This window comes from Drosophila sechellia, chromosome 2R, assembly GCF_004382195.2.
Source record: "Drosophila sechellia strain sech25 chromosome 2R, ASM438219v1, whole genome shotgun sequence".
In the NCBI taxonomy this organism is placed as follows: Eukaryota; Metazoa; Arthropoda; class Insecta; order Diptera; family Drosophilidae; genus Drosophila; species Drosophila sechellia.
Genome location: NC_045950.1, coordinates 10,617,254 through 11,168,836, shown reverse-complemented (window position 1 = coordinate 11,168,836; position 551,583 = coordinate 10,617,254). Strand labels below are relative to the sequence as shown.

Below are 551,583 nucleotides of genomic sequence, written 5' to 3'. Positions count from 1 at the left end.
GGTCTCCGTTGGTCTGGCCAGATCTTGGAAAAACAATGTATCTGATTGGGGCAGCTGGCTAATCATCTTTTGTTGTTGTGCCCCAATAAACCTAAATCAGATGCCAATAAAGCATAGCACTATGCTTAGATGGCATTCGAAATGGCAGCGGACAGCACTTAATGCTAGTTTATTTCGCCACTTAAAATGAAATTTAAATTCATTTGATATACCTCATTAAGTGTGTGTCGTCCAGAAACGAGTGCATTTCTATATATGTATGTTCTATACATTTAACAAACGTGCGGCATGACCCACAGCTTTATCTGCTTCTAATATGCATTTAAAACTATTGTGTCGTCGAAACTTTTCGGTACACTAAATATTAGAATATATTAGAGAGTTGCAGGCGACAAACATTTTTGTGCAGTTATGCAAAAATGTTTGTAGTTAATTGCGCATAATTTATATGCTGCACACCGCATAATTTATTACTGCAGCTTATTAGCTTTGGCCGAGCACGGACGAGTCACTTAAATGTGAAATAAAATAAATGACAATAAATATTATTTGCCAGAGTTGTTGCTCAGCATTTGTGGAATGTGGCCGTAGACAAAAATCTGCTGACGCCTGCACTTTTCTTGTTGTCTGCTCAAAATTTAATGGATTTATGGGCAACGACACAGGGACTAAATCCACCCATACCAGCCCACGACCCAACTCCGTATGCTCCTATGGCAACTTGATTAAAATCCAAATCAGCAGACAACAAAATCCAGAGCTGGCTTTTGTCCTTTTTGGTAAAGTGCGCTCCAGCTTTTGGGCCATTTGTTGGCCCACATAGTTGTTCTGGTGTCAACGAGAGGCTTTCGAAGTGATTGAGAAGTGCATGGATCTAGCACATTGAGTCTTAAATTTAACATCTTTAAATATATGCCATAGTAAATCATGGCCCACAGAACTATCTAGCTATTAAATTTCTAATATAACTCTTATATAGGCATAGATAATAATTACATGTTAAATGAATAAATTTCATTATGGAAATGGTATCACTAATTACTGTGTTCGATGGAAAGTTTAAATTCTGAAAAGTATAGATTTTTGTATAAAAGCATCAAATTTTTGGTGTAAACTGTATTTGCTTGTACGCCAGAGTCCCCAATTGGCCCATTCCAACTCTCGTTGCGGTAATGAGCCTGAAAGTGAACCAACCTCGTTCTGCACTTATTTTTGCGATGCCACACTGCTGTTGTTGCTGCTGATTCTGGTGTAGTTCCGCTGGCCCAGTCGTTGAGTTGTGGTTTATGCCCACGGAGATATGGCACAACCATATGGGGCATAAATATGTGGGGAGCGTGTGTCTATGGTCCTGATTCCGAGTTCCACTCTGCTGCTGCTGGGGCTACTGCTCATGATCCTGCTCCTGCTACTGCTACTGCTCCTCTTGTTGCTGCAAAACTCAGATGCCATGGGGTCAGTTGCTTCCGGTGCTGTTTTGTGGCCAGCACTGTATATGTGGGAGCGAGTGTAGCAATAAAACACATGAATGAGTCGGAATGTTGGGATATTGGGTCTATGCCACTGACACTGCCATCGACTGCAGCCACCGACAGCTACCAATATTAGCAATGGGCAGCAATGACAACAATAGACCAAATGCTCGCAGTGCATGGCCAATGGCCACCACATATGTGCACTGCGAAAAAATCCAACCAAATTAATGATCGTGCTATAAATGAACAAGAAAAAGTAAAACATCCTAATGTCTTCAATATTTCAAGATATGTATATTCAAAAATTGCAATGAGTTTTCATAGACCTCCACCTACACAAATTATTTTTGCATTAATTTCTTCGAGTGCACAATGACGTCCACATATTCTAGTGAATATGGTGCCGCAATCGAATCCTTTGCGCTGCACATTGGCTGGTGTTCTGAAAAAGAAATCAGTTCCAAGTATAATGAGCACTGCCACTTCCATCCAGCCCGCCCGCCATGTCACCCTCGATATTTGACCACCAGTTGGCCAGTTTGCCGTCCAACTGAACTGCAGTGGTGCAGTTGTTGGTAATGAGCAGATGCTCTGACAGTTTGCTGCGGGGCATAAACTTTTGGCAGCCACTATGCGTGATTTATGGCTGGGCACACAGCATTGAGCTTTATAGATGGACTTTTTTGCCCAGTTAACAAACAGTTTGAACTGCAGATTGGGCCAACGCATAAGTCAAACTCAATATCGGCGTTCTGATTTATAATAATGGTTGGAAGCCAGGGCAATAAAATAATTAGCTGGGCTCCAATCGAAACGTAAATTTCCTTTATCTGACGCCTATAAAGAGCTTGCGGTTTAAGTTTCGCAGAATGGGCAAACTTTAATTGAAATGCTAAAGTAAAGTGGCTGCTTCTCTTTTTAATATCTGTTGCCTGGCAACTTCACCCCTTCACAGCGGCGTATCTAGGCTTATTAATAGACAAACCGCATTTTCCGTCCTTGAACTTACCCGGTTGCCATGAATCCGGGAATCCTTCGAAAACCAGACATTTCGTTGCGGAAAGTTCGCACAATGGCCACGGAGACGCACTGTAGCGCATAATTAGCTCGATGAATAAAAACCAAAGAAAAACCAAAAAGAAAAAAAAACAGCAAAATGGGGAAAACAAATGATAGAGCAAAGGAAAGGAAAGCTGAAAACCTAAAGCAAAACAAAAATTCAACTTTAGCTTGAAATGGGGGAGGTATTGAATTTTTCCCGCACATTTTCTTGTTTTCCGGAATAAAAGATTTGCCTTAGAAATTAATTTCCCTAGCAAACTAAACAAAGTTGGACGCACAAAATTAATGCCGAAGCAAATTTTCATCAGCCAGGGACAAATTGATTTGCATAATGCGAAGTTGCTTAAAATCCTAGCTGGCGCATAAAATTACTTTGTTCTCTCGCTCGAAACTCGTTGTCTTCGCTGTAATTTTCAGGCAGGTCACACAACATTTTTAATGATGCGATTTTTTTCGCTGTAATTGAATTAGAAACTGACGCAAGGATCGTTCTTCTTTTGGTACCCATTCACGGTTGTGGGGGCAAATGACAGTTGAAATGGGGACTTGACTCGTACACCCATGATGTCTATTTTGCATTTTATCTGCTCACGCTTATCCTGACACACACACACACACACACAGCCGGACACGCACACTCGCTCATTTCAACGACGCAAGAACATGACTGTGGCACAAAATGGCGTCGTCTGTAATAAATTACGTATACGCAACGCTGCAGGAGAGCCAGGAAAACGCGAATGCCAAGCCCAAAACCGAAAAACCCACTAGCAAATGCCCGGGCGCGCAAATGCATCAACCAATTGGGAATGGAAATGGCAGTGGAAATGGTCATGTGAATGACAATGGTCATGTCAATTGGTTTGGGCCTTCTGGTCGAAATCCGTCGAGGTGGTATACCCGCCGAATTTCGCCCGGCGTCAGGCCTTTCATTGTTATTCTAATTCCTTTGCCGACTGCACATCTCGCCTCATGGCATGGATAGCATTTAATTGCAAAGGGCCTGGTAACTGGTCGTTTTACCACCGAAAAATTTCCACTAAACGAAGCACATTGAGTGCGGAAATGGACCTGATTGATGGTTAGTCGAATGAAAGGCACACATTAGCAGGAACTTGTTTACGACATTTCAGATCGTTTGTCGTGGGCCTGCTTAAATATTTAGTGGTAGTGTTCGCTTATGCCATATATGCCAATATATTCCAAATGTATATATTATATATAAATCAGACAGAAAATCGTCTTAGCTTAAAGTCTTAGCCATAAGACTCTAGTGCATATTTAGTAGTAGTATCTATGACTTGTTTATATCCCATATGGTTCAAGGGATTCCGCCAACAAGATAATTCACTTTTGTTCCGCCCACCGGGAGCTCGTAAAAAACATCCTGCAGGTCCTGGAGCTACAGCCAGGCTCAATTAGCAGCCGTTTGGCTTCCTGAAACGAGGGTTGATTCCGTTGAAAGCTTCCATCTGTAGATCATAAAAACTTTTTCTATATTTATACAATTAACACCGTGCCACAGTAGGGGGAAAAAGGCAGGAAATGTTTATCTTAAAGTCTGAATCGCTCCACGGCCTGTGATTAGAAAATTACCAACATACACATTAAAGGCAATTTTTAGCTTTTCCTTTTTCGCCGCTTTCCACAATCTTCCTTTTGGGTACGCCTTGTTTTTTTCGGGTTCTAAACGGAAGTACTTTTCCCTTCACCATCCTCCAATTGTTTTGTCTGCAGTTGTTGTTTTTTTGTTTTCGGGAAGGCTTTTCCTGCGAGTTTAATTCTGATAGATGATGCTGATTGCAGAGACTGATGCGACGAGGAACCAATAATCAACCGAGGACCATTTTCACAAGCCCTTCCCGGAGGTTAATGGTGCGTCGGTCGTGGAAGTTTTTGGGAGCATTTCTTGCCAAAAATAAAACGCGTCCTTTTAGCCCCACGTCTAACATCTCTGCACAAACACGAACTTAAGGGCTGCCGCAAAGAATTGAAGGAAAATGGTAGTAGAAGCTTTTTCTTGACGGCATCAGCGGGTAGGGGGCATGTGGGGCTAAGGGACAAGCCACAAGCCGCAGAGTCCTGGCCCTGAGCGGTGGTCCTTGCCATGTTTTGTCTCGTTTCACTTATTTGTGCTCTTCTTGTTGATATCTTACCCTTTTAGTAAAGAGTACTTTCGCTATGAAACAACAGAAGCTGATCAAAATATTTAATAATAATTAGTATTACTATTAGTATTACTATTAGTATTACTATCTTTGCATTACTATTACTATTTGAAACCACAATTTCTTAGTGAAATATAAACAGCATGAACAACCTAGAGCATCCGTTATTCATCTTTGGTCCACAGAGATCTCTATTTTTTGTGCGTTTTACCACCCTCTGTCATTTTGTTTTCTTTTGGGCCTGTTATTCATAGCTTATAAAACAATTCCCCTGGCTATTGCGCTCTAATGTTGGCCAAGCTTTTGGCCCATCCTTCTGACTCCTCACACACATAGAGCCCAGCAAAAAAAGCAGAGAATTGGGCTGAATGAAAGCAGTGGTCGTATGACTACTTAAGGTAAATAGATGACACTACCCGGGCCTCCCACATGACCATCCCCCATTCGAATTCCATCCACCCAGTCAGCCAGCCAGCCATCGGCTCAGGGGCTCACCTTACCGATGCTGATGATGATGTTGCTTATGTTGTAAACATTTTAAGCAAATTGTTTAGGTAAATAGATAAGACGTGACCTTTCCGACACGGGGTCGCTCACAAATGCATTGTCAGTGTGTCGGCGGCGGTGGGTGGAGTTGACAACCTCCCTATTTTTAAGGTGGGTTGGCTTACGTCTGGCTAATGTATTACTTAGCGTTATTATGCTTTCTACTTTTTCCCGAACATATCCTCCAAGTATTATTGTCAATTATAAAAAAGAAGACGGCACAATGCGCATACAGGGACTTGACTACTATTGTTGTGGTCCCGAGCCCAACGGCCCTTTGTGTCGCCGACAATGGCGTATTCTTTGTCGTCTTTAAGTTGCAAAATATGCAAATAAATAACGATAAAGTAGGTAAAATTGTCTGGCCAACAACCCGAGCGGGGATTCAATGGGGTTTGCTCCTGTCGTACAACTAGACCCGAGAGGTTTGAGTCCTCCGACCCCCAGAAATCCTTAATGACGGAGGAGGCTCAGCTGGGTCTTATATGACCCCAGGGTCGAATGCCAAAAGGCGTGAGACGAAAGGTTCTCGCTCGGTATAAGCCCGACTTCGATATGGCCACTTAGCCATTCGAGTTGGCAGCGTTGGTTGGTTTGGTTTATGCCGCCTGCAAATCTAGTGGCCAAATCGCATTTCGAACACATTTCGAAATCGAATCGTAATACATTTCAAATTCTGTTTTATCTTGGGCTCTGTGGCGAACTTTTAAAGCCCTCGCCGTCCTTGAAAACCACTTAGCCACTTTCGCTATATACGTAAGTCTTTGGGGCTAAGCTCGATATCGTCGGGCCAGCAAATTGTTTTCTTCCTTTTTTTCGCCTATTTTTGCTATTTATGCCTCTTTGATGCCCCCTCCATGGGAGCGAGGGTATTTTTTTTGCTTTTTTTGGCTTAACTTTCTTATTATTTCCATTCAATTTGCCCGTTTTGCGTTTTTGGGCTTTCAACAAGTTGTAGCCTTGACAATATTTCCGAGCAAAAGGAAGGGAAATATGAACACAAAACAAACAATTACCGCGGCAACAGGGCAACTGGCAAATCCATGGACTCCCCCGCCCTCAAGTGAGGATAAAATTGAACTTCCCTTCCATTTTTTTTTCTCCTTTTTTTTTGCGCTTATTTTTTCCGATTTTTGCAGCTGCCAAAACAGTCAAGTGTTTCGGCCTTTGTTGGTGGTGTTATTGCTGTTTACCCTCCCTCGGCTAATCGAATTCGATTGCTTCACACTGATAAGAGCAGCTGCCATACCTCACAGGCCCCCGGAGATCCCGGACTCCAGATCCCAGATTCCCGATCCCCGATCACCGTGTCCTGATCCCTGATCCCAGCGGCACTTGAAGTTCCTGAAAACCCCGGTTGGGATTTTATTGCGTTTCATGTTATTGTATTAGCCAAAGCATTGGCATCCGTGGCATATGCTTTAAATATACATAAAACTCCCCGTTTTGACGCTTACCTGGAAAGTTAGGAAGGATGGGAATATTATAGACTCGGTTAAAAGGATAAAACGACAATATGGTCTGAAAATAATAATATAGCACCATAAAGTTTATAGGAGTTTTTAACAATCTCCTTTTATATAGCTCATTATTAATCATAAAGAATGTGCAAACCTATAAAAGTATTTCGAAGGACTTTTCGAAATCATAACAAACAAGTTTATAGAGCTAGTTTTGCTGGCATTCGTCCCTGATTAGCTGAAATGCGCTTCACTGTTTTTTAATTACATTGCCAAAGGTTAGATCCGCATTAATTGGTATCTTGTAGTCGAATCCCTTTAGTAACTGACCCAAGCACTCGAGTCCTTTGTTAGATTTCGCGTTTTGTTTGCCCTGCTGATTTCATCGCCGATTTTTATGTGCTTCGCGTTTATTATTCTTAACGCTTTTCGCGCCTCCTGTTAACCCCTTCATTTGATATCCTTTCGCTTAGCTAGTCCTTCCGTTTATTGGGCTTTTATTCGCGTGTCGAACGGAAATGGCTGATTTTTGTTCCAAAAGTGTTTTGCATTTTTGTGACTCTTGCTCGCTTGTTGCTTTTTTGTAAGATTTTTGCCTTTTGGTTATATTTTTTGTGCGATATGCAAATGCGCTGGTTGTCATTTGTGCTGGGGATTTGTTTTAAGCGCCCCTCGCGCGTGCTTTATGCGTTACTCATATGTATTCATATGTATTTGTGTTTTAGTTTAGTTTTGCCATCCTGACATGGGATATACAATTCGCTCAGCCCGCATTTCGGTTTTCTTCTGTACAAATTGTTTTGGGTTGGCTTTTGTCGCTGATTTATGCAATAGAAATGCAAAAAACACGAGTCCTTCTGTTATTTGATGTAATAACTTGTAAAATCAACTAAATCTATTGACATTGTTGTAGCGAGTTTTACATATGTCAGATGTGGCGTACTAAATTACAAAATTAGCACACATTGGTGTAAGCAAATAAAAAGTTTTAGCTGGATTTAAATTTAAGAGTTACGAGCTGAGTGGCACAGTTGACTGTTTAATGAATAGCTATTTTCAATAATTAAATGATATTTTACATTAAATATGTAAATGCAGAACTGTAGCTTACTTAACTCTACTGCTATGTGACCAATATTCTGTTTTATTAAATATCCCATCCAAATTTATGGTCTCTGCATTCAATTGCCCATCAGTCACGTAACCAAAACGGAATCAAATCCGAGCTATCAAAATTTCTTGGAGTTCATTAGACTGTATGGCAGAGTTGAAACCTCAGTGAAGGCTTAATGCAGCCAGCCAAAGGGAAGCTGATGGCGAAGCCCCACTGAACCGAGCATCATAAATAAAAGAAATGAAATCATTTCGAGCAATTTGTCTACAATTTTGTGTCACACTTTCTGCGCCATTTCTCACATGCCATAAAAATGCTGCACACACACTAACCGACGCACACAGACATCCAGACACACCACAAGATGGTAGGGGGTCAGGATTGGGAGGTGGGATCCCAGGGATCCCTTGGCTCAAAGTATTCCAAGTTGGCCACCCGGCAAGGTGTCACGCTGATAAATGGCTCTGCCTTACTTACGCCAACTTCTTCACTTTCCCCCACCAACCCATTTGGCCATCAGGTGCCCCTGGAAAAAACCCAACACCTACCCCAACCCCAGATAAAAACCACCCATTCCCATGGCCATTTTGCGTTTATTTTCCTCGAAAAACTTTTCAGTTTTCGCCCTTTTGCCGTGTGCCAATTTCAAGAAAGATTTCCTTTAAGTATAATAAAATGCAGTGCCGCTGTCATAAATCTATTCCGCTCGATTGTCACCACGACGGCGACGCGCCACAAAATTGAAATGCATTGACATTGAAAAATTCATAATAAAAGAGAAAATTCGCTTTGGGGGCCAAAATTTGGCACAAAGCGTTTCAAACTTTTTGGCATTTTGCGCAGTGTTAATACGGAAATTAAATTTTTTGAATAGCGCGAGCGAAAAAATGAAAAAAGACGGGGAAGCCTCGAAACAATTTAAAAACATTTTAGTTGACAGGGACCCCAGGATACACTCACACAGACACACACACCCAGGAACATGCACAAATACATTCACAAGAGCTGGTCATGTTTGCGCAGCGAAGTATGCTACACACACATACACTCAATTTCCACGGAAAATAAGCAAATTTTAAAACGTTCCAAAGATGTATTTCGCCTTAGATAATTTTATTCAAACGTACACATTTTTCATAGGCCAAATATCTTTAAGATATTTTATAGATATCTTAAATATATGTACTTACATTAGTACTGTAAAACTACAAATAATCTTTTATAGGATATAGCAAGACATAAATTTGCTTTTAACAAAACTACCATTTATATTTTTTATAATTTCTTACCCTAAAATTCGCATCGCAGAACTTCCTCGTTTCGAGGAAAACTTTTGGGTGCATACAGTTTTGTTGCCGGCTAACAAGAGCGTTTTTGCGAGTTGGCTTAAAAATTCTAATAACACAAATATTTGCGGATGAAAGAGGTACTAAAAGGCATTTGGCCGCATGCTCCACTTGTCAACTGTCGAAAGGACAAAAGGAGTGAGGGGGGGGGGGGGGGGGGGGGCGGTACAGCAGCCAGACCCAATGACCCACGACCCAACCCCAACCGGGGGCTGCTTTTGCCTAATCCCAAGCTGGAGTCCCTCAGTTCGTCCATCACTCAGTTCGTTGGTATTCTATCCTGCAACGTTGGCACACTTTTTGACATCGTCAGAAGCTCCAAAAGCAACAACAAGCCGCAGATAAAAGGCCAATTAATAGTAACATACCAAAACAAAACGGGAAAGAACCAAACCTATTCCCCAAAAAAAACGAAAAAGGATCTAGAATACACTTCTTTTTTTTTCGTAATTTTCGTTGCATGTTTGCTACGTTTTGCACTTTTGCTGCGTTTTGCACTTTTGCTGAACATTTTTCATCTGCCGGGCAAAACTTTTTGACATGTTGCAGTGCAAATTGAATAAGTCCGCACAGACATTGCCAAATAATGGCTAACACAGACACACAATTTGTTTGTTTCTTTATCGCAACGTAGCCTGGCCCCAGGTTGAAATAATCAAATTTTCTGCCTGCAAATCCCAACACCCACCCACACATCCTCACCTTATCGCCTGGGTTAGGCAGTAAATGATGGCTTTTGATCCGGCCGTGTTGCACTTTTGCCTTTTGTTGTTTCAACTGCTAACTTATATCGGGGTGCAAGTTAATTTCAAAGGTTATGGTGTGCTGTTTTGTCAATCAAATATATCTGACCAATGGTAAACAGCTTTACGACCAATTCGTAAAAAGGCCATTGAGCTGAAAGCACTTGGACTTGGCAAGTGCCCCCGAATGGGATACTTTAAACCGCTTAAGATATTTCGGTTGCCATGGCAACTAATGCGAATGCTACAAGCCAACAAGCGTTTCTCGAAAATTGTGTGTGGGAAAATATGAGCCATGGGGTATGACAATCATATTCGAAGGTGTTTTCCCCTTTCATCAATTTTTGTTTTTTCCCAAAATTTCCATTTCAGCAAGCTCGGCATTCAATCTTTGGCCAAGTTAGAAGACACCCGCAAATTCAATTCATCGTCACACAAAGTGCATGCGTAGAATGCCATGAACAACGTCCAGCAATAAAAAGAGGTAAGTGCTTTTACCCCGCACACACGCACACACAACCTCCCATTTTGGCCCAAACTGGGCCCCCCGGCTGTTATCCAATTTCTGTTTTGGCCATTGCTAGGTTGCCTCACTTTGTCTTGGCGTTTTCGACACGATTTTTCTTCATTTTCCGAAATCAATCAAATGCAGGCATCCGTTTGGTTGCTGCTTCCCCTGCCAATACACATCCAGGAGGCCTGTCAGCGGCGACACCCGATCCTTGGAGCTCCTGTACGCCTGCCATCGCGCCATCCCGCCTCCTTGTTGGACATTCATCAAGCCATTTCATCTATTGACTGATTGATAATATTTTTGATAAATGATTGGCGGCCATGTCCCACTTTACCCCCGGGTTTCTCCTTCAGCTTCCGACTGGCCAACTGGCCAGCTGGCTGGTTATTTACGGCGTGCAAAGCGGCAGAAACCAAGGATTTATAGGTGAGTGCGAGCAGACGCCGCCTGCAATATGCAAATTGATGGATCTTCGGCCGGGTCGTGTCCATATGCCCCCGAGGGGAGGAGAAGCCAGAGAGGGAGCGGTGGCTCGACTAGCAGATACCTGTTTCTGGATCTCATAGTTCACTAGATCTAAAGATCGACGGAGAAAGGAAAGGAGAGATTGTCTGATATTTCGATGAACAAGGTCTTGATCTTCATAGGATCCTAATCAAGAATGCACAGTATCCAGTGGTTTTGCCTGTTACACACTTTATACCAATTCGAATATACCCTTCCTCCCCCGCGAGTTGTGGGTATGAAAAGCTTGGGCTTAAGCGTGTTCCCTGATTGAACTGAAGCTGTAGCTGGAGTCTTCTGTATTTTGGAGCTCACCTGCATCACAACACATCATGTGCTCCGTTCAACATCATTTTTCATAAAGAGCCTGGCTAATAAAAATTAATTGATACATCAGCAGCAACACCATAGTCCGCAGCCCGATTAGAATCAGTTCCAGGAGGGCGCACACACAAAGGTGCTAATGCCGCTGCTGCCGGTGTTATTATTGCTCTTTTGCTGGCCGAACGGCACGCGCCAATGTTTACACGGCTGATGGCACAGGCACATCCACATCCACTGGCGACACCGAACCCGCTCGACCATATGCGACCTGGCCAAGAGCAGGAATCAAAACAATCAGCCAAAGGCAGCCAGACTGAGGAGCCGTCGCCATACGATACGCCCACACTCGGACACGATGCCACAATAAGCCACACAGGTGAGGCAGGTGAACCAGGCGAGCCGGCTGAGTTAGTTGCGCTGGATGGGGCACGGTGGGTGGGTGGTGGCACGCGGAAGGCACTGCAGCTTGGGCCTCCTCTCGACCGGCGCCCAAAGGTAACTAAATTCTTTCGTGCAGAACTCGGCGGTGTCTCTGCTAACAGGCATGTACATAAACGCAAAGTCGAAAAAGGCACTTGGGTTAAGTCAGGCACATTGATTCTAAAATTGAGTTGGACTGAAAGATACTTTAATAAAATATAAAACAAGTAACATTCCATAATACAAAATAAACCATAGTTAGGTTGAAGTATTTGTCTCTATAATATAAGCAACACTTTCACTAGCTTTTGATTGCTTCGGCCTCAGTTTGGGATGCAATTTCTATTAAAGGGTATTCCGCAATCGGTCATGCCCTAAACTGCCACTTAGTGTTGCAGGGGCAGGCTTTTGCCTTTGTGGTCCTCCCAACTTGGCCGAGTTAAGCGCCGCGTGACTTATTTGATTGTTAAACAACATAATCTGTTGTTGCCTGCCGGTGATGGCCATCTTTTTATCTTTAGCCCCATCCGACTGGCCAATTGATTTTTGGGTCCCGGTGTGGCCAAGAAGTGAGCAAACAGTGGATGGCCACCGTTGTGCCTGGGCAGGTGTAAGTGTAAGTGGCGCCTCGCCCGAAAAGTTGACTCCCTCGAAAGTCGGTAGCAATTCAAACAATTTGCAATAAGGCGCCGCCGCCGCCTTTCAGGGCGCAAAAAAAAGCTGAAAATGGATCGAGTGGGAGACAATGTCAGTTTGCTCGACTGCTCGCACCCATTTGCTTGATGGTAATGAAAATGCAGCGTTGCGGAAAATCGCACCGAAGACACCGGGTAACCAAGTCGCAAGTGGAAAGTGGAAATTGAAAAGTAACGGACTGCTGGGCTTCTAGGGGCCAACCAGCGCAGACACTGCCCGAATATTGCGAAAGGTATAAAAATTGTTCCCTCTCAAAATTCATGCATGAATTCAGAATGGCCCATGGCCAGGAGTTGGGGTTTCGGGTGGAAAATGGATTTTTTGTCGAAGGGCTCAGCAGAAGTGGTTTTCATTTTCCGCCCTGTGTTTTTTCCATCTCTCTTTTGGTCAAGCCAGCGAGCACTTTTCCGGCAGTCAATATTGCGGGGCGGACAATGCCAGTTTAGGTGTTATTGTGTCAATGTCTCGATGGCCTTCCCCCTTTTTTATGCGACCCCCTATCACACCCATCACCCATCGCCAGCCCCTCGAAAGTGGTTTTTGCTGTTGCTGCTGCAAACAGAATTGGTAGTTCATACATTTCACAGCAATTTCCATTTGGCCATATTGTCAGTCTGGTACATTTTTTCAAACCCTCTTCCTTATGGCCCGCCCCCTCGTTTTTTTTTTTTTTTGTTGCCGTTTTGCCCCCATCACAACCAGTGTCCAGCAAATCAAAGCTAATTTCGAGTAATCAGGCACATTTGTCGCATGTCGTCCGTTGTCAACATTTCGTAGCGTTTCCGGCAATGTACACAAAAAAATTGGCTAATAAAATGCAAGAAATCTACAACTTGTAGTCTATAGGGCCTGAGGCGTGTTGGCTCTTGGCCATGGATTAAGCCAAATGTGCATGTGTGCAATCAGCCAACCTTGCATGCAGCATATGCCAACGACTGGAGGAGCTGTTTACTCGATTTTATGGCCAGGATGGCAATCTGGAATATGGCATCTTAATTATTCGGATAGTAAGGCCTTCAACGCAATTGGAATAGGAAATCAGAAATAACTGTTTTATTGATCAAAACCTATCTTATTCTGGATTATGTGTTAGAAAAATAGAGATAAAGATTTAAGTTTAACACGTCGTTTGGGTATTTCAAAGTTATGCTGTTATGGTTATGGTTGTTATAAAAAGTTTAAGTTACATTAATATATATTAAAAATTAAAATATATTTATTAAACAATTATTTTCTAATATATTAACCAGTTTACTAATGGAATTAAAGAAAACGTACTAACCCCAGTCAACGTGTTAGTCATTAATCAATAATGTATTTATATTGAAATAAAATGTTTATTGCATTTGCTGCAAATAAATAAGGAGTGCGCTCAAACGTAGCAATAAACTTTAAAATCCACTGGGGCAAGAAATCGTATGTGCGCCTCGCTTGCCACATTAAAAGCCACAATGTTGATCAGATGCTGTTGTTGGTCAACTAGTTCTCTCTTTTCTTAAAGCAGCCACTAGCAACTTCCTTTAGGCAAATTAAGGCACACCCTTCATCGCCCCTTTTTGGCCAACTCCCGGCAATTGCCCACAATCAACGGACCAGCTTGAGCTAAAAATAAATCTCTGGGAAATAGGTTCGATTGAAAAGCCAAAGTTGCTTTGCCCTCTCAAGAAATATTTGCACGACAATTTAAATTAAATAACAAGTAAATATATGCAATTTATTTTATTTATTTCACAGCTTAGTCATTTTAGTGGATATAGTTCTAATTAGTTAAAAATTACATTTATATATTCCTTTTAAGTTAGTTTTTATATATAAAAGAAAAATGGGATTCCTACCTCAATGTACCTCGTTTATATAGAAATACATTAATGGAAATATTTAAATATTTAAACTGCTAAATGGCCTGTATAGTAACAACACCTTAAGCAAGGGCATATGATGGAGAACTTTTGCCGAGAAGGAGTAAACTAGTTCTATATGAAGTTAATCAATGCTGGAAGCAAAGAGCGGGGAGGGGGGAGTGTGGTTCTGGCCGACCGGATGCTGGTAATAATATTTAGATTTTTAGCCCTTGATGCAAAACTTTATGCTTGTTTAGATAACATTATCGCCTCGACTGCGCCGACTGTTGCAAACTAGTTATGCTGCGAAAGGGTTAAGATCTGGTGGCCTGCTGTACATAAACTTGGCTAATTTACGATTGCATTGTGCGCATTGGACTCGCTCATATAATTAGAGAAATTAATTTGTGTGCTGTGCCACAACGGCAACAACAATGGGTAGCGCGGTGCAGAAGGCGAGCGGGTAACGAGCATAAAGTTTTTAATTTTCATGATGCAGATAATGCCCATTAAAATATGCCGGAAAAAGGGGCAAACGTGATAAGGAGGTGGCCCAACACCTGCCGCCGATCCTGTTCGCAGGACGATACGAGAGGTCCCTTTGGCAGCTATGCCTTCTCAGCCGCAAACTAAGTGCATTAAAAATGGCAAAAGGAAAATAATGCACAGCGCCGTTTGCTGGCAAAAAAAAAAAAAACAAAAAATGAACCAACAACAACAAAAAGCAGCACGCGCGCAAAAAGTAGGAATGATTTTTTTATTATGCAACAAACAGAAAAGTCCTCCTTTGGGGCCAGTTGTCCAGACGTCCAACAAGCAACCAACCAACCAACAAACCAACCAACTACCAACGATGCTTGACGACGACCTTTTGAACCGGGGAACTGGGAGCTGGGAGCTTGGAGCTTGGAGCTCAGGACTCTGGAGTCAACGAACGCAGCAGAAATAAGTGGAAAAAACTTGCCACGCCGCTGGCTGTGGCCATTATGCATTATTATTATCCTGCTCCTGCAACTGCTACTGCTACTGCTGCCTCCGCCTGATTCTGATTCGGATTCGGATTGGGATTGGGATGCGGATTGTGATTGTGATTCAGATTCAGATGCAGCTGAATTTTCCTCTATATATGCATGCACATTTTATGCCCGCCGTCGTTCGTGCTGAAAATGACTGCTCGAAATCAATTTCATGCGATTGAAGCACTTAATTTTTACCAATTCATTAATTGATTTCGTTGGCCGTTCGTTGCTCCCGTGACGCCGGGTGTTTGTATATTTTGTTGCTGATTCCGGGGCGCCTCCGCCGTTGGTCCTTCGCCACCCGGCCAACACCCACTTTGCCACTGGTTCGCCCCTTTGAGTCCTTTTCATTGAGCACTGGCCGGGCAAATTATTGCAAAAAGGGAAGCATGAAATGCAAATAACAGGCTTTGACTTTCGCTGTGGACTTTTGCATGCTCTTTTCCGCATCCTTGTTGTTAATTTGTACAAAAAAGTGCCAGGAGCTCAGTAGACTGTACAATAATCCCTTTTAAGTTAGCTATTTTGAAGTAAGAATATCACAAAAATGGTATAAAATAGTATACACCACAACTACCATTAATGGTGTCGGCCCCGCTAAAGGAAACACAAATTAACAAGGTGTCCTTACCGAGAACGTCCATTAAAAATAATTTTCATATCATCGCTGTTGACGCGTTTAAATGAGCGGCCAACGGCAGGAAAGAGCCAACTTTCCGGTTCAGTGAACAGCGCTTGACCAATTTATGAGCTTTAAGAAAGTTTGTAAAAGTATTAAAATTTTAAACATACATAAATGCGCAGCGAGTGCCGCCGAAATTATAGCAATAGTTGGATATTTATTGAAGTGCGGCCATTAAATTATAAAAACGAACATGCAGCTTTATTTAATTAATCCCGCAATCGGTTGCCGGGCCAAAAGAAAAGTGGGTGGTGGATGTGGGCGTTTGAATTATTTTTATAGCAGGATTTCCACTATTCGATTGCTTGCCAAGCCGCAAACAACATTTGCGCAAATATTTATTTACATATTTGAAAATAACGAACAAAAAAAAAAACAGCAACAAATACGAGTATGTACACCGAATGAGGTAAAAAGAATTTGCAACTCTTGCGTTATTTAATTTCGTTAATTATTCAATCGTTTTTAACGTGACTGCCTTTTCGAGGCTTTAAACTGGGAATTGCCATTGAAATCGAAGCACAAATAATTAATCATTAATGTCCAAATTGATTACATGTGTATTTAAATGTCTGCGTGTTTACCGAAAACTATGTGCTTATAACTACGTTTATATGCTTATTTGTTGATTTCCTCCTTGCAAATGTAATCCCGCATAATTGGCAATAGAGCGCACAATTTATTATTAAAACTTGAACTTTGAATTCGATTTATTGATTTGAATTATATTATTTGAATGATATTTGCGCATTGCGCATTTAAAACCCCGAAAATAATAATTTAATAAAATTGGATTCAACAAATTACTGGAATAAGTAACAAACCAGTTAACATTATGCAAATAAATCTGACATGCATTTCATCTATGACAGCCAGCCGGATATATTTAATGTATCAGCGTTAATTAATTAATCACAATCATAATTAACATTGGAGAGGCTCCTGTTGAATTAGCCTAATTGATGTTGTTAAATTTGTAAATTAAATTAAAATGTATATTAATTAAACCCATCGTAAATTATTTCCAAGCTGTTTAAAGCGAACTCAATTTTAATGCGAATTATTATCATCATTGTTATCATTATTCTTTTTGTTTTGCTCACACCATTTCATGCGTATATTTAAGTTTTAATTAAATTATTTCATATTGATTTAATGTATTTGGATTAATGTAATTTTTTCCAACTGCCTGCCATTTCAGTGCGGGCTTCTCTAAAAAAAAGCCATTGCTTAAATGACAGTATTCGTATCAATTAAATCGTTTTTGTCTCACTACCTTCGCCACTAAAAAATGAAAGCAGAGGAGGTCCAACATCCTGGTGTCTGCAATCGCTGGCTGATTTTTTAATGAAACGCTGAAGTATAATTTATGAATTTTAATGAGTTGCCAAATGATGCCGAAGCGTTGATTTTCCATAATTATTAACGCAAGCGCCGCGGCATCAACATCACCTGCCCCACGGCGGACTGCTCCTGGCTGTAGTCTGTGGTCCTTGTCTGGACCTGGTCATCAACTGGTCAGCGTATGCAAAAATACCCAGTGAAAATGTCTGGATGAAGTTTTACACTCACAGCCGTGGTTCCACTTACTTCTGGCAGCATTTACATTTTATTACACATTACTTTCATTTAAGTACAAGCAACGAACATGGTTCCCCTCTTTAAAAAAGTGTAAAGAGAAAGGAAATTAATTATTTTAAGAAGCATAAAAACCTAATAGCTAAGTCAATGAAAGAAATGTTAATATCTGTTTTTAAACTATTTAAAGAGTATATCTAGGTTGTGCTAGATAAAATATAACCATTCTTAAACTGCAAAAGCTTTTCATAAAATATTCATAGGTGGGGGGTTTGTTTATTACCCATTTATCCAGCGACTTAAATTGTTTCTCTTACCTCTTATGCCTTTATCGATGTTTGTGATTTTGTGTAAACGTATTATCAAGATATCCGTAATTAAGTGCATGCTAGGTGCAACTCTTAAAGTTCTTTAAAATATCAGCAGCAGCTGGAGAAGGAATTCAATTGCATTTGCCACCAATCGTTGACTGAGGGGAAAGATCATTAATATAAATTAACACATAATTCACGCACACGGTCAATAATGCGTGCGCGCAAAGCCATGACTAATATGCGAATGCTGGCGGTAATACCTAATTAAAGCCAATAACAGTAATAATAATAGCAAAATGGTGTGGTCGAGCAGCACAAAGGCTTGCCTTCACCGAATAATGAAATTAACTAAAATATGCCATGGCGTTTGCTTAATTAAAACGGATTCAAACCCAAGGGACGCGAATGTTTAACACTGTCGGCTTAGGCGTGTGAATGACAGCACTATATACACTATACATGAACATATATTTATATATGTATATATCGACCTGTATGGTTTATTCGATTTTAGTGCAATGCGGCTTAGCCGGCTTACAGGTCGCATGATTAATTGTAATGAGCTGCATTACATTTTGCCCTCTACATGTGCCCATCTAGAATGTATTATATTAAATTTGGTCAATACCAGTGTCGAAAACATTCTGGCTAACAGTTGATGTTTCGCACGAAATTCGAGCTAATTGGAAAATCAGGACAAAAATAAACCAAAATCGGAACACACACACTTTTTAGCTGGTCAGGCACAATAAATAGAGGGAGTCACGAAGCCAAAGGCTTCTAAATATCCAATTAAAAGTTGTTGAAGAATGCAAGAAAAATAATTTATAAATCATAGTGAGAATTCATATTTGGTAAATCAGGATATTAACAATTTCCTCCATGTTTGGAATAGAACACGCATAACTACTGTTACCATCGGGATCACAATCATATTTACACAGTCAAACATTTCGGGATTTGCTGGACCAACAGTAATTAGAATGCCCATCGAAGGAAACGTGACTGATTCCCTGGTCAGCGGGAGTTCCGTGCGACCAAGACATTACGGCTTAAGGCTGCTGGTCACTGGTAATGATAATGCCTCACAAAGTCAACACAGGAGGGACACTAAATCTGCAGAGAGGACGGGGGTTCTGGAATGGGTGCAAAATGGAGGATGAGGGGCACGTGAATGAGGACCCTAGGCCGGCAAGTGCGGAGCAAATGAACTCGTAATGCACCGACACGTTTATGCACTTAGGATGGGATAGTTGGGGCAAACGGGGATGAGGGGGCTATTGGCCAGTTGGGTGGATGGGTGGTTGGGTGGTCGCTGCACTTGTGGCACATTTAGTTGGGCCCTAACGGCTGTCTCCGACTAACAGTAAACAGCAATCACTGCTAATGAGTTTTATTGTAAATTAAAATTGCAATCAGTGTCAGGCTTTGGCAGTTCAGCTGAAGTGTGCGGTGCTGTGTGTGGCCGGGTATGTAGTGATGTACTGATGCAGTGACGCAGTGACGTTTTCGGGGTCGATGTGCATCCATGATAAATGCAATAAATGACACGTTGGGCGCCTGTGACTCAAATCCTGGCATAATAAATTTACCAAATTGCAAAACATTAAAATAAGGACAATGTGCAATGACAAGCCAGAATACAGAATACAGTATACGGGGGCACATGACACAGAAGTGATGTTGCCACACAGCCAGTGGAAGTGGTTGTGGGTGGCAAAACCGATCCATAAGCCATGGATAAACCACATGCTGCCACATAGTTGGTAGCAAATCGAGTTTACGAGGAAACTGTTGCTCAGATATGGCAAAATTTTCTTCATTTTAGGATACTTTTCTCCTGATCTGACTGGATAGTAATAGATACGATTTGAGGTGTTTTTTAAAAGTAGGTCTATTGGTCTCATATTAGCTTGCAGAAATCAGCAATTTGCAATCAACAAAAGTGTTGAAAACTGGGTAGTAAATGTTATTAGTTGATGACTTTTTCATCTGTAACCAAAAATATTAACGATCGCTTGCTTTGAGGCACATAAAAATGCGGTTTGGACAGGTATTTCTGCTATTAATCCGTAACATAAAATATTTATAGTTCCCATTGAAGCGATTTGATTATTTAAAGCAATATTGCCAGGTTTTTATTTGAATATGAGGCCACTTGCAAATGGTTGCATTTTTACTGTACATTTTGAAAAAAAGTTTGTGTGTTTCTGTGTCACTTAATCTTAAATTACGCAGTTTTGGGATTATTTATGTGTTTAATCTTGAACTATTCGAAATGGCTATTCTGTTAAAAAATTTTGGCGAAGCTTATGAAATATTAATTCAATAATATTATTATTATTATAAGTAATGAACATAAACTTTTGATTTATGTTGAGAATATTATGAGGAATCTAGCATGATTTTAGATTCAATCGCCAGCATGAGCAGCACTGTTTCTATAAGCTCACACACACCACAAAGAACGTGGCAACACAATTACAACCGCCCCCGCACACAGATGGACACATGTGATGTCATTAAAAAGGCATTCATCATGCAGGCGGGGGGCGGAGGGGGCGAAGAAATGCGAAATGAAGTCATGTTGGATGGCTGACTTATCGATAGACCAAGTTAATAATTAAAATCGCAAAATGCGTTAAAAGTCTATCAGTTTAATTGGCGTTCGTGGCTACAACTATCAGACGGCGAGCAGCTGGCGTTACCCATATAATATAACCACCGCCGGCGATGTCAATGACACCCTGATGAACTGCAGTCGGTATCATCAGTATCTGGATCCTGTTCCTACTCCTGCTCCATCTCCTGCTGCTTCTCCAAGCCAATTCCGATTCAGTTCGCAATGCTGATGCTGCATTGATATGCAATTAACAGCATCAAGGGAGCGGAGGGCAGGGCAATTGACGCATTGGGATTTATTCTATGGGCGCATGCATTTTTTATGATTAAACTATAGTTCGTTGGCTCCTTTTTCCGCTCCCGGCGTTGATACCGATGTCGATGGAGGTCCTGTCTGCCAGGATATGCCACTGATCCACAGAGCCGAGCCACTGTGCAATAATTGAACAATTGCCAGCTGTCAGTGGGGAAATGCTCGTACTGGGGAAAAAAAAAATAAAAAGAGAGAGCAAACGGCCAACGTCGAATGCCAACCGAAAACTTCACAACTGCAGCTGCTTTAACGGATTAAAGTATTACCCGGACATTGGCTATTGAATGGCATTTAATGGGGATTATGCGGACCGAAAAGGAGCAGCGTGGATAGCACTTTAGTTAAGCCCGTGGAATGTGGGTAATATTGGTTTTTATCATTTATTCATTGATTTTTAATGGCGCTGATTAAATTAGCCGAGATGAAACATACACAAGCTTATGTGGGTTTTCAAAAAACAATTTGTTGCCGAGATGATGTGAAGGCCGATTTTTGATAACAACAGTGTAGAGAACGATAGGAAAGTCGAAATGATCAGATATTCTGAAAATCTACATTTTTCCGATGACAAATTGTGTGACGAAAACTTTGACATACAATTACAACATGCTTTAGAAAAAATATCTCTGAGGGTTCAACCAATAATCCATCAATATTACTGTAGTTCAACAAAAAACAAGGCAGCACGCTACAGTCGCTACCATCGACTATCAGATACCCATTACTCAGCTAGTGCTAGCGAGAAATGTAAACACTTTGTTAATAACATCTAAAAAATTGTGAAAGTGATTTTATAACGAATCTTGTACACCCTCTCACTGTAGGAGATATGGGGAAAAATATATTTTTTTACATTATTTGATATTTTTCATGTAAATGGACAAAATGGGACAAGCGAGTAAGAAACTGGCTGAGTTTAAAAATATGATATTACTTTATCGACAAGTGTGTTTCTGATAAATGTGTACATTTTCATTTCGAATATTATTGGTTTACTATGAAAAAGTAATTGGTTTTTAATGTGTTTAGTTAACTTGCTACCATTAACCTCTGGTCTTTCATTAAAATCATATTATATACCGATAATGAATGCTTACAAAACCAAATTCAATAAAATACGATGAGCAGTCAGTTATCAAAATGCCATACACGTGGCTGGTGCTTCTGAGTATCTGCTTCATTGGGCACATGGTGAGATTTCAAACCCAGAATTTATAATAAAACCGTTTAACCATTATAACCATTAATATCCCACCAGACGGACTGCCAGTTGGTATACAAATTGAACAAGGTCGAGTGCCAGGTCAATCAGGCGCGTGTTAAAAATGTTTCCTGCAATGTGAAGCCGATCAATTGGAATACGGCGTTGGTTAACATGGATTGCTATCTAATTTCCCCACTAATAAACCCGACAGTAAGTCTGTTCCGAAACGTATAACAAAACCCGATATAAAACCTTAAACTTTTCAGGTTCGAGTGCAAGTGTTTATGAAGGACTACAGTAACCAGTACAAGCCATTCTTGATTGACGCGGCTTTTAAGTTATGCGAGGTGGTCGAAAGGAAGAATTTTCTGCCCTATGGCGTCATAGTTTGGGAACTTTTCCAGCGTTTCACAAATGCTAAAAGCTGTTATTTATCGGTATTAATGGAATTTTAAGATTATTACTTTTATGTTTATTGTTTAACCAACTGCAGGGTCAGTTAAGGGCAAGGAACGGGTATCTGAACACCAGTTACGTGCCACCATTTCCTCACGGACAATACCAAATCAGCGTAATGTTCACTGATTCCAATTCTACGAATAGGGAATTTGTGGCCATCGTAAAGTTCTTCGTTCAATCGATGGACCAAATAAAAAGTAAAAAGCGTCCTTAAGCTGCCTAAACTATACTATTTTCCAACTCCTCTACTTAAATATATTGTTGTTCGAAGTACAACTTATGTCATGAAGTGTAAACATGTTTTCCTATAATTTCAAAGTCTTTTGAGCAAGAAACTTGACTTGTACCAAGTCTCTCGCACTGGAAGTACATTTAAGTTAATTAGCTTTGCTTACATTGTACATGGGAACTAATGTGCATATGAGCTGATATCCACTTAAGCTCACACAAAAACCTAATCCCAATCGAGAAAGCCATAGACCACAGAGACTAGCAATGCGTATCCCTCGAATCTTCGATACTCAAAAGCCATATATGCTAAATGAACAACTTGTCTTAATCGGCTATTCATATGGAAATGCACGGATTATTATTCAATTAGTTACGTTTTCGAAGAAAACCCGAACTAGAATGTTGTCTCGCAAATACATGAAGTAGCGATGAAACCCAAATGAATCCATGGGATAACTACACACGGCAAAATAAATGGGCGGGTAAGCAGAGTTGCTTCGCTTCAGTGAATTTTATTAATGAACTGTGGCCAACTGTGGCTCTGGAAAGTAACTCGAGAGCCATGGGGCTATGGTTCAAACATTGGCCACGGGAAACGGGCTGGCTGGCGATACACCTGCGACGCGTCGTTCCATGTTCATTATTTGCCCAGGCAGCGACTTTGGATACGAGTACCAGTATCCAACACCAGTATCTATCTACATCCCCGCACCGTATCCGCCCGCTTTGCCGTTGTTTCCAGGCTGCCCTCGTATCTGGTGTGTTGTATCTTGTATCTGTGGCAAAGCATATTGCGAAAGCCACAACAACAGCAGCCGCAACTTCTACGTAGTAAAAGCAAATGGCCATGGGGAAGCAAACTATAGCTGCTGTTGCCACTCTCATTCATTCATAAAAATCCCAAGCGCCAAATCCAGTTTGAGCCATGTACACAAACCAGATTTCACACACATTCGCTCCCCAAATCAAGTTCACAAGATATTGCACAGTGGATCGAATTGGGACAACAGCAGCTTCATGCAGGCGGCCGGCTTTCAAAACCTAAGCTTTTAACAATGGAAAAATGCTTTGATTAAGAGAATATATGTTTTAATTGGAAAATTAAAGAAATACAGAAAATAGCTGCAACAGTTCCCAGTTACTTATAAAAATAGTTAAATAATATTTCAGGCAGGTGACGAGCTAACGTCACATCCCACCCTTTAGGGCCATAATCCAAGAATTTATATTTATGATTGCAGGGGAAATTCAGTGGGGGATTGGAAAGACTTAACTGCCATGGACCGGAACCACTGTAGGATGGCGGCGTTGGAGTCTTCTCAGTGTGGGCAGACAGCGGATGTTCAACAGCCGGCTGAGCAGATACTACCGCTGATGATGGGGCTTTGATCTTCGGCTGGCCGGGCGAACCTGTTCCGTCCGTCACAAAGTATCCATATCTCAGTTTCTACAAGTGTAACTTTCGGATGGCTCAACTCTTTTTTTTTTATTGATTGAAGCTGAAAGCGTGGGCCGCAGTGGAGCGGATCGGCGAGTGGGTTGTCAATTTCGAACAGGCAATTAATTATAACTGTTTGTGTCAGGTCGTAAAACGGGTGGGTGTTAAAGTGTCGCCCCCTTGGCTCGATTTTTCGTTACACACGGAAATTTGCATATCAAAAGCAGAAGCCAGCGGGAAAATGGGCGTGGCTGGGTTATCAGTGCGTTCTTTGTTTTGGGTTCAGACACATGAGCATCGTGAGCACATCATGAGCATCATGGAACCCGCACGCAATGGATTTTCTGCAACATTTTCCCAGTTTTTCCCTTTTGTTCCCTCATTTTTTTTAATGAGTTTAATAAATGCTTGCTTGACTTTTAGCGGTAGTAAGTTTCTCAAGTACTCGGCAATTAGCGGCATGCATTGGTTTCAGGAACGGAAGCCTTCGGCACACGCAACAAGCAAGTTGAACCGTGAGTCCCAGTTAGAGGGAAGTTCCCGTTTCAGTTCAGAGGTAGCCAGCTACCGCTACACGGCGAGAAAATGTACACCACCTTCTGGTAATTGCTAACAAAATGTTTCAAACTTCAGTCGAACAACTTATTAGATGAGTCTGGGGGAAGAATTTAAGGGGTTTTGTGGCAGAAGTTTGGCCAAATACTCTGGGTTCACACAGGCCGCACTAATAACTGCTTGTTAATTCACTTCAGCATATTCAATCCGTATCTTGAGCCGCCAATGAAGCGTTTCTCTGTGTGAAATGTGATTCTGCATTTGTGGGCTTTCCGCAAAAGTCGTCGACTCTTTGATTGCAGGGTATGTGCATCTGGCAGCACAGGGTTACTTAATGCAGATGAAAACGTGTATTCCCTCACCTAGTCTGCAGCAGATAGGATATCTGATTGTCGTTCATTGCCCGGACTATATACATACATATGTACCATGCAGTTCTCCCTGCCGATGCTTTGTTTTGATTTTAATTTGGTTCACACAATTCATTTGAGCTTGGCCCAGGCAACTAGGCAACTGTCTTGGTGTCTCGGTGTCTTGGCAATGACTTGGTAACTTGGCTGACTGGGCTGACTGATGTGATGGGGAGTGACTTGCTCAAGATTCCCACATAAATTATGTGAGAGCCCAAGTGTGACCAATAAACCAACTGTCCAGACGCAGACAAATACGAATACGAATACGAAATGATATCGTATTGCGAGCTGCAATAAAATACGCCTGGTAAAGCCATCGAGTTCCTTTAAGACTTTCAACGGACCGCAAAAGAGCCTGCAACCCTTTTCTTAACTTAATTTAGAGCTAAATATTAGAAATTACCTCACGTTCTCGGGCTAGGACGCAATCCCCACATAACTTTTAAGTCATGCAAACTTTGTTCCGGACTCAAACCGAACCGAACCGAACCGAATCGAGTTCAGTCCGCTTGAGTTGAGTTCAGTTAAGTTGAATTGAGCCGAGTGCTGTGGAAAGTGGAGGAAAATGTGCCTGCAAATGTCTTTTCAATTGGCAATCGAAGGCGGCGCAAGAAGCATTGCGGTAATATCCTTTGCAGGACGTGTGGGTGTGTCCTGGGTGTCGGCTTTGATGCGGTCCTTAAGCAGGCGTAATCCTGTCAAAGTGTTATCGCTAAGCACAAGCCCCACGCACACACACACACGTCGAATGTATCGAAAGGACCCAGTCCGAAAAGTCGTTTCTCTGACTTGCATGCAAATTTTTTGCCAACTCCCCGATTTTCCTGCCTTGTATTTTTGCGATAACTCGGCCTGAAAGTTTATGTTTTCATACCCTTTTGCATGAGGTGCTATAATTGCTACACGGTGTTTGTAAAAAAAAAAAATACGGCCTGTCGGCCGAGTTATTATTGCTTTAATACTCGTATCTTAACTTAGCGACTTAGGTAGCGCATCAATAAGATATCCATCCACGCATAAGCTGCTGTAAGTGTATTTAAGAACCAATTTCCACGTAAAACCTCCTTACTTGTAATCCCCTTTCTTTTCGGCGCTGCTCTTTTGCTGACTTTGCTCACGAGTTTTATGCTTAAATAAAAAAATCTCCATACTTAACACTTTTTGTTGCTCTCACCTGGCGAGGCGTAGAAATCCTTTTCCTTATTCCAAGCCGCACTCGAGGAGTTTTCCACGACTTTTGTATCGAACAAGTCATCAGCTGGCTGCAGAATGCTGAATGGTGAATGGTGAGTGGCGAGGGGCGAATGGCAAATGGCATCGCTTGTCGCCATAAACTTGAACAAATATGCGGCCCAGAACGTGCCACTTATGCTGCCGCACAATCACCGCCCCACTGAGCCGCATTTGCTCAAGGTGCTGTGGCCGATTGCCGTTTGCTTTGACACGTGTGTGTGCCAGGTGGGTCGATTGGGTGGGTGGTTTAGTTGGCACCCAGGAAGGGGAGTGTCAAGGGCAGGGACTGCCTGCGATGGGTCGTCCCTGCGCATCGCTGCGCTTTTTGTTTGCACTGCGGTTTCTCGGCGGTGTAGGGTGGGGGGAGACCCATGCCGGTGGCTTTGGTGTTTGCGCGGTCTGATTGAAAGATTGTCTTGGCCATCTGCATGTTCTTGGCGGATGCGGTTGCACACTCAAACACTCACAGCAGATTATGCCTGTTTAACCAGCAATCTGTGTGGAATGATTTGCAACATCATATGCACGAATATGTACAGAGGACCCAAAAGGCACACAGCACAAATAATATTGTAATTATAATTTCAAAAACCTTGCATCCCAGCATTTGGTTATGGTATCTAAAATAAAATTCAAAGTCGAATAAGCCTATTTGCTCACCTTGGCATTGGGAACTTTCTTTTGCAGTAATCCCATGTATATCACACTGCACGCTACACTAATAAATAATTCTCTTAATAACTGCAATAGGTTCAAAGTTAAATGCAGATACTTACATCTATCAAGCAGTTCAAGTGCACCGAAGCCCACATGCTGCTGTGAAAGTGTGAAATATGTTGTTCAGGAGTTTATATAAAAGAGATTTAGGGAGACAAGGAGCTTTGCTATCCGACACAGGTCGTACATCATGTGCCAGGGGTATTCACTCGATGTCGTAATTAGCTCACTGGGGCTTAGCTGCACCGCCTGCCAGTCTCCGGTGAAATGGGGAGTGAGAAGTGGGGAATGGTGAATGTGGAATGGGGCTGGCAGAAAGCTCATTAGCCGGAGGCACATATATATTACGGGGCTGTCAGTGGAGCCTGGCAGTACTAGGCTACTCGGCTACCATGAGCTTCATTTGGCTCGGATTCGAATTGCGCAGCATCAGCTCCTCGATCCAACAGGCTGTTGCCCATGCAAATGAATGGTGGCCCTCCTCTAACTACCTACTAAATGGGCTCATTTTTCAAATTTTATAGCTACTTAACACAACATCAAACAATTTTATTTTATTAACGCACCGACATCTCCATGCGCGCACACATCCATTTACATATCATGGCCTTAGACTAGCAACTCAATTTTCATTTTTCTTTTTTCCGTTTTTTTTTTATATTTTTTTCGGCTCATCATCAAATCTTGGGGATATATGTTGGTATCTATTCATAATAAGCGGCGTCGCATGTGCTCGAATGACTGCAGACTAAAGGAAGAACAATGTATTGAAATAATTGTGTGTGCTCATACATGAACGAGCCGGGCTCCAAAGGAATATGGTTTGAGTGGTGGAGGGGGAAGGGGGAAGGGGCTGGAGGCCAATCGAAAGAAAAATAATGTGTATTTTTGTACACGCTACTTGCCCCAAAGGGACTGCGAGGCATCTGACACAGCCAATACAAGGCGGCATCAATAAATGATTTCACAAAGGCACACACAATAAAAGACTAAGGAAAAGCGAGTGCCAGGGCAGCGAAATGAAACGAAACGAAGTAAAATGAAATGAAAACCCCCGCAAAGGTCATGAAAACATCATTGTCGGCGACACACAACATACAACTCACACACACACACTGAGCAACTGAGAAGACCCAAAGTCAAAGAGACCATATGAACGGATTCGGAGTTACTGGAGACCCAGCGGGCGTGTTGAGGAATGTGCGGTTTAAAAATAAAATCCAAGACAAGATTGTGCCACATGGGTGCTCGAGATATAGTCATATTGAGATACAGATACATAACTGAGCCGAGGAGGCTTCCTTGGGCCTGCTAATTGCAGCCTGCCGGCGCACAAACAAACTTCCTGGCCTGGTTGGGTTCTTATTTATGAGCGAGACATTAGTTTAAATTCAAATATCAACACATAGTACCCAAGGCATGACCCCTGACCCTGCGCCCCGAGCCTTTTGGTAGGCCCGTAAAAATATCGCATTGCATTTGGTGACATTAATTAGTCAACAGTTTGGGTTATGCGATCAGGTTGCAGAAATCAGTTTTGGTTTTGTTTGTGTCCCGGTGGCTGCTTGACCCACAAGGACGAGCGGAAGTATTGTTTACCAGTTTCACTCGAGAGTTATCCCTTTGTGTACGGATTTGTGTGGATAGACAGAATTCTGATTTGCCGACTTGTCTATGTTATTTGGATATCGTCTTACAGTCGCCCCGCCGCTGGCTTCTGTTCGATGGTTTGTCTCCAAGTAATGATGGATAATCCTTTGAAAGGATGAGCCTTGAGCTGATTTTAGATAGCTACATTAAAGTGATGTATAAAATTACAGGCATTTTTTAAATAGCCGCCAGGGGAGAGCGATACGACAACAAATTAGTGGCCTTTTTTGACGAAATTCGTATCTTAAGCCAGCTCTCATTTTATAAAATACCGGCTTAATTGATGTACATATAGACTGTATAATTAAAATTGTGAATGGCCACCGCCAGAGCGACCTCAAAGAACCAGGCTGGTTGTGTCAGTTTTGTGCGAAAATCCAAATCCGAATCTTTGCCGCAAGTCCTTGCCGCTCATCAACGCCAGCCGCCAAAGTTTTTCACTTTTTAATCCTGGCGAACGGCTCAAGTCCTTCGCCCAAGCGCCTTTGTTGCTGTTGTTGTTGGCTTTTATTTTATTCGGTATATCCGTTTGTATATATATATATGTATGTGTGTGTGTGGGTGCCTGCCTGTGTGTTTGTATAGGAAAAGCATGGAGGAAAACCCGAGCGCGCGCTTTTCATCATCGTCATAATCTCAACAGCAACATCAACAACTTGAAGTGATTTGTGTTTTTCATCCACCTTGCGATGGTTAAGGCTTTCCCACCTGCCGTCTTCTTTTTTCCACATCCACATCCTGTGGCAGTTTTCCTTTGCGCCACTTTCCCAGCCCCCCTCCCCTTCCCGCACCAACTTTCCTGCGAAAGGATCCAATCCGCCAGGCTGTCCTCAAGTCTCGGTCTGCCTTTTTTTTTATTTAATCACCTCACAAGGCGCTCGAGCACACAACACGGCTTTAATCTATTTTAATTAAAAATATAATTATTTAATATAGCTCGAGAAGGGGACTTTTGGCTGAGGGTTTCTCTCTCTTGACTTGGATAAAACTGTGACTTGTTGCGGAGCAAACTTGGCCAGTGACCCGATCACGATGGCTGCGAAAATGGAAAAGTCCTGTTGGAGTGGTAAAAGTGAAAAATGCCATACGTGGCTTATCACAGCTCGGAAAAAGGATCAAAAAATATTTTTTAAGATTTAAGTCAAGTCGGAAAGTAAGTTGATTTAAGTCTGAAAGTATTATGACTTTGCCTAAAATAGAACATTATATGTCCGCCAGCTCTAAGGTGTTTGAGTGGATTAGAATTACTTTCTAAAATACCATTTTCAAGTTGGAAACATTTACATGGTATAAATACCAATCTTGGCTCACTTCCTGTGACTTAGCTTGCTTGCCAATTTATGGATCATTCCCTTTTAGGCTAACGACAAAAAAACCTGAGAGAATCCCAAACACATGCCGGCAAAATTTGGCATAAAATTATAAAGTATCCGTAGCTGAAGGACGAGATCGGTGGAGCTGTGGGGGGTGAGGAGAGGGGGTATAACTGGGCTAAGTACTTGAGGAAACTTTCTTTGCTGTGCAAATTTACGCTGGCAAATCTGTGCAGGCTTTTGTCACAAACTCCCAAGCACATCATGTGTAGAATTCATTAAGGTGACTAAATACACTGTGCGAAAGGGCGGTGGGGGGAGGAGAGCTGGCGATGCTGGCAGAATGGCGGCAGGGATGTTATTTTTTCACGTTTTTCGGAGGGATGATGAGGACTTGGCAGTTTCTCAAGCTGCGTGTAATTTGTAGCAAGTGGCGGCAGGTAAAGCGATGCCAGCAAGTAAGAGAAGCTGCTGCAGCAACAGATATTAATTTCATCTTGCGAGCTAAGCCAAAGTAACTTAAGCTTCAACTTGTAGAAAGAAGATTGAGATACAGGCCCAGTCTGTGTCTGTAGTCTGTGTATCCCCGCTTCCTTGAGATACAACACCTTGTTGTTGCTGCTGCTGCTGCTGCTGTTGCTGCCGTGCACATTAATTCGTGGGAATTAATTATTCTCAGGCCTGTGACGATTCCCAAGACACTCGCTCACTCATTCGTTCGTTGATACCCAGATCTGAGGCCCCCAATCTCCCAATCTCCCAACTTGCCAACTTCCCAGCCATCCAGCTCCTCCAAGTTCGTCACTTTGCCTCTGCGGTAAGGCGAACATTTTCGTATCTGTATCTGCAGCACTTCACGCTCTCTTTCTGTACCCTACCAGGGGGTATTATCAGACGGAAATGGCATCTGTCGCGTAGTTAAGAAGACATTTAAAGATATTATTAACTCGTATGTTAAATCTGCGCATGTCGTTAGTTATACAAATGCCATTAATAAATATAAATCTACCATCATTTGGCTCAGATTATCCTGTAGAACTTTAAAAAAATGAATTGACCTCTTTAAATAAGTGTTTATATGTATAGTACGTCTGATCCAACCCCTTATCTGGCTATTATTATTATTGATTTAATAATTCCCAATAGTTCCTTTATCGGCAGAGGATTGTAGAATTCCAGGTATAATAAAGCGCATAAGGGCATCCTAAGTTCCGGTCATCCAAGCCATTCTTCCGTCCAAGAAACATGTGAATATATACGGACACACATAGGCAAAAGTTTATGTACTTATGGTAGCTTTTCCCCCCTCCCCCCTGCCTCGTCGCCGTCTGCTCATCAACATCCACGGATAAGCTTCGCAATTACAACAGGGCCTGCAAATCGCTTCATCTTTTTTTATGGCGCCCTACAATGGCCGTTTTGGGATAGTCTTATGGATGGCTTGGCTCTGTTGGCTCCGTTGGCCATGTTGCTTATGTTGGCCAAGAGCACAGCCAGACAACGGGACGGGCTCATAACAAATCATTGGACCATGTTAGCGTCGAGTAAGTAAATTTGATGATTTGCACTTTGAACTTTAATTTGTTGTTCCCGCGCTGGTTGTTATAAGCGCCTAAAACTAATGAAAATTTAACCTTTTACTGCCTTGTGTTTGAGCACCGTAATAATCCGAACATTCATAGTTAAAATTTTACGAATGCGACTATTTAATGGCAAAATTGTGAATTTTTTAATAATTTCGATTTTACAACCAGTATTCAGCAACATAATTAAAGTTTAAAGCTACTTACAAATAAATAATGTGGCTCCTTTGTTGTTTTAAATACTTAAAGTTTAATAGCATTATTATACAATCAGAGTATACTACAAAATAATTTTCCAATTATAGCGGAGGGTCTGCAGAAGTTGGTGCAGCCTGATCCCATTTCCAAACCCTCGACTACACAGGTTCGCGATTCACCCTTTTTTTTATTTTTCGCATATGCTGTGACGTCTGTTTCTGTTTTCACTTGTGTTTCCCCATTCTCGTCTTTATGGCGCATTTTGCTTTTCTTTTGCAGCTCAGCACTGCATTATTTATGTGGCAAGCCAGGGGAGGAGTTTTCTACAATTTTTGTTAATAATTCTTAGCAGCAGCTTGTTGAAAAACATGCATACATACTGGTACAAATTCGCCTTTTTTTCACTTAGCTATTAGGCTGATGATTTTAATGAGTGAATAATGTGGTTTGGTTGCCCCCGCCACGAAACGTCGATGGCAGTGGCCCCAGTTTTTCTGCTTTAATTTTTTAATAACCTTCAAACTCTTGACTCCAGACCGACTCTTTTGTTGTCGTAATTCGTTTGTTTGCCCATCGACATGTGTCGACGGTGGTCCCCCGCCTGGAAAAGTTCCCAGTGGAGCTCCCGATTCGAGTGGAGCATTAAATTTGTCATTAGGTTCTGAAAATTACATCAAATAGTGTTCCTCGACGCTCTTGTAGATTTATCTTTTTAAATATTTAAACGTTCTAATTGGCTGACCGTCGGGCACTTGAGGCCTTCTACTGTCGCTCTGTGAACATTTTTTGGTTGACATAGATAATTGTACTGCTTACGATTATGTGGCAGATTATGCGGCATACAACTGACAAATGTCTGGATTTTGCCCGCAGGGACGAATACTCATTGTGCAGCTTTCTTCTTCGTTCTAGTTGGTGGGAGGGTGTGTGAACTATAATGAGCCAGAGTTGACTTTTCATTTTGGTCTTGTCAAGTGCTCGAGGCTCCTACATTTTCAAGATGCCATTCCACTGCCCTGTGACGACACACTACTTGGAACTGGGAGACCCCATCCACCCAGTTATTCGTCTTCTCTTGGGGAGCTGTGACATTTTTTATGGCCTGTACTGATGTTTTGACCTAGTAATTTAATGATGCTAAATGGCGTGGCAGTTGATTGCCGGAACATGCGGGCGGGCTCTATTTTTTTTTTCTTTTTTGGGTGGGAGGTGTGAGAAAGCTGCTTCTTGAGTGCAGCAAATGGCAGCAAATTCAATTTGTAGCTGGAGCTTTTAAGACACTTCTGAGATGATGATAAAAACGCGTTCTTTTCAAGTTTTTCAAAGCAGAGAGCAGCGGTTAAACAAAAAATAATTTAGCCGAAAAAATATTATATGTGCAAATGTTAGATATGAATAAGTAAAGCAAATGTAGTGGGATGAAATAATACTAAACAGTAATGGACTCAAAGGGCAGACTACAAATAGGATTTTTCCAGGGTAACTAACTTCGTTAGTTCTTAACACCCAGGCCCATTAGTCGCATGCATATCAATGCTCATATCACATCATTTCTCTCAAAGTCCGAGCTGCAGCTCCGGCAGGCAATCGCACCGAAAGGGACTTGGAAAAAGGAAGTAATCCATTCTGAGTGCAGTTTTCAATATCACTTTCCAAAGACAACTTCCTGCCGGGGCCGGTCGCATCATCATCAAAAAGAGCAGGGTCGAGGAGAAAAACTGTTGGCACTTTGCATACAAATGTGCTACCAAACCGAAGTTATCGCAACATTTTAATAACTAGCGGCAACAGTAGCCAACTACAGATGGTGCAGAAGATCTGAGCCGGAGCTTGAGAGTTCGAGAGTCCAGTCGGCTTTCATTAATTACCAAGAAAAGCGAGTTTTCGGTGTGTTTTTGCCTTTTCCTGCCAGTCAAGACGTGACTGCTACTGCTGCTCCTACTGCTGCTAGTCGCGACTAGTATTTTCCGTCAACAGGTTGGGGGTTTGGCCCTAACTGGGCTTGGGCTCGCTAAACTGGCTTAGATCCCTGGCTCTTATCTGGCCAGCATATCACGCAACATGCGCGTAATTTTATGAATGAAGTGTTCGCTGCCGGCCAGGATTCTCAATTCAGCTGGGGCCTAGGAAACTGGTCCGGGATCTGGCACTTAATTGCAATCGCACCTCAGCAGCAGCAACAGCAACAACACCAGCAAGAGCAGCAAACAGCGGCAACAGCAACAAGTGCAGCATCAACAGGCCGCAGTTTGTCAGTCAGGTTAACAAATTGCGTTAAGACGGAGCCCAGTTGTTCAACCGGTTTGCAGCACATCTGTGCTCGATTCTGGTGCACTTGTTGCATCAGCTTCATCATCATCAGGAGCAACAGCAGCAGCAACATCGGGAGGAGCACAGCAGCAGCAGCAACATCACAACACACACTTGCAACACTCGCTTATTAAATATGATTATGTGTTCGATTCTGCGCTGGTCTTCAAGATTCATCCAGCGGTTCGAGTAAGAGTGCTGGTAAAAGTACGGATGGCCACAGGAAGTGGAGCCGCGTCAGGCGTCGTCACATTGGCGGCACTCACTTTGCTCCCCAACCCATCTCCATCTCCATCCCCATTCCCATCCCCAACCGAGCAGCCCGCTCCAGCAGGCAGCAGCAAGTGCTGCCCACTTTTAATGAAGTTTTCCGTTTCGTGATGGTTCTGTTGACTTTCCAAGCCTGGTTAGATACCCTCACAGTGGGCTCAGCGGAGCCAGCGAGGGAAAATAAATTTTCCCCAGAGGACAGCATCTGCAAAACAATTGGCTAGGGCATTAGAAAGTCCTCTATTTTATATCCTTTCCATTACCGGCACTGCCTTTGCTAAGCTGCCAGACAAAATAAAAATCCATTGGCCGTTCAAATGTTTTAATTAAAATTTAATGAATTCAGTGTACTTAATTATGCATTGTTGTTTTTTGCCCTCGCCAGAGTTCCTGTTTGCAACTGCCGCGCAGACGGGCTATGTATGTATGTATATATGTTGAAAATTAAATTTAATTGTTCTATTTTTCTACCATTGCTCTGAGTGGCAATCAAGGCGTATATGAGTCAGAAAAAGCTTTGAAATTTGCGGTGACAGCCTGTATAAGCATGGTAATTAAAATTGCATTTATATTGGAATTGATTTGAATATGGAAATATGTCAATAACGCTTATGAAGTTAGCCAAAAACGTAAACTTAAATTGCAGTTTTAATTAACATGCATTGCGCTTAGCCAACGAATAAACAAATATTCAATTTACTGTAATAATAAGCAATCTGCATTTAATAAAACTCTTTATGCCCACAACCTTGCGCTGCTTTTAAATCAATAAAAGAAGTAAACAAATTATTTCACTGCAAACTGAAACATCGAAAGGCCCGAGTTTGATAGCAAAATCGAATTGGACAAAATTGAATATTAATTAAAATCAAATCACTGCCAGTCAGCAAAATGTAGCAAAATAAATGGCAGTTTCACTTCAATTGACCTCAACTCGAGTTCCAAGTAAACATTAAATGGCAAACCATTTCAGGTTGGGAAAACTTCTATACATACTGTAGTTCCATTATGGACCACCTGTCAGGTCCACGGAACTCTTGAGGCTGTGAAAGCCGATTCCGCTAATTCGGTCTTTTAGAAATTAAAAATATGTATTATTAAGTGTTCCATTAATTAAGCCGCGACCCTTAGCTATTAATTAATAAAACTTCCTCACAAAATGCCGCCACTTTGTCTGGGCCCGAAAAATAGAATCAATTAGGCGGCATTTAAGGTGCAAGTGGGCACGCCCACCAGAAGAAAGCCTCGGGGGCGAAAAGAGCGAAGACTGATGACTGAAGTCAGCGCACTGATTGATGACACTGGACATTCTTCTGGCTCGGGTGAATCTTTGAGGAGATTTCTGCGGGGGCACGAGGAATTTTAGTGAAATAGCATTTGGGCTTATGTACTTCAAAGTAAAATGTATCTAAGCTATAATTATGTTAATTATTATTTTCCCCTTCTATTTTTACCAAGAAAATTCCACATTTTAATTTGAAAAATTTGTAATTTTATTCAAATATCTTTTTTGTTTGAAGATACAAAAATTTGTTGTTTTTTTTTCTGTATATTTACCGCTGTTTGCATTAATTGTTTTAGATATTAAATATAAATAGTTACTTTATTTAATGAACTTCTTTTTACACACATACTTAGCTCGCTGCTGCGTCTTTCTCTAATTCAAATGCAAATGCGGCTGGAGTCTAATTTATAATTAACATGTTTATTGAATTTGTATTTATAGAATTCTTTAGCATAATTTTTGGCGCTCACGCGTGCATGCATCAACTTCTTTACCATGTATATAATTATTGTCATGCATGATAAAAAGAATGTCGCTGAATGCTGTAAATATGTATTTTGAATATACTTTACGTCTCGATCCTTAGCTCTAGCTCAAAAGTCACACTTAAAAATATTTATATAATTGAAGTCGTCGCTGTTTCGTTTTGCTGATTTCGAATCGTTACGGTCTTCGTTGAGAGTGTGTGTATATTGTATATTCATTTATGTTTATGCTTTTAGTACGTATGTTGATAAATATTGGTATGTCCTATAGCTTAAACATGAACAACTGCTAATGAGATTGAGTCACGACTCGACAGACTCGCCATAATATTTATGCTAAATGCTAAAATGCGTAATTCCTACTACTTAATATCGAGAGACCTTACTACGAATTAATATTTTGAGAGTGTTCTGTTGTTCGTTCGATTCCCCATCCTTTCATTTTTTTTTGTTTTTTGTTTGTTATTTTGTTTTGTGGTGTCTACTAAAATGCTGCTGCTTCTGCCGATGTTCGGGTTCAGGTGTTGTGGTGGACTAAAAGTGGGTGGAGGGCAGGCATTTCTGTAGAACGGGTTGCGCACCTGCCCCGTGGCCAGACCAATATTCCGAGCCCCTCTTCTACACCCAATTGATGGGTGTATCTTTCTGTTTTTTTTTGTGGGTTGGGGGCACCGAATGAATTGGTCTTGTGGCAAACGTTTGGCCTGCGTGTTTCCATCTGCGAGTTGCGGTGGTGCTGCTGCCAACGTCTCCAGAGCTTTGGGCACAGGTACTTATCACAGCCTTCGAGCGCCGCATGCAAATGTCTTTTCTCAAAACACACTCAACATGGTTTCTCCATTTGCGCTCCGTAATAATCAACGTCATATAGTAATAATTACAAGCATAAAATAAAAATAAAACATTCAATAAAACCAAACAGCAACAGCAATGGCCAACGACAACCAATCCTAACGAAATGACAGTCAAGTTCTTCGTGTTTCGTGATTCCGATGGTGATTATGAATGATGTATGTCAATCAGTCTAGCTGGATTTGGCTGGGTTGGGTAGTTTCTGGCTGTCATTGATGCTCAGCACGGCTTAGTAAGTCTGCGGATGAGAGGAAAGAAGCGGGCAGGTTGAGAGGTTGTTAGAAATGCGATAAATACAGGTTGTTTCTAACAAGCTGTTAATGATTGGGGAGTGGGAAAATCTCAAGATTGATCTGGATCATTATGGGAAACAGCATAAATTTCGAAATATTTCGTTATAATTATCCCAACAAAAAAAATAAGGTTGGTTGGGGTATCTAGAGGAACTTATTTCAGGTTTTCAACTTACCACCGGCGGATAGGACATATATTTGTCGCTCATATTGAAGTACGATCCATCTGCTGGCGGCGCTGGTGATGGTGAGGATATATAGCTACCCTTGATCACCAGGGAGGAGGCGGGCGACGGTGATGGTATGTACAGTCCGTTGGAGATCAGCATGTGATCGTCCTTGGAGCGCATTTGCATGCCCTCGATCATGCCCGTGGCACTGTTCCGCTGACTGTGCCGCTTGGGATTCGGCAGGGTCCGGGTGAAGTCCGGATTGCAGAGCGGATAGGGCGGGGTGCACATGGAGCTCTCCTGGTATTTCGGCGGATACGCCGTCGACTGGATAATGTCCACGTTTTCCACGAGATATGTGGAGGCGGCTGCTTTCTTCTGAACATCCGCCTGCAAAGCAGTGATGGGCAGCTGGTTACAATTTCGAAATTTAGTCGGTTAGATTTGATTAGTGGGTTAATCGAGCGAAACACTTACCTTGTAGACAGACTGACTGTCATCCTTGGAGTACACATCATCGTTGCTCGGCTCCGCTTCGCTCTGGGATTTGTTCTGCCGGCGGATTACGAACCAGGCCACTAGGGCAGCATTCAGGACCAACAGAACCATAGCTGCTGAGGTGATTCCAATGATCATCACATTGGGCAGTTCGTCCTTTTCGGTGTACTCCGCCGAATGGGGCTGCGAGCCCTTGCTGAGGGTCAACTTGATATCGGGCATGAACTTACTGCCACCCGCTTCATTGGCGGCCATCACGGAGAAGTAGTAGGTTGCTCCTGGTTTCAGGCCATCAAGGGATATGTTCTGATATCCAGGCTTGGCGTCCACGTACTTGTACTTATCCTCGCCGTGCTGTTTGAGCCGCAGTCGGAAATAGGTCTGCATGCCACCATCGAAGCCGGGAGTCCAGTTCAGATCCACACCCGTATCACTCACGTTGCCCACCCTCAGCTGCAGTGGAGCATCCGGGCGGGAGGGTTTGCTAAACTCCAGGGTGGTACTCGCCTGTCCCAGAGCATTTCGCACCACACACTCGTACTGACCATAGTCATCCGGCGAAGTGTTCTCGATCAGCAGAGCTGACTCAAAGTTCAGGGCATCCACCTGGCGTTCAACACTCTTGAATTTATTGCGCCGCTGCATCTTGAGATCCTTGCCATGACGACGCCAGATGAAACTGGGCTGCGGCGAGGCCAAGGATCTGCAAGTTAGCTGGGCACGAACTCCCAAACGGGCGGCATAGCGGGTGAAACCGGGTGAGTGGTCAATTTCAGGGGCAGCTAGAAGGTTTAAAAATATATACAAAATTATAATTAGCAAACCATTTGTTTTAAAACTTATGATTAAGCCTTGGTAAAACCACTTACTTTGCACCACCAGAAGTACGTTTTGCGCCGCGGGAGCTCCTCTTTGGTTGTCCACAATGCAGGTGAAGTTGCCAATATCACTGCGCTCTACACTGGCGATCTGCAGCAGGGCGGTGCCATTTTCAAAACTCGATATGGTGCGCGTGGCCAAATCATAGCCGTCGCGGGACCAGCGCACATGAGCGGCCTCTAGCGGGCGAGCCTGAATGTGGCAGGCCAAGACCGCCGGTTCGCCGGGCACAAAACTGCGACCCTCGCTAACCGCCGTAATTGTGGGGGCATCTATGAATTGAGGTGAAACAAATAAAAAATCAGCTCCAGTCTTGGGGGTCAGCTTTGGAGCCAAGTTAGTACTCACATTCCACGGCCACTTGGATCTCCAGCAGCGCGGTGCCCTGGCTATTGAGCGCCTCGCAGATGTAGACACCCGCATCATTGCGACTGAGACGACTGATATTGAGACGAGGTCCGTCGGAGATCAAACGCTGCCCGCTCAGACTATTGCTGCTAATGGGCAGGCCGTCCTTGGTCCAGGTATAGCTAATTACCATGGGGTTTCCGCTGGCCAGCAGCTCCACATGGAACGGCGCTCCCTCAACGCCCACGAAGGTTGTGCTCTGTGGCGTCTCGAATTTGGGGGGATCTGGGGGAATTAGGGGTTTAGGGCTTGGTTAGTTGACCTCCCCAAGATATATGAACTATCCGCATTACTCACAAAGTATATCCAAGCTAATGGTTTCGTGAACACTGCGCTGCAGAACCTCGTTGTGACTCTGGCAGGTGTAGACAATGCCATCCAGATCCTGGGTTATGTTGACGTACATCTCAAGCGTGGACACCGAACCGCCCCAGAGACCGGGCCTGTTGGCCAAGTTAAGACCCTCGACGGGAATGCCATCCTTCCACCAGCTAATCTTCGCCGGCGGATTACTAGAGCTGGAGTCACAGATCAGCTTGGCTCGAATGCCAGGCACTAGATTCTTGGGCACCACACTGATCTTAACCGTTTCGGGAGGAACTAAGATGGGAAGTACCCCTTTAATTTCTTATTCCCATAGAAAAATAACCGCTACTTACAATGAACTCCCAATGTTTTGGTGGCGAATAGTGGTATGTCAATAGCTGCATTTTGAACCTTGCACTTATAGATGGCATTGTTATCAGATGCGTTTACCAAAAGTGACAGCTCGGATGTGATTTTACTGTCCACCAGTTTGGAGGGAGCATTAATGATCTTATCGTTTTTGTACCATTGCAATGTCGGTGGAGGATTGCCGCCAGCAGAACTGCACTGAAGTTTCAAAATCGATCCCGAGATAAGGATATCACCATCATTATAGCCCGTCAACAGGGGCGGCGAAGGGGGGTCTGAAAAGGGGGTGAATGGAAAAAATAATGAAATTATAATTTAATTACATCTGTCAAGTGCTGCTGAAATAGTTTCTCGATAAGATCACATGGTAGTTAACTGGTGTCAGGGCTGGGAAAACTTACAAAGCACATTCACGGTGTGTGATCCCACCACATTCTGAGTGAGTTCCGTGTTGAGGGCGTGGCAAACGGCAATGAAAGTCCTGCTCTGCGAATCGATGGTCAAGCTGATGTTGGAACTACTGACCCAGCCACCGTCGGAGCTACTGGTCGTCTTATAGGTGCTATTGTCTAGCGGTCTGCCATTTATGGACCAGCTAATCCGGGCCTGGGGATTCGAAGGCGCTGTCACGCAGCTCAGTTGCACGGAATCGCCGACCTTGGCCTGATTGGCGCCGCTCAGATACACATCCTTGGGAGCATCTGCACAGTGAAAAAATGTTGATATTTTAATCAATCAAAACATTTATCACAAGTCTATTGTGCCAAGAAATTAGTGAATATAGGCTTTAATGCATATGTTCTGTATTTCTACTTCAATTTGCTTTAAAAATAGCCCCCGAAAAAGTAAATATGGGTTATGGCTTTGCTTTGGCAGGAAAACTTACATAAGACAGTCAAATTGAGTTCGGCGCGCAGGGGAGTTGTCGCCAGCAGATTTTTGGCCTCGCACACCAAATTAGCCCCATTGTCCTCGGCGGCGGCGGTGAACTTGTAAACGTTCTCCGACAGACGGCCCGAGGTGCGTTGTGGTGAACTGATGGCCACGCCATTTCGGTACCAAGTCAATTGGGCGGGGGGATTGCCGCCGCGGCTACGACAGGCGATTTGAACTTCTTGGCCGCGATGCAGGGTCTCACCCTGGCTGTAGCCCTCAAAGAACGGAGCGCCGGGCGGATCTGTGGGGTTGGCAAAGGGATTTTGGATTAGGAACTCTGCCGGCACGCACACACAAAGGACGACAATCCGGCGTACACTTACAGAGTACGGAGAGCTGCACCTGGGCGCGCATCGGTACATCGGGGGGCAGAGCCTTGTGACGCGCCTCGCAGGAGAACTCCTTGTAATCGTCTTCGGCGCGCGGCTGCAGGTGCAAAGTGGAGCTAGTTGTGAATCGCTTCGGGGCAGTTTGATTCACCGTCACGATGGGGGCTACACGGCGAGAAAATAGGCACAAAATTTGTCATAAATTTGATATTGATTCAAAGCTTATATACTTTTTATTATTATAGGTTAGTAGCTATGAATATAAGATGACTTGAACTCACCCGTGGAGACTGGAACTTCGCCCTGGAACCAGAAAATCTCCGCCGCCGGATTGGCGTTCTCGGCGATGCAGTGCAGCGTAAGATTCTGTCGCTCCTCCACCTCCACTCGGGCATTCCGGGCATAGCCCTCGATAACGATGCTACTCGGAGCAGCTACTATGCTCAACTTGGCATTGGCACGAATGGCGGGATTTCCAGCAGCAGGACCCACCTGGCACTGGTATTCGGCATCGTCCTCCAGCGTGGCGTTCTTGATCTGCAGATTGTAGGCATTCTGTTTGGCATCCACCAGCACAGAATAGCGTGGGAATCCGGGAATTACCGCCGAGAATCCCAGCGCAAAGCCATCCTTGGTCCACTGGACTTTTCCCGCCCGGTTGGACACCTCGCAGCGCAGGAGGGTGTCGGTGCCCTCGAGTATCTGCAGATCGTGGGGCGTCAGGTGAAACTTTTGCACAGGTGGGGATGCCACCTGAGCAGCCGGAGTTGGAGCAGTAACTGCGGCCATTACGTGGCAGATGGTCGTAGCTGTACAGAGAGGAAAAGAAGACGTAGGTTAGTAATTTCAACTTAAGGAATCTAGTTCTAAGGTCTAAGCTCTATCAATTGAAATTGAAACCATATACGATAGGCTCTGTTATTTAGTGTACTTGCTATTTTGATGCGTAAATACATGAGTTTTTTCTCCGTGTACAAGCAAACGAGATGGAAAGGAAATTCGCATGGTTAATCGGCACGTTCGACATTTGCGCACGTAGTTTGCCAAGTGCATCGGCAATGGGAACAGTTCAATTGGCATCGAATCGACATGGATGTCGACCTGACAGGGCCCTCAGTTGGACTCGCAATCGGATTCGGAATCGGAATCGAAGTCAGAGTCATAGTCAGAGTCGGAATCGGATACGGAGTCAGATGGCGATGGTTACCCAGTTTTACGGCCCACACATAAAACACACATTACTTAAGCGTAAGCCCCGACGACGTCGCTCAGTCACATCGCACTAATTTGGTACAACTTCTTTTATTTCCCCCCACCGATTTCAGTTCAATACGATTCGATTCGATTCGAGTTGTTTCCTTTCCGCTGCTCGACTCACATGTGCCAGCCGGGCAGGGAACTCAACTCTCAGGCTGTCATTGAGACATGGGATGTATATCTATCTGTCTGTCCGTCCATGTCCATTGGTCTTTTCTGTTCTCCGCCAGGCTGTTTGACGCTGAATCGGCCCACACCTAGGCTAAAGTAGGTCTACAGCTTGCGGCTCATTAGCATTAAAATGTCTTAGGAAAAACGACCGGGCCACGTTCGATACCAAATTGAGCGGCCTACTCACTCGGTATATATATGTACGTATGTACTTATGTATATTTTATGCCCATGAGTGTGTGTCTATATGTCGTCGACCTAATCAGCATTAGGGCAATCTACATAGGTATATAAAAGCATTGACAACTCACGCACACTGACGCTGATGCGATGGGAAATCGGAACGTAAGTGATGTGTGGGTGCCAGAGAAAGTTCCATTTTCGAACTGCTCCGATCAGGCAATTAAATGGAAGATTATACAGATATATAATAACCTGCTGGCGAATAATGCGCTATTAATCATTTGCCGATCGAGAGCTCCTATAAATTACCCAGCTAAAGACAACTGTCGCCTTGACTGCGTTAGATAAATCCCGCCCAGCTTCGACTAATGAATTGGCCATTTATCAAGCGAAAATCTCTAATAACATTCTTAATTCCCCCTCCCAAATCGAAACAAGTTTAATTTATAATTAATTTATTTCGCCGAACATTGCTCAATTAAACTGGTTTCGGTGCCACTGTGCGCTGCGTGAATCGTGGCCACAAATGCTTGGGCAAATAAACAAAACAAACGTTTCTGTCGTGGACTCCGTCGGCGGATTAATTGATTATTTGTCGGAGAAGACAGCGGACAAGATGGTCTTGAACGAGAAGAAGTGCGGCGGATATGAATTGGGTCGGAACGGAAATGTGGCCAGCATAAGGTGGCCCACCCACCCAGTAGCAAAGTTAGTCATTCTTTTTTGAGGGCGCCTCCATTTGCATTCGCTGCCATTTCAGCCGGTTAAAGTTCAAGCAATTAAGCCAAGCGACAGTTGACCAACTCGCCACTGCCAGAACATTTCCTGCGGCAATTAACCAAAACAAAAAAAAAAGAAGGCAACAAAAAACAGCGCAACTTGACAGGTTTTTGCACTGACAATGACGACAAAAACAGAGAAAACTGAGACCCAGCCCGCTGCAACTTGCATACAACTCATTTAGTGTCATTACGGGAGGAAGACGGGTAGATGGGAAGACGGCTTTATGGTAGATGGGTAGATGGTTATAAGGCTACGACACTGTGGGTTTATGGCCAAGAGAGCGGCGAGACGCAGGAGCGACAGGAAAGCCACCCCGCTGGCACGAAGAAACACACAACATACAGAGGGTAATTGTCACACATATGGAGGCCAGGATGGCCAACAAAGAAATCCTTGAAGTGTGACAGTAGGAAGCAAAGAAGCAGCCAGCAAACTAAAAGAAGGAAAGACTACAAAACACACACTCGACTGAGTGAAGTAAGTGCAAAGTAAATGAAAGATGAGCAGCAGGCGGAAAGGCCCAACCGGTTTAGCATTTCATTCATGGGTTTCCAAACCAACCAGTCAGCTATCCAGTCAGCCAGCCATCCAGCCATCCGTCGTTCTGGCCAGTGGTCAGTGGCCAAGTTGCCGGGAAGTTTGGGTACCCAGGGGCAGCTGTAATTGTCAACTGGTCCCACAAATTGTACGCAAACTAAACTAACTGCTTAACCGCAAAGCGTACGTCCATACTCGATGATGGCGATGATGATGATGATGACGATGTCGATATGAGGGTTCGAAGGAGCACTTCCCCTACGGATTTGCCTATGTGCCTGCGGCTGAGCCTATGCCAAAGTCGATTCCTGGCCGAAAGCTAAGTGAGTGTGCTGGCCTGCATTGGCCTCAAAAGCCTGCTAATAGTTTTCGAGCTCTGCAGGTCCTGGCCGGAAGCAGGAAGCAGGACGCAGGACCCAGAGATGCCTGAATTACTAAGCGAATGTTTGGTCTGCATTTGGCTTTCATTAGCCGCACTCCATTTTCACTTTTGCAGTTTTCTGCTGAGTTACTGATCGAAAAGGATCGTTTTTAAAAGAAAAGGATTTTTTCTGTATTTGTTATTATCAGTACCATGATGGTATTGCCAAAGTGTGTTTCGCGCATCTCTAACGTGAGTAGTTACGTGTGGCAAAGCCAAGCGAAGCGCAACGCCGGATGTCGCACTAATGGCCAACGCAACGCAATCGCACTCGAAGGTCCCGGCCCGTTTGGGCTCTCTTTAGCCCACTGCCATTCGTGTTGGCCATCGACTTGAGCATCGGGCCTAGATGGCCTGCTGGCTGCTTTGTAAGTTAAACTATCTACAAGTCATTAACTCATACAAAGCCGGCAACTGTCGCAGAGGGTGAGATGCTGAGTTCGAGAGGCTGTGAGGCCTAGAGACACAATCCAGAATCGAGTGCCCAGCCAGCTAGCCAGGGTACGGAGTAAAGTGAAGTGGCCTGGTGCAACGCACATTTGTCCCTTTTGTTTTTCCTCTTTCGCTCCTTTTTTTTCCTGCGTGTGCTCAGTCGCTTTCCTTATCGAGACCAGTTTCCAGTTTATTCGCTCACGATGCCAGTTGCTGGTAACTCCAGCGCGTTAATGGAAAATATTGTGGCATATCACAGGAAATCCGGTGAGGTTTTTTCTCGTTCGTTTGCTGTTGCTTTTGGCCTTCTCATGGCAGTGGTTGCTGTTGTTGTTGTTGGTGGTGGTGGCGGCATGGTTGTATGTGCACACTCCTTTTAGCCGGCAGGACACTTAGCCGGCATCTACTCGCTTTGACAAAATTAACGGGCACATAAATCTCCTCTCTGGGTTTTGCGGCTTTGCGTTATAAATTTAATTAAATTTTTTGTTTGCGTTTTGTGTACTTTATCTGCGCCTGTTAACCAATTTTTTTGTTTTTTTCGTTTTGCTGGTTCGCTGACTGGCTTGGTAAGTGAACAAATGTCTTTTATTATATTGATTAAAGCGGCTTTTGGTGTGTCAAATTTGTTGTCAGCCATGTTAAGCGCCGGCAAAGTGTTTCAAATTGTTTTAAATGGCAAGGGAAAGGATTTCGGTACGGCCATAACAATTATTTTCCACATGTGCTGTGGGCTGAGCTACGAAGGCAGAGAGCGACTTAGACTTGGCTAAAATGTGAGCCGATCCGATTTTCAGCCGACACATAAGCGGTTTTTAGCCACTCTGACGTCGCTGGGATTTCTGTCTGTCCTCATGGTGATATAAGCCAGATGGTTGGTTGGCGAGGGTTTTAATGAAATTGGTATAAAGAGTGGAATTCTTTTTCAGAATTGGGAGACTTTCCAACAAGGCCAATACCAAAAATTTAAGATGAATTTTGTCGAAAGATCTTAATCTCAAAACGAAAATACTCTTTCCGTTGCCTTCAAGGGTAAGCCAGTTACTATCTCCATCTCCAACTGAAACCCCAAATTTCGGTGGCTTTGGATGCTCCGCTTATGGCCAAGTTTATTGCTGACCCAGAACCGCCTTAATCATCGCCGGCAACCCGCATACCCTCACTTGAGTGTCAACCGACGACCAGTCGGCTTTTAATGTGCGCCCTGGGCACGCTTAATAAATTCACAATAAAACGCATTTGAATCACGCGAATCGAGAGTGTGAGTATGATGGAGGGGAGTGGAGCGGTGGGTCTGGGGATCAAGGAGCCTTAACGACCTCGAAATGTTTGTTTATTGTTGTGCCCCTCCCGCATCAGCCGCAACATCCTGATCCTCCAATTGCCGCATTACCAAGTCTCTGTCTGGGCGGCACAGTGTGTGTTTGAGCACTGATTGAATTATAAAATTTGCAGCTGAACAAATGGGACCCGGTCTGGCCAATATCAAATGCCAAGAGCCGGCAATTCGGACCCATTCGGCCCCATCGACGTTAAACTAATCAACTAATTTGCTATGAACTCTGCGGTCTGCACAAATTAGAGCGTCCAAGAGGCCACACCGATTCCATTTAAGGCATTAACATTAATTATTTTCTGCTTCATGAGCATTTTAGATGAACACAAACTGGGATTGGATGGGGATGTGACCCCGACTCTCGAGTGAAGACCCTCCCGTTTCGGGACTTTCATCTTTCGTTAATTAATACAAAAATGTTGCCCCCCCCTCCCCCCGCGCTCGGTTGTGTCAACTATTTTTTCGGCTATGCCATAGAATATTTTTGAAAATTGTTGCTGCACCGCAAGAGTAAACTTTTTTCCATGCGAAATTGAAAGTATTTTGCGGCTTGGTCAGTTTGTATGCGAATATCTGAATTTATAGCAAGTCGGGAATTTGTCAGGAATGTCAGCTAAAATGTTGAATTAAAGTGTTTGGCAGCGGAAATGCTGCCCGCACAGTATAAGACTTTAGTAAAACCATACATTTATCCACTATTCAGCCATCCAGCCATAAAAAAAACAAGGAAACATAACGAATTAAATACTATAAAAGCATGCGTCGAAATTAAACCAATTCGGTGGGGCGGGAAAAATAAAAATCAATTTTTCTCGATGTCGAATGTAATAAAAACACAGGGAGAACAGTAATAGATTTGATGATTTTATGACTGTAAGCCACTCCGGTTGTCAATCCGCCTCGACCAACCAGTTTTGTCAACTGCCATATGCGTGGGTTAGAAGGTTTTGAACACCCACAAGGCTAAGACAGCAACCAAAAAAAAAAAATTTACAAATTTTATTAGTCATAAATTGAAAATCATAAAAACCCCCTTTGGAGCACCTAGCATCTAAGTATATAAAATAATTTAGTTCGAGGAAATGGGATGAAAGGGAAAGTCAACGCGATCTCTTCCTTAAGATATGCAAGAAAATATTATTTAGTAGAATCGTAAAACTCGGTGCGGTGATTTCCTGCAAATGGTTAAACTTTTGCTACCATGGCAAATTAATTTTTTTTTTTCTCCTCTCCCCCAATATCCTGTAAAAGTTTTCCACACTCTTGGGAGACCCACGAGGGTCTCCACGTCGACGGTTGGCTATTTGAGCAAACAAAATCGGACAAAAGCTGGCCACCAGAGGTAGTAAAAAACGGTCCAGCAATAGACTCATAAAGAAATCAAAGCCGAAACCAGTTCAAGAGGGGCAAAACTAACTAAGAGAGCCGTCGACACAACCTACGTGCTGTGAACAGGTAAAAGAGATATAGCTATAATATACCTGGCATATACATATGAAAAAAACTACGGGCTTATGAATGGTAACCGCCATATGAATGGCTCTACAAAGACCACAAAAGACGTGGGCTTTTGCCTCTCAGTTCGCGGCGCATATTTTTTTTTTTTTTTTTTTTAATTTTTTTATTATTTATTGAATCTTCCCTTTGTGTTAAGAGACTAACAATAAGTGTTCAAATCTTAATCTAACTTAATTAACTTTCACTTAGTGATAGTTTTTTTTTTTTTTTTTTTTTTTTTTTCATTAATGCCCTAATAAGTTTATTGCTGGGCTGGGAGGTCGTTGCGGTGCAGCCGGCTTTGACTGCATACTCGGATTAGTTTTCTTGCGAGGGGATTTGTATGGGTGGTCAGCTTTTCGTTATACTTCGTTTTTTTCTCAGCTATTACTTCGATTACTAATTTGATTTTTAGGTCTCTGTGTATGTTTTCGTTTCGAAGGTACCACGGCGCTCCAGTGATAATTCTCAGAATTCTTGTCTGTGCTCGCTGAATAATGTCTATGTTACTTCTGGATGCGTTGCCCCACAGCTCGGAGCCATAAGTCCAGATAGGTTTTAAGACGGAGTTGTATAGAAGAGCTTTGAACTCCAGACTAAGTGGAGAGCGAGCATTTATGAGCCAGTGGAGGTTCCTTGCTTTAAGTTTAAGATGTTTCGATTTGGCTTCTATATGTTTGCGCCAAGTGAGCCGCCTGTCCAGATGAACTCCCAGATATGTTACCTCGTCGGCTTGTGGAATGCATATGTTATTCAAGACCAGTGGTGGGCATGTTTGTTTGTTTAAGGTAAAGGTAACCTGCTTGCATTTTTGAACATTTATTGAAATTCTCCAGTCGGCAAGCCATCGTTCTACAGATGTTAAGTGTCGGGATAGGAGTGCCGTGGCTTTTATTGGGCATTTCGAGCGACTGAGTATCGCGGTATCATCAGCGAACGTGGAGGTTGTTAGATTGTAGTCTATGGGGAAATCCGCCGTATACAGGGTGTATAAGATTGGACCCAGTACACTGCCTTGCGGCACTCCAGCTTCGATTGCGCAATCGCGTGAAGTGCTTGTATCGCATCTTATTGCAAACACTCTGTTATATAGGTATGACTTCAGTAGCTTATGTGTGTTTTGGGGCAACAGCTTGATTATTTTAAACAAAAGTCCATCGAGCCACACTCTGTCAAATGCCTGCGCGACGTCTAGAAAAATGGCTGTGCAGTATTCTCGATGTTCAAAAGCAGTACGAATTTCTGACGTGATTCGGTTGACCTGTTCGATGGTTCCATGTTTTTCTCTAAAGCCAAATTGATGTGTTGGAAGTGTGTTGTTTATTCTAAGATGAGGGCTAATCCGAAGGAGTAGCATTTTTTCAAACAGCTTTGAAAGACATGTTAATAAGCTTATCGGTCTATATGATGATGGCTGCGTTTTATCTTTTCCTGGCTTTGGAATCATTACTATGGTCGACTTTTTCCATTTTTGAGGGAAGTATCCAAGCTTGGCGATTGCGTTGAACAACAGGCAGATGTGAAGAATAGCACACTTTGGGAGTTCGATGAGCATTCTTGGAGTTATTAGGTCGTAGCCAGGCGATTTTCTTGGGTTCAGTTGCTCTTTGATAACCTTTGCTAGTTCACATGGTCGGAATTCAAAGGGTTCTTGAGGATCTAGATTGGCTGCTATTAAAGGAGGGAGAATAAATGTGTTGGTAGAGGGATTTGGTCGGAATACATTTTGTAAATGGTCAGCGAAAGCACTGGCTCTTTCTTCATCACTTCGAAACCAAGTGCCAGAGGGACTTCGGAGTGGCATAATTGGCGCTATTGGAGTCTTTAGGTTTCTGTGAGCTCTCCAAAGAGGGTACTTAGTGCTGGTGGGAGAGAGTTGCTCGATATATGAACGTTGGCTGTTTTTTTCCTCTTGTTTGAGAGCATTGGTAAGCCTGCGTGTGGCTATCTTAAGCATGTGCTTAGTAATTGGTGATCTATTAGACTGCCAATCCCTTCGTAGGCGTCGTTTATCTAATACCAGCCGCTCGATTTCGCGATTAGTTTTGATGTAGTTTGGTTTTGCATACGTCACTGGCGGGGTTGAAGCCTTTGCAGCCGAGACTAAAATGTTTTCAAGAGTTTCCGTTGACTTGTCTATATCCTCCTTTGAAGATAATGCCGTCATTAGTTCTATGTGTGAACAGACATACTTTTGATACCTTGGCCAGTTTGTTCTAAAATTTGTGAGTCTATACGGTGGGTCGACGATGTGGGGGCGAGTTAGCATATTTAGAAAAACAGGTGAGTGATCTGATGATAAATCTGCTAGTGCTTCGGCGGTGACCATGTTGCGGGGGACATGTTTAGTAATTGCAAAATCGATCAGGTCTGGGATTTTTCTTGGGTCTGCTGGCCAGTATGTAGGCTTACCCGGGGATACATAGTCTAGCTTGTTTTCTGGCTTCGTAAGCGCATTGTACAATTGCTTACCCTTTGGCGACACAAGTCGAGATCCCCAATGGGTGTGCTTGGCGTTATAGTCACCCGCTGCGATGAACCTGTCACCTAGTGTGTTAAAGAATTCCATGAATTGATCCTCAGAGATTGGAAAGCGCGGTGGGCAGTAGACTGCGGCTAGAGTCGTTGAACCATTGTTGAGTTGTAAGGCTATGGACGTAGATTGTAAGTAGTTTTTGTCAAAATTGTTTAAGTGGTGGTGTTTTATGCGATTTCTGATGAGTATTCCAGTGCCTCCATGAGCTTTACCATCTGGATGATTTGTACCATAGAACAAGTATCCTGGTATATGAAAATTGTTTTTATTTGTGAGGTGCGTTTCTGATAGTAGCATTACGTCGATGTTTTTTTCGTAAATGAACTGTGTGAGCTCTTGTGTATGCCGTGAAACGCCATTTGCGTTCCACAGAGATATCCGTAGGGAAGCCATTATGGGGATTTTGAAGATACAAGAAGTTGAATCAGGATATTTTGGTTTTTCATGAGCTCTTGCAAAGTATTTTGCATGAACGTCATGAAGTCTTTCATGCTTTGCTGTAGGGATAGCATCATAGCTTCGATGCCACTTTGTTGTGTTTGTTGGATGTTTGTCGGTGTATGTTCGGAATGAGCAGTTCTTGTCGGTGGGGCGGGCACTTCTAGTCCGGATTTTAGGGCGCTAGCGAAAGAAATTGTTGGAGTAGTGTTTGGGACAGTTAGGGGTGGTTGAAGAATCGGTTGCGGTGAGTAGAAATTGACTTTGTTGTATGTATGTGCTGTGGCAATACGTTTGTTTAGGCGGCTCTTCAATTCTTTGTACACCACACAGCCTCTGTAGTTTGCAGTATGTTTTTCCCCGCAGTTACTGCATTTCTTCACAGACTTATCGTCCTTGTTTTTGGGGCAGTTTGCGGTAGTATGAGGTTCGCTACAGACAACACATACGGACTTAAGGGTGCAGTATGCCTTGGTGTGGCCGTATTCTTGGCAATTAGTACATTGAACTGGATTGATACGTTTGTGCGGCTCCTCCACGGTGATCCTCCGATGTAGCAAGTACTGTAAATTGTATATTGGGTGCACTTCGTTTTTCTTTAGTGCCTGGAGCTCTGGTTCGAGTTCTATTTTGAATAGTGGCTGCGGAACTTTGTCTTTGTTTAAAATATTAATAGCTGTCTTTGCAGAAAAGTTTTTGGCCTTCAGAGCCTCAATTATCTCAGCTGGTGTCACTGTTGCTTCAATGCCCTTAAGTACTACCTGTAGCCCTTTGCAACTTTTTAATTGGTATGTGTAGTAGTTTTTACCAGCATCATTTAGGTATTTAGTCACTATACGGTGGTCTGCTTCTGTTTGGATCTGTAGTTTTATTTCATGAATATTTCCTTTTTTAAGTGGGATAATGTGGAACTTGCTGTCACCAATCAAAGCAACGAGTTTATTTACAAGTGCATTTGTACTTTGTTCTCGTATGAAAATTGGTGGAGGCCTGGTCTTTTTTGGCTCCCCTACCGTTTTTTCGTTGGGTTGTTCGGTCGCAGAATCAGCCAAGATAGCATATCGGTTTGAATTATTTACTGCAGAGTTTTCATTGCCGTTGTTGGTTCGATTGATTTTGGGTTGATTACCTGCCTTATTGTTTTGAGGGCTGAGCTTTCTCTTGATTTGGATGTAGCGATCCATGCCAGTCTGCACAGTCGAAATCGACTTCTGCTTTTGTTTTGATTCTTCTTTACGTGCATTATTGTTGTTGCAAACGGTCAGTGCTGCTGAATTATTTACAGCTGGCACAGCGATAATTAGTTGGGCCGCTGACGAAGTTGATGTTGTGGCAGTTGCCAGTGAGGTCACTGCACTCGTTATTGCAGTGTTACAGTTACCCGGGACGGTCGTTTGGCGCTGCGAGAGGAGCGGGGTAGGAGAGGCGGTCTTTTCGCTCCACGACTTGTGAGCCGAAGCAGGCAGAGAGGGAGAGCAAGAACGCGGTCTGTCGTTCGCTGAGGGCAAAAGTTTCGAGTTAGTTGAAAGTGAGGGTGCTCGATCACCGATTTGCGGTGAGACGAAAGAAAAGTATGCATTGTTGCGTTGTAAAGAGAGCCGGCGCTCGTCTTGTTCACATTGTCGCTGAGAACGTATGTCGTTTTGATTCATTGTTCTAAGTCCACATATAACAATTACCAGAACAATATGGAATAATTATTTATTTTAGTAAATAATTACTATAGTCAATAATTGTTAGTTGTGCAAACTGCACTTTACACTTTGTGTTTAACTTTCACTATACTGTTGTAGTTTTTAGAACTTGCTATTCGTAGCTTGAAAGAAACACGTCTCCACCCGAAGACTGTGGAATGTCGACGGCGCATATTAAACTGAATTTAAATTTAGCTAGAGCAGAGTGAGTATGTAAGTTTGTATGGCTATGGCCGAGTCGGATTCAGAGTCGGATCCGTCTGTGTCTGTGTCTGGGCATTTGCGAACCCAAGGCACGCACCTGGCTTTGACTGCTTTCTTGGCTTGGAAACGGCTTAGTTTAATGCCGCACTGAATTGGCCAACGACGGCGATCGACGACGGCTGCACTTGTCGCTTGGCTCAAATGCCAAGAAGTCGCTTGCACCGCTGTCGATTGCACCTCTTGCCCCACTCCGAGCAACTTGCTCCTCCATTCCATGCCCCCGTGCATGTGGCAGCTGCATAATTATAATGTCTGGGCCCCGAGCGGTACATTGGCTGACTTGAGTTGGCTTGTCGGGCCTGTCTCGCCAAAAGGTCAAACAACATATTTTTGCCGTTTTTATTGAAGCTCTGAACTTTGTTTTTGTGAGGCAAAATTAGTTTAGTCGACTCTATCAACATTATGAAACCCCTAAAAATATGTTCATTAAAAATTCAGTGCGCTATTCGAACGGAAACCCGATTCATATGCTAGCTAAAAATACAAAAATACAGCATTCTAATGAGTGCTTGGAAATGTTACAAAATTAAAAAAATAAAAATAAAACTTAAAAATCCGTAAATTCGAAATTTCAGAACATATATTCGAACGAAACAACAGAAATGAATTCATGGCTATGCAAATTAATACGTAAAATGATGAGCTCCATAAACTCATACATACATCGGAAATGGCGATTTTGGTTGGCATATGCCATAGTTTGATGGCTTTTTTGAAGAAAATTACCATTTCCTCTTTTAAAAATACATATTTTGCTATTTAAATCAATACACACAAGCGATCGTATTTTATGCCATTTGTTTTGGCACCCGCACACTTCAGGCCCGGCTTAAACTTTTCTTCTTGTTTTTGTTAGCATTTGTTTAATTTTATTTATGTATGCAGCTAAAAACTTTGCCATTGACTGAGAGACCGACCGTGTGCTCACCCATTTGTTTTTATAAAACTTAATGGTCGGCTGATTGCCGGGCAAAATGTCGGCATTATCCATATATCTGTGTACAAATATGCTTGTTTTTTCAAGGATGCGTTCATTAACTTTTCGAGATTTATGTAGGCAGCGTGTGAACAGATGCGGGCCAACCTCAAACATGGCTGCAATTGTCAGCGGTTCCCATTTGAAAGACAACACAAATTTTTAATGTCGGGGCATAAAACCCATTTTTATTTTGCACTTTTGCCTCTTGATGAGTCCACCAAAAATATACAAAAAAAAACAAAAAAAATACAGAACTACTAAGCCAGTCGAATCGTCACCCAAGAGCCAGAAATTCAAGTTATCTGGCGGCATTTTGAAAAACTGCTCGAGCATAGCGTTCGGTGCGACTACAACTTCTCTCTTGAAAGTTAGATAATCGAGATACCGCTGCATCGAAACTAGACACTATGGCCAGATTAATGGCTGCGAGCTGATTAGTTTAAGGCCAAGACAAAAGGCATCACAAAAGGCAACATGGTGCTTTGTGTGGAGTCCCAGTTTAGTCAGAACATGTAAATTATAGATAAGCTGGCCCATTGTGCCCCATGCGCCATGCTCTACATGCCCAGCAACCAAAATGTTCATTTGTCAAAATTAACACCGCCGTGGAGCCAAATCAAATCGAATCAAAAACGCCGCCAGCTATAGGCAATAACACTTTGGAGTTCTGAGAGCCTCAGAAATTGGGACAAATTGATTACGCAGCTTCGAAATTCTATATCGAAATATAGGTAGATATATATATATAGGTAAATTCCATCTTTATTATCCTAGTTTGTCATTAAACATTTGTATCTCACGATCCGAACGAGGTATCTTTCAAGCGTTCACTTCAGATACTTTATATTTTTTCATGTTATCTTTACAAAAACATCCTGTCCCTAGCAATTTGGTATTCTCACACCCTCATCACTCATACGGCTTCTCGGTTATTGTCATTCTATTAACTCGAATCTAAACCATCAATCATCCGTTTGGAGGGCACTCCATGAAAAGTTCGTTAGTGCTAAATATTAACTTTACACTCCCCTCCCCTATCGGCATTTGCAACTGAAAATTGATATAATTCTCACATTGACGCGTCCCATTATTAATTCAGTTTTCAGAAGTCTCATTTTTTTTTTCAGTTGGCCAAAAGTTACCGTACACTCTTGTGGGTTTTCGACCACGTCCCTGGCAGTTTAATTGAGGCAACACGAGAAATAATAAGAGGAAAAAACTCTAACAAAACAAAAAGATACAAACAACTGACGCTGTTCGAAAACAGAAGAAAAAAAAAGAGAAAACCGGCTTAGGCGCGCCTATGTGTTTGTGTTGGCCATCCATCATTATGAAATGTTTGCCAGTGTGGGTAAGTGGTGCACCTGCTCGCATTTTCGACTGGTAGCCCCTATTCAAAGGGGGCTAGGGGTATACATATCGAGGGGAAAACAGGTCCGGTTCGGACTTGGGTCCTCCTTCATTGATAGTTTCGAGTGCAACTTTCGCATGCGCAAACTGGCCGGACAACATATGCTGACCAGGATCGGGTCCAAATTCAACAGCCCCATCTTCCCAGTTGCCAGTTGCCAGTTACCAACTCTCAGCTCCCATCTGCTGCTTCTGTTTTTGCCGTGATTCTGGATCCGTCGTCTCTCCTCAGAGTTTTTTGTCCCCCCTCCAGATGGGTATATACTTATTTTTTGTGCGCCCAGCGTAAGTTAATATGACTTGTAGCACGATGATTGCTTCCTGTGCAGTGGAGAGCGGGCAAAGTTGGCTTGAAAAACACGCTGACAGGCAGCGACATCAGCGGAGCTTCATCAGTTCGCCAGCCTTTTTTTATGAATGAAAAATCGCTCTGTCGCTCTCTCTCGCTCTGCCTCGCCAGCCATCTCTGTCTGCTGGCGGAAGTTATAAATTAATTGAGTAAATATCGATTCGCAGACATATATACTCGTATGTACATATCCCACATGGGCAAACACACAAACAGTTAGCTACGATGTGTAGGGCTTGTTAATTGGCAGCACTTGCAAAGCAAGTCACAAAACACGGAGCATTCAACTCCAGCCACTATTTGCATAGTCAAATTGGCAATCGAGTTTAGAGGAGCTGTTTAGCAGTCGGCGTATCCGATGCACGAGATTAATGACCATAGAAATCGCATATTCAATTGCCCATCGAGGAGGGTTCTCACTCGGCTTTGATAATTTATTGAAAGCGCTTCTCGCATGCATTTTTTACCACTCCCGCCACCCCTGCGTAATTTCATGTAATTCGCATCGCATTTTATGGCAGTGCTGTTTTTTATGACACTGGCAATACGCTGGCCGTCAGCTTAGGCTAAACTTAATTAATTACCAGGCGGCGTTATATGCCAATTATTTACTCATCCCCCCCATAAATCACGGGTTGGCAAGCGAGAATTTATGGCTAAATTGATTTGCTTCTTATCCGTAATAAAACAATAATTGCTAAGTAGGCCGCTTTGGTGGTCAATCTATTTCAATTGGCTTACCGATGGGCATTTGAAGAGACTTATAGTTTCTTATGGAGTTGGTATAGGGTTGATCTATAGTTAGTATGTTTGAATAGTTTTAGAGCAGAATTTATGACCAAGCTAATTTCGTTTTTATTGGCAAGTAAATTGCTTCGATGGTTAATCCTATTAAATAGGCTTCCTATGATGCATTAGAGATCTTTAGCTAAACTTAAGCTTGCTAGTAATAAAATCAGTTTCGTGGGGTTTCTAAAGATTTAACATATAAATTGGCAGAAAGGAAGCTACACATAAAAGGTTTAATTTTTAGTTCATTGCCTCATTCGCCTTTGAAATCGCTCGCGAATCGCAGTTGTTTCTGCACAGTTTCAATGGAGAAAATCTTTAACTTCGCACGTTACACATCTTTAACCCAATATCTTTTTATGCCTGCTCCGTGGCGACTGTATCTTTTTCAAGATCTGAAAGAGCGCGTCATGCATAATTGCATATATCAGATACAAACACCTAACTGTACACCCATGTGTGCATGCATATATGTATATTTGTTTGTATATTTGTGTTTGCTCGTTACTGTCGCGTCATAAGGAGCGACAACAATTGCTGTTGCAGTTGCAACTTGTTTGCTACCTGCCGTTGACGCCACCTAACTGTCAACTTTCTTTTTTTGCCACGGGTTCATGTAATTACAGGGAGCTGGCTATGTGTATGTGTGTGTAAGTTTTAGTTGCATGCAATTAGCATAAAAAATATCAACACAGTTTGCATTTATATAACGCTACAAATTATGCATCATTGAAGCTGCCACCGCAGCAGCAAACTGCAATGACGTTGAATAATGACCGAAAATGCAATGGAAACCCGGCTGTATATCCACCAACCACCAGCACCAACCACCCACCCACCCATCCGCCATCCCCTACATCACCGTGAAGTGGCAAGCAAGCTGGCAGTCAACAGTTCGCCAGCGGAAGACAGAAAACAGCCAACAGGCCCAGACACCGCAACCTCGGCTCCATCTGCATCCCCAGCTCCATCATCTGCTGGCCAAGACTGGTTGGCAAGAGGGCGGGGTCCTCGCGCTGATGTAGGAGTATCAGCTGGTACGAGACGTCGACGTGGTAGGTGCCACTGACACCTTACGCACACCCACTTCCACTTCCAGATGGAAAGCCAAGTGCGATGAGCACGAGCTGACTATGGGATATGGTAAATAAGCAGTACATGGTGACACTACATCAGCAAGATTAGCAGGAACTGGTCAACTGTTTTGCAGTTACCACGCCTTTATATTAGCAATTTGCTTCACGTGATATTCATAAATTTTAATGGGTTAATGTGACAATATTATATTATTATAGGGATATATCGTCTTTACATTCAAATGCTTGTACAAAACAATAGAAATACAAAAACTTAGTTTCAAACACGAAAATAGGGTCAAAGATGTAAATTAGAAAAAATTAAAATTGGTCATAATGTTAGCTACTTATGCCATATCTCATCCGGAGAAGGTATAAAAGCGCAGTCGCCTAATCATGATCGTTAGTAGTTCTCAAAATGAAAGTATTCATTGGCCTGGTTCTGTTGATGGCTGTCGCTTCGCTGTCATCTGCTTTATTCGTGAGTATTAGTATTTTGTAGCTTTTAAATTGTAACGAATTTTTATATGAATTTTCTGCAATTCATAGGAATCTGAAGCAAAGGAATGTGCTAAAAAACTGGGCATTACCCCAGATTACTTCGAAAATTTTCCGCACAGCAGTCGAGTGAAGTGCTTCTACCACTGTCAAATGGAAAAACTTGAAATAATTGCCAATGGTGTGGTAACTCCTTTCGATTTGAAAGTACTAAACATAACACCGGAGAGCTATGATAAGTATGGTGTAAAGGTAAAACCCTGCCTCACACTATCGCATCGCGACAAATGTGAGCTTGGTTATTTGGTGTTCCAGTGCTTGAAACGGGAATTCAACTTGTAAAATTGTATCTGAACGTGTTTAAAATACATTGAAACATTAGATATAATATCTTTGATAACACTACATTGTTTGAGTTTCGAAGTGCAACATAAAGTGTGCAACACAATAACACAACTTGGCTTTTAAGAATGCCAACAGGTGTACTAGAAATACTTTCCAAACTTACGCATTTTAGTTACTCTTTTTAAACTTTTCAGCAGAGCGGAAAATCAATTTATTCAGCTTGTTAAAAGAAACATGAGTGGCGCTTAAAAATAATCATAAAATCACACGCATAATACCTAATCAGCATTGGCCCTAAAATCAGAATTAGCTATGATAAGCAACGATTATGATCCTACATAAACGTAAAGAACAACAATATCAATTACATGAGCATGGCTCATCCGTAAAAATCCGCCCTTCCCCATGCGTGTAGATACATGAGTGGCAAGTGAGGTGCCCTGCACCACCGACGCAGCACCACACACCCACCTACAAACCACCACCCACTGTCGATGTGTGGCACGCATGAATAGACAGCAGGCGAGCTTTGAAAGCGCATTCGCATTCACACTCATGCTGGAAATCGCAATCTCCAGCGCTGAGTTTTCACTCACTTGACGTGCAAAGTACTGCGAAAAAAAAAACGCAGCGCCGTAAAAACAGAATATGTTTGTAGAAAACAAAAACATAGGAAAAACATAGGAAAAGCCAGAGGAAGAGCAAAAAAAAATTGGTTCAATTTTGCACAAAGATGGGAGGGAAAGTGGGGTTTGCTTGGGGAACCATGGGCCTATTGAAGACCCGACTCTTCAGTTGAGAAAAGCAAACAACGACAACTCGTTAGCACGAATTTGCAGCGGGTGGGTGGTTGGGTGTTTATTCGAATTGGCGGGGAGTGTCAACGCCTTTTAAATGGGCAGGTTTTTAGATTTTTAGCTTTTTAGCTCTTTTCGGCTACAATGGTTCTCAGGCCATGGTGGTACAGGAAAAGCCACTCCACTCCACTTTGTTCTTGTTCCGTTTTTTTGGTTGCTGATACTCTTTGGCAAATTTTCATAAACTCTTATTTATTTTTACAGCACAAAAGAAAATGTTCAAGCAAAGAAGTTGCGAGCAATTTTCTGCTGCTTTTCGGTTGCTCATTTTCGGCTTGGTGGCGGAAGTGAATTTGCACAAAAAATAATAGGCAACATGTTTTGCGCTTTTGACCAAAAACTGCCAGCCCAAATAGAAATGTTTACACCAACCGACAAATAAATACTGCTTCAAAAAGGAATTCAGCTACTATGGAGTGGGAATTGTGCATGAGCCAAGTTAACAAAACAGCAAGATGGCAGCACATTTTGTATTTACATAAAAACAAATGACCAGCATTTTGTGTTTGGGGTCGCTACTTTGGCATCCAGCAGATGCGGGGAAATCCAGGGACAAAGTCTGCGATGGAAAGAGCGTTTCGCAAATGAGAAGTTACGAATGGGGTTGTAATTATGCGGCACTTTCCGATGCAGATGCAGGCTGATAAATATACCTATATATAGGTATGTACAAATATATCCCGCCAAGGAATGCAATTTTCTTGGGAAAAAGCTGCGAGCATGAGGTGGCAAAAATGCACCCTTTTTTTAAGGTGCTACCAAGGCTGCAGGGTTAATCAGATGGGGAGTTTATCAAAGCCAAGTACTAAGAACTAAAACTAAGACGATTTATTTATTATGTCCAGATATTCCTTTTAATTTAAAGGCATTTAAGCTTATCAACTTGATCTTATTCACAGTTCTGCATAGTTTTGCAGTTCAATTCGCCGCTCCTTTGGAAAGTGGAAAATATTAAAGGGCAAACCCTCGTAATAAGGTGAGCACTTGGGCCTAAGGATACCTTGGAATCGCCTCTCCAGTCCGTTCCGTTCTGTCTGGCCAAATGCGGTCAGTTAGCAAGTTGAAGAGCCGCCTTATGTAGGCTAGTACCAACATCATTTGCTCTTTATGGCTTAGAGTGCTGGTACGCAACCCATAACCCGTTCGTCATATAATTTGCACTCATTTTTTTAACTCCTTTCTGCGTGCTTTTTTGCCGCTTTTAATCAGAGCAAGTGGCTTTAACATACTAACTACATACATATGTGCTGGCCAAGTGGCAGTAGTTGGGCAACCGATTAGCTTGGGCTTAAGCCGCAAGTAAGTTCAATGCACTACGAATCAGTATGCCGTTGAAGGATTTATGCTGAAAAGTTGTGTGCTAACACATTTTAGCTGCGGCATTAAGCCAAATCGGGTTTTAAGTCCACACTGTTTGCCGAGGTTTTGCAGCCCTAATTCAATTTGCCTATGTAAATCGTCTGCGGATTATAAGCTGACAGTACATATGGACGGATATCTCTGCGACTACGAGCTCTCAATGTGGGTAAAAGAGATTTGTGAATTCCGCACTCTCCTCCGGCGGCGCCTCAAACCACATCCTCAATTTTCAGGTTGTGCCACAAAAAAAGACGAGGCAAAATAAAAACAGTGTGGATATGTGCGGGCATGAAACTTATTTCGTAGGTTGGTGAATGAAAATTTTTGGAGTGTGCCCGGGCAGGTGTGTTTCGTCTTTTAGCAGCTTGCCAACTTCGCTTCCCTTTTTTACTTTTTGTATTATTTAATTCTTTTTTGTGTGTTTATTTTGCCTTTTGGCCAGCGGTTTCTTGGCGCTCTTTTGCCTTTTGCAGCTGTATAGTCTGTATTAATTTTCGACGCGTGCAAAACCTTGTATTTGTATCCTGCATTTTCCGTATATGCGAGTTCATCGAGGGGCAGGTGCTTATAATGCCACAAGGAAGTTAGCTCCTTGCAAGGATCTGGCTAACCTGTCAGGTACCTCAAGGTGCCTACTCTTAATTATTTGTGGCGCTTTTGTTTTGGGTTTCATTTTTTATATGGCCAACATGACATCAGTGGTAAGTGTCGCAGTTCTGCGAAGTTTTTTTTTTTTTGCATATATCTCGAAGAATTATGGCTATTTAAGCGGCTTAAATCGTTAGTTAGTGTTGTCACGCACAATTAAGGGAGCACAATTGTGTATAATAAAGACACTTATCGCTTAGTCATGAACACTTTTCACATGATTTATGGTCGATTTTTTAGCATCGCTTACTATTTTCAAGCCCGCCATTTCACAGCTCGATAATCAAACATTTTCAATGCTCACTAATAGATTCGTCCAGCTGCATTGGGAACATCCAAGATAATAATGCTTGAACTTTCGATTTACAGACTACTCTAAATAATGTCATTTACCTAAACTGATTAAAATTTATTGCTTTTCGGAATTCTTTGTAAAGGCAAATTATAAAAAGATCAACGTAAAACAATAATTAAAGAAAGCGTTTAAAAATTCCTGTAAAATATTCATACACCGAACAGAATTATTATCCAAATTTTCATTTTAAAGGAAACGATATATGTAAGTTAACGTGAATATCAATAATTGAGGCAACTTATTCGATGGGACGAGCGAAAATTCCTATAAAAGGTGACTGCTATGCTGTTGACTGCACTCTTTAAAGGATATAAATTTCCAATGTGTTGGATTATGTGCATATGATATTATCAGAAATGTTACTCCGATTGATCTACCTAAAGGCACGGAACCCGAAATATGTCATAGCATGAATGAATATGGCAAATGTATGTACGCCGATGGATTACGAAAGTGTCTTCGACCGAAATTAGATGAAAGATTCTGGAAATATCTTTTCACACGAATATAAACTTTAAAGTATTATAACTTTGGTACGATAATATAATAAATCTCGCGTCATAATACAATCATTTAATCTTTGACTTAGCGCCGCTGTCTTTTCTCCTTCTCGAACTCACAATACGCTAATGAAGAATTTTTAATGCACACTAATAAATTCGTCATGTAGCATTAGAAAAAACAAACAGATAGTTTGGTTTTATACAGATACAGATACAGGCAGTTAATAGATACACGCGTTGAATGCAACATAAACTCTTAACACTCCGCAATTAGCACTCGACTTGTGCACGAATTTGAAATGGTAACTTTTAACTTCATACAAATTTGAAATGCAAATAGTATTCAATTAACAGATGAACAAATACCGACAATAAAACTCAAACTATGCGAGACAAAAGCGCCAACTTTGTCATCCCAGTAGCGAAGGTAAAAATAATTAAAAAGCAAAGGAAACAATGTTTGTCAGTTAAAGTGCCGGTCCGGTTCGGTTTGGTCTCCTCACCTTTCCCATTCTGCAACTCCCTTACCACCACGAAGTGATGGCAAAAATTAAATTATGTGTGCCACAAAGTTCGCCTGAATTATGTCGCATAAATCAAATAAACAGCAGCCGAAGCAGGCGGAAAAAATAAAAGTTGAGGCTGCAGAAATTGTTGAGGAAAATAACTGAAACTGTGAAAAAATTTATACGAAAAACTTTTTGCATGTAAAAGCTTGGTAGCTAGCTGGCTAACTGGCTAACTGGGTGGCTGGCTATATGGCTGGATGGCCAAAAGGAGGGTTTGCGGCGTTTGGTGGGCGACCCGTGTGTTAAAGCAACACTTGGCTGTGGCAAGAAAATTATTCTCTACATCTATTTGTTGTGAGGCAAAAACCGCAGCAGCAGCAGCAGCAGCAACCGCCGCAGTCGCCGTTGACTGGGTAAGCGAAAAAACAAGTGTTTAAATGTCAACGGCAAACAAACTAAAAATCGCTGGCAAAAACCAAGCAGCCAGCAAGCAGACAAAGGAGTATCTAGACATAAAGCCATACTGCCATCCCCCTCTATAAACCCACACCACATTTCATATGGAAAGATACGACTGCCACTGGAGGAGTCCCCGTCTCCAAGAGACTCATCTTCCTTTTGTGTGCTCTTGTGTTTGTTGGCCCGGGCGCCAAATGTCATGAACTTTTGCCGCAGACATTTTGCAAGCGGTCATCTATGAGCTACATTTCGGATTTGGATTCGTATTCGGATGCGGCGGCTCATATGTTTTCAATTTTTACTTTTCGACGATAACTCACCCAAGAGCACGGCAAATGTCAGAGTTATCCAAAACTGCATCTTGTAGGTTGCTTGATTGTTGGAATTTGTTGTAGGCTTGCGACACACTCACTCACTCACTCACTTGCTCACTTTAACTTGTTTACAGATTGTTATGTTTTGTATCTTTCGGGTTAATAACAAGCTCTAGCCAATTCTAGGCTTGGCCGCACTTTGCAAGGCATTTCGCAGAACATATTTTCCAAGCACTTATTTCCCACTAGCAGTATATGCGAGCTGTCTGCGATTTATTAAATATCCATCAAGTATTTATTTATTTATTTAGTTGCTCGTAATATTTTCGTATGTTTCGGCGCAATAACTTTGAACTATAAACTCGCTACTGGAGAGCCACACCAATGTTTGTCAACAGAGACCACGCGCAGACCGACCAAGACTAAACGCAAAGTATCTGTATCTTTTAGCTGGCAGGTCCAAGCGCGGCTCACAAGAGATTGAAGCGAACTCGAACATTGGAACCCACTTCAAAACGTTGGCATCGAACTTATACAGACAATAAACATAGTAACAGGTTCATGTCACCGCTAGGGCAGATATATAAGATACAATATATGCTTTATAAGTAAAACAGGTCTCATATTTTTTTATTATTTTTTATGTTCAATTTACATTTCAGAAATAAAAACTTGTTTATTTAGCTGCAAAATTACAGTTTCCATCTTCAGTGACTCTTTCATATTTATTCTACAATTTTCCTATGTACATGGCTTGTATCTAAAACCATTTGGATTTTTGCAGCCCGCACTCGTATCTTTTAGAACAACTCGACTTCGTTTTTCCCAGTCATGTTCGTGAAAGAATCGTCAATTTCTCTCACAGCATTCACTGCTTCGGCGCCAGAGAGGTTTGTGACTCTGCTAATTCTGCAGAAGCACTCTTATAAGGATACATCTGTAAATGGCTGAATGGGACTTCGAAGAGTGGCGCCACCAAAATTATTTAAGTCGCATACATATAAGAGCTGTATAAGCACCATTTCGTAGCTGAATGCCTTGTAGAAGAGGCAAGGCCTATAAGAGCTGTATAAGAGTTTTGTATACGAGCTGGACTTAACAGAGTCGTATAAGATGGATTTTAAGAGTTGGACTCCTTAAATAATATTTAAGAGTGGGCTTCAAACTTTTTCGAAGTGTTTGTTGTTGTCTCGAGTGTTGGGCTTTTGGTTATGAAAGTAAAAGTATTTCAAGAGCTGCGGGTGTGAGGCGCAAACTTCATTGAACAGCCAGCAAAAACAAAAATATATATCCTAGAAGTTTTCGACTTAAGTGAAAGTGCCAGCAATGAGATGAATTAGAAAAAGTTTATGCCGGCTGAAATATTTGAGTAATAGGAAATGAATTGACCGAGATTCCGGATTACTTAGATTGTGTATCATAAGTTATGGCGCAGTGCGAAAACACATTCAAACAGCTCATAATCCAGTTAAGATTCGGGTGGAGAAATAATATAAATGCGAATGTTTTGGGTAAATTTAATTAAATTCGGTTTAAATTTTGCCACTTGCACAAAATGTTAACAGGTCATCAACAGCAAGTTAAACATTTAAAGTCGAACAGGGCTCTGCACTTTGGAAATTCGAATTTCGATTGGGGTAACAAACAGAAATTGACATGCACTCTTATGGTCGAATATCTCTACCATATGATATTTCCGCCAGCCGGATTTTATTTTCAAATTAATTAAATACCTCGCACATCTCGAACAACACAAATCGCAATGCACTCGAGTTTTGCTTTTGCAGCTGATGAATCGCAATAAAATGCACTTCAATGCGAAAACAAAAATCGTTTCTGAAAAATTGAAGCCAAAGCAACGACCCCTTCTCAATATCGGTGGAAAAAATAGCAAACAAGTTGGAAAAGAATCAACAAATATGTTTGTTTGCCTGTGCATCTGAATAATAAAAATACTACGCCATCGAGGTGCCAGGGAAATATATATACGTATCAAGGGCAAATAACTACCTCATGTTTCGAGCAATCGAAGATGGTTTATGCACTTATTTAATAAAAATTGCCAGCACCCATAAACCATTTATGAAAATGCAGTGCACGCAATTTATGAATGTGACAATATATAGTACAGTTGATCAAAACTATACCCAGTGATACAAAAGATTTCGATAACATATATAAATAAAGCAGAAAACGATTATCATAATATATCCATGAGTACGGATTATGATTATGATTCTCTCGACTCTTGACGTGTGAAATGAGCTGGCCAAGGACAGCTAAAGGGACTGGGGTATATAGCGTATAGATACAGTCTGAATAATGTGGTGGCTCAACTAGTGCACAGGCTGGCTTTATTAATGGCTCATAATGACTTAAGTGAAATTACTGAAGCGTAACTGGCCGTGCTCGTCGCTATCTCACCATCCCTCTCACTCATCCGTTCGTGCCATCTCTTTCCGCCTAGCTGGCCCATTTCAGCTGCAACCATAAACGGCGAGAATTCCCACGCGGCATTTAATATTCTGTTGCCCGAGTAAATTTTACCCCGTCCCCGTGAACCCACAAAACCCACCCTCCGTCGTTTTGACCCGGCTAACATGTTGCTTCTTCCTCTTGACGTTTCTTGTTGTAGTTGTAGTTGCTGTGCTGTTGTTGTTAGTGCTGCTGTGCAAGTTGTTAAGGTCAGTTCATATATTATGCTTTGCCGTGGAAAAGGTGCCATAAGTCTGCCACCATGTGCAGGGTGGTATACAAGTAGTTTTTCCCCCGAAGCCTTTGTCTCTTTTCACTTTTCTCGTCTCGTCTGCTCTGCTCAGTTCTGTACTGTGCTGTCCATGGGGCAACTGTTGCCTACTTTCCCGCTTTTCCATTTTCCCTTCTGCTTTTGTTTGGCTCCCTTTTGCCTGCTAATTAAGCGAAATTTTGCGTAATAAGCTTGTCTGTAATTTGCGCCATCTTTCTGCCTTTGCTTTTCTGCCATTTTGTGCGTACGTGTTTGGGTGTGTGTGTGTGTGCGTGTTACCATTTTCCTTTTGGCCATTCTACGGTTTCTGTTAACTGTCATCAAGGTGTTCATTGACTTTGTTTTTATACCTCAATGAATTTCGTGGAGATAGATGGCAGGCAATTTCGGCACTGACTTCCCCAGAAAAGTTACTCAAGCTCAAGTCCATCGATTAACTGGTATCCCAATTATGTCTATGTACGATAAACTAATTAGAATTGATTAACATAAAAAAGCAGAGCCCGTATAAGGATATTCAAATACTGAATAATCTAGTATTTAAAACCCATTAAAGGTATGAGACTGGAGCTATTGTGGCTAAGTATTAACTGATCAATCTGGTAATTAACAAGGCTCAAACATTTCGTAATAATAGAGGCCAAAATAAATGTACAAATAGTACATGCAAAATGTATGTTTAATTGTAATGGCACCAGGATATATGAGTAATTGTTCAGTAAATGGATAAACCGATTGTTATTAAGCATATTTTGCAAGTAATGCAAGCAAAAAGTGAAGATTTTTTTTTAATATTTCAATAGCTTAAAGCCCCAAAAATCGTGGAAGAATAAATGAAATCCCATTTATGTTGGCGCAAAACGCATTTTCCAGCTCCATTGAACCCAAATCCGAAAGATACTCATATGCACTTCAATTCCGAACCAACAGCTCTCCGCTAATGTGTGTGGCTCCAATACCTGTGCCAATGTTTGCCACTGATAAGTGCGCATTATTTACGCTATGCCTAACTCGGCGGTACACGCATAATTTCATCAAAAATTCACACCGCCAGACAGGAACAACAGGATGAAAAAAATTATGGAAAAATATAAAAAGAATGCAGGGAGCTGGGCACAAAAAAAATTTAGATAATCATATTGTGAAATTTTTAACACCTGCTGCTTGTTGTGGTTTCGTTGCCCTGCCATTTTTATCCGGTGCGAGTGGATATCAAGCGAAATAATAAAGGCATTATTTACACAGGCATGGCAACAAAAAGCCAAAATGTCATTAAGCACACACACGGGCGGGTGAGTTGTGTTGTTGTTTCAACACATGTAAACAAAACCATTGAATTAAACCGAAAATTAGCATCGATTTAAGTCAAGACCGGGGGTATTATCCCCATGGCTTACCTATGCGACCCCCCAAACCCTTCATAACCCTCATAGCCCTCATGCCCGCCAAAAACTCGCCACGACGTAGCCCGCTTATCAGTTACGCCAAAACCCGAGCAAGAAACACAAAACCCCGGGCATCCCCTCTAACGAATAACACCTCGCCCAGTTGGGCTTTAAACAAATTTTGAGCATAATTTAAACATGTGTTGCTAGCCCGCAGCTGCCTGCGCGAACTGACTGCGAAACCGCCTACACGGCGTTTACGTATGTACACGCTGCGTATGCTTAATCCCTTTTAATCCGCATTTCGGCAACGTGTGTGCCTACATAACCCCAAACAGGTAAACAGGAGGAGCCGGAGAAAAACAACAACAACAAGGACATCCCCTCGCCAGGAGCAGCAACAGCAACAACAGCAGCAGCGAAATGCAAATGCAAATCACGCCGGAGTCACTGATAAGGTAACCTCGAATCTCCTAACCAGACTGTCCTCGTTTCTCCCCTTCTATTTTTTCCGGATTTTCAAGTGGTTTTTCGACTTGGCGTTCCCGGATGTGTCAGCCCACAAAGATCCTTGATAGATGCGAGCGCAAAGTGAAGTGTGTGAGCCCAACAACTGAGAGCTGAATGGCAATCCTTAAACAGAAAATCACACAGGTTGCCAGTGGTATCGATGGTAAAAGTTGTTCGGAAAAGTAGGCACTTATTATAGGCAAATATTTGATAAAACATACTCGTTTGCCAGTGATCTTGGAGCAGCAAAGATACAAGGATACTACACCAAATCGATTGGCTACTGTATGATAGAATGCACTTTTACAGGACATCTGCTTGGTTTTTAATAACATTTATAACTAATATTATGCATACTATATAAAAACAATTTATAAGTGTAAAAGTTTTGACTCTTTTTGCTTTACTTTTGCGTTTTTTTTATTACCATTTGCCTTACAGTAAAGCCATAGAAGTATAACATTTAATTAACTGAAAACCTCAAAAGCTTATTTAAACTCCATGTTTGCCAGCAATGATCAGTGGCAAAATAAAGGTATTTATCTGACGAATGCATCTCGCATTTATAGCTTGTCTTTCCATCCGTCTGCCTAAAATCAATGGAAGGGAAAAGTAATATTCCTGTACTTCCCCCCTTTTTGCGAGCAATCAGCTTTTAGTTTGCTTTGACGCACTGACAATTTGGATGGGGACTTGGCAGCAAACATTTTATTCCGTTGCATTTACTTGGCAAATTTAATTTGTGCAATATTAATTTTCGTCATAGGAAAAGACTTTTGTGAAAGATATGGATACATTACATCCCCTGGCCGCACGTCATAAATGTTGCACATGCAGGACACACGAAGATGGAGAATGAAAATTAATTGGAATAGAATAAAATGATATAGAATAAAATAAAATGTAAGCCCGAAAGTAGTAAACCGTTAAGCTCTGGACGGCTAACAAAGGAAGGGCCGAAAGCAGTTACACAATTTATGCATGGCTAAAGCCCCCAAAAAACCCCTCACCTTAGCCGAAAACATTTTGTTGCATTCAGCGCCATCTTAGAGCGGCTCTCGTCTGCCTATTGTAAATGCAACTTAGAATTTGTTGCAAATAAAGTGAAATGGCAACGGCTGCTGGGAAAATCCACATCCACACCCCCTTCCTCACTTACCACCGCCCCCCGCACCCCTCACAATACAGGGCCAAAAAAACGGAAGAAAGCCAAAGAAGAAGGCAAAAAATTGGCAATTTAACATTTGACGTTTTCTACGAGACTTGTTCAAACAATATACTTGGGAATTTGTTTTAATGCTCCAACGGGGATTGAGTAGGGAAGGGGATCGAGGAGGGGTCAGCCGGGGGCAGGGTAGGTGCGAAGGGTTACTTTCCAGCTTTTCTCCGACTTGTACGCTGGCAACTTGCAATAATGTCTTTAAATTTTTATTAGATGACGACGCTTATGCGCCTTAGTTGCCTACAGTTGTAGCCTGCCCCACACCCCTTCAGCCCCTCGAGCAGATCTGCTCCTTGGATTCCTGGAATCCTCGACTCCTCGAGTCCTTGCAACACGAAATGCTGAAATGTTGTTGAGAGTTGCAGTGTGGATATGTGCATGGCAGTTGTTCACGTCGCACTGGCCACGTGTGCAGACACACTTATGTGTATATTAGTAGTCAGGAGGTGTAAAAAGGAGGATGAGGCAATGTGTAAATATGTACACTAATTACCAAAAATAAGGTAAATAAAAAGGTGAGCACACAGGTTGACTTAAAGTCGATGAGGAAATACGCTTGCAATCGAAATGTTTCAGACATTTTGGTTTGGTTTATATCAAGTCTGCTTTCAGTATCTTTTTGAACTTATGCTTCTAAAGTTAAAATAATCAGAGATACATATGTTGACTTAGTTGTTGGTTACAGGTTTGCCTATCAGCAAGATACTGCAAACCGGCATGTTGAAACTGCCTGAAAGTTAAATATATAGTACTAGGTATATCTTAGTTTCCCCCAATTTGAAGCATACTTTTCAGAGCGTGTATTCCCCAAGTTCGCCATTTGGCAACTGCAACTGCAACAAAGCGAATTAAAGTGTTTGTGAGCATGCCAGTTTAGCTAGAGGCCCCTGAGCGTATGCTAGACTTTATTTAATGCGGCTGTTGCCTGTCGCCTAATTCGCATAATTACGCGCTTATTATTTTTGCCAACTGTCGCTGTATCCGTGTCTCTAGTTGTATCTGTATCTGTAAATGTATCTGCAGTTGTATCTGCATCTGGGCCCGCTCCGCCTGTTCATCTATCTCCCTCTGGCGGCCTGTTGCTGTCTGTTGCTCCCACTTTGCGAACGCGTAATTTTATTTAGCTTTGCGTGCAGAGATGTAATTGTGTTATTTGCTTGATTTTATTATTTGCCCCAAGGCCGCAGGCGGCACAGCCGCACCTAGCGGCCATAATTAACCAAATAAATAAAACAGTCGAAAACTGAACCGACTGCTGAGTGGGTGGGTGTTTGGTTATTTTGTTTGTGTGGAATTTATTCGCGTTTATCTATGGGTTCACTATGGGCTGACTGGATAACCAATACGGCTGCATCGGCACTCGCATACAATGTTGTCACATTTTTTAGCCGACTTATTTGCCATTTGGCCCGCTGTGTTTATTTTGGGTTTTTTAATGTCCTGGCCTGCAGGGACCAAAGCAAATTAAATGGCTGTCAAATGTTGTTTTATTTCAGCTGGGTGGCTTTTTGTTTGCGGAACTACTTATTGGCATGTTTGCGAATTCGGTTTCGCAAATTCAGTTTGCTTGTTTTGGCACTGCCATTATGAAGTTGTGAGCATAACTAATTGAAAAGTTTTTTCGAACAGCATTTTGCTGGCGTATTTTTAGCTTGGTCAGTGTGAGATTGTCGGAGATTTATTCTATTCCATTTCTCTTCAAGGTTCTTAGCAAAGTCATATTTTAAACTTGGGAACTCGTAAAAATAAATATATAAGCTATTGAAATGTATATTTGGCCAAAATTACAAGTATTACAAGTATTGAAAGGAATATCTTTAAATTTGAATAATATTTATACCCGTTCTTCGTGAAATAAGAGTTGATAATAGATTCGTTGAAGGTAGCGTTTACCGACCATATAAAGTATATATTTTAGTGACGTCGGTCTGGTCATGTCCGTGTGTCCGTCCATTCATTTAAAGCTTATCACGAAGCTTAGTATTCGTAAAAATCAATAATTGTGGCAACCTATGCGAAAATTCCTATAAAAGATGACTGCTATGCAGTTGACTGCAGTCTTTAAATTCAGTCTCCAAAATGAACGGGCTGCTTGTCGTGACTATCTTGCTGATCATCGGTCCACTATAAGTTTTTCCTCTTCAAGTAAGTAATAGCAATATTTAATGAATCCTGAAAATTATGTATGCTTTTTATTCACTGCCAGGATGACGTTAAAGAAGAGTGCATACAAGAGGTTGGTTTGAACAAAGAAAACTTGCGTAGCAAAGTCAATTGCTATTTTAGGTGTATATTTGAGAGGCAGAACGTGATTGTCAATGGTACGATCAATTTATTTTATATTAAGGCTGCAAAAACTTGCGAAGACATACAGAACGACGACCCATGTAGACTCGCATTTCTACTTCAAAGGTGCCTCAAAGCAAACTTGAGTGATGAAGAATTCTCTCTGTTGGCACCATATTACCACTACCCGCGTTTTGATTGATAAAGAATAAATTCAGGTTGAATATATATTTGGACTTAAAAAGTGTTTTTTTTTTCAATAAGATAAATAAATTTTTCAATTCATAAATAAAATATCAAAAAATTGCTATTTAACATTATTATAACTTATTAATTCGGTTAGAACACCTAGAATATTTCACTTTTTCTCAAAAGCTTAAACAAACAAATATTAAAATATCTCATAAAATTAATTCATATTTTTTATTTGAAGGTACATATATGTAAATTGTATACCTTAGTAATCGTGAATATCAATAATTGAGGAAACTTATTGGTGCTGCTTGTCATGACTCTCTTACTGACCATTGGTATACTATCGGTTTTTCTCATTCTGGCTCCCAAATTGAATTATTATAGATGCTCGAATTAAGTACCAAATTTTCCAATATATGAGTAAGCCCACGGACTTACAAGATAATGTGAAAAACGCACATACTAAGCGGATTATTTGGGAAATATTTATTGAATGCCAGCTAAAGATAATTGGGTACGTATTGTCTTCCTGGCTTGTTCAGGAATAATTACTTGATTCGGCTGCGAAAGCCAGCTTCAATCACAAAGCATTCGGGCTTATGAAAATTAATTTAATCACTTACCAAACATTGTTGAAGTCAAACTTATTGACGGCTTTGGGCGCCGGGTAAAATCTCTCTCGGTCCGAAATCGAATTGCCTTCCGAGAGCAGGAGTTTTACCTGAAGGCCCTGACTGCCGCAACGCCAATAACCGCAGCAAAATACATTTATTTAAGTTCCGTCACATCAAACGTTTACGCCGCCCACCCCGCCCATCAAGCCATAACTCAGGCAGACAACCTTGAGCAACAATTGCCCATCTAATTCACTCAGCTGCTCGCCTGTTCTTCAGCACACCAGCTCACCGGTTAGCTGTTAGCTGTTAGCTGTTGTCTTGGCCCACATTACCGGGCCCTCTTCGCGGCGACGGCATGATTGGCATCATCGGCATCGGCCGACTTCGACTGCCGGCGGCGCAGTTAATGTTGTCTGATTTCATTAGCGCTGCGCAGCTCTCACCTTTTCTCACCTGCCGCACAAGTGCCGTATTGTCACTTGGCGTCTTCGTTTTTTTGGCCTTAACACACACAGGTGCCAGCGGGGTCGAAATGACCCCGGCGAGCATTTCAAGCCGAATGTTATTAACAGGATTAACAGGATTTCTACAAATCTCAATACCATTTAATAAAATAAAACAAATAAGTGCGAAATTGAAACTCATGTTAAATAATCACAACAAATTGCAATTATCCATATTCCATCATAGCTAACCAATATGTTAAATAGTCTTAAAGCACACACAATAATTGTAATCTACCTTTGGTGTTATTTGTATTATTTTGTAAAATAGTATAATTGGTTTTTTGGATCTGCGATGTAAGCGCCACAATTAAATAATTATCATGAATTCATAACAAGCTACCGAAATGGGCCCATTGTGGGGTTAATAAAAACACGTGTAATTTATCTCTTGCTCTTTCGTTTTCATTTTCGCCCATCTGGTTCGCACGCCAATTAACCCCCCAAGTGCCAAGTGTCCCGCCAACACCCCCTGCCCTTCGCGTCGCTTTTACATGAACTTGAACGAGTTTATTGGTATATTATTATTGGTTTTCCTTCTCCTGTTGATATTGTCGTCGATGGCTGTCAGTATTATTGGCCCCAATACTATACAATAATCGCATTTGTATGCCGCTCTTTATGGCCATGTATTTATTTATTTCGGCATTTTCCCACCCCTGCCCATGCTGTTGGTTGCGGCTAATTTGCTTTTATTATTCGCGTTAAATTTTATGCTCACGTTTATGGATTTTTCTAATAAAATGTGGAGAGCAGAAATTGCAACTTGCTTCGATGCTGCGAATTAGCCGAAAGTGTTGTTTTCCTATCATTCCGTGACGTCGTCGTGCATTTTAATGGCCAGTTTAGGACGAGCCAGCTGCTCCTACTTCATTGGATTTCCTCCATTTCCCAGGACCTAGGACAATCAAAAACTTGGTGATTCTAATGAAGCGTGTCGATGTTTTCAGACAATGTTTATCAAGGAATTGCTATTAAATCCAAATTAAGTGAAATTATTTTTAAGATGAAATACAAATTCTAACATAAGCCTAAAAGATTTCGGAAATGGATATGTTATGGAATTAAATATTAAGTTTATTTATAAGAAAATTTAAATCCAAAAAAAAATTCCCAATTCATATGCAAGCCTATAAAATGTATCAAAATACTCTCAGGAATTTCGAAGCTAAGTAAACTTGTGCTCGCCCTGCTCTCCTTAATTAAAATGGGGAGTGGGCGGTTGGTAGATTTTCAATTATATGTGTGACCTATCAGTGACAACAAATAAACAAGAAGGCAGCACGGCGTGAGTGAGCCTGTCGCACAGGTCCTTCCTGCATTTGCATATGCGCCATAAAAGCGGGCAACGCATAACTTCCAACCCAAGAACTGGGGGGATCCCCTTTTCGGTACAGGCGTGCGTCGTATCTTGCCCATTTTTGCCCACTGGCAACGACCCCGCAGCTGGGGCGTTTGTTTTTTATGCCACACCTCGATGCAAATCATTGCCACATCTGACGCACATGTGGCACGTAACAGACAAACAGACAGGCACTGAGACACACACACAGATACATGGATACACAGATACATGGATACACGGATACACAGATACACATACACAGACAGTGGGACACGGGGCCGCGCAGCCAGACGCAGATCGTTGCGACAAGCTCTCGTTGTCGTGGTCGCTGCTGCTGGATTTGTCTGTTTTGTCTGATTGTTGTTGTCGGCGGTATGGGAGTCTCCGCCGGCGCTCCAGAGGCCCCATCATACTCTGCAGCAACCTAGCCCCAAATCCCTGCCACCATTCATTTATCCATACTTTGCTGTGACATTCTGTAGGCGCTATGGCGTGCGAAATTGTAAATTTTTCGTCAGATGCGACTACCCCTCCATTCGAATCCTATGTCTATTGCTACACTCAGCACAAAAAAAAACCGTGTGCACAATAGTATATGCGTTTCATAAATTTAGTATGTATTTCTACAAGTACTACCCATTTTAAACACTTACTGACATAGTTACTGAGTAAGTTTTGCATGTGCACATGAAAATATGAACTAGACATTGCAAAAAATGAATTCTTGTTAAAGATGAAAATATTTTTGGAGATTTCCCAATACATCAATGAATTGGGCATACCTCTCCCCAGTAAAAAGAGAAGCATATGCTTAAAGATCCACATCTTTTTTTTTTTGAGTGCATGTACACACAGCATTTTTTGTTGGCATCGTTGTTTGGTGTGTATATGCATTATTAAGAATACACTCAGCTGTCAGCAAGTGAACGTCTGGTGTCCCAATCTCTGTTTGCAGTTGTGCTCCTCCAGCTTGAGATTCCTCCAGCTTCCATAGCTTCCATGGTTTCCATGGCCGCAACCTCAACTCAACTCAACGCAAGTCAAGTTGGCGACTCGGTGACTTTGGCCTGGAGTCGACCCATTTGAATTTTTAAATTTATTTGCGAGGCTTTTTTGCGCGAGTGCCGCTGTTCTTTGGGGTATAGAGGTATGTACACATATATAGTATGGTATAGGGTCCTTGATCCAAGGGTTGTCTAGTCAAGGTCGCGCCGAAAAGGGCTTTCAAAATGTCAGGGACTTAAAGTCAGCTCTCCAGATGCTGTGAGCTGTCATATTTGGGTTGCTGCTTGAATCTGGTGCGATGCAAATGACCAGCCAAAAAAAAAGAAAAACTATTGAACTCATAACTGACCGATTTTCCCCTACGTGCACAAAGTTTTGCTTTCGATTTTCGTGGACTTTCAGATTGAAAGTTCAGGTTTTGACCCGCTCGTGGCATAGAGGGCTTTTTGCCACCGGCGTGGGCAGGAACAAAAAGAAAAAGGGGGGAAAAAAGAGGAACCGAGGCGCACAAACAACATTTCACATTTCCAGGCGGAAAAGCAGCTGAGTTGCCGCTTTCCTATTTGCTTTTCATTTATTAGAAAAAAGCGCGAGTGCAACTTTCGCACCTGTGGCCATTGCACACGTGTTCACAAATATTTGCGGTACGTGGCCGCACACCTTTTGCCCAATGAAGCTCCGCTTTTTGTGGAATATAATTTGATGGCCAGAATTTCCTTGTGTTTTCATAGTTTGGTTTTAATAATCCAAGGGCTTCTTGCCCAGCGTTTTGTCGAATTTGAAGGATGCACAGGGAATGCAACACTGCGTACATACGTATGTATATAGCATTTTCCTAACCATTTTCCACGGTCGCTTTGGCATCTGATAATTTCCACGATTTTCATGGCTGGCCGTAGCAATTTGATTTTAGTTTTCACCATGATGCCACGTTTTGGCCGTCTATCGATGCGGCTTTTTTGGCCGGTATTGAAAAGGGGAAATTTAATTTCGAGGTGAAACCGTAAAATGTTTGGTCAGGTCAGGGGTGTGGGGGGAGGTCAGAGGTCGATGATAGTTGGGTTCGGGGGTCACTGCTTAACGTTTTGCCGATACTTAAAGCTGAAGCCCCGTCCTGCGGTTATTGCAAACTGTTTGGCTTTGCAGCACCATTTTGCTGTCATTGATCGTTGCCCGCTGTGCCAGTTGGTGGGTTGGGGGTGGTTGGGAAAATGCGGCTGGGAAAATCCCGTGAAAATTCGGCAGGGGGCCACAGTCCGTACGTCTGTGTGTGTGCGAACTGCCATTTATTGTTGTCTACTTTCGTGGCAAATATTTGTACTCGCCTGCTTTTCGACTGTCGTTTATTGGTGATTACTTTTTGCCAGTTGATTTCGCTGTTTACCATGGCGAACTTGCTCTATTGCTGGGGCAAAATGCATTTTCCATTATAGCCGCAGTGCGGTGGCCACATAGATGCCTACCAATTTTTACGTATTTTCCGCTTCAAATGCAACTGACCCCTACAATTTGGTTTTCAAATATTGCCACTACTCTAACCAATTTAATAAATAGATTCTTCAAGTTTGGGTTTCATAATTAAACTCCAGCTTTTCACGTCCACTCCTATTTGAATACAGCAATGCATTTAAATTCGTTCAATAAATAAGTCGGCTACTTGGAAGAATATCTCCTCACTTTTCCCATTAAAGCTGCCTTAACTTTCTTGTTGCCTATAAGCACTTAACGACAATATGTAAATGATGCGATTTTCCGATGCACACGAAGCTCTTAAATTTCGGTGTGCATTTCCTTAAATTTCTGCCCATGCTGTCGAAAGTGGTTAAACCCATCAATTTATTATATAGACTACGTTTAAGCTTGCCAATTTAATAGTTGGCTAGAGGCACTCGTCTGTTTTTGTTGTCCTGTCTCTGTTTTTTTTTCTGTACTATACCTTATTTTTTGTTTTCAGCTTTCTGGCTTTTGGGCGATTCTGTTGCATGAATTTCTAGACGGGCTATTTATTATTGATATCGTTACCCTTTAAGCGCACACTTTATGGTATTTTGCAGTGTTATCTGTGTAGTCCAAGCACCTGGATGCAGAATGCTGCATGCTGGGTGCAGGATGCAGCTTGGCAAATTCAATTGCAAATGGCTGAGGCGCTCAGCGCACAAAAGCCGACAACCCTGAATCGGGTGGATATATGGCTAAATATCAGGAGTGGTGGCATCGGTGGGGTATGGTGTATAGTATAACTTTTCCTCTAGCTGCACTGACATGCAAAGCGGCAGAAAAATAGTCTGGCAAAGTTGCCAGTCAGAGCAAATCGCAGATAGTCAGCTAGTCAGATGCAAAAGCTCCTTATATATATATATATATATATATATTTCTTGACTACTATCGGAGCTATCTTTAAGATTTTTAACTACCCGCACGCTCGCACCTACGACGGCAAACTTGTCGAAAATATATACGAAAATTGTTTAACAAGTTGAAGGCTGACTGGCAAACTTTTTCACCTGCTCAGCTTTCCGGGTGGAAATGGGGTTGGTACAGAAATAAAATATATAAAAAAATAAAAAAACCAAGAGGGTAACGAAAGTTTGCAATGATCCATAAGTTTTTCCGTTGCGCTTACAGCTGAGGAACATTTTCCGGGCAACTTCAGTTTTGGCTTTTAATTAAATAATTTCTGCCAACAATGTTGGACAGCTGGCTGCATTTATTGTGCCACTACTCATCATTCCACCATCTAAAGTAGTTAAATACAGTAGTAGTAGTAGTACTGGACATATACCATCGCTTTTCAGATGTGCAATTATTTCGGCTTGCAAAATATTTAACTGCATTTCCTATTGATTTTTGTGCTTTGTAATCAAGTTGCCTGCGAGGCAAGCAGGAAATTGCCGATCTCCTGCAATTGTTGTGCCCCACCTAGATGGGCTGGTTGGGCTAGATAGCCCCGGTGCCATCGAGGACGACTTGCTCCGGGTATGGCCAGGAAGTTATCTTCCCCCGAATTCCATCCACCTAAGTCCGCCAGTTACCCCACCGAACTCAAACACATGCCCCTGTCAATAGAGGAGGTCCTGTGGCAATGATTGGTGGGGCTGGGGGAAAAGTTCTATGTTCCATCGGTCCATCGTTTATAGCAATTTCATTTGACTTCTCGTTTGTGTTTGCCGTCGGTCAATAAATGAGCGTAATATTTGGACTTTGATTCCTCCGGCTAAACTGACGACGGTGAGACAGTTGCAACTTGCAACTTGCAGCTTCCAGGTTGCTAGTCAACAGTTACAATTACCAGTTGAAAGCTAAACAATGCCCCCTTATATATTACTGGTTAACTTGGTCCGTCGCACTGGAAAAGTTGGCGTGGGAAAAGTTGGCATAGAACACACAACCGTGTTTGTGGTCATTGGATATATTAGGCTTATTATGCAGCAGAATTTGTGGCGTCCTTGATGTTTAACCCCAACTAAAGTCAATGAAAATATTAATATTCTAAAGATGTCTTAATGTTCTATCCAAGATAAAACTAAAACTAACTTGTGTCCTAAAAAGATAATATGCATAGTGTTATCCAATTTTGGCCATGATTTTTTCCGTTTTGTAATTATTATTTATGTGCCAATAAAACAATTCACAGCTTGCTAGTTGAAAAGAGTAGGTTTATTTTAAACAAGCCAATGGAATGAATAATTCCGACCATGAAATTGCATGGCAGTAAAGCCAAGGCGATTTGATAATGCCCACAAATGTGAAACCAAATGTATGGCACTGTGTGTTGCAATCAATGTTTTTGTGCACTACTTTCAGATGAAAAATTACATTTTCTTGATGCTTAGCTTAAGTGACAGTACAAGTGTCGGGCGAAGGTGCTTGGAAAATGCCTGGGAAAGGCACTTGTCCGAACTTACTTAACACATGGCGACACAACTCACACATACACTCTATAGCACACAGTTACATATACTGTGACACACTATGTATATGTAGGTGTGCAGCTGCGGAAAGTATGCAACATTTTTGTACGAAAACGTGGTCGCCAAGATGTTGAAAATAGTGCCAGGAAAAAGTGGTGAAGGGACCAACTGTGATGGGGTGGCCTTAGTTAATTCGCAGTCCACAACAATGCAACAGCAATAACAACAACAACAACGACAGCAGCAGCAACAACAGCAGCAACAGCAACAACAACAGCTGTGGCAATTGTAGCGCCAGCTTCTCTATTGTATTATGACAGCAGCTGCACCTGCAAGTATGCAGTGATTGTGATTCTTTGCTTGCATTTTTTTTTTTTGCTAGTTCACTCGCCTGCGAAACCCCTTGAAAAACAGTAAACAAAGAGCAGGACAATAGTGGACGGGTGATGGGTGGTGGGCGGCTAGGCGGGCAGATGGGTAGGTGGTAATGCCCTGCCATGGCATGTGTTCATTGTCCAAGAGCAGTTCATGCCTGGCTACGCATCCCTATGTGTGTGTGTGTGTGTGTGGGGTGGGGTACAGGACAGGTCGGGGGGCAGTTGGCATATCAACTGGTCGGACATGGTGTAAACACGTTTAATGTTGTTGCCATTGTCGTTGCCGTTGCCGTTGCCATTGCCATCGCATGGCTGCAGTTGCTCCTCCTGGCAAGCTGGCTGGCTGGCGAGCCCTCGGAGTCACGGAGCCATGGACCCATGGAGCCACCTAGCCACCTAGCCACGGAGCTCGTCCTCTTCTGGCGCCGTCTCCTTTGCCACGTTTAATTTAATCTACTGGCCAAAGCTGCAGCCGCTACCTTGACATGGTCTGCACTTCAATCTGCATGCACGGAGTACAGTGGAGCCTGGAGTCTAGTTTGTGTAAAATCATCACAACACAGTAAATCGTTTTTAAATGAAGCTAATATCTTCTATATGGGATCCATACAATAAACTATCACAAAGTTATATATATATAAAAGATATTTGTATCATTTAGGCTAGTCATATTAAAGTATACCAACTTAGTAAGTGGTATCCACTGTAGTTTGCGTCCTGGCTGCTCGAGTGCACCGCAGGTCCATTTAACTTAGCTTTGGCAGTGGCAGTTAGTAGTAGTAGTGGTAGTGGCAGCGGCAGTGGGGTTCCAGCTAGCTGGCCTCCTTCTCCGCTTCCTCGACTTGGTGCATCACTCAAATGCCGGGGAAGCCCCGCAGGCCCCCAAACGAGGCGACAGGAATGCGTGTGTGTAGCAGGGCGTGTGCAAGTATGAGTGTGGGCAACGTAATTTGCATGGTCAGCTTGCAGTTTTGGGACACACAGAGTGGCAAGTTGTGCCTCGCTCTCGTCCCTGGCTTAATTGCATGCAGGAATAGCAACTGCAGGAGCAGCCTCATCAGCATCGGCAACTTCATCCAATTGCCGCTGGAGCTGCGACCCCCAGATCCATACAATTTCCTGGCTGTAAGCGATGCGGCTCTTTAAAGTTCACTTATTAAGTCCCAAGAATAGCAGGAAAATTCGGCCGAAGTGGGCCAGGTTGAAAAATTCAAGAATATGCCAACGATACTCACCTACGCTCTGCCAGGTGATTATGCTGCACGTGGTTCGACATGGTCCGTGCTCGTTATGCGGAACATTACAAAAAAAAATGTAATATATATGTGTAGGTACGCAAAAAGTGCTGGATTTCCTTTTCATTTGTTTTCCACACACACTAGACAGACATTCGAGTTGAAGTCAAAATCAGACAATGTTCCCTCCATATGGCTCCATATCACATTGGTCAAAAAAAATGGCAAGCTTACAAATGGCGCAGCCCCCGGCTGCATAAACGATGTAATTTTTTGGATTGCCCAATTTTTTTTAGGTGGCTTGCGAATCATTTGCAAGCGATTTAATTTCAATTGCATGGGCGTTAATCAAAGGAAACAAAAGCCAACGCGGAAAAAAGAATAAAGAAAACGCTTGTCCACTTATTCGACAATGTAAAAGAAAGCAGAGAGATACTATTAATGCAGCAAAAAATGAGCAGGACGAGTTCAAATGAAATCTTTTCAATAATTTTCAATCCATTGACGGAAAAACGTAGACAAGAAATCGTTTTCTTTTACATAGTGAAAGTATGTATGTATTCATCTATTTTGTATAAATCTAAATAATATTTATATTAAAATATTCCAAGCGATTCCTTCGTACAGACTAATTAGATAAGAACATATCAGCTTACATGTTTTTATATACCGTCATCCTAATCAAATCTTATATCTAAATGATTTTTTTATTAAAACGTATTGTCTTTTTCCTGTTTGATTGTTTCTTGTGCTTTGAATTTACGCGCGCAATTAAAATAATACCAACTGTTCGGTATTTATATGTCAGATATTATACCAACTAAAAATCGTTGGCATCTACTACGTTTCAACGTCTGGCCACTCCGCACGAATGCAAAAACAGACTGAAGTAATTTTTTAATACCATTTTCCTACTTGGCGCGAATTGGCTAAATAAAATGAATGGAACGCGTAACATGAAGTCCATGAAGACGATTCGGCTCGGCGACGTGCTGTACGACGACCAAAAACGCCTTCTAACGCTGTGCCGCAGCTGCGAATGCCACTTTATGACGCTCCAATCGTTCCAGCGCCACCTAGGCGATTGCCCCGGAGTAAAATACATAGTAACGCCAATCGAACCGCTGGCATTTGATGATTCCAATCGGGAAACGAGACTGGTGAATGGCAGACAGGAGGTAGGCAACTAAGGGAGCTCCATAAGCCGGCGTTGCCCCCAAAACTTCCTGAGAATCCTTTTAATTGAACTCACTTCTTGCAGCTTCACATCTACGACCTGGAGGCGGTTAAAAATTCGAGCAGCACCAACAGCTCCATCGACTGGGAGGCAGAGCTGGAGGATCCACGCTGGTACACCGATCCCAAGCCCACTGTACAGCCCATAGTAAAGACAAATTCCAAGGAAAATATAGTAAAGGAGTGCCTAGTAGCGCTCGCCAGGGAGTCTCAGGAACCGGAAGGGGTGCCTGCGAAACGTCCGCGTAGCCCTCCCACCTCCCGTCGTACCATTCTGACTGCACAGCAGCAGCGCAGATCCCGTGCCTGCTTGTCCTCCGCTCAACCGAGCGGAGTAAGGATGAAAAAGGCCACCATCCTGATACCCCATGTGCTGGAGGATCTGAAGCGACTGCAGGAGACGGAGAAAAAGGAAAGGATTCCAGTGGTACCACCAGCTCCTGCACTTCCTGTAGGGTCATTGCAATCTTGTGCTAACAGGACAATGCAGTCAACATCTCAATTGGTACCCATGAAATTTTCTCCTGCATCGAAGCTTATTATACCAGTCTCTTCAAGGATATCTGAAGTGCCAGCACCTCCAAAGACGCCCGAGAAACCAGTTCCTCCCATAACAAGCAAATCAACTCCTCCATTGGATGGTACCCAGAAAATCCTAAACAAACTCAGAGCTTGCGGTGTGGAGGTGAAGCGAGCAAGTACCCATTCGAATGCCACGACTGAGCTAAACCCAACCAAAAATCAAGAGACCCTGGACATCATGAAAAAACTTCAATCCAAGGGCATCAGATGCACCAAAGTCAAAAAATCGTAGTTGTATTCGCCGTAGTGTAAAGATTATGCCATTAAATGTGCCTCTGGAGGCGAGGATTTAGCAATATAACTTTATTTAATTTAAATGGATAGCGTTTATAACTTTAAGAGAAAGCGAGCTTCTTTATTATTAAATTCCTTAATTTTAAATGGTTTCCTGGGTTTTTTGCTCAAGCAGTGTGACCTTTTGATGCGACAGCGCTATCGATTTAATATATCGAGTATACAGTAGTGGTGGCTATTTGACTTATAAATATATTTGAACTATATTAAAAAATTAAAACTATATAATCTGGCTACAAATCAAATCACTGAAACAATGATATTTAAATGCCTTGAAGACGGTAATAACATGTTCCTTACCAAATGTTTACCAATCTTAGCTTATTTTGTTGTCCATTTATGTCGCTGACAAGTTGGCATCACTGTGTAGGAAGAAGAAGCAGCTTGTTGATTTTTGATGCCGCACGCGTTTCGGTCGAAAGTAATTGGAAATATTTGTGCTTGAGCCCGGCGTTATATATTTTGTAGTAATCGAAGCACTGCCGAAATACAAATCCAAAATTCGCCTGTGCACACCCACCTGCCGAGGCGGTACCAATTCAAAGGTAAGTCAGCTGACGACGGCTGCAGCCAATTCGGGCTTACATAATTTGGGGACAGAATATTTATTTTGCCTTAGATTTGGCATTCAATGCAGTGAAAATGACATCACTTCGAAATTTTTAGAACCGCCCGCGTTTTGCTTTGTGAATTTTATAATAATTGCAATATTTCGGCTGCAGTTGCATCATTGACAGTGAACCTTAAGTTTGGGTCTCTGTAAAGGTCACCAACTTAAAAAACTGATGTTTTTTGAACAATCTTAGTACACCCACTTCTAAAGCCCTGATAATTTATAATATACATTTAATCCGCAAGCAATTCACATAGCAAAATCCCATATGCAGCCAATAAAACACTTATAAATTTGAATTAAAATTCAATTTTATTCTCATTTCAAGTTTCAATATTATTTCTATTTCAAATACTTGTAGTTCACCGAACAAAACTGCATTGCATTTTCCTTTTATTAATCCACTACATTTAGCTTTGAGAGTTTCACACTTAATTATCTAATTGAATTCGTTACATTTCGACACTTGTTTTTATTCAGAGTTTCATTTTCGTGGTATTTTTAGGCTAAACTACTTAGTGCATGTGCCCATTTGAATTAAATTAGTGAGTCTACCTGGGTTTATTAGTTTAGGGTTTTAACATTAACTTAAAGCTGCTTATTGTTTGCAGATCATTCAATCCTTTTATTTTTGCTCTCTCGAATCACAAAACATTTACATAGTTAAAGTATTAACAGTGAGAAACATATACGGAGACAATAGATTAGAATGTAATCAACATTTATACGAAAATAGTTGGTGTTTATATCCTGTAGGTGTAGACTTATCGATAGTGGTGCACATTTAAATGCGGCGTTTAACGTTTTACAATTACTTCATTATTCATTTAATATAAACAAATCTGATATGGGGCTGGCTGAAGAAGTCTCCTCTGGCCCCCTAGTTGCTCACTATTCCAGAGAGCGCCTGCGCAGCGTCTTGCGCACTCCGCCGAAGGCAGCACTGCTGCGATCCAGGAGCTCGTTGGACAACCTGGCCAACAGGGGCAACTCCCGCATGGAAACGTTTACGGAGGGCAAGGGCGCCAGTTGCTGTTGCAGCTTCTTAATGGGCGTGGGCGGTGCAAGGTGATTCAGCTGGTGATGGGGTGTAACTGGCAAGCTGGCTGTGGTGGCGCATAAGGTGACCTTCACCTCGACCACATCGCAGTGGCGCTTCAAGGCCTCGGCGCCCAATGAATCGGGTCGCTGTTCGGTGGACTTCAAGCGGTTCCTTTGCTGCCTTTTGGCTGTTTCTTTGAGCATCATCAAATGATCCAGCTTGTCCACTGTGGCCTTCAGTTCATGCTCCCACACATCATTCTGCTGCTGGCCATCTCCGCCCTCGATGGGACGCACCGCCAGGATCTTGACCTTCTGTCGTAGCGCCTCCAAGTCGCGTTCATCCACTACACCTCTGAGCTCCCCGGCTCCCGTTTCATCGTAGTCGCAGGCATCCTCCTCATCTTCAGTTTCGGCAGCTGCTTGTGGAGTTTTTGTGCCCAGAGACATCTGGCTGCCCGCTATGGAGGGATAGTCGCACTTCTCAAGCTCCAGCTGGAAATCGGGCAGTGATGGCAAGGCACTGGAAGTCGGCGAGTTTAACTCTGCTCCCACACCCGGCTCGCGGGGTCCTGGTGGAGTGGGAAAATCTCCCCTCTGCCTATGTATATCCTCACTGATCCTCTCCAGGTTGCGTAAGGCCGTGGAGTAAGTGCTCTTAGCACCGGCCACCTGCTGCTGCAGCTCCTGAATGCGGTTTTTTTGTGTCTGCAGCTGATCCTGACACACCTGCTTCTCTTCGAAGTATGGTCGCGACTTGTTGATGCTACGACGAAAACGATCCTCAAGCTGTTGCAGCTTTTGCTCGGCGGTGTTGAAAAGTTTGGTGAGCCTCTGGTGCTCCGCATGGCAATCGGCTTTCTGCGTCTCGGCATCCATCACCTTCTGGGTGGCATGGTTAAGCATCTCCTGCCAGGCATTGTCGAACTGCCATTCGTGCGAGTTGGACATAAAACGCTGCTCAGCAAGCGCCACCGTCTCCTTGGCTGCGGCATGGATTTCTAAAGCAAAAATTAAGACTTGTTAACTCTTTTTTTCAATATTTGTTTTGTTATACTAACCATTAGCTCGCTGGAACTTAACCGCTGCTTTTTGGCATTCTATTTGTGCCTCGCGTGCCTTGTCCAATGCCTCGTAGTAGGGTCTAGCCTTCTCTATGCAGTTGCCCAACTTCTTGGAAGAAACTTTAAGGCGGCGTGTAGATTCATTTAACAGGATGCGAAAGGTGGAATTAGCCTCCTAAGCAAAACATGAAGGAATTTAATTAGGCTATTATATCATTAATGAAATGACTTTGGCACTTGCCTCTAGCTCGATTTCTAGCTTATTAATCTCATCGGTTGCACTATTGAGATTCTCCAGTTCAATCTGCAAAGAAGGAAGAATGTGTAATTAGTATAAAGATTTAATTGTAATTTTAAACAAACAATATAGTGACATTGACATCATTTCAGTATTTGCTTAACACCTGCCCACCGAAGTTAGCAAGATGCCTAAGTCGGGTCGCGACGGAGGAGCATCCAAAGACTCGAAATACGATCTGAGCAAAATCTCAGCTCGCGTGGATCGCGTGAACGTCAGCGGATTGCTGCGCACCCACAACGACTATGTGATGAGGGCGGCAGATGGTCTGTTTAAGGCCAGTAACTTCCAGGATCTAATGCTGGAGGCCATGTCCGCCAAATCGTATCTGCACGAGCTGGGCATTTTCAAGGATGTGAGCGTGCACATCGATGTGAGCCGTGGAGCGGATGCCTCACCACAGGGATACGAGGTTACCTTCAAGGGCAACGAAATGTCACGCCTGATGGGTTCGGCGGGCACCGAGATTGGGCAGAACGAAGGCTCCCTGCGAACGGAGTTGAGTTTCCCCAACATTCTGGGACGTGGCGAGAACATCTCACTGCAGGGCAGCTATAGCAGCACCAGGGCCAATGATCTACAACTGAAGTTCGGGAAACCCTTCTTCCACACACGCTTCAAGGAAAATCGGCCTGAGTAAGCAGCTGTTCTCTATACTGATGTATATTTAGTATTAACAGTTGCTCTTCTTTTACAGAATGTCTTTCAGCATTTTTAGGCAAACCGATCGGTATGACATAAGTTCATTTCAAACCACCAACATTGGCTATTTGTTAGACTTCTCGGCGCATACGATGGTGGGAGTGGATGTGAGTTTAGAAATCCTTCAAAATAAACATACATTTTTAGCAATTTATTTCAATTTTCAGTTGACGCACTCGCTGCAGTATGAGAACTCCATCAGAGACGTGGGTTTGCTAAACAAATCAGTGCCCTTCGCCATACGCGATCATTGTGGCCCCAAATTGGCGTCTTTGCTGCGCTACTCCGTGGTCTACGACAATCGGGATGGAAACGTATTCCCCACACGCGGTATTTACCTTAAATCAGTAAACGAATACTGCGGATTGGGCGGTAATGTCGCCTACACCAGCAGCACTGCCCACGGAGAGTTGAATGTGCCACTGTTTGCCGGTTTGGTGGCCCAGTTTTGCGCTCGCGTTGGCGTCGTTAAAGAGACTAAAAATACCACCCAGCTGCCTATTAGCTCGCTATTCTACTGCGGTGGTCCATTGACACTGAGAGGATTTAAATTTGGAGGAGCTGGTCCAGTGGTTGAAGGAACGCCAATTGGAGCACAGTCCTTCTGGTGCACGGGCGCTCACCTGTGGGCACCGCTACCCTTCGCCGGAGTCTTCAAAAACCTGGCCAGCCACTTTAGAATGCATTTCTTCTACAACATTGGCAACAACAATAGTTTCAACACAGGTTTGTTTGTGCACCTTACTGGTCTTTAACTATATTTAAACATATATCCTTGCAGAAAACATGCGTAGTGCATTTGGAATGGGTCTGGCGGTTAAGCTGGCCGAAAGAGCCCGAATTGAACTCAACTATTGTGTGCCAGTGCGTCATCAGAATACAGATAAAATCCAGAATGGTTTCCAATTTGGCATTGGCTATGAGTTCCTCTAGATGCCCTCTCCCCCGCAACCATCAAATAGATGTAGCACCAGCAAAAGCCATGAGAGTCACAACAGCCGAGTTAGAAACAAATCCCTATTCACAACATATGGCTGCCCTGTTCGTTGTTTCGAGCGTTTACCGATTCTGTTTCGTATTTTTGTCAATGCATTTTATTTTCCTCTGAAAATGTATTCGTAGTCCAGCGATCATTTAAGTAGTTCCTAAGGCGTGTACATACGTAAAACGAAAGGTTAAACAAAATATAAAAAAAATGTTAAACGAATGTGAGGTTTTTATGAAGTACAAATTGGGCACGGTATATATTCGATTTATTTTGCACTGTTTTTTTTTAAATATTACAAAAACAAAGGCCAATTAAACCGGACAATAAAAACAGTCTGAAAATTTAACATTTACAAGTTGAATAAGATTTTTATTTACCCGTTTTAAAGGCTATAAATAACGATAAAGACGTTAAAGTTAAATCTCAAGTGTTTCTTAACCCTGAAGATGAAATTCGACGATCTTATCTAATGTTGATTTATTAGCTACATATTTGAGCACCAACTTAAAAATGCAATGTCTGTTTAATGAAATTTAAATCCAAGTTTCCTTTGGAAATGTCAGATTGCTCGTTTGCGGATATCCCATTGACTTGGTGGACAGGCGGTGGCATGGAGTTCATGGATGGGTGAGCCGCATGCGGTTACAGTTTTTTGTTTGTGCTTTTGGGTTTCTTTTTTCCTTTTTTTTTTTTGGAATTTAAGTTCGGGACCCACGGCAGATTGTGGTCGAGAAACTGGTTTTAATTATAAATGTTGTTCGTTGTGTTTGCCCCTTTTTTTACGACGGCTTTTATTAACGCTGTCCTAGTTTGATTTTTATCGTGTCCGCCGCTGCTCCAAAACATTTCTCCACATCCCGGACATGAATATTATGTGAGGATGAGGGCGGGGTTTTTTTTTTTGGTAAGGGCACGCTCGAGTTGCCTCTGTAATCGAGATTGATTTAAGACCGAGCCAAGTGCGAGCGAACCTCTGAAACTCCAAAACCGGTTCTTCGTGTAAACAAACAAAACCAGTTTGGGCATCCGGCGCAGATGAACACTTCAACACTTGAACTTTCCAGGAATTTTCAACAGCCCAAGGAACTTGTTTCGTGCATTTCGCTGCATTTGCCTAACGATTGGCTAATGAAAAGTTCGCTTGTTTGCCCTTCACTTGGCACTTTTTTCATGCATCTAAAAAAGTTAAGATAAAAGTTCCGACAGATGGTGCATAAACATCCCTCCCCAGACCTCGTAACTATATTTTTTATCGACTCTAGCTCCTACGTAGGGCACATATCTTCTCCAATGACGCACAATTTAATGGGTAAATACCATAAAAACACTTTATTGCAATGCGATTCAATTGTAAATACTGGCAAAAAAGGCTAACATATTTACCCGCCAAGGCAGCTGGTAGCAAAAATATTTGATTATCATCGAACAAACAAAAAATATTGTGCATAAATTAAATGTTGAAATGACAACGCAAAATGAATAAATATTTTCACAACTTCGCCTTCAAGCACTCAAAATGCAATTGGGGTGACACACGAGTGTGCAAACATTCGAATAATCTAATCGAAATATTCTCGGTAAAATTGAACATCTTTACTTTTTGGGAATCGAGCAAACATAACTTTATGAGTGAGTGGAACTTTCTTCCAGTTATTGATTTTATGCGTTCAATTTAAAGCTTCCAACAGGGTCAAAACCAAATGGAACGAGGCCTGGCTCAAAAAAAACTTAACCAAATCACGCGATGTGCGCTCATTTTGCATTCGTCAGAATCGCGCTGTTAAAGGGCGTCTAGAGTTCAGCCTGAGTCACAGACTATGAATAAAGCCAATCAAATGCGAAAGGTTATAGCCAGGAGCGTCGCTTGGCTAGGCAACTGCCACCAAGAAGATGACGTGAGTGCGGCTCGTTAGGATCCAAAACAATTCGTCAGACATGAGGGCGCCGCCCACGCTTTGGAAATTCGAGGATGGCGATTGTTTGGCTAGTAACACGTAAGTCTTCAGCAAACAGCGCTCATAAATAGACATAACTAAATTAGATTAGGAAATGTATAGATATTTGCGTTGATAAACAAATATTGTTAAATTACTTATGAAAATGAAAAGCAGGCCCCCCCCCCCTAGTATAAAATAATCGTTTGCATCTGCCAGTTTCCCTTCAAAGTCACCACCAACCAAGCTCATTATTGGATATCCCAGGATCAGCTTATTCGCTTGTCCCAGCCACTTTCCACAATATACTCCCTACTTTGGACACCCCTTTGGCAACGACACTCCCTCCCGTTCCGCTCGGAGTTCCGCCAGTTCCGCAATGACGCCAGCTGCCCTTTGTGCCGGTGGCGTGATGCCGAATAGGTCGACCTGACCTACATCTGCTGGTGACAGCTTTCTCCCCAGCTCCTGCCGGAACCACCCCACTTTCCTGGCCAGACTTGGGTAGAATCGCAAAGAAGAAACTGTAATGGAAACCCACATCCACTTGACTTGCGCAACAGAAAAAAAATAAGGAAGCCTCAGGAACTCGTAGGACATTCAACTCAAGCGGAAATAGACGTCATCGGCCGAAAAAAATGCGACAATTGTATGTAAAAAACCGCAAGCCAAGGGGAAAATAACCAAAGCTGGAACTGCTGAGAAAGTCTTGGCTGGTAGGTCAAAAAGATGGTTATATAAAGGAAAACTCAACGTCGATGCGTGAGTGAATGTCTGACGACCCGAAAATTAAGTCAACGTAGCTTGACAATTGCAATTGACCGCATAAAGTTTTTGCTTTTTTAATTGGAGTTATGTCAACTATGTACGTATAAAACGAACGACAGCGAGCCACATAAATCAGGAAAACTTCTGTGTTGAATATTATGGTTTTTTTTTTGTGTGGAACTCTCGTGTGCCTGACCCACTTTGAACAAATTATTTTCAATTGCTATGCTAAGTCAAGTTCTCGACTTTCTCTTTATGACCAGGCAATTCAGATCAAAGGTCAACCAAACTCATTTTGAGTCCATACTAATCTGATAGCTGTTTAAATAAAGTATTACCTTAACTGCAAGAACAAGTTCATGACTGATAAGATTGCCTCTGTAAAATCGTATCTCTGCTGATTTGATAAAGCAGGAAATGACTGCCTAAGTTCAACTACATAAACAAGCGCAATAATTGAATGTCATTAATAATTCCGACGACCAAACAAAGCCGATCCAAACTGAATTCATTAAGCCTGAAAATGCATGGCAATTGAGTGCGGTAACCGCTCTTCGAAAGTAGCAACTGTGTTGTGCACCATCGACTATAATGATAATGATGATGATGATGATGATGATAATGGTGATGATACTGATGGTCGAGGAAACCCGGGGGATTGCACTCGCCCAAAAGGTTACAAAACGTCCAGTTAATTGAGAAAATAAACCTTCTGAAAGAGACAGTTTGTTTATGCAAGTGCAATCCCAACTGCTTTGTAAGTATTTATTATTATTTCCTACAATTGTTTTCGTTATTTTTGCTATAAAAATAGTAACTATAAATATAGCACTTGCGATCAGAAGCGCTTCTGCCGGACCGCGATTATGGGTAGCGTGGCCGAGCGGTCTAAGGCGCTGGTTTAAGGCACCAGTCTCCTCGGAGGCGTGGGTTCGAATCCCACCGCTGCCACTTGGGATTTTTTTTTTATTTTGATCAGAGAAAGTTGTAATTGTTTTGGAACAGCAAACAAAATGAAAAGTAAATTCAATAATAAATGAGAGCAAGCTTATTCATCAAATATGAAGAGTGCTATGTAGTATTAAATGCAGTTTTTATCGGTGTTGCTTATGAACTTTGTATTGCATATCTTGCGATATAAGCAAAAGTTCGTATTCGCAATAAAAGATAAGCATAAAGAATATCATATACACTTTTGGGAGACACCTTTACGATATATTTTTACATATATAGAGTAGACGTTGAGTCACTTTGCGGACACGATTTTCTGATTCATAGACGCCTCGATGGAGTTCTCTAATTCGCGATACCCGTACTCTCACCTTGCTTACGTAACTGAGCCCTGAGATAGCCGACTTCATTAGTCATTTATAATTTTTATCAAATTCACCTGCACACAAAGTTTCCTTTGCTAATATAATTATCTAACTACTAATTTATTTTTAAATTGCTACAAAGCTTCTCATTTCTATGGTAAAAACGGCCCCTTTGTTTTTTTAATAAACCAATTATCATCTAATCGATAAGTGACGCTTTGATATGAGATTAGAAAGTTTGGGGCTCGAAAAAACAAATCCGTACCACGCAAATTACCATCTTTTTGAGTTAACTGACGCGTGTGGAATTGTTTACAAAAAAACATCTGTTAAGACACACGTTTTTGGTTAAATAGACTTTGCAACATCGACGCGGTGCCTATTCTTTGTCTATTGTTTGGCGTCATCAACTTGAAAACATCTCTTTAGATAAGGAATTTTGCACGCGCAAAAAAAAAAAAGAACACCAAATGCTCATTGATAAATCATTGGCAAATCGAAGGCAAAAAAGAAAACAACAAAATCTACTTGTCGAAAGAGGAAGTCGAGCATAAAAAACATTGAGAAAGAAGGCAAAAATAGGCGGCGCAAAATATTTCGCGTTTTTGGTATAATGTAGCATGCGGTTTTTCGTAGAATTCTTAACCGGTTTCGGTACAGTTTTGTACTTTGTTTATAGAGCCGCACTAATGATTGTTTATAGACAGAATGAGTATCTCCTACACATTTTCCCATACCCATACTTATGTACTTTCGGACATTATCGACGAATCCAATCTAGTCACATGCCGTCTTCTGGGTTCGAAATCAAATTGTTGTTAATGACTTTGCGCCGCGTGTGGCGTCTCTCCCAATAAGTTTTGCATTTAAAAATAGAAATTATTGACCCTTATTGTAGGTCTACAGGGGGATTTTCCTTTGTCAATGAGGGGGGATTCACAATGGACGTACCATTCTGTTTATGAACCTGGATAAAGGTGTTTTTAACTTGAATAACCATTTTATACTTTCTCATATATGTATGAATATTTCAATATTCTCCTATTTCTAGAACGCACTGTGTTTTACTATGAATAAGATTCAATAGATCACTATACTCTTACGATCTGAGATTTTATTTTCACAGACTCGTATTATTTCCTGACCATTTAAGGCTATTAGGCGAGTGTGCGACTATTTTGCGTAGTTGAATGAGCAGCACATGAATCTTGATTTATGCAAACTGCGACTTGCGCTTCAAGACACTTTTCAATTGTCTGGCTTACACAATAAAATATAAAATACTCGAAATAAAAAACAAAGGCGTGTTTGTTTTTTGTTGTTGCTGCTTTGGGTTGCGTGTGCGCTTTGGTATTTCCATTTATTAAATTTGTATGCATACCTCCTATCTCTCCCGAAAATGCGAAGAGATGAGCAAAGAAGAAGGGGCGAAAGATAAAGAGCAATAACCAAGTTGCACTTGAATCTCATTTAGGTACCGAGTTCAAATCCGTTGCGGGTAAAAAGAAAAAAAAACCCAGTTTACTTGGAAGTGCGTGGGATTATTTGACACCCTGTGTGATCCCTTTTTTCCTGCATTTTGTATTGTTTTCGGTTTCACAATGCATATTGAACAGTTCGTCGGAAAAGGAAACTTGCAATTTGCTTAAATGGCTCGTAAATTGATTTTCTGTGTTGGTTTTTGCTGTTGTATCGTTTTTGAAAACCAACAAAGCGTAAAAAAGGTTCACGCAATAAATGAGTAACAAAATGCAATGCAAAAACGCCTGTTTCCTATTTCCAAAATGAAATGGTCAATGTTTTTTGCTTGTGAGTTGTAAACATAATTTTTGTATGAAAATCTGGGGGCACAATTATCACTTTGGTACAGTGAACACCCTCGGTCTACACAATTCACCGAATCGAGTAAGCACTGTAACAACAAAAACTGCACTGCAAAGAAGAACAGGTGATAGAAAGAACTAGCTAGCAAACCAAAAACAAAGCAGCCTGAATATTGTTATTGTCATTAAAATACCGTTCCATTCAGTGCCAGGTACGAAAGAGAGAGGCAGACAGTGAGAGAGAGAGAGGGAGAAAATAGGAAGGACAGCAGGCAAATTGCCAAAGGAAAATCACCTGAATTTGAGGATCCAGTTCGCCGTCTTCTGCACTCGACATTTTCACTGGTTTTCACTGAATACGTTCCAAATGCAAATATATCGCTAAACGCGTTAATTTTCACTTTTTTGCAGCCCGCTTTTCAATTGAAAAACGCTTTTGCATTTCACTATTTGATCTCGTTGCTACACACACACATCCCACGACTATCAATTGGCTTGTGTGTTTTGTTTTTCTTTTTTTCTGTGTTCTTCTTTCCAATATTATGTAAATTGGTGTTGGCAATTTTAACTGGCAATTTGCTATGCTGGTACAGCAGCAGTATTAAAACAAATATTTCATTTTACGTCTTATGTTTCACAACAAAGTTAAAGGCGAAAAGGGAGAGGGACACATTACGATTACATTAGGTGTGAACAAGACGAACGGTACAAGTGGACAGCGCACGCGGCTTTTCACCTTCTCCTCCGATCGGCGCATCTAAGATATACAATTAACTCGCTTATAAAGGCTAAACTATCCTAAAAATTAAAGACGCGTCCAGACGCGACGAAATGAGAAGCTGAATTCGGTGTGACCGCACCGCAGTGTTACCAGGTAGTGAAATGCTGCCGAGCAGTTGCTGAAATAAACATTTGGTATTTTTATTCTATCAGTATATTTCACTACTATGCTGGCATTGTTGCCAACTATTTTCGAGAAAAATAAACAATTAAATATAAAGTTTAAATTTCATTATTAGTTTTTTTTTTTAGCAATTTATATTTTAAAAATGCCAAGTGAACAAAAATGTTTTGAAAATTAGCTCTTGGCGGGCTTGGTATTTTTATCTTCTTTTACCATTACGTGATATGCCTCATCTACGTAACCATCACATCACGTTACGTGTACGTGGTGATTCACTTCGTTACGTTATGAATAATATTAATCCCGCAAATGAATTCAAAATATATTGTTGTTTCCAAAAGGATTTTTCTTAACGTTGCAAAACAGGAATTAAAGAAATATAAAATATTCATTAAAACTAGCAACATTTTACTATGAAAGTTTACTTTATTTGTTATTTGTTTTCATCGTTTTTGTTTTGCCCTTTATGTGCTTTACATGTTTGTGATTTTATTCGTATTTAATTCATTTACTTTTCCTTATATGCGTTTATAAATCGAATACTCCAATTTCCTCTAATGATATGCGCACCAAACATATTTTTAACTGAGCGCAATTAACAGAAAACCGAAAATACTCTCAGAAAACAAAATTTTCACTAAAAGATTTTTATTTATGTAAATTATAAAGAAGGCAATTCAGTTGTATACCACGGAATTTTATACGTTATTCATCATAAATGCCCGATTAAACATAATTTATAAAGATGGATTCGTCCTCCTTTTATTTTTGATTTCTTAATTTAACACTAATATAAGATTTATATTTTATATAATGCATCTTTTTACTTTGTATGGAATAACACTTAATTATACATTCATTTCATATAGTTTGATTTCAGTTGTAATCATAACAAAAAAGAAACATTTCTGTGCAGCGTGATTTGAAAAAAATGCATAAAGAACTAAGGTACAAAAATTCTAGAATAATGCAATTTGAAATTGTCTGAATGGGATCTTTAAATAGTAGTTCTTGTCTGACTTTCATTGTGTTTGTTTAAGAGTGTGCCGCGCGGTTTATTTGTTGATTCCTCTGTCGTATAGTATCAAACCACTAAATACTTGTCCATATAAATGATTTCGTTTAAATATTTATTTATATATCGAATTATATATATTTTATGCTATATAATAACTATGCAAGTTCTGCATATATGCATGTTGCGCTTCATTTACCATTCTTTTACTTGGTTATTTTCATTTTGTATTGTTAACACTCATAGTTTCGGGAATGGGAGGAGAGTTTAGGAAAAGTACAAAAGTATACATGGTTTGTCCAAAGCTTTTCATTTGTAGTTACTTTTTACTACACAGTGTGCATATCGAAATGATACAGAATACGACCCAATATGAATGCTTCTCCACACGCAATCGGAATAAGAAATGCAAAAACAAGTTGAACTTAACTAAGTTGAAGTACATAAAACATTACAAGATACACCACAACTTCTAAATTCAGCTACACTACGATTTGTTGTTTGATTGGAGATTTATTCACTGTCTATGTTGAGGCCCACTCGCTTCTCCTCCTCCAGCATGGCGTCCAGCTCGTCCGTGAGATTGGCCAGCATATTGCCAATGTCGTTCAGAACGTTCACCGAAACTTTGGGCGGAACGCCGTTGTTTATGGCCACAGGTGGTACGGCTGCTTCAGGCGAACTTGCAGGCTCCGCCGCTGATCCACCGGCATTTGACATATCCAATGTGGGTGAACGCAGGTGCAAGGCACTTCCACCGCTGGCCGTGCTGCCCATGCTTTCACTCCGCGCCAATGTGGCATCGTGCAGCGAACTGGAAGATTTCAGCGAATGGAACGAGTGCGCTATATTCGCGATGGTGTTCGTGGAGGAGGAGCTGGAGCTCGAGCTGGAGGAGTGCAGGTGTGCGGGATGGCCGCCGCCGGGTACATTGTTGTTGCCCGCTCCGCCGCCCTGCAGCTCCTGGCGGTTGAGCAGCCGCTGCTTTATCGTCCCAGTGTTCTCGTTGGCAAATGGTATCGTGTCAATCGAATCGATGCTGGAAGTCGACTTACTGTCGTGATACTTCTCGCAGTGTATCTCCGCCGTTGTCTGTTGTATGGTGGCATAGTTTGCGTAGATCGGCTGCTGACCAGTACCCGCACCCGCCTGCTGCTGCTGCCAGTGCTGCGCCGTGTGGCCGTAGAACATGTGCTGGCCCTGCTGCTGTTGGGCTGCCTGCTGATGCACCTGCGCAGCCGCTCCCGACGGCACTCCCTCTCCGCTCAGCGTGCGGGAGTTGCGTATGCTGCAGTGGCGTCTAGGTGGCTCAGGAGCTATCTTCTTGCCCGTCAAGGGACTGCCGCCCATGTAATTCTGTAATAGAACATAGCCATTAGTAAAGAGTTCAAAAGCTTAAATTCACAGTTGCCACTTTGGTGGAACTCCAACTCACCGCTCCACCCTCCACACCGCTGGCCGCTCCATACTCCGCCGCAGCCGCTGCATTCATGTAGTGGTGATGCTCCAGAGGCGGCATGGTGTTCAACACCGCCCGCTGCAGGATGCCCCGCTGCTGGCGTGGCAGAGTTCCGCCGCCCTCCTGCTCGTAGAGCAGCTCCCTCGTGGCATCGTTGGTGGGCGTGATGTCGCCGTCGTCGTAGGATCGCCGCCATCCAATGCCAGGCGCATTGTTGCCCAGAAGACGGGCGGCAGCCGCCTGCTGCTGTTGCTGGTGGAGCAGCTGCTGGTGATGATGCTGCTGCTGCAGTGTGGCCGCTGCAGCCATTGCCGCCGCAGCCGCCGCTGTTGTGGGCGGGCCAAAGTGGCCGTAGTCCGTGGTTGTGTAATGGCTGAAGGTCAGATGGCTGCGCGTGCTGTTGTCGTGGATGTCCTCCAAAGATTCCAGGCTCTTGCCGCGCGGCTGGCGAACCTGCAGAAAAGGATAAGAGGCTTGTTATGAGGTGCAACTTCTTGAAATTAATGAGGCCAGTTTTCTTCTAAGTTAATTGCGAATCAACGGAAAAAAGTGCTCTTACAATAACAGAAATAAATAATAATAGAATATAATTATTATTTGCAAAGCAATATTAATGAAAAGTATCTAGCTAAGTTTGAAATTTGTAAATCAACGATGTTCGCGATGTTAAAAGTTAGTTCGTGGCTAAAATGTCAAGGGGCACTTAAAAAGTTCAAGGCCAACGGGCTGCTACGCTTTTTAACTGTGGAGAACCAAGTGCCCACCTTAATGAGCACCACATCGTTGCCCGAGCAGCACTCGTGGTTGCTGCCCGTGCAGTAGTAGGCGTCTCCGTTGGCGAGGCTGCTGTTGAGGCAGCTGCTCCCGGATGGGGCAGTGGAATTCAAGACACTGCTGGTCGCGTAGATTTTCGTGTCGTCCCACGAGACGCGGGTGGTTGGCACATAGGATGGCGTACTGGGTATTGGCACATTGAATTGCCAGGGCTTCCGCTGGTACTCCTGATTGGTCACCATTCCGACAAGGGGAAATCATACAAAACAAATGAACAAAATAGAAACGAAACGAAAGTTAGTGGTAAATCAAAATTAAATTAAATAAAGGTGTTTTTAATTACTTTAAATACAACAAAAACTTAAGAATGCAGTTTAAGTAATGTAAAATAAAAGTTATTTGGACACAGTTTTCCAAACACCCCCTGTATTTTGACCCACTTCTTACCTGCTGTTGGTAGGCATTGGCGCCGCCTGGGTTCCACTTTCCGCTAATGATGTCCTTCACACGCTTGATGGCCAATAGAATCTTCTTTTGGTGGCCCAGCTTGACAATGCCAATGTCCTCGAGATCCTCCCAAGTCACTTGGGTTACGTCGCGCACCGTCTTATAGTTCTGCTCCAGCAGGGGCTGAATGTACTCCTCCAGACGCAGCAGCTGCAGCCATTCCTCTATGGATCCCTGGAAATACGAGCGGAGATTCGAATTGAGACGTCATTATCGTTATGTTTTATTGAAGCCAGCTAATCGCATTTGATTCATGTCAGAGTAGGGAACAACACAGATCGCCACAGACTACAAATTGTCCATGAACTAGTTCAGACCTCGCTGATAAAGGGAGAATCGAATCGAATGGAATGGAATGGGTTGGGTTGGGATGGGTTACATACGAGTATATGTAAGGCTGGGACTGGGCTGGTGTCTCTCATGATGAGCCTACCCACCCGTCGCTCTAATCAGTTGTAATTGATAAGATATGACATAAATCGCGTCAAAGCACGGGCATAAAGAAACGAATAAAAGCCAAAACTCGTTGCTGTCGTCATTAAACGGTAGCAGGCTAGCCCGACTCGTAACCAAAACTCGCTATATACCCCCAGATAAATACACATATGCGATGCAGTCAAAAATCGTTAGGTTTTCAGTGCGTGTAAAGCCACTTTTTCATACACACTTTATGCTCCATGTACGCAGCAATGTGTTAATCAGTTTTCCTCGTTTTTTCTTTTTTTTTTTTGGTAGCTCTATGACTGTCTGCTCTTTTGGCAGCTAAATTGCTGTTGATTTCAATTTAATTAAACGCCTTGTCTTCTGCGAAATGGGATGTGATTGCTGGAAGATTCTCACTGCTAGAAAATCTTATTCAAAGCATTTGATTGCTAGAAAAGTTCGTCTTAGATAGAAGTATCTATTGAACATGACATCAGCGAAGTATAAGTCTGTTGCTTTCCTTACCGTATACCGATAATTTAATTAGGCAATGTGCTATTACATAAGCATATATCATTTTCGAATTTATTTTTGAAGTATAAAATTCATATCTTTATTTTCTAGATAGGTCATATGTAGATAGCACCTATTTCCGTTTGGAAACCCCCCACTAATCCCACCCTTTTGTTAAGTAGGTATGAAAATATTTCTTGATCTTGAGCTTCGTTGTTCAATTGTTTACTTAGAGAACTCTCCACCGAGGAATGCCACTTCAAATAGTATGTAGATATATGCCTCACAACTCCGTCGAAGTGAATGTCGCAGCAAAACAACAATAATAGCAAGCCCGCAACTCCATAAGCCGCATATGCTAATCGAAATCCTCCATCCTCAGCGAAATGGGCGAAGATCTCCAGCAGGCACAACACCATATATTATACTAAAACTTTAACAAAATATTTATCTAAATAACAATTTGGTTTTTGGTGCTTTGGTGGCTTCACTTCGCGTTCGCTTCTCCGAAATCCATTGGCAGGTAGCATATGGTATGACACTAAACAGCAGCGGCAGCCATCATTAGAGCAGGCGAAAACGAAAAAAAAACAAACCAAAAACAGGTTTTCGAAAAGCAAATCGGTGACCAAAAGACAAGAAAGAAACTGTACGTACTATGTACAACAAAAGTAGTAAAAAGTTGAAACGAATGCGTCAGTCGGAAAACCAAAAAACCAAAAAAGATTTTGGACCCCGCTAACGGACCGCGAGAAAAATAGGAATCTATGTACATATGTTTGTACGTATGTATATAAGCCAACATTAGTGCCTTGCGACCCTCAAGGTCGTTTGCTGATTGTGGGGCGCGCAGCGGAGATTGGCGACCGTTTAATAACCTTTTCCTTCCCGCGCTCACTTTTTCAGTTATTTCGCTTTATTTCCTTTTTCGCCACGATAAAGATGTGTGCGAAAAAAGAAAGCCGTAGAGGCTGTAGAATGTTGGCTAATGAGCGAAGTGCTCGAGTCGCTCGTTATGGGTGATGTAAGTAAAGGTACACGGTAAAAAAAAATATAATAGGGAAGCTATTAGATATGGTAAAGAGCAATATCAAGCAAAGAAAATATATACTTTAAAGTATCTTAAAGATACATCCGATAAGTCTCAAAGAACTAGCTATTAAATTTGTTTTGAAAATGGATCACTTCTTAAGTAAGAAAGCACTTTGGCACTTAAAGATTTTAGTTACAATTTGCAGTAGTTTTCTAATATTAAGAATATACTTTACGTTGCAGAAAAATCCACAATTTCTTAGTGATTTGGAGCCCTTCAACCGCACCCCAAAAAAAAAACAAAGAGTGTCTCGCCCAAGATCAACAAATAAGAAATATCGAATGTAGCGATAAAGAACGACAACAATACGAGTAGGTAGGTAACTCGACCACAGAACTTGGCTAACTTGCGAAAACAGTCACGGCGCGTTATATAAACAGAAAACAAGTATAAAAGAAGGAATGCCGAACAACAAAAAGCGCAATATATTCTACACAGCTAGTGAAATATTAGCATTTTTCAGCTGAAATACAAAACCGTCTCTGCGAAACAAACAAAAAAAAACAAAAGCTAAGATCTGAGGTCATAGTGATTTGAAAAATTGCAGCTAAAAAGCATGGCAAATCAGCTTTTCAAAGTTTCGAGGCGGTGCGATAATGAAACACCAAAATGGAGGTTATTAGATGGAGCAAAACTGGCAATTAATCGAAATCGAACGGAATGTGGAACAAGTCGTTGAATGATCGATAAAGGCGATAAATTATATTTTCTGTATTCGCTCCGCCGCCGGCAGGTGGGCTGCACTATAGCCGAGTGGGCGGGGAATGCAGTTATACACCCATATACCTATAACTATATATATGTATATGCATCTGCAGTCGGACGAAATGCATCAGTCGAAGCTGCAGTTGAAGTTGAAGATTATGGTTGTTGGTTGTTAATCGGCTACGGAATGTAGCTCACTGTGAATATGGAACTCGTGCCACGAATGTGGATGGTATGATTCAAACAATTCATGCTAATTTATGGAGGCATTTTTTTGAAACCACATTTTTGGAGCATTTCTTCAAAGCCACAACACATTGACTTGGATTTGAATTCATTTTTAGACGGTGCTTTAAATTCGGAATAATTATGTTGGTCAAGTTTTAAACTTTGAACCGATTCCTCAGTGATATGCATGTTTCGCATCTTATTTGGTATGCATTTCCATATGCGCAGCGTGTTGATTTTATTCGGGGTTAGTCATTCGACTTGAAAGCGTTGTTTAGGGCCAAACGTGAAATGCATATTGATAAGAGCTCAGGTGGTTGCATTTAGTAAGGCACGTACTTTTCGTACGAATTTTGGTGCAGTTAACTGGGGGGAAGGTAAAGTTTGCTGAATAATCTATAAGCTCGAATTTTAAGGCGGAAGTGTGGCATATATGATGCAGGTAGGTATGGAAACAAACCACAACTTAAATATTATAAAAAATAATTTAAATATTAAATAAATTTAATGCCAAGAAACAAAAGACCCTACCCATAAACAATTGAACCGCGGAAGTAATGCCAATTTATTGCGAATCCTATCACATTCTTTATCTTTTGGACTCCACAGTTTGTTCACCTGCGATTACCCGATTCAAATCAATTACTTCTACGGCTAGAACACGACTTTGAATGGCATTTCACTGAATGAGCTTTGTTGGCCCCATCATCTTAGCCATTCAGCTGGAACCTTGATCTGTCAGTTCGATTGGCTAATGATCGGCTTCGATCCGCAGAGCAATTATCTGCGATGGAGCAGGTTGCTGCTGCTATTTCAAGTTCAACTTAATGTCACCGCAGCAATCCGCACGAATGGACTTTTAGTTTTATACATACATATTTATTCACTTCGCTCTTCGTGTTTTTAATGAATTGTTGATGGGAATTAATGTGCGCATATTTAATAAAAAAATAGAATTCCTTTATTAAAAAAAATGAGCTGACGGCGCTGTTTTAAGTTCTCTTTTTCTCCTTCGCATGTGGGAAACAAGTTTATTTTTTCTGCTCCCTCTTTTTTTTTTGCCTTTTTTTGCAAATGCTTATTTAATGAATATAAAAGATAAGCCGGTAACTAAACAAGCAAACAGAGAAAACGGCGAAAAGAGAGAAAAAGGGTGTTGCCGGCCACAATTAATGCCAATATGGCAATTTGCCAAGCTTCTAGCCGTGCATATGTGTGTGTGTGTACTATCTGTGTTAACAATGACTAAATAAGTTGCTCTACGTGATTACAGGCCAACGTTCACAGTAGTTGATCGCTAGTGGAGCCATTAGTTGCCATACCACCGCTTTTTAATCTTTATTGTATTCAAACTTGATCGCTAATGAGCCACTTCCTTTCCAATCGATTTAAGTTTTACTTTTCCTTTCCCTACTTCAGCATTTTAAGCTACTTTAAGAACTTACGAAAAATGTTACTCGTTTTCTATTTACAATTAAAAAAAATGATTTTTTTATTAACTTGTAATTATCTAAACTTGATTACTTATGGCAAAGAACTTCTGAATTTAAAAGTAGCTGCAGGCGTGTCCACCGAAAAGTCTCTACTGTACCATAAGGTGCATCACGAGTTGAACTGGTTCTGTACTGATTAGATAGGCAAATATTTGCCGGGCGTGCTAACAAACAGAGATACTTTTCCGGAACTCTCGACTTTATTGTGCAGAGATAAAGTCCGTTTAGTTTAATATGTTTAAAGAAGGCTTTTACTTACCGGCACGAAATGCGGCAAATTGTCGAGCACCTGCAGCTTGTCGATCCGCTGCTTGATCCGCTCCCGATGATGCGGATTCTTAATGCCAATGGCGGTGAGATCCTCCGGCGTCATGCGCGCAATGGTGGGCAGATCGTAGCCCGCGGCGATGAAAAGCTGGGCGTACTCCTCGTGCTTCATCTCCAGCAGCCAGTCGATGATGAGCTCATCGTTGCGCTGACGATCCACACTGCCAATGGAGCACGAGCTGACGGAGCTGCAGCGCGGCGAGGAGAGCGGAGCACGAATCGAGGCGCCCGACGAGGACACGCCCGTCAGGTAGGAGGAGGCCCGACCCGAGTCCAAGCTGGCGGTGCTGTGACGCGATCCAGAGCCCGCCGAGCCCGACGACGAGCCCGGCGAGTCTCGGCCAGGCGATTGGGTTAGATCGATGCCCTGATCCTCCTGCAGGGCCAGCTGCTGGTGGTAGTAGACGGCCGCTTTGTGGGTCAGCGGTTCGCGCAAAGTGGCACAGAAAACGGGTGGCGGTGGAACCATGGCTACGCCGGGCTTTCCAGCTCCGGGTGGTGGTGCTCCAACCACTGTCGATCCACCGCCTCCTGGGCCGCCAGTGGAAGGGGCTGCCGTTGAAGTGCCACCCACTTCATCCTTAAGACGCAGGGCCACACTCGTCTCCCGGGGCAAATTGAAGCCACCCTCCTCCAGCGAGGGCGACGAAACGATGCTGCTGCCGCTCATGCTGATCCCATCGTCCGCCTGGTGGTTTTGATGATGGCGCAGTGGTCCGCTTAGCCGGTAGAGCGGTATCGATGGCTGGTGGTGCGGATGATGATGGTGGTGGTGGTGGTGAAGCTGCTGCGGCTGCTGATAGAGATGCAAATCCTGCGGCGAGTCGCCTGGTATTGTTGGCGGTTGCACCTTCTTAGCCTGTGCGGTGGATGCATGCGGCTTCAGCGAACGATGCATGATTATGATGCGCCTCTACTGGCCGCCGGGGCCGTAACTTCGCCGACTCCTGGTGGAAAAACACACAGAAAAAAAAAGAAAGAACATGGGAAAATCAGTACTGCAGTTGGGCAAATGTGTCCGCCAGATGTGTGTGCCAGAAAACAAGAAATCTGCATAATTGGTCATAGACGGTTTTGATGTTCTACTCTAAAAATAGGGCTCACAACACTGTTTACATGGCGAGTCAATAAACTGCGCCACGGGTTCTTCAACTCCCCTCCAGCTTCATGTTTTTAGGCCCCCATCGCACCAATTCCTCACCCATTTATCTACTCCACTGCATTACAATTTTCATTCACAAAAAAGTTGTTAGCTAAAAAGGTAGCGACGGGCGAAATACCCATGCTTAATCATTACATAAAATGATGATTATTATAATGATTATAACATAAAAAAATATTTGAATTTGATATTTCAGTGCCAGTTTGGAAATGTTATTATATATTATATCAAAAATTGAATTAATTTCCAATATTAAACGGAAATTTCCCTGAATTTACCAATTAATTTATATATTTTCCACAGATCTCAATATGTCTGCCCGATATGCCCTTGATGCGCCCAAAAACAAACACCCATGCCCCTTTTCTAAGCAGCTGACAGACAGAGACGGCACGAGGTGGTCGGAGGGAGACAGGGCGAGACCCCGCAAAAGGGCGAGGACTATGAGACTTTGGCTGCGGCACGAGCTGTGTCAAAGTTCGTTGACTGCATTCTGTGGTCGGTCGTGGGGGGAGGGGGGTGGAGCGGATTGGGCTGCTGTCTAGTCGGCAGCGTCATAATACACTCGAAAAATGCACGGGCAGACCTCGGATGGGCGAAATCTGGCAGAAAGTCACGAACGCAGCCCTCAACATGTCATTAACAGCAGGGCGCAGAAATAAAGCCGCCCGATTTACGGGGAAACAATAAAAAAGTGAAAAAAAGCCAAGCTGCAGCAGTAATTTCCTGGCAATTCGCCTACAAAGTAAGTGAGTAGTACGTAAGTGTGCGCGGGCACTACAAATGAAAATGAAAAATGGAAAAACAAGTGTTTCGGAATTCAAAAGCATGCAATTGCAATTGCCGCCCCAACCGACTATCGATAACTGGCGGGGCGGCCACCTGTTCGATTGGAGCCTCGCTGCCCGGCCGGCGAGTGAAAATCCAAAGCACCAGGTGTCATAATCCGAGTGGTTTTCCCTACCCAAAAATGTGTGTGTGTGCGTGGGTTGCGCTGCGAAATGTACGTAGGAAAGGCGTAGGAAAAACAGCAAAGCGCATAACGGTGGCAGTAGTAAATCTCATTTACAAGCTGCCTTTTTAATGAATTTTTATGTATGCGACGTGCCGGAAAAATAGGGAAAAAACTGCAACCGTTGCGAAAACTCCTCCCCAACCGCAAAAAGAGAGAACAAATCCTCTCTCGTCGGGAGAGCGAGAGAGTTTTTGGCGTAGTAGGGTAGTATATCAACTGCAGCAGCGAATGTGGGTTGCGGTTTCTTTGTGTTGTGTTGTTTTGCCGCCCACACGAGCTGCACCCATGCAACCCCCTGCACCCCTTCCCCCACAACGTTTCGTATACCGAAAACCACCCACCCACCAGATGTTGTTGAACCGTTTCATGCGGCCGGCATTGCAGTTTTTATTTTCCTTATTTAAATTTTTGTCTTTTTACCCCGGGTTTTTGTTATCCCATTTTTATGAGCTACCATTGTTGTTAGGAGCTGTAAGTTTAATTGCAAACATGGAACAGGCAAGCCCCCACACTGCCTCATAAAAGGGGGGAGGGGGAAGTTGGGGTGGTGCAATAATGTGCAGTGAGAAAAATAATGGCAAATACTTCAAATTAGTCATTCGATTGGTTATAATTTGAATACTTTAATGCAATTCAATTAAATATTTAGATAAAGCAACAAGCAGCATTAATCAAACAAATTAATAGATATATTTGAAATATTCCACTTGTTTTTTTTTTCAGTGCACACCCTGTAATGTGGGTGGTGAGTAATCGTAATGAGCATAACACTTGCCCTGTCTTTCGTGCCCAGCGAACGCCGGCTTTGGCTTTAAAGTGTGGCTATAAAATCGAAATCAATTTTGAATCTATTGACGGGGGTCTCCGTCTCCCCTGGCGAGTGTTCACTGTTGTGCAGCATAAAAACTGATTGGAAATGCAATTGGAGGCTTGGGACCTTTTGGGTGTTGGCAAATACATAAATACAAAAGGGAAATAGTCGGCTGGCGGGGAGTTGGGTGGGTGGTTGGGCGGCCAACAAGCTGAAAGATTTATTGATTGTCACACACACACACATCTGTATACAAACACATACACACTCACATATTGATTGATGTACAATGAAGCGGAGTTGCGGTTTTGAAGTTGGCAGCAAAAACGCTGAGCAACTAAAAATAATTATGGTTACACCAGAGCTCTCAACACATTGAGGCGCACAGATACAAAGAGAGCAGGGGCAAATGATAAATCAGATACAAAATGACCGCAATCTTTATACACTACGGAAAAGTTGTACTGAAAACTACATTGAGTTGGCAAACGCTCCTGCTTACATATACAAAAACTTTAATAATCTTTATAAGATGTTGGTATTTTGATCACTTTGGGGATTATAGAAGTCTGTTTATTATTCATAAACCAATAGCTGTCAGGAAACCCAAGATTTAAGAATCCGTGAAATGTAATCCTTTGAAAGATGGTTATTGACTCTTCACCCTTCCGTCCAAAAGGCGACGGAGAAAAAGCGTATTTAATCTTCGCTAGATTCGTTCCATTTAGTGGCTCGTTTTCTTCTCTTTCATAGCGTTTTTGTCGCTGTCGAGAGCCGTTAAAGTTTACTGGCATGAGTAATCAGCCAAATGGAGCGCAATAAAATGGCAAACGGTAACACGGCCAATCTATCACCAGAACGCCAGCTCAGTGGGCACACCACCCACTGAACACCAGACCCACCCCCGCATTGGACCCACTAGATGGCACATAGTGCGATAGTATGGCGACCCACAGGAGGTTGGCATCAAATGAGGCGCATCTCAATCTCATGTTTATTAACGCCGCCAGTGAGTGAGTGTGTGTGCTGGTGTCATTAAGCCTCATAGATAAAGTAAGGTCCCACAGCAGAAAAACACCCCCATACCATCCGTACACACTCCAGTTGGCCAGCACTTCATTATTGACAACAAAAGGTTGGCCGACTCTGCTTCTTATTTATCAGCTGCGGGTGTTTTGAATATGACAAATTCTTTATTTCACTCTTTCACTCGCTTTTTCCCTTTTTTTTATCCCCTACTGGCCTTTATTTTCTTTTTTTTTTTGCCCCCCAAAATGCAATGGACTAAGTTCGGTCGTACTTTATTCGTGTTTACCACGCCCGGGTCTCAAGTAGAGAAAAGGTTTTGTACTTAGTAGAATATTCTGTCAGGCCAAACAAAAAGAGAGAAAGCTACACACACACAGGGAGAAAAACACCATCACCAAAATTCGTCATCTAAGCTTGGATAAGATTTTCAGGCCAAAAAGGTTAACTTTAAAAAAATAAATGAGAAGCTGTATCCGTAAATTTGCTCAAAAAGTACAAACTGGTGGTGTTTATAATCCTATTTCTTTATGATTTAGAAGATTCAGTGTGACCATGCGAAGAAAAAAGTGGCACAAACTAGGATCATATTCAAAAAGCAAATATTATGAACTAGATCTGTCCAAACAGTGATTATGAAATTTGTAAGTGAATTTCGATGGATTTAATTTGGTTTTTTTTCCGCTGTGCAACAGCCACAAGAAACGTGGAGCGACAACAACCAACGAGCGCACAAAAGATGGTGTCGATGATGCTGCTTGGCTGCTGCCTGCCTCGCGATTCCCTGCCGCCTTTAAAACTTTACCATCTCTTTGCCACAAAGGCTGTCGATAGCTCGACATGTTGATCTTGCAAAGCGCAGAGACAAGCAGCAACCACAAGCTTCGACTGAGACTCCCAACTCCGACTCGAAACTCCAGCAACAATAAATGGCCAGAGGCAGCCAAAACTTGTTTTGCCTGTAAAAGGGAGTTGTCGCTGTTGTTGTTGCTCGTGCATTGTCTCTGCGTTTTGTTTCAGGTTTCAGGCAAACGCCAAGAACAGGCAGAAACAGCGCCATAACAGCTATATGAAGTGAAATGCAATAAGGAGCATCGAGGGAGCTGTACTGCTACCCTATACATAAAAGATAATGAGGACAGTTTGAGCTGGACAAATAGGGTAAAAAGCAATAAAAGACCTAACAAAATGAAAAAGAAAAAAAATTAAAATTATTATTAGTATTCTTCACCTAACAATCAATTTAGACCCTACAGAAAATGAAATATAAGAATATTCACAGCAATTACAGTTTTCAATTATTGCCAATTGAACAAGAAAGACTTTGCATTTCCACTTGCTTGATTGCTCTAATTAAGCGGCATTTCCAATATATCCTTTTGCAATTATCAGCCATTTTCAAAGTTCATCTTTCTTGAGAATGGCCCATGAATAATAAATGGTCTAATGGCATCAGCCCATTCCCAGCCCCATTCCAAAATCAATAACGCACATGTTCAATGGCAATGGCCAAATTAGACGTCCATGTTCCATTAGGAGTAGCCCACCCCAAATCCGTAAATCACGCTCCGAATTCCACGCATAGACCAATCCGATATACCTCGTAGTACCCCCTATTATGGTCGATGTTTTGGAGGAGCGGTATAAAGCTCGTAGGAGGAAAATGCAGCGCTGAAGATGTGTCAAATGTGTGGGCGGGCGGGCGCTCGGTAAACGGACAGACAGACGGATAACTTACGTGCAGTTTAACGGTTAATGCAAACGAAGACGACATTGCGTTGCGCATATGGCATGTAGCACAGTCAGTACAGGAAAAATGAAGACAGCAAACAGAGACGGACCAAATACGGCGGACAGGCACGTAGAGGAATATACTCCAAGTCGTACCAAAAGCGGCCATCAATTCCTTCTTTTTGTACATTTTCTTCTATTTAGTTTTTTTTTTTGGTCAAGAAGAAAGGGGCAAACAAGTTGTAAGGCGAGTAATGAGTGCAGACAAAAGCAGTTACAAGACATGAAGAAGAAAGGCAAGGGAGATAAGTGGGAGGTACACAGGAAAATTGTGGATACTTTTCAAGTTTGATTAGACACTTATAATGTCAGAGATGACAGGACATGACCCCACATGGCAGTACGTTGTCTGCAATAAAATCACGCGAACCTGCAAAGGATCAAATCGCCAAAACCAAGTGTCTTCATGGAAATATCAAAAGAATTCGCTTAATAGAAATGCAAACATCTACATCCTATCAACATATTCGGATATGATACCTTCTAAAAAAAGCATGTATATGATTTTTCACAGTAACTGGCAAATATAAAACTAGAACCTTTTTAACACTTTATATGGCTTAAACTCCTTTTTTTTCGGTGTAGCTCAGTGCTCAGCGTTTTACAGCTACATTGAACGTTTTGAGACGTTTTTTAAGGCACTTGCCTCTTGCCCCGCCCACCGCCTACAATTTTCGGCGAAAAATCGTATGCGGCTTACTACTACGCACACACACACCACAAAACGTAGTCACACGCACACATGCGTACGATTTTGCAGAACAACTGTGCAAAAAATATGCAAATTACCATGTTAAAATGATGAATTTCTTCGAGATTTCTTTGCGAATCCAATGATGACACTTAAAATTCACATTAACTGCGGTTTTCACCAAGATACCAATTGATTTTTCATACGAAAAATGCTGTGCAAAAATTTCTTTTTACGTTAACACCAACACACACATGCACGCACACAAACACACACACACGCGCGCGCGGACATATACCGAGCAGAAAAGTGGCTGTGTGTTGAGAATTGGAGAATCGCAGACCCCGAGCGAGAGGAGCCCGAAAAAAGAGAAGCGCCGACGACCGCAAGCCAAAGCGTATTGAATCGCGGCTCCAGCATTCGAGCATTAAAGCCAGGTCCGTAAAATCCGATTGGAGTCCGGAGTCCTCGAAGTTGCAAGTGAGAGAGACAGAGAGAGCGAGCCAGCTGAGCGAGCGCCAAAGGAGAGCGAATGCGCAACTTGTACTTGTACTTGTCCTCCCCTCCCCTCCTCATGCCGTTCCATCCTTCTCTTGCAAGGAGAGAAAACCATTTTTCTCAGCGGCCAATTTGTTGCAATTGAAACAATAACAATTCCGCTGGGCAATTTGTTTCGGGCCTGGCAAATTAGTTAGTTAATAAATGAATGAAAAGGGGGACTGGGGGAAAGGCGTTGGTGAAAGAGAAATGGGAAAACAAAGCGTAGCTTCAATAAGCAGGCACAGGCATTACTCCCTAAAGTGGTTGCCATTGGCAACGATGGAAATGCACTTGGCACAGTGGAGCCGCTTACTGAAGGCGGCTACAAGAAGTTCACCAAAGTTCTGCTAAAGCCCTAAAGTACCCGAAAGATATAAATCCAAACTGTTAGATACTATCTAAATATTAGATACTATTTAAAGATTAAACATATTAGGTTGGTCTTCAAAAAGATATAGCCCTATTTATACGATCAATGTTTCTATACATAACTTCAAGTTGTAAGATATTAATAGATCGTTCAACTTGGTTTACTTTTCCATTGCAGCGAGAAGATTAATGAGAGGAAGTGGGGACAACAATTGATAATCTCCTTATCTGTCCCACTGTGCGTTGAATGCCACGCAAAAGACAAACAAACCGAGGCACGCACACACACACACACACAAGCGAATGAACCAAGCACAACCACTTTTCATGCCGCACAAGGCAATAAGAGAAATAGAGAGATGGAGCCACTTGGGGAGAGAGAGCGAGTGCGAGCGAGGCTCCATCAGCGGTAACTCTATTTGAGAACCGCGCAGCTGCATGCTCTCTCTCTCTGCCTCTAATCTCTTGGCGGAGCCATTGCCGCCCGACACCCCTCCCCAACCGTTATTCTAACACTTCATTGGAGACAACGACATCAAGTCATTTGATTCCCACACAAATCTCTGCATATTGAGCGCGGGCTCTCTCTACATCTCCATCCATCTCGCTCTCACTCGTTTCATTATGGCAAGTGAGTTATGGTTTTTGCGGGTGTGTGTGTGAGTGTGTACTGCTGCGCTTTCTATTGATTTATATGAGTTTTATGGCGCAATCTGAGCTATAACAGCCAAAGAGCAGAAAAAATTTACCTAGAGCTCTGGTCTCGATTTTAATTATGGCAAAGGGAAATTATGCAAACGGAGAATTAATAAAAAAAAAAAGAAAAACAATAAAGTACAAGACTTTAAGTTTTATTACACCCCCACTACTCACGACCAGAGTTGTCACGTGTCGTTAGCACGTGTTCGTTTATTAATTACATAAGCCTAAACAGCGGCAGCTGCAGTCGTGAGTGCCCCTCCTCCTGATTGTCTTTTGTTTCCTTTCTTTTTTTTGTTGAAAACCCAATTTCCTGCAGATGCTAAAGATGCCGCATTGAATACAAGGCGCAACGAAACAGCTGGCAACCCTCATAAGTGACAGATGGCGACGCCGACGTCGACGCAGGCAGCGCAGGACGAAGGCCGCATCAAAATAAAAACACAAAATAGAGTTGCCGCCTGTCCGAAATGCAACAAAAACACTGAAACCTATTTAAGTGTAAACGTAATTAAGTGTACATATTATAAACTTACGTTAGCAAATAATATTACTAGTTTCCAGGCTTTTGGTTAAGTTTTCTCCGCTCCTCCGCTTACCATTCGACAAATCACATAAATCACAAGCGTAACGAAAGCTGGCACACAAAATGTAAACAATGTAAAACGCTAGTAATTGTTGCTTTTGTAGCTTAATGAATTTCACGTTTTTTATGGCTTTTTCCACACAAACAGGAGACAAACAAACGGCATCAAACGCACACAGGCACATACACTCGCACCAAAACTCACTGTTTGTTGTCTTTATTTAATGTCTACGACGCGCGAGTAAAACATAAAAACCAGATTAATTTCAGGCAGACGAAAATTTGACGCTTTTTTTTCGTTGGTTTCTTTTAAGCTGAATTTCTTGCTCAGTTGTTGTGGTCGCGACTGCTCTTTTTTATTTGCTGAGCCGCCATTTTCTTTTGTGGCAATTTTTTGAGTTTTATTTATTTTTTAATTCTCTGATATATTAAGAACTGCTTTCTTACTTTGTATATATAAACACAATACTTTGTTGTAATATCCGTAATTGTGATATATTTCGTTTTTGAATCTAACGACAAAAGAACGGGTTTCCGCTACAAACGTCCGAACAGCGGAAAAACGAAAACAAAACTTAGTGTGATCGCAGCGTGGCTGTTGGAAAATACCTCATAAATAAAACATCGATTGCACACAAAGTATTGGCGTATCGATGTTTTAGTATTTTTGGGTCATCTGTTCAAATTGTGTTTTGAAGTTGAAGTTAAAATCGTCAAAAAATAATGTCTTTTGTATTTTTGCTTTAAATAGTGCTGTACGTACAACTTTTTTATTTATCACCGGTCATAATTGTTTTCCACCCCTAGAACCGGTGTGAAAGCTCAAAAATATCAAATATTTAAAAATGACCGCAAACAGTGTTGGTAAACATGTTACATTTGAGGCTTTTGCAGCACTCCCTTGTCGGTATTTTCTGTGCTGTCACTTCGCGTTCTCCGCTTTGTGCTCTCCTTCCACAACGAAATAAACGGAGAAATAGCAATGTTAGTTTTAATTCGTTTAAGCCATAACAATTAATTAAACGAGTGCGAGTCACAGTGTCTTAATTAAAATGTATGTGGCGCACTGATTGGCTTAAATTTAAATGTTTCGTGCTGTTTGATTTGTCCCTGTGTTATATTTGTGCGGCGTTTTGTGCATACTTTTTGTGGTTAAATAAACTAAAGGAACTAGTGTGAGTCGATTACTAAGCTTAAGTTTCTAAAAAGTGTTAATGCTAAAAAAGCGGCGTCTTAATTGAAAAATGCTAATGAGTTAAAACAGGTTGGCGACTCTCCTGCTTGCTCTCGATGCCCTGCTCCCACTCTCTCTCTTTCTCGCTCATTTGTTGCACTGTTGTTGCGGCCAACTGGGTACTTTTAACAGTTACCTTGGTCAATGTACGGCATTAATTACGCTCAAATACTTAAGTACTGAGATGCCAAGTAAGTGGCGAAAGAAGGAGAGGCAAGGAGTAAGAATAAACTAATTTGCACACTCGCTTTGGCGTGCTAATTCCACTTACTTTTCTTCTTTTATTGTTTTGTGGGCGTTTAGCATGATTCATTCGCGTTTGTTTTGTCTTATTCGTTTTATCAACGTCTCCGCATTTGGTGCAGCGCAAGCAACAACAACTACCTGTGGCATGCAGTTCAATTGGCGTCTGCGTGTGTGTGTGTGCCTCAAATGTCAAAGTTGACATTTCGTTTTGGGCGGGATTTCAAATTCGTGCGCAAAGAGAAAACGATAAAAGAGAGAGAGCAATAGAAATTCATAAGTTCTTTTATCTATCAGATTCGGAAGTTAAAGCTACGACACTTTACAGTTAAGCTTCTACAAAATAACAAATTCTTAAAAAAGTTCAGTCACTATATAAATATAAATAATAGCTTTTAAATATAAAAAATATATAAATATAAAATAACAAATATAAATTACTTTTAGTTTAATATGTTATTGTAAAATTTCTGTTAAATTTATTTTACTGTAAGCCGCTTCATTTTTAATTCGTATCTTTTTATTCTTATTTTTGCAGTTTTCTGTTATCAATCTGTTTGTCTCTGTGTGTTACGTGTTATCAAAATATTTTACCCAGCTAGCAAATGCAGAAAATGCCCTCGCAAATTCTGAACGACGGCAGCAGCGTCAGCTTGAATAGCGCCAGTATGAACATGGCCAATACGCCCAATAGTATTACGGTGAAGACGGCCTACAATGGCCAGATCATTATCACCACCGTCAACAAGAATATCTCATACGAGGAGCTGTGCTACGAGATTCGCAACATTTGTCGCTTTCCTCTGGATCAGGTAAAATTATATAAGTTATACAATTTAAAGAAGGCGTAATTCATTGAGCGTTTTGTTTAGCCATTTACCATCAAATGGGTAGATGAGGAGAACGATCCCTGCACCATATCAACGAAAATGGAATTGGACGAGGCCATAAGACTTTACGAAATGAACTTCGATTCCCAATTAGTCATTCATGGTAAGTCTGCTAAAATTTGTAATTGCACAGATCCGATAGAGTAATAAATAAAAGAAAGTCGAGTTATTGGCTTGGGAAATGCTTTCCAGTTAAAGAAACTCGATTGTAATTTATGTTCTCTTCTAAAAACGATAAACTTATCTAATAAGGTCAGTAAACTAATGTGAGCGGAAAGAAATATTAAGCCAACGTAGGCCTACTAGTTATCTAACTTAAGATACTGTATCTGCATTCACAGAATTACTCTTCTTTTTATGTTCAATTCTCCAAGTTTTTAAATGATTTACTGCTGCCGCCGCAAGGTAGGCAGCAAGTAATTAATTAGCCAATCGGCAACACAATTCGTCTTCGCTACCATAACTTAAGCAGGCACATTTAAGCCTGATTAAACAATGCGAGCGCGTCTTGTTGGCTCAATAAACTTGAGTTTTCCCCGCGAGTTTTCCGGCTGCCTTTCTGCCTTCCCGGCATCCAAACGGCAGCGTCATCCACTCGAGTTAATAACATAAAATATTAATTAACCCGTACGAAGACTCGGATGCTCGAAAAGCCCGAGTCTTGTGGCAATTGCCTTAGGCAGTCAACGTTCTTCTACTTTTGTTCACTCTTGCCTACCTCCGACTTATTTGCATATAAATTCTGCTTGGATCTTGGCTCGACGGCATCATTTATAATTCATTATAATTAAATTGTTTGCTTCGTGTGGGTATAAGTTTTCGCCAGCTTTTTTGGAATTTTAATTTTCCTGTTGTGCGGTTTTCGGCGATCTCACTCATGCACACGCCGATGCGAGTTTTGTGCTTAATTATGCCTGCCGCAACAACAAAAAGGTTTCACTTACCACACTCGTTCGGCGAATGACAAACACAAAACCCTTTCAGTACAGTAAATTACTAAAAAACGAGGGCCTGAGGTTAAAGCATAATAAACAAGAAATACACTCTACTTTGGCTAAGAATGTCGGACATTTTAGTTTTTTTGGGTAAGATATTTAATACCTTGTATCCAAACTAGTTTTTACCATTTAATTTTATTGATTATTAATATCCCTTGCAAAGTGTAGTGCTTATTCGAATTTTCCAAGTTATCCATATATCCTTAACCATTCCAAACCTGTGGTCATTCGGTTTTTCCGAACACCGGTCTGCAAAACAAGAAAAAAGCCAACTAACGGCCCAGCAGATATGATAACTGCCAGTCGCACTAAACAAAGTTCGTGGGTGGTGTGGGGGTTTGATGGAGAGGGTGTTACAGTTTCCGCTACCCTTTTTATGCGGCTTTGTTTTTGTTCTGTGGAGCAGGCTTCCTGATAATTTGTGGCCATTCCACCTTCACATATGTACATATCTCCGAATGACAAAAAAGAACAGTGTGTAGGGACAACATGTTGGTTGTTGTTGCTGCATACCCGGTACTTTTCAATGGGTATGTTGTATTCGTTCAAAGCAAGCGTACTCTAACTTCTTCATTCCCCTACATATATTTTCAAGACATATACCAACTTAAATATTCAATTGCCTGGTAGTGGGTAGCGTACCTGTCGCAACACTTGACAGTCTCATTCTTTCTTGTTTTTATTCTTGTGTTATGTGGCCACGTGTGAAAAAATGCGGCTTAAAATGTATTAAAAGCATTCTGTGTGCGTGTGTCTTCCTGCGACTGTGTGTGTGTGCGTAAGGGAGAGGGACATTGTCAAGGTATTACGTTACCGTTACACGCATTCCTGCATATGTTAGGATGTCCTGTCTGTGTGTTTGTATGCCGAACATGTTTTCTGTTTGTGTGCTTATTTTTGTTGTGTTGATTAGTAAATGGCTGTTGGTGTGTGTGTGTTTTGAATTTCTACAAGCCCTTGTTTTGACTTCTCTGTTGTTGCTTCTCTTGTTTTTTGGTTTCTTTTTTTTTTTTTTTTTAATTTTGTTAGCAATTTTTTCTTATGTTGGAAAGTGTGTTTCCGTACAGTTTCGCTTCACCTTCCGGCTTCATCTCCGCCCAGCAAAAACCTCTGCAGCTCCCCAAAAACAAAGCAATACAAAAAGTTAGAATCTGTAAGCTAACGGTATAATTTATGCGCCTGCAATATGGCAACGCTGTCCGGCACATACACACACACATATGCATATGTACATGAAAAACTTTTGTCCAGGTCCGAAGAACTTTTTTTGCAGCTCATAAGGTCGATACACAAGATGCCATTACCCAAGAGCGGGACAGCGATGGCCAGCAGAGAATTGAGGGACAGAGAGAGAACGAGAGAGAGAGAGCATTTCCCCAGATGCCACAAAAAACAGCTGAGCCAAAGAGAAAGGTATTGCCATCCATTGAATCTATGATGGCAATGCTAAAGCGCCGGTCTGCGGCTTTTATTTGCGCTCTCTCTCTCTCAAAAAGTAAAGTATATTCACAAGGCCACCGCCGATGTTTGGAGCTAGGAAGAGCGGGGAAGGGTAATTTTTTTTTTCCAATCCTCCGACGAGGGCTGAATTTTAGTAACATCTGCCACATTCAGTTCCGGATCATTTGGATCACCTTCATCCATCTAAACGGATCCGGTGAAATTGTTATGCGAGATTATAGATTTCATGTTTTCGTGCTGGAATGAAAAATTGTTGTTAAAAATAATCTTTTCTCTTTTCATTTTCGAGACAGTTATTACAAAATAGCTTACCTAAAATAAATTGTGGTACAATAAAAATAATAATTTTTTTGAGTCATTCATTAAAAACGTGTACTAAGAAACTACTGAAAGAACAAAACATTTTTTCTCAAAATATCTAGTTTCTTTTTCGCTCTTGCTCTTTCCTTTTCCATTCGCCGAGACTCGCTCTCAATAGCTTTCTCCATGGCTTCCGCTACTTTCTCCCCGAAAAATTTCCCTAGCATACTTCTCTGCATCGGTATTTCATTCGCGCGTTGGCCGCTCGCCTGTGTGGAAGTGCCGTGCGGATTTCGATTCGAATATATAATTCCCCGGGCCTTACAAACAAATACATAATTATAGATATATATACATATATATGTATACAAATATACATGATTTTGCACAGCTTAAACGGCAAATCGAGTTTCTGCGCTGTGAATTAACAAAAGAAAGCGGAAAAATCGAAGTTGTATGTCGGAAAAGGAGTACAAATCAGCGAACAACATAATAATTCCATATAATTATTTTCTTACACATTTCCACTCGCTCTTCGGCAAGTCCCGAAAATCTTGCGGAAAAAATCAATTGGCCCTGTGCAATATTTTTTGACTGTTCTGCCGAAGTTGTCGTACATTTCTGATTAGTTGCCATACAATTTTCCGCTGAGAGAAGAGGGCGGAAAATGGGGAGGTGGAAAGGCAATGGACGTGAATGATTAACATAATTTTGTGAATGTTTCTTTAATGAACGATTTTTGGGGCTGCTAATGAAGTAAGAACTTTATGAAAGAGTTACCGCAGTGATGTGAAGATGTGATGAAATTATGACCGTATCTCGCAAAATCAATATATTTTGCAAGATTATAATTTACCCCTTTGTAAAGTAAAAATAAGGAAACAAATTTTTAAGGATTGCCAAAAATGAACATTTGAGACAAAAGTCATTGTTGTTAAAAGAGACAATTGAATACAAATATGGTTTTTTAGTTTGTATTCTCAAACTCCTTATTTTTATACACTTTCTTAAAATATAAAAGCGTAAAATATAAAAGTATATTTACTATGCATATTTCTATTCTATTTTTAAATACCTCAGAGCAATACAACTAAAGTTCCAGAACACTTTAAAAAACATGCCATTTCGTGTGCCTCTATCATTTTGCACTTGGACAAAGGGAAGCAACCACGATAAAAAAAATCAAAGAATTGATTTCCATTTTTGTGGGTTCCCCTACAGTTTTTTCTGCATCACGCTGTTCACTTTTTTTCCCCAAATTTTTTGGCTGCTGTGCGCCAGACACTGGCAAACAAAACCACACACACTTGCAAACACATATGACGCAAAATGAGGCAGTGTGTGTGTGGGTGTGATGGTGTGCGAGAATCCCCACCCTAAACTTGACCTCAGGCATTTGCACTTCATCAAGCGCTTCTTGCACCTCGGCGACCGGTCTGGTTGCCCAAACTTGGCCCAAACCGACTATACTATATAGACGAGATGGATCCATTTCGTATGCATACATACATATATGTAAGACATATATGCACATATACTATATATATTTATGTACATATGTATATAATATGAGTCAGTGGGCTAGGAAGAAGCTGCAAGGCGAAACAATTTCCTTTTATTCTTTGCGGAAAGCGTTTTGCTGGCCAAGCTGTCGCCCTGCCATTTAAACTTGTTCGTTTCTTTTTGGCCCGAAGGCTTTCACTCGAACCAGGTGTGTGTGTGCGCCTTCTTTTGCCAAAGTTAAATCAGCAAATTTCCACTGTTTTTTCCCCACTGTTTTTTGGGTACCCTGGGGTTCTGTTTTTGGTCTGTGTTCCTTTATTTTTTATTTTAGGTTTGCCTATGCAGCCTTTGGGAGATTCGGTACCCAGTTCGCTTGCTAGCTGGCCCCATTATGATTGTTGGGCAAATTTTAATGATGCCATTGGGCTTAATGAAATTATTGTTTGTTCAGCAAACAAGAAAGCCCATTTCGGAATGGTTTGGGGATCAGTGAGAGGCTAGGGATGTGGGCGGCAGGATGGGTGGAGGGCATATATGAATCATTACGGATGCCTATATCATATGGGTGATGCAGCGAGAAAAAGCTATAATTATATTATATAAATAACTATGTTGTATTATTAGGCCACTTTGATGACCTATGCTTAAACCTTTAGCTTTTCGAGTCAGAATCTATAAATTTATTTAAATTTGCTTAAATTGCACTTACACAAAAGTTGCAGATATTAAAGTCGCCTCTTTCGCCCATTTTTATAATATAATTTTATCCATCAATGAAGTTTTTAATATTTATAGAATAAACCAGCGTCTTTATTCACGTTTTAAGGTACATTTCGCAGATGGGCATTCTTTCTGTGAGTTGAAACTTTATGGCATTTCCATTTTGCCGCTTTTCTCTTTTTTAAGCTGTGTGAAATTTTATATCCACTGGAGGTCGAGGTGGGCGGCAGGTGGCGGCAACTTGCCCCGCTTGACGTCACTCGGAAAAACCAAATTGATGTTTAACTATTGATGCCTCTGGTCCGGGTATCTGGTGGCCCAAAGATGGTGCCGCAGTCCTTCTGGCGAACATCGCCTGCTTATGTTTATCGTTATGATCCGTCTCCACAACGCTTTCTGTGCCAAAGTTCAAGAGTGGGCGGATGATTGGGGCGCTGGAATGGTCAATAATTTGGGGCGTGGCGGGTTAAATATCCAAATTTGATGGGTTTCTGATGTATGCAGCCGTGTGCTTATTTAGGCCATTGAAATTCTTGAATGGCGCAGTAAAGAGTAAACAATCGCTATTGGTAATGTCTAATCAATAGCTTTTTGCTTTAAAAAAGCCGATTTATTGAGATTAAACATATATGACGGCATTTTTATTAGATTATGCAGTAAAAATATATTTAATTATCAAAAACAAATAGCAGTAAACTTAACTTAATCATGTTACAAATTCAAATCAAGAAGTATAAATAGAATAGGACTTAAAGACATCTATTGTGGGCACTTTCCATATCCAGTAATTGACTAATCGGCTTAAAAACTTTAAAACAAAGCTTGTACTTTAAGCTTGTTAAATAATTTTCTTGTTTGTAAATCAGCTTTAATCTAGCTTAGAGCTGTGGGATTTTAGGACTTTGGTTATTCCAACAAAGGGGGTCTCTATTGAGGGAGCCAGTAAGGGCATAGTGTAGGTGGCTGGACCGTTGGGTTGTTTGGGATGCTCTGTTCCCATCCTGGACAAACAAGCAGGCAACCAATATTCATGCTCCAATTGCAGGGAAAACAATGCCGGCGGAGTGTTTATATTTAGCAAACGCTGAAGCATAGTGCCAGTGCAAAAGTAGGGAATGGGCGAGAGGGAACAGGATGAGTTGAAGGGGGCTGGCTAAATTTAATTCAAAAATGCATCGGATCCTCTTTTTGTGCAGCCCCTTCAGTCACCAGAGACTGCATCATCAGCAGATAGCGTGGAAAACAAAGAAAAAGCCGAGAAAATGAGTGCCAAACAAAGGGATCTGCTTGCCTTGTCACGACAAGGCTCTTGTGTCAAGTGGATGCTGTCCACCTAAGGACCTCGCCCCACCCCCTTTTCGACCCACTTCGACCCTCGTTAATCATGCGAATTATGCATGAAAGTGGAGTGCTTAATTTCAATTGTCTAAACAACAAGCGATTGCGATGTGACCTACCAATACACTTGAAGAAAATTTTCTGTTTACACTTGACTGCATCGGTGGGTGGGCTTTTGCCCTGGGTTCGCCTTTCAGTGGCATACAGTGTACGCTCAAGAGAAAGAACGTGTTCAATAACATTATGATAGCTTGGTAGACGAACTCCTATTAGCATTACTTTTCATAATTATGAGCTATCTTTAGTTAAGTATAATTTAAATTGGTTAAATATAAAGTACATTTTTAAAAATTCTTTTTACTTATGTTTCTATAATTACCCACTAAACGAAAAAACAAAATCTTGTGGATGAAAACCTTTGAGTTCACTGCACAGAGTCTTCACTGTACATTGTGGAAATGTAGGAATGGCAACAGAAGATTGCATACTTAAAAGGGCGATTGTGAGCAAATTTCCCTGCGCGCGTCGACCGATTTTCGCTCTATCTCTCTCTGGCTTTTCATTGCTTTCTTCGGCGCTTTCTCTCCCACCTTCTCAATAATTTTCGCTCGCTCTTGGCTGCCTTTCACGCCTTTGTCAATTTGCAGCAACTTGTGCGCTCGTTTGACTTGGGTTAAATTGTTTGTGATTGTCGCAGCCGTGTGTCTCTGTGTGTGTTACCAATTTCTCCAAGCGACTGTTTCTTGTATGTGTGTGGGTGTCCTGACAGAGTTGTCAGCTGTTCGGCCTGCATTTCTCTCGGTTTCCCCGCTCGTTTCTCTCTTGTCTTTCCCATTATTACACAATTTATATATTTTTTTAGGTGTGGTTTCTGCGGCGTCTGCAACCGGCCACGCCCATAGCCAAACGCCCACCTCCCCTCGTCCCTATCCGATATAACCTCTTCCACCGCCCAACGTCCTTCTCATGGCCATATCCTTGTGTGTGTCTGAGTTTTTCTTTTAATCAATCATTACGAACTGCGAGATCAGCGAAGTGGGCGGAGTGGGGGATACGCCGCCTGTCGTTTGGCTTTGAAACTTTGCATTGCATAGTTTGGTGCGCCATGTAACTGTAATTGCAACTGGGACCTTGTTCCGCTTTCCTTCGCGATTTACTTTCTCCGCTCCCCCCGCTGCGAGTTTCTCCCCACTGTATCCAATTTTTTATACGCTCCACTTAAGAGGGGGGTTATGCTAAGTAGAAATATTGGTGGCACTTTGTCAAGCAACGCTGGCAATGGAGTAAATCAAGTTGAAGTGAAAGAAAGATTGAGTTATAACGAATTCTATGCGAAAAACAAATACTTATTAAATATTACAAACCAATGCTACTTATCTTGTAATGACCTTGAAGCAACGCACATAAGAAACTCAATTTGGAGTACAACTTTCAATTTTGCCTTACTAGTTCCACTTGCATTTTACAGTGCGTAAGCTAATTTAATCTTGTGTTAATTAATCGCAGAATCAAGTCCAGTGCAAACGAACTTAGCAAATAAGCAAAATCAAATTCGAGCAAAATCAAAACCAAACGAAGCGATAGCTTAGTGAACTTAAACGCAGTAAGCGCGACGCGAAGTGAAAAATTGTTCAACTAAACCAAAATGGCCTGGGGCTATTGGTCCGCCACGACTGTGGATCGTGGACGATCGCCGCGCCGCCTGACGCAATGTGCACCACTTCCGGTCAACATAGTGCAGCAGGAGGAGGAGGAGGAGCAGCCCTGCCTGCCGCAACAGCACCAGCAGCAGCAGCAAACGCAGCAGCAACAGCAATCGCAGACCTGCCCCAGCACACCGTCGGCCAATCAGCAGGGCAGTGGCAACTTGTGCTACAGCCCCACCTGTCGTTCCCGCTGCTCGAGTCCCTGTCCGGGATCTCCGTGCGGCTCCATTACGCCGCCACCTCCGCCGATGCTCACGTCCTCGCAGCAGCACCTGCACTCCAATAAAAATTGCCCAGCGGCGCAGCAACTAATGACTCACCTGGATTACGCCGCTCGGAGACAATCGCTCGACCAGCTGGACAGTCCACAGGTATTCGGATCATTGGAGCTTACATCTTCATCCAGAACTCAGCTTGAAGAAAACAAATGGAGTTATTGGGGTATTTCAATGAGTATCCAAGTCCAACTTGATACTTTTATAATTCCGATGGCTTAGTCATATTTGTAATTGTATCCCATCAAATGTCATGGCTTGGATACAACACTTCTTAATACCCGATCATTGATTCAACTTCAAGCTGAGTTCAAACCAAAATTCTGGCTTAAACCCCTATCACTGACCTGGTTATCCATTCTGTTCTCATCCCATTCCGATTTCGAACATAATCCAGTCCAAGTACTTTGACATTCAGGCCAACCAGCTGTCGGACATCATGTGCCGCGGAGCGGTGGTCAGTTCCATTCAGTCGGCGAACAACACGCTGACCCGTGGCGTATCGATGCACAGCCGGAGTGGCAGTGCCCACGGGAGTCACCATGGCAGCCACCACAGTCACAGTCATCATGGCAGTGCCCATGGATCGCTGGGCTGTTTGCAGGGCGGCGTGGGAGTGGGCGTGGGCACAGGAAGTACGGGCAGCATTGGCATGATGTCGGCCGGACACATCGACACCGGAGACTACGATGTGCCGCATCCGCACCCGTATACTCATCATTATATGCAGACGACGGCATCGGTGACTCCGCCACATACGTCGCTCAGTCGTCCGGGATCGGCGGGTGCCGTGTGCCAGGGTCACGACTCCGGATCGGATTCCAGTCAGGGCTGCGGCGGATCCATCATGGGCGGCATGCTGGTCATGGGTCATCCGGGCCATATGGGCAGCTTGGGTCACCACAGCGCCGGCAGCGGATCGCTGGGCAGGTGCTCGAGCAGATGTCACAATACAAACACCACCACGACGGATGACTCGGGCGGTGGCAGCAGCGGCGGCGGCGGCGGAGGAGTACCGGGCACCATGAGCAGTGCCTCCATGGCGGTGGGCATGCCGGGCATGCTGATGGACTACCATCGCAGTCACCACAGCGGCAGTGCTGGAAGTGGTCTTAACGGATGCGGTGGCGGTAGCATCGCGGGCGGAAGCATCGGGGGAAGGAGCAGTGTCCTGGGCACGATCCACAATGGACATGGCCATCATCATCAGCAGTATCATCACGAGTGCATCCACTACGAGCGTTTGCCCATTCCCGTGCCCATACCCACTGTGCCGATGGGCGTGGCAGCGTCCTCGCAGCAGATGTCACAGCACCAGCTTCAATCGGAGGAGGAGATCGAGCCGGCCTATGCGACAGGTAAATGGAATCGGCATCTTGTTGGGAGAGTTAAACAATACTCAGAATGCTATTTAAGTTCGTTGTTATTTGTTTTATTATAATTCTTTAAGTACCATTTATATGTAGGTTCTTATGCTAAGGTATTAAGTTAAGATATAACTTCTTGTTTTGATTATTTCTTATTTGATTTTTAAGTTCAACTTAATATAATAGTATTACTTTCCATTTAGTTATGCGTGTTTCTGGCAACTAAAAATGGCACAGAAGCCATTATTGGAATGTCGAATCTTAATTAAAACCAAAACATTTGCAAAGTCACTGCAGAGAAACATTAAACTATTATTTATGGCTTATGTTATTTTGGCAAATTTTGGCTTTAGTTCAAATCCTGTGTACCGGGAAGCTTCTGCCTTTATGGCTTTCAAAACTCCTGGGCTTACAGAAACACTACGAATAAAGTGCCATAAATTGGTGCTTATCCATATTTATTATTTGCAATAAACTATTGATTTTCCACTGCCAGCGTTGTACTTAATTTTATGGAATTACCAGTCCGATCTTATCGGCGAAGCCATTCGTCGCGCTCTCACTTGCTCCCAATCGGTGACAATTCATCGGCCACTTGAGGCACTTGCTTTTATTGTTCTTTTGTTGTGGCTTTTGGTTTTGGTTTCGGTTTGGTTCTGGTTCTCGGTTTTTCTACTCCTCGGTTGATTCTCAGTTGATTCTTTTAGTTTTTTGCCCATGCTTCTTGGTCTGAAAAGTCGCGAACTCAGTTCGTAGCTGAAAGTCGCGGCGTGACGACGCTTCGCGCGTTTTCGAGAGCGTATCTCAAGTGCTTCAACTGGGCTCCAGTGACCCCTGAACTGGCCACTCATCCGAATCGGCACCCTTCCACACCACACCACCCACCCAACAAACGAGCATCACAAAAATGATCATCTGGAGTGGCTTCTGCGAGGCGGCCCAAATATACAGCACACAAACGGCCACTTTTATGAGCGGCGGAGCATCGTGTTAGTGAAGAGTCTCATTTAAATTGCCAATTAATCAATGCGGATTCCATGTAGATCAACTACGGGTGCAACTCATTAATGCTAATTTCAATTTTCTGACTTAGTGTAAAGTGAATACTTAAAAACACCAAACTGAGAAGCTTTTTAAAGCAAGTTTCCTAACCAACTCAACTCATGGCCAAAAATGGACTTTTTGATAATATATTTTGTGCGATCTCTGATACCTGATACCAAACAATAATAGCACCCTTCCGCTGCGACCTTCAGATTGTTTAGCCTCTCCTCCTCCCCCAGCCTTATGACTAATATTGCATATCGCGGCGATTGTTTTTAACTGTGCTTCCCCATGGCCCTACTCACTCTATGAATTGTGGCCGCCTTATCTGACCAGCAAGGCATTTACACGGCATATAAATAAGAACCGGCTAAACAAAAATAGCAAAAACAAGAGCGCAGTTCAAACAAACGTTGTGGGTCCTATCACAATTGATAAGCAAAACACTAGTTGGGAAAGAGAAAACTAAAATTCTAGGTCAATGCAAGGCATGAGGCAATGTGCGGACATGTGTGAGAATCTATCTGAATATTAACCTTGCAGACGGACAGGCGAGAATTTATTGAACCCTAGGCTCCCTGGGACGACATTTTAATTGAATTATGAATGAGCGATGAGCGATTGTTGGCGGAGAATCTATCTGATAGCTGAACAATTGGTCTCAATTGATGGCTGGTGGTCTGCCGGAAAAGCTTAATTAACATTACTCGGAAAAGAGCGAAGTATCTCCCCCGTGCTCCAGTCATAACTGTATATGTATGTGTATCTCTCGGGTTACTTCAGTAGTCAGTCCAGTATCTCCCACTCCCGCTCCATTATACTCTCTATATGGTGCGTGGCACTGAGATAAGGAACTACCAGTGTTTGGAAATCGGATTGGTTCAGTCGAGGAGTGGGTGCTGACATGTTAACAGGCCTCTCGGCGCAGTACAACACGTCCATGTGGCTCGGCAAGAATCCGTTTATAAGTAAAAATCGAAAATCGCATAGCAAAATCCCCATTAAATTGATAAGCGACCAGCGGCAGAAAAGATATTAACCCCATGGGTAAACTAGCCTGCCGTAAGCATGTACTGCCATTACCACAACTGGCTGACGTGACCAATATTGAATGTTTATTTGATGTTTCAAAATATAAATTAATAATATAAGTGGAGTAAAGTGGCTAATGAACGCATTCTTCCTTGTCTTTCAGTATTCCCCAATGTTCCTCAAGCGCCGGGATTGTCTTGCGATGGCGAAGACCGTAAGTATTTGCTAAAGTAACTGATTTTAAATATATTTAATTCAAACGATAACTGCTCGAACAGCGAACTTTGCAATATAAATAAAACGACTAAAGATTACCACTTGCTATTGATTCATCGATCGTTTGACTCATTATGCCACTTTTCACGGCCAGTACTTTGATTTTAAAAACGCGCACTTTCTTAAAAAGCGTTAAATGTTTTGGGTTTTTAAAAGTTAATTTAAATTTCAGTCAGATAACTATGGTATCTGATATCGCTTTCGTTGCACATGTAATCGCTTTCTCTAAGTTGACACTAGCACATATTTGACAAGTGCTGTTGTCAAAAGTGAAAAGAAAGGAAACTTTCGGCCTATTCAATTTATTGAAACAATTTTACTTTTCAGGCAGCATCTATCGACGCGGTGCTCGACGCTGGCGGAAGTTGTACCGCGTCAACGGACACATCTTCCAGGCCAAGCGTTTCAACCGGGTAAGTGCTCCTATACGGTTAAAATTCTTAAAACTTAGCATTTAATACAATCTTTCGTTCCAGCGTGCTTTCTGTGCCTACTGCCAGGATCGAATCTGGGGTTTGGGCCGTCAGGGTTTCAAGTGCATCCAGTGCAAGCTGTTGGTGCACAAGAAGTGCCATAAGCTTGTGCAGAAGCACTGCACCGACCAGCCGGAGCCGCTGGTCAAAGAGCGGGCGGAGGAGTCAAGTGACCCTATACCGGTGCCTTTGCCGCCACTTCCCTACGAAGCGATGAGCGGCGGAGCCGAAGCCTGCGAGACGCACGACCATGCGCACATAGTGGCGCCACCGCCACCGGAGGATCCATTGGAGCCGGGCACTCAGCGCCAGTATTCGCTGAACGACTTCGAGCTGATACGGGTCATCGGACGCGGCAGCTACGCCAAGGTGCTAATGGTGGAGCTACGACGCACACGGCGCATCTATGCCATGAAGGTGATCAAGAAGGCGCTGGTCACCGACGACGAGGACATCGACTGGGTGCAAACGGAGAAGCATGTGTTCGAGACGGCCTCGAACCACCCGTTCCTGGTCGGATTGCACTCGTGCTTCCAGACGCCCTCGCGGCTCTTCTTTGTCATCGAGTTTGTGCGCGGTGGCGATTTGATGTACCACATGCAGCGGCAACGGCGGCTGCCCGAGGAGCACGCCCGTTTCTATGCAGCCGAGATTAGTCTGGCGCTGAATTTCCTTCACGAGAAGGGCATCATTTATCGCGATCTGAAGCTGGACAACGTGCTGCTGGATCACGAGGGCCACATCAAGCTTACGGATTACGGCATGTGTAAGGAGGGCATTCGACCTGGGGACACCACCTCCACGTTCTGCGGTACACCCAACTACATTGCCCCTGAGATCCTGAGGGGCGAGGACTATGGCTTCTCGGTGGACTGGTGGGCACTAGGCGTCTTGCTCTACGAGATGTTGGCAGGCCGTAGTCCGTTCGATCTGGCAGGAGCCTCAGAGAATCCCGATCAGGTAGTTATCATATTTATTTATTCTGAAAAATTCTAATTTATTGGTGTTTTTTGCGCAGAACACTGAGGACTATCTGTTCCAAGTGATCCTGGAGAAGACGATTCGTATACCACGCTCGCTGAGCGTTCGTGCGGCCTCTGTCTTAAAAGGTTTCCTCAACAAGAATCCCGCTGACCGTTTGGGCTGCCATCGGGAGTCCGCGTTCATGGATATCGTCAGCCATCCCTTCTTTAAGAATATGGATTGGGAATTGGTGAGTCGAAGGGCGGTTGTCTTCATATTAGCTCTGTGTGTCCTGGTGAACTTGTTTGTGATTATGATAATGAGTCAGGGTAAGAGGAACAAATAGTAATAGGTATTTGTAGAGAAGGTAATAGAATGTGAAGCAAACCTATGGGTTACATTCTAAAAAGATTAGACTTGTCTCGACATTTTATTGAGACCATCGTTTCCACATAGGTCAGGTCTAAAGTTACTCGTTTTATTTACTTTTGATTGTTGGTATCAAGTTGGGGCAATCAATACCGAGCATTTTCTTTATTACCTTGGATATTAATGATATCTATTATTACGTATACGATTGATTGCGCGTTAAAGATAGCTCAAAAGGAGGTGCAACCGCCTTATATACCGAACATAGACACGGGAGATCCCTATGTGACAAGCAACTTTGATGTGCAATTTACCCAAGAACCGGCTGTACTAACGCCAGATGATCCGTAAGTCATACCGAGTTCCCCCCAAATCCAAAAGACGGCAAGTTGTGCTAGTTCTTTTCGTATTCCTTGCATGAGATAAATCCCCGTAAAAGATCTTAGCTTAGCGTCCAGACTAACGGCAGGTAAATGTTCCTATCGATCAGCCGCATTATATCATCCATTAATCCTCTCTATCTGTCTTTAATGAATCCGAATCCGAAGTGAATTTTACCATCGTCATAATCATGCTCAAGCCGCACCGACATAATGGAGAAAAATGTTTTATGTTTGCCCATTGGCTGGGAGTTTTTCCTAATAGATTATAATTTCTACTATCCTCATGCACACCCTACATCACGCAGCTTGAGCGCAAACAGGTCACGCCACCATTCAAGCCACGCTTAGACTCAGATCGCGACCTGGCCAATTTCCCGCCCGAGTTCACCGGCGAGGCCGTACAGTTGACCCCGGATGATGAGTAAGTTGAGATCCAAGATGGCCCTAACTTTTATCTATCTATTCGAATGACTTTCACCTTCTGAGATGGCTAATTCACAATGATTTTCTATAACTCTCAGTCATGTCATTGACAATATCGATCAATCCGAATTCGAGGGCTTTGAGTATGTGAACCCCTTGCTGATGTCCCTGGAGGATTGCGTCTGACACCACGAAATGTGCGACTTACATCCGTATAACATGCGGGTAAGTGATCCACTTAAGTATATATCCGGTTTTAATGTAATAAGTGCCTTTCTTCTTAGCTCTACGGCGAGGATTCCAGTGATTACGATTCCGTGGCTGACGATTTGAGTCTCCTGCATTTAAACAGCGCAGCGGGAGCTGGGGGATCAGGTAGCAGCAATAACAATCTCAGCCAGCAGCAACATTATCGCCAGCAGCAGCAGCAATATCAACCCCATTCAGCATACTCACAACATCAGCAGCAGCAGCAGCAACATCAGCAGCTGCAGCAACATCAGCAGCATCAACACCAGCAGCAACAGCAGCAACAACTTCATCATAATGGTAACAATAACATTCATAATAATCAAATGCAAGCAAATAATAATAAAAGTCTACTGCAGCACATGTTTTGCCTTCCATTGAACTAATTAAAATAACGAATTAGAAAAAACAACAGACAACAACAATGAGCCACACAGCAACAACAAAAAGCAGAGCAACTAAGAAAATTAAAAACGATTCCAAGAATATAAATTTCATAATATACAATCTATATAATCCTTTCTCAACAACAGACACAAAACTTTCAAAAGCAAAGAATATTTATTATATAAAAAGCAAAGGCAAAAGCAATAGCCGAAGCAAAACAAAACAAAAACTGTCACAAGTTGCAAGTATTACACTAAACGATTACTTTACTATTTAAGCACCTAGGCAGCCAGGCGAACTTTATGCAAGCAAAAGATAAACCATTTCATAACTCAATGCAAGACTTTTCACCACGAAACTTAGGGATATCGATCCCGCGAGAATGCAACAAGAACTTTTTAAGCTAACAATACGTGCATCAGATATAAAAATATATAATTTTTAAAGGTTTAACACTACAATGGAGAAATTTCATGTTCATTTTACTAGGCAGGAACGGTGTGCGGCGTAGGAGGCCGAGTATGGGAGTATATATTTCAAGTGAATCAATCTATAATATCTAAGCATATATAAACTCTAATGTAAAATGTGTGTGTGTTAGTATTAGAGAGCAGAGCATGGTTTTTAAAGGCGACAGCAAAAGATCGACATATGCATACGTGTGTACTGTGAACAGCAATAGTTAATGAAAACGAAATACCAATTGTAACTTCGTAACTCTAATTTTTACACAGAGAAGTCGGGGGACGAGGATATTCTCTTCAAAATGCGAACAAAAAAACATATTTATTTATTTTATTCATTTTCTACTCTGTATTTTTAACAGCAAGCAAACACAATCCGTCTACTGGCAATATATTTTTGTTAAGTATTAAAGAAACTTTTGTTTTTAATGCATTCCACTGTACTTACAACAACAAATATATATATATATTTTTTTTGTTTATTTGTGATGGCATATATAGTGCCAGCATGTTTTTGTAAACCACATATGCATATTACGAAAAATTATTAAAATTAGTATATATCAAAAATATCATTGTGTTGCGAAGGTAAATAAAATATTGTGTTTTTAATTGAAGCTAAAAATAAATTTCAGCAACAATGTTACTTGTTAATGTATGAAAAGCAAATAAAAGAGAACAAATTAAGCGCATATTGTTAAATTTCCAAAATACAACGCAATCTAAGAAAGTAATATTGATCAACGTTTTTGATTAAAGAACATAGCAAGCAATCAATTTAAATGCAAAACAAACAAGACAAACTGAAAAACAATTTCAAATTGCACTTAAACGTTACCGATTTTATTAGTAACAACCGATATTCTTTAGCCTATCCCAATTATTACGTTGTTGTGTTTGATAACCAAGTTCTATGAGTAAGTTTAATTAGTATATAATGATTTTACTGAGCGTATACATCAATTTGTATCTTCTTCAACTGATGTTTCCGACTAATTTTTTAAACTGGATGCACTTTTGGCATATAATACCAGATGCTAGCAAAATGAAATTGAAAACGTAAACGATAGTTGCGTTACAATTATGCATATAAACAAAAACGAATAAAATATTGTATAAGACAAAGTTCGACTTTTAATCACTTTGAAAACAAGTTTCGAAAAACGTTTATTAACAACTGGGCATTAACAAATTCAACAAATGCAAAACGTTAACCTATCGTATCGTATGGGGAGGAGCCTCCCATTGCCCCTCAGTTGCTGCTCTGCAAAATGGAGACCGGCTCTTGCATAATCTCCTGAATCTTCGCCTCCGGAACTGGCACCCCATTCGCCAGCAGAGTGTGAACGATGCCATCATGTTTATTGCCACTTGAGCGTGCCTGAAGCACGAATTCCGTGTCCTGCAGCAGGAACTTGGTGTCTGTGCCGCCGTGAACAAAAACCGACTGCGAAATGGGGGTAATAAAGTGTGTGAGTGTGTGTGTGTGGGTGTGTAGGAGCAAATAGCCCATTTTCCTCACCTCCTCGGTGCGCAGCTCATCGTTTACGTAGAGACTCAGCGTGTCCAGCTTGAGCATTATTCTATATTCCTGCGGCGCCTCGGCGGCCGCATCATCTGTATATAGCCACAGTCGATATTGCCGTGTCATGTCCTCGGTGTACTGCTCGTGCGACTTGCCGTCTATGTAGAGGGAGTACTCGTACTTGAAGCCCGGCGCAGGATCAACGCGTATGATGCAGCGCGTCTGATCGATGTGAAAGGTGTCCTCGCCAACCAGTTTGAACATCCAGTCGCGACGCAGGACTTCCTGGGGATTTGTATTAAGATAAATTAGATCGATGAACTTTGTAGTTAATTGTAATAATCGTTGTATTTGGCTCTACCAGTTTATCACTCATACGCACCGTTGCATGTAGTAAAATCTTCTATTTTGTTTGTTTTACTCTTGCACAGTGTGCACTTAGCAGGTATCGATTTAATTTAAAAAGTTCAAATAGATTTAAAGTTTAAAAGCACTTTACTAAGAATTTTCTAAATTTTTAGTGACGTTTAATTTCCAGCTTGGTAATAAACCTAATGGTGTACTAAACATGAATATAAAAACTGAAATGCTAAATGTCGGTGAGCGATCACAGAATATATATGTTGAGAAATAATATAAGTGTTTCAAGCCCAAGGATTTTATTAAATATTTTTATCAACTAAATGAGACCATTTCAAATACCATTCTGCATTGCTGAAGTACGATTACGTACGTACACGACCCGTAATTAAGTTTACCTTCACAATGCAAATACTTTACGAGAGCTCCAAAGCCACCACCCATCCAGCCCCCATGGGAGCTAAAAAACTTACCCGTCCATTGACCCAAATCATGCGCCGCCCACTGGTTGTGCCATGTTCCAGCTCGATGCGGTACATCTGCGTTAAAAAAATAAAATAAAAATTGTGAATGGACGGCTAATTAAGATTCCATTAGATGTAAGTGGCGATTTTGAAAAACAATCGCAGGTACCTTGCCATTGATGGGCACACACCATTGAGCGACGATATTCTGTTTGTTATAGCGCTGGTCCTCGGGCACATGATCCTGCGTCATCGTGGGCTGCGTGGACAGATTCTCCAGGCGAAGTGTGGGCGAAAGAAAGGACATGAGTGCGAAGCCTAGTGTCGATCTGGCTCTGTCCCACCGCCAGTCAATCAATAAATCCTATTAATATTTATAGTAATCGCCTTTGAAGTGCAGCCAACTAAATGGGTTACACAAAACCAGAGAAAGCCACGTAGGTAGATATGTATAATATTTTGGGGAGTTCAAGGAACTCAAGTTTGTGTAATCTGCAGATCTGGGCTTCAATGCACTTTCTCTACACCCCTATGTGTGTGTGTGTGTTTAGACCACGAAATCGGGCTAGAATCTATTCCGCTCACTGACTTCAACGGGCGGCGAGAAAACCGCAAGACCGAACCGCACGTTGTTAGCGCCAATGGCACACTAAACAACAAACCCCCGTGTACAATAAAAGCCAAAAGGAGGAGCCAAAGAAAAACTAGTTGGCCCGGGCTGGCTGCCTTTGCCTTTTGGCCGGGCTCTCCGGCAGCTCTGCTCTGCTCTGTTCCATGGCCTTAGCCTCAGCCGTGCTTCTGGCCGAGAGTCGCGGTCGCGTTTGTCGGTCTGCCAAAGTGCAGAGCAACTACGCCGCGTGGCGCCAAAACAGAGTTGATTTGTTTCCACTAGTCGTGTGCGTGTGGATATGAGGCTGAGTGTGTGTACAGGGAAAGCCCCCTAAGACCTACACGCAACTATTGGCCATACTTTAAGCGACGATCTTTGGGATATAGTTAGCATTCAAGCCGGATACTTGACACCCTCATTCAATCCATTTTATACATAAATGTAAAATGTGAATGTAAAGTTTACATGCCCAATTCTTTTTCTACTCGAATATGGTGCTCATCCTTTTGGTTCCTGTTATCAAGTCTTCACTGTAACCACTTCTCAATACCCCCACCGAGTGTCGCTCGCATAAAAATAAACTTTGCCCCGTCAAGTATGCAATTGTTTCTGCATTGCAATTGGGCTGGCTGGCTTTCGGAATGAGCCTGGTTATTCGCCAGGATATTTCGCCAATGCCTCCGGCCTCCAATTGAGCGTAAGCCAAACAATATTCGTGCATACATATTTTATTCTGGATGACAATTATTTGGCCCTGGGGCACAGAGAAACTCACTGTGCCACATGGGCACATGGGCGCAATCTTCGCAAATTTGTCGCATTTTGTTTTGTTGTCATGTTTATGGCGCAACATTTTCTGCCCATAAATACACGCCGAAAATGCTAATGACCGATTGGGTGGGTTAGTAGTAGTGGGCAATGGGTGATTTCTTTACGCTGCCAAATGACTTGCCGCCGCCTCCTGTTGGTATTTCAATCGACCAGAAGCGATATTGATAAATGTATTTGGGCCAGATTGGAGCAAGGAAGGAGTCGCCAACGAAACGGGCACATCATATGTCAAATCAAGTTTCCCAGCTCTTGGGCTCCAACCCATTTTACCCATCCACCCATTGCCACCCAAATGGGTTGGTGGCAAGAAAAACATATGCCATCGCCCCAACACGCGAAGGTCACTGACAAAGCGCCGTTTGAAGTCGCTTACAGTTTTAGTTGATATTGACGCCAACAACAAAAGGGGCAGAGTGGGTGGCAATGGGCGGGATTTCTCCTTTCTCTCTGTGTGTGTGTGTTTGCTGGTGTGTGAAGAAAGGAAAGAGTTCGCTTGACAAAAACAAAAACAACAACAACAACGACAGCGTTGGCAGATAACGAAACATTTGACAAGGACAAGGCTGCCCGCCGCCCATCAACTCCCCTTTCAGCACGAAACTCCCCGGAGGCAGTGTGTTAGTGTAATTATTAGTGCTCTACAAAATAAATAAGTACGTATATTCATGCAAACATTCAGTTTTTTCCACGCTTCCTTGCAGGCTAAAGCACCATGGGATATCTTCTAGATATTTCCAAAATAAATCTAGTTATATTGCACTTCCAATCCTTAAGTCTTTTAACTAACTTTGTAGTCTCCAAGAAACAGAAAGAGTAGGAAACTTGGGCTTGTTAATGTTTATGTACCCTTAAAATCCATTTGAATCAAAAGGATCTTACGATCTTGCATCATATTTGGTTGTAAATCAAGTTGAATGAGTACAAGGTTATATAGGATATATGTATATATGTACTTAAAACAAAGTTTTGGGATATTTACTATGTTTTAACTAAGAAATTCAACTTATAAAATCGTTTTTGTATATTATAAAGAATAAAATTTAAGTTCTACCATTTTTGGACTAAAAAATCATGATTTTTAAATTATAATTTCTTATTATATGCAATATATGCAATGCATTGCAATACCTGCATTTCATAAAGTATTCATAAAGTACCACTTATCCTTCCCAGACACCCATTGTACGCGGTTGCGCTTTTTTGTTGACTACTTTCCAGTTGAATTTACGACCATTCCGCTAGTTGTACACTTTTTATGCAAATACATGTGGCCAAAAGTGCCGCAACAGACAACATTCGGTGGCGCTGTCGCTGATGATGTCGTAGCCAGTGGAGTCGTGGAGCAAGGGGGCATGTACCGGATCGTCCTGGGGGATTGGATTGCGTGCTTTGGCTGGTGTCGACCAAATGGCACACTACAAATGTCGCCGTCAATTAATTTCCATAGATAATTGCCTGTCGATAACGACAGCGGCAGGCGGGGACATTAATCAAAAGGCCGCCAGGCTGTTGACTAGATGGTTTTTGTACTTGGCCCTTTCGGCGGCTGGACAAGATTTAATCAAAAACTATGGCGAAATGACAAAGTGAATGTTGTATTTCAGTGATTTGTGGCAACGCTCTTAAATCAAATTGAATTGGCAAAATGTGTGCGCTTGCTTAAGTTAGCTAGATTCGTATGTATGCAGTATGTGTGTGTGTGTGTTCTTCAATAATGCACATATGTATGACTATATATATAAAGGCTATGAATATAGAAGTGCTTAACTTTCGATTAGATTTCACGTGTTTAACCAGATAAATAATAATACTGATCACAATGCCAATAGCGTGAGAATTCAGTTTGTGCTAACAGTTCACCATTGAAAATAATGTTTGACACTTCGATCGATTGGACAATAAATATAGATTGTGTACGTATATGTAAATATATATATATATAGAATTTGTATTGCTGCACCATAACAACTAACATAAACAGCAAATATCTTTTGTAATCAAGTAATTGATCTATACATATAATTTTGGGAACAAATTTGAACAACGCTGGGCGTAAAATAGGCGCTAGTTGAAGGTAATTTGTCTGATTATCGCGAGTATATATAATGAGTGCGTATATATACCTATAATCGACGCTAATTGCACTATTTATATGTATTATGCTGATACATTCCACTGGCGGTCAGAATAATGGTCGCACAACTTCCGATACAAATGCCACTTCAATGTAATCTACGCATCGTAATAATAAAGTACAGGGTATTTATATGTGTCTGGAACTAATAATTGAACCAACATATTATTGGTTCTTTAAGTGCATAACTTAACTATTTACATAAGATATCGATTAGATACTGATTAAATAAATCCAACTTATTTATAAGTGGCTCAATTCGAATTATAAACAAACCGTTTTAAAGTCATATCATAAATTCAATTCATCTTCATTCAACTTAAATTTTGAGAATACTTGTTGTGGGCTATAACTACTAATTTTGGCCGTATTGTGGTAATATTCTTCTATTGAGTATAGAGGTGCAGAGAAAATGGCAGTTTGGATTCGTCTATCTAATATACAAAAAGCATGGGATCCTCTCTAGCTGGCGATTGTGCTCTATGACTGATGGTTTGACCGCCAGTACGGAAGGGTATTATGAACTAACACTATGATCGGTCCAAGTGGTTTGTTATCCGATTTCGGCGATGCTGCTTATTGGAAAAATGCGTTAGAAAAATGCACAAAAAGTCTTCGGTCTCGGGATGGGAATCGGCTTAGGTCGGTTAATAGATGGTCCATCATTTTCTCGACAACATTATGTTCATGACCGTGCCGCAGTTTAGCAGCACTCGTTTGGCATCGCTCAGGTTGGCATTGGTCAGGTCGTAGCCGTCGATTTCCAGCAACTTGTCGTTCAGATTAAGCAGGCGGGCGGCATTGGTATTGGGCGTTATGGAGCTCACAAAGATGCCAACCTGTGGTGGTGAATTTTTAAAATTATTACCTGATGTACAGATTAAAGATATTCGAACTAACCTGATTAAGAAGCTCGGCTATATCAAAGCCTATAGTGTTCTCCCACTTGAGTGTAACCTGTTTGACTGTCGGATTTTTGTGGACACCAAAGATCCAGGTGGATTTCTTATGGCTCGCTTTGGAAGTATTGTTGGTGGCCGTGGAATTAGGCGAGTGCTGCGACATAGTGTCATCCAGCTCCTGGTCTTCCTCCTCCGGATTTGGCTCTAAATTATTGCTAATATTATTTTGGTAGTCCAACTGATCGACTGACTCTTCCACTTCCTGGGCGCCAATCGCTGTCGTTTTAAAGTTACTATTGCTATTCAAAGCATCTTGGTAGATGGTTTGTTCTTGCAGATGTTGCTGCTGCTTTCGCTGCCTCATGGACTCGTAAAGGTTGAGATCCTCGGGCGTTTTCTTTGTGTAAACTCGTGCTATGTGGTATGGTGGTGGTTCCAACCGGGGTGTTGGCACCGCCTGTTGCTGCATCGGTTGTTGCTGCAGCGGTTGCAACTCATAGTCCTGATCCCCGTTTAAATGCGTGGTGGGAAGCGGCGTGTTGGCCTCGACGTAAAGCTGCTGATAGTGTGCTTCGTAGTTGACCAGTGGCAAGCCGTAGTACTCCTGCGTTGGCACCGGGTGCGCCATCTGCTGCGGTTGCTGATAGACTCCGTAGATGTGTGTCGTTTCGGGCGCAATGCCGTATATTGCACTTGTTGTGGCTTGGTCCACAACATCCTGGTTGGCATTGCTGCTATCACAGTGAATTTGTCCATTGGTTACTACGCGTGCCTCCCTCACCTCGCTGGCATTGGCCGATGTGGTCGCCGCTTGAGCCTGCCTCACATATTTGGCCATCTGTCGCAGCTCCTTGGGATAAGGTGTGGGTGAACGCATTAGCCGCACGGACCCAGCCATCTGATCGGGCGTTGGCGTCGGTGGAGCGGCCACAAAGCTGGGATAACTGGGCGCTGGTTGTGCTTTGGCGTTGCTAAGAATGGTGGCCTCCTCGGCGAAGCAAATCCTTCTCGACGGACTCGCGTGAGGCTGCTGCTGGTTGGCGTAAACGAACTCATACTGCTCCTGAGCCTGCTGTTGGGCCTGTATACTGTTCATCTTGAATGTGACTTGCGGCAGCATGAAGCAGGTCAACTGGGTCTTTGTACTTGCATCTAGATATTGCAGAGGCACCAAGGGCTGCGATTGGTTATCGCTCAGCCACATCGATGTGAGATTTACCAGATTTAACATAGAAACTGGCAATGCATTTATGTAGTTATTCACCACATTGAGTACCTTCATCTTGCTCAGGTTTCCAATGTTCTGTGGTAGAGCGGACAACTGATTGTTCGCCACACTTAGCACGCTCAACTGCTGACAGCTGCAGAGCTCATCTGGTAGTTGTCGTAGTTGATTATCATCGGCGAACAGAAAGCGAAGGCTGCGCAACATCCCAATTGTGCTAGGAAGGCGTATAAGCTTGTTGTGGCTTAATACTAGTTCCTCGAGCTGTTCCAAGTAGCTTATACTGTCGGGCAACTCTGTCAAACCGTTTGACTCGCACTTGAATGTCACCAGGGACTTCAGCATGCCAACGCTGAAGGGAAAGGCCTCCAGGCTGTTGGAGCATATGGATAGTACCTCAACATTGCGCCAGTTGCTCAGCTCGCTGGGAAGAGTGTCCAGCAAGTTGCCATTGGCCTCGAAGTGCTGCAGATCACGTAGCTTGCCAATGTTGGCCGAAACACGACGTATTTGATTGAAGTCGATCCATAGTTCGCGAAGGGATTTCAACTCGCCGACAACTTCCGGCTGTGAAGTTATAAATTAATTTAAAAGAATTTAAATTTAAGAATATAAAAATGGTATCTAATCTCTGACAACGGTTTTAAGGCAAATATATAAATATATATATTTTGAGATTAAAAATGCACTTATTTACACAGCTTTTGCGGTGAATGACATTCTTTGTCAGAGCTTATAAGTTCCCGGTTCTTATTGCTTACCAACTCGGTAAATTCATTACCGCCAATGTCCAGCCTCTGTAGGTTGATTAGTCTCACCATGGATTTGGGAAGTGTCATGAGATTGTTGAGCCGCAGCTCCAGAATTCTCAGATTTACCAATCGGCCAAAGTTGGCTGGTAGGAATTCTAGATAGGTCTCGTTTAGCAGCAGCTCCTGCAGCGAAATTAGCGAGGTAATGGCATCGGGAAGACGTTGCAAACTGTTGCAGCTCAGGTCCAGGTGGGTTAAGTGCTTACAGGACTTGATTTCCTCGGGCACATTGACAATAACTAATGGAATAAGTGGCATTTTAGTACTGAGGGAAGCACAAAGAAGGAAATCTCACGATTCCGGTTGAGATCCAGATGCTGCAGGTGGCGCAAACTGCCAATGGCCTGTGGAATGGTCTCCAGATTGTTGCTGTTTACGTGGAGCACCCTTAATCCCTGGCAATAAAACAATTGCGGTGGCAGAGCTTGCAACTGGAAGATAATGCAGGGTAAATTAATCACACAGATAAGAATAAATAGGGACCTACTCTTGTGGTGCTCAGGTAAAGCTCCTCCAGGGTTCGCTCGTGCTGCCAAACTTCTGGGAAATCCGTGAGCGGGGTATTACTGTAGTCCAGCTTGTCGATCACCTCCTCGCGCTTGAATTTGAAGCAGGGGAAGCATTTGCTCAGCAGCGGCATCTTTGGATTAAGTTTATTGCTTTTCGTTCGTTAATTAAGGCACGTTTGTGGCTGCTGCAATTTGTATTCATGTACATATGTAAGCTGGCTGTCTGGATTGGATTTGGGGTTGGGCCCCTCCACTCACCTGTGATTCATCGCCTCCGATGGAACGCTATTGTTGGTCCTGCTCCATTACATTCCATGTCCATTGGCATTTTTGGGCTTGTTATTGTTCTGCCCACCAACACTAACACGCACAGGCACACTCACCCACACTCGCATACACACAGAGGCGACTGGCTGAGCCTCTCTTTTCGCTCTTTCTCGCATTTATTGTCCGCGAATCGATGATTTCATTGTTTACTCAAACGTTGTATGTCAAACACGAGGGGGTAATGTTTATTTTTGCCATCCAATTGCGTTTTATTTAATGTTTTTCGCTTTGAAAATGACAAGTTGCTTGCAGGTGTTAGTGTTGGTAAATGCCGAACGCGCTAGTGGTGGGTGCTGAATTAGTCACGGTTTAAATTGTCAGTAGCTACCGATAGTTTGTTTACATACCTAAAATAAATGTTTTAAGCTTCAAGCTAACATAATTAAGGTATTAAGTGATTCTTTCTGGCATGATATTTGTTGGTTAATATTCCTATGTAATTATTTGCAGTAAAAGATATTTCTAAGCATCGCATAACTATCGAAAGTACACAGTCTCGGTCTTATAGACTGACACACAGATGGCGCCACAAAGCAACCGTTCCATTCAAATGGGAACTAAAAAAAAACGTTACAAAAATATTGCAGTTGCGCTTGCAATTTTACTCAAAACGCTTAACGCATTGCTAATTAATATTTACTCTGCACTTCCTGGCTGCGATTGCGCTTAGGCAAGCCGCGCCTATCGCATTGCCCCAACTGCTGATAACGGCATCTCGCTAACTTGGTAATAAAACAAATAACAGTAAGGGAAATCAAGCGTTTTCGAAGTTGCAAAGTTCAAATGGGTTAATGCGAATTCCGGTCAAAAACAACCAATTAAAGCTGAGCTCACACTATCCCAAGTCAGACTTTGACATTAAGTGTCGTCAGGTTTCGTGTGTTTCGATGGTGTGAAAATTATTCAAATAACCGCCTTTTTTTCATTTTTTTTCTTTCTATTTTTGCTTTCTGTCGTACGGCTGCGTCGTCGGCGGAGCATTGACGAATTTACACTTCAAACAATTGTTAAACTCTACAGCATAGTGCAAATAAGTACGTAATAAACCATGTGTGCTTGTTGCCCCTGCCATTTGCAAGAGAAAAGCTGAGCTCAGTTTCGGTTTCAAAGTTGTCCGCTGCAGTTGGTTCCGTATCCGAATCGAAATCGGTCGATGTGAGTGCTATATGGTGATATGGGATATCTGTGCAAATCTTGCATCATCCGCGCAAATCTTTCTGCATCATCTGAGCAAATCGGGCAATATCAATAGCAGAGTGTATTATCGCAATGATAGTTTCATATCAAACGTGAAAATAAAGTCCATCTTACGCGACAGATTTTTTAAGATTTTTGAAATCTGTATCTAAAAATGTATCATAATCAAAGGACACGCAAAATGGAAGATTAAAAACTAAAAAATTATAAAAAATAATGAACTAATCGATGGCCTTAAAAGACGGATAGCTATCTGTTTGTTAGTTATTTATTTTAGCTGAGGTTCTAAAACACTTAAGGGTGTGCATTAATAATTAGCAAGCAATTACAAGTAATAAGTTGTAATTGATTTTGAAGTTTTTTTCTTGAAATTGTAAGGTAATTGTAGAAAAGTTGTTGAAGTAGGCTTAAGCAATACCTTTTAAGTTTGTTATTTTCCGTGTTCTCTGATTACATTATACGTACATTGACACAGTTCCCATAGGACAATTTACAATTTAAAACACCTGTGTGGAGTGGCTTAGGCAAATACTTATTGAAAGGGAAAACTAAAAAAGTGTCCAATATATAAAGTGTAACAAATGAAATGTTTTCTAATAAGCGTGTATTCTACGGTGCAGAGACTCCCTGGTACGCCCATGTTCTTTTGGAGCGGCACATCATTCAAAAATCATGCATGAATCACTTTATCGCACGCATCACACTGATAAAAAGGAGAGCGCCAAAGGTCGGAAGGTTGTGGGTGAATACCACCCCTAAAAAGCCCGCCAACCCCAACTTTCGATTCTCTCGCTCGTGGGCGTGTAGTTTCATCCCCTGAGCGAAACGGTTATGCACATAGAGATTATTTTACATTGTTTTAAACCATTGGTTTATTGTTCTACGGAAACATTGAATTCCTCTTTTTAAGTTAGTTCCACCAAACTAGCTGGGGAACTTACTTCTTTTTGCCTTTGCCCTTCTTGGAGCCCTTGGCTTCCTTGGCGGCTGGTTCGGCTGCGGTGGTCGATTCGGAAGCCACAGGATCGGCGGTCGGTTTGGCACCAGCTGGAGCAGCGCCTCCTTTCTTGGCACCCTTGCTTGATTCTTTTTTTGCTGGCATTCTAAAAGAAAAATTCGGAAAGTAAAAAGTTTTAAGTTGTGTCTCCAAATAAAAATTTTTTTTACTAACTTTAGACGAATTTGGAAAAAATCCCAGAGATCTTTTCACGAGCCAAAATCGATGTTGTTCGCTTGAAATTTCGACAAAAAGTGATTTTGTTTGCATTTGATTCTATCATCTCGAAACTAAAAGTCAACGCCTACTTAAAATTCAGCAAGTTTAGCAGAAACAAATTTTGAAATATTACCCGTTTTGCGAATCGGTTAATGATTCGCGCCAGCTTTGGGGGGCGGACTCTCTTCGAACTCTCCGTAATAATTCCGTTCTCTCTCTCCGTCAGTTGTCTCGTTATTCCGATTTCCGTGCAGTTGAGGAAAGGAAAGCCAAGTGCGCGCAACATAGGCCGCATAATTTTCTAGTGCAATTTATATTTAGGTAAATTTAGTTTTAAGCGCAAAGTGATTTCCTGGCACTTTAGGAATCCACCCATAAGTAGATGAAACTTATTCCCAAGGAAAGTGTCAGATATTTATAAAAAAAGCAGGCCAAGTTTTTCCGGACGCCACAAAAAAGGAATTACACCAATTATCGATTTTGTGCACATGAAAAGTTTCTGCAATTCCCTAGAAATAATTGCTTAAATTCCCTCATAAGTGCACAAATCGGCGAAATAATGGCAGCCAAACGGAATGCGGTGACCACGGAAGCTCCGGAATCGTCGGCGCCCGGCGAAGGTACCGCCCTTGCCCTCGACTCCCGCCTGTCCAAGCGCGTGGAGAGCGTCATCCCCAAGAAGCGGTGAGTGCCAAAGAGCCAAACAACTCAAATTAAGCCCCTTTCACACCAAGCAACTTAATCAAAACCAGAAAAGTTTATTACAGTTACAGTTTTTACTTATTTTAGTAATTAATCATGTTTAATTTAGTTTATGTTCCGAAAAAATTTTAAATATTGTTTAATACATTTTTCAAATAGACCCTAAGTTGGTAATGGGTATAGCATACTAAAAACTTTATTTAACCCTCTTAATTGCCCTTTTTTATCATAATTGACGCCACTTAGTCTTTATTCAAATGCAAAATTTTTTAGTTAACCCTAACCCTAATGTTAATTAATATATCAAAAACAGACATGAGGCGCTTAAGTGGTTCGGATGGGGCTATAACGACTCGCAGTTTTATGGTAAGGATGGGATCATCTGTTTTCGCGGTGAAAAGTGAGTAAAGTACATTGAAGTTCCACTTTGAATAAAAACATATCCTACTTACCCACAGATATCCCCTCGGTGGCTGCGAGCTGCCCAGCTTCACCAAGTGGGTGGAGAAGAAGTTCGACCTGCGAGTGGATATCACCAAGCAATATCCCCAGTTGCCACGAACCTACCCGCGACCCGTGGAGAACGCACCCTTCCTGCACGAACTGAAGGGCACCACCCAGGTGGATTACTCTGCGGAGGGAATCGATCGGTTGGTGCGGTGCCATGGCCAGACCCTCAACGATATATACAGCCTGTGGCACCACAAGTTCCGTCGGATACCCGATTTGGTGGTGTGGCCACGCTGCCACGATGAGGTAGTCCAGTTGGTGCGGCTGGCCCACAAGCACAATGTTATGCTGGTGCCTTTTGGTGGTGGAACTAGTGTATCGGGAGCCATCACCTGTCCGCAGAACGAGAGCCGGATGATCTGCGCCCTGGACACCTCTCAGATGAATCGACTATTGTGGCTCAACCGGGAGAATCTCACCGTATGCTTTGAATCCGGCATTGTGGGTCAGGATCTGGAGAGGGTGTTGCGAAGTGAAGGTCTGACAGTTGGCCACGAACCGGATTCCTATGAGTTCAGCACCCTGGGCGGCTGGGTGGCCACCCGTGCGTCTGGCATGAAGAAGAACGTCTATGGGAACATAGAGGATCTGGTGGTGCGAGTTAGGATGGTCACTCCGTCGGGAACGCTGGAACGCGAGTGTAGTGCGCCGCGCGTGAGTTGTGGACCTGATTTCAACCATGTCATCCTGGGATCCGAGGGCACTCTGGGAGTAATCACTGAAGTGGTGCTCAAAGTGCGTCCCCTGCCATCGGTAAGGCGTTACGGATCCCTGGCCTTTCCCAACTTCGAGCAGGGAGTGCTCTTCATGCGCGAAGTGGCGCGGAGGAGATGCCAACCCGCCTCCGTCCGGCTGATGGACAACGAGCAGTTCATGTTCGGCCAGGCCCTGAAGCCGGAAAAGTCCTGGTGGGCCAGTGTGGTGGATGCCATGAAGCAGCGCTACGTTACCTCCTGGAAGGGCATCGATCTCAACCAGATCTGCGCGGCCACCTTGCTTTTCGAGGGCGATTTAAAGGATGTCCAGCGGCAGGAGGCACTCATCTACGAGATTGCCGAAAAGTTTCAAGGATTTCCGGCAGGTGGACAAAATGGGGAACGGGGCTATATACTCACCTTTGTGATTGCCTACATTAGGGTGAGTATTTTCTGAAATTGTATAAATGAAACTAAAAGTAAAGATCAACATCATTATCTTTATGACAATGTGCTATTTCCGGTTTTCCGGCTTTACGTTTTCCTACTTTTATTTATTATTGTTATTTGGTTTTCGAGACGTGTGCTAGAATGATTTTAGCTACTAGTTTGCCCAAATAAACATATTTCACTTCGATCGATTGCAGAATATATGATAACCCTACCTAATCTGCCCTTTTTTTTATATCACCGCTAATATGGGAATAATTAACATCATTTATCTGTAACTGATATAAGAATAATTGGCAAACTTGTCATTTATAAAGATAATACAGTCAAAAAACACAAACTAAATTATTAATACACTGTGTTTTCAATTGCTTCCTTATTTTAGTCAGTCTATTATAATTTATAATCTATACTAATATCTCATTAATGTTCATATATATTTTGGCAGGACTTTGGACTACATCAGGGAATTGTGGCGGAGTCCTTTGAGACATCGGTGCCTTGGGATCGCTGCAGTCTGCTCTGTCGTTCTGTGAAGCAGCGTGTTGTTTCGGTGTGTGCTATATTTCAATTATACATTAAATCATCCAATAACTATAATCTTGATCATTACAGGAGTGCAGCAAACGTAGCATTAATTACTACACCATTTCGTGTAGAGTAACCCAAACCTACGACGCCGGTGCCTGCATCTACTTCTACTTTGGATTCCGCAGTACGGACGTAGCCGATCCCGTCGAGCTTTTCGAGGCCATCGAGCACAGTGCCCGCGATGAGATACTGTCCTGCGGCGGATCACTGTCCCATCACCATGGCGTGGGAAAGATACGAAGCCATTGGTACCGCAACGCCGTCACCGAAACGGGCAGTTCACTGTACTCGGCGGCCAAGCGGCATCTCGATCCTAAGAATATCTTTGCTCTGGGCAACCTTTTGCCCCTGGAGGAGGATCATCCCACGGCGGAGGCTTCTCCGCCACCAACCACATCATCGACACCACCAAAGGCCAAATTGTAGAGGGTAGCCCACTAAATGGTGCCCTTAGTTCGTTTACTAGTCTTAGTCACTTTACTGATTTTCCTAGTCGCTCTTGGGGGTTCGGGTCTCCAGTTCTTTTGTAGCGGTCTCATGTTTTCTATGGGTTTTGATAAATAAATGGAGTATTTCTCTTTACCATTTTGAATAACTATTTTTCGCTGTGTAGCAATGGCCATAGACACAACTGATTTGCGTGTGCGTGTCCCGGCTGCCGACCAAATGCGAAATGCTGATCATTGTCTTCTCATCTGCTCATCGAAGTCATTTGCGGCTTGATGGCGCACCGTCCCGTCCAAGGAAAGATCCAACATCGAAGATCGGAGCGCCCATAGCCCAGAGATCAAATGTCATCAAGTTGTCAACTTCGTTAGCATGCCGCAAGGCAGCAATCCAGCTTGGCTTAAAGATCTTCTTGGCCAGGCTGGTTAAACGGATGCACAGAGAAAAATATATGTATGTACATATTTTGTACATAGTTTAAAATAACAAAATAAATAAAATACTATTTCAGCCGGCATTAAAAGGTAGGTAGGCAAGGAACCACCTCTTATAAAAAATCTGTGATCGAAGACTATATGTAAATTTTCAAAGCGTGCGAATAAGTTGGGGAATGAGGCAACTCCGGCGGCTTATTGATGGCCGAGCAGAAGTCGTCGACTTGGCCTGTCTTGTTACCCTGGCATTGGATACTATATGGTATATGCGGTACATACACCCCTCCCCCCCACGAATGCATTTCGGCCTGGCTAATACACACACATGCGGACTATAAATAAAGATTACAATCGACAAAAGTGAGCAGAAGAGAAGTCTGTCTAAGCCGCGGCCTGCCGCCTGGAAATTGTCAGCAATTAACCCGCGGGTCAGTGCCGGAAAACGCTGGCAGTCCTGCGTCCCAAACCCTGTGATTTATGCCACAGCCGCAGACGAGGCAGCCTCCCAGCCGAGAAACCCACAATCAAGGCCGGCGGAGAGCGGAGGATTACGATCCTGACACGTTCGCCGGGCGAAAAACAAAGTCGGGAATGCTCTTACCTACCTGGAGGAGATGGACATAACTCATTTGCATTGAATGAAAGAATTCTGAACGGGAGAGGAGATGGTCGGGGAATCCAGATTGTTAAGGGAATGAATATAAGAAGTAGGCGTAACTAAACATTAGAGCATCAGCACGTACACACTACTTATTGCAAACAAAAGGATATCCTTACGATGAAAAAGGAGATCGAAGATAGGAACAAGATCGAGAATACGGAATGAAATGGCAGAAGAAATATATTTTTAAATCATTATAATGAATAACTCATGAATGGTTTGAATGTTCTACAGTAATAATCAAAATTTAATAAATTAATAAATTAAATAAATAAATAAATAAAATAAAAATATAACCATAAATAACAAAAGAAACAATATAATATTTCCGATCATTAAAAACCTAAACCAAATTCCTTGTATAATAGGTGATTAAAATTCTTATTAAAATTCTTGGGATAACTTATAAAATATAATTTTAAAATAGTATTCCCAATTCTATAATTACAAGCTTGTTCTTATATATTTCTCCATATATAATTTTCATTAATTTTCATTATGTTTTCTTTTCCTTTCAATGCACGCAAACAAACGCTGGCAACATGTGGCTAACGAGCAACTGGCGTTTGGGCCAGTTAACCCATTGAAGCCGGTGAGCCGCTCGAGTGCCGCTCTGCCGGCGTTTTGGTCTCACCTGGGCTTCGTTACCGAATGGATTCGCACCTGGCGTTCAGTTGCGAGCAGCTCGGCCGGCGGACAACAACGAAACACCGGCGACGCGGTTTGAATTCCATTTCACACAGTGTTCCCAATGCAGATCTCGTTAGAACGTTTCGTTTGGCAACACGGAAAGAGTTAAGGGATCGGTTCGGGAGAGCAGAGATACATATGTATATATCTCCATATAGCCAGAGAGAGCAGAGCGGAAGAGAGTGTGTATCTTGGCCGGGATTTCATTTTTCCCGGCAGCTGCACAACTTCGTGTTGCAGTTGCAGTTCGCACGCGTCGCTTGCAACATCTCGTGTCGCGCATTTCGGTTTTGGACTCTCCAGTTTCGATTTTCTCGTTTTCGAGTTGCAGTTTTTTAGTGTCTGTGGGAAAATGCGACAAATTATACCGCTTCGGGTATTTTGTTCGTTCATTAAAAAAAAAAAACGTTTTGTCGCTTGTAATTGAGCGGCAGTTGCTTTTGTTTTGCCTTTAAAAGAGCAGCACAGCAGTGAAACAGGTGCGTGAACCGAAACCAAAAACAAGTTGTTACAAAAAAAAAAAAAACGAAGCAATGGGCATAACTGCAGTTGTATACAATCATTAAAAGTGCATTAGACAACATGGCTAGCAGGCGGAAATTCTAAGGCCTTTCATCAAGCGGCCAACCCGTCACTCATTCAGTTTGTCAGTTTTAATGCACCTGCAATGACTCGTTGAAAATCTGAATGCCGTCTAGAGATGCCCCTTAATGCGGACCTGGGTGCCATTAAAAAGAGAGAAACAATTTCGCACTAAAAAACCAACCCACGTCCACGTCGTCGGGTGGCCAAAGTGCTTTATAAGACCAACAACCCATAAAGTGATCTCAAAAGTCAGCAACGCGAAATATACACACGCACCTACTATATGATAATCATAAAATCTGGCAAAAAGGCATTTGCTTTTTGGCTTTTTGGTTTTCGGTCAGTTGGAGTTATTTTTTTTTGCAGCTGCAACGCCAACGCAAAATTCTCAACTGCGATATTTGGTTTATGAGTTCTGTCAGCTTTTGCGTGGGCTGCTTGGGAATAACTTCAGATCTTATATACTAGTGCTAACCTTGGAATGCCTAGATAGATTATAAATTTGGGAGTGCTTTATGGGGGGATTTCTAAAAGCAGATTGGGATATCTTATGAAGAATTGTAATGGCTTCAGTTAATGGTGTTATGCCACTTTGGCAATATTTTACATTTTTGTTTATTAGAAGTCTTTAATGTATATTTGCCTAAATACATTTTCACTTTAAATGAAGCCCTAATATTTAATTAGATTTATTACCAGTCCGCAAATAGCCACTTTCAATTCCCAACTTCGTAGAATTTTCTAATTTAAATTCTCATTATAAGCCCGCCCGATGCTTTGGATGTTCAGAAATTCCAAGAATGCTCATCCGTGTGTGTCAGTTGGTCCAAGTAATAACTCATCCAACCTTTCGATTTTGCATAAATGTCCAAGTCATGACGGGTGCACAAAACGTGCTTTTAATCCAACTAATAGATACTTGAACTGCCCATCAACAACTGACATAAAACAAATGCTGCCCATTAGACTGCATGCTCAGCAGCATAAATGAGGCTTTAAGCCAGAGCTTCAACATTAAACGCTTTTAACTCTTGCAGCGCGAAAAGCAACAAAGTTACGAAAAATAAACTGGCAAAGGAAAATGCAGTCAAGGCGCACTTAATTAACATGCAACTGGCAACGTTCGCGTAAAAAATATAAAATAACAAAACAACGACAGCCTCGACAAGTTAACGACAACAACACGTTGAAAAGTGCTAGCCGCAGTAATCAAAACAGCACAAAAACAACAAAAACAAAAAAGAAGGAAAATCCCGGGAAAAAGGTATCGCATTTTCGCCAGAAGGTTTCGCCAATCAGTCAGCTAATGATGCTGGGCCAGCCAGATGCAACAGCAACTGCAACAACTGCGGCAGCAACTGCGGATGCGCCCTGCAGCTGCTAATTAAAGTGCAGCGGCGAGGGGAGAACAATTGCAGCTGCAACAATCAGCAATTACGACTTTGTCAGCATCGCAGCATCAGCAGTAAATAAAGCATAATGTAAGTATCTTTACATATTTACTTTGGAAACCATACAGTATCTGCTGCAGTTCTAGAACTTTAATTTCTTAACTGAATTTCAGTACTAACGCTTAACCCTTTAAAACGCATCAAACCACTTGAATGCCGATTGTGTCAGTTGGCTGCGTGTATTGGCTGTAATTTGACTTTCTTTCGATTCGCTGCAGTAGCAGAAACAGCAGCAGTAGTGGTAGCCACCCCATCGACTTTCTAAGCCAGTTGCCAATTTAGTGCATTTGGCTGATTTGGCCAGCGTCGGGAAAACTGGCCAAAAGTGGCAGTGGCTGTCGCCAATTGTTTGCCGGCTCTCCAATGGGAAGAGGCCTGCAGGCAGCGAAGATTGTTGAAGATTGTAGCCTGCAGACTGCAGACTGCAGATTGTAGAGTGCAAACCGAGCAAGACGCAGTTGCAGCTGGAAGACTGGGTCGCGTGTTTGACACAAATGCCGCGAATAGTTTTGAAGGCGGTTTGGCCCCACTGCGATTTATGGTCAAAAGCAGCGTTGACTTGGGCAAACAAGAAGTGGCTCTTTTTTTGTTTATTTTCTTTTACTTATTATGTAGCTGAGTTTGTTTCTGTGCCGGCTGCTTCCTGTGACCGCGCTGATTGCGTTTTAATAAGCCATTGCATGTTGGCCTTAAGTAGCAGGAAAAACCAATAATCGGCCCAAGACAAACAGCACGCAATCTTCGATGCGGATAACTGCAGAAAGAAGTTGGCTAGTTGCCTCGCGTGCCACTGCGGCAAAAGCAAAATGGTGGGTCACAATGGGTTAAAGTTGCCCATGATGGCCCGCGGGGAATCAGAGATACATATCTATTTAGTAAAATCCCGCCTCGATTGTGTTTCGCATTCAATGAGCTTCATGTCGGGTTATTGAAAGAATGCTTCTGATCGAGGTAGAGATATTCTGGGTGAAGCGAATTTTATAAACTGCTAACTGAATAAATAAAAGTTGCGAAACAGATAATAAAACTTAAATCAGAAGAGATATAATAGAATTATTCGACATGGATATCCAAAGTAATAATACTATTTGGGGTCGGTCAAAGTGTTGAAAATACTGAATTCAGCCAGCATTGACATTATAGCATTAACATTTAATGAAGTTGGTGGATTAAGTACATTAATTTTTTTATAAAAACTTCATATCAATCTTGCAAACTGAAAATGTCAAAATCATTTTTATAAACCCGAATTCCTATTGCTCGTTAACAATAAGCTATTCACATTTGATGGATTATTGGATATGGTAATACCCTTTTCCTGCCTCCATCAAGTTGACGCAATAGCGAACCCATTTAGCCATCGATCTTCGAACAATGGGAAAACTTTTGTTGCCCAGCAGCTAGAGTTTCCATTTTTCTGACCAAAGCTCGATGGCGGCGGCCAACCTTTGATGCCAAAAGATCAATGGAATTGGCTGAGGGTATTTGGCAATTTGTCGCTGAAATACGGCAAGTGTTCAATGGAGATGCCGGGCATAAGCGGCTGCATATGTATCTTTTATAAGCTGGCTCTGCAGATACCAGATACAGCCAAGATCGATTGATCGCGCCTCCTAATAGGCTTAAAGTGGTTGGGAAATGCAGCTTTGACTGGTTAAAGCCATTCATCGAGCATTTGGCCACGCCTCGCGTGCAACGGTGACCCTCAAACCGCATGAACTTGGCTAATCACATAAACAAACAAATAAAACTGGGCAGCAAAAACGTCCAGACAACAACATAGCGCCGAACAAGACAGCCAATAAATGTCCGCTAGTGCAAAAAGGCCATAATAATAAACTTAAATAGACGGACGGCAGAAAAAAAAAGTTTCAAACTTAATGCTTACAAATTTGTGCGCAGTCGCAGCTTCATAGACGAGGGCAATAACAAGTTTTTTAATGCACTACGTTGTTGCCGCGTTTTTTGCTTTGTTTTAGTGCCTCTCATTAGCCAAGTTATGAACACCAAGTTGCGGTCAAACAGTAGCACAAAAAAAAACAAACAACAGATTTGCGCACCGCAACGAAATATGGCTAAAACGCTTAGGTGCATGCAGGCACACTGAGTGCAGGAAGTCAGCGGCCAATCAGTAGGAAAAACCGATGAATAAGATCTTAAATGTTAGAAAAATCTAAATAAAATCTAAATCTAAATAAAATAAATAAGGAAACAAAAAAGTCTATAAAAATAAATAAGTAAACAAAAAATGAATTGTAGTACACATTTCAATAAACTGGGCTGAAAAATTTAGTTTGCACTAGATTTTAATGAAAAGTAATGAAGGGATATCAAGATTTTTTAATTGATTGTTAAAAAAATCAAAGTACAACTATGTATTTCATTCAAAGAAATGGTTATTTAATTGTAAGGATAATTTTTTCGTTCTATAAATTGATTCCTTCTTACCCTTAAAATCTTGCTTTGATCTGCTATTCATTTATGATAACTTTTGGCGCCCGCTATTTCTAGAAATCGGATGCGTTTCTCTGGCGTTTTTTGCAGGCGTTTAAAAACGCCCCGATCCCATGGCCCACCCAATCGAGCGTTTTTAATACACACACGATCGCCGTAATCAATTAAATGAAATCTGAGCCGCGCTTGAATCGTTGGAAAATCGCTCTGGGGTTTTCTAATGCGATACTACAAAGTTTCACGAGTCGTGTCACAGGCGAGCAACAAAAAATAAAAAGAATTGTTTTCTCATTTTCTTCGTATTGTATCTTTTTTTCGTTGCTCATTTTTGTGGCATTGTTTGAGCGATTTGTTTGAATTTTGCCGCCTTTAGCTTGGAGTTTTTTTTTTTTGGCCGCAGTCTGGTGGAAGATGCTTCGCCAGCTTTTTGGTTACTTTTTCCCCTTTTATTTTTCAGCTGTGTGTGTGGCTTGGCATTTTATCCCAGTCACGCTGCAAAGTTATTTGCGCCATCGTCGTGCAGGGACCAAGTTCGCTCCTCTGTTATTATAGTACATGCCAGCCGGTTTGGTCGTCATAAAGCTGGAAAAAATCAAGGAAAGAATGAAGCAGCAGATAAAAAGTCTGCGGTCCGCAGTTTTCGTTGGTAATCCGAAGCCCAAGACTTCTGATTTATGCAGTTGGCGTCATAAACTGTTGCAGTTTTCATACTTTGTTATCCCTATAAATTTTTGGGGAATTCGAACGACTTTTAGATCAGGAGTATATTCATCATAAGCCAGATTAAGATAATAAGTTATGTTTGGTTTGATTTACATACATGCAAGTTTAACCTTTCAAGTTATTCATTGTCTGCACATATTGGTAAGCTAGTTTTATGTAGTAGATTAGAATAAAACACTCAGTTAAATAAATAAATTTTATATTTTTATATAATTTTATTTATTTTACTTTAAAGAGCATTACCCAGTCGTCACATGCAACTTATCAGTATCCAATTACCAGAAAAATTCTGTTCCACAGTCGAGTTCTTTCTTTTGTGTGTGCTTTACAAGATACAAATTGCATTTTTGGCCTGCACTTGTTGAATTTCGATATTTTGTGGGAAAATTAAAGTGGCTTGGCAAAATCTAACTGCTGCCAATCTTACTTGCCAATATGGAAAACACTCGTATTCACTGTTCGTTTAGTTCGTTTGACTAAAAAGTAAGTCAAAGGCTCGTTATGAATGCGTCAAACGTCGCGGTTTTGTGTGCCAAGTAATTCGTGTTGAGTCGATTGCTTTTTGTATGTTTTATTGTTATTTTTTGGATGTGAATGAAAACAGCACCAGCTCACAACCTTGCCAAGTGCTTCCGCTCGAAGCTAGACAATTGTCTAAGCCATGTCTATTATGACTCTTGGTTTTTGTGGCCCGATGTCTCTGTCTGCTCAATTATTATTATTTGCTGCCACACCTGAGAGAAGGTTAAGTTTTTGGCGAATTTTGCTCGAGTCATTATGGCCTAGGGCAATTTTACTACACTTCTTTTTCATAATTTCAAGTGTCAAGATACACATAATAAAATTACTTCATCGCCATTGTGGCTGAAGCCGAGGTGATTTCTCATTGTTGTGGTCAAGTGGGCTAATGACTGGTAACGCGAGACTGTTGTGGCTAAAACAAAAGTGATTTGTTTAATAGTTTCGCAACACGCAAATTTATAGCAAACATTCAACAGCATTCCACACGGGTTCGCCCTTATTTTACGGCTATCGAATATCAATTTTCGAAGTCTATTTTTGCCAGATCTCGTTTGCATATGACACACAAAAAATACTGTGGACATAAAAAGGTAACTTCTAACGAAGCCGTATGGCGACGATAATGCTGTCACCTTTTTCGTTGGCCCGTTTTTGGAATCCAAATATTTGCATAATTTTGCGTAGAAGCATTCCCCAACCACCACCTGTTCCAAATGCGCAATTTAAAGCGGACATTCGGCCATTTTCAATTTTTGTTTATGCGCTCACGATTTGGCCACAAAGTGGTTGGAATATTTGCAGTATCTGATTGCCTTGGTAGTGCTGGATGCGAGTATAAAGTTTGCCATTTACTTTCACCGATTGAAATTCAATTACGAAAGCCGATACGCCAAGATCCAAATTCAATGGCTCAGGGGGAAAAATCAATGCAAAAGTGTTCATATTCATTAATTGAGATGGGAAAAAAGACAGAAAAATGCACCAAAATATCAGGAAATAAAGGTAAAGTGTGGGAAATCATCATAAAAATAATCTAAATCAAGTCTCAAAGTTTGCTTAATTAATTTAACAATTTAGGTATACATCTAATGACATTTGTTTATCAGTTATCCGATGATATAACAATGTATTTAGCCAATTAAGAGGCGGGGCACATTCGTTCAATTGCGGCATCGTCATCAGTTCAAGTCGTTTTGTAGCTTGTCATATGCAAATTGCGCATACGCCCCGATGGCAGTGCGAAAAACAAAAACCGCAAAGCTGCCAGCCAAATGTCAAGCTCAACTCTCACAATCTGTCACTGACTTGTCGCCTGTGTATCTCGCATAAGTCGATGCCACTCCAGTGATCTTTCTCTCATTAATAGTTGCTCACTTAACGATCGCTGTCCGGTGGCAAAATATTTTGCCAATGATGCAATGGTGCTTCATGGCTTTGATTTACAGTCAAGATACGTACGATAGCCTCACAATTGAAGGCATTGAAATTGCATTAAGATTGTTGATAAATCGCCGCCTGAACAGGCAGTATGATGGCACTGGGCGAAAATATTACCAAGTAACTCAAATGCTACATATATATGTCATTAGATACTATGAAATATATGATATTCTAACCTGAAGCAATGAAAGTATATGTAGCTAAATTCAATTAAAATCTCCTCTTTATTTTTGAGTGTAATATAAGTGGGTGGCGCTGTTGCGGTCCGAAGTGATGATCGTCAAAGGCGATCACCTTTTTCGCCTAACGATTACAAACGTTTGCAATTAACTCAAATACTATATTTACGGCCAGTCCACTTGGCCCCCTTCCCCGCCCCCCTCGCGGACGATCCGATCTGCGATCGGTGATCGCCGTCATGGCTATAACATGCTATATCATAATTTACAACTTTGACGTCAGGCTGCGGCGCACGCGTTCACCGCAATTCTGTTTTCGATTATGCGCCTCATGGCTTTCGGCGGTCATAAGACTTCATCTATGGACCAAAACGCAAAACCCCACCGCAGGGAAACTCCATCTCCAGCTCGGTTTCCTATCCTCCCCGTCGGAAAACAACAAAACTCCATCTCTGGCCTTGATGGCTTGCCCCTGGCGGCGTTTTGTATCTCGCGCTTGCATCTTGTATCTTTTGCTGCCGAGCGGCCACATGGGGCGGTTGCAGCAAAAATTTGTTAGCCTGTCGTAAACTGCGCCAAATCGCATAAATTATAAACGCCAAACCCCGTTTATCGATATGCAAAAAAGTTAGTTCGTTTTTTTTATATTTTTTTTTGTTTAGCGAAAGTGTCGATATGCCTTGAGCCGAGAACGGTTTATTTTGTGCCTTGCGGCCAGCAATTTCTTTTAATTGATTTCCAACAGTCGTGTGAGTCTGCTTTTTTTTCAGAATTTTCCAAACCGTCTAGACAACGCCAACGCATGAGATGCGGCCCATTTGACAGGTGTTGATTGAAATGACCCAAAAACTGAGAAAAAAGCGCTAGAAGCAACAATACCTCGTAGATGGAGACATGAGTTTCACACTTGTTGGGCTGTTTATAAACAGTTGGGTAAAACATCTCGGGAAAACAACTCAATCACATTAATCGGTGTCAGGGAATGGATATCAAATGAAAAACGTCCAAGTGAAACTAAACTGAAGAGCACCTTTGTAATCCTATATCTTTTGTTTGATGACCAGATAATTGTATAGGCATTAAGAATTCCTTTCACGGAACTATTACATAAATAAGGAGATAAATACTTAACCCGTTTATATTCCCTGCTTAATGCTTTTTTTTTTCTTAAAGCCAACTAGTAGAGGAAAACTATAATTACTAGTTGAGTGCCCACAAACCAGAACCAAAACCGTAAAAAAAATCCAACAGACTACATTGTCAGAGTGCAGTTTTCTCCCCTTTCGAACTCAGTTCTCGAAATGAAATAAATATAAATAAACATATTGTCGACTCATACACATTGACAGGTCGGCCGATAAGATAACACTCGCACGCACTCAAAACATACTTACATATATACATACATATATAGTCATTACAATATGTCAAACTGCATGTCATGCAACTCAGTTGTTGTACGGCACTTTAGATCTATTTACCGACTCTCAAGCAGCATATATATAACAAACGATCTGAACTTGTGCTATAAGAAAGGAACTTAAAAACACATTCAGCATTTTAATAAGCATCTATGAGTAACGATTGATTAATACATGAGCATTACAGTAATGTAGATACAATACTTGAAGATATCCAATTCAAAATGATTAGAATAAAGTTTTATTAATGGAAGATTTCTACTAATCTAAATATAAATAGAAATTTATAATATCATTTATATTGTTTAAATAAATCTTGCTCCAAATTAAGTAGGGACTTAATCTGTTAATCATAAGCTCGGCTCATTCGCTAAATATTTTTCTAAGTTCTATAATTGTGTTTCTTATCCACTGTAACCATCGTAATCAGCTAAATAGTTGCATCCAGAAGCCGCAGATGATCACAAATGTGCGGCTCATGCTCTAATCAAAATGTTTATAAACGTAATTAAATGTTTGCTCTGCGGACACAACAACTATCAATTGTTTATTGTTTGAACAATTGCCGCCTTATAGAGCAAGACATCGATGTCAAAGCCGCCTATCAGCAGATCGTCTATTGAACTCCAAGTGGTCGACGGAGTGCGAGTCCATGAAATGATCGTTTTATTTCATAATTAGTATTTCCCTCGAGCATTGATTTCGTAATTTATGTTAATGAGCTTGATTTTTTTCCACGGAAATATGAATATTGTATGAGCAAAGCGCTAACAAAATTTCATGACCTATGAGCTGGCCGAGAATTTCTACAAAAATGTCGCAGTTTTGTGTGTGTTTTTCAACGCTTTGCGTTAAGTGAGCCGGTTTCCGTTTCTGTTGAACTGTAATTTTTTTTTCACTTTGATATTCATAAACAAGTTTAGTGTTTTAGCCAGTGGATTTCACGGCTTTTAATTTAGCGTTAGTGGAGTCTCCTCATTGCTTTAATGGGGTAATAAATTGCTGCAATTATTCATGCGTCACACCCAATCGATTTCTAATAGCCGCAGGCCCGCTCTTCCCACAAAGGAATTTGTCTATAAACAATAATCTTTTTTTCTTTTTTCACAATTCCCAGGCATTTGTAACCCGCTGAGTGTACAACTACTGGTTTTTTGGCAGTACATTCTGAGCCAGGTGTTTTTGAATGATGGAATAGGCCTAGGAAGTATGAATAAGTAGTGAATTTAATGAATTACATTTGTCACATTCGTTAGTTCGCTTTAATTAGTTAACCAGAATATCTTTCTGCTTAATGACCTGTCGTGTCCCAAAGATATCTCACTTTGCGGTGTAGCAACTATATTTTCCAACTTCGCTTCTGTGGGATGTAATGATGCCCACGGTGAAAGATCAAACATCCTGGATAGGGCGACACCGTTCTAACTTCATCAATCATGGCAAATGCTTCCGCTGCCAGAACATCGCAGAGATACTCAGATACTAAGATACTAAGATATATATGCGGATACAAATACTACACAGTTTAGTTTGAAGTTGAAAATACAATAGATTGGATTGGCGTTTGCTACGAATTCACAAAACATAACTGACACATTTTCGCTCAGTGCAGGTGTAAGTTCGCTTATCGGGCGTCCGCACAGATTCGGATTCGGAATTGGACTTGGAATCGGCATCGGGTTGTTTGGGTGTCGAGCGGACTCGTTACGAACTGGTTTTCCTGCCGCTTAGCAGTCACTCACTTATATTTATTAATTATCGTATCGATAGCTCGCTCTCTCGTTTGAGCTGAGCTCTGGGCTAAAAGCCAAAACACAATCGTCTAACAACAAACGTACACTTGCCATTGTGTATGGATTTTAGTTTTGGGTTTTTTTGGTTTTTTTTCCCCTGTTTTTGGGTGGTTCTCGGATTGGTTTGGCGCTGCCAGCGTTCTTTAACGATCGGTCGGCAAACAAAAACAAATCCGACAACCAAAACAAACATATGAGATACTCTGAAACGCATACGCACACACGAGCGTCAGGCACACAGATACTCACATTTACAGAGCATAAAGTTCAGGCGGCGAACTCGTGAAGTTTTTCTCCCGGCGCATTCAGTTCGATTCGAGCGATTTTCGAGCGCGGAGCGTTTAACTCGCACAACCAAAAAACACGCGACAAAAAGCCACAAAAAAACGTGAAACTAAGTCTAAAAAAATTACAAGCTCTCTGAGTCAGCAAAAAAATAAACAAAACAAAAAAAAAGTAGCTAAAAGTGCAACGGCGATGAAAACTGCCCCTTCAAATGCCGGGGCAAAAGTATTCGTTTGCGGCACTCGGAGTTAATTAATTTTGGCATAGAATTTCCATTAGCTAAGTGCAAGTGTGTGTGTGTGTATTTGTGTTTAAAACCAAGAAGCCAAATGCTAATTAAATGCCATCGCAGAAAGCCATCGACTAAAGGCCATTAAGAAAAACGGGCATGAGTGTTCGCCCCAATAACGCCGGCGATATGTTGCTACACAATTCCGTAATCGGTGGCTACGATGAGTCAAAGTTTGCCGAAAAGATAACCCACCTGACGCCCACCGAACAGGAAGCAGTTAAGCGGTTCTGGAGGTAAAGATAGCAGTAATGTATCTGCAGATCGATATCATTTGAATCCGAAGCGCAAGGAAGTAGCGCCAAAATGTGCGGGGGTGTTCTATCAACAAAAAACTATAAGCATGTTGTTTTTTGAGTGTGTTGTTATTAATGGAGGTGTTAAAGGTGTGAGCTTAAGTGCGAATTCGGTGTGGAAATGAGCCGAAATCAATAAATAAAGGGTGTTTTCAAGACAAGTTTTGATGGGACTGGAAACTATGTTTTTGTTATTAATTATTATATTCAGGCTTAAAATATATTAACTTTAGCCTTTGTACGTCTAATTTGCATAATAAAGCACAACAGGTTCATAGTTCTTATTGATTTGTTAATAATTTTCAAGCAGCTTGCTGTATTTTATATTCTAACTTATATGAAACCTTTTTGGCTTTTCTTGTAATATATTTAAAATGCTTTAGCTAAGAACCTTTAAAATGTGACAACTCGAGAGCCATGTATCTTAGCTTTCAACCAAACCGAAACCCATATTAATAATTTCTAATTATGAAAATGGCCGGCGTAAACAAGGAAAAGCCGCAACAAATTGTGGCTAGACGAACGTAGATGGCAGAACATAAAAACAACGAGTTTCGTGTATCATAATCATAAACACGCATATTAATTTGGTCTGCAATCCAAAAATACGCGATGCCGCAACCGTTCCACATGAATGCAAGTTCTTCTCGTATCTTTCAGTGAGTGAGAAGGGGGCGGGGGGAGTGGGTCCATGTCAGGCCTTTTCCATTCATGTAACATGCATAAAGCGAAACCGCATAAATCAGTTGACGCATAAATTTTCATTTTACATACATATTTTCAAATCAGGCAAAAGATGGAAACGTGAAAAATGGCTCGAGAAATATGGCAGCAAATTGCCAGACGGCTTTCAACTTGACTCCTTCTCAAATGAATTTACTTTACTTTGTTTTTATTATTTATAATATCATTAAATCAGCAATGCTGTTGTTTTGGCCAAAACATGACAGGCAATTAATTTGCTAATGCATGGAGAACCTCAGTTGAAGCTGGCTTATTTGCCTTGGCTAATTGCATAAGGGTAATGTGGGCACTCAAATCCCCATTTTGGGGACTCAAAAACAAATTATAAATAATTGCAGTTTCCGCTTGCACTAAAGTGGAAAAATGAAAAATGCAGCACGCATGTTACGTTTTCCACGAAATTCGAGTAAAAATTAGAGTAGGGATCACGGCGGCAAAGTTCACTAATGAGTTCTGCTGGAAATGTGGACATGGATGTGGATGTGGATGGGCTGGATGAGAACCATTCCTCCGGTTGGCAGGGCACATAGATTACGCGGGATTTTGTGGCGCACGCTCGGCTATATTCTTCAAAAGATGTTTCCAAATACCAAACAAAGGGGGCGACAACAAGAACTCAAAACGCTGACAGCTTGATATATTTTATTATAATTTCTTCCCTTAGGCAGTGTGAATTCTATCTATATCTGTCGCTCGGTTTGTGTATCTTTGGTATCTGCGCATTTGTCGCATTCCGTGTCGATTGCACTGAGAGAAATTTACTAGTGTAGAACATAATATTAAAGCACGTCTTAACGAGCTAAAAACTTGTGACATTGTATTGTACTTAAAAACGTTATTCGAATATCTAAAATATTATAGATTTTTTAACTGCAATACTTTATTTTCTTAACGAACAATTGTCAAGTTTTTTAAATATTATATAGACCCACATTTTTCTCTGTGTGCCCGCTGCATTGATTTATTTTTAAATCCGATAGCCAAGATAAATACTGTTGGCGTTTTCCGAGCGTTTCGCAAGCGACTTTTCCTATTATTGTTTATGCAGCCCCTGTTATCTGTCATTATGCTGTTTTCTTTATTTGCCAATATGCACTAACAAGAATTTCTTTTGGTCCGTTTCGTTTCCAGGTCGCTGGTTTTGCGAAGTCAACGCGCCTTCATTGAGGAAAATGGTAAGTTGAATTAAAACCCAGCGTGGGCCTGGGCCATAAACGTAATACTAAAAACGTGTCTCAGGCCCACATGGCAGACATTCTACAGCAGCAGCAGCAGCAGCAGCTTTGGCCACAAGATCGGATGTGGGTCAACCTGACGCCCGCACACAAATGCGGGGCAAGTCGGGCCAACCAACACCCACAATTGTGTTGAGCAGTGTTAACAATACACTTAACTTGGACGAAAAGGCAAATTTGTCACAGCGGCGCCGCAACGCACTTTTACAGCCCCCGCTCTTATCCAGTAAAATATTTCGCATTTCGACTCCTTTATGAAAATCAATTTTGGCAAGACCCACACTTCCCTCCCCCCTCCACCACACAATCCTACTACCAAATGGCCAAAAGCGCTACTTTTAATTAAGCCAAACTGAGACGAAACTGGTTTTTGCGGCTCAAAACGCAAATATTTTCCGATATCACAAATTTTGGTCGCTTTTTTTTTATGACAAGCGGATGTTAGTTGACAGTTTTGTTGGCGGTGGGCGTGGCAGGTTTTGATTTTCAACTTCAGCGTTAATTGAAGCACTTAAATTGGGCAACGTGTGCGTTTATGTCAGCCAGCCTGCGATTTCAGCTCATTAGCCACACACGATGTGTTTACCATAATTTTGAAAAAGAAGCCAAGATACGACCAGAGTTTATGACACGTTGAAAATTCATTAAAAACAAAAACGCCATAAACCACTGCATCATTCACCACAAAGGGACGACTTTAATTGGGTAATTAAAATGCAGTCATAAATAGGGCGAATCCCGTCTAGGGAGCTCTTAAAAAAATAAAGGAAAATGTGGAAGTGGCAGAGAAATTGAAATCTATTAAGGAAGAGTATGTATTTTATGGGATTTCACTATTTTCCCTATATTTTAAAACAGCACAACAGATTTTATTTCTTTAAAAAACCCCAAACTTAAATTAAAGAGCAGAAGAAAACTAGAAAGTGTGACACTTAAAGTGTGATGTATTATTCAAAGATATTTCTATAAAAGCTATAACTAAAAAAAACTATTATTTTATTGAGAGAAAAATAACATAATGTTAATAAGTGTTAAAAAATGAATAAAGAGAGAGGTAGTTGTGTGGTTAATTAAAAATTGCAGTTATTTCTTGTGTAGTGCAGTATCTTGATTACGGCTAATATACCCATTATTCACTTATTTTATATTTAGCTGTCCATTATTTTTTATTTTTTGGTTGCCTGTCAAGTGAGTTGGGGCATGCAATTAGATCGAACAGCATTGCACGTGTTTTGCATAATTAAATTTTTGCGCTTTACGGTAATTTGTGGCTGTGGGGCCGCAGCAGCTCTGGCACCGTTAGCTTCATTAGCCGCAGCAGCTGCAACTGCAACTGCAACTGCAAATACCGCCCACCTCAGATAGCATAGCCGCCCATATCGCCACATACGAGCAATTTGTGCACATGTCAGTTGGACAACCAGTTCGGATTTGGTGTTCCCATACCCATTGCTGAAAGGGTATATAAGTACTTTTGGATATTACAAATATCTTTTACTTACTTGATGCCCTATTTCAAAACTGAAGGGTAAATTCACTTCCAGTCGAACTTGAAAATTGGGATTTCTTTCCCAATTCATTCACAAGTCGAGCTCATTTTGTATGCTGGACAGCATCTGCATCGCCTACACCCAGAAAAAAAGTGTAGTCATTACAAGAGGGGTTCGATAAACATGGAAACGATCTTGATAATGATGATGATTGGGACATGGGACACGGTACATGGAACTGGCGAGCATGATCGTAATTCAAGTGTGGCGATCGAGCCGGGTTAATTTCTTAATTTTTATGTGAGTCGGGTGCGACAATACGATTTATGTATGCACGTATGTAGGCGCCCTTATATGGTTGGCAGATTGTCGCCCAAATGAAGTTGTAAACTCTGTGGCATACAGATTCAGATTGTATGTGCAAAATGTCTGTAGTAATTTGCTTCAGCAATTATGCGAGAAAGTTGAAGTTCAAAATACGTTCCATTTATCCACTTAAAGGTAAAACATTGTGTTAGCCATTTAAGCTTGACTCAGACAGCATTAAATAGTCAATTGGGGGTCGTTTATGGATTCAAATTCCTCAATCGCTCACTAAATCCAAAAAAAAAAAAAACGAGTAGAAGCCGCGCCAAATTTGAATAGTCTGTGTGATTATATGATTATAGGTGTTTCGGTGTACATATGTGGGTGGGTGTGTGTGTGATTCGATCGATGATAATTAAGCCGGCGAACAGATTTGGCCGTAACCCTGGAGCCGCCTGCTAATTACGGCCACTCGAGCTCATCAATATGCGACCTCTTGAAACGGTCCAACACGTATACGCCGCGTTGAACACTTTCACAATCTAGACACGCCCACAACAAAGTCGCTGGAGACGCGTTTGCCTGCCCACGCCGTCGTTTTTAGTTTCATGAATGAAAAGTGAAAAGTATCTTTTGCACTTTTCAATTCGAACCGCTTGCAGTTCGCCAACAGATGGCGACGGCAATGAGCTTTATTCATAATTTTCAGCTTGATAAGCGTGGCTAAATGCTCTCATATCTTATCTTGCTTTAATTTACTGCATGATGAATAAAGTGAGAATTGGATTCGTTTGCCGGCCAGTTTGTTAAAGGCTTTCTCTTGGAGCAGAACGTTTGCACTATTGAGTATTTCCTTGGCCTCTTAGTGCTATCGAAAAATCGGAGGTCAGCCGACGAGCTGCAGGAATTTCAAATGTTTTAAGTGCAAACTCGAGTAACCATAAAATGCTTTGGGTTGTTTTTTGGCTAGGGGTTTTGTGGCTCTGGCATAAGGCGAAAATTCCGCAAGAAAGTGAGTAATAAATAAATAATGGAAGACATCAAACAAACTTCGGCGGTGTTTGCTGTCGACTTTGAAACGTCTGAGAAAACTCTATGCCGTTGACTATTAAACCCCATTACTTGAATCATTATTTAATTATTTTATTTTCCTTGATTGCAAAATCGTTTAAACCAATGCCAACGTAAATAACTCAAATTGCTTCGTTAAAAGTGATTCACCCAGTCAAAAGTGGTTTATCTAAATTAACCAAAATTAGTTATTATAAGGCGCAATTAAGCATAAATAAGGCACGAATTTATCTCGCGGCTACAGACGGTCATTCCCAGAACTGCGCCTTTTCGTACCTGCTGCTGCTCAGATTACCAAATCCGAAACGTGTTTGATGGAGGGCAGGTGTGGCAACCTCCGCGAAGAAGATACCTTTGTTTTGTGTGGTTTGACTGTGGTCAATACCAAGAATCGAACGTTGACGTGACCTTGGTAGTGGCATTAAGATACACGGCGTCTGGCTTTGATATCCATGAGATACTTATTCTTTCTGCGCCCCTTATTCCCTTGCAGCCATCAGATACTTACTCTTTCTTTGCTCCTTATTCCCTTGCAGCTCGTCCAATCGCGTCCTCCGCGAATCCCGAATCTCCTGCGGTCATGACTCGCTCGGTGCGCAGCTGCAACTGCTGTCCCTATGGCTACCACATCGACCTGGACTTTGTGCGCTACTGCGAGGCCCTGGCCCATGAGAAGCCCAGCGAGGAGGAGCAGCGGCGGCGGGATCGCAGGAGATCCCGAAAGTCCATGGAGTTCATGCTGGGATTCGAGAGCCTCTTCGGAGGCGACTGGCAGGCAGAGTCCAGGGTACAGGGAAAGCTTAGCGAGGTATGTTTGCCACCTATCAGATTCATTTCAGTATACAGGATTAAATCAGATATAGAAAAAACCTTAAAGTCTTTGCTTACCTAAAAGGACTATCAATACACTAAAAAATCAAGATCATCAAATTACCAAACAATTAAGTTGAAATGCAGATAAACGAAGATTCAAAGTACAAACCCCAAGTGGGCTTTGTTAAAGGTTGCACGATGTTCATTAACAAAATATTTAACAATATTAATATTGAGCGATGGGGATCTCAAAATTAGTGAGGAGTGGTCATTCCATTCCATTCCATTTTCGAAATCGCATATCTGCACGTAAATGTAACCTGTACATTGTATTATTGTTGGAACAGACCTCACACGAAAGCGAACCAGATTCGCCACATCCCATTGGCGGAGGAGGTGCGTCGCATATGTCGCAGTCGTATACGACCACTCCGTGCTACCGACCGCGTTCGTCATCCGTGCCGCGTTTCACCTATGGCAGCATACCGCCTCGATCTGAATCGCCCTTCGGCACCGCCTCCTCCACGTGCTCCTCGCTGCGCGGCGGCGTGGAGAGCGATGCTGGGATCTACCATCAGCGGCATCGGCCGGCGATCAGTCCGCCGGAGACGAGGGCCTTCCTCCACGAGGCGCTCGACGAGGTGTGCAGCGACTTCGAACGGACGCTGGAGCGGACTTCCGTGAAGCGGCGCAAGTCTCCCTATGGAGCTGGATCCCAGTCCATGGATCGGAATAACAACAAACTTAGCCTGAGCATCAGTAATGGCCATGGCGCATTGAAGGAGCTCAAGAGTCATCGCCTGGGCAACAGCACGTGGGATCGGCACTTTCATGTGGCAGGTGAGTGGGCGTCAGAACGATCGACCAAAAATAGCATGCCAAAAAGAGCTCAATTTATTAATATTATGTCATACACTGAAACAAAAGATATATTCGGGCAATATTTCCATTATCTATGATAATTTGATTAAACTTTATAGCTTATATTGCATAAAATATTTCTAAAAAATCTGGCAATGTTTTGGTCTGTTAGATATATAAAAAACAATAGTTCAAATGTATTTTTCTCAGTGTGAGGTAGATGATTCATAGAGCCAAGTGAGACACGCCAGATACTTTTGCTTTCTTTTCTTAGCAATTAGCGCTGCTGCGGCACATGTGACATTTTTACGCACGAAAGTGTGAAAAATGTAGCTAGGCTCATAGAAGAAAATAGAAGATTCACACAGTGGAATAGAAAGTGAAAGGAAAAGTAATAAAATTGAAGAAATACAAAATAACATACTCTTTTTTGCTTAAGATTTTAATGTTCAATTCATAGATGTGCAGAATTCAAACTTAGATTGTATATTTGTAACACATTGGATTGAGTTATTTATAAATTACCTAAAAAAATGTTTTCGAATTTTTTGGTTTTAATTTATACCATACAATCCCATGGTTAACACGAAGTTGTCACTACTGCAGCTGTGCTGAAAGATCAAAGGATATATCAACATCTACAAAGATTTAAGTTTTAAACGAAATAGAAAAGCAAAGAAATCAAACATCAGTTCACTGCTGGCAGCTCCAAAGATATATAGATACAGATACGGAGTTGCATGCAAACGCAATTGCAGATACAGATACAGTTGCTTTGCATCTTTGGCATTTGAAACTCAATTGGGTCTTGCAACGTGCGGCATGGGGCAACTTCAAGGCAATTTTCGAGGCGTTCGTATCTCAAATCAATTTGAAATGCGCATTTGGCGCTCAATTTGCATGCAAATTTTGCTCCAGCTCGTTTTTGTCGTATTTGTTGATGCCATAAATTTGCCATAAAGTGTGCAAAAAAAATCAATGCATATAAACAAATCAAATTGTCGCGTTTCATTTGCTGTTTTTTGTTTTTTTTGTCCAGAGGACCTGGCGCAAAGAGTTGTCGTTGATTAATGTGTATAAAATGGTTGCAGTTCCATGGTAATTGCCAAAGTACGGGCCATTAATAAATGGCTTTCAAATTGAATTGAACATGGCCAAAAGGCAGCTCGATGCCAAAAAGAACAGAAAACCATTCTAACAATAGATGAATGCCAAAAAGCGTGTAAGAGCAGAAAACAGGAACCTTGAGCTATTTGCACTTAAAGAAAATAAATTGCTAAAAGGGATATTAAGATGCTAACCTTAAATCTTATTATTATATTTTAATATAATGAAATTATTATTTACGAAGATGTTTCTTTAATAAAATAAGATAAAATAGAATAGGTATTAAAACCAACAAAAAATGTATTGGTAGATACCAATCTCTTTAATTATCGTTGGAAATGTGGTGCCTTAAACTATCCAACTGCGAGCCCGACCCAAGAAATCATAAATCAGCAAATGGTTTGGGTTTTTTGCCTTTCAATTTGTTAAGATTTTAAATATCAATCAAACTATTTCTTTTTTTTTCAAATTTAATTGCAAAAAGATAAGATGGAAGATATATTGGGTAGCGAACTTTTTTTTATTAAACTTAATGATGATTTATGCAAAATTAGCCTCTTTATTTTCCTGGCCTTGACTCAGAAAACACAGACAAACCCCTTGATGCGAATAGGTGTGTAGTAGCCCATCAAAAATCAATATTATTTTCTTATCAAATGGCCCATTGAATATAAACAAGCCCAAGGGTTTCTCTCTCTCTCTCTCTCTCTGTTGCTCACATGCTCTCTCTCTCTCTCTCTTTGCCCACGTCACTGAAATTATCACTTATCAATTTGGCTTTAATAGATGTGCATTCAGCTTATCAGCACAAATACAGCGAAAAGTTGCTCACTTGGTTATTTAATGTGTATATTTGCTGAGCGTTATCATTTCGCTCTTGGAGCTCTCAGCAAATTGGTTTCTATTTTATTTCGGTGTTTAGTTAGACAACTTTATTTTTTCGTTCGCCTTTCGCACCAGAGTTGTGTTAAATAATAACACAAAAATCTCTATTGCTAAATGGTTTTTTTCGCTCTTCATGCTGCTTTTGCTGCCGTGGATGATGGTCGAATGAACAAAAAAATCTGAGAGCAGTTTGTCGGCGACTTTCGAACGAATAGCATAAAAATGCGTCCGTGAAACTGCAAAACAAAAAAAAAAAAAAAAAACTTATAATAATTATACGAAATGCCTTAAACGAAATCAACTAATCAAAACGAGACATGTAATTGTAGTACGACGAATTAACAGCAACTAAATTTAAACTTTAATGCGAATTACATGATAGTATGTGACAATAATTTCGACAGCGGACAACACGAAAGTGGTTTGACAACAATAAAAAATATTAAATAATACGATTTTTAAATGTAAGAAAATACTTACGCGTTAAACGAATAAGTAGAAACATCAATGATAAATGATTTACAAAAAAATAAACAAAAATAAATCTCATAAATTAATAAGACTACATAAAATCAGCACAAACATAACACACATAATTGTAAATCAAAAACGAATATATATTTCAAAATGCCTATGATTCTACGAAAACTGAAATATGAACTGCTGCGATGTGAGTTTTGTGAAACAAGTGTGCATGTTTCGTTGGCCGCCACTGTAAAGCAGATACCTTTTGATGAGCTGTCGCTTTGATCTGGCAAATCAAATAATTCAATATTGTTTATAGCCAAGCGCGTTTAATTAGCAGCCGCTAAGATAAGAGCAAAATAAAACAATTATATTAAAGAATCTAACAAATATTTGCTACGCTTTGGCTTGCGAATGCCAGACACAACCAAGTGCAATGTCTGCTGCCTTGGCCCACAAAAAGGCTGCCCAGTGCAATGCTGCGCTTTTCTAACCAACTAAACTGAACGGAATAAATCAATAATAGAATCAACCAAAACAGTGGCTGAGAAATGTTTTCAACAGCGGACGATGCCATACCGTTAAGACGGAAACGTTTGGCCAAAAGGAGTATCAAGTTGAAGCCGGACAGCAAGCCAAACGCACAGAAGAGCTGGTGGAGCGACTGTAGGTGTCTATTAGCTTGGGGAGACACACTCATTTGGGGCGAACTCTCTACCGTTTTGAACTTCGTTCCTTGTTAATTAGTTGGGTCATAAAAACTGATTTATTATGGCCAGGTCAATGCTACCCAGCGTCACGCGCAGCAAACCCCTTCCCCCTGCCAACTCCCTACATTTCGTCTTGACCAAAGACGCTTAGCCAGTTTGGCACCGCTATGAAAAAACAATCACTGAAAAATATTTAGCCAGTTTTAATGGTATTGAAATATCTAATGTAAATATTTAACTAACAGTTAGGTTAACTTATAACTCAGATTATAACTTATAGCCTAGACTAACGCATTTGAGTTCTCTTTTCTAAAGTTCTCTAAGTGTATAGAAAAAGTTCGTTGCACAGCGTATTAAGTAATAGAAGCAAAATGGATAGCAGCACAATTTTCTTGCCAAGGCTAAAAGAGCGAGATGAGTTACACACATAGTTGTTAGCAGGGAACACAGTGCGTATGAGGAATATTGAAATAGTGCTTCAGCTGCCCATAAATTTCTCTATTTGCTCTCATACAACAGACTGCATTAAAGTAAAGTACGCCAACAACCTTGCCTATTAGTTAAATAAGAGGTAATAAAAAGTATATACACACGTATGCATGCCAGGGCGATAACCAAAAACTAATATTGAATAATAGCTCGAGCGTCTTATCTTCGCTCACGCAGACACGCAAAATGGGCGGATTTGGTGACTTTTGCAGTTTATTTTGTTTTTACACAGTATATATATGGTTTTTTGTTGTTTTCGCATTATACGAACTTTGGCACAATTATTAAAATTAGATTTGAATAGCAAGCGTTTTATCTTTGGACGTAGGAGCTTTTTGCAACAAAATAATTCATCGGGCTTTATAGTCCAGTCGCCAGTGGCAAGTGCTCATGGCAAGTTTACAAATTAGGATTGTACTTAGGAGGGAGAGCGGAAAATCAAGTAACCCCTAATTCCCCACCAGACTCAATCTTAAGTTAACCTCGGTATTTTTAATTGTTTTTAGATTCCTGCATTGGCGGCAATCAATCGCCCACGGGCACGCCGCGCCCCTTTCTGCGATCCAACACCCTTCCCCTGCGACAGCGACCCAGTCCGGCGGAGGTCCAATATGAAAGCTACGTGCAGGCCACGGTGGCGGCCAATGCCAAGTCGCCGGTGGAGCAGCTGGAGAGCGCAAAGTCTCCAGGTGCTCCGCCACCGCCGCCTCCGAGGCGCCACCACCTGTTGGCCACCACGCCCACGGGAAAACCCACTTTCAAGGAGGATCGACCGCAGGAGAATGGCTCCGTCAGCAGCAGCTCCCTGCAATCGCCTGTCATCTCGGAAACCGGGCAGACCACGGCAGATGCACAAGCTCTGTTCCAGATACGCGAACAAATGGCCCTGAGCCTGAGGCGTCTTAAGGATCTGGAGGAGCAGGTGAAAGTCATACCGGACATGGAGGTAAGAATATTACTGTTTAATACGAATTAGTTATATTAAAGAAATACCAATCTGCATTTCAGCTGGAACTCAATTCTCTTCGCTCGGAAAAACAGAAATTGCTGCGCAGGAACGAGGAGTTGATGCGAAGTCAACGGCAGACGCCTTCGCCGCCAAGTCCGGGACTCAAGACTGCGTCACCCGTGCAGTTCACTCCCCAAAGGATCAGTCCAGTGTCGCTGGAAAGCCTAGGAGCACGCATGCGCAGCAGTTCCACCTCGGCATCTCCCTCACCAAGCGTTGTTCGTCGGGATGTGTCCACCCAGGCGGTGGTGCGACCACCTGCCACTCGAGATGTGTCCGTTGGCCACCAGCCCACCACACGAAATGTTGGAGTTCAGCCGTCGGAAACTTTCTACTCCAAGGAGGAGCTGGATAAGAAGGTGGAGCAGGCACTAACCAATGCACAAAAACAACAGCTGAGAAAGCTCATCTCTGTGGGCACTCAAATGTATGTGCCCCAGAGGGACCAAAAGGACAGTGGAGTGCAAACCACACCGGAACGACCAAAACTCAAGTACAATGTGGGAGTCACCGCGAAACCGGCCACAAGGGAGAACTTTACCAGTTGCAAGCCGGATGTGCGTCATGTGGGCAGCTCTGATGATCGCCTGGATGATGTGCTATGCGAAAAGTGCGCCGTCAGCAAGAAAACTGTGGCCTGCGGTCCGGAAACTCCGGCGGAGAAGGTGAAACCTGCTCCCCAAATGCCCGGACGCAGCAACACCTTCAGTTTGGGCGAGAATGAGACCGTATCCGTGGTGCGTAAGACAATTGGATGCCAGACGCCAGTTACCCTGGTCCTCAGTTCTGGAAGTCAAACCACCACGGCTGTTGTTCGTTCCACTGGAGCCCAGGTTAATCCGCAGCAACAGCACTCTGGCGTCCAGTGTGCAACGGAGCAGGTATCCCGACAGACTGATACCAAGGGACTGCAGCGACTCACTCGGAGTCAGACGAAGACGGAACAGGTGTCGGAGTCGACGTCCCGCCCTCCAACCCGACACACAGCCAGCAATACGGACAAGGTGGAGGAACCGGAGCCGGCTAAGGTTCGCACAAGCCACTCCGCCTGCAACACGGAGGAGGTTCGCAAGAGGGATGTGGGCTGTGGCGACATTGTCAAGCCACACATCTCCATTGCCTGTGCAGCCAACTACTGTGATTCCTGCAAGGAGGCCATCCAGGATCTGGCCAGGGGTTTCTCGAAGGCCAGTCCCACGGCAACCAGAACGGGAGGAGCAGTGCGACGCTCCACGTCGGCGGACTCGAGAATTCCGCGACCCAAGCACCTCTCCAGTCCGAGTCCGGTGCGCAAAGAGTTCATGCGACAGAACACCTACACGCTGGCCACGCCCTCGCCAACGCCCAGTCCACAGGTGGAAAGGAAGGCGCGATTGAGGTGAGTCCCCTATATATCTATAATCTGAATATTTTAGTGATTTTATGCTTACATTCAGTTTATTTACACCGATATAATAATTTTCCTATTTTATTCATGTAACTTTAATTTTGCCCCACCGTGCTAGCCAAGTTTCACGATAAGCTTTTAGCCGAGTCACAAACCAGAAGTCAGCTCTTGCGCATTGGGGTTACAAAAGTCAGAGCCTGCAATCGAATTGGCTTGACCTTCAGTTGAGTTTTGGTGTTTGCTTTGGCCCAATTGCTGAGCCGCTTATTTTTGCTTTTTGTTTGGATTTTGGTTTTTCGCATGGTGCTGCCAATGTTTTCCAGCCTGAGCAGTTTCACGTGCTATCCGCTGCTGGTCAGCGGATGCTCGGCTCTGCTAGTAACGTGGGTTTAGGATTAGCCGTAGAAGCCACCAATCTGTCGTACTTATCAAGGTTATTCCCTTTCAGCTCCCTGCAAGAGAAGCCACCGTCTGTGTCCAGTTTCCAGGCATCGGAGCCATTGCCCGAATCCCAAAGCTTCATCCGTCAACCGCAGAAGGATTCATTGGATCTGAGTCTCTTGGGCGAGGATGAGTTGATAGTCCGAGAGGAGAAGCGGGTGAGCATCAGCTGGTCGCGCGATGCCTCTCCAGCTCCGCTGATGACCTCCTCGGGCACTACCAAGTCCGAATCACCGGAACAGGAGCCGGCAATGAGCTCCTCAAGTGATTCAAGTCCGCCCATCGACGTCCAGATTGCCCAGGGAGCGCGCAAGAAGTCCAGCACTCCACTCAAATCTAGTCAGAGCGAGGGCTCCCAGGTGACCGTGATCGAACAGCCGGCCACCAAAGCCCAGCTCCACCAGCTGGCCCAGGCGGATTCGGAGCCCCGAAAAAAGTAAGCCACTTTGAATATTTATACTTTTTGTAATACAAAAAGGATCTCGTTTATTTAAGGAAGTCTAAAAATTCAACAAATTCGCAGTATTAATATTTTAAATTATAATTTCAGAACCGAGTTGTCCCAGAGCCTTAAAGACGCCCTCAAGATCATTAACGACTCGCTGCTGAAGAAGCTGGGCGCCAAACCCATATCCTCGCAGAGCCTCAAGTCGGCCAAGGCGACCATTCAGGATAACTGGTTCAACAACTCCAGTACTGGCAAATCCGATCCCCATCAGGTTGAGGATTATCTAGATTACTTTGAATCCCTGTCCATCCCATTGCTGGAGTACTGTGTCAACCTGTCCGACAGTAATGTGAGTTTTAATCACCTTATATCATAAGTAATAAAGTTCGATCACTAAGTTATATCTTATTTTAGGGCAACACAGCCATGCACTATGCAGTCTCGCACGGCAACTTCGATGTGGTATCCATACTGCTGGATTCTAAGGTTTGCGATGTAAACCAGATGAATAACGCCGGATACACATCGGTGATGCTCGTATCGTTGGCCAAACTGAAGCAGCCCGCCCATCGGACAGTCGTCGAGCGACTGTTCAAGATGGCCGATGTCAACATACGGGCCAAGAAGGTAGGTAAGGGGCCCCAACGCCCATGGATCTCGAGCCCAGTATGAGCTGACCACACACTACTCCCCTACTAACCGCTCCCGTCCTGTCTCTTATCCACCAATCCACAGCACTGCCAGACCGCTTTGATGCTCGCTGTGTCGCATGGTAACGGGGACATGGTCAATATGCTTCTGGACGCCGGAGCGGATATCAATATCCAGGACGAGGACGGCAGCACGGCACTGATGTGCGCCGCCGAGCACGGACGCGTAGATGTGATCAAGCACCTTTTGTCGCATCCCGAGTGCGATTCACTGGTCACCGATGTGGTTAGTGAGCCTACATACACAATTTATATAGAAGAGAATTTATATTATTTTTCTTCTCCCAGGATGGCAGCACGGCCTTCAAGATCGCCTGGCAGGCTGGCCACCGGGATGTGGGACTACTCATCTACGTCCACGAGCAGATGCTGCGAAGCAAGCTGCCAAACCGCGGAGATGCCACAAGGAGCTCCCTGATTTCGCCACCGCGCCACAAGCGCCAGCCATCGCAGTAAAGCCATTTCGTATTAGCGGCCAAATCGACGAACAAACAGCTAGTGACTAAGATTTAAATTAGCATTTCGTAGTGCTGCTCAGAATACATTCCATACCGAGATACTGCGGAAAGGCACAAGGGCAGCTTACACTTTTCATATGTATATTATATATATATATATATAACTAGAATTCGTTTGTCGTACGTTTTATTTATTTGTAAATCTAATTTAATCGCTAATCGTAGTAGCAGCTAACTCTGTGTAATAATTCTGAGACACATCGATCAACTAATGCAATTAAGTACTGCACAGGCCTGAGCTACCGATCATAAAGTAGCCGACAAACCAACCAACCATATCAAGCAACCGACAATGCAAAAAACGATATATACTAACCAGAACTAACGAACAGTGAATCAAATCAAAGGGTTCATCTTTAGGATAATTTAATAGAAATTAAACCAAACTAATTTAAAAGCAAATGTTTTCTCAAATAAATAAATTCTTAAATAAAAGCAAGTGTTTTAATATTAACTATTCTATGCTGACTCTGCCTATTGGGCTACCTGAACTTTAGTTTAATATTGTTTCGGATAGTTACTATGCTGAGTTTTATATTGCTTTCTAGACTTTGTTCATAGAGTAAATTCTTCGTCATTAGGCAAAAGATTAAGATACTGACATAAGCTAAATCTCTTTGTTTAGACTTTTTGGTGCACAACGAGTTGCTTTAATTGCTTTTTCCATATAAAGCATGAAGCGGAAACATTAAAATTAAATTTAAATATTTCCAAAGATGCCACATAATATATATAGAAGGTTAGTTAATATTTTAGAGGCTTTATCTATATTTCTTGTTAACTAAACAAGTTACCAATCTTTCCTATCCCAGAGATAAAGCTAATGTCAGTGATCCTGCATTCTCAAGCTGCGAACTTATACCGCCCTCTCCTCGTTTCCGTGTTCTATGACTCCCAATGGCATCAGGGTTAGTGCTATACCATCCTCCAGATTGATCAATGGCTTCCTAGTATTCAAGGAGAATTCATACTCGGATAGGAGCAGGGCCAAAGCCAATCGCAGTTGCAGCTGCGCGAATTGTATACCAATGCAGCTGCGAGCACCCACGCCGAATCCAAACCAGGTGCCCTGCTGCTGCAGCGAATCCCGTGGTCCGCTCCAACGATCCGGCTTGAATTCCTCGGGATCCGGGTAGATATCCGGATCGTGATGGATGGCGTGCGTGGGTATGATGAGGAACAGCTCCTTGACCAGAATGTACTTGGGATGATCCGGAACTGCGTAGTCATTCAAGGTGCGACGTAGGATGTACGGTGTTATGGGATGCATTCGTAGTGTTTCGTTGATCACCTGACCCATGAAAGTGAGCGACTTGATGCCCTCGTGGGTTATGTGACCATCATGTCGCTCGATGGCCTTCTTGACCTCCTCCCGCACGCGGACTTGCAATTCTGGATGCAATGCGAGTTCATAGAGTACATATGATAGAGTGTTGGCCGTTTGCTCGTATCCCGCCTTCAAGAAGACAACTGCATGGGCGGCCAACTCGTTCTGCAGATGGGCACCTAGTTCCTTATCCGCTTCATACTGATGGGTAATGAACTCCAGTGCCTTGACGTCGATCAAAAGTTGTAAGTAGTCCTTCTGAGGCTTTCCGGACGTCTCTCGTTGCTCCACAATACTCGTAAGGAGTTTTATAAAATACTCCTCCGCCTGTTTGGGCGTGCGGCGCATGCGCAACATTCGACAAAAGTTGGGGAACCGGATCATCATGAGGTTCATTAGATAGCCATGTTTGTGGCTGTTCAAGGCCAGCTCGGTCATCTGCTCAAAGTCCTCCAGAGGATACGTTTTCCTCTGTTCGGCATTCAAGCCAAAAACGCATTTGGCCAGGGAAGATAACACATGACGCCGCATGATCTTCTGTATGTGAACGGTGGAATGGGGCTGGCTCATCAGGGTGCTATTGACCGTCAAGAGAAGCTGTTCCGCCTCCTCGTAGAGGCAGTCATACAGCAAGGACACGCGATCACCTTCGAGACTTGGATCCAGTTTCTGACGCATCTCCTTCCAGCTCTCTCCCCGCAGCGCGTACAGATCCCCCGACAAGGGATCCGACTTCTGATTGCAATACAATCCACGATCATTGAAATTCCAAAAGTCCTTGATCATGATCTGCCTGATCAGCTCCCGATCGAGGATCAATGCGCGTGGCTGCAACAGGGCGTAGAATCCGCAGAAGGGACCGCTTCCCTTGAACTTCTTGTATATGGCCGAGTAGTGCTCCGCCTTCATAGCCTCCGTACTCAATGTCTGCGTCATTATTTGCCTAATGATAGGCCATAGCTTTTTGGGTCTCTCGTGTGGAATGTCCAGATAGCGCCAATAATCTCGCTGATACCGCGCCGCAATAATTAGCAGAACCAGCAGCCCGAGCACCAGCAGTCCGATGATGAGGAAAATGATCCACATGTTTTGCATTTCGTACGTTTTGTTTGCTCTGAATCACATGCACACACGTCTGCGAATCGGAACCACTGATTTGTTTTTTTTTTTTTTCGACTGGCTCGGTGGGGTGGGGGGATTACTATTCGTTTCACTTCCTGCCCGCCCGCTATCTTGCCACCCACTCACTCTCACTGGCCGCTGTATCGCGATCCCGCTCTCGGACGTCAGGTAGTGCCACCGACTATGATCTAATGCATCGCTCCGTAGCGTTCTCGAATCGTTCTCGATGTGGTAACGTTCATTAGCGAGGCGCACGATCCGACTGAGAGTGCTGCGGTGAAAAGTAACTATTTACGATACTCGCTCCCCACTCCAGGTGGGGAGCTTTTAATTTGTTTCTTTTCGCTTTTCGAGTGCGCTACACTGAAGCTCGTCGGCTGGTGGGCGTCTCACTGAGGCCAGACGGACATCTGTACGATTATTATTACTTTATTTTCAATGTTGGTGGCACCGCCAGACTCGTTTATACGACTCACGATATCTAAATAAACAAAAGATTGAATCGGAATGCTACAACCCATTGATAAGTTTTAACGGATCATTAAGAACTGATGATTAAGAAGTTATTCTCTTTATATATTTGCCAAACAAATTTTTATGCTTTGTAGGATATAAGCGCAGTCACATTGGCTCGCCCCAATGCCCTTATCTATACGCTTTCGAGTTCATTTTCGTTTGTTATCAATTTTAACCGAATTTAGTAGACCGTTTTGTTGGGGCTATATAATTTTTGGGAATTTTTTATGACCATATGATGTCCTCTAATACTCATTGTTCAACACTAAGCTGGTTGGTTTCTAATAATATGCAAAATAAAAACTTTTCGTTCTTTGTTAATGTACTTTTCATTGATACATTTTACGCCCAATTAACGTTTAAATGGCACGGAAATAAAAAAAAAAACAAATGAACAAAAGAAAAGCTCAGCCACAAAGCTGAAATAAAGCCAAAATAAACAAAAAATCGAAAAGCTGCCAGTTTTAATTACTTGTTGTTGTTGCCGATATCCGCACTTGAAATCTAATCAAATGTCAAACAAATATGACTGAAAAGGTAAACATTGTCGTTGCCAGATCCGTCAAATATCAGGAAAAGTATTGCCCATATCATGTTACGCTGTGGATAGAACACGAACGCCAACTGATGAAGTAGCCACTAGTTTGACGCAAGGGGGCAGAGATTAATTACCGAGGGCTCGTCGAAGTACAGTATAAACTGCATAACGTAGCTTACTATACTTAGAGGATTCCATTTAATTTTAGCCTTTACTTTACTTTTACTTTAGGTAGTAGTATTGTGATCTACAAAAATTCACTAATAGGAAATAAAGAATTAAAGAATTAGCTTTAAGATTGTATCATATATGACATATTGAGTCATAGTTATTATTGTATATTAGTATTAGTAGTAGTATTTTTTATTTTGTTGTGATAGGTTAGTAGCATTATCAATGAGAAATCAAAAGAAATGAACTGTCTGGTCAATTGTCTTGAATATAAAGATCGCAGAAAGCAACCGCGAGTAAGCAGACTTGCAAACGTTTATTGATAAGGGAATACCTTCAGCACTAGACGTTGTGATAAGTCATTGTGCGTCACTGTACAGTACTTATTCATTGTGCTTCACCGGTATATAAGGGATAATAAATGTCGAACTAAATAAACACCTTTTTGCTCAGTTTCCCAACAAAATAATGATCATGTCGACTTTGACTTGTGTCGTTATCTATTTAGACTGATCATGCCGTACGATTCTTGCCGTCTCACAGTGGTTGGTATAAAAGTAAACAAAACCTGAAATTAACTCTCCCTTTCTAGAGAAACTGAAAATGCATCGTCATGCCAAGTAAGTAAGTTTCAGCGTTTAAAAGCAGTTTGTCTATCGTTTCCCAGACCAGTCGTATTCGAAGATCACCCGCCTCAGCATGGCGTTAACTTACATGCTTTTCCAAGTGGCGGTCGCCCTACTGGCGATCTTCACCTACTATCTCCATCGCAAGCTAACATTTTTCAAGCGTCGTGGGATTCCCTTTGTAGCACCGCATCCCATCAGGGGAAACATGGAGGAATTACAAAAGACGAAAAACATCCATGAGATTTTCCAAAATCACTATAACAAATTCAGGGACAGCAAGGCACCGTTTGTCGGATTGTTCTTTTTCCAGAATCCCGCTGCATTTGTGATAGATCTTGAGCTGGTCAAGCAAATACTGATTAAGGACTTCTCGAATTTCTCGAACAAGGGTATATTCTACAATGAAAAAGATGATCCCATTTCAGCCCATCTCTTCAATCTGGACGGTGCCCAGTGGCGTTTGCTAAGGAACAAATTATCCTCGACCTTTACATCCGGTAAAATGAAGATAATGTATCCGACCGTAGTGTCCGTGGCCAATGAATTTATGACCGTGATGCACGAGAAAGTGCCGAAAAACTCCGTTCTGGAGATACGTGATCTGGTGGCCAGGTTTACGGTGGATGTGATCGGAACCTGCGCCTTTGGCATCCAGTGCAACAGTCTGCGCGATGAAAAGGCCGAGTTTCTGCACTTTGGAAAGAGATCTTTGATTGACAGGAGACATGGCACTCTATTGAATGGCTTCATGCGCAGCTATCCCAAATTGGCCAGAAAATTGGGTATGGTTCGAACTGCGCCGCATATTCAGGAATTCTATCATAGAATTGTCACAGAAACAGTGGCGGTGCGGGAAAAAGAGCACATCAAACGCAACGATTTCATGGACATGCTGATTGAAATGAAAAATCAGAAGGAAATGACTCTAGAGAATGGCGATGTGGTCAAAGGATTAACCATGGAGGAGGTCCTGGCACAAGCCTTTGTGTTCTTCATTGCTGGCTTTGAGACATCCTCCTCCACCATGGGATTTGCCCTATACGAACTGGCAAAGAATCCGCACATTCAAGATAAGGTTCGGGCTGAGGTGGAGGAGGTCATGGAGCAACATGACCAGAACTTTACCTACGAGTGCACTAAGGATCTTAAGTACCTTAATCAGGTTATAAGTGGTACGTAAACGAATATTTATAAATAACTAAATCCCACTGACTTCCATAATATCCTTACAGAAACTCTGCGACTGTACACCATTGTGCCCAATCTGGATCGAATGGCCGCCAAGCGTTACGTAGTTCCCGGTCAGCCAAAATTCGTCATCGAGGCTGGTCAATCGGTCATCATACCCTCATCCGCCATTCACCACGATCCCAGCATTTATCCCGAACCCTTCGAGTTCCGACCCGAGCGATTCTCCCCCGAAGAATCGACTGGTCGTCCTTCGGTTGCCTGGCTGCCCTTTGGAGATGGTCCTCGGAACTGCATTGGCCTGAGATTCGGTCAGATGCAGGCTCGCATTGGACTCGCTCTGCTCATCAGGAACTTCAGATTCTCCACGTGCTCGAAGACGCCCAATCCTTTGGTCTATGATCCCAACTCTTTCGTCCTGGGTGTGAAAGACGGAATCTATCTGAAGGTGGAGGTCGTCTAATAAATTAAAACGCCAAAGCTTCTAACTAAATAACTGCTAAATAGATGGTAATTTATTCAACCTAAGTCTCATAGAATCATGTTGGGGTAGGTCCTCATGACCATTGATCCATCTTTGTTTATTATTGATAATTTGAGTGCTCTCATTTTATTAGATATTATAAAAGGTGTTAGGTATAAGGTAGAATGTTTGAATTCAATAAATATCTTATTATAAACAAAATTATGTATACGAGATGTGGTAAACGGGGTATTTACCCATCGTTACTTAAGTAGCCTCTAATTTATCAGCTTGTGAATACACGATTAATCTAGTCAGAATTCACACAAATACCAGTGATAAGTTTGCGATTGCGACTGCTCTTGGTCACAATGACCGCTGATTTTTGAGCTGGTCTATTTAAAAGCGCAGAAAAGCTTTTGCAATCGCAGTACATATCAAACGTTTAACCGCTGAGGTGCAAAACGATAAGCGCCGGAGAGAGAGAACACACCTTACCCAGTTAATCATGTCGGTTGGAACTGTCCTACTGACGGCGCTGCTGGCGTTAGTTGGTTACCTGCTGATGAAATGGCGAAGCACGATGAGGCACTGGCAAGATTTGGGTATTCCCTGCGAGGAGCCCCACATGCTGATGGGAAGCATGAAGGGCGTACGGACCGCACGATCCTTTAACGAAATTTGGACGAGCTATTACAAAAAGTTCCGTGGCACCGGACCCTTTGCAGGCTTCTATTGGTTCCGGCGACCGGCTGTTTTAGTCCTTGAAACATCGCTGGCGAAGCAAATCTTGATCAAGGAGTTCAACAAGTTCACGGATCGCGGCTTCTTTCACAATCCCGACGATGATCCGTTGTCCGGCCAGTTGTTCTTGCTTGATGGCCAAAAGTGGAAGGCTATGAGGAACAAGCTCTCCTCCACGTTTACGTCCGGCAAAATGAAGTATATGTTTCCCACTGTGGTCAAGGTGGCCAATGAATTCACCGATGTTTTCGGTCAAAGTGTGACGAAGTCACCTGTTGTCGAAGTGAGGGAGCTTTTGGCGCGATTCACCACTGATGTTATTGGCACCTGTGCATTCGGCATCGAGTGCAGCAGCCTAAAGGATCCGGATGCAGAGTTCCGCGAGATGGGTTGACGCTCCCTAACGGAGCAGCGCCTGGGGTCTATAGGAATCGGATTCGTCAATAGCTTTCCCAATCTGGCACGTCGCCTCCACATGAAAATGACAGCGGAGCCCATCGAAAGGTTCTTCATGCGCATCGTTAGGGAAACAGTGGCCTTCAGAGAGCAAAACAATATTCGCCGCAACGATTTCATGGATCAGTTGATCGATTTGAAAAACAAGCCACTGGTGGTGTCACAATCCGGGGAGAGTGTTAACCTAACCATTGAGGAGATCGCAGCGCAGGCTTTTGTATTCTTTGCGGCTGGTTTCGAAACCTCGTCGACCACCATGGGATTCGCCCTCTATGAACTGGCCCAGAATCAGGACATTCAGGACCGGGTGAGGGAGGAGTGCCAGGAGGTTATTGCAAAGTGCAACGGGGAGTTGAACTACGAAAGTATGAAGGATTTGATCTATTTAGACCAGGTTATATCGGGTATGTAATGTGTTCGTTTTCTCCGCCCTTTCTAACTTTTGGTCTTTTATAGAAACACTTCGTTTGTACACCGTTCTCCCGGTCTTGAACCGCCAGTGCCTGGAGGACTATGAGGTTCCTGGACATCCTAAATACGTAATCAAAAAGGGAATGCCCGTTTTGATCCCTTGTGGAGCAATGCACCGCGATGAGAAACTGTATGCCAATCCAAACACCTTTAACCCTGACAACTTCTCGCCCGAACGAGTGAAGGATCGCGACTCCGTGGAGTGGCTTCCATTCGGGGATGGTCCCAGGAACTGCATCGGCATGCGGTTTGGTCAAATGCAGGCCAGGATTGGATTGGCTCTCCTGATTAAGGACTTTAAGTTCTCAGTTTGCGAGAAGACAACCATTCCCATGACATACAACAAAGAAATGTTCCTCATTTCTAGTGATTCTGGAATTTATCTTAAGGCTGAGCGAGTGTAATGCCTTTTTAATAAACAGTTTATAACACATATCGAATATAGCTTGCTTGGACTTAACTTATTACGCAACCGAACATCTATTGGCAACTCATGCTGATACCTAATTGTATTCCATCTCACAACTGGTTGGGGGTCTATCCAAACCAGATACGACTGTTCAGAAAAAAAAAGATGCCCAAAAGTAGGCTATGCTAACAGAATTATAGGTATTTCTATTCTGGTTGGATTATTGCGTAAATCAAGATAATTAACTTATTATCAACAATTGCTTACATTCTTAAGTGACAAGCCAAATCTAAAATAAATCCAGCACTTAACACTTAAGTATGATGAAATATTGGAAACCAACTTTCTCAAAAGGTTTTTTTGACGGGTTATTTTGTTTTACCTTCGACGTAGAATGCAACTGTAATCAACACAAGTTGAACAAGCTTAAGTTACTATATTAAGCGAAAGTTTTTTTCTCTATTTGTTAAAAATTAAAAAAAAAAAACCTTAGATTTCATGGGAAAGCTTTTGGAAAACGTCTAATGCATGTTGCTTAGCAATTACAGTACATAAAGCTCTCCAAGTTTAATCTATTTCGTTTTACCCGTGTAATTAAAAGTTCTCCAAATTTAGCTATAAATCCAGTACACAAGACCTTGCTCATTTTAGATGTAAATTTATTTAATAAATATGTCATTGTTACGATTCAAAACCTTTCTTTTGAAACCTTAAACTAAGCTACATCAAAATATACAAACTAATTCACCAATTAAAAAACGTTTGCACAAAAGGTATAATTTAGTGCATGTGAAAAACTATCTTAACGCTTTAATTTAATTTAAAAGTATTCAATTCAATCAAGTATTAGTATTAGCATTTACGTCGCAAGAACAAAGCTTTAACCGAATAATTCATGAATTATCTTTATAGCTTTCACACTCTACTGACTTTCAGGTGAATTCCGCCCTTGGCGCTCAGTAGAATATCATCGGTCCTATATTCTAAAGGAACGACAGTTTTGGTGGGATGAAACTCAAACTTGAAGTTGTGGATTAACAAGGCCATGCCAATGATGACCTGCATCCGTCCGAATCGAAGACCGATGCAGTTCCTAGGACCATCACCAAAGGGCAGGAAAGTGCAGGGAGGACGCTGTTGCACCTGATCCTCATCAAAACGCTCTGGAATAAACTTCTCGGGCTCTGGATAAAACTCTGGATCGTGTTGTATAGCCAGTGTGGGTATGACCACTCCAGTTCCTTTTTCAATGTTATATTTTGGATTGGTATGTTGGTAGTTTTGAGTTGCAACGCGGAGTAAATGACCGACGACAGGACGTTTCCTCATGGTCTCTGTAAGAGAATGTAAGTAATTTGTAGAAGATATAAGCTGGGGTAATGACAGGCAAACCACGTAGAGACGAATCGCAGCGGGAGTGGACTATAATAGGAAACACCAAATAATGTGGGAAACTTACCATCGATGACCTTTTCCAAATAAGTCATCTCTCGCATGCTGTCGTAATCCAGTTTCCCATTATGTTTTTTCAGGATTGTATCAATTTCGGTTCTAAGTTAATCCTGAATATCCTGGTGGCAGGCCAGCTCATAAAGAGCAAATCCCATTGTGGTCGAACTGGTCTCGAACCCAGCCAAGAAGAATATGAACGCCTGGGCAGCGATTTCATTAAAGGTCAGCCCATTTGCCTTATCCCCATTATCGTATTTCAATTTCATTTCAATCAACATATCCACGAAATCGTTTCTCTTCACATTGTTCTTCACGCGATAATCAACAGTGTCCCGGATGATGTTCATGTAAAAGTCCTCGACCTTCTGGACAGTCGCCTTCATGCGCAGCTTGGCGGCCAGCTTGGGGGCTCCGAACAGAAGTAGATCCATGGACTTGCCATAGCGCCGCTCGGTGATGGCGGCTGTTCCCATTTGGACAAACTCCGTCTTGGGATCCGACAAGCTATGGCAATCCAAGCCGAAGGCGCAACTCCCGATGACATCGGCGGTGAAACGGGCCACCACATTTGTGATCTCTATGGAATCGCCATCAGCACTAGCTGTTTGTCCAAAAACCCGAATCAGATCATCTGCCACGGTCAGAATAGTGGGAAACATGCTCTTCATCTTGCCAGAGGTAAACGTGGGCGTAAGTTTCTGGCGCAGGGTTTACCACTTCTGACCTTCGATATTCACTAGATGGGCGGACAGTGGATCATCACGTTCGTTATGGAATAGGCCGCGATCGTGGAACTTATCAAACTCGCGAATCAGTATGGTCTTAACGAAATCAATATCGGTTACAACCACCATCTGCTTGAAGTACATATAAAAACCCACAAATGGCCCGTCCGTCCTTTTCTTGTACTTGTTGTAGGTTCTCTTGAAAATATCCGACAACTGAACGGTTTTCATTAGCTCGCTGGTATTACCGAACGGAATTTTGGGCTCATCGTGGGGAATGCCGCGACGCTTCCAATAGTTAAAGCGCTGGTGCACATACCACGCCACGAAGGTGATTACACCGATCAGCAATACGATCAGAACAGCCATTTCGGAACAACTGAAAATCCGAGCGGCGACATCGGCCCTTTATACCTGACTTTCATCAGTCATCTGACTCTCTTTCCAGCGTTGATAAAGAGTACGAAAGTCCATTCAATGTCGCGTTTTGTAAACTTGGGTTTTTTTTTATTAAGCTACATCAATGTATGCTCTTAGGTAAGAGTACTTAGTAGCTATAGTTTTTAACCAAACCAGCTGCATTGCAGCTGGTGGGCATATAGGAGAAAATCTATCCCCAGAGGCAAGTTTTTCTTTCCCGCCGACATGGAGCAGGTTATCCTAAAGATTCTCCCCTTCAATCTGTGCACACCGACTGTTGTCGTTTTCATACACCTATGTATGCTGTACTTTGAAGCTGAAGGAGTTAATAACGCTGGTAGGCTTGTATGTTTTCGTACTACTCGTACTAATTTTACTAATTTTAATTTTAATACGTGCTCCTCTATTTATTAGAGTGGCAAAGTTCATGGTAAAAAGTAAATATTCGTATGTTATCATAGTAAGAACTAAATAAAAAAGCATGTCATTGTTACTAGCTCACTTCTTGTTTGCCAGTAATAGTTTCATTCAGTTTAATGTAAGTTTCTGGCAACCAACTATTATAAACTGTCGGTGTTAGATTCTGTTTAAATATTTATTTTAAAATGGAACATTTTTACTTTATTTATGTTAATATTTTAGCAAATTTCAAAAACCTTTTCCCATCATTTCCAATCAACCGAAATCATACCCAATTTAGAAATAAGTTGAGGTAGGTAAGGTATTTACCCGTTAGGCAGATGAATCTTAAATATATACTCTTTAAAAGAGAAATTCTCAGTTGGAAAATTAGCAAATAAAGAGTCAAGCAATATCAACAAAACAAAATTGTTTGTTTTGAATACAAATACACAAACTAATATTCTCTCAATTTATTCTAATTTCTCTCGCTTTTTGGCTAGCTGTGCGAGCTTTTTGATTGCAGTAGGTTTATGAAGCTCAACTGGACTACATTTGCGATATATTTTTCGGCGGCATAACTACATATATCACTAAATCACCGCACCCAAGCTGATGTAATGGGTGTTTAGATTGTTCTACTGGCGATTGTGGTGGTGCTAGTGGGATATCTATTACTGAAATGGCGTCGTGCCCTTCACTACTGGCAGAATCTGGGTATTCCTTGCGAGGAATCCCACATCCTGATGGGCAGCCTGACGGGAGTGCAGACGAGTCGATCATTTAGTGACATCTGGATGGATTACTACAATAAGTTCCGTGGTACTGGGCCCTTCGCAGGCTTCTATTGGTTCCAACGACCCGGAATTCTCGTGCTGGATATTTCGCTGGCAAAGCTCATCCTGATCAAGGAGTTCAATAAGTTCACCGATCGTGGTTTCTACCACAACACGGAGGACGATCCCCTGTCTGGTCAGCTGTTTCTGCTAGATGGCCAAAAGTGGAAGTCTATGAGGAGCAAGCTATCCTCTACGTTTACGTCGGGTAAAATGAAGTATATGTTTCCCACCGTGGTAAAGGTGGGTCATGAGTTCATCGAAGTCTTTGGCCAAGCGATGGAGAAGTCTCCCATTGTCGAGGTTAAGGATATCCTGGCCAGATTCACCACCGACGTAATCGGCACATGTGCCTTTGGCATTGAGTGCAGTAGTCTTAAGGATCCAGAGGCCGAGTTCAGGGTAATGGGTCGTCGAGCCATCTTCGAACAACGACACGGACCGATCGGGATCGCGTTCATCAATAGCTTCCAAAATCTGGCACGCAGACTGCACATGAAAATAACACTGGAGGAAGCCGAACACTTCTTCCTCCGGATCGTCAGGGAAACAGTCGCATTTAGGGAGGAGAACAACATCCGTCGCAACGACTTTATGGATCAGCTCATCGATTTAAAGAACAGTCCACTGACAAAGTCCGAGTCTGGGGAAAGTGTTAACCTTACGATCGAGGAAATGGCCGCCCAGGCGTTCGTGTTCTTCGGAGCTGGCTTCGAAACCTCGTCGACCACCATGGGATTCGCCCTGTATGAACTGGCCCAGCATCAGGACATTCAGGACCGGGTAAGGGAGGAGTGTCAGGAGGTTATAGGAAAGTGCAACGGAGAGATAACTTACGAAAGTATGAAGGATATGGTCTATCTAGACCAGGTTATATCAGGTATGTAATTTGTGCGTTTTTTGAAGAGCTCTCTTACTTTCATTTTTCTTTAGAAACCCTTCGTTTGTACACCGTTCTTCCGGTCTTAAATCGTGAGTGCCTGGAGGACTATGAGGTTCCTGGACATCCCAAATACGTCATCAAGAAGGGAATGCCCGTTTTGATCCCTTGTGGAGCCATGCACCGCGATGAGAAACTGTATGCCAATCCAAACACCTTTAACCCTGACAACTTCTCGCCCGAACGAGTGAAGGAGCGCGACTCCGTGGAGTGGCTTCCATTCGGGGATGGTCCCAGGAACTGCATCGGCATGCGGTTTGGTCAAATGCAGGCCAGGATTGGATTGGCTTTCCTAATCAATAAGTTCAAGTTCTCTGTTTGCGACCAAACAACAATACCAATTGTATACAGCAAAAAAACCTTCTTAATATCAAGTGAGACTGGCATCTTCTTGAAAGTTGAGCGCGTTTGAAATTTCGATTTTTAATCTATTAGTCCATATTTTATGTGGAATTCCAGTAAGAATGTTGCTCTATATCTATAAGTATGTTTTTGTACACTTAAATCAACTCATTAGTGACTAATCGCAGTAGCATGCTTGTGGCTAACTAACTACTGTAAGTTGGATTTCATCTTAAATATTTTATGGTTTTAAAAAATTATTTTTTATTTTCTTGGTAATGTATTGCCTTATAAAGGCTTCTTATTATTGAATAAGAACACCTATTACAAGACTCTTTTGCATAAAAGATACTTTCGGCGTTTCTTGGCAGAAAAAATCTATTAACACAAAATTTTTAAGAAGCTTGGTTACGGATATTTTAAAATCATTACAAAAACATTTTAAAAATCAAATACTCAAAGTAACAAACAACGAAAATAAATAAATAAATAACACTTTAGTCTCTCACTACCTTGGCGACATTGAGATGGATTCCGCCCTCGGAGCCCAGCAGAAGATTCTTGATTGTGTATTTCATCGGCACTGGCGTCTTGGGATGTAATTCGACCCTAAAATTATGTATTAGCAGGGCCAATCCAATGACGACCTGCATCCGTCCGAATCGGAGTCCAATGCAATTTCGGGGACCAGCTCCGAAGGGTAGGAAAGCGCAGTTGGGACGCTTCTTTACCTGCTCTTCATCGAATCGTTCTGGGATGAACTTTTCCGGCTCCGGATAGAACTCGGGATCATGATGGATGCCCAGAATGGACACGAGCACTCCAGTGCCGGCCTCGATGTAATACTTGGGATTACTGTGCTGGTACGGCTTGGTGGCAATGCGAGCCAAGTGGGCTACCACAGGATGTTTCCTTAGCGATTCTAGGCAGATATCATATACGGTTTAGTATGAAAAACTAGACTATAATATACAATGGGTGAATGTACTTACCATTGATCACCTTTTCCGTGTAAGTCAACTCCTGCATGGAATCATATTCTAGTTTACCATTGTGCCTTTCCAGCACACTATCGATTTCAGCCCTCAACTTGTCCTGAACATCAGGATTGCAGGCCAGCTCATAAAGTGTGAATCCCATGGTTGTGGATTCCGCCTCAAAACCAGCCAGGAGAAATACGAACGCCTGGGCAGCGACCTCATTGAAGGCAAGTCCATTCTCCTTGTCGCCATTATCGTACTGCAGTTTCATCTCAATCAACGTGTCCATGAAATCATTCCGAGCTCTTTACCCTGTAATCTATGGTGTCTTGGACGATTTTCATGTAGAACTTCTGAACCGAGGGAAGAACTGGAATCCTAGTTTTACGGCCAATTTAGCCCATTTGGACGAACTCCGCCTTAGGATCCCGCAGACTATTGCATTCCAGCCCAAAAACACAGATGCCAATTACGTCGGATGTGAAGCGGGACACGAGGTCAGTGACTTCCAGGGTCTGCGAAGAACTGGAGAGCTTCTCATCGACCACGCGAATCATCTCATCGCCCACGTTTAAGACCGTGGAAAACATGCTCTTCATTTTGACAGACGTAAAGGTTGGGGTCAGCTTCTGTCGCAGATTTTTCCACTTTTGACCCTCGATGGTTGCCAGGCTATTGGTCAGCGGATCATCCTTTTCGTTATGATACACTCCGCGATCGTGAAACTTGTCGAAATCGCGAATCAGCACGGTTTTTAGAAAATCCACGTCCGTGATGACGATGTACTTCATAGCATAGAGGTAGAAGCCCACAAAGGGTCCGTCGGTTTGTTTGCTGAATTTCAGATAGGTTCGCTTGAGGATGCTGGCCAGCGGCATCGTTCTCCAAAAGTTCGCTGGTATTGCCGAGCGGAATATTGGGTGGATCATGGGGAATTCCTCGCCGTTTCCAGTAAGTGTAGTTTTGGAGCACCCACCAAGCGGCTAGCGTAAGGACACCGACCACCAGACCGAGCAGGATCGCCATTTTGAGCAGACTGATCTGAGAAACCAATTCCAAGCGTTGCTTTTATGAAGAAGAGCTTTCCATCTAGCTATCGCCTGCTCCTCTTTTTTTAATTGTAACCAAGAAAAGGTAACTGTTCACTTCCAGATAGGTCTGTTTATAGCAAAAAAGCTCAACAAAATATTATTGAGGGTATTACCACAAATACAAACATTTACGTTCCGCAACTAACTAAAACTCAGAACAAGTAAATGCAAAATTTTAACGCAGTACTCTCTTATGTTTATGAGCTTTAAAAGAGATATAATTAAAAAATATCGTAGTTTTATATAGCCGTGAATAAATGACCGAATAAAAATTTAATATTAAAGCATTAAAGCTCATAAAAATTTAGTTTATAATCTCATTTGGAAAGCTTCTCAACTTTAAGGTGAATGCCATTCTCAGCAGACAGAAGAATGCTTTTCACGACAATCTTCATGGGAATTTGTGTTTCTGCGGACACACTGAACTTATAGCCCCGGATTAGATAGGCCAATCCAACACAGGCCTGCATCAGTCCAAACCGAAGACCGATGCAATTCCGGGGACCTTCTCCAAACGGAAGCCAGGTGCACGAGGGTCTCGCGGCGATCGCCTCATCCGTAAATCGCTCCGGCTTGAACACCTCCGGTTCGGGATAGATTTCCGGATCATAGTGAATGCCAAGAGCTGGGATCACAACAATGGTTCCCTTGGCAATGAAGTATTTTGGATCTTCCGGCGAAAAATCAGTCTGGGTCATTCGCGTTAGATGCGCCAGAACTGGATACTTGCGAAGGGTTTCTGTTGCATAAAATGGGAAAATATTTAGGTAAAGTTGTGTAACCTCTTGTGATTTTACTCACCCATGACAACTTGCTCCAGATACTTCATCTCCTTGATGCCCTCGTAGGTAAACTCGTTGTTGTGCTTGCCCAGAACACTGTTGATCTCCTCTCGAAGTTGATCCTGAATATCCTGATTGCGGGCCAGCTCGTACAGGGCGAATCCCATGGTCGTAGAGCTGGTCTCGAAGCCAGCCAAAAAGAAAATAAAGGCCTGTGCCAAGATCTCGTTGAAGGACAGTCCATCCTCAGTGTTTCCAGCCTGCTCCTTCTCGTACATTTCGATTAAGCTGTCCATGAAGTCGTTACGCTTTTCGTTGGTCCTCAATCGGTAGTCGATTGTATTCCTAACGATGCCTGTGTAAAAGTCCTCAACATCCTGCACGTTTAGTTTAAGCCGCAAGCGGCGAGAAAGCTTGGGAAATCCGAAAATTAGGAAATCCAATAGTCCTCCATAACGACGTTCTATGATCGCCCTTTTTCCAATTGCCACAAACTCTGCTTTCGGATTTTGCAAACTATTGCAATTTAGACCGAAGGCACAATTACCGATCACGTCAGCCGTATAACGAGCCACCAGATCCACAATTTCCAGAACTTGACCTTGACCTGTGGCGGTTTTGGCACTGAAAACCTTTTCCATTTCCTCCCCAACTTTCACAACAATCGGAAACATGTTCTTCATTTTGCCGGACGTAAAAGTGGGTGTTAGCTTGTGCCTCAGATGACGCCACTTCTGACCCTCGATGCTGAACAAGGTGGCCGACAGCGGATCATCGATCTCGTTGTAGAAAATGCCACGATTCTCGAAGTTATTGAAGTCCTTGATCAGCACCCTCTTGACCAATTCCAAGTCGGTGATGACAGCAGACCGGGTGAAAAAGAAGTAGAACCCGGCAAACGGATAATCGGAAGATTTGTACTTCAAATAGTAGTCCCGGAAGATCATCGCGATGTGTCGCTTCTTGGGCCAGTCCTTCATGTTCCCGTATATTGGATGGGGCACATCGTGCGGAATACCCCTCCTCTGCCAGTATCCATGACGTCGGCGGGCCACGAACAAAAGCAGTGACACTAGAATTGCGATCAGCGTTAGTAACAGCGACATATCTCGGTCTCAGTCCGCTCCACAATGAGTTCCCAACCGGAATGATACGACCTTTATACGCTAACGTTCTCTTCTAATCTCAGCACAAGTACTCACACCCAGACAAAAGATAAAGCGAATATTATTGCTCTCGGTGTGTATGCCTCATTATGTGATGTTTGCCAGCAAATCAAAACATTGCCTAACACATAACACATTAAAAAGGTTAGTTAAAGAGGGCTAAAATTCATATTCACTGAGCACAGCCTAATCTTATCGATCATGTAAATGAATCAAGCAAAATAAAGAACACAATTGTTTTCGTTACTTCATATAAGATTCTACTATATATAATGATATGTATACATAATGTATTAGTTAAAAACTTATTTGGCAAGCTTCTCCACATTAAGGTGGATACCATTCTCGGCCGATATCAGAATGTTCTTAACGACAATCTTCATGGGTATTTGAGTTTCGGGGGAAACACTGAATTTATAGCCCCTGATCAAGTAGGCCAAGCCCACACAGGTTTGCATCATTCCAAATCGAAGACCAATGCAATTCCGAGGTCCTTCTCCAAATGGAAGCCAAGTGCACGAGGGTCTGGCAGCGATTTCCTCGTCTGTAAAGCGTTCTGGCTTGAATATCTCCGGTTCCGGATATATGTCCGGATCATAGTGAATGCCCAAAGCTGGGATCACAACAATGGTTCCCTTGGCAATGAAGTATTTTGGATCTCCAGGCGAAAAGTCGGTGTCAGTCATTCTTGTCAGATGAGCCAGTACTGGGTACTTTCGCAGGGTTTCTAAAAATAATAATACAATGAATTTCTCAAATGAAACATTAAAGAAACTTACCCATCACAACCTGCTCCAGGTATTTCATCTCCTTGATTCCCTCGTAGGTGAACTCTTTGTTGTGTTTGCCGAACACATTGTTGATCTCCTCCCTGAGCTTATCCTGTACATCTTGGTTTCTGGCCAGCTCATACAGAGCGAATCCCATGGTCGTGGAGCTCGTCTCGAATCCAGCCACAAAGAATATGAAAGCCTGAGCGAGAAGCTCGTTAAAGGTCAGCCCATCCTCCGAATTTCCCGACTGCTCATTCTTATACATCTCTATCAGACTGTCCATAAAATCATTTCGCTTTTCCTTCGTCCGCAGACGGTAGTCAATGGTTTCCCTCACGATCTTGGTGTAAAAGTCCTCTGCCTCCTGGATGTTTAGTTTCAAGCGTAAGCGGCGCGATAACTTGGGAAACCCAAAGAGGAATATATCCAGCATGTTCCCGTAACGATGCTCGGTGATCGCCCGTTTGCCAATTTCCACAAATTCAGCCTTTGGATCGTACAAGCTGTTGCAATTGAGACCGAATGCGCAGTTGCCGATCACATCGGCGGTGTACCGTGCCACCAGATCCACAACCTCCAAAACCTGACCTCGATCCGCAGTGGTTTTACTACTGAACACTTTATGCATTTCTTCTCCAACTTTCACAACGATCGGGAACATGTTCTTCATTTTGCCGGACGTAAAAGTGGGTGTCAGCTTGTGCCTCAGATGACGCCACTTCTGACCCTCGATGCTGAACAAGGTGGCCGACAGCGGATCATCGATCTCGTTGTAGAAGACTCCCCGATTCTCAAAGTGATTGAAGTCCTTGATCAGGACACTCTTGACTAATTCCAAGTCGGTGACCACAGCGGTGCGGGTGAAAAAGAAGAAAAATCCAGCGAATGGGTAATCGGAGTTCTTGTACTTGAAGTAATAGTCCCGAAAGATCTTGGCAATGTGGCGTTTATTGGGCCAGTCCTTGATGTTTCCGAATAGAGGGTGTGCCTCGTCGTGCGGTATGCCCCTTCTCTGCCAGTATCCATGACGTCGTCGGGCCGCGAAGACGAGCAAAGATAGAATCACAACGATCAGAGCCAGTAACAACATTTCGCAACCAGAGTCCAATACAAACTGACCATAAAATGGGATGCCACAAAGCAAACTCATATGAAAATAAGGTCTTCCATGCGCTCTTTTCGCCAGTCTCTCATTTTCATACAAAACTCACCGTTCCAGTTCTCTTAAGGTTTGTTCTCAATGTGATAAATAATGATTAGGGAATCATATACTATGCTACAATGGTTGTGTATATACATTCTCTCCATATAAACAATCTAGCGATTACGCAATCGACAAAATATAAACAAAGCGAATTCCAGCATTGTGTATTGCATTTTTAGCGTATTAAATATAACTGTGCTTCCCAACGCAAAAGTACAAACAAAGCATGAAACTTGGAAAAGAGATTTCATTATTTAAAATTCCTGGCACTGGTGAAATGCTAAGATAATCAGTGACGACACAAATATTTAATCAAACAAATTAAGCTCAAGAAGTTTGATTAGATGTACAGCATTTTTCCTGTACCTACTTATTTGATTGATAAAAAACATTTGATTGTGTATTTGTATAACAGCATTGTAAAATGTACATTAGAATACAATCCAGACAGCGATTTGATAAGCAGCACTACACTATCTGCTCACTTGGCTAAGCTGTTGGACTTTTAAGTAAATTCCGTTGGCCGGGCACAGCAGAATGTTGGACTTGAGAAACTCAATTTTTGGTTCAGTTCGCGGACAGACGCTGAAGTGAAAGTTTCGGAGCAGACTGACCAGGCCAATGGTCGTCTGCATTTTGCCAAACCTCATTCCAATGCAGTTTCGCGGTCCATCGCCGAAGGGCAGCCATGCGGCGGTGGGTCGCTGGGCCAGCTGATCGGACAGAAAGCGCTCCGGGATGAACTTATGTGGCTCGGGGTATAGGGCGGGATCATGATGGATGCCGTAGACCGGAATCAGTACCATTTGACCCGGCTCGATGTAGAAATGACGATCGCCCTTGGCTGCGTACAGATGCCTGGAGATGCGAGTGAGCTGCGGTAGTATGGGATACTTTCGAAGGGTTTCTGAAAGATATGGTCTTAATGTAATCATCTTTGCAATATTTTGAGTCGGGCTCACCTGCAATGACCAGTTCCATGTAGCGCAGCTCCTGCATGGAATCATATGTGAATTCACCCTGATGTAACTTTAGAGCCTGGTCGATTTCCTCGCGTAGCTTTGCCTGCAGTGCCGGCTGCTTGGCCAACTCGTACAGAGCGAATCCTAACGTGGATGCGGAAGTATCGAATCCCGCCACAAAGAATATAAATGCCTGGGCGGCCATTTCCTCTATGGTGAGCTCACCGCGCTGCTTCATTTCGATCAGCAGGTTCATGAAGTCGCTCCTCACAATGCCCTGCTCCTCCCTCTGCTTCACAGTTTCCCGAACGATGCCCACATAGAAATCAGTAATGTCCTGATGGATTTGACGCATGCGCAAAAGCCTGGCCACCTCGGGAAAACTCTCTATAAATCCATCGACTAGCTTGCAGTGGCGACGCTCTGAAAAGGCTCTCCTGCCCATTATGGCGAACTCCGCCTCGGGATTCCGGAGGCCATTGCATTCCACACCAAAGGCACAACGTCCTATAACATCCGAAGTGTAGCGAGCCATCAGATCACCGATCGCAAGGATTCCGCACATGGCATTATCCGCCAACTCGCCGCAAACTTGAGTAAGTTCCTCGCCCACCTCGCAGACCGTCGGAAACATGTACTTCATCTTGGCTGAGGTGAAGGTGGGCGACATTTTCTGGCGCAATGGTCGCCACTTGGGCCCGTCGATGCGGAATAGATGGCCAGTTAGGGGATCATCCCGCTCATTGTGATACATTCCACGATCCTCAAAGTTGGCGAAATCCTGAATGAGGATCTGTTTGGCCAGTTCCAGATCTGTGACCAAGACCACAGGTCTCAGCATCATAAAGAATCCGGCGAAGGGTGCTCCATTGCCCTTGAACTTCTCATAGATTGGCGTTACTATGTCGATGAAATGCTTGTTTTGCCGGAATCCCTCCATATTGCCCACGGGAAACCGGGCCGGCTCACAACCAATGCCCCGCCGGGTCCAGTAGCTATATCGCGTCCGCACGAACCAGAAGCCCACTGCCAGGGCTATAAGCAGTAGAGCCACTACATCCAGCATCCTCTCCCCAAGTAGATTCACTTTCAACTGAACACCGGACCAACACCTCTATTCGCTCCGCGCTTCCAATCAGCTGCAGTTGTGTAAACAGACCCAGGCAGATAACCTCGTCTCATAGAACCTCGGCTCACTGAAAAACAAGTCGAACTGAAGCTCGGACTTGACCAGCTTTTAACGGTGATTCAAGTTAATGCAATTGATATAGTGAGAGATAACTGTAGAACACCCGCTTTGAATAAAAATATCAATATATTTATTCTCGGTTTAGAATATGAGCGTAATTAAAAGTTTGATAAAAGTGTACATTTCTTATCTATTATTTTTTTTCCTTTTTTTTCCTCTAATTCTTTAGCAGAGTTATTATATAGTCCTCCGATAACACTAATTTTGAATTCCTCGACTATCAGATACCCGTTACTCGGCTAGAAGAAATGCGAAAAAAAGTTAATGAAACAATAATATTTTTCGGATCGCTCACTAAAGCCACCTGGCGGCTTATTAATTAAAATGGGCAACGCTTATAAAATTAAATAGTATTGCATTAAAACAAAAAAGAACAAAACACTTCTGATATTCATTTCTTTTATAAAAAGTTATCCTGCATTTTTAAAACTAATTAATAACTTTAAAATTAAACATTTTTAGTAGTTGGCAACGCGGTTCTATGCTCCAAAAATACCTTAATGGTATATTTTTAGTATATTTGCTTGAATAAAAATTGTATAAAAAGTATAATTTCCATTTTACGTCGACGGCCACACTTTTAAGTGTAAGTCATCAAAAATACATCGCAGTTGTTACGTGAGAGTTTTCAAAAGCTAATTTTTAAATAGTACCAGTGCATTTGTGAAATTTTTTCTTCGCAAAAGTGTCTGGCAGTGATTGTACAAATGTATTAGCTTAAAAAGGTATGTTTTTAAATGTTCTTCAGCGTGAAAAAAGTACTTTAAAGTCGAACTGATAACTCGCGTGTGTATGTGGTGGTAACACAAACGTGGCTTTGTCTGCGAAAATCTTTGTTAAATCAATTTAAGCAACGAGACATTTGCACTAAAACGTAACTATTTCGTGAAAGTGTGAAATGCGATGTACAGAAAAGAAAAACAAGCACTTTATTAGTTAATTTGTTCGGGCAGGCCACACATGCGAAAATATGCTCATGGTCGCCATATTGAATTTTCGTCGTCATCCCATACGTGTGTGTGTGTATATATGTAAGAGATTACCTTGTGTTTGTGGACGCGCGTGATTGTTTACATCTGGTACGAATTCCATAGATACGCTATGTACAGTATTAGCAAAATAATGCCAGCTTAAGATTTCAGTGGATGAAGATATTGCTAACAAACATCGCAGCCATAATTCGAAATACATTATTCATCCAAAAAATCAAAATATTTCACACAAATTACCCTTGCTTTTCATGTCATTTAATTACTTTGTTATATTTTCACTTGCAGTCGAAATATAGCAACTGCGACTACTTCAAACCAAATAACTTGATCAAAATCCGGATCAAGATCTGGAATACGAAGTCCACAATGGAGCAGCTATTTCAGAACTGCCGCGACGATGAGCGGAGGATCGGGGAGGAGTACCTGTCCAGTCTCCAGGACCTCAACTGCAACAGCAAGCCATTGATCAATATGCTCACGATGCTTGCCGAGGAGAACATCAACTACGCCCACATCATAGTTAAAGTGGTGGAATATTACATCAGCCAGGTTAAAACAAAAGCGTATTTACTTAAAAACAAAGACACTCCAGCTTACACACAGCTAAAAGACGGTCGACACTAAAAGTGATTCTCCATATCGAAATTGTGATAGAATGTGCAGTTTATTGATTACGGTTGCCCTTTGATTGCAGAGAAACCCATCGAAGGCCACACATGCGTTTCTAAGACTTGGTTCTTTCAGTTGGTTTTTTCTGCAAACTCTTGGGCACAAATGGTAGATAGGTTCCTAATAATCTTAGTATATATCTCATAATTTGGGTTCTAAACCGTGACTGATTTTAATCATCTACAAAGGTAAGAAGTTTAACCAACCTGCTCCTCGTTTCTTATTTCTTTCTACTTTGGATCCCAGAGTTTAAAGCTAAGGAATAACAAACAACCTTAAAAAAATATTGAAAAATAAATAAAAAGAGAAAATGCTTAAACAATCGTCACCAAGTTGTCTTTTATTTTATACAAAAACCTTGACTGCTTACAATCAATATAAAAAATTGATGTGCAGCAATTTTTGTATTACAAAAAGAAAAGTGCAAGTTTTGGTAAAAGTAAAAAAACTGCAGCCAAACAAAAACAAATGTCCATAAAACGTAAGAGTAGTAAAAGCCATTGTTTCTGCCACATTATTACTGCGATTTTCATTCACATTCACTCGGCTAAGGGAACAGACCGCTAACATCATACGCCAACACTGTAACCCTTAATGTTCGGAGATCCTTAGACACCGCGTTTCCTCATTCAGCACCCAATGCTTAGGAAAATATTTCTCTGTAGGCTAGGATTTTGTTTGAGTTCGACCGCCTTGGCATGGAGGCACCCACCACCAGCAGATGAGGATGATGACTTCGGTGGACGATCGCTGACCCTGCTGTTGTGTTATCCATCGGCCCGTCTCATTAGTTTTCTTCCAATCTATACGTTTGAATCTACGCTAGCGACGTTCCGTAGACACTTATTCTTCTTTATTTCTTACCTATTTTACTAAACTTCTAACAGGTGGCGCCCGAATTTAAATTGCCCATACTATATTTAATTGATTCGATAGTAAAGAATGTGAAAAGCAGCTACGTCCAATTGTTTGGACAGTGCATAGTCAACATATTCCTCCACGCCTTCGAATCGGTAAGCAAAATGCATATTGTTAATGCCATCCCATGGCTCATTAATGTTATTTCAATCCTGCAGGTCCAGCACTCACAGTCGCAGCTTTTGGAAAAGGTGCGGGAACGCATGTATGCCCTGCGTCAGACCTGGAACGAGGTGTTCCCGCCATCCAAGATGTACGCTCTAGACGTTAAGGTGAAGCGCCTAGATAGCAACTGGCCCATTACTGCCAAACATCCAATTCACGTCAATCCGGCCATTCATGTTAATCCGAATTTCTTAAAACCGGTGAGTGCTCAAAATAACTATTAATGCATTACGGGACCAATTTATACCAATGTATCCATTCAATTGCAAAAAGGGTTTGGTTCCTGGTAACCCCACAATGCCCAGCGACATGGAGGAGATTTTGCAAGCAAAAACTCGTGAGTTGCTGGAGCTCAAAAAGCGCAAACTGGAACTTGAGCTGGAGCAAACCAAAAAGCATTTAGAGGAGCAGAAGCTTCAGCTGAACCAAGCCACGGACGCGATAGCTGGGGCACCGATTATTATGCCTGCTCCCACTCCACCACCTATTCATCCGCCAATCACGGATCCCGCTCTAGCAGTGCATAATCAACGATCTCCAGGAGCATCGGGCAATGTTGGTCCCGTAATGCATAACATACCAGTGGCTCCGCAGGTAAATTTTGAAATGTGATGGTGGAAGCTATACCAAATCTAATTCAATTATGGAATTACAGCATTTTGCGAATAAACCAAAAGTCAATCCTGTCAATCCGGCACTGTTGAACTCGGTGCGCCAACGAGATCCGAGACTAGCGCGCCAAATGCATGCGGCGTCCTCAAATCTAGCTGCGCCGGCACGAAACGATCCTCGGCTGGAGGCCAAATCGAGCTCATCACAGAAGTCTAGTCGGTCGCGCAGCAAATCGCCTGTGCGCAACAGCAGCAGTCGTTCTGGAAAGAGTGGAAGCTCTAGCCACAGCAGTTCGTTGAGCCGCAAGCGAAGTGAGTCAAAGAGCTCAACGGCTTCCACATCTTCGTCGGGCTCTGATGTTCGGCACAAGGCACAAGGCAGCTCCAACCAGCCACCAGTTAAGCGGTCCGGTAAGATCTCGTCTAAGGATTCGGATCGCTATCTTCGCAATGGATCTCCTCTGGGATCCGCGAAACGCAAGAGCAGCTCACCGAGTAGCTCGCCATCCAAATCCAAGCGCAGCACGTCGCACAAGTCATCCTCGTCGCGAGGAAAGACCTCTTCTCTGCGATCCCGCAGTCGATCTCCAGTTTTTATGGACGTCGACCTACGCACCGGAGTTCGAAGCAAGTCACCAGAGAGCAGGGCAGTTGCCCCATCATCCTTACCACTGGCGGGCGCATCACTAGCAGCATCAGCTAAAGCACCAAAAGATTTAGAGAAACGTAAGAAACAACTTTTAATTCTAATCTCACACTTGTTAGCAAACAACCAAGTCTGGTTTGACTTGGAACCTAGAGCTACAGACAGCTTAGTTGAAAATTTAGAAAATATCAACCAGAATGGCGGCACTCGATGGCTTAGGTTGGTGGAAGGGCGGGTTTTTGGGACCGTATGTGGTTGACAAGTGGAAATCTTCTGCTCAACTCTAACCGAAGACTGTGATAAGTACAACTGTGATACCCAAGTGGCGTTCCCAACAATGGAATGTAAATCTATAGATTTTGCTTGAATTCTGATAAATATCATATTAAATTACTACTGGACAACAATTTGAGATGGTTATAAAATCTACCCTTGCCAGTATTACTTACTGATCAACATTATTGACACAAAATGTCTATAAAAGATTCCACTAACTGCTGAAATTTGGTACTTACTTCGTTGTTTTTTGGCCCAGTTTTTTTGGGAAGCGGGAAATTTGTTTCGGTTTAAGGCAACTAATCGCCAATCATTAATTACATATTTATGCTATATTTTTTCTTATAAATACTTAAGCGTCGTTTAGAAAAATCTAACAATTTTTATCGAATCGAAAGCAAAGTGTAAATAAAATGTGTTGAAAACCTTTTGCATTCCAAGTTGTTTTAATTAATGCAAAATGTAGCCAGGTGCCGCCTTTGGTGTGATTTTGAAATTGATTTTCGATTTGTGAATGTCAAACCAATAAGTAAAACTAAATTGAAAGCGAATCAAAAATAAAACAAGAAAATGATTTAAATGTGAAGTATTTCTTGTACCTTAAACTTCCTATTGATAAACAATTATTAGATGAAGAGAAACTCAATAAAATAAAGACTGCAGTTTTAATTTCCTGTTAACAAGCGTGTAAAGCCGAAGTGAACAAACATTTTTAAACTAAAATCCAAGTCTATGGAACATCTAGAACCAGATTAAGTTTACTTTTATTTTAAGCGTACGTTGTAGTTGGCTTTAATGTATATACAAGCCAGCTAGAGTTGAAGTTGCATATGTATTTATATTGTTTTGTATTTGTAGAACGGCACTTTTATCCCACTTAATTCATTTAAATTACTATTTATATTTTTATAGTCTAACCTAGATTTTGCATTGGTTCCCCAACGGAGCCCGTGGATTCCTTAAGTTATTAGTTATGCATTAGTTGCCATCAGTTTCTCTAGCCTGATTGTTGTGCCTGGTGTTTGTTGGCCCTGTTGTGTCCTCTTTATAATTTCGTTATGATTTTCCATCCCGTTTCCCGATTTTCTTTGCTTATAATTCTCTCCCTAGTTTAATTCACGTTTTGTTATCCTCTTGCTTTTATCTGATAAACTACCTTCCTCTGCCGTAAGAAAAGAAATTGTTAGTCCACAAGCAAAATCAATTTTCTAGCTACATTTCAAATACTCGAACCAGGCCATCCTCCAGCTCCTCCAAGTCCGCCGATTATAGATGTATCGAGTATGGACATTGACTTGAGGCGGCCAAAGACGCCGCCTCCTCCGACATTCGACTCAGTGGATAGCCTCGACCACAAGGATACAACTAGCGGTCACATCAGCAGCACAATAATACAAGCTAGTGGCGCCTCCAACGCCTCCCCATCAGCCGCGTCCACTTCCAAATTGCCCGCAAAAGTGTCGTTCAAAATACAAAAACAGTTTAATAAATTAGAAAAGTCTTCAGCGAATCTATCAACAGTATCAATGCTCAACTCAAATCCCACGACTTCAGGAACACCAGCGGCATCTCTAGTCAGGCAATCGTCGCCCAGTCCGTCGTCCTCGTCAATTTCCTCGCAGGGTAATGTATCGGACGCCCTGCAGCTGTCGATTAACAAGTTGCTCCAGGTGCAAGGTGGTTGCGGTGCTGGCGAGAAACGTCCCGCCGACGCACTGCCGCCACATATCGACGGTGAAGAGCAACCGCCGCAACACAAGCGCAGCAAGTCAACCAAACTGGACGCGTAAGTAATACTTCAACGTATTTCAGGCATATATTTGCTAACACCGTTTGGCTTTCATAGTCTCTTTGGCAGTGAGGATGTCGACCTGCGACGCGAGATTCTAGTTGTCAAGCCGGGAGTCATTGTTGTCGAAGACGACTCTATGGACGAAAGCGAGGTAGACAAGGTAGGATTGGCATGAGTCTAGATTGTTGTATTGTGTGGCTAAATTATTTTACTTTGCTCCCCAGCCCACAAAGAAATCCGGCTCACCGCCCAAGAAGGCAACGTTGGAGGAGCTGCGCGCCAAGTTGGCTAACTCGGCTCGAATCCAGAATAAGCAGGGAAAGTCTGGTAAGTAATCACAGTACAGTTTCAGCTTTTTAAACCTTATAAAAATGTTTGAATACTTTGCTAAAAATTGCACCTACTTTTTCTCTCCCCTTTAGACAAATCCAAGGATCAGGCCGTGTCCCAACGCCTTAAGCAGCTGGCGGAGCTTAAAGTCAACGACGATTCGCAGGAGGCGCACGACGAGAAGGTGCGCACCATTCTCAGCCAGGCGCAGGAGATGTATGAGAATCACGGCATGAATCAGGAACAGTACAAGGATCTGGTTCAAAAAGTAGTGGTCATCAATGAGAATAGCAAAATAAAAGAGTCCCGGCGCCGAGACAACGATCTCGAGCGCAATGCGGCCAGGGATGCAGTGCTACGCAAACGTATTCCCAAGCTGAAGGGCAACGAAAATCATACTTCGGGCTCACCGCATAGCGATGGATCGCCCAGGTACGATGATCAGCCGGCAGCTGCCCCGGAGAAGCCCTCAAACAAACGGGATAAGACGAAGAGGGAGATGAAACGTCGCAAGCCCACCAAATGGGGCGAACAAGTGGATGCAGGGGCAGCACAACGCACTGCCTGGCAACTGGCCAATGTCAACAATAACAATAATAACAACAACAAGCGGGCCGGTATCCAATTGCCCGTTCAGCCTCAGGTTGGATTCCGTGGCATGCCCTGGCAGCAGCCGCCACCCATGGTGTTGGCCCAGTCCGCAGTTCCGCCGCCACCGCAACCGCCGTCGATGATTAGTATGCCTCCCGTGCCACCGGTGACCATGACCAAGGCCATAAATTCCCTTGACAATCCCATGGCTGATGTAGTGCGAAGCATCACGATCGACGGTGGCTCCAAGGAGATACGCTTCTACAACCAGGTGGCCATCATTTTCATGGATGGCGATCAGCCGCATGAAATTGGTTTCCAGCCGGGGCAGCGAGTGATCCTTATCGATCACAATGAACCGCTACCACTTTGCTTCAACGATGATTACAAGCCGTTCCACTTGGATGGACAGCTTCACCGGATTCGGTTTGGCTTCCCATCGCGCGAACTTTACATTGACGAGCACTGGTACGAGATCTACTTTGGCGGTCCGGCCGTATCCGTGCCCATTGGCAACAAACTGCATATAATCAAAGCTGAGGGTCCACCGCCCAACGTGGACATTGGGCGAGTGCGAAGGGATCTGGTTGTGGGCAAAATCAATATGATTGTAGATGCGCATACTATAGTGCCACTGTTTTTGGACGCCAGACAGCAGACCTTCCAGCTGGGCGCCGAGCAGCATTCGCTGCAGTTTGTGGACAGTTTCCAATATGCTCTGCTCGACGGGCAGCTGCAGAAGATGGAGTATGGTGGTCTCCCGAAAGGAATGATGCTGAACGGCGGTCGCAGCTGCTTCATTAGGTTTGGAACGCTGCCCAAAGGAGTCATTGCAGGAAAAACCCATGTGGCGGATATGGTATACATTAAGACTGATGCTCCAGCAGAGCCTCCCAAGCCGCCGCCAATTATTGTGAAACCACCGCCAGTGGTGGAGCAACCGAAGCCCGCCCCAGTTGCTGGTGCTCCCATTTCCCTTCCAGCAGCAGCCGCTGCACTGGAGAGCTTGAACATCAATGATTTGTTCCAAAAGCTTGTCTCGTCTGGAATAATTGGTGGTGCAGCTGCAGCACCAACTCTGCCTGCCGCAGACCAATCGGTGGCCAAAGAGCCAACCGCCTCTGCCACCGAACCCTCAACTGCACCTGCAACCGCTGCGCCTGCTACACTGCCTGCTGGTCCCCCCATGGAGCCGATCAAGCGCATCGATCTCCGCAAGCCAGAGTCCATTAAGACACGCCAGGCGGCTGTGGTGGCCGTTCTTTACCTGGGAATGCAGTGCAGCAGCTGTGGAGTGCGTTTCCCGCCAGAGCAAACAATTAAGTACAGCCAACATTTGGACTGGCACTTCCGACAGAATCGTAGAGAGCGGGATTCCACTAGGAAAGCCACTTCGCGAAAATGGTATTACGATCTCAACGACTGGCGGCAATATGAAGAAATCGAAGATGTGGAGGAGCGAGAGAAGAACTTCCTGGAGGCTCAGGGACAGCCGGGTGGCGTTGAGGCCCTTGAGGAGCTCTCCCAACAACGCTCCCTGGATTCGCCCGTGCCAACGTGTGCTGCTGGAAAGGATGATGTGGATCACTGCTGTGACATGTGCCACGAGAAATTCGAGCAGTTCTACAACGAAGAGCTCGAGGAGTGGCATCTGCGTAGCGCTATTCGTGTGGAGGATAAGATATATCATCCGCTATGCTACGAGGACTACAAGGCCTCGTTGAATCCTCCAGCGGAGATAAAGTCCGACCAGGACGTGGACATGAACAACACCGATGACAATGCCATGGACACACTGATCAAAGTGGAGGACGATGAAGATGAAGGTGGGTTTAGATTTAATGAATGCAAATAAGACGGTATGTATTAAACCTGTTTTCGATAGGTATGCCAAAAACATCACAGGCCATTTTTGAAGACGACGATGACGATGTCATCGTGCTGCCCAATGAAGAACCAAGTGTCACGGAAATCGTCGACGACGACGATGAGGACGAGTACGTTCCGGGCAATGTGACACGTGCGGACATGGGCACCGAGTCGCAGGACAAAACAGAGTTCAACTCCGAGACCAAAGAACTGAAGAAAGATCAGGTTGAGCTCGGTGAACAGCAGCAAAACGAATCGGCCAATGAATCGGATGTCGAGATCCAAGAGCCGAACATTCCTTTCACGGATCTGGACACTTATGTGGAGAAGGATGAGGCCACCAGGGCGGCGCTACTGAACGTAAAGATCAAGGAGGAGCCCAAGGATGAGTATGAAGAGGACGAGGATGATGGATTCGAAGACGTGGGCACTGTGGTTTCGCTTTTACCTCTGCCCGAGGACGAGATCTCCATACACAGCAGCGGTAAGTTTCCAAACCTGTGCCTTCCTGTTCTCAGTATCACATTAGTTGCTCAATCATCTGGCATCCTGGCAGAAACTCAAACACACACCATCGGCTCGTCAGCCTCGCCGGCCACCATCGAGCGGCCAGCATCGGTGACCTCGCTCTCCCTGCCCGCCAATGAGGCGGACGAGGTGGAGCAGGGTGATGCAAGCGCCGATACGGATGCGGAATTGAATGGCGAGAAGCAGGAGGCCACGCATAACCTGAGCGCAGTGGGTCCGGCGTTACCTTTGGCTAGCATAGTTAATAAAATAAAGATAAATATCACTAAGAATACGAGTAGTAATAGTCATAATAGTGCCTCCAACACCACGACAACGGACTCGCAAGTCTCGGCCATAAGCGTCATCGGTGGATCAGGAGCAGCTGGCGGTGCATCCGGAGCAGGAGACGCTGTCCAGCAGGTGAACGCCATTCAAACCATTTCCACCATTCCAGTGCTGTGCGGCGGCAATACGTTTGTGCCCAAGATTGCGACCAGCACGCCCTCCAACGTAATCAATTCGATCTCGGTAATTGGCAGCACTTACGGCGCGAGCAGCAGCAGCAATGGCAGCCGAAGCACTTCCACCGCATCCTCCACACCAGGTGCTTCGGCGGAGACGGGCAGCCTGAAGTCGCCCACTCCGCCGCTCGCCACAGTTGATCCGGATCCGGAGCCCGTCGTGGAACAAAAGCCGGCGCTGCGGAACGCCGCGCTGAAGCGGACGAAGAAGGTGCATAACGGCATCGAAACGTCGGGCCTGTGCTCGATCATGTAAATCAAATCGGCCGCCTGCGTGGAGGTACCGGGCGATATTCCTAATACGTTTTTACTACGATTACTTTTACACGTTACTTAGTTTTAGATAGCCAACGGGACGTTCTCCGCCGGAGAGCGATGCCTCGCCGCGATCTCTAGGTATTCAAATCCTTTTCGACGCGGCGCGCTCACATTCGTATACATAAATTATTACCGAAAACAAGAATAAAAACCCCTTGCAGAATAACATAAATTTGTGATAAATTTATAGCACCAGCAAGCCAATCACATTACTTTGACCACCAACAACAAGCTTAACTAATACATATGTAATTTTTTTATGCCCATTGGAGGAAACAATAAACAAACTGAATTCAAAAGCACATACTTAATTGATTTAATTATGATTTTTAGATTTTAGTTGATTAATAATCAATATATAACAAATAAAGATATATATTCAAGCTAACATCTTTGGTTTTTTATTTGAAGCTGCTTTCTCGATGGGCAATTAACTTGGTTTAATTTTAATTTTTTAAATATTCTGTCTTGCATATAATTTTGCCGCCCATTTTAGGGTGGCCGTGTTGACTCACAGTTTCGTAGCACTCAGCCTGTTGATGTGCACTCGCCAAACAGCTGATTCCACAAAAGTACTAAATCTGGACACGCGCCTTGTTATATGCACGTGGGCACGTTTCTTCGTTTAAATTAAGTTTTTTATCAGAAATATTGAATTAAAGGCGCGTAACTAGTTACTTTCCACGATGTCGTCCTCCTTCTTCCTCAAGCCAGGCGCCAAGGGCACAAAGAAGCGCAAGGTAAGTGAATCAAGCAGCGTAGCTATCGGCACCTGTAACGCTTTCAAAAGAATCCCGCAGCAACAACAAAAGGGAAACCGCTCAAGAAAGGCGGAAAATCGGGTAAATCGGCGCCAGCGACGAGTGGACCAGTGCCAAAGAAGCAGCGCCGTCCCAAGGAGGAGGACGAGGAGATAGCCAGCGACGATGAGGAGTACAACAGCGATCTGGGCGGCGATGGCAACACCTTGGCATTTTCATCCGACGAGGGCGAAGAGGAAACGCCGCAGGACAAGCGCCTGCGTCTGGCCAAACAGTATCTGTCGAAGATCGAGAAGCAGGAGGCGGAACGCGCCGAGGATCGGGAGCTGGCCCAGAGCGTGGAGCAGCGCTTGCAAACGGAATACTTGGATAGTGTGGGCAAACTGCGACGGAACATAGCTGGTAGCCTGAAAACCTGCGAATCGAGCGGCATCCTCAAGCACAAACTCCACCACACGCCCATATGTGCCCTGGCACTCAGTCCGGATGGTAAATTCCTGTACACCGGGGCCAAATCGCAGTTCCTACTTAAGTGGTGCACGGAAACGGGGAAGGTGCTGGAGAAATCCGACGTGCTGTCGCATCGCGAGGAACCAGAAACAGGCAAGAAAAGGCGCTCGCATGTCATCAGCATATGCCTGTCCTCGGACATGAAGTATCTGGCCTTGGCCGAAGGTGGTCCACACATTCAAATTTGGTGTCCCCAGACGATGAAACACATAAAGACTCTCAAAGGCCACCGGGATAGTGTGGCAGGTCTGGTCTTTCGCAAAGGCACACATGACTTGTATTCGGCGGCCAAGGATCGGTCGGTGAAAATCTGGTCCCTGGATGAGATGGCCTATGTGGAGAGCTTGTTAGTATGCTAGTTAATCCCCCTTAATATCAGACATTTAACGAGCTCCTCCTTTCAGATTCGGTCACCAAACGGCAGTAACTAGCATAGATGCACTGAGTCGAGAGCGCGCCATCACCGCTGGCGGTTCGGATTGCTCCTTGCGCATTTGGAAGATCACAGAGGAATCGCAGCTGATCTACAATGGACACAAAGACAGCATTGAGTGCGTTAAGTACATCAACGATGAGCATTTTGTGTCTGGTGGCATGGATGGGTAAGTTGGAGACTACCTAACTATTTCAGTTTGGAAGTAACAGCACCATTTTACAGAGCAATCGGTTTGTGGAGCGCTTTGAAAAAGAAACCCATTTGCACAACGCAACTGGCGCACGGAGTGGGCGAGAATGGCGTGGCCAACTGGATAACCGCCATTGCTGTGGTGGTCAACACGGATTTAGTGGCAACAGGTGGGGATTGCGCCTATTTCTTACCACGAACTATTACTAAATATCTATGTTTTTAGGTTCTTGTGACGGTTGCGTCCGCCTTTGGCAGACTAATCCTAACGCGCGTAAAATGCAACTGATCCAGAGCATATCCATCGCCGGCTTCATCAACGGACTGGCCTTCAATGCCGATGGCAGCAAGCTGTTTGTTGCCACCGGACAGGAGCACCGCCTGGGTCGCTGGTGGCGACTCAAGGAGGCCAAAAACCAAGTAGTTGTAGTCGACGTTAAGTTACAGAGCGCGGCCAGCAGTTAGGTTAACTTCTAAGCTTAAGTAAAGTTGTATAGTTTTTGTAACAAGAAACGGCCTGAAAATATATACATAAATATCATTTGTATCTTTTACCTGAAGGTTCTTACTTTCAAAAATATAAATTTTATTATTCTTTATAAACGAGATCTTTTTTAACTTTCTATATCTATATTTCTTCTAATAAATTTGACTTTTATTGCAATATAACACCCTCTTAATTAAAAATGTATCACTACCACTCCTTATATTAAAGTAAGGGGTATCTGGTCGTCTATTTCCATTAATTCAAATATTTTTTCGAAAACCGATATTCATTTTGTTATAACCGCAAATGGTTCCTTAGTGTTGGCAACTTTCAATAGCAAGTCATGGTCACACTGGCCCTGTTACAAAACAACAAGTGCTGAAATATGCTGCCGAAAACAAAAGCCGGTGGAGGATTCTTCTCCTATTTTAAGACTGAAAGGGGCCGAAAACTCGTATTTTACGCGGCGGGAGCCACCACAGTGGGTCTCTTTCTTGGAAACTTCCTGCCGCACACATTCGGGCTGAAATATTACCGCGATTTCGTGCAATGCTACCAGTGGGTGAGAAAACTTTTGGTGACTGGAAGCAATTCTAACATCCCACTTCTTTTAATAGGTACGGTGTGGGGCGTCCAGTGCCGGAGGCAGTGCAGCAGCGCCTGGAAAAGGCATTGGATCAGCTGGGCGTCACGCCGTTTGAGCGAAAGTTCGTAAAGCCCTTCACCGTCTTCGGATTTGATGTTTTTCAAGCGGGCACCACTAAGTTGCGATTTGGAGGCGCTTTGGGCATACCGGTGAACTATGGATACGACAGTCCGGAGGAGATTAAGCGGGCAGACATTCGGTTTAGAGACAAACAGATCAACTGGAGTTCTTCCAGCGGAAAGCTGCTGGAGGATGCCATCGTTTTGAATGAGGATGAGCAGATTTTCGGTCTGAGCAAGGCTATTCTGCAGATGCAAACCCATCGGGTACTGCTCAACTCCATCTTTCCCAGCGTTAGCTTTCTCATGGTGTACACCATGGGTCACTACCTCAACCTGCGGCTAGATCTCTTCGCCCGCCATGGAAGCGTGAGTTCTCAACCTCTCTCACTTTTGAAAGCTTTAACTGATTTCCGTTTTTCAACCACCAGGTGCGATTTGTGCTCTACAGCATTCTGGGTCTGTTCGGCTTAGGACTCTGGTCCTTCATGAAGGACTACAATCAGGTATCCACGGACGCAGAGATTGACCAGCGACTGGCCACGATGGGTCCCCGAATTGTGGCGGCTGGAGCTAGCTTTTACGACAAACATCTAAAGAAGAACATCGCGCTGAGGGAGCTGATTGGAAATGATATTTACACTGCCCTAGGCAACGAAAACTATATGATACGGCAAAAGTCCATGCCGCTAACAGCACGAAAATCTTTCTTCCTGGAGAAGCTGGAGGAACTCAAGAAGGCGCAACAGCCTGAAACGAAGTAAACACCTTTATTGTTACGTTTTTATTGCCGATTGAAGAAAATATGTTTCCAATAACTATACAAATATCATTGTTGTGTAGCCTATAACAGTGGATGATAGTTGTCCTTAACCTAACAAAATTTCGATTGGATTATCTCACCTAGGAATCTCGAAAATTGACTAGAAATCATGTTATAACTCTGGAATGATAGGATAGCCAATGGCCAACGCACTTAAAACGCTTCCTCGCCCACAACATCGCTGATGGTGGCCACCAGGCGACGGGCATGCTCCACGGCGCATGTGGCGGTTACCAGACCCAGATGAATGCAATACAGCTCGTAGACGCGCACTTTGGCCGGCGACAGCTTGGGGAAGCACAACTCCGCCAGATCGTGGTAGTAGTCCATTGTAAGAGCACCTGGTTCTGTTGGGGATTTCGAACCGTTGCCACTGGCTGCTCCTGTGGACAGAAAGTGGTGCTGCAAATCCACGACGGAACTAAGAACGCCACCAGACATGTCCTCGAACCAGAGGAAGTACGAGTAATGGAATGCCTTATCCTTCCACATCACTATGGTCTGGCCCTTCTTAAGGTAATTCCTCGCGATCTCCACCATGCTCCAGAGTTTTGTCTTTGGCACCAGCTGGTTGGGTCGCAGATCCGGAGCAAGCATTTGTCCTCGGCTGCGATTGACGTACATGAAGTGCACCAGACCCGGGAAATCCTCCAAGTAAGCATCAATGGATATGTTGCGAGTGGCCTTAACGGCCAGGAATTCAGCGAACTCCAGTAGCTTGGCTTCCACATTCGCTGCTGTATCAGAGAGCTGATCCAGCTCGTGGACACTTGAGCTGTCGCAGCAGGCCAGTGTGAATATCTGCTTCAGTTCCTCTCCGAACGAGGGCAAATTCGACTCAATCCTCACCAGCAGCTCCCGCTCAAAGTTCTTGAAGTACTCAGTGTACATCTTGCGAAGATTCTCCCATTTAGCGGCGAACTTCTTCGTGCAGTTCTCTAGGTCCTCGGTTTCTGAACGCTGTTTCAGGTATCGCTTCAAAGCGGTCAGGGCCTGCACAATAAACGATTCGAGGTTCTCGAAGGCGGGCTTCAGGGCATCCGAATCGCCCTGATGCTGAACGGCCACGATTTTTTGAAGAACAAAGAAGGAATCGTAGATGCAGCTGGTTAGTGGCATGTGGGCGTACTCGATGACTTGCAGGAGAACTTGGTTTCCATGCAGGCGCGAGATGTGCACGATACTGGGGACGCAGCCAGAGTTAACATCGTGGGAGACACCCTGCAGGAATACAGCTACTGCTCGCTGTGACGGGGACTTTGGCGCCTGGAGGGCGCGTGACATAAGGCTGAGGAAGAGCAGGTCGGCGGCAGCAAGCGGCAGAGCTTGTCGAGTGCTGTTCGCGGCCACCAGCTTGTTGGAAACGAGCAACAGGGCGTGGGCTCTGGGGAGTCCCAGCTGGCGCAAGTGCTCAAGCGTGGCGTCCAGCGTCAGATGCACCGTCCTCTTTAGTTCCGTGTTGATCAGCAGCCTGGGCATGGCCTCCAGCAGGTACGTCTGATCCTCCTCCCACAACGACGTCTCATAGCAGTCGAGGCACTGCGTCAGCAGCTCCTGTTGCGTGGCCCCAGCCTGGGCGGCAAACAAATTGGCGCCGTAACAATAGCGCGTCAGCGTAATGGCCACACCCATTTGGCGACCCAGCAGCTCTACGGGTATCTGTCCGATCTTTAAAAAGGTGAAGCCGAGAAGTTCGCCAAACACCAAATTGAAACCTTGCTCACACTGCAGGCTGGAGTAGGCATTATCAAACTGGCACTGCATTATCCGCTGAGATCCAACGATGGGGCTGAAAATCTGCAGCAGTATGTTGCTGTCCAGTGAGCCGGCGGACTGGAGCAGGCCCTGGGTGGTGGCCACACTCCGGATCTTCTGCGCCAGCGGCTCGTTGAGCTTCTGGTATACAACATCGTTGGCGCTGTTAAACACAATCAGGCCGTTCATTTTCTTATCAGCATTGGCAAAACACCAAATACACAACAAAACTTTCACCAGTGTCACTGGTGCTGGGTAACGGAATTCGGTGTGATAAGAAAAGGTGAAGATTATAAGTCAGCCTTTCACAACACTAAAGCGATTCAGCTCTGAGCAATTCAACGCTTTTCAAGCCAGATTTATCTCTTAAAACCTAGTATTCTCGTTAGCCTATTTTTATCCGAAGTCATTAAATTAAATGTTTTTACCAATTGAAATTGCGTTAATTTGAGCAGGAAGTTCAGTTGAGTTACTAAGTATTAAACATGTATAATGTAAGAATTTTCCAATTTATTTATAAATTAACATGTTTATGTTTTTTGACTTTGCTAAGATATGAAGAACACATTTGTTAAAATTTTAAAATATGATTTTATCGCGATTGACAAATAAAGCTAGATGAACGACTTCTGCAGGACGTTTGCCCACACTGACGACAGCTGACATTCTTCTTCTTGCGACATGCGCTTATGTTATCATTATTTGGACAGACAGTGATTTGTCCACTAATACAGTACCTGACCATCAATGGGACGTTTAATTCTGGAACACACGCTGCAGGGCCACAAGGGGCGCATCTGGGGAGTGGCATGGCATCCTAAGGGCAACGTATTCGCCTCGTGCGGCGAGGACAAAGCCATCCGCATTTGGTCGCTGACCGGGAACACTTGGGGCACAAAGACCATTCTATCCGACGGCCACAAGCGCACAATTCGCGAGATACGATGGTCCCCATGTGGTCAGTACTTGGCCTCGGCCAGCTTTGATGCCACCACGGCGATCTGGTCGAAATCCTCGGGAGAATTCGAATGCAACGCGACGTTGGAGGGTCACGAAAACGAGGTGAAGAGCGTTAGCTGGTCGCGATCCGGAGGACTACTGGCCACCTGTTCGCGGGACAAGTCTGTGTGGATCTGGGAGGTTGCCGGCGATGATGAGTTCGAGTGCGCCGCCGTTTTGAACCCGCACACACAGGACGTGAAGCGAGTGGTGTGGCATCCGACCAAGGATGTTTTGGCCTCCGCCTCGTACGACAATACCATAAAAATGTTCGCAGAGGAGCCCATAGACAACGACTGGGACTGCACAGCCACTCTTACTTCCCACACGAGCACGGTTTGGGGCATTGACTTCGATGCGGATGGCGAGCGTCTGGTTTCCTGTAGCGACGACACCACAATAAAGATTTGGAGGGCCTACCATCCGGGAAATACAGCCGGAGTGGCTACGCCCGAACAGCAAACCGTGTGGAAGTGCGTATGCACAGTGTCTGGCCAGCATTCGCGGGCTATCTACGACGTGTCCTGGTGCAAGCTTACAGGTCTGATAGCAACTGCCTGTGGCGACGACGGCATTCGCATCTTCAAGGAGACCAGCGACTCCAAGCCAGACGAACCCACGTTCGAGCAGATAACCGCTGAGGAAGGTGCTCACGATCAGGACGTAAACTCGGTGCAGTGGAATCCAGTGGTGGCCGGGCAATTGATATCCTGCAGCGATGATGGCACCATTAAAATTTGGAAAGTGTCCGAGTAACAGAACGATTATTGTTTGGTATATTTAAGTGGGTAATCCTGGAACTTAATTTTTGTACAGTGTCTGCGTAATAACAAATTAAAGTATTCAAATGATGGATGAAGTGTGTCATACACGATTATGGGATGCATTACTCCTAATATAGATTGCTATTTGCTGAGGAACGGTTCCTGCAAGGTTTTGTACAGCTTCTTGGCCTTCCGGGGACCCAGTCCCATCACCTGGGAAAGTCGCTCCTCGCTGGCATTGATTATGTTGCCCAGGTTGCCAAATGTGTGCAGCAGGGCGGCAGCATCAGTCTTGTTCACCGGCTTGATGTTGGTGAGAGCAGCGAGTAGCTATGGACATTTGGATATTGCATTACAATGGCGATACTGGAAATTTCATCATGCGTACCTTCTGATGTGGATTAGACTCCACCCGCTCCATGATCAAATCTGGCGGACGCTTCTCGAACTGTTTGTACGTCTCAATGATTTTTCCCGCCTCCTCGGCGTTCCAGGCCAACATCATGGTCAGGTCGGCCAACAGCGATATCCTGGTCAAGCTCTTGAGAGCATTGTTCGGCTCTGGTGTGTCCACCTGGACCAGTAGCACCCGCAGCTCATACATCTTTCCCAGAGCCTTCAAACGCTGGCAAATATAGTCTGGATTAAGATTATGGTACTTTAACGAGAGGTACAGCACGCAGGATGTTCGACCGACCACATAGTCGGGTACGATGTCGTCGCGGAATTCCAGCGGAACATTGAGGATGGATTTCAGGATGGGATTGCCTCGCTGTTTGCTGTGAACAAGGACGCAGTGCGGATTCGAAGGCGGCTTGCCGGGTGCGGGTCTGTCGGATCCACTAGGTTCCGTGCTGGTGCTGGGAGCAGGATTAACTGCTGTGGCCGCTGGAGCATCTACTTTGGGTTGCTTTGCAGCAGTAGGCATTTCCATGGCACCCAGAACATCGTTAAAGGAATCATCGTCAAAGTCGTCCATTTCGGTGTTTAAATAAAACAAACTGAAAAGCTCAAGGTGCGAATAGATTATCAGGTGACGAAAGCACTTAAAACTAAAATTATTACACAATTTGTTGTAAAAATTCCGAGGGTCTCATAAGGTAACTTATTTGACGTTAAAATAATGAAGCTATAGATTAGTTAAATTTTTATAGTCGTATATAAGTATTTTCGCTAAATATAATTGGGTTCACAGCATTTTTAAATTGTTGCCGTGTATTGCAATTCGTCACTAAGTGCACTATAATCGAAATCATTCCTGCCTTGACATTTCGATATGTATTTTAGATGCCGTGTCACGGTCACACTAATTGCGGCAAATTTTTGACGCGGAATTAAACGAAAAGAACGCCAGGAATTGGAAAAACCGCTTCGCATAAAAATGTATGTTAAGAAGCTAGTGCTCGACGGCTTCAAATCCTATGGCCGGCGAACGGAGATAGAAGGATTCGACCCGGAATTCACGGCTATCACGGGTCTAAACGGCTCCGGCAAGTCAAACATCCTGGATAGCATTTGTTTCGTACTGGGTATTAGTAATCTCCAAAATGTGAGTACCAATTGGACCTGTCTGGGCCCGGAGTTCAACGCTTTTTTCTATGCTACCAGGTGCGCGCTTCGGCTCTACAGGATTTGGTTTACAAGAATGGGCAGGCGGGCATTACCAAGGCCACTGTTACCATTGTGTTTGACAACACAAATCCCGCCCAGTGTCCGCAGGGTTACGAAAAGTGCCGGGAGATCTCTGTGACGCGCCAGGTGGTTGTCGGAGGCAAGAACAAGTTCCTAATCAATGGCAAGCTGGTGCAGAACAAGAAGGTGCAGGACTTCTTCTGCTCCATCCAGCTAAATGTGAACAATCCCAACTTCCTAATCATGCAGGGCAAGATTCAGCAAGTGCTAAATATGAAGCCCAAGGAGGTGGGTTGCCCGAAAAATACAACCATAAATAGTTCTCCATCTAACATAGATATTTCCCCAAGGTTCTGTCAATGGTGGAGGAGGCAGCTGGAACCAGTCAGTACAAAACCAAGCGAGATGCCACCAAAACCCTGATTGAGAAAAAGGAGACCAAAGTGCGGGAGACCAAGGTCTTGCTCGACGAGGAGGTGCTGCCAAAGCTGGTTAAACTGCGCCAAGAGCGCTCCGCCTACCAGGAGTATCAGAAAATCTGTCGTGACATTGACTTCCTCATCAGGATTCACATCTCCGCCAAGTATCTCAAGCAATGCGAGACCCTCAAGACGGTGGAGGCCAATGAGCATAAAATCGAGGATCGCATAGCGAACTGCAAAGCCACTCACGCCAAGAACCTCGCAGAGGTCGAGAGCATTGAAAACTCCGTGAAGGAGATGCAGCAGCAGATTGACGCAGAGATGGGTGGCTCCATCAAAAGTCTCGAAACCCAGCTCAGCGCAAAGCGGGCACTAGAAGCTACCGCTACGGGTAGCTTAAAGGCGGCCGAGGGAACGATTCAGCAAGATGAGAAGAAGATACGCATGGCCTTCAAAAATATTCAGGATGATGAAAGAGCCCTAGCTAAAAAAGAAGCGGACATGGCCAAGGTTCAAGGCGAATTCGAAAGCCTCAAGGAGGCAGATGCCAGAGATTCAAAAGCCTATGAGGACGCCCAAAAGAAGATGGAAGCTGTCTCGCAGGGACTCTCCACCAATGAAAATGGGGAAGCCTCAACACTGCAAGAACAATTGATAGGTATGTCTGTCGGGAATGAAACTAAATCATTTTAATTACCTATATTCCCTCTTTAGTTGCCAAGGAGCAGTTCAGCGAGTCACAGACCACCATTAAGACCTCAGAGATCGAGCTGCGTCATACGCGTGGCGTATTGAAACAGCGTGAGGGCGAGACCCAGACTAACGACGCTGCCTATGTAAAGGACAAGAAGCTGCATGATCAGTTGGTGGTTGAGATTAAGAACTTAGAACGGCAGCTACAAAGTCTCAATTACGAGGGCGGTCATTTCGAGAAGCTAAAGCAGCGACGCAACGATCTGCACATGCGAAAGCGCGAGCTGAAACGAGAGCTGGACCGCTGCAATGCCTCCCGCTATGACCTGCAATACCAGGACCCAGAACCAAACTTTGATCGGCGAAAGGTGCGTGGCTTGGTAGGCAAGTTGTTCCAGGTGAAGGACATGCAAAACTCCATGGCTCTAGTCCAGACAGCCGGCGGAAGTGTAAGTTGTTGCATCAGATTTAAGAAGTTATTACTTTAATCACGAGTTCTATGTTAGTTATATAGCTACGTGACAGACGATGATGTGACTAGCAAGAAGATCTTGCAGAGGGGCAATCTTCAGCGTCGTGTCACCTTGATTCCCATCAACAAGATTCAATCTGGCTCGCTAAACAGAAATGTAGTAGAATACGCTCAAAATAAAGTGGGCGCCGAGAATGTCCAATGGGCCATGTCACTGATTGACTATGACCGCTATTACGAGCCTGTCATGAAGTTTTGCTTTGGCGGAACCCTTATCTGCAAGGACCTCATTGTAGCCAAACAAGTGAGTATATATATATAATTTATTTTCTGTACATCTTTTACATGCATTCTTTTATCTAGATCAGCTACGACCCACGTATTAATTGTCGCTCAGTGACTTTGGAAGGAGATGTCGTCGATCCCCATGGCACAGTGTCTGGAGGTGCTGCTCCTAAAGGTGCTAACGTCCTAGAAGAATTACACTCTATTAAGCAAATAGAACAGGAGTACAGGGAGATCGACAATGAGATAGCCCAAGTAGAAAGGCAAATAGCGTATGTAAACGAGTAACTTTCCATTGCCAATACTTACGCCTATCTGTTCTTAGATCCATTGAAAACCAGGCCCACACGTTCAACAAAATGAAGGAAAATCTTGACCTGCGACAGCACGAGCTAACCATGTGCGAGAACAGGTTGGCCCAAACAACCTTTCAGCAGAATCAGGCTGAAATTGAAGAAATGAGGGAAAGGGTCAAGACCCTAGAGCAGCAAATAATTGAATCCCGTGAAAAGCAGAAGACCTCGCAAGCCAAAATAAAGGATATCGAGGCGAAGTTGGCAGATGCAAAGGGTTATCGCGAGCGAGAGCTGAATGCAGCCACCAACGAGATCAAGGTGACCAAGCAACGGGCGGAGAAATCTCGGGCGAACTGGAAAAAGCGAGAGCAGGAGTTCGAAACTCTTCAATTGGAAATCACTGAGCTGCAGAAAAGTATCGAAACTGCAAAGAAGCAGCACCAGGACATGATTGACAACCTCGAAAAGTTCAAGGCCGAGCTAAATGCTCTGAAAGCAAATAGCTCCAGTGCCGCGTCCGAGGTGACGGAGCTCGAACAGGCGATTAAGGAGCAGAAAGATAAACTGAACGCTCAGAACAAGGAGATGCGAAATCAGTTGGTCAAGAAGGAGAAAATGTTGAAGGAAAATCAGGAGATTGAGCTGGAGGTGAAGAAAAAAGAGAACGAACAAAAAAAGATCAGTTCGGATGCCAAAGAGGCAAAGAAACGGATGGAAGCCCTCGAGGCCAAGTATCCGTGGATTCCGGAGGAGAAGAACTGCTTTGGCATGAAGAACACCCGGTACGATTACAGCAAGGAGGACCCCCACGAAGCAGGCAACAAGCTGGCAAAGATGCAGGAGAAAAAGGACAAAATGGAACGCACTCTCAACATGAACGCAATCATGGTGCTGGATCGCGAGGAGGAGAACTTCAAGGAGACTGAGCGGCGGCGAAACATTGTAGCGATGGACAAGGAGAAGATTAAAAAAATCATAGTGAAGATGGACGAAGAAGAGCAGGATCAACTGAACAAAGCCGCTACCGAGGTGAACACGAACTTCAGTGGGATCTTTAGTTCCCTTTTACCGGGTGCTGAAGCGAAACTCAATCCCGTCCATACCAATGGTTGTCTGACCGGCTTGGAGATTAAAGTGGGATTCAATGGCATATGGAAGGAGAGTCTGGGGGAACTTTCTGGTGGCCAGAAGTCTTTGGTGGCTCTATCTCTCGTCCTGGCCATGCTTAAGTTCTCTCCGGCTCCCTTGTACATTTTGGATGAGGTGGACGCTGCCCTGGACATGTCGCACACCCAAAACATAGGTAGCATGTTGAAGCAGCACTTCACCAACTCGCAGTTCTTGATTGTGTCTCTCAAGGATGGTCTTTTCAACCACGCCAACGTCCTGTTCCGCACTCTCTTCGAGGAGGGTGTGTCCACCATCACCCGGCAGGTCAGCAGACAGGCGACAACCAACAAACGCTGAAATGGAGCTCGTTTAATTTCTTATCACTTAATAAAACTTCTCAAATATCATACAAATGTTTTTTTTTTCATTATAATTAAATTGCGGGCCAAATTTTTGCTTATAATTAAGGAATTAATTCGATAGCAATAATTAACATTACTTTGATAGTTTATATTATTTCTCTTTTTATGTTTGTTTTTAATTGGCAAAAACGATTGTATCATTTAAAATTGCTAAATTATAGCAATATACTCGTTGCAATAGCCATAGTTCAATATACTTATTGCTACATTATTTAAATCAACGAAATAAGTAATTTAACTACACATTCAATTTTGTAACGGTCGTTTGCGCATCAGCTGATTTCCAACCGGGCGGGCGAAACGTCAAACTGGTGAGACCGTCAAACGCACACACACACACATACGCAGCGGACAGAAGAAGAAGAAGAACGAAAGGCAGCAACAGCAATGTTTGAGGGAGTGAAAAATTAAACAAAAGTCCCCGGAATTCAGCAGCAAAAACTCGACGGCGGTTGAAAAACAAAACATCAAGATTTCGAGCCAACGCAGACTGCTCCAAAAGCTCACCATGGTAATTCGCAAGGTTCCAAAAAATTACGAATCGTCCGATTCTTTAACCACACACACACACACACGACTTGTACGTGTGTGTGTGCGGGGAGCGCAAAATATTGTAGACACCGCTGGCATTTGGATAAACAATAGCAACAATTGGAGTGGTGTTCGAGGCGGGAAAGCACATATTTGTGGAAATTCATTCATTGGAATGTAGAAGTGCTAATAAGCCGTTTTGTCCTTCCAGGATCGAGTGACCAAGCCGCAGAAGAAGATGCTCATCACACTGCTGCGGGAAACCAAGTACATGGAGGGCAAAAAGGAGAAGGAGTGGTATTGGGAGAAGATCCAAGCGGCCCTTAACACCATTGGTCCCAAGAAGACGATTATTCAGTGGAAAAAGGTGCGTTTACTTGCCTATCAAATCCAAAAATAAACTTTAACCTTCCTCCAGTGCTGGCGCGATATGCGACTGACCACGAGAAAAAAGCTGGCGGAACTGAAGCGCTGTCAACTCTCTGGAGGATCTCCACCGCCGGGGATCGAACTCAACCAGGAGGACAACGATATCATCGACATTGTGGGCACCGAGTACTTCTACGAGGAGATGAATGGTGAGCTCAAGGCGGAGAACTTCTTGACCGGCTTGGACTACGCCCCGGAGCATCTGTGCGATGCTATTCTCACGGCGGCAGTGGGCCATCACCAGCACAATATGCAGCACCAGAAGGATCCGCAGTCGCATGCAGGACAACAGCAGCAGCAGGATCATCACACCAACGATGGCGAAACCAATGATGCTCCTGGATCAAGCAATGGTGGCTCATATCAGGGACACCCAGTACCCCAGTTGCAGGGGCACAATGGCAGCGGTGGAGGAGGCGAGCATGGCGGCGGTGGTCAGTCACACTCCGGAATGCTCCAGCACCCTGCTTTTCATGGTGGCTTGCATCCACACTTGTTAAGACGCCAGCATGGAAGTGGATCACTAACCAGAGAGTCGCCCTTTGAGGAGAAGCTTCTGCAGTTCATGCAGGATGCATTTCCAAAGAAGAGCAAGAAGCGCAAGAACCGGGATCCCGACAGGCTGTTCCTCTTATCCCTGTACGAAGAGATTAAGAGAGTTCCCGAGGAGATACGCCTTGATGTAAAGTCCGAACTAATGCAGATACTAAAGAAGTACCAGAAGAAGTCGCCTGTCAAAGCGGAAAAGCCCGCGCCCTCCTCCACGTCAACCTCCTCAAAACTCAGCTCTAGCAGCAGTGGCAGTAGCACGGTGACTACTCACTTGTCCCACAGCATGTACCAGTTGCAAAAGAAATACGAAAAGGGAGAGCGCGAACCATCGCCTCAATCACAGGTAGAGCGAGTAGCATCTGCAGGCGCAGTTGTTGTGCCCATTCATGCCTCCCAGCAGCTGCCTCTTTTCCAGCTTCAGAAGAAGTACGAGGAGAACAGCGTGGAGAAGGTTCATCAGCAGCAACAGCAACAGCAGAGCGAGCAACGCAAGCATGTGGAGGCCGCTCAGGCTCTTCATGCTGCCCACCAGCAACCGCCTCCACCGCCACCCAATGAGCATCTGCACCACCCCCAGATGGCCCACAACATCATGTTTCCGCTGGGACAGATTCGCAACGAGCAGCCGACCGCACAGCAACACCAGCATAGCCACAATCCCCACCAGCAACAGCAACAGCATCCCCACCAGCAGCAGCAACAGGGACAGCAGCACCATCCGCCTACGATCTTCGGCTCGACCGCCAGCGAACGGCCTCCAATGTCCTACGAAAATGTCGGATGAGTCCTGAGCCGTCTGTGGGAAGCCACTTGTGGAGCACCACGCCCTGCGACGGTGTCCCCCACGACGGCAAACGCGCACAACTGTTAGCCCTCGATTTAGACAGCAATTCGTAGGTCTCACTCTTATGCTAGCCTATACCTAAGTACACATTGCTCACTACAAAAATGTGCATAAGTCAAAAATGGTGCAGTCTATGACGAATATACTCCTAATGTATGCCATTTTGTAGTAAGTGAATGCCGTGATCCTCATGTAAATGTTCCCCTGGCAATAACAGCACAGCTCAACTGTGACTCAAGTTCTCAATAGATCGCGACGCATACATTTTTTCGGTGTAAATACAAATATAATTGCATCTTGGAAAGTGTGGGTGTTTTTTAGATCAATTAAAATAATTGATCTCCAACTTCTGGTAAGAACTCCCTATTTCCAGGTCCCCAACTACGCGCCGCTTTTGTTTTTCTGGCCAAATCGGTGCAGTCATTGGCTTAGCTCTGAGGTGGACTCCACAATCTTGTTTGTTTGGACTTTGAAAAGCTGTAAATCCGGCAGCGGCCCGTCGTTAAGCTGTCTTCAGGAATATCTAGTCTTCATCTCTCGTAACGCGATAACGAAACCCACAGGGAGCACGCCATATCATAAAGATAGTCCAACAGCTGACTGATCCGGTCTGCCTAAGTGCGAATTTCAACTGAGCGCTGCCGATCGCCGAACTTGTCGTTGTCTGTCGCATGTTGGGCAGGTTGATGAGCGAACACGAGCAGAGCTGCAGCATAATCCGCCAGATCTGCGGCGCTTATCAGTGGCGTCCGGCTGGGATAAAGAGATACAGATACAGATACAGGCGGATCGTCTGAAGGCAGACTGGGTCTGGCATTCTATTCCGGCAGCGGCCAGCAGCAGTTGATCGTCGGCGATCGAATCGGAGGGATTGGCGGCAGCTCCTGCAGATGCAGAGTTCAAATTTCCATTGAAGTTCCCAACCAGTCAATCCATTCACCATGGGCCAAGGTACGAGAATGATCTGAAATTCGTGTCTTACCTCGAAACTCGAAGTCGAAGATCTTGTTTAAGACCTCCAAATGAAGAACAACCACAAGTTGGGAGCTCGCATTTCATGTACTCTACTTTGATCTTTTTAGTCAAGGCGCGCACTGTGCTGTGGTACATGACATTCATCGGCTTCATCGTGAACTACATGATCCGGATCAATCTGAACATTACCATTGTGGACATGATTGCCGGGAAGGGTGCTATCATCTCAAATGAAACCCACGAGAACTCTACGGACTTAGCTGCCCTTGCGGAAATAAATGAACGATTTTCGCTGGAGCGTTGGTTTTTGGACTGGGCGAATGTGAGTATCAGATCGCTGAATCACTGGTTAAGTGCTTAATGAAAGCCACTAAGTGACGGAGCTTGTGCAACAACGGGGCGTATGAGTAACGTGTGTGTGCACTATATCTTCGACAGATTCCGTACGAAAAGAATGGATTTCACTGGAACGAGAAGCAGCAGGGCGCTCTTTTGGGATCATTTTTCTGGGCCCACTGGACACTGCAGATTCCCGGCGGAATCCTGGCCACCAAGTATGGCACTAAGTTGGTCTTTGGTTGGTCCAACGGCATCGGTGTGTTCTGCTGCTTCCTCATACCCCTCGTATCGTACTGGAGCTACACGGGCTTGATTATCTTGCGAGTATTCCAGGGGTGGATAACGGTAAGGGATCGTTAAGCAGATTTAAATGGAAAGTTTAAATCCTTACTATTGAAGGGCTTGGCCTGGCCATCGATGCACGTACTCACTGCCAAATGGATTCCGCCCAACGAGCGCAGCAAGTTTGTCAGTGCTTACTTGGGCAGTTCTGTGGGCGTGGCCCTGTTCTATCCGATCTTCGGCTACGTCATCGATTGGACACGGTGGGAGTGGGTCTACTATATCTGCGGAATCGTGGGCACTCTCTGGTTCGTCGCCTGGCAGTTCCTCGTGTTCGATAGTCCCGCTGAGCACCCACGTATCGCTGACTCGGAGCGGAAGTTCATCGAGAAGTCCTTGGGTGCCTCCATTCAGGGCAGCAAGGGACCCACTCCCTGGAAGGCGATTGCCACCTCCCGTCCGGTTTGGCTGAATGTGGTCGCCCAATGGGGTGGCATCTGGGGTCTTTTCACTTTGATGACCCATGCGCCGACTTACTTCAGACTGATTCATCACTGGAACATTCGAGCAGTAAGTGGTTAAGAGATTTTGTAGGCCAACAGTACTACACATTGCATGATCCTTTTCAGACTGGCTTCCTGTCCGGACTGCCGCATCTTATGAGAATGCTCTTCGCCTACGTCTTCTCCATATTCGCCGACTATCTCCTGCGCACGGACAAGATGAGTCGCACCAATGTCCGCAAATTAGCCACTTTCATTTGTGAGTAGTTTTTCTGATTGTTTAGCTATTTTCTACAGTCTTAATAACATTTAAAACCTCTTTTGTTCTAGGCTGTGGCACTAAAGGCTTAATAGTATTAGCACTAGCTTACTTTGGGTACAACGCGACGGCTGCCATCGTGTTGGTTACAGTGGCCACCATGCTTCACGGCGCCGTGTCCTCGGGTCCCTTGGCCTCCATGGTTGATCTGTCGCCAAACTATGCGGGCATTGTACTGGGCGTGAGTGGAATGATTGGTGGAATGCCGGGCTTTATATCGCCCTTTATCGTGGGCCAACTTACTCACAATAATGTAAGTTGTATCTGCCATTGAAGGAGTAATTTAATCCATGCATAATCCCTTCTTAAAGCAAACCATTGATGCCTGGAAGAATGTGTTCCTGCTCAGCTCGTTGATGCTAACAGGCAGTGGCATCATGTATGTGCTTTTCTCGGAATCCAAATTGCAGCCATGGAACAGTGTCTGTCATCAGTTGCCTGATTCTGGGCTGAAGGAACTTCAGAATCTGGGACGCGATCAGGACGATGAGGAGGAGAAGAAGCCTCTTAAATCTGACCATGATGAGGAAATCCCTATAGTCGCCGAACAGGAGCGCAAAACAAAATCTGATTGCGATTAATAGTGACATGGGCGGTCGCACTCTGTTTAATTGGCATAATATCGTGTTGATTATGGCAACGAACAACGTTTGATAAGGCTTATCGTCATCTTGTGTAAATAACTACCCGGGAATCCACTGAGCTTAGCATTTCTAACCTCTAGATTTAAGTGTGTTGCTAACTATACCATAGGATTAGTTCCCTGTTCTCCAACAAGATTCCCTTCTCATACATATTAATACAAATGTATATGATTTATTACCAGTTTTTGTTTATTATTTAAACAACACTTTCGGCGTAAAAGTCACTTCATGTCTGCATGGCGTTAGTCAAATAAAATGTTATATGTTTACGGAAGCTAAAAATGATTAGGTGCTGTCTGCGAAAGTTTTTTCTAATCCCGATTAGGATAATTATTTTCAGAAGGTCAAACGGGATTTTTTAATATCTCAGCTAGTTTATTTGCAGGTATTAAAAATAAGTTAATTAAATATTTGAATGTGACGCCACAGTGACTACTCTTCACCGAACTTAAAGCATTATAATTCTCATTATTTTTAGACATTGCTAATTTTTAGACATTGCTAAGAAAAATATTAACATCCAAACTGAAGTTAATTAAAGAACTTTGCTACTGTGTGGAAAATTTTTCATATAATGTATGTATTTATGTATTTAATCGCAGTCTACAAAGTGTTAACTTGTTTTTAAGCTAAATTTACGGGACTTAAGGTTCTATTAATAGTTCTTTTCGCGTATGTAAATTTGGACTCAGAGATATCTGGTATCTACGTCAAAGGAGGCAGTAGAACCATTTTACAACTAAATAACACTGCCATAAACTATATAAAATTTTTTTTCTTAATTTATAACCGAGGGCGGAAAGACTTCCTTCTAAATTAAGTTCACAAAAGTTGAACAGAATTAAATTAGTATGGCATTCTTAAGTTTCCAACTTGATGGCAATCATGGTATGTTTTATTAACCCAACGACGTAATGAGAATCCCATATAACAGCTAAATAAATGATTTGCCCAGCCGAAGTTAATAATTGCAATTTAAATCAAAACTGATTGAACCGGAAAATCGTTTTCCCTTTTTGGGCTGCCGTTGCTCTCTCATTACTCATACCACGCGTTGCACAATTGGAAGTTCCGAAGGAGATGGGAATTGAATTGAGAAGAGGATGGCTGGCGAGGGGCCAAGGGGCAGGCCCAACCTTTGCTGCTCCGTGGTCTTCGACTTTTTTACGTGCCTGCATTTGTTTCATTGGCGTCCATTTCCGATTGCACTCCAGGGAGTCGTATATGTCAGTGCCCGTCTCCATCTCAGGTCCTTCCCACCACCCAGAAATCCCTGCCATCATCCTGGCCACTTCACGGCTTGTCCATTTCGGGTTTCGTCTGTTAAGCCAGTCGATGTCTTGTCACTTGATCCTTGAGCTTGAGCCTGCGAAGTCGGGCATTGATAGAGATTAATTGGTTTCCTGTTTCGTTGCCCAATAGGCAGGCCCACTGCAGGAGGTGGCGATGAGGAGTTCCATAACGAGATTATATCGATGATTTTCCATCATCAGCTTAGTAAGCATTGGGAAACTTTAAAGGGAGGGATGGATATGCGAACTTATAATATCCTTGAATTTTTTGATAATTTCTCAATTGTTGAAAAATATTTTAAAATACTTTTTCGTTTGCATTAATATTGTTTAATCTTCTGTGGCATTTTCCCCACTTATGCTCACCATTTGGATTATTTATTTATATCAGAAATTATCGTTTATTAAATCGCATTTCCCGACTGCCGCCCCAATGCTCATTGAATGTGAAAAGTGTTTAACACGATTTCCACTCCTCCCCCCCATCTCGTCATTTTCCCATTGCCATTTGCATTATCTCCGATCTGCGGAGGAAAACTCTCCTTGGAGATGTCGGTAAGCTGTAAACAAGAGTTAACTTTACAACTCCGTAGGAAAATTCGCACGGATTTGCAAACGCAAAAATGGAAAGCGAATTCCGGCGGAGTTGGGCCACGCAAATTTATGCTCACTCCCCCAAATGGCAAACAAGAAAAAAACAAACAAAGAACAAAACAAAAAAATGTTACCCTGGGCAGGAAGTAAATTCAATCGTAAACAACGCAATCAAAAATTCATTCAAACGAAGCATTAACGCTTATTCCGTTTAGTCCGCGGTGGGCGGGGCACGGTGGGCGTGGCGCGGTGGGTGGTGGGCGTAGGGCGATGGGTGGAGATCCTTGCCATTGGGAGGCAAGTGCAACATTCAAATCGAGGGGAGACTCTAAACAAACGTGCAACTGTCTGCTTTTTTAATTTTCCATTTTTTCTCGCATCCAGTTTTTTATTTTTGCTCACTTAGGCAGGCACATTTATTATGTGTGCACGCGAACTGTAGGAACTTTGCAGTTCCGGGCACGTCGCTTCATAATTTTCCATTTCCATCTGTTAAATGGGATGCGCCGTGGCAAGGAAAGCCGCGTATAAATTTGTGGGCGAATACAGCCCATCATTCCGAGTTCCCAACTCCGCCCTCCTACCAGTTACACCCACTACCACCCACCTCCACCCACCTCCACCCACATGTGCATACGTGTAGCTAAAGGTACCCGGAACAATGGGCACACGGATAAGTATCCGCGGCAATAAATTTAATTTGCACAGCGAAAACATCGCAAATCCATTTTTTATACCATAAATTCCTTGGCTCCCCAGTGACTACTGGGTATTCGGGTTCGGTTCATCCACCCATTCCCCTCAATTGTCGCTTTTTTTCCACTGTTGTTCTGGAACGGATTAATGGATGTGCGAACATGCATATAAAGATGAACTTGGTTCCAGATACTGGTAAGGAAAAGCCTTTAAGAGGGGGTAGGCCTACCCGCTCTTTTCAATTTGAAAACTGTTACACTTTTTCTGAGATATACATTTGGGAATGGGTTGTGACAATTCTAAGAATTTATATATTTTATAGAAGCTCTTTTAATGTTGTTCCATTAAATAATCAGCTTTAAGGGGTCCCAATTGATTCTGAATCAATTACATTAAAAATAACAATATGATCTCTTGGTAAATATTTGAAATGCAAAAGAATGTATCTCACTCCCACACTATTAAAACCATATGCAAATATCTAGATACTTATACACCCCTAATTACTTCTCAACTGACTTTTCCTTTCGAATGAACTTGTTCATTAGGATTAAATATTTAGACCTGACCGACCACTCTCGCTCTTCGGAATAATCTTTAATTTACACTGTGGTCAGTCATCTGTCTTTATACTGGTAAGGAGCACCATCATCTGGAGTTATCCTGCCCCTGGAAGCCGCCCGCCCAGTCACTCAATCATAAATATTATTAATAATGTGTGCGGCCTGCGGTCGGCGATAGTTCTTGCAACTCGGAGTGGGAAGTTCTTGTAGTTGCCAGGGCCTTTGGCTAATTTACTTAGTTCCATGGTCGGGGCATACAAGTATAGTAAGTTTGGCATCCCAAAAACTTTGCTGAGCACACACACAATCCAAATGGGATTACTAAGATCAGAGTGGAGGATGGGAACTTGCTGTTTGAATTGGCAAAACTAGAATTTGCAGCGGAAAAGTTTCTGCGACTTGAAGACGAGGTTAGCTGCCCCAATCCCAATCATACCGAGCATCAAAATGTTAAATATGAAAGCCACTTAGCGGAATTTCTACGCAAATTAAAGTTGTCACATTAGGTAAATGAACGAGAATAAGGGATGTCGGTTGTGGGGCGTGTCAGTTGAGAGCTCCCCCACATCCACTTTTAATCTTGAAGATATAACTTTGGAGTCGGCGATGATAAATCATAAGCGGACCGACCCGAAAACAAAGGAAAACCGAGTCGAAAAAACCACACGCCCAAGAAGGAAGGACCAAGGACCAAGGAGATCCAGACACAGACAGGCGGAAACGGGAGCAGGGCGGGGGTTTTCACAACAATATGTGAATATGTTATTTGTTCGGGGAATTGTGAAAATCTCAACAGGTCCCCGCACTTTGCATATTATTTTTAATACGCAGGACGCGTCAGCCGGAGCCTTGAATCCTTGGCAGGTCAGAGTTGGCCAATTTCCCGGCTAGCCACAAGCATTCCGCCTATTTGGTTGCCATTCTTGTGTTTGCCAAGACATTAAGGACAAGCCGCATTTGACAGGACTTCTTTGTTTATTTAATCGTCCTGGTGTAATATTTACTTAATATCCGATACTTAAGAGCTTTTTTGTGATTTAAAGTGTGCGCTTGATTAGGATCTTTTTCGATTAAATACCAATCTTCTAATCAGTTTTATGGATTGGTATATAAATGGTGTGTTTTAAGTTTTACATAACATTTTCCGCTTTTGGGATCCTTTTATCTTATTTATCTTTCGCATATGCTAGTACTCATAAAATCCAGCACTTTGTACTGCATTCTTTTGGTTTCATTGATGTTGTTGTATGAATATTTCAGTCCAAGTCCATTAGAATTATTTGGATGTTTGGCCGATTGCATTATTCATGAGTGCATGCAAATTGAATTGTGTTGGACACAAAACAGGGGGCGAAACCGAGCGAAAAGCAGGTGGAGCTGGTGTTGTCAGAACGAATTGGTTGAGCTGCAGAAACTGGTAGCTCCTTTGGCCACAGCTCGCAACTCAGGAATTCCCTGGGTGAACATTCATTCTGATTATGCACACACATCGATATGAATAACGCATTCCAATCCACTCGACTCCGTCTCTCCGCCAGCGGAAACTTCATCTTCGTAGCTGTTTCGGTGGCAGGAAATGGAGCAAAACGGCGAGGATTCAATTAAACGGCCACAATTCAAATGTTGACGTCACCGTTTGGTTCTTATTAAATTATCATTCGATTATGCCATTATGTTTGCCGATTGCCCCGGAATCACCCCGGCTAATGGCACATCCGGCGGAAGTTTAACGATTCCAAGGCCCCGGGGTTGTTGCCAACTTCACTTCTTGCCAACTCAACACAAGAAAACCCTTTTCCTTGAAATTTATTTCCTCCTCGGAAGGCCGAGTACTGAAAATGCTACGGTGCTGAAAGTATCTCGAATGCGAAATACATATATCTGCAAGGAGCAGGAGAGTTGGCATCCCATTAAATGTAACGATTATTATCTCACGTAGCACCATTTTGGGAATTTTAAATATGAAAACTGCTCAAATTGTCCTCGAAATGGGCATTGAAGAGTGTGCAAAAGCGAGTTTGCATTTTTGAACAGGTGCAAAGGATCTCTAGAAGGTGTGGATCCTAAGTACATTCGATATGATATATGTGAATACGAAAGGGGGCGTTTCATTTGAGTGTGAATAGTATTTTAAGGGTTTATTTTAAATTTATAAAGTAAATATATTGCTTTTTATGTTTATTCTTAAGTATACATGGTAAATAACTTTTTAAATGATTCAAAAGATGTCCTTGAAGTTCAGTAACTGATTAATTTACAGAAGAATTGCGCACAAAATCTTAGAAATTCTGTATTGCCCTCTTATGCAACCTTTTATTGATGTAATCTCAGCAGGTGTCTCACTTTTATTTGTGCCACAACTGGAAGCACTTTCCCAGCCCAGAGGCAAAACTTCAAATTGCTTTTCTTCCTGTGACATTTTTATTTGCTCACTTTCTAGCACATCACCCATCAGCGCACCACCCAACCACTAAGTTTTCAACCCACCCACATCAATTGCGGCAATTTGCCAATGAATGGACACTTCTAACTGGCAATTTTTATACCACTTCGATGGCCTTGGGGCGGAACTTTGTGACCGCAACCCTTTTTTCCACAGGACGTGCCACGTCCAGTGTCCTGTGTCCTTCGTCCTGCGTCCGTCACTTTTTGTATACCTCTGGGTGTTTATCCGGGGGTCCGAGCGCCAATCAAGCGCAAAACCGTTTTTGACATGTTTGGTCATATCGAACGGGGTGATGGGCGCCAAAGCTGACCAACCAGAACGGCAAGGATGTCCAGGAGCAACCAGGACGAGAACGGACAGGGCCAACCAGAGTGGTCAGTGGTTAGCTGCGTGGCTTTGTCCGCACAATGACAATTCAATTACAGAAATGGAAATAGCGGCTGGCATAAAAATCAAATAAAAGCTTCATAAAGTGCTTCGGATGATGAAATAAAATCAGTGGGCAATGTCAGTTTGGGTTCGTGATAGCTGGGTGGCTGGGCACTGGGCGTAGACCACTTCCGCCTGGAGTTTTGTTTTTGATTAGGGCACCAACATCACGCAGAAAAAATGTGCATGAAAATATCCAATTAATCTGGTAGAAAAATAATAAATGCATTATCTGAATTAATTTTAAGGGAAATCCCCTATAGGCAAGCTTTAATTAATGTATATTTTAGCGAAGTTCTACCTTTACTTTTCTTTAAGTGTATTGTTGTGGCTCGAACAGCATCGAATGGCATTTATTGGGCCATCTATGGCCCAGCACTCGACCTCTGAGCTTTTGCGGTCATTTGGCAATTGGCGCCATACGCACGTGCCCGCTCCTCCGGCTCCTGGCACCTTTTTCCCCGGCAGGCTCGTAAAGTTCCCACGCACTGGGAGTTCGAATCGGGGTCACCAGCTTACCATCCTACGGAAACGGAAGTGAAAATCGAAATGAATTCAATTCCGCTGACCCTTTTGCGGTTGCAGTTGTTGCGCTGCGGTGACTCACCTGACACCTAATGCCCTGCAAACTCACCTGCGAGTGGTTGACACTCTTAAAGTCGTGGAACAAATTGCGAGCGTGGTTTAAGGGAAGGACCGACCGGCTATTGAAAATTCATAGCCAAAAATTTATTCATGGTCTGCCCCACCGACTCCCGGGGCATTAATATTTAAGCAGCGTCGACCTGCTCCTTTGGTGGTGGTCCTCCTCCGACAGATCCTGGCCTGCTTGGGGTCACCATTTTTTCCTCTACTTTTTTTTTTTTTTGCGGGCCTGTCGCAAAGTTTGTATTCCTGGACCGTGCTCCTTTTCACGTGGCTGTCAGTAACAACGTCTCGAGGACATGAGGGCAATGTTTTTTATGGCAAAAACTTGGCTATGCCGCCGCTGATGCCTATGTGGCCTGCTGCACAGTGGGTCGAATTAGCACAAATGCATACCCTTGTAGTTATAGAGCTATCATAAGGGGTATAGTTATTAGACTGGTTAGACTAGACTAGTGGGTATAGTTAGTTATTCCTAAAAGTAAATCTTAAATCAGATAATAGAAACTGATTTTAATTTCATTATTGCATTCCTAAAGTATATCTCACATATTTTCGATAGACATTAGTTCTATGATATTTCTAGTGATAAAGTGAATTCCAAACCAAGGTGACCGCTTTTCTTCGCCAATTTTCCACCCCTCGGCACCTGACTGTGTTGTCTTTGGCTGCCCAATTTGTAACCCTTTAAACCGTCTGACACGCGTATAATGTGACAGAATGTTCCAAACTACTCATTAATTTTTGATCAAATGGCTTTCGACTGGCACTGGTACTTTGTCCTTGGTCCTTCAGACCTTTGCTCCTGCAATCCTTGAGCATTTGGTAACTTCGAAGCTGGGCTGTCAAATGTCATTCGGAGCGCAAGTGATTCAGCCCAATGAAGTTAAGTTATCAAGTCGTCGGTTAGCCGCCAAGCTGGAAATTAATGAAATTTTTTACGTTCTTCATGCCCGGGAGGCGATTGGCCGACGTTGCTGGCCATTGGGCTAACAAAAATTCATTTATTTTCATTTATTGTTTCACATTTCCCCGAGGACAGCGAGAAGTTGCAATTACCGCAGCAAAGAAACTCACCCAAAACGGTACAAAAAAAAATCCCACTTCTGTCGCCGAGAAAAGTTTGAAAAATATATACATTTTTTTTGCTTGATTCCTTCGCCGCGGAGTTGGAATTTTATTTACTTTTTTACTGCCCAGGCGTGTTCATAATTCTGTTGACTTGTCCCGTGGATTGTAATTTTTACTGCAGGACAAGCGCAAATACATAATTGAATAAGCCCCGCTTTTCTCAGGCCAGTTTTGCGGCGGAAAAAAGGGTGATCCGGGGGCGAAAAGTTTTAATTCAATTCCTTGTGCGTTGTTAACTTGAGACTCTGAAGTTGATTAATTTCGCATTTTTACGCTTGATTATACGACTCCCGCAGAAGTTGGACTTGCTAGTTCTGCTCAAGATTTTCTTTTGGGGCGTTTTCTTCCTTTTTTCGCCTTTTATTTTCCACGCACACACACGCAAGATGCGGCGGGAAGGTGGAGGAGGGAGTCCTGCAAGGATGGAATCTTTTTCGTAGCTGGCAAAAATATGGCGTCGAATCCTTTGGGAAATTTCGATATCACACTTTGTTCCAGCGTTCTCGTCATGCCCACAAGTTCATTACACATTCGCTGGATTCGAAATGAGCAAAAGTAATGGGAAATGCAGTGGGCGCTGGGTTGGGGTTATTTTCTATGGAGAAGGGGCTGCTTTTACTGGCAGGTTGATTAACCAGACTTAGAGACACAACCCCCGAGATGCTTCATGTGTGCCATAAAAATCGCAATTATTATATCCTCCATTCGCTTCTGATTTGCGGAGTCGAGTGAAAAGTATCTGACAGTTTTCCATGATTGCGGATGGATGATTCCGATGTAATCTGTCGAGTGTAATTATGAGTGCTTAATTATTTACCAATTCATTGGTAGAACAGGAATTCAAGGTTTTATAGTATCGAACTGTGAACCTAATGCATAATCAAAAATGATTAAGAACATAAGAAAGATTCCTATGCATGTCTTTGAAAACATATCATATTCTATAAATGGGCGGGAGAAAGTTCTTTAGTTTGGCAAAGAAAGCAGCAGAAGAATCGCGCTAAGAAAAGGTAACCAACAGAGAAACAAAGGCAAACGACACTTGGAAAGATATTCGCAAGAAAGCTGCGAAAGAACGCCATAAATCAAATGTATCTACGTATCTGCGTATCTTGTATCCATTGTGGTTGTATGTAAATGCCAGACAATAGTTATGGCTATGCTGGGCTTAATTATACGCGGCACTCGATTCGATTCGCTGGAAAATTAGCATATGACAAGGCCAGTTAACAGCTAGCAAAACAGTTAGCTAAACTCCGCGGATGGAGTCACAGATGAAGATAGATGCCATGTAATTACCGGAGCAGAAAAAACCAAACAATTAAGATAAAGAATTTTTAAACTATGACTCAAACGAATTCACCATTGTTTCATTCGCTAAATTTAGACATGGGTTTATTGCGGCAATAAGCATTTATAATATTATAGTTACGACTACGTTTAGGGGCTAATAATTTAACTTTAACTTTGACTTAGAGAAGATGGAGCGGTTAGATCACAAGATCACCTCGAATCGCTGATCCCGGCCAATGGGCTCCGCTTTGCTCTTCACCAGATACTTGGCGAACTCCGCGGGCGACTGGAACGACTTGATGGGGAACTTGCCGAAGCGTCCGTTGGTCTTGGACACCACATAGTAGATGGGATAGGGGCCCGGCGTCATCTGGACGGGTAATACTTGACCTCCGACCTCCACCTGCTTCACTTGCTCCACCTGCCGACCCGCGGACAACTCTCCAGCCCCCCTAGCGTCCAAGTTCAGTTGCTTCTGCTGCTTGAGTTTCTGCTTGGGAAAGGCTTTTAGTTCGTATTTCAAGGCTGGCTGCGTCGCATCTTCACCACTGGCGGCCACATTTCCACCCAGCAGCTTGGCGGGACGAGGGCGCCTCTTCCGCATCTGCTTGGAGTCCACGTACTGCCGCTGACTGGATCCGGATGCCGTTGCCGGACGCAGTGTTTGCACCTGGATGAAGGGCGAGTTCATTTGGCTGCCGGTGGTGTCCTTCTTGGGCGGCAGGTCCTGCGGATGCACGCGGATCACCTTCTGCGTCTGGTTGGCTATGCTGATCACATCCTCCTCAATGTCCGTGGACTCTTCGATGGCGAGGCATGCCCAGGTCAGTGCAACCAGGCAGAAGCAGAAGAGCTAAAAAGAGTTAAATTAAATGAATTAAAATAATATAAAAATATTTTGGTGTATTTGGACTTATCATAAACTACGAGTCTTTATAAACTGTTCTTAACCATAAACTGTTGACTTCGACCTCTTTAACTATCAACAAAGTCGAAATGATACAAACTACTTCATCTTCAGCTGCCAAAGTATTGTATAATCGAACTTAAGTACTTATTTTTAGTGCCGTGGGCGATCAATCACAATTACCATTAGCCGATGATTGCCAAACATCTTGTAAGATCAGCCAGGTAACAATGTATCCACGGATTCTGAGGCTTCTGTGGCTTCCGCAACTAGCGACTGATGTTGGATGCTGCCGTTTGACGACTGAAAAACACTGGAGCCCAGCGATCGCTGTAAGCTTTTGAGCTGGAGATCCCAGATTTGTTTGCCCCCCATTGCCCCCCGAACACGATCTGTTTATAATGAAGTGTTGGTCTTTTTTTTGTGGCTCGCGCATTTGGTAGGAGCCAGAACATATAATGATCCGAAAATTTGTTAGTTTTGTTGCGTCTTTTGTCATTTGGCAGTTCAAGAGAACCCTCCATCCCGTAAGTTTCCCAAATTAAACGCGCACAGTGGGTCGGAGTATGGCGAAAACTGGTATTTATTTGTTTGGTTAATTTGCGTTGGTTGTCGCCGATCGCCTCGCTGATTAATTTGTTTTGCGTCTGATCACCTCGGATCCCACATTTCCCCCTCCTGCCTAAAGTGATTGTATTGTGCATTGTTTGATTTCAAGATATTTTTATCCATCGGTGAAGTACAAATTTGTGCTTAGCAAGATATCAATTTCGCTAAGATACATATATTTCTTTAGGTATATATATTTAACTATAAAATTATAAATTATATTAAGTCATAAACATTTATCAGGAATTTATAAACTATTCCAAATAGGTCTTTCAAATATTTTAACTCATCTTTCAAGATTATAAACTTGCATTTCCTTTTTCGGAAGAGTATTCCAAAGTCGGAAAGCAGCTTGATCTTTTGTTCCGCAGATCATTAGGCGTGCATTACTAATTATTATAATGAAATTATTTATGATAATTGTCAGAGTCTCAGACACTGCACATTGTTGGTCATTCGGCGTGTGCACAAACGATTGAGCAGAAATAAAAATCAAATAAAGTTTGCCAGCGAAAACAATTATTATTCAATTGTATTCAGATGGGAGATATAGAAGTCATGAAGCCGATGACTCAATGTTGTTCTGTTCCTAGTTGAGTTTTCTGGTTTCTAATCTTGGAACTTGACAAGCAACTTAAGATGGGATTTGAGAGCAGGGAAGTTCAGCGCAATGGAATCAGAGATCTTGAACTTAATGCTCCGAACAAGGTTAGCTTTTATGCGGATTGTAATCTTATAATTAAAGTTTAAAAGCGCCAGCGAACTCTTATTTTAGCGTATTTAGAAACTTTAACAAGTTCATAACTTGTTGATTGTGTTACCTCATTAGTATGCACATCGAATTCATTGACCCAGTCTGCTTCGATTCGATTGAATAACTTCATTAATCAACCTAGAACAAACCATCATCGATCGATGATGATTATGTTAATGAAATGACGGCTTAAAGGGGTCAGCGATTTGTATTGCCAAAATCTGCTGGTGATCTGCTGGCATCCATATTACCATCGTAAAAATTCACTTTGCCATCGATAGTCGAAATGACAAAAACCATTTATAGCTTTCAAATCTGAGGCGGAGGGAAAAAAAGACAGAAAGGAACCAGAATGCAGCCACTCCAGACGGTAATAAAATGCCCAAGGAGCAGGACCCAGACAATGGAATCCATTCCATTGCTTCATCCTCCATCAATGTCGCGCCATCGATTGTTATTCAAAGCAGCCATAATCTGTGCCAAGACGTATAGACAAAGTGAATTTGCGGGCAAAAAGCGCTGAAAAAAGGGGTTAGGATGCGGGGACTTTGGCTTTTTAGTTAGCCAAGTGTTCGGGGAATTGAGATGTAACTCAACAGGTTTTAGCTTTTAAGTCCCTTACCATCGTCGCTGGCTGATGTACAGGCATTGCTAATGGATTATTTAAAGTGTCTTTAAAGTTGCAGAAATACTTACATAAATATCTGTATGTACGTATGTGGCACAGGGGTGGGCCAGGATATCATGTGCCCGAGGCCTTTGTAATTAGATTGCCCAAAAAGGTCCTGATGTGGGTAGTGTATCTTTTTCAACCAGAGGTGACCAGCAGCACACAAGACAAGGCGAACCCCTTTCTGCCCGACAATCCACCCAGAGGCTAATGGACACCAAATCCGTGGACATTTGTTTTACTTTTTTGCGGACAAAGTTTATCCTTTTTTTTGCTGCTGGTTTGTTTTGCGGTCGCAACATAAATTACCTATTAGCTATAGGGATCACATATAATTTACGAGTGGGTAAAGGTCCACAATAATTACACAGGTGGAGGGGTTGGGTTGATAAGCAGTGGACACATCGACCATCCATCCCCAGGATGTCTTTTGAAAAATCTGCTGACTCAAATAGTTGTTGGGAGCTATCATCCATTTCCAAGGGTGGCATTATTCCACCTCGGATGGCCTCATCACCCAACAAGGCCAAGATACAGAGAGCATGATTCTCGCTTTTATTACATGACAATTACCCACAATCAGGGGAGCATATGTGAGCCACATTCGCACCGCAATATGGCAATCGTAAAAAAGAATGGAGCAGCACTTGGCAGGGCCAATAAACGTTGAGTCCTGCCAGTCGAAAGTTTCCCCGCAGATATTACCAACCCGAAATGGTTATGTCTTCGTCGACTTATCAGCTTGGAAATGAGAACTAGCATTGTCATTTTCGACGGCTAAGCGAGTCTTAACGTGGCCATAACAGTTTGGGAAATCTTTTCTTAAAGAAAAAAGGGGTATAATGCTTTAAAATCTCCAAGTGGGTTTCAAGTTCCTGTTCTTTTGGATGCATCTTATATTTGTTAAAGTGTGAATGCAAAGCTTATTTTGAATTTGAGGCACAATTTAGAGACTTTATTCAATTGTATGCGAATGTACAATGATGCACGTGATTAATTGTTCAAGAATTCTTATTTATTTTTATTATTTTGGATTTTTTAAATCAGCTAGCTGCCTAGCTAGTTTAGGTTTTTATAAGAATATTTTATATATATACCGACTTTTTAATCTTTTTAGAAGTAGCACAAAATGATACACATACTCATTAAAGTTCAAACTAAATTATATACTTTTTTAAAATTGAATGAAATAATTTATGAGTATTTAGATAGATAATTGAATTTAGTTCATTCTGCAAATTATTCATCATTAGGTTACCACAAAGATATTTTTCTATGTACTTTTCTAAGTGAATGGTTCTGTTTATGAATTTCCAGTATATGCTTCAATCTGCGAAAAATAAACATTTAAAGCGCAAAAGTTGAGCAAATATTGGTCTTGAATCATCGTAAATTCGTTGCGAAAAATGCTTTTGTTGGCCATTAAAATATTTAACGTATTGCCGCTGATGGACTGGGCGGTGGCCTCCTCCAAGTTTCCCTCGACTCCACGGCGAGGAAATTTTGGGGGGTGGGCGTGCTGGAAAATGGGAAATGGGGCAAATCCCAGCAAGCGTGTGACTGTGTGTGTGTATGCACCTAAATCCCGACAATCGGTGTAGAAAGGTGCCCGCCAATGCCGCGATGACTCCGCCCTGAATCGTTTGGGGTTCCAACTTGGAAGTTAGACGAGGTCCTTCACTGCGCAGCTGCAAAAATTTCGCCTCGTCCAGTTGGTGCAAAGCGTTTGGGATGGGGGGCGTACCCGGGGTGCCAGGAGTGCCAGGAGTGCCAGGAGTGGGAGCCACGTTCAAGAATGTTTCGATTCCAAACCGTTTCCAGCTAAGGGACATAGTGGGGCCAACGAGTAGTGGAGAACAGGGGAGGGATAGGGATAAGGGGGAGGAGGACTCTCCAGTGATTTCAAGAAAATGTTGAAAATGCTATAATTTTCATAATACTGCAGATTTAAAATCGGCTCAGACTGCGGACTACTCTGTGCGCTCGTTCGTTCCGCTGCAGATACTTTTGTATCTTTTGCACGAAGAGCACGTATCTGCCACACGCACAGCCAATTAACGCTAATGCAGCACTCATAATTTCACGCCTTATGCCGAAGCCATTAACCCCAGGTAAAAATCCAGGTGTGAGGTGAGTTTTGGCATGCAAATGAACTGGCTACTGGCAAATGGAGCCTGTCAATATGGTTGCTCCCCCACCATCCAGGATGTGGAGTCCATAAAAATGGTTTATACTCACACACATACGCGTGTGTGGACCTTGTTCCGAACTGTTTGGCAAGGTGCTGATTATGGCCTTTGATATGCAAATGAACCGGTTTAACAGGCCTTCCTCCTCCATCCAGAAACCTGCTTAGCACTCCTGCCAGGGCCAAAACAAATGGCGCTAATGATGGGGCAAGATGACACCTTGTGGCACCATGGCCTGGCCACTCGTATGGCCAACTAAAGACTCTGGATTATGCGAACCCGAAAAAGGGTTCTTATGAGCACTTTCAACCCCAATTAGACTCATTAGGCAAGCGAGCCTTACAATGGATACCAGATACCACTCAGATACCACATGGAGGTGCGAAACGTGGGCGCTGACTTCGGAGTGATTTACGGCACAAATTACGGGCTTAAATGGACAAACATGCCTAGTTTTAATCATAGGATGTGTCCATTAACGCGCCGGGAAAACTATAAAGCAGCCTAGGTCCCCGAATGGACATTAGGCATGTGCGACATAAATTAATTAACCTTTTCTCACATTCGCTTCACGCATTGTTAGCCAACATGTTTATGCAAAACTATCGTCCTCGTTTTCGGGAATTAAGTGCCGCAGAACAGCTCTATGGGGTAGTATTTACCATAGGTCGTATAATTTACATAAAACTAACACCTCTCCCTATAACTAATGTGAAAATCTTGTCAGTGTCGAGCTAATTAGCTTTCACATTTTATAACTATAGAGAAGTAAGTTTATTATGTATTTTATTCAAATTATTGTCGGTACAAGTTGCTTTTGTAATCTACAAGATCTTAAAGTTAAATTAAGTTTACAGAACTTGGGTATATTTTTAGGTTAATCAGTTAAAATATATAAATATTCTTTTTATATAATAACAACAATTATGATAAGAAATCTCTGACCTAATTAACCATTATTGGCATCAATCTTTTTAATTTATTTTATTATATATTTATTTCCATTTGGGATTTCCAAAGTCGTTAATTCACTTTGCCTTAACCATTTTTATTAGTTTTAACACTTAATTGGGCGCCAGGGGTTTCTTGTTCTCAAACTTAACATTTTTATCAACATTTCTTTATCAGAGTTTTTTGATATTAGTTAAGAGTGCTCGAAATAAATACGCATAAAAAGTCAACAAATTGGGTGAAAAATAAACGCGGGCACAGAGGACCTCGTTGGTATGTTGCTTAGAAATGGCCCTCCCGGGAAATTATAAATATATATGCCGCCTTTCGTTCAAAACAAAAACCAACGAAAAGAAAAGCTTCTACACGCAAAATATTTAAAACCGTGGAGGAAGGACATTGGGTGGGGGTCTTTTTGGAAAAGTTGCGCCTAATTGTAAACGGCCCAGCAATGGATGACACTTTATGAGTACTCGGGGCCCGGAGTTGGAAGTTGAAAACGTTACCCTGCACTCCGTGAAATTGAATTAAAACGGGCGAAGGGTCATTGGGGTGGCCATTGCAGTCCGGGTGGAGTTCTGAATGTTTTCCTCGCCCAGGGCGACGGAACACGGGACTTAAGCGGCATTAATTATGACACCCCCACCCGGTTGGGGGGGAAATGGAAAATGGCACAGGCACAGGTACTGCAGAATGAGCCCATATGTATGCACCATACCCCACATTGCACTGTCAACCTGGCAAAATTTAATTGACCAACTCGTAAAGGACAACGCAGCTCGGAAAGGACCAAACACACACACACAAACAACTGACCAAACTGACACACTGAACGGGTGCTGGAAAATCGGATAAAATCGGGTGGAAAATGCAATCGCATGGCGATAATAATGCGTGGCCAGGATATGACTGCTAGCTCCTCCGCCTATTCCCTACCCTCAATCCTGATCCCCGAGTGCTTCCACCTGGTCCCACGTGGGAGTGCACATTAAATAATTACCGCAAATGGGCTTGGCGATAATTTTTGCACCAAAGACCCGGCGCAATAACAACAACACAGGGCTGCGGAATAAAAATGTAATTGTAATTGCGAAAACAATAAACAAATGTGCCAGGCCGACCGAGGACTGCATCCATAGTTGCACTCCGGGAATACAAATGCAGTCAGTATTATAAAAAAATTGTATAAGTAGGAGTGGACACTTGAGTACCCTTCAATAATTATTATATTTCAATATGTTGTTTCGTCGATATCCTTGAGCAACTTACAATAAACTAAAGTAAAATAAACTAAATCAATAATGTCCCAATTACTGGCTTATTTTTTAGAACTTTTTATATAATATAATATTAATAAGGATGCTAGAATATAAAATAAGAATTAATTACTATTTAACCTTAACATTATTAAATCACGTTGAATTACTTTAAATATCATTATTAAACAACATGATTTTAACTCTTAAAAAATCGCAATGACCAAAGAGACAGAAACACATTATACCCCTTAGCACCTCTTGCTTAGGGTATTAAAAATTGTATTTAATTAACGCCACCGGCTGCGCTTCGATTCTGTTTTCGATTCGGTTGCATTCCTGTGTGGCTTCCAGGTAATCTGGATGGAGTTCGTGGTGGCTAAAGGATCAGGGTCGTGGTGGTCCATTTAATTTGCATTTGGCGCCAGTTCATCGAACAATCGTTTTAAAGCTAGCCAACCCCTTGAAACGACAATTCACTCCCAGGCGGGCACTTCTTTCAAGGACCTGAATTATCCATTGCCAACTCCCAAGGCGATCCCTTCGCACTGGCTACTTAAATATTCATGTCCAAGGATGCTTTCTTCGCCTGAATCCCTTTCGCACCTACCGCCGCATGCTACTGCCGCATCATTTAGCAATTAGTTAATTTTTACGCAGCTAGCTGAGAAATCTTTCGAATTTGAAGAACAAGTGTCTTTTAATTTCTTATTAGCGGTTTATTATCCCCGCGGACATTTGGGCCATTAATATGCAGAGGGAAGGCTCAGGCGGCAACTCGACCGAAATCATTAATTTTAATGAGCCCAGAGCAGCCAGAAAGTAGACCGAAAAAGGATTATGGCGCTGGAGCACTCGGTTAATTACTTAATAATTTGGGCAGGTGTTATTTTTGGAAAGTCAATTCATAGGGCGCCCGGAGAGCAGGCCAAAAGTAATTGGATGCTGCGAAAGTAATTATAAGTTTGGGGAGTTGAGGATGGGCATTCCCAGATTTGTTTGGCAAAGTCCGAGCTTTGAAATCAGCATCTATTTAATATGTTTTCCATTTAGATTTAAACCTATAAATAAAACTGCTTTCAAAGCAGTTCCACTTTAAGTATCAATCAATTTAGTATCTCCGCAAATCGTTTATCCCCAAATCGCATCGAAAGTGCAGCCTTTGAGATCGATCTAAAACCCGTTCCAAGCCAATCACTTTGGGTGCTGATCACGACCAGAAATCCAGGGGTTAGGGTGCCTGAGGAGTCGGGAGATCAGTGCGACGTACAAAAAGCGAATGGAACATTAATCCGTAATTTGCTGGTTGTGAAGTCGGGGCGACTAAGTAATAATTTTTAATGGGAAGCCAATGCCATAAATGGTCAATAGTTGCCACTCAGTTTTTGCCGCTGCTGTTCATTTTTTTCGTTACTTGTGTCTGGTGATTTAGGCCTGATCCCTGACAAAAGACGGGAACTGATTTTGGCTTTGATGGAATGCCAAAATCGATTCGGAAATTCGCGGCACGTGCAGAGTGGGGCGATCCGAGGAGCTGTGGCAGCTGAAGTCGTAGTCGTGGCCCATTCCGATTTCGATTCCTAGCCAGGTAATTTATGAACTTTAATTGTTGGCTTTTATAGAAATGGATTGGCTATAAAGCATTAACAGTTAGAGACGCTGGCGACGCTTTTAATTGATTTTCTACCCTTTTGATTTAATTTATGATGAACCACTCGCCATATTCGGCTGCCCGCTGGCCGGTTTAACATTTAATCAATGTTCGAGTATCTCAAATCTGCACTTGCCAGCCCGTCGGCCTTTCAGTCACTCAGCCAGCTAGCCAGTCAACTGCAGTTGGTTATAAATATTTATAAGCCAGCCCAGCCAAAGCTAATGACAAAGTGATAAGGACAATTAAGGAGAAAGCAGCTGCTGCCCACGGCCAGTTCAGTACTGAAATGTGTCACCAGACAGCGGACTCAGCCGATGGATTGGTGGTGGAGATCGTGAGTTCTAGGCTAAAAAGAGTTAGGATGGAATAGTATATTACTAGATTTAAGAATATTAGAGATCTTGAATGTATTGCTAACAGTCAGCTTAAATAGGCAATACAGTATGTACAATCTTCATATCTCAGCTGTTTATATACGTTTGTTTTAATATTTAGTTTTAATGTTTTATGCCCAAGTATGTAATTATATTTATTTTTAAATTCTATTACTAGTTTTTTAGTGCCCTTCGTGTCACGTTGTCATGACCATTGAATGTTGGCCCGTTCATCAGCGATCAACTTGTAAACACGACGAACAAACTGCTGGCTGTAAAATATTGCTGCATTTTTGATCACTTGTCATCCCTGCATGATGGACGATCGGAGCAGAACACGACCGATCTCATCGTGGTCAGATCATTCTCCCCTACCGTTGCCCCCAATTCCAGAGGACCCTTCCCGCCTGGCGGAGGAGCTGCGCTCGGGAAGAGCTCCACATGGTCGGTAGAATTCCGCAGAACCTGTTGACAACACTTGTGCGACAAGCGAAACGATCTCGCTTTTTGCCACCGCTATTTATTATGTTCACTACTGCCTTCCAGCGGCAATTCGATGGCGGAAAAAAGTGCTGGCCGAGGTGTCGATATCGCACAATGATTTTAATGATGGGATCGAACCGAACTGAACCGAACCATAAGCAAAAACAAAAAACAACTAAAAAAAACAGGGGAATGATAAAAAACATTGGGACGCGGCCAGTTGCCGCAAATCGCTGGGATGCCAATGCTGATAATCAATAATTTTTATATTTTTGCCACATCGCTGGGCGGCTTTGCTAGCCAGCTCAAAGGAGCCCTCCAATGGCAGGGATACTTGCTGTGTCAGCCAGCCAAAGGACATGACAATAATCCTTAATTACAGCTCTCGCGAAGCCAGCGAAATTGGAATCATAATTGGAAATTGGAGTTCACTGATTGAAACACAATTGTCGCCGGTTTGTGCTTACTTTTCATTTTAATGCAGGACGATGACATTTTATAAACCAAAACAACTTAAATTCCATATACCATTATCGTTGAATGAAATAATTTAATATTGCTATATATAATATTGCTATATTCTTAATGGTTTAGATATTTTTAACAAGTGCCAAGTTCATAAATCAAGTGTCAGTTTTCGTGTCAAGTGGCTTTTGAATGTAATCTTTTTCCAAAACACATGAATATAACAATTTCCTCGTTTTTTTTTCTCCTGTTAAAGTAAGCAAACTCCATTATGCAGTCACAGTCAACTTTGATTCCTCGTTTTGGTATTCCGCATGCAAAACAAATTGACAGCCAAAGCGAGATTTGCTTTCACGTGTCCTGGCCCAAAACACTCGATGTTCGATAGTGTCAAGTGGAAGGAGTCTCCAGTGACTACGGCAGACTTAACTTAACCCAACGCCTAGCAGTCCCACATATTCTTTTATTAATGCCGAAAAAGAATGGGAATGGCAATGTTGAGTTTTTGCGTGGAAAAGTGCCAACATTTCCATCAAAGCTCAACCCTTTGAGTGCTGAATTTTCCTGTCACGTCACAGGAGTGTGCTTCCCCTTTGCACCACATTTGCCTTCGAATGGAAACACCGAAATCGCATTCAGCTGATTAGGTTCGAGGTGTCTGGAGTCTGGAGTTGGGCACTTGGAGCTGCCATTGGTAATGGTGATTGCGAAACCGCTTACGACTGAGCCAGGATTGAATGCACGGATGGAATGGAATCAATGTGGGCAATTAAAAGCCATTCCCGGAGAATCGAAAGTGGAGTGGCGGGAATAGTAGAGCAATTCCTGGAAAGACAACTTGATGTGCAATAAAAATGATGGGCTCTACAATTCGGAACGGAGACCCCCAGGAAATGGGAGTTGCGAAATTGGATTTCTGACCCTTTGGCCAGCCATGTGTGAAGGTCCTTTGGCCATTTCTATTTGCATCTAATACATAAACATAATGCGTTAATTTCAAAGGAAGCTGGCAAGGAGAAAAAAAATATATATGCAAACAAACGAAAAATATTTCCTTTTTTTCTGCGGGTGGTAATCAAATTTGCAATGTTGCTTTTTTCTTTCAGTTTTTTCTTCAATTTTTTTTATTTTTTGTACTGCCACATCTTACTGGATTGCTTGGCCGGGTATTCCCACAGGATTCTTTTGGGGGGTGACCGCAGGACAGGACACACAGGACATGAGCGATACAAATAAACAAATGATGTAAATTTCATTTTCCAGGACTTTGCATCGCTCAAATATGAAAATATGAAAAGCCAGGCCCTTAAATAAATTACACAAAATTTATTTCGCAGCCGAAGGAGATTCGGACTGAAACTATTTGTGGGATTGGGTTTAGTGTGGGGGGAGGGGGGGCAGAGACCCTTTTCGGAAATATTAGATTCATCAAAGTTCAGCAGATTTGCATTTATTTCACATTTGTCAAGGACCAGCTGCTGCCAAAGGGTCTTAAATGTCAGCCTCATCATCGAACTGCCGGTGCAGACATTAAAAACCACTTTTCGAAGCAGGAAAATCCTCAAACTGATTGGCATTAGCCAAATATATATGGAATGAAAAATGTCACATAATTCCGAGATTCACGCACAAAATGTCAATTTCAATTTGAGGCTCGGAATGAAATGAATGATTCGGTTTTAATTCCAAAGGAACGTAATGGTAGCAGGTTGTCCTGCGATTTTTCTTTGGGGTGGTGTATCCTGGGGTTTTCTGCGCACTCCCCAGTTGAAGGTGGCTTTTTTCTTTTGCCAGCCATAAAATACTTTAGATTAGCATTTAAATAGCTTCGATAGCGTTAGTTATTCGACTTGAAAATCAAGAGATCACACGCACATACTTATCCTGCCGCCCAGGACACTCGCGGGTGCCATAAAAAATTCACACAACACCAATTCTGCAGCCCAGAAGCTAGCGATTAAAATTATGCAAACGCATTATATGGTATCCTGCACTCTGGAATGAGATGGTGAATCCATGTATCTGGGGAGCCATGGGCCGTAAACACTCAATATTCGTTGCCGCAGGATGAGATTCTTTTCAAAAGTAAATTGCCTGTAGGATGTCTCTATGCAAATGTGGCAATCGCATGGAGCACTTAAAACAAATCCAGATAGAGGCATCTGGAGGACCGAGGAAACACCGATTAGTGTTCACTCACCAGAGGTTCATAAATCAAGTACTAAATTGGTTTTCGATACGGCAAAATATTGTGCTGTACTTAAGACGCCTTAATTGCTTTATGACACTATACTTTTTGTTTTTAATAAAGGATTATCGGTAGCAATAAATTAAAATAATATGCCAGTTTATATATGCCTAGGTTTTTATCATGCGATACACACTTATAGAATGCTGAAACTACTTTTATAATAATTATTATAATTCGAATGTACATATATCCCTTTATATCCCATATCCCTTTAGTATATAAATCTATACAATCCATTTAGATGGCAATAATAGCTTATTGAATTCAGTGCTTCAAAAGTTTGGTTTTTCTATAGACCTCTTAGGCTTAACAATTTATCTCGGACTTTTCATAGGGTGACTTCTGATTGGAAAGGGTTATTTGGATGGGGCCAGGATGTTAGGTTAGAATGCAGGACAAGTGCCACAACCGCCGGCGAGGAAAGTGCAGCCTATTCAAGTGTCCATTTTTAATTAACACTCTGACAATTTGACGCGAAATGCATTTCGAGTGAGTGTGTGACCTCCACGTGCAACTGTGTGTGTGTGTGTGCGAGAGTGTTCGTGGGCAAGGACTAATGCTGCCACTGCGGCGGATGCATGCCGATGAGCCTTTGGTTTTGTGGGGAGCTGAGAGCTCTGCGCCGAATGTTTAGAATGCAATTGACGTGTCAGAGGGCAAATGACCGGCAGCAGCCGGGGGCGTGGAAGGGGTGCGAAAGGGGCGTGGAGCTGAGGTCAGGACATCAGACAATCAGGGGCGGTGGCTGATAAATGTTGCATGCGCCTGTGTAACCCAATTACCGTTCTGCAAATTACCCACACCAGCGGACAAAAGGACTCCCGGAGTTTGGGGGTCCACATTCCTCGACTCGCTTTGCATAATTGATGACAAATTGAAATCATGTTTATGGCATAGAGGCTGGGACATTCCATAAAATATATTTTCCATAGATTTTGATGCGGACAGTCTTCGCCTCAGACCCATCAGGACATCCGGACTTTCCCTTTTACTCATCTTTTTCCTAGGCCATAAATCCCGGACTGGCCTAGCCTGGCCAAATCAAATGGCCAATGGATCAATTTGCGGTTGATGGAGCTTAGCCGCTCGAGTCTCCCTCACGGGGCTCGTAAATCGCAATGAGTGGGGCCCATAAATTTTCAATTGGTCAGTGGGTAAGGAAAGGGGAAAGGACCTTCACAGTAGGTATTTAGCATAGCAGTCAGTTAGCTCATGAAAGATGGAATCTTTTCCTAAAAATACTCTATCTAATATATATAGAAATCCAAAGTAATCTTATCTACTATCGCGATAAATAAAAGGAATAGATGAACGTTGTGCTCTTCAGTTTGGTAATTTTTCAGATTATAAAATCAGGGAGCTAAAACTCACCCTGAAATTCAAAGTGTAAGTTTACAAACAAAATTTCTAGTTAATCACGTCATCTCACAAATCTTGGCCAGAACATGTCTATCTCAGTGAAGCGGAAAACGGTGATTTCGCCGCAGGACCTCCTGAAGACGCTCGAGCTGTCCGGCGAAGAGGACCTCGATCTGCAAATCAAGAACTGGGTGATGTGGGACCGCAACGAGGCGACGCTCCAGCAGGTGACCGAGGCAGTCAGGGATCAGGATTGGAAGGCCTTGCGGGTGAGACTGTGCCATAGGATCACCTATTTGACCACTGGCTTGAGGGGCGTGATGCGCGCAGGATTCGACTCCTTGAACGATGTAGTGATCATCGAAGTGGCCCAGGGCATCTGCGCCTACCTCGTCGATGCCTACCCAAGCATCCAGAAGAGGCAAACGCAGGGCGTGGTCGTTGGCTACGATGGCAGGTACAATAGCAAGCGGTTTGCCCAGCTCATCGCCACCGTGTTCCTGAACAACGACTTCAAGGTGTTCCTCTTCACACGAATGATCCCGACACCCTTTATACCCTTCACCGTCGTGAAGCTCCAGTGCCTGGCGGGTATCGTGGTCACTGCCTCCCACAACACCAAGGAGGACAATGGCATCAAGGTCTATTGGTCGAATGGGGCTCAGGCCATGGCACCGCATGACCAGCGGATTCACGACTATATGATGAATAACTTGGAGCCAAAGCCTTCGTCCTGGGAAACTTCGCTGGTACTTGACCATCCCTTGGTGGAAGATCCCTATCGCCAGGTATACCCACTCTTCTACGAGGCTCTCAAGGCGCTTATTCCCCCAATTTATCTGGAGACCAATGAGTGCAGCCAGTTGAGGTTCATCTATACAGCTCTTCACGGTGTGGGTTATCCCTTCATGAGGGAAGCCTTCTACCAGGCGCGACTCAAGCCAGTGATTCCCGTCGTGGAACAGAAAGAGGCAGATCCAGAGTTTCCCACCCTCGCTAAACCAAATCCGGAAGGTAACTTCTTTCTATTCGTTCATATATTATTAAGTATAGGTTACATGATTTTAAATTTTCGTTAGAGGGCAAGGAAGCGCTGAAGCTGGCCATAAAGAAGGCGGATGCGGAACACTGCACCTTGGTTCTGGCCAATGATCCAGATGTGGATCGCTTGGCTGTGGCTGAGCTGGATCCGCGTGGCCGCTGGAAGCTGTTCAATGGCAACGAACTGGGTGCTCTGTTCGGCTGGTGGTCACTGGAGAACTACAAGACCAGGACACCCAAGCCAGCAGTGACCAATTGCATAATGATAGCCACACTGGTCAGTTCACGCATCCTGGCGGCAATGGCGAGAGTTGAGGGTTTCATCTTTGTGGAGGGCATGCCCAGTTTTCCCTGGATGGCACATCGCGCATTGGAGCTGGAAAAGTCTGGAAGAACAGTGCTCTTCGCGTTTGAGGAGTGCTTTGGCTACATGTTCGGAATGAGCCTGCCGGATAAGGATGGCATTGGAGCTGCCATGCAGTTGGCCAGCATGGCCTGTTATCTGCGCAGCACTAGGAATGTAACGCTGATCGAGAAGCTGAGGGAGATCTACGATACGTATGGCTACCACTCGTCCATCTCATCGGTTTATATGGCAGATAGTCCAGAGACAATCACTAGCATCTTCGATCATCTGCGCAATTTTACGGACGAGGAGGGATATCCCAAGTTTATTCTGGTGGAAGAATTCGAAGTGGTTCATATCCGGGATTTGACCATCGGACTGGACACTTCCTTCAGCGATGGAAAGGCTCGAATGCCGGTCACTCCAGATACCCAACTGATTACGTTTACCTTCACCAATGGCTATGTGGTCACCCTGCGATCGGCACCCAACGATATCAAGATCAAATTGAATGCGGAGATCTGCGGTTTGCCGGAGGAAAAGCAGTGGGAGGAGCTGCACGACAGGCTGAACAGGATGACCAATGCCGTGGTGGAGGAATTCCTGCTACCCGAGGAGAATGGTCTTACGGATGCCTCAACAATTCAATAATCTTGGTTTTCAATTTAAAACGTTCGATAACATTCATTTTTATGAGCTGTAACTAAGTTTTTAAAAGCATGATATTAAAATCATAAGATACGTTAATTAAAAAAAAGGAAACTAAATATTGAATGTTGTTAAATCAAGTTGACTGTAAATATTAAATCTTTCCGGGAAATCCTTGTTTTCACCTATTAAAGTGCTGGGAAAATGCTTTAGGTGGAGGTGGGGAGCTGGAAAAGCCGCAGAACGCCAATTAAGCGTGCAGAGAAATTGGCAACCATGTGGGTTATGTGAACCAAGAAGGAGGAGGAGGCCAAACATGGCCATCACCATCATCATCCTTTGTTTTGCCACCGCACAAACGTATCTGTATCTCTAGCCGAGCGAAAGTATCTGGCAAGACAAACACTGAAATTTTATAGTTTGCCTGCTAATTGCACTCTGGGGGTGCCTTCACCTCCCACACTCCCCCCGTGCTTTCAGGCCGCTCCACCCCCCTGATTGTGTGGTAATCGTTTCCGATTGTGCGATTCAGCAAAAGTCAGCTCACATAATGAAAACAGTGATTAAGAGTTGGCCAAGTCGTTTGGAGTTCGCATGAGTGAACGCAGGCCTCATTGTTTCACTTTAGATTTCGGGGAACCTTTCCACATGTTTCACATATTTGCTTAGCAGGTCAAACGGAATATTTCAGATGCTTTAAAATGTCGAGTGCCCAGGTAAACACGGCGTTGATCCCCGAGGTCGTCGTCAAGTCAAATTTCATTCAAGACAAAAGGTTCGCCCCCACTCGCGAATATGCTGCTGATATCCTTGCCACTGCCGTGGCCATTAAATTTTCCCTAAAATACATACTCGAACAGGGATCCAAACGCACACGAATTAAATATTAATCCCTGTCGACGAGTGGGTTTCTTGTTTTTTTTTCTTTCACTTTATTTTTCGTTTTTGGATGGGTTCAGCCACGTTTTACACGGTTAGTGGCGTTGCGCCAAGGTTAGTGCATTATTAAGCACTGTTTATGCGACATTAGGAACATAAAAGGCGACCCAAAGTCGATGTAAATAAGACACAGACCCACGGCAAATCAACAAAATAAAACGAATGTCCCACATGTGGGTGGGTGGATGGATGGGTTTCCGTTTCGTGTGGGGGTTACTCCAAAATTTGGATACTGGCATTCAAATAACTAAGGAGCTTTTGGCTTGTAACGACGGAGATATTGAGTGAGTTATGTTATTTATGGGAATGGATTTTTGGTGGACTTAAGCAGACATATGAATTACTTTACTAAGCAAATAAACATTAAGCAATAAACATTCAAATTATTTAAGGTACGTGTACATGAAAAGTACTTAATGCACTTGCGATTATGTATCTCACTGTAATGTATCTATTATCTCAGTTGGATTAATCAAACGTTTTTACATGGTTGAAAGATTATACAATTTGCCCATTGCAAGTTAAAGGTTGTATATAGATTTGGTGTCACAAATTGAATTTTACAAAATTTTTTAATCGGCAACATGATATATTAATGTTGCAGCCGCAGAAATTCGATTTTAATCCGTTTGCCACGCACAATGACGCTTGCAACCGCCGCAGTGTTCACCAATTGGACTCTCGACATCCTGGCATCCTGGTGGCACATATGTTGTGGATATACTGTTACACCAGCTCAAAGTCCGTCGTAATGAGAACCACCCTCGATTTGGTCCTCGTAGGTCTGCGATAGAGGAAAAAATGCGGGGTGCCCGCGGCAGTGGGACAATGGCATCTTAAATTCGCATTCGAAATGAGGCGAGCGGTGGTAAATTGATTACGTGCCACTTGCTCACATCATCAATTTCAGTCCATATGCGCGAAAATCCTTTCGACTAACGAGTGCCACAGTACGAAGGACACATTCACCCACAAATTGTTAGTTGACACTCGAAATTTCTGGTGTTCAGCATCGTTAATTAAGAGCATTTGTTGACTTCCGCTGCGGCGAGTCCTTATTCGCTGTTTGTTTGGTCTTCCTTACACCCGATTTCCTGCGGTTCCGAGGGAGGATGTTTCCTGATCATAATCACAGGATTACGCACTTTGATACCAGAGTGACATCAAGTGGTTGTCGCCTAAAGTATTTAGCTAAAGTTAAGGTCCACCAAGAGGAAACAATAGCCAATTAAAAAAAAATAACTTTTAAACAAGTTAACATCTAAACATTTAAAAAAGTTGACGAATAAACATTTTTAAATGTTTCAAAATGTTGTATTAAAAACCTTTTGCAAGGTAATAAACTTTTAAATATTAAAAAAAAATTTTCTTAATATCAAAAAATTATTTAAGGCATTGAAACAGTTTTGTTTATCAATAAAATAGTTTTTCCATCCTTTGCAAAAAAAAATAGTTTCCAGATCTTTAATAACTATTAATGCAATCAATAATTCATCAGTATAGTGGCAGCTGCAAGGATCGTCGTCCTTCGTCCTGCCGCTCACCCCCTCTCAACGCATCTCTTTCCAACAATTTGTTTTTACTGCTTTATTGTTTTCGTTTTTGTCGCATAAAAATGACAACAAATTAGTTTGGCTGCCGGTCGGCGGTTTCCCGCTGGGTTTTTCACAGTTTTGTTCGATATCCGTTTGTTTGCATTCCGTGTGTTGATATTTTTTTTGCTCGTCTTTGCCGACTTTGTGTCCTTGAGTGCTGGCCAATAAATTATGTGAAGGATGCTGTCACTGCAGAGCCTCACTCCCCTAAAAATCTGGCAAATCGGGCGGGTTAGGGATCGGGGTTTATTTTTCGAATCCGGCGAGGGCGCGACGTGTTTTTGATTAGCTTTATTAAATATGCAAACAATGAAAATGCTGTCCTGTATTTTTTTTCACTTTGTTTTTGTGCACAAAAGTGTAAAATTCGTCGGAAGGTTAATTGCCGGAACATTTCTATTAAATAACTCAAAGGTGGATATACATAAAACACGAAAAAAAAACCTAATAAATTTAATATGCATTGCTTACAATTTTTTCGTTGAGCAGACACAACCCTCCAGATTTCACGGTAAACAAATTGTTTGTAATGCATTTTAATTTGGTTTGGTTTTTGCTTTCTTGGTCCGGCAATAAATAAAATTTTTTGGACAAATTTGAAGTGAAAATGTGCTCATAACTTAGTTTGGGATCTTTGCCGAGACTGAAAATTTACATGATTTTTCCATGTGACGCAGCTGTATGAATATTTAAAATAAATATTGTTTTTTTTTTTTTAATTGCCTTGAGAAAACTCCAAAGTCAATTTGGTCAGTTGGTTTCCTTTTTTTGCTCCAATTTCTTTCACCAATAAGAAGCAACAATGGTCGTTAAGAGAAATTCGATGCGACTAAGAGAAGACTGAATTCAAAGAGAACTGAACTGCTTTATCGACGTCTTCTGAATTGGTTTTGGTTAGCTTTTTTTTTTGCTTGTTGATTTGGATAGCTATTTAATGCTAAAAGAAATAAATTATTAAATTCCAAAAAAAATTTTTTTAGTTTTTAAAATTATAACTGTTTTTTAGGAAAATTCATGTTACCGATTTTGAGTACCACTAAACTTACAATATATCATGAAAAACTGTCTAAATACGAATGAAAATGTAGATTTATGTTGGCTAAAGCTTGTTGTTGCAATGTCATCTATGCAGGAAGGGAAATTATGGGGGAGAGGTTCAGAAAAGTGCGTGGAAAACGGAAAAAGAGTTGCGAGAAAAGCGAATGGAATGGAAAATGCCCCCAGGGAATCGCAACGGAAATCTATGTATGTCTGCATATGGAGATTCTATTGCTCTTATCCCTGCTGCTCCCTGTTGTTTTCATTTCTGTTGCCATTATTTTGGGTGGAAATTTCACCCTTTTGCAAGGACACTACCTTCCAATTACCCCCCGCATGTGGAAAAGCAGTAACATATATCTGAAACAGCGGAAAAGTGCACATATTGCATGAAAAAGGGTTCATTAGCAACATCAATTATAGTTGGAGGTCCGAAAAGGTTGGCACAGGATAATTATACTTCAAGGGTTATATATGGGTTATATACATATATATATATATATGTAACATGGAGTAAGGCTGAAGGCTGGCAACAACCCGGTTGGCAGCGCTGTTGAGCAGCAACATGATTGTCGGAAATCGAAGTTATCGACAATCAGTCATCGAAGGAACGATCGCAAGGCAGCAGTGGAGTTGGGTGGAAGTCAGCGTAGCAGTCAGTCGAGTTCTCAGCAGCAGTCGTTCGGTCACAAACTAAGAATACTTTATATAATTACCGCATTTAGAATTAAACTAATAATTAAATTAATAATAATAAACAATCTTACATGGGGGCTCGTCCAGTCCTAAATCGGTTATATGAAGGTGCAGTTGTTTAAAGAAAAAAGACATTGTTGTGTGCGTGGGTATAGTCTTTAAAAGTTGTAAAGTTGTGGCTATATCTATTGCATTTAAAGTTGGAAAAATCAGTTGTACAGATTTTGTTTGAACACAAGTCGGTAAAAGTCGGGAAAGCTGCTAGAGAGAACTGATAAAGTTGAAATTGTCGTGTGCGTGGATTTAGTCTTTAAAGTTGTAAAGTTATGGCTACGTCTACTGCATTGAAAGTTGAAAAAATCGGTTGAACTCATACAGACTCAAGTCGTTTTGCTGTTGTGGAATTTAAAACAATTAAATTGCAAAGGTGGTGAAATTCGTTTCTAACGAAAATCAAAATTTGTCTTTTAACCGGTGGCGCCGTCTGCAAAATCGACTACCGTCGCGCCGTTAGAACATTGTCGTTGTTTGCTGGTGTTAGTGCCTTGTCGCGGAATGTTCACACGTACACCACCTACAAATAAAAAACTTAACACCGACCAAATACAAGCAATTCTAGAGAACGAAAGCGAGGACGAAAGCAGAAAAGAAAAAATGAACGAAGAAGATCAAAAGTTGGCGCCTGTAGGAGAAGCAGAGGCAAAGAAGCAGAATAAAGACGCTAGTGCTAAAGTCGAAGAGAAATTTGAACAAATGATGAATACTCTAACCCAGAGCATGTTGGCAAAATCTAAACAAGAGGGGCAAGTAATTATCGCTGCAGAAAAATTTGAAAAAGTTGTAAGTGACTGTGATGGCAAATCAATTCCTATTAAAAAATGGTTTGAAATTTTTGAGAAAAATGCCGAGGCATATGAACTTTCGGAGAAACAAAAATATGTTCAAGCCAGAAGTAAGATGATTGGATCAGCAGAACTTTTCTTAGAATCTGAATGTGTCAGTGGATACACTGAACTCAAAGAGTTACTAATTGAAGAATTTTCAGGCAGCTATAATAGCGCCGTTATTCACAAAAAGTTGCAAGACAGGAAGAAGAAGAGGGAGGAGACTCTACACGACTATTTGTTACAAATGAAGAAAATAGCAGCCTTAGGTGAAGTTGAAACAGTTGCTTTGATAACTCATATCGTAAACGGCCTCGACATTAAAAAGGAGTATAAGGGTGCTATGCTCCGTTGTAAAACTCTTAAGGAATTAAAGCAAGAATTCGAAATCTACGAGAGTCTGAATATTGTTGACAAGCCGAATATTCAACCAAAACCAAAGCAAATTACACAAGGTGTAAAAGCAGATCACTGCTTCAACTGTGGTTCGAGGGAACACAAACGAAAGGATTGTACACTTCCTACCAAATGTTTCAGCTGTAATCAAGAGGGCCATATCTCAAGCAAGTGTCCGGAAAAAGTAAACAGCATGCGCATTCACGTTGATAGTGCACGAACAAAGCCAGTAATCATAAATGGGATTATCATCAACTGTCTGGTGGACACAGGATCAGATGTGACCATAATTAAAGAAGCTATATTCAAGAAGATGAAAGATGTTGATTTAAACCGCACTGCAACAGTATTGCGAGGTTTGGGAAATGCCTCAACACAGCCGATTGGATGCTTCAGAGCATTAATCAAGACCGACCAGGTGGAAGCAAGCCACAACGTTTTAGTCGTCCACGATTCTAAATTCAGTTGCGATGGAATAGTGGGACACGATTTTATCAGCAAGTTTCGTCTTATTTGTAGTGCAGAAGGCTATACTTTTCTTGACCTGGAAGCAGATAAAAAACAAGCGGTTGAGTATTCCCAAATGTTTAATATTTGTGAAGAATCTTCTTTTACAGTTGCACCACAATACCGAGAAGACGTTGAACGCATGATAGAGAGAACATACGAAACACCACCCAAGCAGATAAAGCAATGTCCAGTCGAACTCAAAATTATTCCTGATGGCGTGATTAAACCCTTTCGCCATGGACACACCCGACTATCTGAAGAAGAAGCTATAGCTGTAAAGAAGCAGGTAGAGGAATGGGTCGAGCAGTCAATCGTCCGTAAATCTACATCAAATGTTGCCAGTCGCATAGTCGTTGTCAAGAAAAAGGATGGTACCCTACGCGTTTGCGTGGACTATAGAAAATTGAACACCATGGTTCTGATGGATTGTTTTCCGGTACCCATAATGGAGGAGGTGCTTGAAAAACTGCAGAGTGCCAAATGGTTTACAACCATGGACTTACAGAACGGATTTTTTCATGTGGCCGTAGAAGAAGCCAGCAAGCCGTACACAGCATTTGTTACCCGAGAAGGCTTATTCGAGTTTAACAAAGCGCCCTTTGGTTTTAAGAATTCCCCAGCAGCGTTTATACGGTTCGTTCAATTTATTTTTCAAGAACTAATTAATTCCAATATAATGCAGCTATATATGGATGACATAATTGTATATGCCGCTACCCCAGAAGAATGCATGGAAAAGACGGAAATGGTACTTATGAGAGCTGCAGAATTTGGTCTAAAAATAAAATGGAAGAAGTGCAACTTTATGCAGAGGCGAATTCATTTCCTGGGACATATTATCGAAGGTGGACAAATATGCCCTGGAAAAGAGAAAACATCAGCAGTGAATTCCTTTGGAACACCTCAGAATGTAAAAGCCGTTCAAGGATTTCTGGGTCTCACAGGATTCTTCAGAAAATTCATACCTGGATACGCCCAAATTGCGAGACCACTGACGGACCTATTAAAAAAAGATGCCATTTTCAACATTGGACCAGTAGAGCAGCAGTCGGTGAATAAGCTGAAAGAGATTCTGGTAAACGAACCAGTATTGAGGATCTACTCACGAGAAGCAGAAACCGAACTTCATACAGATGCCTCTAAGGACGGGTTAGGAGCCGTTTTATTGCAGAAGTTCGAAGGCAGTTTTCACCCAGTCTGCTTTTGGAGCAGAAAAACTACAAAAGCCGAATCAAATCGTCATAGTTACTACCTTGAAGTAAAAGCCGCATACTTAGCTCTGAAAAAGTTCAGACACTATTTATTGGGAGTCCCTTTCAAGCTCGTCACGGACTGTGTCGCATTTAAACAGACAACAAAAAAAGCAGATGTCCCAAGAGAAGTTGGCCCATGGATTCTCTATATGCAGGATTTTAATTTTCAACCCGAACATCGTGCAGGAGAAAGAATGAGACACGTTGATTTTTTAAGCCGCCATCCCCAAGCATGCATGATGATAACATCCGAGTTGACAGCACGTATTAAAAAGTCGCAGCAGAACGATGATTCAATTAGAGCAATCCTGGAAATTCTAAAAGATCGTCTATTCCAACCCTACAAGCTAAAAGGTGGCCTGTTGTATAGTATGGTCAATGGCAATGAACTACTGGTTGTCCCTGCACTAATGGAGAGGGAGGTGATTCAAAGCGCACATGAAGTGGGCCATTTGTCGTTGCAAAAGACGATGCATAGCATACAGCAGCAATTTTTTATTCCTCATTTGGAATACAAGGTAAAAAAGCTAATTTCTAACTGTATAAAATGTATCATCCACAGCAAAAAGTTGGGAAAGCAGGAGGGATATCTAAATTGCATAGATAAAGGAGACGCACCGTTGCACACACTACACATCGATCATTTGGGGCCAATGGATTCATCGGCCAAACAGTATAAATACATTCTGGCAACAGTCGATGCGTTTTCAAAGTTTGTCTGGTTATTCCCAACCAAATCAACCGGACAGGAAGAAGTGGTCAAGAGGCTGACCGACTGGTCAAACATTTTTGGTTTCCCTAAGCGAATTGTTAGCGACAAAGGAACGGCCTTTACGAGTGGTGCGTTCGAACAATTTATGAGCAGCCATAACGTGGAACACGTCTGCACAACTACTGGAGTGGCCAGAGGCAACGGCCAGATAGAACGAGTAAATCGTTTAATTTTGGCAATAATACCAAAGCTGTCTTCAGACGAACCGTCGAAGTGGTACAAATATGTGCCTGAGGTACAAAAGGCGATCAACTGTCACGTGCATTCATCACTGAAGCTGTCACCATTTGAGGTCATGTTTGGCACCAAGATGTACACCCGAGTTGAGGATCGGTTACTGGAACTGCTCCAAGAAGAAGTGGTCTGTCAATTCAACGAGGACCGCTATGAGATGAGACAGCTGGTAAAACGCAACATCGAGCAGGCGCAGAAGGACTACAAGCGCAATTACGACAAAAAGCGCCGAGCTGAATACAAATACAAAGCAGGTGATCTGGTTGCAATTAAAAGGACCCAATTTGTAGCTGGCCGCAAGATGGCAAGCGGGTATTTAGGTCCATACGAAGTCACAGGAGTCAAAGACAATGGCAGATATGACGTTAAAAAAGCAGCAAACGTCGAAGGACCCAATGTCACATCCACCAGCTGTGACAACATGAAGTTGTGGAAGTACATAGCCGAAAATGCAGACCTATTGTCATCCGGGTCGGATGATGATGATCAGGAGGGCCGAATGTAACATGGAGTAAGGCTGAAGGCTGGCAACAACCCGGTTGGCAGCGCTGTTGAGCAGCAACATGATTGTCGGAAATCGAAGTTATCGACAATCAGTCATCGAAGGAACGATCGCAAGGCAGCAGTGGAGTTGGGTGGAAGTCAGCGTAGCAGTCAGTCGAGTTCTCAGCAGCAGTCGTTCGGTCACAAACTAAGAATACTTTATATAATTACCGCATTTAGAATTAAACTAATAATTAAATTAATAATAATAAACAATCTTACATATATTATAACCTATTATCGGCAGCAAACAAAACTTAAGTTACTCGCATCTTTATATGTTAATATGTATAAAATGGTTCATGAGTTTTTCAGTATTTCAATGTATCTTAAATTCGATTGAACGTAGTCTCCGCTTGTCTCTCTGATTTTCATCATTTGTTTGCTTTCAGTTTTTCCATCAATTATTCCCAGCGATTCTGTCAATCTCCCGGGGAACGAGGAAAACTCTCAGACCCTCTGTTTTTCATTTTCCTCCTTTCGACTGGGCATTGTTTAACAATTAACGGAACAAGTTGTTTAACTTTACCTAAACGATTTAAGTCAACAGAGCGCTTTACTCTGCCTCCTCCTTCACTCAGCTGTAGCCTTTATCCTTCACTCAGTCCGTGGACAGAATGTCCTCGTCACTTGGTCAACGAGGACTGGGCGAGGGTGATGCACGGAATCCTGGCGGTGCTTCCGCTTCCGATGACTGCACAAATCGTTGGTCTCCTTTTTTTTGCAGATCCATTTCCATTTTTTTTGCCAGCTTTTTACTCCAGCTCCGGTTGAAATGACAGAAATTTGTCAGGAAACAGTTCGTTTTGTTTGGCTTTCGTTTGACGGCACTCACCTGCACATCCTTCTGCTTCCCAAACTGTCCCTTCTGAACTTTTTTGTTTGCCTTGGCTTGAATGTCAAAGAGTGCTTAAGACTGCCGGTCTTTATGGACGCAAAAAAGGTGGCCCAAATACGGGAAATATATCCGATATAGTCGTCTCTCATCTAGTTCCGAATTGCCTCCAACTGTTGATGTTACTAAAGTATCTTATAGTTTAGTACCTTCATATGGATCAATTTAGAAGACGCCCATGCACCATGGTTACTGGCATTTCTGCCCACCCACAGTCAGTTGAGGATTCCTGTGGAACTGGCAGCGTGCGGCTTCAATAATTAAATTTGCGACATTTCAACGCTCCAGCGATCAATGGAATGGAATTAACTGTTGTCAATTATCCGTCGCTGCTTTCATGCCTCTAAATAGCAAATGCAGCAAAAGCAAAAAGCACGAGCACACAAGCAGAAGCATCGAAAAAGCACAAGGCAAAGCAAGGATTGCCGACAATAAAATGTCACTTGATCGCTGCATTGGCGCTCGTGTCCAACTGAATTTAGGCATCGCCGGCGGTGGTCACTCCGTGGAAGTTGCCAATGCGATCGGAACGGAGAAGGGAGGGGCTATGCTCAGATACACTCAAAAAAATTATATAGAATGATATGGTAGAAGCGCCTAAAAGACTATCCATATAATTTTGTATATACGGCTACCAAACGCAGATCTTGAATGAAGTTTCCTCGAAACGAAAGCAAAAGAATAGAATGATGATTAAATGATCCCATCTAGCAAGCTAGTACTTTTTAAAGTGTAGCTAGCGTAGATGGAACCGAGGCAGGGTGATGCCAATGGTGGTGATGGTGGCTACCTGACCAGGTGGCGTCGATCTACCGCAACGCTTGGCCACACAAGAAGCTTAATTTGTTGCAAGTTGTCCGCTGTCTCCGCTTGACTCCCCATCAATCAGCGAGCGATTCTTCAACTGGAATGGTGCAAGAGCAAGCAGAAGAATTGCTTTTTGCGACAGTACCGTTTCATCGAAAATTCAGAGCACGCCAACTGAAACATGTTCTTTTCATTTCCCTCTATATCTAGCTCTCAAGAATTAAGCCTTCATTGAAGACCGCGAAAGTCACTAATTATTCACTGCTTAAAACCAGCTTAATTAATAATAACAATTACATTTAGGCCGGTAAATAGGTTTTTGAAAATGTTTTAACTTAAGATGCGATGCACTAACAAGGGCTCACTTGGCTTAACTACCTTAGCTAACTTACTACACTAGAAAAAGGTTTATTTATAATTCTCTTGGAATTGTCTCAAGTTTTAAAATTAGGTATGTCATTTCTTAGAATATTGTGCTATGAGTTTAAATGAAAAGAATGGTAGAATGGTAGAGGATGAAGAAAAACATCATACCTAAAACCTGATTTTGAGTTGGAAGAGTGGTAGATGGTTTGCACATGCTTCATTGGCTAAGTCGAAGGTTGAGTCCGTGCAATTAACAATTGAATGAGCCATCGACTAATTTTAGTTATTTAGTAAGTTCAGAAATTCTTCTTAGTTTTATAAATGATAAATATTGCAATTAGGTACCTATACACTGACATACATTATTTTCAACACGGAACTTCAAATCAGGCTAAGGAAAATCATAATTTATGCAAAGCTGAAAGTTTCCACTACTTATGTTGGAATAATCTATCCCAACCCAAGACCTTCTTAACCCTCTGGTGGCCCTCCCCCAATTAACCCTTAACCGTGCACCACACATGCCAACCATACTCTAATGAAAATCTATCACAGTCAGCACAGGTTTCGCTGAAAGCGAAAATTCATTACACTTTCCCAATTATGTGAGATACATTTTAAACAAAGCAGCCGGGAAAAACCTCATCTTAACCAAGTAAATTAATAGCAGCGAGAAGGAGCGAGTTGCCAGTCAGAGATCAAAGTAATTAATTATAATAATTAAAAACTTTTCAGCATTCCCTGTCTCGCTCACTTCATCACGCCGAAGTTACCACAAACTTTACAGCATTTGCATGAGTGTGTGAGAGAGATGGATTGTTTGTTCAAAAGTGCGTGCACCTGTTGAGATTTCGGTAATTCCCCAAGCAAATCCCATATTCACATCTTGTTCGGAACATCGCCACCCGCCTTTTTCTACGTGTTTTCCACGTTTCATATTCTTCGTGGTGGAACTAGTAGTTTTTGTCACTATCGCTTTTGTTGTCTTAGAGTGCACTAGTTTTTTAATTATCGCTAACAGCCTTGGAGGATGCAAAGTTCCACTTGGCTGCCCTAATACACTAAAAGCATTTACCAACACTGCCTGCCACGCCCCCTTACGCCCGATTAACCCCCACACGCCCACCGGCAATTGTACGTGCTCATCGGTGCAAGCACTCGGCGCATGTCGCCATCTCTTTCCAACTGACAGTGGCGTACGCAGGATAAAAGGGGTTACAACACACCTGCGAGGATTTATAATATATTTAAAGATTATAGAAAGTAAATACACTTAAGATAATGAAGTTCTAAAATATACTAACACTATTGTACATTTCCTATAAGTCAAGTAAACATTGCGGAAGTGCTACTAATGTTTTGTAACTTGTTTTATCTTCTGTGAAGGTTAAAGACCTTTTGAAATGTATTACAAACCTAAATAATATCTTTAACTATTTTCTCTCGATTTTCCAACTCTTCATTGTGAATATTCATATTGATCCCCTTTAACCGAATCCCTCGTATGCCTCTGGTTCACTCGAAACATCCATCACATTTTGCTGCGAGATAGAGCTTGAAGTGAAAGAGGATGAAGGATGTTGGATGCAGATGCAGGTTACAGGATGGAACTTTTAGGATATGGTTTGTGGGATGCAATCATCTAGAGTGTGCAAAAAAATGAGCACTTCAGATGCGGAAACCGCAATGAATAAGCTGGGACATCTGCAAGGGGCGTGGCAGTGCGCCCTCTTGGAAGCAATTAATCGACCAAACCAAATGGCTAGCGAAAAAAGGAGAGGCGTAAGTTCTTTGCGAGCTCTAACTTCTGAGTTCATAAAAAATATCCTGTTAACAAGTCACCGCGTCAGTTAATTTACTGTAATTTATTAAAGTTTACACTCGAAAAAAACCTATGTTCTATTTGGATGACTAATTGGATTCGGTCTTCTTGATGTTGAGAACGCCGGCGGCATCGGTGGCACCCTGGATGTTGGTCACCTTCTGGTTGCCATAGGCATCGATAACGGCCACGGTCTGCTGGATTTGGGTGGCGGGAATGGCTCCAACTCCGGAGCTCTGCTGGTAGCTACCGGTGCCTAATCCACTGGTGTAGGAGGTTATGGTGCTATGGCCATTGTTGTAGTTGTTGTTGGAATAATAGTTGTTGCCTTCAGTTGGGGAGTCCTCGCCGAAACGGGTGTCAAAGGACACACTACGGGAAATTGAAACTATCATTAGTAATCATCAATGCAAGTCCTCATTTTCAAAATAACTCACGCTGGAGCTGCCTGCTGGATGTAAGTGGAGCCAGCATGACCGGAGCCATCGGGATTTTGAACGCTGTGTGAGGCGAAGGTGTAGATGCCGCCGTTTCCACTGGAGGATGAGGAGGATGATGACGAGGAAGACGAACTGTACACCTGGCGACGCAGACGCCTCAGCAGATGGGCATTCACGGGATGGACATCCGACTGGTGGCCCTCCGAGTCCAAGGTGAAAAAGGCACGGGGCAAGAACTGTCCAGCTTTATGAATAAAGAGCAATGAATTTAGCGATAAGTATCTGAAATCGATCGATATGGTAGCTTTAAAGCTTAGATTCTGTTCACACCTCTCTTATTTACCACGATTATATATTATGAACTTTTGATTTGGAATTTGTTTTGAATAGTATGAAAACCTTTGAATCATAACATATACATAGCATATATACTATGCAGATTTATTCCAAGTCATTTATGATAATGATAATCCCAAAAGTATGCTTATAAATCTCAACCATTCGACAATGGCAATTTCTTTTTTGAGTGTGAAAGTTTGTCCACTCAGCGATCCCGTGAATAATCAATCCTAATGCTGGTTTGAATAGCCGTATTATAGAAATCTTAATAAAAAACGAATTTGTTGTGCGGAAAGTTTTGCTGTGCAAACATTGTCGCAAAGTTAATGAGCTACGCGAATTTCACAAACCAGTTTCAGTTTCCGGATGGGCTCAATAGGTTTTTGGGTATTATTAGCATACTCGCACCCGTCGACCGACTTGTTAATTCAATTAATAATAAACACGATAGCAGCCCCGACTAGCGATGATGTAATTGCACAATAAGGCTTAAGCTCTCATCAAATTACACTCAAATTGCTTTTTTTTTGCTCACCGGAAGAGGCCGAAGCGGTAGTAAACGCAAACAAAGCGATGGCAATCACAGCGTACTGCATTGTGAAGCGGTATGGATCTGTAAGAACACACTTAGGCACTTAGTAGGGGTAATTCAGTGGGTAGGGGTATCCGGGGGCCTATCTGCGGTTCAGCACTCACAAAGACGAAACGAAAGACTGAGGCAGCGAACGCGTGAAAAGTTCCAAAACGACTAAGCTCGCGGTGCGGCTCCCTAGCGCTTATATATGGAAATTTCGAACGCTGACGCAGTGCGAACCATCTACATCATTATCATCTAAAGCTAGAAGAACAAGCAGAAGCCGTCAAACAGGCAGAAGAGTTGGGCAAATAACTCCACCGGCAGACTGAACAATAAACAAATACAAATAAAAAAAAACAAGAGACAGGCTTTTAAAGTATCTTCTGGCTGTGGCTCATAAACGTAAAGTTAGGCCCAATGATTCATAAGATTTAATAACATCACAGCTCTCAGCTAAATTTCTCTCTCTGCATCAGAGTTTATCTCACAAATAAATCCATCCAAAAAGTTAATGATTATGGGGAATAACTACATGACGAAGCAGCAAAGCTCCAACGGGGAATTTCTGTTCTGTTTGTTTTCACTTTATTTGTATTTCGCATTATATATTCGAACGCCTATGAAGGAATAACGAGCCAAGCTGTTTTGGCCAGCTCGTGTAAATTGGCCAAGTGCCCTCGCTCTTCCTTATTGCTGTTTTTTGTGCCCAGTCTGCGCCTTGAGCTCTGCTTTTGACCCGATTCGTGTTTGGCAATAAAGAACTTCTCGAACTTCTTCTCTTTGGCTTGGGGCAATAACCTGATTACAACGTGGCCAACACCTAACACACGGAGTATCAGAGAAACATACATTATACTTCGACGATCATAATGCTAAGCTATATAATGCTTTGTTTAATGGCTGGCATGCGTCCACTAATTATAATATTTCATGAATTTAATAATATATGTCTCGCTAATATTATGTCTCGCTCGGTTTTACCGCTCCATCTGTTCGAAACTAAACTGGTTTTGATGGGATTTTCGATTGATCTTGCTCGACGAAATGAAAACAAATTTTGTTATTTAATTTTACATTATCATATATGTATATTCCAGGAAATCCTTTAAAATAACCGGTTTTGTGGGTATTTGGGACTTTTGCAGTTATTATTATTTTTAATTACCTAAAATAAATTTAAGGCTACAAAATTTGGGCAACAAAAATTATATTGCATATACACATTTTTTACGTTTTGGTGAGCAAAGTAGGGGATTTCTAACAGCTACAATTAAATAGACATATGTACTTATTTCAGTAAAATATTACCAATTTTTCACGCACTACTTAAGCCAATCTACCACCCCAATTTCGTTTTTTTAACACATCAAAAAATTCAATTCCTTGGATTTATATTAACCTAATTGAAACCCACAAATTTGTTGCCATTTGTTGTGAAGAAGTATTTTTGAATTTCGCACACGTTCGTTGGCAAAAATATGTACAAATATTGAATACGAAAAAGACGAGGAAAAATTCCATTTTTTTCCGCAAAAATTGTGACAGAGCAAAAGGCTGACCACCGCCTACTTGGAAAAATAATCCCCAGCCGATTTGAACGATTTATTATTTGGCCCAGCCAACTCGGAGCCCGTCCGGAAACCCGGAACCATTAATCATCCGAGTCCAGATCCAAGTCCGAGTCCGAGTGGTGGACACAGGCGGCACTGCAATTGGTGGACATTTTGGAGTGGAAGAAACTTTTGCGGTACGTGGCAACGTGTTGAAATTACAAAATGTGTTAAAAAATGAAAGAGCAGGGCGGGTAAAAAGCAAAATAATATATTTCATTCACACACAGACTTTTGTCTCTGCTCCGCCGTCCATATAAAAAACATAAATTTCCTTTGAGAATAGAACTTGTGAGGGGGGTGGGGGTGGCAAGGTGATTATGTTTGACAGCCGACTTGGGACACGGAGCAACGCCCCCTTTTTCATCGCCAGACAGGACATGGGTATTAGATCCTGGCCAAAGTGCCAAAACTGGCTTCGCTCTCCGTCTGATTTACGGCCAACTATTTTGTTTAAATTTTTACCACTTAACTGCTATCGACAATCAACTTAAAACATATAAATCCAAATATTTAAAGAGCAAATAAAGTTCCATTTGATTTTTTTTTGCCCACGTTAATGATTTTCCTGCATCTCTGGGGATCAGCGAAAAATATGAAATATTAAAACAGCTGAAGGAAATAATATAACCAAATCGAAAGGCCAAATCTGTTTAATGTTTCAGAAATTTTGGTGTGGGAACCAAATGACAATATGCTTTTTAGCTTTAACCTCCCTCAAGCGAAATTGATTTTCAATGTTTTTCTGTTTTTCGCCTAAAAATACACAAAAGAGTCGAAAAAATTTGACTGTGATTGTCACTTGAATGTGTGGGTTGGAAAAACCACTCCAAATCCACTTCACCAAATATGTCAGTATGGAATCACGAACCTCGTCTGATTTCTCCAGTGATTTTTCGCAATCAGCCTGATGAGGATGTGCCGAGGACGTTGCTCATGGAGGCAGTGCTATGATTAGTATCCTTTCAGCCAGGTCAAAAGCGATGCTGCCGCATGCCAAGTGGCCTCGGCCAAATGAAACTTTAATGCGGATCAAGGACAAAAGGCTGGAAGAAGCTGCCTGATGAACTACGTGATGGTCAGACAAATTGAAGTTACACTGGAAAATAATTTGCCAATTTCCTAGTTTGCTTAGGCTTAAGGATTAAGTGTGTATGCACTCCCCTATAATCATTCTATAAAATCAGTCCCAAAAGTAAACCTCAAAAGAACAGAAATAGAAATATTCAATAGAACAAACATTTTGTTGCAGTGTAAGTGGATAGTCAACGACAAAGTGAAATGCATTGAGGTTGGTGGCGAACAAACGCGACCTGAATCGGGAATATTAGCCAGCCTACTCCGCCCCCTCAGGATATATATATAGCTACTTCGACTAGCATATGCCAGATAGTATAGCTGGCGTATCAATTCCGATAATGTACTTGGACCACGAGTATCTTTATTATCCTGACTGCTGTGCAATTATTTCCGACTGCTTTTCGCCGTACCGCTTTTCCGAGTCCTGGGAAACGCAAACAAAGGATATTTCGCGCACACGCCTCGGACATGATTGCATCCGGGCAGGAAGCATTGCGTCGTGTCCTTTTTGCATCCTTACATCGGCGCTTCCTTCCTGCCGATCAGAACCCTTGGCTGGCTGCTTTTCATCCGCAATTTTCACGCCCACTTTGTTTGATGATGACAAATCTCGTTGCGTGTTATCAGATTGGCCAACTTTCCGTTGCCATTCCCCTCCGTATTGCATAATTATGTTTATCTTTGGAAGCTGCGCTCCTGCCACGTGTCCTTGCGTTTTGGTTAGCTTCCTGCGATTTTGCTTGGAACGAGTGGCACGTGCTAATCGGCGGTCGTCTGCACCGCCCATGCACCCAGCCACCGCCCCTCTCCCCCCTGTAAATGCAACCCCGCCTTACATATCCGATAATTGAAATCGCTAAGCTGAACATCGGAATCGAAATGGCTTCATTAATCAGGTCACTTCGATGGCAGCGCATAATGTTCTCCAAAAATTTGAATCGGGGGAGGTTCAAAAGCGGAAGGAAGTCTATATAGCACTTAGCTCGATTGCATTTGCTCATTTTGTGTTACCTAATTGGGGAAAAGATGTTTCGGTTATTAATCATGAGTGGTAGATAGAAGATAACATAGTTATATCACAAAAATGTGGTATATATCATAAAATATTTATTATAAATAGATCTTAATGAGCAGGGGTTTTTCTCCTTCTATCCATTCACCAAAATATCGCAAAATATGGTTTAAATTAAATTTGCTCATTTACCTTTAAGGACATCCTTTGCTTAATGAGTGCACTCACGCCCACACCCACTCACAACCGAATGAGTGTCGCCCTGCGGACGCATAAATTATAAATAAAAGCCTCACACACGTGGAGAAAGAGAGGTGTATATAACCTCAGAGAGAGAGAGGGAGAGATACAGTCTGAGGCCAAGAAGTGTGCTAAATATTTAAGTACTTAAAACCATAAACCTGAGTATTTATAAATTGGCTTTAACAAGCTCGCATGTGACGGTGGTTGGGTGTGTCTGTGACCTGACCCTTTTTTCGGGCACAAGGATCTGCTCGACTCGATTCCATTCATTAGAAATGCTCACTAATGTGCCCGACTTAATAATAATCAAATTTATATGCATGGTTATGTCCTTATAGCAGGACCACAAAACTGAAGTTTCGAGAGGATTGGCTGTTAAGTTTACGGAGAAAACTTTGAGAACGAGACGTATATAATATGTCAATATCCTTGTTTTCAAAAATGTCTGACCAAAAGTGCAGATGTCCAGTATCGAAACACGCCCAAGACCAGTGCCGTTATTCTGCTACCAGTTTCTTGTTTGTTTTTGTTTGTTAGCCAGCTTGTTTGTGGCCGACACTGAGACTAAATGGCCAAAAAGGTCGCCCCCTCGGGATTTCCTTAGTCCTGCTGCCAGCTTCTTCCTTCCACAGTCTTTTTTGGGTCCGATGAGATTTGAAAATTCCACAAAAATTAATTAGGAATGCTGGCATCCATGTTGTGATAGGCTAGTTCTTTTCGCCTAGCAACATTTTTGATGTGACTGAAGAGAATCATCTTTTTGGCCACACCCGGAATACTCATTCTTCAAACAAGAAGCGACAATAAAAACAAATTACAATTGCAACAATGGCAGCGGCAGCACAACATTTGAGGCATTTTCCCCACACAAACACACACACACACACTTCAGTTAAATGAACATTTGCAGGACCTAGATATTTATTTATTACAGGGGTTGCACTGCAGAAGCATTAACCCCTTACTGCCCACGGCAGCCTCGAACAACGGAGGACTGAAAAAATTGAAATAAATTACCAAAACTAAAGGCAACAACTGTTCGCATAATGAAGTCAAATTATATTTGTGCCTAAGTGCACTGTGAGAAATATAATATAATAATGATTTACACGTGCGTTCCATGCAACATTTTTTGGTGAAACTAGGCAACCCTTTACAAGTTCTTCAGTTGCTAAACACTATTCTAGTATTTCAATATATTTTCCTTGTTCTGGACTAAATTTCTTATATTTTTTGGCTGTGTATTCGGATAAGAGGGAGTTGGAACATATAAAGATGGGGTGCAGAAAAGATGATCAGGGAAGGTGTGAGTGGTTCAAACTAGCTGGGCGTTGGGATAACGAAGGGTGCGTCCTTTGCTGGTCCTTGGAATTATGCAAATCGGCTGCACTTCAGATACTACCCCTACAAAAAACAAAAACAAAGAGGAAACCCCCTACAAACAAACGTATTAGTGTCATCGAGCATTTGCCAGGCCATTTCATTGACACGTAGAACACCTTTTTCGTCCACTTCGTATGATGTTATCATTTAATTCTTGGGGAATTAACACGGACATTGTCAACCGTAAATGAGCTAATTAATCTAGTAAATGTGTCGCAGCTCATTCCACAATTTCTCTACTACTTGAGAGCCAGGAGTGGGTTCGCGTTTTTGTGGTTCTCCAGAGGATCCCCAATGCTGACACGCTTCTCCAGGTGGCGGAGGGGTGGGAAATGGAAAATGGGCAGGGTTTGCCCCTCGGGGAGCTGCACTAAAACCCCAAATGAGATGCATGAATTCCGCTCCGCCGACAAGCAGCTCATAAAAGTTAACATCGAAGTATTTAAAGCACATTTTGGGGAAACTTCAGCTTGGAATTTGATTAAATGCAAACTACTTGGACATTCTATAATATATACAACTTCAAATCAAGTATGTAAAGATCTTTGAATTTATTGATTCGTTTAACCAATTTAAGTTCATTTTGACTTCTCTTATTTTTGTATATTTTGGCTAACTATTTTTGGCCATAAAGCGATCTTTTGTCGCGCCAAAGTTAATGAACCAGCCGCACTTTTCCAATCTCGCATTTGATGCGTTTGGATTCAACATATTTGGCCAGACTGAAAAATAATTTCATGTTTATGGCCACGTTGTTTTCACCGGCCACAAAAATGCTTATCGAACGCCGGAGATCGCCAAGCGAGACTTGTAAATATTTATGATTTTTTGCGATTTTTATTCGACTGATAAACGGGTTTTTCCCATCGCAGCGTTGTGCGATGTGCGAAAATGTTTGTGGGAAGATATTGTGCACCTAGCCCAAGCGATTCGATTCACCTTCTGTTTGTTGAAATAATAAATCTGAAGAAAGGTTGTTGTGTTTTTCGAGGACTCCACCCCCTTTGTTGTTCTTATGTAAACGAAACCTTTTTGCCTACATAGCTGCATAGTGAGTTACCCTCATGAGAACGTTTAGGCCGTGAATTGGGTAAATATTTAAACTGGTTGCGATTGTTTTGGCAAAATCGTTGCAGTTGGTCAAACACGTGTTTGAGATAATTTAATTAAATTTACTTGGCTTTTTTACCCGTGCCACGTGCCACTCGAGTCCAGTTTGCTGCCCTCGTAATGGAGTGGCAAACACTTGAGCACTTGCTTTAAAAATGCGGCAAGTGCAGTTGGCTTGGGTGGGTAGGTTAGCTTGGTTGGTTGGCGGCTGGCTGGTGAAAATTCCTAGGAATTGAAAACTTTGGTGGTCTTCGGACGGCAGACAATGCAACAATGTCATACGTACTTGGATGAATCGCTGGCATCCGTCGCAGTCCGTGGAGAATAGACCGAAATTCCACCGAACCCACGACCATGATGTGGCGATGATGACTTGTGGAAATCAAGCAGCAATGATTTCCAATCCATCTGTAACTAAATATGATTTATTTTCACGGTGTGTGTTAGCCGCTCTCGCCCCTCTCATTAGTCGGGGCCCCGGGTAATTTGCATAAGTGTCCTGGCCCCAGGAACCAAAGGACACACTCGAGAGCGAGCTGGAAACTAATTAAAATGTTCGCGCCTCAAATTTCCTCCGCTCGCCCTTATTTATGACCCTGTGAATGTCTTGCATATGGACGGAGTAGAGATCCTTCTCGTTTTCCTCCTTTATTTTTTGTTTACGAGTGACAAATGGTACATTTACATGCGAGTCAGTTTGCATATTGGAATTATTCATGGTTTCTTTAAAGATGGCGCAGGATGTGATGTCGCGGGAAAAGGATGAGGGTTTCCTCAAGGAAATCCATGGGGGCATGGGGGCACATAAAACTTTTATTTGAAGAGCTAAATGTAAACATACACTATTTAAATACATATTTTAGGATAAGTACACAAGGTACTTAAAGTAAAACTACCTTTTGAAAAAATGTTATTTATTTTTATTTTGTGTTTTTAGCTACATATAGTATGTTATATCGTAAGTCTACAAATCCGCTTACGTTTAAAAGTCAAGCCGCCGGCTAATTGACAAAAGTGTCCTTCCGATTGTCACTTTCCCAACCCTCCGTAATCCCCTAAGTCGCCATAGGGGTTGGGTAAAAACCAAATCCGGAGAATGAACAAACAAATTATTTAGCAATTGGCTAGTGCTAGTCCGGCGCCATGTAAATCCAGTTGTAAACAATTTGAATCAAATTCCGGGGGCATCGCCATCGCAAGGGGGTGGCATGGGTTAAGGGGTCATGGTGTTCCATGACAGCTGTCGCGGACGGGAAACTCCACTGAGGATTGGGCGTGATAAAAGGGGTTAATCGAACGCGCGGACCACAGCTTTTGGATCGGGGAATTTTCTTCACCTTTGCGGAAAAAGAAAATTTATTTGTCAAAGGGCGTGGAATTTCCTTCTGGGTATTTTGGTTAATTAGCGATGTCTGGGGACATCTTCAGTCTGCTCTTTTCGCCTCTGATTTACACATAAAATTTGGTGCGACTCAGCTCTGGGGAAATGTTTCCAGAACTTCTCAAAAATAGACCAACAAGTGAGGGTGTGGGGAAAATTCGGGAAAAAGAGTTGCCGTCTTGTGGTTAACGGAGTTTTCGGGCCTTGTCAGAAGTTAATGAGATTACCACGCCCCCCAAATTAATTCACGGAAAAGTCAAACAAGCTCTTTCTCTTTCCCTCGTCCATTCAATCGGTCACAGGCAGAAACCGCAAATGCGGAAAATGCAAATTGTTTTTCATGCGAACCCAGAACCTCAAAAACCAATGCAATCCCCTGACCTTTTCCACCTTTTGTTCTCCTAACGAGGCGTGAAAATTTTGTGGGCGGTTCCGGTAACTAATCTCTTGCTGGTGGAAGGGAAAGAGGAAGAGGCATGTGGATGCGAAGGGTATGCCTATAGGCACTCCACTCTGTTTGACAACTTCTTCTCCCTAAATAATGTGCGAAAGTCAGAAGGGTTAAACCCGAAAATGATGACTAATCAAGTATGTGCTCACAGACAATTTATAAAACAAAGGGCAAGTTATAAAGGGAAGAAAGTGAACTATGAAACAAACAACAGGATTACAACTGCCTTTACGTGCATATAACTATTCATAACCCTGAACATTATAAATAAAATGATGTTAAATATTCATTTTCAATATTCATATACGTATACATCACGTAAGTTTAAAAATTTCTTGGTTGTAAATATTTTATTTTTTATTTAAAAAGACACAAAAGAAATCAACATTAACACTTAAAATTAAATAACAAAATATAAATTTAATTATACAAGTAAAATTAAACCAAAATTATATACTAAAATGAATGAGGAACTTATGGCTGCAGTTTCTCCATTTTCACGACTGAATATTTTTTGACATCCAAATGTGCAGTTCCACTATTTCTCCGCCGTTCCGCGTAGCTAGGCGCTGCTTGGTTTTTGAACTGCTTTGCCGACAGCTAAAGAGAATTGCCGCTCTCTCTTGAAGTCGCACGCCCAATTGGCCAATCAGGTTTGAGCACCGCACACAATGGCATTTGCCTTTTGGTCTCCCCAGAGATTTTGTTTTTGGTTTTGGGTTTTAGTTACCGTTTCGGTTGTTTGTATTGTTTTTCGGTGCCCTGTGTTTGCTGCCTTTGGCTTTGTCTTTGCAGGCGTTGACACTTTGGTTTCCCAACAGAGCTGAACCGAAGGTGCCTGGGAATAGAGAATAAAGCCAAGCTGAAATGCAGAACCGAAATCCCAAAACCGAGATCCTAGACACACGCCCCCTGCGATTGGGGACGTCGTTGCGCTGGTTCCATTCGCACCGTTCCTAGGGGGCTGCTCTCACTCGCTCCCGCTCGCTCCCATTAGGATGGCATAGGATGGTGGTGGGTTCTTTTTTCTGCTGACAGCTTTGCGTCTCTCCACGGGATTGGCCATTGGACTGCCGCCAACCCCCACCCCCTCCGGCACGCTCTCTCCGCTCTCCCAGTGGCGCAGACTCGTTTCGTTTCCATTTTCGAAACGCTCGTTGGCCTGCCGTGTTACCCTGCTTCTACTGCAACTGCTTCTTCAGCTACGGCCGCCTTTGTGGCTCTGCTGCGTCGCTGCCGCTGTTGCTGCTGCTGCTGCGCCGTCGCCGCCGCTTCTTTTCGACTGCTGCAGCAGCATCGCTTGGCAAGGATTCAGTTGGGGTTTAACAGCCACTCGGGACGGTAGCGCGCGCCGCTCAAACTTGTTGCGAGACCAATTTTCCGAAAATCCCAAATTCTCTACGGTGCATTGGCCAGTTCACCCAAAAACACCCACACACACACACTGTCTCACTTTCGTTTCGCGATTGATTGCCAGCTCTCCGGAGACCAAGAACCAAAATAATAGAAAAGGGAACCCAATACCAATAACACGCCGCAAACCGATCGAGTTATAAATACAATACGCAAATTAAAAACTAAACAAACAGTAAAACGCCTAGCAAAGAGCCTTCAAAACGGCAGCCACAATTTCCAGCGCAGGATTAGGAGGAGACGTCGCCGCGTACGCTGATCTCCACCAGCACTCGCATTCGCACCATCCGAATCCGCATCCACATCCGCATCCCCATCCGTTCGCCACCGACGGCTTCAAGCTGCGTTCCGAAGAGCCGGTGCCGGGCTTCAGCTCGGCCTCCCCCTGGCCCACCCTGGAGCTGGGCATGGAGTGGGGCCGGAAGCTGTACCCCAGTGCCGTTTCCGGTCCGCGATCCGCCGGCGGCCTGATGTTCGGCCTGCCGCCCACCGCCGCTGTGGACATGAACCAGCCGCGCGGACCGATGACCTCGCTGAAGGAGGAGCCGCTGGGCAGCCGGTGGGCCATGCAGCCAGTCGTTGACCAGAGCAAGTAAGTAGCGGGATTGGGTTGAATTGTGAACCGAAAATGCCCCAACAAAGTGATCTTCCCAGTGCTGAAAGCAAAACCCTTGGACATATCTACAAAAACTGACCCATAGAAAAAAAGTTATCTTCCATGTGTTAACGTGTTCAATCTAATCTGAATGATCTGCGGAATAATATAAACGATTAGTGTATTAAGTTAAATCTGAACTAAGAGTAAATTTCATAGCTTATTCTTGGTGGATAGTAGTGATACAGAATCCGCATAATTTAAATATAAAATCATCTACAAATGTAAATAAATTAGAAGTTTTCAAGAAATTCAGATTTTAATTGTTTCCTATTTGCTTATAAATTATGCAGGTTTATTTTTATCCACAACTTTTTTTAATTTAACATTGCCTTTTTTGCAAGACTATAGTATCTCTCTGCCAAAAGTACTTCCCCACTTGCAATGTTTTTAATAAATAAACAAGGATCAATAACTAACGCATCAATAACAAACTAATGCACGTTCATAATTCCATTCAGAAACATAAGCTTGCTACTAGATAGTAAAGATCATGAAATAAGCAGCCACAAAGCCTGTAAGAAATGTCGCTTATAATATGGCGCCCAACATGGGGCCCATCAGCATTCATTGTTGACATGTAACAAGGTTGGCTTAACGGGAAACCCCCTTAATCTCTGCTAATCTCTCCCCAAATCTCCAATCTCCAAGAGAAAACGCGCCAAAGTGCCCGCAACAATGTTTCAGCAACACACGCACGCAGAGCCCAAACAAAAAGAAGTCTCCAAAAAGGGAAGACTGTGAAAGAAAAAAAAGTGCGTTTGTTTACTTTTGGCCAAAGCCGGCATCCCGTGTGTCCAAGTCCAACAATATATGGAGGCCCCTGGGGGAGCGATTCCGAAACGTAGTAAGTCAGTCAGTCAGCCGGGGAAGTGGGCGACTTTTTATGGCCGCCACCCACCCTGTGGGCCATAAGATGAACCCCAAAACAAAGTCCGTCCATTCAGATCCCAGACTCACTCGAAATTCTCACTCAAAATGTTTGGGCGCACGCACTTTTTTGGGATGATACTAAATGGGGGGGAGAGAGGTTGCTTTGAGCCGAAAAGGGATGTTATTTGGACTTTGACTTTCACTTTCGCCTCATCCAAATGAAGCGACTCCCAAGAAGTCACTCCACTCTCCGCTCAAGGACCAAAAGGGACCCCCAAAAGAGGGTTGCTCGGGAAAAGCTTTTATTTTTCTTGGCCCTTGTTTGTTTAGTTGCGTTTGAGATGTTTCTGGCGTGAGATGTTCGCGCCGAGAAGAAGTGCGCGAGTTGCCCAAACGGAAAGCGAGAGCGAAATGACAGCGGGATTTGTTCATTCAGCGGCGGCAAATCAGCACTCCCACCCACACGGACACCACCCACATCACCATCTTGATAATCACATCCAGAGGCAGGACAATCCCAATCAGAACCATAATCACAATCAGACATTAGACAATAAGACAATGCGCTGTGATACGAGGTAAACAACTGATGGTATTATAATCGAGTGTAAAATCTAGTCAGAAGTTGAAGTTTTTATAGGAAGTATAGAAATTCTATGAGTACCAAATTTTTGTGCAATTTATGTGCTAAAAAATTAAGATTTGTTTGCTTTTAAGAGCAAAGTGTGCTACTATCAGTTGAAAAATTTAAGTACGTTAATGGTAATCAAAAGTTAATGACAAAGCAAATATATTCGAACCACTTAGTATATTGAAAATATAGATTGTTTGTCATTAGAGCTGCTATATTCAGTCTATACAAATCACAGAAATATTTTTTTTCAATCAACCGAGTGCTTATTAAAGTTTAGATATTTTTGACACTTCTCTTTTTACTTAAAAAGTACTGTTCTCGAAAGATTGGTATGCCTGTTATTGCCAAACCAATATTTAAAATGATTAGTTAATTAATTTTTTCAAATAAGATACCATACTTTATTAACAATTTATAAATATAACAATTAGCAAATTTTGCAAACACAATATAACTATTTTAGACACTTTCCTCCCAATTCATTCCACTCACCACCAAGAAAAACGTAAATTTTTGTGATTTGAATTTTGGATTTATTACTATTTTGTACGCAACTTTTGCGACAAATAAATCTCCTCGATTCCGATAATTGTTCAATATGTTTGTGGCAACCCATTTATTTAAACACTTATCAGACCATCTAACTGGAACAGCAGAAACAATGTTGTACTATAAACAAAGTGCATAAACCACACACAATGGTGTGTTGTACTTCTTGTCGCCGCTCGTAAATCAGAGGAATATTCGAAAATTTATTTCAACAAAGATTGTCCAGGGAGAAGAAATAGAAGCAGCTACAGCTCCAACTCTAGATTGCAACAAATGGCCGTAAAGTGTCCTTTAACAATGAGGATATTTTGTGCCACCAATAAAGTCGCCTTTTTTAAAGGGCTCGCATGTGTCGAAAGCGGATTTTCACGTGCCTGGCCAGAAATGGACTAAACGTGACCACGAATAGAGCCCAGTGCTCCACCTCTCTGCTATTTTTCCGGCCACCTGGGCATCGATTTGCGACAATTAAATGTTGGCATAATAAAATCAACAGCAAAACGGCCACAAAAATGTTCTATATCTCGTTTTTTTAGCTGCTCTTCTCCGTTGCAAATTGGCGGCAAGTGCAAACAAAGTGAGCTGGCAAACTGCCGCAGAACGATTTTCCACAATTTCCAGCCAGTCGAGTTGAAAAGTCAACAGAAAACAAAAATTCGAACAAAAAAAATCGGAAAAAATGGAAAAAAGAAAGCGAACTTAGGCGGTAGAGGGGGTGTTGGCACAAGTTTTTTATTTGCCAGGATGTACTCGGTATTATTTTGCTGCTCACTTTTCGAACACTCGACTCCACTCCATGGCCATAACAATAACCTTTCACCAGAATGTAACATGTCTGGCATTCATTCGTATGTCGTACACTGGCACCACCTTTCCATCGCTTTTCCGCCCACAAAGGTGACTACTGCCGGTGAAAATCGCATTGAACTTCCGCTTTTCCGCCCCCCCGTCATCAACAAAATGCTGGGCTGCCTCTTAATTTGATATCATCCTGTGGGTGAATCAACTTTAGCACCGCAAAATGTGTTTGTTTCCTTCGCAAAATTCGTATTCAGATTCACTTGAAGTCCGCAAAGGGCATTATCCGCATGCATTTCATGTTATTTTAAGCTCTCACTTCTCATAAACATTCTCGTCATTTAAGGTCCTTAGAATTGTTGGCATTGAGTTGGGTAGCATAAAAAATGTTGCAATATTGTAGAAGCTTCCTTCAAAAAGAAATTTAAGTTTTGTTAATAGTTTGCTGTTAATATATTAAAAATACAAACATATAGGTATTTTAAATTTTAAAACCTTAATAGCTTAGATATATAACCAACTTTATCTTTTGCTAAGTTCAATCAAAGCTCCTTCCATGACTCGCTAAATCGTATCGCTCATCAACCGCTGAAAGGCAATCAGAACTGATGAAAAGTTGAAAGGCAAATCCGAGTACCTACCGATAAAATTGTCCACCAAATCCACTGGGTATCCATACGAGCACTTATTTAATAACTAGGACGCAATTCGATTGCACTTTCGATTGGAGCGGCGGGGTGAAGCGGAATGGTGACCCTATCATTAGCTGATGGCTGGGCAGAGTGCTCCGAGTGCGACATTATCCTTTGGCAAATGTGTATATAATTGCAGGACCCCCGAGTCAGTTGGCCAGCCAGGACATGCGGCTCCTTGACATTGCCTGCTGCGCAAACAGGAGCAGCACATAAATAGTGCAGCAAATAACGCAAATACAAAAAATCTGATAAAATCAGCATTTTCTAAATTAAATTGTTCGTTATGCATACAGCGTAGAGAGAAACAAGAAACAAGACCCTACCTTAGTTCCTTTTCCAGCCCGACATTGTCCGGTAATTGTTCGCTGACAGGAGGATTGTTGATAATGGAAGGGGAGCAGGGACACGAGGTCCTGACATTTAGCATATGGACATATGGGGGGGTGGGGCAAGGACAAGCCTTTACGCCGTCTGCGGCTCAGTGTCCACGTGTCCTGCCAGCGATAATTGCCCACTGTCTGCTTGGCCCACATACAGCCAATGTACATGCATATAAAATATTTCAAGTGTAGAAGGAAAGGGGCGTTCGGCGGACAACAAGGACTGTCATACATCAGGATTATTGTGTCACGTTGATGTTGCTTATGCGCTTTTAATGATAGTTGTCTGAGCTGTGAGAGCTGCTGCCCGAATGTCATTCTCTAGTCTAATTGAGTTGCCCCTAATTCTGGCTACTACTAAACTAGACTCTCGCTGCCAATTAGAGGCTCTTTAGGCCTGCTCTATATTTACCCAGCTAATGGCATAATTACAGTCTCCTCTCGCACGTAATACTAATTTCACTAATTCCCACCATTTATTTCCTTTTTGGATCCATTGCAGTTTGGGCATCGGGCGCGCCCACTTTGAGAAGCAGCCGCCCAGCAATTTGCGCAAGTCGAACTTCTTTCACTTCGTGATCGCCTTATATGATCGGGCTGGACAACCCATCGAAATCGAGCGCACGGCCTTCATTGGATTCATCGAGAAGGACTCGGAATCGGATGCCACCAAGACGAACAATGGCATTCAGTACCGACTGCAGTTACTCTACGCAAATGGTGAGTGCGAAGTAATGCTAATAAAGATGGAACCCTATATAATCATATGCTTTATATTCCGTTTCTAGGAGCTCGCCAGGAGCAGGACATTTTCGTGCGTCTCATCGATTCGGTGACCAAGCAGGTGCGTTCAAAAATATTTCACTCTAAGGTATTCCAAGTAGTTATAGATGAAAATTATAAATAATCTATATTAATTACAACTCAAGTTTTAATCCTTTACACATCCTGAAAGAAGAGTTGCCCAAACATCTAATTTGCATAAGTTGAGTAATTTCCTGCAAAGAAAACTCGAAACAACTTCAAAACCACTTAAAAATATTTCGAAAATTTGCAATTCATCTTGCGATTGCCACTTACATAAATTAAGAACTTCCTGATTGCCACGCTGCTCACTGCAAATTAAGGCCAAAGTTAACCAGGCTATGAAAAACCAATTCCTTCCACTTGGCTGCTTCCGTGCACTTTTCCTTTTCCCGGACACGATGTTTGTTTTGCTGATTCGAGCATAAGTTGCATTCGAAATTGATTGTCATGGCTAATTAAGTGTGTCCTGGTGTGTCCTTTGGCCAATAAATTGAGCCGTCAAACGAGCAGCTCGTTCGGTCAGGACTTTTCCAACTTTTCCGCGTGGAGAAAAAGGGGTGTGACCGGGGCAAATCGAGAGAATCACACGGGGATCGAACATTGTTAATGCGCTTTGTTGTGGGTGCGTGCAGGTCCTGGGGCATTATACTGGTCCTTATAGTCCTGCTGCACCATATGTCCGCTTTTGTGGGCCTAATGCCCTGCGAGTCCTGTTTCTTGCCTCTCCTTTTTCGGCCTTTTCAAGGGCAATTAATTTCTCGAGTGACAAATTTTTATAGACATTGGCCGGCTCCTTTCGCCGTCTCTTACCCATTAACCCCCCCGCCGGATTGCCGGACTTTCTCGATTTCTCGATTTCTCTCTGTTTTTGTGGGCGTTCCCTGCCCATTTAGCCCGTTCGCATCAGAAAACGAGCGCGCAATAAATTTGTCCACAAATTATCGACAGCATGCGACATCTCGCCCCCTTTCTTTGACTTTATGGTGACAAATCCATTTGTGCGAATGCAATTTAATCGCAAAATTATTTGAGCAGCCACCAATTGAATTTTGCTAAAAATATCACCCACGAAAAAAGGCCGAAAAAGAAAAGTTCTCTCTCTCTGTGAAGTTTTGTTTAATTTTTTCGGCATTGCTGATAAGAAGATTTTTTATGGGCATTGTTTTAGGCAATTAAAGCTTATCGACAAATTGAATAGCGCCATCGACAGTTACTTTAATATAGCAAATGAGTAATTACAAGCGGCTTAATGGGACTTCAAGGAAACATATGAATTCCCGTGCCGAATGCGACAGATTCCAAATTGAATAGCGCCATCGACAGTTACTTTAATATAGCAAATGAGTAATTACAAGCGGCTTAATGGGACTTCAAGGAAACAAATGAATTCCCGTGCCGAATGCGACAGATTCCCAAATGGCTACTCATTGGCTCTACTCATTCATGTTTCAATTTCACAATAATCGAAATAAGATTCGGGAAGTAAAACTTATAAGTGTGGATGATACATATATTTTCTAGGAATAACTATTACATCCCAGTTAGTTCCTTCCTCGAATTTCCCTAAATTGCCCATTTCCGCTTGACTTGTGGCGTATTTTTGATAGACCTACCCCTAAACCTGGGAAAAATCACATTTTGTACACATTGGAAAAGTGTCGCAAGCTGGGAAAAGAACAATCATTTGATCGGATTAGGTGGGTTCGGCTGCCTCTTTACAGACCCTTTTGTTTTCGACTGGGTGTTTTTGAATTTTACATTTCGTTTGTCGCGTGTCGCTTTTCTTTATCGGATTGCGTAACAGGTAAGGCGGGGATAAGCGAGTGTTATCTTCAGCAAGTGGGATTGTAGCTCGAAACTCGAAACTGGGAACTGTGGCGGGCCGAATGCGATTAAGCCGGAATTGTCTCAATCGCAAATGGCAGGAAGGCAGGACAATTGTCAACTGCCATCCATCCACGTGGCAGGACCAAAAAATAAAAACACAAAAAACGAGCAGCAGCAACGCACAACCCTTGCAACCCCTTTCCTTTGGGCAAATGCAGCAGCAAATCATGGTCATAATCATAATTACATTCGATCAGATAACGGACAAAAACAGTTCGAACGGGAGGCGTCGCAATTGCAATTTGAGCTAACGATGGCACCACGGAAAATCGCCTCATTTCGGCGATCATATTTCATTTTCATCAGCGGATGGTGGATAAAATGGTGCTATAAGGGTCCGGCATAAAACAATAGCCAAATCCTTTTGCCCGGTTTTTGTGTTTTGCCAAAATTGCGCTTATCGCGATTAAAACGCACAAACGCACGCACAAAAGCGCATCGAAATTCTAAACCGAAAAGAGATGGATATATGTAGGTAGCGTACGAGGGGCGGAGAGAGAGACGGCAGATAACTGGCGATTAATGCACTCCGATAACTGAGTTATAGTGGTTGAAAGGAGCCCAAAAATCCAGGCGAACTACTAATGACAAGGATACGCCAACCGGTTACCCGATTTACTCAACCGCTAACGTTTAAAGCAAAAATCTGGAAAAGCAGCATCATACCCTATAGCCATTGCACTCGCACACACATGCTGTTGTCTGCGAGTGTTAATTAAGTGATAAAATTAATTTGTATGTCAACACTTAAAACGCCAAAAGAGAGAGAATCATTTTCGATTATTAACAAATTGTACGGGCACAGCTCGTTAAATGGCAAATGGTTATTGTTGTTGTCGCTGGCGCCGCCGGCCACTCAATAAATTCAACAGATTGCGTGAAATCTCCACATTTGCATGTGCGCCATTCTCCGTCCGTCCCGCTCGCACGCGCCCTATTTATGGCCCACCCCACGCTAGCTCTCCCTTTCGCACGCAATGCGATTAAAAATGCTTTTATTTCACGGCAAGTGCATTTCTGCGGTCGAAAGAAATGGCATAAAGAGTGAGAGAGAGAGAGAGTGAGAAGACAGGCGGAAAAATGATATCGTCCTCATTATGCGAAATGTGTAATGCATGCGGCGGACTCCCCTTTGAAATTCTTCTGGCTCCCTTGGGGGAACTTCGGTTTTATAAAGGTGTGCCAAATGCACTGCGTTATGTGGGTGAAAGCAATCTTAACTTTAAATAAATGGGAAACGTAGGTTACATACTTTCGATTCTTAAAATTAAAATTATTTAAATCAGTAATTAATGGATAAATGTTTAGATTAAAAAAAAAATATATTGGTATATTGAAAGGTTATAATATAATTTTTTATCATAATTAGAAACCATCAATAATTCATGAGTGCCAAAAAAAGGTATACACAGCTCTGCATTTCATAAAGTGCATATTTCAATATGCTCGTTTATGTAATTTTTCAAGAAGCTGGCATTACATTGTTAACCCGTGTCCCTAAAAATATGCAAATATCCTGCGAAGGGCAGGCAAAAAAGGTCTTTCACCCATTTCCCTCGACAAAGTGCACGAATCGCGAACTGAGGATGCACGAGTCCTTGCAGCGGTAACCTTTATTTCGGTGTCCTTTCTTCTTGGTGGGCAATTTATGCGTTGGCCCGATAAATGTAGCTTTAATAAATTAAGAGCTACCCTCTATGGGTTTTTTATTCGCTTTTTATTTTGTTTTTTATTGTGTGCCCTTTCACAAACATTTTTTGCAGTCGCTCCTTTGTCCGCGATAATTTATCTTGTTTGGCGAGATTTTTATTTGGCACGTTAAATATGCAGCATGTGCAACATGCAGCATGCAGCATTCAAGTGCGTGAATAATGCAGCGAGCGTCGATTCATTTTATTCCAAAAGCGATAATAACAATTTGCAAAAATGCTGGAAAAAATAGCTCGGAGTTTGATGGAAAATCGTTTAAAATTTAAAAGCTTCCTCGGCTCATCCTGTTTGCATCCCCCGCTCCCCGTCCACCATACGGGCCCCGTGTGGAGTCCTTTTTCTGCCTGTCCTGTCATCACTTCATCACTCGCTTTTTTGCACATTTTTTCTTGCTGTTTTGTTGTCCTGCCGCTGACTCCTGTTCTTTGTCCTGTTGATAAATCGTAGTTTAAACGCTTTTACTCCAGTTTTAGTGGCTTTCGTTTAGTTTCCCGTTTTTTTTATTAGATGAGCCATTTAGCCTCGGATTTCCGAAAAAACACGGAGTACGAGGTACAAACTAATTGTTTGTTTCTGCATCCCACCGCAAGGATGATGGATGATTCCAGGATTCTAGCTTGTGTCTCTTTTTGGCAAGTTGGTTTTTTTCCTATGCTGGAGAACTTAGTTTTGGCTAGTTCTATGGACCAGTTGGATTTATTAAGCATTGATTATGAATTCCTATCGGTTATTATCTTGGCATCGCAATATCTCCTTATCTAAATCCAACTAAATCTGAAGGACATTCCCTTTCGCCTTCCGATGTCCTAAATAAACAGGTGACAATTACAAGTTGTCGCATAAAAAATCCGAGCAAAACTTGATGTCCTGTGCGGGAAAACATTGAAAGTCCATTAGCCCGGACTGGGATAAAAAGTCTATGCCATCCTAGTCCGGCCTATAATTAGCTGCACTCCGTCCGGAAAAGTTCGAGCCGTAATGCTGGATATCCCGCAGATATTGGACATTGAGCTGGGCCATCGAGGGCTGCCTGATCCTTTACAGGTTTCACCATGGGCCGGGGGAATTATTAACCTGACAAACGGGATAATAAGGGATGATCATAATTTTACATGTGCCCAGGCTAATGCCAAAAACAGCAGGGGGGCGGCCCTATATCTATTTATTCATATACAGGGTGGGATTCTGGAGGACTACTGCTGAATCTGCTGCTGCTGGTTGCATTAAAATTAATTTCTGATTATCTATCTGGTTGGGCACAGCTTCTGTCCACGGGCTCATCATCATTCGAGGATACAGTTTCGCTGCCGAAAGTGGAAACAAATGCACATATGCCAGTGACGTCAGAGGAAGCACTCGTCCTTGACGGCAAGTGGCAGGATTCCTCCTGCCAGCGCTCTGTTCTCTTTTTGTTTTTACTTTTTGGTGGATGAACAACACACACGGCTCAGGTTTTTGGCTTCCTCACTCGGTTATTGTTATTACTTTTGCGTGTATCTGCGTCAGTTGATGAATGATCCTCTCCCACCCTGCGCAGGACATCCTCGTCCTTCACCCCTCGCATATGCCGTGTTTTTGCCAACTAATTCGCTGGATGAGTGTTGGATTACGGTCAGCGGGCGGGGGGCGGTAGAAGGACACCCGCTTTAATCATTTTTAAATTAGAGAACTATGCGCCTTTTTGTCTGCCAACCGCCCCTCCACCTCATCCCCTTGTTTATCTATTTTGCTGTTGGAACTTCAAGAGCGTCCTGCGGAAATTGCAGCAGATTGTCGAACGCTGCACTTGCGGTTCCTGTTCCTTCCACATGGCACGATTCCTGGCCCACAAACACCACCCCCTCGTAAGCACGCCTCGCTGCCACCACAGAAGTAAGGAAACAACAAACAAATAGACAGTCGCTTCGAGTGGCGTTTTCATTGGACAAACAAACACACAAATACTAGAACGCCCCTTCGATGCCCCTGCCCCTTCCCCTGCCCCTCGCATATTATGTTCATGCAGAGGTAAAAATTGTGGACATTGTCAATATTTGCATTGTGTCCCATATGTCGATTTGCTGGTCTCTAAGTTTTCGGGTCTCTGTAATTAGCATTTATGTGTGTTTGTCTTAGCCCAAAACGATTGCGGATAGGGGTCAAATTTGTAGAGGGGTCGGGTGTCGATGGCAGTGGGTTAATAACGGGGTCACGTGGGGTTTACACACGGTTGCTGGTGGCATGTAGCAAAATCCATGAGATTGTAATATTTCTCGCTTGGTCAAAACAATTATCTTTACCTGTGTTGTTTTGCCTTTAATCGATAGAAGAAAGTATTTCAGAGATTAGTATCTCTTATTATTATTATATAGTAAAAACCATAACCTTTATAATCTATAACACATTATCATTTCCAATTGCAGGCCATCATATATGAGGGTCAGGACAAGAATCCCGAGATGTGTCGAGTGCTCCTAACGCACGAGGTGATGTGCAGGTGAGTGCTTATCTAGCAGTGATCTAATATCCTTTGGCATCGCAATCCACACCTTTTCGTTGCCGATTTGCGAATCAAAATCTCAAGTCTCGCGGGCATTCGGAAAGCGAGTCCCTGGAGCTTCTTAAACTTGCCTTCTGTTTCCCAAAAGGGATGCTTGCCCACAGCCACTCAAATTATAGAGACCTGAGCTCTCATTTGTTTTGTCCGCATTTTTTCCGTGATTTTTCCTGGGTTTTCCTTACGATTTTCTTACGCTTTCCCCACCTTCCCAAAGCTTCCAGGGACTGCTTTAATTTTGTTGATTTTTAAGCTCCGTCCGGCGGGGCGGCAGAGTGTCCTTCGTTTTATTTTCACGCTCAAACGCACGCGAGCTGAAACGTATAAATGGTAGACTACCGCGCCGCCTCATCGCCACCCACAAACACCCAACACCACCCCCATCACACACCCCCCCTTCGGCTGCTGTTCACCCTTCTAGCAGCTTTCTGACAGTTGAAGGTTGCGTAGAAAATAAAAACGGCAGAGCACAGGCAAAAAAAAACTCGCTGAGAGAAAGCCAAACAACAAAAAAATTACACAGCCTTAGCCGGCGAAACCCCAGCCACCACCCTTTACCACCCCCCTCTGAACCTCCACCACTGCCCCCTTGTTGCTGTTGTTGTTGCTGGGCCGGCCATCTTTTATTATTTCGGATTGGCACCCAGTTTTTATGTTTGCGTAGCATTATCAAAAACAAGGGGACAACGCGCACACACACCATCAAGAACGCACACACACACACACGGGGGTTGCAGACTCCCCCATTAGAAAGAGAGGGGTGGAGAGCGCGGGCAGAGAGATAGAGATAGAGGTAGTGGCAGTGGCAGGACAACGAGGACGTCTTCTTTATCGTTTTGGCTTTGCGCCCATTTCAGTCATCCATGTTTATGTTATATATGCCCAGCGAAGACCCAAAAGCCAAAAGCCGGGTCCAAGCCAAAAATACCACCACCAGATGACCCTCAACCACCACCCGTTTCGCCCACGCAACACGCCACCCACCACCCCCAGCCCCCCTTTTATACTGCGATGAGTTCTTTTTTTTTTTTTTGGTTTTCTACATCTAGCCCAGGGGCTGTGCAGTCGAAAATTACGCAGCCATTGAACTCGATATAGATATATGAGTGCGTATATAGATGCAGATAAGGGATAAGTGCAGAGCAATGACAAATGTCTGAACCCCAAAAAATTGTCACATTTCAAACATACTTTGCAACACTAGACCAAGTCTTTAAAGTTCAATGGAATTGGGTTATGCTGAAGGTGATGGATTATAGGGGGTATCTTAGATAATTTAAGTAAAGTGAAGTCCATTAATATTAAAAATGTTATAGAGATGATATAGTTTAATGATCTATCAGTTTAGAAAAGAAAGATTTGCTAGATTTATAATATTTACAAGTATTTCCTGACTATGGAATTAGTTAGTACTTAAACATATTTTCCAGTTAATCAGCTCACTTAAACTAAACTTAAAATTGAACTTTATCCAAAACTGTTGTTTTATTTTTCAGCCGCTGCTGTGATAAGAAGAGCTGTGGTAACCGCAACGAGACGCCATCGGACCCCGTCATTATTGATCGGTAAGTAGTCATAGTTCATTCTCCTCGTGCAGAAGCACAGCCACGACCACAACCACATCCATGTCCGTACCACGTCCTGTCCAGGACCTCGTCCTGTTGCTCCGCCACACAAAAGATGACATTTTAAGCTGCTTTTCATCATCGTCGCTGGCTTTTTATTTTGTCAGCCTGTTCTGCGGCTTGTGTATGCGTATCGTTGATTTATTGGCATTATTATCAACTGCAATATAAAACACGATGCGGCAGACGACATGCAAAGAGCAAGCGGGCTTACAACCCATTATTCGATGAGGGGAGCTGAAATGAAACAGAAGCTGCAACTGGGTGGCAAACTGAGTCCGCCGAGAGAGACAAACGAAAATTCATCAGAATGGCAGTGGCAAATTCTATTTTCATAAATTGTAAATTGAGATGCGCAGTTCGCGGCAATCCGACACTGCAAAGCTACTTTCCAGCCGGGGGAATCCCCCAACCGATGCCAACCGTCGAGCGTCGCGTGTCAGGCGAATTATGTTAATTGTGTGCACATCCTTGTGGCCGCCACGCCCCCCTCCTTCGCTGCCTGGCGTGTGCCCGCCCTAATTGGCTTCGGAAATATTATTTGAGTGCAGGCAATTTCAGAAAACCAAAAATGCTAAACAAATTGGGATGAAGAAGGAAGAAGCGGTTAGCAAAGGCGGATATATGTATTAGGAAGGATTTCCAACCTTGAAAATATTAAAATCCTTTTAATTAGAGTGCCAGTCAATGCAGAGCAATCTGCTGACTTCCTCTAGCTCTATACTCCACCCAACTCCATTAACTCAAGCATCTTAGCCAAACCATTCTTGGCCAACTAGCACTGCCATTCCCGCCGAACTCATTGAGTTGTTAAGCAATTTTGTAGTCCCTAGGCCCCATTAAATTGAGGCACACCTTATGCAGATGATAATCAGTGCCCTGTGTGATTCCCCGTAAAACGACATCCACGGACCTCCGGCGAAGGGTGTGCCCAAGTATTTGCCTATGTGGACTCCATATCCATCTCCCATCTTCATTCTGAGCTTCCAGATGCAATTGCCATTTGTAGGACTGCCCACAATGGTGGGTTTTCTGCGAACCGAGATCTCTGCCCTCCGCTTAATGATTCTATTATTATAGTGGGCTGCCAAAGTGTCTGCGACCGGTTGCTGCCCCGCACTGACAATCAGCCCATAATTGGTGTCATAATTAAATTTAATTGATTGCCTCCGCCGGCTACCCCACCTGAGTTTGCAAATTAGGAAATGGACGGGCCAAAAACCGAAGCTGAAGTGGCAAAAACCAACCAAGCAAACAAAATAAAACCCAGCCAGTTCTTGCCACACAGTAAAGAGCTGGCTGAAAAACACGATCTCGGCAAGATCACAGATCGCCCGCTGCACATTTATGATCTTGTTAAAATTGCTCGGCGTTCTGCTGCTCCAGAATGTCATCCGTTGGAATAACAGTTACACTTGGCCGATCTCCAGCTGGTGGTATTACATGGCAGCATTCCCATCGCTTTTTCTGGCCCACGTGCCCGGGTGCGACACTTTGCGCTTGATATTTACGATTATTAATTCATTTCTCCTCTATTTATTTGCCTTGTTAGCCGCGATGGTGAGCATCCAGCTCACACATTGGCTAATCCTGCCTAGAGATGGTAGCGTGAAGAACCTAACATAGAAACTATGCACACAAGTTAAATATATCTGATATAAAAGTTTTAGTTCCATGAATGTTCTCCTTTGAAACAAAAGCATTCGTTGGTCTCGTACCCATTTGGACAATATTTCTATTGAGCTATCGTGACACGCTCACACCTGTGATCCCCGCCAGCTTCCCGTCCACATGTCGCATTTGTCAGGCGGGCTGTAACTTTTGTCGGCATTGCATTCCGTTCCTGCGGCTCGGACGCATATCAATCACCAGTTGAAAACACTACGACCAGTTACCAGCTACCAGCTACCATTTACCAGCAAAGCAGCACCCATCTCCAATCAGCTTAAAAGGCGGCATGGATCAGTCGGTGGCCACCAGAGCCAGCCCATCCAGCCAGCCCATCCAGCCAGCCCGCTCATTGATATGCCAGTAGATCATGCCGCCGGCGGGAAGACAAAGACCCCGGGATAATCTATCTGTTCGCCACTAAATTTTGCCTCTGCCCGTGGCAGCGATGGAGTTGGATGTGGAGAAGCGGGAGTAGGAGGAGGAGGCTGTGGGTCCCCAGCTAAAGCGCTAACTTGCCCGGGGGTCCAGCGCATTTTGCCACTCAAGCCAGCTAATGCCCCTCCACCGATCCAATCCGACTCGATCCAGGCGAAACTTTGTCAGCGGCGCGCAACAATTGGAACTGATTGAAAATTCCAAATCGGGGGATCCAGGGGGATACCGCCGACTTGCATTTCCAAGTGGCTGACGAAAGCCAAAAACTGATACGATATGACAACAGCAACAGCACAACAACACCAGTTTGGGCCCAGAGCAAGCAGCTACCAACTACCACCAGGTATCTTTCTCTCTCTCTGTCTCTCTTTTGGCCACATACTGACGTTCGGACGTGTGCCGTGAGAGCTACTCAGCAGAGTGGCCACTATCCACTGTCCACTGGTCACTAGCCACATTCGCCGGCGATCTGCACATGTTTTATTGATGAATTTCTGTTATTCATGCAACCGATCTGCAGTTGGCCACAAGAGGAGGCTTTGGAGATGCCGAAATTGTGCACACAATAAGCTGGGGCACAGTGGGTCATGGGATAGGGAAAACGGATGAAAAGCAGATATGGTTTTAAGTGGCTCCTCTTTGATCAAGGATGATATTCCTATCATTATACAATGTGATTAGTGTGCTTGCTTACCCCAATATCCTGAATAAACCTTTTGTTTTATTAGTGACCTATTTTTGAACTCGAAATTAGATATCCTTGCACCACAGTGGAATAGATCGGTGCGGGATTTGCACTTACCTGGTGCAGGTGATGAGGGCTTAGTCGCAGTCGCGGTTGCAATCGTGCTCTCTCTTTCTCGACTCCTTTTTTATTTATGATTTGCGAGGACACTGGACACTGGACGAGGGACATGGGACATGGGACAGTGGACACTCGCATTGTCTCCGGATCCGACTGCCACGCATTTTGTCTCTGCCCTTTTCCCAGTTTGTTGGCAAGCACTTCGTGTGTGTTCCATAATTAAGTGAATTTTAAGCTCACTTCTTTGGCGGTGGTCGTTGTGGTTGCTGTTGTTGTTCCTGTGATGTCCTTGTTGTATTTTTTTCTCGAGGTATTTGTGTTGTTGGTTCTGCGACATGTTCCAGCTTTTTGTCACACATTTTCACCGATCTCGAGTGGTTTTTTATTTGGCTCATTTCGCGTATTTCCCTCTGTGCTCCATTTGCTGGCTATCATTTCCTGATCCACATCTGGCGTATGCGTAATGACTTGAATTACACTGACAGCCATGCAATTGGCATCGTTATCGGTGGTGGTCATTAAAATCGTTATCGCGTGACAAGCGAAGAGCGTTCGACTTTTTAATTTGGGTAAATGGTGGGGCAATCAAAAAATTGACTACACCACCACTCGAACACCGAAAGCGTTGTAACCAGAAAAAACGAACAAACCAACACATTGAGTGTGGGTGGGTAAAGCTCTTAGGCGAACAATCGGAAATTTGCCACTCTTGCATTTATCTACGTCATTGGCGTTTTCTTCGCTTTATTTCAATTTTCTATATTTGCCAGCGTTTTGTCCACCGCAGCGACAAATAAACTAAGTGCCAACTCCTGGCCAACTACCCTCCAAAAGGCCCGCCCCCTTTTCGCTGGCAACAAATAGAATTGACATTTTGTGGTGTCCAATATGCAAAAACGTAGGGAGAAGAGTTTAACAGACGAGGCAAGAAACAGGGTGCTCTCAATATCTCAGTAAAACTTCAAAAATATTAAATTCATAAGGTCTCTTATAAGTTCATGATATTAAAACAAATATTTAAATGATTGTCAATGATAATATATTAAATATCTAGATACATACTTAATATAAACCAACATAAAATGAAAGCCTTAAACCAGTTTTCATAAGAGTCCCATTTTCATACCCCAAACTGTGCTGCGTGAGGTGAGCCAATGTTTTGGGCCATTCATTGCATGCCTTGATAATCGCACTCGCGCTAAAAACGATGACAAAACTGCTGCTAGTTGTTGGCTACAGTTTTTAATTTTCTAAATGCATTCCAGCCACCTGGACGGGCTGGTTGTCGTGGTTGTCCTGCCGCCCGAGGAGATGGTTATTCGGAGGGAAAACGAGAAGCGAGTCCTGGCTGCCAGTTGGCCTGCTCAAATATTCAAAGCGAGGCAAACACAAAATGTGAAAAAAGAGACGATTTTGACGGCATTTGCGGTCAGCAATCGACAGTACGCCCATGAAATATTGGGCAGACATTCCGCGCAGACAGACGTAGTGTGAGGAACCATAACAGTTAATTATCGATAAAGATATGAGGAGCAACGCATATTTGTGGCTTTTTATTGCACACACACTTCTCCCCCCAAATAAATAGAACAAAAAACATGAAAGACCCACTCGTTTGGGGTATTATTTTCATAGTCTCTGAAGATTATCTTTGAAGTGGAAACAATTGAGTTTGAGTTCGAATTTGAGGTGTGCGAACTGCACTTGATTTGCACCTCGTAAATCAATGGATTTGTAGATGTGGCAAGCGAATTGAATTTTTGCATTTCAAGGAACTCTAAGCACGCCGCATTTGCATATTTGTAGTAGACTGTCTATTGAAATTGAATTATTAATGCAAATTTCGAACGCTTTGCACTTCGCCTCACTTCAAATTGCCACTCGCATTTTTGGCAGGCTGAATTTAGGTTTGCCCCTGGGAAATGTAGTTTATTAAATCATAAATAGGTAAAATCAAACGCTAGCTTTGAACTACTAAAACATTTCTACAGCGTGATGAATATAATGATGTATAGACGTATTGCAGTATCCATAAGTTATTATAAGTTAAGATAATTGCGACACTTTCCTCACATCCTGATGACTTTGTTAACCCTTTAAATAGGCGGATCCATTCCCTGAGGTTAACCCAATGAATTAACCAAGCGAAGTCTAATGTGCATAATTGAAATGGTCCTCATGAGCACCGGCATTCGGATTAAAAATGCACAGATCCGAACTATATACACATTGTCTTTGTCTCGGCTCATCATCTTGGGATAAACTCATCTATTAGTTGGTGTTTGTCTGTGCGATTCTGTTAGCCATTTCCTCGGCCATTTACCCCTGTTGCATAATTAATGGCATTAAAAGCGTTAACTGACAGTCAACACACTCCGGCACACACATGCCAAAATAGTTGGCATAATTCGGGCATTTCAATGAGGTCGATAATTTGATGGTTCGGTGGAGAGCAAAGGGATAAGGTCATACACGTACACACGCATGTCGTCGTCTCCAGATACATTTGTATCTTTTTGTGGCCATTCTATCTGCGTCTGATGCCAGCTACTTTTATCGTTGTCTGATATCTAACCTCGCACTGTGTGCGTGTGTGTGTGTGTACAAAAATAATCAGTTTATAGATGAAGAAACCCAAGAACAACAAGCAACCAGCTCTCCCTCCCCAAAAAAAAGGAAAACAAGACCATTCAGAAGGTATTTCCCCGGTCCCAGCGGCATGACTTTCGGTCCCAAAGCAACCCCAAAAATATATATACATATATATCTGTTGTTATATGTATACAAAATAAACGCGATGTGAACTGAGCTCGGGCTCGCTTAAAAGCTCACTCAAATCCATAAGATGCACTCAAAGTATCTGGCACTCACTTTCGCTCTCTGTTTTTCCGCGGAGAGCGAGCCTCCTCACGCACCAAGTGAAAGTGTTTTCAACAAGTTCTCTTCCGGCAAAAAGGATAAGCGTATCCTGCAGACGGCACGCAGCCCGTAAAGTTCACCATCCCCCCGCACAAAAAAGTCTATTATAATACAAAGGAGCCCAGAAGATATAGAAGAAAAAGCCATGAACTTCAGAATGAAACTCGGTGGGGTGGGGAGGCGGAATGGAATGGTGGCGAGGAATCGCAGTCGAAATCCTTGGGCTGCTTGGCTTGATCCTGCCGGAGCGTGGAGCGTTAAGCCGAGAAGGAGCATAAATAAATAAAGCCCAAGCAACAATAGAAGCCCAAAATGGTGACTTCATCCTTGTCGACGGCCATGTTTTCGTGACGCTCTCGCTTTTTGTATTGTGTACATTTTTCGGTGGAGAAAATGCCAAAAGGCATAGAAATGGCGCGAAAGTAAGTTTTCGCATTATTTTTCGGCCTCCTACTCCGCTGTCATTGCCCCATAGTCATTGGGTTTATGCGACAATAAAGTTGAACATTTTTGAATATTATCGTTAGTGAAAAATTAGAGACAAGTTGCCTCCCCCCGGGGCAGTTGCCCCACCACCACCATGCTCACCACCTCACCTGAGATCCTTTTGCTTTGGCGTGCGCCAAAAACGCTCTCGGCTCCTCACGACCGCTGTTCACGCCATGACCAGATAATATCGGCGGGAAAACTGGGTGGTTGGCTTGGTTGGGATGCGGAAGGAGCCTCCTGGCAAAGCGATTTATTTCCTTTTGAAATTCATCATTAAATTTGTGTGCTGTTTGGCGATGCAAAGATAATGCCACAATTTGTTGTTCGCACTCTTGTTGCTTCGCAAATTTACAGTTAATCGCCGGGTATCCTTGCAAGCCGTAAACAGGACAAAACTTTTGCTTTTCGATAAAGATACTGGAAATTTATTTCAATTTTCTGTGCCGCAGATGGGCAGGATAAGGTCGAAGGCTTAAGCTTAGAGTTAGAATTTAGTAGGAGCACTAAATATTAGGTTATAAATATCGAACTTATTAACAATATTATACTATCAGCTTAAAAGTTAATATTTATATTTAAGTACCACCCTTAAATTCCACTTTGTGCTAGATAGAGTTTTAAGTACTCTATATTTTAGTATCTTCTGTTCAATGGCACTTTCAGCCAATCGGGCAGAAACATTTAAGGACATTCCGAGCAGCTAAAAAACAAAATCTCCGTCCAATCGAAGAGAACCGCCGCCAAGTCGCCATCCCCTCGCCCAAATATGAATGACCAATTATGCACTTCGTTGGTGCTACGTGACCGAGCTGCCAATTTGGGCCCATCGAAAATCCCAAACGGAGGTGTCCCGATGTCATGTGCGAACATTTGATGATGCGTAGCTTTTCATTAAATGAAAATTTCGCGTTGCTGGCAAAACAAAAGGACAAAGAAGCGGCCAAAGGCGCTAACTTTGCTGGCAAATGGAAGGCCAAGATGGGAGACACTTTGATTTATTGACAGGACGCGAGTGGAATTTTTAATTGCCACCAAGTGGGTGGTGGTTGTCTATGGTTGGATGCTTTTACCGGGCAAAAATCCTTGAATTGGTCAGGACTTCTGTGTTCTCGGCTAGATTTCCCCAAATGCAATATCGTCGTCTTGAAGACATATGCAAATGGGGGGCACCGCGTGAATTTATGTGTCCTGTCAGGATATTTTGAAAACATTGTAATTCAAGCAAGTCGAGGGGCAGGATGCTTCCGAGAAAGTCAATTAGCTGCCCATAAAAATGCAGGCTGGCCCCGAAGTGATGATGGCTCTGGTGTCTCGGGGATGAAGTCATCGCCGGGCAAGTGAAATCATTATCCTGGAGGATCCCCGTCCTTAGCCACTCGATCCGTATTCAAATTTCAAACTGCAGTTGCATCTGTGAGTTTCCACGTTCGTTGCCGGCACCGTAATTCGATATTGTATCTGACAGATACACGGCTCTCAAATCTCGAGGGATGGCGCACTGTGGATTGCTTGTGTTAATGATGATGAGCCCGCTCCGATGCTCTTTTTTTTCCGTAATGGATAACATCCATCCACATCTCACATCTGTTTTTTCTTCGCAAAGTCCAGCAAGTTCACAGGAATTCTCGATAAGCACCACACTTGGCTTTTAATGCTGAGTATACAAGTAAAACAATACAAATTTAGTTTATTATGCCGAAGTTTCTATGCCCTTCTAGATTCGCAATTCTAGATTTTCATACATGAATTTTAAGAAAGCTTTGAACTTCAAGTTTTATCCCATTGTATATTACGTATGGTTACTATATCAAATAAGGCATCTATTCCATTTTGAGATCTTTAAAGAAGTTACTTTGTAATTGCGTTACTATAACTTTAAATCCCATTTTCAGGGTATAAGTTTAACGCATAAAGCTAAAGAATAATTTGTATACACTTTGTGATTTGGACTTATTGGATACTACTCACGGGTTTAGTTTTATCAGTCATCATAGAAAATATTGCTTTTAGTGGTTATCTCGAGTGCCAGTTTCTTATCGCCCGCGTAGAGATTTATATGCTTACGAAAAATTTCACTGGCAAAAAGCTATTTAGGCTGAAGTTTTTATAGGGAGACCGAATTATTAAAAAAAAAGAAACAAGTGTCGGAAGTATAAACAAATTTGCGACACTCCCATCGGACAAGGACATATGCAGATGCCACCCGCTGGCCAGAGATCAACCCTCCAGCTGCCTGCTAATTTGTTCAATTTGTCGAGTGGGAAACAACGGACAAAAAATATGATGAAAATTGCCGGCACAACGCCGCCGCTTTTCCGACTCCCCCCGCTGCTGATCGCAAAGGAAAATATTATTTCGGCAAATAAAAAGTGGACAGGGGATGCCAGATAGGGCGTATCATGTCGCCGGCGGATGCATAAAAGTATTTCAGCATTTAAATGCAACGCACACGGGTGTCAGTTTCCATTGGATGGGATTCGAGTTGGATTGGCTTTGGTTGGGCTGGGCTAACAGGCTCACATCCTAGCCGCAGGACATTCGCCGGCTGTCACCCCACTTATCGCAGGGGGCACTCACTACCGCCGCGGGCCAAACATCTGCCCAGAAAAGCCTGGGATAGCAGTGGCACAAGTGGCAGCAAAAAGGCGCAACCCGTCATTAGCGGCTCGTAAAGTCGCCTTCGAGGAGGCGAACATCGTAAAGACTCTTAATTGAAGCTGGCATAAATCCACAACTGATTGATAATTGCCAGCACAATGGGAAAAACGAGTCCGATGCCATTTATGGTCCAGCATTCTGCCCCTTACGAATCGAGAAGCTGCAGGAATGGTTATTGAGACCTTATAAGTGCTATCATACTTAACATATAAAATATTTAATCTTTGCTTTAAACAAGATATAGCAAAATGCTTTAATTTCTCTCGTTCCTAACTAAATATCTTAAAGAAGTCATCTTTTGTGAGGTTTTGAAACTCAGGCTTTAGAAATGTCATAAGAAATTCAGATTAATTGATTCCTTAAATATCCAAATAACTCTTTCATTCATCAATTAATCAAATCTTCCATTTATTACAGCTTCTTCCTGAAATTCTTCTTGAAGTGCAATCAAAACTGTCTGAAGAACGCTGGCAATCCGCGGGATATGCGCCGGTTTCAGGTGAGTGAACGCCTGTGATACTTCCGAAACGATACAGATATTAATTGAGAATCTCCTAATGCCAGGTGGTAATTTCTACGCAGGTGGCCGTGGATGGACCACTATTGGCCATCTCCGACAACATGTTCGTGCACAACAACTCGAAGCACGGACGGAGGGCCAAGCGGCTGGACACCACGGAAGGTACAGGCAACACATCCCTGTCCATTTCCGGTCACCCCCTAGCGCCCGACAGTACCTACGATGGTCCGTAGCAAAATTCCAATTATTCCGACCAATTTTTCGTTTTACGTAGATCCAAGAAATCCCCCACGATCCCCAAAGAATATTCCCAATTTTTTGTTTCTTTCCGTAGCAATTGGCAAATCTGAAGCATTGAAAACTGTTAGATATATTTAATTAACCCATTCATTTGTGGAATCCCTTTCCAGGTCTCTACCCACCGCTGCCAGTGGCTACGCCCTGCATCAAGGCGATCTCGCCCAGCGAAGGCTGGACAACTGGTGGCGCCACCGTGATCATAGTGGGCGACAACTTCTTCGATGGCCTGCAGGTTGTGTTCGGCACCATGCTGGTCTGGAGCGAGCTGATCACCTCGCATGCGATCCGGGTGCAGACCCCGCCGAGGCACATTCCCGGCGTGGTGGAGGTGACGCTATCCTACAAGAGCAAACAGTTCTGCAAGGGATCACCCGGTCGCTTCGTCTATGTCTGTAAGTGATTGCAGCTAAATGACTTCTCCACTGTACTTCATATCTAACCTTTTGATTAACGCTTTAAGCAGCTCTCAACGAACCCACAATCGACTACGGTTTCCAGCGCCTGCAGAAGCTCATTCCCCGGCATCCCGGCGATCCGGAGAAGCTCCAGAAGGAGATAATCCTCAAGAGGGCTGCCGATCTGGTCGAGGCGCTGTACTCCATGCCCAGGTAAGAGCATTGCTATTAGACCAGTTACGCGGCGGAAACTAATATCCAACCCGTGTTGCAGCAGATCTCCGGGCGGCTCGACGGGCTTCAATTCCTATGCCGGTCAACTGGCGGTCAGTGTCCAGGATGGCTCCGGCCAGTGGACCGAGGACGACTACCAGCGGGCGCAGTCGAGCAGCGTGAGTCCACGTGGTGGCTACTGCAGCAGCGCCTCCACGCCGCACAGCTCGGGAGGATCGTACGGTGCCACGGCGGCCAGTGCAGCGGTGGCGGCCACGGCCAATGGCTATGCACCTGCACCCAACATGGGCACACTCTCCTCGTCGCCCGGCAGCGTCTTCAACTCCACGTCAAGTAAGTTTCGCGATCCTTGGTGAACAATCCATGAAATGTCCCCCATTCATTCTTCTGACTAAGAGAGATATAGCCTTTGAAGATCTTATAGTCCCATCATTTATCTAACCCATGTCTCAGAATGCCCCGATTTCGGTTAGCATCTTAAGTTGATTTTAGCTTCTGTTTGTATAACTCTCACATGAATACCGCCCCCACATAAACTGAGAAACCTGTCTCGCCTCCACATCCCGAATCTTCCCCACTGCCCACCGCTTCCCGAACCCAAACAAAGTGAACAAAGTATGCTCAGCAAAGTGCATTTTCGCCATTAATTCCAACAGTGTCCGCCGTGTCGTCGACGTGGCACCAGGCGTTCGTGCAGCACCACCACGCGGCAACGGCCCACCCGCACCACCACTACCCACATCCCCACCAGCCGTGGCACAATCCGGCCGTGTCAGCAGCCACGGCGGCGGCCGTTTAAGCATTTCCCCCCCGGACTCCCAACGCCAGTCAGCTGGAGCTAAACGGAGGATGAGGATGAGGATGTGCCAGATGTACCAGGATGAGCCGGACTTTTGGGGCCGAGTAACGACATTTTGTTGAAATTAAATGCCACACGCCCAAATGCCAAACACCCACCCACCCACAAGTCCAAGCACCAGACACCATCTATCAATCCGAAACTGCAAGGACGCCCACAATTGGCCAATGGGTGTGTGTGTGTGTGAATGGTGGGTGTGTGGATGGGGCTGCTGAAGCAAATCTGAGCATTCAAAACACTTCTCCAACATCAACAAAACACCACAGACAACACACGATTAACGGTATTTATAATTTGCATTATCCTTTAGACACTAAATTTATTAAAAAAAAAATATAGTCCCCACTTTGGTAGATTTCTGTTGAATTCCCTATTTCTTCCCTATAACTGAAATATGCTCCCATAAAATAACTATTAATTATAAACTTTAAATGTTGCTCTTTTTGCAGGAGTCAGCAGCCTGAGCTTCAATCCCTTCGCCCTGCCCACCTGCAATACACAGGGCTATAGCACCCAACTGGTGACGTCAACCAAATAATATTACTACTAAATGAGGCTATTGGCAGGCCCCAAATCCACTCCCCCAATCCCAGAACGAGGAGTCGCAGATACCACGCCAATCACAAGAAGCTTGAAAGTGCAATAAACAAGAGAAAATGGTTCCAAAATTCAAAAATCTATTGATATAGTTGTACATTTTTTGATTGAATGCCGTTTTTAATTTATTTTGACTATGCCTCGGTAATAGATTTATAGACATACGCATAGAATACCATATCAAAGTAATGGAAAACATATGAGAAAGGGCAGGCATATCATGCAAGAACCCAGAAGTTAAGAACAGAACTAATTCTAAAATAGTTTACATAACACACATTTTGTAAATATTTATCCCAAAGTAAATAAAACGTAATTAATAATCGGAACTGTGAATAGAGGAAATTATACAAAATATATACCCATGATGAACAATTCTAATACGAATCAAGATATACCAAAACAGATACAATTTGAAAGAACTTTTGGACATAATTAACTAAATGCTTGTATACGATACTTTCTTGGATTAATATCGAAAAAAAATAAATAATGAAATAAAAGTCTTGGAAATACACTCTGCCAGTCGAGAGAACCGAAATCAAAATGTTATATACCTACATAGATAGATATACAAAAGCCAGATTTGCAGCATATCTACGCGTAATATTGCAACAAATTTATACCAAACTTTTGGCAAACATATCGTGCACTTAGTCCTAATATCCACCCTAACCGAACATATTTGTATAATGCCCATCATATCCACAATTCAAAATTCATTTTGAGCGAACCACTACCTATATCAACAACCAAATCATCAAATTAGACATACATTCGCTATTCAAGTCAGTGTTTGATAAACTACCGATCTGTTGACTAGAATCTAAGCCTAGCCTACACCGGGAAACGATATCTGGGGGTGCATATACTATATATATATATATATAGGCTTAAGTTTATTGTTTATTGCTCGATTTGTAGGAGTTTTACTGTAATTTGTATTCGTATTGTATGATAATGTACGCTTGCACTCCTAGATCTACAAAATATTGAAGAGAAAAACGAAATGGCTGGCTTCGCAATTGGGGAGCGGCCAACATAAGCATATCTATAAGAAACGCATAAACAGCAGAACTTAGCCGCAAAATCGATTTGTAAATTACAATACAATAATTTATAATAACAAGCTAGCAACGCTCTCTGTTTTGTACATCTTAACAAGTTATTTAAATAAAATTTATTTAAAATAAACGTAATACACCATGAATTCGCCTTTTCCTTAATTTATTGTAGTGCTTTATTTCGTTTTGAGTTTTAAGTAAAATATAATTGGAAAATATACAAAGTATTCGCATTTGATAAAAGAGCATCATTTAAATGAATACATAACATATGTATAATTATTAACTTAGTTTACGATACGCTTAGACGTCCTTTTCCTTTATCGTTTCCTTCGTTCCTCTGGGTAAATGTATATATTGGAGCGCCTACTCATCCTTGGCGACTGGCGAGTCCTCACTTTCCTTGAACAATATATCCTGGATCTTGGACCGCACGTACATCTTCCGACTGAGCGAAAGGTGGCGCATGACGGGCACCAAGCTAAGTGCAAAATAGTAGTCGTCGTCCTTGGTGAGCTCCTCGTGATTTTGTTGTATGATGTAGCTGAGCTGCTCGCTGACAGCGGTCAGCCGTTCGATGGACGTCTCCAGGTTGTTCTTCAGCTGCTTGGCCGAGCTGCTGCTGGAGGACGTGGAGGCCACCACAGTAGCCTGTACGCCCGAACCCACACCGATGGCCCTGCTACTTCCCCCGGCGGGTGAAGTCGAATGGGTTAGCACGGTCACTTGCTTCTCAGGCTGATCCAGGCCCTCATCATCCATCACGTGTATAGGGCTATAGCACAGTGGATCCTCGCTGTATATGATGTCCTTAATGTCCTCGCTAATCTCATCGTTCTGCTCGTACTCCTCCCACTTTTGCGGCAGGGCACCCGCCTCGCCCAGATAACTGGCGACATTCGACTCGATCTTCGGCTTGGCCACACGCAGCGGCTCCCTCAGCGTCTTGGCCTTGGTTATCCGCACGGTTTTGTCTGCAATGCAAAGGATGGAAGCGATGGTTAATACGATACATATTGGTACAGCTACCGTATAATAACAAAAATATCATAACCCAGAGATGGGCGCCGGCGATAGTTTCCCGCCGTCCCAAGGGTCGATAGCCCGCCATACGAACTTCGTTGGGATTACCTTTCTTGATGATTGGGATCATCCGGGCCTGGGGACGTTGCTGTACCGGACTGACCAGCACCTCGTCCCTGTGCTTGTGCCGCAGATGCGTCCACAAATTGGTCGTATTGTTGCCCTTCAAATTGCTGGCCATGCCTCCACGCGATATATTATTGCCGCAGTAACGGCATATCGCAAAGTTTTCGCACTCCTCGTTAATATCGTAGTGCTGCCACACATTGCTAACACGACCCTTGGGCATTTTCAATACTTTTCTCTAGGTAATTAGTACGTCAAAAGTGATTTTTCTCCACAAATTTATTTTTTGCGATATTAGCGTTGCTGTCGTCAGTGTTGTCAAGTGCCGTTGCAGTGTTGTAAAACGCCTGAACCTAAGAGTAGAAACAAAGGCAACGGCAAACCGAGGTGAAAAACAAGAATAAAAGAATGTTTACATACTTTTCAACAGCGAAAAATCATAAGAATACTTTTAACATAACAATATTTTTTAGCTAATTTTTTAATAGCATTTTAAAAAATATACAATAGGTTTATAAACTGTTTACAAGCACAACCACTGGTTGGGGAAAATTCTGTACCTATCCGGCACTATTTTTATCTATAGTTTTTTTTTCCAAGGGGATTTACTGCCTTGCTATAACTAGATTTTCTACTTTTCCCGCGCAAAAGTGGAGGAGCCTGTACCGATGAACCGTGGATTTATCGCGATGGCATCGGGCACTGATCCGTGCTCGGTTTCTACGGCACGGAGCACGCGTGGCAGTGGATTTCGATTGCGAAGGGCGTGCGTGAGATTTCGGATCCCGAACTTACCGTTACTGCTGCTGGAGTGGAGACATCGGTGCCGTAGCAGCGATCCGGTTCCAGTTTTCCCGCTGTAGGATAACAGATCGCCACAGGTTTTGCAGCAGGCGTACGGCTCTATGTGGTCGTCGCACTGGACGAGATTGAAAAACCTCCAGACGCAGCTTTTGGTGTTCCTGGGCTCAACGAGTTTGCAACGCTTGTCCCCGGATTTGAGTAGGCTACGCAGCTCTGATTTCTTTTCAACATGCATCGTGGCGGATCGGTTGTTCGATTCGTGCTGGTTTAATTTGCCAAAAAGGAAAATAAACCGAAATTACAAAATGTACACAAATACAAACTCACGAAAATTCAGTCACGCACAAAACTGTGTTGGTAAACAAGCGCGAGAACGGTGCGAAAAGTCTAAGGTGGTGTAAATAGCCACTGACTTTCTTAACAAGAACTTGATTTAATATATCTTGGTAAAGTTAATTCTTTTGCATTCTATTTTTTTCTTATGTCTTATATATCTTTTCTTTTAGTTTAAAACATAAAATTCTCTTATGACTAGCGATTTCGATTACACATGGTATACAGTCTATCGATAAACTCAATTGAGTTGCTCTTTGTAAATTGAATCAGTAGAATCTCTTAAAATGGGTAAAGTTTTGATGGCTTTCTACAGCCAAAACTATTTCAAGGCTCAATTGAACGCCGGAGTCCTGCGATTCAGCAAGAAGTGCAGTCGCGGCAAAATGGATACACTTCACACAAGGAGCAACTCAAGTGCTACAGAACCAAAGTCATATGTCCAAAAACAGAGGACACCTGGGTGGTGGCTACGAGGATGAAGAGGATTCCCATCGGAATCCACACGTTTCCAGTGCGGACAAGGCCACAAATAAGATAAGATGCGTCGCCAACTGCCGTCCCTTCAACATTGTCAAAGATGCAGGTCTTCAGAAAATGGTCTGGGACTACAAACAGAAGCTTAAGCAGGCCCACTCCCGATGTCCCGCATTCGCCTGAATGGTTATACCAAAGAATAATTATTCTAGTGTCTTTGGTTATACCATACAAATGCCATATAGGTCATACAAATGTCTTATAAAGATAGGTTTGACGTACTGGAGTATGTCACTCCAATCGGGAATATTTCACGCTCCTCCACAGGACTAGCTGCCATATCCTGTTAATTCCAGCCATGGCATGTGCCGGGAACCACGTTTGTTCTTTCGCAGACCAGAGGCCTGGCCAGTAATCCCGCCTGAGGAGGGGATGAGCTGCACCGAATGATGTTTCTTAAAACCAATACCAAATTGTAGGCTTTCCTAGTAACGTTATTGCCTTTAGTGTTAATTCAAAACTATTAACTATCGATACACAATAAAGTTCGAAATAATTAAAATTTTGAATAAATAAAACAATACGAACATTTAAAGTTTCGTCAATATTTTCGTTTTCAAAAAATTCGCAATAATTTGTAACCCCAGAGTTGCAAATCCATAAACTCATATTTTCGCTATATGCATTTTATACGTTGGTATTTTATATGAAGTTTTAGAGTTCGCACAAAGAGTATATTTATCGGATTCGTCCACGGTCACACTGTCCCCTAATTTTTTCGCCGTCGCCGTCGTTTGTTTTTGGAAATGTCAATTGTTGTGAAAATATCTGCTTAATTGTCAAAAACGCCCAATCGGAAAAAGCACAAATATTCGCAAAAAAATTGCGCACAAGCAGCACAAGTAAATGTCATTAAAAACAGTGCAAAATTAATACAAAGAAAATGCTACATTTCGTTGCGTCTGCTCCTGCTTAGTGTGTGTGTTTGTGTGTATGTGTGCGCGTTGTTAAATAAATGAATTAAAAGGCAGAGTTATACATTTTAAATGCGAAATAATGAAAAGCGAGCTGATCCAGTGCTCTCTCTCTTCCTCTCCCTCTCATTTTTACTGTTACAAAAAGTAGTACTCCAATTCACGCACATGCATACATACGTAAGCACAGTGAAAAGCGAGAACAATAAGAAGAAAATATAGTTGAAAACCGCTGCGGTTAGCAATTAAACATATCGGTTGGGAAAATCGGTGAAAAGATATAGCTGTGGTGCAGTATGTATAGGCGTATGTAAATATGAAATATGTAAAGGCAGCAACAGCAAGCAGAGCAGCATATACACACATGGAGAAATCGCCCAAAAAACTTTCTGCGCAAGCTGCGGAGAGCGCGCGAGAGGGAGATAGAGAGACGGAGAGTGGGAGAGCGAGAGCGATTGATTCGTTGGTGCAAAATGTATGAATGAATTTTCGCTTTTGCAAATTTTATGTTAATAAAAAAGCAGTGCTCGCAGCAAATGGTAGTTCAAAACAGCTAAATAAATAAGAAAAATAGCAATATAGTTTACAATTCCGAATAGTCAGGGTTTGAAACGCGTAGAGAATACCGAGTTGAGCCTCTCCTTCTCTCAATTTTCATCTGTTACATCTTTTGTTGCTTGGAAAAATCCGTGTATGTACGCGTTTGTGTGTGTGTGCGAAGTTTTCCACTGTGTTTGTCTACACGCCCACATGAAAAGCGCCGTGTTTGTGTATTTGGGGAAAAGTAAAAGTGATTCTCGATTTATAAACGCGAAACCCGAAATTAATTATTCACCTTCGCCCACCTTCAATTTTAGTGAATGAATAGAACCCCCCCAACTCTTTGCAAAGCCCCGCCCCCCAAAATTGTGCCAAAACGCAAGAGAAGCAGAGAAACGAAAAGAGGAAGAGTATTGGAGATCGGCGAGATATTGCAAGTCGGATAACAACAGCAAAAACAACAACGTGGGATTGGATCGCCTAAGCAACTATTTGACTTTCTTCTGGTGTTGTTGTTGTCGCTCGATTACACTTTTTTCGTTGGAAACGTTTGTGCAGCAGCAGCTCTGAATGTCTTTATGCTTTAATCATGGTGTATTTCGCCACCAACAACAACAACACCGACACTACACGCTGCTATATTAGAATCTTTCTGATAACGAACCATGACAGAAGGACATGAAAGGTGAGTTTCTCGCAATTACAACAACTTCAAACACGTAGATAGATAGATCTGTAGATATATTCAGTGGAGGAGATACACATATTCACAGAATAGAAGACTTTATCATCTGTTTCTATCAATAGTAATATTCAAAATAATGTACATAAGTCTGGTTAAAAGTGTATGGATATTCAAATTATTATCTAGGATTTAAAAAGCTTTAAATTGAAATCAGAGAACAAGTTGGTACTCGCGCGTTTAAAAAAAAAGCTCACTAAAAACCAACAATGTTTTGAAAATTTCAGATTGCTCTGTTTTTAAAAGGAACTTAAAACGTCATATCCCGGATATCATGTATCATATATACTTGATAAGAAAATTTCAGGAATTTTTAAATTTGCTGTCATGATCGGCTTACTCAACTCTTAAATTCCTAGAGTCTGTTGAAAGTTTTTAATCATTCTCAGTTTTCTAATTTATTTTTAACATGATCTAGGAATAAATTTTTTTTTTTTTAAATATTAAGACGTTATGTATTTATTTAAAAGTGCCTTGTGTTCTTTTACACATTTAAATTCAGGCAAGTAGTGACGAAGCGCGCCACTTTGGTTCGGCTGCACTCGTTTCTGGCTATAATGCGCATTTCATGTGTTGCAATTATTTGGCGTGCCTCGATTAATTGCCATCAATTGGAAGCCGATTGGTGGAAGTCAATTTCAATTTGCGAAGCGCTTTTAAATTGAGTCGACGGGCTCTTTTCCTCAATGGACAGCCAACCGCCAGTCGTCGAATGAATGAAGGAAGAAGCGTGAGTCATTTGTCTGGGCGAACTGAAGTCTCCGCATTGTCTGTCGACACTTTTAATGAATGAAATGGAACGCCCCCATGTGTGGTTTCTTTTTCCGTTCGCCTCTGGGTCCAATAATTGCCGTTGTTACGACTACTCACGTATTATTGCCTCGCGCCACTGGCGCTCTTTAAATTCTATTCGAATATGATGTCATTTTGTGTTTGTCCGTCGTTTTGTTGTTTGTTTCGTCCGCGGTTCGTTTATTTCTTTCGGCAAATGCCTGCGCATCAAGAACAAAAAGGAGGGGCATTGGGCACACAAGGTTCCAATAGTTTCATTCATGTCTTGCTCTTTATTCCGTCCTCATAATGAATTGATACGCGGCATGCCCCCGCACACATAGTTCCTTAATGGGTGCCCACAACTATTCCGATGTGCGAAAACTAGCAGAGAGATCAATGATATCAGCGATTTTAGTTGACCTCCATATAGTCAATTGAATCCCAGAGAGCTTACAAACGAATGCAGATCTTGGAATAACTTTAAATATATATTTTAAAAGTGTTTTTGTTGTAGAAAGGTAACTCACATTCACTCGCTATGATACAATCGAATTCTTCTAGTGGGAATAGCTTTGTCTGCTATGACTATCTCTCCACTTTTTACCTTTGATGGTTAAACTTTCCCATTAACACTTGCTCAATTTTCAAAAACAGGCTCACGTTTTGCAATGATACAATTTTTTGGATTTTATACATTTTAAATGGTCTTCATGAAATATTTACAAAATATATTTCATTGCTGTGCAGATCTTGAGATCTCAGAGACCAGCTCGCAAATATAACTTATTTATGCAGAATGTCGCCATAAAGTAGGCAACTATATTTTGTAAACTAAGTGTATTTTAGCATGAGTACTATTAAAATTCTGTAATTCATTTTATATTATTTTGTTCATTACAAAAAATGCAATACACATTTAATTTAATATCCTACTAATGTTGTCAAAAAAAGTTACCCTGTTTGCTGCGTTTCTTGCTGCAGCGGAAACAACATTCGATTTCAATTTTGCATTGTAAATTGATTGGCATGTGAATAATGTAACGGTAAGCGGGACATCGTTACCACGCGACATTTGTGCTTGTGTGCAAATATAGGTAGGAGTGTGCATCTGTGTGCGTGTGTGTTAGACATTGGGGGCTATCAAAACTATTCGCCTATTTAAAGAGTGGCTCTGGGTGTTGAAACTTTTGTATTTTTTCTTGTATTGTGGCGTCGCCTCTCCAACTTTTTGTGTGGGTGTGCACGAACACAGACATAGACGTACACGCACACGCAGAGCGTTCATTCATCTTTTCCTGCTGCAGCCCCTGTGTGTGTGCGAGTGGGCGTCAAAGTGTGTGTGTGTGTGTGGGAGTATCCAAAGCATTCGCTTGGCAACAATGTTTTGGGCATACCAAATAACTCGAAAATTTTGTAAATAATTATATGGTGTTAAAAAGTCGGGAAATTGGTTAGTTGGTTGGATTTTGCTTGGACCCAGATCATTTATGGGCGACAACTCCCACACACTCACACATTAGAAAAGATAACTGGATTTCTCGCTCGCTCTCTCTCCATCTCTCACATCGTCTCTAACGGTATCTTTCCCACGCATGCGCTGTGGCTGGAAGTGAGAGCTTCCAAATATTGATGGACTTTTAGTTTCGGCTTGGGGCAGTCTCTTCTAGCTTTCCACAAGTATATAAAAGTGTGTGTATGTTTTATGTTTGGCGGAGTTGGTAGTATATCTACATATATCATTTAACTTCATTTCGACTACACCCTGGGTGGACCACAGACTCTCGAATAACTGGGTGGCAACTCTAATGGAGTGAACGGTTAGCTTGGCAGCGCCTCTCTTGCTCAATGAAAACCCGTTATGCGCTATTATTATGCTCTGACCCTGGATAGTTCCGTTGGCTTCCTTTCGGTTTTCATTCACGCTGCCTCGCAAAATCCTTGACAGAGCTGACGTAGCTGAATGAAAACCATGGCGGGACCAGTCCTTGACATGTCCTGCCTTCTCGGAGGCCCGGTGACGTCGCGACAAAAATATTCATTCTGTAAAATCCAGCGAAACTAGGACAAGCATGTGTACATATGACACGCACACCGGTGCACACACATGCACGCAAACCCCTCCCCTTAAGCACACACACACGCACATTCACATCGCATTGGCCTAGTGAAGTTTCAACTCCCTTTTTGGAGCTTTTTTCATTGAGTAACTCCCTTTTTGATTTGCCCGGGAACTCTGTCCCTATTCAAGCACATTCAATTTATGCGAAACTTGTGCGCAGGTCATCAAAAACTCCATTTTATGCTACCCATTCATAAGGCGAGTAAAGTCCTTAGCTCCGAAGTTGCGGCTTCATTTTCAAGAATGAAACCGTATATCATTTGGCAACGCCAAGTTACATACAGATTCTTCATTGCTGAAACCCCTTCTAAAAAAGTATCTCATTTTAAGACTAGATGAGATAAAGGTATATATCCTTGCTTTGTCCTTGCTTTGAGTTAGTATTTTTATAACGAAGGACATCCAGATATTTTTAGTTTTCATTGGCTTTTTACCCTCGCTTCAATGAATCAATTTTTGCCGATGGCAGGTGCTACTAGTATCCTTGCTATGGCTTCCTTGACGGTGCCGAAAAATTGAATTAGCCAAATTAGCGACACTTGTGGGTTATCCTGTCGAGGATATAGAGGCAGCTCTGGTACCTCGATGCCTCTCATTCGTTTTAAACCATTGGCACGTCCAGCATGGCTACGGTTTCCTATACCAAACTTGGTCCCAAACGCAGGTTAAGCAGGTGGGATTGATAGCGATTTCATTATTTAGGCTAAGATATGTCTAGCATGATAAGATCACATTAAAAAATGGCTATAAACCTACAGAGATATTAAAATCAAGGACTAAATTGTATTCTCCATCGAAACTAATGCAACATACACCCCTTTTTTCTTTTTACAGCGACTTCTTAGTAACAGTACGCGCACAGGTAATGACCAGAGACGAGAGCACCGAGGGCTGGCTTCCGCTGGCCGGGGGTGGCCTGGCCAACGTTTCAATCCGGAAGCGGGCTAGGCTATCCCCATTGGCATCGGGTCATGACTACATCATCTACGGGCAGAGGATATCCGATCAGAGCGTGAGTATAGATCACACACTAGAATATGCTGATGATATTGAATGATTTACTTCCGGCAGGTCATCTTGAGCTGTGTGATCAATCGTGATCTGAAGTATTACAAAGTAATGCCCACATTTCATCATTGGCGCGCAGGGAAGCAGCGGAATGGACTCACATTTCAAACGGCCGCCGATGCGCGAGCCTTTGACAAGGGCGTCCTGCGCGCCTACAACGAGCTGATCGATGGTAAACTCCTGCCCGAATCCTCATGGCTGAGCCCCAACTACCAACTAATGTACCAACTAGTTGCATGACCGGCTTGCACATCCCGTCTCTCTATCTCTCTCTGCTTTCTGTCAGCCCGCTTTAGTTGCCTTTTGATTCCTACTGCTTACCTACTCATGCCGAAGCCACTTGCCTTTCTTTCTTCCGATTCTTCCAAGCCTCTGACTTAGTATTGCTTTCGTTTACTAATATATATATATAACTTTTTGTATGTCTTATGCTCTACTTTTGCCACAATACCAAACGAAAAACCAACCCAAATATCAAACATCACCACACACAATCACATTGGAATATTGCAAATTGTTTTAAAAATCAACAAATCAACCAAACATTTAAATCTATAATTTCAATCAAATTGGTAAGTGTTAAATGAGGCCGTACCTCGAATTTAGTTTTGTGTGTGTGCTGTTTGCTTTGAAGAGGAACATTGCGCTTCTCGATCGCTTCAAAATTCTCAGCACATATATGTGAAATAGTATAGTCTAGTACACACTAGTAGGTCACCACGTTTCGATGAGTTCTTTTCAATTTCCATGCTTACACTTAGCTGTATTCTGATTTTACGCTCGTCAAGATCTATCTTCTTTCTGTACAACTTTAAACTGTTCTCTGCTTTGAGCCTTGCTAAAAACTTTGCTGTTTTCACATATATAGTTATAAATGTATCATGACTAAAACTGATTCATTTACCTTATCTAGGACTGGCCAAATCGAATCCAACGATAATATGCCCACCGCTAACCAAATATGATTCGGTTGGCGAAGATGATGTATTCATGACCCTGGACTTACCTGTGGAGAGCGAGAGTTTACAAAAGATCCATTCAAGCCCCGAGGGCAGCGAGAAAAGTCACAGTAAGTGTTGCTAGATTGGGTAAAAACAAGTGCAAAACTCTTTAAAATTGATTCACTTGACACCCATTGATTTAGCAATTCAGAGCACACCCTAATCCATCGCTTACTTTGCAGAGAGCGTCAGCAACAACTCCGACTCGGAGAAGCTGCCTCCGCCGCCCATTCACTACATATCCACGGACAAAACATCGGCCACCACGTCGCAGCCAGACGCACCGCCCGCTTCTGCTGCTCCATCGCCGGCGACCGCCGGCCAGATAGCGGCCAGTGAGAACTACTCGTACGTGACGCTGACGGCGGTGCATCACGACTACAACTATCCGGTGGTGGACCAGCCGGTGGGGGCGCAGGTGCTCAATGCTCGCAGGGAGTCGATCAGTGCACTAAAGAAGCGCAACGCTCTGGAGGCGGCGCAGGCGATGGCGGCGGCACAGACGGCGGCGGGTGGAGGACTGGCCTGTCGCGACGACGGATCGGGAAAGCCACTGCACAAGCCGAACGTATCCGACATACTGAAGAAAGAGACGCGTTTGCGATGCCGCTACTGCCACGAGCTGTACAGCGAGGACTTCAATCGTCGGGGCGCCTGCGAATATGCCCCGGATGCGTTTCGCAGCGGCTACGAGTGCATCTCCGGAATGGGCTGTGCCCGTTGCATGATCTACCACTGCATGAGCGACGCCGAGGGCGAGACGGCCCAGCATCCGTGCGACTGCAGCGCCAGCGAGGCCGGCTGCAGCAAGCGCTGGCTGGGCCTGGCGATCCTCTCGTTGTTCGTGCCCTGCCTGTGGTGCTATCCGCCGCTCCGCGCCTGCCACTTGGTCGGCATCCACTGCGGCCTCTGCGGCGGGCAGCACAAGCCGCATGTCTGACATTTGGAGGCCCGCTTGCAAGGACAGCACGATGATGACCCCAGGCCCAGAAGCGAATTCCACTACCACCACTCCGAGCAGAGCATAATGAACAGCGCCAACCGTCCGTGGGGCGCCAAGCAGAAGCAGTCGCAGCAATCGCAGTCCCAATCGCAGCGTCATTTTTACAACTGGGAGCTGTCGCACAGCTTGGGTGCTCCGCAGCATCAGACTCCGCCGTATTTAATGCAATCAACTGGCAGGAAGGCACCCCAAAACGATTATGGACGCTTGCTGTTCTAGGCTTTATCCATGATGACAGCCTGAGGACCCATTTTTGCAAACTAATTACCAAGAAGTACTGATTATTTCACCAGATCTACGGTATCTTAAAGATATCTGAATGTGGACAAGGAAATGTTTTTCTGATAAATGGCAAGAAAACAATGTTTTCATACTGTTGAGATGAAAAGATCGTGTCGATGCAAAAGCACAGCTTTTTCAAATCGGGTGAAAGAAGAATGTGTAAAAAGCAATTCAGCTTGAAAATCAGTTCGCCAAAATGGGTCTGTGGTTCGATTTTAGTATCATTTCGGTATACTCCATTTGAATTGCCATAATTAATTGTATATACAAAAGAGGATTATGTATCTAATTTTAATATACTTTTATAACTTATGTTTAGTGCTCTCGCTTAATTATAGTTTTGTAAAAACGGGCTATTTGTTTTTATTCGTAACTGAAACACATTTTTTGAAAAATCAAAATATTATACAATGATTGTTTTAGTTTTAGTTGTTTAGGGTTTTTTGATATTTTACACTTGCTTGTTAACAATTCGAAATTGGAGAACAGTATTAAAAGGCCAAGACAAAGGCAAAGGCGAAACGAGAACTAAATATATTTAAATGCGATTTTCTCTGCGCGATTCCAATGTCACGCGCTCAAAAACTCACACGAAAAGTTCAAACAATCGGCAACCTGATGCGCAAATGAATAAATAAATCGACACACGCAACTAGGCAGAAGAATTAGTTGGCGACACACGGCTGTCGAGCCGTTCTTCTCCGAACCTGAACAAGAATTACAAATTGTATTCGACTACTCCTCTAGCAAAAGAGTCCGCGGCAATGCTCAAGTTTTGTGCGTTCGCCATGCTCGGCAATTGTTACTTAAATGTGCTTTAGTTCAAAACTATGTACCCATTCGGTTGCCTTAGAAAAAGGATGTTTTTGTCTCTTCTTAGGGCTCATGAAGATTCAAAATATTCCTTTTGCCCCAAACTCAAAACGTTTGTTTTCCAAATCTTTTGTTAGCCGTAGAAATAGAAGGAGAAACCAATTAGAATTAGAGAGTCGATGGACGAACAAAGAGCGCAGCATTGCTCGATTGGAAATCTTTTGCAACTAAATAATTCTAGAATGCGAAGCAATTTGTAATTTTTATTGAAATGCCAACAACTTTGGGCCGTTTATAAAATGGCCGAAAGAAGAGGCATTTGAGCAAAGGGGTAAAAACAAAAAGCAAACAATTTAAGTGTTTTCAAAAAGTCAACAAACTCATATATGCAGCTATATATATATATATAAATAATAAAAAACATTAATTTATTTCTTACTATATAATTATTGTTGTACTAAGTCGGTGAGAAAACCCATGAAAGAAAGAAATTCACACGAAAACTAAAACAAAATGCATATTTATTAAAAATAAGCAAAGGTTGTGCAAAAAAAAAACACATTAAAAAGCAACATTATTATTGTAAAAATTATCTAAATACGGCAATTGTTATTAAATGTGCAAAATTCAGCAAACACATTGATACAAACCTCAGAAAATACAAGCCAAGATCTGAAAACGGAAATCAATGGAATGCAAATTTTTGAAAATATAAGGCAAGATGAACCGTGAACGGATCCAAACAGAAACGGAAACGGAAACAACTCAACAACAAGAAGTACAAAATGTTAAATATGTATCTATAATTTACAATTACGTTTTATATTACTCTCTAATTTACACGCTTACTCCATGGAAAAATAGCTAACTATTATTGCAATCGTCCTCAAACACACAATAAAACTAGATCAAAAGGCGTAATTATTACTTTAGCTAAAATAAAAGGTCACCTTTTGCAATTTGTATCATTTTCTTACCCTTATTGTTTCACATCGAAATCGGCAAAATGGTTAAAATAGCCGCATATACTCATATTAAATTGAAAAGAAACGTGTCATTGCAGAAATGGATAAAGAAAATATTAATATAAATGATATATTTATTCATATAAATGTATTTGAAAATGTGAACAAAAGAATACCAACAATAAAACACAATTTAATAAACAATGTGAAAGCTACGAGTGTGTTTTTTTTGTAAACATTTAAAAACACAGTAGCCTTGCAGTCAAAAATACAAAACAAGAAAACCAAATCTCGAAATGGAGGAGCTGATGAGGCAACAACAACTGTCCAATGGCCAGAAAAGTGAGAGGCAGGAACTCACCTGCAGCGTTTTATTTACCAAGTGAGTTTATCTTAGGAACAGTGAGTGAATCTCAAACGATTTTCTCCCCCTTGCAGTCCCAAGTTTAGAGCCGATAAGTCATCCACCAAAGATGAAATAAACTCTATTGCGAGAATGGTATCGAACGCGGAGGATCTCGAATTGGATAGAGTGTTTAGGAAGGTATCAAAGAACGATGTCGAAGAGACCAGGTCTCTGAATCGCTCCCTCTTCGAGTTCGGTCATAATTTCGAGGATGCCGATGGCTGGCTGAAACTGGAGCAGCCTTGCAAGGATCAGTTGGCCACGGTGCTGCGCTACATGTTCGAGTCCCATCTGAAGACCACTGTGCAGATAGAAATCAACAATATGTACTTCAACTGCCACTTCATCGTGCTGCAGGTGTACTCTCGCTTCTTCAGCGAGCTGGAGATGATTCCGCTGCTGGTCACCCTGCCCGAGAACACCGTGTCCCAGAAGGCCTTTATGCTCTCCTACAAGTGGATGCTGAGCGATGAGCCCGTCCTGGAGCTGGCCCACATTGTGGAGGTCTATGTGGCTGCCACTTATTTGAGGATCACTGGACTGGAGGCGCATTGCTGGAGTTATTTTGATGATGTGGAGTGTTACAACGAGGATACGGCATGTGCTCTATACGTGGAGTCGAAGGACAATCCCGCCATGGATGTGGTTCGCAATATGATGCTGACTAGGATCCGCAAGTTTCTGCTCACCTTTGTGGCCACCAAGGAGTTCCTGGATCTGCCGACCTCTCATCTGATTTATTTGCTCGATTCCGATGAAATCTGTGTGAACACCGAGATCGAGGTGGTTATCAACATTATCAACTATTATTGCATTATATAGGGTTTTCTTAGGTTTTCTTTATAGCTGTTCGATGGCTGGGTCACAATTGGAACAAGAGGAAAGTGCACATTCGGCGTTTAATGTCCTGTATTCGATTCAACTTGATGCCATTGTGGTATCTACTATATGCGCGACGGGAGGAGGATCACTCGTTGGTGATGGAGCTGATTTTCCACCCGGAGGTGGAGTACAAGATCGACGACTCCATAGCGAAAATAACGTCGCGCATGTACGCGGCTTCCTTGGAGGGCAATGACGCACAGAGTGAGGACTACGCAAGTGATTCTGGACAGCGAAACTGGATTTGCGATAACTTGTGCAGCTATTATCACGGCGTGGGTTGTCCCAATACCCGGGAAATTTGCTTCAAACACTTCGAGGATTACCTTCTGGAATTACAACAATGCTCCAAAGATCACTGGTCGCAGGTGATATTTCAGGACCCGAGCAAAAAGATTGACTGTTGCAGCTCAAGGAAGATAAAATCAGACGATCTTGTTTCCGAGTAACAATTGAATTTGAAAAGTAACGGCTAGAATTGAAATTCGCGGGCTAGTATAACAACTTAGCACACTTTTTGTTATACATTATACACTTTATTTATTTGCTATTAATGAAACAAATCAGCATATTTTCATTGTATTTTTTTAATGTACATCAAAATTTAAAAAAAGCAAAAGGCCTAATAAAAATAATTAATATTTATTGTATTATTGTCGCAACTTTAAGTGTGACCACTTCTGCAAAGCTCTTTGGCATTTCGGGCAGAAAAGGTGGCGTGCACACTTTGTATTGTTTTGGAAAATAATTTGATACATTTATCAGGAAAATGGAAAAACTGGAGGCCCTAAAAATATCCTCGATGCGTCCGCGCAGCAATATCCTGGACAGACCACTGTCCAAGGGCAAAACGGAGGTTTCCCAGAGCATTGTGGCGCTGCTTTTCAGCGAAATCGTCCAGTACTCGCAGAGCCGAGTGTTTACAGTCCCAGAATTGCAAACAAGGTGGGAGTTTCTTTATGTTTTTGCGATTAATTCGTTAATTCCAAGCCATTTTCAGACTCCACGATCTGGGCCAAGATGTGGGCACCCGCATAATCGACCTGTATTTCGTGAGGGAGCGCAGCTCCAAGCGAGAAACGAAACTAACCCAAATGCTGCTCTTTGTTAAGACCACGGTGTGGAAGAATCTCTTTGGCAAGGAGGCGGAGAAACTGGAACATGCCAACGACGACGAAAGGACATACTACATCATTGAAAAGGAACCGCTGGTCAACACATTCATAAGCGTGCCAAAGGATAAGGGCTCGCTGAACTGCGCCAATTTCACCGCTGGCATCGTGGAAGCTGTGCTCACGAACTGCGGATTTGTATGTTTTCCAGCAGACTCCATTAAATAATAACTATTAACATTATGATTTGCGTTTTACAGCCGTGCAAGGTCACCGCCCACTGGCACAAGGGCACCACGTACATGGTCAAGTTCGAGGACTTTGTCATCGCTCGCGACAAGCAGATGGAGGAGAAATAAATGGCATAGCTTCATTACGGTTTTGTTTTAATTCCACTATACGAATCGAAGATCAATTGGCTGAATGTATGGCTTAGATGAACTTGAACTGGCGGTCCTTGTAGGCCACCTGGCCAGTCCTGTACTTCTCCTCGCGTCCATCGCGCTCCGTCTTCAGAGCCCAAGCGTAGAGGGCAATCGGCAGGACGACGGCGAACAGGCCCGTGCGGAAGGATTTACCGGTGGGCTTGAAGTGTTCGTAGTTGGAGACTCGCATCGCCTGGAAACGGGCTAATCCCGCATCGAACTGCAATGTACAGCGGTTTAATAGTATTTATTACACATAGTGATGACATAACCAAGCCAAGCATTGGTGCTCCCACTTACCACGGTGCCGCCCTCGCCGGTGGCATGGCGGTAGGGATTGGAGCTCTGCTTGAGGAACTCCTGGCGCAGCTTCAGCGTCGCCTCGTGCTTGCGCTTAATGAACTCCTGCTCCTCGCTGGACAAAACCATTTTTTTAGTTTTGTGTTGCAAACCAAATCTTTAGCAACAGCTGACAGGTGTGAACGTCTAAAGAAATTCTAAAAATACCACACAGCCGACAAATATACCAATTTTCGTATTTGTAAATTTTGAATATTATTTCAGCTACTTGTTTGATTCGCTTAAACTCAAATTAACTGCACTGTTATTAAGTTATTAAACTGTATATTATTTAACTTTAAAATGAACAAAGCATTTGCATTGCTTTCACAGTTGGCAGCCCCAACCTTGGCCTATCGACTATCGATACATGCCGATTAAAAAGTTTAAACTGTTACCTTTTGAGAATCGCTCCTGGTGGAATGGTAAGTGATTTTGATCCGCTATCCTAGTCTTGCACAGCAAGTTTTCCTAAGTTTTATTTCCTTCTCGCAAAGTCTGCTGCTTCGTTGCAGCGAGCGCTTTCCACCCCGGCCACAGGTAAACGCGTGCTCTCGCTCGCTCTCACTGCGCATGTCCTACAAAGTGTGATGCGCAGATCTCGTGTCCGCATTCTTATTCGCGTCCTTGTTCGCCAGATTCGCATTAGTAGCACGTGTTTTGCAAAAAGCCATGCATTCCCGTTAGCCAGTTGATTGGCATATAAGAAAAAACGAGGGTTTTTCGCGGTGTCAGTTGGAAAAACCCCTAAACGCAGGTAGTTACTAATCAATAACTCCCCCTTGGCGCATGCCTTCTAAGGACGAGAGAGAGCGAGAGAGCTGTTGTGAGCCAACGCGCATGCTACTACTTAGTTGGGTGGGAAATGCACTTGGCTTAGCCACCGATTTTCCCGAGCGGCGGGGGTATATCCGATGTTTAGGGGTGGATTTCCGGCAATTCGGTTGCCCGCGATTGCGCCGTTCGCCTGGCTCATTTTTCACTCGCCTGCAGACGAAGGCAACGGCTCCCGGATTTCCATTTTCTGGCCTATATTGATTTTCACCTGCCTTCGTGCTCCTTCTCCAGACGCAGTGCAGCCGCCATGAGCCTGAAGTCCAGTGCTAGGATCAAAAAACGCCGCTCGGAGGCAGCGGCGGCCACCTATCCGGTACCAACAACACCGGCTCAAACGGTGAGCAACGGCTCAGCTGCCACAGCGAATCCTGCGAGTGCCCCAAGCACTCCAGGAAATGGTGCCCCAAATCCTTGCCAGAGCTCCTCCAAGAAACAAAGCTTTGTGGGACGCAATCCCAACTTCGACACCGATGAAACCAAGCTGCTTATCCAGTTGTGGGGCGATCCCAAACTGCAGAGAACCCTAATCACCACGCACAAAAAGCACGCCGTGATCTGTCAGCTGGCCGCCAAAATGCAGGAGTATGGCTATCATCGTTCGCCGGAGGAGATTACCACACGGATCAAGAACCTCAAGTGCTTCTACAATCGCTTGAAGAAGGACAAGGAGTGCGGCGGTCAGTCCACCGATTCGGAGCCCAGCTGGAAACACTTTGCCGAGATGGACGCCATTATGACCAGACCCATTTTCAGTGTGCGTCCCAATGAGGTGCCTGCTCCATCGCTCAAATACCAACTGGAGCAGGCCCTGGAGGAGCATGCCGAACGTCGCAAGCGACGGCTGGCGAACGGAGAGGAGTTATCCGAGAGCGACAACGAGGAGGATGACATGCTGCTCTCCGCTCTGGTCAGCAAAAACAAGGATACCGGCGGTCGAAAGGAACTGGAAGCTGGCTGCCTAGAAGCCGACAGCGATATGAACGAGGAATCCTTCTCAAAGCGTCGCAAGGTTTCCGCTGATGTAGAGGTTGATATAGGAGAAGCCCTGACTTCGCCGTGCATCAAAGTCGAGCCACGCCAAGAAGTTGAAACCGCAGCAGCAACTTCCGCAGTAGAGCCCGAAGCGGAGGAGGAGGACGATGACTGCATGATTCTGCCACAGCCCAAGGAAGAACCCATCGATGTGGATGCCGCTGAAGATCCACCAATTGAGAAGTCACCAAGTTCCACTACTAATACATCCACTTTGGCTGAAATGTTACAGGGTAACAAACCGTCGAATCTGCTTCCTTTTACCGGGGCCAATGTCATCATCCCGGCCAGCACTACCACCACTACGGCTAGCATAAGCGCGACCACGCATAGTTTAACGACAACGGCCAGCAAACTTCAGGGCGGTAAAATCTCGTTGGTGCCAGCGAATTTCCTGATGCAATCAAAGCTGCCAGCTGCCGTGGGACCAAGTCCCATGGCAAACGCCAAAGGAGCTGCGCCCCAAATTCAACTGCTGCAGAGTGCCATCAATCAGGGCGCTCGTCTGATGATTAGCGGTTCGGCGGCAGCACCGGCACAGCCTAGCAACGCCGGTTTGGTGGCCACAGCCCCCGGAGGAGTCAAGTTCGTGCTGGTCAATGCGGAGCAGGCCAAGGCGGCGGCAGCGGCTGCTGCTGTGGGTAAATCGACCGCCACGTTGCCCTTGTCCACTGCCCAAGCTCAGGTGCAGGCCGCTGTTCAGCAGCAGCAGCAGAAACTGCAACAGAGTCTCCAGCAGGAGCAGCACCATCAGCAGCACATTCAACTGGAGAAGGAGGAGAGTCGCCATGATCACGAGAAAGGTAGGAAGGACCTGCAAACGAAAAGACACATGACATGTGGGTAGCAAGTGGCTATTATTCTGTCTCCAATGTACTAAAAAAAGTCCCATTTTCAGCAATGAGAATCCTTCTTCGTCAGTTGCTGAACTCGCAAAACGAAGCCAACGAGATCCAGCACAATCGTTTATCCCTGGAACGCGAGCGCCTGGACTGGGAGAAGTCTATGGGAGAGCGCCTGTTCAACCTGTTGCCAAGTCTCATACAGCCGACGCCTGTAGCCTCGCCATGCTCCACGGCTCAACGTCTGCAGCCGCCCAAGCTGCTCTTCACAACTGCTCTGCCAATGGGCAATGGCACCGTCACCATGCCGCACATCCTAACATCCAACTCGCTGCCAAAAGTGATTACCACTTCAAGTTGCAACAGTGGCGTGGCAGTGGCCGGATCAGGAGTGGGCCTAGTAGCCAGTGTGGCCCCTAAGCCGGTGGACAACGACGTCCAGTTGATTTCGCCCAAGCTGGAAAAGGAGATCTGAGCCGAAGAGGAACTGGTCGTTATAAGTAATTGATATTAGAAACACACTTAAGTGATCTCAAAAAAATGATATTCTGGTCCTTACTTAAGTAGACTATAAAACCAGTATCCTAATAATAAAAACTAAACAAATCTCTCATTCTAGGTTTATTTTTATATTTACAATCATGGGCAATAAGCAATAATTAGTCGATATTTAAATTTAAACTAGAATTTTGTTTTCTTCTATATTTGATTAATATCATACTTGATTGTCTAATCTAAAACCAGATATGGCGTCTAAGAATCTTAAAAGAAAGTTTACAAAATAAGCTTTTACTATTCTAACTACAGCAAAGTAAATGAGTGATCCTAGTAAATGTTGAGTCTCTCCATATCCCGGATTTCCATGATGTCCGTCTTCAGTCGCTGTTTAACGATCTCCCGCCAAATGGCTTCCCGATCCCGGTTGTCCGTGACGCCCATTCTTTGCAGTGAGGAGTCTGTGATCCGGAGTAGAGCCCTTCCGGTTATATCGTGCTGTAAAATGTACAGGGAAAAAAAGAAACAGTATCAGTAGGCAGTTATAGTGATGTCTAAATTGTAGCGAAAAGTAACCGGGAATTTTCCTGCTTGTGTTTTGAGGTGCTGAAATGAAGGAACTGCTGAAGGAAACCCGTTCCAAAGAGGCTCGAAGGTAAGTGATGTAAATCAAGGATTGGGATTAGGATTGTGCAATCAACTCACCTGGGCGAAGAGCTGTTCATACTGGGTGTATTCACTGCAGTGGCGGCGATACCACTTGAGCACATCGCTCACTGTCCACAGGTACACTGCCTTGGGTCGCGTGGTTTTCGTTCTGGTTTTGTTTTGTGTGGAGTTAATAGTTTCTTCACCCATTTCGTTCTTAAGTCCTTTACTTGCAAATAACAACAAAACAAATAGTGATGGCAGGTCACATTAGGTGTGAGACATAACAAGATATCGATGTGATTTTACGGTTCGTGTCATAATTATATTTAAATATTTAAAATTTAAATTAGGGGTGACACAAATTAGACTTACAAATAATGTAAAACAGAATATGCCTGCCGAAGCCACACGATCACATACAATGTCAGTGCAAAGGCCCTAGAATATTAATATTCTAGTGTCCTTGGTCAGTGCAAAACGTCGGCAGACCGGTTTTGTTCGATTGTTCACAAGTTGCGTGCGATATATCGACAGCAAGCAATAGTGCAACCTTCGTGGCCTATCGATGCCCGCTATGACTCGCCTATCGAAAGCGCACCATCTCTAATCGTGACTGGCGCTTAATAACAACGACCAAAAGGTGAAAAAGTCAGCATAAAACACGTAAATACGCAATCAATACACACCGGAACCGATCGAACACAAAGGAAAAATTGTCGCATTGCTAGTAGCTGAGTTGGGACAAGCTTAGTTGATTGATTGATTACTAAATTTCTGAGTTGAGCGCCCCCACATCTCATCTCGTCTCGTCCGAACACAAATTTCAAGTCGCAAGATGGCCGGAGCAACACTTTTCGAGCGTGCCCAGGCATTGTCCAGCGTGAATCGCGAGGAGCAGGATAGTTCGTTGCTGAACAAACTGGTCCGCGACCAGGAGGGCGCCGAGAATGATGAGGAGCGCATCCGAATCAAGGAGCAGGGCATTCTGCAGCAGGGCGAGCTCTACAAGCAGGAGGGCAAGGCCAAGGAGCTGGCCGATCTCATCAAGGTGACGCGTCCGTTCCTCAGCTCGATCAGCAAGGCCAAGGCGGCCAAGCTGGTGCGTTCCCTGGTGGACATGTTCCTGGACATGGACGCGGGCACAGGCATTGAGGTGAGTTCATGTTTCACTAAATGAGTACTAGAATTTACTAGAATATTCTTTGTTTGATCTCTAGGTGCAATTGTGTAAAGACTGCATTGAGTGGGCCAAACAGGAAAAGCGCACTTTTCTTCGCCAATCGCTGGAAGCTCGTCTGATTGCCTTATATTTTGATACTGCTTTGTATACGGAGGCCTTGGCTCTGGGTGCCCAATTGCTGCGCGAGCTGAAAAAGCTGGATGACAAGAATCTGCTGGTGGAAGTGCAGCTGCTGGAGAGCAAAACCTATCACGCACTGAGCAACCTGCCCAAGGCTAGGGCCGCCCTCACCTCAGCCCGTACCACGGCCAATGCTATCTACTGTCCGCCAAAGGTGCAGGGAGCACTGGATCTTCAGTCCGGCATCCTACATGCGGCCGATGAGCGTGACTTTAAGACCGCATTCTCCTATTTCTACGAGGCCTTTGAAGGATTCGACAGCGTGGACAGCGTCAAGGCCCTAACCTCGCTGAAATACATGTTGCTGTGCAAAATCATGTTGGGACAGTCCGATGATGTCAACCAGATCGTCAGCGGAAAGCTGGTAAGTTAAGCGCAGTCCGAAATGAGTTTGCGTCAGCAGTTGTAATTTTCTACATATACATATGTGAATGAATTATTATTTAACACAACCAAAATGTTGTGTAGATTTAATTGATTTATCTTATAAATATAATTGTCATTACTAGGCTATTACCTACTCGGGCCGCGATATAGATGCTATGAAATCAGTGGCTGAAGCTTCACACAAACGTTCCCTGGCCGACTTCCAGGCTGCCCTCAAGGAATACAAAAAGGAGCTGGCCGAGGATGTGATTGTGCAGGCGCATTTGGGCACGTTATACGACACCATGTTGGAGCAAAACTTGTGCCGCATCATTGAACCCTACTCTCGTGTGCAGGTGAGATAGATTATAACGACTTGGCATGTTCGCCCTGACTAAAATCGGTTTTTTTTTCCTATTGGCAGGTTGCCCATGTTGCCGAGAGCATTCAGCTGCCCATGCCGCAGGTGGAAAAGAAGCTGTCCCAAATGATCCTCGACAAAAAGTTCAGCGGCATTCTGGATCAGGGTGAGGGAGTACTGATTGTTTTCGAAGAGACGCCCGTGGACAAGACCTATGAACGCGTGCTGGAAACCATACAAAGTATGGGCAAGGTGGTGGACACACTGTACCAGAAGGCTAAGAAGCTATCGTAAGCGGTGTGCAGGAGACATTAATCAACTCAAACATGATATCAGCATACTTGGCAGACTTTTCATAGTTTCCTTTTGTATTTTCCAACAACTCCATTGTTCAAGCCAAACATGTTTTATGTTTCTGCAAAAGCAAAATGAAATCCTAATTGGTGAAGATAGCAACAGGAGCAGCAACAACCACAACAAAAAAAAAAAAATGTAAAACAAAATCCATTAAACTAACATAAGCAAAATTATTAATCATTGAGTGGGATCGAATTGTTTACGCAAGTGCGGTATAATAAGCAAAATATTCAAATAACTACAAAATAAAATGATAAAAGAAAACCGTAAACTGATAAAAAAAACGTATATTTAATACAAGTTTTGAAATGGATGTTTATGTTCTATTTGGTGAATAATATATTTTTTTCATTTTAAAAAGGGTAACAGCTTCATAATTTTGTTATTTTTTTATTTTGTTTTAAATAAATTAGTTTCTACATCTATACCAGGGTAATATTTAACCGAAGTGGTGGGAAAGTCCCAGGCCAGCACCAAAGTTTGGCTTCTGGTTGGCAAACGGTCCACTCGTCCACTTGCTCGCCGATCCCGTGAGATCCAAGGTAGTAGCACGATTGGGCGATGACCACAGATTAGCACGTCCATCCAGACCGAGTTGCTGGCCGATTCCTGGGAAGTTGCTGTGCGTCAAGGAAGCACCATGTCCGTTGATGTGGGAGTAGTCCAGACCAGCTCCATTGCGCTGGAACTCGAAACCATTGGCCAGTTTATTCTGAGAGGCGAACACTTTGGCATCCAGATTATGTCTGCCATTGTTGAATAGATTGGCATGGGCCTCCTGCTGGAAGACATCCTTTACTCCGGGCGTGTGTGTTTTGGTCAATGAGGCACCATGACCAGCACTGCAAGAATAAATAGAATATAGTTAATATATCCTCTAATAAGCTCTTAGCTTAGAGAACTCACTTGTTGTAGGCCAAAGTTCCGCCAGTTGTGACTGGACCGCTTTGAGTGTTTCCGGCTGCGAAAACCTGACCCACCACATTGTGGTTGGGATTGCCAATGCCCTTGGTCAGATCCAATCGAGCATCAGCCCCACCAGCGGGATTGGAGGTTAAGGAACCTCCGAGCACCTGGCGACGGACGCGAATGGGTCCTGTTGTAGGAACCGCCTCTACGATGGCGAAAAGTGCCATGATTAGGATGCTTGTCTTCTGCATGTTGCTGGACTGGATTGCTTGAGCTGACTGATGTTTCAAGGTGGCCAATGCTTCGGTTTTATACCTCAAGATGCGGGGAAGAACTTTTCTGGTGGTTCACATGATTCATCTGATTGTCGATCTCGGCCTGGATGCCTTATCAACGCGAAATTCCCCGCTCAGATGTGAAGGTGGTTTACTTCTGCTGTTTGCTTGTGTGGCTGTGCGACTTGACCTCATCACCTCCCCTTTTTTGCGACCCATTGACGCCACTTGTTGCTCCATTGTTCCGGTTTCACCCTCGCCGCAGGACCTCTGTCAGCGTCTTCAAGTGGTTTCCTTTGTGCCTAGATGGAGGAGTGCATCCTCATCTTGCGCAGGTCGGCATTTGACAGTTATAAGGGATTCTCTATCGTATTTCTCACTTGATGTCAGGCTTTATCAATAGGTTTTTTGCGTGGAGGGATTATCCTGGTGGAGCCGGAAGGGGTTGGCGAGCGAAATAAAGAGCGACGGTGAGAGCGGCAGGATTTGAGTGAAGTTTCAGCCGAATCCTAATTGAATTTTCTGCGCAGGAGCGGTCGAAAAGGATGCGAGCCGAAAGAGAGGAGAGCGGAAACTTTAACTCGCAGTGTCAACGAAAAGTTTGCACTGAAAAATATAATCTACCAGCTAATTAGCTTATAAACATTTATTTTCAAACCCTGCTTCTAAAAACAAGGATATATATTTTTAAATGTGGTAAAAGTTTAATAAATATAATGTTTCCTATTTAAAGTATTTACATATGCAATTATATACGAACTAATAATCTATTATTAAGCTATTTTTATAAGGGGGCTTGTCACTTTGTTTTTGAGGGGACAAACCCATTCATTATGATTTGCAGCCATCTGGTTATTTCGCTAGAATCTATGAGGAACGTGCTATAGAACCGGTTTGTGATTCACAGGAGTAGCGAATTTAATACGTTTAGGTTTATTTTCTCTCAAACGTGACTTTTGTGGTTTTGTTTTGAGCAAGTATATTTCTTATCTGCTCTAGAGCTCAGCAGATGCGGTACAAAAACCGCTGATAACCGATGGGAACCCCCCAAGTTTTTTGTGCCACAATTGATTGTAGATTATTAATTGCTGTCTTTCGTGTGTTTATTATTTACTGTTTGCCGAAAGTGAAAAATTCACAATTTTTAAGAAGAAAAAATGCACAACAAATTTGATCGGATGATCATTAAGATTTCTCCGCGGGATCCACACATCTTTAGGCGGGCAGAATGGGTGGTGGCCTGATGGCGGCTTGAGCCAGGTGATCCTCGATGGCCAGTGCCTCGCGCCTCACCCGAATGGGGCGGGGATGGGAGGTTGGGCGTGGGCTGTAGGGGCGTGGCTTGCCGGGCGTGGCCACAGCCATGGCAAAAACGCAGGCCAGCAGCAGGAAAACGATGGTGAACTTCATTGTGCTTGGAGTGGTGGACAAATCGAACTGATTTGATTTCAATCAGAGCACTTGGCTTTTTATAGGTGGCAACAATGCAGCAAGATTCGAATGGGTGGCACGTCTTGGCTGTGGTCGCCGGTGGTTCCCCATCTTGGGGACTTTTCTTGTTGCCTACGAACGAGTAGGCCACTGAAGGCAAACGTGTTGGAAATTATTATTTTTTTTTCGCTGCGTATTTTACAGCATTCGGTACTTTACATTTTTTGCAGCTGTTTATTTTACTAAGTCTATACTTTACAATTTTATTATTTAATTTATTATGTTTACATTGCAAAGTTTAATAATACTTTCAGTTCTTGTAAGCTGCTGAAGGAAGAAGAATTTTGAAACGAACTTTCCCGCCAAGCTGTCACTTTCACTCTTGTCATCTCTTTCGCACTCGCCGTGACAGGGCGACACTCCCTCTCTTTCGCTCCCTTTGAAGTCCTGCCGTCGACCGCGCCAAATCTCATTAGACTGGATACACACACACACAGATACACTCTCACACACACACAAACACACCTTAGCGTGCGACAGCGGAACGCGCTTGAGCGAGCTTTTCCGTCCGCTTTTCTGAGCGCAACATTTTCTTTTCGGGGCTCTTTGGGAAAACTCTTGGGCAGCTTGCCAAACGCTCGTATAGAGGCCAGACGCGAGGAAAACTCTGCTTATCGATTACGCACGTAACACATTTGCCCCACAGCCGAATAGTTAAATAGTTCAGCGAAGCCAGCCAGCCAAACAATATTTCTGGTGTGTAATATACCTATTGAATCAAAGGTGAATAGTGCGACAAGTTTACATAATACACAGGATACGAAATAAGGACTTCAAGGTGGCTTTCGCCCCAAGTGTCTCAACCTGTGACAATGGCCTTCAAGAAGTGTGCGAAAATTGTCTATATATAGAGTGTGATATGTACCTCGGATTTTGTGGGCACGTGTGTGCCATTAAATAGGAAATAAATCTGCAGATTTGCAAAAGGATTTATAATTAACTAAAATAAATGAACTGTGTATGCTCTGTGCTTAAATGAGGTTGTATGAAAACCTTGCAAAAATAAGTGTATTTATATTTGGTATATTGTTAGATGTTACCTTACCATCTTATTATTGTTTCAAAAATCTTTAATTTTCCCAACAAAATACCCCCATTTGCATTTAGCCTTTAGTGGCAACAACAAGTCTGCTCTATATACAGACAATAACCCACATATACACACACCCTCGTACCCATTTACCCACATTTCTTATGTGCCAACGGTGCGTATGTGTGATGCCAGTAAACTCAACCAAAAAATTTAATAGAAATTACTCACGCTCAAAGCTCACAAGCTGATGCAATTCACTCAACTCGCTTGAGCTCACTAAAAAACTCAGAGTGAATGGCAGAGCTTGTTTGTTTTGCCATTTTTAAGTCTCTGTATCTTACGCTTTTATTTATAAAAGCCAAGTGGAGGGAAAATATTTAAATGCTCACTCAGAAAAGCAAGGAAATGTCAAACGGTAGTAGTTGACATCGGGTTTTGTTTGATTTCCGGAATGGACGCCTTATGATTGGTGTTTACTTGAACTAAGCACTGGATTCATTTTTATTAAAAATCATCAAAGAAATTTAATGAAAAATGCCTGTTTTTATAAACAGGAAGTTTTTTTTCGATTCCTACAAAACACGCGAAGAGAAAAAAAAGTCCAAATCGCCTAACTCTTGCCTTTTGTGTAAGCCAGAACAATGAAATGGTAATGATGTATTGTGTCCTTTGTTTTATGCAGCTGCCGAATGATAATGGAGATGATAATGAGACTGTAACTGGGACACAAGAGACCAGGCCGAAGGGTAGTGTCAGATAAGAGCGGAACAGCACCAACCAGAAAGGGTAGGGTTTAGGGGAGGAGCACCCAGGACCATCCAGCAGAGACCATCCGAGTTCAAGGAACTAGCAAACAATGAATCCCTACAATGCAGGCGCCGGCGGAGGTGTCGGTGGCGGAGGAGGAGCCAATCCCTTCGGAGCACCCGCCGGAGGAGCGGGATATGGCCAGCAGGGCTATGGATACAAGCAGCAGGCAACAGGTGGCTACGACCAGGGCATGAACTACGGCATTGAGCCGCAGCAGCAGGCAGCCGGATACGGACCACCTGGAGCCAGACCACGGGTGGATGTGGAGGCCTCTGGCGAGGTGGATCCCAATCTGTAAGTTAAGGATTAGGCCCTTTACTTCCACTTCCAACTAATTGATTCACATTTATCCACAGATATCCAGAGGCGAAGGACTCAACGCACAAAGTTCGCGGCCACTCGGACATCCTGGAAATGTTTTTCGGGGCGAGCACAGAACGGGAGCTGATACCCGTGAAAAGCTTCTACTTTTTCTTCTACGCCGCATTTGGATCACTGTTTCCGCTAATGGGCGTGTACTTCAAGCAGATGGGCATGAATCCGGGCCAGTGTGGAATCCTGGTGGGAATGCGGCCCTTCGTGGAGTTCCTGTCGGCCCCGTTTTGGGGCTCCTATGCGGATCGTTGCCGGCAGGGCAAGCGTCTGCTCCTGGGCTCCCTGGCCTGTTGGGTACTCTTTACCATTCCGCTGAGCTTCATCCGACCGGAGGCCATCAACTGCATTGAGCGGCGCAATGCGACGGACTTTGTGCTGACCTACACACGCACAAAGCGGGACCTGTCGGCAATGTACGAGCAGGAGCACTTGGATCTGGGCACAGGCACCATGCCAGCAGATGAGGCCCTGGAGGAGGCGGAGGCAGCACACAGTCGGCACAAGAGATCACTGCTGCTGCCCAGGATCGATGCGGGCATCTCACCAGTGCACATCAACTTTGTGAGCAACTACGACGACAAGTACCACAGGGATTATGTGACGCCCATCTTCAGCTCCATGGTGTACAGGACTCCGGTAAGTGGATAGGGAAGGATGTGCCAGTAAAATAGGGTTCAATGGAAAGATAGGATTGATAGGATAGCTTTTCAATCCATATCTTTATTGCCATTCCAACAACTACTAAGTTATTTATGTCTAATAAATCTCGCCTATTTAACTTAACGTCTCAGCTGCCAAGAGGATTGTATCTTTGGAATGCTTTTAAAAATACTGATACAAATTTATCTCCTCCTACAGGACATCCAAAAGGCGTTCTTCCTGCTGCTCCTGGTGATCCTCATTGGGGAATTCTTCAGCGCTCCGGCGATTACTTTGGCTGACTCCGCCGTAATAACTTTGCTGGGCGAGGATGCGGACAAGTACGGTCACCAGCGAATGTTTGGGTCACTCGGCTGGGGCATCTCTATGTTCCTGGTGGGCATCGCCCTGGATCACTCCACCTCGTTCTCCAATCATCCCTGTGGAGCTGGCAACAAGGAGAAGAACTACAACATCTGCTTTTCCATCTTCTCGGTGCTGATGACCTGTGCGATAATCTCCGCCTCGAAGATCACCTTCAAGTACGATCCCATCGATGAGCAGTTGGCGGCACAGCAGCAGGCGCAGTTCGTGGATCCCAACAAGCGGGCGGAGGAGGAGTCGATGAACCAGTTGGCGGCCCAACTGAATCTTCCATCGCTGGCAGTTGGTAGCGGCAGTGCCGCCTCGGGTGCCTGTGCCGGTGGCGTCAGTAGCTTCCTGGCCACTGGCCATCAGCCACAGCCGCATATTGGTGCCGAGTCCAAGGTGTTTGCCCAGACGGCCAAGGAGTTGCCGGAGTGGATGACCGTGCTGACCCACTTTAAAGACCTGAAAACCGCATCCTTCCTTTTCGTGGCCTGGTTTATGGGCTTCGGCATTGGCTTGATCTTCACCTTTCTGTTCTGGCATCTGCAGGACTATGGTGGCACTCCCACCCTGTTCGGTGTGGCCTCTGTCATCAATCATGTTTCCGAGATTTTTGCCTACTTCTTTAGCTTTCGTCTGATTACCCAAATTGGCCACGTCAAGGTGTTGTGTCTGGGCTTGATTGGCAATGTTCTGCGCTTCCTATACATTTCCTATCTGACCAATCCGTGGATGGTGCTGCCCTTCGAGCTGATGCAGGGCATCACCCATGCAGCCGTGTGGGCTGCATCCTGCTCTTACATTGCCCACAACACTCCCAAGCACTTGAGAGCCTCGGCTCAGGGTGTCCTCCAGGGCATCCATCACGGATTGGGTCGTGGCTGCGGCGCCATCATTGGCGGCATGTTCGTCACCTACTACGGTACTACTACTACCTTCCGCTGGTACGGCATCGCCTGCCTCTTCGTCCTCGGATTCTTCATCTTCGTCAACTTCTATCGCAAGGAGCAGGGCTTCATTTCGGAAATCCCAGTCACCGAGGATCCGCATCAGGTGAGTAAGGAGTAGTAAATCCAATTGGTCAAGTCTAGATTGGAAGCTATATTTATATTGTTGTGTGTAGTAATCCCTGTATCAATATAACTAATCAAATAACTCAAATTTGTAGGTGGCCGAGGAGACCTCGCATTTGGCACCACACGGCGTTCCCAGCAATCCGATTCCACGTGCTCTGTCCAACTCGCGTCTGAACGAGATGAATCCGAATGGAGGACCATACGGCACGTACCAGACCACTGGCGGTAATCTGGACATACCCGGTGCCAATCCGCACAATCCTTTCGCTCAGTAAACGGGGACCTTGGCTACCCGGAGTCGGCATTCAGCCCATCTTCATACTCACAGTACTAAAACGAACAAAGTATAACCGCAAACATATCTTGGACATTGGCCTGCAATTTGAATTGCATAACTGCATTGCTTTATTTTGATTTGTTGGGCAGTCAACATACGATCTACACCATAGCATAGCATATACATATACACATATATATTTTATATAGGACATGCCACATAGCCAGCATAAAGATTCCGTATAAGTTGGATTGGTTCAAGTCGATGGAGTGAGGGGGGGAAATCGAAACGAATTTTCACATAGCAGCTTAGCAATATATACATAGGGCAATATATGTGTGTGTACGGATAGTTATATATATATATTGTGCCGATCTATAATATTTATAGGCATTTTTATATCAGTTGCATGGCGCCGGGCAATGATTGATCGATCGATCATCCCGGATTTAGTTTTCAGTTATGAGCATGCAGAGTTTGTTGCCTACTTTTGGGCGATTACCAAAGCAAATTACTCATACGCATGGGTTACCCGTTCACCCCGAAATACACATAAAGTACCTATACAATCACGGAAAAATACTAATCAGAGATTGAAGTTATTCGACACCAGGACATGTGAATACGAGGCGTTTCAAGGCTACAGGACATCGGGAAGCAGTGGGAGCTGCTTCGTTTAGCCGCAGTTGATTATGACTTTGATGTTCACTATACTATTTCATAGTATTAATTTAGATTATCCGTTGTCTTATGGCTTTGAAACGCACCGTGTTGATTACGGAATAAGTTAGGGCAGTTTCATGTAAAGTGCAAAATTAGTAGCTCACTTTGAGTCCAAGTATTCTTTAGTTAAAATGTTTATGAAGATGATATGGGCGCAACTTTAAATAAAGATCTTTGTGTTACATATTTGCAATTTTTCAAAATTGGAAGCGACACATTCAATCCCAAAATGGTCCTATGCAATAAATACCAAACTAATACGAACTATGGAATATAAATGTAGTTACATTGAAAAACAAATTTAACTAAATTAAAAAATAAGCAACATAGAGACGAAAAACCTGCAAATAAAACAGAAAACTTTAACCAAAGGATAAACAAATGTTGTAACGATTGATATTATGGAAATCCGCCTCATTGCAATCAACTGTTGAATAAACTGTTTTAATTTTTACACAAATAAACTAACAAAATGACATATTTTGACATACCTAAAAAAACATATAACATAGAAATATTTAATATACGTTTATATAGTATATGAAAGTTGACGCACCAAAGTGAAAAGGCAAACTAAACTGTATTTGTACCTAAAACATATTTTTTCCTGATTTCATATAGCAAATCTTTCGCTCGATATACATAAACATAAATATATATTGAATACTGTAAACATTATATTTAAATACTGTTGATAGCAAATTAAATTGGATATTTTATAGTAACGATACGACAGTTCTTGTGTACAGCACCATATTTCTGAAGATTTTTCGGGTAGATGAACCTTAGTATTATGCATTCTGTACAACTGCACTCACAGTTATGTTTGTTGAGCCGATATTAAAAGAAATTCTCTCTATACTCGTATATATATATATGTATTGAAACAAAAAGAAGATACTCATATACGGTATACATTTATATAGAAATGTACAAGTATTATACACAATGCGCATACATATGATACAAAGGATACAATACCCAGCCCAAAAAAAAACAGAGAAACCAAAAGATAAGTGAAGTAGACGGAAAAAGCAAGAAATCATGTAATTATGTATGTTTAATAAAACGTTTAACTACCGAGTGAAGTCTAAAGACAAAGGCACAAATTCTTTCGCCAACCATCTGTGTTTATTTTTGGTCTTTATATAGTAACCTATATAAATCGGAGCATTCGTTCGTCACGGTCACACAAAATGCGACTTGCTCTGGTGCTCTTTTGTTGCCTGCTCTGCTTGACTTTTGGCCACATCAATGGAACACCATCGTATTTACCACCAAAAGCACCACTGACTCTGCCACTTCCAGATGAGAGTCCTAGACGTGCTCCACCACCGCCCAGACCAATACCCAGACCACCGCCTCCAAGGCCAAAACCACCACCGCCAAGGCTAACGATACGACCTTTCAGACCAACACCACCGCGATTTGTTAGACCTCCTACTGCACCACCCATCAGGAGGCCAACTATTCCACCACCCAGGCCCACCAGAAGACTTCCTATCACAAGGCAACCAACCAGGAGAATCCCAAAACCACCAGTTACCCGAAGACCCACCGCCAGGCCACCTGCGGTGCGAACCACTCGAAAATTTCTGATCTGGTCACGGGCACCCACCAGACTACTACCGACTAGGCCAAATATAAGGCCCACCCTGTGGACCAGGCCGCCAGTGCGTCCTCCATTGCCAACGGTGCGTCCAACGCGCTCAAGAGTTGGTCCCACCCTATGGACAAGACCTCCCATTAGAGTCACAGTACGACCCACACCTAGACACCCAATCAGACCCACTATTAGGCCCACAATTCGAGCCACTCTATGGACACGACCTCCGGTAAGACCTTCAAACCCCACAAGGTCTCCAGTTATAGCCACAAAACCCACTTTATGGACACGACCTCAAGTTAGAACTACTAGACGACTGACTTTCATTTTCAACGATCCCACAAGAGAACCTCCTACACCAAGACCAATTCCTATCACTAGAGCTCCACATCCGGATATTACTCGATCCACAAGACGTGTGATTTTTATATTTCCCAGGGACACCACCTCTATAGCTCGACGTCCTAATTGGACTGTACATCCAACAGGACGAACGAGAACTACTTTAATAGCTTAAATCCTATAAGTACGCTGGTATAATATATAGTAGCTGAATACATATATGATCTTTAAGCATTCTCTGCAAGCACGCGATGTTAAATATTATATAACTGAGAAGTCAGCTAATGACCTTAAATATCAAGTCAAGGCGCAGATGGATAGGCTAATTAAATATTTTGAGTAGCTGAATTCTAGGCTTTCGGATCCTATCTTTATAAAAAAATAAAAAATATATATTTATAAAAATAAATAGCTTTATATCAAAACGGAATCTGTAAATTCAAAAACCAATTGAACCTAAATACACATAATAATATTCGATTTATGACTGTTTCTATATAAAGTTAATTGCATATATAGTTTAAAGTTGGATAAAATGAACGGCGACTGTCTACGTACGTCCTAGCTATGTTTAAACCCAATCTAATACGGGGCTTTAAGCACAGCAAGTTTGGCTCCGTTCGTAACGACCCCATCTCCATGACAAATATCCCTGAAGTGCCGACATGCCCGGCACAAGTCCAGGGAAACTGGAGCGAGGAGAAAAGTAGCTGTGGCATACCGGAAGCGCTTCAAGTTTGCCGAGCTCATTCGTCTCTGCGATTTGTTGGCATTTCAACGGAGTGACGTGCTGGCTGCCCGTGGGCTGGGCGGTGGGCGTGGTGCAGTGCCTGCTCATGCAATGATAAATGAAGTTTTAGTGGCTTTTGACCCATTTAATAAATTGTTAAAGTTGAAGAATGCGCAAGAATATTGTAAACTTGTTGGCCACCATTTCTTTGCCTCTGCCTTTTTTTCTCTCATTTGTTTATTTTTATTTGTATTTAAGTTTTATTTCATTTTTATTTTTATTCCCATTTAGTTGCTGCTGGCGCATTCTGAATTAGGGTTAATTTAAAAGTTGCCCATTGCAACACTGACCCATGGTGAGTGAAGTTGTTGCCATGTTGCAAACTTTGCCGCTCACTTTTCATGCCCCACTTCAGAAGTTTCGTTGAAATTTAAATAATTCTGTTAAATTGCATAACGTGCCCAGCTGTCCAGTGCTCTCTCGTCCGGGGAACTTTGGACTGGCTGCCTATTAAGTTAGTGGCGACGACAGTTTTCAGTTAACGTGATTATGTGCCATTAAAAATTGTATATTATCCACGGGCCACAAAGGAGTGCAGCAAAAACTTGACTCAAATATCCATGACAATAAATAAGGAAAAGCAAGGACGCGGGGGGGAATTCGAGCGGGGGCGAATCCTCTCCAGCCTTAATAAGCAGCATAAAAAGTCCTGGCAAGGCTCTATTAGAGTCAGGACTAAGCAGCTCGGTCTGTCCTGTCCTGTATCCCTCCAAAAAGAAAAAAGAAAAAAAGAAGGGAAAAAAAGCGTAGAAAATAAAGTATGCGCTGGCAACTCTTCCTCGTGGAATCCTTTGCTCCGCTTCTTGTCAAATATATATTCTCAGCTATATAAACAATTTTCTTTTATGCCAGAATAACAAGCAACAAGAATGGATTTTTGCATAAGAAAGCCCCGGACTGAAGTTGAAGTACGATGGCATAGCGAAAATCCTTGCAGGGTAGCTGCTCCACAAAAGTAGTGCCAAATGCAATCCGAGCTTTGTGTTCCCATGAACAATTGGACTGGCAGGCTTGGCTTTTGATTGGGGGATCAGTGGGGACGCTGCGGGGATTCCGCTCCGCACCGCTCCGGGCGGCTTCAAAAAGTGGATATCAATGCGTGGGCATGCACCCAATACAATGCTGGTTTTTTGGTGACCTTTTCGTAATCCATCGTCCGATCCCTGCCACTTTAATTCCAAGTGCATTGATAAATTCCATAACTTGTTAGCCAATGGGTGGTATATTTACACTAAGTAGTCACTTAAACTCAATCTTTCAAACTATATTGTAAATATTGTAAATATGGGTTAAGTATGATTACATTTTGGTGTGCTAATTGACATTGCCTTCGTTTTCAGATTTATTATATTATATTATATTTTATTTGTGTTGTTACTTTATTACAAAATGTGAAATTTCTATTACCATAATTACCATACCTTTACAAAAAGAATAAATATTGAAAATCCCCTGCGAAATGATCATCTTAAAAGTTTACTCGGTTTTACATTTTCTACTATGGCTTATGTTCAAGGCAACATTTGCAAGAGGACCGCAGGGATGAAGCCGAGGGAAAACTCCCACACACATCCCCTAAAAGGGTGAAGAAGCGTGGGGGAAAGTGGGAAACCCGGAGCAGAAAGCAATGTCGACGACATTCAGCCGCAAGAAGTTGTCGCCGGGCGGAAAATGGGGGAAAAGCTTGTGGGGTGCTGGGCAAAAAGTGCTGAGCATAAATAAGACATTTGCGTGTGTAAGCAGCAACAGCACGCAAAACAACAACGATGGCTTAAAATAACTCCAAAAACGCAACATTGAAATGTGGCTAAGAAGGAAGGAGGTAGCCGAGGAAGCCAAAGAAGCCAAAGAAGCTGCTGACTCCAGTTTCAGGATCTGCAATAATTTTCAAACTGCTTTCGCCCGGAGTAACTCGAAAGTTGCAAAAAGTAAATGTAATGCAAAATGCAAAGTCATCGCTCGCCGCTGTCCTCGAGTGGCTGTAAGGCCATCCTTCTTTTTCACCCAATCCCACTAACCTTTTCCCCCAATAAACCAGCGACATTTCAGTGCACAGAGAAAAAAAAGTGTTGCTAAATCCATTTAGAATCAAACGCTCCTTAATTGTTAAAAAAAAGATTCTAAAAAAGAAGTAAGAATCATAAATATCATATTATTGGTAAGATAATTACTGCACAGCTGGTACTTTTATGTTTTATTACAACCTTTTTTCCCAGTGTAATTTGTCTGCAATTGTTGCGATTTTTCCTGCAGTGTGAAACCAATTGTTGTGATTTTTTTTCTGCCCCAACTCGTGCACATGCATTTATTTAAATTCCTTTGTCCTCGTGTCTAGGAGTCCTCCGCCCACCCGCTCATTTCGCCAATGTATTCATTGTCTGTGAAATTGTTGTGTGTTTCCATGCCGTCGCATAATGTCTCTCTTTGCTCCCTACGTGCACCTCATTCCTAGTTGAGTCCTTTTCGCAACCCTTTGGGGAGGTGCAATCCTTGTTGCGAGTGCAGTTTGCGGTTTTTAACTTGTGACAGTTTTAAGTGGCTGCCGTTTGTCTCCGTGGCTGGATTCATTCACATGCACATAAGCAGGATGCCCATTCACATACGTGGGTGCTCCGAGATTTAGCCAAATTGTAATGCTCCTTATTCGCCGCTTATGCATAAATCGTTTGCCATAACGATGCTAAGTAAGCAGCTCCATTTCCCCAGCCAGGATAAGCGCCATTTGAGCCTGATTAAATAAATCCGTATTCACAGAACGATTTGCGAAGTTAACTTTGAAACTTTTATGTTTTTTATAGAAATACCAACTTAAAGCAGAGAGAAAATATGGCATAGTTGTACTTTCCATGATGGGTTCTTAGTTATGCAACCTAATTTGGGGAAAACACGAAATTCCACTAAAAAAGATAAAGACTTATGAACCTTCCGTGTATTTTAAAGCTGTGACACTTCCTGTTGTTTTGAGGACGAGAAACCACTTTTACTTGCATTTCGAGGGGGAGGTGATTTTGCTATTGGACAAAGCCAACTACCGCCTGGTTCTCTGTCCATCTCTCAAAGTGTCTTCCGCTTCCCTGCCCATTTCGATCAGGACTTTCCAGCATCAGACCCAGCTGGATTCACCTGCATTTGCCTAGTTGGTTAAAGCCTTAACTCAGCGAGAGGAGAATCCTTGCCAGCCCATTGTCAATACGCGCCCTTTTGCTGCCCACATGCCCTGCCACGCCCCGTCCTTTGAAGCGCCCGTAAGAACGCACTTAGCTGTTGGCAGCATCATAATCCATAGCATAGTTTCCCGACGCTGTCAACAACCTTTGGCCTTTGTTGCTGCTCGTCCTGAGTCCTGCGCCCAGAACAAAAGGAAAACAATTTTCATGCGTGCATGGCAAAAATCAAAAGAAAGGCCCGGGCCACACACACACTGAAGCAAACATAACCGGGACCAACAATGCCTATTTTAGTGAGATAAGAAAGGAGAAATGGCACGGCAGCATCCGCATCAGCAGCCCTTCAAAGCAATTGCCAAGTGGCCCTGTTCTACGGTTCCAACATTCGTACGTAGGTACCACCACAAATTCGAGGAACGCCGGAAAAGGTGAGCGTGGCAGTCGAGGAACAGGACCAAAAAACCGGCGACTCACTTCAATCATCGCTTAAGTGCCTGCACAGAGATTTTCCTGCCTTATCCGATTGCCAATACCCTTTGAAATAGCCAATTTGGATGCTGTGCTTCTTGAGGAATTTTTAATAATTTCTTACCAATTCCGAATGCTAAACATAACTTGAATGTATCTCAATTTAGCTATTTACCATCAGTATGGACAGGATAATCTCTCAACTCATATGGAATTTGAGCTGTTTCTTGTTTTCCACATTATATGGAGCTTAAGTGTATATGTCCAGTATCAGAAGACTAACTTTAAAGATAGTAAAACGAACCTGGGTAAAGGGTACCGCCTTATCGACTTTAGCCAGGCCCAAAAATCATTAGCCTTCGGTTGTTGTTTGCTTGTTGTCAGGAGCAGATAGGATCACGGTTTTGCGGCGGGTCGAGCCAACGGTTTTTTGATGGTCCCGCCAGGGACATGGCTTACACAGAAATTACGTATACGCAGCGCAAGACGTATTAGCCATCACATTTGCGAACATACTCGGCACAGGCAAGAAGTGTTTTTGGCTACCAAAGCCGAAATCGTGGGCAATTGGGCGGGGTCGACGCAATTAACGGATGCAAAAGCAACTGGCAATTTCTAGGAGCTCGTTAAGCGTTTAAGCAAAAATGCCAATAGCAGGCTAATTAGTAGGGAACGGCCAAGAAGAAATGGGAATAAAGTTGCTGCCGCCGTTGCTCCTGGCACTTGGCATTTGGCACTTGGCAAACCTTGGTCCGGTTTCTCTTTCTTTGCCTTCTATTTTTTTCCCATTTTTGTTTTATTTTTTTCTTTATTTCTTTTGCCCCTTTCTTCGACTTATTTTTTTTTTGGACGACCACTGGCTGTGTTGGCCCACCTGGGCAAATACTTGTCGAAACTTTTATAATTATGTTCGAGCTATGGCAAAAGTTTCGACGATGTCTCGGACTTCCGACTGAGGAGATGTCTGCTCATTTCTGGCCAAGTTTAGCCGCAGTGAAAGTTGGCTGGCTCTACTTCTCGACTGTTTTCCCTGCATTTCATTCATTTTTTCTCGCCTTTTTTTCTTCTGCTCTCCGTTTTTATTTCAAGTACCGGCAGTGGGCGTGGCATCAAGTTAATTATGCGCCTCTTTGGCACTGTTCGACTTTGGTTATGGCTCGTAGTTCGTTAGTGTGCGAGTGTGTGTGTGTGAGCGGCGTACTTCCGGTTTGGCTGACGGCACTTCCGATGTTGCTGAGTACAAAATAAAGGAAATTAAAAATGTCGCTCGGCACAAATGTCGTCCAGGCCTCGTTAATTAAACGCCAGTGAAAAACAAGGGGAAAATTCAGAGCCACAATGAGCTGGCGAAGCGACTGAAAACTGCGAAGAAGGCACTGCTGCATCACCGATTCTTTTTTAATCAATTTAAAAATGCCACTTAAATGCGCCGGGCGCCAACAAAAATATTCTCATTACCCTGCCGGCATTTGCGACCCGCCAGGGCTGAGAAATGTATGGAATAAGAGGATTTTATAAAATTAATTCATCTGAGGATTAAGGATAATATAATTTTTAATTTAATATGAAAGTATATTCAAAATTAAATATTTATTTTACACAAGTATATACCATGTTGAAGTCAAAATTTTAATTTTTAATAAACGTTTTTTAGGGAAAACTCTTCAATTGAAATTTCAATGTGCATACTCTGCTTGAATGACTTTAACATAATTATCAGGATCAGCATTTATGACTCCGCCCTGCGTCTCATATTTCCATCGATGTCGTGTCCTTTGGCGGCTCTTCGGTGCATGCAATTATCGAAAATTTAATTAAAGCACCAAGTGTCACAATGTCGATGGCTTAAAATTGTGTGTGTGTGTGCGAGCGTAAGGATTCTCTGCGGTGTGTTGTGGTGATGCGGCCTATATTAATGTTAACGCTTTAATGCATCATTAAGTGGCAGCATTGGCTTGTCGTGTGCAGCCTGAAACTATTCGGCCGAATCTCAAAGGTTAATCAGAACGACATGCCACCATAAATATTGGGACTTACCTACTTTGCGGGGGAATCTATCAATTATTAAAGTTTAAATTAATTGAAGACATCACCTCAAATTGTATTGTCGACAAACCAACACATAAATTAGCATGAGAGAAAGCCAAAGTTTCGAGTTTTCCGACAATTGAATTACCTTTACTTGCATTTAAGTAGTAGGGAATAGTAAGAATATATACCTATACCTATACCTATATACCTATATATATATATTCATAGGAAAACAAAGCTCGAAGTTCATACGGACGGACAATTGGACGGACAGACACACATGGCTTTTGTGTACTTAAGCTATCATCTGTCGTCATAGCTGACTGTTCCTCAAACTTAGTACACCCTTTAAACTATACAATTACCACTTTGAAAGTGATCTGAAATGTTTGAGGTTTCACTGGGTAATAATACTCGCCGGAATATTATTTACTTGTGGCAGTGACCCCCCCAAAACTTAGCTTATAATCTTCGCCCTTAATTTGTGACTGATATAACACATTAAATGCCCCATTTCAAAGGTTCCGTCTTGCGTAAATAAGGTCTCTTTGTGTTAGTTAAACGAGCTGTTAAATAACCCCAGCAACACACAATGCCAAATAGACAAATACCCAAATGCAGACTCAGATTCACCCCCTTTTTTTGGGGCAGACGATTGGGGACCGTGGTCCAAATTGAAATGCAAGTTGTCGCCGCTGCTCCTCTGTGCCACTCTCCTCCCACTTTTACCACTTTGTTGCTGCTGCTGCTGCTGTTGACAAATGCAAAACCATTTGCCAAATAAATAAGCAGCTCAACGTAAATAAATATGCTTTCGCCACGCGCATTTACACTCAATAAAGATGCTTCTGAAGAGCTGGCCCCAAAAGACGTGGATGCTGATGCCAATGGAGGCGGAGGTGGCATTGCACTAAGAAAAAATAGTAGAACAATTGAGATTCCTACATATTCAAACGCTTTTTTATGGTTATTTTAGGTACAAAAGCTGTTTTTAAAAAACTTCAACTTTTGCTTTCTTTAAGTTAACACTATTATTGTATGACAAGACTAAAATGTTCATTTGTAAAACTGTTTGATAGAAAATGTTTTTTTTTGTGCTAATGCAACGCATTTTGTCTCAGTGAATGGTTGAGACTGGAATGAGCCAAGCATTGGGAATAGCAAGGCGTCCGCGTGAGTCAAAGGATAAGTCTGGCGATGGCGAGCATAAAAATTGTATTTTAATGCCCGCGCATAAATAACGCAAACAGGACACACTGGCACATAGACACAGGACGTGGCTGACAGGCAGACGTTTTATCAAAAAGGAAAAATCCCAGCAGTTTCCTCTCCCCGAACGAGAGTCACTGCCACTAATTTAGGTGCCGAAAAATCAACAGGAAACAAACATACCAAGGATGAAGGACCCCTCAAGGAGCACAGGACGCAGCACGCTCCACTGCACAGGCGGCGATGACAACTGCCTGGGAATGGAAGTGTGGGCTGGCAAATGGAGCCGGATCTGGGTGGGAAATCCAATCCCCGGAGTGGGAATGAAGCATCTTCATCATCAGCGGCCATGGTGGCGGCATATGTTAGCGTTAGGCGCTGACGCTCATCAATAAAATCATCGGGGTCATTAAGTGGATTAACTGCAGCCATCAGGAGCATGTGGTGCCATTGCCCAGGACGCAAAATGCCAAATACACGCACACACACATACATACACACAGCGCCACCCACGCACTCACACAACCAAAAGCCATCCTATTCTGAAGATGGCCGTCATCTTTGGGGTTTGCCTTTGCTTCACACTTACCACTTCATAACACAGCGAAGAGATCCGAAAGTGGGATGTGCTCTGGTTTGAAAGCATCCTTGGTTTGGAAGACATATATATTATATAAAGGAGTTATAGAGAAGTGTAGAGTAGTGTTAGCTTACTTTTGAAATTATAACTAGAAAGTGTGAGTATTATTTTGTGGCAATTACTTATGTACATGAATATAAAGTGGTTATGTATAAGAAAATGTAACTGTCATAGGATATATGTGTATTATTATACTATTTAGTAACTTTTTTTTTAACTTTAGTAGTTTTTGAATTTAAAGTTTAGCTGCCTTTTCCATTGTGCAACGCCTCCACTTCCATCGCCATTTGGCCAACACAGTTTTTGAGCTCATATATCCTCCTCCTTCTGTTACCACCATTCTTTTTGCTGCTCGGCCAGTTCCTCCTTTCTTTTCCACTCCTGCACATCCGTTGGCTCTTCTTCTTTGTTATGGCATCCTTCGGAGCCAAAGGAAAGCTAAGTAAAGCAAGGGGAAAAAGTCGGGCAGGATGAGGATGTCCTGTCTCGGTTGCTGTTGTTATTGACATGTACGAATTAGGTTAAATTTATTTACTGTCAGTTCAGTGAACTGCAAATGGTTTTAGTTTATTAAATTCCACCACCCACACACACACACGCTCGCAATATGTCTTAAGTTTGTTAAATTGTTAAATGACGAAAAATCAAAATTGAGCTGTCTTAGGCATCAAAGTTCGCAGCTTTTAATTTTGCACAGTCGTAAATTAATTTCGAAAGACCGAAAACCATCCGCAGCCACGAATTGTGGCTTGATTAATCGTTTCAGCATGGCAAACGAAATGGAGGAGTTGACGACGGAAAACCGAATGGGAGAAGTGCACTGAAAAAAAAGCCACCTAATTTGGCACATCATTAGCAAAGAAGATATATAAATTCGATAAACTAATAACATTTTATTATAAATAAATAAATTTTATATATATAAGATTATATATTATAAGATTAGATATTAAAAAAAGGTTTGTTTTTTCCCGTGTAGTAATAGAACTGCATTAATCAGCACACCTTGAACGCTGCTCATTTATTTGCAATTGCGCAAAAAACGAAAGCCAAAGCCGTGTATGGCTCAGTTAAGTTCAGTTGGGCTGTGTTCGAACGGCTGGGTGCGATTTCACTTTGGAAAACTGAAAAAAAGAAAAACAAGAAAACGAAATCCACTTCAACAAATGGCTGTGGCAGTCAAAGTTAAGCTGCAAAAGCGGCAAAATAAAAACTGACTGAGCTTGCCCTTGCTAAAAGCATTTCGTCAAAGTTTTTTTTTTTTTAAAAAGGGGGCGCAGGAGGCGGGGATGTCAGGAGCCATCAAGCGGCTGCGCTAGAAATCAATTAAACCGAAATTACGCATACGACATGTGTGCCAATGGCAAACAGCTTTCACTTTTGCGCCGAGCGACTTTTCCGTGGAATTATCGCCGGCAAATTGAATTTCAAACTGCTCGTTCCATCTTCGTTCTCGTTCAGCTCTTTCTGGGCTCCAAATGTGCCAAACGTGACGTTTGAAAATGGAACAACTTGTTTCAATATTTGCCAGAAAGCTCATATGCAGGCAAATAAAATTTTACTGCCAATAAACCGTCAGCTTTTGATAGTGCGAATGCAATTGCAGCTTAAAGGCATAGGTTTTTAAATATTTCATTTAATTGAATTGTACAGCATAGTTCATTCTATTTAATAGAATGTTTCCAATGTGGTTTTGTGGCATTCATACCTACAAATCTGTACTATACCTAATAAACACAATTCAATCCCTTTTCCAACTTTATCCCGAACTGCATTAAATAAACTTCAACTATTTCCTGGGTTTGCAACATTCATTGATGGAGACTTCAAAAGTTAAGTGGAAATTAAGGACTCAATTTTGGAATTAGTTGCTCCAACACGGCTGGTTCACCTGGCCAAATTAATGCTGCATTGTGCTTAGGTCGACACTTTAATATATTTATATTTGCATCGGGCCACATGGCGTATGCGCTATATTCTGGGATGCATACGGTGTGTGCATGATAAACAATAACCAGGAAGGCACAAGCCGAGGATTTATGTTGTCGTTTGAGCCACACCACTCCATCCACTTGGGCACCACCATTCCACCCCCCCTCTCTGCCATCCATTTCCCCTTTGTCGCTGCCATATGCTGTGTATATGCAATTATGCGACAGCTGCTTGGAATTCTGCGGTTGTCTGACTCGCGGTGCCCGCCTGACCGCAACGATAACCCAAAGAGAGCGGGCAAAAAGTGGGTGAAAAAAATATGGAAAACTAAGAGGAAAAATCCAAGGATGTGTATACATAAACTGTAGCATACTTTATGGCGCACACCTTACCAACTTTGACTTTGCAACAAGTTATAATTAAGATGGTAGCAGGCTGAAGGGAACGAACTTTGCTGCTTTGTTGCTGATTCATGGCAAATTTCTTAGTAGCTGCTTGCTGAAAATGCGCGACAAGGGAAGCAGCTGAAATAATTCGTGGCTCATTAATTACGAACATAGGCAAAACTATATGCACTCCTAATGGATTGATTAAATTGGCTGCACAAGGTTTTTACTAAGAGCAGCATGATTTTAAATGCATTTTTTAGCTTAAATTCTAATTATCTAAAAGTTCCGATCTATGAAACAATAAGAGCATATAATTAAATTAAATTACAAGACGAGGAAATTTCTATTTCCTATTCATCTTATCCGTCTCAAAGGATCTTTTCACTTTCCCCCAGCCGAAAAGTATAACAAAAACAAAAAACAAAAACATAACCCGACCAAAAGCACAAAAAGCGCCGCTGACAATGACATCTTAACCAAGAATCATAATTGCTTTTAATGTTTATTAACTTGGCCATCATGGGACGGGGCGAAACTGGAAACATCGTGCCTTGTTTCGCATGCTAAAATAAAATCCAATTAGCGTTTTCTTACCACTTGCGGTTCAGTCGCCCGTTGTTTTTGTTGTTATTATCCTTCGTCCTTGCTGCCGCTGTTCTCGCCCTCCGCCGTGCAACCATTTTAATTTTGTTTGATAAACACGCTCGCTTTTCAAATTAAATTACACGCAACTAATTTGTTTCTGAGATTTTCACACACACTTTCTTGGTTCTTGTTGCTTATGTAAGTGCATACATATGTATGTGGTTATTTATTTAGCACGGAGTTCTTGAGAAAAGGGGCTAATGAAAATTTAGATGAATGTGTAATTGCAAGAACTGAAAACTAACAGATACCCCTTACTTAGCTTCTGAGATTGCGAAACATATATTTCAGCGTTATAAATAAAATAAATATTTTTGTACTTAAAAGTAAAGCTATTTAAGTAAAGGATTAAATTGCCTGATTTATAGTCCACTAACAAAAAGCACCATGTTCAGTTAACCACTTTATTTAAGGATTTTAATAAATTATTTTGGTTTTTTGCCATCAATCTTGACACTCGAAACCAAAGGACCCAAACTATTGTCGGCGAAAAAACCCTTTAAAACCATTAATCACAGTGGCCACTCGACCGGAGGGCCACTCTCGCCTTTCACCTGCCAAGGACTCTCACCTTATTAGTTCGAGAGTGGAAGAGCGGAAGAGACCAGTTAATTAATAGGATTAACTACCAAAAAAGCAAACACAATTGCTGCCGGCTGGCGCTCTCCAAAGTAAACAATAACACAAAGGACTTTGGCCAGAGTAGGGAGGAAATTGGAGAGCTTGTGCTCTGTGGGTGGCAAACATCATTGTACACTCAACAAAAGAAAATAGGCAGCATTGGAAATCGATTGAGCTCCTTTGCTGCCATAAAACTAAAAAGGAGCTGGTTGCATTCTTGTAAGAAGTTGCACTTGCTCCAGAGTTATAAAGCCATTGCAACTGCTGCTAAGTTCAAGTAACATATTGTTTTTTTTTTATTTTTATGTTTTCAAACCACATTTTTTGACAGTGTACGAGCCAAACTTTTGCTGGGGGTATATGTGAGTCTCAGATGTCGACAGCTAACGCGCTTTAATGCAGGTGATTAATTGCTTTTGAGGTTCCGTCGGCTGCGTGTTGGAAAATTTTGAAAATTTCATTAACTCTTGTGTAGAAGTTTTCCGAGTTGAGCCGTGTGCTTTGGCCCAACTGGAGTTTTTCGTTGGTGGGAATCTCTGCCGCTGAGTGACTTTTGTCGGCGAGTATTTCTATTTGGCTTAGTCGCTGGCTAATTAAGTTAAAGCCTACCGCCTGACAGGTGCCCCGCCCACTCGTCCTTCGATACAGAGGCGGCTGCTAATGATGCCGGCTGACGGGCTTTAAATTGTTTTTGATTTACTTACTTCCGCTCTGATAAATTACATTTGCCGACGACAAAGTTCACTCGACAGTTTGGCTAATGCGCAAACTTTTCGCGGCAAAATGGGTGTGTGTGTAGTGAAAAGCTTGTTGGGAATTTGAATAATTTATTCATATGTTACGTGGTTGTTCGCGGCCAAACGCGCAGCTCTAATGCAAATTTAATTAGCCCCCGAGTGTATCAAATTGTCATCTGTCTGCAGCTCAACTTTCTTAATGCCAAATGTGTTTTTCCATTTTCTCCTAGCCTTTCATTTTCTCTACTCTCCTCTCCCCACCGACTTTTCTTTTGAGCTGAGCAAACAAATCTAAGCACAAATTTATTTGGCCAAGCAAGAGGAGCTGATCAAATTGAGCACTTCTGTTGCCTGCGGAGCAGCTGCAAAAAGGCAAACAATTTTTATAATTTATTTTTTCCGCTTGCAACTGTGCAGAAAATGTCATAAAAATTGTTGAATGCACGTAGAAGGGGACTTCAGATTTTCCACGATGAAAACCGCTTTTGAAGTGAACCGAGTCTTGAGAATTGCATCCTTTGGCTTGTCCTTCACTCAAGTGGACTTTGGCCAATAAAATGTGTTATCTAATCCCCGGAAATAGTTAGTACTTTAGCACCCTTCTATGCGCCTCTCAGCAAAAAAAAAAAAAAAAAAACGAGGAGCTGTGGAAAATGCAAGAACCGGAAATTGTTGCATGAAAAATGCATTCTCTGTACCAACTAGTCAAGTAGTAATGAGGTTTTATTAGTAAGAACTTGTGCTTGCGTTGGTTAAATTTCAGAAAAATGTCAGCCAACTGAAGTTTTTTAAGCTTAGGAAATCGTCTTTAAATTTGAGTTTTATAACTTGAGCAAATTTAAATACGCAGAATTATCAAAACAACCATTATCCAACGAAATCAAATATATACAAATATATTTAAACGATATCACGCAACAATAAGACGATTATGTTTTCCGATTTGAAATCCCCAAAAAGTTTTGCCAATGGGCTTCTCAATAGGTAACTACCTATGGTGCCAAGCAATAATAATGTAATAAAAAAAAACTCTTGAACTCAAAGCATTTCGCCGTCAAAGCGCATTTCGATTTCAAGGAGCCCAAAGATTAGAGCGGCTCCTTGGCAACAGGACCTGCGTAGAGGTTTTCCCTTTTGCTCCTTTTTGGCAAACTGCCGCACGCACTCAAACAAACACGCGTCCTGCGTTGAGAGGGCAAACTTGAGGCTGTCAGGACATAATTGGCGTAATTCAAGAGGCTGGCAAATGAAAAATGAGCCCAGATTTCAGTTTTTTGTTTGCCTTGAGTGTGCAAATAAATAAATAAATAACTCACAGGGATGCCAAGTGTCAAGTGGCGGGGGCAGTTCAAAGGACCCTCAACCGAGTCCATAAATAACAAATTGGATTTTGATGGGCCATTTGTTAGCCAGCTAATTCGAATCGTGTATTTTTCGGGCCCCGTATTTTCCGGCCAATTAAAAAGCCGGTAAGAAGTGCAAATTATGACAGCCATCTGCGCCGCAGATGCATTTGCCAAATGTTAGTTTTGGCTTAATTAGCTGGCCCAAGGACCAGCAGCAACCGCCAACGCTTTTGCAATTTAAAACTGTCAGCGGCAGGACAGGACGGGACAGGACCTTGTAGTCCTCCCCCATTTCCTGGCCATTTCTGGCGGCACATGTCCACAGCATGCTGTAATTTATTAGCAACAGTCAACCGCACAGGATCTCCACTTTCCACTATCCAAAGGACCTATCCGCTCTCTACACACGCACCATGATAAATGGCATTTATATTGGGTTACACTCTCGGCCAAAACTGGAGAAACACTTCTGCATGCCATAATTATCAAGGACCTCATCGCTGCCTCTCTCTCTACCCTATACTCCCTGTCTCTTTCTGCGGCTCCTGTCGCCTCCTGTTTGTCGTTTGCCTTTTCAGCTTTAATTGCCCTTTTTGTGTTGAAGCGGTTGGAAATATACCCACTAAGCTGACAACTGTAATTATTCACTGTAATATGACATTATTTATGCTCTTTTAATGCTACATTTTCTTTGCCGCGCTCCATAAGTGATTCACAAAGGGGTAACAAGTATTTACGTATACTAACTCGAACTTTAATGCATACTCAGTTTTACTTAAATTTAATTTTTCCATTCCGCAATCAACTTTTCTATTCATTTTCAATTTGTTACTTAAATATTTATGGCCTTTGGGCCAGGCTCACACCTTCGAAAAAAGAAAGCGAATTCGGTTGTATTGACAACATTGGATACTTTTTAATTTCAGACCCACGTAACCTGAAATTTGAAACTTTTCTCGGCCAGTTGTCACATACATTGGGTCAAGTTGTCAACGCCACAGTTGCCACTTTTCACTTCCTTGTTTTTACCAGGACATTTTCTCCTTTGTGCCACCCCAACCATCCAAGGAGAAGGAACCACCCAGGCGGCAACTTGTCGCCACTTTATTAACTGTCAATTTGAAAATGTCATTTTTTTTTTTCAGCGGGACTTGCATTTCTCTTACCTGAAATTAAAATATGTATCTACAAGATATTATGGATTTACAATAAATTACAATTTACTTAAACAGAACATTTAGATGCAGAAGAAAGTTTCAGCATAAACAAATTTTATTTCTATTCTCCCTTTTAAAGTGAATTCAATTCTAAGTTCTATAAATATTTCCAAGTTCTGTGACAACGTGGGTTAATTATAATTAATCAACGAAATTAGGCACATTCTATAGCTTGGCTATTTTTGGTGCTTCTGGGAATACTTTAAAGTGCAGATTTATGAATTGGTTAGTATTTAAGTTATTAGGGTATTGGAGTAAGTTATTTATTTTTTTTGTAGATTTCATGTGATATTGTGCCTGGAATTTGACAATATGCTGGCACCTAGTTCCTTATAAGCAGGAAACTCCTGCTGGGCGATGTATGTATGTATCTTCGTTCCACTTTCTCCACATCAGCGACTTACTCTGTCACTTTCTCGGTTGCGCCTGACAAAACATGAAATTTAATATTTGTTGTCATGTTAGGGGAAAAAACATGGAAAATTTGAACATGATAAATGTTTTTTGGAGGGCATCCGAGCAACGCACATGCCGGGGAAAACTTCCTGCGTTCCCAGCCTCTGATTTTTCCGCCACGTGGGTGTCGTTTTGCCTGCTGAGACATGGCACGGGGATTTGTTCAACAAAATAACAACAAAATAATAAAACCAGCAGCAACAAAAGAAGAAGATGAACAGAGTGTTTGTGCCATTAACCCAGTTGTTGAATTTCCCTTATTTTTTTTTTTGCCTTCAGACTTGCAACATCAAAGCGGCAGAGCGACAATGCCGATGCTGCCCAGATAGAAAAACTCAACGAGCTGCGGGACTTGCCCCGCTCGACATTCAAGTGCATGGCACAATTGCGGGCGCAGCGAAATAAAAATATAAATATAAATAAAATTGTATATAAAATCCCTAGTGCAATAAAGACTGAAATACGAAATACGTAATATATATGTACATATTCACAATATATCCGCTGCCTTATGAAGTGGGTGTTGTGGGCGGCACTTTTCGCCTGGCTTGTTGCACCATAAGAACCTTGACATGCAATCCAAAATTGAAAGTATGTTTCTCTCTTTTTTTTTGGTAGTTAGAAGGTTGCAAATGCTGGCAGTGAAATGAAAACCATTTGCTTGGTCGTCTGACATTTCAATTGTTTGATTTATTAGGGAATGTATTTGTAACGTGCTGAAACTGATTATGTTCTTCACACGCCACAGATAGTGTTTTCAAGTTAATTTTACAAATTGCATGTTATTTGTATAGACACATGTTGCTTTTTAAGAAATATCTACTACAGTGCAATGCTTTTGTTATTATTTTTAATGGCCCATTTGCTGTTAGCTCCTTGACATTGATGATTCTGGTGCCACACACTCATCTTCCTGCTTTGAACTTATTGTAGGCGACAGACACTCAACATGACAGATTCAATCCCTAACTACTCATTTTCCTGTTCATGTACTTTGTAGTAAAAATACATATGTATGTATATATGCACCATTTGCTGTTGTAGATTTTTTTTAAAAGAAGCAAGCTGCCAGTTTTTCATTTTTTCCCCCTCATAACATAAAAAACTAGCGTGTCTAATGAGCAATTCAGAAAAGTTTTCATTTTCATTTTCTGCGCTCTTTGCTTTTTCCGCGCATTTTGCCTTTGGCTTTGCCGTGCCATCTTCACCACACAGAACTGCACTTAGACCTTCTTAAGTGACAACTTGAGAGTCAGCTGGAGGGGAGAAAGAATTTCCACTGCCACGCCCGCTCCTTCCACGCCGCCCATTTCGCCGAGTCTTGGCTAATAGGCCTTGGTCTTGATGCAGCATTTTCCTCCGCTGGCCGGGGCGAAAATAGTTTTCCGCGCTTCGTCGTTGTTGTCTCGAGTATTTGAGTGAGTGATTCACGTCAACTGAGGCATGATTCTATAGAACTAAATGAGTTGTCGCTCTTATTTTGCTTATTTTCAGTTTTTATTTTGTCTTTTGTGTGGGGGTGAATGTGGCGCTTTAAGGCGCTGCCACAGTGGCAGTCCGATTTAGCGGAAAAAGTTCACTTTACTAGTTCACTGTAAGAATAAGATTAACTATAAATCACTTAAAAATATAATATAATATAATATTCTAGTAAAAATGGGAAATACTTCATAAAATATATTTACTAACATGAATTAAATGAATTTTCAGTTTTCAGTTGAGTTTATTCGCTTTTCTCGCACATCAAAGAAGAAAAAGCCTCCTGGAAAATGTTTAAAAATATTAAAATCCTACTTGTTGAGCAGCCAAATATTTTCGTGTAATTTGTAGCTGCAGCGCTTATTAAATATTTGCCATATTTTCAATTCGTCCCCCCAAAATTTTCCACCCAAGGACCGTTTTGATTACAAGCAGCGACAACTGCAGGAAAAGCATCTTGAAATATGCCATGGCAAAATCACGGCAATCGCGTAATTAGCAATTTTCCAAGTTGTTGTTTCTGTGCAATCTCGCAGATATTTTTGTGTATGCACTTTATATTTAGCCCGATTTGGGAGCCCAAGTTCCTTCTCTTTCGGCGTTCCCAGTCTTCCGTGGGTTATACGAAATTCCTTGGAATTATGTGGGGCGACAAGTAAATTGAGCGCACAGGCGGCAGCCCCTTCGCATCTTTCCGTCTCTGTCCTTTCGTCCTCTCTTTCTTATTTGGCCTTCCTTTCCACCTGCCACATGTCGCATGCGAACAGTGACCAAAAATGCAAATGCCACATATATAAGTTAGCTAACGAATAAGTTTAAATATTATCATTATATTATATTATTATTATGTCAACTTTCAAAATTTGTATTCTTAAAAACGTTTTTTGTATTAAAATTTCCATTTTTAGTAAAGCTACGCCTTCTTTTGTCTGCTTTAATATTTCATAAAAGCAACCAACAGTTGTGTTAACCTTTATTAATATTTAAAAATTAAATTTATTGCTGTTTTTAGCGAAATTCGCATCCACTATGCCAGTCCTTGGGCTTTCCTTGCCTTCCGTTGCCAGGTTTTCCCCATTTTCACCGCCTTTTCCTTCCTCCCTCGGCTCTTTCTTCCTTCTCGGCCTGTGTCAACGGCAATTTTTGCATTTTAATTGCCTGACAGGCTAATTGCTGCCGTAGTTGTGGTAGTTGCTAATGTTTTTTTTCTGCCAACTCGATTGTTGTTTCAGCACTTAGCCCGTTTCTCGAGCAGCCCACGGCCTAAGTCTACCAATATGCCGGACCATTCATTTGCCGAAGGATTCGAGAGAAGGATGTGTGAGCGTTTTCGAGCAAACAGCTCGGAAACAGCAGGAACGGATGAAAAACATGGCCAAAAGGAGCACACTGCGTGGCTCTAATAATAAATGTTGTTTTGCCAACCAATCGGCCCCTGTCAGTGGCAAATGCGATGAAATGCGTGCCGAAGGAACTGCAAAATGCCGGAATATCCTTTTCATTGTCCCCGACTTTCGCCGGAAGTCACGTGCTCGGCATCAGTGGCAGGCGGTGCCCCAGAAAGTTGCAAAATGATTTGGAACTATTTATTGAAAATTACCGTGTGAGTGCGTTCATTCCGCCGAATTACTTTCGGTGAAAATCGGAAAAATGTGCGGATGCCCCGAAAATTGTTGGCGTATGTGTCACACGAACGTAATAAGTGCAAGAAAAATCGCTTTTCTATTTGTTTTCGCTTTCACAGTTGAGTTTCAGCAAAAAGGACGATTGCGGAAATGTACAGGTCTGAATAATAAAAAGAAAGTTACTTTCTTCTGTTATACATAAAGTTTTAACTTACAGATATAATTTTAATATCACAAAAGCAAAAAACTAAGTCTATGAATATAAACCCATTGTTATACAGTTAAAAAAAACATTTTTTTATTTATAATTTTTTACATACTTATCTGGCTGATAGTTGATACTATTTTATTAAAAAACTCTGCAAAAAGTGAGTATAAATTCGGTGAAAAACTTTACCACAAGGACATTAAATTCTTCGACCATAATGAAGAGCCTGGGAATCGTTTTAATAACGCTGAATTTAATATCCTGGCGCGTTGGCAAAAAGGAGCAGTGCATTAAAAGCCGCGTTAAATGGCAAAGGAATGCCGTCCCCGTTGCTCCTGCAGGACGTGAATTTTAATGAAATGACGACTGATTTAAGAGACAGTGGGCGTGGCAACAGGTTTGAGTTACATTTTCATAGCACACTTTTCAGATGCGCAAAAATGCGTTATGCATGAGCACTTGGCGAGCGCAGGAAAGCAGAAAGAAAGCCAGAAGCTGACACAGTTAGGCATAAAATTATGACAGACAGGCGGTTTGGAAAATAGGCGGTGGAAAAACTGGTTGGAGCAGCTGAAAGGCAAAATACGAAGGCGTGGGAAGTCAAGGGTGCGTGGCTGGGACTACATTTTAATGACTTTTCCTTGGCTCTTTAAATGTTTCCAACCCCCCTTACGCCACCCGAAATTTATGCAATTAATGTTGCGCAAATGTTTGGAAATGCAATTCTCCATTTGGCATGCACTTTGACACAGACGTCCGCAGCAAAAACGCCAACGACTGGAACCGAATGGCAGGCAGGCGAATGCAGAGCGGAGCACCCAAATTAGCTTTTCGTTTTCCACATTTTCCCCAACCTACCCCTCACTATCAGTTTCCACCATTTCCTTTTTTTTTCACACAAAGTAGTCAAATGCCATCGGGCATGAGCCAAGGAATTGCCAAAGTGACAGGCAGTAACAACAATTTGGCCAGGAGTGCGGGTACCGGATTGGATTAGACAGTGGCTACGTGACCCTGCGCTTTAATTAAGCGCAGTCAGAAAGTTGCCCCAAAGTGGGTGGCGGTGGCCAAGTGGGCGTTTCAGGCCATAAAAAGTTGGAGCAGGGCGTAGAAGTGCACTCTTTGTCCAGGAAACACCGCCCATCTACGCAAGTATTGTACTTTCAAAGACTTAAAACGGAATACTAAGCACCTTAAACAAAATAGTCTTTCAGTAACTGTAACTAACTTCGTTATTGCCTACTGTTTGTTGCAAACATTCGATGATTCTACACTTCTATTATTCCATAGAAATTCATACTTGAATGTTGCATTTTCGTGTTGAATAAGTTATGATTCTAGAAACGCTGAACCACCCAACCGCAGATAAGTCCGTGTGCATAGAGATCCAAACTAAGCAACAAAACAATTTCCACTCGTTTATAATCAATTATTGGGAGCCCAACAATACAAACCCAATGGCCAATGGGGGGCAACTTTTGGCTTCCTTTGTTCGCCTCATTATGCCGCGTGCAAAATTAATTGAATCAGAGCGATGACAAAAGCCAACTGGACGCTTAAATCGGGCCAATTGCAATCACCGCATAATTACTGCCAAATTCGAAATGCATTTTCAGTGTCACAAACGCCAGGGCGAGGGCCAAACCAAAACCTAATTGAAATTATATAATTCGTGGCCAGACAATAGCAAAAAAAAAAAAATAACAGCGCACAGCTCGCTGCTTATACAAATATGTATTTTTAATTGATTCGCAATGGATTTTTGCACAGACAGATAATAAAATGTAGCCACAGATCGACTGACCGAAACTAAATGTTATTCCATTTAATTTGCATTCGATTGTAATATATCAATGGATTTCAGTTTGCTGCAAAAGTAAGTGTTGCATCATCAGCATACTAAAAATCAAATTAAATGTGTTCCGTCATCATAAAAATGTTAGCAAAAATATTTAACCAGCGTAGCATAACAAAGACATGGGTAAATATTATTTATTTATATGTATGTTATTTGTATAATATCTATGTATATTTTGGACCATAAAGTATGCGCTAAGCCCTCGGAAACTGACAAATTTTTGGCGTTGCACTGGATTATGTGACTTAAGAGCGAATGATTTGTGGAATTGAAACGGTTGCCAAAGCATTTTTAATGAACTCGGTCACTTCCCCCTTTTACCACATAATTTTCACCACATTTCTGATAAATTACCTACATGACGAAAATATTTCATTAATCAAAAGCTACCGTTCTTAAATGTAATTTTCATACATTCCGTTAGGCAAAAATAGCTAATTTACCAAACCAATGCAGTTTGAGAATGGGCATGCAGTGTGTCAGATGCATTTTGAGTGAGCATCTGTCATGGATACCAAAACGCCGAGCTGTTCGAAATGCCAGGCAGGAATTGAGTCAAAAGTCGGATGATTGTTGGTGGCCAGATTGCAAAGTGGCCCAGAAATCAGAAGCCAGTTGCAACACGCAGCATGCAACATGCAAATGCATTGATCAATGTTTCAACGAGACCTTCGAAGTATTTTGATTTTCCAATGGCATTCGTGTGCGTTCTTTCTATGTAGTGGATTTGTTGCGATAAATAAGAATATATGTGCAATGCATGCATAGTTTTTATGCAAATGTGCCACCAAAGCATCCACGATTTCCAGGAGGAAGTGCATCCGACGTACGCCAGATGCATCAACAGTCGCTGCTGGCTGGCATTTTGGTTGCTTTGTGTTCGGCTTTCAATACAAGCGACAGCGGAACAGGTGAGGTTGGGCAGGAAAATTTCGGGGGTTCAGGAAAATTGCATACATATGGTGGCATCGGGTCTACGGATCCTGTTTGTCTGCACGTCTACGTGTCTGTTTGCCAAATGCCAACTTTATTAGGAATTTTTGCCATTCGCTGGCTCATGAGGCGAGCGTATAAAATTTTTGGGTCCGCATTTCCACATTTTCCTGCCAATCCATCGGCTGTCCCTTTTGGTTCATGTATTTGGGATTTTACTTTGGCTGAATGGATTATATCCGTATTTTGCCGACAAACAAACATAAATATCTTGTCTGTTCAGGTGGGTGGAAGTGAGAGCGAAACTAAAAACCGGGGAAAACCAGAGCGAGAGAGAGAGAGAGACAGTGAGGAAAATGAGAGGAAGAAAATTCATGCGCTGTGCAGTGGAGAGAATTTCCCATTGTTTTCTAAACATCAGTAGTTAATGCCGACATTATTGAAAACCTATATATTAATTATAGTTTATAGAGCTCTTAGATTATTTTTGTTAATTTAGTTAAATAGGTTGATTATTTCATATTTAAGCCCAAATATCAAATATTTATCATGATTTTCGCATAAAATAAAATCATTTATGTTTGTCTCATTATAAAATTTATTTGTTTTTTCATTAAAAATAATTTTACAAATAAATATGTAAATACTATATTATACAAGACAATTTTTTTAAACAAATTTCTAAATATATATAATTACCGTAAATCGAAGTCGACAATTGTAACTCTCCTTCATTGGGTCATAAACATTACACAAAACGAGCATTAGCACCTCATTTGAATAGATTCCATTAGGGCTTGTGTATTTGTGTATGACGCACTTAACTAATGGCCCGGCGTTTAAAGCCCCATAAAAAGGCCCAAAGGACAGCTGAACAACCTGGTAGTGACCATGTCTAAGACAAATGGCGGACTGTCCGGTTATAATTGACCGCAAGTTGTGGTTGGGGCTACACATTATCGTTGTGGTCGTCGTTCAAGTAGAATGGACAATTATTATTAACTGCAATAAATTTCACGCACGCACAATTTACATAGACTGGGAAAAACCAGGAGCAGTCAACTTTATTAACTGTGATAACATACAGCGGTCGCCTTCGCACATGCTCCCAGTGCGCTTCGTCACTACGTGGACTGCTGTTCATAGCTATCGTTAAATACAGTTGAATAACGAATATATATTATTATATACAAGATTGATAAAAATAAATTTACTTTCTTCGAGTGCCGAGAAGTACTCAAGCATATCGCAGGACACGATCTATAAAGGACACAGGACACGGACATTCGGTCAGGACACGTACAACTCATTTAAGTGCAACATAATTGTGTGTGCCCAAGTTTCGGGAAGCTCCCACCTGAAGACTGCACTTCCCCGTCAATGGAATGGGTCAATGGATCCAGGGGGGTGTAATTGCCACCGGGGGCACATGTCAATGGCAATTACCGGCACTGAGTTCAAGTGGAGTTCTGAAAGAATGCCGGACCGCTGACCACCCCCATACTAAATAAATCGATAGTTGTGGCCGTTGTGTTACCATTAGCGTGTTGTTTAATTGAATTGTAGCAATTAAAGAGCTTCAATTGGTTTTAATCGGAAATTGTTCTCATTGTTCGAGCACAATGGTAAAAGTCGAGCTGTCGAACACACACACACATGCTCGTTGATAGTCGCAGATTGAGATAGATGTGTGCACACACACACACACACGTTCACGTAAATAGTCGTCATTCGCATAAGCTCGCCTCATTAACGCTGACATTCAGAACTGGCAGAAAGGAAATGTGCAATAAATGCGACTAAGCCTGTGGAAATCACCAGCAACAAGAGCAATAACAACAATAGCAACAGCAGCGGAGTGGTGCGGAAAAGCACCACACAAGCCACGGTAATCACAGGGGGTTAATCGCAGTTGGGGGTTAAGCCAACAATGGGAGTTCAACTAACGCTCATCTGGGGAAAAGTCAAGTGTTCGGCGGCAGTCAAATTCGCAGTCTCATAGGGGATTTTCGAGTTTCTGTCATTGAACTGCATAAGTGAAGGTTGAAATCCATCAACAATCAAATAAATCATGAAGCACAGAACTATTTTTAATTATTACATTAAAAAAATATTCTATATCTATATAAATATATCTTAAATATGACCGTAGATAGAGTAATAATAGTAATGTTATCATACTCAAATGCTCTTTTGTTTATATAGACGCTTAAAACTACATTTTAATGAAATCTAAATAATTTATCAGTTTTTTCATAATTTTTATGTTAACAGAACCGTAAAAGTTAACATAAAACTTAACATCAACCTAGTGGCACTAAAAAAAATTCCTCTTGCAACAACAGTTAGCTGGGAGCTCAACAGGCTGTTTCTTTCCTTTTTCTCCGCCTCAACAACAGTTGGACGATAAGAATTTCCCCAACACGGAAATTTCTTTACTCTCTCTCTGCCAAAGGATGGTTAATTTTCTCCCGCAGTTCCGCACACTCTCTCTCTCTCTCGCAATTTCTGCAGTGCTCCACCGTTGTGCTCTCTCCCATGGGCCATGTTTTCATTGCCTGCCGCAACATTTGCTCAGTCCGCGACGAACTCTCAACGCGGGCGGTTGTTCAGAATCTGTGGCAAGTTTTTGCTCCACTCGCACCCATATCGAATTTATTGAGCTTGCTGCGCGCCAAAAGTCCAAAAAGTGAAGAAAACGCAGAGCGTACAAAGTTGGAGAAACCAAAAATAAATATGTGAATGCCGCGAGTGTGTGTGTGCGTTTATTTTTAAGCGACGGCCCCCGAAGGCAAATGTGAAGTGTAAGCGGCAAACAAAATACAAAAAAAAAAAAATAGGAGAAAAGAAAAGTAAAGAGCGAGAAATATAAATTATATCAAAACAAAAATAGCCGCCAGAAGGCAAGCGAATTAGCACGCAACATTTGACGAAATGGGAGCGACACCGAAAACAGACTTTCCGGCCCACTGGCTGCTGTGTATCCTTCTGGCTCTCGGCTCCATATCCTTGAAAGCGACTGCCGTTAGTGCTTATGGCGCCTCCTTCATCTCGAACCCATCCATATACGCATACAGTGTCGAAAATCAGCCGGACGAACGCGAGTCCAGGGACAACAACATCAAGTTTGCCGCCGAGCACGGCAATCTGAATTCCAATTCCAATCTGAATCGTAATTACTACTACACCGATGATCCCAGTCCCGTTCCCAATCTGAATCCGACTGCCTCGCTGGCCACGCCCCCTGCCACCCAGCCCGCCCCGCAGACGGGCTGCACCCTGGACCGCCTGGCCGTCTACAAGGTCGTCCTGCACACCTACTGGACCCGGGAGCTCTTCCCCAAGCACTATCCCGACTGGCGACCCACCGCCCAGTGGACCAAGACATTAGGTGAGTGCTCCATATGACACCATTACGATTGTTCTTAAGTTTTTGTTTTTCTTAAGACTATTAACCTAACAAATAAATGCTAGTTGATGTAGGATTGTTTATCTAGAAACCATAAACTATGACCATAAACTTTGATAATACAATTATGGTTTTTAATCAATATATCTATATATCAAATATAGCAATAATTTAACAGCACAAGCTCTTTAAATTTAAATTGAAACGTATTTAATGCTTTTATATTCGTACGTTTTATTAAGATGCTGGCTGTATATTATTTCGAATTTGCGCCTAATTGGAATTTCAGCAGATATGCAGCATCAATTTTCGGGCAAATATTTTGCGCTTTTTCATTTTTATAAATATTCGTTCAAACAAGCAATTCCATAGCCAAATTGGCCCAGTGCCCCAGCCAAAATGGGTCAAACATTGTGTGTCCCACTCCAGTGATTACTCAATCGTTGAGATTGGGATAAGGATCTCATAATTTGTGCTAGCACAGCAACCTGGCACAAATGCCCACAGACTAATTTGTCACAATGCCTTACCACCTCTCCACCGATTTGTCAGACATGCATATGTATACACGGATATATATGGGCATCTACATACGTAAGGAAAATAAATCGAAAAGCAATTTCGCAGCAAGTTGGCTAAACATTTTCGGTTCGTTTTGGTATTTTGGGTTAAATCAGTGGGGTCTTTGGTTTGGGTTGGAAAATGCCTTTGGCCGCATTGGCGTGTCGCTTGTCTTATCAATGTTTTTGCAGATTTAGCTGTCGATTTATAGCACACAGACGCACACACACACTCCCACAGCTTGCAGGATATTCAGACGACCCAGTGAGACAAGTAAATCTGACAGCTAAACAACCAAAGCCTGGCCCACATGCAGGGCCAAATAAAAAAGGATAAGCAGGAAGCGGAAAAGCGGAAGGATGGAGCCTAAGAAATGCGATTTGTACGTGCTTATGCGCGATGTGCTGGTCTCAGCGCAAAACGAGAAATTGGATAGAGTTGTTCAATATAAATAAGAGGGAAAGGACCTGCCACCACACAGCTCATTCTTATCCTGGAATTCCAATTTTTGATGTTTTGATTTTAAAGCTCAACGGAAAGTATAGGCTCTCTCTCTTGCTCTCTCTCTCTCATATGAGTAATTAAATGGGCATTACGAGCTATACATCTTCGGGCCATAAACTTCATTCGTTCCCTTGTTGTTTATAGTGTCGTCTGGTTTATTTATAGTTTTTCCTCTTGCGGCAGTCAGTCTGCCACAGTGCGTATGCGTGATTTATGTGAGCACTGCACTTGTGCTTATACTTGCATAAAATATAGCGAAAAGCACTAGTGCCCGTACTTTATCGTAAACTACACTATGGTTTTGCCATTCAGGCGAGTGTTTTGCTGCTTAACACTTAAAATGCAGTAGAGTGCGTTTATTTTAAAGAATTTCTTCAGGTTTCCCCTGAAGAGTGCTTGATATAGTGTGAATTATTATTTTAGAAACTGTTTTTTGGATGGAATAAACACAAAAGCAGCATAATCGTTGTTAAGATAGCAACTATGAAATATTTGAAGTACTTGGTATCCATAGAGTTAATTTGTTTTTGCCTTAAAACAAGCTTATCAACTACCTAAATATACATGACACATTTCGCAGAACACTATGCATTTCACATTAAATATGAACTAATGCTCCCGGACACAATATCCTTCTCGGAATTCTGGAATTCCTGCTACTCCTGTCACTGGCGTCTCAACTTGTTTCCCCTGATAGCCGTTTAGTCCTGGCCAGCGGCACATCCGAAGCTGGTCTGATACTGCTCCCTTAGTCCGACAGAACGAGTCCTGGCCCAATCCGGAATGCCATTTGGCATTAAAATTCAAGCAGCAGAGCGGGGCAAAAGGATAGCAAAAGAACAAAAAAAAAAAAAAGTGAGGAAAAAGCTTAGCAATGCACTTCGACTTGGGGCGGTGGAAAATCGTAGTCGAAGTGGGTGGCCTGGAGGGGCAATGGCTTCCTGCCTGTCATATCCTGTTTATATATAATTTTCAGTGCGCAACTCTAACATCAATTACATTTCAACTGGTTGGAGGCGGCACAGGGAAAAAAACAACTAGGAGCAGCAGCAAAAAAGGATATACTATATATATGTATATAGAGGTCCTTTTGTTTTTGCTGTCGAAGGAGGTTCGCAGCGCAAAATTTATTATGAATGTTCAAAAACAAGCAGCGACAGCGATTGCAACGCGAGGGAAATGCACTGCCCTCGTCCGCTCGTCTTTTGTGCCGCCAAGTCGCCCCCGAATGCCCTGCCTTATCCTTTCTGGCTGCCAGGACCCCAATGCCCATTCTCATTGCACTTCCCATTCGAGTTTGCTCCTCGGCGAGTTGTTAAATTTCATTTGCCGCTGCCCCGGCGACTGTTGTCGCTGTTTTTATCGCAAATTGAAACCGAAATAAAGTTTGCCTCCTGCTGAATATTTGTTTTAGTCCTGCCATTTTTTCCCACCCGCTCACTCCCTGCGCCTTGTCACAGTTTTTGTTTGGCCCAAAACGGAACACATTCGCCGAAAGAAGCATTTTCGCAACAGTTTTATGCTTTTTTGTTTGTTGATAGTTCGGCTTTGGTACTCGGTTCGTCTCTGTTTTTGCCATTTTTATTGCTTGTCGAGGTTTTTGTTGAGTCAATTCTCGAGCGTTTTGCAAGCCAAAATGAAATGTTGCACTCTGGCAAGTTGCATTTCAAATGACTGCCACGAAAAACGGCCTCGAGGCACTGAAAAAAACATACATAGTTTCTAAGACATTAACTTTATGGTTTCAGCTTAATTGTTGCATACAATTTGTTCTCTATTTTAAGAACTATTGTTTTTATAAATTCACCTTAGCTTAACAATATATTTATTTCTGATTTCTTTTATTCCTAAATTACCAAATATTTCTCGCAGTGCCTGAATATGCGATTTATCGGCCAGGGTTCACTTGTTTAGGACGACGGCTTTTACCGGCTAGATTGCCAAAATTAATTGGTCTACAAATAAAGAGGGAAGTTGATTGAATTTCGGAGGTGGTCGCCAGGTATATCCGATAATCCCCCCCGGCCCCACTGATCCGTTGTCAATGCCACTTTACGACCCACCACCATCAGTGGCAACAATATTCCGCCCCTCGAAGTGTTCGCAATTTGTGCCGCATAACTTGCGGCCCATTGTCCAGAGTCCTGCCGAGAAGTCCTTACGGCTCTCAGCTCGTTAATTGCCACGTCCATTGGGGCAATTATCCTGGCTGCTGCTTTCGCCGCTGCCCATTTGTTTTTGACTGCCGCTGCGGCAGGACGTGCGTGCTTTTGTAGTTGGTGTTAAATACTTTCGCCTGCGGCACTTTCACGTCACGCATTTCATTGTTGCCACTGCCTAATTTTCGACTTTCTTTTTGCTCCTTTGACTAAATAAATTATCGAGTAACAGGCGGCGCATAAATGTATGCTGCATACATTTCACATGAGCCAAGTGCTCTCTTCGGCCGCATATTTAATGCATTTCCCCACAGACAAACACATACGAAAAAAGGAAAAAAATCCAGCGAGGCCCTTGTGTCTCTGCGCCTTTTTATTTCATTTTCAAACAAACTTTAAATGTTTGTAATTTTTTGTTCAAGCGCACATGGGAAAATGGGAAGCATAAGGCGCATGTTCGAGCCGAAAATATCGCATGATAAAAATGGCAACTACGAATGGAGGATTATTTCCCAGGAGGATTTATTTTTGGGTGGCTTTTGTCTGTTAAGCTAATGGGAAAATCGTGTAAGAAATGGAAAATGTTTTAATCAGCAGACTTAAATGTATATACATTTAAATTATTAGAACCGCGCAACTGATAACCATTAGATAAACTGTTTGTGAGCACAGATTACGGCTTAAAGCATTACGGATTTGTTCGTTCAGTATTTCTTTCGGTTAGGGAGTGCCACGCCTTTATAAGTCCGGAGTCATACATTAAGAATTCATAACACAGAACAAGAAAAGCTCCTCGCAGAGCCGTACATCTTGAAAATGCTGCTGACAACGCAATTTCCTTCCTCAGCTGAAGCATAAGTACATTAATAATAAATGTAAATACTTTTTCTTATTTTACCTGGTGTTTTTTGCAGATAGATAGAGAGAGGGGGAGGGGGGAGCAGTGTTTTTCCGAGATCCTTTCGACCACTTGCACCTACTTAAAGCTTAAAGTGTCGTAATTAAAAGCAGCCAATGCTCCCCAAATGTTGTGCTTTCCCTCGGTGAAAACCCAGATTTCCCCCTGGATGTAAAATGAGTAGCGGTTAGCTCTTTTACATGGCTAAAATCACGGCAAACAACATTTTCGCTGGCTCACTTTCCCAGCTCAGCCGTTTTCCATTTTTCCCGCATTTACTTGCATGAATAAATTTCGTTTGCATGTCCTTTACGTTCGTCCTGCTCCCCTCTGCCCCTTCCCCTTACATCACTTTCAGTTCTTTCTTTTGTATACATTGTGCCTTGTCAAATTCATATCATTATTCATTCATACATGATTAGACAACGCAACAGAACACGGGAGAAGACAAGAAAACCGTGCCCAGGTTTTGTATTACACAGAGAGTGAAAGTTTTCCAGTGGGCTGTTGCCAAGGGTAGGGAGAATGGGAAATGGGAAAATCCTTGAGCCGGGGCAAAAGCCTGAACCCAACGAGTCAGACAGGCGTGGCATTGGCAAATGGAAATTAATGAATGAAATTTGATATAATGTCAGGTTCGGTTTTTCCCCCAAGCTTTCAGAGTTTTCAGTGCTTTATTTGGATTTTTACTTTAACAATGTTTGCTCGATATTAAATGCTGTTCAGCAGATTGCGTTTAAGCCCGTTTTAATTATTTATTCGCCACGCATTAAAATTACATTATATTTATATTATTCGCGGTGTGTTACATAAATTAATCAATTGAACAACGTATGCGTGGCGGGTTAAAAACACAAAAAAGTCACATATGAGCACATATTTCACCTGAGCTAATTAACAATCAATTGCACAATTTGTTTCACCTTTTTATGGCTCTTGGTAAATTTAAATCCAAATAGTTGCAAGGAAACCCGAATAAGATTAATTCAACTTAAATTAAAACACAAATATTTTGAATTAGCATAATCCTAATTGGGCAAAACATGTTTCGGATCGATTGGCCGTGTTTATGAATATTTATTTATTAAATTGCATTGATCTAGTTTATCTATTGTTGGTTGTAATGTTTTGTTTTGCATTTTTTTTCGATGTGCAAAGAGAAAATCATTTAAAATGCTTAAATGATTAAAATGTAAATGTGCTTGAAAATACACCAGTAAAGTTTGTTGACTTTTTGCATGATGGAAATTAATTGTCAAATAATACAGAGTTTTTATCCAAACAAAATACCCTTACGAAAAAATGGCCATTTGCGCGGAGCAAAAAACAAGGCTATTAAATTTGTAATGTGTTTTTTAGCTAAAGAAATGCATAAATTCCCGCGATAAATATTTGCTATAAGTTATTATTAAAATCATATATTAAACGTGGCAAACTCTATTAATCGAGCATATTTAAATTTTCGGTTCAAAGTGGGTAACCTTTGGGCAGTTTTTCATTGCGTAACTTCCATGACAAATCGGAAGGTAATAAAATTCGCAATTGGAAATTGCGAAATTCCGGTTAAATGCATTTGCTGACCGTTTACTCATTTACATATACGCAGTTTGCCCTGCCAAATGCAATATTTGTGCAGTTTATTTATTTTATTGTGGCAGCATTTTTTTTTTGCATTTGTCAGCAGAAATGACTGCCTTTTGATTTATGTTTGCAGTGTGAACAAAATCAATATTTAACAAAATACAAAATAGGTTGAAATAAAACCGCGCGACGCTGGAAAGTAGGCAACGCAAATTGGGGCAGCAAATCGAGAGCCTAATTAAGTGTGCGCCACATAAATCAGTGGCACCCCGAAAGAAATCCGCCTCATTAATAATGCATTTGCATGGAAATGTGTAAGCGATATGATCACAAAACCCTTCAACACAAATTTATGGTCTGTGCAAACAGGGAGATTTTTGAAAAAGTACCTTGCGGTTACTTTTTGCTTGCCACAACGAGAGTTGTGTGTCTGTGTGCCACCCAACTGCTAATGGCAGCCTAATTATGCCGAGAGTGGGCGGCAAAAGGGACTTCCTCTGTTGCAAAAGGGTTTCCCGACTGGCTCGTAAATTTTCCCCCCATTTACCTGCAGCTTTAAGAGGCACACAAACAAAACACACACCTTTTTTTGGTCTACATAAATCTTTGCTGCCAGGTGGCTGAACCCTGCGCAGTTTTTCCAAACAGAGTTGTCTCTTTCCAGACAAGCGGCAGACAACATGCGTGCCCCATTTCCCATTTCCCATTTTCCGCCGCCACCGGAAAACAGCACCGAAATCGGAAACGCGTCGCACAAAACTTTGTTTGTCTGTATTTATGTCTGCGTAATGTGCTGCGAATTGTGGGTGCGCCATTTCATAGGTGGGCGGCATTTTTGTTTGTGGTGGGCCCGTGAGTGTTTTACTTTTCTTCTTGTGCGTCTGGGTTTTCTTTTGAGGCTTTTCTTCACGGGCTTTCCCCGCCAGCTGCAAAAGTCTGGCGTCCCGTTTTTCCCCCTGAAGAATATGAACAAATTATAGACGCATTTTGTGATTTATATCACTGGAAAGTAGGCATTTTGGGTCGCGGGGGTGAACTTTAAAATCATTAAACTGGGAATGTGGCAAGCATGACGATGTGAAATTAGAAACCTTGCTATAAAATTAAATGTAAATTGTTTGGCGACAGAAAAAAACAGGTAGAATGATTTATACGTGATAGGGACCTTTTAGGTCCCCGTTACTCGACTTTATTTTGATGTACGTTTATGTTTTACTTAATCTATAAGAATATATTGCTTTTGGTATTTGAGTTCTACATGTCACATAAGTTAGACCATTTTCTTTCATTCATTGCTAACGCTTTCAAAGGCCACGTGTGACATTTATCTGTTTCGTCTGACAGGACATCACGCGTGTATTGTTATCCTTTGGATTGTATCTTTCCCCCGTGGCCAACCGACAACAGACCCGAGGCCTTAATTAAGGACACAGACGGAGCGAACCGAATCCGAGAATTCGAAAAAGAAAAGGAAACAAATATTAAGATAGGGGAAAATTATGATTGAGACAAATTGTCGGCTACGTGACAAGTCCGCATAAATTTTCTCGCATTCCGTTTGAGCGACTGTCAATAGGACATAAAACTCATTTAATTAAGCAATTTCATGAGCGAAAGACGATGGCGGAGTGGAGAACGACCAGTGGAGAAGGAGCATTTCCTAGATGGTGGTAGCAATTTATAAGGATTGCACCCCGGGGAGCGGCCATATTTTTGTTTTGCGGCAAGTTAATGGCTGCACAGTAAAGTTTGAGAATATGCGGAAGTGGAGGAAAGATCAAAGCTGTGGCTTCTTAGACAACTTTTTTATTTCGATAGATGATCCAATTTTTATGGTCAATCGGGCGTGTAATGAGATAAACTCAATGAGATTTTCTCCAGGCGCTCGGATGACCGATAGCCGGGATCCGATAGCCCGGGGCTAAATTAACCACTTGCCGATGCATTCGAAATGAGCCGGCAAAGAGGAGGAAAATGAGGGGACTGAACGCGTCAAGCGGGAAAATAACAAGGAAGTCGGGTGGGTGTCAGTCTGCGGAAAATGGTAAACAACGTTCAGAAAGAAAAACAACCAAGAGGGTCAATTTTCCCAAAGGGGGCGTGGCACTGCAGGCAATCTGTCGCGAGAAAAAAACCATCAAGTGTTAATAAATGCGGCGGCACATCAACAAACAACTCAAGAAACGAACTGAACTCAACCCAAACAACTTCAAAGCTTCCAAAAACCAAAATACGAAACACAATTTCTTGGTGGAAAATTAAATATGAACCGTAAGCTTCTTGAAATAAAAATAAGCCTCTGTGAAAGATTACCGACAACATCTACCTTAACCTAATTAGAGTTTCGTCGAGGGTGAGATTTTATGCCAGGGGCTCGGAAAATGATTTGGGGTTGTTCAAATAGGGGGATTGGTTTTTAATAGCGCAGTTATGGTTGAATAAAGTAAACAATCTTGGGGTTGTGTCAAAAATAGGTTAGTAATTTGAAGATATGATGTTTTTTTTGCTTTTATCATGAGCAAAAAAAAACTTGGGAATTGCTTGTAGAAGCGCAGAATATTTGGCTAACCTGTGTACTCTTAATTTGCGTTACGTAAAAAATCCCTGGCATCTGGGGGATTAAGAACTCAGTTTTGCATGTTTGAAAAGCGCGAGACAAAAGTTTGGTCCAATAAAACAGACACGAAATACACGTAAAACAACTTGGAAGCGCCAGAAAATTTGCTAAAGCGTTAAAAAATGTACTCCAACCCCCCGACTCACTTTGGCCCCCCAAAAAACTGTAGAATAAGTAACAAATAAAAACAAAATAGGGAGAAAAAAAAAACTTGGCTAAGCGTAAATAAACCAAATATAAACTTTGGCTGCTGCTGCTGTCCGGGATGGCATGGTACCGAGTATTGCCTGGCAGACAAACTTGCTCTCAACTTGGCTTTCTCCGCCCGAGTTTGCTTAGTAGCCGAAGACAATAACAACAAGAAAATCCTAGCATCCTACGGGGGGCACTTTCTCTAGTCTCTATTCTCATTTCCACGCTGCGGTTGCTGCTGCTGCTGTTGTTGTTGTCGTTTCGGTGTGAATAATGTTGCTGTTATTTATGCCTCAATGCGCCACGCCCTGAAAAAAAAGAAACCCAGAAGAAATTGCAATTTCCACGCCCAAGTTTCGGGCACTTTCACTTGACGATGCTCGCCCCACCTCCAAGGACCCAAAAGCAACCCCAAAATGTTGCTGCTTTTTATTAAAAGTTTCTTTCTTCTCCACAAAACCCATACCCCTAAAATCCCATACCCCCATAGCCCCACAACAATGGGCACATTTTTTAAAGTGTTTTTTATTGTCGCGTTAACCGACCGCAACGACTTATTGGTAGGTTGGGCATGGGCAGCGAGTTTCGCCAACTTTTGCGTAAGTGTAAATTATTGTCAGGGTCAGAAAGTGGCGCCCAAAGTTAGTTGCCAGACTGGCAGTAACTTTGGCTTAATACCTTTAACTAAGTTCTCGAGCTGCATAATTTTTGAGAACATTTAAATTAATTAACAGTCCAACGCAGACGGTTCGGTACGTTTCGGTCCGGTCCGAAAGTGTTAATAAAAACGCAGCACTAACTTTCAATTAACGTCGACTTAACCGGAGGTTAACCCCACTGAACATGTAATAAACTCGCCTTATTGTTGTTGTTCTTTAAATAAAAATTTATGTCCCACTTCTGCGCTGCAGCCAAGTGAGCCAAAGAAAAAACACTTTCACTTAAGCTGCTGGACTGTCCTGTTTATATATCCTTGGGCACCCCTCCCTTCCTCCTGACATTTGAAATATGTTCGAGCTGTTTATGAAAGTCGGAAGGGAAAATGACCATTTCAGTTCGCTTTTGGACAGTAATTAAATAAGCAGTCTGACCCCGAGAAACGAGAAACGAAAGTAAATCTGAAATAATAAAGTATTAGACAAATATTTTCTAAAAATCTAGATGAAAGTGTTAAGATATATATAATAAGATAGCCTTAAAAACATGTTTAATACAATACCTCCTTTGCCAAAAAAAAAAAACGAAGAAATTCATTTTATGTGCTCAGTGTAAATTCGTTTCAAAAAGAACGTATCTATAAAGATGCACTTTTCCATTGTCTGTAATTATAATTTTTTCTTCTACGTAATTGTTTAAAGGAATCTTAAGGACAATGCCAAGTCGTTCATTGTTTAAACTGCATTCCTTGGTTGCCTGCGTTTTATGGTTAAGTTGGCATTGATGGGGGTCGTCGACCCTCTTGATTTGTTTCCGACAATTGAATGCCTTGAAAATCTGGAAATGCCTTCCCCACGAAACCAGAAATGAAAAGTCAACTAATGCCGAAGGGCAAAAATTTCCTAAGGGAACAACGGCACAGAGTCATCAAATTTTAATGCCACTCATAATTTTTTCAGGCAACCAATGCGCAAGGTTTTCGCCTTCACTAACCGAGGCAGCAAAATAAATGTCAAATCGGCAAATATGAGAGTACAGTTATGCCAAAGGGAATTGAGAACTGAAAAGTTTTTTTTTCTGGTGGTCCCTGAAAAAAAAATCAGCAGAGATGTGACATTTAAAGGGGTTAAGATACGGAAAGCTTTTGCGATTTTGTCATTAGTAAATGGCAATAATTTATAATTATAAAATTTTATAATTTAAATAATATAATTTTATTGCACACACAAGGCAAATAATCCAGTACTTCTGAGCTTCACAATTTAATCGGCAAATATCGATTAATCGAATCAGTGACAGATTTACAAGGTACAGGCTGCCATCTCTGATATGTGAACCACTTACATACATCGCACACAATCCCCGAGCATCATATGCCATTTCGTTTTTCCAACCTTTTTTCCGCCGGCTCCTCTTGTTTGTGGCCAACTTTTGAGTGCGGATGTTTCTTGAGGGTTAGACACACAGAACAACAATACGAAAAAAAAGGACTAAAAGGGTTGCTCTTATTGTTATCGAAGCGAGTGGATGGGAGCCGGCTCCATTGAATTATGTGCACAACATGAAAACAAACAAACAAATAAAGTAGGGAGCTGAATTGATTGTTGCACTGCAGACCTACTCCACCTTGCTCCACAATTGGAGATCATAAATATTTATGGGGCACCCTTTCGAGGAACTGTGATAGGTATATAAATATCAGCAGCACCTTCCTCGTAACAACAGCACAGTATCAATGTGGTGTAGTTGAGCGTGAAACGCAGAATTTATTATGTTATCGCTTCAGCGATTTACTTTATCGATTTCACAATCAGTGAGAATGAAGCCCTTAAAAAAAATAACCTTTTGGCAACTCTGATGCTCCCCAGATAATTTGCAGACCCCCACCATCCCCGTTTGTTTGCCTTGGCATTTCGGCAGCCTCCTTCAGGCAATGTGGCAAATATTGTTATTTGTTTTAAAAATTTAAGGCCAACGCGCAGTTGACTTTGATTCGAGCTTAGGGCACCTTACTTATCTGACTTGTGCATTTTTAATGAGCTCCCCTAATGGATAATGCTCAACTTTGATGTAGGTTATGCAAAGAGTTATGCAGAAGGATATTGATAACCGTTGTTGTGCGGATTTCCAAAAGTTATAATCAGCTTATTTTTATGCAGTGAGAATATTTTTCCAGAGAAAGGAATTTGAAAGTTGGAAATGTTAGCAGCACACAGTGATGATCACAAATTTAAGCTCCTTTGCATAGTATTAGTTTTAAAAAGACATCCATACTTGTTAGTTATCTTATTGTTGTTTAAATATTTTTAACCAATATCTAACAATTTATTTTACATTTTCTCCCTGTAAATTATCCACTAATTCGCTTTTGCTTGTTCCCTTTAGGTAAGAATATCCTGCGCAATCCTTTAGCTGCCCAGGACTCGACTTGGGGATTCGAAACCTGTTTATTTATAACGCTATTAGGACTGCATCCGTTGCCCGGGGGCGAGTTTTGCAGCCCTGGTCCCGTCACTGAATTGATAATAATTGGATTAGCACATATTTTTGCGAGCGGTACGAGGGGGGCGGTAAGTGAACCGTGGACGTGGAGCCCGTGGCCCCAGCGTTCGGTTAATAGTGCCCAAAAGGCTTACGCCACGTGTCCTGGTACGTGGGCGGTTAGTGGCTGCAAAATATTTTGCAAAATTTTTCACCGCCTGCCATATTTTTCAATATTTCTGTCGAGAGCTGGGCGCGTGGTGGATGCGTTGCGCTTCAGCGATTTTACATTTTATATGGCCAGGCTTGACGACCTAAATCGACTTAGCTACCCCTCATATGTACATATGTATGTATGAATATATATATATGTATGCCTCTCTCTGTTCGGCCCTCTCGCACTTTGTGGCAGCAAGTTGATGCGCCCTAAAGTATTCATCACTTAATTTCCACGTGCCGCTGCCATTTTCAAAATTTATGACTTCGCTTTGCAGCTATCTAGCCTTCTATGCACTGCCCCATCCCCATCTCCATGTTGACAACTTTCGCAGAGGGAGCTACGTACATTTAGCCAGAGGGAAAATCCCCATTTCGGGTTACAGTTTGCCGTTTGCCATCTGTCAGCGTCCCCAAATAGAATTATGTCAGCTAATTGAATTTGACGTCGACTTGACATGGATTTATGCTCTAATGCAGTTGCCCCGGAACCGGCGGAATAATCAAATTTTAGCGGAAAATAGTTTTCAATTTTTGGGGGATTTCTCGTTGTGGGGTGCAATTTGGCTGCAACTTTTTACGTATGTTCAAGGAAAATAACATTATTGGCAATTTAATAGCCTAAGGTCGTACTAAATGGGAATTAAACGGGAATTAAGGGAAAGTCTATTAGAGAATTTAAGCTATAATAGAAAAGAGCTAAATCTAATTCAGCACTCCACATTTCCATAGAATTTCGAACAAAAAATCGGTTTGCGAAATTTCGATTGGAACCAACTTGTCCTTGCAAAGCCATATTCAATCACAGTTCAGCTTTTGTGCCCACAATTGATGATGTGCATTTTTCAAGCTCAATTTAAAATTAATCAATTGTTTTGCTTGCCTTTGATTGGACACTCGATCGCAGATGTGCGGTCTGGTGGACTTTTAAAATGTCGTTTATCTTGTGGCTGTCTGCGCTTTTCCATAATGACCTTTCATTCACTTTTTGATTGATTTTGTGGTCAGAACACCACAATTTCTCTCTATAATTCGATGTTCCTCATGGCGGCCGGGCTTTTTCCCAGTCCCGTTGACACTTTGTGCAACTTTTAACAACCGCAGTGCGTATCTGTGGCCAAAAATAATGAAGATTTTATGGCTAACGTCGATTTCAATACCCAGTGCGCGAGGGGGTTGTTCAGTAAATCCGCAAAAATAAAACCGATACTGGTTGCAATTGAATTCCTAGCCCGAATCGAATGCAGCATCATCAATTGTATACAATTATATTCCGGCTGCTATCTGAAATAAACACGAAAATCTATCGAAACGTAACGAATTGTGTTGGACGTGCCTAACTGTTAATGCGGTTATAATACGCCACCGGATTATCATTGATTATGGGTGTGGGTGGTTGGGGGTGTGTGTATGTGTGTTTGTGCTTCTCGGGGGTGGCAAATGGGAGGTGTGCGAGTGTGTGTGTGTGTGAACACGCCCTCCAGGAGCAGAAATAACTGTTTGTGCGCGTCGATCCAAACAGACACAAAACGCACAAAACTCGACATACCCCACGTTTATGCGTTAAATAACTCGAACTTACCTTTGCATCGCTAATAATAAAACTATCTTCTTAATTAAAAAATATTTTGAGACGCCCTACAGTTTATAAATAAACTTTGTATGAACAAAGAATGATTTAATTTTGACAATAAATAATAATTTTTAAAATGATCGAGATATCGACTCTGCATAAACCAGCGGCAGTTTGGAATCTAGTCCCCCGCTTAACTTCTCTCTGTCTGCCGTAAAACTTTGTCGAGTGTATAGACATAATTTCAATTTTCATTTGGTATTAATGTCTCTCCTATAACTGCTTATGTGTTTGTTATGTGTAGCTGTGTCTGTGCACAAATTGCCCCTCGTTATATATGACTGGAAAATGCGGTATTGGCAAAATCCCAGGAGCGCGCTTTAGTTGATAGCACTGGAAATAGATGCAGAAAAAAACTGGTTACCACTCAGTTAGCGAGCCACAGGGTCGATTGGGTGAAATAGAGGAACAAATAGGGTTACAGAAATGGTATAAATTCCACTTTCCTTTTACGACCCTCGTACATGCTTTAATAAACGAAATATGTCAGAGAAAAAGTTTGTTGTGATGAAATATGCTGGAATTTCATTTTATCGCATAAAATCAGCAGGGCACTAAGCAAACAATGTGCGCACATCAAATTGGTAAGTATATTTTGTTGAAACTGGTACTTTGTCAAAACGCAAGTTAGATTTTAATTAAAAATCGTTTTGCTGTCAAAGAGTTCCATTTTCCGGTGAAGTATTAAAGTAATAATGGCTAGAGCTTCTTATTGATAGCATAACAAAGTTTTATTAAAATCTTTTTTAATGAGCAACGCAAACTTCTGAAATCCAATTCATACAATTAATTAATTCTTTTCTTAAATGAGTCAAAGTTTGAGTCTTCTTCCATCTTCTGTAATTGCTCGAAACTCAAATAATTTGCACACAATTCGTTTTTAATTAAAAATAAATATTCAGATGTCCTCAAATATCCAAAATGCCCACTCCAACACCGGGATTACAGTCTTAGACCTGTGAAGTAGCCGCAAAATTTAAATTTCAAATCAAAGTGCCATGAAAGAAGAAAGAATATTTGATGGCAGCAGACAAAGGCCGTTAAGTAAACCAATCAAAGTGGAAGAAGTCCAGGCCGCAAAAAGAATTTAATAATATCGCAGGAGGGAACGTCCTGTCGCGGGTGGCAGTAGGCCACAAAATGCCAGGGAAATGCAAAACACAAACAGATTAAACTGGCCAGCCACATCCGGCAGACTCGGCGGGGTTTCCCTAGCTTTTCCCGCTTTTCCGTGCACCTCCTCAAAAAACCCCCGACTAGTTGTGCTCTTCGTTGCGTGCTTAATTAAATGATCATCATTTGCGCGCAATCAACGCACAAATAAATTTTCAGCCGCCATCTCTTTCTGGGTTTTCCCCATTTTCCCGTTTCCAAGTTTCCGCTTTTCCGGCATCCTGGTGCTGTTCCTGGTTCTGACCCAAGGCGTTTGTTAGTTGTGTTTGTTTGGCGGGTTTCCGCTTGAAATTATACCCTGACTACCGAGCCTGGCTTGCCTGTGCTGTTGTCTTAATTAATTCCTAATTTTCCTCTTCGGCTTTGACTCCTTTTTGCGTATTTAATTGAAAATTTCTACAAAGAAATTCATGGCCGTTTCCATTGTTGGCTTGTTTATGGGTGAAAAGCTGGCTGCCAGCTGTTGGCCACTTGACAGACGACGCGTTTTATTCATTTGCATATTGCTTTGGCTTTGGCTTTGGCTTTGCCACTTTCTTGCCTTTTTGTTATGGCTTTGTTTATGGGGCCGCCTTACGTTTCCGCTTTTATTGGCGTCCTGCCAATTGCTGCCCATAAATTTGATTACATTTCGGCCCAAGATTACGGCGCAGACTTTCGCAGGTCCTTGGGCGCTCAATTAGCGGGGTCAGGATCGCTAATTAAATTTCCACTGCAGCCGCAACAATTCGATAAAATGCATAACGCATACGCACTGATGTCTGCCCGCTTATGATGCCTGCATTACGTTTCCGGCGATGCATAATTAAACAATTTTTTGACTTGCAGCCGGTTGACCATTCAATCCGATATAAGTATATAATGTTAATCAGCTTTCGAGCGATTCCCTTACAAATTGCTTGGCAATGTCATTATAATTCGATTGAAAAAACAGGAGAGAATGGGTAGCGACTATAAGATACTCAGATACTTACTCAGATGGTTAACAGAATTATGATTGAGATTCAAAAGCAGTAAAGCGGGGAATTAAGTGCTGTATATTAAATAGTCCTCTCCTTCATTCTACCTGTTACATACTTTTCATTGAATCTAGCATACCCTCTTGTTCTGCTAGTAAGGGGTATAATTACTCCACAGGCCTCACTGCATAATTGCATTTGCAGTGCCAGCCGGAGTATATTGCATTCGCACATTCATCACATATTCGTGTCACTTGTGCATCGATGGGGCTTATTAAGTGCCGCTAGTAGCTGCTCATGCAATTAACCCAATTCGGCCAAATGAGTTTTACATGTTTTACAGCCGCGGCCACTATGAGCCGCATTTTGTATCATTTGCAGCTGGCTAAATGCTGTCGCCACTTTGAGTGTATTTGAATGCCAAATTTTAATCATTTTGTATTAGCTTGTTAATGTCTGGCAGTTTTGTGATATACATATAACTAAGTACTATCATATATTATTATCATATACTGGGAATGGATATACTACTTCCTAACCGTTGATACGAATACTAATACAAATCTTTGTTGAATACAACATCAAACTTCAACTATTCAAGCTGACTTTATCTATCGACACTCCCACAAAAGGCAAATTGACAGCCTTAAAATCTTTTGTTCGAAAGTTGTATCTCACTTTTTCAACACACGAATAAGGGGCCATAAAAATTAGACAAAAACATGGAAAAATCTGACAAAAACCAAAGAAGCCAAAACATTCTCCCCAGCTAATTTTCAGAAGGTCCTTTGTTTGAGTCCCTATTTTTTGAAAGCCTAACGCGCTTTATTTAACACTCGCGGATCTGAACGCAAGCAAAATGGCACAAATATATATATATATATACATAAGCTGAAATCGGCAAAACAGAGAGTTGGGGAAACGCAGAGCGGCAAGCAAAACAAGTCATAAAGATAAAGAAAATTTATGGAGGCGGCAAGAGAGCTTTGAGGGAAAACAACAACTTTGGGGAAAGGGAGGGGAGGGGGGACTCAGGACAAAAGGATCCAGAAGCTGGGTACCAGGAAAATTAGGTTAACGATTTTTCACTCTCGGCTGCAGAAGCAGCGCAGGATAAAAACAAAGAATATGTTTTCAGCAGCCAAACGAAATGGAGACTATCTGCTGTTTTTGCGAGTGAGTTTTGCACAATTTACAGTCGACCCGTTACAGTTTAAAGTTTATGGGCCCCGCCCTTTGTCCAAAATGTCGCCTTTATCGCTAAACGATGCCTAAGTGAGGCTCCTATACCAACCACCCACCCACCTACCACCCCTTTTCCAGGACACATTAGCCGGAAAGGACATCGATATCCCAGCCTTGGCATGTTCCCTTCTTTTTGGGTTAATGGCCTCCGCCTCCAGCTTGTGCGCTTTCCATTTCACTTTAAAGGCTGCCTAAGTCCACAGTTTGCGGTTACTTAAGGAGTCCTTTCCCCTGCCCTCGTCGAAGTCGAAGTCGCAGCGAAATTAACAATCCTTGCAATAAATTCTTGGAACAACTGGGGCGTTGTGCAATCGATAGAGGGATTTAGTTTCTTCTGTTTTTTGCGGAAAAACATAAAATTAATTAAAATTAATTGCCGCAACATATTTGCTTTTGGTTGGCTTTCGGGTTTTTTGGAAACTTTTATTTCTGGCTCCATGGAATTCGTTGTTTGCCTTTTGGCTGGGATTCTGTACCAGCTTGTTACAAAAATATTTCAACAAGCTGCGCACACAAAATAAAACCCAAAATCGCATGCACAACAATGGCGGAGAGGTGAGGCTGGCATCCTGGCAGGATGTTCGGCTATTGTGACCTACTTGGAGGTGTGCGGCATATGTTGTGGGCCAAGCTCTTTGTGTTTGGGCCAAGTTGTGGCTGAAGGCTTAGATAAGCTTCCTCAAAGACTGCCGCTGCTGCTGCTGCTGATGAAGTGATGTTTCGTGGCCAACTCTGTTGGCTGAATTGTGCTTCTGCAGCTCAGAAGGCAAAGGCGCTGAAGATTGGATGCGTAATATTTATAGAAGAGAAGGAAATTCTGTGAAACGCTAGCTTCAAATTAAGTAGCTCATCTGTTCTTTATATTTTACTTTTTTCGCTTTATGAAATAGGTATATAAATATAGTATCTACATGACAAACAACTCATTGTTGTATTGTAATATTCCAACTGCAAAGCTTAGCTAATATGGCATATATTTTTAGCACTAATAGATTAATTTATTTATATTTTCCAGTACGAATAGTCTTTTACATCAGATTCAAAGGGTATTTTAGTAACGACTTTGGGTGTATTCATTTCCTCTTGCCGCCATCCGTTTGTGGTTTTTGCCTACCATATTGTTGATGTTGTTTCTCTTTCATTTTTTCGTTATTGGAAATTGAATTCTGTTGCTGTTTTCCCGGCTTTTTCTATTTTTTATTGTGGCCTTTGCAGCTTGTGGCTGGCTGTTTGCACTGTTTTTGTTGCCACTGCCGCTGCCGTTTTGTATTTATATTTATTTCTGATCTTCTTGCTTGGGGCCCAACTATTGGTGCAACTTTTGTGCGGCCTCAACCTCAACTTGGCTCTGGTCAAGCATTTGCCTTAAAAAATAGTTTATGAAGTATGGCAAGTATTTCCATTTGCCAGTTTAACACAGTTGTAAATGTTTTACAAAATGGGAGAATAAAATATAAATGAAATAAAAACGTTCAGGAGGTTTGGGGGGTGGTAAAGGTAACTGCTTGTGTCGACCTGTTTCGTCCTTTGGCATGTCTAGGATTCTGTTTGCATTGCCAATGGCTGTTCGGTCTAGTAAATAACAACAAAGTCAGAAATTTCAGCTGCATGGGATGTTGTTGTTTTTGTTGTTGTCTAGCAGTGCATAAATATGCTAAAAATGTAAATATTTCGAGAAAAATATTGCACAAGTAAGTCACGAATCGTACATGTGTATTTGCTTGGCTACAAGTCCGTTTTCTCGTTTCGCATGGCCCCCTTTTTTCATTTCGGTGGCATACAGGGCGTATGCGTAATATTTCACTCGCATCGATGCATTGATAAATATGCAAATCGAGAGCAATTTCATCGCAATTTTATCGAACTTTTAATTAAAAGACAATCAAGGCGTCGAGGAATATGAAATATGTGTTTAAGGTAATGAAGAAAAAACCGAATTTCGAACTTTTCAGATTTAATTTTTGCAAAACGTAATAAATACATGCAGCTTTACTTTGGCAAAATATGAAAACCATACTGCAGCTTAAGGGCACTTTTCGTAGGTAAGCTTGGCTTCTGTGTTTTGTATTATTTTACTTTTTTATTCGGTGCGTGTCTCGAGGGCGCAACGTGTAAACAAAAGTTTAGACTTTAGTGCGATAAGCGCTCCTGTGTACGCATGTGTGTGTTTATTTCCTTGTGTGTGTGCAGACGCTGACAGTTTACATGGCAGCAAAGTTTCAAGAGTTTAGCCAACAAAACTGCCAAAGGAATTACATAAACATTGCGGGAGGAGAAAGCTGAAGGCAGTGGGTTGTGCAGAGAAAATGCAGAAAGCAAAAGACAAGCCAAGCGGGCGCCTGATTACGAGTGAAAAACAGAAATAACACAGCGCAAAAAAAAAGCCAAGATACTTTCCAACTTCAGGTTGAATGTCTACCTACAACTTTAGCAACTTTGATTAAAAATTCCACTAATAAACAAACAAACCAAACGGTATTCTTTTCACGTCGCTGCTTCGGTCCTTGAGAGCCTTGTCAACATTGATGGTTGAAAAAGGGCACACACACGTGGGTATTGTTATTATGAAATGCCCTAAACTGCCTCATTTAGAAACCTACCTTAAATTAATAATAAAAACATAATAAATACTAATTACATTCACACATATAAAGAAGATCTAAAGCTCAACTTAAGCCAATTGCAATATACCTTATTTATTACAAATGGGCAAAACTTACGTTTTAAAAAACCTACAGGTGGAATAGACATCAGTAAATTTAAAGTTTTGTACGTAAATTAAACAGATATAAATTTAAACTTTTAGCTAATCAACGTCTATGTTGTAATTTCCGAAACCGCTAACTGAACAAAAAGGTAATTCCCTTTGTGCGTCTAATAAAAACCCTTTTGGCCCGAAAACACACAATCTCTGTTCCCAATCGTTTCACCTTAAGATGACAGAAGGGGATTGCGGAGGGGCTTTTGCAATACTTTGTAAGCTCAATAAACATTGCGTTTACCGAAAAAAAAGTTTGTTACTTTCTATATATGTATGTGCATATACATATATATATTTTTTTAGTTGCTGTTTGCACTGCACTCCTGTGTGGGTACGTGTGCCTGTATGGGTGCCGCCATTTTGTTGTGTAAACTTGTTGGCGCGTCCAAAAGTTTACGCCCACCCACCCACTCACACACACACACATATAGCCACACAGATGTGAGACTCCCGCTTCTGCAGCCATTTTGTAAATTTCATGTGCATTATATTTGCAAATTTGCGTTGTTTATTTATGCGCGGCAATGCGCAGAGCACAACGAACACACAACACAGCACACACAACATACAACGTACAACATACAAGCACACACAGGCACACGCACGCACACAGATGCGGCAAACCAGCTAACGCACACACACACATGCGACTGGGGAGCGTTATTTGCTCGTTTGTGGTTGTGCATAATGCACGAGTATTTTGTTGAACTTTGCTCTTTAATTGCAATTGCATTTTAAGCTGGAACAATACTCGAATTGTTTTATACGCTCGTGTGTGTGGAGCTGTGCTTGTGCATGTGAGTGGCCCTAAATAAATGTATTAATTAAATATAGTTGCTAATTAAAGTTGTGCCGGGGTCCCAGCACGTATACGCCATAATAGCCCCCGTATATTCCCACTTTCCTAATTGCATATTTAATGGGCAAAGCTTGCCGTTTGACTTATTGATTGGCTTTCGCTTGTTGTTCATCGTTGTTGCTTGTTTTTGGATTTGTGCAGGGGTTCAACTGCTAATTAATTTTCACTTTGTCGCTGTTGCGAAAATGGAAAAGTGTAAAGGGCAAATTGCATTCGGTGCAGGATCAAATGGGTTCACGTCTGGAGTGGAGCCACTCAGCTTTCACAATTTTTATTGGATTGCAAAACAGGATTTTTGCGTTTGCCATTTGCACAGATATGAGTTCCCTGGTGGTTATTAATCAACTGTGTTATTCACACACAGCTAGTTCAGTGGCCTTGTGGGTTGGAAACTGTTGCTTTCTGCATTTGTTTTCTTCTTTCTAGTTGAAAAACACAATCCACTTTAATCAACGAAGGGAAAGTTGCTACAGTGAAAGTGTTGTCTAATTTAGTTTAATCATGTTAATCAGTGAGTTAATAGCTACAAAATCAGCTTAGAGTTATTTATAGTAGGGCTTTATTAATACTCAGACATACAATTGGTAACAAAAGCGTAGAAATTAAGTGTTCCAACTAAATCCTACGCTCGTCTATCTTTAAGTTCTTTAATCTCCTTTAATCTGATTTTCGTGAAATAAATGTCGAACTCATTTTGTTTTACTCAATTTCACCGTAGCAACATTAAATTGGCAACAAAATCTTCATGATTGCTCTTCGCTATTGGTTTGATTATTTTGTTCAATTATCTGAATGCAACAAATGTATTGACGACAACAGAAATTTCCAGTTAAATGCGAGACTTCAAGTGTCTGTGCATGTGCGTACCATTTCAGTTTGTTTTTTATGAATGTGGCTTGTTTTATTTAGCAGCTTTACGAGCCGAGTAGCGGAAAGGGGGAGTTGGGTGGATATGGGTGGAAATGGGGCGGAAGAGTGGGTGGTTGGGCATGAGTGAGTGGTAAAATGTCGCTGACTTGCCGCAAGAAATCAATCAAAAACTGTGGCAAGTACAAAAGAAAAGGAAGCAAAAAAATAACAAAAGGCTCGGCGCACGCGATGCTCATCAATTTGTGTGTCATTCGGAGAGTGTCCTTGCACGCTCCTGTGGCCTTATGTGAGTGGGTGTGGTGTGTGTGTGTGAGTGTATAAAGGATGTGCTTCTGTCAATGTGTGTGCTAGCGTGGGTAATTCCTGGCTTTTGTGTTTGCTTAGTGCAGTGCAAACAAAGGACAATGCATTCAGCCCACAATCATTGGGCTCCTCCTTCTTGCCGATTTTTCCTCTCCCAGTTCCACCCTCCCCCCTCCTGTTGCTCCTCTTCGCATTTCGCTATTGCAACCTAACATGACTGACACACTTTTCATGCTACAATAAGCCATTATAATGAATGTAGCCAGAAAGTAAGCCAAAAACCCAACACACACATTCCATTTCAGTCAGCTGGAGGAAAACAGGAAAACAGGCAACAGGAAAAAAGCATTTCGAAAATTGTTAAGAGGGACAAAGATTGGGGGATAATACCCCCAGGTGTTGAATTCAGGGAATTGCCGCCTAACAAGCAGTCTAAATAGGCATTAGGGATACCAGTAAAATCAATACTTGCCTGCACATTTTGAAGGTAAACCCATCAGTTGATAAAAGCACACAGATTTCGGTACACAATTTTCCAGTCATTCATTAGTTTACACTAATAGAAATTGCAAAAATAAAAATGTCCAATAAATATGGGCGTGTTTACGAAAGAACCTTTAAATTTATATGGCAAACCTGTTTATGCTCATTCATAGTTCAATTTCAGAAATTGAAATGCATGTTTGCTAACAAATTTGGCCAAAGTAGAAAAGTCATAAGCAAACGAATGCTATTTTGAACACATTCACTTAGCTTAAGACACTTTTAGGCACAGGAATTTTCGAAAATTAGCTTCGAAGAGAGCATTGTCATCCCGATAAAGCTGGAAAATGGCACATAATTGGCACTGCAATTTGCCACAGTGAGGCATGCGTCATAACGACCATGTGTTTGCAGACAAATGACAGATGGACCAGACAGATAAATAGGAGACCCAGTCGGAGGACAGCTGACAGGACGACTAAGTAAGCTAAGCAACCCTCATTTGTCACATGATTTTATAAACTCTTGTGTTGCCCTGCTCATCCTGGCATTGTGATGGCGATGCTGATGGTGATGGTGGCTCCTTACGCAGGCCAACAGGCATCTTGTTAGCTTGTTATGTTTTTGGTCAATTTCGTTTGTAATCCCCTTTGAGCCTCTCGCAAACATTCGCCGGCTCATTGTGAGAGGGCGTCAATAGAAGAGGAGTCATGGGATGGAAGATGGGTTGGTTGGAAAATGGGGCCAAGTGACAAGTTTAATGTCAGCTTTCTTGTTTGCCGACATAATTGGCCAGCTGATGGCTTCTGGACCAGGCACATCTTGGCCTAATCCCGACATGTAGCTGCACACATTAATTAACACAGATAAGGCTGAGAGGCAGCCGCAACTGCAACTAAAAATCCTTCAACGCTACAGTCATTAAACTTAAAAGAACAACCTAGAAAATTGACAATGAAACCGCACACTGTAAGAAAAGCGGGTGCTATTTTACATTCAAGGGAATGTGTTGATCATAAACTATAATAAACATTTATGTACAATATTATATACCAAGGTTTAGCAATTATTTCTGATTCCTTGAAATGGGACGTTTCTAATGGGACGTTATAATAGAATACAACCATTATTTTGGTTTTATCCTACGAATTTATATTCAGCATTTCATAGTAAACAATATGCTATCAAAATATTTAAAGTGTTATCGTCACCGTAAGAGAAAATCCCTTGCACACGACTATCCGGACATTCTATTCTCTGCGTGTCTGCGGTTGCCTAAGGATCCAAAGTGGGAGCTGCGGTTGCCGGAGCCTGGAAATCTCCCACGTACTCAGTGTTGATGCTGGTGCCTTAGCGAAATCTAGGTTACCACATCACAGGCGACACCAAGTTGACATTTTATCGGGAGTCGTGACTGCTAGTTCCACTGGCAAATATGACAGAAATTACTATTAACAGGCAGTCGCAGTTGCAGCTGCATTCGCTCATTCCACTTCCTTGGCTTTATTGAGCGCATGAGAAGTAGTGCAGCATTCCGCATTCTGCATCCAGCATATGCGGCGTATGCGTAATGTCACTGTGGGTGGTGTATGCCACCCTGGATGTGTCTTAAGGCAGGAGCTGCAGCATCTGACATCTGACAATGTCAGATTTTTGGATCTCCCTCTACAGCTGCTTTAAAATTCAGAGGTTATACGCCATGTGAGCCGGGCGAAATTAGGTAAAATGCAAATATTTATTTAGCGGAAAGTAATATTCGCGTGTGTATAAAGCAATTTATATTAAGCACATGCATTACGTATACGCCAGGTGTGCGTTTCTATGCCATTTTCCTGTGGCTCATTTCTATTTTTTTTTGGCTGTATTTTCCTATTTGCCTGGACTGACAAGCCAATTAAATTTGACATACATAATTAAGTGCGCTGCGTGAGTAGAAAGGCAAATAACAGACAATCGCTGGGAATGGGAAAAATGAATTTTTAATTAGCGACCAGCTGAATGCAGAATGATTATAGATTGTGTAGAGCGGGCAATAGGCTGGATATCCAGGTAATTTTAGATCAAACCAGTGGTCTGAGTGTATATCAATCAAGTTCCCCACCTGGCATCTAATTAAACTTATTCATCATTATATATGAATATATTAAGGTATATTTGAGCGAATTCCATCACTTCGGACAAACATCGGGATATTTGAGCAGAACGTTATTCATTTTCGCCGGCGGAGAATTAAGCTTGGATGAATTTCAGCTGTGGAGCCTGACTTGCTCGGAGCTTAACATTTAAGCATCGGATATAACCGTAGCCACACATATAGCATTCCATCAAACAGCACACGTGCTGACACACCCATTTCACCGGCTTTTCCCCACAGTTTTCCCGCTTCCCGCTCTGGCCACGATATTGCTGCGTTAATCCTTCTTCGCCTGGCTTATTTATGTGTACTTTCCTTCTCTTATTTGAGTTTCTCAGTTTTTTTACTGTGTTTTTCGAACGCGAGAGACAATGCCTGTGCCGGCGGCGACTTAATGCCTCGGCTATTAAATTCAAATTTATTGCCTATAATTAAATTTTTTCGTGACGGAAATCGCAGGAAATTGAGCATCCAGCCAAACGAAAACAAGCGCCCAGAAAAAACGCGACGAATCGTAATTCATTTTTCGCACAGAAAAACCTGTGTGTGTGTGTGTGTATGCATGTGGGTGAGATAGCGTGGGAAATGTGTGTCAGCTGTGCGTCATAAATTGAATGAAATGTGTGTCATATTGGTTGGATTTATACATATATTAATACCGCCCGCCCGGAGCATATTTTTCTGCCAATTAAAAAGCAATACGCTAGAGGAGGGAATTTTCACCATGAGTCATAACAGTTGCTTTTGGCCAGTTGCCAGATTGCACTATTTAGATATTGTGTATCAATGTTGTTATGTTCGGGCAAGGTTGCCGATTTTCAATTATGATATGATCAGACACACAGAGCGCAGAGAAGCGAGCCAGGCCAAACCATACTCCTAAGTTTGCGGGGCCAACGGGGCGTATGCGCAATGTCTTTTCATTCGAATGCTAACTGAAATTTATGGAGCATACGTGGCATGCATTTATATTACGTGCCGTGCCGTGAGTCCTGCTTGGCAGTAATTTCCGGCAGCTTCGTGGCTGTTTTTGGCTTTTAATGTGCATAATTAAGCATTAATTACGCCCCCACCATCCATTGCAATAACCCAGAAATGGTTGTTTTTACAGCGCCCATTTATGTGGACGCCTCGGAAATTCCGCCCCACAGATGTGGGGGACATGGGAACTCAAACCGCGTCACCATATCGGGAAACCCTTTGCACAATTTAAGCATTTAATTGCAAATTTATTATGCTTATTCTGTGGCCATTCTGTAATTGATTGACCGTTGCGTTTGGTTTATATATGTACATTCTATTTTGTGGATTTGTCTGGGAAAGCGAAAGCAGCTGAAGGTGAACAGCTGTGGTCTGCTGACCTTTATTGGTGTGTAGAACAGGCAAATCCTGTTGCTTTTCGAGACTTGTCAGCTTACAGATAGAATTCTTCATGGATATAATATTCTATTCCCATGCACTTTATATATGTTTCTATACACTTTTTTTTAAATTAAAGTTTAGGGGTAATTTTTAACTTATTATAAATATATACGTTTCTCATCTTATAAAATCAAGGTCACAGTTTGATGTCTTACTGGAACAAAATTTAAATTCATTTCCTAGCACATTTTGAATTTGATCACAGTTGGCTTATCTTACTCTGTCTTTAGTACAACTTAAAATCATTCTTTAATTCATATCATATCAGCAATTTTGCAATGCACTCCGACGCCTATGTCGTTCCTCGCTCGCCTTTTTGCGGTATCGATTTTTCTGAGATTTCTTCAGGCAGCCGCTGCCTTGGAAACGATAACTCTTATCCAAGAGACAGGGAACAAAGAACGGCAAAATGCCTGTATCCTGAACCCCTACTTTATATTTGTGGCATATTATCTCAAGAAAGAAAAATCGTGGCTTAAATCCTTAAGCCATGATGTCTCTTACGATAATTGGCCACATATATAAAGTAGGGGTGTCACGATAAAGGTATTTTTCTGGTCTTTGTTGCCTGTCTCTTGGATAAGAGTTGTCATTTCCAAGGCAGCTGCTCCCTGGAGGAATCTATCGGAATCACAGAAGAATCGATACCGCCGGAAGGCGACCGAGGAACGCCTTAGGCGTCGAAATGCATCGCAAAACTGCTGATATGATATGAGCTAAAGAACTATTTTAAGTTGTGCTAAAGACAAAGTTGTTGCCTGTATAGTTTCGACATGCAGCAGCCGGATGTAAGCCCGTCAATGTTGGCCACATTTGCCGATGACGTGTGCGTCACCTACAGGTCCCGATGCGAGCACGACGCAGCCGATGGTATCCAGGACTTTGCATACCGGTTCTCGGAATGGGTAAGACGTTGGAACATTGGCATCAATAGCAGTAAATCCAACAACGTCTGCTATACTTTAAAGCGGAGATCGCCACCGCCCGTCTACATCGAGGAAGCAACCGTACCACAACCGAACGCAGCAAAGTACCTTGGAGTGCTTCTGGATCGCAGACTCACATTTGCCAGGCATGTGACCGACATCAGAACGCGCCTACGTGCCAAGGTGGCGAAGCTATCCAACAAGCCGACAATTTACAAACAGATCTTAGCACCAAACTGGAAGTGTGGGTGCCAAATTTGGGGCTTGGCATGCGACAGCCACATCAAAAGGATCCAGGCTATTCAAAATAAGGTAGCAAGACTCATCACCGGCTGCGAGTGGTTTGTGCGAAACACCACCCTGCACAGAGACCTGAAACTCGCAACGGTATTTGACGAAATAAACCAGCACTCGAGCAGATACCATGACAGGCTGGAGCGCCACAGAAATCGGCTGGCCAGCGCTCTAAACAGATCTCGCCCACCAAGGAGGCTCAACAGAAGGCAACCGAGGGATCTCATTACCCGATCTCCTTTGACAAGGGTCAGCAGAAGCTGACGCTTATCTTAAATCCTATTTGTTATATGTGATTGTTATGTAATTGTAGTAAAATTACTGTAAATTTGAAAAAGCTAACTATAGTTAGCCGGCGAGCCCAAATGGGCTGAATTAATATATAATAAGGACTGATAAGGACACAAAGGGGCTTCAAGACTTCCCCGTATGCCTTAATAAATAAATTAATAAAAAAAAAAAGTTAATTTATGTCGCTTGAAGTTACAGAGTTTCAACTGTTGTCCTAATTATTCACCTATTGATTTGTCTTCTATGTATGCAAATTGAAAATGTTGTATTTAGCAAAACATGGAAACTTGTTTGGCATATTTGACACAGTTTTCCCGAGTCAATTTATTAGCTCGATTTCTCCGTTCGTCGCCATGCTGGAAAATCTGCTAAAATGGCCAGAAACTTTTCAGAAATTCTCCAGCAGACGCCCTCGCACCATTTTCGGCCACATTTTTCCCCAATCCATTTGACAGCAGTGACCCGAGAGTCAATTACCCAGAGTGCCACCCAGGTGGAGGAAACTATGCCAGCGAATAAATAATATTTCATTTGACATAGTTTCCAGAGTGGAGGGAAAAATGGAAACGGCTGTGATGAAAGCCAGCGGCAAAGTTGAAAAGGCAGAAATATGCTTTGTAGTTTAGTCATTCATTAGTCGTCGACGCCATCATCGTCACGGCCTGTTGTCAAAGAAGTCCGTCGTCTTACACTCGCAGCAAAACTTGTAAATTAAAAATGCGTCCGCAGAGAGCGGGGAAAACTAATAAATAAGCCGGCAGCACAGCAAAAGCGGAAACGAAACGAAACGAAATAAAAAAGCGCAAAAGAAAAATATCTCAGAATGAAATGGCAGATGAAAGCGGACAAAGGGGAAAAAGTGGCACAAGTGGCATGTTGCAATGTTAATTGAAGACAAATAAGAGCCGACGGAGAGCCGTTGCGATGCTGTTGAGGTTACTCGATGAGGCCGACTTCCCGAGATCCGCCTCGAAGGACCATGCAAACAAAAAACCGCAGCCCCAACATTAAAGGCCACTGCAGCCGAGGAGACCCTAGCCCGTAGACCCTAGTCTAGGTGGTGCTCCATAGTTGCAACATGCTGCTCTGTGGGATGTTGCGCGGCTGGGTGGGTGGGTGTTCATGTGACACCCAGATGACTTTAAGGCCCAGCGAGAATTGGAGCGCAGCAGTTTTAAATTACTTGCGGTCTGGGCGAAAGGCAAAGAGATAAATATAGGACGGAAGTTTGCTGGTGGAAAAAAAAAACTTTATCCAGGTGCTAATCAAAGAGACGGGGCGCCTTTATGATGAAGTTTTTATTAAAAAAATAGTTTAAAGTAAATAGCTGACGGGAAAAGAGTAATAAATTAAAAGGCAAATATATAACTATATGATATATAAACTATTTCTAGTTAGCTCTTCTATTTATTTTGATCTAACTATAGTTATATATTACCCTTATCACTATCAAGACACTCGTTTCTCTTAATTTAAAGTACTTCACATCAGCTTTTTGTGCATTTTCCCCTGCCGCCTTGCCACACTTCCACTCCCTTCAATTTTACCACACTTTTACAACCGATTAAGTATTTTCCCAATTTCCCATACCGCACCCAGCTGCATTTCCCATGGCAACCATTTAACGCTCAGCACTTTGGCTGAAAAAGTGTCGCTTTAATTCGACGCGCAACCGTTGCGTATACGTAATCTGCCACTTAAGTTGACACCATTTCAAACAGTTGAAAAGCACTCGGTGAATCTTGAACGCAGAGAATGGCAAGTGACAACCAGCTGCTAAATTGCAAATATTTGCAAATTTTCAGCATTTCTTTCTGTTTGGCTTCGAAAAGCTCATTAAATTTTAATGACTCGCCACTGATGAGCTCCGTTCTCCCGTTTCCCATCTTTTTCGCCCGCAGGTCGCACCCACAATGCCAACTATGCACTGTACCACATCGGACAACCGGCGACGGCGGCTGTGAAACAGTTTGCGGAATCGGGCCGAACGGATCTGCTGGACAGCAATGCCGGCGAGCAGCAGCAGGTCCAGATGCAGCTGCAGTCGCAGATGCAGACGGGCAAATCCCCATCAGGTGGGATCATCAGCGGCACCACTAGTTTCAACACCACAGCCGCATCCACAGCCACACCCACTGGTGGTGGTAGTGGTGGCACCACCGCCGAGCGCAGCGTGTTCGATGAGTTCAGCATGCCGGCGATTCCGATGGGCGCCGGACGCAGTGAGGCAAAAGTGTTTGTCGACAGCAATCACAGTCTGGTCTCGCTAATGACACGCATTGTTCCCTCGCCGGACTGGTTCATCGGCGTGGATTCGTTCGAGGTGAGAGCGTAAGCCACAAAATCACAGAAAATCACACCGATGAAATTTCTGTTCGATTGTTGCATCTATTTTTCCACAATTCATAGGGGATTTCAAGAACTAGCACTTTTGGCATATGTAGTGGATTTGAATACGTCAACAATTTTTATGATTTTGAAGTCTTTATTTGAGTTTGATTCATCGAAATAATTTAAACAGTGAAGGAGAAGGCACTTGCATATTTCCAAGAATTTGCTAATTTGAAATTTCAGTAAATTAAGCCCAATTAATTAATTAACTAAAACAAAATGAAAAAGTGTTCTTTTCAAGTGTGTAAATATTTTACCAAGCTATTTTTTGTTCGTTTTAATTTTTTAATTTATTGAGTTATTGATTATATAATTAGCTCCCTTTCTTTCTATTTCTCTGGCCAGACATTACTTAAGTCAATTTAGAGTTGCAATAAATTTTGCCCTCAGGCAATCTGTTCATCATATTACATTTCTTTGTAGCTTAAAATTTACATTTATGATTTTAAGCACAATCGCTTTAAGAATTTAACAAAAATGCTTTCGCAGTTACCTAAAACTTCTTTGAATGCCCACATCTTTTAGCTCTGCGTGGGTGGCTCCTGGATCGATACGGTGACCGTTGAGCTGGATCCTTTGGATGCGGGCACGGATAATGGCTTCACGTTCACGGCGCCCAACTGGCCAACAGCACCTCAGGGCGTCATCTATCGGATCACCTCGCGTTATCCTGGACATCCTGCGGGTAGCTTTTATTATCCAAAGAGCAAGCGATTGCCGCCCATCGCCACGTTCCAGTTTATCAAGGTGAGTGGACGCCAAACGATCCCCGGATCCCCGAATTCCTGCTGCAAATGGAAAAGGTTAAACAAGTTAATTAACAGCAAATTAGCAGTCGAAATGCCTTTTTTCCCAACAATTCACACCACGCGGGCAACCCTAATGACTTTTTCCAAAAAACCAAAAAAAAAAAAGGAAAAACCAGTGCGAAAAAATCAAAGTGCTAATGAGCCATTAGCATTACAATGGCGTCAACAGCGTCTACCACATTCGCACAAACGCACACACACACACACATAAACAAACCAGCCACTTTTCTCGCCATGCAAACATGTGTAATGGCTGTGCGTGTCTCTGTGTCTGTGTTGGTATATCTATGTGTGTGTGAGTGCGAGATGGTGTGCGTGTAAAGGGCGTATTCCCTTGGCTGCGTGTTAATGCGCTTTATAAATCAGTTGAGTTCACAGCTTGGATCGCGAGGAAAAAACGGAACGCACGAAATACGAAATGGCCAACGGAAAAAATACCGGAAATAATGATAATTACCTTATAATTATTTGGGCCAGAATACCACGGGGCATGCAGAAATGTGCTAAGAGCAAATGTAAACAAATTAAAGCAGTTTGACAGTCACGGGCATAGAAATTAATTTTATAGCTTTTTATAGCACACATTTGGGGGCCATTGAATGTGAGCAATTAGCTTAAATAGGTGTCGAATTATAATTCAAGCCCATGAATGAAATATGACAGTCATGGAAATCATTTCAAATTCCATAAAATTGGTAAATATTTTTGAAAATGATGGCGCCAGGAAATGAGGTTATTGAAATAATCGCGTTTTGAAATGTATTACCATTTTAATAGTATTTCATAGTTGATTTTAATGTGCATCTAAAGGAAGCTATTGAATTGGAATTTGTAGCTATGCTAATTATTTGCAAACTAATAGCGCTATTAGTTGAGTTTTATGACGAAAATTAGTTATAAAAAAAACACGATTTAAAAATATATGCTAATTATAAATTTTTCAAACTTTTTGCTTTAAAACCTGGACATTATATAATTGAAAATAAACGTGATTCAATTATTCTAAGCACAGGGGAAAATATGCTGATTGAATTCCCATATTTCAAAGCACAACCCTTGAGAGAACCATTTCACTTACCACACCGAAACATGTCCTGCATTATCCTTATGGAGGCGGCACAGCCGTTTGTGCCATTGTTTTCAAGCGCTGCAATAAACATTATTCTGCACTCCTTAATAAATGCCAATCCATAAGGCCCGCCAGACACAAAGGACAAAGCCAAAGGACCTCAGCCAAACGGCGCTGCAACAAAGAACCCTCGACGGCAGTAAAAACGCCCCAAAAAGAGCGAAATGGCAATAGCCAGAGTCAGAGCAGGACGGCTGGCTATTGGAGCATTGTAATTATATTGCTGGACATCCAAGACATCCAGAAAGTGGCGCACTTACGGCTACAATGCCTTGGGTCACTCATCAAAATTGCTTTTATGTGTGGCCCAAGGAAGCGCACATAAAATTTATGCCTCGGGCTTCACGTCCATTGCTCCCCCATTGCTCCCCATTGCTCCGCATTTCTCCGCCCCCCTTTCCCAGTCCATCGCCAGATGTTTCGACTACGTTTGCATAGTTTATTTCACAGGGGCACTTTATGTATAGATATATATATATAGAAGGGGCAATTGCTACGTGGACATGGGCGAGTGGGCGTGGCTGCCCACTGTACGTGCGGTCATTATTCTTTATTTGTTGCTGCTGCTCGCCATGCAGCTCGTATTATTGTAACGCCTTTTTGACACTACTAATTTTAGTTTTATTTTCTAGGCTTTTCTCGGAGTGGGCGTGCTGAAGCCACTACTCTTTTGGTGAGCGTTTTTGGTAGGGTAGATTAGCTGTATGGCGGAGTTTGGCCTTATACGTTGGTATAAGAATTGATTTAGCTGCTAGTTATATTAATTAATACCAATTTATCTTGGAATTGATTTTAATGTTTGTAAACTCTAAGGAAATATCCGAAATTTATTATAAAATCCAATTAGGCCTTAGCTAAAGTTTATTATATTTACCATCTAAAAATTGCGCCTTAAGTGCTAAGCAGACCTTTATGTTTTCCTCAAAACTGCTTCCCCAGGGCAAAGAAAGTTCGCATTGGCTAAACGAAAAGTCTGTCATTTTATTAGTGTCCAAAACGCCCAAGGCTGCCGACTTTTGTTTATGGCCAACAGAATGGAAAGTTATTTACTTATATGCGTTATTTTATGGCCAGCACATGTCCAAGGTCCTGGTGTAATTATGTGTTGATTTGCTTCCTCCGAATCGCCCAACAGCCAAGGGGTAGTTGAGTAGTTAAATTCTTAAATTCTAAGGCTCGAGACCGAATTGCTGGAATATTTGTGTGTCATTTAGTGAATGGCAAAAGGCACGTAATCTCGGCAGCCGGGAATGCTGAGGGTTTTCACTCGCCGTCTGGGTAATCCACAAGGAATTTCACAGTTTTTCCAGCCGCCAACCCCCACCACCCCCTTCCCCTCCCGCGTTCTAGCTTTTTGTGTGTGCTGGATTATTGTGTATTTTAATGCCACTAAAGCAACACGCGTCTCTGCGCCATTGTTTTGATTTTTTTTCCTGGATTTTTTCGTTTGTGTTTTTTTTTTGTAGTGCCTTAGATTTCTTTTTTATTTTTGTTGTATTTTTTCATTGTGGTTTCTGGCGCCGCTGTCGACGCATTTGCAGAATGTAGAATGTAGGTACCAAAAGGTAGACCAAGATAAGCCAGCAAAAAGCGGAGGGCTCTACAATAACAATGCGTATTGTATAAAGAAAATGACAGCGGCCCAAACAAATAAATTAAAATGCGCGACAGCGCACCAAACAAAGTTTTTCATACCCTCGAAGTGTGAGTGGTCTGTGGGGAATATTGGTGCGAGGGACACTTTGGTCGGTGGGTTGATTATTTCTTAGAAGAAGAACTTAAAGTCGTCTTGGTTTTGTTGGCTCTTTTCTGTGCTTTTAAATGCTCAATAAGACTAGTTGTTACAAAAAGAGCAAATCTCAAGCAAATCTAGACTGGCGTTTAATACCCTTAGATTCCATAGAGTTTCGTGGCCATTTCATACCGCTGCTGCCCCCCCTGTGGCTGTGTCAATATTTGCCACAAATTGAAATTAGCAGCGCGTTAAGAGCACCTGTACTCCCGGTTCTTGGTTGCTCGGCATTCCGCATCCTGTACACGGAGTTGCTGATGCCGGGCACATAATCCCCGTAAATTAATATGCCGCACATGTGTCTGGAACCGAGGGACTAACATTCCGCCCCCTTGGGCATCCTATTTTGCAGCTGAAGGAGTACGAGCTGAGCGAGGTGTTCAACATTGCCGAGGACGATCGCAAGTACGAGACGGTCCAGACCCAGACCCACCTGGACGCGGAGCACAATCACGTGGAGATGAACAACGAGTTGTCCGCCAGCATCGAACGGGAGCGACAAACGGAACAGCAGCAGTTGCAGCAGAACGACGACGAGAGGCAGCGCATCCGGTCCCAGCTGTTGGCCAAAATGAATCCCATGTAAGTGCTCCAAATGCGCCATAAGCTATGCTAAAAGCGCTGAGAAAAAAATCAAAGGGAAATGAAGAGCATATTGTAGAAATGTAATTTAGCTAAAGATAAACTTTTAATAGCGTATTCCACAAACTAACACTAATAAAAGTCAACCAAATAAGCTTATGTTGGAGTTGAAAACTTTTTGATATTGCAATTCGCATTATGCAACATTTTGGGTTAGCAAACAATTTTAAGTCAAAGGGATTTTCAGCTGGCATTACAATTTTCCATTTTTTAACTAATTTTTTATTTAAATAAGTTGAATATAGTTCTATAGATATTAATATGGTTTATATATAAGCATTTTTTAGTTTAACAGTTCAAGGCTTTCCGGTCTCTAGGTCGAATGATAAGCCTTCCAAATAAGTAAAACGAGTCATTGTGTAGAGCTCATTATAAACACGACGAAAATTGGTTATCTCTTAAGTATCGATTGACAAAAACAAATGATAAATTAATAGATATCGCCGAGTTTCCTCGCCACTAGCCTTTGCCAGACTGCTGAGAATACCTGAAAACTAGAAACCGTTGCCATTCGACAGCTTTAACTGTTTCAGGCCAAGTGTAAGCCTTAAATGGCACGTTTCGTATACGTAATCTGTTTTGGAGTGCAGAGAGCGCTTCAATTGGCCCTATTTAACATATGCGTAGAGTGCTTTCCCCTAACTCAAGACCAACTACTTTCAACACTCCTCCGTCTACATATGCATTCACATATTTAAAGCAACGTGCCAAGCCCCGAGCTGTTGGAAAAACAAGCGAGTGGGTTGGTGGGTGGGTGTTTTGGTTGGAAGGCAAGGGAAAACAGCTTTCTGGCACACTTCAAAGCACATTACACCACTTTGGAGGCGTCGGGTGTGGCCCAGAACTAAAGACCGAAAGAGCCGAGGGAGAGTCGCCCGAGTGGCACGTACCTGTGTAATGCTGCATCTTTAAAAAGCCGCCCAATTCCTCGGATCTCACAGAACTCCGGTCGGGGAGAAACTACAACTAATCCCTGCTAACAGTTCCAGTCTCATCCACATCCGCATACACATCCACATCTACATCCTCATCCGCATCCCCTTCAGCGCTCGCTGTCTATTTTCGTGCCACTTTTCGCCAAAGCTGCTGGAGTGGATTTTGGCACCATTGGCACTGGTAACCTGCATATTTAATGACAATCCCCACCAGCCACCGGGACGTGTTCGAGTGCCAAGAGCCTGCGAGTGGGCGTTGTCGACTGACCCCACTTTTCCTGGCACTCTGACAGGGTTGGAAACAAAGGCCGGAGACCCCGACGGATATCAGTTGGGTCTGCCAAATGTGCGGAATACTCGGACCAGTTTCAAAGTAATTACTATCTTATCGAATGCCATGTCGCGGGTGGCCTATAAAAGTAGAGGAATTGCCGGCAATCGGGAAAAGAGTTAAGTGCCAGCAACATGTCCGGAATTCCGCCAGCCACCTTCACCGTAATCGCAGGTAGTGCAGCCCACAATCAGCGTCGCAAGAATCAGAATCGGGAACATAGCCAGCAGAAGAATTCGACCAGTGAGCAAATGGAATTCGCTGTCTAAATGCGATCAACCTTAACATAAACCTTAACAATTTCCAGAGACTGAACCACAACAGGCGGGGTCGAAGACAAATAGTTGCCGCATTGCTTAGATATAGTAACTATCTTATCTGTACAAGGATTTAACGCATGAAAATACATTTCCCATGACATAAACACCGAGTATAAATGGGCCGAACAAAGCATTTGGGGTTTCAGTTAATGGCCCAAACGAAAACGAGACGGAATAATAATCGACAAAATGAAAACGACAATCGTGGAGGAGAGGAGTGTGAATGAAACGATAGAAACAATAGCCACGAGCAGTGGCTCCGTCCAGGAGACCATCGAGATTGTGAATATCGATGGATCTGTAGCACCGAAGCACCGTCACCATCATCATCATCACAGACATCATCATCACCACGAAAGGCAGGAGAATGTTGAAGTTGTGGCGACAGAGGAAGTGATTCTTGTGGAGAATGCGCCGAAATCAAGGAAGCACCACCACCACAAGCAGAGGACTTCTCCACCACCGCCCCTGCCGCAAACCTCACCACCATTTCTCACCCCCACTGAAGAGGTGGGTCTCAATGTGGTGTGGGAACCCCAGGCCTTTTGGAACCAGCCCTCACCCAATCCTTCCACTGATCTAGATCTCTCCCCGGATAACGAGGTTGTCGATGTAGAGGAGGCTATGGATACTACTTCAGCTTCCGATGAATTCACCACTGTGGTTTGGCAATCGGAGACAAAGGAGTCTATTAGGGAAACACAGAAGCACACTAGAGTGGTGGAGGAGGAAATAATAATTGATCAATTGGACCCACCACCCTATGCACCACCTGCACTGCAAGTGCAGACAGGATTCTTTCCAGTGGCTCAGCAGCCGCCACTTTCACCCATCGCAGAAGTGGTGCAAACAGATGTGGTGGTGGAATCGGTGGAACCTCCACTACCACCAACAGGTTATATTCCCAGAATCAATCTAAAGCCAACGGAAACTATTGTCGAGAATGTCGAGGTCATCGTTCCCGCTCAAATTCAACAAGAGCCGGAGTTTATTCCGCAGCCAGGATTTGTGGCCAGAATTGTGGAGAACATAGAAGTTGCTGCAGCATCTAATTCTTCACTGGTTCCACCTCAAAGGAGTTATTATCCTCGTTCAGGTTTGGTGGAGACCTTTGTGGAGGATATCGAAGTGGTTAAAGATGATGCTCCTGTTCAGAGTGGTTATATTCCCGGAAATGTTGAAGTGGAATCGATTGTGGAAAATATAGATGCCGATTCTCCCTTTCTTCTTCCTGTCAATGGATTCGATACTGATGAGTGCATTGTGGAGAACATTGAAGTCTCGACAGAAGTAGATGATTCTCCATTTCTGCTTCCAGTTGATGGCTTTGACTCTGAGCCAGACTGTGTGAAATCGATTGTTGAAAATATAGAAGTTACACCTTCTCAACCTGTCCTGCAAATATCAGATCAAAGTATTGTTCCTGCAGGCTTTGTCGAGTCTGCGGTGGAAAACATACAAGTCATAGAAACGGAAGATCCCCCATTCCTACTACCCACTGAAAATGACTTTACTCCTCAGGCAGGCAATGTGGAATCCATAATAGAAACTATAGAAGTATCTACGGAAGTGTATCCCACATTAAGACCATCAGCACAAATTGAAAATCTACCTCGATCTGGTTTCGTGGAATCCATGGTAGAAAACATTCAAGTCACTCAAGAGGTTGAAACCCCACAGCCTGCAGTTCCAAGTGATGTGGTCACTCAGAGTGGTCTAGTAGAATCGATAGTGGAAAACATTGAAGTCACAGAAATAGGGGATACACCAGCTCCGGCTCCACCACAAACTGGATTTGTGGAGTCGGTAGTGGAACGTATAGATGTCACGGAAGAAGTTGAACCTCCAATGCGACCACCTCTTCCGCTCAGCTATCCTCCTCGTTCAGGATTCGTAGAATCGATCGTGGAGAATATAGAAGTCGAACAAGTTACTTCTCCATATCAACCTCCCCAGCAAATCGACATTGTTCCTCAAACAGGTTTTGTAGAAACATTTGTAGAGGATATTGAAATCAAAGAATCTGCGCTACCGCCAATACAAAATGGATATGAACCTCAGGGAGAAGTTGTTGAAACAATTGTCGAAGAAGTAGAAGTCGTACCCGCTCCTCCACGTCAATCCATAGTGACAACCGATTATATGCCCCGTGCAAGTTTGGTTCAAGAACTGGTTGTGGAATCACTTGAGGTTACACCAACATCATCGCCTCCACCCGAACAATTTCCCTTCATTACCAGAGAGAGCCTAATCGTACCAGATGATTACGTGGAGGTGGAGGAAGTCACTCCTTACAATACGGCACCGCATAGTCCAATAGTGAAAGTGGAAAGATTGAGTGAAGCCGAGGCTTATGTGGAGATTATTGAAGTTACACCAGTTAATACTCCACCAAGTAGTCCTCCACCCCAGAGGCCCATTGAAGTGGGCTTCCTCCCCAGACCCAGCTTAGCCAAAACGGCGGTGGTTGTGGAATCAGTGGAGGTAACTCCAACTCTTACACCGCCACCAAGCCCAGCACTGAAACTCATAATACCACCGTCGAATCCGATTCCATCGGAGGTGATTGTGGAGTCAGTGGATGTCACACCAGTACCATCTCCACCATTCAAGCCACCAGCTAAGCCACTCAATAATTTCATTCTAACTGATCTGGTCATCGACGATCCTCCATTCGTAGAAGTGGTGGAAAGGGAAGTGGTTGTGGAGTCCGCAAACAATGGCCAAGTCACTGAGGTTATCGAAGTCACGGAAGAGATCATACAACCTGTCACACCCATCGGAACTGTCTTGGTGGGTGAAGTGTCCGAGCAAAACAGCGACAAATTTGGCAAGCGTTATTCGCTAAGTGCGGCACTGGCTGATGGACAGCAGCAGGAGCAGGGAAAACCGGAAACGAATCAGTCACCACCGATCCAAAAACGAGATAAACCCACCGAACCACCGAAGCGTAGATGTTGCCAGTGTAAATGTATCATTTCCTAAAGCAGAGGTCAGGGGCTTTCCCCAAGGCAAGTGAATCAGTACCAAACCATATCATACCTTAGAAATCTTATCAATAACTGGGTGTTTTTCTTATCAGCCTGGGAATGTAAGCTCCGCCTATCGCATATCTAATCAGGGATAACAGAAGCCCCCAAAAAATCACAGTAATTGATAGTTAATTACCGGCGGACACTCGAGGAAATAGCGTAGATAAGTGGCAAACTCAAGAACTCCAATCGACCCGAAAGTGCTGGTCAGTCAGTCAGTCAGTAGCTAGCCATCGGTCGAGATGCCACCCCCAGGACGCGGATACGGAGGACCACCTCCACGGGGTCCCGGAATCGCCTACGGACCACCGCCACCTCGAGTGAATGTCGGCATCAATATCGGCGGACCACCGCGTCCGCCGCCCATCGGCGTGGGCATCGGCTTTGCTCCGCCACCCGTGGTGGTTGCACCACCGCCACCAACTGTGATCGTCGGAGCACCACCCCCACCGCCCATGGTCGTGATGCCACCGCCACGGCCCACCGTTGTGGTGGGTGGCCAGGCTCCGGTGGCCACTGTGTATGCCCAGCCGCAGGGAGAGGTTTTCTGCTGCACGATTCTCTGACGGAAAATAGGAAATGAAAAACTGTGCTGCTGTATAGAATTATTCACTACGTGTATATATATGCCTTAAATAAGTAAAATAAAATAGTTAACTCATAGAAAAGCCCTCAGTCCATGTTTAATTCAATTCTAAAATGGCTTAAAAGACATATATGCAATCAAAAATCATTGTCAGTGTTATTTTAATTTTTGGAGTGTGAACCAAGTGTTAATAAAATAAATGCAAACCATAATTGTATGTTTCAACCGATTGCGTAAATATAATTAACTGCTCCCCTGACGATTTTCCCATTGCATTCGACCGATGCAAATATTAAATAATCACATTGAAGCATGACAAATTTCAAACAATTGTCAGTTTTAAGTATGCATTTTGAGCAAACCAATTATAATATTAATATCAATTTGCCATCGCTTTCCGATTGGAAAAACTAATTCACTTCGGGCCGGAGAGCAATTTCCGCGTCACATGTCCAAAGACTGACTCACAGTCAGTTTGTCGAGCACAGGAAATGCAAATTGCGCCTCAAACAACATTTACTTAATACATTTTGATGTGCTCATCTAACGGTAATTGCCGTGAAGATGATCGAAGCAAATTGTCGCTAATAACTTCCATGTTCCCAGGAAGAAAAGTCGACAGAAACTCCAGGCAGGCAAGCCCGGGCAAAAGGAAAAGGGAATTTGAGTATGGAAAATGCTGTATGTAATTTCAATTTGAGAATTTTCCTCATTATTTTCGTTGGGCCCATGGCGCTCGGCGCCTTCTCTGGGTATTTCAATATTTTTGCCAATTTATTTGCGCTCCTCCAACCGCCCCGTTTTGCTCGTCAGAGTTGAGTTTCTGTGCCTGTTCGTCTGCCTTTTGATTTTTTATTATTATTTGCGCGATTTTGCACGCGGCGTGTGTATGCAAATAAACGAAAAACTGCAGGAAACAAAACACGGAAGTTGCCCAGGAAGGAAGGCAGGAAGGAAGGAAGCCAGGCAGCGCCACAGCCAAACGTCGTCTGCGAAATGGGAACTTCGGGGGATTGTGGTTCGCGCGTGGGTCCTCCTCCAAAAAAAAAAAAAAAGAAACATAAAAAATAACCTCCTGGGTTCCATGGCAAAGGGGTCTCCGATTTCGCGTTCCGGGCTTTTTGGGCTCTTTGGGCTCTCTGTCTGTCAGCCAGCAACACGGCACGAAGGCTGGCTGGCAAAAGGCAAATTTAAATTGAAATTTTCCACAGTTGATGTGCTGAAATAACAAACGTGAGCAGCCAGCGAGCACACCTTTGAAAATGGAAGAGGCGGAGGCGCACGGGTCGTATGTGTAATGTGGCAGTCTTTTAGCGTCAGCAAGTTAAGCTACTCTGGTAGAGCAAATCATGAAGGTGGAATATATATAGCTAAGCGAAACCCTACAATGAAAATGCTGTGCAATTCGAAGATTACCAAAATATAACGTTTATTAAGGAACTCTAATTTAGAAATAACATTTGGGATTAAATGCCTAATGGTATCAATTCACATTACATATTGTATCTGGCTCGAGCCAAATATAGTATAATTAGTATATGGTAATTTGCCTAATTGTAGCATCCAAGCGTAACAAGACCTTTCACATTTTGCACTTGCAGCTACGGCAGCAACAACAGCCTGCAGCCGGCACCTGGTCAGGTGGTCAGTGTGGTGCCGAAGAACGACAAGCATGCGATCCTGCAGAGCATCGCCAGCAGCTATCGGCGTGCCGCAGATGCCAGCGATGCAAACGCCTCCAACCCGACACCATACGCGGTTGGTGGTGGCAAGGCCGGTGGTACGTTGGGCGGTGGTGCTGCCACCCGCAGGCGGAGCTCCGCGCAGCGTCGTCGTGATTGCCGCGTGAGCCACTGGTCCGAGTGGACGGCCTGCAGCAAAAGCTGCGGCGTCGGCGAGATGCATCGCTACCGCAAGGTCATAAAGCACGGCAAGAGGGGCGGACGACAGTGCCCGGCGCTCCAGCAGTCCAAGTGGTGCGGCACCGAGCGCAACTGTCACGGGTCGCAGACCTATTTTAATTGGTGAGTGTGCCCCGCCGCTGAAAACTCAATCAAATTAGACTTGCACTGCAAACAATTTCAGTTCATTTATATTAATCAAATTTGAATTTAATTCAATTGCACATTTATTGAAAAATATATGCACAAATATTTGATTTTTATTGCGAGCAATCGAAAAAGGGAAGTCTTTTGTTTTTACATAGATAACACAAAAAATCCATAATAGATTGATTGTTCTTTGACTCACCCCACAAGTATATACAAATAAAATACATATATATGTTCGATTCGATTTCAGGTCCGATTCCGACACATGAACGAGCCACTTGGCGCAGGCACAGGCGATATAAATATAATTTTAATTTAAGACGTAAGAATTGCTTTTTCTGTGTGAACAAGAAAGACCAGCCAGGCCGTTAGGAGTGTGGATCATCCCCCAAGGAGATTTTAATTTAACTTAACATTATCAAATGACATTGGTTTTAACGCAGACGGCAGAGACTTCAATTAAAAATGAATTAAATTAGAGGCGACGATGGGGAAGACTACTGACAATATTAAAAACACAAGAAAGATTTAGACACAGGGCACAGAGGATTGGAGTCATTCGTCCTTGCGGATGTCGATTCAAACATTCTTATGTTTATGTGTTCGCATTGATTTATATATTTTTTTTTCGTTGCTTTAGCTCTAAATAATATGTAAAAAAAAATCATCATAAATATAAAAAAATGAAGGAAAAAAAACATTGAACAGTAGACGTACAAAGTTTAGAAAGCAAATCAAAGTAAACAAGAAGCGTGAAAATTTGCATACCCAAACAAGGAAAAATGGAAACAAAACCAAATGAAAAACCAAACACAGCACACTTGAACCTATAAGCGTGGAGCCAAAGTGTGTTGTTCAGCAACTAAGCTAATATTAGATGTAAACTAAGCTAACTAATAACTTAAAATGGATTGCAATAAAAGTCAACCCCAAAAAGAACTCACTTGAATTCAAATTATATTGAAAATAAATCTTTAATAAGGAGGAAAGACGTATAAAAACATTTACTCAGAATTTGGAAAAAGGACCAGTAAAAAAAGTCATAAAAATGCCTAAACTATTAGTTGTAAGGCAATCCCGAGTTCCAAGCAGGACAACCAATAAATATTGCAATTCCAACAGTCTGATTCCTCATTTTGCCATCCTGTTGCGACATTTGATAAGCGCGGGCAGCAGAAGCTTCAGACATCCGGACATTATGAGGCACAATCCCGCAAAGCAAAAGGCAGCAGAATAGTTTCCCGTGATGCCTATCAATTTACCGGCAATTGTAGTCCCAATAAAGGCGCCCATTCCCATGGCCAATGAGGTAATCCCAAAAGCGTTGGTCAGTTTTGAAAGTCCCAGGTATTTAACGTATATAAGACCTCTCAGTGTGGAATAAACAGCTATGATATGGAAATGAAACAAGGTAATATTGTAAGCTTAAGTATGGTAAGTAAATGTACACACCTGGCGCTACAGCATAGGAGAAGCCGTACAGAAACTGAAACCAAATCAAGTTCTCTCCGTAGAAGGCGCTAATCAAAACGGAAACCCCACCGAAAACTAGACCGCAGCCACAAAGTCCGAGGGTCCAGGTACGCCTTTTGTAAGCGAGGACGCCAAGGATGTTCCTCATCACAAGGTTACTAATTCCGATAATGGGGCCGATCATACGGGCATATTCGATGGGAATCGTGGTTCGTGCAGACGAGTAAACAAAGGGTATATTAAAGCCCATCGGGAACAGAAAGGCGGAAGCCACCAGAATCTTGAACTCAAACTGTTTCAGCAGACGGTAGTCGAATAGCTTGAGCAGAGTGAGCATAAACCGGTTATTCCTACAGGAATTTTGCTTTTTCGTATGTTCGTTAGACCATCTTCGTTCCTTATGAACTCTAGAAACTCTATCGGATTCATCATCCAAATGAATGTTCTTGATGCCATAGTTCACTTGCTGGGTCTAAGTGAAAGTTGTTGGTGTTCTTAAGTTGAAGCGAATTTGTTCTTAATGCAACACTTACATTCTTATCCGATCCCATTAGGTGGAACTCCTTGCCGTCGAGGTTCTCCGTGCTGCGCGGCTTTTCGTACTCTGCGGGACCCGTATAGAAGAGATCCTCCCGCTCCAGGGGCGCCGGGCGGATGAGCAGATTCTGCTCTTCATCATTTTCGGACTTCTTCCGCCGCCTCCAACAACAGTTCGAGGAGGGGCAGAACTTGGCGCATCCTTTCTTTTTGGGGGGTGGCTCATACGTACTTAGAATACTCTTGCTTCCAGCAGTCAGCGTGGATTGACGTAAATAGTCATGCACGTAGAAGTTCCCGTAGTACTCATCCGAACTGGTTTCCGAAGAACCGGGCAAATGGTACAAGCCCACCTGGGTGGGAGCCACCTCCACGTAGGCGACCACCATCAACAGGATCAACATTATCAGTCCCGCTTGCGTCCGCAGCATGTTTCTCCATCCGATGATTGGCACCAGCCAGCTGTTGAGGAACGTGAAGAGTACTATGCCCGCCCCGCCACCGCTGCAGGAAAATCCATTGGCCATCGGACGGTACCGCTCAAAGTAGTAGCCAACGATAAGCTGCGAACTCGCCCAGATCATGCTCAACGTAATGCCACCTGCGCAGGCTGGTACTATTATTCATCGAATATCGCACAGCAATCTAGAATCAACCTACCAAGGACGCTGTAAAAGAATATCAGCATGGTCAAGCTGACGCTCCAACTGGATGCCAGTATTGTGGTGGCAGAACACAGGACCCCAGCGATGGCTACCTTTCGGAAGCCAAAACGATTTATCAGGACGGCAGAAAACGCTCCGCTAGTGAAGTAGCAACCAATCTGGACACTGGCCACAAACGAAACCGACGATATGGAGACATCCAGATCCTGAGCAATAGATGGCAATAAGACCCCAATGGTAAAAATTATACCATCGATTATCAGCTGGGCGAGGAAGGACAACACCATGATTACCCAGCCGAATCCGCCGTCCGGTGGTATCACCATATAGATCTGTGGATGACAATAGTCGTCATTCGTTTCTCAATTCACCACCACAAGAATGCTATTCACTCACTTACAAAAACCATACCGGAGCCAAGTCGTCTTCCACCACGGCTAAAGTCAAAGGATTCCTTCGAATTTCTACTTTCTATGTCCCACGATTGCTTGCGCGTCCGATTTCCGTCGTATTCGCTGAAAGATTCCGGCGATGCGGTATCGGACAACTGTACTGTAGTTACATTGAACGAGAGACCCGATTCCTTTTGATTGTTTTCCTTAAGGACAACATATGAATCCTCGGAATCGTATTTGGGAATCAAGGGGGCTCCTGTAAGAAGACTACAGTTTTACCTACAAGGAATGCATTTGGTAGGTTCCTCAACTTCAAGCAAATGGCTGAAAATGGCTTAGATAATATTCCAATTGCAGGGCAATCAAAAAAAAAAACAATTTATGTAAAAAGGAATCCATCCCTAGGATAACTTACTCTTTTTATAAAACTTTTGCGTTTTGGTTATGAGTGGTTCTGCCCTATCATATTCATCCGTATAGCTAGTGAAACTCAGCCTCCGAGACTCCTCATCTGTGCTCTCAACATATTCATACTCATTATCCTTGCTAAGTCCACGGGTCCTAGAGTATTTCCTCTCAAAGGCCGGTTCCACAAACGGCACCTCAGATATGGACTCAAGTGGCCTTGGTTGTGGAGTTGCTGGCTGGTTTTTCGAAATCTCAGGCTCTTTTGATGACCCCACAAGCATATGGGGATATCTTCTGATAGGCAGCTTGGGAAGAAAAGTAGGATTAAAGCTTTCGTAGAACGAAGGGAACTCCACTTCACTCCCTTGAGACCGACTAAGTGATAAGAATGATGTGCGCCCATTCAGGATATCCGTTGAATCTGTGCCGACGGCCACACTGACCATTTGTGGTCGCGTGTTTCGCGTATCATTGTAATAGATGGATGAGTTTTGAACCGAGATGTCCAGCCTGGACAGAGATTGGGATCTCAAGCTACTTCCACTTGGCTGTGCAGCGGCGGTCTTGTCTTCATTTCGGCTGCTGGGGAAGCTGAAAAACAGAGGGATTTGGTCGGGTTGAGTGCTTTGCTGGGCGAATAGACTCAGTCACCTCCGCCTACGATTCCTGCTCATTTTTCGACTCTGTCGCAGCGTGTTCCTGACATCTTTCACAAATCTCTCTGCGTCTCGACCCGAACCCAATGCACAGTGGCTGACTACGTGTCTGGCTGCAATATGAGAAACCCCAGCAACAGGAACGGGGATTCATGGGGATTCGTGGGATTTGGGAACTGTCGCCAGACATTAGCTGCTCCTGGCTACCAAATGCTGCCATGGCTGCCAGGCGAGCGTGACAGACGGAGTTCGTTGGCAGTTGCTTGTTGGTGACCCCCAGTTGCTCCTCCTCCGCAATTGCCCCACTGCAACTGTTACTTTTTAGCCATCGCCATCTTCTTTTGCCTGGCGAATCCCTAATGCCACAACCCGATCCCAGCTCCGTTCCACCCGCTTGCCTGTTTATTTTGGGGCCGAAACAAAATTGCATCAGTGCAATTTCATTGATTGTAAGTAAATGAAATCATTCCTTAGTCGTCTGAGTTTTGCACAGAGCGGAGCGACTGCAGTGAAGCGGGCTAAAGTGCATCTCAGCTTTAGGGGCAGTAACTTCATTGGCAGTCACACAAAGGCAACAAGAGCTGCAGTATTGGGGTCGACTGTTTCCCCAGTTGATTAAATGGAAAGTGATGCCCGGGCTCTTGAATTGGAGGTAGTCGGGCAATGCTTTATGAAACAAAACCGCTCCCCTGGAAACTTTAACTAAGCCAGCCCTGCTCTCGCAAAATGAATTACAAACAAAATGCACTAATTAATTAGCGCAAAGGCCAGCAAACTTTTCGACCAGCCACTTGAGCTTCATCTCCCCACCCGTGGATTTTTCCTGCTTTCCCGCGGGGGAGCACCGATTGCAGCGGCTATTTTTCCTGGCCAACAACTCTATGCGGAAATTGTTTTTTTCCAAAAGCTTCGCTCGTACGTGCTCGTTTTTTATGGCCCACGTTGTGTTTTCCTATTTTTCGTTTTTTTTTCCCCTGAGCGCCTTGAAATCGAAACGGCCAAAAGATTGCGCTGCCAAATTGTTAACAGCAATTGACCCAATTTTATGGGAGCCCTCATGCATGGCCACTCTCGGACGGCAGTGACTCCAATGAAAATAGCGGCGTAAAAGCGAAAACTGCCCCGAGAACAGCAAGCAGCGAGCAGCAACCAACGCGGCGTATACTTATTCTAGCGGACTTCTGTTGTTTTGTTCGCAGGGGGGCAGCTTTGTATGTATATTTTCCGAATTTTTTTTTTTTTTGTGTTGGGCTTTGTCCTTTGGCTGGCTGCGCTCTGTTTGCATTTAACTTGCAAACAAGCTGGGGCAAAAATTCGTAAAGTGAAGGTTGCGTTGTCTATTTTTTCTTTATTGTTATTTGCCTGCAAATCAAGGCAGCTGGACATTGCAATTCGCTGGCATCGAATCCATTCGCAATTAACTGCAGAACAAACAAGGAAAACCCATTTGGTCTGTGGCCCGGAAAGGTCTCAATTCGCGACAGTGTTCGAGGAATTCTCTCACACACTTGAATCTGGGAATCCATAGAGAAGTAGCTGTTGAAATGTAAATGAAATAGAGCCCATCAGGGCGGCCTTGGACTTGATTTCTTTCCAACTATGGGTTGGGCACCTTGGTGTTAGTCAGATCAAAGCAGAACGTTCGCCTGTACAGACCAAAATTTCGTGTCTCTCAACCTGCCACAGCACCGGTTCCAATCCAAAACCTCCGTTTAGTTATGTTTCTGGCCAAAAGTTCCATACTTCGCCCGCAGCTTCTTAATGAGGTGAAGGGACTGGTGAAATCACAGTTTCTGGCTCTGTCACAGGTCGACCGACGCTTTGCCCACTCGGACGATAGGTGCGCCAATAAGAAATCCAGGAAGTGCGAGCAGAGCCCACCCAAGGGTGCAGGTTTGCCCCCCCGGGATCGAAGACATTCTCACACGGATGGCGGCAGTAAAAAGTGCGCGGAGAAGAATAAAGCAAAGCGGAAGTGCGATAAGTATGAGCCCCAGAATGCCAAAAAGCCGGAATGCAAACCGCCTATTGTCCAAGTTCCCAAATACTACAAGCAACTAAAGCCGTGCAAGACCGACAAGGAGCTCTCCGAGCTGCATCCCAAGTATCTGGGTGTGTGGGGTCGTTGCGACATACCCTACAAGCCGGAGCCCTATTGCCAAGATCCCTGTGATTTGGCCGTGCGTTTGGATGACAAGTACTACAAGCCCAGCAAATCTCTGGACCGCGAGTTCGACCAGTACTGGGTGGAGTGCTTCTTCCGGAAGCAGAAGCGATGCTGCCGCAAGGTTGCTCCTGAGCGCACATACCGCGTGATAAGCAAAAAGTGCGCTGCCACTCCGAAGAAGTCACCTTGCCTCACCGTCAATCCCATGCCCTGCCTACAAGAGGCCAAATCTAGCCCCTGTCCAAAGGTCAAGCTCTGCGATTGTCCGACGGCAGCAGCCATTAACAATTGTAAACTGGTGCGAAGACACACAAGATGCCGGCGTCGCGCATGCCAGTATCCCAGCTTCTCCGAGTGCCAGCACGAGGAGCTGAACAAGGGCAGACCCATCGAGTGCCGCTGCCTGGAGGTTCCGCCCACTTGCCTCGTCTATCGGCACGCTCTCCTCAACCGCCGACTTCCCTGTGAGCCTCTGAAGCCGCGCGGAAAATCGTGTTAAGGGAGGCACACTTTGGATTTGTGGACCCTTTCATGGTGCTTCAACAATAGGCAGATAAAAATTAATAGTGTAATAGAAGATACGAAATTTTTGGTTAAATAAATCTTTGCCGTATGATCACTTTTAAAATATTTACATTTATTGCATTTAATTTTTGGGGATTGGTCTGTATTGGCGCTCAAGTGCACTGTCGAATAAGAGGTGCTCTACTACTTAGATCGAGATTCTAAGTGTTCCACTATTGGATATTCTGATATCTGATATTCGAGGCACTCGACACATATTTTCTTTTTTATTATTTACATATCTGATCAGAAATTTGAATCAAGCAGGCCTTGAGACCAAACTTCAACTGTCCTAGTCACTTTCAGTTTGCTTTCGAATCATTCGTAAACAGTTGTTCGAGGGGTAAACACACTTAACACCTTAGCCTCCCAAAAAAATCCAGGCTTCCGTTTTGGTTTCCGTTCAAAATTCCAGTTAAATTCAGTTAGGATGGGGGTGTTGCAGACCGTCCACCGATCGCTCTTGTTGCAGCACAGCTTGGGATCGCTGACGATCAAGCGCACGTACGACACAGTGAAGAAGATGAATCTGCGGCGCAGGCGTTTGGAGCATATGAAGGAACTCAAGAGGCTAGACGAAATGTGCTACAAGGCGGCCAGTCGCAACGATAAGAAGTGCCACCCGCCTGTGCTACCGTTGCCCAAGATGGAGTGCATAGACGACCCATGTGCGGAATCGGAGATGCCATTGGATCTGGACCACTATACTCCGAGCGACAAGGCCGCGCGCAAGTATCAACGCACCTGGTGCGAGTGCTATATGATACCCAAGGCGGCTGTCAAGGCCAGGAAGTGCTATCCGAATAGACCGCGGCGTAAGTTCGAGTGTCCGAGGGTATCCGATGTCGAGTGCCGCTGGGATCCCATGCCCTGTGATGACGTGAAGAAAAAGCCCGAGATACTGATTGAAGTGCCGCGTATCGGGAAGTGGCCCTGCTGCAAGATCCCCACGCCAGGTTGCCGCGATGGCCGGATACCGCCCTCCTGCGACGCCGGTCGAATTCCCACCTGCTGCAAGAAGCGCCGCACCAAGTATCCCAGCTTCTCGGAGTGCAAGAAGGAACTGCTCGAGGCCATCCCACCATGCGAGTGCGAGAAGAAGGTTAACTTGTGCGACGTGTATGCATATTTCCGCCATAAGACACACTAACTAGCGGTCCCTGAAAGCTTGGAAATCAAGGCGGTATAAGAAGCCCACCTGGTAGAAGAAGAAACTCCAAAATTGGCTATCGTGTATTGCCGTTCATTGTTTATGGGTTCATTTACAAAAGTTTGACCCTTTAGCCCTTGCCGCCTTTTACCAATCCGGATTACCCATTTTAAAAGGTGACCAATTCAAAAATTTCCATTTCAAATATAGCTTGAATCCAGTCTTAATTACTTTTGGATGTTGTTGCTACCGACATTAAATTGATTTCACAAATTACCAATCTGATTTTTGTCTTCGTCTTGAGCGCAACTTGCAGGCATCCTTGATGGTTAATTCTCGGCAGACAGCCAGGTTCTTTTAGCTGCACTGCCACGCCCCTCGTCCTAGTTTTCCCACTCCTCGAGCCACCCGCTTTTCGCAGCTCTTTAGTTGGAGTGCTCTCCTGTGCAATTCCTAAAAGGGATTTGCATGCCGCTGAGATGTTTATCGCAAATTGTTGCCGTCGTCTGCGTCGTGGAGGATGTTGTGACGATGTCGTCTGGCGGCGCACAAATGTCAACAGCACAAAGCTCTGACGTTTACATTGAAAGTCACTTTGGGCGCCAGGCAGCCAAACAGACAAACAGAGGAATCCTGGGATCCTGGCATCCTAGCATCCTCGCATCCTGGTATCCGGGGGGCCCAAGGAGGACGATGGCTAATGAAAAGTGCCAACAGAATCCAATGCATTTTTATTTAAATGCAAATGTTTAGCCTGCCGGCAAGTGTTTAATTGTGGAGCCCGGGCATTGACAAGGAGGGCTCCTGAAAGGTCCTGGAAATGAGAATTTGCCACACATTCATCGTGCCTGTTCGTTCGCCTGTTGTTTTTGGCAAAAGTATGCCCTGGAGTGACATTTCGTACAAATGAAATGTATGGCTGAAAAGTTGTCTATTTCTGTGCCCAGGCAAATAATTTTATTATAAAAGTTGTTTCTCCTTTTATTTATTTTTTTTTGTGGGAATTTGTGGCTTTTCGTGAGTAATAGACACCATGTTTCTGTGGGCATTTTCGTAAGAGAGTAGATTCGCATGTAAGGCAAGTAAAGTGAGATATATGTCAAGTAGAGTTGTGGTAAAAATGTGCCAGGAAGCGTACTGAATAGAATGCGTTGTATCCTTTAGTAATTCCACTAATTCCACAATTCCACATACTTGTATGTAGTAAATGCCCATATCCTTCTAGTTTGCATATCCTTATAGATATAAAGTGGATATATTTGTTTGTTACAAAATAATTTAACCGATTATTTGCAACTTGTGCCATGTTTTGCAGCTGGTCGAATGGTCTTTATGGATCCCACTAGTCATGGAGATTATGATAAGGCTTTACGACTTTGGATGTCCAGTAGCTGGCTGGATTAAAAGCTTTTTGCGGTTTGGATATGGGATGTCGGGATGGCCGGAAAAGGGGGGATGGGCTTACTGCGGAGCTCCAGGCTGGGTAAACAAACAAATTTAGTTATGACCAACAAAGTTGCATGGCCCCTTTGGTTTACAGCTCGGCCAATTAGCTGGACGACGATGCTGACCTTAATTACACGTGCACTTTTAGTGCAACCAGTGTGCAGTCGCCCCAACCCATTTTGCCCACATTTGTTGCAGCTTAGCCCATAATCTGAACATATATATATATATATGTACCCCCTATAGTCAACATACATGTGTAGCTGCACCCACATAACCATAAATGTAAAATGCCACGGGTATGCCATTCCATTCCATACCATTTTTGTTTCGCCATATTTTTTCGCTTATTTTTTTGTGTTTTACTCAGCTGGCTACACTTTACACACTTTGTTGGCTCCGTGTCCGGGTCTAAATGTTGCTGCTGGATTGTTAATATTATTTTATAATTTCGTTTTATTACTCCTACTCCGCCGTGGAGCGTTGTAAACATGTTGTCGTGAATGGACGCGGCTGCTGTGCGCCGGGATTCCCCGCTGCCATTCGGGTAGTCAAAGTGCGCCATTAAACGTTAAGCAGGCAATGAGGGCGGAGCGTTAAATGCCGAGCGGGGATTTTGGGGGTCAGAGATGAAGACATTTAACCCGACCCACTAAAGCAGCAGCATAGAAACTATGAAAAAGCAAGCTTTGATCGCTTTAAGTTGCTAACTGCTTTCAGCAACTCATATTTCCTTGCAACTCGATTGAGCGTAGAAATCCTTTGCCAACGGAAAAAAAAAAATCAAAACTCCAAGTTGGCCAAAGGGAAAAGTGGTTTGCCTATTACAGTTCCTGGCTAGCTGTGCACTAACATAGCACTTTATGATTTTTGTTACCTTTGCTTTCACACACACTTGATCAATTTATACTGATGGCTTTGTTGTTTTCTCCAATGGGCTTGTGTAGCTTTGGTATCGGGGCTTACTCATGTGAAAACCTGTTCAAGCCATAAGCTTTTATAAACTTTTTTTGGTTTGTTTTGCTTTTGTTTTCTATTTTTGCTGGAACTAAAAATATTGCTGTACCTCTTAGAATTAAAATAGACTATGATTCCGTTTAACTTACATGCTTTGTTTCTCACTATTCAATAAATATAAAAAAAAAAACTAACTATTTTAGTTGTCAGAATTTAAGTCTTAGTTTAAGGTTTAAGAAAATAACACCGCTAAACTTCAGACTTTCCCCGTGCTTCAATCACTTTGCAGAAAAAATAAATAAAATGGCTGCCTACTTTGCGGCGGAGCTGTAAATTTCGCCTTTCATCAATCGCCTTCTGCGCGACATATTTTTATTGACATTTATTGAAGGCGCAATTCTATTGACATAATTCAAATAGGCAACAACGTGCCACGCAATTCAAACGCGACAAAAATGTAAATTGCCTGACAGAGGGTGCGAGCAGGAGGGGAGATTACGTGCCGAGCGAGAAGACAAATCAATTTGAAGGAACACAATTTGAGGAGCAGGCGTACGTAGGAGTCGAAATGATAATGAAGGCACCACATTTTGTCGCCATTGTGCGAGTGACAATGGGGCACAGATAAAAATGACAGCCACAAGCTGGCAACTAAGTCGGGATGAGATCTCCTGGGGGTCTATTGTCTCAGGAGCCAAACGATGGCCGCTGGATGCGGATTGCCGGAATGGGTAATGCACACATTGTGATTGTGGCAAAGAGTTTAAGCAGCTGTTGTCTGCCCGGCGTCTAACTGTCAGACTGCGGCTTATCGCCAGGGTTTTGACCATTTTCTGACTGCCCAGAGTTGCTTCCATTTTTTTTTTTTTTTGACATTTTGCCATGGCGGCTGCCAGTTTAATTATGACATTTCATTTCGAGTTCATTGTTGGCCAAATCTCTGGCTGCGCACAAAAGCATGCAACAGTTTTTTGCAACTGCCGCACAAGCGGAAGTACATTTGTCGTCGGCTGTACAGACCGGAAGTTGTATCACACATGTTCATATCACACATTCAGCGCCTGTGTTTATGCCACAAATATTTAAGGGAAACATTTAGGAAGATCTGGAAATATATGTAATTCCTCGTTTGGAGTGCACTTTAAAGTTTAAATAGTAGTTCATTTCAAAAATATACAAAGCTTTCTTTTAATCTTCACAAGCCAACTGGAAAGTATTTTTTTGAGTTAAATAAGCAAATGAAATTCAGATTAAAGCGAATAAAGAATGTATAAAATGCAAAGCATATTCTTGCTAATACCACTAATAGCAATACATTATTTTGTTGCGGTGGTCTGGGAACCATTAGTTCGAAGTTGGCCCGGATAATGAAGCCATTTTCGCCTAGGGTGCCGATTTAAGATGCCATTTATGAAACATGTGCCGGCATTTATGCATATTAAATTAGTCAGCTTAGGCAAATAAACAGGCCAGAGGACCACCGAACCCTTTTTTATGGTCCCGAGAACTGCGTCATATTCCCACACATTTTGCTTAATATTCAGGGGTTCAGCTGGCCCCGAAAAAAGAACACTCTGGTGGCAAAAGGAAGGGATCCGTATAATAGTTGTTTGGGGCAACTTAAAAACGCATGTTGGAACTTTTCAAGTGTGAATTGCTCTTCATTTTTGCAGCAGACAGACCGCCCAACGGAAAAACTGCGCGAGCTGAAAGGAACTGAACTGAAAAGGCGTTCGTTGCCTACTTTTTCCAGGCACTGTTTCCCTGCGAATACGGCTATGTGTGTGTAAGTGTGTGTGAGTGTGTGGTCGTGGGTGTAAGTGTGAGTCGCAGTTGTAACAAAAAGAAACATAAAATAAAATGGCAACGGCAGAAATGTTTTATAAAAATTTATATGAGCATAATTTGTAACTGCAGAGAAAAAGAAGAAAAACGCACACGCAGAAAGGAAAAGATGGAAAAAGAGATGTTACAACGATCCCTCCTACGGGGCGTATGAGTGTTTTTGCGGCTGTGGGCGCTGGGCGGAGGTGGGCGTGGTCGTGTCAGACAATGGAAACTGAAAATGGGCTGCAGATGTAGAAAATGAACATATTTTCGGCTGTGGCCAAGTAGAGCCGCTCGATTTGAATTGCCAAAAACGCTGTGGGTGTCTGGGTAATAAATAGAGTACATCCCTAGAAAATGAGAACACAAAACTAAAAATGTGTTGCGCTAATAACCGATGTCATTGTGCCAAGTGGTACAGAACAATTTCTCAACTCGATTTCATGTAGACTTTATTTTTCACATAACTTAAGAGAAATATGAATCATTTTCAGATGACAAAAACATCGTAGTCTATCTAAAATACTGTAGCCAGTGTTTATCAGTTATCAGTTTTCCCCCATTTCCCAGCCGTTTTTAGCTGTTTTTCCAGACTTTCCAACTTTGGCATGTGGCACACAATTAAGATGCAAATTGTTTTTGCACAAAATCAAATTTCCCTCTCCGGCAGACAACAACAGGCATATCAGTTTGCCACTTGCCGAACTCTTTTCGTTTTCCCAACTCTTTGCAGTTGTTGTTGCAAAGTGACAAATACAACAACAACGGCAACAACAGCAACAACAACAATTGGGAAAATGCTTAAATGTCGTTCAAGTTTGCGAGTTAAGTGCACTACGTATGCAATCGACACATGTGTGCAACAAAACTCGTTAACACTTGAAAAGTTTCATGGGCCCGAGGGCAGGTCGGAAAATTCTGGGCTCACTGCACTTCGCACACACACACACACCCATCCGAACTGAAGGGACGTGTCCCACAGATACGTCTGTGTGTGTGTGTGCGTGCGAGTATCTGAGTGCGAGCAAAGTAATGCTGCTGAAAAAACACTTAAGCAAAATGTTGTATATATTTTGTAACCAAGTGAGGCGCAGAGTTGAGCTTGCCTCCATTTAGTTCGTTAGATAAATCTTTGCGTGCCTGTGTGTGTGTGTATGTAAGCCAGTGCGAGTGTGTGTGTGTTGCCCTTTGGGCATCTTGTAATCGTTGGGGCTGAGACCCGATTGACAAGTAGATGATGCCTGAAATGCAAATCCTATGCTCCCTCAAAGAAACTCTCGGCAAATTGCTTGAAAGCATCACTTGACGTTGGCCAATGCAGCTAGAGTTTCCAAAGGACTTCACTACGTAATAATAGGTAGTAATTAAATAGTTGTGCCCTATAAACTTAAATGTGGTCTATAAACTGTTATTCTGATATTTTTGAAAAAGAAAGAGGACCTGAACCTGAACCATTTGATTTTTCTGACTTGTTTGGTTTCTAAATTCCATAAAATGTGATATTTATATATTTGAAAGTCAAAAATAGGGGCAAAGCGCAGATGACGGTCTTGTTGGGCCACAGGGTGCTCCTCGCTGGATGGGCGAGGCGTGCCACGCCAACCGCCGTCCAGTGGATGCACCACAACCCAGAAAAGATGACGCTGCTCGAGATGCTGGGCACCACCAATCTACGCAAGAGCACCCCCAAGGACTACCGAATCCTGCGCGAGATCTTCAACTCCTTCGAACGATACTCCGGAGTGGGCAACGACATTCAATTGACCTTGCCAGAGCGCGCTGCCAACGAGCTGATCATGTGCGAAAAGAAGCGGGAGTACGAGAAGGGCATCTTGGATCCCTCGAAGTTCGCGCCGGGACACCACATCTTCCAGGTGCTCACCAAGGTGAAGAAGTCGTTGCTCTTCCAGACCCTGCGACGGATGCCCAAGGGTGCAGCCCTCAAGGCGCACGACACCTCCATGTGCAGTTCGAGGGTGGTGATCGATATGACCTATCGGGATAACCTCTGGGTGTGTACCACCAAAAACGGCTGCCGAGTGGTGGAGTTCCGATTCGCGAAGGATAAGCCCAAGGACGTCAGGCACGAGAATGGCGAGTGGCAGCCCATGGAAAAGCTCAGGGAATTCCGCGGCGAGGAGAATCTCAGAAAGTATTTGCAAATGCGATTCAGCATGTACCCCTTGGCCAGCTTTACGACCAATGCCCACGCCTGGCGCCACCTGATGGGCATCTTTGACCTGCTGGACGGTCTACTACAGTACGCCCCCGTTTGGGGCGACTACTACTACAATGCGCTCAAGGAGTTCTACGCCGACGGAGTGCAATATTTGGAGGTAAGATCTGTGCTCCCAAACCTCTACTGCCTGGATGGTAGCCGGATGCCCAAGCGAGAAACTGTGCAAATCTACAAGGACACACTGGAGCGATTCAAGAAGGAGCATCCAGGATTCATCGATTCCAAACTGATATATGCACCAATTCGGCATGTGCAACCGGAAGTAGTGGGAGAATACATTAAGGAGTGCACAGAACTGAATGTGAGTACAAATTTTCCTACTTCATTTAATTATTATTGCCATCCATAATTTATGGTCCCATTAGAATTTAAACTGCTGTTTAATGCTATATTGCTTACATTTTGTAGCCTAATTGTTAGTAATCGACTTCGCACAGAATATACAAGATAAATTCCAATTTAAACCATTTTCAGAAAGAGTTTCCCAGCTTCGTGGTTGGCTTCGACTTGGTGGGTCAGGAGGACGTGGGCCATCCGCTGAGCAATTTCGCAGCGGAGCTGCTCAAGCTGCCCGACCACATCCACTTTTACTTTCACGCCGGCCAGACCAACTGGTATGGATCGCACGTGGACCAGAATCTTTTGGACGCCATTGTGCTGGGCACGAAGAGGATCGGTCATGGCTACACGATCACCAAGCACCCGGTGCTCATGCGGCTGGCCAAGTACCTGAACATCGCGTTGGAAGTGTGTCCGGTGTCCAACCAGGTGCTCCAACTGGGATCCGACTACCGCAGTCATCCGGCTGCCACGCTGATCGCCGAGAATGTGCCCATGGTGATCGCCTCCGGCAGTCCGGGCTTCTGGCGAGCTGCTCCTCTGTCCCATGACTTCTACATGGCCTTTCTGGGCATTGCACCCATGAATGCCGATCTGAAGTTTCTCAAGCGAACCGCCAAGAACTCCATTAAGTACAGCTCGCTGAAGGACGAGGCCAAGGCCGAGGCCATGGAAAAGTGGAAGAGGCAATGGGATAAGTGGGTCGAGAATATAGTCAGGCAAAGGAAAAAGGATTCTGAGACTGAAAAGAAATAAAACACATACTAGACTTTGAGAGTATACTGTACATTGTATAGTATATGGTTATATAAATATTTAAACAATTCTTACTATAGTATCATTATTTGAAGCATGAAACTTTACAATTAGGCAAAGTACAGCAGTGGCATTTGGATGTCACTCGACTTTTCCATAGTTTTTCCCCAGTTCGAAATCGTACCTGAATTTGCGCAACATTGTTGTAGGGACCACAAACTTTTCCACTCACGCACATCGAAAAGCCCCAAAGTCAATGACCAATGGCGAAATTGGGGGGGAAATCTTCGGGATAAACCTTGAGCTGCACTTTCAGTCGCACCGCAAATTGTTTGAGTTTCCGCTTCTTGATTATTTCAGGCAAACCAATAAGTTTCTTGCCAACTTTTTATTGCATACTTCGCTGCGGGTGATCACAGGGGGTGTGGTGGTGAAAGCGGGGGGTCATGCAAATGTCACAGAAACTAACACTTCCGGGTCGTATATGTGTGGGTACTAATTTCATTGACTTCCATTTCCCGCCTACACACACACACACATGACAAAGTTGGCGGAGGGCGAGGAGTTCGGAAAAGTCTTCGATACGATCAAGAGAATAAACTTTCTGCCCTGCCTGCCATTGCTTATAATTAAAAACTTTATTATTTGTTTAACTTTGCCCGGAGCTGTTGCACATTTGACAGACAGAGATGGGTTGCTGTGCAGGAAAATGGGGAAAACTCTGTTCGCAGCCACACAAGAATTACCAGCAATTATCGAAAAAGTTTCGCTTTATTTATCGCCCGAAAGTCACTCCGTTTTCTCCATATACATTTTTCGGTCTTTCCAATCTACCAATACAGGAATTGACAGCCATGTTTCTGTCAACTTTTTAACGATGCAAAAACACATTTATGCCAGAACGCTCCTGGCGACGTCTAATTTGCAAATTCATGAATATAAAGTGGCGTCGCAATGCCAAACAAATTAATCAAATATGCTAATTTTTCCTTTTTTGCCAAACTCACACAGACACCCGGCCATCATTATTCGCGTTAAAAATATGCGTAAAAAGGAGAGATTTGCAACGAGATGGGAACCTGTGCATCTGCCAGGAGATCTTAAACAAAAGTGAAAAGGTATTGCAATTGCAAAAAGCCAAGAGGAATTTAAAATTTAGGCTTTGGTATCTTTTTAGCCTTCAAATATTTATATTTTAATTTCAAAACTGGGATCGAGTTTCCATCTTTATTCAATTTGAAATACGTTTTAATAATGCAACCAATTATGCTTAAGGTCTGAATCGAGTGTTGAAGGTATTAAAAAATATTGGCTGATGGAATTATAAAGCTATGTAATAAGTGTTATTTGAAATTGTCGCATTGCCGTCTCACATTTTCATAAGCACACATGAACAACGCACAAGTATACCGATTTCCACATAGGGATAAATCTTGAACTGCCATAAATCCACAAATCCCTTCCCCCTATGAATTTCTACCCAATTTCCCTGGCACTCTCTCTCTCTCTCTCTCTCTCTCTCTCTTTCCCTGTTGCATTTTGATGTCTTGCTTTGGCATCTAAAGTCCAAAATCATCATCATGATGCCGGCTGGTATGGGAGGATTGGCATGAGGATTGAGTTGAGAATGGCATGATGACCATGGAGGCATAAAGCGCAGTTAGTTTGCATACAAATGGCATTTGAAAATGTGCAAGAGGATTGCGCAAAAATCAACGCGACATGCCAAACAGGACAAATAATGTGCATAAATTTATCCCCAGATGGGTGGACCACCAGCCAAAGATTGGACGTATAGATGGCACGAAGGGTTGGTCCACAGCAATAATAAAAAAAGAAAAGCAAACAAGTGCTGGTCAATATGTTGCACTGGATGTGGGCATGGGTATGCGGATGGTGCTCCTGATGATGATTAGATTGCTGCATGCGAAACTGGACAAGATTTCGGTTGGGCAAGGAGACAGCCACATAATAACGCTTATGTCCTGGACATTAGCATGACCAAAGGACTGAGTGGCAGGACGACGGGACCAACTGATTGGCATCGTCGCTTACACTTTTCTTGCTTGTCGAAATCAGCCCCTCATCCTCGCCGCCCATCTGAATTGATCAAAGTATCAAATATGCAGACACTCTGGAATTTTTCGTAATATGGATGCCGGTGGAAAACGAGTCAAAGGGGAGTTTTCCATACACATCTGACCCTATATACAGACTGTCTGCTTGTGTGTTGTATATGAGTGCATAGATCGTTGTGTTTTGCATTAATGGTGTTGGTTTTCTTTGAGATAAATAACTGCGATACAAATGGGTTTGGTCTGGATTGTGATGAGTTGTATTCATTGATATGCTGGAAACATATTTAATTAACTGCATTCTCTTTGAGAATGTGGTTTTAATCATTCGTATTCACTCATATTTGTTATAGCTATTTCCTATACCTTAAAAATAAAAACCATTTATTTTTAGCTACTTAACAAAAAAGGATTTGACTTTGACTTTGCGGCGAACAAAACGTTTTGTTTATTAAATAGGTATGTATGACATTTTATAATATTTGCAATATAAGAAAAAATTAAATAAATATAATTGAATAAAATTAAGCAAATATTTTCATACTTTGCACTTGTATGGGTAAGGCCTCAACACACATGCATATAATCGCTTTTATTCCGGATATCAATTTAACAATTAACGTAAATCGTTTTTGCTCACGGACGACGCAGTTACCAGGCCTACCAATAGTTTATTGTTTAAAGGGATCAACACGACCACAAGCACAAACACACACGAACATCCACAAGCGCAATAATTGCATTATATTTCACCATTTGCATGCAATTTTCCTTTTGGCTGCCATTGTCTGCTTCGGGTGAATAGCGCCATCTGTTGGCCGGGCTAACGAACACTCCGCAGGTTGAAGTGCTCGACAATCAAAGGACTCCAGCCCATTGTGACTCGTACTGCGAATGCAGCTAACAAACAAATTTGTAAATCATCAAATATAATATCTAAACAAATTACAAACGAACTGCCGCAGCCCCAAAAGTTGGGAATGCAATGTACCATACAAATTGCCCACACAGTTGCATACAAAGCACTTTAGGCCCATGTTGCACTGTGCGTTTGTCTCCTGAACATTTACAAATTATGCCATAAATGTATCCTCGCAGAGCAACACATGCACACACAGGGACGATGATGATTTGCCGGTGGCATTAACAGTAGGATTTTCGGGGCGGAGGCGCATTGTGTGTTTACCACTGCAGTTGCATTCCCGTTCACTGATAGCCGCCCGCTCCTGATCCTGCATCTGCTCCTGATTTTGTGATTCTGATTCCGAATCCGATTCGGATACGGATACTGTTCACCCAGCGCCGGCTAAATCATATGCAAATGCATGCGTATGACATTTGGGCTCGAAATTTTATTGTCCGCTCCGGTTGCTAAATTATTTAGAGCCTGATTCCTGTTGCCATGACGATCCAGGACGAGTGGGAATGCACTGGGAAAAATGGTTGTTATTTATTCTGTTAAAGTGGCAATCTCAGCATTGGGCTTACAAAGAGTACGCAATAAATGGTAAATACTAATCATTTTTTAAATTGTTCGTATCAATAATCATCATGGTACTGAAGGCAATTTGAATTTTAATGCAGATTATTACATTATTATACTCATTAAATAATAATTAACAGATACCGTGCTAACTTAATGAATTAATACTGACTTTGTATAGCATTTTAAATATATACATATTTCTAGCTGAACTTTCTTACTATTTTCCACAATGTAAACCGACAACATGCATTTTGGGCTCTGCCCAACACCACAGACAACCGCATAATTTATGCAAAATGCGTATGGGAATGCGTGTGTGTGTGTGCGTGGGCGTAACAATGTGTGTGTGAGTGGGCGTAACAATGTGTGTGTACGTGTGAGTGTCGCAAGTTTTAGTTGCTTTTTGGCATTGAAATCGAGCCGAGCTTTTTGGGCCTGTCTTTCAATTTGACATAAAACCTTTGGCGGATCCTTTTTTTGGCTCACGCATGACACTTTATGCAAAGTGCTCATCCCTTCCCCACCTCTTCCGGTCTCCCTTTTTGGGGCGCATTTCACGCCCTTTTGCCGCCACACATCAAAATAAACGTAAGAAAATGTATTTTCCCATACATGTGTATATAAGTATTGCCCTTGAAGAATATCTCCCGCAAATGAGCCTCGCAAATTTTCTTTTCCCTTTGTGCAGCTCTTTTATGAGCAGCCAACCGTGTGTAAAAAAAAAACGGAGAAATTCATCCAAAAGTTCATTAAATTTCGAATCCTTTGCTCAAAGAGGATATAATAATAACCAAAAACTATGAATTAAATTAAAAATTTTCAAGAATGAAGTACAATTTATGTGCTATGTACTAAAATTTGTAACATCTTAGCAAACAACTTTTTACATACAATATATTTCTAGCTTAAAGTGCCTTTCAGGACTCCAAAATCCCACAATTTTAACAAGAATCGTTAGGGAACTGACGTGGAAAACCGGGACGTAAATTGCAAGGAACCCGCAACTCAGCTCGTTGAGCAGATAAGCAAACAGATTTATGACTGCATTTAGGGGTAAGCATTTGCAGTGAGCTCGCGTTTTACTCTCAACTTTTGACTCTGGAGGCCTTTAAAAATGCAAAAGACAACACTCAATTCGTACGCCGTCATTCGTAATTAAAACGAACCACTCACGTACTTTGGCCAGCCAGACAAACAGAGCCAACGACTGTCAAAAGTCGCCTACGAATTGTCCGTTCGTCCGTCCGTCCATCTGTCCGAATCCTCAAATTGACAGCCAGCCGAATGGAGAGGGGTATATGTGTATCTATATATGGGGCGAAAGAGATGCCCAGACCGGACATGGACACACAATAATTTAGTACGTAATAGACACGACCCTCCCGAACCGGAGTCCCTTGTCCGTTGTGCAGAGAACGTTGTCCGTTGTCCGTTGTCCGTAGTCGCACCAACAGACAGATGCTAGACAACTCCGGTTGCAGCCCTGAACTTGTTCATTAACACAAAACATAAGCCGCCAGACAGACATGTGAATGATGAAGCACGAGCGAGTCAGCCCAATGGAGTGGGTGACGGCCAAATGGACAGGGATACTCGTTGATATCATAAATTGCGAAACTAGGGCTGGCCGACAAAAACATAAGCTATAAAGAAATTAGTCCTGAGGGGAACCAAATTTAGTATGTCTTACTAAAATTATTGAATTATACAAATGATTTCAGATAAATAATAATGTTATATCATACTAATATAAATATGTTCATACTTAATTGAAAATCAGTTTGGTTTAAGATGTATTATCTTTACTTATCATAGACAACAAGTGCTTGCTCAAGCTCATCTCTATTTGCCCACATATCATGCACTCCTACAAAAAATAGGGTTCGGTGTTTCAGGCCTTTAGACCATAGTTCAAGTGCCATTAAAATCGAGTCTTGGCACTCGGGCATCTGCCAATGTGAAGGGAACATAGAATGGGAATGGAAATAGGAATGGGAAAGGCAATGGCAATGGAAATAGGATGAGGGGGAAGTTTGTGCAACAAATTAGTAGCAAAGTTGGCTCGGACCCGTGACTCCGCACCCACTCCTTGGCTGACTCGCACTGGGCAAATATCCGACTGCGGAAATTGCAATGAGACACGTGATCATGGAGACTCGACTACATCCGCTTGCCAGACAAATAAATCTTCATTTTGACTTGAACTTTTGCTGCGGTCCGTCGGCCAAAACGAGAAGTTGGTAGCAAATTAACAGCTGTTGCGTAGCTGTGGTTCCGAGCTCTACGCTACCGAGCTACCGAGTAGTCCTGAGTCCTGAGTCCTGAGTTCCTGCGGCTTCTCAGGTGATTTACGGCCAAGTTGAGACTCGGCTAACGGCGTCTGCATATTAATATGTGACTTGCCATTTTACTTTCTACGCCATGGAACTTGCAATCAAATCCGACTCCTGCACTTTCCCCCAGACGCATTCCATTTCGCTTTATGCCCCGACCTGCTCCCAGCACGTTTTATTATTGTGCCGGCCAATTTGTGACGAGTGAGTGCATATAATAAAGCAAATTATATTTCAAATTCAAATGCTATGCAGTCGAGCGGAAGGCGTCTCAAGAGCCGGGCTCGCAACGATAACGTGGCTGTGAGCACGGAATACGTATACGCCATGTTGTCTAGTTGGCCAACGTTGCAACGTGACCATGGCCTCTGCGACGGCTGGTTCCTAAAAGTATGTTACAATTATTTTCATCAAAAAGCTGCCAGCGAATTCCCCGTCGCACACCACGCAAAATGGTTACATGCATTTTGGAGCTGAGAATTGATCGTTTTAAAAAACTAACTTGTAAACAAAAAAAAAAACAAAAAATCTTTTAATAGTTAAAACTTTCGACTAGCAAACAAATTATTTTAATAAGCAAGCTTAACTGAAGTAATAATAAATACATAATTAAAAAATTTATTATTTGGCTTAACCATAATCCCTAATGTAATATAATCACATATTACACAATCATATTTTGTGACTTTTCGATTTTATTAGCTAAATTGCCTAATGGATGTTAAACCGTTTGATTTTATCTAATTGCATTTAAATAAAAAATAAGGTTGTTGTCTAAATTGAATGCAAATACTGTTCGCAATCACAGGAAACCAAGAATAGTCTTCCGTAATAATTTAATTTAATCCGATTAGTTTAATTGGTCGCCTGGACATCATTTGTGTGCAATTTTTTTGCCATTGCTCCAGCAGTCGTTGTTGTTTTTTCTATGCAATGTACTACAACATGGGGGGCAAATAGCAGAACAAAACAGGAGTGCACTTGAAATTGTTGATGGGCGAAGTGAGTCGACTTGTGTGTGCGTCAGAATATCCTTTCATCAGGACTTTCCTGCCCAACGGTTGCATCCGCATGCTTAAAGTTTTGTTTCGGGTTTTTAATTTTATTCTGGTTTCGTTGTCAACTTTTCCCTTTGTTTTGCATTTTAGTTGCCCCTGGCCTCTGACCCCACCATCCACCTCAGTGATCCCCTCCCCTACCATCGCCAACGAATTGGGAAAAGCATTTCGAAAATGTGGAGAAATGAAAACTTCTGGCCCCGGTCTGCAATGCTGACCGATGTCGACATCGTTGTTGGCCAGCCGCATGGCATAAAGAGCGACAGTCCGCAGGACATTTTATATTTAATTTACAGTGTGACCGCAGTTGGTTTCCGTCCATCTATCTGTCTGTCTCTGTTTCGCCGGTATCTGCCTCTCTCTTTCTGTCGCTTCGGTCTTAAACGAGTATATGTGCATATAATACAAACCATTCTGTGCTGTGCGAGTGCATTTAATAAAGTGCAGTGCGGCGGCTATGAAAATGAACGGGGTTGGCCATGCATTGGTTGATTTCCACTCTCTGGACGTTCCCGCATCATTGTTTCTGTTTGTTCTCGCCAAACGGTCAGAAATTAATTTCTAATTCCCATTATGGTGGTCCAGTTGGCCGAAATCTACCAAATACGCTATCCATTAAGTAAACACGTATATATATTTGAACGAGAAGTGCATTAAATAAAGTTCCAAATAGGCTTTCGGCCGTCCAAAGTGGGGATTAGCGAGTGGGCGGCTGACGGGTGATGCTGGACGGGGGAGGGGGGCGTGGCACAATCACAGTGACCTACAGTTGCCACAACAACAACTGAAATAAGCCCAACAAATTCGAATGGGTATTAAAACGGAAAACTTGAAGGGGATGCAACGACGAAAGAACTTTCAATACCCTTTGAAGATCTTCAATACAACATTTCTCGAATGTGGTATTATCTCTAAAAATATTTATTTTAAATTAATTACAAACTATAATCGAAAACATCAAAAATAACACATATATTCTAGGGCATAAAATCGCCTATATCAGAGTACGCGTGCAACGCAAAATTCCATTCTCAATTATTTTTGCCCTGTATCCACTCGACAATTTCCTTTTTATTTTTTTGAGTTCCTGAACTTGTGGGTATTTTAGCAAGGGGCAGGAGGATGGAGGAACATGGGTGGCATTCTGAATTGGTGCCGAGCATTGGATGAGCTGAAGCCGGCCATGTCCATGTCCATGCCCATTCAGTGTGCAGTCGTCAACACTTTTATTGCTTTAATTGCGCACCGAAGCGCAACAAGAATCGACGCACATCCCTCTCACATCCAGGACACACATGTTGCTAATGAAGTTTCTAACAACATTTCAACTCCTGTCAGATCATAATCTGTTAATCTGCGAGGCCCGACCCACGGGCCCAGGATGGCTGATGTGGCATAAAAGTAAACTGGAGCATGTCGAACCTGGCGACAACTGTACGTTAAACACACCAATCCCGAGACACACGAGTCCTTTACGTTTTTTGACCCGGGGGAGGGGATACAAGTAAATGATGATGGATTCTTACTTTGTCATTGGGGGACTTATGCCTTGAAGGCTGAGTTCAGCAGTCGAAATGTATACAGATTGGAAGATGGCTAATTAAAGGGAAATACTTGGCAATCGATATGGCTCTAAGTATATAGCTAAATTAAGGTATAAAAAGCAGGTAGAAGCAACCAAATCCTGTGTACCTCTATCTTTGCATAGACAGGACAATTTCAGGAAATTGATATAGGTTAAATAAGCAGCATTTACAAGATCCAATTGCTAATTATTTTGAGGGCCTTGGGAACAAGTTCACTTCTGGTGCTAACATTAATTTACCTCAACTTGGTACTAATTCATTAACTCTAAGTTAAAATTGCCTTCGTTTTGTTGCAATATTACAATTTACTAATTTGATCGATTGACTAAGCTGCCACCGAAACTCAGAGCATTGATAATATCCTTTGGCAAATACAAACACAAATAAAGGCTGGCAAATACAAGCACTCGCACACACACCCACACACACATCTGCAATTTGAGCAACATGTCAAAGTAAACAAACACTGTCAATGGGAAAACTACTCGACGGGGTGGGCAAATTGAGGGAGTGGTGCTGGCGCATTTGTATGTGTTATGCTTACGCCTCGATTGTGCTGGAAAATCAACAAGCACATCGACGGACCATTCATTGACGTCTAAGCGCCGAATGGGTGTGTATTTTAATTAAACCTGTTTTTCGAAGGCATTTATCAGATGCAGACCGGATGTGCACCTCAACGCACCAACTGACCCACCCACCACAAACAAAAACTAGAAAATGCTAGCGTGCTAAAAGCACGGTAACAAATGAAGATCATATAGAGGAACGAAATGTTTAGAGATCCAAGTCACATTGTACATTCAACATGTGTATTGAACTGTTTCAAAAATTATTGAAATAGATTGAAATTTGGTTAAAGGGATTTTAAACATACAAATACATATACCTTAAACATATAAGTATATTAAAATGTTATTCTTAGAAGCATATTTAATTTAATCACAAAATTACTAAAATTAAATTCAAAACAACTTCTCCAGAATCTAAGATATAAAAAATACTATTATTGCTTTTGAAAAAGAGTTATTATCAAATTAGACTAAACTTTTTTCTAAGTACATAGTATAGCCATTCAAGCCCGAACCCAAAATGTTTCCCTGTTAATGGACTTTCTATATTTGCAGGAAGTTATGGCAGTCTGATTTATGTCCATGCCTTTTACCTTTGGCTGGCGTCCACCAGGTGAAGTCGTTTAATTATTGAACAAGGATGGCTAACCGAGCCAATGGGGTTGGCTGGCAATCAAATTTGGAATGGTCTGGCATAAAAATTGTAAGCAGATTTCCATTGGCATGCTGCCATTGACATTGCCATTGCCATTACTTACTTACATCAAATAAGACTTCAGTTTACAGCCCGGCACATAAAGTTCTCCAATTGAGGGAAAATCGGGAAAACACAGAAATCAAAGTAAGCACCTAAGCGGCTTATGCAAAAGACAATCGAACCCCGTACCCACTTCTAGATCGTCTTCTTCGCATTTTATTCCCATTTTACAATGCCAATAGGCAAAAAGTGTTGAACAAAATTTGCGTCTGGCGTTTATTGAGTGGAACGAACGCCTCAGTTCGAGCTGAATGGAAAATGTAAAAATCTAACCATCCACTCGCCGGGTAAAAGCAAAAGTTTAAATTACTTTCTAGTGAAACTTTGATCCGCAACAAAAAAAAATGGGCTAAAAGCAGAATGCCAGCGAGATTAATGCTTAAAGCGTAAAGGGTAAAATGCTGCATTGTAACTAAATAACTAATGCATGGCCAATGAACTTGCCGAGCAAAAGTTTTACCAATTTATCTGCGTGCCCCCTTTTTCCCCTGCTTTAGTTTCCTTCAAAATATTTTATGTTAAATACAAGATATGAATTTCGAAAAAATGCACGCAACATTTTTTTGAAAATTATAATTAATAATCTCAGTCTTTCAGAAGAAAACTGCTTATGTCCTTAATTGAAAAGTAGTCTTAGACCAAAATAATTTATTAAATTTTTTGTATAGAACTTTTTGAAAGCGGGAAGTTTTGAAATAAATGTTTATTCGAAATGAAAAACTATATATTAAAAGTGCAGTTGATTCAGCATATATCTTTTTACAAATATTTTATAACAATACAAAATTAAGGTGTTTAAAAGTAATAATAAAAATGTAGTACATAATGAAATAATTTCCATTTCTTTTTCTTACAAATTTCGAAATTTTGCATACCAGGTTAGCAAAAAAGTTGCCTGTTAATTAATCTTAATTGTACAGTATAGTCAATACTAAAAACTAATATTTTGGGTTTACTTTAATTATAAGTGGGAGCTCGATCGATGGACGCCGCTTCCAGAATAACCTTCATTATCTTGTCCTTGGCAAACTCGGAGGCGTCGGTGTTCAACTGTCGTAGCCGGTCGGCCACAAAGTCCCCGAAGATCTGGGCGCTGTCCTTCTGGGTGCGCAGCGCATTGGCCACTGCCTTGTTGACCATCTCCTCGTCCATGATGCTGATGGTGGACATCTCGCCCTCGCCTTCAACGTCATCCTCCAGCCTCTGCTCGCCGCCGCCGGTCAGGGAGCACGAGGAGAACATGACCTGCTCTGGTTCGTAAAGTGCCAGATTTTCGATGATTTCCTCGTAGTCGACGGACTGATCCGATGCACTGATTTTTTCCTTCTTCACTGGGGAAGTTTTTGGCTGCGATTTCACCTTGACCTTATAGGGACTGGTGCTGGAGCTGCCGGCGGATGACCTGTTTAAAGGACTGTCGTCCGCGGTTTTCTGGAAAGGTGATGTATCCAAATTAGGCGGGATTCATGACTGGCTGTGCACACTCACTGTTTGTTGCTGTTTGAGATTTAAGTGCTTCATATGCTTCTTGGTTGACGCATGTGCACGCAGATCACTTATTTTGGTGTTTACACAGCATTTGCAGAAGCGGCAGTGCGCCCGGTAGGAGTCGTCCGGATCCCGCCGCAGCCACGCACGAAACTCCTCCATTTGCAGCCACACATCGCGCAGTTTCTGCTTGTAAATTTTCATAATTCGACAAAAAGCGCAATGGAAATTAATTAAAACACGACGTACAGCAACAAAGTCAATGCAATAGTGATGACAATAACAGTGCGAGTAGTGACGCCTGCCGCCAGTGTTGCCAGTTTGCTGGCAGCAAAAAAGCTGTTTCTAGCTGTACAGAAAAAAAGCTGTTTAACGCAGGGCGAAGAAAGCTTTAAAAAAGCTAAAACGCCAAAGTGCGCCTGTGTGATTTTCGTGACGCTTAAATATAGCCATGTTCATAAATAGCATAAGTACGAGGTTTATTTAAAATCTAAGATGTGTATTTAATAATTACAGTGATAATATATTAATACATTTTTTTTTGTTTATTTTAATATAAATATATTACGAATATATATATTAAACCGAAACTACAGGCCAATTAAAATTTTTTTAATGACTCCAATTTAGCTAGATATTACCAATAAATTATCTGATCTGGCCACATTGTCATCTCTAAATATCTCTAGACTCTCACTATCGTGTGCACAAACTCACTGATCGTGACCTATCGATAGCGCAGTACTCATTTTATCGATAAGACACGATCAAATGTTTTTTTTGTATAATTTAATTCAAATTGCATTATAGTTTTTAAAAAAGATGTCGAAATATTATATATAGTTGTAAAACCCGGTATGAAAATTTGTATTTCATTCAGAAATTTTTCAACCTTTTTTTTTAATAGTGCATTCAAGTCCTACCAAATATTGTGTCTTTTTTATTTTGTTAGAGAGACTTCACCCACCATGCGATGTCCTTTGTAGTGGGGCTTCCGGGCATTGGCAAAGGACTCTCGAGCTGGCAGACAAACAAAACTGAACCGCATACAACCCACTCAATTGGAGTTGGCTCCTTTAAAAGTTCATTCGTTTGTAAATAATTTTTAGCCGGCGGCAAAATCGATACTTCGCTTAAGATTTTTGCATATATAGCGACCATCGCTCTGAAAATTTTGTCAAGCTGCGCAAAACTTTCAACGGCAGACGACGAGCAAAGTTATATGAGCAGCGTATGCCGATAATGCATAAGAGAAAAGTCGGGGGGAAAAGACGGAGAAATGGCAGAAGAGGAAGAAGAAGGAGAAATGAAAGCATAAGCCGATAGGGTAAGTTTTACTATTAAAGTTTTTCATCAGCGCCTATTTGTCGAGCTCTCGAAACTTGGCCCTAAACCCCCTTTTTGGTGCTGAGGCGAAGGGCAAATATTTGTCAGGCAATTAAATGTTTACTGTTTTTATTATATGCTCTTGTTTGCCAAACCCTTCTCCCCAATTTTATTGTGACAAAGGAGCGGAATGAAAGGGTTTTTGTTGGCTATTCCGGCTAAAATTAATCACACGCCTCGTTGCCGCAGTGCAAACAATCCAGCAAAGACAAAAGCGTACAGACTAACCGCAGTACAGCTTAGTGTGCACCTTGCATTCAGTATTGTGAAAATATTGGTTTCAAGGAGTGGGATTGTAATAAACCTAATGGAGATGAATACGTGAGTCACCAGCAGAGACATCTACTTGGTGCTCTTCGTCACTATGTGGAATGCCGTCCGCAGTGAAGTCGAGATAAACCGAAAAGATAAAAACCATCCACAGATCATTTCAGACCAACTTCTCACCTGCCTAGCCATAATTATTTCGTATCAATTAATAAGCCACAACCATCGTCATCCACTCAATGGTAATGGGATTTGCTGGTCAGCATTTGAAGCGATTCATTGAAGCGGATCAGCCACTCGTTCCGGCTCAAGCACCACCCAGTCTCGATTTTCCGGCATATGCATACAAATTAATTAACAACACTCGTTTGGGGCCACAGTAAATTAATAATTTAGCCAGACATTACGCATATACGACGCATCGGCTGAGTGGCAGTAAAAAGCTGTCCAAAAACGCGTCGGAGATGGGCCAAGAGTCATTTTAATTACCATATAACAGGGCAGCGGGCCACAAATGGCAACTGGAAAATGGTAAATGCGAAATGCCTGGGCTTTTGGAGTGGGTGAGCGGAAAATGGGAAATGGAGAAGGGAAAGCATGAAAGCATGTCACGCTAAATGGGAAATGTTGCGAATACGACCTGAGGGCACAAGTGCCTGGGAAGTCTGCGTGAGTGTGTGCGTTTTATGACATTGCCAATTTACGAAATTTCATAAATATAAATTGGTTTTAAATGTTAAAATAAAACAATTAAAATTGCCGCTGGTAAGCAGCAAAGTGAGTGGCCCAACTCCAGCAAAATGCGTTCATTGGCAATATTCACGAATTTAGCAAACATTCGAGGAGCCCTGAATAATTTAGTCGATATTATGATTGCATTTCCCGCGAGAGGAAGTGAGTGCAAATCGGAAATTAGGCCCACCCACGCTATTCACGTCTATGTACATTGAACTTTTAGCCAAATCACAACCGGTAAAATGGCTCAATTCAAACGAGGCAAACAGCAAATTCATTTTAGCCCACAAACCATTTCTTTGCTGTTTATAAACAGCTGAAAAACGCTGGAAATTGTTTATGGCTGTTACAGTTCTCGAACATTTCATCGGTTGGCCATAAAAGGGCATGACAAATGAATGAAATTCGTTGGCAATTTTCGTTTTCAGTGCCCCCATAAATTTCGCACTAATAAAACTGCGAAAAAGTGTGCTAAAAAAAGCAATTGGAAAGGCATCAAATCCGAGTGCAATAAATACAACCTAAACAATATGCTCCGCCGCATTTCTGTAAGTCAGCAATAAATTATAAATAATATTATAAAATAATATTATAAATAAATTTTATAAAATTCTTTAAATGCACTTTTCCAAGTGCATGAATCTGACGCTCCCTCTAATTAGCTGCCTCACCTCCTCATTAGCTTCGACCAGATAGCGGTGGACATGGACGACAGAGCGAGATGGTACCGGGAGATTTATGAGATCTTTGACGTGACACTGGTGCCACCACGTCAGTTCATCTGCCACGATTTGGCACCGTACCACGAACCGAAGCCCGATTCACCTGACCAAATGGCATCGATTCCTCGACGGCTACATCGTCGCTCCTCCTCATCCTTCTCCTCTGCCCGACGACCTTGATGATGATGATGATGATGATGTGGCTGTGCAAGATGACAGCGATCGTGCTGCGTGGCAGTAACAGCAAATTTGCATTACCTGGGCAGGTGTGTTCCTGCTTCCACTTCCCCAAATGAGCTTAATGCCAGTCGCGTTTAAACGAGGGCTGAATGAAAAGTTTGTAGTTTGACAAACAAGCACATTTTAGCACATTTTTTAAATGTTTAATAAAATGTCCCATGAATTTTAATTGCTTTTATTGTTAAACCGACAGAAATCTGTATTTAATCAAACCTCGCATTATATTCAACTTATGTAAGAGTGATGCAGACAGAGAGGTCTTAACTTTAGGCTCAAGCTGCCTTTAAGTTTCTCAGTCCAAAAACCTCTTAGCACCCTCAATCCTGATTTCCAAGCGTATTACACTTTTTTGAATAATTCCAAATTTCTAAATAGTCTTCGAGTGGCAGTGGTGGTGGCCAGCAAATCCTTGCCTCGCCCGGAAGAACTCCCATTAAAGTCATATATATGACTAGAAACAGAGAAAACTGAAGACTTTTCATGTTTGAAATCAACTGATCTCAGTTGCTGGACTACCAAGCCTATTTATACGCGATTTTAGATGTACTTAAGTGATGCCCCACTTGATGATGACCTTATTATTGAAACATGGGAATTTTTTATTTCAGGGGAATTTGGCCCCACTTGATGATAACCTTAAGGGTGAAACATGGGAATTTCTTAATTTTGGGGAATATTGCGCTCAGATTCATTAAAATTCATTAAATAATAAATATATAGTACTTATCAGCAAAGTTTGGCAGCCAAGTAATACGAGATCATATATTGTTCATTCAGTGCAAATTCAATATTCTAACATTTACAATGGGCGAATCAAATTTCCATACAAACCACATCCGTGCATTCATGAAAATATATTGAATGGCGAACAATAGGTTAATATGAATAACTGGCCTAATTAGCCAAACTTTAGAAGCCCCATTAAGGTATCAGTGAAATTTGTTGATGGCAAATTGCGCTTCTTGGGTTGTATTTATCGATTTTGTAGCTACTTCTTTTACCGAAAATAAAACAGGACTCGCATAGGATGAAACAGACAGAAAAAAGTTCAAAATTACAACGCATAGTTGCGGTCAATTGTTAGTGCAAAATACCCCAAACAATTAGAAAGTGAGTGGCCCAACTCCACCAAAATGCGTTCATGGGCAATATTCACGAATTTAGCAAACATTCGAGGAGCCCTGAATAATTTAGTCGATATTATGATTGCATTTCCCGCGAGAGGAAGTGAGTGCAAATCGGAAATTAGGCCCACCCACGCTATTCACGTCTATGTACATTGAACTTTTAGCCAAATCACAACCGGTAAAATGGCTCAATTCAAACGAGGCAAACAGCAAATTCATTTTAGCCCACAAACCATTTCTTTGCTGTTTGTAAACAGCTGAAAAACGCTGGAAATTGTTTATGGCTGTTACAGTTCTCGAACATTTCATCGGTTGGCCATAAAAGGGCATGACAAATGAATGAAATTCGTTGGCAATTTTCGTTTTCAGTGCCCCCATAAATTTCGCACTAATAAAACTGCGAAAAAGTGTGCTACAAAAAGCAATTGGAAAGGCATCAAATCCGAGTGCAATAAATACAACCTGAACAATATGCTCCGCCGCATTTCTGTAAGTCAGCAATCAATGTGGAGTTCTCCGAGCTGAGATGAAATCTTTGACTTTAAGTCGGAGCTATTAAATGGCGGAGCATAGCCAACAAATCGATATTTAATGACAGAGCTTAGTCGCACCCGCCCACCCAAGAACACGCCCCCCAGACTAACACTCACACACCCAAACAAAGCGAGCACATACATCATTGTCAATGTCAAAGTGTCAAAGCAAACTTTGCAGTGCACAAAGCCAACGGCGCATAGTTATTACACTGAAAGAAACATTAACCTTTCACCAACTTTAGCCATCACATGATGTCTAAAATCGATGAGTTTCACAGCGGTTACTTAGCACTGCAAAAATATTTTATAAATACAAATATTCCTCGACTTCAAATAAAAGTTTTTGCCTTGTGCTCTGCGAAATTCTCAATCCTCAGTGTTCGGAATCATTTCATCGGGGCGACCCAAGTCAAGTGCAATAAACCCTCGAATCGGCTGGGGAGTTTTGCATTCGGCCACGCCCACATAATGCCATCGCCTCTGTAGCCCGCAGTTATGATGTTGCAGTAAGCAGCGAGTAAACTGCAATTTGCGCACAAAAACTTTGCTTGCGACAAACTTTCCGCCCCATATGTCCCTCTCTATCGCGCCCAGTGCTGACCTCTCTTTCGCTCGCATTGTTTTTATCTCTCTCACTCCGCTTAGCAAACGGGCAACAATTTGAACTGACAAAGTCCGGCGATAAAAAAAATGTTTAAGTACTTTAGTTGCGCTCCGAATGCATCGCACAAAAGTTTATTAAACAAACAGGTAACAATAAAAGTGAATGGCGTAGAGAAAGGGAGATAAGAAAACATGGATGATTTACTCATTCTGTTTTTCTTTTTAACAGATGTTTCAATGAATAACAAATTTATAGTTGCCGATGTTGTGTGGGTCAACGAGGTTTTTAAATAACTGAAGTGGAAAAGGGACGGTCGTGTAATAATATATATATAGACTATAGTTTGAAAGCCAAGCAATTTGTACAAATGAGCTGAGCAGAATTTTTGTTTAGGAAAACATTTTCTTAAATTCCGTCGGTTAAAAAAAAACGTATGTAAGGCTACACAGCACAGAATTGGGATAAATAAGTAAGCATTAAACAATATATTTAATACATATGAACAACAATGAATTTTCGAATTCAATTTTTTTCCCGTTCAAATAAGTTTTTTTCTTAAAGAAAGTTGACAACTCTGCCCCAGCGGTTTTTTATTTTTTTGAAGAGGGGAGGTGAAGAAAAATCCCAAATAATTGGGTGTCGAATTGACGAGTTGCTTGTGTTTAGTAATAAGCCCCTCGTCCACTCACTATTAACAATGTACAGTCATCACCGCTCTCCTGTCGACCTTCGTCCTGTCCACCCCCAAGACCTCCTGGCGCCACGCCCCCTGCGCATCCCCTCCCACCAATTGGATGTACGCCACTCGCATAATCAATTATGCGTCTGCAGTGCGTCCAAAGTTCTCTCTAAACTTGGTAATTTATTTGCACCGGAAACTCAACATAAATCAAACTAATTTCTCCTGGGATTTTTCAGCACAACTTCCAACGTGTCCCATTCGCCATCTCTGTCCCGCTCTCACCGCTGGCGCTCTGGTCACGTGTCTCGCTGCGTGGGAGGGAGCGGGATGGCAGATGGGCGGCTGTGGCAAATTGAATTTGTCGCGGTGTATCGCATAATTTGGGGAGTATTGTGCTTCTAATTGGCCGCTCGAAGGATTCGTAAAAGTGAAAGCCCCAAGACATGCGGAAATTCGAAGGATCTACTGATTAGACAGGCTGTGTTCTAAATTATCAACGGTATTGCATGGGTGTATATGCGGTGAATGCAAATTGCGTGAGACAACCCTATTCAAATGGACCGCATTGTGTTCTTGGCGCCTGTAGACTTGGATATTCCGGGACATTTCGGTTGTCCTTGCCAGAAAAGCAGTTCGCATTCAAACGGGGAATTTACAATTTTTTAACTAGCCTAGTAGTCAACATTTACACACAGAAATTCTAAAATTATATGTGTCCAAAATGCAAATGGTATTAATTGATAATACCGCCAATTGCGATGAATTGCCAATGAAACCGCAACTCAAAGAGCTCAGTTTAGAAGAGAAGGTGCGACTCTCCAGGCTGTCCAGCGAATTGCACCAGAAGATGGTGTCACCGGTGGGCAACGCACGTGTGGACCGCATCATCAAGCTGCCGGTGGTAGAAGCGCTAATAGAGAAGGGAAAGTGAGTACTAATATAACATTTATGAAATTTTATAAAATTCTTTAAATGCACTTTTCCAAGTGCATGAATCTGACGCTCCCTCTAATTAGCTGCCTCACCTCCTCATTAGCTTCGACCAGATAGCGGTGGACATGGACGACAGAGCGAGATGGTACCGGGAGATTTATGAGATCTTTGACGTGACACTGGTGCCACCACGTCAGTTTATCTGCCACGATTTGGCACCGTACCACGAACCGAAGCCCGATTCACCTGACCAGGTGTTCGAGTACAAGGACTTCCTGAGCTACCTGGGCGTCCTGCAAACTCTGCCTTTGGACACCTTGCAGCTCCTCGAAAAGCCCCTCTGATGGTCCAAATGTCATCGATTCCTCGACGGCTACATCGTCGCTCCTCCTCATCCTTCTCCTCTGCCCGACGACCTTGATGATGATGATGATGATGATGTGGCTGTGCAAGATGACAGCGATCGTGCTGCGTGGCAGTAACAGCAAATTTGCATTACCTGGGCAGGTGTGTTCCTGCTTCCACTTCCCCAAATGAGCTTAATGCCAGTCGCGTTTAAACGAGGGCTGAATGAAAAGTTTGTAGTTTGACAAACAAGCACATTTTAGCACATTTTTTAAATGTTTAATAAAATGTCCCATGAATTTTAATTGCTTTTATTGTTAAACCGACAGAAATCTGTATTTAATCAAACCTCGCATTATATTCAACTTATGTAAGAGTGATGCAGACAGAGAGGTCTTAACTTTAGGCTCAAGCTGCCTTTAAGTTTCTCAGTCCAAAAACCTCTTAGCACCCACAACCCTGATTTCCAAGCGTATTGCACTTTCCCGGTGATTTTCGAAACAATTTCCTCATCAGCGGTAGCTGTGAGCCACATTTCCAGCACCGTAGTCATCCTGGCCACATCACCTTGTTTCGGTTTGGAATGCTCGCGGCGCTGCTCCCGAGCTTTGAACCCACCGCCGCCCCCTGAATTTTCCGCCCACAGTGGCGCACACCTGGCGTCGCTGGGAAATTGAAAATGTTTGTTGCTGCGGCAAGAGTCTGCAAAGTTGGCAAATCGAGATTGCAGTTTGCTGTGACGATGATGTTTACGAGGAGAATGTTACCTGCTGCCTTTCGGCTAATAACTGCAAGCCGCAGGTCCGTAAAATAAAAGCATTTGTATAATTACACAATGTCGCGGGAAATAAAAATACAGCCTAGCCAAACGCTTTAAATAAAATTCAAGGGAAAACAATTTTCTAATATGCTCAACACTTTGAGGCTTGGATGAAGCAAATGTGAGCTCATGTGTGCAACCTGTTATTAAAATCATAAATCTGCATTAGCCGAGACTGGGTGGGCAAACAAAACGGCTTTATCAGCTAGGCAACGCATTTTTCATACTTTTTTGCCATACATAAATTTATTTTAGGCGCTCGTTCGTCTCTTTTTTAATAAACTCTCGCCGACGCTTCGCGCAGGGCTTATGTCCTGAAAGGCGTCCTTTAATTCATTTTCCATGCACACACTCACACACATAGACAGACTAAAAAAACAGCGGAAAATGATTAAAAACCACTTTAATAAATCTTCTTTGTCACCCCAGCAAGCCGCGGTGGAGTAAAGGATGTGGATGGGTGGCCCTCGTTGGCTGACAGTGGGTCCTATAAATTGTGCTTGTCTAGGACTCACACATATATTGTTCATTCAGTGCAAATTCAATATTCTAACATTTACAATGGGCGAATCAAATTTCCATACAAACCACATCCGTGCATTCATGAAAATACTTTTGACCACCTCTGTATATTGAATTGCGAACAATAGGTTAATATGAATAACTGGCCTAATTAGCCAAACTTTAGAAGCCCCATTAAGGTATCAGTGAAATTTGTTGATGGCAAATTGCAATTTCTTGGGTTGTATTTATCGATTTTGTAGCTACTTCTTTTACCGAAAATAAAACAGGACTCGCATAGGATGAAACAGACAGAAAAAAGTTCAAAATTACAACGCATAGTTGCGGTCAATTGTTAGTGCAAAATACCCCAAACAATTAGAAACCACAATTGCTGTTCTGGCCAAGGGAGAACTTTTCATTTTTCCCGGCAGGCTGCAGTGCAGGCTGCACTTTCCTCTGCCACTTTTCCGCACTTTTCGTCCCTCTCCTCCTTCTCCTCCTTGCCCCCTCTGGACTTTCCGAGCTGCAAATGCATTCTGAGGTTAATGCTCGCAGCCAAACGAAGGGCGAACATCGAGGCACCCACAGTTTTTGCCCACTTCAGTCCTTCGGTTCGGTTTATAAACTTGCCCGGCCAATGCTGTCCTGCCAGTACATTTGGCAAATTTTCTTTCTCCTCGGAGCTCAACTTTCCTGCAGCTGCAGTTTTCCAAACCCAACCACCCAATCCGCCCACTTGGCCATCCCTCTGTCAAGTGAGGCGGGCATAATGCGATTTTAATACAGATTTGGCCCGGCTCCGCAATGGTTCTGAAGACTGAAGTCTGTCATGTTGCACGACACTCCCCAATAGAGAATTGTGTATGTAATTTATAAGCTCCTAACTGTTTATTTGCTGGCCAAAACCCAACCATACATTTGGGTCGCACTCAATCGGTTGATACCTGCGTATCCGGCCAGGCACTTAAGCCGCTTACAGCTTTTGCTCATTTTGCGAAAGTTCACTCTGACTTTTGTGCGATTGAATAATTAGTTGGCAGATTTGAAAATTAAATGAGTTTCGGGATTGGCAGGAACCTATGAAATATTCGAGCCACCGAAAACGGAGATTTGGGCCAGTTAATTAGCTTTATTTGGTTAATTAACGGATGTAATGTGGGAACTGATTATGACAACTATTAGTGCAACATTAAATATGCTTTTAACTTAAATAGTTTTGAAGCATCACCAATTATGAATGTATATCTTACAGATCTCTTACGTAATCGAGAGTTTTAGTCAGCAGAAGCGAACGTCTAATCCTAATCCATTAAACTTTGCATTTCAAAAGCCTTTTATCCGCAAATCCCATACTAGTTGCTCCACTTGGTGTTGTTTTTTGGGGCTTTTCACCTTCAACTCGTTCGCTTTTGTTTTTAAGTGTGTCGGCGGCTGAGCACTTTAGTACACCCAAAGCACCCAAAGCCGAACTCAAACGCCAACGGTTTTTTGGTGGGTGCATTCGTGGGTGGCTCATGCTTTTACAATCCTATTAAAGTATCAGACAATCTAATCAACGGCAGGCGGCAGCTCAAAAACCGCGCGTCCTGCACACGCGCTAAACGTTGCCAAAAAGCGACGACCGCAGACAGGACGAAAGCTCAGCTCAGCTCGGCATGATGGGTGGCCAAGTGGCTGGTGGGTGGTGGGCAGCCATTGGAGAGTGGGTGGCAGATCAGCAATTGCTGACGCCATGGCTGCTCGTTGACAGCCCCTCCACAGCGCCAATCCCCAAGCATTCGGTCTACAACTAAACACGCAGATAGACAAGCAGATAGCAACAACAGCCATCACAAGAATGCCAACAATGGCACCAAACAACAATCGCATTACAAGGCAAAATGTCCAGTAAAACAGGCGGAGGCAGAGTCGACTATTTGATGGCTTTTGGGGGCCGGCTGCCAAGGGTAGCCGTAATGGAAAGATGGATCCCACTTTCTCGGCCAGCGCAGGTGTCGTGAGAAAGTCACGAAGTGTTGGGATCATGAGACTAACGCAGATATATCTTCAAAATATCATCATTAACTGATCATACTTTGCAAGTTTCAAAACTAACTGATAATAAAATAACTATTAAATCCATTTGTTCATATGGATAGCTTTTTATGCCTTACCTAACTTTTCTTGACCACAAAATGTCATATAATATTATGAACTAGTAGATTATCATTCAGTAGGTTATAAGAATATATCATGCTGGTTTAGGTATTCCCGTTGATATTCCCTTTAGTTGAAGGCTCACGCAACCATCTCCGTTAGTAACTTTTGCCATCGGAGTCGCATTGTTGGCTCGGTCTGCGTCAGTTTAATTTGAATACACTTAAGTGTGTTGCGGTGTGCCTGGGAGCCGTTACGAGAATTTCCAATTGAAAATCACTTCAAGTTTAATTTGATTGCCGCTCCGGCAGCTGAGAGAAGTGGTTGAAGTGGTTAGCCATCCCGGTCTCCGATTCTCGGAAGCCAGCGCCAACCGAGTCGTCGGCACTACCATTTGATTTTGCGTAGATTGTCTCTCGATTTTAATCACATTTCGTCCCGACATTAATATTGATGAAAACTTGTTGTGTTCTGCATAATTTCTGAGGCATCAGTGGAAACAGCAACATGTTTTCGGTCGGTCCCTAGCCCCCAAAAATAAAGGGAAATACCCGGACCCGAATTCGTATTGCCTTAAGTTTCGGTCGGTGAAGTTTCATTACTTGATTATTTCTGCGTGGGGTAGAAAGAAAAGGAGCTGAAAAAATGCACGACGAACGAAATTAAATCTCCAGGAGGCAAAGTCAACGAAAAAGGCCAAATGGAATGCGCCACGCAGACGAAACGATACGAAACGAGTGGAGTGGAGTCGAGGGCTGAGAATGTAATGCAATCAAGAAGCCAGAAAGCGGAGAGCCCCAAAAATCAGTTCACAAAGAATGCGGAATACCCTCTACGAGTGAGCTCACCTTACAGCCCCCTATCCGCGCCAACTTAAATTGAATTTTTCCGACTTTGGTTCTGGCACTAACAAAGGCTTAACACTTTATTAACTTAATGCCCCCATCCATCTTCGGCGGTGGATGACCCCCGACAAGGTGTGGAGGGTACCGACGTGCCCGGTCATAATCATCTTTCCGCCACAACGATGATGAACCCATTATGCCGCCCACAGTACACATTCCAGGTGAGGGTAAAAAGAAGCAACAAAAATTGGATTTTCATTATTTACAGCATATTACACACACATCCTTGTGGCCCTCGAGTCCTGCCTGCCCGGGTATCGTGTATCGATAGGCATATGTGCCTATATATGCATCAAGTGGGTGGCCTGGCCTTTATTCCCATGCAACGCGGCGTATACGTAACGACAAATACAAATAAAAAAAAAAAGGGCCAGGACGAGTGTGAGATAGACAGACAGGCTGACAGGATGGACCCTTTGGGCTAGGAAATTAATTAAATTAAGTCAACGAAAAGTGAAACGCCAGACGCACATAGTCGCTGGATCCCCACACACTTATGCACTTCCTGTTATCCTGCGAGCAGGAAGCCCTTGCCCGCAGGAGACAGTCTTTGACATTCATCGCCCCACCCCCCTCCCCCCCCCCCCCCCCCCCCCCCCCCCCATCGCTCCTCAGCGCTGCTCATCACTTTCAGTTGCGATGCTGACGCCATCCGCGATAAGCTCGCTTCGTTATAATCCTAATTAAATATTTAGGTTTACTCTACGGCTGTATTTACTCAGCTCCCCCTTCGTGTCCTGTTTTCTGTTTTTGCCCTGCTTGCTCGGCTTTATCTGATAAGCCCTTCGCTGGATGGGCAAGGGTTAATTGCATTAGAGTTATGACAATTGCCAGCAAATTTGAGTTGGCAAAAAATAGCGAAAAGCAAATACGGAATGTGATTGCGAAAACAAACTCAAATACAGAACGAGACTAATTAGATAAAACTTGCCACATTGAGAAGCGCCGAGAGAAGCGCATTGGGGTACAGTTGTGCTGGCCAAACTAAAAAGGAGTTTTCTAGCAATATTGTTAAAAACTGTATTCTTTTCGACTATACGAAATATGGAAAGCACTTCACCAACAGCTTCGCAGTGCAGACAGGATCAAATACTCAGCTGATATGGGAGGGTCCTGGAGCCCCTGAAATGCTATCTGCTTTAACAATTCCCCCCAATAGCCAAACATCCTCCCACCATTTTCATGACCGTCTGACGTTTGCCGACGCAGTTGAGACAGGGCGCAATTTGTTTTAATCAACAAAGTCGAAAAAGGGGCACGTAGATCTCCATTCTGTGAGAAATTAAATAAACTTTGTGTTGGCCAAACAATTTGCCCATCGTCCGCCTCCAAAGCGTCTGCGGTTTTGACCGCCGTTCCAGACACAAAAAAGAGAGGGGCTACAAAAACGCTGACGGGCATCCAGGACGAAGGTTCTATCGCCAAGGGCTCGGACGTGACTGTTTGGCAAGGATAAGGTCGTGCAGCATGCACTCCTTTAAAGCGATTTAATAATGCACCAAGCTCGGGCCAAGGACATTCATTTTCTTGAGCACACAAATTTGTCATAATGAAGTCGAATTCTTGGCCTCCACGCTTAGAGTCCCAAAGTAATAAGCAATACGGATAAATGAAAATTCCAAACGGAGAACATAAATTATTTCAAAGGCTCTGATTTATTGGCTGACCACAACAAATACCACAAACAAGCCGAGAAAGATTTTCTAAAAGGAAGACGTTTGGCAGACTTCTTTGGAGATTTTAGACAACTGCAAAAATAACGACCACTTCGTGATGTCCTTTAATCTTATGTCTGTTTGAAATTATTTATATATAGATTAGGTTCTTTTTTATTCGGTTGAGAGCAATATTATATCGCTGTTCTTTGAGCTATCGCGGCATTTATTTTGTGTCCATTGTGGGTTATCAATAAAGCAAATTGAATTTGCTGCGGTGCAAAAAGTGCCACTGAGGTCGATCAAGATAAATGTCGGCGGGAGAGCGATGCCAAGAAAATGGGAAATTGCCTCGAAGACAGTTGAAGCTTTGGGCAATTGTTTGCCGTGATTTTCGTGGCGTACAGATGAAATAGTCAAGTGAAATGGAACTCCACGGATTGTTTTGTCTTTTGGCCCCTACAATGATAAATGAAAGAGGTTAGCCGTTGATTTGGGGATACCTTCTTTCAGCTCTCACCCGCATCGCAGGTTTTGACATCTTCATTCGCCTCACAACCTGCTTATTTATTTATCATCCTCACATACTTTGAATGTAATGAATCAAATCGAATCGAATCGAATGGGATCGACTCGCTTCGGTTTGAATCAACTTTGTACGCTGCGAGGCGTAAATGTTTTATGGAATGATTTATTATTCGAGGCCCTATCTGGAACCGCTGGCAGCGGGGGCGTGGCCAGGGGCAAGGCCATAAAACATGACCCCTTATTTGTTGCTACTTCTGCTGGTCCTATTTGGCCCGAAGGTCCGAAGGAACACGTCAAATCGATTGTTAACAACTGAGCTAACAAGAACAAATGTCGTTGGGATTGAAAAATTGTTATCTCTTTGTCTACGTGTTGTTTTCCTCTTTTTTTCCACATTTGGGGGGAGTGTTTGTAAGGTGAGGAAAAGCGTTGGCATCGTGGATATAATTAATGATGCTTTGGCGACAAAGAAATCCGAGTTTTTCTTTGTTATCCGGAATTTAATTAGTGGTCGAGCAAATCCCTTTCAACTTGACGGTGGCGGAACCTGATTGGTACAAATTCAAATGCTTTTCTAGTCTCCCTCGGTGGTTTTTCCTGCCAATGTTCCCCCAACTAAAGCTCACTTGAAATTAATTACTTTGATTGCGCCGGCTTTAATTACATGCATCCATCTACCTCTCTCTCTCCGCTCGCTCTCTTTTATTTCTCGTCCTCATCGAAAACACACACAAATGAAATTGGGCATAAAACAATGCACTTCCGCTTTACCCCGACACATGGCTTCCTTCCGTTTCCGCTTTAGCGCCATTTTGCAAACGCCCGCCCATCCGCAGGGTTCAATAAACACCAGGTCCTAACGCTTGGAAAAAAAGGAGTAATGGAGTAGTAAGCCAAAGTAAAGCAAAGAGGGCATTGAAATTGTTGCCTGCTTTATGTTGTCATTCCATTAATTATCGTTCGTTATTTTAACTTTTAGCAGCACCCCCACATCGCCATTGTGCACAGTCTGCACTTTACAAATACATAGCTCCACCTCATAACGTTGGCCAACTCTTTTTGCCTTTTGTCATCTTTTTTCCTTTCCGATTGCAATTTTTTGTCAACGCCTTTTGTTTGCACATTAAATGGTATTGGCTAGCCAGCGCCATGTGCAATTGTCCTGCCCTCCATCCCACACCTCCACATCCTGCACCTCCGCTCTATAAAATTCCGATGGCCGATGGTCTGGGTAATGAATTACTAGCCACATGCTTTTTGTCTACCGCCCGCTGTCTCGCAAAAATGACATTGCAGTTTTTAGCCGCCGCCAACAATTTCAGGGCCGCAGACGATTCAGGATCCTCCACAGGATACTGCCCCCAAAAGCGAAGCACCCATAGGCCCCACTGCACGCGTCTGTCTGAAAATTATGCGACTTTAATTGTTATATGGCCATGGCCACTCTTTTAAATACTTGGCATTGAAATACGGCCCAGACGCTACATTTTAATTAAGATGCTTTCTGGCAGTTAAGTGCAATCAGATAGATGCATATATTCATTAATATATAGATTATGCTGCATAATGTGAATAAGCGCTGATTGCTTAAACACACATGAAGTTCTATCATCAAAATGTTGTTATTATTTTAAGGCAGGTACTGTTTTGATTTTGCCACATAAGAAATTTTATTAAAATGAAAATCGCATCGCCATTCCTAATCTTTTACTAGTATTTGCACTTAGACAAAAGACCTCTAAATCCCCGTATTTAAAGCAATTACAAAAGTGCTGCCAACAACAAATCCAGCGCTCAAATAAAGATTTTTCACTTAAGCAGCTCTCAGTTCGAGGAAAATTCTCTAGCGCCCGAATGAAAAATGAGTTAGGGCCGCCAGCATTCATCAGGAAAAGTGCCGAAATGGGGAAAATTGTAATGGGAAAACTAAGAAAAGCGTCGAGGGCGAGAATACCGAAACGGAAATGTGACACGTTGTACTTGAATGCTTCGCCTGGAAAAGCGTTTCCGGTTGCCGCAAAAATTAATTTCATTAATGCACGAAACTGGAGCTGGAGAAGCGAGCCAAGGAGCAGTAAGACTACGCAGGGCCATTAAGTTGGCTCGCAGTTTATTCAGGGAACATCACAAACGCAGCAATTAATATCCTATTCAAACTGCTTCTTCAGCTTGGCCAGCTGGATGAGGAATTCATCACGAACGGCCCGCCTCTCGTCGAGTTTCTCCAGCGACACCAGCTGCTCGCACTGCCGTGCAATCTCCGCCAGTGTTTCCCGATCCTCCTGTGTATTCGGGGTCTCTCCATAGGTGGCACTCACCGCAGAGATTTCCCCGCCAAAACGCTGGAAGTAGTCAGCGACACCACCAGGCGCATTTAGATGTGCTGTCTCCAGGGATCCAAGTAAGGCATATCGCAATCCCAAGCCCTGGCTGAGAACTCGATCCACATCGGCCACGCTGAGGATACCGGAGCTCACCAGGCGCCACACCTCGTTCAGGATGGCATACTGAATCCGATTGGTGGCGAAGCCCTGAATCTCTCTTTTTAAAGTTACCGGACGTTGGCCCAGGCTGAGCATTAGGTCACGGGTTCGCTCCACCGCAGTCGGGGATGTCCAGGGAGCTGGGACAATCTCTACCAGGGGTATAAAGTACGGCGGATTCAGTGGATGAGCCACTAGCATCTGTTTAAATATAAAGCATTTAACTAAGTCCAGGGTGAGAATTGAACGTGACCCACCTGTTGCTTCTTTTGAAGCCCCTCGCTATACAGCGATGGCATGAAGGTGCTCGTGGAACTTGCCACCACTGTCTGCTCCTCCAGCAGCTCATCCAACTGGGAGTACAGCCTTTTCTTAAGTTGCAAAACTTCGGGAACACACTCCTGTATGTGCACCGCCTCCCTGGTTAGTTCCTCTAGTCGAGTGGTGACCCCGATCAGGGCAAACTGCTCCGAGGCCCGTATATTGCCCCGCAACGCACCCTGCTCCTCCAGACGATGCAGATCCTTGTCCAGCTCCTGCAGCGCAGTGGCCAACTGGCTCTCCAGGATGTCATACAGCTGGACACGATAGCCAGCTGCCGCGAAGAGCATCGCCCACGCCCTACCGATCAGTCCACTGCCCACGATCCCAATCTTTTGGCTGCTCATTTTGAACTGTCATCGCGCAGCGTTCCTAATGTGAGAGTAAGTGGTCCGGATCAGAACGGAACTGCAGATTTATCGCCATCGGTTCAAGTTCAGCCCACAATCACATCAGTCATGCGCCATTGTGCCCCACTATTGATAATAAATTGTTTATTTATGAACGTACACTGCGAAAAGGGCCGTTAACCCTTTTAAATGTGCAAATTTTAATTAACCAAATATATATATATTCCTTTAGTTTTTTTTATAAAGCTATAATTTTAAGGGCGTGGTCTTCTCGTGCTGCTTATGGCCTCCATGACTTGAATGAAAAGTTTCACAGTGCCCAAGTGTTCGGTGTTGGTTGAATTGGTATCCCAGAATGTAAAGCGGAATTCAAATAAGCCCTCTGGGAAAGGCGGAAGTATTTCTGATCCCAGAATTCCATCTCGTGCGCTTAGATGACCCTGAAGTTACAAATATAAGCAAGTATTTCTCTTTTGCAGGAAGCTTATCATCGATAATACCGAAAATGGACAGGAGTGGTTAACGTTGGTATATCGTTTAAACAATTTCCAAACAATTAGGGCGTAGGGAAAGTAGCTTCTCTTTTCGACCACCTCGCAAAATCCAAACTTTACGTCGATAAGAAATGGCTGGAACTGGTTGCTGTAATCCTTTTTAAGGACCTGAACGCGAATCTACAAGCAAAGGCTAAAATATCGAGTTTTATCTTGAATTCACAACTTACCACTGGGCGTACTATAGGCATTAACAACTCGCAGTCCATGTTGACCATTGCCACATTCCAATTGATGGCTTTTAAGCGACATGAAACGTTTTTCAACCGCACCGGATTTTCCCTGCAATCCACCTTTTTCAGCTTGTAAATCATCTGAGACTCCAGCTAATAATGTATAGGTAAGTTAATATCTATATCGAAAATTTAGAGCGGAAACATGAGGCAACTGCAAAGAATCACCAGTAACGTAATTTTCATCGTTCTATGTGCCACTGAATTTAAAAAATCGAAGTTATACTTTTCCTCAGAATTAAATGAATCTGTATATAATCTGTTTTTAATTGTTCTGTGGAATGATCCAATCATTTGAACTTTATCTTGTTTGCAATTATAAAGCATGAGTGTTCAATACTAGCTAACATGAATGTTCGGACTTGCAGATACCTGTTACTCTATTAGCCAGCTTCAAAATTAAATTTAATTATTAAAAAATAGGTATAATAACGTTGCATTACTGTAACTATAGAATGTAAATGGTAACAGTCTTAATGCTTCCATTTCCTTGTTAATTAAATAGACCAACCAAAGTTATCATATTAAAGCAATAGATAATTAGTAGCAGTAGTTTCTTGAGTCCTTACCCTGAAGCGCTTTTAGGCCAGATTCGAGCTGAGATTGCACAAAGGAAAACCCTTTGAAGTCTCGACAAATTTAATAATTAATTTCGGCTCACATTTACTCGTATTGTTTCGGTTCAAGTGCGCTGTCCACCAGGCACCCCGCAACCCCCAACACCCCTTCACCCTGCCATTTACAGTCTCATTAAATTTACTTGCTTATCAACTTTGACGGCCCTGTGAAATTCTCGGCAGCCCATTAATTGATAATCCCATATTTTGTGTTTTATTAAAGCATAAGCTTTCCCTTTCAGCGATAAGGATGGGCACATAGGGCACATACTATATGTACATATATACTGAGAGGTGGGAGTGTGACATGCCGCCCAGCTGACAAAAGCCTGCATGTAATACTTTTATGCATATTTCGCGCATATTTTTCTGACATTGTAAGTGGCTGAGGCTGCCAGCAATAAATTATTGAATAAGCACTGCGAACAACAACTACAGCACAGCGCCAAAGAAGCACAGCAGAGGAGGAGACAGCAGCAGAGGCGCTGGAATGGTGGACTGGAGTTGTGGGACGACGAAGTCTCGTTTTCATATGTAAACCACATTAATCATACGCCCCGTTTGCGTTTTCATTTACGCCACTGACATGCGAGTGGTAAAAAAAAGAGAGAGAAAAATGCAAACGAATGAATAACAACAGCAATAACAGGAGCCGTACAATCGGAATCGGAATCGGAAAAGCGGTTGGGCGTAGAGGATCCGATCCATATCCCCAGACGAAACTGTTAGGCAGCTGGGTTAAATCAGCCATGAAATGCCATCTACACTATGGCAAGCCATAAAAATAATTCAACAAGGGCCAGCCAGAAATATTTATACACATTGAGAGACTCGCATTTCACTTCATTGCATTTAAATGCTTTTTAATGAAAATGGAAAACGGAAATCAATGCCAGATGCAAAAGGAGATCCGTTCAAAAGCGTTTGCGTTCACGTTTACGCTTACAATTGCTGGTTTCCCGTTTTTCCTTTTGGCCAAGTGCTCAATGGAGAGGAAGGCAAAAGGTAAAAAATTAATCCGAATTTCGATACGCCAATTAAGGGGCATATTTTATTTACTTGCCATTTATTGATATTTATTTGGAAATTTAAAAGGGAAATCCGTAACTGGTTTCAAAGCCTATTCAAATGTGCATTTACCTTATTTATACGCAATTTTAGGACTTCACTTGCATATACTCGTAATTGTAATAAAATGGCGCCACTTGCAGGTGCTCCACATTCGAAACTAATTAAATTAGAAATGCCCAGGTCACCTTAAAGCCAAAGGATCCTCGCTGCTCCAGCTGCATCCACCGACGCCAATCAAATGCGGTCAACTGTCACAGGAGCAGAAATCAAAATCACCAACAAAAAAGTTAAAACAGCTGTAGTAGCATTGGCAGCCGCTACAAAAAAAGGCAACCTCAAAATCAATTAATTTTATTGGCCATCTTCCCTCGCCCAGAAAATCCATCCGTGTGCGGAAAACAGAAATGTCATTGTGGTGAAAAACTATTTCCCAAACAGAGTGCAATCCTCCGTTTATTTCGACCTTTTTTTCGTCCTGTCACTTTCGGCGAGGGTATTATGGTTTAGCATCTCTAACGGCCTTGTAATAAATTATATCGGTTTAAAGTGATTATTTCAGAAATTTTTTTGTACATCCGAATGGCAAATGAAAGGGAATCGGTTTATAAATTCGATTTTCAACTCTATTTCCTTAACTTAAATTGGATGTTATATTTTAGGCTTTGAAAATCTGTTATAAAATATTTTCTAGGCGATAGTGCTTAGAATAAATACAAGAATTAAGATAAAGATACTTTTCACGCCATATGCGCCTTCAAAAAAAGATATCAATCCCTCGAAAATTCTTTAATGAAAGGGTATTGCAGCTTCGTGGAGCGAAGACAGAGCCACTTCTCCCTATTTTTTATATCCTTTGTCATTGGGCAACATCTAAATCTGAGTCTATCTCGTCTCTGACATTGACAAAAGTGCAAAGGATTAAAAGTTGTACACGGAGCCGAACAAAAGCAATTGAGAGGTAACCACATAGATACACACGTACGTACACCCCGCCGGATTTTATACACTATTTTTTTTTTACAGCCTCACTGAGGAATTGAAGTCACGTAGTTTGTGTGCAAATTTTTTGCCGCTGCGTTTACAGGGGGAAATTGTTCGTGTCCGTGTCCGTGTTCCATGTCCGTGTGAGCAGAGGTCCCTTTTTTGATTTGGTTATGTTGCTAAATTTAATTCTTGCTTAGCCGCCGCACTCTCTGATTAAATTTTGCCCCCGACACTTACGTGATTTCAATGCGTAATTTATGCCAATAAGCCGTAGTCGAGGCCATATGGACTGGCCAACCCGAAACCCGGAGACTGGCAAACTTTTAATTAGTTTAGTGTCACTGGAAAGGCCTGGTTGGGACCCCATTGCATTGGTAGGGTATTTGTTTTGAGGAGGTGCCAAGTGGCAAACACACTCGGGTATTCAGAGATTTGAGACTCCGAGATTTAGTGCAGATCCTGCAGATAACCGCGCTCACGTGTTAATGTCTGTTTGCTCGCCTCGAATCGCCTGAATGCCATGTGTGTCGTGGGCTTTCCTCTGGCTTAGATTGTAATCGGGATCCGGATCCGTTGCCTTGGCCACACTTGTCACCCGGCCACCGAGATTCGTCCTTTGGTCCTGTGAACCCCACCGCCTCCCTCCTGACCCCGAGTGTCCACCCCCCCATTTTGCCATCCAATTAACTTGATGTCGTCGCAGTTGCTCCGTTCCGAGGTGAAAAGTCGCAGCCAAATCAAATGTGCCGAAGCGGGGAAAAGTCCAGGCACGCGCGAGTCCTCCGAGTGGAATCTTCAAAGGGATTCCCCTTTCAGAGAGTTATATTTCGTGAGTAACCCAGTTTTCCCAATGGTCTTTTAAGTCAGTTTAATGAAACGGGAGAAAATTTATATGGATTGCAGGAAATGACTTTATAATATAAGGGGTATATTTCTGAAAGCTATATGAGATGTTTACATATTGAAACAATATATGAGCACTCATTAAATTAGATAATTAGAAACCATAAACTTATCAAGGCTCGAGAGAAATCTTTCTCATCGTTTTTTAACGTTCAAACTACCTTCTTAGCTAATAGGACATCAATAGGGCATACGATTTTCAATATCTTCCGGAAATAAATGCATCTCCCTCATTTCTTCTGGCTTTGTTTGTCCTTCTGGCTCTTTGCCGTTCGTTTGCTGGCGTTCAGCCCAATTTAATAGTTTTTCGATTTGTTGAAAAGCGAATGCCAAAGCACAGAAAATAAATTGTCACAGAAATGCCGGCCAACTTGAGCTGTTCGCCTGCTGCTCCCCAGTTAACCGCAAAAACCAGGGCCAGAGATCCGATGACAGAAGACAGAGCCCAGAACCAAGACAGGCAGAAAGGCAAAGTTTCCTGCAGGAGCCACTCGATGCGGAGCTCCTTGGCCTTATCTCTATCAGTTTCGGGAGCGAAAAAGCGCAGCGATGTCCTTGTCGTCACATATCGAGTGCAAAAAGTTCGACGACTTGGCGCGTCCGTCGATGACACCCAGTACTTCCTGCCAGCTTACAGCAAACCACCAGGAACACTGAGAGAAATTGTTGCCATGCTTGCTAGACCAAGAGAATAATAAGAATCAAAATAAATAGTCAACATCACATTCCTTATAGTTTAATTCAAACTATATTGCATTCCATGAGTTGATTTATGTCTAAATGGTTTTGCAAACTCTTATTGCAGTGCACACAAAACAACCCGTTGAAAATCTTGTCTTCTCCACTAAAGTCTCAAGTTAAGTTGTAAATAATGTGGTCATGATGGGGAAGTGGGAAGTATTCAATTGAATTCATAGCGTTTTGATGGCACAACCCTCGTTCCCCCGAGATAATTATCAACTTAATAAAAAACCAACTAACTGTCATTTAAAATGCCCCATAAAATCGCATAAAAGCGCATAAAGTGCCCGGCACACATCGTTCTCGCTGCAACTCGTTGTAAATATGCTCGTGCTCGACATGCACTCAATGAATGAAATGTGTGCACAATGTTGAAAATAGTTGTGACCCCGCCACCCCCTTTGCACTCCACAAAGTGGGGGAGTTTCCTTTTGCTGCTCACGGGGTTGTTGTTGTTGCTCATACGGCTGGCGGGGCAGGCGACTTCCGCTTATGTGGACAGCACTACAGCATGATAAATTGATGTTTGCCGCCCTTAAAAATGCAATGAAATATGGGAGACACCGCGGAAGGCTAGTGGGAATGGGAAAATTGCAAGGCGGCGCAAGTGCCGAGAAAAGTGAGTTCGGAAAATCGTCCCACAAATCGTTATGCTCTCTTTATGTTAATATTTGTGTACAGGTAAATAAATATCAAAAAGTAACGACCAAACATTCAAGCTGAATGTTTTACAGCAGGCAGCTTTTGCAGTGGAGCACAACGGAGCTGCCACATCGTACAAAAATTTCCTAAAGCTTCCGTTTCAGTACGGCAGATGTCGCTCCATAGAATAAAATTCTACAAACAGATGGCGCCCTCAATTGTACAAAATCAGCGAATAAAATTATATAAAATTGAGCAGTCAAAAATCTATTAAAAACCATAATTATACATTTACGCAACCCCCAACTAGAAATATACATTTTAGTTTTTGTATTTGATTTCAATAGTCATTTATTTTCATTTGAATTATAGAATAATATATTCAGTTTGTTTTTGTAGATAATATTTTAGATAAACCTGCAAAGATAAAGAAAAAACCAAATTAGTTTTTATTCAAAAATGCTTCGCTCTTCTGATATATGAATAATTTTATCAGTTGGGGAAATCTCTTATGCAGCATTGATTTGCTCAGTAAAAATTCGGACTTTTTTTTCATCCTTTCAAATAAATGTGAATAATATTCAGTGTTTTAGTTACCTTTTCAAAAAGACGTAGGTTACTACTAAAATAATGGATCGTTTGCCTTTTGCGCGTCAAGAAGTCTGCAATAAGAAATATTAAAATTAGAAATATGAATATAAATGTTAATAATATTCCAAATTCGAAATGATGTATCAGTTGGGGAAAAATGACTTAACAAACAGCATGGCTTTATCTCTTATATTCAAACACATAGTTACAATTTTTATTTATTTACCTTTTCATTTAAGAAGTTATGATTCCATCCATCAATTAGAGTTTTGATCGATATTTTAAAAGGAATCCTGCAACAGAAATAAAATTACGATTAGCATACTGATATTTAAGTTTCATCAAGAAAAAATTTGAAATTAATAATCAGTTGGGGAAAGAAGACATAAAATGTCAGCATGATTTTACTTTGTATAAATTCCACGGACGGAAATTATCATCATTCTAAATAAATAACTAAAAAAATATTGTTAATTTACCTTTATAGTTCTGTAGAATTTCCAGTTTTTTGTGATTTAAGATATACTATATGTAATTATAGAGAAATAGGTTTGGTTAGCTTCATATATAATGTATATAGCATTCAATTTCATTTGTAAAGCGTTTTTTTCAGACAGGGAAAGTGAACAGCACGGTTGTTTTAGGGTTCTACTCAGAAGAGGGAATCCTGAGATAGGAAAATATCATCATATGCAACGCTTCTCAAAGAAATTCGTATCTAAGCAATATCTATATCTGCTTACCTTAAGTATGTTCGGTTCTCCAATGATCTTCATTGAGCATCTGGGTCTAGATCATTTCTAAGATACAAAGAATTATTCGTTGTTAATAATATGATCAAAAACCATTAAATTAATGAAAATGAAATGCTATATCAGCTTCGAAAAGTTTGTAACATGTGTGTTTCTAATGAACTATACTAGAAGTAACATCATATAAACAATGTGTGTGAAGTTTTGAAGAAAACCTACCATCTTAGAACGATCTTGACCATAAGTCCCTCGAGAAAAACAAAGCGGCACAGGTCTGTAAAAAAAAAGTTTTTGTTAATATTGACTTCTAATAGGTTTTAACATACAAATTGCTGCTTTGTTTTTATGAATCAGAAAAATATATCCGCATTTACCACTCAGTAGAACGAAAGTTAATAGATAAAGGTATTCATCATTTACACTAGTGCAGCATATTACAAAGTTTGATTTAAATCTTACCTTAATTGCTTTTCACAAAGGAATTCAGCTTATTTCAGCATGATGTCTCTTTTGGAATCTGCAAAAGATAAACAGAGTTAGCAAATCAAAAAGTACTCATTAAAGTTTTTTATTTAAAGTGAATTTCAGTTGCAAAAATTGCAGCCATTTAGATTTAATCACAAAATTCGTACGGTAATTACTTTCATCAATAAAAAAATTTACAAACAAAAAATACAAGTTTTCTTACCTTATGTTACGAGTGATCCATTACATTAATTTCCATGTAGCTGATGGAGGATCTGTATCTGTAAATATACATTTGGATTAGTGATATGTTCCAATAAAATAAATGTGTGCTACTTGAAAATTTAATCAGTTACTATTAAATAGCAGCCTTGGGGTTTAATATCACGGATATCAAACGGTAATTACTTATCATCAATTAAACTGATTTAAGTGTATATACAGCTATTTAAGTTTAACTTACCTCGTGAAAATAAAATTGCCATTGAAGAACATTCACGAAATCGTCACATTATTCTGAAAAAAACGAAATCTTAGGTTAGGTCTGCAATTTCATTTTCATTCATAGAAATTATTTTTTAATGGGTTTCAGAATCCTTTTGGTTTAATTTTAAGTTGTGAATCAACAGCACTTTTTTCAGATTAAACTTATCATCAGGAAAATTATTTTTTAAAACATAATTTAGTCACATTTATCTTACCTCGATCACATTTTTCCAAAATGCCTTAAGAAAAATGGCGGCTCTTGTCTGGCATAGCTAAAAATAAATATAACAAAATTAGGGTTAATGTGTACTCTTTTTCTGTTTTCTAAACTTATACATTTATGATTTTATCAGAATCCTTTTGGTTTAATTTTAAGTTGTAAATCAACAGCACTTTGTTCAGATTGAACTTATCATCAGAATAAATTTCTCAATTATGAATGCATGGAAATCTCATTCATAAATGTATGTTAGAAAGAGAAGACTACATACCATCGCGTGCAATGCCGGCTGTCCCACTCTCTTTTCACCGCTCGCCACGTGTTTTCTCACATTCTAGAAGAAAAAAAAGAGAGCTTAGTTATTTGCTTCGCACAATTGCATTTGAAAGCAATTCAGTTATTACATTTAATTTATCAGTTGGCCGTTCTTATTCTTTCCACAGGAAAAGAATGACAAATCTTGCGACTTGGCACTCGACTCTTCAGAAAAAGAACAATCATCAAGTAACTAATAAATTCACGCATTTTAATGATCACTTACTTTTAATCCATTCATTGCAGTTGCATGAGATAGATATTTTAGCTTTTCTTTGTTTTAAAATGTAAGACCACAGGGCCTTGCAACAAAGTACACATTTTAAAGTTTTTCTTTTAAACACACTACTACTCGCCAAGAAATTTTCAATTAAAAGAAATTCTTCTGGTTGCACGTTGCTTTTATAGATTTTTGTGATATTAGTGAGACCAGAGGAGGTAAGGCGCAATTTCCATTAAGTTATCTATACAAGTATCGAATAGAGTATGGCGTTGCCACATTTGTAAATCAATCGAATATAAATTAATATATAATAATTTAAATAAAACAACTAAAATAGTGTACTTATTTGCACAAAAATACCTAGGAATGACATATTTCAAAAAAATCGCATTGTTTAATTTATTAAATAAAAGTTGAATGTTTACATTTTGAATACTGCCGGAACTCACTCTTCTTCTTGCCCGGTTTGTTGACAGTGTGACGTTCACGATAAATAAACGTTTTAGCATAATGTTTGATAATAAAAGCGATAAGCTGCTGCTCGAAATTGAGGAAGACGATGCTGCTCCCGAGGATCAGCACCCCCGCTGCGAGCATGGACCCACGGTTTTGTTCTACCGACAATCCCAACTTCCCGGGCAGGGATATTATGCATGTTCAGCCCATCGCGACTCAAAACTCTGCAATTATCACCTGCCAGCGGATCAATGGAAGGGACAGACCTCCAGGACGGCACTCACCAAAAGAGACTATCCCATGACATGCAGAAAATCAGATAATCCCACCATTTGTGATCCCACACTAAGCCTTACAGCGCTTTCCCAGGACAAAGTCAATGCCCAATACTTTTTTGATCAAGCTGCACTCAACTTCTTGGCCAATCAGTGTGAGCATATAGGAGCTAGGTGAGTAAATTTACCAATTTATATAAGGCCTTACTGATCTCGTTATGTTAGCAAGGTAATCTGCATGGGCGCACCACGTCTACACTTCCATCTGCGACACAAACTGCAAAGTTTTCTGCTGGATCTGGATGAGAGATTTGCCGAGTATCTGGGTCCTGAAGAATTCTGTCTCTACAATATGTGCAATAATCACTTCTTTTACGATCGAACGCCCTTTGAACAGTTTCTGGCAGGTACCAGGTAATCTATTTATTCTTATGTAACGGTTACCGCAATTATAAAATGTCTCAATTCCCAGTTCCGATCAACTTGTGATAGTAACAGATCCTCCATTTGGCTGCCGCACTGAACTGATTTCGCACACGCTGCGCAGCCTCAGAAAACTGCATAATCAAATCAACCGATTGCCATCCACTCCACTATCCATATTCTGGATATATCCCTATTATTCAGCTAACCACATCAGGCAGGAAATGCCTGAGCTTGAAATGTGTGACTACAGGATCAATTACACTAATCATCTTAGATATTCCAATGTGGGCAAGCAGAGTCGGTTTTGTGGATCACCCGTGCGGCTGTTCACCAACGTGCCACTGCGATTGCTTCAATTGCCCCCTGAAGAGGGCTATAAGTACTGCCAGAAATGCGATTGTTACACGGCCAAGGAGAACCTGCACTGCAACCGCTGCGGAAAGTGCCCCTCGGTGAATGGCCAAACGTACAAGCACTGCGAGTCGTGCGATGCCTGCGTGAAACCCAACTATGTGCATTGCTCCGACTGTAGAAGGTGCACGCAGAAGGAGGGTCACAACTGCTCCTTTTACCAGACCAACCAACACTGCTGGCTGTGCGGCCAGAAGGGTCATATCGAAACCAAGTGCCCAAACTTTCACAAGAGAAAGACGAACTATACCAAAGGCTGCCTTTTGTGCGGCAAACGAAATCACAGAGAAAAGCGATGCTTGTACCGCACAAAGTACTTCAAGGAACAGTGCTTTATGAACGAAACAACAATTCAGTGTCTTTAAGATACACACAAATATATACGTACAAAGTTAAATACAAATGGCATTTCTTTATATACTGAGGGGCACTTTGGACTATATGCATTGTAGTTCATAAGAACATCACTCCATGGATGAAACCTTCACTCCCATCCATAAACACCAGGCCACACATTTGTTTAATACAAAATTTATTTGTTCTTAACACTTTTCGTTGAATGTCTTACAAGTTCTTGAATTGCAACGGCTGCGCGCGGAATTTCTGATGCACATGACCACGATAAATTGTGGAATGAATTCTCAGCCCGCCGGATGAACGAACGGATTGGGGGAAAACGATTAAATTTTGAAAATATGCATTACGTTTAAACAGGTCTTTAACTTAAGCTTAGGTATAATTAATTTCATGTGGAAACACACCAATGCCTCAACAAGCGGAATGGATCTCTTCTTATCACGCCGCAAAAGAAATGATGACGTCGACATTGTTCACGCTCGTTGAGGTGAAAGTATTTTATTGGCTACGAAATGCATGGCTTAAGAACGATTGTATTTGCCCCAGATGTGCAGCATGAAGACGGAAGCGATGAAGAGCAGCGACATGACCAGCACGGGCACGGGACCACTGCAGCATGAATAATATTGGTAAAGTCTCATTAGCACTGGGCCTTCAATATAAATATAGCCGAATTATTCACTTACACCTTGATACCGGGAGAGTCGTCCGTGTAGAAACGCCACATGCCACCAGTTCCGGCTCCGCCGGGAGCACGACTCCGGGCCGCTGTGGTGCTGGTGGTGGTCTTGCGCTGCTTCAGGGTGCTGCCGCCTCCGGATCCGGCGCTACGTGGCGCCGACAATTTGCTGGGGGAGCGCGATCCGCTGCCCACGGACGTTGAACTGGCTGGAGCGGGCTGGCAAATGCATTTTAATTAGTTGCCGCACTCAATTGCCATTTAGTTTAACTCACCATTTTGGTCTATTTGTTCCTCTGGACCGACTGACCTGGAAAATATGAACGGACGAAGTGGAATCTGAACGTGAATCTGAATCTGACGTGCTCGGCTTCGTGTCGCTTCGTCTTTTTTCGTTCCACGTCACTTTGGTGGTGGTACCGCTGGCGATAGGTCGTGACGCTGGGGTGACAGCTATCGTGCACCTAGACAGCTGGAGATGACAGGCTAAGGCAACTCAACTATCTGCTACTTTGGCTCAAAAATGAACTAGTAAAATAAACAAAGAAATAATATATTCAAGTTATGAATTTAATAGAAAGCAAAATAGGCTTAAAATATGAATTCTACAAAATTTATTGCACATGTTGACATTTTAAATGAATCCTAGTAATATATTTGGGTATTAATATAATAAAATAAAAATAAATATTGAATATTGTTAATCGGAACGGGCACACCGAAGCGCGGGCTCACTAAACGCTTTTGACATTTTTGCACATCTGCACAACGTTCACGTTAATTGCAGCGGCATCATCTTTGCTGGATTTCAAAGGCATTTTTTTGCAGTGAAAAGAACGAAAAAGTGCTTGCATTTGTGCACTAATGGGTATATAAGGTCCTTCTGCTAAGGGAATCCCAAGTCATACAAACATTGCGATTCCCCTTAATGGAAATAGATAAGACGCGGCGCAGTTGAAAGATTGCAAATTTACCGACTGGCCGACCGACGCACATGAAAAGTAAAGTATGGAGGACATTGAATATTTAGACGAGTACAAGGACTTGGTGCTGCCAGGTGCGTGATTTCCGATTCAAATGCTATAAATACACTTCTAATGTGAATTGTCTGTGTACTTTGCGCGCGCACAGGGATTAAGTCGAGTGCTCCGCCAGCATCTGCCGGCGTTCCGCGGCAGCGTCGCATTTCATCAGACTCGAGCAGCTCGTCGTCGATTGATGCGGACATTTTCCAGAAGCTCTTCCATGGCAAGTACCTCGACGACGAACTGCTTAAGGAGGGCTCTGGCTCCAAGTCGCAGGACAGACGTCGACGCCCCCCATCTTCATCCTCCAGCGACGAGTCCAACGATGCCTTGGAAGCCCTCTTCTGCGGAAAGAGCAGCCAGTCGAAGCTAAGCAAGAGGCGCGAACGGTACGAGTCGTTCGATTCGGTGGACGACCTAGGTGGGCATTTCGGAATGGTTTCAATTACGCATTTTATAAATTACATTTTATTTTATTCCTACACTTAGGCGAAGCCCTAATGCGTCCATCACACAGGCTGACCGTACCGAAGCCCAGTACCTCTCAGGCAGGTTCCAAAAAGTCACAAGATGCCATCCCACACAGAAGCATCAGCAATAGCAGCAGCGGCAACATTGCCATGTCATCTGGGCATACTTTTGCAAGTCCTAAAAACAAGAAAACCAATTCTGTGACCAACAAGACAGCAGTATCTGCCAATGGTGATAAAGGGACTTCCAGCAAAAACAAGACGGTGACCATTGTAAAGCCCCAAAAAACAGATCTAAGGCCTTCGCGGCTTGAACCCAAAACAGATCCGTTAAGTAAGTTCGATATTCTGCTACATATCTGGCTGTGCATAACCACTTCGTATTTTTCATAGCTTTGGGTGATTTATACGGGGACTCAGACAGCGATTCGTCCTATGAGTATGAATCGGACTTTTACGGCGATCAAGACTCCGATGAAGAGGATGAGCCGGTGATCGACATTTCAACGGACACAAGCAGGACCACATCGGTGGCGGGTAAGTCAGCGTTATTAACTAGTTGATACTGCCAACCCTCTGATAATATTCATAATATGTAAACACACATAAACCGTGTAGACACTGTGACACCTGTTGTTTCCGACGACGAGGGCCAGGAGCCGCAGAGTGAGCTGAATCAGCGTCCTGAGAATGATAAGGAGTCTTTTTTGAGCAGCACCTACGAACGCCTGCAGTCGTATTTGAGTAATCTCAGTTCCGCCGAGGCGCCGCCAATCTATAAGAAACAGAATAGTGCGAGAAAATCCCGCTCCAACGAAAAGAAACCCTCTTCTTTCCAACAGGTTAAGCATGCTAATGAGCAAACAGCGGGTAAGTGTGCACTAACGTCCATTGGGGCGTCCATTTCTGAGCGCCCCTGTGAACCCTTACCTCTGCTACACCCTTACATTTGTAACTTTTTCTGCTTTTTGTTTCGCAGCCAGTGACAAAGAGGCTAATAAAAAGGAGCGGGATTTGGAGCCACCGGAGGCGAGCAGCAGTGCGAAATCCTCGGCCAGCAAGGCCAGCGGTAGTCGCAAGCTGTATGAAATAGAAAACAATGCCACACTTGAGGCTGTGGAGCGCATGAGTCTCGACGTGGCCGAGCAAATCTTGAAGATCGATGTGGAGCGATCTTACGAGTTCGAAAAGCGGTCTGGCTCAAAGTCGCGTAGCTTATCCAGATCTAAGATTCTAGCAGATTCTAGCATCTCGCAAATGGATCACGTGCGAAAACTAACCTACTCGAGCGAAAGACTTGATCAACCGGAACCTTTGAGCACCCAGTTGCGTCGGTCGAAGAGCGAGTCCTTACCAAAGCGAGGACGCCCTCGTGGCCAAAAGCAGCGTAAGAACCGTGCAGCAACCACGGAGGAAAAAAGTCCTAATGTCCGGGATGGGGAAGGAGAGCCAGTCAAAAGAAAACGCGGAAGGCCTCGCAAAATTATTCCAAAGGAGGAACCTACTACAGCAGAGACTGAAAATCCAATTGAAGGCTTGAACACAAATGTCCCTCTCTCAATAGACACGAGCAAAGGAAACCCGGAAACGGAGAGGGTTAATTTGGAAGTGCCAACAAAACAAGATGAACCAATTAGCGAGTTGGACAATGCCAAAGAGCTCACGGGATCTACCAATTTATCCCAGGATGATATTAAAATGCCGTCAAGTCACCAAGAAACGGATCAGAAATGTGCTCCGGACAGGGTTGCGCTGGATAAATCTGAGTCCGCGCCAAAGGTCGAACAAGAACCGGATAGTAAAGCGGATACACCTACTGAAACATTTGATACTCCACTTGACGAAAGCAAAGTATCCGAAAGTGCAAAAAATCATATTAAATCGGAAGATAAAGGTTTATCTTCGGATAAGGAGAAAACTCAGAAGGAATCTCGCAATGGCAATTCGAAGGAGACAAATCATAATGAAAACTCGGTTATAGTTACTAATGAAGTTGTATTACCAGTTGACATGGCTGAATCCAAGGCAGTATCCGGAAATATTCTTGAAGAAAGCGATTCCCAACTTGCTGAGGATTTTAAATTGGCTGAAGAGATCTTAGCCGCTGAGGTTGGTAAGGGAGTTGAAGCCAACGAGGTACCAGTGACATCTGTGCAAGGAGAACAAAATCCAGTCATTGAAATTGTTAAAGAGTTAGAGCAAGAAACCATTTCGGAAGTCGTGCCCGCTCAGAATGAAAACCAATCTTCAGTTGAAGACCAAACTTTAGCTGATGAAGAAAATCCAGTGGAAAACCAATCTCCAGTTAAGGAACCATCCTCTAGTAAGGATGAACCACCTGCAGAAGAACACTCCCCAGGTCCTGACCAAGATCCAGTTGTAAAACAGGAAACACCTGTAGCGAAAAATAAACAGCATGACAAAGAACACAATGAAGCTTCCCAAGCCGAATCTTTGTCTGGTTCTGATGATCCATCAAGCTCAGGCACTCTATCCAAGAAACGAAATCATTCCTCCCCAGCTAATACCCCCAAGAAATCGAAAGAAATTGAAGCTTTGCAAAGTTCGGTGCCCCGAAGAGCTCTTAGGTCTGATAAAGCAACTCCTCAAAACCAAAGGGAAAGTCGGTCAAAGCGGACACTGAAAACAGAGCTCACACTACTTATGGATGATACAATGAGACGAAGCAGTCCAAGACTAGGAAGGTCGCCAGCGGAAAGTCATTCCTCACAAGAACGCTCTCCGATGGAAAAGAAAGTGACAGTCTCCAAGTTGGCCAAAGATTTAATAACAATAGAAAAGGAAAAAGTGATAGAGCTAAAGTCGTTACCTGATGCGTCTGAAACAAAGGATGTAAAGATAACCAAAACCACTACAGCATCAGGTACTTCCATACTGACTGATGAAAATCCTAGCTCCAGTAAGACTGAACAGAAGAAGTTGAAGGGTAAAGCGTTGAAAGCAAAAAAGATGAGTAGGACCAGTGAGACAGAAGTTAAGAAGGCAATATCAGATTCCAATGAAGATATACCTTCTTCTTCTTCCATAAAGTGTGTTGATGAACATTTAACTTCCAGCGAATCGGAGCCGAAAGACGAAAAGGAGGAGATCTTATGTCCAAAACCGCCAATAGATTGTACTAACACGGATTTGGAACAATCTACGGCTATTGAAACTGATACGGAACAAGTTGAGGAAAAACGATCAAATCGCAGAAAATCACGTAGGATTCGAAATGAAAAGTTCAAAACTGAAACGGACACACTTTCCGATCATTCGGATGTAAAGAAAGCTGAGAAAGTGCCATTAGAGACTCAGCAAAGTGATCCTGTCACTGCTAAGAAAGAGCGAAACTCCGGCAGATTAAGTCGTAAGGAAAAGTCTGTTATTAATGCGGACAAATCCGAAAAGGACGAAAGCCCGTCCTCCAAATCTCAGTCCACTGAAAGAACACAACTTTTAAATGAAAACCCCTCTAAAAAGGATAAAAAAACAGAGCAATCTGATAACACAAACGAAGCGGGTCCAATTGGCAAGACGGAAACGTCAAATAGCAGAAATACAATCGATAAAAAAAGTAAAAGTTCTGACAGCGCAAATCATAAGGAGTCAGAGTCTATAAAATTATCATCAAAATCCAGTCCCGAAAAAATCATGCAAGATCAGGATAAGAAATTGTATGCATTAAACGATGGCGGAGACTCGGATCCAACTATAAGAGATACCGGCGAGGACAGTAGAAAGACTGATAAGGAACACGAAGAGAATAATACCAAACATGAGGAAGAGGGCGGTGAGCCTATTTCAAAAGACTCTTCACAGGATTCAGCCAAACCCAGACTTTCGAAAACAAAGTCCAGAAACAAGGGTAAGAAAAACGAAAAGAAGACTAATGATAGTATTGCTGTATCTGATATAGAAGGTGCTTTGGACGTTAACACAGAAACCGTTCAAACTACATGTTCTACATCTTCAGAGTCAGGGAAAAAGGACATGGTTAAATCTGATGAAACAAACGAGGAAGCAAACTTATCTGAAACAAAAATAGATCAGGAGAATAAATTGGATGCAGTAATCGAAGGCGGAGACTTGGATCCAAATATAAGAGATACCGGGGAGAACCGTAGACAGATTAATAAGAAACGCAAAAAAGACGACACTAAAAATTATGAAGAGACAATTTTGAATACAGATGAAACAAAATATTCTTCAGAAAAGGACGCGGAGAATATTTCAAAACACTTTTCACAGGATTCAGCTAAACTAAAACCCTCAAAAGCGAAGTCCAGAAACAAGCGTAAGAAAAGCGAAAAGAAACCTAGTGATAGTATTGCTGAATCTGATATAGAAGGTGCTTTGGACGTTAACGCAGAAACCGTTCAAGCTACATGTTCTACATCTTCACAGTCCTATAAAAAGGACATGGTTAAATTTGGTGAAAAAAGCGAGGAACCAAACTTATCTGAAACAGAAATAGGAAGAATAAGGAAACGTAGGCAGGCTGTTACCATTGATAATACCAAAGATGATTTTCAGATTACTCCGCAAAATGAAAACCAGAGCATTGCCGGTTTCAATTCTGAGGAACAGGTACCACGGCCAGAAAGTGTTGACTCCTCCGATACTCCGATTATGAAAATACCAACGAAAACTTACCTAATGTGTACAAAAAACAAAACATCGCTATTGACCGCCTCAGAAGATCCTGATACTGTCCTTAAACAACAGAAGTTGATCACCACAACAAGAGGCGACTCTAATACTGTGAGTGATGTATTGAACACAGAGGCGCTTGAACTAGATAATGCCAATAATTTGGAAACCAGTTCGTCGCAGGATCCCAAAGAACAAGGATTTTCTGATCAAACTTTGACAGATAATTCCGATATCATTCTTTCATGCACAAAAAAGTCGCAGATTGTTGTTCCTACTACTCCAACAAAAAGCAGCGATCAAACCAACAGCTTTATAACGCCCAATAGATCACCGAAATCTAAACGAAATGTTTCCAAAGAGACTAAAAAATCAGATAATAGCTTTGAGGAAAGTCAGAAAGCAGCTTCGGAATCCTCGGCTTCTAAAGAACAAAATGAACTCAGGACTCCTACAGCATCCTGTCGAAAGGTGCGGGTGTTAATAAAAAGAACTCCCACCTCCAATTTGCCTACAAATTCAAGGAAGTCTATATTTAAGAAAACTTCCGCAAAGTCGAAGCGATTGTCTAAAATTCTCGAGATCATGGAAAAAAGGCCATCTAGTGAGCAATGTGATAATAAGCCGCTAGTTTCTTCAGATGAAATTAATCCTGACTCTGATCCTGTTGCTGGAGAATCGTTACCCGTTGCAATTCTTCATGATTCTGATAGGGATCTTGAAACAAACGAAATCCAAAATGAAGAAATTTTTGAGGATACGGAAGTGGGGTCTGCTGAAGAAACAGATAATAAATCGAAAAAGAAAGAGGACGATCACGAATTGGAAGTAAATGACATTTCCGCAGCGAGTGAAAATCGTATCACAGACGATTCAACTAAGGACGCCTCATTAAACAAAGCAACAGATAGTGATGTTTTGCAGGAAACAAAGGACGAATTATCTAACTCGTTAATTAATGCGACTCAAGATGAGGATACCCCAATAAAGGAGTTGCCCGAAGAGGAAGTTCCTAATGATAAAACCGCCAAAGATGAATCTGAAAAACAGGAAATCTTAAAAGATCTAGAATCGGATAATGCGCCGTTAGAAGAGGCTTCTGCTCCAACAGCGAAAGCCGCCGAGAAGGTGGACCTTTACATAAAGGATAAGTCTAATGTTAAATCGGTTGTTGCCGAACCAGAAACTGATGTAACAGATGACGAGTTCCTCGTCCAAAGCCCAATTCCGAACTCATCGGAAACAACAAGTGTCACGGATGATCCCGAACCCAGCACATCCAGCGTGGTGAAGCGCAGCTTGCGCAAGCGGGAAGCGGATTCTTCACAGCCAGATGGTTAATAGCTTGCCCAATAATTACAATTTTTTCCAGTACATTTGCAAGTCTTACAAATATTTTCTTTCTCATCCCCTTTTTTTATTTAGAAGCTGCTAAACGAAAGCAACGCCAAGATGTGGAAAAGTCGTTAACTGGCAAAAAGAAACCAGGTGAGTCTACAATTAGGCCCATGGTTCATTATTCACGTTATATGTGTTTTACTGACATCAAAACCCTATGATGCTTTCGATTTTGGTAATTGGATCTACTATCTATCCTATCTATGTACTTAATTACAGCTCGACGCCGACAACTCGCTGAGGTAGAAGAACGAGCATCCCATAAACGCTCAAAGACGGAGTTAGAAGCCAAGTCTACTGTCCAGGGCAAATTTATCTCTATTATTGGCAATGAGACTATCATGTCATCCACAACAGCGCCTATTAGGGATACCAAAAGCGAGGCGGCCAGCACATCTCCATCTGCACGGAAACCGGCGGTACAGGAATCCAAGCACGTCGAAACCACTAAGCATATCATCCTAGGACCACCAGGCAAAAAGCTTCTTCATTTGGATAGTCCAGCCGCGGAAGTCAAGAAGCCCATGGTGCAAACTTTGCTGAGTTCCACTCTAAGTCTTCAAAAACCTTCGACAGTAGACGATGGTAGTCCATTGAAAATAAGGAAATCCGTGAAAAAGTCGATTGCCGATGAAAACATTGACGGGGATCAGTCGATCTTGAGCAGTTCCTCTGTGCTTAATAAAAATACGTCTGCTGTTGCTCCAAGAAAGGTAAATATATCCGTTTCCCTGTTGCAATCGAAGGACACTCAAGTGGGAACAACTGCATCGTCATCCAAAACACCAATATTGACAAAAAAGGAAAAACTTAAAACACAGAAATCGACCAAGAAATCGGAGGACAATACGAAAACGGAGAGCAAGAAAAAATCTTTAGTACAAGGCCCTCAAATGAAAACCCAAAAATCCGAGGAGGGTCTATCGGGGCCGAAAATTCTAAGTAAATCCCTAAAATCGGAAACCGAATTCTCAAAGAAAATGGTTTCCGCAGTAACAGGCCGGAAACAAATTGGGCAACTGAAGGTTTCGAAGAAACCGGAAAGCAGAAAATCGGAGGGGTCTTTACTGGAATCAAATCCTCGGAAAAAGGAATCCCAAGTCCAACGGATAAGTAAAATGGATAGTAGAAAATCTGAAGGAACACCTTTAACTCAACCAGAAGTCTCGAAGTCTGAAACTGCTTTGAAAGCAGCATTGCCCAAGGAAGCTGAGTTCTCAGTGCTAGACGCAGAAATCGAGAAAATGTCCAAAGGTCGCGTACACCAAAATGCGGTCAAAAACACCAAAACGGAACAACCCAAATCGAAGACCAAGACTGAGGTCCGTTCCCTGGAAGCTGAGGCTGCTATTGATCCAATGGACTCGATGAACTTTCAATCGGATGTATCTGATATCCGCGCAACATTTTCCGAACCCCAAGGAATCTTCAATATGCCAGGTCACATGCCCCTAGCTATCAGCAGCAACAGATCACTGGCACCTACACCAACTCCTGACAGGCAACGAAATGCTTCTAAGGAGCGATTTAGGCCTGTTTCGGACCAAAAAAAACCAATCAGGGAATCACAGACTTTATCGAAGCGTCGTGCAAGAGGTGGAAGGAACCAGCCACTTGTTTCAAAAAGGAAAGCGGGTGAAGCGGAAGAATCGGAAGACGGTACAGCGGTGACCAATCCCAAGAGACCCAGAGAGATGCATGAAGAGGACCACCCACAACAGAATGATCATGTCCAAGAACCTGCATTTGCTGCGTTCCCAGTGAAAATAACAGCTGCTTCTTCTGTTACTCACCAAGTAGTGCATTCTACGGGTAATATAGTTCCTCAAATTGTTAATCCCCGCAAACTTTGCGTGAAAATAAATCGGAGGCCCTATAATAAGTGGCTTCGGAGCACCCAGGAGAGGAATATAGAACAAGAAGGATCTCGTAATGTAACGTCATTACCACTGCTTGGTGAAGAAACGGATTCAGCGGGAGAGTCAACGGCAGAATCAATGCTGCAATCCCAAGTAGAGTCGGAGCCTGTTATTCAGCCACTGCCTGCATCCGATCCCGATTCTTTTCCAGCGCAGGCCTCAGATGTTCAAGTAAGGGAAAGCTCAGCTCAACTTGCTCCCATTGCAGCTAATGTTTCACCGGCAGTTAACGATTCATCGACATCACCCGCTTTAGACATCACACCCGAAAATGCACAGACAGCTAAGACAACCTTGAAGACTGGTATCTGTTCATTGACTGAACAACATCTTCCTGACGACCCAACGTTGCTGGACAGTTCCAAGAATGTTGCAGAACCGCGGAAGCTACAAACGTTTCAAGCCAAATGCTTGCCTGTGCCAATTCCAGAGGTAAAGTCAGAGCCGGAAGATATCATGGATGAGCATTCACCTAATGAGCCCATGCCTATGGTTGCGGCAGCACCAGCAACACCTCAACCACATGCGATTACGGAGGACCCTGGGCCCCTCACTATTCAAGTCAACACCTTGGGTGTTTCTAGGCCGCCTGAGTTAAATTCAATTCCCTCCGCCGGTGACCCTGACGGAAACCCCAATACCATTGGGCAGACCAAGATGTTCTCCTTTCTCTACCCGAAACGTTACAAGCAATCCTATGACGACGTGGGTCTAGACTTTTGCTGTCCAAATCTCGATGGACCAATGCGGGCTATTGATTTTACACGATTGCATTCGAAGGCCGAGGTACCAGTGCTGGAAGTCCCGCAGTTCCTGGTCATAACTACCAAGTTCATCTCTAAAGCGGATAAGAATATGCCAAGTAAAGTGCGGGCAAAGCTGGAATTACTGGGCAGGTCGAAAGAACGGGATTCCTGTAAACTGACCCCGACGTCTACCACTCCGACTGGTGATCTCACCGGTCCTTCATCCTTTTCACCTGCTCCCACTCCGGTTGGTCCGGCAACTCAACCGTTTCCATCGATTATACAGAATTTGCTATCGGCTCCCATACCTGCTCCAAGTCCATTTAATCATCCCACAACCGTGGACCCGTCCACTTCCACTCCCGTAGTTCCAGGCAGTTCCTCTTCCACTACCATTTCGGCGACCTTGGATTCTTTAAGCAAACAGTTGCCACGTGGCACAACACTGATCAAGAAGTCAGTGCAACAAGTGGCTACCATTCCCTCATTAGCCGGCACCTCGATGGTACTCAATGCGTCGCCGTCCTTTATTCAGTTACCCCCGATTTGCCCCAACGACAAGCAACGCGTGGAGCTGCAGGCGAGGGTTCAAATGTTTGACTTAGTGCTCCAGACCCTCAGCCGACGGGCAGCCAACTTATCAGTGGCCGAGCGACAGCGTACCATTGAGGAGATCGTAAGGACCAGCTCCTTAATGGCCATCGACGTGGATGTGGGTACAAAGCTTTTGGAAAACTATGTACATTACTTAAATAAGGCTACCAGCACAATGACTCCTTTAACCCCGGCCCAAATCAACTCGAGTTTAGGCGCTTCCACCAGCTCGTCGCTTTCCAAAAGCATAGCCTCTTCCGATACCCCACAACAAGGGAAGAAAATACCTGCGGCCCATGTCCAACAGAGGAGTTCTCTCCCCGCTACCACCATGCCCCTTTACGATGCGGACAGGAACACAATTGGCTTTCCGTATAGCTGCTCGAAATCGACGGCAGGACGAAAGTCTGCATATGCTGCCAATAGCACGCCTGTAAGAGCCTCCACATCCCAAGCAGCAGCAGCAGCGCTAGGAAAGGTTCAGCCAAGATCCACGCTGGGGATCCCGAAAAGTGTTCGGGAAGACGCTAGTCAGGTAGTTATTATTTACGACAAATATTTACGTAGTCATTAATAAACTATTTATTGTTTCTAAACAGTTTGTTAATCTAAACACAACAGTGTGTATGCCAGCACCAAGGACGAATGCCAAGAAAAGACCAGGGACATCGGGCTCTCTAAAGTCCATTAATTCTTCACCAGCTGTGCAGAAACCGGCGCTGTGCAAACAGAAGACGGCGCCGGCAAGGACTCTGGCCAAGAGCACAGCACGAGCGAAATCAACAGCGTCTTTAAGTGCAGTGTTGGGTGAGACTCCTGCTGACGAATTCCTATCCCCCGCAGGAATGAGTCTGAGTACCACCGGAAATCCGAATATGTTCATCATTAGCCATGCGGGGCAGCAAGAGGAAAGCATCCTACCGGACTCCAATAGCAGCGTGGGGCACATGGAAACGACGGAGATCAAGGGCGAGCTTGATGATTCTGCGGAGATTATTATATAGCAGGGCAAAGACTATAAACCAGTTGGAAAGTATTCTAAGTTACTTTAGCACAGTTAATTAAGAGTTAATTATTTCGTTGAACGCAAGATCATAATTGTGTAATTCTAAAATGAAGAATTTGTTAAACCTTTCAGTACGTAATTTTTTTTTGGAAATAAATGGTTACATATTTTATTCAGTGTGGGATTTTCAAGTGAATATTCTAGAGTAATCATTGCATATTTATTAAGTATCCAAATAAAATATAAATAAAACATTATAAAACTTAAGCGATGTTTTTTATATACATAAGCCGAAACGCATAAATCATGGAAAATAAGAAACAATAAAAATTGCATATCGTTCGAAGCTTTTGGAGACATTGGCGAAATTTGAAAGCTCTTGTGAAATATGTATGTATGTATTACCGAGCAGTAAGTATAAAAGTCGAGCAGGGGAAGAACCATTTCTATTAACAACAAGGTTTTCAAGATGACAACATCTGCTGTAGAAGCTCCCAATAGTAAGTTTAGTTAAAACTTTACAGAGGCATATTATAATGATGTACATATGTATATAATAACCTACAGGTGCATATCCCGATCTAGAAAAGCGACTGGAAAGGTATTTGCGAAGTGTGTTCTGCCTCAAGGAAATCGATACTAAAAATGAGTACGATCCAACCGAAGTGGAGTACTTTGGACTTCTGAGTTTATGCGATGTTCGAGCGCCTCGCCGAAAACTGTGGTACATGTACTATGCGACGACAGATCAGGTGGACAAAACTGTGGATCAGATCCATCGTAAATATGGCCAAAAGAATATGTATGAGCTGTTCAGAAAACCGGTATATACAGGGGCTGGAATGCGATCCCGGGCTAAGAACCATTTCAAAGGACTTAAGTGGCAAGTAAAGGGAAATATTTTGGAAGCCCCTCCAAATAGCTCCTTCAATGACGAGAAAGTGGTAAACACAATCGCAGATTTATATCAGGACGAAAGGAGAAGATACTTCGATTACCTTAAGTCTAGGAGTAATCTGTATAAATCGTGTACATATCGACACATAAATGCATAACAGAGTTTCATTTCTGTATAAGATTGTCTAGAATAAAGCTTTAATATAATAATGCAAATACATAAATCCAAACCAGTATTCTTTTAACGCTTGTTGAGGTAGGAAGGCAAAATTGCCGCACGCTTATCAATGGGTAAAGCCACCTTAAGTTTTCATCTGATTACATTTCTTAGTAGCAGGGAATATTGGCAACATGGACGATAAGTTGGAAAAGTACTGGAGACGTCTATTTTATATGAAGTCAGTTGCCGAACCCACTCCTTTGGATTCTGATACGATAGAATATTTCGGAATATTCAGTATTGACGAGCCAAATGTCGCCACCCAAAAACGGTGGTACATTTATTATGGCCTTAGATCAGAAAGGTTAAAGGTTCTGGAAAGGATTTGCAAGAAATATGGCAATAGGAATGTCAGAGAAATATTTCTGATCGCCACATTTAGCGGAGTGGGATTTCATAAAATCGTCAGAGAATATTTCTCCAACTTAAAATGGTTCACAAGCAGAAATCTATTGGAAGCTCCACTAAATAGTTATTATAATGATGAAAGACTCGTCAAAACAGTTTCAGACTTCCATAACAAGGAGCAAAAAAGAATCTTTGACTATATAATGATACAACACGACTGGTTTCGACGGTATAATGATCAAAAACCACCACCTGCTAAACATTAAATTAACTAAAAGCATCGACTAACAGTTACCCGTTACTCAATGAGAATTCGACAACAATAACTGAATAGTACTAATCTTTTGACTAAAAGCGACATGTGTATATGTATATAAGGGGTATTTGTTATACATATTACAGCCTATTGGTCAAGTTAAATGATTTATAAAAATATGTCGAACAAAATATGTACACACACAAGTAGCTTGCGGTTATATTATTACATATTTTGGAGTCGAAAGGCACAGTCATAGATGTGTCGACCCATCCAATCATCCTATTTCTCTGCATTAGTAGGTATTAAAAAAAAAAAAAAAAAAACAATAAAAGCTCACTATTTTTCGATAGTCCACAGGGTTGCTTTAAAAAGCTCTTTTGTTGTGAAATTGGAAATCGTAAACAAATCGAAACAAACATTTTACAAATCAGTTGAAATTGAATTTGTTGGGTATTTAAGAAGAGTGCGTAGGAAGTTAACACGCATTCAGCAGTCAGAGAAGGAATAGTCAACTCGTTATTAAAATATGACAACAAATTCAGTAATTGATAAGAACTCGGGTAATTAAAACGGCAAATTATTTATGTGGAACATCAACGATGATTAATACCCGATTTACAGAAGGAGATTACGACCTGGATGAGGAAATCGACAGCCATTTGAGGAGATTGTTCTATATAAAACCAAAAGCTGCAACACCCAAGCTCAATCCCTACATAGTGGAATTCTTTGGAGTTCTTAGCTTAACAGATCTCCGCGCCCCACAAAGAAAGCTATGGGTCATATATCACGCCAAGCAGCCGGATCTGGACAAGACCGTTGATGCGATCCACGAGAAGTACGGCAAGAAGAATATGTTTGATCTGTACCGCACCCCAGTTTTCAGTGGAGCTGCTCTGCGGGAGAGTGTGAGGAAGCACTTCTCGAACCTCAAGTGGTTTACGACGGGAAATCTCCTGGAATCACCACCTAAAAGCCACTTCAACGACGAGAAAATGGTGAAAACCATCACGGATCTGCATTATCTGGAACACCAGAGACTATATAATTATGTGATGGTGAAGAATATGTGGTCTATGCGGTACCGCTAACCGAACCTGTGATTTAGGATTAAATTTGTATAGTTCTAACTATGTAAAAGGAAAAATCACAAAATTCATTTAACATAATGGTTTGCTACCCAATCAAATAGTATTGTTTGATTGAAGTACAATTTTTTTTTAAATCCCTATATTTTGTTGAATAAAGTACATAATAAGTATGCTGATTTAATTTGTTACTTATATTCGGAAACATTAAACTCCAAGACTTTAAATTCCGCTTTTTTTTTCAAGTGGATGACAACGCCGCATAAGGGTTAAAGTGCCTATCGATAACGCATGTCTTCGCCAATCGCCACCCCTGTCGAAGCGTGCGTCTTTCTAAACGCAGACAGAAAAAATAAATCCTGTCAAAGGCTAACATTTAATTGGTAAACACTGCTTGGGTGCGCCATATAGCAGGGAATCAAACCCTCAAAAATGGTAAGTAAGGCAATCCAAATAGTATGCACCCATTCATCTTCTTTTTTCGCCACCAATGCTCCGATAAGCGAAGTTTCGATAGGTAAGCAAAAAGCAAATGTATCGTGAGCACCTCAGTAGCGGGCGTCTCCATTGCAGTGCCAGATATAAACACAAGCGATCGGCGTCATCATCGTCAGCGGGGACAACTTCATCCGGACACAAGGATCGCAGGTAAATGTGTACACACATATGTGAGACGACCCTAAACGATACCTCTTTTGACATGAAGCATCGAGTAGTTTTGACTGGCAGTTTGGAAAAAAAGGTTCAACTGTCATAGGGCCATTTCATTTGGATTTGCCCTCTCAGCCCATTCAGCTGGTGCTCTTGCCAAGAAAATAAAAACCAAAAATCCTTCAAACCGATTTCATTTCATTTGAAGAAGAAACCAACCAACCAACCAACGAACATCACTATGTAAGAACCCACCGAAGCAATCATTTTCATTCTACGTCCAACTACCAAAGAATTTGGCCGAAAGAGGTCGAACCCAACCGTAGCATTTGTCAAGTCACACAAATTTTCCAACTGTCAGTTAGCAAGAAGTGCAAGAACCACCCGAAATACAAAATTTTCCAACTGTCAGTTGGCAAGACCCGCAAGAACGAACCGCAAGATAATCTTATTTAATTCCATTTCACATCGAATCAAGGTCTGACTACGATTACTATGGCAGTCGCCGGCAACAGCGGTCCTCCTCTCGCCGACGCTCCCGTTCGGGTTCCTCCTCGGGGTCGCCGCCACCTGAGCCGCGTCTTCGCTCCGGACGTTCGCCACACGATCGCGAACGTATGCACAAGTCTCGCGTAAGCCATTCTGCCGATTAATGCTTCCTTTCAATTCTAAAGATCTTCGGCGTTCCAGGAACAGCCAAAAGCAAGCCGCTGCATAGGAGTCTTCGGACTGAATACAAACACCTCGCAGCACAAGGTCCGCGAGCTGTTCAACAAGTACGGACCCATCGAGCGCATCCAGATGGTGATTGACGCACAAGTAAGTCGGTTTTTAATAAGCATTGCTAAGATTTTTCCTGCCTGAATCGTATTGTGTAGACAAATCAGCTGAAGCCCTGCAGTTTTGTCTTAATTTCTGGCTAGATAAAATTTGATAGCGATTGTGAGTTTTTGTGTATTCCAAACTAAAAGCTAAAGGCTTGCTTTCACAGTGGCATATTGTTCGAAGGACATATTGATATTTATCCCGAAATCAATATGTATTCAGTTGTTAGGAAAATACAAACATAGATTAAACCTTAATATCTTCTGACATACAGACACAGCGATCCCGGGGCTTTTGTTTCATTTACTTTGAGAAACTTAGCGATGCCCGTGCGGCCAAGGACAACTGTTCTGGAATAGAAGTGGATGGTCGCCGTATTCGCGTCGATTTCTCTATAACCCAACGTGCCCATACCCCAACTCCGGGTGTGTATTTGGGTCGTCAGCAGCGTGGAAAAGCTCTACGCTCATATTCGCCGCGAAGAGGACGCCGTCCGTATCACGATCGCTCCGCTTCGCCCCATGACAACTATAATCGTGATCGGGATAATTACCGCAACGATCGCTACGATCGTAATATCCGCAGGAGCCCTAGTCGCAACCGCTACACTCGCAACAGGAGCTACAGCCGTTCACGCTCCCCCCAACTACGTAAAGTTTATTTTTCCGTCTATTTAATCAAATGTTTATTCTGAATATTTTACACGATTAGATCGCACTTCATCGCGCTATTAGAGCGCCTGGGGAGGAGGGTAAGTTGCCCTTACTGGATTGCGTCAAGCGGGCTGTAAAGGAGCATACGACTGAAATATTGTGTTTTGGTGAATCCCATCCCATCTAATGCATTTGGTTGGAGAACAGCTCACAACTAGACTAATTCTCAAATTCATTTTTCACCCAAAACACCTTTTAATCATAATTATTCGTTAACCATTATTAATGCTGTGCAAAAACATAAATTGTAAATATAAAATCAATTACCAACATTACATACTGAGGTCCGCATAGATTGTGATATGTATTTTAAAGGAACTGCAGCAAACTGATAATGATAACAACATTAAACTAATTTTAATTATAAATGCAATTGTGCAGCCGGTACAAAATAAAAATGAATTTGTACACAAACTCTACAATTAACTTGTGAATAGGTGTTTTATTGAATTTGTCGCACATATCATTTACTTAAGCTTCTATAAATTTCAGTTTAATTAGGATTAACTAGGTTTGTATGGGAAACGGAACCGATCAACCACTTACTCAAAGGACCTCCACAGGATACAAGTGCAATGCAATGCATTCTTTGGAAAAGGCTCAAGTAGCACTGGGATTTGCACTTGCCGACGGTGAAGTTGAGGCCTCGAGGGCTGTTCCAGCTCCGCTCGATGTCTGTGTCGCTCGAGAGGCTTTGTATGCCAGCTCTAGGGTCTGGTTAATAGTATGCATGTCACCCTCTATGCTGCGTGCCCAGTTCTCCACGTCTCCGAGATCCTTTAGGGCAGTGCTGAATTGGTCGATGAGCTGCAGCCATTGGTGGGTCTGCTTGGCGAAATTGGTGGCGCCCAAGTGCAGTTGCTTGGCCTCGGCGTCCAGGCGCTTCTGGTTCAGGTAGGCCTGAGCCACGCCCACATTTAGGGTGTCCACCAGAGATTGAGTGAGCTCATTGGACGCTTCTATTGCCTCCTTTCGACGCACCTCTGAAAATTCAGCCTTTTAATTGTTTGTGCCAACTATAGACTACAATTGGCCTTGTACCCTGCTCCTGTTTTCGCTTCGCCTGCTCCTTGTGATGCTCCTTTACCATGGAAGTTAACATATTGAAGCTTTTTGTAAACAAATCCAAAGAAAAAACAACTTTTGTCGAAACACATGAAATCAGCTGTTTTGCTAAAGACGAGCCAAGACCGATAGATATTTTCGATAAGCAGATTGAACGTTAAAATCGTTACGGTTCCACCTCTAATAGCCACACACGTGCTCGGCTGTTGGGCTCATCTTTTACTCGAGTTTTTATAGGAATCGTGGCTTAAGTAAGGCAAAATGGGTTCGAAACGCGCGATGGACGTGCACATGTTCCCCTCGGACCTGGAATTCGCCGTGTTCACGGACCAGGAGATCCGCAAACTGAGCGTGGTAAAGGTGATAACTGGCATCACGTTCGATGCACTGGGACACGCGATACCCGGTGGTCTATACGACATCCGAATGGGCTCCTACGGCCGATGCATGGATCCCTGTGGGACGTGTCTTAAGTTGCAGGACTGTCCGGGCCATATGGGCCACATAGAGCTAGGCACGCCCGTCTACAATCCCTTCTTCATTAAGTTCGTGCAGCGACTTCTCTGCATATTCTGTTTGCACTGCTACAAGCTCCAGATGAAGGGTAACTAACTTTTATTATCATGAATGGCTAACAGCGCTCCTCTATTGCAGATCACGAACGTGAGATAATTATGTTACAGCTGCGCCTAATCGACGCGGGCTACATCATCGAAGCGCAGGAGTTGGAACTCTTTAAATCAGAAACTGTGTGCCAAAACACCGACAATCTGGTGGCCATCAAAAACGGCGATATGGTGCACCCACACATTGCTGCCATGTATAGTCTGCTGGAAAAGAATGAGAAGAACTCCAGCAACTCCACTAAGACGAGTTGCTCACTGCGCACGGCCATTACGCATTCGGCACTGCAGCGACTGGGCAAGAAGTGCAGGCACTGTAACAAGTCTATGCGTTTCGTGCGTTATATGCATCGTAGGCTGGTATTCTACGTGACCTTGGCAGATATTAAAGAACGGTAAGTAGTCTAACACAACACAAGATAATTTATAATATAACTTCTCCTGTTTTCCTTCTTCAGCGTTGGCACGGGCGCAGAAGCCGGTGGTCAGAATAAAGTTATCTTCGCTGACGAATGCCGTCGTTATCTGCGCCAGATATACGCAAATTACCCTGAACTATTAAAGCTGCTAGTGCCTGTCTTAGGGCTAAGCAACACGGAATTCACTCAGGGCGATCGTTCGCCGGTGGATCTGTTCTTCATGGACACGCTTCCGGTGACGCCGCCGCGCGCTCGACCACTGAACATGGTCGGTGACATGCTAAAGGGAAATCCCCAAACGGACATCTACATTAACATCATTGAAAACAACCATGTATTGAATGTGGTACTGAAGTACATGAAGGGCGGCCAGGAGAAGCTCACAGAAGAGGCTAAGGCCGCCTATCAAACACTAAAGGGTGAAACAGCCCATGAGAAATTGTATGCGGCTTGGTTGGCTCTTCAAATGTCAGTGGATGTGCTCCTCGATGTGAATATGTCCCGAGAAATGAAATCTGGTGAAGGTCTGAAGCAAATCATTGAAAAGAAGAGTGGTCTCATTCGAAGCCATATGATGGGCAAACGTGTTAACTACGCCGCTCGGACTGTCATTACGCCGGATCCCAATATAAATGTGGATGAGATTGGCATTCCTGATATTTTCGCGAAGAAGCTGTCGTACCCCGTGCCCGTGACCGAATGGAATGTTACAGAGCTGCGCAAAATGGTTATGAACGGTCCGGACGTGCATCCCGGGGCGAATTATATACAGGACAAGAACGGATTCACCACATATATACCGGCGGACAACGCCTCCAAGCGTGAGAGTTTGGCCAAGCTACTTTTGTCGAATCCCAAGGATGGCATTAAGATCGTTCATCGGCATGTTCTCAATGGCGACGTCCTACTGCTTAACCGACAGCCTTCGCTGCATAAGCCATCGATTATGGGTCACAAGGCTCGCATTTTGCATGGTGAGAAAACTTTTCGTCTGCACTACTCAAACTGCAAGGCGTACAACGCCGATTTCGATGGTGATGAAATGAATGCCCACTATCCGCAGAGTGAGGTGGCGAGGGCGGAGGCTTACAACCTAGTAAATGTGGCCAGCAACTATTTGGTGCCCAAGGACGGCACACCGTTGGGTGGTCTCATTCAGGATCACGTGATTTCGGGTGTAAAGCTGTCGATTCGTGGACGATTCTTCAATCGCGAAGACTACCAGCAATTGGTGTTCCAGGGACTATCTCAACTTAAAAAGGATATCAAGCTGCTGCCACCGACTATTTTAAAGCCAGCTGTGCTTTGGTCTGGAAAGCAGATCTTGTCCACCATTATCATCAACATAATTCCCGAGGGATACGAAAGAATTAATCTGGATTCATTTGCCAAGATTGCTGGAAAGGTAATGTTTTTAAAGTAAATTATATACCTTTTTCTCAACTTCTGTGACTTTCAGAATTGGAACGTGTCCCGTCCACGACCGGCCATTTGTGGTACAAATCCAGAAGGAAACGAGCTAAGCGAAAGCCAAGTGCAAATAAGAAACGGAGAACTGCTTGTTGGTGTTCTGGATAAACAGCAGTATGGGGCCACCACGTATGGATTGATTCACTGCATGTATGAGCTATACGGCGGCGATGTGTCAACTCTGCTGCTTACCGCTTTCACGAAAGTATTTACCTTCTTCCTGCAACTAGAAGGTTTTACTTTGGGTGTCAAAGATATTCTGGTTACCGACGTAGCAGATCGTAAGAGAAGGAAGATTATTCGCGAGTGTCGCAATGTGGGAAACAGTGCAGTAGCTGCTGCTCTAGAATTGGAAGATGAGCCGCCGCACGATGAGCTGGTTGAGAAAATGGAAGCGGCATATGTAAAGGATTCGAAGTTCCGAGTGCTTTTGGATCGTAAATACAAATCAGTCTTGGATAGCTACACAAATGACATTAATAGGTGAGTTTAGTCAAAACGAAACAACAGGCGATATTAACATTTTTTCTTTTTCTAGTACTTGTCTGCCCAGAGGACTGATTACCAAGTTTCCATCAAACAATCTGCAATTGATGGTTTTATCTGGTGCCAAGGGATCCATGGTGAACACAATGCAAATCTCCTGTCTGCTCGGACAAATTGAGTTAGAAGGAAAGCGACCGCCTTTGATGATATCCGGCAAGTCTCTACCCAGCTTTACTTCCTTCGAAACCTCGCCCAAGTCTGGAGGTTTTATCGATGGACGTTTTATGACCGGCATTCAGCCGCAGGACTTCTTCTTCCATTGCATGGCTGGTCGTGAAGTAAGTGGGGAATAATTTCCAAAAATTCTTTACTTGTATTTATTATTTACCTTTATAAAATTGTAGGGTCTCATTGATACTGCTGTAAAAACATCGCGTTCCGGTTATCTTCAGCGCTGTCTTATTAAACATCTGGAGGGCCTAAGTGTTCATTATGATCTCACTGTACGCGATAGTGACAATAGTGTGGTTCAGTTCCTATATGGCGAGGATGGCTTAGACATTCTAAAGTCCAAGTTTTTCAACGATAAGTTCTGCGCTGACTTCCTTACACAGAACGCCACGGCAATTCTACGCCCTACTCATCTTCAATTGATGAAGGATGAGGAACAGCTAGCCAAGGTCCAGCGCCACGAAAAGCATATCCGCAGCTGGCAGAAGAAAAAGCCAGCTAAGCTACGTGCCGCCTTCACTCATTTCTCCGAGGAGCTCCGCGAGGAGGTGGAGGTGAAGCGACCCAATGAGATTAATAGCAAAACAGGTCGTCGGCGCTTTGATGAGGGCCTCCTAAAATTATGGAAAAAGGCCGATGCAGAGGACAAGGCTTTATACCGCAAGAAGTACGCCCGTTGTCCAGATCCCGCGGTAGCTGTATACAAGCAGGATCTTTACTATGGCAGTGTGTCAGAAAGAACGAGCAAACTCATTACCGATTATGCCAAGAGGAAGCCAGCACTGAAGGAGACTATAGCCGATATTATGCGAGTTAAGACAATTAAGTCGTTAGCGGCTCCAGGTGAACCAGTAGGTCTGATAGCAGCCCAATCGATAGGAGAACCCTCGACTCAGATGACATTGAACACTTTCCATTTTGCGGGTCGTGGTGAGATGAACGTGACTCTGGGTATTCCTCGACTCCGAGAAATCCTCATGCTGGCCTCATCAAACATCAAAACGCCGTCTATGGATATACCCATAAAGCCTGGTCAGCAACATCAGGCGGAAAAGCTGCGCATAAATCTGAATTCAGTGACGTTGGCAAACCTTTTGGAATGTGAGTGCATAAATGTAATGTTTTCGTATACAATAATGAAAATTTCTTTATATAGACGTCAACGTTAGCACTGGTTTGACTCTGGACCCGGAGCGATCCTATGAGTATGATATGCGCTTCCAATTCCTGCCCAGAGAGGTCTATAAGGAGGACTATGGTGTGCGACCCAAACATATAATCAAATATATGCACCAGACCTTTTTTAAACAACTGATTCGCGCCATCTTGAAGGTTTCCAATGCATCTAAGACAACGAAAATGTAAGACAACGAGCGCTAGGTCCTCGAATACTTTAAGTAATACATCTTTTGTAATTTCAGAGTTGTAATAGACGACAAAAAGGACGCTGAAAAAGATGAGGATAACGATTTGGACAACGCCGATGAAGTGGGCCGTTCTAAGGGCAAGGCTAATGATGATGATTCATCAGACGATAACGTAAGTTATGTCTAACCAAACTTGAAATTGTATTTACATATATACTTTTTATAAAGGACGATGACGATGCAACTGGAGTAAAGCTTAAGCAACGCAAAACAGATGAGAAGGACTACGACGACCCAGATGACGTCGAGGAACTCCATGATGCTAATGGTAAGCTGAAAGTTCTATATTTTCCTAGAGGTTTTAATACTAACAACTGATTTTCAGACGATGACGACGAGGCGGAGGATGAGGACGACGAGGAAAAGGGTCAGGATGGTAATGATAATGATGGCGATGACAAAGCGGTGGAGAGGTTGCTGAGCAACGATATGGTCAAAGGGTACTCCTACGACAAGGAGAATCATTTGTGGTGCCAGGTCAAGTTGAATCTGAGTGTGCGGTACCAGAAGCCCGATCTTACCTCCATCATCCGGGAGTTGGCGGGCAAGAGTGTGGTCCACCAGGTGCAGCACATCAAGCGGGCCATTATCTACAAGGGCACCGATGATGAACAGCTCCTCAAGACCGACGGCATCAACATTGGCGAGATGTTCCAGCACAACAAGATTCTTGATCTGAACCGCCTTTATTCCAACGACATCCACGCGATTGCCAGGACGTACGGCATCGAAGCAGCGTCTCAAGTGATCGTTAAGGAAGTGAGCAATGTGTTCAAGGTCTATGGAATTACTGTGGATCGCCGCCACCTGTCGCTCATTGCCGATTACATGACCTTCGACGGCACCTTCCAGCCGTTGTCGCGCAAGGGCATGGAGCACTCCTCGTCGCCCCTGCAGCAGATGTCCTTCGAGTCCAGCTTGCAGTTCCTCAAGAGCGCCGCTGGATTCGGCAGATCGGATGAGCTTAGCTCGCCGTCGAGTCGGTTGATGGTTGGACTCCCGGTTCGGAATGGTACTGGTGCCTTTGAGTTGCTGACGAAAATTTGTTAATTTGTTTAAATATAAATTAAAATTTTTTTAAATAAACATACATTTAACGTGTAAAATGTTGGTTTATTTAATCACGGAGAAGTGTAAACATTTAAGTTAAAAGTACATATACAAAACTACAATGAAACTTTTTGGTTTGCTTTCAGAACTTATCACAAGTCAACTGGTACTGCCAGTTCCTAACAGCCACACTCGGCTCGAATTGGCCGGCGACAGGGTCCAGGAGTTCCTCAACAGTTCCAAGTGTACCTCCAAATCCCGAACCCGTTCCAGCTCGTGTTCCTCCTCCATTTCTGACACCTCCTGCAGCTGCTGTTCCGAATCCTGCTCCAACTCCTGCTCCTCCAATAGGGTGGGTAATCTTGAAATCGTACGGTTGCAACTGCCGGGGACGTCTTGTCCGATGTTTGTTGAGCACCTGTTCGCGTCGCTCCCCCTCAAGATTACCGTCCCCACCTCCAGATTCAGCTGCTCCGCTTCCATCCTGCTCCCGTTTCGTTGCACGACCACCTTTGCGCCAGGACTCGACATTAGCAATGCCCGAGGTGGATGGCACCTCGTCCTTCCGGCCCCCAAAGATGGTCGTCCAACGAAACCACTTATGTCATAAGCTGTAGGAAGCTGATCCCGAGGATGCACTGCGTCTTCTCATTGCATTTGGGTCTCTTTTGAGTAGATAAACGCACAGGCACAGGCAGGCAAGGAGTAGGCACACTAATCCCAACATCGCATAGAATCCCTGGCGGTAGCGTGCTGCATCGGCACTCGCTTCCAAGAGTCGTACCCGCTGGCCCAGAGCTCCTCCTCCCCTCAAGTCATCCTCCCTTTCCAGTGGCATTAACACCTGCCAGAATCCGTAAACCTTTTGCAAGTGATTGGAGTAGCCCGAATTCAGTTGATTGCTGGCCGTGTAGGAATTGGAGGGTGCTGCTCTATAGGTATCGTGTCGGTTGCTACGCGATAAGCTTCTATCTAGCCCTGGAGCTCCTGCCTCCCCTCTAAGTAGCTTGTCCACCTCTGCCTCATCGACTGATCCTGTCTGCGGCGTCTTTGCTTGCTCTCCCAAGCTATAAACGAATGGGTTCTCCTTGTTGTAGGGTAACCAGCCGTCGTATATCCTCCCCGGAGTGGGGTTGCCATTTTTAATGAAGTTCGCAAATGCTCCTCTTATTTTGCGACATAGCTGCTCCTCCTCACCACTGAATCTTCGACGGGCTATCTGCTGAAATAGACTCGGACCGAGAAGAAGTGGCAGATCTGAGCTGTGGGAGGCACCTCCGAAAAGATTTCTTCTGCCTCGCATGTCCATCGAGTGGGATTGGTCGAATACATAGGCATAGGTAGTGGTTCCATTTAAAAGCTCCAAGATTCGTGAGTAGGGTAACTCATAGAGTGATTCCGAGAGTAGTCGTTGCATTCCAGCCAGCAAGTGGCTGACTCCCTCTCCCTTGCCATTGAAGTACCTCCATCTAATGGCCGCCAGTTGGGTGGAGCTCTCCTCACCCACCGACTCCAGTGCTCGCATCACATTCGGCAACAATGTGTTATTGATGTACTTATGTAGCGCCACCTGACCCTCCCTGGCCACGTCGAGCCAGTAGTCCTGCAGGAAGGCTCCTTCATTGGAGGTGATGCCCAGCAGTACGGGGGGCAATGTTTTGTTACGAAGGCGTTGTTCGAGTGGCAATCCTTCGGGTAGTATTACTCCCAGCTGGGAGCTCCCGTTGCCATGGTTATAAACGCTTTCGTACGCACGGAGCAAGTCCTCCCGGCTCTTGCGCCTAAGACAACCCATCAACTGGCGACGTTGTGCCTCCTCAAATTGACAGCCCAATTTCTGTACCAGCGCCTGACCAGTTTCCACTATCCGCTTTTGGTGATTCTGACCCAAGGCTCTCATAATGGGACCGGGTGACATGAGCACCAGTTGCTTAACCTGGCTGGTATCCTCCAAAGTAGCAACCAGTGCCAGAGGGGCTCCTCCGCTCCCATGCCCCAAAAGAGTTATGTGTTCTGGATTGCCGCCAAAGGCATCTGCATTCCTTCGAATCCACCGCAGTGCCATCTGAACATCACTTAGGCCATAATTTCCAGGCACATTACGATGCTGTTCGCCCAGACTCAGCCATCCGTAGATATTATTTCGGTACTGGACACTGACCACCACAATGCCCTCTCCGGCCAGATCCAAGCCATTGATGCGATTTCTGGGCCAGTCGTAGGCGAACTCCTCACCCGTGACAATGACCACTATGGGCAGCTTGCCGTACCGCATCCCCGACTCCGGCGTCCAAATGTTCATGTAAAGGCAATCCTCGTCGGTGCTCACTGATCTGGGCATGGAGCCATCGGAGCTCTCGTCATAGATGGTGTTCGCTAGCTGCGGGCACAGCGGCTGCATGGTGGTGGCCTGGAGGGTGCGGTTGAAACTGGAGCTCGGCTTGGCGGGCTGAAAACGAAAATATCTAACTTCAATCGTTGCTAATCAAATGTGGGCCAATTAAAAAGAACTCATTGTAAGCTCAATAAGCCTCAATGGGTTTAAAAACAAATAGTATATATTTTAGAGATATATGCCTAAATAAAATGAGATCAAGGTTCCTTCATTACTTACAGCAAATCGTAGTTCGTTGAGGGGCGCCTGGGCGTAGGGAATGCCCAGAAAGGCGTAGACAGCGCCACGTGTCCCATCCGGAAAGACCTTGAGCTGGAAGCAATGATCCAGTTTTAGCGCTTTAAAGTAATTTATTTCCAAAGTGTTATGTCCTCACCCCAATGAGATCGCCCTGCTCCAACTTAATGTGCGTTTGTTGGGCGGAAGTGAATGGCGACAGGTGAATCAGGATCGGGAGTAGCCGCAAAATCTGCTGAATCCTTATTGCATTCCACATGATTGCCAGTTGCAACGCTCACTTTTTAGCTCTCACTTTTAGCACATAACTTTTGCATAGTTCATGGCGCATTTAAGCGCATTTATTAATTATCGTACGTCGTTTTTATGCACTTTTTTTCGACCACAAAATATATAGATATGTATGTTTCGCAGAATTTTCGGTTTTTTCGCTGCAACTTTTCGTTCGCTCGGTGTTGAAATGAAAACTGAGCCACAAAAAAAAAGCAACACACACCACGAATAAAGTTAGCTGCTGCCCTGGGTCGCTGAGCTAACAAAAATTTCTGCTAGAATTATTTCAATTGTTTTCTGGTGTCATTACGCCGTTGTTGCTTTTGCTGCTGCGGTGCGCAGCGAATCATTCATGCATCCATAGATCAAAACACCAGCGACACCACCAACCAACATACCAACCATCCCATTCCATTCCATTCAGCAGCGAAATGAGTGTGGAAAGCAGCGTTGGGTAGGTTGTTTATATGGCCATGGTAACGGACCTCTCAACTACATGTCGATCTGGACCCTAAAACCCAAGAGGCAGCCCTCCCGATTGGCCACCAATTGAGTCCCAACGAGGGTGGATCGGGGGTTACTAGAGTATCTTTCCTATTTTCTTACATTTGTATGGTTTTTTCAGCATTTATTTTATTTTTTCACATTCACTAATTACTTATTACTCACTCAGTGAGGCATAGGTTGTGCCTCGGCATTCCGCAGAATCAGACTGAATTCATCTCTCATGTGTAAGTTTAATTAAATTGTCTAGAGGCTGTCTATATTATACACTCAAATTGGTCAGCTTTCTAGCATATTCTTGGGGCAGTCTTCTTCAGCAAACTAAAACATTAATGATTTTGGTTGTATCTACAGTTGCTTGAAGTATCCAATCCTTAGAAAAACTAAGCTATGCATTTTTATGGTTTTTATCAAATTTGATCAGATTTTTTGGATATCTATTAAAACATCTCGACCCTCCCTCGTTCTTGTTTTTCATTGAATTCCGCACTGCTGTTAATGTCAAACATAAATTTTTCTCTGCTTCACAACTCTCTATACCTCTCTCTTTCCCGCCCTCGTGCCATCTCACTCCCGCCTGTGGCAAATGAAGTTGTCGCTGGGTTTTTGGGGTCTGCAGCGCAGATAATGTACCATAATGCTGCCGTAATTTCCCCACTTACCCAATATGCTGTTTTGCCGGTGGTGGCTGAATGGGATGGTATGGATCCGATTCTGATTCCAAGTCCGAATCCCAATCCGATGTTGTTAGTTTGCCAGAGAGTCAGTCGGTGACTCTGCTCGCCGTTGCGGAGTTCCGGTCTGTGTGGATCGCTGGATGGGCTTCTGCCGGAATGGCCGCAATTAACTTGGATGCAAGAGTTGTGGGAGAGCGGCGAGTGCTCCAGCATCATGTCCCCACATTTATGTATTTTAATTAGTTTAAATCGTAATTTGTTTGTAGACCTGCGCGGATTACCAGCACAAAATCGACCTCGCCGGCCGCCAATCTGGCAGACCTACAAAAATGCACTGGCCAAAATAAACAGCTGGTACTGCATCAAATGTATTTTTCAAGCTTAAATTATGTATCTCAAAGATCTCAAAATCCCATAAAACATAGTACAACAAATACAAAAAATAATGAAAATTATACAGTGCTAGTTTTTGTGTTAGTTTTAGAAAAATTTAGCTGCAGCGACGTACATCATTTTCGGTTAATTATGAATTACCAAAAGCACATTTAAATGGACGCCCCACTGGAGTGGCCATGTCCTCCGCCTTTCCCCGCTGCCATCGCGCTTCTTTTGACCCGGCCAATAGGAAGTTAATCAATTTATGCCTGCAAACGTCGACGGTTCGCAGTTTGGTTTTGTGCGGGTCGCTGTTCAATTATTATAAATGGCAATGTCGGCCTAGTTTGTCCTATATGCTGCTTGTCTGTATGTGTGTGGTCCAGTTGGCTGTAAACAAATTAGCCTGGCCGAGTGCCGGGAAAATCCCAACAAAGGTTGACGCCGCCACTGGCATGGCAGGTGAAATTTTGTTAATTGCTCGCGTCTATCAGTATTATAAATCATATCAGGGGGCTCCGAATTATGCTGCTATAAATTTTGAAATGAAGATTGAAACTAAACCTATGTAGGTATAAATTAAAATTAAGCCATTCAAAAATCCAAACCAAAAAGTAGCTGCGACTTAGATGCTCATGCATAAATGTTCCTGCCAATGTTGTAAATCAATTCAGATTACCAGATTTTTCTCGGTTGCCTATAAATTGCGACTTTCATTTCACCAGCTGGAATTCACTTGGACTTCGCACCTTTTTGGCCAACTTTTCTAACCTGTCGCTTCAAGCTGTTTGCTGGCCAAAGGCTACAGATTGTGGTGACATTAAAGTGCTGATAGTATTTTTGCCTTCGACCAATAAATTCGTCAGCTGAACATTTGACACAAATCTTGCAGTCGAGTCGACACTTGTAAGCGAAGACCTTTAATGAAAACACAAATTGTACTGAAATTTATACAAATATTTGTGGAGTGCATATTGAGAAATTTTGGCAGCTGCACTCGAAAGTGGAAAAATAGCAACAACAAGGACACTCGAGGCAGAAACCCTCAAGTCGCCGAAACTTTGGCCTTTGTTGCATTGTCGTAATGAAAATATTTATGATTTTTGGAGCCGAGTTGATTGTTTACATATTGCCAAAGCATATTGAAAACTTCTTTATTAAATTTTACTTCAATAAAAGCCAATTGTTTCTTGTTGCTCCACATTTCTCTATATATATATTTCTGTACAAAATGCCTGGCAAAAGTTTTTAGTTTTCTGCCAGAGCAAGCTGCGTATATATTTCCCCCAATTTTTCCCCACACCATTTTCCCAGATGAAAAATCTGAGGAATGTGGGCTGTGCTGCCTGATTGCTATGGCTTCTGTTGCAGGTCCTGCTGATACGATGTCGCAGGTTGACTGCTTCACCGATTCAAATTGTGTTGGATATTTTCATATTTTTGCTAAACAATAGCATCAGATGTCGTCGTTGTTGCTTTTGGCGTATCTCTGCAAATATTTGTTGCATGTTTGTGTACGAAATCGTTTAGTTAACGAGTCGTAAACACTTGTGATAGAATTCGACCAGACATTTGTGCTATGAATTTATGCATGCATTTTTTTCCTGGATAACTTCCATTAGTCGAAACCCAGTTCGACATGCACTTTTGGACACAAATTCAATAAATTCCTGACTTTTTCGGCCTGGCCTTTGATTGCATTAGCAGAAATATTTAAGTATATTTTTTAAATTCGAACATTTTAAGTGAATGGATTTTTATTAAGCATACGCAGTGTGAATACGCACTTATTAAGCATTAAAAAGGGTCGTGTGACACTCATGCCCTTCAATGAACAGGAAAAATATTTGAAAACATAAATTGGGGCCGGGAAAAACACTCAACTGGGCCGCGGGTATTACGTAATTAGCAGAAACTACGCAAAGCAAACAGCCAGCGGGCCATTTACGTAAAGTATTTAACAAAACAATGCACAGAAGTTGGCTGTGCCGCCGGTTGCTTTAAGCCTAATTTAACGGCTCTGCAGACAAACAACGCGAATGGCCCAAACCGCACACACAAGTTGGCAGTACTTAGCGGGCAAAGGGGCGGGGGGAGGGGCATGGTTGGGGGCGTTGAAAGAGGACCGGAACATGGCCCACTTTCTAATTAATGCAAAATATTGCAGCTGCAAAAAGAAACTAGCATATGTGCTGTCTACTTTTAGGTTGTCCCATGTGAGCCAGCTTTTTTTCGGATGGCATTTTCAGGGGTAGTGAGTGGGGGGTAGTTGTGGGGGCGTGGCACTCTGGCGGTCTCTTTGTTGCCTGCATAAAGCATCACTCACACACACTCACTTACGCACGCACGCACGCAGAGAGTGTTGTAGTTGCAGCTGCAACATGCAACAACAACCTTGGCAATGTCAACAGCACGGCATCCTGGCGGAAGCAAGTGACCGCCGCCAAGGGTCGCCTGTGTGCTGCTAAATTAAACCCTGAAAAAAAGGTGTGCCCCATGTGGCAAAGGACCACTGGAGAATGGGTCCAATAAAAAAATAGCTGATTTTTTTTGAAAATCCAAGCACCATAAGCTTTATGAAGAGTTATAGATTTTTGTTAATCTAGCAAAGAATAAATATTTACCAACGATTAACATTTGCCTTTTAGTTATTACAAACTTAATAAGTACGAAATATTGATCATTCTTTCCTTCCAGATCCTGTGCTAGTGTCTCAAAAGCACAATTTCCCAGTGAAATTGATACTAAAAGCATTCTATAATGGATTTAATTATGGCAAGCCGACCCCGCAATAATTCATTTGGTAAGTGCTTCGTCATCGGGCTGCAAAAAGGCATGCAAACCGCGAAATTTCATTGCAGACATGAGATGGCAGTGCAATTTAATAATTTTCCAGAGCAGCTTAGAGTTCGGAGTGCTATGTATACGTAAATTAAGTTTTTCCTCGCAGTTTGGCAAACTAGAAACATGGCGACGCATTCTACGGCAACGAAATTTTCAGCATGCCAAAAAAGTTTGCCGCTAATTCCTTGGGCAAACTTTAACGCAAATGTGTTTAGATGGGGAATATCCTGTGGCACCTTGCTAAATTGAAAATGCATTAGCAGCTTAATTTCGAAAGGAGATGCACAACACAATGTTTCGAGTTTCAGTTTAATTTTTATTCAAAAATCACATTTGTTGTTTTATATATATATATAGATACATATATATAATATTTCTGCTGCAATGTTTGCCAATAATGTACGGTTTAGGCTTACTGCGTTTTCGCTTCCATGGGTTTATTTATGTAATTTACATTTGTTCATGTGAGTGTTCTTATGTGGTGTGTGTGGCTGTGGGTGTATGTCTTAAGCTTTAACAATCATTACTAGGCAATAGTATTAAGCACATTCACTATATATATATATATTGGTTTACATTTAATGGCTGTTCAACGCGGATTTCTTATGGTTTCTGTACAAATTTCAAGTATTATTTACCTTGGACAAACAAATGGTCGGGGCACAAATAAATATTTTCATGAATGATTTGCACTTACATTATTTTTTCTGCAACATGCCAATCACCTCATATTTGCCTATGGAAATGTACAGAAACAGAAATACATATAATTTCATTTGCCAAGTGACATTCCTGTTTGCAGTGATTTCAATTGAATTAATGGGCATTTTGCATTAAGCTGATGGGCCAGATGAGTGAATACATTTCAGAGTATCTATCTTAAGCTCAGATATGTTTTTCCAGAAGCACTGCCAGCACACAGATATTACTAGTTTGAGCTCTACAAAATGATATTTCGGTAGATATAGTTTGGTAAAATGCAGTAAGAATCATAAATGATAGGATTTCGTATCGTTGCATTTATCCAAAAACTTTTCCTTCACATTTTATTGTCGTTTTTGTCAAGCCTTTCTATGCAAATTGTCTCAATGGTGGCAAGTTAGTGAAGAATAGTAGGATTTTTCGTATATAACTGGGATGATGAATAATATAGATATTTGTAGTATTACTAACATGTCATTTTCATCTAGTTAGCCCAATTTAACAGAACTTTACTGCCTTAAAATCCAATTAACTTTACAATGTGTTAGGTTTTCCCATTTTCTGTTCTGCCATTTGATGGAATGTATTTAATTTTATTGAACATCCCCACATCCCATCGAAATCCAAATAGTTGATTGAATATATTCGCCTTGTAATTTTTTACGCATGGCTTGCCCAGTTAAATGTGGCAAAATAATTGATTATGCACAATTATCCCTATAACGCAAATGAAATAAATAAAAAAGGAAGGGAAATGGGTGAATGCCAGGACATGGAAAGTGAAGGATAGGGTTGAAAGTTGATGTATTCAAATGAGAGCACATGCAGTTTTCAATAGTATCACAACATCCATATTCGTAGTTCAATTTTTTCTCATTTTATTAAGATTGGTTGGGTTTTCAGGTTTTCGGTTTTTGTTTTTCATTTCTGCACTGCTTCATGTGTTAATGTTAATGCAATAAATTTAATTACCATCTCGCAGGCGGCAGCAAATATTTTATTATTATTAATAAATGGCTTTTTGTGTTTGGCCTTTTTTATACACCGTTTTTTGTTTTCATTTCGTATTTGTGTGGGCGGGGCGGGATCAAGGAGCCTTTTCAATATTTTTGGTCAAGTTGTTTTGTATTGTTTGTTTTGTTTCGTTTTGGTTTGATTTTGTCTTGGATTAGATCTTTCACTATGTATAGTTTGTTTGTTTTTAAATCTGTATAAAAAGTGCAATTGTCTGTTCTTGTGTCTTTGTTTACCTGTTTTTTGTTTTTGTTCGTGTCAAATACAAATTCTCAAATACAATTATATATACGAGTTATAATACAAAAATCCTTTACACACAGATACAAAAAATAAAACGCACTGTACAAAATTTGATCTGATTCGATTTCAACTTGCCACAGTTGCCTATATGTATACGTATGTATATGTCGCAGTGTATGCATGTATGAGTATCCTGTGTATGTGTGTGTGTGCGTGTGTGTTGTGCATATCCTTCGCCTTGGGCCACACACATTCCGGGTATGCATATCCATATAACTGGCATTTTTGATTATTATTATTCGTAGTCAACGGCAAAAATGTTTGTTTGAAATGTTTGATTTATGTGCATGCGGATAGGGAACATTTCATTGCATTTGTCGTCCCTGTCCATCCGTCCATCTGTCCGTCCGTCCATTCGACTCGCTGACACAGTCCAGTTTTGACATTCGCAGAGCATCCATTCATATTCGTGTGTATTCATATTGCCGATAAGCATATTCGACTGATAAATGCTAAACAATTTCGCCGTTTGGCAGTCAAGAGTTTCGAGTTTCGAGAGTCTGGGCATCCATCGATTGCCCACTAAGTATGCAGCATGGCTCCTAAGAACCACTTTTCTGGCCAGGATAAACACAAATAGCAGTCCAACAATTCAGTCAACCTAAAAATATATATGTGTTTCCAGACATCTTTGGATACATGAAAATAAAGCCAGATTATAAATGACTTGGCTGTTTTATTTTTTATAGAATAAGGAATTGCACAAATATTGAAATGCTTCTGGTCAATCCAAACTCATTTGATATGTTGAAGCTTAGTTATTGCTTTCAGCTCTTATTGCCCTTCGCACTTGGAAATTGACAATGCGAAAAAGTAAATACAAATTAAAAATCAACTAATAAAACAAAGGTATTGAATTCATCTGCAATCGTGTATATTTGTTGTAAAAAATAGTTATAGAAATATACTTTAGCTCTAGTATATGTATAGAATTGTGGTTGCTTAAACTAAAAACGCTTCTCTTCGGAGAAGCCTCTTCTTTTGATATGCGCATGTGGTTAAAAGTTGATTGCATATTGATAATTGATTTACGTACTTCAGTAAATGGCCACGATATGAATTAAAAACTGAGGTGTCCAAATAAAAAATTGCACATAACGAATTGAAAATGGAAAGCTACTTAAACCATAAACTTAGCATTAGCTAATTGCTTCTCCTCGGCGGATTTGTGCACTTATTTCTGAATGGCCCGAAAAGGGTTCCTGTTGCTTTTCAGTGGCAATTGCTGCTGCTGTTCCATAATGGCCACGGATAATAAGAAGATACAGTCGATGTGTTTCTTATACGGAATTAGAGGAGCCTCAAGTTGGAATTTAAAACTGAAATTGAGACGACTTTGCCTTGCGCATACACGTTCACATTGATAAATCACTAACTATACACGGAGAGTTACAACAAGGACATACAAACATTTACACATACAAAACTCAACTCACACAGTACAAAAATCGGCTACTTATGTTCCTAGACATATATCAATTTACATATATATGTATGCATATAGAAAATTTGCTAAGCGCAGCTAATTTTAAATTAGCAAAAAAGATGGCAAAATCGTTTGCTTCGCTTGCAGTTAACTAGGCTAATTCACATAATCGTATTTAAGGTCTATATATATACACATTGCATATATAATTGCAAAGGATGCCGTATGCTTACATCGGTGTACACATACATACATTTACAAGCGCCCTTTGGCTCCTAACTAAGTTCCTTCTTTTCGCTACTAATAATAATTAACATAGTCCTTGCATCGCTTGGGCAGCGTCAAAAAAACAGCATTTCATCTAAACGTATGTGTGTGTGTGTTTTTTTCTGTTTCTCTGTGTTCGAATTCGTATTGGTATTGGTGTAGCTGTGGGTGTGTGGTGTATATGTATTCAGTACTATTAACGCTTGTAGCTATTGCCAGGATGCACATATCGCTAGCTGCCGACCAACTCGATCTGGCGGTATTTCTTGCGCAAATTGGAAACTGGATCACGATACAGCATGGGATCCATGCGCAAATTGGAACGTATCAGCGGCATATAGCTGCAAGGATATAAAAGAAAAAGGATGCGTTTTGGAAATTGAGATAGGAAGGATTCTTTGGAGTTCCATGTAGCTGTTGAGAAAGTAAAACTTACCCAAAAACGGCCGCAAAGGTATTCAAGCAGCTCTGGCGCTGGATAAAGTGGTCGGGATCGTTCCATGGCGAACGACCCGTCTCCCGATCCTTGTAGCCTTTGCGCTGCGTCACCTTGATCGGCGGCTTCCTGGTCACGTGCGAGACCAGCAGGTTCATTAGGATGTCCTCGCAGTTGGAGGACTGCTGTACAGTCTTAAGTAGCAGCAACGACAGCCAATTGGTGTACAAGTAGTTGTAGTAGCGGTGGTAGAAGGCCGCCCCAGTTAGCACAATCGAATAGTAGTTTGTCCACTTGGACGTATAACCCCAGGCATTCTGCAAGAAATAGCAATAAGTAATTTCAATAAAATTAAATCCCCTCCGCCCAATTCACCTTGGAATCATCCCAGAAGTGAGCTCTTGCCGGATAGCCAACGATGCGCTCGGGAAAATCCCGCCACACCGTGTAGGCAAAGTCCAGTTCATCCGTATTGAGTATGGCATCTTCATCCAGCGACAGAACGGCATCCGTCTGAATCTCTTCGTAGGGCAGGAATCGTTGTGATATGCTCGGTCGTCCCTCAGTCGTCTGGCTTGTGGGTCCAGCTCCCTGACTCCTCGTGCTGCCCCCCAGGGAAATCACGTGCAAGGGTATGTGGCTGGTGGGGGGCCAGCGTTTCTTCAACGGCAACGGCCGATCGGCTGCCCAAAGGACAAGGATCTGAAAAGGGCAAAGTGTATTGCATTAAGCTGAACGTGCGATTGCACTGTATTTACATACCCGCTCCACGAACTGGCTCTTCGTGATGGTCCTGACTAGCTTGTAGAGCGCTGCATTCGGTCCCAGGGCGGCGCCAATCTGCACGTAGATAACCGCCGTGTAGTTGTGACGCGGCTCCGCACCCATCGAGTTCAGCAGAAATGGCATGTACCTGAAGTTTGTGGTGGTTATAATCGATTGAGCTACAAGCTTAACAAGACATATGGGTGGGACCAACCTTGAGCTGTCGGCGAAGGTGGGCAACGTGAGCAGGGCGCCCGGCGAGCTGTTCCAAACCAGGCTGCTCCGCACCGGATAATCCGGCAAACGTTCGCGTATGATCTGCAAGATACGCAAGGAAGATACGGAGTGCCTCAGTTAACGTTTGTTTAATGGCTTGTCGATACGCTCAAGTGGTGATTGCCAATTGATTGCCTAATGAGGAGGAGAGCAACGAGGAGCGCGAGGCCTTTGCTGCTGATCTGAATTTCGAGTGCAGTTCAAGGAGCGGGCCAAATTGCGTTTTGAATAGTCCTCCCAGTGGTCCACTCCCATTCCCTGGTGTTCCGACCCGGTTTTTCCCCCATCCGTTCGGTTTGTCCTCCGCTGAGTGTGATAACTCAATGGGCCTGAGTTGTTGCCTAATTTTCCGCTTGGCGCAGATGGTGCCCTTTTCCCCAACCAGCCAGTTTTCCCCATTCAGATTTACAACGCGCGTCGAAAAAAGAGTACTGAAAGTGAAATCCTTGAACTGCAGCCATCTGTTTGAGCTAAGGAGTTATTGCATCGAGTGGAAATGGTCATACAAATCAATATATTTTACCTTGGCAAAGTTTTAAGATGTAGTATCTATATGATAATATATTATTTTATGAATTTAAACATTATTTACTATTAAATGCATAAATAAATAACAAATATGCACTCTGATCGTTAACTATTAATCCGAGCTCAGCTGTGGACATATCCACGCATATATGAATGTCGAGCGCTGTTACCGCAGTTTCCGCTGCGCAGCGGAAGTCGCACAGTAACCACTGTGGGCGGAAGTGGCCCTCCGTCTCCCTCTCGCACTCCATGTGTTAGTCAAAGGAGGGAAGATACGAGGGGATGGCGTTTGGCTTTGCGTGCCATTAACGCGGCGTTAATTTGTCGCTCAAAGTGTGAGCGCACCTTAAAGTATGCCGTGCCAAATTAGTTAGACATCACAGCCGCGCACAGTTAACTCGCCAAGACCCCCAGCACTTTGCATTTGGCACTGTTTTGGTTGCAGTTCGGGTTGAATGCAATTATAATTGCAAAGCCTGACCCCAACTAAGAGCTTAGTGCTGGGGCGCTGTTCGAGTTGAGTTATGCAAGTACAGGTGCAGCCACGTGCACCTGACAGAAAACAGAAGACGGTGCGTTATGCAAGTGCCACCCACCACCCACCACCCATCCACTACTCACTATGCACAACCCAGGTGGCATGAGCACCCAACAGCCACCGTTTACCACCCACTCCAGTTCATTCGTGTTATTTCTGTCTGGCACGCTCCGCTTTTGTGCGTGTGGTTAGTGGAATTTGCATTTGCATGGACGATCATCTCCCGGCGGAATCCCACTGCTATTCAGGCTAAAAGACATAATGAGACGTTTGGGAGCGGTACCAACAATTAGACGCAATTACGGCTGATAGATCGACAGTTGGCAATGCTTTGAAGTGCATACCCTATATCTGCCGAAGCTAAGCGCTATATGTATTAGATACAAGTTAGTTAAGATATAAGGCATATATAAATATTTACAATAACATGTAAATTAACTTAAAGAATCTTTTTATCAGAAAATGTTAAAAAATATGCCAGTAGTTCAGGAATCATTTTTAGGAAGCTTATAAAACTTTTTTCCGCAACCATCTGCAGTTTTCGAAACTATCAATATTCATAAGCTTAAACTAAAGCCAGGACATCCTAACTTCGTTGAGGATTTAGAATATTTAGTTTTTCGCCTGTTTTTTTTTGTTTTTTTTGCTTACATCCATCATGGCTTCATGGTGATGCCCCGCTCGTTAAGCGCCACACGGCAGGTGCGGAAGCAAACTAACCAAACTAGGATTACGCTGCAGTCTGCTTGTCCTGCCGATCCTTGGCTCCTTGTCTGGCTGCCAACGCGTCTCAAGTGCCTGCTTTATATTTTGTAATTATAATTCCTTCTTTGGGTCCTACGCCCTCTCCCCCCTCCCCTCTTTGTTTTAACCCTTTCTTTTAAGCCCGCTGTGTGAGCGTGATTATCTCTCTGTGTGTGAGTGTGTGTATGGGTGGGTTTTGTTGTCCTGCGACATAATTAAGTCAATCTCATGCTGTTGACGCTGCCAGCATAATTGAGAGCGAGAGGCACCTAACAGACAGAGATGGCCTATGCCTGCGATTCAATTATGCACATTGCACACTGCGTATATGTTTGGTCCTGGCCCAGACAGATGGTTCACCTCCCACCCCCCTCGTCCACATTATAATTGGCCAACAAACTGCGTTTAATTGGCTTAGATCCATGCCCCACAGCCAGCATTTTTAAGTTGCCTGCAGCAGCATAAAGCTACAGTTGAAATTGGCTACAGACTATTTAACAAGCGAGTTGAAATTAAGATAAAAGCGATATATAACACCACATTCGTTTGTAAAATACATAAGAGTTTTAACATTTTAAGATGGTATTGTTAGGCATTGTTTACTCTGTGGGTTAAGCAGGTGGTCCCACTGTAATTCTCTTTGCTTGGCTACACATGTCCGGGGAATCTCTTATTCGGTTGCCGGTTTTCTTTTCCATCATTCGTGGCTGCCAGGCAGCATTTGGATGTCGCCAGGAGACTTATCGCAGCATAAGGACCAGGAACAGCAGCAACAATCGCAGCTGGCGCTACTTAAGCAGCATATATGTGTCAGTAAGTGAGGTGGGCGGAAAAGGAAGGCAGCCAGAACTTCATTTCCGTATCGCATCAGCGCATCGAGTTCATGCATAGATGTGTGCGTTTGCGATGATTAAGTGGATCGAGTGACTGAGGTAGCTGCAAGCAGCTGGAGGCCCAGGACCCAATGGAGTGGATAATGTAGGCAAATAAAACAGGTGGATGCCTAACGGGCCTGCAAGTATTTGGCTTAAATGCCAGTTTTAAAGGGCTCACCAGCCCTGCATGCAAATTTGTCTTGACTTGGATGGAATTCAACCATTTCACTCGATGCACTTTACTTGCACATATTTTATGCAATGTGCAGTTTACATGTCTGGCGAAATTTGCTTCAATTAATTGCAAGAATTTCCTTTGGCCTCTCGAAGTCAAAGCTCCTTTTTGCTGCCGTACGGGTTTATTTTGTTTTAAGATATTTTTAATTGAAGCTTTTGGCAAAGGGTTACTTTAGCAGTTTGCAGGAGATTAATGAATGTTTGTGCTTCAAATGAAAAATGCAGCTTTAAAACAGAAAAGTTTACTTTTAGCAGAGATAGATTTTAATTAAAAGCATCGAAAGCATAGATGCTTGTTGCCAAAGGAGATTAGAGCTTAAAATATATAAAACATATTGTTAGGTTTCATAATATAAGATTTACATGTGGTACAGTTTGGTTAACCTATTTATTTGTACTTCAGGTATCTTCACAGGTTTTTTTTTTGCTAATCAGATTTAGGAGACACACTGCGCTGCGACTTACATAAAAGCATATATGTTTACAAATTCAATTCTGCTGGGTGATGGCATTGCAAAAGTTTTCGTTTCCTGTTCTTTGGCTAGCAATAAGAAAACGTCCGTTTCGTTTTCTGCATACTATTTTTCTTAGCATACTTCTTGGGGTCTCTCAACTTGGCTGCATCTGTGTATGTGGTGTGAGTGTATGTGTGTGTGGGTGGGCGTGGCAAGCGGGTTAAAAGTTGCAAGCTGTGCAAAGGCAGCTGCATACATAAAATGTAGTTCTCTGTTGGCCAGGCTAAAAGTTGCACTCAGTGACACCCAAAACACTCAACATCCAAAATACAACAAAAAAGAGAAAGAAAAAAATTGAGAAAAAGGCGAAACTCCGTCGAAGACAAACACTAAATTAACTTATGCAAGTAGCTAAAAGAGACATGAACACAGAGATAAAAATGAGATAAAAAAAAGAAAGGAAGTAAAAAATGGTATGTAAATGCTTGACATCAACTTCCTCCTACAACTTTCGTTGATTAAAAATTAACAAACGTCGCAAAGTGCAAAATTAAGCAAACAAAATACGAAAGACGTACAACATGGCGAACGCGTATGTATAGTTGACTTCACTTTTAATTGCCATAAATAACTCCGCATCTCCACTCAATTATGGCGCAAAACTTTATGAAAATCGAAAAATAAGAATCCCTCCACTGACACGTAAAAATATTTAAAAATTGAAGCACGCTCGACGCCGATACGCAAACAATTTTACCCTTTTGCGGTTTTTGGCTTATGGCAATTAAACAAAAACGGCAACAAATCGCTAAACCAATTTCGAACCGAATTCATTTTATACATATTACTTTTGTGTTTTTTTTGGCCATATATTTTATATGCGCCATTCGGACGTGTTTTTGCACAGAAATTTATCGATCTAAACTTGTTGACCAACGTTAATTAAGTGCGATTCCAGGAGCGTAGTGGGCATGGTTTTTTTGGGGGGGCTTATGCGATGATGTGTAAATACGCGGGTTGCACAATACTTTGGCTTTGTTTTTGGATTAGCGAGAATTCAAATGATTTTATGTTGGAAATGGCGGGGAGTAAGCTGCTAAATATGCAAAGTAACCGATGAAAAATTCACGGATTTCAATATTTATTTATTTCAGATGTTCTGTGCAAATAGAATAATATCCTTGGGAATGTTCTATTTTGGTTCTAATAATTTCAACTGTATCTTATTTCGCTTAGTTTTCATGGCCTAATAAAGCATTTAAATTTGTTTCAAAGTTAAATTCGTTTTATTTTGAGCAACCTAAGCTCTGATCTGCGATTAAATTCGCCTTGATTCCTTCAGCACCTCTTCAGCTTAATCGGCAGCAATTTGGCTCTTGGCGTTCATCATCTTATAACGTCATTTGCCATGACTTCAAACTTTAAGCTGACGATGATGTCATTATTGTTGGCAAACTTCGGAGCTGTCGCTACAACGCAATTGAAAATATAAAAAAAAAAACCAAAACAAATGCCGAAGTTATGAAGCTGCTTTGACAAATTCGAAAAACAAGCAAAACGAAAAAAAACCAAAAAATATATATATATTCAGCAAAGACAAACAAGTTTCGACCAAAAAGAGAAGCTAACTTTAATTTTGTTTGATTTCAGTTTATTCGGTGTATCTTTGTGTATGCTTTATTCAACGATAGGCGCAGCAGGCCAATATAGACAAGCAAATGTAACAGAAGGCAAATAAATGCCAAATAAATATTTATTCGCAGGAGTTTGCACAAATTAAAAGCCCTGCGGGCAACTTGTTTGTTTATTTGTCATTTCTTTATTTTTGGTTAATCGATACTTGTTGTGTCAAATGGCGTGCCAGAAGGTTTTCCATTTCGTTGCGATGATAAAAACGTTAAATAAAAGTGCAAAAGATGCTTGTTACAATTACAGATACTTTAACAACAGAACTATAAACAACGTTTTTTTTTACTTGCTGACTAGAGATACTCGTACGCACTTATATTTTTTTTATTTTTTATAAGCTACCATTCCAATGAGTACATTTCCCTTTGCCCTTATTCTTATCAATTTGTAATCTTAATCCCCCAGCTATTCATCAAGCTAAAAAAAAAACTCAGCTAGAATACTTTGAAGACAAAAAAAAAAAAAGAACGCAATAATAATAAAACCAAACAAAGTCCAAATGAGACAACAAACACAAACATTTAACATCTGGTTAGGCTTTAATGCTCGTTTTTTCCGCACACACAAACGGGCTCATTAATTAATTTTAATTAGCTAACGCTCACAGCTTACAAACGGATCATAAGTATAATTATAATTTCGAAAAGGGAAGTGGCGAGTTTGGTTAAGAAAATAATTTCAACGCTCGTTCATGATTAAAAATAATTCGGTGACGTCACAGAGAAGCGGCTACGTTTTGGAGGTCAGTGCTATATACTCGGTTTACTTTTTTCTCCGTCTTTCGTTGTTTTTTTTTTGTCGTTTTTCTTTTGCTTGGCTGACTCTCGGGTGGTGACGTCACGGGCGTCGTTAACATTGCACGAGAAGTTCACATATTTTCTCACAGCGTGTGGTGAGACAGAGAATTTCAAAGCTCTCTAGTTCTCTCGCTCTCATTGCGATTCTCAGTAGCAAAATAAAAAACAGTTTGCCGGCTATTTTTTGCATTTGAAAATAAAAGTTGGCAAAAGGAAAAAAAAACAGCTCTGACACTTTTTAAGAGCTTATTTATTTATTATGAGTGTGGGGCATCTACAAAAGCGGTACAGTAAACACAATGTCAATAAATATTTCACTTATGACATGTTCACACTACGCCAAGCCGTTTTCCACCAACCACCCAACCACCAACCACCAGGAATGTTATGTACTGGTGCTACTCCCAGTCGTATTTCATAGTTTTGGACAAGTCACTGGGCCATAATTGACCCGCCGCTGATCGATAAGCTCGAGTGACACATTGCGCATTCGAACTGTGGGCCAAATGGCACGGAATTGATGATATGTGGGCGTTCATTGTGGTCGATTTTCATGTGTCGCAATCTCTATTAAGGGCCATTCATTTATGCGGCCAACCAAAGTCGAACAAATCATAATGAAAATGTGTGGCCAACGGGCGGAATAATGAAATGATGCCAAAGGGAAATGGCGTTAAGCAATGTTCAAAAATATGCATATATGGTTATATTCCAAAGTTACAAACTATTTTCTAAAGTTTACTCCATTTCTTTTTCTAATTTGTTTCTAATTCTGTATCACTTGGCCCGTTCATTAACCTTGGGCATCTCAATGAAGATCTTATTGAAGATTGGAATGCATCGCTGGGATTCCGCCTAAAGGTACAGTGCAGCTTCTTTAAATAGAACGCTGTACGTTAAATGTTAGCACCTTACATAAACATGTGTTTCTTACAAATTTCTTTAATGTTATATTAAGACATGATTTTAAAGATTTTTAAAGATTTTTCAGAGAAGTGAAACAACATGTAAAGAACTTGTTTTTGGGACCAGTTGGTTGTTTGTTAGTTGTTCGATTTCTATTTAGAGCTCCAGCGGCACAAACAGCTGTACATAGGAAAGCCCAACAACACTTACGAATGCGAATGGGAAAGCGAATGTGGTGTAAGGCGAGACAACAATAATAATAAAGCCAAAAGGTGAGAGCGGAAAAAAATAGAGAGAGCAGCGCCGCATTCGTGTTGTATTTGGTTTTTTATGACCGCTGCCGCCGACGTCGACTAAATTTTGTCGATGATAGCCGTTCGCTTCGAGTCAAAGTTTCAGTCAATTTTCAGTCGTCAAAGCAGGCGGACGTGCAAGCGAAGAGTCAGAATCAAACGTCTGGAAAAATATTGAAAGAGTCTTGAGAGGGTTACGTACTTAACTTAGCTTAACTAGCAATTCGCACCTCGCAAAAAGAAAAGAACACATTGCAATAATGTCAGCACGCCGCGTCACATTGAACACACGCGTTTCGCGCGCCTCCACCTCCACGCCGGTGGGCGGTGCATCCACCTCGTCAAGGGTGGGCGCCACCTCACCCACCTCGCCCACGCGCACCAGCCGCCAGCAGGAGAAGGAGGAGCTGCAGCATTTGAACGATCGTCTGGCCTGCTACATCGATCGCATGCGCAATCTGGAGAACGAGAACAGCCGTCTCACCCAGGAACTGAATCTCGCCCAGGACACCGTCAACAGGGAGACCTCCAATCTGAAGGCGGTCTATGAGAAGGAGCTGGCCGCCGCCCGCAAGCTGCTCGATGAGACCGCCAAGGAGAAGGCCAAGCTGGAGATCGATATCAAGCGTCTGTGGGAGGAGAACGACGAATTGAAGCCCAGGTAAAGCTCTAAGACGGCGTGTTCAGGTTTGGGCTCGAAATTGGTAACAGCGTATTATCAGCCAGTGATGTCATATGTACATATGTACCAATGCCGGGCCACTGGAGCGCGAGACACAGACAGAAAATGGGGGCAACTTTGGGAGCCAAGAAAGTGTGGAATCAATAATGCACAGCACGAAAAGCAGCGAAATCTTTTCAATTTGTAAAGTGGGAGAACAGTCAGTCGTGATTTCTAGAAATATCAAATTGTTTTTTTTTTTTTTAACTCTTTTTTGCATTTTGTATTGGAACAAGCGTAATATATAATTATTTCTTAGGGTACAGTTGACCTAGAACTTTAGTTGCAGCTATGTAGCTTTGCGAAAACAATAACAAATTGTTTTATTTATAAGTGTATTTCATTTTTCAGCTAAAATGCAAGTCATTCTCACATTTAATGATATAGTATTCATATGAAACATTTCAGATAAGAGAGAAGAGTTTTAGTTAGATACAAACTTAAGTTTCCATGGTTGTTTTCTTTATATGTAGGGAGTGACAGAGACAGACAGAGAACGGTGCAGACTGAGAGCGAGCGAGGCCGATGATGTCATGCCAAAAGCACATTTCGAAAGCCACGCACATGGGAACTCTCTCGACTCTTTCGCTGTTGTTTATTTTTTGCATTTACACTTCCAGAATTCTCTGGGCATTTTTATGCAAATGTTTAGTTCTCAGCTAATGAGAAATAACCAAAAAAAAAAAAAAAGCAATGAAAATCAAATAAGAATCGAAATACCGCCGTAAATCTCAATGAAGGTTACAAGACTATGATGTCATATGGAATTCAGTTACAGATCCATTTGTAATACCAGTTTCTGGTGTGTTGTCAGTTTGGTTGCTTAGTTTTTCCATTTGCGAGATTTCCGTTTCGCGTCGTTTGCGTTATCAGGCAATATTTATTTTTGGTATTTATTGCGCGATGAGGCCCAAAGCTTTTTTAATTCATAATAGCCACAGTTTGTTGTTTGTGCGTTTTGCAACGCGTTAACGAAGTTAAGAGTTGGGATAAAAAGATATTGGGATTTATGATTAGATACGATAAGATTGCAGCAGAATTATGGAACTTGTGATAAAAGATTTCTCTTTTGTTGAGTGTCCATATTGCTTAAGCTATTTTCATTTGTGCTTAATTATTTTACATTTTTTTTAATAGAATTTAGAAAGCCAAATGTATTACCATATTTCTTCTTTGGCGACAATAGCATACATATGTACAAACAAATTGGGTCAGCGGAAGGAATTGGGGAGGAAAAATTAAACTTTAACACGCACACACACACAAAACGCAAAAAAAAAGGGGAAATAAGGAAAATGTAGAACGCAAACAACCTTGAATCTATTTTGTTTTTATATTTCCCCATTTTTACACAACTTTTCTTGATTAGCTACGAAAACTGTTTACATTTTCTCGTTGCAACAGCAAGACCTAAAGAAAATCGCTAAAACAAAATGGAAGATTTTGGAAAATAAACTTTCAAAAATGGTCAAAACAATCGCCGTAAAAGGCGCCAAACTATATACATAATTTGAATTACGTTTTCATTGAACGCATGACATGCAAAGTCAATTATTCCATAGTTGAAATCATGGCATTTGTTATAAAAATTCACTTAAAACGTGCCGACCACGCGAGTTGCCGATTGACAACCAAAATTGATATCCGAAAATATGCAGGGATTATTTGTGGAATTTTCGTAGCTATTTTTTATAGCGAGTTGGTTTTTGGCTAAATAGAATTTCAAATACGAAAAATAAAAGGCGCTCATAAATCAAAGGGGGGGAGGTCGCAGGGGAGTGGGGGAACTGGTCAGAAATAGCCGGGCTACTTTATGCTAATGGCATGTGACGACTTCTCCCAAGGCAAACAAAAACCTCGAAATGTTTGAGTATTTGATTCTTCTATGGAGGAGGATCGATGAACGAGTTTCCAAGCGACTATATCATTTAAATAAATAAAATGAATAATACATATGCGAGATAAAGAGAGCGGTTTAGCTTTCGCAAACAAATGTGAGTCGCAATGTGACTCAGTTATAATTATACAGATAAGTGACGTCATTCAATAAGCACATGTAGATAGAAGCCAAAAAACAATTGCTCCTATGAACCGCCTAAATTTCTATAAGGGATTACTCAGGCAAATGGGCTGATCAAAGATTAATTTAAAAGGTTCTGAGATCTAACTTTGCCATAAAAGATTATTCATTTTATAACAATTTCTATTTTAAATTTAAGACTCGACAAAAAGACGAAGGAGGCTAACGTGGCTGAGAACAATGCCCGCCTGTATGAGAACCGCTACAACGAGGTCAATAGCAAGTACAACCAGTCATTGGCCGATCGCAAGAAGTTCGAGGATCAGGCCAAGGAGCTCGCTCTGGAGAACGAACGCCTGCGCCGCCAACTGGATGATCTTCGCAAGCAGCTCGAGGCGGAGACGCTGGCCCGCGTCGATCTGGAGAACCAGAACCAGAGCCTGCGCGAGGAGCTGGCCTTCAAGGATCAGGTGCACACCCAGGAGCTCACCGAGACCCGATCCCGTCGCCAGATCGAGATCAGCGAGATCGATGGCCGACTGTCGCGCCAATACGAGGCCAAGCTGCAGCAATCGCTCCAGGAACTCCGTGATCAGTACGAGGGTCAAATGCGCCAAAATCGCGAGGAAATCGAGCTGTTGTACGACAATGAGATCCAGAACCTCAAGGCTGCCGCCAATAGGGCTGCCCAGGGATCCGCTCATGCCACCGAGGAAGTCCGTCTCATGCGCACCAAGATCGACGGCTTGAACGCCAAGCTGCAGAATCTGGAGGACACCAATGCTGGCTTGAATGTGAGTACTGCAATTGGCAACCTGAGTGTTCCCCTTGTGATTTTAATATTGACATTTTCTCATTTCCTAATAGTCACGCATTCGGGAGCTGGAGAACCTCTTGGACACGGAGCGCCAGCGCCACAACCAGTACATCGCCTCCTTGGAGGCCGAACTGCAGCGTATGCGTGACGAGATGGCTCACCAGCTGCAGGAGTACCAGGATCTGATGGACATCAAGGTGTCGTTGGATCTCGAGATTGCCGCCTACGACAAGCTGCTGTGCGGTGAGGAGCGTCGCCTGAACATCGAGTCGCCCGGACGCCCGACTACCGACTCCGGTATCTCCAGCAATGGCAGCCACTTGACCGCCAGTGCCAGTTCCCGATCCGGCAGGGTCACGCCCAGTGGCCGTCGCTCGGCTACACCTGGCATCTCTGGATCCAGCGCTGTGAAGCGTCGCCGCACCGTGATCGATGAGAGCGAGGATCGCACTCTGTCCGAGTACTCGGTGAATGCCGCCGCCAAGGGAGATTTGGAGATCATCGAGGCGGATGTTGAGGGACGCTTCATCAAGCTGCACAACAAGGGCACCGAGGAGATCAATCTAACCGGCTGGCAGCTAACCCGCATTGCCGGCGACGAGGAACTGGCCTTCAAGTTCTCGCGCGGATCGAAGGTACTCGGCGGTGCTAGTGTCACCATTTGGTCCGTCGATGCCGGTACCGCACATGATCCACCCAACAATCTGGTGATGAAGAAGAAGTGGCCGGTGGCCAACTCGATGCGATCGGTGCTGGCCAACGCCGACAAAGAGGTGAGAGTCTTGTCCATATACAACACATGCGGCACTTGCGACATCTGCCGCCACTGCAGACACCTCGAATTCGTGCTCGACCAGTACGATATGCCATAGACCTCTGCACATTTCGACTATAATTTACGCTATATCTTTTGCCTTTCAGGATGTTGCCAGCTACGACCGTGTCCGTGCTAACGTTTCCAGCCACACCTCGCGGCATCGCAGCAGCGGCACGCCCAGCACGGGCTTTACCCTCGGTTCCGGAGCTGGCTCCACTGGCGTGAGGAGCCTCTTCTCCCTGCTCTTCTAGGCGGGACCTTTAACTTCGAATCGGACTGGCTTGGCTTGGATCCTAAGGCCCAGCCAAACAAAACACAACTCACCGCAGAGACTCACAGACTCCTAGCTGCACATTCAAACGACACACAGATCTGTTCTGCATATCAAGCTAATTGTGAAACTATGTACAACAATCAAAACTTGTTCAACTCTTAATGTTAAATGTTTAAGTGACCTTAGTTCATGTCTTTGACTCTATGCGTCTCCTATGTTTAAGTAAGCTTTTTCACGACTCTCTACTCTCTCTCTCTCTGTTATTTATGACGAGAACATGCATTTTGGTAAAAATACAAAAATAAACACACAAATAAATGTAACAAGAAAGTTGGCTGGAAAATCAATTAATGAGATTTAGCCGTGCGGTCGCTCGCGTTGATATCTTTCTTGCGAGGAAGCCAAATCGGCTTAGGCCAGTGGAAAACTTCTTGAGATGCTGTCGCGGCATTTTGCACTATCTAATGGACAGGTAAGTGGGGGAAATTAACTACAAGAAGTCGGGTGGACAGGTGCAGCTGGGAGCAAAACTGTGGGCTAAAACCGAACGAGGTCAACGAAAAAGTTTCGCAACTTTACAACTTGAAAATAAATTAGGTTGGATCAGTGGGAAAGGTCGAGCAAACTGAAGCAAAAGTTTTTAATGGAGCAAATATACAGCTTGGGGCAGTTGTAGAAATATACTATTAAACAATTCTAGGGTTGCCATTCAAACTAATAAACGACTCGGCAGTTTCCCATACAAAAATAATACTTAGAAATACATATTTGCTATCATAGTCGGTACTACTAGTTCGTTCTTACTAATCTCAAGAATACTAGAAGGCGTCCCACTGTTCCATCTGCATCCTTTGGCTTACTCCACAGGAATTAGCATTGCCAGGACGTAGAAGAAGATCCTTCCACTTGGCGCCGCCTTAGCCAAATTGCGTTATCTATTGCCCAGCCATTTCGTGCAGTGCATGAGCAGCCACTAAGGCAACTTAGCGGCGCTTGAGTGAGTGCACGATTCAATGGAATGAATGCGAGAGAAAGGCGGCAGAGAAAGGTGAAAGCGGTTGAGACGGCTGAGAAGACTGAGGAGGGGGCTGAGAAGCGTTGGCGGGCGGGCAGACAGTTGACTTCAAAGTAGTTTTCCTTGGCAAAGTTTTTTCCTCCTTGGCGCACGTTTGCATGCGCATAATAGGATTAGTCAAAGTAATAAGTTGTTTTTCTTCCTCCACTTTTAGCTGCTGATGCTACCTAGATTCCTGCCGCTCACAGGACCTGCTTTTGCCGGATTGTTGCCGCTTTTTCCCGGCCAGGCGGCGAGTGGGCGTGGCCAGTGTGCCAGTGCTTTGATATGCACGCCTCGATGAGACAAAGCGGACAGGTGAGGTGTAGAAAGTTTCTTTCTTTTGCCATCTGCCTGCGAGTATGCAACATATTATGTTGAAAAGCAAAGCCACAAAGCCAAAAAAAAAAAAAATAAAAGACAAATAAAATACCAGAAACAAAGTGCGTTAAGTCTGCATGGGAAAATCCAGAAAAGGGGTTTTCCAGCTTACAATCGAAATCTCAATCTAACGCATAACAGAAATGAACAAAAAATCTGTCGGTATTACAGGCTTAAGTTTCTCGATTATAAATATATTCCACAAAGATATGACTTATAATTTCGCTTACTTTTTCACAGTGCACACTCGGTATGCAGAACATTTCGAGAACAACCCAAACTTTTGGCTTATTGTGGTTTATTTAGTTGTTTTGTGAATTTTTGTGACCATTTTCGAACTTTTAGCAGCTTCCGCTTTTCGTCTCCCTGTGCAACTCGAGTGCATGGCACACGCTTATCGGTCACATCCATTCGACCCCAAATCACACACACTCGAGCACACAAAGAGACTTTTGGGGCTTAGGCCAAGATTTTGGGGCCACTGTGGGCCGACAGTAAGTTCGGTAAGTGGACTTTGAGTGACCTTTTTTGTGGGGATTCTGTGGGGATGGCCAATCGGCTCCCGGGGCTGGCTGGCACACACAGATTGGTCTACTGGTTGGTTGCCGGGTTGGTTAGTCGAAAGTTCAACACACAATAAAATTATGCAAATCTTGGGATCAGCCGCCTACGATTTCCATTCATCCAGCTGCAGACACACACACACTCACACACGGACACACATATATTCTGCGGCCTACGCACTTAGTTTCCTTTCGAAGGATGTTGTAAAAGTTCGAATGTGGTCTTACTTTGGGTTCAATTTTTGATTTATTAATTGAAATAATTGGGGATATCAGAAAAGGGATTGGCATTGGGATTGAGTGCCAAAGTGTCGAAGGAATTGATTTGTGCTTAAAAACCGAAGAGGCTAAGTGGAATATTCTGGTTTTTAAATGCTTGGATATGAGCAAAAAAAGAGTTGCCACCTTTTATGACATATTAAGCACAATCTTAGCATTGCTTTAATAATTTATCAAAGTTGGGCTATGGTGTAAATTTGTTTTCACTTCGCAAAATTATCACAATAACAACCAATTTAATTTTTACCTGTACTGTCCTTACAATTTTTCAAGATTTCCAATCACACCTAATTGATTTAACCAAGACAAACCGCTTAATTATATAATTTGCGTAAGATGACATAATTTGGGTCAAGAGTGACGCTATTCACCGTCTAATAAAGGGCATGGCCATCGAAAACAGAGCAACTTTCTCGATGAGATTCGGGATGTGTGTGCGTGGCTGAAGCGTCTAACAACCCAAATAACTGCTTAATTTGTTTTTCCTTCAACCCTTGCCATGGAAAACCCCTACTGAAATTCACCTTTGCTGTTTGCTTGCACAGCAGCAACAATAACAAAAGCAATAGCAACAGCAGGCGATGAGGGTAAACAAAGGTTGACCCGAACCCGAACCCAAAACTCAAACTCGAACCCAAAAACCGAGAAAACCGCCTTGAAACCGTCAGCTGGCTGTTAGTTTGTTGACTTTAATGGACCAGTTTTATGGTAGAGGAGCGAGTGGCAAAAGGATACGCCGGAAAAACTGACACCGCCTGGTCACATGCGGTTCAACGCCCAGAATGAGCAGATTCTCCAAACAAGGCCAGTTGAGGCAGCCGAAATTATTTGCCACTTTTTCGTATCTCTGGGCTTTAGAGGGTTAAGAGCGTTCTGGGCTTGTTTATGCCTAAATCAATTTGCCGCATGAACGGGTCTTAAGTGTAAGCGAAGGGAAAAGGATTCCCCCAAAGACCCACATCCCCCGGAACGCCAACCCATTCATATTCATACGTGTCCCGGACTAAAGGATTATTAGGAACTTTCCGCTCCAAAAGTGAGACGTGAGTGGCCAACCTTACCAGGGCACGGATGTGGCATGAGGGGCGTCGAAAAAATGTGCAAAATTAATAATAACAAATTATAAAGGCATTTCCCGCTGAGACCACGCCCTGCCAAAGAGGGATTTCTGTACTGTTTATATATATTCTTGAATTGTTTTGCCCCGGGCCAACAAAGCGCACACACACACATCAAGTATTTGGGCCATCTCAGGAACTCTTCTGCATATTAAAGCCGCAAAGGAGGCGGTTGAAAGGCGGGCGGATAGACATGATGTTTGACCCTTGTGGAGCTGCATTCCTGGCCATATGCAAAATGTGGGTCAAATAAGCCAGAAAGGATTGTGCACACACACGGCCATTACGTGATGCACGTGCCACACCTCAGCAGGTGGGCGTGGTCCGATGTCTCTGCCTGCGCTTTTACCCTATCCCTATTCCCAGCCCCCCTATCCCTCCTGTCGAAAATGCCACAATTCATCTTTTTAATCGCGACCCATAAATCAAATGTGCCTCGCAAAAATGCAGGCCAAACGTAAAACTTGTGCACAAAAAATTCTGTTGCATACTTCGTGGCGCAATTTAAGTTTTACAGCAAAATCATAGAGGGAATAGTCTACTCACTAATTGCACACAAAGGGTTTCATAAACGCGAATCACGCATTAGATAAGTATATATAATAAAATAGCAAAACTGAGATACCCACACAAAAATATATGCAATATATTCACTCATTGATTTAACAATATTCGTTTGAAAAACGATTTGCTTAATTATGGAAATTGTCATAAATCTTCAACCTGTGATGCCTGTGGGCAGCAGGTCGATCAAAACCCAATTAACTTTACTGCTTAACGAACCAGCATCTGCCCCTCACACCGACGAATAATAATTATTGGAGAGCAGGCCAAATTAGTTGGCCAAGTGTGAGGAGGCGGGGGTGGACTGCTTTCACCTTCCGTCACATAAATCAAACTAAACTCTCTCTATGCGTGTCGTCCTTTGTTGACCATGTTCTGGTCGATTGTGGACCGAGTCGTTAATTGCCTTGGCAAACCCACACCGTCCTCGTCCTTTCGTCCTTTCGAGGCGGTCACAAGGTACAGTAAAAATATTTGTGTTTAATTTGGTTACACACATTTTGGTTGCTGTAACTGCAAATTGATTATTACTAGCCAGAAACGCTGGCAAATGACCGAGCCAAGAGGCCAGCGCGGGTTCAGGGAGGATCAGAAGAAGTGGAGAATCCTGCCAATGGAGCCGCAATCTGCACAACTCTCGGCTACCCATTTCCCTTGCCGCTCCATTGGGCTGCGGTTTTTGTCAACGAGCGGAGCGACAGACACGACGACATTGCAATGTTGTCGGTCGTCATGGGTTAACATAGCTAGGTTGCTCTGTACAAGGGTGTGGACGCACTGAGAGAAAAAGTTATAGAACAAATCCTGAAACTATCCTGACAGGACTCTCAAGAAGTTCTTTAAACATTAGTTACTTAAAGAAGTCGTAAACATTTAGCGTTTGCAAGGCTTTATAACTTTCTAATTAGAGCGATGTACCTTTTGTTATTTCAGTACTACATTCTTTCTCACTGAATGAGCATGCAAAAGATTCGCCACAATCGCGAATCTGGATGCGTACTGGGAGTCAGTTGTCTCCGGTTTCAGTTGGCAGCTCCAGCTTGCCCCCGCCCACTCTCTCCCCGCGATGATTACACAAAATTGAATGCCGTGCATCCTTGCCGTGAATGTGTCTACATCTCTGCACGATGCTCCCTGTCCCTGGCTGTGTGTCAATTTGAGTGTTGAAAAGTGGTCTCCAGTGGCGGCGGTTTAGTTTGCTTTTCGCGTCTATACCCAACACCCCCTCATCCCGGAAAACGCAACCCGCCCTTTTGGCATTTTGCTACTCTGGTCTTCTACGATGTGCGTGTGTGTGTGTGGAGAATCGCGAATTTCTGCTTGCCATTTGTGTGCAGATAACTTTGTTGTTCGCTGTTTGTTGTTTTCCGTTTGCATGCCCGAGAATGTGCGGAATGCGTGTGTTTTATTTATACACCCCCACCCATTTGCCATTGGGCCACCTCCCACTCATTTGCCACCCCCCAACTTTAGGCATTCGGTGGGCGTTTTTGGCAAATGTATTCCAAACTCAAATTCAATGGCTACGCAAAAGTTTTGCTACTTAGGGTTTAAATGTATCTGGCAGATACACTTGGGCAGTAGTTTTCTTGTACAAATCGAAAACCAGGCTCTGTCAGCCATCGATGTTTTAAGATTGCCAAAAAGGATTTATGCTTACTATTTAGATACAGTAAACGATTCTATATTTCAATAGGTTGATCTATTTAAACTCATTTAATTGAGTTTAAAGACAAAGCACAAAGTAGCTCGAAATATTTTCAAACTGGCCTGCCTTAAAGGAATGTATTTTTGAAAGTTATATTCACACATCGTAAATACAAATAAAAGTTAAAGTTCGGTACGCTTAATTACAGCACGCAGTGTGCCAAAGTCCGGAACACGAGACCAAGTTGTTGCATACTCGTAGTTCCATCGACCAAGTTGCAAGTTTCCGGGTATTCGATGCCCAAAAACCCCACCTCAGAGTCGCTAAGTAGAGCAAAGAACATACTCGTTACTTGTTTCTTGTCGATTGAGCGAACCAACAAAAGCCGCAACAACTTGCCAAGTAAGTTCGAGTTGCTATTTGGAAACCTCCGAACCTTCGAGCCCCAGCTAACAGCCCCCCTGTCAAAGTTCCATCATCATCCTCCTGCTATCCAAGTTATCAGCCGCAAATAGGCGGCGTGTACACATGCAAATGTTCCCCGGGAGAAACTTAGCACTCACCTCGAATGTTGTGAAGACGATTTTCTCAATGGATCCGAAGTAGCGTTCCCACAGGACCTGCGTCTGCTGGCGGAGGGCGAAGATGCGTTCCGCCGGTATGGAGCGCACGATGTCGGGCACCTATATATATGTAAGCGGGAGAAATGGGGGAAGAGAAGAGAAGAGGAGCGGGGATTAGAGATGGGTGTAACCAGTGCTGGCGTAATCCCAGCTTAATAGATGCAGCTCATCCCGGCACCTGAGCAACAATGCATTAATTTAGAATGCACAGCTTAATTGGTTAAAGGGTTACGGGCAACCACCCACAGGTGCCATTCATCATAATTGCAGGGCAGGAGTGGTGCTCACACTATTGCCCCACTAAATTGCAACGCCATAAAGAGTTTGCCCAGCCAGTCGGATAGAGTCGAGTCGAGTCGAGTTGCGAGTCCGTGCTCAAGTTTCCTGCTCAAGTTAGCTTAATTAATAGCATTTCCTGCCAATAAACTACAAAGGCAAACATGCCAATGGACGGGGACAGGAAGTGCAAGGGGAAAAAGAAGGTGGAGGAGCAGGAAAAGCAGCTGGACAGAGGTGGAGGTGGGCGGTGATATCCCAATGGGCAGGCCAATTGGCAAACATTGTGCCAAGACTTTGTCGCGAATGAAGTGCGACAGCAGTGAAAAGTTCACAGAGAGCAAATATCGCAGGAATCTTTGTACTTTTAAATCACGACAAAGTTTCTAAAAAGTATGCTAAGCAGAAATACTTGCTTCTCTCGAATCGGAGAAAGTCCATGTCTTATAAAGTTAGTGGCTGAAATAATTTTCCGTCTTATATATTTATAGTCAATGTGGACTTAAAGAAACTATTTTCTCTGTGTGCAATATCAGCAGTTGAAGGCGCAAAAGCGTGAAGAAAAGGACACTGGCAGGCAGGCAGGCAAACAAATGAGGCAGGACACGCGCACTGGGAAGGAGTGTCCAAGGGCTTTCAGCCCGGCGTAACATGAAAAGGTGCGGACACTGGGACAAAGAGCTGCGAACCACTCACCTGGCTCTGATTGGCAAATCTTGGCCGCAAACAGAGGCTACCAGTGGACTAAGCGCTCCTCCTAATGGAGCAGCCAAAGTTGAGCCTTGAGGGGGATTCTTGCTCTTGCTGCCTTTCGATTCATTTTACTGGGAATTATCTCAGGTTTATGCTAGTAGTTTTGTCAACAGGTATACATAGTTTTTTGGGAGATTTTAAAGTTTATGTTCAAAACATTCAAAGGCATGGCTTACGATAATTACAAAAATAGGTTTACGGAATATCAAGCAGCTTGGACAACCAAGGACATTTCAGGATCTCTGAGCCCTCGTGAACAGGTGCACAAATCTTGCTGCCTCGTTACAGAATATTCATCAACGGCAAATGGCCAGATACTTTGAGAGACCAATAAAAAGTGCATATTTGTGACTGCTCTCTGGGTTGTTTTCAAAAGGGGCTACAACTCGCAGCCTGTTTGGATGGCGCACATAAACAATGAAAACTTTACTCTTTTTAGACAGGACTGAAATAAAATCGCTTTGACCAAACGACTCCAAAAAGTGGCACACGAACTACCTATCAATATTTCATATATATGTATAAGTACATATATATAGATCCCATATAGACCCGTACGTCCACAGATATCAATAAATATATATATGTATGTAGGCTCCGGCTCACCTGCAGCAGGAGGCGCTCATCGGCCCAAATGGCGGCCTGCTTCCAATCGATTTTCGATTCAAAGGGCAACACCCAGGCATTGGACAATAGTACGGGAATGCAACCAGCCTGCAAGGCTTCGAGGAATCTGCAAAAAAAAGAAGAGGAACGAACATACGAAAAAATATGAAAAAAAAAACTGGCATTGTGAAATGTAAAATGAAAATTGTTTTTTATGCTTTTCACCCATTTTTTTAATACGTTTTTATTTCTTTTTTGACTTTTTCCGTGAGGCATTCTTTTTTGTTTGCGCTTACCTAAAGGAACCCAAACGACGTCCGCGCGGCACCAAGCAGAAAGTGGAATTTTGCAGTAGGGTCTCGTAGTCGTATCTGCAATGGAGGTGGAAAAGGGATAGGAAATGAGTGAGAAAGAGCGGGCAGAACATGTAAATTAGTGAGAGCCATGGCATTGCATAATGGGATTCGGGAGCAATTAATTGAACAAAGGTGCCTGGCGACGAAAATGTGACCCCAAGGAGATGCAGTCATCCGTTGAGAACTTAAGGGCATTACGATATGATAATGGATGGCGAGGGCGGGGGTGTGTGTGTGTGGAAACGAATTCGATTCTCAAGGAAATCAAATTTACAAGTGGGTGCAAAAGAGTTAAATAATGCCTTGAAATACAAAAACTTATTTGGTTAAAAAATAGTTAACTTAGTCAAAAATTGTCATAAAATAATGTTATTGAATTCGCTAGAGGACAGATTTCTCAGCTTTAACTGTTGTGCGACTCATGCTCGTTTATCTCGTTTTAAAGTAATTATCTTGCCGCTTAGGGGATAAACTTTCTTCTACATTTTTTTTTACATTTCTCTTAATTTTTTATAAGTTACTTTGCTCTAGGTCGCTTCCTATTCCTGCTGCTTAGCAATTGAAGCTATTCTATGCAACTCGTTTTGCACTGCTCTTTGATATTCGACGAAATTTCTGTCATTCCAGCTTCATGTTCAACAGGGCTTATGCTTAGCATTTGCTCACATTACTCATACGCCACGTTACCCCACTACGAAATGTGCTGAAAAGTGTAATCCGAAGGAAGGAAGGAAGGGGAGCGAGGGGTCGCTTTAAGCAAAGACCACAGTGCTCGTTTAGTGTGGCCATTTCAATCTTTAATTCCGAAATCAAAGCCACGAAATGCATCAAACTGCCATAATACGTATACGCCATGTACGCCAAACATTGAATCAGGTGTGTGCGTGTGTAGGTGTGTAGGGTGTACATATATAGTGTCCGCAGGGGTCGGTGGCTTAGTTGGGCGGGAATTAGGTGCTTTTGGAGTCGAACGGAGGGAACGGTGCGCTGGCAGTTTACAAGTTAAGTTGCGCGTAAAATTACATGTAGTTGGTCATGTTCTGCCCTCCAGCCAACGTGCACAACCATTCCTATCATCCTCTTTTGCCATACAGACCCCCCTCCCGGAAATCCCTACCCCTCATCATGTAACTCCCCTAAATGGTCAGCAATTTGAGCTCGGTACACTCGCGTTTTAAAAGCAAAATCAGCAAAAAAATTTATTAGGAAACTGCATGCGCAGCTTTTTGGACATTGACAACGCACCAAAAGCTAGAGGGAGTTGGCTATAGAGCATTAGAAAGAGAGGGAGATAGAGAGAGAGAGGGGATGTGGGAGGCAGCCTGCAAAAGTCCCAGTCTTTGCTATGAATAATCTTGAGCAAACAACATAAATTGCATGTTGGCTTGCTTCTGACATTTTGGCGAGAGTTGAAAAATTACACTGCCAAATGCATAGGCAGGCAACCAAAGAGGTTGACGCAATTCGCAAAGTAGAGAATGGGTTAAATCTGATGATAGAGTTCATAAAATTACGCAATGCAATAAAGCAGTTTCAAGAAAATAAAGTAGTTATTCTTTAAGCCAGAAGAATAATACAAAATGTATAAATAAATGTAAGGATTATAATCTTTGCAAACTGTAAGAAACTCTCTTAAAGCTAGTTGATACTATCCATTATTTTCTTAAATTTGCCTGGTCTCACAGAAGTAACAAAAACCAGGAAACATTTTTATTGCATTAATTCTATGTAAGCACATTCTTATTCTGCACTTTTGTGGTAGGAGGCGTGGTTTTTGGCCTAACTAATTAGAGAACATTATGCATAAAAGACTTTTGGCTATACATTCGACTACATATGTCGGAACATTTGCAGCTACTTATGCAGGTCAGTGCACTGGCTTGTATATATGTATATATTCATATAATGTATATGGAGTTCTGGAATGCCGCTTTTCGACATTTGCTCTTCGCTTGTTAGCTACTTGTTTAAGCAATTAAGAGCCGCCAACATGCAATGTTGTATTTGTTGCACTTGTTTAGACAGCAGCTCCGTTCGTCCTGAGATCCCTACTTGCAGCCCCCTCCCCAACTTTAATTAAATGATTTTTAGCTTTCAGCCAAGTTGGGCGAAACAGTTCCGTTCGGTCTGGTTCAGTTAAGTTCGGGTTGGGTTGGGTTGGATTGGGTTGTTTCAACCCGGTTGTCGGTGCATCCCAACAGCATGCGAGCGAAACTTTTGCTATTTACACGCGTTTGTTGTCAAAAGTTGTTGCTGGCTCTGTTCTGTTTCTAAAACAGAGATGTTTATGCCACTGGCAGTGTGTGTGCCTAGTTAAGCTGGAAAAGCAAAAACATGCTACTTCATTATGCATAATGCAGATGGCCAAGAATTAATACGCAAAATGAGGCAGTAATTACAATGGCTCTCGATTTTTCTTCATTTTCATTTTCACAATTGCCTTACAGCCAGTTCACTTTTCTATTAACATATTCCATATGTCTAGCATAATTTTGGTCAGCAATTGAATTTGCTTTGTTTGCATTCATCGGACATCACCCACAGGATCTATCATTTAGAATCCTGTCGTAACGAATATCCAATAATTATTGAAGTATGTATATTTATGTATCCTTATCCTTCCTAAATTTGTAAATATACTTAATGTTATATAACTATAATGTTATATATTATAATTGGCTAAGCTCTCTTACGATAGCAGTTCAATACTTTAGTTCTACATGTATCCAAAATCTAAAAATAATAGGTAAAAATAGGTAAAATAATATACAACTTAAACAGACTACTAAAAAATTGCCAACAAATAATTTTCTAAAATGGGAAAACAATTTTTATTTTCCTATTTTGAAATGAATTTTTCGTGACCAATTTGGCAAAGTTAAGTCCCAATATGAAAACTTTAAGATATATAAATATATAACATAAGAACAATTTCAAGGTCACAGTTTGATGTCTTACTGAAACAAAATTTAAATTCATTTCCTAGCACATTTTGAATTTGATCACAGTTGGCTTATCTTACTCTGTCTTTAGTACAACTTAAAATCATTCTTTAATTCATATCATATCAGCAATTTTGCAATGCATTCCATCGTATGTGGCATTCCTCGCTCGCCTTTTTGCGGTATCGATTTTTCTGCGATTTCGATAGATTCTTCCAGGCAGCCGCTGCCTTGGAAACGATAACTCTTATCCAAGAGACAGGGAACAAAGAACGGCAAAATGCCTGTATCCTGAACCCGTACATTATATTTTTGGCATATTATCTCAAGAAAGAAAAATCGTGGCTTAAATCCTTAAGCCATGATGTCTCCTACGATAATTGGCCACATATATAAAGTAGGGGTGTCACGATAAAGGTATTTTTCTGGTCTTTGTTGCCTGTCTCTTGGATAAGAGTTACCGTTTCCAAGGCAGCTTCTGCCTGGAAGAATCTATCGAAATCGCAGAAAAATCGATACCGCAAAAAGGCGAGCGAGGAATGCCACAGACGATGGAATGCATTGCAAAATTGCTGATATGATATGAATTAAAGAACTATTTTAAGTTGTGCACGACATGCCGCAGCCGGATGTAAGCCTTTACGGGAAGTCAGTGTTGGCCACATTTGCCGATGACGTGTGCGACACCTACAGGTCCCGATGCGAGCACGACGCAGCCGATGGTATCCAGGACTTTGCATACCGGTTCTCGGAATGGGTAAGACGTTGGAACATTGGCATCAATAGCAGTAAATCCAACAACGTCTGCTATACTTTAAAGCGGAGATCGCCACCGCCCGTCTACATCGAGGAAGCCCCCGTACCACAACCGAACGCAGCAAAGTACCTTGGAGTGCTTCTGGATCGCAGACTCACATTTGCCAGGCATGTGACCGACATCAGAACGCGCCTACGTGCCAAGGTGGCGAAGCTATCCAACAAGCTGACAATTTACAAACAGATCATAGCACCAAACTGGAAGTGTGGGTGCCAAATCTGGGCCTTGGCATGCGAGAGCCACATCAAAAGGATCCAGTCTATTCAAAATAAGGTAGCAAGACTCATCACCGGCTGCGAGTGGTTTGTGCGAGACACCACCCTGCACAGAGACCAAAAACTCGCAACGGTATTTGACGAAATAAACCAGCACTCGAGCAGATACCATGACAGGCTGGAGCGCCACAGAAATCGTCTGGCCAGCGCTCTAAACAGATCTCGCCCACCGAGGAGGCTCAACAGAAGGCAACCGAGGGATCTCATTAACCGATCTCATTGGCATCATGGGCTGAATTAATAGATAAGAAGGACACAAAGGGGCTTCAAGACTTCCCCGTATGCCTTAATAAATAAATTAATAAAAAAAAAAAAAAAAACTTTTCCATTTATTAGCCGGGGAAAAAAATTAGCAAAAGCTCGCCGTCAAGTTGCTTACAACTTGCGTGCTATATTCAAAGAGTTATTTTATTTTTAATTTTCATTACAACAGTTTATAACTGGCGTGTTTTATAACTTATGCAACAAGTTGGGGATTTTATTGCCTTTTTCCGTGCCGTTAAAAACTTTCTTTGATGTCACTTAAAGGCTAAATGCGCAGCAGTAATTAATATTGCAGCAAACTTTCAGTTTTATGAAGGTTAAGTTCTTATGAATATTATATTATAACAAATGCAACGTCTTCAAATATACAATTCTTTATTATACATGATTTTTCTTAACTTTTAACTGAGTGTTTCCTTTTTAAAACAACAATTATGTCCGTCTGCCATAATAAATTCTTAATTAATAAAGCACTTTGTTTTTAATCGACATTTTTTATGTCGAAAAGTTTGTCACTCAAAAGTTTGCAATGAAAAAACCTTTTGCAATTTTATGAACCGCTCGCTCTAGGCAATCAAAGAAATTATGAGTTTCTTTTATATTGCCTGTTTCACAGCCATGGCAAACTTTGTTCAATAAGAATTTCAGCACACACTCTGCAATTACTTAGTCAGAGTTAAATTGCTCCAATGTCCCACCAATCCACCTGTTGCCAGCATTTGCCACCGGAGATTTCGGGGAAGTTTGGGATCACTGAAGGCGGGAGGAAAAGCCACAAAGTAAGTCACTTCAGTTCATGTCAATTGCTCCAGCCTAGGCCAGCAGAAAATTAACATAAGCAACTGGGAGGAGGAGGCGGTAACCCACTAAGCTCGCAGCAGGCATATAATTTAAATGGTTTCCAGTTGTCAAAGGTTGCCCTCCTGCTGCCGGTGGTTTCATTTTCCTGGGCTTTGTGGACTTCTTTTTTTCCCCGAAGCTGTTTGTTGTTCGGGGAATTCTGGTTCTAGGGCTGATTGAGTGACTGACAAACTGACTGACTGGCGGCGGCGGTGGGGAATGAGGTTGTGATTTCCCATTTAGTCTCATCATTGGGGCTTTGCCTTTGACAGGTGGAGCATCCACCTTTTGCTTCTCCCTACTCCAGCAACGTAATTCACCTTTTGTAGTTTTCCGCATATCGGTTCTCGAGATCTTTTGGCTGAATTTTTTTTGTTCTCTTCCGCCGTGGCAAGCACTTATGTATCGTTCTTTTGTATTTCAGATTGTGCCTCGTCATAGCTGCTTTTTGCCAAGAGCTCTTCTAACTTGGCTGCGGTGGCGTATGCGCAACATTTAGTTAATTGCCAAATGTAAACTATACGAAACTGCCTGTCAGCTGCAGCAGAATGCAAAATTATTAAAAATATCCTAAGAACAGCAGAAAACCATCATAAAAAGCCGAGCAGAGCTGAGGGGTAAATATAACTATAGTTGAGCGAAAAGAAGTGGGCAAAATGTCAAGACCGACTACCAAGTTGGCAAAAAGTTCTCGCGCAAGACGAAATCTACGATGAATTTTAATGAAAATTAAATTTTTCAAAAACAGCATTCGGAATAAAGACAATTTGAAAATCATTTCAAATGAGGGGCAAGTCCTCAAAAAGCAAAGAAGAGAGAATCGAACAAAAAGGACATCCACCCATACGCATGAAAATGGGGGAAAAAGCGGGTAAAAACGCAGCTGTAAAAGTTGCCATTGTTTGGCCAAAAAGCAGTAGAAGCCATGGCAAAAAGTTGATAAGAAGGAACACAGGAACGCAGCAGCTAGCAAATGGATACAGCGAAAAAAAGGTACTAATTTTATTTTATGAAAAATAATAAACGAGTGCAAAACTAATATTGTGCTTAATTCTAGGTGGTTATACTTTTTATGCAGCTATGTTCTGGTATAACTAATTATTTTGCTTAAATTATGCTATTTCAATTTAGTTTCTACAAAATATATACAGAATTCTAAGTGTTGCTGGCATAGCGAAACATTAAACATGGCGCATTAGTTACAAGTGCAAAGCTCGCGTCAAGCGTTGTCGAGAGACCGCCGATGTCCCTGTTTTAGCCACCATCCTTTGGCCATGCTGCTTGGCAACCCCCTTGGCCATTCTCTTGGCCATTTCGCTGGCTTTGTGTGTGACCATCGGGGTGGTATTCGCTTGTCGCCAGCTTGTGATAATGGCTCATAATGAAAGCAGCAGAAGCATAACCGCATGAAGACGCCGTGCAATTGCGAATGCAGCTCACACAAAATGCGTGCGGGAGTTGCGAAGCGAAATGAAAATGCTTTCTTTCAACTGCACAAATGCATAAAAAACAAATGCATTTACGATTATTACAGAAACTGAAAGACACTAGAAACGGGGCGGTAACCATAAGTTAAGGTAAAATAAAACTAAACGAGCGTAGCGAGCTAAAGCTAAAGTAACATGTCGCCAGGGACTTGGTTTTGTAACTAAACAACGAATTAGTTTTTATTTTTTAGTTTACTTTTCAAGTCAAATTTGCTCAAGTAGCTCAAAACGATTTAAACTTAAGGTTCATTGAAAATTTGACGTAAATCGTTGGCATATCGTCGCCGGAATTAAAAGTACCTCCGAGCAAAGTCTGGTTATTATTTTGCAGGACTCATGGACCTTATGCCCAGGACATTACAGCAATGGCCGGCAATTACTTGGCACGTTTTTTGGGGCAACTCACACACACCTACAAATATACACACATATATATAATAGCAAAGGGGAAAAGAAGAAAGTACTCAAAGAAATTGCCATTGCAGAACTGAGCAGCGTTCCCTGGTTACTGGTTCTTCCTTGGCCAAGAAGCCGGCGCCTTCTGCCTTCTCCTGCTTTCCTGCTTTTGCGCCTGCAAGTGTGTCGCCTTTTTAAAGTGATTTATGTGGAAATCTGAGATTAACGCGGAAAGTGGCAACCGGTGGAAGGTGGCTGGCAGAAGGGAATGAGGGGCAGGTGGAGCTCCTCGAACAGGTGCAACGGCAGGTGCACCTTGCACCGAACTAAAGTTTTCACTCGCCCTCCTTTCGTCCTGCATGTTGTTGATAATGATGATGCTGGCATGAAAATTTATTACTTGGGAAATTACATTATGAAAAATGCATAAAGCCGGATCCGAGGGGAGATGAAGAGGTAGCAAAAGCAGGCATTGGGGTCCTTTAATGACTTGGGATTCTTCATATTCATATGTTTAAATTAGTTTGCATGTTCGACGAGTTGCAGCATTTCAAATTAAGTTTAATGGGGTCAAAGAGGATGTCCTTAAGACTCCTTATTTCTCATTTTAAAAGGGATAACAGGAGCAGCAACCTTAACCGTATATAATTATATACATATAAAATAAGAATAAAATTCAAGGAAGAGGTTTTAATGGCTGACTATTTTATAATTCAATAGGGCTGAAATATGCACTAGCATCTTAATTTAAGATGCCAGAGATTATCCATTTAATAAATGAAGATTTAAATAGAAAATTAAGCTAGATTACATAAACTATTTTCCAAATTTGTTTTTCTATTGAAAGTACATTTATATAAGTCATTTACATTTATTTTTCAATCACCTGCTTAGGATTTTTCTCCCCATGCCACTCACTTATGTAAATGTAAATGTTTGCAAATGCCAAACTGTAATTCCAGTTTCCCCAGAAACCTTGAACTCCCGAAATTTTCCTTGTAAAGTTGCACACACACACCCATAAGCCACCACATACGCACATTAACACACTGCAAAATAAACTGCGTATTGAAGAATTGCAGGCCAAAAGAACTTTATAAATTGTTAAGCTCAAATTAAAGGGCCACAAAATGTTGAAAGTTGCTTCGGGACAACCTTGAGGCACTCCAGGGTGGCTGCAACAGTTGGCGCGACCAGGCAGCAACGTGGCGTATACGTAATTTCGTCGCGTCTGCTGTTAGCGGCAACGACAAAAAAAAAAACAAGAGGCACACAAACACCAAAAATAAAATGAGGAACAAGTTTCACTCCCAAGGACATTTACATGGCGTCTCATTATTTGCCACAGTTGCTACTTTCAGCTGACTTCAAAAATAGGCAAAGTCTGACAAACAAGTAAAACCGCATGTCTGTACACTGAGAGAATAAATTAATAGAAACCAGAAAAAAATATATTAAATATGTCACTAGTATGTTACTATTTAATAAGTTGAAGTTAAGATGTTTTAACTGCTTTCAAGCAGTTGTAAAAAATATGGGTTATATGTGGATGGACAGGACATCGTTTTTTATGTCATTATAAACACATAAAAAGTATCCTAAGCCGCAGAGCCGAAAAAGTTCGAGGAACTGGCTAAAATCGTTGACCTCGTAACGGAAGCCACGAAGTGAAAAAATGGATTTAATGTCATGTGGCTTGCTTCTACCCATCATCATCATCACCATTATCCTGATCTGCGCCGGCCCATCAAGCCGAGTACTTCGTTTTCCGCGACTGTAATGCATATGGTGCATGACATCGTCATCGACGGAAAAAGCCATTGACGCCTTAGGCTCATTACAATAGCAACAATGGAACCCAAAAAAAGGCCGCAAAACGTCAGCGAGAACAAAAAAAAATTTCATTAAAAGCAGCTCAAGGTTTTTGAATGCAGCTGAAAAAGTTTGAAAAGTTTAGTCACAGGCTGTGGTAAAGTTGATGTAATAATCTAACTTTTTAATGGATTTTGTGTTGCGGAATACGTCTGTATATTTAACATATACCTATATATATGTATATGCTGTTATATGTGCTAAATTTGGGAGTTGAAGCAATTAACTATGAGCTCTAATGGCCTTGAATTAGTCCTGTAATTATAAATTCATAAAAGCAAATTAGAGCATTTAAATAGTATAAATAATATCCTTTATAGTCAGCTTTTGCGAAATGAAAACATTTGTTTTATGTGTTAAACCCACTGCCATTTAATAAATTCAAAACATATTTATTACTTATAAAAAAAGTAAAAATAGGTTAAATAATATACAACTTAAACAGACTACTAAAAAATTGACAACAAATAATTTTCTTAAATGGGAAAACAATTTTTATTTTTCTATTTTGAAACGGATTTTTCGTGACCAATTTGGCAAAGTTAAGTCCCAATATGAAAACTTTAAGATATATAAATATATAACATAAGAACAATTTCAAGGTCACAGTTTGATGTCTTACTGAAACAAAATTTAAATTCATTTCCTAGCACATTTTGAATTTGATCACAGTTGGCTTATCTTACTCTGTCTTTAGTACAACTTAAAATCATTCTTTAATTCATATCATATCAGCAATTTTGCAATGCATTCCATCGTATGTGGCATTCCTCGCTCGCCTTTTTGCGGTATCGATTTTTCTGCGATTTCGATAGATTCTTCCAGGCAGCCGCTGCCTTGGAAACGATAACTCTTATCCAAGAGACAGGGAACAAAGAACGGCAAAATGCCTGTATCCTGAACCCCTACTTTATATTTGTGGCATATTATCTCAATAAAGAAAAATCGTGGCTTAAATCCTTAAGCCATGATGTCTCCTATGATAATTGGCCACATATATAAAGTAGGGGTGTCACGATAAAGGTATTTTTCTGGTCTTTGTTGCCTGTCTCTTGGATAAGAGTTATCGTTTCCAAGGCAGCTGCTGCCTGGAAGAATCTATCGGAATCGCAGAAAAATCGATACCGCAAAAAGGCGAGCGAGGAATGCCACAGACGATGGAATGCATTGCAAAATTGCTGATATGATATGAATTAAAGAACTATTTTAAGTTGTGCACGACATGCCGCAGACGGATGTAAGCCTTTACGGGAAGTCAGTGTTGGCCACATTTGCCGATGACGTGTGCGTCACCTACAGGTCCCGATGCGAGCACGACGCAGCCGATGGTATCCAGGACTTTGCATACCGGTTCTCGGAATGGGTAAGACGTTGGAACATTGGCATCAATAGCAGTAAATCCAACAACGTCTGCTATACTTTAAAGCGGAGATCGCCACCGCCCGTCTACATCGAGGAAGCAACCGTACCACAACCGAACGCAGCAAAGTACCTTGGAGTGCTTCTGGATCGCAGACTCACATTTGCCAAGCATGTGACCGACATCAGAAAACGCCTACGTGCCAAGGTGGCGAAGCTATCCAACAAGCTGACAATTTACAAACAGATCATAGCACCAAACTGGAAGTGTGGGTGCCAAATCTGGGGCTTGGCATGCGAGAGCCACATCAAACGGATCCAGGCTATTCAAAATAAGGTAGCAAGACTCATCACCGGCTGCGAGTGGTTTGTTCGAAACACCACCCTGCACAGAGACCTGAAACTCGCAACGGTATTTGACGAAATAAACCAGCACTCGAGCAGATACCATGACAGGCTGGAGCCACAGAAATCGGCTGGCCAGCGCTCTAAACAGATCTCGCCCACCAAGGAGGCTCAACAGAAGGCAACCGAGGGATCTCATTTCCCGATCTCATTTGACAAGGGTCAGCAGAAGCTGAGAAAGCTAACTATAGTTAGCCGGCTCGCCCAAATGGGCTGAATTAATAGATAAGAAGGACACAAAGGGGCTCCAAGACTTCCCCGTATGCCTTAATAAATAAATTAAATAAAAAAAAATAAATAAATAAATTAATATCTAGGGAATTCATTAACATATTACTAGATTTACCAATAGCCTAGATTTGATGCTCCGTTGACCAGCAAATAAACGAGAAAACTTTACGAAGTCATTGTCAAATTGAATGGATTTCGGCTTCTGGCTTTAGATTTGTTGGGGGTGCAACACCCCCCTCTTTATTACCTTCATCACTATGTATATTAAAGGAGGCAACAACAACAATGCGCATTTTGCATATCAATGCCGTGGGAAACTCATCAAAAATACAGAAGCTCAACTCACCCAAAGAACTTTGGCGCCCAGGCGCAATCACAAGCTTTTAGAGATTCCAAGCAGAAAAAAAAACGCTGATGCTATTCTAGGGTATTATGCAATTTTCTCTAAATATATATACATATATAGTTGAAGCCAACACATGGAAAGCGATGCGATGCAGAGAATGTAAGGAAGAGATCGAAAGATATATCTGACAGGTGCATTAACGAAGTTTCCAGACAGCGAAGGCCCCTTGATAAAAAATGATGTGAGTGGAAAAGCAATTTGCTTGATTATGTAGAACAGTGCAGGGAGTTCGCGGGTTGGGGGATGGGGTGGTGGAAAGTGGGGAGCATAAATCGCTGACGCTTGACGCCAAAGCAGATTTGTCGCATAAGTCATGTCAAATTACGAGAGGGCCAAGAGGACACGCAGGAGGAGGCAAAAAGGGAAGGCTTACCGCCAAACTGCCGCATGAAAACTGAAAAATTACATTCAATTAAAGGTAAAATGCAAAAGGTTGCGTTGACAGTTTTTCCTGTTCAAAAATAACAATGTTTTAGGGTTTAAAAATATAGACCACTGATCTCCAAGATGTGCGATAATTAAATGCCGCCATCATTATCTCACGATAAGAAAACGTATAGAAAAGAACGGAAAGGTTTAATTTTATCCAACAAGTCGATTGGTTTAGTGTTAGAAAATTATTTCCACAATTCAAACGATCTGCATTTGATAAATATCATAGATGCTTTATACCAAAATAAGAAAATGATATACTTCCAATGCAAGCAAAATCAGTTTAATAAGATCGAAGCATTCGTCGAGTGAAATATGATTTTCTTTGATTATTTGTCATTATTTTTTTGTTTTCGTAAAAAAATAGCACTTCAAAAATATGAAAGCGTTGTACCAAGCAATCATACTTCTCGGTTTGTTAAAGCTACTGACCTCAATAGAATTAACGACAATAAATAACACAATATGTGTAGACTGTTCGCAGGACAAACAGGTTAAATGCATAATTCAAGATACAGGATTTGAATGTTTTAACGAGCACTCGATGAAGATAATCACAGAAAAGCCATTTAAACCGAAGCCTCCAAGTACCGAAAATTTGGATGTATGCATACCAAAAGGCTTGAAGATTCTTTGCATTGATGGTATGCATAAGTTTTTTAGTACACCTTTTCAAATTTCAAATTTTCTGTGCCAATTTTAGAGAGCAACTTTCTGAAAGTCATCGTTTGGTCGCCAAAACTTGGATGTCAAATAGTACACAGAGAGTACCCAAATAGGGATACGTGTTTCACTGCCAGTCTTATCTGTCCGTGTGTTAAGGCCCACAAGGGATCCGGAAAAGCGCAGGTCACCTATAGTTTGCCACTTATAGTAACCCTGTACTTAATAACCTTGTTTAACCCAAGATAACTAAAATAAATAGATCGAAAATACAATTTTGAATATACTAAAGTCTCCATATAAAGATCGAAGCAATCCGTTATGGCACAACCTTTATTTGCTATAGCTTAACTTCCAAAACTTTAACAATCTACCCCACGTGCTGAGTTTATTCCTGACAACCATTTCCATAACTTCATCTGCACCATTAATTTGGCCAACGTAAACGAGCCAAGTTTGGACCGAGAAACATTTCAAATCATCTGACCATGATTGAAAAGTCACCGTCCTGAATTCGCTCATCCTTGAATTTTTCGACGCAGTCGCTAAACGAAATCCATTGGCATTGCAAATGCCTTTGGCCCAAGTGTCGTGCCATTTAAATGAGCTTGTCAAGTCGGATTTCAGCACATTAATCACCACGCACATCCAGAAGATACATATATCTCTCTCTCTCTATATATATATAAAGATGTGTAAGGAGTTTATAGTGGGCGGGGCCGAGACTCCGGTTAATGGCCAAAAGGATGGGGCGTGGCTGCTATTAGCACGATGGCGGCGAAGGCTAAACAAATTACTTTGCGGACCCAATGACAGCTAGAAACAATTTCTGGCCACTTCGCCAGCGAAAATCATCGTCTTTAGCGACTTTATGGGTTAGGGGCAGGGGCAGGGGCAGGGGCAATGGGGTCGTCATCCTCATCCTCCACTCACCTGTCGTATTCCCGGTTGTCCTCGTCGCAGCGATTATCCTGCAGCTCCCGCCAACTCTTCCCGTGGCGACAGGTGGTGACCAGGACCATGTCGCGTCCGTTGTGCAAATGGAAGAGCGAGTTGCGCGTCTCCGATCCAATGCCGTGCACGTATCTGCAAAAATCAAGGGACACCGGGTTATTAGTGCTCAAAGTTTAAAGGAATTTAAAATTTATACCAAAAAACCATTCAACTTGAAGTAGACAATGTGCATTACATCTAGCTTCCTAAAACTTATAGCGATATATAGATATTAGTTAAAGAGTAGTATTTAAGAGTAGTACTAGTTTCTGCCATATATTTTTCGAAATACAAAGCACTTAACAAGAAGATTGCTTTCCCTTACTTATTACCTGTAGTTGCCTACAAATCTTTGGTCCTCACTATTGAAAGCATGCTTTATGGCCGGCAATAACAGAGATTGCCTCCATATTTCCCGATCCCCAGACGATTCACCTAAGCTTCGATTTTATTCGAGCGTTTGAAAAGTTGTGGCCTTACATCCCAATCGCCATCGCAATCGGGAAATGCTTACACAAACACAAAAGCGAATGTGGCAGTGGCAGTTGGATTAAACTGCTCCGATTGTTCTTCAGTTGGCATAAACAGCGGCGTCAAAATCAATTGCAATAAACCAACCGCATGGCGGGCAGGATGGGATGATTCTGTTCAGATACGGACTGAAATCTGAGCTGGCTGTCAGCAGAGCAGCAATTGAAACAAAAGATGAACATTGCGACAGCGACACTAACAGTAAAAGGCTCACGCACACACACAAGCAAACAGGAGAGCACACACACACACAAACACACTCGGCAACGGACAGTAAACGTTTTCAAGTTTTCAATCAGCTGTGCACTTGGAAAAATAATGGCACACCAATCATGATTTTTCACACCAAATATTATACAATTTAGTATCTAATAAATAATAGTTCATTTATTTTGAAGTTTGGCATGTTTCATCCACTAAAATAAGTTTAATTACATACTATTCTATAGATTTTGTTTTTTAAAAGATGGCTAGACAATTTCTGTTTAAACTCTTCAAAAGCTGTGCAACAGGAGGTATGAAATGGAATTATATAGTTTCTCAGTAATGGGATCACACTTTTTTTAAGTGCTCTAAGGAAGCTTTCGCATCAGCAGTCGAGCAGAAAAGGAGAAGCTTCTGGGTATAAAAAAAAAGAACTCAAATAGAATCCAGTGAGCAGTATAAGGTTGTGTGGTTGTGCGGTTGTGTGTGTGTGTACGCGTGTATGTGCAATTTCCTTCTGCTTGGCTTGCAGTTGAGCAAATTTCATACACAATGAGCCACGTCGGTGGCTCCACTTCACCCCTGCACCACCGAACCACCGAACCAACCAGCCAAACAAAAAAACTAAACCAAGCCAAACCAAACCAAACTCGGCCAACACAGCAGATTGGGCAGCGCTGATTTCCGTTGTCCGACTACCGGGAGTATCCCTGCTCCTTGTGGAAGCAGGCAAAGGAGCGCCTGGCTCTCTTCCTGTTTTCCAAGGCAGGAAGGCAGGATGGGAGGCAAAAGGAGAAGCGGCAGCTAAGCCATAAGTTATTTGATTTAATCAGCGTGTCGCTGCCGCTGGCGAATATATCTGAGGTTACGGCTCCAGAATCGAAATGAAACAAAATGTGTGCGTATCATCAGTGGGCGGGGAAAACCACAAGCTACCACAATAAATGTGAGGAAAAAAATTAGGTCACTTCGTTTGGAATAGATTTATTTGCTTAAAGCGTATTGATCAAATGCCATTTGGTTAAATGTAAATAACTCAGCTGCAGCATTACAAATTAAAATCAATCGTTTATTTGGCCAGCAGTTTGAAATGTTTACACAGAAAATGTTTTCCAAAAACTTTTAACTACTACTACTAAATTTTGTTAGTTGTGTGCTAAAATATTAAAAAGCATTTAAAATTATGCATAATTCAGTCAATTACAACACATGCTTTTAGAAACAATTGGCTATTCTCAGAAAAAGACACCGAAAATCTTTTAAAATTCCATCAATTCGTTTGGAAATCAAATTGAAAACCAATTTGCCGCCATGGGACACGCTAATGATACGAATAAATAGATACAACAATTTATTTGTCAATTTATTTCCATAACAAATTTGATTGAATATGACAGCCGTTGCAGCAGCAACAACAAGCCATAATCAATGGCCATGCAAGTGAATTGAAGCTCCACAAAAAACAAAAATGTTTAATAAAATGCCAAGGGATGAGTATTTTATGGGGCATCAGGGATTCTGCAGATACTGCCTTTCTTTCGTGCGTCGTGTAAATTAATTTAGGACGCTGGCAGATGTACAAAACGCAGAGACAGAGACAGCCACATTAATATAAATTAAGTACATGGCCCGGCAATAGCGGCTGAAAAAATGCTTTCAGCGCCCATTAAGAACCGGCTATGGTCTGTTCTAATCTAATTTATGCCCCAAATGGCCCACTGGCCCGCTGTATCCGGATATCTGGAGGTGAAAAAGGTCCATCTGAGCATTTGGAGGCAGCATTACTTTGATCCTGCTGAAAAATTGGAACACCTTAAATCAGAAATTCTGCTAAATTTGTTTAAATTTCTTAAGTAAGGTGAAAAAGAAACCTCCGTCTTTTATGTGTTTAAAAAATAAATAAAGAAACCTTCGTTACATTTAGCATATGGCTTAAACGGCAATTACTTCCCAACAGCTGAAAAATATGTGCATAAAATAAAAGTATAATTCCCATATACCATATTGACTTAAGGTTTAACTTTAATCTGCCGCCCTTTATACGCAGCAATTGATAAAACGGTTTTCACCGGGGAAAAAACGCCCCATTCATAGGAAAAGAATGCCCCGAAATGGGTCAATTAAATATTGATTGGGCCGGGACTGCAGGCCACAACCGAAAAAAAGGGAAGCCATTCGGCCAAAGGAACCAAAAGCCATTTGGAGGGCTGTCATCGCCAGTGCGGCTCCAATGACAATAAAGTGCAATAACCAGACGGAGGGACCATTGAACCGGTCGGAGTCCTAGTGGAGTCCCGGCTCCTGACCACTAATCCAAACATAATCTAAAATAATTGAGTATGCCCAGGACGCGAAGCTTTTTTCGCCCCCGGTCCGTCCACTCTGAATAATTTATGCGCGCATTAAATAAGCTTAAAATGTGTGCGGGCCCTGCTTTTTTTCTTTTAGTGTGCGAACAGAATGTGGGTATATATCTGGAATATCTAGTATCTGCCGGGTCCGCGGGCATTGTCTGCCACACTTCGGCTTACATTGGTTAATGCGTGCGAACGGGATCCTTGTACAACGTGGCCAAGGGGATATGGCTTATGACATAAGTTTATGTTTTCCACCCATTCTGGACCCCAGCGAGTTGTCGCCTTCGCGGCCAAATCGCCCGGGGTTATGCAGCATTTGCTCCAGCCGAAGCTTATCTATGCAACTGCAAAGCTTTTGTGATGGCCCAGTCACATTCACATGAGCTCACAATCCTTGGCTGGTGGGCTAAGAAAACGTGGCGTATGCGCAATATCTCCGGCTCCTTCTTTTGTGCTTCGAGCATAAAATGGTGTCGCAAAACTGCAACGAGAGCAGACTTTCACAGGCAAAACCAAAAAAAAAAAAGAAGTACAATAAAAAAGAGGATAAAATATAAAAACGGAACAACAGAAACGCTCCTGGCCTTAAATCAGTGCAGGCAACCAAGGGAGGAGCAGGACATCAGGGATACTGCTGAGACTCCAGAATTATGCGAGAAATGGGCGAAAGGTTGAAGGGGCTTCGGGCGGCGAACGACAGGTAAATGCATTTTTACTCCGGCGAAATAAACGTAAATATAATTTTAAGTGCAGCAGCAGCAGCATCAATATCAACAAATTGGTTTACACGAGAAAAACAAAAACCGAAAATGTCCAGGACATGGAAATCAATTTATTTTTAAGACTTTAAGTTGAATACAAGTTTTAAAGTGTTGTAACAGTAGATCCTATAGATAAATGTCCATTTCTTAAATACCAAACTCTTCTTAAAACATTTTTAAATGCGCTTTCCATCTTGCTTGGGTGAACTGCATCAACGTCACTTCCCTTACGTCATTTGTAAATCACTGCCCCTTTGGCCTCTTTTGTCCACTATTGGATGCCTAATGTAGGCGACCATCGATCCGTATCAGAGTCCGTTTCTACGGCCTGTTTCCAGGGCTCGTCAAAGTTATTGCACCAAACAATGCTTTTGTTATCCTTCTGGCTACGCTACGACCCAAAATGCGAGTGGTATCAACGGTTTAGATACAAGTCGAAGGGGCGAGATGGAAAAATCTGTGGCATCGAGGCGAAATTCGAGCTCATACAATTTGCAGTTAGCTCTCGCCTTATGCTTCGCCAAACTGATACAGGATACAGGCAGTACCATCTATGTGGCTCTCCCTTCGCACACTCATATTCCCGTCAGGCAATCGACTGCACTTAGAGAAATGTATAATTTGGATATATTCAAAGGATATTCGGTTAATTGCCAATCAATATTAAATTTAATATCTAAAGACAACAAAGCCAACTAATTAAAAGTTCGTAAAATACGTGTAAAAAAGTCAATTTAAAATATATTTTCTAAGAAAATATTTAATAATAATTACATTTAATAATTACATTTAAATCAAGTAAGATGTCAGTTCATTGCAAATTGAAAAATAATTTCTCGGTGTATGCGTGCGTGTTGGTTCATTGTTGTTGTGGCTTGTTTGGTTTTATTGTGTTTATATTTGGCTTAGGGCATCAATTTGCTTTTATGCAAGGACGACCACAACGACAAGGAGTTCAGGATTCCGGCTGTAATCTAGCATTATCAGTGAAGTCAGGCTCGGCAGCAATGCACAAATATGTCTATATGCGTGTGTGTGTGTGCATGTGGAGCATGTACAATGTTCTTGGATTGAAGGCAAGGGGCATATTGCATTAGCTGGTAGTGCAACAACGTTGATGTTGCATCGATTACATAATCCATTTACACAAATGGCATTTTAAATACATTATTGACTGACTGAAGCGTGGAGCGCGTTTTGAACAAGGCTTCAGTGCGACCAACATTGCGTATGCGTATTGTGCCGGCAACCAAAGAGTTAAGCAAATTCAATTGATGTGCATGGGCGGTAATACATACATATATACGTATTAACGTCTCCCCGTCGACCTATTTAACAGATGTTTAATTAGTGCACAAATGGAATTGTTGCTGCCTGATAAGTCCGTAAAGGGCAAGCCAATATGGCTTAAAACGGCTTACTCACATTTATTGAAGGCCGGTAATATAATAACGAGAAGTTTTAGAGCGCAGATAACACATTGTTTAATTGAACATTCTAGACGTCTTTGCTAATCAATTTAATTATATACAAGATTCGCCGTTGATTGAAGTACAGCCATCGAATTAAAATCACATATTCATTTCAAAACCTAATAGACCACTTAATTTATTTCAAATGTGAGTAATTGTACCTATTGAATTTATACTAAGGCAAGTCCCTTGATGTCTACAAGCGTAATGTTCATTACCTAACTACCACTTTTATTTTAATATATAAATATGAGAACGTTAAAAATATTCCCGTATAACCAATTAAATTCGACAAAAGAGATATTTTATAAATATTTTTGCAGTTGACACACAACTCTTGATAATGAGGCATTTGACTTTGAAGTGGCGCCATCTGGCGCAGAGAAATGTGTTCGAGTGGAGTACTCTGATCAAACAGAAAAATATCTCAACAATCATCAACAGCATTACCATGGCCATCATTATAATGGTGATGGGCAAAAGAGTGCACACACGCCACAAAGTCATTTACCGAACCGAATCGTTTGGCACGTTTCGGCCCACAGATGGCGCATTGATGATGATTATACATATATCGCATGAGGACGTTGATGAGGATGCAATATATTTGTGAGCCAATGCCTGGCATCGATAAATTTAAGTGCAGGCATCAAAGCAGAGCTGAAAACGCGCATTAATAAGTATTAAGTAATAATTAAACAGTTGCAATGGTGCCTGGTGCAAATCGAAGCTTTTGATGAAATTTAAGAAAAATTTAAAACTTATTCAAAGCCTTCACGCCACCCGGTAGGCAGCTGCAAAATGCAGGCGAAATCAAGCAGCAAGAAAATGCACACGGAAACTAAAAGCGAACAGAAATGCAGAGTAGAAGCCAAGGGGATAGTGCAGAAATATATACATGGATGTACGTATGTATAAGCGTAAAAAACCAGGCAAAATAAAGGAAGGAAAACCAAGCAGCCAGACAAAACCACAGGCACTAAAGATACCGAAAAGTAATGGAACTAATTGCTCAACGAAAGGCGGCCAGCCTATCAGTCAAAAGCCCATTGTTCCCCACGAAAGTGAAAATGAAAATGCCAATGCCAAGCTCAAAGCCAACTAGCTGCAATAATAATTGGAGCAACTGCAACTTGCAACCAGCAACCAGCAACCAGCTACTTGCAACAAGCAAGTGGCAACTACTATGTAGTATATAAAAGCAAGTGCTTTGCGCGCAGGCGCCGACAGTTGAAATTCGCCAGCAGCCACGAAACAACGAGCACTTAACTCGAAAATCTGCATTCAACAATTGCTGAAATATTCAAATCGTGCGGTGGGAATATCGAAGTCTATTGGCCAACATGAGGAAGCATTGCGTAAGTAAGCCAGAAATGGATTTGCCGAGGAAGTGTAATACATCAGCTAATTGTCACTGTCACCCGTTGTGCATCCGGCTGGATTTTGGGTAACTTCAACTCTCGCAGATCAATTGGATTTGGATGTTTTTGCTGCTGGAGCTGATTTTGATCAGAGCCGAACAGCAGGCAGAGGATCACAGGTTGGTTTATTCCCTCAAAAGATTTTTCAATAAAAAAGAAAGCTAAATTCGTACCCCATTGTTAATAATTGGCTGAATTCGAAATTGAAACATAAAAGTGATCGCTATTATTTGAATATAACAAAATAATTGAAACTTTTAATCAGTGTTTTAGTGCCATATCCCATTTAAAAGTCTCTTAATTAACAACTTATCCTTTCTCACACATAAAATGTCTGTCGTAAATTGTCAATAAATCGAATCGAATGATATTCCCCACTTTTGCTTTCGCTTTTCCCGCAGAATTCAGCGTCGTTTTATGTGGCAAGAGATGAATAACTCCGTAATGGGTGGCGTGTTGGGACGAATGTTCAACGGAGCCCGGGCGATGAAGTCAATGCTCACGGATCTCATGCCGAGCACGGCGGGTTATGGTCAAAAAATCAACATGGATTTACTGCCCACAGAGATGACGCGAGTGAAGTACATTATTCGCAATCCACAGACTAACAAGCCGATGAAGATCATCAAGATGCGGCCGTCGCCAAAGAAGGTCATTAAACTGAGGAGACCCATACCCAAGCCCACTATCACCGAGTCCTCGGTGATGATCTCCCATGGAATTCACAAAGATCATCGAATGAGACAGTTGGAAAAGGAGCAAGAACTCATAGCTGAGGGCAAGGCTCCGATGACCAGCGATGAGGCAATAATGGAGAAATACTTTAAGAAGCGTCCACGAGGCGGTTCCTCCAACGAGGTCATCTCTGGCAAGATTATGGAGTACCAGAGTTGGAAGCCCGTCTACAAAGCAGGAGAAACGCCATCTTCTTTCGTGACTCTAAGACCGCAACCCCTGACCCATTTGCACACGGATATATCCAGTGGAGATCATGAGATGCTGCCAAAGCCCGAGAAGCTGGTGAGCTACGAGTATGAAAGGGATGAGGATGACGTGGCGGAGAACGAAGTGGCCAAGCAAACGGGTCACCGTTACGAGGTCACCGAGCATACGGGAGAAGCTAGTGGCGAGGTGGAAACGGTCGAGACAGTCGCCTCCATGGAGAGTGGTTTTGTGCCCAGTCAGGGAATGACATTCAGGTCTCCACCACCAGCACAGCATGCGCCGAGGCCCAGACTTCGAACGCCGTCTAGTACCACAACTACCACCACAACCACAACAGAAGCACCCAACTATCCTCCCTCGTTCTTAAAGAAATACCGTGAACGAGAGGCCACCACCACACGCAGACCGCGGAAACACCACAACAAGGAGGTCTATCTGATCCGCGAGGGCGATGATAGCTCGGAGGGGAGCACCACACCGCCAGCCTTCGCGATGAGCAGTTTGAGGGCTCGCCTCCAGGATCAGCAGCGCCATCAGAAACATCAGCACAAGCAGCAGCTGGAGGAGGAGGAGCTGGAGGCCGCCCTCGTGGATGCCATGCATGGCGAGAAGTGGCCAGCGGAGGTGGCCCACAGCAGTTTCCAGCTGGCCAGTCCCATTGGACCCAGTGCGGTGGCATTCGAGCAACCTCTGGCCAAGGCGCCAAGGGGCCAATACAAGCGTCAGACGCGCGACAATATCCGGCAACGTGGATCAATCAAGTTTGCCGACAAACCCAACTACGATGAAGCCTGAGGAGGCGGGCAAAGTCACCAGTTAGCAACCAAAGAGCCAAAGGCTACAGTTAAACTACATGAATTATAAATAAATTCAGTAGTTTTTTGTGCAACATACGGTGGCATGTGTACGAAACTTATCCCTCTACAATGAACGACCCTTTTGGATTTAATTTAATTTATGTCGCAGCGAACATTTTATTTTATTTAGTACAAATATGTACAAGTCAGAATTGTAACAAGTTCTATTTAAAACACAATTTGTTACAAGCTTACAAAATAAACTAGGAAAACTTTATTTAAAATTAAACCTTGACTTTGGTATTTTAATATCTTCAGAGGCTAGTGGTGAATCTAAAAATATTTAAAAAAAGATAAACGTTAAGATTGATTTCTTCTGTTTGGACTTATCTATTAACCACACTTGAACTTTGTTTAATTGGCTTATCTAAGATTTGAGTTTATAGCTATTCGCGAAGTAAAAGTGAGCTAAACTAACAATTTCCCAGTGGATTGCATTTCATTCGCGGTACGGAGTCAATGCACCCATGACACGCAATAATATGCAGCATGCCGCAACGGACATAAAACTCTGGAAATATTTTGACTTTTAATTAATGCCAGTTAGCGATTTTCCCTTGGATGTTTGTGTGCGTTTGTGTGTGTGTGTTATCGCATTCCGCTTAGCAGCTTGCATTTGACAACTAATTTAAAAAGTTTACATGGCCGACAGCCTTGGGCTCTGAAATCGAGAGCATTGCGGCGAAGTGGGTTAAACCTGCTATAAATTCCAGAACAAAAGCCATAAGACACACTGTGCGACAGAGGCGGGTATAGAGCAAAGGAAAGAGATAGCCAGATAGCCAGATGGAGGGGCGAACAAAGAAAAGCGCATTTCCACTTTGAGTGCGGTTTTTAATCAACTAAAGCAGCGCCAACAACAAACTGCAACTGAATTAAAAACTCAGAATGCCCAGTAAAAACCAGAGGAAAGGGAAAAGGGAAACGGGAATGGAGGGCAAAGGGAAAACGCGATAAACTTTAAATGAAACGACATGTCGGCTTAACTGGCGACTGGGGGGAAAATGCAGGGAAATGCCGGAAAACTGGGGAGCCTACAGATTGGAATTGCCGATAGCCAACTATGCAATGCAAAATGAGATAAGGAAATTCTAGATTACGGGTTTGCCAGCGAAAAATGAACTGGTCGCAAAGTTAGTTAAGATAACGTTCTGAATTTTAAAGATCCAGATAATTTTTCCATTAGCTTTGCATGTTTAGATACAAATTATATTGTATGGATAAAACAAAGAACAATAGACGAAAATTTAGCGTGCCAAAAAATAAATCTCTCAGAAGTCATTAAAATTATTTTCTTCAAACAAAAGTTTTCATTTTTATTTAGCCTTTTTCTTTGCGAAAAACTTCCTAAAACTTTGGCTTATCAGGAAATTAGATCCTTTATGTGATTTCAATACTTGCAGAAGACTTTTTAACAAAATAAAAATGTGTCTCTGCCTTAAATATTTTGACAAATTCATAAGAAACTTTAATTTTCCAGCGAAAATCGAAATCAAGATGAACTCACCTGGAGCCCAGAAAAGCAGGTAAGCCACTAACAAAAGCAAATTGTTAGTTTGTTGGGGCCACGCCCCCCCAGAAAAGTCTCACCTACGCCCACGTAAAAAGCAAACGAAAGTTTGCGAGTTGAATTTGCCTTTTTTCAAGGACATTATTGGGGACATGGCTGGACTGACTTCCTTTTGTGCATATTTGGAAGGGCGGGCGCTTTAAGTCAGGGTCCCCATGTCGACCTATACACCTGTCCGCTGGCAGGAAACGTGTCCTTTGCCACGCCCTCTAATCCCGCCATGAAGGCTGTCCCACTGTAGAAGTGCACCAAATACAAATTAGAATTTAAATGAACAATGCAACTGGAGCGGAAGTTTCTGCGAGTCAAAGTGGATTTCTATCTAACTGTGTGAACATTCGAGGATATAAAACAATAAGCTATAAAAACTATGTATTTATATATAGTTTTATATTTAGACTTGGTTAGCTAATGAGCCTCCATCAGTCGCTAATTGTTTTATTACAATCATATATTTAAATTAATAAAAGTTCTTAACCTTTTTTAATCTTCAATATCTCCAACGCTTTGCTATTTGATTTTGAACATCAATATAAGGAGTAGAATTTTTTAAATATTTTAGGATATACTTATGTACTTCCAAGAACTCTTGGAAGTGGCCATAATGCATACAGTTTTCCCCTCTTTGTATCCCCACCTTTGCTCTTTTTCCCGCCCCATTTTGCAATATTTCGTTAAAACTGAAAATCGAAGGAAGAAAAAGTTTCGAGATTTTCGCACTGAAGGCGATGTCAAACTGGGTCGCTTCAACTCATCGGCGAAATGTCAAACGGATTAATGGAATTTCTCAACGAAAAGCGAAGCCAATGGTAAAATGCAAGAACGGAAATTGAAAATGATCATTAACTTAAAAAACACTTATACGCGATGGAAGATGTCAAAGGGATTAATGGAATTTCACCTGGAAGTTTTATAGGAAAAATAAAGTTAAAATAAGAGTGAATAAAATATGAAAGATTTCGATTCTTGTTGCATAACTTCTTTGATGTAAAATACTTGTTTCTTTACATTTATTTTCGTGTTGCATTTACCAACACTTTTTGGTGTTATTGTTAAGTGCCCTAAAATTAATAAGACACTCAGACTAAAATACTGTGCTGATGGCTTGAATTGTCAAAGATTTTAAGTTGGCTAGAGAATATAAAATGGAAAGATGTGTTAAAATTATGGCATTAGAATATATATATTAGAATACCCACCAACGATTTCCAAACCTAAAGCTGCACAACATGCCCATTGTTACCTATTTGAAACTGATGCGATGGCAAATAAAAAGCGAATCGATTACGCAAGGCGACTACGAAGCGTGAGTCCATTACTTGCAAAATGGAATTGTGCGGGGATTCTTTTACAGCGCAGCCAACCAAGTCAATTAAATATTGAAAGAACGTTTAAATTATTTCCCGGTTAACAGGCGAAAGGGTTAAACACGAGCTGGCTGCATTCGCAACCCATTCATTAATTTGCCTGGCACCTTTTGGCGACCTACTGCTGTCAAAGTTGAATTTATTAAAGCGAAATTCTTTTAATTAAAATCGTGACAGGTGAAAAATGGGCGGTATGGTGTGGGCGATCGCTGGCCGAGTGCGGCTCACATCAAACTGAATCGTGTCGAAATTATATCAATTATGAATTTGGACAATTCGATAGAAGCCAATTTGATAGTGTCCTCGATGCGAGCATTGAACTCGCAATCAACGAAGCCAACCATTCGCATATAGCACAAGCTGATTCATTTGCCGTTGAAAACATTGCTGTTTGCTTTCCCCGGAATGGTCCCGCATACACAGCCAGAAATAAGGGGGCTGGTTTGCTGGCAAATGAATGCAAAAGCTGACGGCTAACAACGATAGCTCTCTGGCATCGTTTAGCGTCAGGTTCCGAAGTGCGAAATGTTCCCAGCTCGCTAAAAAATTAAATATTCAAATATAGCTGTTGCCACAGCGCTCACAGGAAGAACCTTAAACTGGCGGCAAAGCAAAATGGAGGGGGGAAAGGGGGTGTTCTGCAAAGGATTCGCGGGATGTAAGAGGACCCGTTTAGCTTGGAAACCAGAGCTCTCGAACTAAAGAGGGACACGAGCAGTTGCACACATCCATATGCATATGGTGAAGGCGGCAAAAGTGTTTCAGCTGATGGGGATTGACAACTCGGGATGAGATACGAAAGATAGGAGGCCTGACTTAATATAGTCCTAAATCACAAATAAAATTCATCTATTATATTATTCATAATCAAAATATCTCAAAAATGTTCGTTTGTGTTTTGAGTGAACTTAAGTTAAGTAAGCATACATATGTCTTCATGAAAGAACTCTCATTTTCGTTTCGCGTTAATGAGTTCGTGTTCATTAAAGTAAAACGTTAAAGACAACTTTGTCGGCTGGCAATCATGTGGAACTACAGCTTCTGTTCCAGGCTGGGCTTCCAGCTGCAGTTCAGTGCAGCAGTTGCTCGAGTCCTGGAGCTCGAGTTTATGGCTGAAACTAGCGCAGTTAAAAGCCCAGCGGGCGAGTGCCACCAGAATGAAGATGTGTGGGTGTTGCCAAGTTTATGCGGGGTGGTGTATATGTACGTGTGTGTGTGTGTGTGTTGGCCGTTGAAGTGTAATCAACAGCACGGCGGCAATTACGGCAGACACTTGTGTGGGTGAGAGTAGTCCTGGCTGACAACCCCTAGCCACCCTTCGTTCCGTTCCCTTCCCTTACCCTTCGACGTAGGCGCACAATTTGCCAAACTGCACTGAGCGGATTTAGCGCAAACTGCTAAAATGCCGAGAAGGAATATGCGGATGAAGCACTTACATCAGTGCATTCGTCGCTGCCTTCTGGGATTTTCAGAACCTGAGCACGTTGAAGCGCACATTATATATGTTAATGCATATTACATTTCACGTTACGAATTAAATACGTAGCACGAGGAAATATAACAGCCAGCAGCGCCAGTTTAGAACTCGCGGAAATGGATACATCAGGTGGAAATATTGAGGGTGGAGTCTCCATGAACTAACGGCCAACTTTCAATATAGCTATTGGTCGGGGAGTTCGACGGGTAATTGGCGCATTTAAGCCACGATGGAGCTCAGCCATTAGCAAAACCAATACATACATGTTTCGTTGCGAACTTTTAGTGTCTTAAGTGTGCATTTGGGTTTTGAGTTGAGGCAAGAAACAATTATAACATCTAAGCTGAATAAGCAGAGCACAGCTCTAGTCAGAATATAGATCCTTTACAACTTATTCATATGAGATACTCCACATTCTAATCAATGCGATGAAGCTTCTTTATGTTTTCGGCTTAAAAGTTTCTTTTTTCATAATTCCGAAATATTTCCTACTTAAGGCGCACGAACAATTTATAAAATCTTTTAAATTTTCCTCCGAATTTAGCCATTGCATAGTCGATTCACCTTTTCCGCTCATTCCCCTGCATTGATTTTAATAGCCTGCAAGTGCGGAAAAAGGAGTGAGTCCTGCCATACCGATTGGCTGGCTGCTCATATCGATAACCAAACACAAACAGAAAGTTTTCTCTACGATGCAGGGAGAGCCATTCAATTTTTATTAAATAACTTCATGCATGGCAAGTGCTCGGCTGCGAACGGATTCGGTTCTCTAGTCGCTGCGAGGATGAGGATATGGATAGGAACTGGGATGTGGGATGTGGGTCTACTCCTGTCGCTGCTCGATGGCTCTGTCAATAGCACAGTCGAAGCATCTGGACGGCTGAAGTGGTTCTGGGGGGGCGTGTGGCAGGGGGATTTTTATTGATACGCCCCGATGTCCAGGCTCCAAATCGCATATTATCGCGTCCTGTGTGTGCGAGAGTATGGGTTTTGGGCGTATCCTGCCATGTCCTGCGCCTGCACTGATCATTAATCTTTGCAAGCTGCCAACGTGTTCGCCTTTTTCGGACCTCAATTGCCCGGCGAGTGTGAGTGTGTGCATTAAATGGCGGATGAAGTCCATTAGAAAACTATTGAAGCACATTTTGTCGATTGCAGCCAGCAGTCAAGCAGAGCCAAACTCCATATCCTGGCCATGTGGCAGGATGTGGCAGCTGCCGCAATTGAATGCTATCCTCGATTCTAAAACCCCCCACCCACATTCAGCCCCTTGGGGATTTAAAGCGAAGGCAGTCAGAGTTCTACTTTCAATTAACCGACGAAAGAGCTGCAATTTGTTGGTCTAATCGAAGCTTTTTTGTATCGTGAGAGAAAATATATCTATGTTCTAAAAAAGATGAATTTTCTCAAGAGTTTTGGAATAAATTCAAGTGTTCTAAGCTAACTTAGTTAGCTACAAAATCTCAATCTGAAAATCTAAAGGTAGCGCAACAAACAAAAAGGGCAAGTAAATAAATTCTAGAAGAACCCGATGCTCAACCGCAAATAAAGTTCTTTGAGCATTAAGAAAAAAATAAATAAAAAGCAATTTAATATGAAAGAAACAAAAAAAAAAGAAGGGGAAAACATACATAAACAATTTGTGCTTTGGCTCTTTTTTCCCTGGCTTATTTTCCATTTTTGCCCTTTTATGGTATTTGCTGCCCGCTTTTTGTTGGTATTTTGCTTAATTATCCACATGAAAAGTCCTTCACAAATTCCATGGGGCCAGCGCGAAAAGATGGAGCGCAGAAAAAGCGTGAAATGAAATTACATTAACAGTGGTGTATAGAAGTTGAAAATATGTTAGAAATGCGAGCGGACCAGAAAGTGAACGTCAAGTGCCAAAATGAAGCTAACTTTGATGAGATTTGGCCCAGAGCCTGATGGCTTTGGAGTTCTCCGTGGTCGAAAGGAAAATAGCTTGAATTTTAGGGGCTGATTTTGGAATTTGAAAGTCATTACAAAGTGGGGTATGTCAGCTAAATTACACTTCCGTCATATTAATATATTAATTATTTTAGATACTCTTTTTGAAAGTTTAAATTATATACCTATTTTACTTCATATTTTGATATATTACAACCAGTGTTGAATACTGTGAAGTATATTTATTTACAAAATACTTGCGCACAATTAATTTTCGTCGTTAACAGCAGACGCCAAACGAATGACCTGATGATATGAATGTCTGGTTTTTCACTTCAAAGTTCAAATGCAAACGTTGGCCCATAGATCCGGAAAAAGGTTCAAATAACCCAAATAAGTTCTTTTCACTTATTTACAAATACTTCTTCGGCTTTCCCTTTTTTTTATTTAATTTATTTATTAAGGCATACGGCGAAGTCTTGGAGCCCCTTTATGTCCTTCTTATCTATTAATTCAGCCCATTTGGGCTCGCCGACTAACTATATTTAGCTTTTTCAAATTTACAGTAATTTTACTACAATTACTAACAATCACATATAACAAATAGGATTTAAGATAAGCGTCAGCTTCTGCTGACCCTTGTCAAAGGAGATCGGGAAATGAGATCCCTCGGTTGCCTTCTGTTGAGCCTCCTTGGTGGGCGAGATCTGTTTAGAGCGCTGGCCAGCCGATTTCTGTGGCTCCAGCCTGTCATGGTATCTGCTCGAGTGCTGGTTTATTTCGTCAAATACCGTTGCGAGTTTCAGGTCTCTGTGCAGGGTGGTGTTTCGAACAAACCACTCGCAGCCGGTGATGAGTCTTGCTACCTTATTTTGAATAGCCTGGATCCGTTTGATGTGGCTCTCGCATGCCAAGCCCCAGATTTGGCACCCACACTTCCAGTTTGGTGCTATGATCTGTTTGTAAATTGTCAGCTTGTTGGATAGCTTCGCCACCTTGGCACGTAGGCGTTTTCTGATGTCGGTCACATGCTTGGCAAATGTGAGTCTGCGATCCAAAAGCACTCCAAGGTACTTTGCTGCGTTCGGTTGTGGTACGGTTGCTTCCTCGATGTAGACGGGCGGTGGCGATCTCCGCTTTAAAGTATAGCAGACGTTGTTGGATTTACTGCTATTGATGCCAATGTTCCAACGTCTTACCCATTCCGAGAACCGGTATGCAAAGTCCTGGATACCATCGGCTGCGTCGTGCTCGCATCGGGACCTGTAGGTGACGCACACGTCATCGGCAAATGTGGCCAACACTGACTTCCCGTAAAGGCTTACATCCGGCTGCAGCATGTCGTGCACAACTTAAAATAGTTCTTTAATTCATATCATATCAGCAATTTTGCAATGCATTCCATCGTCTGTGGCATTCCTCGCTCGCCTTTATGCGGTATCGACTTTTCTGCGATTCCGATAGATTCTTCCAAGCAGCAGCTGCCTTGGAAACGATAACTCTTATCCAAGAGACAGGCAACAAAGACCAGAAAAATACCTTTATCGTGACATCCCTACTTTGTATATGTGGCCAATTATCGTAAGAGACATCATGGCTTAAGGATTTAAGCCACGATTTTTCTTTCTTGAGATAATATGCCACAAATATAATGTACGGGTTCAGGATACAGGCATTTTGCCGTTCTTTGTTCCCTGTCTCTTGGATAAGAGTTATCGTTTCCAAGGCAGCGGCTGCCTGGAAGAATCTATCGAAATCGCAGAAAAATCGATACCGCAAAAAGGCGAGCGAGGAATGCCACAGACGATGGAATGCATTGCAAAATTGCTGATATGATATGAATTAAAGAATGATTTTAAGTTGTTCTAAAGACAGAGTAAGATAAGCCAACTGTGATCAAATTCAAAATGTGCTAGGAAATGAATTTAAATTTTGTTCCAGGAAGACATCAAACTGTTACCTTGAAATTGTTCCTATGTTATATATTTATATATCTTAAAGTTTTCATATTGGGACTTAACTTTGCCGTTTCAATATAGGAAAATAAAAAAAAAACATTTTAGAAAATTATTTTATTGGCAATTTTTTAGTAGTTTGTTTAAGTTGTATATTATTTTACCTATTTTTCCTATTATTTTTAGATTTTGGATACAATGACAAGAGTATTTATTTTTATTTTTGGTTCAGCTCTTTTTGGGTTTTCTCTTTTATGCAGTTCATTTGCCCAACATCCAGCAAAGAGCTAAATAAATAAATGGGAACGACCGAAAAAATTTAATTAAATCAAATGCACACACACACATATAAACGTGTATGTGTGGGTAGCTGGCTTTTTAATTTGATTATATGTTTGCGTTTCAGAATTTTTTTTGATTATACATTTTCACTTAGGCAGATGGTGTTTGTTGTTTCAGAAGCCAAAAGACAAATGTTAGGGAAATAAGTAAAAATAAAGCAAGAGTGCAAGCTAAAGGCGAGTTCCTCGACTATCAGATACCCGTCACTTAACAGTGTTACGGCAAGGGAGATATAGATACAATATACCCTTGCTGTAATAATGTATATCAGTTGCAACTTTCAGATAAACCAGTCGCCGGATATATTAGCAATCAGATAAATGAAACGAGATAAATAAATAAAACCAATAGGTGAAACGCTCAGATAATTTTTAACACATGGAGAAATTAATGCCCGGAAAACAAGTTAAGAACTACGGAAAAATTAATAAAAAAAAATAAAAAATCCTGATTAGGAACTATTACTATATAGTTGAAAACTTTCAACGAATACCAAATTCCCATTTACCATTCTACTTTACGAGTAACGCATATAAACATACAGGGGCATGAGTGTAAATTCAATTAAAAAACGCTTTTCAAATATTCATTACGGTGGGTGGTGGGCGGCAGCAGCGGGAAGTTGGTTAATTAGCGCCTGGAAGTATGCTGCTGTTTTTTTGTTCCAATTTTACATCTCTAAGGAGAAAAAGGCAGCTTGTACGCCTGCTTGCATATGTAATAATAATAATCAAGTCACCAAAACGGGACATGCACGCCACTGGGCACTGGGGAAAATTCCAAGGCGAATTGCTTTTTAAAATATTAAAATTTACAAATTCAAGTGAAAGAAATATTAAATAAATTGTTAAATACAACTGCATAATAAACTAGCTTGTAATCCTTTAAGATTTGTTTTTGATAGGTGTTGTTAAGATGCTATTTAGAATGTATGGTTTCAACGCTTAATAACATAATTATACAAAAAAAATAATAAACTTGAAAGTTACATCTTGAAATGACGCTAAATCAGTAGAGTTTTATTTTTTATTTAAATAATAAAGCTTTTGTGTACTTTTTTTTCGCTGTGCAAAGACCCCATTCAACCCTTAATAGAAGGCTTTTTGTGAAAATGTTCAAGCTCCAAAAAAGCGCTCAAAAAGCGTGGAAATTTGATTGTTGTTGCCGGCTGCGGCTGCTGCGGCATGATGAAGTGTCATGAAATTTAATCAATTTATTTGAAACGTGAGCGGATTCCACGACACTCTGCCTGTGTGTGTGTGTGAGAGTGTGTGCCCTATGTTCTTATTGTTGTTGGGCAATAAATAACAGCAGCGTCGTCTGTCGGTTGGTTGCTCAACTAAAAATTGTAACAGAGCAAAAGTGCCAAAGTAAATAACAAACAATGAAAATGCAATAACAACAGGGCCCAAAATGAAAGGAAAGGCGAAGGGCGGAGGGGCAGAAGGGCAGTGAGGAGTAATATCGCAAATAAAGTTTCATTGTTTAGCAAGCGGGAATAACCGCACGGCACACACAGATACTCACGAATACATCAAAACGCTTCCAGCACACACACAAACACACACATGGATACACTTTTTGGGGCCAACAAAAACATTGAAGTGGGGTAAAGGGTGAAATGAAAGGGAAGTAAAAGTCTTCAATTCTCCTTGCATGGAAGGACATTACTAAGCTGGATTTTTCGCGGATTTTCCGGCCAACAAAATTGTACAATTTCGCACATATGTAGGGCTCACTGTTAATTTTAAGAAAAACGAGGAAATTAGCTAAACATTTAATTATTTAAATCGAATAGTAAGGAATTGAAGAACTTTTTAATTAAAAATGGGTACAAGACTATGTTAAATAATATGAGAAGTAAGGAATTTAAGAACATTCCTAATTAAAAATGTGTTCAAGGCTATTTAAAAAAAAATAAGAGAATTTATTATTTCTTATTATTATAAATTATTCTAAATTCAGATAAAATGTAAATAATTTTTGGCTAATACCAATCGCTGTTTTAAACGTTTTTTTTAGTGGATAGCCAAATGGTAAATGGTACACTTTTCAGGGTGAGGCATACGGAAAAGCCAACATCTCTCGCCCCATTTTAGCTGGTCCTTTGGCAAATCCTTTGCCTACTCCTCCGCCAAGGCACGTACGCAGACCAGAAGAGCCTCGATGCCACCACCCACCTCCGCGCCCTGAAAAGCACCCATTTGTCAGGACCCCGTCCAGGGTTTATACATAGAAACTTTCTGGCCCACTTCGGAGAACGTTTTGTGCCATTATTGTTGGCATAACTCCGCAAACCAGGCGGAGAACGTTTATAAATTTATTGTTTTTGCCACAACGCATGTACTCAAGTGTTGCTGCGTGTTTTTGGCAACAAATTTGTTCAACAACCGTGGCGCGAAGTGAGGGAACTTAGGATGGCAAAAGCCCATTCAACTCGTTGCGGTGACGCATTTTATCATAATTACATTAACACCACCGCACCCCCTTCCTTTATATATCTCGCTCATAAATTTAAAACAGATCCCCCAAAGTAGGCAAAACCGGTAGAATCTTTAAAGCCAAACTCCAAGCCGTAACTTTGGCGTGCTGCGAAATAATGTTGAAAATAAACATAAATAAATGCACTGCAGCAGGAGCTGTGCGTGTTCTTGTATTTGTTATTGTTGTTGGTTGCAAACTGCACACATGACATATTATTTCCACACTGCAAATGTATGCGTGTGGCAGAGTCACTGCGGGTTTTACCACTACAACTAGAAAAGTAAGAGTATCGGATGGCGCAACTTTAAAATGCCAAAGATAAAGATAATACCAAAGTAATATTGAAGAGAAATTATTTTAAGTTTGTTTTCAACATTAAATAAAAGAAACCCTATAAAATATTTGTATAAGTCGCTAAATATTCTAAAATTAATATTTAATTAAAACAAGAAATTATGAGTAGCTTCAGAAAACTTTAAGATATATAAATATATAACATAAGAACAATTTCAAGGTCACAGTTTGATGTCTTACTGGAACAAAATTTAAATTCATTTCCTAGCACATTTTCAATTTGATTCACAGTTGGCTTATCTTACTCTGTCTTTAGTACAACTTAAAATCATTCTTTAATTCATATCATATCAGCAATTTTGCAATGCATTCCATCGTATGTGGCATTCCTCGCTCGCCTTTTTGCGGTATCGATTTTTCTGCGATTTCGATAGATTCTTCCAGGCAGCCGCTGCCTTGGAAACGATAACTCTTATCCAAGAGACAGGGAACAAAGAACGGCAAAATGCCTGTATCCTGAACCCGTACATTATATTTGTGGCATATTATCTCAAGAAAGAAAAATCGTGGCTTAAATCCTTAAGCCATGATGTCTCTTACGATAATTGGCCACATATACAAAGTAGGGATGTCACGATAAAGGTATTTTTCTGGTCTTTGTTGCCTGTCTCTTGGATAAGAGTTATCGTTTCCAAGGCAGCTGCTGCTTGGAAGAATCTATCGGAATCGCAGAAAAGTCGATACCGCATAAAGGCGAGCGAGGAATGCCACAGACGATGGAATGCATTGCAAAATTGCTGATATGATATGAATTAAAGAACTATTTTAAGTTGTGCACGACATGCTGCAGCCGGATGTAAGCCTTTACGGGAAGTCAGTGCGAGCACGACGCAGCCGATGGTATCCAGGACTTTGCATACCGGTTCTCGGAATGGGTAAGACGTTGGAACATTGGCATCAATAGCAGTAAATCCAACAACGTCTGCTATACTTTAAAGCGGAGATCGCCACCGCCCGTCTACATCGAGGAAGCAACCGTACCACAACCGAACGCAGCAAAGTACCTTGGAGTGCTTCTGGATCGCAGACTCACATTTGCCAAGCATGTGACCGACATCAGAAAACGCCTACGTGCCAAGGTGGCGAAGCTATCCAACAAGCTGACAATTTACAAACAGATCATAGCACCAAACTGGAAATGTGGGTGCCAAATCTGGGGCTTGGCATGCGAGAGCCACATCAAACGGATCCAGGCTATTCAAAATAAGGTAGCAAGACTCATCACCGGCTGCGAGTGGTTTGTTCGAAACACCACCCTGCACAGAGACCTGAAACTCGCAACGGTATTTGACGAAATAAACCAGCACTCGAGCAGATACCATGACAGGCTGGAGCCACAGAAATCGGCTGGCCAGCGCTCTAAACAGATCTCGCCCACCAAGGAGGCTCAACAGAAGGCAACCGAGGGATCTCATTTCCCGATCTCCTTTGACAAGGGTCAGCAGAAGCTGACGCTTATCTTAAATCCTATTTGTTATATGTGATTGTTAGTAATTGTAGTAAAATTACTGTAAATTTGAAAAAGCTAACTATAGTTAGCCGGCGAGCCCAAATGGGCTGAATTAATAGATCAGAAGGACACAAAGGGGCTCCAAGACTTCGCCGTATGCCTAATAAATAAATTAAATAAAAAAACAAGAAATTATGAGTAGCTTCAGAAAATCTTTATGCTTTTATGATAGTTTTTTTTGCCATTTCAGGTAATGTTTTTGGCATTTTGGCTCACGAAATCCATTTCGCGCCATATGGGCTCGAGTCAATCCAAGTGAAAGGGCTAACACACACACACACATACTCACACACACAGAGAGTTTCGCACACATAGGCATAATTAAAAACATTTTTACAGCCACCGAAGAGAAAACAAGAGAACGAGAAGAGATGACCAACCGTGGGGCCTTCGCATATTTAGGCCAAAGTTTCTGCAATCCTGGCCCAAAACACATGCCACATGCTCTCAACACACAACCACATTCCACTTCATTATGACTCATTGCGAAATGAGATTAAAATGAAATGTTTTTTTTACTTCTTTAATGCCGCACCAACCGTACGTAGAATTATATTCTCAAAATGAAATTCCAAAGCGGGGTTGAGTGGGGGGTGAATTGTTTGCTGGCTTCAGTGGTTTCCCGATCTCTGATGCACTGCATCCTCGTTTTGGGTGCCACTTGGGTAAAATTGAATAATAGTTTGAAACGAGAGCCTAGAATCTTACTTGCTTTTCCTTTTCATGCGGAATTCTTTTCGAATAAGCGCTTAAAGTTTGAAACCAAAAGATTTTTGTGGGAAAAAACTTTTGTGGTTTATATGTGTGGGTATGTTAATTGAGTTTAAGTTGGCACTCTTTTTATGTAAGAAACATTTGACCACTTCCAAGTCATGTCTTCTTCCTTGTTCATATTTCTTCAGATACCACTAGCTGAGTGCAGGGTATCTGGTAGTCGAGGATAGCTTATCTCTTGTTCTTTTTTAATATGATATTCCTCGCTATTTAATTTGACGCAGCCGAAAATATTGAGCATAAAACTTATTTATGGTCATCAAGTTGGCTTCACTGTTTTATTGGCATTTATTTGGCACACAAACACGCATACTTCGCTGACCCTGAGCCCCGAGCACAAAGGAAATCTGAATAAGTCAGTGGAGAAAATTCCGAAATCGAAAAAAAGAGGAAAATGAGAGGAAAAATGCCAACTAATGTCACTTAGTGGACACTTAGTGTCGGAGGGTGCCGCCGAAAGCTGAATTTCGAGACAATTTAGGAACTGTTTTTTAAAATGGCTCGCGGCTGTCGCAAATCCGAAATGAGATGCACGCGGAATTCCAGTGCGATAACCTCGACGAGCCGGGTTCATTGATAATGAGTTTCTCAAGGAAAAACGGCCATTGGGTTGCGTCGATCGGGTGGGTCAGACGAGATTGTGGCCCGGTGGTGGCGGAGCGGATAGTATTTCACACGTTCTGTGTTCTGGGTGGATACCATCAGTCTCTTCTTTGGCCGTTTCGGCACGTGCCGTCAATAAAGCTAAAAATCGCATAAACTGTTTGAGCCGCTTACACGTCATAAGTAGCGAGTACTTGGGCGAATTCTGGGCGCCTCTTCCATCTTCCGCCCGATAAAGTTGCCCGGTAACCCGAACCATCTACCACTCGTCTGGTTATTCGCATCTTTAGGGCCAGAGAGCTGAAATTCCGGGCCATAATCAATTCAATTCGTCGGCATAGATTTAGAGCATGGGTCTCGAACAACTGGGGTGGGAATATGGAGGGCATATACCCAGGAATGTGCTTTATGACTGAACTTCTCTTGGCTATTAAACAAATATTTAATATCCTACTTAAACATAAATATTATTGGTTATGTTCAGTTAGATACCTTCGGTGGCAATAAAATGAAATTAATCATTGTCTCTGATTTGAATTATTTATTTAACACAATGAATAATTATGCTTAACATGCATATTAAAGAAATTTAAACCGAAAATTGTGCGCAATATAATTAATGGAGAATTATAATTGAATCATCCTGAGTGATGGAAATGAATTGATACATACGAAATTAAAATTTATCTTTTAAATGAGCAGATTGAATTATAGGAAAACCATAATTGGAATGCAACTGAATCGGAAACAATGGCAACGAACAGCAATTCCTGTTCGTTATTATTTCGAATTTCTTTCTTACAACATTCAGGTGCAAGTTTCTTGCAAGTTTCGTGATTTTGATTAGATTTTGCAGTAACCGGAAATTTCCCCAAGGCCACAGGCAATCGAAGAGCAGATCGAATTTGTGGAAAATTAATTAAGTTTAAAGCTCGCACCCAGTTGAAAGCTAATTTAAAGCCACAGCAAAGGCAGAGTAAATCGAATCGCAATGAAATAGAACCGAATACGAGCCACAACGAATTGATTTGAGCGATTTGCGGATTGGGTGGGGGGTTGCTGTGGGTTCGCTGGAAAAGTGGCAACAAAAAATGTTTGCCAGTAAAATGCAATTGCAATTTGGCATGACCAACTACGCATGCTGCGCAACAGCATCCAACAGCCAACCGACATCTAAATCCACATCCAGGGCCAAATCCCCAACCGAATGAAACTCAAAGCCAACTAAACCAGCAAAAACCAGAAGCCAACATCCCTTAGAGCAATAGATGGACATGTGCAGCGAATTCAAAATGTCAGAAGCCCTGGTTGTACTATATATAGTATCTATATGTACATATATGACCAAAAAAGAAAACAAATCGCACAGATGTTAGCTTCGAGTCAATCGAAAAGGCTGCTTTTAAAATCAACAAAGTTCCGAAAAAGTAATAATAAAAAATTGCCAAATGCGAAGTGAGTTGGAAGCGCCCTCGTTTCTCCGCTAATTGGAGGGAAACCAAATTATGAGCACAACTTGCTGTGCTCCTCAAGGTGAATTGCTTGCCGGCAGGGTGAAGTTTTTCCTCTAATTGCGGAAAGTCACTCGTAAAAAGACCCATCAAGTTTCAGTTAAGCGGCAAGCAATTGTCACAAGAAGCCAGCCAAGTTATTGATAGCGAATGAGTATGTTTCCCCCGCCAGGTAATACGTTTGTACATATATATATCTTACCATATATGCCGAGCATATGAAATTCGCACACCATCAACGGCGATATGAAAGGTTAATAAAACCAAGCTAAGAACGTGCGAAACGAAGGCGTTGGCACCTGGCAAAAGGTTTCACATGCCGATTTTTCTTGGGTTTGGGGAAAAACTTTGGTTTTCCTGGGGAAGCATGCAAGCTGATTTTGTTCTATGCCAATATGGGGGTGCCATCGAAGTTGCGAGGCTCTGAGCTCATTAAACGTTAAGTAAGTCAAATGAATGTTGGCCACTTCTTGTTTTTCAAAGATAAGTAAACAGTGCATTATATTTACATTGGAACAAGCGTCGAGATTCCTCAAAAAAAAACAAGAAAAGACTTCATTAGTTAATGGTACTCAAAATGAAAGTTATTTTATTTAGTGATGAATAAAGTTAAAAAGTAATATGTTATGATCTTCCCCAAAATTCCGGGATAACCAAACTTTGAAATTAGCTGTCAAGACCTTGGCACACTTTTTCGATTAGTCAGCCTAATCATGGCCAATGATTGATAATGGCCGAGTTAGTTATCTTGCCTTATTGATGATCTCATTGGAACCAGTTTCAGCTGTGTTTATATTCCCGAATCTCAGACAATATCTCGCCGTTAAAAGCCAGAAACCGAAACCCCAAAGAAGAATGTCAAACGCAGACTCCCAACCGCAGATTAACTCTGACCCCAGATGGGGCACAGTTTCCCCCTTTCTGCCACACCCCACTTTGCTTATATTCCACGCCCCTTTCACTTATAATTTTTCCCCACTTTCCCCACAATTCACACACACACACGCACACGAAGTGAGAGCGTGAGCGTCCTGCAATTAAACGGGAAAAAGAAAACTTTTCCAACATTTCCCAGGGAAGCGAAGCCGCAATAGGATGTCCAGGCAACTGGGTATGTAAATGTGGGCGATGGGTGGTGGAGGATGGGTGGGTAGGTGGTGGGAGTGGGAGTGGTTTTGTGGTGGTGGGTAGGCAGGCGGCCTTGGTATATGTGGCTAGTTTCGTATGGCTTCTTTCCGTCTGCTCAGCTCGACAATATTGATGCACAATGAACAAAGTATGTATTAAGTAGGTTATAATTAAATATGACTTAAGAATATAAGTTGTCTTAAAATTATATAAGAACAGTATATATCCAACAATGAAATATAATTATATCATCTTTAAATATCTGAAGTATAAAATCATTTCTTTCAGTGCACTTGCTGGTGTTTGGACGCATAATTGTAAAGTGGCCTTGTACGTGTCGTCCCTTTTGCTTTTAATTGTATGTGTAAAGTGAAGTGGGGGTGGGAATGGGGGTTGTTTAACCCACCCACTTGCCCCTTTTCATCATTCCCATCCAAGGAGTGCGTAGTTGTGTATGTGTTGTTAACAACTTTAACATCACTTTGGCGTTCCCTTCTCGAAAGTATTAATACGACTCTGTTTGCTGATTTCGCTGCTGTTGGTGTTCGCCTTCAAACTGATAAAGTTATCTCGGTACAAAAAACACTATATATATATATGTATGTACATTATATATGCAAAAAATTCTTTATTATTCTGTATACGCTCATTTTCAACACTTTTTCTGCCATTTATATATTGTTTGCAAATTGTTTTATGACTTCTAACGCGGTTCGTGCATATCAAGCAATAAGAACTATGAATCAACACTTCTTTTTAATGATTTTTAAGAAGTTTGAAACTAAGTTTAAATATAACATAGGCATATGCCCCCTAAACTAAAACTACGGTCATTCCCTAACATACTTGTACAACATTAATTGCCAGAGTGTTAATTGCTGTTGACCAGCACTTAACTTAATGACAATTGTCCTAGAGGAATTTCCATAGATATATTTTGAAGTTGTTCTCCGCTGTCGAAGCTATGTGAGGGCGAAAATCAATTTTAAATTAGGGCACAATGAGCTCATGTCGCCACGTGGATATCAGGTGATATAGAGGGGTCCCAGCCGTAAACAACCAGCCACCCACCGCCCACCTACAATCACCTCACGTATAGGACAAAGGTCAGGTGTACAGGGTCTTCCAACACTGAACAAAAAGAAATATTTCATTTACACTTTAATAAAGAAGTATAATGATAAGAAATAGGTAAACTACGTAAGAAAATGTTAATAATACTATTCATATTTTACTTATATTTAAATACACATTGTTTAATAGTTTAAATGAAATACATAGGTGTATTGTTTCGTATGATATTTCCTATATGAAAACCAAAACCACTAGCCATGCAATATTCTCGGTAAAATTGATATTTTGCTCCTGTGTCCCAATGAATCGAGTTTCATGTCAAAGGAAGCGACATCCCAGTCAATGTTGTATCCTTTGCCGTTGTGGGCGGCCGAAGTGAGTAAACAAGAATAAAGCGGCGACAAACAAAAGACTGGCAACGGCAGAAAAACAGAAAACAGGATCCAGGACACCAAGGACCCACGAGGCCCAAAACGAGGAGCAACTAGCAACTTGGAATATGGAAGGACATGACGAATGACGCGTTGCTAGACAATTTTTCAATTTGAATGGCCCCCCACAACAGAAACAAAACAAAAAAAAAAAGGAAATGGGGGCCTGAAACTCGAATAGTGAAACGTTTCGGATTTCGATTGGGTTTTCGCATTTGCTCCTCTGGCTTCAGCCTGTGTTTTTTTGGGGCGGCCTAAAGGATTGGCAACGATAGATGCAACCTGCAATTTGCCGCCTGACTAACCCAGACGACGGGTTCAAATGGGAGTTTTTTCGATTGGTGTGGAATTTAAGACTCGAGTGTATTTTTCCGCCCAGGGCGGTACAATGAATTTTCCAAAATTGGCCATATTCTGGGAGCTGCCTTTTTTGATTTAATACTAATAATCATTTTGCATACAGTTTAAGTGATTAAATCCCTAAATATAAGCTTGAGAAATGTTTGGATTTCCTGGATTTTCACTGCTTTTCATTTTTCAATTCTGCTTCGCTTATAATTTCCCTTTGAGGATTTAAGAATTGCTTTTAAGCAAATGACTTTTCCCACCAAATAATTCTGAGCGCTTTACAGTTCCAGGATAAAAAAAGGGTAATTTATCTGATCGCACTGCTTTGAAATCTGAAAAGTTATTCAACAATACACTTGTACTTGTACTTATCTTTTCATTGATTTTCATTTAAAATTTTAAATATTTATACATTTACATTTTGGTATTGATAAATCGCTATTAACGGAATTAAATATATAAAATGAAAATGAGAATGCCTTTGTATTCAAATTCATATTCCCATTTGCAATAATACCCATTGAATGAATATATACATTTTTATTGAGGGTTTGTTTGTTAGTTTTCCACAAGTTGTGCATATTAACAATAACGAGTTTTATACAAAACTATATATTAATCAATCTAAGCATCTAATAACGTTGAATAGAAAGAAAGAGCAACACAAAAGTGCAGCAAACCCGTTTGTTTAGTTATATTACTTATTAAAGAATAGCGTTTCTTCTATAAATGGATAACTTTCTAAGGCTAATAGTTTCTATGCATTTTTAAACTGTAAGTTTCAAACTGTGACCTATGACCTGTTCGTTCAAATTGGCCAAACCCCATGAGAACTTGAAACACGTAAGATCCTTATTCACTTACCGCTTTCCTTTGAAGGCCAGCAGATACTTCTTGTTGGCGGGGAAATTGTTGGACTGCACGGTTCCTGTGGCGCCGGCCCTCAGCGGGAATTGCTTGTGGAAGAGCGGGATGCTGACGTCGAATCCGTGTCGCAGTTGGAGCACTCCCATGCTGGCCTTGGCCAAAATGGCCTCGCCCGCATCGAAACCCAATGAGTTCTCCGCGTAATCCGGCCAAGTGCCCGAGTACAGATTGAAGATGATGTGGTTCCGGCCATTGTTCCAATATGGCAATCTCGCCAGTCTGGATGGCACATTCCGAACATAATCCTCGGATAGCGAATCCCGATCCAGGGTATCGATACCGAGCACAAAGAGACAGGCGGCCGTGGGATCACTGGTATAGTATCTCGATTCCTGGATGGCAGTGAGTATCTTTTGATAGTTGGCCGAGGTGGGCGGAGCAGCGCCCAGTGAGTTGAGTGGTTCCGGTGGATAGATATAGACCAAAAAGCGATCATAACAGCGGGTAAAATCGAAACAGGTCTCCATGCGGCAGTCGGGTTTACGGGTAACCAGGTGCTTGGAGCTCTCCCAACTCTTCGATTGATTGCTCTGCAGCAGTTGGAGTTCCTGCAGATCGTGGGTGCCCAGGAAGCTGGGCAACTGCTCGTGGGGTTGGACTCCACCATCCTTGGCCGATTCGTGCTGGGCTCTACGGGGTCTCAATGGCGAGACTTTCAGGCGATAGCCACCGAAATAGGCGTAGGCCAAAAAAGCGCAGGAAACGAAGACCAAAATATAACGCTTTTTGGCCTGCATTTTGTGGTTTTAGTTTATCCAAAGCCTTAAGATCCGCAATAATTTTGATTTATATTATTATTTACTTTTATTTATTTTCCGGGGATGCTGTATGGGTGTGCGTGTGTTTGTGTGAGTGGGAGAGCGTGCGTGTGTGTGTGTCTGCGGCAGAGAGTGAGAGAGAGAGAGGCGGGGGTTCCGACAACAACAACAACAACACGAATTTACACTAGTTATCACGCATTTTCGATTTTGGTTATTTCGTTTTATTTGGCCACTGGATTCACTCTTCAACTAATAGATAACATGGCCAGAATTTGTTGTTATTTGTTACACACACATTGCGGAGGCAAACACATGTACATTCCGCTTTATTCGTTCATAATCTATTATGATTTCTCATTTCCTGGCGCGTTTAATGAGGCGGGGGGGCGGCAGGGTTCGATCCTCGCTTTTCACGAGGAACTGCATTGCGCGCACACATTCAGCTCACTTATTCACTTCATTTCCATTGAGTTTACACATTTGTTTTGCGCTCTTGAACAACAGAAACATTAAACAAACACACACAAAACATCTTTAGCTGCTAAAAATCGACGGCGGTCGCGACTTGAGCAACACTGCCACCGAGGTGTTGTGCAGCACCGAAAGAGCGCGAATAGAGCGGGGGCGACAGAGTTGCCAGCTGTGCCACAGAGCGTTAGTGTTTGAATTGAAAACAATACAATTAATTATGTTTTTATTCACAGTTATTGCATTGTGTGCTGTTCACTGCTCATATATTCTATTATTCATTTACTTGGAATTTTTTAAGTCTTTTGTATATCCATTATGTGCCAACTTTTTCGCGTCGAGCCCCCTTTGATAACAGCTAAACTGCAAAAAATTCTCGAAAAATGCGCGTCTTAACGTTTTGATAGCTCGGCGTGTACTGGCCAACTTATCACACTACCAAGGACTTCGCTGGAATTCGCAGACTGATTGGAAAACTTGCACATGCGCCGTTTGGCGCGCTCCCGTTTGTATTTCGCCAACAGGTGGCAACGCCGCGCCAACAGCTGTTGAGTTCAAATTTAAATTAAATCTTCAATGATAAATCTCTAATTCGGGTGGCGTTTTGTGTGGGAGTGATTACCGTTGGTTGGAAACCTAATCCCCCGGGCGTAATATGTTTTGCGAAATGCAATTACCACTACAATAACTGCTGCAAACAACTTGCCGCTGTGGTGCATCATAATAATAATTTTTTGGCTTGAAATTAATTACACTTTCGGTGACCC

The 551,583-nt window shown here is 42.5% G+C and overlaps 74 protein-coding genes, 3 long non-coding RNA genes, 3 other non-coding genes and 1 pseudogene across 144 annotated transcripts; 47 read left to right on the top strand and 34 right to left on the bottom strand.

The window, feature by feature from the left end:
• The first annotated feature begins 21,881 nt into the window (after positions 1-21,881).
• LOC6609243 lies at positions 21,882-22,679 on the top strand. The gene is made up of 4 exons (XM_032716104.1): positions 21,882-21,932; positions 22,000-22,155; positions 22,212-22,382; positions 22,439-22,679. Exons 1-4 carry the CDS (start codon positions 21,882-21,884, stop codon positions 22,616-22,618), a joined length of 558 nt encoding a protein of 185 aa, XP_032571995.1. The 3' UTR covers positions 22,619-22,679.
• Positions 22,680-35,832: 13,153 nt separating this feature from the next.
• LOC6609241 (nephrin) lies at positions 35,833-63,536 on the bottom strand. Of its 2 annotated transcripts, none has more exons than XM_002033895.2 (12): positions 63,131-63,536; positions 41,407-41,934; positions 41,120-41,290; positions 40,747-41,037; positions 40,262-40,561; positions 39,845-40,135; positions 39,483-39,785; positions 39,126-39,410; positions 38,768-39,049; positions 37,878-38,680; positions 37,407-37,811; positions 35,833-37,175 (listed from the first exon to the last, which is right to left on the bottom strand). In XM_002033895.2, exons 1-12 carry the CDS (start codon positions 63,168-63,170, stop codon positions 37,167-37,169), a joined length of 3,708 nt encoding a protein of 1,235 aa, XP_002033931.1. In that variant the 5' UTR covers positions 63,171-63,536; the 3' UTR covers positions 35,833-37,166. The 2 variants fall into 2 exon arrangements, with proteins under 2 accessions (XP_002033931.1, XP_032570630.1); XM_032714739.1 differs by having other exon boundaries at positions 37,407-37,790.
• On the top strand, positions 57,662-58,177 carry LOC6609242. Its single transcript, XM_002033896.2, has 2 exons — positions 57,662-57,758; positions 57,827-58,177. The coding sequence occupies exons 1-2, from the start codon at positions 57,696-57,698 to the stop codon at positions 58,115-58,117; spliced, it is 354 nt and encodes a 117-aa protein (XP_002033932.1). The 5' UTR covers positions 57,662-57,695; the 3' UTR covers positions 58,118-58,177.
• A 7,530-nt stretch (positions 63,537-71,066) lies between the features above and the next one.
• Positions 71,067-71,475, top strand: LOC116800698 (annotated as a pseudogene).
• A 9,834-nt stretch (positions 71,476-81,309) lies between these two features.
• Positions 81,310-82,580, top strand: LOC116800577. 2 transcript variants are annotated; one of them, XM_032716328.1, is made up of 3 exons: positions 81,310-81,639; positions 81,723-82,202; positions 82,256-82,348. In XM_032716328.1, the coding sequence occupies exons 1-3, from the start codon at positions 81,400-81,402 to the stop codon at positions 82,262-82,264; spliced, it is 729 nt and encodes a 242-aa protein (XP_032572219.1). In that variant the 5' UTR covers positions 81,310-81,399; the 3' UTR covers positions 82,265-82,348. The 2 variants fall into 2 exon arrangements, with proteins under 2 accessions (XP_032572219.1, XP_032572218.1); XM_032716327.1 differs by having other exon boundaries at positions 81,723-82,580.
• A 363-nt stretch (positions 82,581-82,943) lies between these two features.
• On the top strand, positions 82,944-87,498 carry LOC6609240 (SAM50-like protein CG7639). Its single transcript, XM_032714981.1, has 5 exons — positions 82,944-83,118; positions 85,682-86,225; positions 86,287-86,398; positions 86,459-87,017; positions 87,073-87,498. Exons 2-5 carry the CDS (start codon positions 85,717-85,719, stop codon positions 87,222-87,224), a joined length of 1,332 nt encoding a protein of 443 aa, XP_032570872.1. The 5' UTR covers positions 82,944-83,118; positions 85,682-85,716; the 3' UTR covers positions 87,225-87,498.
• On the bottom strand, positions 83,563-93,979 carry LOC6609238 (SH3 domain-binding protein 5 homolog). The gene is made up of 4 exons (XM_002033893.2): positions 93,416-93,979; positions 85,533-85,595; positions 85,289-85,466; positions 83,563-85,228 (listed from the first exon to the last, which is right to left on the bottom strand). The coding sequence occupies exons 1-4, from the start codon at positions 93,455-93,457 to the stop codon at positions 84,078-84,080; spliced, it is 1,434 nt and encodes a 477-aa protein (XP_002033929.1). The 5' UTR covers positions 93,458-93,979; the 3' UTR covers positions 83,563-84,077.
• On the top strand, positions 90,851-90,932 carry Trnal-aag. The gene has a single exon. It is a non-coding gene; the product is annotated as a tRNA-Leu (tRNA).
• A 676-nt stretch (positions 93,980-94,655) lies between the features above and the next one.
• Positions 94,656-111,815, bottom strand: LOC6609237 (caskin-2). Of its 4 annotated transcripts, none has more exons than XM_002033892.2 (6): positions 111,202-111,815; positions 102,494-103,508; positions 97,720-97,953; positions 97,263-97,499; positions 96,475-96,951; positions 94,656-96,395 (listed from the first exon to the last, which is right to left on the bottom strand). In XM_002033892.2, the coding sequence occupies exons 2-6, from the start codon at positions 103,457-103,459 to the stop codon at positions 95,553-95,555; spliced, it is 2,757 nt and encodes a 918-aa protein (XP_002033928.1). In that variant the 5' UTR covers positions 103,460-103,508; positions 111,202-111,815; the 3' UTR covers positions 94,656-95,552. The 4 variants fall into 4 exon arrangements, with proteins under 4 accessions (XP_002033928.1, XP_032570971.1, XP_032570972.1 ...); XM_032715080.1 differs by lacking the exon at positions 111,202-111,815 and adding an exon at positions 109,156-109,242; XM_032715081.1 differs by lacking the exon at positions 97,263-97,499.
• Positions 111,816-112,164: 349 nt separating this feature from the next.
• LOC6609235 (atypical protein kinase C) lies at positions 112,165-130,474 on the top strand. Of its 14 annotated transcripts, XR_004361545.1 has the most exons (11): positions 116,660-116,831; positions 121,445-122,015; positions 122,317-123,277; positions 125,526-125,576; positions 125,966-126,051; positions 126,115-127,071; positions 127,130-127,324; positions 127,669-127,790; positions 128,348-128,474; positions 128,534-128,798; positions 128,858-130,474. XR_004361545.1 is itself a non-coding variant. In XM_032716872.1 (10 exons), exons 2-9 carry the CDS (start codon positions 113,334-113,336, stop codon positions 128,433-128,435), a joined length of 1,827 nt encoding a protein of 608 aa, XP_032572763.1. In that variant the 5' UTR covers positions 112,165-112,235; positions 113,267-113,333; the 3' UTR covers positions 128,436-128,474; positions 128,534-130,474. The 14 variants fall into 14 exon arrangements, 13 of the variants coding, with proteins under 13 accessions (XP_032572763.1, XP_032572762.1, XP_032572761.1 ...); XM_032716872.1 differs by lacking the exons at positions 116,660-116,831; positions 121,445-122,015; positions 122,317-123,277 and adding exons at positions 112,165-112,235; positions 113,267-113,540; positions 113,601-113,721 and having other exon boundaries at positions 128,534-130,474; XM_032716871.1 differs by lacking the exons at positions 116,660-116,831; positions 121,445-122,015; positions 122,317-123,277 and adding exons at positions 112,173-112,305; positions 113,267-113,540; positions 113,601-113,721 and having other exon boundaries at positions 128,534-130,474.
• A 4-nt stretch (positions 130,475-130,478) lies between these two features.
• LOC6609234 (fas apoptotic inhibitory molecule 1) lies at positions 130,479-132,516 on the bottom strand. 2 transcript variants are annotated; one of them, XM_002033889.2, is made up of 4 exons: positions 131,868-132,516; positions 131,708-131,773; positions 130,872-131,159; positions 130,479-130,796 (listed from the first exon to the last, which is right to left on the bottom strand). In XM_002033889.2, exons 1-4 carry the CDS (start codon positions 132,003-132,005, stop codon positions 130,602-130,604), a joined length of 687 nt encoding a protein of 228 aa, XP_002033925.1. In that variant the 5' UTR covers positions 132,006-132,516; the 3' UTR covers positions 130,479-130,601. The 2 variants fall into 2 exon arrangements, with proteins under 2 accessions (XP_002033925.1, XP_032572774.1); XM_032716883.1 differs by having other exon boundaries at positions 131,890-131,980.
• A 2,196-nt stretch (positions 132,517-134,712) lies between these two features.
• On the bottom strand, positions 134,713-139,324 carry LOC6609233 (protein lap1). 2 transcript variants are annotated; one of them, XM_032716878.1, is made up of 6 exons: positions 138,980-139,324; positions 138,700-138,906; positions 138,508-138,643; positions 138,162-138,451; positions 136,174-137,967; positions 134,713-136,112 (listed from the first exon to the last, which is right to left on the bottom strand). In XM_032716878.1, the coding sequence occupies exons 2-6, from the start codon at positions 138,850-138,852 to the stop codon at positions 135,936-135,938; spliced, it is 2,550 nt and encodes an 849-aa protein (XP_032572769.1). In that variant the 5' UTR covers positions 138,853-138,906; positions 138,980-139,324; the 3' UTR covers positions 134,713-135,935. The 2 variants fall into 2 exon arrangements, with proteins under 2 accessions (XP_032572769.1, XP_032572770.1); XM_032716879.1 differs by having other exon boundaries at positions 135,936-136,112; positions 138,700-138,903.
• On the top strand, positions 135,037-145,001 carry LOC6609232 (alkyldihydroxyacetonephosphate synthase). 3 transcript variants are annotated; one of them, XM_002033887.2, is made up of 6 exons: positions 135,037-135,052; positions 142,002-142,145; positions 142,477-142,563; positions 142,622-143,810; positions 144,267-144,371; positions 144,434-145,001. In XM_002033887.2, the coding sequence occupies exons 2-6, from the start codon at positions 142,021-142,023 to the stop codon at positions 144,833-144,835; spliced, it is 1,908 nt and encodes a 635-aa protein (XP_002033923.1). In that variant the 5' UTR covers positions 135,037-135,052; positions 142,002-142,020; the 3' UTR covers positions 144,836-145,001. The 3 variants fall into 3 exon arrangements, with proteins under 3 accessions (XP_002033923.1, XP_032572772.1, XP_032572773.1); XM_032716881.1 differs by lacking the exon at positions 135,037-135,052 and adding an exon at positions 140,154-140,203 and having other exon boundaries at positions 141,688-142,145; XM_032716882.1 differs by lacking the exon at positions 135,037-135,052 and adding an exon at positions 141,683-141,782.
• LOC116800663 lies at positions 141,090-141,531 on the bottom strand. The gene is made up of 2 exons (XR_004361546.1): positions 141,417-141,531; positions 141,090-141,348 (listed from the first exon to the last, which is right to left on the bottom strand). It is a non-coding gene; the product is annotated as an uncharacterized LOC116800663 (long non-coding RNA).
• Positions 145,002-146,664: 1,663 nt separating the features above from the next.
• On the top strand, positions 146,665-173,203 carry LOC6609231 (KN motif and ankyrin repeat domain-containing protein 1). Of its 6 annotated transcripts, XM_032714382.1 has the most exons (12): positions 146,665-147,120; positions 148,264-148,707; positions 159,955-159,998; positions 163,462-163,733; positions 164,086-164,578; positions 168,762-169,201; positions 169,264-170,642; positions 171,100-171,528; positions 171,643-171,889; positions 171,955-172,167; positions 172,276-172,476; positions 172,539-173,203. In XM_032714382.1, coding segments are annotated over exons 2-12 (3,888 nt in total). In that variant the 5' UTR covers positions 146,665-147,120; positions 148,264-148,705; the 3' UTR covers positions 172,707-173,203. The 6 variants fall into 6 exon arrangements, with proteins under 6 accessions (XP_032570273.1, XP_032570272.1, XP_002033922.1 ...); XM_032714381.1 differs by lacking the exons at positions 146,665-147,120; positions 148,264-148,707 and adding an exon at positions 157,610-158,019; XM_002033886.2 differs by lacking the exons at positions 146,665-147,120; positions 148,264-148,707; positions 159,955-159,998 and adding an exon at positions 162,694-162,866.
• LOC6609230 (probable cytochrome P450 317a1) lies at positions 172,879-175,532 on the bottom strand. Its single transcript, XM_002033885.2, has one exon. It carries the CDS (start codon positions 175,188-175,190, stop codon positions 173,625-173,627), a length of 1,566 nt encoding a protein of 521 aa, XP_002033921.2. The 5' UTR covers positions 175,191-175,532; the 3' UTR covers positions 172,879-173,624.
• A 1,569-nt stretch (positions 175,533-177,101) lies between these two features.
• Positions 177,102-178,787, top strand: LOC6609229 (cytochrome P450 6a8). The gene is made up of 2 exons (XM_032714387.1): positions 177,102-178,243; positions 178,304-178,787. Exons 1-2 carry the CDS (start codon positions 177,142-177,144, stop codon positions 178,720-178,722), a joined length of 1,521 nt encoding a protein of 506 aa, XP_032570278.1. The 5' UTR covers positions 177,102-177,141; the 3' UTR covers positions 178,723-178,787.
• A 355-nt stretch (positions 178,788-179,142) lies between these two features.
• On the top strand, positions 179,143-180,833 carry LOC6609227 (probable cytochrome P450 6a21). Its single transcript, XM_002033882.2, is given in 2 exon segments — positions 179,143-180,326; positions 180,379-180,833. Coding segments are annotated over 2 exon segments (1,515 nt in total). The 5' UTR covers positions 179,143-179,230; the 3' UTR covers positions 180,798-180,833.
• Positions 180,834-181,443: 610 nt separating this feature from the next.
• Positions 181,444-182,709, bottom strand: LOC116800312 (probable cytochrome P450 6a20). Its single transcript, XM_032714389.1, has 2 exons — positions 182,262-182,709; positions 181,444-182,136 (listed from the first exon to the last, which is right to left on the bottom strand). Exons 1-2 carry the CDS (start codon positions 182,296-182,298, stop codon positions 181,718-181,720), a joined length of 456 nt encoding a protein of 151 aa, XP_032570280.1. The 5' UTR covers positions 182,299-182,709; the 3' UTR covers positions 181,444-181,717.
• On the bottom strand, positions 182,341-182,922 carry LOC116800691 (probable cytochrome P450 6a20). The gene has a single exon (XM_032717078.1). It carries the CDS (start codon positions 182,920-182,922, stop codon positions 182,359-182,361), a length of 564 nt encoding a protein of 187 aa, XP_032572969.1. The 3' UTR covers positions 182,341-182,358.
• LOC116800313 (probable cytochrome P450 6a20) lies at positions 182,807-183,372 on the bottom strand. The gene has a single exon (XM_032714390.1). The coding sequence runs from the start codon at positions 183,346-183,348 to the stop codon at positions 182,965-182,967; it is 384 nt and encodes a 127-aa protein (XP_032570281.1). The 5' UTR covers positions 183,349-183,372; the 3' UTR covers positions 182,807-182,964.
• Positions 183,373-184,317: 945 nt separating this feature from the next.
• Positions 184,318-186,009, top strand: LOC6609226 (cytochrome P450 6a9). Its single transcript, XM_032714388.1, has 2 exons — positions 184,318-185,514; positions 185,568-186,009. Exons 1-2 carry the CDS (start codon positions 184,545-184,547, stop codon positions 185,984-185,986), a joined length of 1,389 nt encoding a protein of 462 aa, XP_032570279.1. The 5' UTR covers positions 184,318-184,544; the 3' UTR covers positions 185,987-186,009.
• A 370-nt stretch (positions 186,010-186,379) lies between these two features.
• On the bottom strand, positions 186,380-189,919 carry LOC6609223 (probable cytochrome P450 6a23). Its single transcript, XM_002033878.2, is given in 6 exon segments — positions 186,380-186,838; positions 186,909-187,198; positions 187,200-187,780; positions 187,782-187,961; positions 188,308-188,726; positions 188,789-189,919. Coding segments are annotated over 6 exon segments (2,982 nt in total). The 5' UTR covers positions 189,876-189,919; the 3' UTR covers positions 186,380-186,413.
• Positions 189,920-190,172: 253 nt separating this feature from the next.
• On the bottom strand, positions 190,173-191,826 carry LOC6609222 (probable cytochrome P450 6a17). Its single transcript, XM_002033877.2, has 2 exons — positions 190,715-191,826; positions 190,173-190,662 (listed from the first exon to the last, which is right to left on the bottom strand). The coding sequence occupies exons 1-2, from the start codon at positions 191,796-191,798 to the stop codon at positions 190,241-190,243; spliced, it is 1,506 nt and encodes a 501-aa protein (XP_002033913.1). The 5' UTR covers positions 191,799-191,826; the 3' UTR covers positions 190,173-190,240.
• A 315-nt stretch (positions 191,827-192,141) lies between these two features.
• On the bottom strand, positions 192,142-194,110 carry LOC6609221 (cytochrome P450 6a22). The gene is made up of 2 exons (XM_002033876.2): positions 192,875-194,110; positions 192,142-192,819 (listed from the first exon to the last, which is right to left on the bottom strand). The coding sequence occupies exons 1-2, from the start codon at positions 193,938-193,940 to the stop codon at positions 192,386-192,388; spliced, it is 1,500 nt and encodes a 499-aa protein (XP_002033912.1). The 5' UTR covers positions 193,941-194,110; the 3' UTR covers positions 192,142-192,385.
• Positions 194,111-194,693: 583 nt separating this feature from the next.
• Positions 194,694-204,633, top strand: LOC6609220. 5 transcript variants are annotated; one of them, XM_032714380.1, is made up of 12 exons: positions 194,694-194,848; positions 195,401-195,664; positions 196,672-196,797; positions 196,861-197,067; positions 197,141-197,461; positions 197,523-198,204; positions 199,955-200,186; positions 200,247-200,352; positions 200,417-200,519; positions 200,615-202,939; positions 202,999-203,466; positions 203,539-204,633. In XM_032714380.1, exons 2-12 carry the CDS (start codon positions 195,482-195,484, stop codon positions 204,267-204,269), a joined length of 5,484 nt encoding a protein of 1,827 aa, XP_032570271.1. In that variant the 5' UTR covers positions 194,694-194,848; positions 195,401-195,481; the 3' UTR covers positions 204,270-204,633. The 5 variants fall into 5 exon arrangements, with proteins under 5 accessions (XP_032570271.1, XP_032570270.1, XP_032570269.1 ...); XM_032714379.1 differs by having other exon boundaries at positions 199,922-200,186; XM_032714378.1 differs by having other exon boundaries at positions 199,907-200,186.
• A 273-nt stretch (positions 204,634-204,906) lies between these two features.
• LOC6609219 (U3 small nucleolar RNA-interacting protein 2) lies at positions 204,907-206,774 on the top strand. Its single transcript, XM_002033874.2, has 5 exons — positions 204,907-205,071; positions 205,122-205,948; positions 206,007-206,204; positions 206,261-206,397; positions 206,454-206,774. Exons 1-5 carry the CDS (start codon positions 205,018-205,020, stop codon positions 206,690-206,692), a joined length of 1,455 nt encoding a protein of 484 aa, XP_002033910.1. The 5' UTR covers positions 204,907-205,017; the 3' UTR covers positions 206,693-206,774.
• Positions 206,775-207,099: 325 nt separating this feature from the next.
• On the top strand, positions 207,100-208,246 carry LOC6609218 (transmembrane protein 177). Its single transcript, XM_002033873.2, has 3 exons — positions 207,100-207,272; positions 207,332-207,788; positions 207,851-208,246. The coding sequence occupies exons 1-3, from the start codon at positions 207,100-207,102 to the stop codon at positions 208,181-208,183; spliced, it is 963 nt and encodes a 320-aa protein (XP_002033909.1). The 3' UTR covers positions 208,184-208,246.
• On the bottom strand, positions 208,171-210,248 carry LOC6609217 (Hermansky-Pudlak syndrome 1 protein homolog). Its single transcript, XM_002033872.2, has one exon. The coding sequence runs from the start codon at positions 210,184-210,186 to the stop codon at positions 208,396-208,398; it is 1,791 nt and encodes a 596-aa protein (XP_002033908.1). The 5' UTR covers positions 210,187-210,248; the 3' UTR covers positions 208,171-208,395.
• A 416-nt stretch (positions 210,249-210,664) lies between these two features.
• LOC6609216 (probable cytosolic iron-sulfur protein assembly protein Ciao1) lies at positions 210,665-211,855 on the top strand. Its single transcript, XM_002033871.2, has one exon. It carries the CDS (start codon positions 210,745-210,747, stop codon positions 211,750-211,752), a length of 1,008 nt encoding a protein of 335 aa, XP_002033907.1. The 5' UTR covers positions 210,665-210,744; the 3' UTR covers positions 211,753-211,855.
• Positions 211,750-212,806, bottom strand: LOC6609215 (DNA excision repair protein ERCC-1). Its single transcript, XM_002033870.2, has 2 exons — positions 212,149-212,806; positions 211,750-212,090 (listed from the first exon to the last, which is right to left on the bottom strand). The coding sequence occupies exons 1-2, from the start codon at positions 212,737-212,739 to the stop codon at positions 211,902-211,904; spliced, it is 780 nt and encodes a 259-aa protein (XP_002033906.1). The 5' UTR covers positions 212,740-212,806; the 3' UTR covers positions 211,750-211,901.
• Positions 212,807-213,050: 244 nt separating this feature from the next.
• LOC6609214 (structural maintenance of chromosomes protein 2) lies at positions 213,051-217,077 on the top strand. The gene is made up of 7 exons (XM_002033869.2): positions 213,051-213,309; positions 213,369-213,680; positions 213,743-214,472; positions 214,529-214,956; positions 215,014-215,283; positions 215,343-215,536; positions 215,590-217,077. Exons 1-7 carry the CDS (start codon positions 213,142-213,144, stop codon positions 217,025-217,027), a joined length of 3,540 nt encoding a protein of 1,179 aa, XP_002033905.1. The 5' UTR covers positions 213,051-213,141; the 3' UTR covers positions 217,028-217,077.
• Positions 217,078-217,441: 364 nt separating this feature from the next.
• On the top strand, positions 217,442-219,752 carry LOC6609213 (putative uncharacterized protein DDB_G0288537). The gene is made up of 3 exons (XM_002033868.2): positions 217,442-217,603; positions 217,835-217,990; positions 218,042-219,752. Exons 1-3 carry the CDS (start codon positions 217,601-217,603, stop codon positions 219,386-219,388), a joined length of 1,506 nt encoding a protein of 501 aa, XP_002033904.1. The 5' UTR covers positions 217,442-217,600; the 3' UTR covers positions 219,389-219,752.
• Positions 219,753-220,389: 637 nt separating this feature from the next.
• On the top strand, positions 220,390-222,784 carry LOC6609212 (sialin). The gene is made up of 7 exons (XM_002033867.2): positions 220,390-220,399; positions 220,531-220,745; positions 220,862-221,107; positions 221,162-221,614; positions 221,674-221,806; positions 221,878-222,119; positions 222,178-222,784. The coding sequence occupies exons 1-7, from the start codon at positions 220,390-220,392 to the stop codon at positions 222,445-222,447; spliced, it is 1,569 nt and encodes a 522-aa protein (XP_002033903.1). The 3' UTR covers positions 222,448-222,784.
• Positions 222,785-231,674: 8,890 nt separating this feature from the next.
• On the bottom strand, positions 231,675-232,819 carry LOC6609211. Of its 3 annotated transcripts, none has more exons than XM_032716331.1 (3): positions 232,690-232,817; positions 232,270-232,452; positions 231,675-232,089 (listed from the first exon to the last, which is right to left on the bottom strand). In XM_032716331.1, the coding sequence occupies exons 1-3, from the start codon at positions 232,711-232,713 to the stop codon at positions 231,802-231,804; spliced, it is 495 nt and encodes a 164-aa protein (XP_032572222.1). In that variant the 5' UTR covers positions 232,714-232,817; the 3' UTR covers positions 231,675-231,801. The 3 variants fall into 3 exon arrangements, with proteins under 3 accessions (XP_032572222.1, XP_002033902.1, XP_032572223.1); XM_032716332.1 differs by having other exon boundaries at positions 231,959-232,089; positions 232,146-232,452; positions 232,690-232,819; XM_002033866.2 differs by having other exon boundaries at positions 231,675-232,452.
• Positions 232,820-245,522: 12,703 nt separating this feature from the next.
• On the top strand, positions 245,523-247,675 carry LOC6609210 (glucose 1,6-bisphosphate synthase). The gene is made up of 2 exons (XM_002033865.2): positions 245,523-246,535; positions 246,601-247,675. The coding sequence occupies exons 1-2, from the start codon at positions 245,608-245,610 to the stop codon at positions 247,557-247,559; spliced, it is 1,887 nt and encodes a 628-aa protein (XP_002033901.1). The 5' UTR covers positions 245,523-245,607; the 3' UTR covers positions 247,560-247,675.
• Positions 247,676-260,322: 12,647 nt separating this feature from the next.
• Positions 260,323-261,846, bottom strand: LOC6609209. Of its 2 annotated transcripts, XM_032716149.1 has the most exons (4): positions 261,782-261,846; positions 261,621-261,698; positions 260,744-260,990; positions 260,323-260,678 (listed from the first exon to the last, which is right to left on the bottom strand). In XM_032716149.1, exons 2-4 carry the CDS (start codon positions 261,679-261,681, stop codon positions 260,396-260,398), a joined length of 591 nt encoding a protein of 196 aa, XP_032572040.1. In that variant the 5' UTR covers positions 261,682-261,698; positions 261,782-261,846; the 3' UTR covers positions 260,323-260,395. The 2 variants fall into 2 exon arrangements, with proteins under 2 accessions (XP_032572040.1, XP_002033900.1); XM_002033864.2 differs by having other exon boundaries at positions 261,621-261,807.
• A 9,694-nt stretch (positions 261,847-271,540) lies between these two features.
• Positions 271,541-297,586, top strand: LOC6609207 (transcription factor collier). 8 transcript variants are annotated; one of them, XM_002033862.2, is made up of 11 exons: positions 271,541-271,937; positions 276,432-276,649; positions 276,718-276,773; positions 282,736-282,809; positions 284,366-284,434; positions 293,889-293,970; positions 294,036-294,216; positions 294,402-294,683; positions 294,752-294,899; positions 294,964-295,253; positions 296,229-297,586. In XM_002033862.2, exons 1-11 carry the CDS (start codon positions 271,753-271,755, stop codon positions 296,315-296,317), a joined length of 1,674 nt encoding a protein of 557 aa, XP_002033898.1. In that variant the 5' UTR covers positions 271,541-271,752; the 3' UTR covers positions 296,318-297,586. The 8 variants fall into 8 exon arrangements, with proteins under 8 accessions (XP_002033898.1, XP_032571436.1, XP_032571435.1 ...); XM_032715545.1 differs by lacking the exon at positions 296,229-297,586 and adding an exon at positions 295,577-295,795 and having other exon boundaries at positions 294,961-295,253; XM_032715544.1 differs by having other exon boundaries at positions 271,679-271,937; positions 294,036-294,153; positions 294,755-294,899; positions 294,961-295,253.
• Positions 297,587-297,592: 6 nt separating this feature from the next.
• Positions 297,593-299,718, bottom strand: LOC6609206. Of its 3 annotated transcripts, none has more exons than XM_032715547.1 (3): positions 299,385-299,451; positions 298,572-298,942; positions 297,593-298,414 (listed from the first exon to the last, which is right to left on the bottom strand). In XM_032715547.1, exons 2-3 carry the CDS (start codon positions 298,810-298,812, stop codon positions 297,807-297,809), a joined length of 849 nt encoding a protein of 282 aa, XP_032571438.1. In that variant the 5' UTR covers positions 298,813-298,942; positions 299,385-299,451; the 3' UTR covers positions 297,593-297,806. The 3 variants fall into 3 exon arrangements, with proteins under 3 accessions (XP_032571438.1, XP_032571437.1, XP_002033897.1); XM_032715546.1 differs by lacking the exon at positions 299,385-299,451 and adding an exon at positions 299,150-299,295; XM_002033861.2 differs by lacking the exon at positions 298,572-298,942 and having other exon boundaries at positions 299,385-299,718.
• Positions 299,719-299,736: 18 nt separating this feature from the next.
• Positions 299,737-300,790, top strand: LOC116800454. The gene is made up of 2 exons (XR_004361413.1): positions 299,737-299,839; positions 299,900-300,790. It is a non-coding gene; the product is annotated as an uncharacterized LOC116800454 (long non-coding RNA).
• A 164-nt stretch (positions 300,791-300,954) lies between these two features.
• Positions 300,955-309,241, top strand: LOC6609205 (sprouty-related, EVH1 domain-containing protein 1). 3 transcript variants are annotated; one of them, XM_032716591.1, is made up of 6 exons: positions 300,955-301,105; positions 302,035-302,402; positions 306,187-306,364; positions 306,424-306,592; positions 307,400-307,489; positions 307,604-309,241. In XM_032716591.1, exons 2-6 carry the CDS (start codon positions 302,383-302,385, stop codon positions 308,359-308,361), a joined length of 1,215 nt encoding a protein of 404 aa, XP_032572482.1. In that variant the 5' UTR covers positions 300,955-301,105; positions 302,035-302,382; the 3' UTR covers positions 308,362-309,241. The 3 variants fall into 3 exon arrangements, with proteins under 3 accessions (XP_032572482.1, XP_002033896.1, XP_032572483.1); XM_002033860.2 differs by having other exon boundaries at positions 300,956-301,105; positions 307,334-307,489; XM_032716592.1 differs by lacking the exons at positions 300,955-301,105; positions 302,035-302,402; positions 306,187-306,364; positions 306,424-306,592 and adding an exon at positions 306,614-306,992 and having other exon boundaries at positions 307,334-307,489.
• A 1,498-nt stretch (positions 309,242-310,739) lies between these two features.
• On the top strand, positions 310,740-312,412 carry LOC6609203 (kelch-like protein 6). Of its 2 annotated transcripts, none has more exons than XM_002033858.2 (3): positions 310,740-310,866; positions 310,923-311,673; positions 311,724-312,412. In XM_002033858.2, the coding sequence occupies exons 1-3, from the start codon at positions 310,781-310,783 to the stop codon at positions 312,219-312,221; spliced, it is 1,335 nt and encodes a 444-aa protein (XP_002033894.1). In that variant the 5' UTR covers positions 310,740-310,780; the 3' UTR covers positions 312,222-312,412. The 2 variants fall into 2 exon arrangements, with proteins under 2 accessions (XP_002033894.1, XP_032572481.1); XM_032716590.1 differs by having other exon boundaries at positions 311,737-311,879.
• A 79-nt stretch (positions 312,413-312,491) lies between these two features.
• Positions 312,492-313,260, top strand: LOC6609202 (trafficking protein particle complex subunit 5). The gene is made up of 3 exons (XM_002033857.2): positions 312,492-312,717; positions 312,773-313,082; positions 313,145-313,260. Exons 1-3 carry the CDS (start codon positions 312,542-312,544, stop codon positions 313,241-313,243), a joined length of 585 nt encoding a protein of 194 aa, XP_002033893.1. The 5' UTR covers positions 312,492-312,541; the 3' UTR covers positions 313,244-313,260.
• LOC6609201 lies at positions 313,250-313,803 on the bottom strand. Its single transcript, XM_002033856.2, has 2 exons — positions 313,610-313,803; positions 313,250-313,529 (listed from the first exon to the last, which is right to left on the bottom strand). The coding sequence occupies exons 1-2, from the start codon at positions 313,736-313,738 to the stop codon at positions 313,317-313,319; spliced, it is 342 nt and encodes a 113-aa protein (XP_002033892.1). The 5' UTR covers positions 313,739-313,803; the 3' UTR covers positions 313,250-313,316.
• A 585-nt stretch (positions 313,804-314,388) lies between these two features.
• Positions 314,389-316,972, top strand: LOC6609199. 2 transcript variants are annotated; one of them, XM_002033854.2, is made up of 2 exons: positions 314,389-316,320; positions 316,416-316,972. In XM_002033854.2, the coding sequence occupies exons 1-2, from the start codon at positions 314,733-314,735 to the stop codon at positions 316,832-316,834; spliced, it is 2,007 nt and encodes a 668-aa protein (XP_002033890.2). In that variant the 5' UTR covers positions 314,389-314,732; the 3' UTR covers positions 316,835-316,972. The 2 variants fall into 2 exon arrangements, with proteins under 2 accessions (XP_002033890.2, XP_032572480.1); XM_032716589.1 differs by having other exon boundaries at positions 314,390-316,356.
• LOC6609198 (protein aveugle) lies at positions 316,968-317,758 on the bottom strand. The gene is made up of 2 exons (XM_002033853.2): positions 317,560-317,758; positions 316,968-317,352 (listed from the first exon to the last, which is right to left on the bottom strand). Exons 1-2 carry the CDS (start codon positions 317,710-317,712, stop codon positions 317,185-317,187), a joined length of 321 nt encoding a protein of 106 aa, XP_002033889.1. The 5' UTR covers positions 317,713-317,758; the 3' UTR covers positions 316,968-317,184.
• A 582-nt stretch (positions 317,759-318,340) lies between these two features.
• Positions 318,341-320,105, top strand: LOC6609197 (26S proteasome non-ATPase regulatory subunit 11). Its single transcript, XM_032716593.1, has 4 exons — positions 318,341-318,658; positions 318,723-319,229; positions 319,375-319,587; positions 319,656-320,105. The coding sequence occupies exons 1-4, from the start codon at positions 318,341-318,343 to the stop codon at positions 319,884-319,886; spliced, it is 1,269 nt and encodes a 422-aa protein (XP_032572484.1). The 3' UTR covers positions 319,887-320,105.
• A 214-nt stretch (positions 320,106-320,319) lies between these two features.
• On the bottom strand, positions 320,320-321,151 carry LOC6609196 (attacin-B). The gene is made up of 2 exons (XM_002033851.2): positions 320,856-321,151; positions 320,320-320,791 (listed from the first exon to the last, which is right to left on the bottom strand). Exons 1-2 carry the CDS (start codon positions 321,107-321,109, stop codon positions 320,389-320,391), a joined length of 657 nt encoding a protein of 218 aa, XP_002033887.1. The 5' UTR covers positions 321,110-321,151; the 3' UTR covers positions 320,320-320,388.
• Positions 321,152-322,204: 1,053 nt separating this feature from the next.
• Positions 322,205-322,582, bottom strand: LOC6609195 (drosocin). Its single transcript, XM_002033850.2, has one exon. The coding sequence runs from the start codon at positions 322,541-322,543 to the stop codon at positions 322,349-322,351; it is 195 nt and encodes a 64-aa protein (XP_002033886.1). The 5' UTR covers positions 322,544-322,582; the 3' UTR covers positions 322,205-322,348.
• A 596-nt stretch (positions 322,583-323,178) lies between these two features.
• LOC6609194 (major facilitator superfamily domain-containing protein 6-A) lies at positions 323,179-329,047 on the top strand. 2 transcript variants are annotated; one of them, XM_032716588.1, is made up of 5 exons: positions 323,179-323,320; positions 324,340-324,761; positions 324,824-325,478; positions 325,701-326,903; positions 327,019-329,047. In XM_032716588.1, exons 2-5 carry the CDS (start codon positions 324,514-324,516, stop codon positions 327,199-327,201), a joined length of 2,289 nt encoding a protein of 762 aa, XP_032572479.1. In that variant the 5' UTR covers positions 323,179-323,320; positions 324,340-324,513; the 3' UTR covers positions 327,202-329,047. The 2 variants fall into 2 exon arrangements, with proteins under 2 accessions (XP_032572479.1, XP_002033885.2); XM_002033849.2 differs by having other exon boundaries at positions 323,179-323,347.
• A 57-nt stretch (positions 329,048-329,104) lies between these two features.
• On the top strand, positions 329,105-330,354 carry LOC6609193 (gibberellin-regulated protein 14). The gene has a single exon (XM_032716594.1). It carries the CDS (start codon positions 329,123-329,125, stop codon positions 330,047-330,049), a length of 927 nt encoding a protein of 308 aa, XP_032572485.1. The 5' UTR covers positions 329,105-329,122; the 3' UTR covers positions 330,050-330,354.
• A 23,845-nt stretch (positions 330,355-354,199) lies between these two features.
• Positions 354,200-397,210, top strand: LOC6609191. Its single transcript, XM_002033846.2, has 6 exons — positions 354,200-355,016; positions 384,155-384,576; positions 385,170-385,391; positions 388,727-388,956; positions 395,822-396,244; positions 396,522-397,210. Exons 1-6 carry the CDS (start codon positions 354,560-354,562, stop codon positions 396,538-396,540), a joined length of 1,773 nt encoding a protein of 590 aa, XP_002033882.1. The 5' UTR covers positions 354,200-354,559; the 3' UTR covers positions 396,541-397,210.
• LOC116800381 (calphotin) lies at positions 390,749-393,768 on the top strand. The gene is made up of 2 exons (XM_032714992.1): positions 390,749-393,613; positions 393,685-393,768. Exon 1 carries the CDS (start codon positions 390,792-390,794, stop codon positions 393,585-393,587), a length of 2,796 nt encoding a protein of 931 aa, XP_032570883.1. The 5' UTR covers positions 390,749-390,791; the 3' UTR covers positions 393,588-393,613; positions 393,685-393,768.
• On the top strand, positions 393,853-394,305 carry LOC116800382 (neural Wiskott-Aldrich syndrome protein). Its single transcript, XM_032714996.1, has one exon. It carries the CDS (start codon positions 393,877-393,879, stop codon positions 394,198-394,200), a length of 324 nt encoding a protein of 107 aa, XP_032570887.1. The 5' UTR covers positions 393,853-393,876; the 3' UTR covers positions 394,201-394,305.
• A 108-nt stretch (positions 397,211-397,318) lies between the features above and the next one.
• LOC6609190 (monocarboxylate transporter 9) lies at positions 397,319-400,445 on the bottom strand. Of its 4 annotated transcripts, none has more exons than XM_032714993.1 (7): positions 400,401-400,445; positions 399,757-400,340; positions 399,347-399,597; positions 398,942-399,278; positions 398,278-398,891; positions 397,724-398,216; positions 397,319-397,659 (listed from the first exon to the last, which is right to left on the bottom strand). In XM_032714993.1, exons 1-7 carry the CDS (start codon positions 400,421-400,423, stop codon positions 397,403-397,405), a joined length of 2,559 nt encoding a protein of 852 aa, XP_032570884.1. In that variant the 5' UTR covers positions 400,424-400,445; the 3' UTR covers positions 397,319-397,402. The 4 variants fall into 4 exon arrangements, with proteins under 4 accessions (XP_032570884.1, XP_002033881.1, XP_032570885.1 ...); XM_002033845.2 differs by having other exon boundaries at positions 398,278-398,882; XM_032714994.1 differs by lacking the exons at positions 399,757-400,340; positions 400,401-400,445 and having other exon boundaries at positions 399,343-399,415.
• Positions 400,446-402,012: 1,567 nt separating this feature from the next.
• Positions 402,013-403,206, top strand: LOC6609189. Its single transcript, XM_002033844.2, has one exon. The coding sequence runs from the start codon at positions 402,124-402,126 to the stop codon at positions 403,069-403,071; it is 948 nt and encodes a 315-aa protein (XP_002033880.1). The 5' UTR covers positions 402,013-402,123; the 3' UTR covers positions 403,072-403,206.
• Positions 403,207-403,453: 247 nt separating this feature from the next.
• Positions 403,454-404,562, top strand: LOC6609188. Its single transcript, XM_002033843.2, has one exon. The coding sequence runs from the start codon at positions 403,567-403,569 to the stop codon at positions 404,284-404,286; it is 720 nt and encodes a 239-aa protein (XP_002033879.1). The 5' UTR covers positions 403,454-403,566; the 3' UTR covers positions 404,287-404,562.
• A 5,408-nt stretch (positions 404,563-409,970) lies between these two features.
• On the top strand, positions 409,971-411,858 carry LOC6609187 (adenosine deaminase 2). Its single transcript, XM_002033842.2, has 2 exons — positions 409,971-411,056; positions 411,230-411,858. Exons 1-2 carry the CDS (start codon positions 410,058-410,060, stop codon positions 411,848-411,850), a joined length of 1,620 nt encoding a protein of 539 aa, XP_002033878.1. The 5' UTR covers positions 409,971-410,057; the 3' UTR covers positions 411,851-411,858.
• A 10,547-nt stretch (positions 411,859-422,405) lies between these two features.
• On the bottom strand, positions 422,406-423,489 carry LOC6609186. Of its 2 annotated transcripts, XM_032716213.1 has the most exons (3): positions 423,455-423,469; positions 423,206-423,391; positions 422,406-423,148 (listed from the first exon to the last, which is right to left on the bottom strand). In XM_032716213.1, exons 2-3 carry the CDS (start codon positions 423,365-423,367, stop codon positions 422,675-422,677), a joined length of 636 nt encoding a protein of 211 aa, XP_032572104.1. In that variant the 5' UTR covers positions 423,368-423,391; positions 423,455-423,469; the 3' UTR covers positions 422,406-422,674. The 2 variants fall into 2 exon arrangements, with proteins under 2 accessions (XP_032572104.1, XP_002033877.1); XM_002033841.2 differs by having other exon boundaries at positions 423,206-423,489.
• Positions 423,490-424,020: 531 nt separating this feature from the next.
• Positions 424,021-431,087, top strand: LOC6609183. 3 transcript variants are annotated; one of them, XM_032716263.1, is made up of 4 exons: positions 424,021-424,060; positions 424,158-424,532; positions 429,741-430,431; positions 430,541-431,087. In XM_032716263.1, the coding sequence occupies exons 3-4, from the start codon at positions 430,226-430,228 to the stop codon at positions 430,779-430,781; spliced, it is 447 nt and encodes a 148-aa protein (XP_032572154.1). In that variant the 5' UTR covers positions 424,021-424,060; positions 424,158-424,532; positions 429,741-430,225; the 3' UTR covers positions 430,782-431,087. The 3 variants fall into 3 exon arrangements, with proteins under 3 accessions (XP_032572154.1, XP_002033874.1, XP_032572153.1); XM_002033838.2 differs by lacking the exons at positions 424,021-424,060; positions 424,158-424,532 and adding exons at positions 428,544-429,291; positions 429,370-429,679; XM_032716262.1 differs by lacking the exons at positions 424,021-424,060; positions 424,158-424,532 and adding exons at positions 428,921-428,968; positions 429,528-429,679.
• LOC6609185 lies at positions 426,030-426,724 on the top strand. The gene is made up of 2 exons (XM_002033840.2): positions 426,030-426,141; positions 426,256-426,724. The coding sequence occupies exons 1-2, from the start codon at positions 426,124-426,126 to the stop codon at positions 426,493-426,495; spliced, it is 258 nt and encodes an 85-aa protein (XP_002033876.1). The 5' UTR covers positions 426,030-426,123; the 3' UTR covers positions 426,496-426,724.
• LOC116800566 lies at positions 426,715-427,059 on the bottom strand. Its single transcript, XM_032716264.1, has one exon. It carries the CDS (start codon positions 427,035-427,037, stop codon positions 426,873-426,875), a length of 165 nt encoding a protein of 54 aa, XP_032572155.1. The 5' UTR covers positions 427,038-427,059; the 3' UTR covers positions 426,715-426,872.
• An 8,289-nt stretch (positions 431,088-439,376) lies between the features above and the next one.
• On the bottom strand, positions 439,377-440,494 carry LOC6609182 (lambda-crystallin homolog). The gene is made up of 2 exons (XM_002033837.2): positions 440,071-440,494; positions 439,377-440,014 (listed from the first exon to the last, which is right to left on the bottom strand). Exons 1-2 carry the CDS (start codon positions 440,479-440,481, stop codon positions 439,478-439,480), a joined length of 948 nt encoding a protein of 315 aa, XP_002033873.1. The 5' UTR covers positions 440,482-440,494; the 3' UTR covers positions 439,377-439,477.
• Positions 440,495-440,663: 169 nt separating this feature from the next.
• On the bottom strand, positions 440,664-441,450 carry LOC6609181. Its single transcript, XM_002033836.2, has 3 exons — positions 441,209-441,450; positions 440,985-441,158; positions 440,664-440,924 (listed from the first exon to the last, which is right to left on the bottom strand). The coding sequence occupies exons 1-3, from the start codon at positions 441,350-441,352 to the stop codon at positions 440,739-440,741; spliced, it is 504 nt and encodes a 167-aa protein (XP_002033872.2). The 5' UTR covers positions 441,353-441,450; the 3' UTR covers positions 440,664-440,738.
• A 5,098-nt stretch (positions 441,451-446,548) lies between these two features.
• LOC116800574 lies at positions 446,549-449,438 on the bottom strand. Of its 2 annotated transcripts, XR_004361482.1 has the most exons (12): positions 449,285-449,438; positions 449,015-449,077; positions 448,739-448,795; positions 448,501-448,553; positions 448,261-448,318; positions 448,032-448,089; positions 447,792-447,846; positions 447,564-447,620; positions 447,300-447,345; positions 447,047-447,113; positions 446,827-446,891; positions 446,549-446,646 (listed from the first exon to the last, which is right to left on the bottom strand). It is a non-coding gene; the product is annotated as an uncharacterized LOC116800574 (long non-coding RNA). The 2 variants fall into 2 exon arrangements; XR_004361483.1 differs by lacking the exons at positions 446,549-446,646; positions 446,827-446,891; positions 447,047-447,113; positions 447,300-447,345 and adding an exon at positions 447,368-447,487.
• Positions 448,615-448,700, bottom strand: LOC6609172. Its single transcript, XR_048391.2, has one exon. It is a non-coding gene; the product is annotated as a small nucleolar RNA Me28S-Cm3227 (small nucleolar RNA).
• LOC6609171 lies at positions 448,867-448,948 on the bottom strand. Its single transcript, XR_048390.2, has one exon. It is a non-coding gene; the product is annotated as a small nucleolar RNA Me28S-Cm3227 (small nucleolar RNA).
• A 300-nt stretch (positions 449,439-449,738) lies between the features above and the next one.
• LOC116800507 (rRNA N6-adenosine-methyltransferase ZCCHC4) lies at positions 449,739-451,252 on the top strand. The gene is made up of 3 exons (XM_032715894.1): positions 449,739-450,186; positions 450,238-450,426; positions 450,485-451,252. The coding sequence occupies exons 1-3, from the start codon at positions 449,792-449,794 to the stop codon at positions 451,212-451,214; spliced, it is 1,314 nt and encodes a 437-aa protein (XP_032571785.1). The 5' UTR covers positions 449,739-449,791; the 3' UTR covers positions 451,215-451,252.
• Positions 451,253-451,669: 417 nt separating this feature from the next.
• On the bottom strand, positions 451,670-452,283 carry LOC6609169 (protein transport protein Sec61 subunit beta). The gene is made up of 3 exons (XM_002033835.2): positions 452,161-452,283; positions 451,893-452,104; positions 451,670-451,815 (listed from the first exon to the last, which is right to left on the bottom strand). Exons 1-3 carry the CDS (start codon positions 452,161-452,163, stop codon positions 451,728-451,730), a joined length of 303 nt encoding a protein of 100 aa, XP_002033871.1. The 5' UTR covers positions 452,164-452,283; the 3' UTR covers positions 451,670-451,727.
• A 367-nt stretch (positions 452,284-452,650) lies between these two features.
• LOC6609168 (titin homolog) lies at positions 452,651-463,868 on the top strand. Of its 4 annotated transcripts, none has more exons than XM_032716083.1 (9): positions 452,651-452,942; positions 453,017-453,331; positions 453,400-453,714; positions 453,774-453,917; positions 453,999-454,250; positions 454,360-459,369; positions 459,459-459,521; positions 459,651-461,521; positions 461,577-461,696. In XM_032716083.1, the coding sequence occupies exons 1-9, from the start codon at positions 452,894-452,896 to the stop codon at positions 461,604-461,606; spliced, it is 8,049 nt and encodes a 2,682-aa protein (XP_032571974.1). In that variant the 5' UTR covers positions 452,651-452,893; the 3' UTR covers positions 461,607-461,696. The 4 variants fall into 4 exon arrangements, with proteins under 4 accessions (XP_032571974.1, XP_032571973.1, XP_032571975.1 ...); XM_032716082.1 differs by adding an exon at positions 463,290-463,868 and having other exon boundaries at positions 452,653-452,942; positions 459,651-463,225; XM_032716084.1 differs by adding an exon at positions 463,290-463,868 and having other exon boundaries at positions 452,654-452,942; positions 454,360-457,248; positions 459,651-463,225.
• Positions 463,869-464,132: 264 nt separating this feature from the next.
• Positions 464,133-464,823, top strand: LOC6609167. 2 transcript variants are annotated; one of them, XM_032716092.1, is made up of 3 exons: positions 464,133-464,196; positions 464,264-464,476; positions 464,531-464,823. In XM_032716092.1, exons 1-3 carry the CDS (start codon positions 464,166-464,168, stop codon positions 464,749-464,751), a joined length of 465 nt encoding a protein of 154 aa, XP_032571983.1. In that variant the 5' UTR covers positions 464,133-464,165; the 3' UTR covers positions 464,752-464,823. The 2 variants fall into 2 exon arrangements, with proteins under 2 accessions (XP_032571983.1, XP_002033869.1); XM_002033833.2 differs by having other exon boundaries at positions 464,264-464,823.
• A 37-nt stretch (positions 464,824-464,860) lies between these two features.
• Positions 464,861-465,734, top strand: LOC6609166. The gene has a single exon (XM_002033832.2). It carries the CDS (start codon positions 464,945-464,947, stop codon positions 465,425-465,427), a length of 483 nt encoding a protein of 160 aa, XP_002033868.1. The 5' UTR covers positions 464,861-464,944; the 3' UTR covers positions 465,428-465,734.
• Positions 465,735-465,836: 102 nt separating this feature from the next.
• Positions 465,837-466,687, top strand: LOC6609165. The gene is made up of 2 exons (XM_002033831.2): positions 465,837-465,980; positions 466,042-466,687. Exons 1-2 carry the CDS (start codon positions 465,947-465,949, stop codon positions 466,509-466,511), a joined length of 504 nt encoding a protein of 167 aa, XP_002033867.2. The 5' UTR covers positions 465,837-465,946; the 3' UTR covers positions 466,512-466,687.
• A 113-nt stretch (positions 466,688-466,800) lies between these two features.
• Positions 466,801-469,123, top strand: LOC6609164 (transformer-2 sex-determining protein). Of its 4 annotated transcripts, XM_032716091.1 has the most exons (7): positions 466,801-466,943; positions 467,012-467,025; positions 467,082-467,156; positions 467,638-467,791; positions 467,850-467,978; positions 468,259-468,634; positions 468,696-469,123. In XM_032716091.1, exons 1-7 carry the CDS (start codon positions 466,941-466,943, stop codon positions 468,716-468,718), a joined length of 774 nt encoding a protein of 257 aa, XP_032571982.1. In that variant the 5' UTR covers positions 466,801-466,940; the 3' UTR covers positions 468,719-469,123. The 4 variants fall into 4 exon arrangements, with proteins under 4 accessions (XP_032571982.1, XP_002033866.1, XP_032571981.1 ...); XM_002033830.2 differs by having other exon boundaries at positions 467,017-467,156; XM_032716090.1 differs by having other exon boundaries at positions 467,012-467,156.
• LOC6609163 (biogenesis of lysosome-related organelles complex 1 subunit 1) lies at positions 469,120-469,868 on the bottom strand. The gene is made up of 2 exons (XM_002033829.2): positions 469,739-469,868; positions 469,120-469,680 (listed from the first exon to the last, which is right to left on the bottom strand). The coding sequence occupies exons 1-2, from the start codon at positions 469,797-469,799 to the stop codon at positions 469,298-469,300; spliced, it is 444 nt and encodes a 147-aa protein (XP_002033865.1). The 5' UTR covers positions 469,800-469,868; the 3' UTR covers positions 469,120-469,297.
• Positions 469,869-469,939: 71 nt separating this feature from the next.
• LOC6609162 (DNA-directed RNA polymerase I subunit RPA1) lies at positions 469,940-475,517 on the top strand. Its single transcript, XM_032716086.1, has 10 exons — positions 469,940-470,366; positions 470,417-470,780; positions 470,844-472,209; positions 472,264-472,757; positions 472,813-473,098; positions 473,165-474,092; positions 474,148-474,352; positions 474,413-474,530; positions 474,587-474,686; positions 474,744-475,517. The coding sequence occupies exons 1-10, from the start codon at positions 470,024-470,026 to the stop codon at positions 475,466-475,468; spliced, it is 4,929 nt and encodes a 1,642-aa protein (XP_032571977.1). The 5' UTR covers positions 469,940-470,023; the 3' UTR covers positions 475,469-475,517.
• LOC6609161 (liver carboxylesterase 2) lies at positions 475,511-479,057 on the bottom strand. Of its 2 annotated transcripts, none has more exons than XM_032716088.1 (4): positions 479,043-479,057; positions 478,240-478,567; positions 478,083-478,175; positions 475,511-477,917 (listed from the first exon to the last, which is right to left on the bottom strand). In XM_032716088.1, exons 2-4 carry the CDS (start codon positions 478,357-478,359, stop codon positions 476,073-476,075), a joined length of 2,058 nt encoding a protein of 685 aa, XP_032571979.1. In that variant the 5' UTR covers positions 478,360-478,567; positions 479,043-479,057; the 3' UTR covers positions 475,511-476,072. The 2 variants fall into 2 exon arrangements, with proteins under 2 accessions (XP_032571979.1, XP_002033863.1); XM_002033827.2 differs by having other exon boundaries at positions 478,980-479,050.
• A 6,587-nt stretch (positions 479,058-485,644) lies between these two features.
• On the bottom strand, positions 485,645-550,439 carry LOC6609157 (exostosin-1). Its single transcript, XM_002033823.2, has 10 exons — positions 549,525-550,439; positions 521,217-521,369; positions 507,835-507,909; positions 507,539-507,665; positions 505,844-505,963; positions 487,901-488,004; positions 487,684-487,834; positions 487,297-487,623; positions 486,922-487,238; positions 485,645-486,826 (listed from the first exon to the last, which is right to left on the bottom strand). Exons 1-10 carry the CDS (start codon positions 550,322-550,324, stop codon positions 486,718-486,720), a joined length of 2,283 nt encoding a protein of 760 aa, XP_002033859.1. The 5' UTR covers positions 550,325-550,439; the 3' UTR covers positions 485,645-486,717.
• LOC6609159 (lamin-C) lies at positions 495,128-500,003 on the top strand. Of its 2 annotated transcripts, none has more exons than XM_032717209.1 (4): positions 495,128-495,685; positions 497,965-498,559; positions 498,633-499,438; positions 499,504-500,003. In XM_032717209.1, exons 1-4 carry the CDS (start codon positions 495,285-495,287, stop codon positions 499,622-499,624), a joined length of 1,923 nt encoding a protein of 640 aa, XP_032573100.1. In that variant the 5' UTR covers positions 495,128-495,284; the 3' UTR covers positions 499,625-500,003. The 2 variants fall into 2 exon arrangements, with proteins under 2 accessions (XP_032573100.1, XP_002033861.1); XM_002033825.2 differs by having other exon boundaries at positions 495,129-495,685; positions 498,633-499,355.
• Positions 519,796-520,546, top strand: LOC116800710. The gene is made up of 2 exons (XM_032717210.1): positions 519,796-520,264; positions 520,324-520,546. The coding sequence occupies exons 1-2, from the start codon at positions 520,000-520,002 to the stop codon at positions 520,530-520,532; spliced, it is 474 nt and encodes a 157-aa protein (XP_032573101.1). The 5' UTR covers positions 519,796-519,999; the 3' UTR covers positions 520,533-520,546.
• Positions 528,440-530,538, top strand: LOC6609158. Its single transcript, XM_002033824.2, has one exon. It carries the CDS (start codon positions 528,440-528,442, stop codon positions 529,760-529,762), a length of 1,323 nt encoding a protein of 440 aa, XP_002033860.2. The 3' UTR covers positions 529,763-530,538.
• Positions 550,440-551,583: the final 1,144 nt, after the last annotated feature.

Excerpts from the sequence above, each read along its gene's own strand:
- LOC6609243 (XM_032716104.1), top strand. The coding sequence starts at position 21,882 with ATGCCATACACGTGGCTGGTGCTTCTGAGTATCTGCTTCATTGGGCAC. Across the intron at positions 22,156-22,211 it reads CCCCACTAATAAACCCGACA|GTTCGAGTGCAAGTGTTTAT; the intron begins GTAAGTCTGTTC and ends TAAACTTTTCAG. Across the intron at positions 22,383-22,438 it reads CTAAAAGCTGTTATTTATCG|GGTCAGTTAAGGGCAAGGAA; the intron begins GTATTAATGGAA and ends AACCAACTGCAG.
- LOC6609242 (XM_002033896.2), top strand. The coding sequence starts at position 57,696 with ATGAAAGTATTCATTGGCCTGGTTCTGTTGATGGCTGTCGCTTCGCTG. Across the intron at positions 57,759-57,826 it reads CGCTGTCATCTGCTTTATTC|GAATCTGAAGCAAAGGAATG; the intron begins GTGAGTATTAGT and ends TGCAATTCATAG.
- LOC6609241 (XM_002033895.2), bottom strand. The coding sequence starts at position 63,170 with ATGCAGTTTTGGATAACTCTGACATTTGCCGTGCTCTTGG. Across the intron at positions 40,562-40,746 it reads ACTCAATTTGACTGTCTTAT|ATGCTCCCAAGGATGTGTAT; the intron begins GTAAGTTTTCCT and ends TTCACTGTGCAG. Across the intron at positions 37,812-37,877 it reads ACAGTCAGTCTGTCTACAAG|CTGCCCATCACTGCTTTGCA; the intron begins GTAAGTGTTTCG and ends AATTGTAACCAG.
- LOC116800577 (XM_032716327.1), top strand. The coding sequence starts at position 81,400 with ATGAATGGAACGCGTAACATGAAGTCCATGAAGACGATTCGGCTCGGC. Across the intron at positions 81,640-81,722 it reads TGGTGAATGGCAGACAGGAG|CTTCACATCTACGACCTGGA; the intron begins GTAGGCAACTAA and ends CACTTCTTGCAG.
- LOC6609240 (XM_032714981.1), top strand. The coding sequence starts at position 85,717 with ATGCCTAAGTCGGGTCGCGACGGAGGAGCATCCAAAGACTCGAAATAC. Across the intron at positions 86,226-86,286 it reads TTCAAGGAAAATCGGCCTGA|AATGTCTTTCAGCATTTTTA; the intron begins GTAAGCAGCTGT and ends CTTCTTTTACAG. Across the intron at positions 87,018-87,072 it reads CAACAATAGTTTCAACACAG|AAAACATGCGTAGTGCATTT; the intron begins GTTTGTTTGTGC and ends ATATCCTTGCAG.
- LOC6609238 (XM_002033893.2), bottom strand. The coding sequence starts at position 93,457 with ATGTCGAGTGCAGAAGACGGCGAACTGGATCCTCAAATTCAG. Across the intron at positions 85,467-85,532 it reads AGCTAGAAATCGAGCTAGAG|GAGGCTAATTCCACCTTTCG; the intron begins GCAAGTGCCAAA and ends TGTTTTGCTTAG. Across the intron at positions 85,229-85,288 it reads TAAGTTCCAGCGAGCTAATG|AAATCCATGCCGCAGCCAAG; the intron begins GTTAGTATAACA and ends TTTTTGCTTTAG.
- LOC6609237 (XM_002033892.2), bottom strand. The coding sequence starts at position 103,459 with ATGCATCGTTCGCTGAAGCCGCATGCATCCACCGCACAGGCTAAGAAG. Across the intron at positions 97,500-97,719 it reads CCAATGCCTACCAACAGCAG|GAGTACCAGCGGAAGCCCTG; the intron begins GTAAGAAGTGGG and ends GTGACCAATCAG. Across the intron at positions 96,952-97,262 it reads ACGATGTGGTGCTCATTAAG|GTTCGCCAGCCGCGCGGCAA; the intron begins GTGGGCACTTGG and ends CCTTTTCTGCAG.
- LOC6609235 (XM_032716864.1), top strand. The coding sequence starts at position 121,584 with ATGGCCTGGGGCTATTGGTCCGCCACGACTGTGGATCGTGGACGATCG. Across the intron at positions 125,577-125,965 it reads GTCTTGCGATGGCGAAGACC|GCAGCATCTATCGACGCGGT; the intron begins GTAAGTATTTGC and ends TTTACTTTTCAG. Across the intron at positions 127,072-127,129 it reads CCTCAGAGAATCCCGATCAG|AACACTGAGGACTATCTGTT; the intron begins GTAGTTATCATA and ends TTTTTTGCGCAG.
- LOC6609234 (XM_002033889.2), bottom strand. The coding sequence starts at position 132,005 with ATGTCCTTTCTTTCGCCCACACTTCGCCTGGAGAATCTGTCCACGCAG. Across the intron at positions 131,774-131,867 it reads GTGTGCCCATCAATGGCAAG|ATGTACCGCATCGAGCTGGA; the intron begins GTACCTGCGATT and ends TTTTTAACGCAG. Across the intron at positions 130,797-130,871 it reads ATGAGCTGCGCACCGAGGAG|TCGGTTTTTGTTCACGGCGG; the intron begins GTGAGGAAAATG and ends CCCATTTCGCAG.
- LOC6609233 (XM_032716878.1), bottom strand. The coding sequence starts at position 138,852 with ATGCCGCTGCTGAGCAAATGCTTCCCCTGCTTCAAATTCAAGCGCGAG. Across the intron at positions 138,644-138,699 it reads TTTACCTGAGCACCACAAGA|TTGCAAGCTCTGCCACCGCA; the intron begins GTAGGTCCCTAT and ends ATTATCTTCCAG. Across the intron at positions 138,452-138,507 it reads TCTGGATCTCAACCGGAATC|TTATTGTCAATGTGCCCGAG; the intron begins GTGAGATTTCCT and ends TTATTCCATTAG.
- LOC6609232 (XM_002033887.2), top strand. The coding sequence starts at position 142,021 with ATGGCAGCCAAACGGAATGCGGTGACCACGGAAGCTCCGGAATCGTCG. Across the intron at positions 142,146-142,476 it reads AGCGTCATCCCCAAGAAGCG|ACATGAGGCGCTTAAGTGGT; the intron begins GTGAGTGCCAAA and ends TATCAAAAACAG. Across the intron at positions 143,811-144,266 it reads TTGTGATTGCCTACATTAGG|GACTTTGGACTACATCAGGG; the intron begins GTGAGTATTTTC and ends ATATTTTGGCAG.
- LOC6609231 (XM_032714381.1), top strand. The coding sequence starts at position 157,883 with ATGAGTGTTCGCCCCAATAACGCCGGCGATATGTTGCTACACAATTCC. Across the intron at positions 171,890-171,954 it reads TCAACCTGTCCGACAGTAAT|GGCAACACAGCCATGCACTA; the intron begins GTGAGTTTTAAT and ends ATCTTATTTTAG. Across the intron at positions 172,168-172,275 it reads TCAACATACGGGCCAAGAAG|CACTGCCAGACCGCTTTGAT; the intron begins GTAGGTAAGGGG and ends ACCAATCCACAG.
- LOC6609230 (XM_002033885.2), bottom strand. The coding sequence starts at position 175,190 with ATGCAAAACATGTGGATCATTTTCCTCATCATCGGACTGCTGGTGCTC.
- LOC6609229 (XM_032714387.1), top strand. The coding sequence starts at position 177,142 with ATGGCGTTAACTTACATGCTTTTCCAAGTGGCGGTCGCCCTACTGGCG. Across the intron at positions 178,244-178,303 it reads CCTTAATCAGGTTATAAGTG|AAACTCTGCGACTGTACACC; the intron begins GTACGTAAACGA and ends ATATCCTTACAG.
- LOC116800312 (XM_032714389.1), bottom strand. The coding sequence starts at position 182,298 with ATGCGAGAGATGACTTATTTGGAAAAGGTCATCGATG. Across the intron at positions 182,137-182,261 it reads TTTGGAAAAGGTCATCGATG|AGACCATGAGGAAACGTCCT; the intron begins GTAAGTTTCCCA and ends ATTCTCTTACAG.
- LOC116800691 (XM_032717078.1), bottom strand. The coding sequence starts at position 182,922 with ATGAAGAGCATGTTTCCCACTATTCTGACCGTGGCAGATGATCTGATT.
- LOC116800313 (XM_032714390.1), bottom strand. The coding sequence starts at position 183,348 with ATGGCTGTTCTGATCGTATTGCTGATCGGTGTAATCACCTTCGTGGCG.
- LOC6609226 (XM_032714388.1), top strand. The coding sequence starts at position 184,545 with ATGGGCAGCCTGACGGGAGTGCAGACGAGTCGATCATTTAGTGACATC. Across the intron at positions 185,515-185,567 it reads TCTAGACCAGGTTATATCAG|AAACCCTTCGTTTGTACACC; the intron begins GTATGTAATTTG and ends ATTTTTCTTTAG.
- LOC6609222 (XM_002033877.2), bottom strand. The coding sequence starts at position 191,798 with ATGTTGTTACTGGCTCTGATCGTTGTGATTCTATCTTTGCTCGTCTTC. Across the intron at positions 190,663-190,714 it reads CCTGGAGCAGGTTGTGATGG|AAACCCTGCGAAAGTACCCA; the intron begins GTAAGTTTCTTT and ends TATTATTTTTAG.
- LOC6609221 (XM_002033876.2), bottom strand. The coding sequence starts at position 193,940 with ATGCTGGATGTAGTGGCTCTACTGCTTATAGCCCTGGCAGTGGGCTTC. Across the intron at positions 192,820-192,874 it reads CATGGAACTGGTCATTGCAG|AAACCCTTCGAAAGTATCCC; the intron begins GTGAGCCCGACT and ends CATATCTTTCAG.
- LOC6609220 (XM_032714377.1), top strand. The coding sequence starts at position 195,482 with ATGGAGCAGCTATTTCAGAACTGCCGCGACGATGAGCGGAGGATCGGG. Across the intron at positions 200,187-200,246 it reads AAGTCAACCAAACTGGACGC|TCTCTTTGGCAGTGAGGATG; the intron begins GTAAGTAATACT and ends TGGCTTTCATAG. Across the intron at positions 202,940-202,998 it reads GGAGGACGATGAAGATGAAG|GTATGCCAAAAACATCACAG; the intron begins GTGGGTTTAGAT and ends TGTTTTCGATAG.
- LOC6609219 (XM_002033874.2), top strand. The coding sequence starts at position 205,018 with ATGTCGTCCTCCTTCTTCCTCAAGCCAGGCGCCAAGGGCACAAAGAAG. Across the intron at positions 205,072-205,121 it reads AGGGCACAAAGAAGCGCAAG|AATCCCGCAGCAACAACAAA; the intron begins GTAAGTGAATCA and ends CGCTTTCAAAAG. Across the intron at positions 205,949-206,006 it reads ATGGCCTATGTGGAGAGCTT|ATTCGGTCACCAAACGGCAG; the intron begins GTTAGTATGCTA and ends TCCTCCTTTCAG.
- LOC6609218 (XM_002033873.2), top strand. The coding sequence starts at position 207,100 with ATGCTGCCGAAAACAAAAGCCGGTGGAGGATTCTTCTCCTATTTTAAG. Across the intron at positions 207,273-207,331 it reads GATTTCGTGCAATGCTACCA|GTACGGTGTGGGGCGTCCAG; the intron begins GTGGGTGAGAAA and ends TTCTTTTAATAG. Across the intron at positions 207,789-207,850 it reads TCTTCGCCCGCCATGGAAGC|GTGCGATTTGTGCTCTACAG; the intron begins GTGAGTTCTCAA and ends TTCAACCACCAG.
- LOC6609217 (XM_002033872.2), bottom strand. The coding sequence starts at position 210,186 with ATGAACGGCCTGATTGTGTTTAACAGCGCCAACGATGTTGTATACCAG.
- LOC6609216 (XM_002033871.2), top strand. The coding sequence starts at position 210,745 with ATGGGACGTTTAATTCTGGAACACACGCTGCAGGGCCACAAGGGGCGC.
- LOC6609215 (XM_002033870.2), bottom strand. The coding sequence starts at position 212,739 with ATGGACGACTTTGACGATGATTCCTTTAACGATGTTCTGGGTGCCATG. Across the intron at positions 212,091-212,148 it reads AGTCTAATCCACATCAGAAG|CTACTCGCTGCTCTCACCAA; the intron begins GTACGCATGATG and ends AAATGTCCATAG.
- LOC6609214 (XM_002033869.2), top strand. The coding sequence starts at position 213,142 with ATGTATGTTAAGAAGCTAGTGCTCGACGGCTTCAAATCCTATGGCCGG. Across the intron at positions 214,957-215,013 it reads TCCAGACAGCCGGCGGAAGT|TTATATAGCTACGTGACAGA; the intron begins GTAAGTTGTTGC and ends GTTCTATGTTAG. Across the intron at positions 215,284-215,342 it reads ACCTCATTGTAGCCAAACAA|ATCAGCTACGACCCACGTAT; the intron begins GTGAGTATATAT and ends TCTTTTATCTAG.
- LOC6609213 (XM_002033868.2), top strand. Across the intron at positions 217,991-218,041 it reads CGATTATTCAGTGGAAAAAG|TGCTGGCGCGATATGCGACT; the intron begins GTGCGTTTACTT and ends ACCTTCCTCCAG.
- LOC6609212 (XM_002033867.2), top strand. Across the intron at positions 221,615-221,673 it reads ATCACTGGAACATTCGAGCA|ACTGGCTTCCTGTCCGGACT; the intron begins GTAAGTGGTTAA and ends GATCCTTTTCAG. Across the intron at positions 221,807-221,877 it reads CAAATTAGCCACTTTCATTT|GCTGTGGCACTAAAGGCTTA; the intron begins GTGAGTAGTTTT and ends CTTTTGTTCTAG.
- LOC6609211 (XM_002033866.2), bottom strand. The coding sequence starts at position 232,713 with ATGTTTGGCAATCATCGGCTAATG. Across the intron at positions 232,453-232,689 it reads TTGGCAATCATCGGCTAATG|CTCTTCTGCTTCTGCCTGGT; the intron begins GTAATTGTGATT and ends AACTCTTTTTAG.
- LOC6609210 (XM_002033865.2), top strand. The coding sequence starts at position 245,608 with ATGTCTATCTCAGTGAAGCGGAAAACGGTGATTTCGCCGCAGGACCTC. Across the intron at positions 246,536-246,600 it reads CGCTAAACCAAATCCGGAAG|AGGGCAAGGAAGCGCTGAAG; the intron begins GTAACTTCTTTC and ends AATTTTCGTTAG.
- LOC6609209 (XM_032716149.1), bottom strand. The coding sequence starts at position 261,681 with ATGCAGTACGCTGTGATTGCCATCGCTTTGTTTGCGTTTACTACCGCT. Across the intron at positions 260,991-261,620 it reads TACCGCTTCGGCCTCTTCCG|CTGGACAGTTCTTGCCCCGT; the intron begins GTGAGCAAAAAA and ends TTATTCATAAAG. Across the intron at positions 260,679-260,743 it reads ATCCAGCAGGCAGCTCCAGC|TGTGTCCTTTGACACCCGTT; the intron begins GTGAGTTATTTT and ends AATTTCCCGTAG.
- LOC6609207 (XM_032715545.1), top strand. The coding sequence starts at position 271,753 with ATGGAGTGGGGCCGGAAGCTGTACCCCAGTGCCGTTTCCGGTCCGCGA. Across the intron at positions 271,938-276,431 it reads CCAGTCGTTGACCAGAGCAA|TTTGGGCATCGGGCGCGCCC; the intron begins GTAAGTAGCGGG and ends GATCCATTGCAG. Across the intron at positions 282,810-284,365 it reads ACGCACGAGGTGATGTGCAG|CCGCTGCTGTGATAAGAAGA; the intron begins GTGAGTGCTTAT and ends TTTATTTTTCAG.
- LOC6609206 (XM_002033861.2), bottom strand. The coding sequence starts at position 299,628 with ATGCATGTTGAAAAGAAATCAGAGCTGCGTAGCCTACTCAAATCCGGG. Across the intron at positions 298,415-299,384 it reads CCACTCCAGCAGCAGTAACG|ACAAAACCGTGCGGATAACC; the intron begins GTAAGTTCGGGA and ends TTTGCATTGCAG.
- LOC6609205 (XM_002033860.2), top strand. The coding sequence starts at position 302,383 with ATGACAGAAGGACATGAAAG. Across the intron at positions 306,365-306,423 it reads AGAGGATATCCGATCAGAGC|GTCATCTTGAGCTGTGTGAT; the intron begins GTGAGTATAGAT and ends TACTTCCGGCAG. Across the intron at positions 307,490-307,603 it reads GGGCAGCGAGAAAAGTCACA|AGAGCGTCAGCAACAACTCC; the intron begins GTAAGTGTTGCT and ends CTTACTTTGCAG.
- LOC6609203 (XM_002033858.2), top strand. The coding sequence starts at position 310,781 with ATGGAGGAGCTGATGAGGCAACAACAACTGTCCAATGGCCAGAAAAGT. Across the intron at positions 310,867-310,922 it reads TGCAGCGTTTTATTTACCAA|TCCCAAGTTTAGAGCCGATA; the intron begins GTGAGTTTATCT and ends TCCCCCTTGCAG. Across the intron at positions 311,674-311,723 it reads GTGTGAACACCGAGATCGAG|GTTTTCTTTATAGCTGTTCG; the intron begins GTGGTTATCAAC and ends GGGTTTTCTTAG.
- LOC6609202 (XM_002033857.2), top strand. The coding sequence starts at position 312,542 with ATGGAAAAACTGGAGGCCCTAAAAATATCCTCGATGCGTCCGCGCAGC. Across the intron at positions 312,718-312,772 it reads GTCCCAGAATTGCAAACAAG|ACTCCACGATCTGGGCCAAG; the intron begins GTGGGAGTTTCT and ends AGCCATTTTCAG. Across the intron at positions 313,083-313,144 it reads TGCTCACGAACTGCGGATTT|CCGTGCAAGGTCACCGCCCA; the intron begins GTATGTTTTCCA and ends TGCGTTTTACAG.
- LOC6609201 (XM_002033856.2), bottom strand. The coding sequence starts at position 313,738 with ATGGTTTTGTCCAGCGAGGAGCAGGAGTTCATTAAGCGCAAGCACGAG. Across the intron at positions 313,530-313,609 it reads CCGGCGAGGGCGGCACCGTG|TTCGATGCGGGATTAGCCCG; the intron begins GTAAGTGGGAGC and ends TGTACATTGCAG.
- LOC6609199 (XM_032716589.1), top strand. The coding sequence starts at position 314,733 with ATGAGCCTGAAGTCCAGTGCTAGGATCAAAAAACGCCGCTCGGAGGCA. Across the intron at positions 316,357-316,415 it reads AACGAAAAGACACATGACAT|CAATGAGAATCCTTCTTCGT; the intron begins GTGGGTAGCAAG and ends TCCCATTTTCAG.
- LOC6609198 (XM_002033853.2), bottom strand. The coding sequence starts at position 317,712 with ATGGGTGAAGAAACTATTAACTCCACACAAAACAAAACCAGAACGAAA. Across the intron at positions 317,353-317,559 it reads ATGAACAGCTCTTCGCCCAG|CACGATATAACCGGAAGGGC; the intron begins GTGAGTTGATTG and ends TACATTTTACAG.
- LOC6609197 (XM_032716593.1), top strand. The coding sequence starts at position 318,341 with ATGGCCGGAGCAACACTTTTCGAGCGTGCCCAGGCATTGTCCAGCGTG. Across the intron at positions 319,230-319,374 it reads AGATCGTCAGCGGAAAGCTG|GCTATTACCTACTCGGGCCG; the intron begins GTAAGTTAAGCG and ends TGTCATTACTAG. Across the intron at positions 319,588-319,655 it reads AACCCTACTCTCGTGTGCAG|GTTGCCCATGTTGCCGAGAG; the intron begins GTGAGATAGATT and ends TCCTATTGGCAG.
- LOC6609196 (XM_002033851.2), bottom strand. The coding sequence starts at position 321,109 with ATGCAGAAGACAAGCATCCTAATCATGGCACTTTTCGCCATCGTAGAG. Across the intron at positions 320,792-320,855 it reads GGAACTTTGGCCTACAACAA|TGCTGGTCATGGTGCCTCAT; the intron begins GTGAGTTCTCTA and ends TTATTCTTGCAG.
- LOC6609195 (XM_002033850.2), bottom strand. The coding sequence starts at position 322,543 with ATGAAGTTCACCATCGTTTTCCTGCTGCTGGCCTGCGTTTTTGCCATG.
- LOC6609194 (XM_032716588.1), top strand. The coding sequence starts at position 324,514 with ATGAATCCCTACAATGCAGGCGCCGGCGGAGGTGTCGGTGGCGGAGGA. Across the intron at positions 324,762-324,823 it reads GGCGAGGTGGATCCCAATCT|ATATCCAGAGGCGAAGGACT; the intron begins GTAAGTTAAGGA and ends ATTTATCCACAG. Across the intron at positions 326,904-327,018 it reads TCACCGAGGATCCGCATCAG|GTGGCCGAGGAGACCTCGCA; the intron begins GTGAGTAAGGAG and ends TCAAATTTGTAG.
- LOC6609193 (XM_032716594.1), top strand. The coding sequence starts at position 329,123 with ATGCGACTTGCTCTGGTGCTCTTTTGTTGCCTGCTCTGCTTGACTTTT.
- LOC6609191 (XM_002033846.2), top strand. The coding sequence starts at position 354,560 with ATGGGAGCGACACCGAAAACAGACTTTCCGGCCCACTGGCTGCTGTGT. Across the intron at positions 384,577-385,169 it reads TCGGCGTGGATTCGTTCGAG|CTCTGCGTGGGTGGCTCCTG; the intron begins GTGAGAGCGTAA and ends CACATCTTTTAG. Across the intron at positions 385,392-388,726 it reads CCACGTTCCAGTTTATCAAG|CTGAAGGAGTACGAGCTGAG; the intron begins GTGAGTGGACGC and ends CCTATTTTGCAG.
- LOC116800381 (XM_032714992.1), top strand. The coding sequence starts at position 390,792 with ATGAAAACGACAATCGTGGAGGAGAGGAGTGTGAATGAAACGATAGAA.
- LOC116800382 (XM_032714996.1), top strand. The coding sequence starts at position 393,877 with ATGCCACCCCCAGGACGCGGATACGGAGGACCACCTCCACGGGGTCCC.
- LOC6609190 (XM_032714993.1), bottom strand. The coding sequence starts at position 400,423 with ATGAGCAGGAATCGTAGGCGGAG. Across the intron at positions 399,598-399,756 it reads GCAAAAGTTTTATAAAAAGA|GAGCCCCCTTGATTCCCAAA; the intron begins GTAAGTTATCCT and ends GTCTTCTTACAG. Across the intron at positions 399,279-399,346 it reads TTGGCTCCGGTATGGTTTTT|ATCTATATGGTGATACCACC; the intron begins GTAAGTGAGTGA and ends TGTCATCCACAG.
- LOC6609189 (XM_002033844.2), top strand. The coding sequence starts at position 402,124 with ATGTTTCTGGCCAAAAGTTCCATACTTCGCCCGCAGCTTCTTAATGAG.
- LOC6609188 (XM_002033843.2), top strand. The coding sequence starts at position 403,567 with ATGGGGGTGTTGCAGACCGTCCACCGATCGCTCTTGTTGCAGCACAGC.
- LOC6609187 (XM_002033842.2), top strand. The coding sequence starts at position 410,058 with ATGACGGTCTTGTTGGGCCACAGGGTGCTCCTCGCTGGATGGGCGAGG. Across the intron at positions 411,057-411,229 it reads AGGAGTGCACAGAACTGAAT|AAAGAGTTTCCCAGCTTCGT; the intron begins GTGAGTACAAAT and ends AACCATTTTCAG.
- LOC6609186 (XM_002033841.2), bottom strand. The coding sequence starts at position 423,409 with ATGAAAATTTACAAGCAGAAACTGCGCGATGTGTGGCTGCAAATGGAG. Across the intron at positions 423,149-423,205 it reads ATCTCAAACAGCAACAAACA|AAAACCGCGGACGACAGTCC; the intron begins GTGAGTGTGCAC and ends TCACCTTTCCAG.
- LOC116800566 (XM_032716264.1), bottom strand. The coding sequence starts at position 427,037 with ATGAAAAGTCTTCAGTTTTCTCTGTTTCTAGTCATATATATGACTTTA.
- LOC6609183 (XM_032716263.1), top strand. The coding sequence starts at position 430,226 with ATGCAAATGGTATTAATTGATAATACCGCCAATTGCGATGAATTGCCA. Across the intron at positions 430,432-430,540 it reads GCGCTAATAGAGAAGGGAAA|CTTCGACCAGATAGCGGTGG; the intron begins GTGAGTACTAAT and ends CCTCCTCATTAG.
- LOC6609182 (XM_002033837.2), bottom strand. The coding sequence starts at position 440,481 with ATGAGCAGCCAAAAGATTGGGATCGTGGGCAGTGGACTGATCGGTAGG. Across the intron at positions 440,015-440,070 it reads GGCTTCAAAAGAAGCAACAG|ATGCTAGTGGCTCATCCACT; the intron begins GTGGGTCACGTT and ends ATATTTAAACAG.
- LOC6609181 (XM_002033836.2), bottom strand. The coding sequence starts at position 441,352 with ATGATTTACAAGCTGAAAAAGGTGGATTGCAGGGAAAATCCGGTGCGG. Across the intron at positions 441,159-441,208 it reads TGCCTATAGTACGCCCAGTG|ATTCGCGTTCAGGTCCTTAA; the intron begins GTAAGTTGTGAA and ends CTTTGCTTGTAG. Across the intron at positions 440,925-440,984 it reads ACCACTCCTGTCCATTTTCG|GGTCATCTAAGCGCACGAGA; the intron begins GTATTATCGATG and ends TTGTAACTTCAG.
- LOC116800507 (XM_032715894.1), top strand. The coding sequence starts at position 449,792 with ATGTTTGATAATAAAAGCGATAAGCTGCTGCTCGAAATTGAGGAAGAC. Across the intron at positions 450,187-450,237 it reads TGTGAGCATATAGGAGCTAG|CAAGGTAATCTGCATGGGCG; the intron begins GTGAGTAAATTT and ends TCGTTATGTTAG. Across the intron at positions 450,427-450,484 it reads CAGTTTCTGGCAGGTACCAG|TTCCGATCAACTTGTGATAG; the intron begins GTAATCTATTTA and ends CTCAATTCCCAG.
- LOC6609169 (XM_002033835.2), bottom strand. Across the intron at positions 451,816-451,892 it reads GACTCTCCCGGTATCAAGGT|TGGTCCCGTGCCCGTGCTGG; the intron begins GTAAGTGAATAA and ends TTCATGCTGCAG.
- LOC6609168 (XM_032716082.1), top strand. The coding sequence starts at position 452,894 with ATGGAGGACATTGAATATTTAGACGAGTACAAGGACTTGGTGCTGCCA. Across the intron at positions 453,332-453,399 it reads CGATTCGGTGGACGACCTAG|GCGAAGCCCTAATGCGTCCA; the intron begins GTGGGCATTTCG and ends TCCTACACTTAG. Across the intron at positions 459,522-459,650 it reads AACTGGCAAAAAGAAACCAG|CTCGACGCCGACAACTCGCT; the intron begins GTGAGTCTACAA and ends ACTTAATTACAG.
- LOC6609167 (XM_002033833.2), top strand. The coding sequence starts at position 464,166 with ATGACAACATCTGCTGTAGAAGCTCCCAATA. Across the intron at positions 464,197-464,263 it reads TGCTGTAGAAGCTCCCAATA|GTGCATATCCCGATCTAGAA; the intron begins GTAAGTTTAGTT and ends AATAACCTACAG.
- LOC6609166 (XM_002033832.2), top strand. The coding sequence starts at position 464,945 with ATGGACGATAAGTTGGAAAAGTACTGGAGACGTCTATTTTATATGAAG.
- LOC6609165 (XM_002033831.2), top strand. The coding sequence starts at position 465,947 with ATGACAACAAATTCAGTAATTGATAAGAACTCGG. Across the intron at positions 465,981-466,041 it reads AGTAATTGATAAGAACTCGG|AAGGAGATTACGACCTGGAT; the intron begins GTAATTAAAACG and ends CCCGATTTACAG.
- LOC6609164 (XM_032716089.1), top strand. The coding sequence starts at position 466,967 with ATGCACCCATTCATCTTCTTTTTTCGCCACCAATGCTCCGATAAGCGA. Across the intron at positions 467,792-467,849 it reads AACGTATGCACAAGTCTCGC|GAACAGCCAAAAGCAAGCCG; the intron begins GTAAGCCATTCT and ends TCGGCGTTCCAG. Across the intron at positions 468,635-468,695 it reads TTCACGCTCCCCCCAACTAC|ATCGCACTTCATCGCGCTAT; the intron begins GTAAAGTTTATT and ends TTACACGATTAG.
- LOC6609163 (XM_002033829.2), bottom strand. The coding sequence starts at position 469,799 with ATGTTAACTTCCATGGTAAAGGAGCATCACAAGGAGCAGGCGAAGCGA. Across the intron at positions 469,681-469,738 it reads GAAGCGAAAACAGGAGCAGG|AGGTGCGTCGAAAGGAGGCA; the intron begins GTACAAGGCCAA and ends CTGAATTTTCAG.
- LOC6609162 (XM_032716086.1), top strand. The coding sequence starts at position 470,024 with ATGGGTTCGAAACGCGCGATGGACGTGCACATGTTCCCCTCGGACCTG. Across the intron at positions 474,093-474,147 it reads GTTGGCAAACCTTTTGGAAT|ACGTCAACGTTAGCACTGGT; the intron begins GTGAGTGCATAA and ends TTCTTTATATAG. Across the intron at positions 474,353-474,412 it reads GCATCTAAGACAACGAAAAT|AGTTGTAATAGACGACAAAA; the intron begins GTAAGACAACGA and ends TTGTAATTTCAG.
- LOC6609161 (XM_032716088.1), bottom strand. The coding sequence starts at position 478,359 with ATGTGGAATGCAATAAGGATTCAGCAGATTTTGCGGCTACTCCCGATC. Across the intron at positions 478,176-478,239 it reads AGCAGGGCGATCTCATTGGG|CTCAAGGTCTTTCCGGATGG; the intron begins GTGAGGACATAA and ends CATTGCTTCCAG. Across the intron at positions 477,918-478,082 it reads TCAACGAACTACGATTTGCT|CCCGCCAAGCCGAGCTCCAG; the intron begins GTAAGTAATGAA and ends TTTCGTTTTCAG.
- LOC6609159 (XM_032717209.1), top strand. The coding sequence starts at position 495,285 with ATGTCAGCACGCCGCGTCACATTGAACACACGCGTTTCGCGCGCCTCC. Across the intron at positions 498,560-498,632 it reads ACACCAATGCTGGCTTGAAT|TCACGCATTCGGGAGCTGGA; the intron begins GTGAGTACTGCA and ends ATTTCCTAATAG. Across the intron at positions 499,439-499,503 it reads CTCGAATTCGTGCTCGACCA|GATGTTGCCAGCTACGACCG; the intron begins GTACGATATGCC and ends TTTGCCTTTCAG.
- LOC116800710 (XM_032717210.1), top strand. The coding sequence starts at position 520,000 with ATGAAAGCGTTGTACCAAGCAATCATACTTCTCGGTTTGTTAAAGCTA. Across the intron at positions 520,265-520,323 it reads GAAGATTCTTTGCATTGATG|AGAGCAACTTTCTGAAAGTC; the intron begins GTATGCATAAGT and ends TGCCAATTTTAG.
- LOC6609158 (XM_002033824.2), top strand. The coding sequence starts at position 528,440 with ATGTGGCAAGAGATGAATAACTCCGTAATGGGTGGCGTGTTGGGACGA.
- LOC6609157 (XM_002033823.2), bottom strand. The coding sequence starts at position 550,324 with ATGCAGGCCAAAAAGCGTTATATTTTGGTCTTCGTTTCCTGCGCTTTT. Across the intron at positions 521,370-549,524 it reads CTGGCCTTCAAAGGAAAGCG|ATACGTGCACGGCATTGGAT; the intron begins GTAAGTGAATAA and ends TGATTTTTGCAG. Across the intron at positions 507,666-507,834 it reads CGTCGTTTGGGTTCCTTTAG|ATTCCTCGAAGCCTTGCAGG; the intron begins GTAAGCGCAAAC and ends TTTTTTTTGCAG.